Source organism: Falco cherrug, chromosome 1, assembly GCF_023634085.1.
Source record: "Falco cherrug isolate bFalChe1 chromosome 1, bFalChe1.pri, whole genome shotgun sequence".
NCBI classification, from domain to species: Eukaryota; Metazoa; Chordata; class Aves; order Falconiformes; family Falconidae; genus Falco; species Falco cherrug.
This window is the reverse complement of record NC_073697.1, coordinates 115505876-116057442: the sequence shown is the minus strand read 5'-3', so window position 1 is coordinate 116057442 and position 551567 is coordinate 115505876. Positions and strand designations below refer to the sequence as shown.

The 551567-nt window shown below is 42.2% G+C and overlaps 10 protein-coding genes across 17 annotated transcripts; 5 read left to right on the top strand and 5 right to left on the bottom strand.

The window, feature by feature from the left end:
* Positions 1 to 125823: 125823 nt before the first annotated feature.
* METRNL (meteorin like, glial cell differentiation regulator) lies at positions 125824 to 150248 on the bottom strand. Its single transcript, XM_055700579.1, has 4 exons — positions 149956 to 150248; positions 143925 to 144313; positions 127526 to 127585; positions 125824 to 126791 (listed from the first exon to the last, which is right to left on the bottom strand). Exons 1-4 carry the CDS (start codon positions 150066 to 150068, stop codon positions 126475 to 126477), a joined length of 879 nt encoding a protein of 292 aa, XP_055556554.1. The 5' UTR covers positions 150069 to 150248; the 3' UTR covers positions 125824 to 126474.
* Positions 150249 to 165917: 15669 nt separating this feature from the next.
* Positions 165918 to 298652, top strand: B3GNTL1 (UDP-GlcNAc:betaGal beta-1,3-N-acetylglucosaminyltransferase like 1). The gene is made up of 13 exons (XM_055722655.1): positions 165918 to 166453; positions 170472 to 170588; positions 170704 to 170803; positions 175848 to 175912; positions 185795 to 185860; positions 204174 to 204269; positions 256448 to 256543; positions 266216 to 266340; positions 275111 to 275246; positions 285467 to 285535; positions 287256 to 287330; positions 292709 to 292797; positions 296324 to 298652. The coding sequence occupies exons 1-12, from the start codon at positions 166418 to 166420 to the stop codon at positions 292787 to 292789; spliced, it is 1062 nt and encodes a 353-aa protein (XP_055578630.1). The 5' UTR covers positions 165918 to 166417; the 3' UTR covers positions 292790 to 292797; positions 296324 to 298652.
* On the bottom strand, positions 293929 to 423528 carry TBCD (tubulin folding cofactor D). 3 transcript variants are annotated; one of them, XM_055722637.1, is made up of 40 exons: positions 423421 to 423527; positions 422928 to 423138; positions 419714 to 419764; positions 419416 to 419513; positions 418601 to 418702; positions 416829 to 416975; positions 415951 to 416006; positions 411962 to 412094; positions 403787 to 403832; positions 400882 to 401014; positions 399582 to 399724; positions 398719 to 398779; positions 398139 to 398213; positions 395008 to 395102; positions 369628 to 369784; positions 359975 to 360032; positions 354400 to 354429; positions 350861 to 350946; positions 346990 to 347070; positions 346148 to 346221; positions 345100 to 345217; positions 343546 to 343606; positions 341999 to 342021; positions 335016 to 335047; positions 332822 to 332884; positions 332300 to 332376; positions 329921 to 330002; positions 326043 to 326161; positions 325524 to 325615; positions 324500 to 324640; positions 320240 to 320323; positions 318708 to 318866; positions 317445 to 317583; positions 310058 to 310179; positions 309045 to 309122; positions 302695 to 302784; positions 301612 to 301699; positions 299640 to 299749; positions 296639 to 296723; positions 293929 to 294395 (listed from the first exon to the last, which is right to left on the bottom strand). In XM_055722637.1, exons 2-40 carry the CDS (start codon positions 423118 to 423120, stop codon positions 294384 to 294386), a joined length of 3594 nt encoding a protein of 1197 aa, XP_055578612.1. In that variant the 5' UTR covers positions 423121 to 423138; positions 423421 to 423527; the 3' UTR covers positions 293929 to 294383. The 3 variants fall into 3 exon arrangements, with proteins under 3 accessions (XP_055578612.1, XP_055578604.1, XP_055578595.1); XM_055722629.1 differs by lacking the exon at positions 293929 to 294395 and having other exon boundaries at positions 296241 to 296723; positions 423421 to 423528; XM_055722620.1 differs by lacking the exons at positions 293929 to 294395; positions 423421 to 423527 and having other exon boundaries at positions 296332 to 296723; positions 422928 to 423230.
* Positions 382843 to 391183, top strand: ZNF750 (zinc finger protein 750). The gene is made up of 3 exons (XM_005444699.4): positions 382843 to 382932; positions 387498 to 389132; positions 389558 to 391183. The coding sequence occupies exons 2-3, from the start codon at positions 387709 to 387711 to the stop codon at positions 390276 to 390278; spliced, it is 2145 nt and encodes a 714-aa protein (XP_005444756.1). The 5' UTR covers positions 382843 to 382932; positions 387498 to 387708; the 3' UTR covers positions 390279 to 391183.
* Positions 423529 to 424511: 983 nt separating the features above from the next.
* Positions 424512 to 437512, bottom strand: LOC102059933 (fructosamine-3-kinase). 3 transcript variants are annotated; one of them, XM_014284616.3, is made up of 7 exons: positions 437261 to 437512; positions 436918 to 437026; positions 431190 to 431341; positions 429777 to 429868; positions 428489 to 428571; positions 427473 to 427595; positions 424512 to 426583 (listed from the first exon to the last, which is right to left on the bottom strand). In XM_014284616.3, exons 2-7 carry the CDS (start codon positions 436996 to 436998, stop codon positions 426245 to 426247), a joined length of 870 nt encoding a protein of 289 aa, XP_014140091.1. In that variant the 5' UTR covers positions 436999 to 437026; positions 437261 to 437512; the 3' UTR covers positions 424512 to 426244. The 3 variants fall into 3 exon arrangements, with proteins under 3 accessions (XP_014140091.1, XP_014140090.1, XP_005444757.1); XM_014284615.3 differs by having other exon boundaries at positions 436918 to 437512; XM_005444700.4 differs by lacking the exons at positions 436918 to 437026; positions 437261 to 437512 and adding an exon at positions 432377 to 436896.
* Positions 437513 to 437646: 134 nt separating this feature from the next.
* Positions 437647 to 445589, bottom strand: FN3KRP (fructosamine 3 kinase related protein). The gene is made up of 6 exons (XM_055722609.1): positions 445416 to 445589; positions 442781 to 442932; positions 441267 to 441358; positions 440687 to 440769; positions 440153 to 440275; positions 437647 to 439432 (listed from the first exon to the last, which is right to left on the bottom strand). Exons 1-6 carry the CDS (start codon positions 445554 to 445556, stop codon positions 439094 to 439096), a joined length of 930 nt encoding a protein of 309 aa, XP_055578584.1. The 5' UTR covers positions 445557 to 445589; the 3' UTR covers positions 437647 to 439093.
* A 7086-nt stretch (positions 445590 to 452675) lies between these two features.
* On the top strand, positions 452676 to 477904 carry RAB40B (RAB40B, member RAS oncogene family). Its single transcript, XM_055698803.1, has 6 exons — positions 452676 to 453305; positions 472547 to 472607; positions 474534 to 474594; positions 475414 to 475491; positions 475978 to 476200; positions 476624 to 477904. The coding sequence occupies exons 1-6, from the start codon at positions 453164 to 453166 to the stop codon at positions 476893 to 476895; spliced, it is 837 nt and encodes a 278-aa protein (XP_055554778.1). The 5' UTR covers positions 452676 to 453163; the 3' UTR covers positions 476896 to 477904.
* Positions 477905 to 479783: 1879 nt separating this feature from the next.
* Positions 479784 to 497562, top strand: WDR45B (WD repeat domain 45B). 4 transcript variants are annotated; one of them, XM_055722564.1, is made up of 10 exons: positions 479784 to 480007; positions 485783 to 485857; positions 488846 to 488947; positions 489593 to 489680; positions 490178 to 490272; positions 492017 to 492207; positions 494144 to 494229; positions 495083 to 495184; positions 495792 to 495849; positions 496155 to 496294. In XM_055722564.1, the coding sequence occupies exons 1-9, from the start codon at positions 479941 to 479943 to the stop codon at positions 495847 to 495849; spliced, it is 864 nt and encodes a 287-aa protein (XP_055578539.1). In that variant the 5' UTR covers positions 479784 to 479940; the 3' UTR covers positions 496155 to 496294. The 4 variants fall into 4 exon arrangements, with proteins under 4 accessions (XP_055578539.1, XP_055578527.1, XP_055578533.1 ...); XM_055722552.1 differs by having other exon boundaries at positions 479786 to 480007; positions 495728 to 495849; positions 496155 to 497562; XM_055722558.1 differs by lacking the exon at positions 479784 to 480007 and adding an exon at positions 481304 to 481402 and having other exon boundaries at positions 495728 to 495849; positions 496155 to 497562.
* Positions 497563 to 497609: 47 nt separating this feature from the next.
* On the top strand, positions 497610 to 500245 carry LOC114017403 (uncharacterized). Its single transcript, XM_055705000.1, has 4 exons — positions 497610 to 497767; positions 498057 to 498301; positions 499061 to 499160; positions 499431 to 500245. The coding sequence occupies exons 1-4, from the start codon at positions 497610 to 497612 to the stop codon at positions 499711 to 499713; spliced, it is 786 nt and encodes a 261-aa protein (XP_055560975.1). The 3' UTR covers positions 499714 to 500245.
* Positions 500246 to 500999: 754 nt separating this feature from the next.
* FOXK2 (forkhead box K2) lies at positions 501000 to 550080 on the bottom strand. Its single transcript, XM_055722545.1, has 9 exons — positions 549313 to 550080; positions 515705 to 515899; positions 512760 to 512907; positions 512159 to 512305; positions 509027 to 509220; positions 508031 to 508206; positions 506769 to 507065; positions 506315 to 506524; positions 501000 to 503211 (listed from the first exon to the last, which is right to left on the bottom strand). The coding sequence occupies exons 1-9, from the start codon at positions 549669 to 549671 to the stop codon at positions 503015 to 503017; spliced, it is 1923 nt and encodes a 640-aa protein (XP_055578520.1). The 5' UTR covers positions 549672 to 550080; the 3' UTR covers positions 501000 to 503014.
* Positions 550081 to 551567: the final 1487 nt, after the last annotated feature.

Sequence of the window (551567 nt, the reverse complement as noted above, 5' to 3'; positions counted from 1 at the left end):
TAAGCAGTGAGATGAGATGCCTGTAAGCTACTGTTTCTTTTGTTATTGCTTCTTCCAACTTGGGCTGAGAAGCTGAACCACAGACAGAAAGCGTGGAGCAAAGCGTGAGCGGGCGCAGGAGCAGAAGGAAGAACACTGACGCCTGTACAGCAGGCAGGATAATGCACCTTTCTCCATGATCCGTTACCTCAGCACACTCCTCAAAGCTACCTGGCTGCAAATGCCAGCTGATGGGCATGGAAAACGTGCACAGCAGGGCTGTCCCCATGGCCAAAGCGGGAAATGGAGCCTGGCTGCAGGCAGCACTGTGCTCACTGCATGTCCCTCGTCAGCCGGTGAGACAGCTCCCCGTGCTCTGCCACCACCGGTTTTTTCAACTTGTTTAAAAGCACATTTATTTCTTGGAAGCCTCTGAACATCAGATGGAACTAATTAAAAACCAGGAGGGCTCAGGGGAACTGGAGGAGGGGGGGTGGGGGGGAAGAGGGAGACATGCAATTTGGTTTCCACTTCAAAGTGGTTTAAGCAAAATAAAAGCACTCAGGCCCTCTAATGCAGGCTCGTGCCCATGGGGACGGGAGAGAAGGGGGCACTCAGGGCTCTCAAGTGGCCACTTTCCTCCCTACTTTTGCTCACAAGGCTCAAAGGAGCCATTTGGATGCTGTGCCAGCTGATTAGTCAGGGCATCAGAGGTTAATTGCAGCTATTCTTCCTGTGCCCTCCCATCAGTTTTGCAGAGCTGGTGGCACTGCACTGGAGGAGGTGGTCACAGGCACCCACCCACCCAGTCCTCTTCCTTGTCCATAGGGGCTGTGGTCACCTTCACACAAGACAGTGACTGCCGTTGCGGGATTTCTGGGCCAGGTCAGGAGACACTGCCACGGGCAGGGCTGTCCGAGGGCAGAAGCCCCCTGGGACAGCCCTGTGCAGCCCCCATGTCCCAGCATGGAGAGGCACCTTACAGACAGCCCCACTGCCTCGCAGGTACCCCAGCTGCTCTCCACTGCAGCCTTCCCGCCATCCCTGTGGCACTGGGGTCCCCACTCTGGGGTCCCCACATGTGTGTCCCCGAAGCTCCCAGAGGCTGCACGGTCCCACAGCACTGACTCCCTGCCCAGCCCAGCCCCAAACCCCCACAGCACTGACCCGCTTCATGGTGGCTTGAGCACCCCCATCCCTGAGACCTCAGCCCCAGTCCCGCACCGCGCAGGTCAGCAGGGAGACGGGGGGATGATGCCCAACACCCCCTCCAGACCCAGTGCAGCCAGGGACCCAGCACGGCACATCGCATCCCGCTGCAGTCCCTTGAGCCAGCCAATGTCCCGTCCTCCTGCACCCGCTTCTGTTTGTCCTCCCCTCATTTTGTGTGGCTGGGGGAATGGAAGGGGAAGGAATCAATAAAAATTAATTCTGAAAATAAATAAGGAACGAATTGGTAGCTTGTGAGTGGCAGCGGATAAAGTGCCCCGTGATGGCCCCATAAAACATCTCTCCACACACCATTTATCACCAAGCCAGTATGTCTTAGCATCAAGCTTAATTTACTCAATATTAAAAGACATAAACCCGTCCTTGCAAATTTGGGAAGCGTAGTTTCAATGACAATTAAGGTTTTAATGCATCTGATGCCTGTGCTTGGGGTTCTCTGTCTCTGGGGGCTTGGGGGGTCCTTTGGCTGGGCTGTACTGTTGGGATGGGTCACTCGGGAGTTTAGGCTCCCCAGTACCTGACATTTGGTTGCAATACCTGAGAGGCTCTGCAGACCTGACCTGAAGAGCTCCCAGCTCACGCCTGGGAGACTGGGGACGAGCGATGAGACCCGCTGCCACATCCACCACCCTCAACAGCCCCCAGCCGCTGCCATTCCCCGCGATGCACTTGCCCGTGACCGGCTTGCTGCGGCCGTAGCGCGGCAGCCACTGCCGTGTGAAGAGAAGCTTTCCCCGTCCCCTGTCTGCCACAGAGAGCCATTGTGAGCAGCGAATTACAGCCCCATTGGAGCCTCCTTGGCTGCAGCACAAGAAGCGAGGATGCTGGTCCTTGAGCAAAGCTGACTGGGTTTTATTCAGTTGCTTTTCTTTTGAAAAGTTTGTAATACACTGCCCAAGACATAGTACGAGCTCTGTATGAGACATGAATAACATTCACTCATGTGACTGTTTGTACAATCGAGGGCATTACAGGTCAGGCTGAGAAGTGTTGTAAGAATGATGCAAGGCCCCCAGCCTAGACAAGCAGGGAGCATGGCGAACTAAGATAAAGAGGCATTCACAGGGCTGTGTGGGGTCCAACACACAGTAGCTGAAGGCCCAACAGGTCACAATTTCAATGCATGTTCCTGGGGCTACCCGTGGGGAAACGTGGCTCTTTTCTGGCTGCACATAATGTCATTATCAAACTCACCTTCGAGAGCCAGAGCAAGACCCCCATCAGCCCTGCAGAGACAATGAGTGTGACTTACGGAGAAGAAACCAAAAGAAAGCACACGACAGGCATGGCAGGGGAAAGAGCTGACCCTTCTCTGAAACGCTAGCTAGCCGTGGACATGTCTCGTGCTTCCGTGTCTCTGCTGTAGCCCCTAGCACCCAGTGCCCCCGTGCCCACCTCCACAGCCTCCTGGCAGGGACTAGGCTCTGCTGCACCACCCGAGTCCATCCCCACAGCCTTCGGCTTGGCTCTCCAGGTCCTCAGCTGCTCCTGTCACCTCCTCGGCACCTCCTTCCTTGGCACCAAGCATCCTAGGGAGAAAAGGCCACCGAAGACAGATGTGAGGCTGTGTTTATTCCAGCTTTCAACAAAGAGCCTACATCAGGTAGCAGGTTTTTTTGCTTGTAACAGCAAGGAGAGGAGGAAGAAACGGCTTTTCCCTCCCTCTGCTGAAACATTGCAGTGCACATATTTTGGAGGTGGCATTTTGGCAAATAAAAAGCCCAGCAGCAGTACAGGCAGTGCACCACAGGGGCTGTTTTCCTTTAGTACTTGTTCCCGAGAGCCACTGCTGCTGGTTGGCAATTGTACAGACTCACAATTTGTATTTTTTCCCTCCCCAGCCCGGTCCCTCAGCCCCCACTGCCACCCCACACACCCAGCCTGCCCCTTTATACCCAGCCCCCCGCTCCCTGTTCCCTCTGCACTGCTGCACTGCGGTGGTGCTCCTGTAACCCAATCCACCCCAGCAAAAACAACCTGGCTCTGTGAGGGGTGGGGCTTCTCCTTAATTTATGTAGGGTCAACCTCATAATTGTACCCCTCTTTTTATCCCTTCCTCCATATAAATCATGTATGTGACATTTTAGCGGAACGGCAACAAATTGAGCACGATGTTCTTATCACCAGCTTAATAATTTAATTCAAAAGGGCTTTGCATCATTGCACGCCAGGATCAAGAGGAAGCAAAATCAGGCCATCCCTGTGCAGCCGAGCTCCTGCAAGCTGGGCCAGCATGTCACACAACCCTGCACTTCCCAGCTGTTTTTCTTTCATTTAAAGTTTTATCTGGACTCTGGGAAGAGCCAGCTGAGTGCCCCAGCAGAAGCGAAGGCTGTTCAGCCAAGAAGCAGAGCTAATGGGCTCTGCAGTGCTGGATGCTGCTGAAATGCCCATGAAAGTCAAGAAAAAGGCATTTTGAAGCAATACCTGCAGCTCAGAGGAGGAATGGCCTTTGCACACAATGCCCAGGCTTCGCCCGTTGCCTGGCCAAAGCTGTGCAGGTATGGAAGGCAACCAGCAGGGCAGGAGGAGAGAGTCAGCTTGTGTCTGCAAGTCCCTGGGTCCTTTCTCACATTGGCCAATGCCCATCCAACTCCAGCAATGCTTTACCTCCTGTTTGCAAGCACCTGGCTAACAGAAGGTCACAAAAAAACCCCAAAAAAACCCCAAATTAAAAAAAAAAAAACAAAAACACAAAAACCAAAACCAAAACACCCAAAACCCAGGGAATTTGTTTTCAGGGAATGAAAACTGTCCATCTTTGATCTCAAGGTCTTTTCCTGCGCTCACTATTTCTGGTGAGAGACTGAGGGAAAGAAACGACACTAAAACCAGGAGAAGCGTTGGAACTGAGATGAGCAGAGCCATGTGTGGAGGCAGACGCAGAGCTGCACGGTGCACGGATCAGCACGGCCCACCTCACGCGTGGCAGTACGCGTCTCTGCAGGTGTTTGCCCCAGTACCCTGCGTGCCCCAGCCTGCCTCCCTGCCCCGGGACTGTGCCAGCTCCCAGCCTGCCGCAGACGCACACCACTCGTTTCCAGCTAAACAAGCCAGATTCAGTCTGTCACTGCTGGGGAACAGGCACGGGAGCAGCTCAGCAGCAGAAAGGGCATAACAAAGAGATGTGACTCCCCCCCCCATAGCTGCGGCTGGGAAAGGGCAGCATGTGTGTCTGTGCATGCTCCAAGGGATGCTCCAAGGGATGCTCCTTGCATCCTGCTTTCCCCAGGCATCGTTTCTGGAGGTGAAGTGACCTACAGATGGAAATGAGACAGATTTGATTGATTGCTTTGTAGGAGCTGAGCTATGAAAGTAGAAGCCCCACCAGCATGGTTGTTAGCAAAGCTGGATCTGCGCATCTGCTGGGTAAAATGGTCCATTTTTAAACTGCCTTCATAGCCTGCAAAGCAAATTGATGCTTGGGGAAAGCAGCAAACTCCAGCCAACAGCCTTCACCAAACCCAGGCTCCGTTTGGGAGCCCCTGGCTCCCTCTCTATCTCCTCCCTACCTACAGCATGTGGAGCCAAAGCCCCCCAGGATACAGCCCATCGTCACTGCGTGGTGATTTTCCAGCCTGCCCTGAAGTCAGACATGCTCTGATGTATCTTCGTATCTCATGCAGGAGCTGAAAGCAGGCAGGGAAGAGAGCCCGTCTCAGGTCCAGGTTTTCATAGTTTACATTTCATGAGCCAGACGGCCTCCTGGACAGCACGTCATCTGCAGTGTGTGGGCTTGAGAGCTGCTCAGCTGTGATCTGCACCACTGATGGTCCATGAACATCAGCTGGTCCACAAAACAATCGCAGTTACAAACCCGCATAGTTCCATTTCTGCACAATGGAAAGGGAGGGTCTGCTCCTAGTTGCTTTCTGTGCCCAGTTAAAGTGTTTGCAATTCTAAAAAGTAAACTATGATTTAATAGAACAATGGAAACATATTTACCTAAGTGTGAAGTACTTTAGCACCCCATTTCCAACCTGTCATTGGGGTTAGAAAGTAGATTTTCCTTTTTTTTTTTTTCTTTTTTTTCCTAAAGGGCTACGTGGTGATCCTTTAAAAAGCTGAGGCACTGCCTGGGGCAAAGACGTATGTGAAAGAGGGGTAAGGATAGGCCATGACAAAAAAAAAAAAAAAAAAAAAAAAAAGAAATAGATAATCCTGTTTCCTGCTTTGGTATTTCCTACCTCTGACCTGGAGAGCTTGTGTCGCAAAATAACTTGCCTATTGGTGTAAAGAAGACTTACCCTTTACTCCCAAACTGCCATTGTTGGTCATGTTAACGATTTCATCACACAACTATTTCAGAGTCCTTGGTTCTAAAAGCTGTTTGAGGAATATAGTCAGGCTTCCATCAAAAGGAGGGGTTTAAGTTGAATTTTTCAAAATGAAGAAAAGTTTCCATTGGCAGGGTGTCCTGACCAGGAGCGAGTTCTGCCTTTGTTTTACTGCTGCCAGGTCAGGCAACGTCAGGTCAGGCAATCCTGGTCCTTCTCAGTGGGCATCTCTGCTGCAGCCGCAGGGAGGTATCCCCCCCAGCAAGCCCCCACAGCTCCGGCTCCTCTGCACCCACACCCAGCCCAGCAGGGCTGGAGCTGCCTTGGACATCCTCTGTCCACTCACCACACTGCGGTTTGGTCAACTGTAGCCAGTTACTGTTCTACCTTTTTCTGATTATTTTTTTTTTCTGATGATCTAAACTGTGCATGTCTCCTACCACGCTTTCCTGCATCTGCACAAAATGGTCCTGCCCTCAGCAAGTTCCCTCCGCACATGGAAACTAACCCAAGCCAGGACACAGGCCTGAACATGAACTCGCAATCTGTAGAGTCTGATCATTCATGACATTCCTGACCACAGGTTTTGACCAGTGCCAACCAGCACCCTCCCAAACCGTGCCTGGGCACGGATCAGGGCAGAGCACGGGCCAGGAACTGTTCCCAGGCAGCCGTACGGGCAAGGCTGGATTAGGAGCAGATACACCAGCTGAGCCCCTGGGCTGGAAGAACCCTAAAATCAGGGAGCTTGCAGTCCACCGTGAATTTTTTATCTCAGACTGGTTTTGCAATCGAGAGGAAAAGGGGATCAAGGCCAGCACCTTCTTGGGTGGCTGCAGGAACTTGTTCTCAGCCTCCAAGCTGCTGATGCATCTGAGTCCTGCCAGTTCCCGGGCGTAACCACACACCTTGCCCATATGTTATTGCAGACATGTACCCATGTGCAAACTACATGGCAAGCAAGAGAGCGGCATGCATTACAAACGAGGTGAAAAAGAAACCAGAACCCACCACTGGATTCTCGTAGCCCTCTGCTAATTAGGTGAGACATGGTAAGACGAGCCCCTGCTATCAGCCAAGCCAAGGGAATGTAAATATTTGTAGGTCTAGGTCACCAGATCCATTATTTACTGCTCTGTCATATGACTTAAGGTTTGACATAAGACTTGAGGTTTTTGGGGTTTTTTGGGTTTGGGGTTTTTTTTTTTGTTGGGTTTTTTTTTTTTTTTGCTCTGAGCGTCCCTTGATTTCTTGCCAGTTAGGTAACTGCAAAAAGGGAGGGCTGCCTTCAATATCCCACACATGCAAAACAATGATGCTACTGTGAACTTTGCCCATTAATTCCAGTTTACTGGGTGACACAAGGTGTTGGGTGCTATGAGCCAGAAAGGAACATGAGGCAGCGCTCGCAGCCTCCTGTCCTGCAGACACGGGTGCCATGGCAGCCCTGCGCAGCCGTGCAGGGTGAGTACTGGTTCCAGGGGGGGAAATACAGCCACAGCAACAGGGACATCTGCTACAAAACCAGGCAGCTCCCACCCAGGACTTGGCCGTGGGAGTCACAAACTCTCCTTTTCTCTGTTTCAGCAGGAACTTTCAGTGTGCACATTTACACTGGACCCTGTCCACAGTTTCCCATTCCCAATTTCTTTGCCAGAAAGTGGGGCAGGGAAATGGGTTTTTGTAGTTGAAAGGAATATTTCACATTTAAGGGGAAAAGCTGTATTCATCTACGCCTGTTCCCCAGTCCAGGTTTCAAAGCCTCCCACCAGTCAGTATCTCCCTGCCAGGGTGGTGCCTTTTCAGAGTTACTGATTAGATACAATTATTTTAAAGGTTTATTTTCCCTCTCCCTGGTAATCTGGTTTTGCCCACTGGGGGGGATTACACCCATCTTGGTGCAGGCATTTTCCACGGCGTGGCCCCCCGTTCCCCACCACTGCCCATGACGCTGGGCTTCCCCAAACCCCAAACCAGCAGTGTACTGGGAAGTCCCGCTCCCTGCTCTTCCCTTTCTGCTTCAGCCCATCTCTGGGGATACAACATCAGTCATGGCTGGACCAAGAAGAAACAGGACCCCTGTAGTCGGTGCATGGCAGAGGTAAAGCCACATACCCCAACCCAGGTTCTACAGACTTCCAGCAGCTTTGTGCGCCCGTCCAGCTTGGCTTGGGAGACTGTAAGAGAAACAGTGACCGTCTCCCTCCTTTGGGGCAAGTTCTAAAAACACCAACTATTTTCCATTTTCACTGGAAATGTTTTATTTTTCTTCCAGAATGCAAAAATGAACATTTCAGTTTCTGACGGGTAGGGGGGGAGAAGCAGACATTTCCTGCAAGCCTTTTGTTTCCAAGGATGTGGTTTGCTCCTGAAAAAGTGCTTCAAATTAAAATTTCCCACTGTTGCAGCCCCTGACACCCTCTGCTCCCCTCTCGCAGCGGCTGGAGGCTGCAGCTTGGCTCACTGTGAGTGGGTTGAGCTCTTCTGCCACCAGTGATAGGGAGGGGAGAAGGAGGAAGCAGCAGCTGAGTGGAAGCAATGGTGTAGGAGAGCAAAATGGTTGTCTTTGAAACTCTTTGTGCTCTGCCTGATCTTTTCCATGGATAAGAAGGGCAGATGTTTGTTTGGCTGCATTTGGTTTGTGTATTTTCACGGGAGGAGTGGGAGTGCTGGTGTGCCCTTCCACTGTCCCCCACACTCAAAGCAGCTCACATTGCTGGGGCTTCTGTGCTCAGAAAATAACCTGAATCTCAAAGGAAGATCCTCTCCAAATCCCCCACCACTGGCAGCTCTCTGCAGGTTCCCTGGCTGAACCAGTAGGACCCATCACACCCCACCAGGCTCCAGCAGCCCCAGCCAGCTGGGGGACACAGTTATCGCCCACGGTTATCTTTGGCACACCAGGCACATCGTGGGGTCATCTTGGCACTGCTCACACCAAACAACATAGATACGCTGCTGACACCACACTGGGCTTCCCATCAAAGCTTTCGTGCCCTGGGGCAATGCTGATGGATGCCCTGAACCACAAGGGGTCCTTTGCAGACCCTCCGAAGGACCGTGCAACCCCCAGGCTCCACACAGCCCTGCACTAGGGTGGGCTGCCCTCGGCCGTGGCTTCCCATGGGGTATCAGAGGGGTCACGCCGAACTGGAGACGCCTTAAAACAAGCTGCCACAAACATACAAAGCTGAGAGGACATGGCAGACAAGGGAGAGGAGATGGAGGAGTTTAATTTTATACAGTCTGTAAGAAAGGAGATTAAATGGGGAGTGTGATAATGCTATAAATACCTCCAGGGAAATACCATCAAAGGAGAAAGGGGGATTATTCAAATGATCTGGAAATGGTAAAACAAGGAGTGCTGGGGCCTGAAGCTACAAATGGAAATATTTCGGGCAAAGCATTAAGAAAAACTGTCTTAGAAGCGAGAGTAATTAGGTGCAGAAATCGGCTACCCCAGCAACGAGTCAGGGCCTTATCAGAGGTATTTGCAGATGGCGTAAGCATCAGTCGGGAGGAGATGCGGATGTGATCCAGGTGAAGAAGAGGGGTCAGAGCTAAGAAAGGCAGTTTGGAGCCCCTTCACCCGGGATGCTCCCGTCCCTGATGCCTCACCAGGAGCCCTGGCTGCGCAGCCTCATAGCAGAGCACCCGCCTGCAGAGAGCTGCACACCCAAAGGCACCCACATGTGCCAGAGCCAGCCATCCCAAACATATGCAGGAGCACATTCCCAGGCGCTCACCCTCCTCTTCCCATCCTATTTTCCAGTTTTTCTCCATTTTTTTGCATTCAGTTCCCTACCCTATGACCGGTGAAAACAAAGGCTGGTGGAGCCATATGCTGACTTTTCTAATCCAGGATAAAATGCCATATAAAATATTCCAGCCAGCTCGCCACTGTGTAACTTGGCAGAGTAGCGTAAGTAACTAATGAGTAAAGCTGAAGTTGGCTGTGTAATTAAAAGTGATATATTTTTATATATAAATGATGAGTTTTCCATCCCCAAAGCTGATAAATTTCTCAGGCTAAATTTCTCAAGCTAAGAGCCTTTTGTGGCCACATTTTTACACAGCACTATTTATTTTTCTCTGCTCCCCTCCAAAAAAAATGACCAGTTTTCCCATCTACTTAATGGGCTGTAAATACTTTTCTGCTAAGATGAAAAGTCCATTTGATTTGCATTAAATCTTCATCATTACAAGCTCTCAGCTGCAGCAAGGCCCGGATACTGACACAGAGTACTGCATCTCTTTCTGGAAACCTCCCCTTAAAGATCCTAAGGGGGAAGAAAAAAAAGGGGCAGTCAAAGGGAGAATGAAAACCTATGGCACTTCTTGGTATTGAGATACAAATACTTGCAGGTAAAGGTATTGCTGGTCCTGGGGTCTTCTTCACAGCCCTGGTGCTGCTGAATGGGATGCCGTCCTGTCCCAGAGCATCTTTGCTGCAGAAGTCCCCCAGAAAACAGCGCTGAGAACCAGGTAGGGTCAGGCCACAATGGCTGGTGCAACTGGACACCCAGGCCACATGCAGGGCAGGGCTGTCACACAGTTGTTCCAACCCTTGGGAGCAGAGAGGACCAAGGAGAAGGGATCTACTACCACCCAAGGTAGCCCAGCAGGGACAGCCAGGGAGCTGCTGCTGCTGAGCTCCCCATCCTGACATGCTCTGCTTTACAGCAAACACGCAACACTCCTCTTTCACTCATTTCTTCTTAATGACTGAGGCTTTTGCATAGAAGCAGGTTCATCGCTGAGTGTTCAGAATTCAGGCTTTCCTGGTACCTTTTTTCTGACCCACCTTTAATGCCTGAAGTGGAACCAGACAGATTTGTTCACGACTTCCAACACTTTCGAGTCATTAAAATACGTTTTTTTTCAGGCAAGACTGGGGTCTTTCCAAAACACTTTGTTTCATTAAAACCTTCATGTGTTCCTGAATGTTTTTTACACACAGAGCAGTACAACAAGCAAAGTGTTTCCTTCCCTGTATCTTGTCCCAACATTCTACACCGTGTGTCACCTGCAGGCCAGCCCCTTTTGATTGAGATACATTAAAGTACCCTAGAAACAAGATCTCACGTGCAGAGGAGCCGGGTCTGCCCCGAGCAGTGCCGTGGTGCGGGATGGAAGGTCCTGTCTGCGCTGCGGCTGTCCCACACACCCGATATTGCTGCCGCTCATCTCTTTGTCTCAGTCCATGTCCTGGAGGTACTCAGCCTGCTGCTGCTTCCTTCAGCTTGAGAAGATCTGGCACCAGGTTCAAGTCCTTTTATTACTTCTCTCCGACTGCACAGGACCCAACATGTGCTGCTTCCCCAGGCAGAAGCAGGGTTTGAAGCCCCCCAGGATTTGCTCCCTGGGGCGTCCCCACAGAGCCACAGCCCGTCCTTGCTTCCCCCCAAAATCTGCCCCTACAAATCCAGAGGGCAATGCTGTCAGCAGTACAAACATGTTTATTAAGTGACAACAAGCCTGTTCCTTTCCAGCTCCACTTTGACTCCTTGTCTCCATTTCTCAGGTTCATTAGCTTTCTTATTCCTCCCTCCAGTCTTTTCCTCCCTCCTACAATCCCACTGCCTGGTGAAGTGACCAGCAGCAGCGAGAAGCCAAGTGCCCCATTTGCCGCTCGCCCAGGAGCGGTACCTGCTGCACGCTCACGGCACCGGCTCCTTCCAGCCCCGTGCTGGAGGAGGTTGAGTTTCACTACTAGCATCAGACTCAGATCAGGCAGAGGAAAGTAAAGATGAATGAAATGACACCAAATGATGCCTGATTTTTCCTAATGAGTCAATAAACTCACCGGGCCACAGCAGAGCTGTCAGACTGAGTCCTTGCTAAGAGCCAGACAACGGGACTTTGACCAGGACTCACATCATAAGATTTTCAGAGCCATCTTCCTCTAACCCCAGCCCAACCAAGTCCCCATGCTCTATTGCTCTGTCTACCTGCATCACCCGCCAGCTGGACACGATCCCCACCACTGTCACTTCCCTCCAGAGGTCTGCTGGGACGTGCCCCTGCCTGGGTGTCAGAGCCCCTCCCAGTGATCTGCTGGACACAGATCATCAGAGAAAAACTATCCCCAAGCACAGGGCAGCCCTTGGTGCAAACAGCAGCTTTCACTGGGGATGGGATACCTGGGAGGTATTTCTGAATCCATCTGTCGGAGGAATCCGTCTGTCTGCGCTGCAAAGCTGCGCAGGTACAAGTGCTCAGCGCAGGCGCTAGTGCAAAGCAAGCAGGAGACATTCAATTCATGTCCACGCACAAGCATATAGACGTGTGCGTTACCTGTGCCTGCATTGCTGTCCTTCCGGCCCCTACACCCCACGCTAGGTAGTGGCATCTCCTTTGAACAGTCTCCCACTTGTATCAATCCCAGCTTAAACTCCCCTGAAAGACAGAAGAGGACAGAAGAAAGTTCGTTGCCAGCAGCTACACACAGGTCTGGAGAGAACAGTCCTGCCCAGCACCAAGGCTTTTGATCTGTCCTCTTAACGCAGGAACGCACACGCGGGGTCTTGAGCTGCCCTTCCAGCTTCATGCACGGCTGTCATCACTTCAGCCTGCGATCCCGCCAGCTCCCGGTGCCTGCAGACTGACCTGCATCAGTGCTTAAAAGCTGCCTGCTTTGCCTTTCTTCTCAGCACATTACAGATGATTTAGTACATTTTGCTGATTTTTGACAGTGATGAAGAGTAACGTCTCGGACCAGAGCACTCTCCATGAAGCTGGCGCTGAGCTCAGCACAGGGCTGTGCTCCAACCAGAAACCCTGTTCTGTCAGCTCTTGTCTTGCAATTGTCTTCAAATATTCTGTTCCTCTTCACCTCTTCTCCTGCACAGGCGGGACGTAAAGGCTTCCACAACCTGTTAAACTATTGTCTTGCTGTGAACCAAGAGAGGCCACCCTGCAGCTGTAAATAACACACGCCCAATGAATAAAGTAACCCATGTCATGACCCGGACCACAAGCGCTAACTATTGCTTGATAAAGATCGTCTGCAATCACAGTACTGAAGAGCAGGCACAGGAGAAAACCAGCTATCAAGCCTGAGCTCCTGCAAACCAGAGCCCAGCGAGCTCCCCCGAGCCCCCGCACCGGGGAGGCTGACTCGGCTGCTCCACAGGGACCCTCCAGCAGCACCCGCTCTGGGGCCTCGGCGCCTCAAAACCCATCACAAGGGTGCAAGAGGCTTCCAGACAGGACCTTCTAGTCTCGGTCTAGTGCTCCAAGGCAAAACAATGTGAGGAGGCCGGGGAGGTGGGCAGAGAAACCCCCTGCAGAAGCAGCTGATGCTCACCCTGGAAAGGGCTGGCGGGCGAGTCCCTGAGCTGCCAGCATAGCATCCCCCCCCCAGCCACAGGGCGCACGAATGCTCCCACCAAGGCTATTTGTTGTCTATGCCATAAAAGAGTTTCAATCAAGCTGGGACAGTAAATTCTAGTTTAAATTAAACAACCCCATTTACTCACAACGAAGGCTGTTCACAACCGAAACCCTGTCTCGGACAAGTAGTGCTTCAGAGCACAGATTTGGCTTACAGCATTTAAAACAGCTGTCTTCATAAAAGCTAATAAAATACAGTTGGATAATTAAAAGCTTTAATTAAAAATGCAAAGTCCAAATAGTTTCATATTAACAAGGAAACTTGTTTTGACATCTGAAATTGCTGCACAAGCTAAATTCCCATGTATTCTCTCCAGGCTATTTAGAGTTTGCTGCGTAGCTGGAAATGTCTCCTAACTCAGTCCAATCACCATGTGTTGCTGGGGATGTGCACCAAAAATTGATGCTGCTTGTTTTACAACTTCACTTTTAATTATCGCAGTCTGAGGCAGCAGTGGGCTTATTTGCATGCTAATCCCTGAATGCAGCCTGGGGATGGAGCAGCTTGGCACTCCGGGGATAAAATATGTAACTCCCGGGCATGGTCTGCCAAGCTAAAGTGGAAGCTGAGCAGAGCAGCAGAGCCAGCTTTGGGTGGAGGTTTCTCCAGCGCTGTCCTTAGCTGTGGCACAGGGACATGGGGCTGCACAGTGCCACCACCATGATCCCTGCCTGCAGCTGGGAGCACCCACTACATGGGTGTTGGGAAGTGGAATTTGGCGGAGCTGTGTTGGGGATGAAGAGGGGGTGGGGCTGAGCCTGGGCACAGGAGTTGTTTTTGCAGCTGAACGTGGGAGTTGGGTCCATGGCTGGTCCCATGGCTGCAACAGCTCAAGATGAGCAACTTTTGTGGCTGTTTCTCCTTTCTGTCCATGCCAGGGTGAACTGGAAGCACACTTCTCCTACACAAAATCTTTATTTCTGGCAGAACAAGTGCAGGCATGGACACAGCGAGGGGTGTTCCAGGTGTGGGTGCAGCTTGCTGCCAGGAGAAAGGAAGCTTCAGCCTGCACGGAGAGGAGAAGCAGCGCTCTGCCCTGTCGCTGGGGCTGCCGGAGGCTCAGTGAAGTCCGAGTGCTTCTTGTGTCCTCACTTCAAAGCCCCCTGAGGCCACACAGTCAGTCGGAAGCCTCTGCTTCAGCCACGCTGTCCCCTCTGGACCCTCTACAGCATCAGACACGCTTCTGCCAGGGCTGATGCAGGGGTACAATTTACAGCCCCTTTGCTCTGGCTAGTGTCTTGGAACAAAATATTCTGGCAATGAATACGGGTAAAATGGCAGCAAATCCATCAGTGCACCCTTAGGATTACAGATCCATAAGGCTTAAAACCAACAGGGACTGATTTAATTGTGTAATCTGACATTTCTTGTAGCACAGACCGAAGAGCCTCTATAAGCAGCAGCTGTTCCACCCATCACCAGAGCAGCTTCTCTTTTGGTTGCCCACCCGCGCATACACCGGGCTTTGGCAGCGCAGGCAGTCCACCTGGATCTGCTAAGAGGACCTGGTTGTTCGTGCCCTGATTGTGGAAATGGGCATCTCCCGTCCAGGTGCCACTGTCCAGCTTCATCTCTGAGACACTGGATCTTGTTGGACCATTTTGTGAAACACTAACTCTTGACTTACTGGGTCATAAGAAAGCGGATTTCTTTTTCCATTTCACATGTTTTTTATAGAAGTTAAAAGAGAATAAACTTTAAACATTTGGATTTCAACAGCCAGTGGCTTTGGTTTGGCCTTGTTCAGTGTTTTATTTGTCTTTTTCTCCCCAGGAAAACTTTCAAAAATTAAAATCTGTCTTCAGGCCAGCCCTTTGGTGAGCAGTAGAAGAGCAGATTCTCATGCCTTGGTGACTTTTCTTTTCCTCTACCCTACCTTGCCACTTCTGGTTTTATTTTGTACAGCGAGCACAAGAAATGTTTATCCATCACAGCTCCAAGGCTGAAAGAACCTGGGGCAAAGGCAGTAACTCGGTACTAACACTGCCCTCGGCGTGGTGCTGACCAGACCCCCTGAGACCAAGATGCGTTCCTGTGCTAGGTGACCACAGGCAAATGGTTTTTTCAAACCCTGCCTCAGTTTTCCCACTTGCAGAATGGAGCAACAGTGGACTCACCATCTCTGCAAGGTGCTTTGTAGAAGTTTCTTTCTCTTTTTCTTCTGGCTCTGCTGACTTCTGGAGGGTGCAAGTTTTGAGCTTCTCAGCAGCCCGTGCAGCTCCACCGATCCCCCGCCTGCGGCTTGACCCATCCTGCCAAAAAGCAACGGTGTGTGCAGGGAATTTTCACTGCTTCCCACCCATCTGTTCCCCAGCCCTGGGTGCAAGGGGGCTGCAAATGTCACTTTGTGTCCCCAAAGGTCATTTTGCAGCGTGCACCGCTAAGTTAGCCCACGATGGGACAGTCCCCTCTGCTACCATTGGACTTTGACAGCTGCGGTCAAGCCAAAAGCCACCAAGGGGAAGAGGAGCATGGGCAGGATGCGGGGGTGCTGGGGCAGGTAAGACACCACCCAACACGAGAGCACCCCTCGGTCACCCCCCTGTAACGTGGGACCTCTGTGGTGTCCCAACTTGTGGTCACTCATCTATAATTTGGGTCTTCTATGGGGTCCCAGCCCTCAGTCACCTCCCTGTAGCTGGGGTCCTCTGCGGGGACCCACCCCTCAGTCACCCCCTGTAACAGGGGGCCTCCGCGGGGTCCCAGCCCTCAGTCCACCCCCCATAATGGGGGTCCTCTGAGGGGTCCCAGCCCTCAGCCACCCCCTGTAACGCAGAACCTCCGCGGGGTCCCCCAGCAGCGAACGAGGCGCACACAGCGGCAGCGCTGGGGGTCTCCGGGGTGCGGGGGCTGCAGGGCGGAGGAGGAGGGGGCGGAGGGGGGGAGGGGAGGGGGGCGGAAGGCAGCAGCGCCAGCCGCGGGCTGAGAGCGCCCCCTTGTGGGCTGCGCGCCGCGGTCACTTCTGCCGCTGGGCAGCGCCCCCCGCCCGGCTGCCCCAGCCCCTGCCAGCCCCCCAGCTCACAGCACCTTGCTGGGGGCGCAGACCCGGGGGTGGGAGCCCGGCAGGGACCTTGCACCCCGCGTTGCCACCGCCTGCCACCCGCACCAGCACGGCAAGGGCAGCAGCGCAGTGGCACATCACTATCCCTGGCAGGGGTGGGGGAATAAAAAAAAAAATTAAAAAAAAAATAAAGGTTTTAACTCCTACTAAACAGAACATTAATGGATCTACTGCTGGGAGCCGCACTGGCCACTGGACAAGCAACTGTGTGAACTAGCAAGCCTTGTCCACCTCTAAACCACGGGCTTCTCAGCACCACGTTTGCTTACGAGACCCTTTACGCAGACGTCGCTCCCTTCTTCCCCCAGCTACCTACGGCAACAGCGCTGGCATCAGCTGCAACCCAAGCACAGGCCAATTCTTCTGACTCAGATGCTTTCCAGGGAGCAGCTCCCCAAGGGAATGCGAGGAGGCTGGGATCTCCTCAGCGTCTCCCCCAGCCACCTTATCCTGACTATTCTCTTTCTTTAAAAGCCAAAAGTCGGGGTACAGAGGCTCAGCAAAATCATACTCAAACCGGTGCATCTAGGTCACACCATCACAGGTGACCCCATGAAAGGACAAGGTCCCACTGGGGTAGTTCGGGTAGACCCCTGTCCTACCAAACACATCCATTTTGAGGGGCATCTCCACATCACTGTGCCATGCAGAAAACCCCTTCCGATTCTGCAGGGTGCTCCAGGTGAAGCTGCTCCTCAAGGTGCAGCTGCTGCTTTTGCAGTCGGTCTGATCAATGCTTCTGCACCTCTTGCCAAGGTATGCAGCAGCCCCAGGTAGCTCAGTCTCAGACCAGGAGCAGCTGAAGCACAGACTCTTGTCAGATAGTTCAAACCTTCCAGGATGATCCGAGCACAGCTGTTCCCAGGGAGCAGTGCTGGTCACTTATTGGTTGTCTTCGGCTCTGCATCACATGCTAAAGGAAACAGAAAAATAGAAAAAAGTGGGTTTGAATCATAAGATAAACCTTTTTTACTATAAAGGTGGTCCAATACTGGAAACATTTGCGCAGAGTGGTTTTGGAGTCTCCATCCTTGCAGGTATTCAAACCCAACTGGACATGGCCCCGAGCAGCTTGCCCCCTGCCCCCCACCTCTGAGCAGAGGGGCTGGACTCAAGACCTCCAGAGGTCCCTGCTGACCACAGTGATTCTTTGTAATTGTTACAGGACCTACCCAGGAGCGTTCTCCATCCTACTTATCCAACACATGAGCTTTGTATTTAAAGTCTGCACATAGCCACAGAAGCATTTTCTGTGACTGATGGAAACTATGGTCATGCTAGGTCTCAGCCACGCACAGTAAAACTAATTAGCATCTGAAAAATCAAAGGCAAACTATGCAAGACACTCAAGAAAATTAATCTGAATTGATTTTTCAAGTGGATTAAGATAAGTCACATTAAACTTCTTTGTACCATTTTTAGCAGAATTAAAATGACCATGACTCAGTTTAGTTCTCCTTAAATGAATGAAAGTAAACTGAATTTTTTGTAAGAGTCTCCTATCAAGGAGTTTAATCCATAAACCTTTATTTAATTTGGATTTCTTTTTCTTTAGGTTCCTAAGGACATTTATGAGCCTAAGCCAGTCTCCGAGGCTCTCTGCAGTCAGCGGCAGGACACAGACACCTGCAGAACGTGCTGCACCAGCACCGATGGAGGCGTGCATCCGAGACAGGCGAGATGGATGCTTCACTCAGTATCTCCAGGAATCTCTTACCAACCTCCACCTCCCCCCAAAAGGCAAGTCAGTATTAAAACCACCAAACCCAGGACCTACACTCCTTGCCTTTAGCCGTAGGGCAGAGGTGTGACAGTTGGGTGGTCCCGTTGCAGACACCATCATTTTGATCCGGACGATCTCTTCAGGAATAAAAAGAAGGAGATAAATGATTGTGCCCCCACACTAACCAGGGGTCATGGTCCCTGGGACTTGCGCACCATGGGGACAGGGGCAATGGTCCCCAGCTGTGCAGGACCAGCTCCTCACATTGTCCGCAGGATGAGAACCTGCCAGCCGGTGCTGTAGAGGTTCCATCCAAAGGGGGGGTTTGAGAGCCCAAGCAGATCTGGGGCCCGATTCCAGGCTCACGCTGGGCAACGCTTCATCAGCCTCTTGGCACTTTCAGACACAAGGTGGGGCGCGGGGAGCCACACAGCGCGATGGGAACGGTCAGGAGGGACTCCCTGGCTCCAGGATCTGCCAGTGGCTCGTGCAAAGCCGGACAAGGAATGAGAGGCTGTGTGTCCCGCTGTGATCAGACACGCTCCCGTCCGCCTAGAGGCATCCCAGCTGTTGCAGGGCTGCCTCCACCGCTGGTTCTCTAAGAAATGATTCCTGCCTGAAAACAGGGGTGAGGCCAGTTCAGCATCACAGCCGCACTGCAGCGCTGGTGCTTGAGCTTCCACCTCTGCTGACACCTGGGGTGCAAATTGCTTTTCAGGCCTGACCACAGCCCTCCTCTTCATCACTGCTGGTACCTGGTAGTTTTGCCTTTGCTGAAGAAACGGGGCTGATATGTATAAACCGGTGGGATTTATGAGGCTCAGCTACATTACCTTTTGTGGGTACAAACTCAGCCGGTTTATATCTTGCTGCTCATGAGATTTCTACTGGACACATAAAAGGAGTCAGGATAGGGATAGCGATAAAGCTCAGGCTTTCCACGTATTAAATCATTATCAGCTGACTGTTGCTGTTTATCATTTTAAGGAAAGACCAGGACAAAGCCAAAGGGGGAGGCATAAACCCCTGGTCTTTCTTGCCCTCTGCTCTAAGGTGGCGTTGGAGTGAGACCCAGCATCCCTCTTGGCCTGGGGAATCCCTGCCCTCTCCCTTTGATCATCCCACAACCTGCTAACGCCTCATCACAACCTGTCACTAAAGCCAGGCAAGAAACAGTGCTGTCAGCTCCAAAAACATCTCCTAATCACCACGGTTTTCCCATTCCCTGTCAAGATGGGACCTGAAATTATTCACCAGAAGATAAACTGAGTTAGCTCCTGGCCTGACCCCAGTCTCGAGGGACTCACTGGGATGGTGAGTTCATGCATCTTGTCTCGAGCACGATGAGCAGGGAGTTTGGTCTCTGTTGCTCACACTATGAGTTCATGCCCTTTTTATCTGGCTGTTTCTCATTCTTTCTAGGTCTGACAAGAAAGTCCCTCCTAGATTTGAAACATGTCCTTAAGGGAAGTTTTATCAGGACCTCTGAAAAGTTCCAGTTTCAGCAAATAAAAAAAAAAAAAAAATTGAGAATTTGCTGGCCTGATGTGCTCGTTGTCACAGCAGCCAGCGTAACGCTGAAGCAATGACCTTGTCACAGAGAAAGGGCAGTATGGTGGGCTCCATCCTGGTCCACGTGCAATTTTCTGAGCCTTTGCTTTACCCCCTCAGTGATAGCACAGAGCTGTTTGTAAGCGAGTACATGCCCTCAGCTGCAGCTTTGCAAAGATAAGTACAAGCAGATACCAAGCTTCACGACAACCCACCTGAGTCGAGACAGTTTGTCCTTCAGACTGATGTAAATGCTGGGAAGAACATCCATCCCGGAGCTCTTCCTGAGTTCACAGCAATCCTAGCCACAAAAATAAATAAAGATTCACTTGGTTTAGGCTATGATACTACATGTTGTAGGCATTTTGCAAGGAGGTATGCACGCTGCCGCAGGCAGGGCTGGCACTGCTCCCCCAGCCCTGCAGACACCCCAAGCTATCCTGCCTTTACAAGGAGGCACTTGGTGCTGTGAGCAGGCATTTTCCCCAGTCTGAGCTTATTCTCAATGAAGGCTCGCCTGTGCTCTGAGCGGGTCCTTATCCTGTTGATGTGGTTCCCAGCCACGCTCACCTTCTCCTCCAGAAAGGCTGCTACCCCTGCTGGGCTGTCCCCACTACCACCAGCAGCAGCCTAAACCCTCCCACAAGGCTTTCCACATCCAGGACAGATGCCTATGGGACAAAAGTCCCCTGTTGGACCATCCTTCAAGTCGTCTCCTGCTATCGGGTCCTCTCCACCCCAGGGCACCTCCCCTGCAAACACTGGCATCTCCAACACCTTTTTGGAAAGGGAAAACTCAACAGCACAGAGGCAGCTGTGGCTGCAGTAGCTTTGAAACACTGGACTGGGATTGTTTTTCAGGAAAGTTTGTAACAAAGCTGGTCACAGTAGGCAACCACTGTGACTATTCTGAGTGTTATAAGCTCCATTATGGCTCACACTTTGCTGAAGATTACAAGTGACATTGTTTAGTCACACCTGGCACTTGGTGACACTGCTGTTTGAGTGGTTGATGCCCTTGGGAGTGATGGTTCACCAAAGATGCACCCAACAGGCAGCTGGATGATATAACCAAGGCTTGAGTTAAAGGGTAATTCTCCAGCAAAATCCTACGTACATAAGGGAGTTCCACCTTCCTGAGATGGAGAAATCTGAAACTGGGCAAGAGGGATCCCTGTCAGGGCAAGGTCACTGAGGTCTGTGAAGACCTCACCTTACATCTCAGGCCATTTGACCCTCACAGCAGAACTTTCCAGGCAGCCGGGGCAGATGCCCTTCGCACAGCACCAGCCACAGCATCTGGTAAATGCACAGGACCAAAAGTTTTATCAAACTTTCCATTCCAACACTGGCAATGACCATTTGTTTTGGAAGCAGAGCCCTCCTCCCAGGGGGAGAAAGTAAATCCATACAGATCCATACAGGACAAAGAGCACTGTTTTTCAACACTCTTTCCCACTTACTTATCAAACCTGCTTCTACAGTTCTACCTAAAAATATTTACCCATCCCTTACCCAGGCTGTTTACTCATGACCAAGTTTCTGGTTATGGGGTTAAGCGCTCTAACCTGCAGGGCAGCAGCTTGGTGTCCTCAGAGGGCTGCAGGTCTAACAGGATGCTGCAGGTCCAGTGGAGATGCTGCAGGTCCAGCAGGGATGCTGCAGGTCCAGTGGAGATGCTGCAGGTCTAACAGGATGCTGCAGGTCCAGTGGAGATGCTGCAGGTCCAGCAGGGATGCTGCAGGTCCAGTGGAGATGCTGCAGGTCTAACAGGATGCTGCAGGTCCAGTGGAGATGCTGCAGGTCCAGCGGAGATGCTGCAGGTCCAGCAGGGATGCTGCAGGGCAGCCTGGTGATGCTCTGGGCAGGTGAGGCAGGATGTCACCACCTCCATCTTCTTGGCCAAGCAGCAGTCAGGTAAATCTCATCCTTTTTGCTCTCCTGAATGTTGGCTGCTTTCTCAGTGCCATTCAAAAACAGCCTGCACAGGGCAAATCTGTGTCCACCATCTGCTTCACCTTCGCCACTGATGATGTCCTCCAGCCAGATTTGCCCCCAAGAAAGGTGCTGCCCTCCTGGCCCCACACCGAAGGGATAGGACCGATGGCCCCAGGTATGGGGGCAGCTCTCCTGGAACAGGCATTTCCTAACATCTCCCTAAAGCCTGGCAAGCCAGTTCTGCAATCCTGGAGGGCAGGAAGGAAAGCAAAGCCACACCTAAGCTCCCCCAGCAATGCTGTGGCTTAGCTCTGTCCTCACCACGGTGGGGCAGCTCTGCCTGCTCAGCCCCATCTGCACACACACCCCCTCGAGCGGTCTCAGCCTTCCCTCTTCCACCTCCATCACTCTCTGTGCTTCCACCTGCCGCAGCCAGAGCATTTTTCTCCTGTTTTAACCTCATACAGAAAGTAGGAAACATAAGGGAATGATGGCTGGGAAGTACCAAAATGGGAAAAAATACCTGCCCTTTCCTATTGTTTTTTTGCTGACATGATGTTTGGCAAAAGCTCATTTTGGCAAAAGTTCAGTTTTTAAGCAAAGCTCATTCCAGCTTTGCAAAAAGTAATTTTACCAGTATCAGTTACCCAGAGCAGCGCTCGTGGATGGGGCTGGTTGAACGCCCTGGTGTGCTCTGCCTCCGGACAGCCCTGTGCCTGGGTACGGCCTCAGCAAAGAATGAGGAGGAAGGTGAGATCTGGCTTCATAGTTACACTTAACACTTCTTTTTATTATTATTTTGTAAACCTGGGCTGGTTGTAGTTGAAAGTGAGCAGCAGGTGGTTTCAATGCAGAAATAAATTACACCCCACTCAGAGGATGTTTTTCTGCATAAATTATTGGGAAAAAAAATCTCTCTTCTTTTTTGAGAGCCAAGTCCTTCCATTGCCCAGGGTGCTCTAATGTGATCCCATGCAGTGATGCTTTTCATTTCCTATCCCATGCTCAGATCACCAACCCATCCTGAGCAGGGACTCGCTGCCCAGCTGAATTTCTCCTCTCATAAAGGCAAAGCTGAGCAAAACTGGTTCTTCTGCAAGCTCATGCAGCTAGAGAAGAGAGAAAAACATGCCGATAAGCATCTCTGATGGCTTCAGGATAAATTTATATCTGATCTTTTCCCTAAGACAAAGTATTTTGGTTCTTTTCTCTCCTCAGCAATTGTACATTAAAATGAAAGTTAATGAGATGAGGATTAAATACCCGTAGGATAGGGAAATAAACCTTGACTTCTGGCAAGATTTGAGAGGGATTTTTTACAAAATAAAGTCATGTGAACAGCAGTGTAAATGGTTCAGCATGAGATTTCCCACAGCACTTTTTATCCAAAGGCACATTTTACAGGCAAGGACAGAGGAGCACTTGCCCATCTCCATCCTGTGATGTGACACAACAGAGCCCCGAGGCCACTGGACATCCCGTAGCACTATTAGGAGGATTTACTGTAACCAGGCTGGAACGAGGGACCAGCACTCTCATGTGGGGCAGGGCCGGGTGCCCCAGGTGGGTACCAGTGTGCCCAGCCCCAGGGCTCTGCCACCTGTGGGTGCCGTGCTCTGTGCCAGTGACTGTAGGGACAACACCAGTCACGACCCAGGGCAGTTCTGAGTAGTGGTCCCTTCTGTCCTCGATGATGCTTTGGGGTGTGCAGAGCTTCCCCATGTCATCCCACAGCAACAGCCTGAGTTTGGGTCATTTTGGGTGCTCAAGATCAGCCCATTGAACCCTGGAGAGGTCATAGAGTGATAACAACCCTCCACGCCAAGAGCTGGGATCCTATCATGACATAGAGGAGACACAACAAAATGAAAAAAAAAAAAAAATTAAACTACCAGGGAGGGAAATGTACAAGGGGCAATGCTAAGGACAGCCAGCGTCACCTGTCACCTCCAGAGGTTACCACCGTGCCCTGTGAGGAGACTCCTCCAGCTTGTGGATTCAGTGCAGCATCAGGGGACGAAGCCACCACCACAAACCCTACACCTGGGCCACCACCAGCACCCTGCAGCTCCCAGCACCCCTGTATCGGGGCAGGTGGCAAGGATACTAGGCCGGATGATAAGTTAACATTAAGAAGCATTATTCACCAGCAGACATTTAAAATGACTTAATTTAACAGGAGAACTCGCTGACCTGAGATAATGTTTGGAGACCAGACCACAAGCTCTGACCAAAAGCAGAATAAAGGGGAGAGAGAGAAACTCAGGGAGCTGCTGCTCCCTGTTCCCCCCCTCCTCCCATCCAGCACAGATGCACAGCACCGAACCTCCTGGCAGAGCTGCCACCCCAGAGGTGGACCCGAGTGGAGGGGACATCTCCCTGACAATGCAGCAGCTCCTTATTTCCACGACCACGTTCCCCACCCAACAAAAAAGGGGTGCATCGCATGAGAGGCTTGGAGAGCAACCCACTCCATTTTCCTACTCTGGTTAGGATTAATTGTCAGCAGCTCCACCTGAAAATACCAGTCTGCAGGATCCTGCCCTGCTGGTGGGCACCTGGGTCACTGAAGGTCCCATAGAGGAGCCAGGGGAAGATGCTGATGCCTATTTGGGGGTGAATAGGGCAAGAAACAGTCCAGTTTGTCCCGTATCCAAATTTTCCAACCCACCCAGCGCACTGTGTTGCAGGTTCTCACACACTAGATGTCAGCAGAAGAATAAAAATAAGGCAGAGGACTGTCTGGTGAGCCAGCTTCAACCTGGCAGTGATATTCACTGGGTGGCTGAAGCTGCAGCCTGACACCAGTACATCCATTTGCTGCAGCTGGGCAGGGGGTGGCAGGGAAAAGCCACCCTGAGGAGACCCAGTGCCTCCCCACCAGACCTGGACTGGGCAAGCTGCAACCCTGGACTGACTCCTCTGCATCAGCAAAACCCTGAGACGCTCACAGACCAGCAAAACAGCATTTATTTTGCACATACATCTTCGGGGGGGCAGGGCAGGGGTATAGGCTGCTGCCCCAGCTGCCCCAGTCCAGCTGATCTCACGGACCAGCACCGCTCCCTGCTGCTCCTGCAGACCCCCTGTGAAGCCAGGGACTATTCAGCGTGGCCTGCAGGGAGGACCTGCCCCTCGCTCCACCAGCAGAACAACAAAGCACAGTAGAAAACCCCCTCCTGTACACCAAGAGAAACAGTCCCGTGCTGCCAGCTTTTCTGTCTTTATAGTTGTAGCCATAAAATCAGACTGCAGCCCTCACAGCAGAGGGGATTGAATCTGCCATGAGTGACCCCGAGGTTCTACCTGCCCTTCCTGAGCTGGGATTCCAGCGGCTTTTACCCACTTTTTGGACAGAACTGAGAGGTTTGAGGTCTATGCTGGCCTCTGTACAAGAGCAGAACGGATCACTGAGTCCTGGGAAAACCTCTGCCCCTGTGGGATCAGTGTGCCCATTCATTGCTCTCTTGACTTTGGGCCACCTGCCCAGCCTGGGCAGTGAGCATCTTACAGCAAATCCCGAAACATCCCTGTGGGGTTCCTAAACCCAGAGGTGGGTTGCAGCCAAGGAGTCGCCTTCAAGTTACACCAATGCTCTGAGGTCCCCAGTGCTTTGGGACCGGCATCGTTTTCCTTCTAGACCACACTCTTACCCACAGCAGCTAAACCAGCCAGAACGGCATTGCATGTAGGGTAAAGGCAGCCTTCCGAAAAGGGAACACCCCAACATCAGATGCTCTCCTCCTTCACCCCAAGCCACCTCCATCACTCTGGAAAACATGGGTCACTACTCGTCCCGGAATTCCTGCTCCTGGCTAATGCCCTGGAGATGGATGTGGGCTTTCCCACCCATACCTCTCCCAGGCAATCCATCTCCCCTTTCCCAGGGTCTAGGATTTCAGACCCTCCCCATCGGAGCCCGAGGTGTCTCCCCATTCAATGACCCTGCAGGACACAGTTCAAAGCCTCCAACAGGAAAAACAGGAAAAGCCACCCCGGCTCTCTCCGTTGACATAGTTTCGGTCTAGTTCTTGGTGTCAAAGGAGGTATTCACCTCCCCTTGACTCGGGGCCCTATGTGCTGCCTGGTCCCCACTTGGCAGATGCCGGGAGGCCTGGAGGGAGAACAACCGCTGGCACGTTCAGGTGCTGGAGCAGGTTTGAGGGCAATGACCCTCTGTCCTGCTCCGGGAGGCAAACCCCATGTTTTAATTGGGACATGCAGAGGGAGAGATTTCAGCTCCCCTCCATGACTCAGCACACCCCAGGGAGGCACTGGAGCCCATTAAGCATCTCCCAACTGCCAAGGTAGCAGTGAGCAAACATTGCAAGGCTGAAGGGTGTGAGATGAAACCATCTGCTGGGTTTACGTCCAGGAGGCGGTGACTCAGCCCACGCAGGGCAGCGGTATTTGGGAAGCACGGAGCCTCAGTGTCTGCAGCACTGGGATGGCCTCCAAGCACCACCGTGTTGATGGGGCTGCGGCAGCCTGGTGAGCCCTGGCATTTGGGCAGGTCCCTGGCATGTGCATGGAGAGCATGGTCACACCACCACCAGCTTCTGCTCTGGTGAGGGCCAAGGAGGAACCCAAATCCAGGATCCTCCACTCTGCTCCATCCAGAATGTCAGGTACCGTGCTGCAGTGAAGCAGAAGTTTGGAAACTCCTGTGAGAGGTCTGTCACCACACACTGCACCACGACCGTCAGTCTCACCTCCTGGATTCCTCACTGGCAGCAGTTACCAGCTATTAATCTCCCCCCGGCTCAGCCCTGACCTTCAGCCAAGAGGTGGGGAGCAGATTTCCCTGGCATAGAGGAGGCTGCGTTTCCTGTTGAGCAGGTTCGTGGCTCTGCTCACCCATGGGGCATCGGCTGGTGTGCCCAGGATGGAGCAGGGCAGCACCCAGGGAGGGGACCTGGCCCGTCTGTCATCCCTGGGTCAAGTGAAAGGGTGACACATTGGCCAAGTCAGGACCTGGAGGAAGGCACAGAGGGCACAGGTCTGAGCATCCCTATGAGTGTGGGGTCAGCACAGCATCCTGGCCAGCACCATAGCTCTGGTGATGGTGTCCCATTAAAAGGTGCCCCAGTGATGAACCACTGATCCCCTGGAGATGAGGAACTGTGCCACCTCCACCAGGGACACTGGGGATGAGCCACCCCCCCGTAGCACCTTGCCGGGCCACAGGCTCCCTGAACCAAAGCCTCAGCCTCTGCAGGCTGCACTAAACACCTTATTAATGCCCTCACTGAGATCCCAGCCCCACTTCCAATCCTTCACCTACCGATTTCCTCCAGCTGCTCCACATGTGATTTACATGAAGCAGCTCAGATCTGAGCAGCGCAGGCCTGGTTTGTGCTCACGAGAGGGAGATGCATGGGAGCGGGTGCAGGGCAGCCCATCTGCGGAGCAGGGCCGGCAGTGCTGCCTTTGAAAACCTCACTCTGACTTTTGGCTTCTCAAAAACGCAACCACAGAAAAGAGTTTTTCTCTCCAGGCCTCATCTGGCGGGGTCCTTGCTCTGAGGTCTCAGCTTCCAGCATAAAAGCAAGAAATTCTTCCAGATCTAATGCTATAATTCCCAGGGGCAGATGTACCATGAAGTAGGCACAGACAAAGGTCCCCCCTGGCTCCATCTGCCATTACCCATCTGCCCAGATGGCACCAGTCCCACCTCCAGACATTTCCTGACTGCAGTTGCAGAAGATGCTCCAGCTCTCCCATGCCTTTTGCATCCAACAGCTCTTTCCCACATCTCCTTCCCCCTCCTTACACCGCTGTTTGCTGGATCTGTCACCAACTCCATTGTCATCACACATGGATGCAGATTTCCTGTGGGTTACGGACATCCTATGGCTGGCCTCATGCTCAGCCTCCCCGTCCAAGCACGTGCTGTCCCAGCACTCAACAGCATCTGTCCTTCAGAAACTACTCACACAGAGCATAACCACCTGGGACCTTCTGCCATTCACCATACACTGATGCTGGCCAGTGTGTTCTCAGGTCAGTTGGTCCGTTGGCTTCATCACTACACTGTAATGGTGCCCAAGTCATGCCCGGACCAACAAGGCAGGCCAACGTCCTGTCCAAGGATGCTCTCAGCATCTGAGCACCCAAGGCAGCTGGTATTTCCCTCCCAGATGGGGGTAGCCAGCCCACCCCATTCACTGGCTGCATTTCTCCAGGGCTGGTGGGACACAGAGCCATGGTACATCTCCCAGGCCTAAGTCAGGGCAATGCTACATAAACATCCTGGTTTGGGCCAACTCAGACACCCTTTCCCAGATCAAAGCAGCTGTGAACAAGCTGGGGACAGCAAGAGCATGTCGGTGCCACTCCAGGATCACACAGATGTGGCCAGAGGCAGGTCCTGCAGCCCCTTCCACCCCCCTGCCCTGCTCAGAGCTGCTGTCAGCAGCAGCTGGGGTGACACTAATTGTGCCTCCACTCCTGCCCGGCCCTGGCAGCATCAGAGTCCAGCGCCAGGTGCAGAGGAGCAGCCCTTTCCCCTTCCTCCCCCCACCACGGGGCAGCACAGCGATGGCTTCACGGCTTAATCTGAACCAGCTTTGGTAAATATAATGAAATCATAAAAAGAGGGGAAATCTTAGCACTCCCGCACCAAAAGCGCTGGAGACTCTCACGCGACTGTACTTTCCTCTCAGCTAAACTGACGTGAGAGGTGGATGGACCCTGATTCCCATGGGAACTTGTCCACTTGCTGTTTATCTTCAGTGCAATAAAAATGATATTAAAAATAGACTGTGGAGTAGAAGCAGCAGAAAAAAATGTGACACCTGATGCTGTTCCTCTCCGTTGTCTGAAATCCAATAGCTGAGCTCTGGGAACAGGCATGTCCGTGCAATTACGGCTCAGACACTCCCAGACCTTGTCTTGAACAGAAGCTGAGACAAAATCGTACTTCTAAAGGGCTGAAAATGTTTTTGTTAGGTGGTTGAAGCAGCAGGTATGGCACTGCCATCTGACCCTGGGACCACAGCCGCATCATTCCCTTCCCCACTCATCCAAAGGGGAGAACAGATGAAAATATCAAAACCCACAAGATATTAAGGTATCACAGTAAACAGCAGCCTTATAAAAACCTAAATGATGCAGAAAAGCCTAGTTTTGTAATATTCAAACACCATCCAAAGTATATAAAAGAGGGAAAGCTAAAAGGCTGAGCCCAAGTGCCAGGTGGAGGGGGCAGTGCCACGGCTCCCGTGCCCCTAGGCAGGCTGAGCTGTGCAGCGCGGACGTGCTTCCACCCTGGCTGGCTGAAAGAGAAGTTTTGAATTAAGACTGGAGGGGAAAAAAGCAGCTGCCTTGGAAATCACTGCAAATCAAAGGTGGGGAGGGAGCGAGGTGCTAGTTCATCCCCGCACTGAGCCTCAGGTTCAGGTCTGGACCGAACGGCTCTCTGCAGCTTTGCCGGGCACCGACTGGCTGGGCAGCCCCTTTGCTGTCACAAAAGTGAAGTTTTTTTAGTCATCATTCACTTTTACTCCTTTTTACAAGTTTTAGTAACACTCCCATAAACAGGTTTTTAATGCAATCCTTTTTCTCTGACATGCTGCATGTTAAAGATTAGCAGAGGCATTTTATTGCAGGTAATAAAGAACCCTGATGTCAAATATTTTAACAAGCCAAGTGCTCCATGGGAAAGGCCCAAGGGGCTCCAAACACATTTGTGCTCTGCAGCCTCTGTCAGTGGGAGAGAGGGGGAAGAGATACAGAGATTTCTGGGAAAATATGTCAGATTTTATCTATATTTTGGAAAAAAAGAACAAAACCACAGTGACTCCAACCACATTGGCCATTCAGTGCTGCTGAACTCAGGAGCAGTTACCGGCCACGCTTCCCAGCCAGGCACTTCCCACGCTCCATGCAGAACTAGCTGTTCCCCCTCTGTGTCTTCATGGATTTGTTCAAGTGAGACACTATCTTTTAAGAAAAAAGTGAATTTAGGTTTGTCTTTTGGGAGCTGCAGTTTATTCTCCCCAACACATCCTCCTGGGCCAAGCAGGAACCAGCAGCAGGTCTATGCTACAAACACCGCAGGACCCCACCAGGATAAACCCATGAGGGGGTTTCTGCCCCGAGGGATACTGCCAGCTGGAGGCATTGCATCCCCCTGGCTGCAGGCAGCTGGGAGGAGGAGGTGGTGAAACCCAGCAGCAGAACAGCAAGTCATCACACCAGCCTCATAAAATACAGCAGAGAAAGTGCCACTGGCCGGGGCACGGTGGGAGCTCAGCCCAGCGACAGCCGTGGAAAGGAGCCTCTGCTACTGTTCAGAGCATGTCGGGTTCCTAATCGGGGACAGCTGGGAGAAGCAGGGGTTGGCAGCCCTGCCCACTGCTCTCTGCAGCCTCAGCTTTTCCCTGGTTTGCCCGCTCATTTGTACCCCCAGGATCCCTAACGGGTACCACGTGCGGAGCAGCACCCGCACAGCATCCCCCACCTGGCCCCAGGCCAGGAGGGGGGACATGCTGCTGAGCATCACGTTGGACTTACAGAGGAGAAAATGGGTGGCTGCCATCCCAAAAGCATTTGGGGACAGGCGCGCTGCCCCCGTGCAGGATTAGGTTTCCATGCCTCGGCTCACTTCCAGAGTGGGGCCACAGCCTGAGAAACCGGGAGGGGACACACACACATGAAAGCAGCCCACACCGTAAGCGGAGCAGCTGCCAGAATTATTGCTGCCCACGGATTGAAGGGGAAGAGCCTCGTGCAGTTCCCCAGGAGCCCAAACCCTTTTTCCTGTTCCCTTCCCCCCCCTTCCCCCACGAGTCCGACCCTTCCAGCCGAGAGAGCGCATTGTGCAAGCGCTCACCCACGCTGACCGGGGGGGTTTGCATGGCTGCTCTGCCGCCTCTCACGGGCAGGGGAAGGGGTCCTGTGGCACAGAATATACGTTTGCAAGCGAGCAATGGTCCTGCTGGTATCGCCTGCAAACCCAGGCCAGCCTTGGCTGCAGGACGGGCTTGCAGAGACCCGCAGAAGCAGCACTGCACGTGGACATCCCACCACAGAGCCACGAGACCCTGGTGCCCTCCCTCCTCCCGCAAGCCCCACTGAAATCAGCAGAGCTGTTTCTTCACTTTCCCATGACCGGATTCCCCTGAAAACAGCAGAAAATACATATGCTGATGGTAATTAATCTGACAAGAAGTCAGGAGACACCGATTATATGTCTCATATCACTGGGGATCACGGATAATTGTGAAGCTAGACTCCTTTATAAAATTGGCAGACAGTCTCGGTGTGCGTTTAGAGGAGATCAAGGGAGAGATAACGACGCTTGTACCTTGGGATTCACCACAGTCTCACAGTGATTCCTCACCGCTGCAGAGCACACACAAACATGCCCGCACCCCGTGTTCTGTTGGCAGGGCTCCCCGGTGCGCTGGGATGGCAGGCAGGCTGGCAGACGTGCTGGACACGCTTTGGGCAGCCACCCCGGGGGGAATGTGCGGACATGGGCTCACTCGTGGGAAGGGGAAAGGCATTTCCAAAAGCTCAGCACTGGTCCATCCCTGGTCCCAGTGAGGTGAATGACCAGACAGGGACAGAGGAGTTATTTGGTTACTGCCCTCCTACAGCAATGGTCCCCTGTGGTCCAGGTTCCTCTCTCTGCCACCCCAGGGGTCTCCCAACTCAGCACATGACAGCACCTTCCTAAGGCCTCTGGAGGGTCATTTATCTCTTTCCACAGACTGATACAGGCACTTCTACTAGTGCCAAACGTACACATATACATATGGCTTGTAAAAATGCAACCACAGCCCAGCACCACTGCAGCCAAGTTTTTTTGGGGGTAAGTCAGCAGCCACCAGTTTCTCTGCCATCCAATCCTGCATCGCAGATCTCTACAGATGGCTCTGATTAAGCTGATTTCTCCCAGTGCCTAAACAGTAGTGAAAATGCTTGGAAGTTGTATTATGTGACACCTTTTATTAAGCCTTCAGCACCTGCTTCAAGCCAATCTGAGGGAGCTCAAAAAAATCCCTGCATTGTGATAGCAGAGCAATGCTTGCTGCTTTCCATGTTGGTGTTAGTAGCTAGGAGGTGCTCTGAAGTGGGACACTGAAGAGCTGAGCTGTTTGGCCACCTTGAAGAAGAGCAAACTCAAGATGATGGAGCATTTGCATAATGAATGTGAGCCGAATATAACAACTGACCCTCAAAGGAGCAGAAAATTTGAAAGCTTTGTCAGGAAAGAGTTTTCCAGCAGCATGAGGGAGTTGCACGCTGGAAGGCCATCATAAGCCAGGACAGGAAGGCAGAAGCAGGAATGCAGTGTGCCATCAGAGCTCATTGCAAGCCCAGGGAGCGTGGAGGAACCACAGCTGGAGCCTAGCACCATCACCAGACTCCATGAAGTTCTCGCTCCACATCTCCAACACGAAGTGCCCGAGACACCTGTTCTTGCAGCTCGAAGCCAGCAATGGCCGAGCTGCCGGGTTCAGACACAAGAGAAAGGTTGTCCTTTGGAAATCACCCTGCCCCTTCCTGCAGGACCTCGGAGCCTGACCTGTGCCACAGCCATGGTGCCACTGGCCTGCCTGAGCAGATGGCCCTGCATCCCACCACAGAGGCTGTGGCTGGCGATGCGACAGCTCATGTGGTCAAAAAGGACCCAGCCTGCTCAGACAAGCAAAACATCACTGCTCCTTACCCACCTTCACCCCCCTTTCTCATCATGTTCCTTTTTGCTGGGGCAAAGGCAGGATTCCCACCCTCAGTTCAAACCTGCTAAAGTAACCCCCAGAGCTCCCTTCCAGCTCCCAGCACCGCTCACCAAAACAGATCTTGCTGGTTGTTGGTAAACCCTTGCTAAATGTGTCAGAAGAAAAAATACCTTCCAGATGGGCCTGGAAAACAGGGGCTTTGGAATCTGAGCACTTTTTTTGCATACATACAAAATTTTACAATAAACACTGCCCCACTGCACAGATCTGTTCCTCAGCCCAGAAGCCTGGTATTGGGATTTGGGCAATAAGGCAATTTGAAGGATCCAGCATCATCCAGTCTCCTACTGGTGCTAGAAAGGGACATTTTTGTTTCCTTGGAATAAAACTACTGGCCAGATTTTTAATTGCCAGCAGATGGCAGGAGGAATGGTACACAAGCTTCCCACACAATGTAACTTGTTGCACTGAAGTAACTGGACCCAAACGAGTTTGCACTCGGTGACGGTCTCCCCAGCGGACCAGTGCTTCCAGTCTGCCACCGCCTTCGCAGCTGTGGAGCGCTGGGGTCTGTTGCACACATCAGCTACCGAGGACAGCCCTCTCCATGTCCCATGCCGTGCCCAAGTGAGAGACATACATGTCCCATGTACATGTTATGTCAGCTACCATGACTGCAGCATAACTACATTCTCCCCAGGATTCAAGCTAATACAAAATCCCGTAAGGTGTGCGGGGGGTCAGAATCCAGACCCTGGATCCACTCAACTTCAGCAAAGCACTCAAGCGCATGCTGGGTTTTGGACACGTTCCTAATCCTCCACTAAGCAGAGGGGGCTCCAGCACCCTCTGTCTGTTGCTGAGTTGTGTCCCACTTCTCACCACATTTGATGGTTCAGTGCATCGCCAGGTTTGGGAGCGTGTGTGACGCTTCAGCCATCACTAGCAGCTACTGGAACAAAATCCAGGCTCAAGTGCCTGCCTGAGATTCAGTAGATACTCTGCTTTTAGCTGCCGGTACAACTTACTGTCTGATCTTTTTTTCTGGTAGCAGTAGATGTATGAAGTAGACACTTAGTAACCCATCTGCGACTGCACATCATCCCTGCAGGGTAACCCGTGCAGACGTCGCAGCCAGTATCCATAATCGCGCAGCCCATCCCCAGGTCCTGCATCACCACTGCCTTGGCTGCGCCTTTAGAAGACTTTTTTTTTTTTTTTTTTTTCCCTCTTAAACATAAAAAGCTGAGCCTGGAGCTGAGATCAGAGGGGCTGTGCTTTAGCTGTGCAATCCCTAGGGTTTACCGAGGCTAAACAGGCCCTGACAGCAAAAACAGAGACGTGTCTTCAAACACACCAGCCCGGGCTGTGGCTCAGTCTCTGAGCACAGGGATGGTTATGGCTGGTTTGGGTTTTGGGATGGCTCCTCTCACCACAGCTCTCGGCTGCTGTTAAGCAGCACAGGGATAAGCTGACCTCACTGCAAACAGTCGGTGGCATTTTGATCTCAAGATTATGACAGGAGCCACCTATCAATCTTCTTTCTGCCAGGATTTCTCTTCCTCTCAGATCTGTGTCTGCAAAATGCAGAAATTGCCCTGTCAATGCATCTGAAAGGAAAACTTCAGGTGAAAGGGCTGAGTGGAGCTTACAGGTGGCAGTGGGTCCTCCATCCCTGCAGGCTGAGGCTGCCGGACAGGCATGTCCAACCCCCCAGGATGCAGGGAAATCTGCTCCTGTTCAATCCACAACTTCTCCCACCATCCCAAACACAGGATGAGCATCTGATCTAAAGCAGAAATTCGTAAAAGAACTGCAGAAGGATTTCGGAATGTTACACTTGAACGCCAGAACATTTTTAGGGTTGTCAGTACCATTTTATAAAAAAACCTCACATTGGAAATCATGTCATTGAGAGTGAGCAGGAGATGAAATCCCTTCCCTTGAGCAAACACCTTCCCCTTTTCAATGATACCCTGGGGGAACAAGGGGTACCTGGCCTCACTCCGCCTCCCCTGGGCTGTGCCCCTGTGCCAGCAGAATCCCCCCAGTGATGCAATGCCAAGGACCACCATCACCCTTTCAGTGGGCGACCAGAAAAACCATCTTCCTGGCACAACCCGCTTGCAACATGCATCCCCAGAGACACGCGCTCCCTGAGTAGAAATTTAGACTCATGCTACCAGCAGCTTTGCCAGCATCACAAGGAGCAAGGAAACACCTGGTGCCTGCTTGGGCAGGAAGGTGTGAGCATCTGCCTCGCCGGGGATGAGAAGGGGTCGGCAGCACCCATGTCTGATGGCTGGTAATTACACCCCTCCATCTAAATCACAGGCTAATTTGTTCATGCTGCAGGATAATCAGACAATGTGACTTTAAAGCTGCCTAGAAGGCAGAGTAAACCTTCCTGCTGGGCTGGGCTTTCTGAGGCCTTATTGTCTTCTCTTTTTTTTTTTTTTCTGTTCTGGTGCTTTATTGCTTTGGGCATGGGCCAGGCCTCCTGTCTGCATAGGGCTTCCCCCCCTTGAAGTTTTCTCTCCCCAAGCACTGAGATGGAGAGATCAACCAAGTTGGAAAATCAATTAAAACCAAAGGTCGGTGCTGTGCTCCGGGGACTCAAGTCTTCCAAGGGTTCAGCCACCACAGCCGGCAACCTGCAAAACCTGATGGTTGCAATTCCCAGAGGCATCCCCGAGCTGCGTTCTGTGCCGGGAGCACCTGTGCGGCTGCTGCCATGCTTTCATCACCCTGACTCACCCCCTCTGCCCGCAAAGGAGAAACTGTCCATTGTCACATGTCCAGTCTGGCAGCAGCACGCCCAGTGCCCACAGCATCACTGTCCCCTTCCTACCACTGAGAACAAGTTCCACCAGTAAAGCACCTTCACAACATTGGTGCCATCACCTTGCATGGCTTTGATTACAGCTGGGGCAAATGAAGAGACTAGAAGCAGTGCAAAACCAGCACAGAAAAGCCATGAGGACCAGCCCGCCCTTGCTCTGCATCCAGCCTCTGTCCCACCTTGCAGGGATTTACTGCTCTTTCACACAGGGGTGAGAAAACAAGAGTGAACCAGCCTTACCCAGGAGCACGACACACACCCAGCAGCCTCTCAGGGAGGCAGGAATGTTTTTCTGCTCCTTGTTTTTGGGAAAATACACTGAGAAAGCAGAAAACTGAGAATTCACCCAAGGATGTGCAGAATTTGCAATGGGCCAAGGAGGTGGAGATGCCAGCTCTCCAGCATCACCTTCTTCTTTAAGACCCAGCGTGGGAAGGAGGAAGACAAACTCCAAAGAATCGTTAGAGACCTGACACTGATCTGGGAAGTATCCTGTCATTTGGATAGGATTTGGTGGGGGTGGCACAGGGATCGCAGGGTCGGTGCCTGTCCACAACTGTGCAGCCCATGAAATTTTCCCAGAAAGCTCTTTTCCAAGCCGGCCAGTAGATGGGGATGGAAGAGCAGCCAAGGTCTGATCCATGGGCGACCGTGTCCCTCCAGCCTGGCTGTAACCTGATGGGTGCCAGGGCTGTGGTGGCACTGGCTGCTGCACTGGCCATGCCTGGGGCACGGCAGGGGCTCAAACAGGGGCTGGGTGTCTTGGAAGCAGGGAAAACACCCGAGAGCTTAAATCCCCATCCCTAGGGCAGCAAGCGTAGCTGATAAACCCTAAAATAACTCTGCCAGATGTCCCTGGGGTCTGCCTGTCCCCTGACAGGCCAGTGTGAGGAGACCTGTCCTCACCATCGAAGTCCCCGCTGTCTGCTGGGGAGGTTGAAGGGGACCAGAGAGCAGGTCCAAGACCTCATCCCATGTGCAGCACCACTACCCTGTGAGACTGTACCACCAAGTGCAGCCTCTGATGGGAAAGAGCCCCAAAAGCACATCGTGTGCCCCTGCTTGCCTGTACCTGCATGCTGGAACCCCCCAGAGCGCACTCAGCCCCCCACTTCCAGATCTGTTCTTGTTCAGCCAAGGCGCTGCATGGAGGGGAGGTGGCCTGGAGACCCCAGGAACAGCCCAGAGGCACAGGGGGAGCAGCGCCAGGGGGCTCAGCCCAGCCCCACGGAGGGGTGCCCAGCTGTGCTGAATCCCCAGCGGGTCACTGCCTTCAGGATTGCCTTCAACGGATGAAGGCAGCCCTTGAGAAGGATGGGCAACAAGAAATGACCGGAGACATCCCAGCAGAGCGAGGGGACAGGAGGGTTTCTGCAGGATGCTGGTGCCGTCCAAGCCAGTGCCAGCACACGAGGCTTCCCCTCCCAGGCACCAGGCAGCCAGCTCCGAGCAAAGCCCGAAGCTGCCTGCTTTCACCCTCCAAAATAAAGAAACGGGAACAAACAAAGAGTGACACACAGTGCCCTGCCCCTGAGCTTTGCCGTGTCAGGAGCCATCATTATGTCAACGTGTAATTATACCATTAATTGCTGACCATAAAGCTCTAAAGAAAACAGACCTGAAACAAATATAGTGCTGGTGCAAAGTCCTAAGAGATAACTCTGTGGCTGCTAAGGTAATGCAGGCTGAGCTGCATTTTCTAAACCAAAAATTGAATTTGCAATTAGCTCTCCTTGTTGCCTAAATCCAACAAAAGACCTTCCTGCATTTAATACCGAAAAGGGATGTCTCTGAGCTGCCATCAGTCGACAGAGGCTTACAAAAAGCCAACTGGAGCAGAGCAGAGGGACCAGAATCCCAAATGTTTCTTTGGGCTGAGTGAAGCTCTTGTTTGAGTTTGGATTTGCTGCACACTCAATGTACATCTCCGAGCAAGCCACTTAATCTGACCCTGGCCCAAAGTTTAGCTGTCTGTCAAATGTTAGAAAAGGGCTTTGTCTCTCTCACAAGGACTTGGAGGTTTAATTACTGGCTGTGCCAAGATGCCCTTAGGTGGAAGCTGCAATGCAAATGCAAAGTATCATTATTAGAGCTTAGCAAATAACTCAAATGTTTTTCTGCAGCAACTCCCTCGAAAAGAAATTAGATTCCTTTCTGGTGTGTTTGGGCGCCTTTCCAGGCTCCCTTGTTGTGACACTCACGAGTGAGCGGAGAACTAAGAACGTGAAGGTAATTCACCAAAAGTCAATGCCCAGCTCCTAAACCTGAGCCTCCGCACGGAGCCTTGCTCCTGCCCCTGTCCGTACGCCTGAACCCGGCACCCAGAAAGGCACGTGATGGGGCTGCATCCAGGCAGAGCATCCTGTCGGCAGCCTGGGGATGGATCCAGCCCTCCAGAGAGACCAGGGTCCCTCGGGAATCACGGCCATGAGCCATTGCCTCCCCACATGGGGTCTAGTGTGAGTCCCCTGGGACGGCTACCACCCCAGGCAGCATCAGGGCCTTGCTGAGCAAGGTGGGCATCAAAGCTTAGAAGATGAGGGAGAGAGGCTTTGGTAAAAACATTGTCACAGGAAGCCACACATCCCAGTCAGCTCAGGCTATGCAAATCCCAATGATTTAAACCATTTCACACTCGCCTCCGAAAAGTCTGGGACGAATATTTGCATCATAAATTCTTTGGGCCGGTTATTCTCCCAGGGTGAGCAGCTGCCATAAAGCTCACAGTTTATGAGGCTCTGACAAAACCTCCCTGCTCCCACTGTAGCCACTCAGTACCTTGCTCAGCACCACGTGCCGGACGGCGGCTGCCCCAGCCCCATCCCAAGGATACACGGGAACATCACCACAACCACGACCCCCCCAACACTCTCGTGTGAGTGGGAACAGTGCGAAGGAATATTTTCAATTAGCTTTACAGAAAACATTTGCCTGAAACTGGATGCTGTGTGAAACTCCTGAACTCTCCTTCTGCTTTCGGAGCTGGGGCAAAGGAAGGGGCGGGGGGGACACTGGAAGAGGTTTGTATTTTTTCAGATCTGAGCTGCACGGCTTCAGAGCATGTGTGGTTTGGCCGGCCAGAGACAAAGTGTGAATCAGAAGTCAGCAGCTCCGGCTGAACTCTGCACCCAGGCTGCTCCGAGGGTCCGACCCGCAGGACAAAAGCAGAGCACCCATGGGTGCCCATGCAGGAGCCGCCTCACGGGGAGCCCTTGGGCTCAGACCATGCAGCACTTGCATGTCACACACAGGCCACCACCATGACGCACGTTACCTTGCTGGGTGTTGGTGCTGGGGTGCAAATGAAAAGCAAAAAGTGCAATGGGAGGAGGGGAGCTGGACCTACCAAATGCCAAACACCTCCTGCACCCCAACACTTTCTTGTTACCCCGAAGCTAAACCTGCCAGAGCTCAGCAGCACCTCAAAGCCCAGAATTTTCGCCTGGGCTCTGATAAGCATGTCCTTGGTGCCAGTGAGTCAGATCATCCTGACAGCCCCAGTCCTGTGCCAGCATGTCCAGACACGGATGCCCTACCCTCAGTGCTGCCCACAAAGGTGCTCTCCAGCCACTGCGGCTCTCCTGCACCAGCTTACCAGCAAGCCCCATAACACGATTTATTCCATCTAATTAACTTCTCCTTCCCACTGTGGCTGATTTCTGCACTAAGTCAGGACCCCATGGCTTCTCCAGCCCGCCGAGCCGGTAGCATAGCCTTTTGTTTCAGCACTCGCCTTTCCCTTTGTGGTGGGCAGCCTGATCTGCTTCAGTCCCCCCAAAGGGCACCGGCCGCAGTGAACAGCATCGCTGAAACCAGCCGGGGCTCAACACAGCAAAACTGAGCTCCTGTCCCACCCGCAACTCCTCTCAGGTTCTTTGTTTGTGGTGTTTTGGTTGGGGTTTGTTTTGGGGGGTTTTTTTGGTTTTTTTTTTTCAACACCAGCAATTAGAAAAACAGAAAGAGCTTTTATTAATTTGTTTTCCCTCCTCTAGCTGGGCATTTCCTCCCCACATGCCCCCTTGGAAAGGTGCTTCAGTCTCCACAGCACCCTGTAGGCTCTGAGACATTTGCAGCCCCCACCACAGAGCAGAAACTCTCCTGGGGAGAGATAAAGACAGGGTTTTTCATCTGCAACTGACGACTCTGACTGCGTCATTTGTGACTACTTGGGTGTGATTTTTCAGTGGTATTGAGCTTCCATCCTCTCACTAAGAGCTCCACACACCACTTTTCTCTTTGGTGTTCCCAGCGCATGTCTGGTCCTATGCTTGCAGATGTCCTGATGCCTGTGTGGCCCGCGCCTGCGCTCCAGCTGAGCCACAGCCTTTACAAATCCCTCATGGCCTGGGTACATGGTTTCTGAAAGATGCATCTGCCACGCAGACTGCAATAATGGGAAAAAGTAAGAGCATCTATAATTAAAGAAACCCGTCACAAATTAGTTATCAGCACAGGCTTGCACCAAGGCCAAAGCTATTAACAGTCTGAAGCCATTCAGCCAAGCCACACTCAAGCCATAACAAGTCAAAAAAATAAAGTTAATAAAATATCCTTGAGATGAAACACAGGTCGTGTACTTGATCTGCATATTTATAAAAGCCTAGCCTAATCCAGCCAAACTTTCCAGAAAAAAGATCTTGCTGGTCTTTGATCCTGCCTGTGCTTCCTCAGGGAATATCAGTTTGCCTTCAGCAAAGTTAGACGGGATTGAAAGTCACCTTAAAGGGAGCAAGATCCGCACTGGGTAGTTCACTGGAAGTGCCCGCAAACTGCTGCTGTGGAGTCGCGCGATGCTGCCCATGCACAGCCCGCACCACTGGGAGCTCCCACAGCACTTGCAGGGCAGCCAGACTTTCCACCTCGGAAGCCTTCTGGCCAAGCTCTGGGCTATCGCAGCACCTGCCAGGCCAGCGCTCAAATCCACGCTCAGACCTTAGAACCATGGAGCAGCTCACACTGCTGACGTCCAGCCTAGAGCCTCATGGCAAAACCTTCTCTTGGCAATTCACTTGCCCAGCATTGGCTGCTGCGGTTTCTGCAAAAATCCCATCTCCCACCTTAACCTTAAGGAACCCCCCTCGCACCAGCAACAGGGGGAATGAGGGTGAGGAGCCTCCCTGGGACTTCACACCAGGATCAGTGCCACAGGTTGAAGGCAGCCGCCTCCCACACCACGTTATTCCCCACTGCTGCTAAACCCACGCTCAGCAATGCCACGAGGCTCCCTTCCCACGAAAAACTCGGCACAGGTATGGCTGGGGAAGGCTGCCCCCCCGGGTGATGTGGCTTGTGCCTTCTCCCCTGAGAGCCCTGAGGAGTGACACGAGCTGCAAAACCCCTCTGTGCCAGAGCACCTGGGAAGCCATAAACACTGCAAGTCGTCAGCGAGCTCCCTCCCAGCAAAGTGAGGGATTTGGCAGGGCGGGTGTGAAAGAGCGTGTCGCAGGCTGGGAGATTAACGGCTTCACCCAGGCTGAGCGTTCGGGGGGGGGGGGAAAAGTCTCCGAGTCATCAGGGCTTGGAAGTATAAGATGCTTCTCTGCAATACCAAGGGCTGAGAGCTCTTCTGTGTGTTTGCAGATAGAAGTACTTGTACAAATACAAGGGAAACCACAGGTATTATCCACCCAAAAAATTGCCCAGGAAATGGCTCTGGGGATTATCGTCTTGGGTACAGGGTAGTAGGAAAACATGGTTTCATGCCAACAGGACCGGTGGTCTCAGTGTGTTGAGGTCAAGTGGAGGGAATAAAAATGGACGAATGATTAAGATAAAACACAATAGTTGTAATAAAACCTCTTGTCTAGACTGGGTCCTGCATAGGGTGGCTTAAACCCTTCCTCTTCTTTCTGATCAGGAGCAGCAAACACCATTGCTGCTGAGGTCAGTGAGAACCAAAGCAGTGGTGCCAAGCCCCAGTCCAGCTCCTCAGTCTGGCCAGTGCACATCCCCAGTCTGAAACTGGTGTGACATTGCCGCCTGCTTGCTGCCACTGCCAGCCTGAGCAGCTGTCCCGCTCTGACCACCCTGCCTTGCATCTCCTACAGGAGCCAAGGCACACATGCCAGGTGATAACCAACTTCCAGGCAAGATCACCAGGGACATCGCGCTGTAGCAAACGCCACCTGAAAGCCTTTGCAGCCCTGCAGGTAAGGTCTGTTTGCAGGATTCAGGCTCTGGCTCTCCTCCTGACTTCAAAATCCCTCTCTCCCACCACCCAGTATCCCTGTGTGAGTCAGTGCCCACACGTATGATGATGAAAACAATCTTTCATCCCTCTGGCAAGTGCCTTTGTGCTCTGGAGACAGATGATTGCATGCTGTCACCACGCAAATATGCAGTTTCTCACTCTCTTGGCTGCAGAGAGAACGTGAAGTGAGCAAGTACCACTGAGGCTCAGAAATCAGGAGGTAAACCCAGGGCGATGAGCACACATGCTCCCCAGCCCGCGTGCACACCAGCTGGCATGCACGCAGGCATCTATGGGCTTTCTGAATTTTTGCTCAGCAGCACAGCGGTTCAGTCTGAATCTATGCTCTGCTCTCTGAACTTTTCCATCCCCTCCTCTCCTTTTTCATTCTCCATTTTAATACGTTGTCCACTTTAACATAGTACAGAGTAGGCTTTAGACGCCCAGATAAGCAGCCTAACCCACACCCATCCCTTGGTCCCTGCTCAGCCCTGGGGCTGGCGCATTGCAGAATGAAACATCAGGTCCAGCTCTGCTCACCAGGGAGAGGAGCAATGGAGCACTGCAAAGAGGGAATCAGACTTCTCCCCTCGCCAAACCTGGCCGAGGACAGAGGTGACCCAGAGCCACCGGGGCAGGAAGGAGTTTGGGGTGATGAAAGCATCCATAGCAAGGCTCAGGGCACTGAGCATCACTGCCAGCTGGCAACGAGGGACCTGTCAGGCAGAGCCAATCTCCAGCCAGGACTTTGGCCAGCCAGGACAGCAGTCAGGGGACACTGCATCCCTCTCCTCCATAGGAATGATGGCACGGGTACTCAGGTGCTTGGAAAGCATTGCAAGGGCAGGGAAGACCCACGCCAGGGCTGCAGTTCAGCCTTGTCACCCAGCACACGGCAGGGATAAACTAATGCAGACATGGAGAATTCTCCACCCAAAATGGGACTTTCAGAAGGCTCAGGTCCTGGTTTTATGGCCACAGCAGTAGGCCAGAAGGAAAGCAGGGATTTGCCTGCAGTTACACAAGAAGTTTGTGGAGAGGAAATGAGCCCAGTTTTTCCAAGTCCTCGATTAGCCTCCCAATAACGGGATGTACAGCACTTCCTCTGCAAGCCGCAGAGATGCTCGGAGGCGGGAGGTGCCAGGTCTCTCCCTCCAAGGTCAGGGAAATGCCGGAGAAGATGAACGCCTCCCCCTGCTTTCCCACCTCTCCTCACGGAGCGCAGGGAGCCGTGGGCAGGGGGCTGCCCCGCTGCACCCCAGGGCCCTGCAAAACCCCATCCTGAGTCATGGAGCGCTCCAGCCCCAGTGCATTATATTGGGATGAATCACTCACTGACCTCTGCCTTCCGCAGTGTTCGGTTTCTAATTTTATGGGCTGTATCAACAGAGTTATTGAATCCAGATGTCTGCAAAATGCAACTGCAGCACACAGAAACCCACAAGGAAAGGAGCTGGTGGCAAGGACCAGGGCACGTGGTTCATTTTTCATAAGCAAGCCCTGGCTTAGGATGGAGAGGAAGGCTTCTCATCTCCCCTGCCTGCCTCGGGCTCTGTAGGAGCAAGTGGGAGACTGTTCTCCACAGGCCATCTCACATTTCTCTTGATAACGGCTCCTTGTGTTCCCTTTTTCTGAAAGCATCTTTTCCCCAAGGCAGTGGCTGCACAGTTGCATCAGGCTCAGATGGGTCCCACCTGGAGATGCTGCAGAAATGCGGGCCCTGTGCAGCCTCGGTGCCTTGACGAGGACACCAGTGGTACCATGGAAGAGCACTGGGCTGGAGCAGAGCTTCAGCTTTCCCAAACTGACCTCTCCATCACAGATCATGGCACGAGCTGGCCAGTGGCAGCAACACCTGACAGCAGTCTGCGATGGGCATCTGGTTTGCATAAAGCACAGCTGGCCCCGAAACAACAGGGGTGCATTTGTCCCACCAAGGCAAGAAGAACAAAAAAGGATAAATAAAAAGAATATCCAGACCTTGCCTAAATTTCAAACAGAAACCTGCTGAGTGACCTGCCTGCAACAGGGCTGTTCCCCCACTCTAAGTAATGCATGGCATCACCCCTGCTGCATGGGTGATCCTGAGCAGTGACAACGTGGGATCAGAGGCACCAGAGGATGTAAAGGATTTTAAAAAATTTAAAAAAAAAAAAAAAAAAAGAAAGACCTTCCTGCCCCTTCCCTTCTCTGCAGCTCTAACATGGCAAATCTGACCTGAGTGTCTTTGAGCTGGGGGTTCTCAAGAGCTGCATGTGGATGCACCCCCCCCCGGCGGGATGCTGCCCGGCCCCTCCATCACTGACAGCTTCCTGCAGCCGTGCAGACACTGATACTGTGTGAGAGTGAGCCTGGGTGTATGCAGGACCTCAGCTAACAGCAACAGACCACGACACAAATAACTGCACTTTCTGCTTAGCTCAGTTGTGCAGTGACCCCAAACAAATCATTCACTTCTAGGCTTTAGTTTTCCTGACATCTTGCAGTGACATATCTTCACCTTTACAGGAAACACTGACCTCCAGGTGGGATGTATCTAGTGGTGGCTTGCTTCATGCTAACTGGGGGGAAAAAAACCCAAACCCCAAACAAAACCCCAACCTATTTCGATTTTGCTAATCAAAAATAACTGCAAACTGTTGTCAGGAAATTAAAACCGTGGCCATCTTGTCCACACCTTGGCCTCTAGTCCTCCTGAATAACCCCAGGGGAACATCTGCCTTCTGCAGAGAGGCAGCGCTGGTCCTCTGCACGAGAGGTGGGAGATATGCCAGCTCTTCATGCTGAGCTTCTCCCTGGTGATGCCGGGGTGGCAGGGGGGAATTTTTCTGCACCCACATTCTTTCCTACTGCTGTGGGGCACAGCACACTCAAACCTCCCCTTTTCCCTGCAGCTTCCACGTCTCACTGCTCAGGACAGATGGAAGTTGTTCAGGGAAGCAGAGATCCAGGAACACATATGGGTTTTCTCATTTTCTACCTTGTCACCTTGGAAAGAGCAAAATATAACATAGAAAACAGAGGGAGATGGTAATAAAGACATTGACCTTCGCACTGGTATTCCAGCTCACCCTGCTGCACCTACACAGAGCCGCTCCTGCCCTTGGCTGCCCTCAGAACTGTTCCTGCCTTGCAGCAAGGCTCTGCTGTCTGTAACTCAGAAAGGAGCCTTCCAGGGCAGCCACGTGAAGCTGTGCTGATATTCCTCTTGTGCACAAGCCACGCACACGTACTTTGAGCGAGCTCGGAAGACCTGCAGGAGATGAGTTTAACGTACAGATGTCTCAGTGCCAAGTTTCAGCCTAATAGGAATCACAACAGCTGACTTACAACACCCCCCTTGAAAGCCAGAGTTTATGGGGAGAGACGCTCTGCCAGACCCCGAAACTATAGCAACTGCTGTAATAAAATAGCATTTCAGTGTAAAGCTATTTTTACAGCATATTGCCACGTTCATGGCATGGCAGTTTCCAGTGTTTTTTCAGATGTCTGCTGCCAGGAGATTTAGTTGGATTAGTTTCTTAGTACTTAAAGAGGGAAGGATCATATTGGGTTGTCAAATACACCCCTTTGCCTGCAATTATATCCCGAGAGGTGATTCATCAGGTATTGAATTCATACAACACTTGATCTTGACAGACTAAAAGGCTAAGATAGCCTCAGGGCCCAAACCTGGTCACACTGAAGTCAAGATGACTTTTGCAATTGGCTTCAGTAAGGCAACTGTGAACCAACTCATGATCAGACTCGCCTGAAGCCTAGAAACCCATATTCACGCTGCTCCCATTACAAGCAGCAAAGGGTTCTGATCTGTAACAGATTAAGGTTCATCTCAGCTCAGCTGAAGCTGATGCAAATTTCACCACTCATTTGAATGGGGCCAAAACTCCAAGCAAAGTCGTTGGACTTAATTTCTGGGTGGCACCATTTCTTCCTGTCCTTCCAGTCCAATGTTTGCCTCTTACAGAGCCCTTTGGTCTTTTCTGTCGTAGGGAAATTTATGTCAATGTTAATGAGGGTGGAAAAGATGGTCTTATGAGCAGAGGTCGAGTTTTACTGGTATCTAAAATTATAATTCTACCTGTGGACAGATAAATTGGTCCTGAAGCTTCACCACTGACAGCACAGGAGGAAAAAAAAGTTAATAAACATATTCAGATTCTGTTTCAAAAAGGTTCTGATATCAAATCCAATGCTACATTAAACTGCGGTTTGGTGAATTGTTCATTCCTGCGAACTCAATGCAAGCAATCCTGGCACCTCCACGAACACGACAGACTGACCCCTGCATCACGAGTCAAGGCTCTGCTGGCTGATAACGCCAAGATGTCTCGGACCTGACCAGTAGCCCCCCCCCCCCCCCCCCCCCCCCAAGTCCCACGTCCTGTATTTAATCCATGGCTTTAACGATTGCAGACCCAACTCATTCACCCCGTTCTTGAGCCCAACCTCTCTCTGCCAAGGCAGCTTTTTAGTAATCCACACCTCCCCGCAGTTAGCTTTGATTTTTGTCGTTTTATCAAGAAGTTTGGACTCCCACCACCCAGGTCTCCCCAGCCCTGTCTCATCTCCCCTCCTACCACTGGTGGAGAGGATCCTACCTCCTACTCTACTACTTTCTGCACTCATGGTAGCAGTGGGAGGTGTGCTCCACACCTACTGCCAGGATCCACCAGCACCACCTGATGCCAAGGTGGCTTAACCAGGGCTGAGGTTTCGCAGAGGACTGGCAGTTGTCTCTCTTCAAAACCCACCCGAAGCTGTGGCCCATGGTGGAACTGTAGCTACTCCCATTTCCACTTCTGCTAGTACAACACGGGTGTAAAGCCAAATGAAATCAGAAGTGACCATCCACAGGAGATGATAAACTTGGTGCAAACTTTTTGTTTCCCAAAAAAAGTTACCAACTTATGAGGCTTAAAGAGAGGAAGAGATTGCGTTGAGAACACGCCGTGTAAAACAGGACTTGGGTGCCTTGCCTGGTTTGGAGGGGCTCGTACCTGCAGATGAGCACACCTCAGGCAGCCTGAAGGGAACAGACCTCATTGACACCCTTCTCGTTATGTGGAAAATACATATCCTGCTCAGCCTCTTAAATAAACCCATGCCTCATTAGGCTGTAGGACTGCGAGGGAGAGCTGCTGAGTGTTTACTGGAGTCTTTTCTGCATGACTTTCTGTTAGACTGCTTCCACAGATAGCGAAACTCTGTGGGAATGTGGGGAGGGAATGACCCATGGGTACGAAGCACATATTATCGGGATAAACTGTGCAGGAAGGTATGTTCATCTCAGCTCTCTGAACCAGACAATCCCAGCCCTCACCTTGTTTACCCATCTGGGGCACCTGTGAAATGTGAGTGGGAACCATTATACACCCACTCGGGACAGGTAGGAACAGCAACACCAGGTGCAGAGCAATGGAGAAACAGGAGGGCAAACAGTCGGCCTCGCTGCCTGGGCAACAGTTCCTCACCTGATACCAGGAATTACAGTGAACAGCCCAAAAGGCAACGTCCAGTGTGAAAAAAAAATAATTAGGATCTCCAAATCTGGTCCTCTTGCCCCACTGGAGCTGGTAGGTCTGGGATGAGCTGGGAACCCACAGTGCAGCTGGACCATAAACTCGACAGCACCTGCATGGCCCGTGTGCATCCATCACCCAAACCGCCTTGGCTCCCTCAGCTTTGCCATCACCCTCCCACTTCTCAGCACAAGCTGCAGAACACACACTCAGCGAGCACCGTCTCATGACGGCAGCAAGGCTGACAGCACCCTCGGCACGCTGGAGGACGGGCATAAAACCTGAAGGCACCCACAGTTAGAGGCAGCTTTCCAAAATGCCAGCCCAGACCCCGGTGTTGGGGTCTGTTGCTGTGTAAAATGAGGCTCATAGAACTTGCTTGCTGCCTGGAGGGGATTTCAAGGCTTGATCAGGCAATCTTTAGAGACTGCTTTGAAAATGGAAAGTTTTATTAAGTGTTAAACTGGAACGTGATGTATCCACTGATCTGAAAGCTCGCTACACAGAGATTCAATTCATTTGAAAACTGCATTCATACTTCACAGAACGACCTGCCCATATGTAAAGCCGGAAAGGGGGTGTCTGGGGGCGCATCTCCAGCTGGTACAAAATTGCTTTGCTCTGACCAACTGTGACAAAACCACCCTGATTTACACCAGCCAGGAGCCTGACTGTTTCACAAAAGTGGGCCCATTCCTCTAAAATTCTTAATGAGGCTGATCACACAGATGTTGACCTACCTTGGAAGGGAGGAATCATTATTTTTATTATTTAACAGTTTTGGAAGTGAGACCAGGAAAGAAGCAGCGAATTACCCAAGGTCATGTTAGATGCGGGGGGTTTGGAGCAGAAGGCTCCAGGGACATCAGCCACCTCGGCTGTCACCCTTCCCCTCCAGCCGCCTGTCGGCTGGTACCCCGGGCAGCCCCGGGTCAGCGCTCAGCACGGGCAGAGCAGAACACGACCAGTGTTTGCCCAGGCAATGCAACCAGCACTGGGGAAGCTGAAGAGGGAAACACATCAACTATGTAGAAGAGAGAACAAATAACACCTTAATATTGACATACAAGTAATATAAAGGGAAAGGAAAAACACACCTACGTGGAATGAAGTGTCCCTGTGGTTGCAAAGCAACACCCATCCCCTCCCCTCAGCCATCTCCACTGTTTTTTGATGGAGAACCTTTTTGCATCTCACTGCTGTTGCCTGATCTGGGTTTTGCCTGAGTTTTCCTCATTTTGCAGAGCCAGGAGCCCCATCCTGGCCTGGAGGCAGTGGCTGACAGTAAGGCCAAGGTGCCTTCCTCCCCATCCCAGGAAAAGCCCTCGGAGCCCAGGTCCCACAGAGTACCAGGACACAGCAAAATCCACACTGAGCTGAGAGCACGGGAGCCGCAGAGCTGGAGTGGGAAACGTGTGCTGGCCCAAGCCCAGCCCGTCCCCCTCGGCCATGGCTCCTCGCTCTTGGCTTTCCCTGCCATGAATTGCTTCACAGCCACACAAGAGGCCAAAGCAGCAAAGGCAGAGCTGGAATCGGCATGTCCAACACCTGCGATCCGCAGGGGAGGGAGACCCTGCCAAGAATTATTTTAACCTTCAATATTTCTGGCAGCAGAATATCAGTCAAATAGTTCCTACTGGTTTTTTGGGTTATGTCACTCTGACACAAGCTGGTCCAGACCAAAACGATCTGTGGGCTCAGAGAGAGCAGGGTTTGTTTTCCATGTTAATGGTCTTTCAGTAGCAGGGGGAAAGGATGCCTGAAATAATAATCCTTAATAAAATTCAGCAGTCTGAAGGAAAAATCATGCTAGATATAGCTAATATTATATCGTGCAGATGCAGAGTACATTTTTCTCCTCCAAACCACCAGTCAGGCCAGCAGTGGGGCACTTCCCTGTTGCATCCCAAGTCCTCTCCACAGAGCCAGGTGGAAAGTCTTGGCCAGGACCTCATCCCTAAAGCCACAGCAGAAGAGGCCGGAGGGCACAAGACAGCCCCGTCACCCAGCACAGCAGCACCCTGGCCCGCAAGGGACTCAGCTGCTCCAAAGGTGCACAGCAAGAGCCTGGTCCCCTTCAGATTGTCTTGGGAAGAAATTTTAGCATTCCCCAATTTTTCCATTTAACTTCTTTTTTTGAAACTGAAATTGGCAATTTTAGTGCAAGTTACTTACTAAGATAATTTCTCCCTGAAAAAGTAGGAATCCAAATAAAAGATTTCAATTGATGTGAACTACATTGTTTCTAGCTCACCATAAAAATAAAAGTAATTGTGAATGTTTGGACTCATTTGGAAAATCTTTGGGAACACCCACCATCAGGCAGGGGGAATACCAGCTGCATGCCATTTCTTGTGGTTTTCTGTGCGTTTGTCACTGCAGGTGAAGCCACATCTCACGACCTGGCACGTGCCTGTAGCAGGGGGGACCCACGCCAGGGGTCGGCATGGCTTGGTGGCCTTGGGCAGCTCCTTACCCCATGGCAACTTGGCAACATGTCTGTGCCCAGAAGCAGAACTAAACTGCCCCAGGGAGGTTGACAATAAATAACCCCAAACCCATCCTACTCAGATGTGCCCACGCACCCTCGCTAAGTCCAGAGCAGACTTCGAGCTCTAACGGGTAGATGCAAATCCCACAACAGCAGAACCCAAGGCTTGCCCCAGCGTGATTTCCAAACCATTTTCTCTCTCCCCCCTTTTCACCCCTCTATTTCTGCGACTTTGGGTTAAGGTGAAAAATTATCAAGTGTAGCAAAACATCCATTCTGACAACAGCATGGATCATACTGACAGATGTGCGGGGCTTTTGTCCCGTTATAACCATATTTACGACTAACTCAACTCAGGTTTTCCAAAGTTTTGTTCAGGAAGCTGAAGAAGACGACAGGGGTGATTTTCCAGGTTATGTGAGTAGCATTCATCTTTAGAGAAAATTACTGCCCTGCTGGAGCATACTGGGAGCTGTACCTGAGTTAAGGAACTCTGTCTGGGCTGCCATGGGAGCAAGGGGCAGATGCTAATGCACTGAAATAACTTCAAAAAAAATCATGTGAAAAGGAACAAGAGTGGCCTTTTTCATCCCATTATTTGACTCCAGCTGCTGACCTTGGCTCTGGGAAAATAATTATTCTTGACTTCGAAGTGGGGAGATTTTTTGCACCAAAGGCAAATGTCTATAGATTTATACTATTTGGAAAAATCAAACGGCTGCAAGCCAAGCCATCCAGCTTATAAAACACAACCAAGTCTCCAGGGATAATTTAAAGCTGACCCTGCAGCACTGAAATTCCAACCATAGATGATGCAAAACATAACTCACACCATTTTCTTATCTGCTGGATGCTCCCATCAGCGTGGGCTTTGGGGACAAAGACCATCCAGAAGGAGACTGAAAGAAAAGAAAAAAAAAGCTCCAAAATAAGTTGTGCTAATGAAGGCAAAAAGGCCTGGCAGGCCAGAAGGCAAACTTTGTCATCCACACAGCCAAGAGTTGCAAAGGCAGCCACAGTCCATGCTTTTTCCATTGTGCTCCGCCAAAATAACCCTCAAAATTCTCCTGGGATGAAATGCAACCCGCCCTCCGCTGCTCAGGCAATCCAGGCTTAGATCCTACTTCTGACTGACAAAAGTGTGAGCTGTGATGGTTCATTCCTATATAATTAGGACTCATCTGCTGGTGATTGGTTTCATCTCCAGTCCCCGAGCCTTTTGGTACAGCTACCTGGCCAAGCACCACTACATCTGCAAGCTCTTTTGCGGCCAGAGGACCATGTGAAGCAGGGTGCAGCAGCACCTTGGCCCAGCACCACCACAGGTATTACTGCTGGCGCTGAGCCAGTTTGGCAAGACAGAAAAAGCTGTTCACTGGGGAAGAAGCTCTTGTGGAACAGAGCTGGGGGAGATTATCCCATCTGTGCTCCTCACAGGCAGGAGCATTATGAGGAACGTAGCCTGCTGGAGGGGCGCAGGGCTTTCCTGCAGCTTCGGTTCAGGCTACCACGACTACAGCATGCCCTGCCTGGTGACTCACTGCAACAGGTTCCTGCTCCAGTTCACCAGGACATGGTGGCTTCACTGCAAAACAATAGGTACAAGGCTGATCCAGAGCAAACATGCATAAGCCTGGCAGCCAAAAAAACCCCAAAAAACCAACAACAACATGCCAAGGCTTCAATAAAAAAAGAGCAATAATTTCTCCACTATCAAACTCTAAGGGCATGGTGATGAGACATCCAGACTGAGCCATCTCACCATTCAGTAAATCCCCTTTCCGAATCCACACATTCCTCTACCTGTCAGAAGAACCTGACCCATCATGTGTCAGATGGGAGTTTCGGTACTTTTTAATAAGAGAAACTTCACAAGCCCAAATCCACAAACACAACATCCACTTCCACCCATCTCTGACCCTAAAACAACCCGTTGCTGCTTGTGAGCCTCCCTGTGCGTGTGTACACACAAGGGTGCACATTCACACCTCCGGGATGACAAATTCCGTAAGGGGTAAGTTTTAATTTCAGATTTCCAACTGGTTTTGGTCTCCAGCCACCAATAAAGCAGAGTGGCATGCTTTAGCACTTCACAGCTGTAGACACTGGGGAGGAGTCACAAGCATCTTCTTGCAGCACTTTAAGTTGCGATTGTTAAATTACCCTGTATGCTGCATGCAAAGTGCAAGCGGCTGAGATCACCTCTTTGCTAATCCCCCTCTTTTACCCAGAAGTCCTTCACAGATGTAAGAGCATACTTAGGTTTTGCTGATCACTCACAGTGGGAAATTCTGAGAGGCTGAGCTTGTGACTCAGAGATTTTTGCCAAGTAAAATATTGGCCTGCAACGATGTCCTAACAATACAAAGTAGTCGACACCATAAAATAAACAATTGCAGAGAGCATAGCAAAAGGGTATTTAGAACTGCCAAGGATCTTGCAGAGGTATTACTAAGCCAGACTGCAGTTAGCAAAAGCAGTTTTTATGACAAAAACAAGTGTCAGTCTTTCCAACACCCCAGTCCCCACATAGAAGGAGCATCTTTGCCTAGAACAGGCCACATTGTTGGCTTCTTTCTTCAAGTTTCGTAACTTTTACAGCATGCAAAAATAATAGAAAGAGTGAAAACATGATCAGGGCAGAGTACCCATGAAAGAGTGTACATCTGGTCACACACCCCCACACTTGGATATACAGCTACGGATAGAAACGGCAAAAGGAGAACTAGAGGCTGCCATAATCACAAAAAAAACACTGTAATTGCAAGCAGAAACTTTCTTTGCAAGAATCAGCTGGGCTCGGTTAGTGGCAGCAGTGTAGCTGCCTCCTCATCACATTAAGAACATCAGCAAATAGATTCCAAAGAAGAAGAAGAAAAAAATTAAACACTTCATCTTTGTTTGTCAACGTAACCAGAAAAGCCCTTACCAGTTAGGATTTCCAACATCTCCTCTAATTTCTGCTCTGTGCTGCCACTGTGAAGAGTGCTCAAATGTTCACAGGCACTAGTCAGCCAACATCAACCACATCTGTAATTTCCCTTACTGAGCAGAAGGATGTGAACATCCTCAGAGCATGCCCCCATAACCAGGTGCTTGTCCTAATCACAACTATTTTCAGAGGCAGATCAGACTTAAAATCCATCTAGCAGCATCCTAGCCCTGTCAGATGCTTCAGATCAGAATGGGGATTTCACAGCAGCTGGATGGTAGCAATATCTGCTCATCATCTCAGTCTCAGGCTTGAGCTGAGCTTGTTGGTAGAGGTGGACTAAAACCCTCCACTAAAACATCTCTTTTCGAGAAGCCACCGCTGTGGACCAGAACAACTTGAGCAGGGTTCACCTGCCCTTAATAGGGTTTCTTCATGTGAGGTGACCACATCCAAACAGGTCATCCTGGCCTCTGTTGTGGTGCATGACAAGAAGCAATCACCCCCAGAGGACGGGCCTCCACCTATCTTAAGGTGAGGGACCTCTGGGGAGAGGCTACTCTGGTTTTGTCTATTCCGATTATAAAAAGATCTTACAGAAAACACCTTTTTCAGAGGCAGATCAGACTTCAAACCCATCTAGCAGCATCCTAACCCTGTCAGATGCTTCAGAGCACCTGCCTTGGACATCCTGCAGACAGCCGCGATTTGGTGAGATGAATCCCACCACTGCTACCATACGAAAGCCCGGTCCCTCCATGGGTCCTGAGTTATTACAGCCTCTATTTGCCCGCAGCACAGCACACCCAGGGGAACCAGCAGCAGCATGGCAGCAAGCAGAGTGGCTGAGGGTGAGGCTGGGGAGAGGTACCGGGGCAGCACGGCCGGGTGGCCACGTTAACCCCCCAGCTACACCCCTGCCACCCGAGAGGCTGCCCAGCAAGCTGCTCCACGGACGCACGCCTTGCTCCAGCACAGCCGCGACACCCTTCTCAGAAGAGCGCAGCCAGGACATGGTTTTAAAGGTCTTCTGTTGCCAAGTGAGGGATATTTCTGTGACCTTTCTCACCATTTCCTATAGCAATATAATCCTAATTTAAAATGTCACGCCCTGCGGCTTCCCCATAAAATAAAAAACACAAAACGCAAATAAACAAACAGGCCAGATGAGTTTTTCTATAAGCAGCAGAAATAACACAGGGTAGTTTCCTGGGGATTTCTGCATTGTGGTTGGATTCTCTGGTGCACAATAAAGGATGTGCTGTGATTGAAATGCCTTCTGTGGTTGGAGCATTTACAGCATCCCCCCGCGTGGATTCTCTGCTGTCTACTAAGGACTGAGCTTAGATGTCAATCTTCTCCTCACTGCAGCTATTAATAAAAATGCTTTTCTGCTGAGCTGCTTATTTCCACACATTTTTAGAGATTTAACATCTTTGAAACCACTATCACAATGTCAGATTTTGCTGAAATTGGCCCAGGGGTTCAAAAACTGGAGTGAAAATGGATGGATAAACAAACACACGCAAACATACATACACATAGCTCCATATGAGCACGCCATCCTTTTCTCCTTAGGGAGCTAGGATTAAAATAAAATTAAAAAGCTATTTAGAACTTGAAATTCTGCCATGACAATCTACATAATTTCCTATTTTTAGCTAAGCTTTGTAAAGAAGCAAGTCTTCTGTGATCACACTCTCTGCAAGCCTCCACGCCCCCGAAGAGGTCTGTATGCAGTTGGCCAGGACCAGCCACATGCGAGGGCATGGGTAAAAGTCTTCAGGACAGAGTCCCCACATGTTATTTGAAAATCAGCACCTGGGAAAAAGGAAAAGAGACCTTGAACCCTGGCAGGAAAGGCAGACAAAGCTGGTCACCCTGCCCAGCCAGCACAGGCGTACAGGCTGACCAACAACTCCAAGCCCACTTCTACAAAGATGTTTCCAAAGGCAGACTTTACAGCTGGGATTTAAGAGGGCAGGATCCACAAGAGGGGCCAGATTTCCAAAGCATGCAGAACCCCCGACTTGTGCTTTGGTGGAATCCCCCAGAGACTTGCTCCTTCCCTCGGAGCAGGGGTGTACAGTTGCTCATTGTAGAAATGTTGAGACAGACAATTCTGCGTGCCTCTTTAGAGGTGGTAGATGCACAGCTCTGAATCCTGGCCTGTTCTCTCTACAGTAAAAGCAGTTTGTTGTCTTGCTTTCCTCACCAAAATGCATTTTAGCAGCCCTCAGGTATCTCTTTTCATGTTTGAAAAGCAGCCCGTTTTTTTTCATAGCTTGATAATGCATCCACTTCCCTTGCCTTGCTTGTCTGATGATCTGGTTTGCAGAGAAATGAGTTGTTTTCAAAAAATAGAAACTACTTCTGTAAATCATTCATCATGTCATTGTCATCAGCCATTTTCTAGAGACATCATCACATCAAACTCTACCTCCATTTCAGGCTTTGAATGATAAGACAGTCCCATTTAGCAGACAGAGAGCTATAAAGGAATGTTAAGTATGGTACACAAAAATTAGAGAAAGGCATCTTTTGAACACTTTTAGGTCGGCCAGAGTTTTCAGAAGATATCCCAGCTGTCAGGTCCTGGAGTGAAAGAAGAAAGCAAAGGTTTAAACAACTGCCATCTCTTCTTACTGACCCACAGCCCTGCTGAGCCAAAGCTGCAGGTACCCTCAACCTCATCACACAGAGACGAGCCAGCAATCAAACCATCAGCACAGACAAGGGCTCTGGCAATAACCACACTCCAGCTATTGAAAGGTGTCTTTGTTACTGATAAAATGGTAGAAGACCTCCATAGGACCAAGAGCCAGCACAGACCACACCTGCTGGGTGACTTCCCCAGCCTCCAGCTGGTCCCTTCAAAGCAGGTGTGAAGTTAGGCAGCGTGTGTCCAGATCTTCCTTGCCTGCTTGACACAGAAGGCTGGAGGCAAAGCCCGCTTCCCCTGCACTATCAAGGCTGGGCTTCAATGCACATGAAACATTAGTTTCAAGAGTCTTCTTTAAAGTCACAGCGACAGCAGGCAAGTGGCAGGTGCTGAGCTGTTTGCTTTTGCTGGCACTGGATTAATTGCCGTTTGTGCATTTCAAGATGCTCAACATAAGCAAGAGTATGACACATGAATCATGGTGCATGAAAGAAGTAACTGAGGCTTAAGAGGGCCACGGCAGGAACAATTACAATGTCTCCCTTTCTGGGCTGAGCAGATGTTTAAAATTATGTCAGCGACCTCCAAACCATAAACATTTCTCAGGAAAATGTCGATGTGGTTTACAAAAAAAGGAGATGTGTCCGATGTAAAGCAGAGGTCCTTGCTAAGTGAGCCCCCTTTGAGCAGTGGGAATGTCAAACATGCTTGACCTCCAAATCAGCAAATAAGCACATTATAAACAATGTTATTAATGGTTCTGCTTTCACTACAACGAGGAGTCTCCCTGTTTGTTTAACATACAGCAAGCTGGTTAGAGTGTACATAGTTTTGTGGCCAAACCACATTAAAGCAGCACGGGGTATCTGCTCCTATTGTTTCTAGCTCCACTGCTGTGAGACTGCAAGTGGTGGGTGGCAGGAGAGGAGAGGCGCTCCTAATCTCAGCGCTGTCTGGATCACCGCCGTCATTTCATGTTTAGATACTGATACTGTGCCTGGAATCACCAAGTAATCACCACCCAGCAGTTAAGATAGATGTGAGAGGTCATCAGCTCCTCTGTGAAAACAGACGGTCTCCAAGTGCACCATGAGCGGACATCTCCATCCACACACAACGCCTGCTTAGGACTCAGCCATCCCGGGGAAAGCTGCTTTTGTCTTGGGTAGGAGGACAACAAAAAGTGAGATGTTCTGCCAGGACCTGATTTTCTTCTCCAGGTATTCCTACACAAAACTATGTGCTACAGCCAGTGTAACTGTACCACATTTATAGTAGAAACATCTCTGTGATCCTACAACCTTCCTGCAAACAAAGCTAAGCCTGGGCAGCCAGTATACATCCTTAACCATATCCCAAAGCGCACCGATTTGCCACCACACACTGCTCAGAGCCCCACTGAGCACCGCTCCAGCAGTAGGTACCACCCCAGACAGCTGCATGGCACAGCAGCAAATGAGGGGGGAAATTTCAGCTCAGGGTGAGGCAGGGGGGTGCAGGGATGCAGAGGCTAATGCCACTTTGCTCAGACATCGGTTTCTGAGATCCTTCTTCACAGCAGCCAACATTAAGCCACAATGAGGCCAACAGGCACCTCTCCTAAAGAGCAGCTCTGGTAGCAGCAGAATTGTTGCAGGTTTTAGGTCACCAAGGAAATCCCTAACAGAAGTCACGCCGGTTTTAGTTTTGCCCAACCCAGTCCACGTGCCGCTCCTGCATCTGAATGGAGCTGGCTGTGATGGAAACAGGGAAGGGATGAGCCAGTTTTGCTGTGGTTCACGAGTCTGGATATTTCAAAGCTGATCCTCAAACCGCTAAACCTTGCCAAGTGACCATGCTGCGATGGCCAAAGATCTCGACGTAAGTAGTAAGGAATGCAGGCTCACACTGAAAATGCATTAGACCAAGGGTTAATGCAAACCTAGAGAGAAAATGCAGGATAAAAGGAAACAGAGTTGCCCAACAGCCTTCCTACCTGTGCAGATGAGTGATGATGTCCCATGCACAGAGAAAAAGAGCAGAGACCCACCCAAGGAGCAAATCAGCATAACTGTGGTAAAGGGAAGGGGATGGAAGGGTGGTCCCTGGGGATGAGGTACTCCTACACCAAAAGTCTGCTTTTTGCGGTGGACATTCCTGCATGAGCTCGGGCAGGTCACAGAGGCTAAGCCAAAACTGTTGGACCCAGGGTGTCCCTGGGAGCCTGACCTGTCCCGCAGGGCAGGCAGGTGGCAATCTCCCCACTCCTCAGCTTTTTCCGCTGACACAGATAAGGAATTCTTTTCCTGTTTCAGAGGCACATTGAGAAGATGCACACCAGCATCAATGAGGCTCTCGGGGACTGTGGTAAGGAGACCACACTGACAGCCAGGCTCTGACAGCATCGCTCAAGTCCACAAGCATTTTGTTTTATGAAGCTGACATTATTTTTACCACTTAAGGACTCATCCACATCTAATGAGATTCCTACAGATCAGTCTGATTTTCTGCACTGATAAATCCCTTGCCTCCACCCCCAAGACATCATTTACTCTCTCATTTTCTAAGCACACAAAAAATCCACAGCAGACTAAACAGCTCCCTTGTCTTGGAGACTGTGCGGAGCAACAATTTGCCTTTAAGGACAAAACAAGCCGATAGCCCCGCAGCATCCAAGGAAATGAAAAGCAGATGAAGATACGGCCCCTATAAGCTCCAAGACATCCAGAGAGGCAGGGGAGAGGTGGCAGGGCATCATCACTGTGCAAGGGGACAACTCTCAAGGACCCCAGAGGCAAAGCTCACAACTGTGATTTATATCGAACAGGTACTGGGCTAAACCACCACGTCTCCATCCTTTCCCGTTAGCGACAGCATGTGCTCGCAGAAAGCTCCTCTCTGCCTCCAGCTTTGGCCGCGCTATGGAGGAAATTGCAGGGACTGAGGAATGTGCACCAGGGAGAGCAAATAAACAGAGGTGTGCAAATCTGTTAAAAATAACCCAGGAATTGCAGCTCTTGGAGGGGAACACAGATACTCAGTTGTTCGCCACCGTCTACCACAATCAAGGCCTTGTCTGAACAGGTGGGTGGCTTTCCTGGCAAGTCCTATCTTAAAAAAAAACACCACACGGAAAAATCCCTCCTCAATCATTCCTGCAGCCCCTCTGTTTTCATCTAGAGTCTTGCCAGAGGTTGTCAAAACAAGAAAGAAAAATAAAGCTTCAACATGATTTTTGCTGTTTTCCCACTGCTTTCCAGGGCATTGCCATGTTATTCCAGGCAGCCCAGAAATGCCAGCGAGCTGGTGACAAGGGGCAAGGCTGGCAGGGGACACGGCCACCAGCGGTGCCCAAAACGTGGAGCAACCTGTTTGAGACACGCTTGAGAGAAGCCCTTGAGGGAAATAGCCTCAAGGAACCCAGTAAGAACTGGAAATGGGATTGAATTATAGAACCCTGTGTGCTTGAGGTCTCAAAATTGAGTAACACCGGTATCAGCCGCAGCAGGAGGAGGACGGGAGCAGGGGACTACGTGTGATGGAAAGCTCAGCAGAGGCACTGGAAAGATCGGGTTGTGTAAGACCAGTAAAACGCATCTTCTGCTAAACATGGGGGCTGCAAACCAAACCCCCTGGTAAGAAACCCGAACACCCTGCTGGTTTTTCCAGTTCCGGCCTCTAAGCTAAGTATGGGTAAATGTCCTAAAATTAGGAGTGATCTGTGTGTGTTAAGAAATCGTCTTGCATCACAATGCCCTGATGATGTCTTCTGTTTCTTTGACTTCTCCCTTAGTTTAAAGGTTCCAAATCCAGATAACCCCAAGTGTCTCAAAGCAGAATCTCAAAGCAAATATTTCTCTTCCCCCCCCCCCTTTTTTTTTCTTTTTCTTCTTTTTGGCTGTGTTTCTCGGAAGTCTCCTTTTGTCTTGCTCAAGTCTGAAATTTGCTGAAAGGCTCCTTAAAGGGTAAGTCTCCAGTGCTGAGCATGTTTCCCAATGCCAGAGAGCACACACAGCAACAGGAGCACAATTTTTTTTTCCAGCTTTCACTTTCCAGAGCGTAGACCCAAGCTTAGACCCAGACTCACTGATCTCCACTTGGTGCAGATGGGCACAACAGCCCCAGCCATTATCTTTGCTCTGCTCCAGCCTTCACTGGAGATGGAGGCAGCTTATCTCCTGCACTTTTACACCCTTGTTTCTGAGGCAGACACGATGGACGGCAGGAGCCCAGCTCCAACGAGAGCAGTGGAGCTCACTGGAAAGGATGGCACAGCTGACCAGGGCATGGGTACACACACACGGAGCATGGCACCAAAGTCAGAGGGATGTGTGACACCAGGGCTGTTAATCACCCTGGGAACACAGCACTGGTGCCTCCCCATCACTAGTGGGTGTCAAACACCATCCTGTACAGCTTTTTATGCTATTGCATATCTGGCCCACAGGAACTGGTTACTACAGCCTGTGTTGTCAGCAGAGAACCAGGTAACCCCAACGTGCTCACAGCCTGCCTCCCACCAAACACGCCCAGGTAAACACAGCAAGGTCTGGGGGGTCTCTCAGGGCTCTAATTGTGCCACAGCCCAGTGTTTGCTTGAAAGTAGTTGGGTGCCACTGCTGCGGTGGTCTGGGACAGGGGCAACCCCTGCTCAGGCACACGCTGCAGCCAGCCCAGGAGCAATTTGGCTCCCTGTGTTGGGGCACTGAGGGGGCTCCAGGCACCCAGGGGCCAGTTCAGTGGAGCTGAGCAGGCTGGACAAGGATCAAGAGATTCCTCCACTTCATCCTGAAGACAAAAACCTGCACCTAAAGATGCTAAAGGAAAAAGCAGACCATGCATACATAACACTATGCCCCAGGGAGGCTGCATCATGCTCTGTGGTACCCCACCCCGGACACACGCACCCAGCAGATGGGGGTCCACCCTCATGATGCAGATGTGCCTGGTAAACTCAGTGTAGCTCCCCCGAGCCTTCCCATTCTTGGCTGCTGATAAAGTCAAACACAGCAGTATCAGTCCAGCTGCTTTCTGACTTGTTTCATGTAACCTCAGCTCGAGCGCCTGATAAAGATAATCTGTGCTCGTGGCTTCCTCTGGGTCACTGGGAATCCTGCAGACCCTGATCAAAGGGCCCCCGAGCTGGGCTTCAGAGCTGGCTGCTCCTCCACTGCTTCAGGGGTACCAGCAGCAGGAGAACAAGTCTGGCCTGTGCCAGGCTGATACTAACTGTAAAAATAATCTTCAGACTGTATAGACATAAGAAAGTCTTTGAAGGGAATAAATAACTAACTTCACTTGCAGAGGCACATATTTGACCATATTACCTCATCTTAACTGCAAAATATCCAGCTCACAGCTGGTCCTCCTGATTTCTTCCCCTTGCAAAACTGCATCCAGCTCCCCCTGAAGCTGATTTAATAGCCTGCTTAACCGGTGATGTCCTTGGCCATTTGCTCCCTATTTTAGGGTGAAGAAAGTGAGCCTGAAATTTTTTATGTACCACTCAACCACTTTTTTCCTTGCTCAAGCCACCTGGTTATACCATTGTGATTTCATAAATGCTATAGAGTAACACCTCTTTATAGCAGTCAGAGCAGTATTTTTTTGCTTACTTAGACTAGTTTTCAGTCTGGTTAAGCTCCAATGACTCCAGCAGTTACTTTTATTTGCAATGCTGTGTCTAAGTCGGCTCAGAAGCTGGCCTTATGCTAGTTATACAGTTTCCAGGCACTTGGCCTCCACATTTCACAAAGTTATGGATAGGAATGGTATTCAGAGAGGGTTTCTGGAGAAAGAAGGAGAAAAAAAAAAAAAAAAAAAAAAAAAAAAAAGGGCAGCAAAGAGAGGATGGAATAACACATCTTTCAACTCAGCAGTTAACGTCTGGGGTTTTGAGTTTTCCACCAATGCAGGAAACTTTGGGAAGGTTCAGGGTAATGAGGATACAAGTCAGCAGTCTTCCCTACCTTTTGTCAGAAACCAGCCCAAAATTCACTGCTTTTATGCACACCAGGGAGTGCTCTAGGAGAAAACCCCCTCCCCTGCTGCATGCCCTGCAGGAAACAACCCTCCTATAGCAACCACGAGCACTGGTGGGGAACGGTCCCTGGGACGAACAGGGATTGCCGGAACACATCATCACCCAGCAAGAACAAACTGCTGCAATGCTTGGCTTTGGGGGCTTCTGCCAGCACAGCTATAGCTTCCCGTGCCTGAGGGATGGGGGCTGCCTGTGGAAAACCCTGAAAACCCTGGCTATTGGCATAGGAAAACAGAGGCTTGTCACTTGGATTGCTCTTTCTTAACTGCACTGCAAAAAACAGATGGCATTAATGCGGCATTCAAATCTACTGTCAGGTACATGGTTAGAGTTCTCAGGACAATTTATATCCTCCAGTAAATCCATCCATGGTGTCAATGCTGTAAGCTACACATCAAACCAGATACTCTGCTGTGAAGAGGTAATTTTGCAAGTACACTGGGCAGAAGGTCAGCCTTGTGCCATGGTTTAAAATAAGACACTTGCAAAAAAGCCTAACCTAACTTAGCTTAAAAATCAAGGCTGTTTCATCTTAAGTAACAGAGTTTAAGTTCTTTTTATTTGCCTTCTGGTATTTAGTCTGCGGGGTGAGAGAGATTCATGTTTTCCAGGATTTCTCTACAAATCCAAAAGGTAAAACAAATTTCTCACATGACTTTTTAAACCAGAGCCCAGATTCTCCCTGAATCAGAGGCGGGAAGAAGGGGTGTTAAGGAAATCATTAAAGTTGCCAGGCCTTTGATAAGGACATGGAAGGGGACACAGCCATCCTGGCATCACGGATGAGAGAAGCGAAGCAGAGCAGGGACTAATAACACATCCAGCAAACGCAACCCAAAGTAATTCAGGTCAAAAGTGCGATGTTTTCCTCTTTCATTTAAAAAACAAGACAGGAAATGTATAAAAGCTGACAGGATCATTAGGGATTTTATAAATGCTGCTTCCTGTGGTACAGAAAAAGGAAAGAAGAGAGGCACTGTGCCAAATTATGTGCTAGAGTAGATGCATGTAACTGCGATGCAAAGCAGCACACTGCAGAGCTGGTGGACCTGTACCCAGGAGAATAAGGGGATCGGGGGTCCAGGATGGGTTCTGCAGTGACAGCGGGGGCACAGCCTGCACCCCATCCCCGAGGGCCAGCAGCGAGTGGTGCTCCCCGCGGGGAAGGCTCCCGGCACCTGCGCATCTGATGAGTCAGCAGCCCTGGCCCCAACCTGAAACCGAGTGAGGCCCCGGGACAGGAGGGGAGGTTGGTTTTGTTTTATTTTCTCCAAGGCTTTCTCTATGAAAACAACCTCCTACCAACATCAGACCGTTTTACTGAGCCGACAAAGCTAAATAATGAATTTGGCACTTTCTTTTGGTGTCCGCTACCCTGCTCAGAGTCACGCGCTGGGAATCTGGAGGGCGGGAGAAGGGCTAGCAGGGAAGCAGGCTTGTGTTTGTCTTGGAAAGCTGCACACACGCCCAGCTCTAAGCATCACTGGACCACTCTTCGTTTTGCTTCCACCCTCGGCAGCAGGCAGAGCCCCCAGCTGCTGATCCCTGCTCTGAAAGACCTGTGCCTTCGGTACCTGTGTCCAGCACGCTCAGAAAAACAAAGTGGAAAGGAAGGGGGTGGCAGATGGATTTGCTTAAGAAAGAAAAGAGCAAGGAAACACCACTCGACGCAGGATGGCATAGTTTTGCTAGCTGCTGTGGAGCTGGAGGGGTTCCTGTTGGGCATGGGAAGAGACCACCGGCCAGCCCAAGCCTCCCAGTCAAGGCAGGCATGGGAGCTCTGCATTTACCAAGCAGCTACTTCCCAACCAAGTTCAATATTGCCAAGACAAGGAGCTCCTGAGCATGCCAGCAGCAAAACTTCAGCTTCAGAGGAACTTCAGTGCTGGATATAGAGTACCGACACACCAGCAGTGTCTCTGGGCTTCAGGAGTTTTGGGCCAGAGCATCTCAGCCCTCCATCAACCCCTTTGTAGGTGTAGCCAAGAGCAATTAAAGCAGAGAGTGGGTGAGGCGTGTGTAAATCAGGCTGAATCATGGCCGGTGGCCTGGGCGAGCAGTAGGGATGCACAGCACCTCATCGGGGCCCTCTGCACCCAGGTGTACTTGCCTGCCTGTTAGGACAGATGGAGATGAGATTAAGCCAGAGGAGCCACCAGCTGCAACTCTGACACGGCTTTGAAACAAATGCAGATAAATCCACATGTGCAGTGGAGCCAAAGCTCTCGGTGGAGTGTTTAGATTGTTTGGCAGCCAAAGCAAATACATTTGCTCTGCAGGTTATAGAAGGCTGTTAAACCAGCCGTGCAACCAGCTCCTCCAAGCCAAAAACTATACTGAAGGCTAATGCCTACACTGACCCTGTTACAGCTTACTGATTCTCCTGCTGCTCTCAAAGGATGCACTTGATAAATAAAAAGGTGGATACTTCAAGCAGCAACACACTCCATACTCAGCCCAAGATTTCCCCACCTTTTTTTTAAATTGTTGGCCTTTTTCTACCTGCAATTGAGCTCAGTCTTGCCCAAAACAGAGGTGAGAACAGCAAGGGGTCTCCCTTAAACCTCTGTCACTGAAGTCTGATATACCACTACAGCAGAAGACAGGGGCCAGAATAAAGAGTAGAAGTGGTCTCTGGGATCCATTTAGGATATTGTCCTGCAAACACCTGCTGCTCAGCACTGCACTTGCTTTCCCAAGGAGCTCCTTTGGGACCTTGCCTCCCGAAGGCTGGTAGGACAGCCTCTGCACTGGCCTGCCCGAAAGGTGGTGCCAGAAAGTCCCTGTGGGCTTGTGGCAGGAGGAAGGGAAGAGGAACCCCTGGGTGACCTAGCTCCTCTCTTTGCACAGATAAGAGGTCAGTTGCAGGTGGCAAGGACCACAGGCCCAACACTGCCCATGCTGCTGCTGCCGCAGAAGAGGTGGCACATGGGCAAAGCACGTCCTTGAGGCAGCAGCCTGGTAAAGGCACTTCTGAGGCACCAGCTGGGTTGATAACAAGAGAAACTTGGAGGAACACTAATTTCAGAGTACCTATCTCATGAGGTTTTAATCTCTGGTGTACTTTGTGACTAATAAGTCACGTTTAACTTGTAGCACCAACCTCTGCCCTAACTCCATCAGCACTAAATTACTGCTTTGTTGCAGAGCCCCAATCCAGCCCAGTGTTCCCTGGCTGAGGTGCTCTGCAAACACATTTGGCTCATGGGAAAAAACATCCCCGCTCCTTCTCTAAAACAATTTGCAAAAAGTACAAGTAACTGCTCCAAAAAACATCACATCTACCACTGTGGAACGCCTGCTGTAGGAGTGTTGTTTACGTGGACAAAGAGCTCTTATGCCATACCGTGTTGCAATCCCCACCTATCTCATCGCGATCTTCACTTCTGTCAGCAAACAAGTCCTAAACACCACTTAGCATCCACAGGGCGTCCTGCTTGCTGCCACATCTTCTTACACAGCTCCTTACACAACAACCAGACAATCTGGATTACTCACTGGCACATGGCTTTCTCAAGATTCATTGCTTATCGGAAATCAAAGGAGAATTTTTTTATGTTTGTCAGGACAATGGCACCTAACGTTACTCCAGGTAGGCTTACGTTTGTCAGAGTTAGAAAGCCTTCAGCCTTCAAGCCATAAACCAACCTTTAAGAGATTAAGAAAAATCTTTCCCCTATGTATAGGTTACTCAGCACTTGCTGCCAAGAGATTTCTTTCGTCTTCCTCAGAAATGTACAGCCAGTCAATGTAGGAGCATGGCGACTGACGGCTGTGGGACTGTGCGCTGCCTTACTCAGAGGCTTGGGGGAGCCAACCATTCAAACAACAACAAAAAACATAACCAAAAAAAACCCCTGAGCAAAACCCACTTTCATTTATTTTCCCTTCACTGGCAGCATAAACACACTGCAACTGCTCCACAGCAGCACACTGTACACCCAAATTATTTCTGTGGTTGTTTATTTACCGAGATTATAGTCATGCCTCAAGGCCTTATCTTTGATGTCTGAAACTCTGGGCAAAATTTTCTGAAGGAAAATAATGACTTCCAGTATTCCCCATCCAGCCCCATGACTTGCCCAAAGTCACACAGATGGCCAGTGGCAGAGTGGGACAGCACATCTCTGCACGGGGCAGTCCTGGGGCAACCTCCCAGCACCCCCTTTCCGATTCCAGTTGCACAGGCGCTAAGGACCATGTCATCAGGGTGAAATCAATGATAAATTAGGCAGCTAAACCCTGCGTGGGATCTTGGCTCACATCAGAAAAAAACCTGGAAATAGAGTCAACTTCACTGGGAGTAAACTATTTGCTCTACAGCTAAGAAAGTGTGTAAATGGGAAAATCAAAAAATCCCAACAAGAAACTGTACAGCCAGGGAGAAGAGGACAGGAACATTTGCACAGCGAAGGACAGAGCTACCTACAGTAACTGAACTTATTTTCACACCAGAGGAATAGGCTAGATTAACAGATATAGCAGACAATTTCTTCAGTGAGTACAAAAATTAAGAAGTAGCAATGCACACCAAAACCCCTTACTACAGGTTAATGAACCCTCAAGCTCCACCAGGCAGTAGGTCAGGAGAACATACACGCGATTCCCCTACAGGAAGGCGAGATGCTGAAACAGGAGATGCCTTTGCAAGCTGGAGGGAGCCCCCAAAGGACTGAGCATAGCCCACATCCCCCCGGCTTAACAAGGTCCAGGGATGCAGCAATTTATAGAAGAGCAATTTCGACACAGGCTGCAGGGCAAGGAGAGAGATTTCACACCAATTAGGAAATGCTGTGAAGAGGAGCCTAGGCAGAGGGAGTAAAGTTTCAAAAAGCCATGCTATGCCAAGTCACTGATTGCATCTAACAGGAATATTTTAGACAAATGAAAGCAGAAACGCTAGCGGGAATTTCTGCATGTATAGCGAGTGGGGAGAATATCGTGTATTCCATCTGAAGGGGTAGCAAAGGAGAGACAGTCAAGAGCAGTTTTCCAAATGGAAAGCCAGACAAAATAATATATTAGACCCACTTTTTGGCAGCAGGAGCCAGACTTCAAGGGTCTCAATACAGACCCAGAGAATCTTTCACCTTTCCAAAGCCCCCAGTCCAATCTCCATTTAATGCTGTCTAAAACTCGGTGATTCAGCTGAATCCCCAGTTACAACGTGAAGACACCACATGATTTCCCATGGACAGATGCCAGCTTCGTTGTCAGAAGTCAAAAGCAAGGAGGACACAGGCTGCGCTCAGGTTTAGGCTCACAGTTTCACACTGACATTTTCTCAGTTCCTGCTTGTCTGGGTGAGATCAAAAAAACAGAAAAGTTTGGTCAAGAGCTTACAGTTATACCGGGTTTCTACTTAAAACCAAATGGCCCACACCAAACTGATTCCAGATTTTCTCTGAGGACTTGCAGCCTTTAAGGCATCAGCCAGGGAATCTGTATGAAAATCAAACTTGAGCCTGAGTCTGGCAATGGAAACATGGCCCAAAGCGTTCAGCAAAGCCTCGTTAGCCTCCTTCAGCCTCTCTCCATCCCATTCCAGCGCCTGTGCTGCTGGGAAGCACTGCAGCACGTGTGGTCCAGCATGGACACGGACAGACTGCCATGCATGGCTCAAAAGCTACCATAAACCCATGGACTGTGGATTTCTTCCCACTGACTTCTCCTTGGAATGTCCTACAGAAAAACAAGGAGAGCAAGGATGACAGCAGAGACTGACTAGATCCCAGCAACTGCTGCACTGGCTGCTGGACTCTTGCAAGGCAAATAAACCCCCAGGAGCATCACCTCTGCAAACACGCAGTGTTCACAAGCACAAAGGGTGCAGATGAAGCAAAGAATTTGGAAATGAAGAGTGGGCATTCTTCTGAAGCATCTTGGTGATGCAGAGAATGGAGATTAACAGCATGTTACACTACTCAAAAGCTATGCTGAATTTCTCCAAGGGCCATCCTAGATCCAGCTCTGTTATGATACATTGCTTTTTAGGACTCACGACTGCATTCCTAAAAAAAAAGACTCTTAAATCCTCTGAAGATATACCAGCACTGTGAGTACAAGGGTAAGTTATTAATATGTAGCAGAAGTGTGTGAATTGAAGGGGCAGGATGAGCTGCCTGAAAAATAAACAGAATTGTAATGTTCTATTTTGAGGCACAAGTGTGAACAGATTGCAGCGCTGGGGAGGACCCTGTCAGACCCTTGGATACAGCCCAGTTCAATGCAAGAAGTCAGAGCAAAGATATCTAATAGTTTATATTTGGGGCACGTGGAATGAGGAGATGGATTGAAAGTTTGTTCTTCAGTGATCTAAAGTCCCCAGCACAACGTTCCCATCTTCCTTACAAGAATGTGAAGAACCACAGAGTGAACTGCTGTGATTTCATACTGGCTCCATTGGCACAGGGTTCGGATTTTGGTGAAAGTGCCTTGGAGTGGCACTGAACTGATCTTTAACTTTGGGGGAAAAGAAAGCCAAAGGAATTTGCTTTCTCACAGGATTTGTCCCTGTAGGATAAAGTTGTCTCAATATTTGCCTGCCCAGTAGCTGAAATTATGATTCTTTTCTCTTGTGCAAAGTCATAAAACAAAGGGCGACAGGCAACAGGTTGCACTCCGAGCTTCTGCAAGAGAACACATCTGATACTTGCCCAAACATCAGACTTAAATAGATATTTTCTGCATTTCTAATTAGATTTGTTCAACCCTTGCACAACCAGAGAGTCCTGATGCTTTTTTTTTTTTTTAAGACAACATTGGGCTTTGTGTACAAATGGGTAGTTCCTGGAGGTATTCCCCTTGGTTTGTTAAGTTCGTTGTGGGTCTTGGGACCCCATAAAGGGAAAGCAGACTCCCTTCTGCCAGAGAGTTAATAGCCAGCACAGAAAGCAGACTTGCTGCTGACAGACATTGTTTCTATAACCTACAGACAGAGAGGGCAGAGGGGACGGGGGAGATCAATAGACCTGGAGTGTGTGTATAAGTCAGCGTGTCTCTGATCAGGTTTCCTCCAGGGGCTGGATTGCAATTTTTTTTCCTTAACAGAAAAAAAAAAAAAAAAACTCCCAGCCTGGAAGAGTAAGTTTGGACATAGACCCCCAGCAATACAGAAAAAGAGAAGGAAAAAAAAATTAAAATAAAATAAACCCCCCCATATTCTTCTCCCATTTACACTGGTATGAAACCAAGTGATCGGTTTACAGTACTGTGACTGGGAGTACAGATTATCTTATCATTTTACATGTTTTCATCAAGATTAATGAAGATTTCATGCTCAGAGCATTTTGGTCAACACCTAACATTAACATCCCATGTTTAAGTGCTTGTAAAAGCATTTGTAAAACGATGAGTAGGATTGTTATTTTTACAGCCAGGATTCCAAAGAAAATTAGTCATTTGCAGCACCACTGCCTATTTCTTTGTCCTTTCCTCTCCACAACTCCTCCCCCTGAAGCTGTTAAACCTCACAGCCCGTTTCAACCACATTTGATAAAGGAATAGAACTCAGGAAGATATTCAGACCCTCCCAGTTCCGTAGTTTCCAGAGTATGTCCAACCCTCCAAATTGCAGAAAGGTTTCCTCAACCCTCACCAGACCCGAGAGCCCAGGCAGGCATCCTCCCAGCTGCGCTGCTCCAGCCCTGAACTGAGCACCTTTCCATACCTACCCACGGGTGGTAAAGGAAACCTTGGAGCCGCCTTCTGCCATGGTTTGTCTAAGCCCTTCTCTTGCCTCTGAAGCAGACCCAGCTGCTTTTCTTGCTCAGACTGGTGCAAGGACGCCCTAACACGTGCTTTTTGGTGTAGCATCTTCAACTGACTGATGCTTATACCCCTCACCACATCCATCCTATCCCCAAAAGCAAGCTTTTAAGACTCCTGCTCTCATCTTTTCCTGAACCTTGCTGTGAACGTTTGGTCCCCAACGTTTTTTGCACATCTGGCATGTGGTTCCTGCTTCCACGAGGCTGCCCTGATCCCCCCAGCTGCACTGGAGCTGCGAGGCTCAGCCGTCACCACACTGCTCGACGGAAAGGGGGTGTCAGGTTCTGTGTGCTGCAAAGGGCTCTTCCTCACCAGCAAAATGCTCTTATTCATGCAAGGCTTAAACGCTGGACATACAGATGCCAGCCACAGACCCTCAGACCTGACATTTAACATCCCAAAGCTATTTATCACTCAGCACCCTTATCCCAATTTTAAATCCCCAAATCACAAGGCAAACAACTTAGTGGTTCATTTTTCTGTGCTTTTGTACGTTTCTGACTGCCTTTCTCCTTCCGTCTATTCAACTGCTTCAATTAGCTTCCCCAGCGATCCCAATCTCTGCCGCTCTCCTCAGTGCCACCATTGTGTACCCACAATACCTTTGGGGCTGCCCCATCCAAGCATGTCCGTACTAGTTTCCCCATCAATTCCTCCACAATTTAGCAGTGCCATCTGATTCACAGCTTTTATACATTCCCCGATAGCAGAGACCCCAGTGAGCCGCTCCGGCTGCCTTAGCATTTTAAACAGCTTTACCCTGAACTGGTCAGCTGAAAAGCGCTTATTTCTACAGAAAAGGAGATGACATCAGCTGATGTGGGATAACCATGACAACCTCCCCAGATCAGCAGGGCCACATGCTATTTGAATAAGTAAGCAAAGTTTAACTCTCAAGAACTTTCTAAGCAGGACCCCCAGTTTTATTTGGCAGACTGAGTGCATGTATGCCTTTGCATGCATATTACCTGTGCTCCCACCTGCATTTTTATGAATTAAGGGCTCCTAAGATCAGGAGATGGCAATGGTACTGGTAAAAGGAAATCTTTCCAAAATAGCATTTTGCATTCCTACGTGAGACAGAGCTGACAAGCAGATAAAGAGGACATTAGCTCCAAAACCCCCTTTCAATTTGGTTTTTTGACAGGCTTGCACCAACATTAAGCAATTGATAGTTTTGCCTAAGGAATGCACTTCGGGATTTGACACATGACCGAACTTCATGAATCAGGCTCCTCACCCTTAATCATCTGCTAAGAAAGCAGAGAACTGAAAGTATTCCAAAGCTTAGATTCGGATCCAAAACCACAACCTACTCATCTTCTAAATGCCACCTTCCTACAGGAAGGGGTCCATACCTGATCGGTATTTTCTTGCTTGAAATAGGGTGGAAACCTTTTTTAATAGGCTGGTGTGCAGAATCAAGAAGTAACACGCTGGATCCAGAGCGGTTAATTCTTCACTGCCACAGTTTTGAAGCATGGTTGCATTCTGGAAAGCCCCACACTTATTTTCTACACTGTTTCTTTCCAACATATAAACTCTTTATTAAAATAAATAAGTGTAGGAGGATTAGCCTTCTGGATCCAGAACCTCTTACTCCCCAATTCTTCATAATGGTATATTTATAAAACACATGTGTCCCATTTTGGGGCAATTTAAAGTTTGCCTAGTACATAAAAGCTTCATTAAAACAGCTGCTCACAATCTGTTAGCATAAATATTTTCCACCCCTTTCTGATCATCATGAAAGGAGGCCAAGGCTAAGGCCGTGGATCCAAACAGCCTGCGCGTTGGAGGTGTTCACAATTTACATTCACATGCATATTTTAAGGCTTGAGCCTACTATCCATGGCTCCCTTCCAGGCTCTGGGAACAGCTATTTTGCACCACTGGGGTCTTTCCAGCTGAAGAAACCTCCGAGACGTGAGGGCAAAAGGGAATCCAGCTGCGTTTGCTGAAGCCCTCCTGAGCATTTAGGACTTCACCAGGTGCAGTTACAGGGGTGCTCCAGTCCAACACTGACGTGGCTGCTGCTAAAAAGTGACGGTCCCTTCCCCACCGCATGCCCCTGCCCGTCTGCTCCTGCTGCAGCCCTTGCACCAGCCCCAGTGCTCGCGCAGCCCCACATCAGGCTGGGTCAGGAAACTGTTTCAGCTGAAAAATAAATAAATAAAATTGCCCCCGCCTTTTTCTCATCCCTGCTTCAAATATTTCCTGCAAGTTAAAAAACTGCCTCTGAGCAGAACAAAAAAAAAAAAAAAAAAGAAACAAACCCCAAACATGAAGGAAACAGCCCAGATTGTGCAGCTCCAACCCCAATAAACACTCCCAGCCTGAAGCCAGCAGGTCGAACACCACTCACACACACAATGAACATCTCGTCACCTATAAACGACATCCTAATTTGAGACCAGCAGGCCCCAAGAGGTCTAGCCTGGAGCAGGGAAGTCTCCTCCTCCTAACACGTCCCTGCCAGCACTGAACAAAGACTTGTTCACTGGCCCAAAAGATCTGTTTGACTTGGAAAAATTAATCATGCCCAGAAAGCCAGTCTCCTTGAGATCAGGAGGCTCAATTCCACCTTTCATTAAACCCCTGACCTTCTGGAATAACTGCAACCAAGTCAGCAGGGTCACATCTGATTCATACTGCAACTGGGGATGAAACCCGAACCGCAGGCTCAGATCATTAATCCTGTTATCTGCTGCCTCCCTGCATCAATCCAGAGAGGAGGAAGCCTCTTTATCGCGGTTCTATGCCTCACGATGAAATAATTCAACTGGATTAAATCAGCTCTTTGGGGCATCAATCATGCTATTGTCCCCAGAGCAGGAAGTTTCCTCCTCAGTCTTCAGCCACCTCTGCCCTGACCCATATTCCAAGGACTTCCCTGCACATTTCACTCATGCCTGTATTTTGCATTTACTTACACAAGCAGCTGTGTCCTGTGATCAAGAGCAATAAAAAAAAAAGAGCTAATAAACAATAAAGTCAATAATCTTTAAGTCATAAGCAGACAGTGATGCTTAGCGAGATTTTTCAATAGAAGTACCTCACAACTCGCTACAAATTTCACCAAGTAGGGTCCTTTGGAACTTTGAGACTACCACTGAGCACCTGCCTGAATTGAAGCCTCGCCCAGGGACCCACATCTTCAAAAACATTGGCTCCCAATAAGACTTAGGCAGTGTCAGGTGCTGAATATCTCCGAAGGCAGTGTCAGAGCAAGGCACCAGGCAGATATACTGACCGTGAGACTACCCAGTTAGAGTCTAGATGTAAGAGCTGGGAAACCCAGCAAGTACAGCTACTAGATTGGGCACCAGCAACTGTACTTTGCTAAAGCTCACCAGAAACATTGCATTCTCCAAAAGGAGAAGCTTTTTCTCCTAAAACTGCTCCTTGCTGTGGAGATGATAGCAAAATCCATTTCCCGCTGCTTGGCTCAGTTGCTGTGTTTTGAGAGATAGAAGAACAGACACATAGGAACAATTTTTCTCCCAGCTTGTAACTTGAGGGGATGCTGCAGGGCTCACAGGAGGAGGCTGAGGGCGTCGATGGTGCTGCTCAGCGCTTGTTCAGCAGTGCAGTTAGAGGTTGGGAAAAAGCACGGGAGCGGCATTTCCTTGGGGATCTTTGCACCCAAAAGCACTTACGTTCTCCAAGCAGGAAATATCTCCTCCTTCACAAAATGAGCCCAGAGCTACCAAGGAACCCTCTCTGCTCCTCACTAACCCCCATCTGAACTCGCATCAGGGAATTAATTTGCTTCTGTTTAGTGGAGGCACAGCGCAAAGGGACTCTGGGGGAGGCAAGCAAAAGTGAAAAGAAAGGATCAGTCAGTAGGCTACGTGGGATTTGGAATCTGGACATGTGAACTTCACAGGAACAAAATGGGCTTTCCATAGTGTTATTTACTCTCCTGATACAGCGATAAACCATCACTTCCTTGCATTACCCTCTTCCAAGTAAAAGCAGTGAGAAACATGACAAAAGAGCATTCCCATTTAAATTCATGCTCTTTTTCCATCCCCCACTCCCTCTCAAACACACATTTGCTTTGAGCCTCAGGTTAATAAAAACCACAAAGCCCCACTTAGCCAAAACCACAACATTTTCCTTGATTTGGGGTCAAAACTGACAAGTTCTGCCTGTTTTACTCCTGCAACCATCAAACTTCTCAGGTTCACTCTCAGAGCACCTCAGTTATACCGAAAAGTTCACAGACCTGGCACAAGTTTGGGATTTATTATTAAACCTGCCAGATTTCAGGTTTGATTTATGACTCTTTCATACAGCCACGTTATCGAGTAGAGACAGGCCCTGCAGTGCATGCTGAGAGGCGTTCGTAAAGCTATAAACTCTGAAGCCAAAAGGGACCACTTAGATCTGGTCTGACCCCCAGTATAAACACAGAGCAGCCACCCACCAGGAACAGGGCCATAGCTTTTAACAATACTTTTATATTTTCTGTTTCCACACCTCTCTGCAGTTTCTAGAGGCTGCTTGCTGCAGAAAGGACCCTGTGGAGCAAAGCAAGAGGGGAGGGACAACTCGCTGTGCCCTCAGTTCTGCGGCTTGGCCGTGCTCCGTGGCAATGCCAAGTGCCACAGGAGCGCAGGGAGGCAAAGCTGCTCCTCTCGTCAGGCTGCGAGTTACAGACCTTCTCCCCCAGACAGAGCATCTCAGCTCTACATGTGCTGAGGACACTGCTTTTTCCACTTCAGTTCGGAAGGCTGACAGCCTTTCTGCCTTCAGCCCCATGCCGAGGCATTCAGCAACAAGCCTCTTTCTTTCCCCCAGCTCGCCCCGGCACAGCCCAAAGGCAGTGCGGAGATTGCTGCTGCGTTACGTTGGGCATCTCCCTTCCAGCCCCTGGAGCCATGACAGCCAGGGTTACAGAGGCAGGCAAGGGCTGTACACACACAGCCCTGTCCTCAGAGACCTGTTTGCAGAGGAAAGAAAAAAAAAAAAAAAAGTAGTCCTGCACAAAAAAACCCAAGACCCAATAAACAAACAAAAAAACCCCCAACACACCAAAAAACCAAATCTCTGAGTTCTTGCCAATATGACCCACAGCAGAAATAAAAATTGGGACCCACTGACATTGACCCAGGAGGCAAACCCCCATTTACATGAGCTTCCCGAGGCCTTGGAGAGATCACAGCAAGTGCAGAGAGGAAATAGTGAAACACACACAGGAAACCCTGACACCTCGCCGCTGAGCTCTATGTCCAGCACAAATCGGCTAATACTTTTTTCTTGGATTTTCAATGTGACATTCATATTTTTATATTTTATGTGTGTGCATATATAAATATAATGACTCTAATGTATTTATTTCACGTTTTGAACTCCAAGGATGTCGAAGGCAATCTGCAGAGATGAAGGGCAATTCACTGCCAAGGTTTCGGGACCCGTCCCAGGGGCCCCCGCGCAGTTACAACAACACGTTTTATCTCCCGCGCAGGCAGGAAGGGGGGTGTAGCAAGACAGAGGGACGGAAGCGAGCTCTGGCAGTGAATCAGATGATGTGTATTAGGGAGATAATAAGCAGAGATTACACGCTTGGCAACTGTTTTGCACTGTGCCCTCAGTTTATAAAGCTCAGGTTCCCCCTCTGGGATTACTTGCCATCCCATAATGCCTCAGGTAGTTTAGTCTAACAGCACATCCCGCTGGGAAGACGCAGTGCGGCTGGGCCTGTGCTCTCCCCTTTCAGTTTCGGCGAAACTCTCGCCTTCAGCAGAGGTGCAGCACAAGGCCAGCGAGGCACTCTGGTCCCAGCCCTCCGCAGCTTCCCCGGACGCCAAACACCGCGCATCCGGCATCCAAGTGGGTGGTATGCCCAACTGCCAAGTTCTCAGCTTCAATAGAATCATTCCAGTACTACTTTTGGGGTTTGTTGTGTTTTTGGTTTTTTTGGTTTTTTTTAAAGGCAAACAGCTGCATGGCAGATCCCCACGGGAGCTCAGCAGGAGGCATCACCTTGCACCAGAGAGCTCCCGGCCAGGGCGCCTGGCAGCCCGCTCAGGTCACAGCGCTGCTTGTGACAGTGCCAACGATTCCTTTGGACAGGGTCTTAACTCACCCGCATCTTTGCTTTAAAATGCCTGGAAGCCCAGCAGAATACCATTTCTGATTCAAAGTTGCTGACACCAAGAAATGCTTGATTTGACAGTGTGGCTTAGTAGAAAAGCAAAAACATGACCCATTCAAAGGTTTTTTCCTACGGTTCCTTGTTCACCTAAAGACAAGATGGCCAAACCTTTTTAAGTTACCCAAGTGAGCTCTGAGTATTGTATTTAATTTCCCAGTATAGCGAATCTCAGCCCTGGCTCTCTGCAAAACTTTAAAAGCTCCAAAGGAACAGCACTTGACTCTAAAAAAGTTTGTCTTACCACAGTGACTCACTATTTTTACCCCAGTAATTGGTCACAAAGCTGTTTGTTTTTGCAGATGCTCTCTGGCTTCTCACAAGCATCACTCTGTCCTTTTCCTTCGGCACCTGAAGGTTTTCTTGCAGTAAACCACGGTGCCATCTGCTCACGAGGTAACAGCTAAATTTGTCAGCGGTAACAGACCTGCGGTAACCATGGAACCAAGGAAAATATTGTCCCTCCTCTGCTGTGGGGTTTGTCCACCTGGTTGCCTACACTAGAACCTTAATTAAAAGTCAGGTACAGCCACAGGAGAAAAACTAATGAATCAGCAACTTCCCTGCACCACCAAACAACTCAAGGCACAGAGCAACAGAAGTGGGAGGCAGGGAGGGTTTAGGTGGTGTGACCCCAACTGCCCAAAACAGGAAAGTAATCAACAACAGCATCTCCAGCAACCAAAGCTGGGTCGCTCTAATGTACATGCTAAAGCTTCAGTAGGAGATTCTAAAACCAGGAGGTGGATTTCTTTGGCCAGTGCTGGGAGGAAATATAATTAGATGACTGGAATAGGCACTTTTGGACCTACATTTGGTAAAACCATGAAAATGCTGAAGCATTCACTCAAGCATGTGCTGAAATACTTTGCTCGATAGATCTAATTTAGTTAGATACAGGACTAACCCTATTTATATATTAAAATCCTTCAGCCATTACTCATTTCTTTTTAGTTCTTTAGCTGCACAGCTTAATGAATGAGTTTTGTCCCAGATACGTCCACATTCTCATCTGTTCTGTGCATTAATTCTCAAAAGCAGCTTCAGTAGAGGATTTCTTATCTATGCATTCATCAGTTCAAACTCCCTAGTGAGGTCATTTCCGAAGTTTTTAATAAAGAAAGACTTTTGATTCTGGGGGTCATGTTGCAAATTATATCTTCACTAATCTAGCAGAGGTCAAAAAAGAAGTTGGAGTCAAAGAGCATCTTTGACTCCTCAGCACACGTGTGTCTCTAGGCTTTTAAAAATATACGGTCCTGCTGTTATAAATAGAGCATTCTTCTCTAAGGTCAAAAGCTTTCAAAGTCCGGGAAAACATCCCTTTATTTCTTTTTATAATTATTATAGGTTTTCTCTGCTCTGAATAAGGGTGCACTAAACTGGGACAAGAGTTACTCTCAGGGGCAGGGCTTCACCCCAGCTATTTTTACATTGTCAGAGTGTTAACATGAACATCAGTGTCATTTCCTTTGTCAGACACTTCAACAGCACGCCACCAGGACGGCGGCTAGCTATTTACTCAAGAAGAGAGTAAGAGCATGGACGTCAAAGGAGTGAAGATGAACAGTTTTCTGTTGAGCCCTTTTCATAGACATAAGCAGAGGAAGGCACCATGGTAGGGTAAGTCCCGTGTTTGGGGCTGCGATCTTACACTGAACAGTGCTCAGACACGTAGGGAACAGCCACTGCCTCGCACAGACGAGGCTCTTCCACATCCACAAGCACAGCCAGGCTGACCGAGCAGAACATGCAAAAGCAAAAGAGCTGTTCAAATCGTGAGAAAGCACTATTCAGAAGTACTCTTATTTTCTCACATCCCTACTCAGTCAACACAGGCTTTCAAGTGAACTTATGCTCAAGCTGTCCTTCAAAGGACAGGAAGTTTCACCTATTTTAGCAGGACAGCAGCATTTTTCCAAGGGGTTTGCTGAATCAGGGTGCCAGCTTGCACATTCTACTCTACGTTCTGGACCATGCAGCCCAACAGGACCACAGCCCTACCACAAGCCCTTCGTTTGCCATCAATCTGCAAACAATCATGCAAGCCAGCAGCAGCCCACCCTCTAGCTGTTGCACTGCTCACGTGAGTATTAAGAAGTAATGTCTACTGAGTAACTACACAAAGACAACAAGCCAAACACTACATGGAAAGAAAACTATGAGGTCCATCAATAGTTGAGACGCAACAAACCTAAGGGATCCTTTGAAAAGGATATTTCTTCACGTAATGGGCACTTATTGCTAGTTGTCTTGGTTCTCTGGGTGCAGGTCTCTTTTCTATCTCCAATGCTTCGTGATTTCCTTGGACCTCAGCCAGCTCTCTAACTAGCCTTACCCTGGAGGGGTCTTGCACAGCAGCTCATGCCCCTACATGCAGGATCTCTCCTTTCTGGTGAGCTGAAACTTTGCACGGGGGCAACTTCTGTGAACATGTCCCCAGGTTCTGCTTGGATGGCTGTAGAAAGGAAAGTACACTTGCATTGTACACAAATCCAGGGTTTATAAAGAAAATTTGGTTCTTCCAGGGATCATCAGACCTGCAAACAGAACCTGCAGCATCCAGGAACTGTTTTAGCTCCTACTCTTGAACAGTCAGGTTACAAAGCCTGGTTTATTTTGAAACAAACCAGTTCATAGGGGTCCATCACTTGGTTTAGCCTAAAATAAGGGAATACAAATCAGATATAAGATGCCATCTCCTTTTATCTTACTGTCACTTATGTGTCACACTAAGCTTGTCAATCACTGATAGAGACATGGTGGAATCTTTGAAATAAGTAAAGCACCCTTCCAGAAGAGAAGTAACAAGACACCATAGGTTAACTGACTTGCACATTACTGTGCTGACCTACTAGTTAACTTGAGGTTTAAAAAAAAAAAAATTACTTTTGAACAGCACAGGGAAGGCTTAAATGTTTTAAAAGAGCTCAGATTTTGAAGAGCTGCTCTACAACGTGATAATGTACATGCTTTCTCCAAGCTCTTCTGTTCCTGTATTGACGCCAGGAGATTAAAAGGGTGTTGAGTGGTGCTGAGACTCTTGAGGGGTCATTAACATCACGTGCAGTACTGGAGTTATTTTCACTGGCTCAAACCACCCTCGCCTGCTGATGAGCAGGCAGGGATCAGAGGAAGCTGCTGTGGTCACAGAAACACATCCCTCCAGGTCTATCTCCAGGACATCTTGGGGCTCCAAGGCCCTGGGCAACATGTCCTCCCAGTTGCGCTGCCCACCATCATGACTGCTTTGGAACTGCAGTAGCAGTGCAAGGACTGCATTTGGGGAGCTATCTTAGCAGAGCCCTTGGCAATACACACCACGTGTGAATTTTACCAGTCCCAAGACCAGTATTCGTTATTCATAAACACGCCACCTCACATGCTCAGACAGCTTCCCCCTGAAAGCACTCTCAGCTTTACACAACCCCAGCAGCTCAGTTGTTCTACAAAAGTTAACACCCAAGGGCAATATGAACCTAACAACTTGTACATTAGGCAAGCGTGGAAGTGAGGTGCTTTTCCCTACCCTCCTCCTGCACCAGTTCTGCCCTGGCCAGTCCCTCCAGTGTTACACCAACTCAAGCAGCAAGAACGGCTCCTGGGTTTACAGACAGTCCCTGTACTGGAAACAGTGGGATCCATCGCCACCATGGTTTTTGCTAAGAGTCACTTCAGTGAAGTCTTCCCAAGTTACATTCCTGCACTATGCACAACAGCAGCGGTAGCTATGCCACCACCAGTACCATCGTGGATGGGAGAGGGAGGAGGTGGCACCTTCCCATTGAGAGCCTCAGGCAGGAAAAACCATGAACAGCAACCATGAACAGGCACGGGGGTAGAAGAAGAAGAAAAGCCAAGACATGCAGTAAGAGCAGGGCTCCAAAGAACCTGCCAGAGCAGAGCAAGAGCTGTTGCCACAGCATCCCCACAAGCAGCTCAGCATATCCCACAGGATAAGTTTCAGTGTAAGGGCAGGGTGAGAGTACCACCCTGGGGATGGCGGCGTCCGTTCCCCACCACCCACAAACTACAGCCTGGGCTCTTTCCAAGCCTCATTCACCTTCTCTGCTAAGCACTGGCAGCACCTGTGTCAGTGCTGTGGCACCCTGCTGACAAGGATGGGTGGCACTGTGGTGTGGAGCTGGATAAAAGCTGTTCAGCAATTAGTCTTTCCTTGAGATTTCAACTCAACATATCTAAAGTGTTTTCTCTACCAGAAGACTTCAAAAACCTCACAGTCTTTCCCTGGCATTTTATCTCCTTCCATTGCCTGACCTTTCTGCATAAGCAGATGGAAAAAAAAAAAAAAAAGCCAACCTTTTCCCCCCTTTCTGGGCAGTGAGTCTGACACGAGATCAAAGCACATAGTAATGTAGCCCATGGAATAATAAAAGTCAATGAGAACAATGTGCTGCTGACAGGGGAGCTGTGCCATGCCGCGGTGGGGAGGAGGGACAGGCAAGCAGAGCTGTTCACTGGAGCTGAGGAGACCAGGCAGAGAGCAGGGAAAGAGGGAGCTCCTGTTTAAAAAAAAAAAAAAGTTCTTATTTTTACAGGAAGGCCCATAGATTAAACCACAAAACCAACCATATGAATATTTGCAGGGCCAAACTCTGCAATCCCATACCCAAGAAAGTTTTCCACTGGCTTTAATAGGTCAGCACCCCCACACCACTCTGCACTGCTCAGCGCGGTTGCTTTCTCCACTGCATGGACACTTGGCCTTGCATCTGGAGCTGCTTTGCCTTTTTGTGAATCAGCTCCCCTTCCTGGGTTTCCCTCAGACAGGGCTTGTGTAGATGGAAAAGTCTTTTGTAATCTCCAAATGGAGAGCAAGAGGAAAATGGTGTTGACTGTGGAAGGTGGCAGGTCCAAGCTGATGTTCCTTCTGTCCTTCACCCCCCTGTTTGCTTAGGGAAACCTTGGCCCTTTCTAGACTGGGAATGATTGACCATCACCTGAAAAGCAACTGCATAAGAATAGCTACATAGACCCAAACCCCTCCCACCATTAACTAGGAAAGAAAAATCAAATCGCAGGACAGAGTCAAAAGTAACTTCCCATTTAGCAAACATAACAGCCCAGTCCCCACCTCCAGCAAAATGCATCCTCCCAGGCACACGTGCTTAATTCCACATGGATTTCTCATCTCACGGAGGGGAGGAACTGACAGCTCCACAGCTTGCAGCCAAAGCCAAGGGCTAACGGGTTAATGATCTGCTTCCAATATGGCACATGGAACGGACACAAGCTTTTCCTTGGCCTCTGCAGTCCCCTGGAGATCCACTGCACCAAAGAGAGCCCTTCACCTTCCTCCTGCAACCTCTGCTACCATCATGCCAAGCACATGGGGAACAGAGCAAGTGAGCAGAAACACTGGAATGACAACCCCTGGCCAAAGGATGATAATTAGATCAAGTGCTCACCAGCACACATTCCTCAGTTACAGAAACAGCTGGGGCTTTTGGAAAGCCCAGGCTGCCCCCACAGCCATCCCATTTGGCCAAAGCAAGTATGGCTGGCGTGACAGTTCACTGCTGCCATGAAGGCTAACCAGTGGGTTAAAAAGACCCCAGAGACCCAACAGAACCACTTCATGTGCTCCAAGGAGGAGCCCAGCCCACCTCTGTTGCTCTGACAGAAGGTTGGAAGCAGAAACACCCAAACAAAACAAACTCCAAGTTTGGGTCTGACCTTTTGATTTGGACAGAATTCAAGCAATCTCCTGTCCCTCCCTCGCAGGAGAAACACAAGGTCCTCAACAAGCTCCAGAGGCTCCACCGCTGCTCACAGTGGCCACACCATGGTCAGGGTTTGGTTCCTGGCATCCACCAGGACCTCTGGTCTTGGATTCAGCAGATGAAGCAAGAAGCCCAAAGCTGAACCAGCCAGACTCAAGCCAACCCTTTACCGAGGTTTGAAAACATTAAGCTAACTTTTTTTTGCCATGCTTTATTTTAGCATTTTCGCACATCTCTGCATTTTGTTGGCTTTGGCATGTACCTGAAGCCATAATACCACAAGAGAAGCTGATGTCTTCATGCCTCCACTGTGGCAAAACCAAGGAGCAATGGAAACCTCATACAAGTTGCTTCTAATTTTGTGAAGTTTCCAGATCTTAGTCCAGACCAAAAGCTTCTAATGAGTTTGGGTAAACTCTGGATAATCCTCTGAACTTTCATGTACCTCAGGAAAACAATGAAATACAGTACCTAGGAATTCCAAAGGTGCTTCAGAGGTGGATGCTCCTGGAACAGCACAAGTAGTAGAGATTCAATACCTTTGCATCCCCATGACTGCACCCCAGCCTTTCATTAAAGTTAAAAAAAACCCAAAAAAACAGAAACACACACACACACTTTGTTACTAAGCTGATGGGAAAGAAAGGTAACCCAAATTCTCTCATTATATACCAGCCTAAACCTGCAGAGGAGTTCACTGAGGCACACCAGAAAAGTCAGAACAGATTTATCTATCAGGTTTAAAGAAGGGAAAGGATGAATGACAGCTCCTTTCTTGAAAGGGAAAGAAAAGAAACATTAACTCCTGGTGTTAAAATGCTGTAAAACTGGCTTTTGACTCAGCACATAATGCTGCTTGTAAATGAGGTAATTGGTTTGTGTGAGGTCATGAAATCAAGCATGCCTACACTCGCCCATCCCCTGGAGCTCAGTCAGCTGCAAGAGAACACAATACGTGTACAGCACAGGTGAAAGTAAGACGACTCATGTTTCATGCAACTCATTAATCAGGGTTAAAATGTATTAATAAATTTAAACGTGGAGAGCCAAGTATCTGATAACTTGCAATCCCTATACACTTGGGGGTGACATCATGCCCATTCACTCCATCTTTCTTCAAAAGTGCAGTGATCAGCAAGTGCTCATGGTTCCCTCCTGCTTTGCAGCCACCTTCCCTGGTTAGGAGTACTTCACAGACCCAGAACTGAGCGTGCAGAGCGCCATGCTGCACTGCAAATAAAAGACAAGCAGATGCTGGAAGGGTGGCAAGGGATGGAGCACGGAGCACGCAATGTGGTTCAAACATTTAGACACTGTGAGAACTGCTGGAATCCCTTCTGTTTATGTTTCCAGACATCTCCATCAAGTAGGGGGTAATTAAACACTACAGCAATTGGGTGATAGAATGATTTATTTCTAAAGCACCCTCACAGCCTGAGGCTTTGGGAAGCACATGGAGACACGAACCTTACTCAAAGGAGGAAAGAGAAGAGCACTACATGCAACCCCCGCTGAGGAAGGAGCAGCGAGCAACAGCCTGGCACAGCAAGGTGACTTAGTTCTTTGTTTCCCTGTCAGCTCAGGCTCTTTAATCTTTGCAGAGATTGCTTATGAGTTCAGGGAGAGATGGGAGTGGTGCCAAGAATATTTTTTTTTAAATTAAAAATTATGTATTCCAATAAGAAGTGTCCCACTGGGGAAGAGGAGTCCAGCACACAGAGAGGGAATACTGGGCAACGTGACCACTGGTAATTGGATAAAAATGAAAGAGCCAAACCGAGATGGAAGAACTTGCCTAGGGTCACCACAGCAGGTCTGGAGTAGACATGAGAGGGGTTTTTCCAAACTTCTGTCCATTTAACTGCTGCACTTCCCAAAAAGTGACTGCTCCCTGGGTTCCCTGGTTGTGAGAGAAGACACCAAAGGGAGACGTAGCGGTGCTCGGGCATAAAAGAGCTGTGACAAGAGGCTGCAGACTTATCCCAGGAGAGGCAAGCAGCAGGGGCAAAGACTGCAGCAAGGGAGGTTGAGGATGGATGTTAAGAAAGGCATTTCCACCACCAGGATGTTGAGGCCTCGGTGTCCAAAACCATAAATGACATGGGACCTTTTGGCTTCAGGACCTAACCGCTCCCTGGAAGTCTTTCTAGGTCTTGCTTGTCCTGAACCCCTTCTCTATAAAATCATGGAAGTGGGAAAATGACAGCAGCCTGTCCATCTGAAAGACACAGAGAAGCAAAGGCATCCTGCCCTGCCACACTGGAGGTCAGGAGACCAGATGCTCGAAGCCAAGGACCATGGGAATTCAGCTTTGCATTCAGTCCTGCTTCACAATCTGTTTATTTTACATGTTTATTTAACATCTACATGAATCAAGGCAATATTATTTCATAAAAAACAGAAAACTTGGCTTCACTTATTCAAACATTTGGACAAGGAAGGAAGAAAGCCCAGCTCGGGATTTGGCTGGTTTAGGGGATAGGAATATGCAGTTATTACCCTGCTGTCAGTGGTTCAAAACTGGCCGGATCGGCGGAACTGAATGCGATTGCCATCTGGCAGTTGTTTGGGGAACCTCCCTAAAAGAAGTCATGGCCTCAGCTCAGATCCAAGTAGATAAGAGTCCTGAAAGGCCAGGGAGCAAGGCAGCGCCTTAATTTTTCCTGGAGAAGAAGAGAAACCACAGACCTTCTGGAGGTGCAAGTGTCCCAGCGCGAAGGTGTTTATGCAACTCTTGCGGTGCCCATCGCTTGTGACTAGAAGAGAAGTCAGACCTCTGCCGAACCCTTCCAGACCCACCACCATCCCACCGACTGACATCTCCCAAAACGTGTGAGTGCCCAGAATAACAAACACCCAGAGCAAGGGCTGGTCAGGAAAGTGCTGTTAAATGCTGAAGGATAATACCAACAGCACAAGGTCATAAACCGGAGCTGCCGAGACATTAAAACAAGCTAGGGTTGTTGTTTCCCCCCCCTCCCTTGAGAATAACATTCAACACCAAGGCAGCTGCAGAAGCCTTATTTTTCTAGCAATTCCCAAGGCAGCTACCACGTCTTGCCTTTTAAATCAAGGCTGGATGGGGTTTTGGAAGACATGCTTTTGTCAAATGCAAGTTATTGGGTTCAATAAGGGTTGAAATTCTCTGGCCTGTGCTGTACAGGAGGTCACAGCCTGGATGATTTAAAGTTGCTTTTGGTCCCAATATCTATGGAAAAAACTACGAAGCCTCCTATATTAGAAATGAAAGAACAAATAGCAGAAATAATAAAATTGTCAGATACAGACAGCCTTTGCCCACAGAATAGCTGTGAGCAAAATGAAGGCTCTCTGGCTTTGCTCATTAATCACAAGGATTCACATTCATTACTAAGGTCTTTTATCCTACTTTCCAAATGAAACAAGGTTTATGGAGTCACGCTGTACACATGTTTCATCATATCTAGCATCTGAGCCTGTTATCCACTTTTGACAGGGACTACAGATCTGAGATATTAGCTTACTTCAAGTTTGGCAAAAGAAAGTCAGTAGAAAGGAGCTCAATTACCATTCCCAGGGAAGGCAGGCAGTAGCATAAAAAACAGTCTTTTGCACACCAGAAAATCTCTTCTTGAGGCAGGGGAAAGGGGTTAGGCAAGCCCCCCACCAGAAGGGGGAAAAAAAACCACCACTGTCATACCCTGAGGAACCTACTTTGCAACATTTCTTATTACTCCGGATTTTCTAGCATCTAAGAAGGATGGAGCTCATGCTGCAGTTTTAATACAATTAATAAAACTTGAACGAGCCACCAGACACCAATCAACAGCAAACTGAGCCCTAGCAGTTTCAGGACTCACAGAATTACTTTTATTTATGGTTAATAAGCCACAGCACGGATGGCAGAGCTTCAGAGCAGCTCACAAGCCTCCCCATCACATGGCCTATAGTACGGATACCACTGGGAGTAGTAGTAGGCCAGGGCCTTTGCAGCCCCTTATATACACACTCCTAATGAGCAACAGAGCTGTTCGCAGGACTTTATATAGTCTCCATCAAGACAGAACCTAATTTAACAGTTCATTCTCTCCATATTCTGCTGGGGAAGGGGGTCAGGGGTAGAAAAAAAAAACAGACCCGGTGCCATTTAGAACTTCCCATTTGTTGGTTATTGTTATAGTTTTACTCTCGTTGCTTGGGCACCCTATGCAGAAAACAGAATGTAAAGAATTCCTGCAATGACCTCATCCTCCGGGTTGGCAGGCACTGCTCGCACTGTGTCCTCGGGTGGAATTCATCGTGAATATGGCTTTTACTTATGTCCTTGTATATGCAACATGAGTGACATCAGCGTAGCTGTGGGAGCAGGATTGCTCACTAGCCAGGACTGCAGAAGCCCAAGAATGCCAAGTGGTGATTTATATAAGGTCCTATATAAATTTCACCCCCATCCCTGTACCATTTAGCACCAAAAATGAAAATACCTGTTTTCGTACAAAATCAGATATAGCTTTGTTGTAGTTTTATTGGTTTTAATCAAGGATGACACCACAGTACATAAAAATTAGCTCCATGTCCCTAGATTCATCACTGCCTTGACTGGAAACCCCAGTGAAATCAAAGGATTAAATACATCTTTCTGGCATCAATCCAGAGTTAACCTAGGGAGCCTGTAGGAAAGGGCTATGTTTGGGTTTGACATGCAGATCACCTGGGATAAATAGGTGCCAGTGGGCACAGGTTCACTCCAGGGCTCTGCTGTAGTTAGCACAGGACAGCATGTTTCAAGAATGAAAACAAAGAGCTCTTAAAAAAGACAAATTTTTTTTAAAAAAAAGTATTAAAACTCATGCCTGACCTGTGCCCCATTACTCCAGCGGAAGCTACATTTATTTTCCAGAGATAACATTGCTCTGCATCCAACATAAACTTAGTATTTGAGCACCTCTGAAATCCCAATAAGTTAGGGTGTTTATTCGAATGGAAGTGATTTAATGAATCTGGCTGTGACTGCTGATACTTGCCATTTCTGCAGGTTTGCTCTGTCAACTTATAATACCATTTGCTCTGAACTGGGGCAAAATCCAGTTTCCTGCACACCAAGTCACCTGGACCAGCCTTCAGAAAAGCCCTTCTGGCCAGCTACTACGGAAAACACTGGGTTCACCTGGAACTAATGAATAAAACTGTGAATGGGACAGTCAGCAGTAACTGTTTCCATGGAAAAATCCAGATTTTTAACAACCAGGTGCCAGAATCAGCCCATAACCCTCCTCCAGGCTGGACACCAGGCTGAATCAACCACTGCAACGGCACAGTCCTTCCATATTCCAAAGTTTGTCCTTACCTACCCTAAGCCAAGTAATATTTCTTTTTTCCTCTTTCTGATGTTTCTCTCATTTGGGCTCTCATTCCTGCATCTGTGAAGTCCAGTAGGAGAATTATACCAAGGGCATTATATCTAGATGCTGGATACGAGATTTCCTTACCCGAGCTCCTCCACATGCAGAGCTCTGCTGCGCTGAACACTGCTTTATACAGCCCATGGGCTGGCAAGTGCCATCCTCTGAGGCTGGCACATTTTTCCCTATAATTTATTCTTTTACTAGGTTTCAAAAAATATTTAAAATCCTGCTGACATGACTAAATTATTGATTCTACATCAATATGTAGATTTATGGCTTGTTTGGAGAGCTGCAGAGTCTGATTTTAAATGTGTGTTCCCTGTGCACTTATATAGAAAATCAGAAACTTTGGGGAAAAAAGAACAATTAAAAGAAAAATTAAATGGAAAATTAAAAAGACAGTTTTACATTGGTTCTAGCATTGCTGAGAAATAATCCCTTCACCATTACGCGACTCTTGCAGCACAGATCAGGGTTATCATCCTCATCTTGCCTTACACCTTGGCCACTGAAGAGCAGCTCATCTACGCAGGATACCCATGGCAGAGCCAAGACCACATAACAAAATCTGGTCTGCCAGTCCCTGGCCACTCTAGCTCAGCCATCTCACTAGACACGTGCCTTCCTTACTCCAGGTGCAGAGCCACAATCAGCAGATGAAACGCCAAACACTCGCTCTGCAGACCTCCAGCCAGGGCCAAGGTCCCGTCTGGCTGGCACACACCGGGCTGCACATGGGCAGACCGCTGCACTAGCCCGGGAACCAGGGCTTGGATTCAAATTAGAAAACAGCAAGACACTTTGAAGCCAAGAACAACAGTACAGCTGGGAACAGTGCGATGCTTTACACTGAACAAACACAAGCTGATTTATCAGCGCATTGACTGCAGCTCCATTCCGAGATAGCACTGGCGGCACCTCTGAGCAAAGGCAGACAGAAACAGCAGAGGGTAGGTAGGGCATGGAGGGGGAATTCAGCCAAAAGAGCCTTTTAGAGTAAATTAGACTAAGCCAAAACAAGAACAGAGGGCAAATGCTTAGAGCTCCCTTTCAGCTTTGTCATTGACTGCAGACACAGGGCACTTCACCCAACGGATCGAGGTGCAAGGCAGCCACTAGAATAGAGCGAGCGCAAAAAAGACTTGGCTATATAGAGACACACACTGCCCTACCCAGCTGTGCCAGGGTGCTGGACACACCTGTCCTTTAAGAAAAGTGCAACTCAAAGTCATTTCTGCTTGCTGAAAGGTCACTCTTACGTTTAATTTTATCTCTGTTTTAGTTTGTCGTGGTACCATCGATGCACACAAGTTGGCTTGAATATAGAAGGACTCCACACAAATCTCCGACCTACCGAGGGCATTTACAAGTGAAGAGGGAAATGCAAACAGAGCTGTCGGAGGTTTCCAGTGTCACAACCCCTGGCCTTTCCTAGCAGCAGTCAGAGCAGCAGCACAAGGCAGCAGAAACCTTCAGAGATGGCCCGTTTCCTGCCAAACTTCTTTTGCCAGCTCTAACATTCCTGTAAGGATCAGGAAATTTGGGTACTTACCCAAGCCACATCTCCAACTCCCTTGGTCCATTCAGTGGTGATTTCAATGGGATTACAAGGCTGTCAGTCAACAACTGAGTGATTGGGGGGACTTGTCCACATGCCAGCATGCCCGGGCTCAGCTCAGTGCCGCCTGTGCCACCTTCTCTCTCTGTCACGAGCCCCTCTGAACACTGCAGGGACACATCGCTTACTGCTAGGCTTGCATTTGGGCTTTGTGAAAACAGAATGGAATTTAAAAAAAAATAAAATGATAAACCCTTTACTTATTCTCTCTACTTGGGAATTTTTGCTTCTTTAACAGCTCCTTTATTATTTCACCAAGTCACCCATATCTCTTAAAAAGTAAAAAGTCTTTTGTTTCCATGAGTGGGGTAGGGGAAGAAGGGACACTGTTTTCTCTCTGCACTATCAGTTTTCAGCGTGACACACAGTTCACTGCAAAAAACAAACAGCCCTAATGAGCACGGTTATGCTGTTACTGCACCCGGTGTCAGTTACTCGGCTCCTGCCGGCAGCCCCAAGCCCTTTGCAGGGTCAGCGCTGGAGGGAGCGGGGAGCAGGATGTGTCCCCCGTCCCCTGCAGCTCCCACCATCGCCTCCAGCAGATCCTCCGCACTGGGGGGGGGGCAGTACACAGGAGCTCCGTGCAGACCCTGCTGGGACTCACTGCAGCCAAGCCAGGGTCACTGCACCCGCTGCTGTGTTTACACCACATCAATGGGTGGAAAAATGATGCTGTATAGCTTTACACCCAGAGCGGTGGTGTGTCAGGGACCCAGATAAAACAGTTTTCTAAATTTGGGTGGTGTTTGGATGGGAGGAGAGGCCACAGGGGATTTTATGAAATGCCTCAGGCTGGGGTCAGCCCTTGCAAGGGCAGTTCGGATGTCCCCACACTGGGGTCAATGTGTCCTAAGGAAGCTGTAAGAGTAGCAACCTAAAAGCACTTTATTCACAGAGCCAGGCAAGCAAGCCCTACAGCTGTCTGGCACATCTCCTCTAATCCCCTTGCAGTTGTGGCACCTGCATCCCGCAGACCCTGCTGGGCACCGGAGAACTTGCCCAAAGCATCACGTTTCCCTGCTTCCCAGAGGCAGGTCTAAGCAGGCACCTTCATGTGCTGCTGCAGGAGGATCCCAAGGAGGAACCCACTTGGAAGGAGCAGCCAGTAGGTTGCATTCAGTCCTGCCCATCAGCCTCTGGGACCCCCACAGACCCTGGCAGGGGACAGGGCTGCCCACCACCTCCCTTTCCCCTCTCAGCTGGAGGGTCAGAGTTCATCCCATCTGTTTGCTCCCAGTGGCCTTTTCTCAGGCTGCGGTTTTCTTTTCACTTTTGACCAACAAACCCCTTTTTAATTAGGCCCCAGTCCCATCACAATTATTTCCTTATACATCCTTGCCTTTTATCTGCCTATCAGAGAGCTGTCCATCAGATTTAGGACACCCCACAAAGCTGCTCCTCAGGCTTTGAGTGTCCCCATTGACTCAGGACAGGATCCCTGGCTGGGGAAACTGCCATCAGATCCTCATTCTTCACCCAGCTTTAATTTACTCCCGACACCAGGAGTCCTAAGCTTCTCCTCTTTACCTTCATTGTGGTCTCCAGCCACTGCAACAGCCCTGCTCGGCACCAGGGTCTGAGGAGGAATGGCACCCGAGGAGCCGTTGCCATGGGCACAGACGGTGGTCCCTCTGGGTTCCCATGGTGCCGGGTGAGACACGCACTGGGGTGATGAGGGGGAAGAATACGCACCAGCCAAGCTATTTGTAGCCCATCTAAGCATCTCGCAAGTTAAACAGTTTGCCTTTCTTCCCCCTGCTCCCAGCACCCAGCAAGCTCGGGGGGCTCCCCCACCCACCAGGGCAGCACTCACAGTGCACAAAAGGTTAAATAATTGTCCTGACCGACCTGGAGACAAAAATAAAATTCACCCCGGGTGCTCAAGCATGGCCGAGGGCAGAATTTGGCTCCAATGAGCCTGTCGGCTCATTGCATTTTGCAATTTTTGGCGTGAAGTCCTCGCCTGGGCTCCTGCTGCAGGCTGGGGTAGGGCAGGGGACTGTGCCCCAGGGCTGGAGGGCAGCAGGCTCCTCAAACACATTTGGGTATGGGGCTGGGGGTTTTCCCCCCCAGAAAGCACGTAACACAAGAGTATTGCGGGATGGATGGAAGGAAAATTGCCCCAGATCTCACTGCACCAGCCAGGGGAAGGACGTGGCAATGGAGACTCATTCCTCCAGCCAGGTACAAAGACATAGAGGACCACTCCCAAGTCACCCTACTCAAGCCTGCCTACAAGGGAGAGAAGAGGTCATTTGCCCAACCTGGGGTGGTGTTCACAGATGGAGAATCTTCACTCAGCCCTTCTCCAAGCCTATGGAAAGGTTTCGGCTGGTTCCCTAGGCTGTGCCTGCAGACCACTGGTCACCCTGCCAGAGATGAGGCTTCATCATCTGCCAGCACCCCAGCACCATACCATTTAAAATTCGCTCTGATGTCCCATTTTACTGGTGATGTCAGCCAAAAGATATTTCAGCAGAGCAGGGTTGGGGAAAGCCCAGCATAAGCACAGGGTGTGACCAAATCCGGAATAAGCTTTGCCTGCAAATTAAGCATCTTCTTTCTTTAAACTGATCCCCTCCTTCTCCAGGCCTTCAAACTCATATCACCCCTCAGATCTCCCAAAGCAGGGGACATCAGCAGCAAGCCAGTCAGCTGGACGTGGTGGTGAGAGCAAGAGGAATTAGTCCCCATAGTATATGAAAAGAATTAGGACTATTTAATCTCCTTTTCCCCTTATCAGCCGTCTCAAATGTCACTTTGAGAGGGAAATGCAGTGGAAATTCCTGCAAATCTTTCCTATAATTAAGGAATTGACAAGATTTTTCAGCTTTTTCTCTTTGTGTTTGAAAAATTACTACATAAAGGAAACAATCTTGGCAGAGCATATAACTCACAATAGGCTGAAACATTATCTTAAACTATTTGTCTGCTTCCTGCTTAAGTAAACATATTAGGACTGTGTGTATATTTTTAAGCTGCCCACGAAATATAGAAAGAGAGGTGTATATAGTCACTCCTGCTTTTGAGTAGCATGTTGTTTATGTTGTTACAAGCACAGATCATATTTATAGCTGAACACTACGTGAAAGCACAGGCAAGCTGGGAAACATTTGTCAGGTTTAATGGTCTTTTATTTAACTGGTGCAGAAAAATGCATCCCTTTGGATTGATTCATGACACGAGTTGTATAGAAACCTTCTTCCTCAAGTAAAGAAAAAACTCAAAAGGTCAATCTGACATTTCAGCCGTCTCAAACATCCAGGAAAGATGTTCACAGAGCACATTCCCCAGCCCAACAAGCTGGAGGGGGTTAGAACAGGGAAAGGATAAGCCACAGCTAGAGACACATTTCAAGACAAAAAGCAGATCCATTCAAATCACCTGGGCTGAAAGGGACCCATCCTGCGCCACAGGAGCCCCTCGCCACAGCTTGTGAAATGCATTGCAAATGCACTCTGCAACACATCCCGAGCCAGAGGCTTTGCAGGCTGCAAGCACGGGGTGACGAAGCCTTTTGGTTACACGGCATCACCCCCATCAACCAGCAGACTAACCAGGGGCCAGGCACCAAGTCAAAACTAGAGCTGAGGAGAGCTTTTCTCAACTCTCAGTTGCCCGAGCTGGCTGCAGCAAGCATCTGCTGTAGAGAGCAAGCCCACACAGGTGGGGAAGCAGCTCCTCCTGCAAGCCCTCAGTCAGGTAGTCACGGGTTTTTACAGTTTGACACCTCTCGCCTTGCTAAGGGCGTTGCATCTCTGCACTGTTGCAGAATTAGCTCAACCCTGGACCAGCCTTTCCTGAGCAGAGCAGTGATCCATCACAGGGCTTTGCAGCCTGCACTCAGCTTCCAGCATTCCTCCAGGGCAGAGCATGCATGTACACATGTACGTACTAGTATTTACTGCCATAGGGGTTAAGGGCTGTCTGAGAACTGCTTTTGTGGTCACAGAGAGGGAATAACACGCAGAGACATGCACCAGAGCATCCTCATGAAGCCTACTGCAGAGCCAAGCAAGCCCAAGGGACCTGGTACTGCAGTGGCTCCCTGGGAGCTCATCCCCATCCTATGGGATGGCCACCCTGGTGGCTACTGGGAACAGTCAAGTACATCCCTCTGCCTGCAATTTTTCATAAGCACCCACCAGTCCCACACAGACCACTTCCACTTCAGGGCTGAACACTGATCGCTCACAAGGCAATGTCCAGGTCAGCAACCCCAGCCATCCCCTAGTTTTTCCCCGTACAGTTGGGTGCTTTATGGAGGGGGTGCCCAAAACCTAGGGCAGCAACCGCCACCTGTCTTTCCCTTTAAAATCTTATAATTGTTTAGGTTCAAAGAGACCCTTAAGATCATCAAGTCCAGCCAGAAACCTAACACTGCCAAGTCCATCACTAAACCTTGTCCTTAAGCCCCACATCTACACAGCTTTTACACACCTCAGGGATGGTGACTCCACCACCTCCCTGGGCAGCCTGCCCCAGTGCCTGACCACCCTTCCAGTGAAGTTTTTCCCTACTATCCAGTCTAAACCTCCCCGGCACAACCTGAGGCTGTTTCTTCTCATCCTGTCACTTGTTACCTGGGAGAAGAGACCGACCCCGCCACCCCCACCCCCTACAGCCTCCTTTCATGTAGCTGTAGAGTGATGTCTTTCTGAACCATCTCCTCTTCAGGCTAAACAGCCCCAGTTCCTTCAGCTGCTCCACACAGGAGCATGTTCTCTAGACCCTTCACTAGCTTTGTTGTCTTTCTCTGGACGCACAAAATCCATACTGCAGGTGCCTCAGGTCACCATTGGTTTCCCAAAAGAAAGACAGAACACGTTTGGTACTTGTTAAAAATGCTTTCAGGGGCAGGAAGAGAGGATTTGCTTCCAGAGATCACCCAGGAGAGCTGCAAAATATGTCCCCTATCATTGTCTAGGAGGGACCAAATGCTCATCTCTTCTGTTCTTTCCTTCACAAGTACAGCTGTAGATCTCCAAGCCTCTGAAGTTAGCTTTGCACCCCACAAGGGGTTTGGTGGTCTATAGCACATGTGGACGAGCACTTCCATACGGCCAGCAAAGGGAGGCTGCTGCCTCACAAAACTGAATGCCCTCACCCATGTGCTCCCCTCCAGCCCTAGACCAGGTACAAGATGACCATGAACCTTTACTTGCAGCTCCTGCCTCTTCCAGTTACCCACAATAGTGCTCAGGAGCGAGGAAAGGCAGGACAGCAAGAGCCGCTTCACGCTAGCCACGTTCTAGGGAACCCTCCGGTTTTTCAATACTTAGCAAGTCACAAACCAGCAAATAAACAAAACATAAAAACCAAAACAAAGCGCTCATCCCAGCTATGCTGTCCTTATCTGCCTAAATGGTCCTTTTTATCCCACAGCCTCAGGGGAAACAAGCCCACAGGCAAAGGGAAGCTATTCCAAGGTGCCAGCTTCACACTCAGCATCACACAAGCAGCTCTCACACGGATTAAACAACATCTTTCAAAACCAGCATTCTCCAAGAAGGCAACCCCAGGGCTCCTGCCCCAGGCCCAACTGCTTTCAAGACAAGTAAACTTGATGACTCCTGTTAATTACAGCTATGCTATTTCTCCTCTGAAAACCGTATCAGCTTCTCTTACCCCAAGCTACATACCCACCACCAGGTGCCCAAGCAAACACCCCACCCCCCACCAGACACACAGTCCCCAGGCACTTACCTCTATGAAACAAGGACCAAGCAGGGATGAACTTGCAGGTAAAGTGGCTTGATTGATTTAATAGACCTGAAGGGGAGGAGCAGGCTGCCACCTCATTCCCAGGTTCATACCCCCCACCTGCCCCACTCCCACAAGTGAATGGCAGCACAGCCTGGGGCAGCAGCGATCTCAGCCAGCAGCACCTTCACACCACCTCACAGGTGACCACAGAGGAACATATGGCAGGACCACTGTGAAAAGCTTAGGCTGAAATTTTCTCCCAGAAAGAGCTTGCTGGGTCTACCTACAGTTATAGCAGCTCAGCAGACTAAATAAACTCCTCTGGGAAAGTTCTCTGTGACAGTTTAGCTGGAGCATTTAAACTCTTACTCATTTGCACTGACCCAACAGATGCAGTGACTTCAGGTGCAAAAACATGTACCTGCTCTGCCACCACTCCCCAACCTGGAGACATCTGCCCCCAAAGCAGAGGGGGCTTGTGCTTGCCCCTGAGCTGCTCCTGCTCACGCTGGGTACCGCAGCACCAGCCAGCCTCCCTGCAGGGGAGTTACCTGCTGGAGGTGAGGAGCAGGAGGAGCCAAGGGACAGAAATCCTGCTGGAGGGGTGGGATGAGATGGGTCCTTATGGAAAGCAGAGTCCAAGGCTGTCTGCCAGAGCTCTTAGTCCATCTGGAAATGTCACCGAAGGAACCCAAGGCTCCACACCCCAACTGACATCACTGTGCTGGCAAAAGTTCCCGAGGTGCAGTTTGCCCAAGTCATCGATTTTCATGCTTGAATTTGGTGAGCTAAAAAGCTGATGTGTGATTTGTTGCAACCAAACCCAACACAGCAAGCTCTGTCTGTCCTTCCAGGCAATTTCATGGTGCCCAGCGACTGGACAAGGGGCAAGGGGCACAAACTGCAGCACAAGAAGCTCCATCTGAATATGGGGAAGAACTTCTTCACCTTGAGGGTGGCAGAGCCCTGGCACAGGCTGCCCAGAGAGGCTGTGGGGTCTCCTTCGGTGGAGACATTCAAAACCCAGCTGGACACGATCCTGTGCAACCTGCTTTAGGAGAGCCTGCTTCAGCAGGACGTTGGGCTAGATGATCTCCAGAGGTCCCTTCCAACCCTGAGCATTCATGATTCCATGATTCTCTGGAAGGGCAAGGTTTATCTGCATAGTGCAGCTGTCAATGAGCCATTAATTATTAATTGTATAAACCAAGCAAATCTCACAACAGATTTTCCTGGTGTTTGTCAAGTGGCCTCCCCTGAAACTGGAAAAGGGCCCCAGGAGAGTTTGGCTCTTGCAGGGAGACCACCCCACCATGCCCCTCTCTGCTGTGATGGGCAATCCCTGTTTGCCAGGAGGATTGCAGACCAGCACCTCTGGAGGTTTGCACGGATGAGCCTCTGCTCCTTTCACCACCAGAAAACAAGATCATGTTCCCACCCTCACATTTTGCAGCAAAGCCTCTGCCAGGATTTACTTGGGCATCCAAATCCCTGATGCAATCATCTTTCCCAGCCCGTGTGGCACACCTCTGAGGAGGTGCTGGAGATCTGCATGGCCCTGATGGGGTGCTGGGGCAGCAGAAGCTTTACAAAATGCCTTTCACCAGCAGAGCTCAGACCACTGAGATGTGACACACTGGTGCTGAGGGACATCCCCTTCATGGGGATGCCGCTGGGCAGGCTTGGAGGCTGGGACTGGCAGTGCGATATGCTCCAAGGAGTTTGTTTTCCAAGAATCTAAGAAACAGAATGAATGCCTTAAAATTCATACCAGCAACATTTCTACAAGGATTTTTATTTACCCCCCATTAGGCAGGGTGCAGAGAGCTCTTTGTGTTGGCCCTACTACCCGCTGTGTAGTTGGAGCATTTGCAGATTTTGCTTGGACACGTTCTCCTTTAGTTCTTACAGGAACCAGGTTCGCAGTGCCAGATCCATATGCTTATTGACTGCTGCGTCCCCTAAGCCTTATTTTTGGTGCCTCTTTCCATAGACTGGGGGTAAAGACACTTTTTCCACAGCAGACAATGGAGAAAGGTCCCAAAGGGAGCTCCATGGAGCACCACATCATGTCACTGTGAAAATGTGGTCAGGATGAAATTTTGCTGCCTACACAGCAGCATCCAGCCAAGGGCAAATGCTGCAGGAAAAAATTGAAGGTTATACCAGAGACATGAGGGCCACTGAGCTCAGTGGGACAATCGTTCATTTGTCCTTAGGATGAAAGAAGGAATTCAGTTTGGGCTGTGGCAAAGCCCAGAAAGCACAGTGGGGAGATTTAATGGGAATTTAATCACCAATTTTAATGGGATTTGCTAGAAGTCCCACAGGGCATAGGAATCATAGAATCATAGAGCCATTTAGGTTGGAAAAGACCCTTAAGATCATCGAGCCCAACCGTTAACCCAGCACTGCCAAGGTCACCACTAAACCACGTCCCTCAGCACCACATCTACACGGCTTCTAAACGCCTCCAGGGATGGTGACCCCACCGCCTCCCTGGGCAGCCTGTTCCAATGCTTGACTACCCTTTCAGTGAAGAAATTTTTCCTAACATCCAGCCTAACCTCCCCCCCTGGCCGGCACAACTTGAAGCTTGTTACCTGGAAAAAGAGACCGACCACAGCTCCCTGTTTTCACCACTCTGGTTGTGCACCGTGGCAGCAGCTGCCTCGCCCTACAGTTCCCCGTGCCCCCCAGTGCTGCCTCCCTCCTGCAAGGGAAGATTTTCCCACAGCCAGGGCAGAGTGATTGCTAAGGGGGAGGATCTGCTCTGGGGCCAGGGATGACAGGGGACTCCTTGCATAGGAGGAAGGCAGAGGATGTGTTTCCACACCCTTGCTTCCCTCAAAACTACAGGGATGTGGTGTTACAAAGTGCACGTTTTCCAGCCTGCACACCCCAGAGGTTGCATCCAGGTTCAGGTAACCCCAAGACCTGTCCTGACTTGCTCCCCCTCCCTCGCAGGCTGTCAGATCTGCAAAAAGAGCAAACCATGCTGCACAGCTCCACAGCCCTGCCGCGGCTGCAGGATGGGAGGAACCAGATCCACAGCCCTGCTACCACCGCTGGTGAGCCCCAGCAGACCTATGCTCTGGTTTGCACCGAGGGTTGAAAAAGCAGCACCTTGTCGGCACTCTTCAGCCGGCTAGTGCCCGCCTGTGCTGCTCCCGCTGTGGGTCAGGGCACTAGCCACGTGGTCCTGGGCTCAAGGGGCTACTGTTTGCCTCCCACCTTTCACGACTTGATGCCACATCTCTGCCAGCAAATTCAGTTCACAGGATAAGCATCCTATTTCAGAGGTAGAAAGGTGAAGCTGTGTCCACTTTGGTTACAGGGATTATTTAGGCATCAATGGGAACTACCAGCTGTAACTCCATCCAAACAATGGCTCCAGTTCAGGTAAAGCTCTGTCGTGTCTGTACCAGGGCTTTACTGGTGGATAGCAAACGCTTAAAGAAAGCCCGTAGGAATCAAGTGAAGCATGGAACCCAACAGCACCCTAGAGACTTGTGGGCTGATGTTTGTAGCAGCCACAGAAGGACCATCCACCAGCATCTTTTAACTCACTGTGTGTAACCCAGCCACGCTCACACACCCTCCATTGCAGCCCAACGTGAGACGAGGTGGGTTTAAACTGGCAATAATGTCCCTGCATGGGGTTGCATCAGCTTAATTAATGTTTGAAACACGCTGTCAAGGAACCGGTGCTGCTTTGCACTGAGCAGAAGTAGGGCAAATGCAGGTTTGGGTGCAGGGAGATGCCACATGGCAACAGGGTCACTGAATCAGCTTTGCTGGAGATGCAGGGTGGGACAGCACTCTGCACACGGGCAAAAGTGAAGCAATGACCTCTCGTCCGGAGCTCTTGCTTTAAGGTCGGTGTTGGTGAATGCTGACAGCCTCAGAAAAACAGAAGTCCTATGAGCAGCCACGGGGCAAGCATCAGCAAGAACTGTGCAGGGGAAAGTAGCGCTTGAAAAACACAGCGGGGTGGAAAAAATAAATTTTATGGAGCATAGTGCTAGGAACAGAGTGTCTGGCAGTTACAGCAAAAAAATAATAGACATCAACACTTCTGAGCCCTCTCCCCAGCTGTAGGGAAGAAGGCAGGTTGGTGGCTGGGGTAAAGAGACCGAGGCACCCACACTGTGCTCCTCCGACATGGAGCAGCCTCAGGCTCCCACTGCACTTCTGTGCCTCCGCTGACCACCTGACAGTGGTGACCCTTCCCAGATGTGCTGTGGGAACAGTGAGGCTTTGGGACAGCTTGCAAGAGCCTGTGAGGGTGAAGGTGTTTTGGAAACCAAAATGGCTATTGTTTTTCCCCATGAAAAATGAACAAATTACAACATTAAAGGGTCAGCTCGGTCCACGTGAAGACCAGGCTATTGTAACCTCTGCTGCTTCTTTGAGCAAATTTTCCTCTGCAGAAGGAGCTGCCAGGCCAGTTCAGAGGGAGTGCTCCTTCTGAAGGTGGAAAATGCCTGGCATTGTGTCCAGCCTGTGTTTGAAGTGGGAGAAAAGCAACTTTGAATAAGCTTTTTAGGGGCCCCATGGCTCTGCTTGACCATAATGTCAGCTTGTAATTAGCAACAGATACCACTTCTGTCACTCCCGATGTTATCATCAGCCGTCTTGCGTTTCAAAGTGAGGAGAGGCATGTAAATTATGGGCAATTTGGTCTCTGAAATGGGCTTTATGGTTTTTCTTCTGCAGGGTGACCAGGAAGCCTGGAGTTTGTTACAGAGATAACGGTTGAGCTGGCAGAGAGGAGCAGAAGAGCAATGTGCATGGCAGAGCTGCTCCAGCAGATCCCTGGAGGAAACATGTATGTGCCAGCTCTCCAGTGAAGGCAGGGCTGAGTGGTAGGTGTCACAGGGGCTGTATATCTTGAGAAAAGAGGAGAGCAAGTTTGGAGGCAGCCAGCGACCTGCGTCTGAGAGGGAGGGCTCTGCAAGGCTTCCTTCACACACCGATGCGGAGAGCTGGAAGGGGAAGAGGATGGCTCCAGCCTGGGCAGCCACCGCAGCGTTGTTTCCTACTCAAGGTATTGCAAGTACTTGGGCTGACTCGCTGTTAGATGGCCCCAGAACAACTGAGACAATAATTTCCCCCTTATCAATACAAAAATGTTGCCTTCAACTAAAATACAATCTTCAGAGTGAAGACTTGCATTTCCCAAAACAGATTTGATGTTTTGTAAGAAAAACAAAACCCTCAAACTCACATCATTTCCAATTTTGAGCAAAAGCAATTTTAAATTCTGTTTTTAAAAATGGAGCAATTATTTTTTTTGGGGGTGGGGGGTGGGGTTCTTTGTTTGTTGTTGTGGGGTTTTTTTGGGGGGTGTTGTCTATTTCTTGCAGCAAGCCCAGAAAGTTTCCCACATCCCTTGGCACTGCTCTGCAGCCCAGCAGATCCCGCTGCCAGGGCACTGGGCTGAATATTTGATTTCACCTATTGCTGTACAAATCACCGAGTGCCTTGTTTCTGCCTTGCTTTGGCCTCCTGCAGAAGGAGTCACGCTGGAGCTTCTCTTTGCAAGGGCTCCCCAGGAAATGGGCTAAAGCAGAATTTGGCCCCACATTGACTCTGTGGTGTCAAGTTCTCCCCTTCATTTGCTGGAGGAATTCAAGCATCACTCTACTGCTCTAATCTTTCTATCTACCACTGGCAAATAACACAGCCAAAAAGGTTATCTGCCTTCAAACAGAAATAGCTTATGTTTAGAAAAGAATTAAATTTTGTTCCCTTTAGATTTGCAACCACATCCTCAAAGCTGTTAACCTGAAAGTGAACTTCAGATAATAAAACTCTAACCTCACCCCTCCAGAAGGGCTAGCAGTCAGCTACCTTGTGTACTCTCCTGCTATCTGCCCCATCGATTGCTTGATAGCGCAGCTTGTTTTCTTTTTCGGGGGAAGACAGCTACTAAATCCATGCTCCCCATTCCTCTCCTCAGCACTCTTGGGCTTCTCCACAGCTGCAATGCTTTTCCATCGTCCCTGCTCTCAGTTAAATAAACATTATGACACATACTGATTGCTTTAACAAACTTTACTGTTCCACGTCCTCGGCAAAGCACAGTTATCTTTTTACAGGGAACATTCCTTTCCTGTTGCTATGCCTACTTCAGCGCCATCCAGCACGATAGCCAAGACTGCTGAACTAACCCACAATTTCCAACGACTCCGTTTTGCTCATCTTGAAATAGCTCGGATGGGGTGTGGGGCCAGACCGCCAGCAGATGTGAGCTGTCAGAGCTCCTCCGCCTGCAGCCCGGCTCCCACAGCGTATCCCAGCCACCGCTGTCAGAGGGTGAATGTTGTCTTCTGAAAATGCCCCGGAGCTAAAAATGGCTGGGTGGAGTGAGATGGGTGAAGGAAAAGGGAAAAGAGGGGTATGACCGCCAGCATGGCCGGGGAAGGTTGGTTTTATCCTCCCCAGAAGGCTGCATTTGGAGTTCTGTAATTTGCAACTAAATTGCAGAATCCAGAAATATTTCTGGCAAATGGTATTTCACAACCATTCATCATCGTCAGGCACAATTTCCTTCACATGACAACCTATGTTTTAAAACTTGCAAAGAGAGGGGAAACTGCCATTTGTTTTGGCCAAGCCAAAATAGCACTTGGCGCAGGGACTCGGGGCGCCGGGGCTGCTCCCATCGATAAGCCCGGCAGGCCGGCCCCGGCCAGGCGGACATGGGCACCTCCTGTTTCACCCATGCCACATAAAGCTTTCAAGAAATGAGTGTGTTTCAATTTCCCCCAGCCAGCTTGTGTTTCACACCCAACACAGCAGTGCCTGTTGTCCATGCAGTTATGCCACTGTTCAGTCCTGCAGGGCAATGTTTAGTGATGAACTTTCCTGAAGTCAGTGATTTCACCTCTTTCCATGTTGTTTTCACTTCCCCTTGTGCAAACATTTTCTTCTCGATAAGGACAGGTTGGCTTTTCGGATACCTGAATTCTCAAAGGCCTGATTAGTTCAACCTAGTGCAGATGCACCCACATGCAGTAGCTCCAAGATGTATCTAATGTGCAGGATGACACAGAGGCCAGCAAAGCCAAAAAGGATTCCTGGCAGCTGTTCAGTTGTAAAAGACAGTTCTTCCTCTAGGCATCAGCCGGAGTATTTTTGGGTTGTCAGGATGTGTGCGTGCACTGCCCTCACAGCTCTCAGTTTGCATATTCCTGCACCTTCATGCTCCCCAAACCCAAACTGTTTTCTCCTTGTTCTAAGGATATTAAGCAATATACAGGATCTAATCAAGATTTCTCCCTTTTATCTTTCTGTTTAGGCTGTTTCATGACCAAGCCACAATACATGGGACTAGCTGTGCATGGTGGGGAAGTACAAGGGTGTGAGCAGAGGAAAGGACTGGAAAGGAAGCAGATAATTCCCAGCCTGAGTCCCTCCTAGCCCGTACCCAGCAGCAAGCGCATTTCCAGCCACGCGAGGGCTCGGGGCCGCCGTGCAAGGGCTGGGGGCAGCCCCCTTTCCTGGGCCAGGCCAGCACTCACCCTTGGCTGGGGAAGTCACCACCTTGCTCCCATCTTTCTCCCTCCTGCCAAGCTCTGCACCCAGAGCTGTCTCCATCCCATGGGTGTGGGAGCAGCGGGAGGAGGTATCCCAGGGGTAAGGAGGTCCTGGGGTCACCCCAGGATAAACCCAGCAGTGGGCAAAGAGATTTCTGTCCGTTCTCCTCCCAAATGGGGTTGTGCATGACGGCTCCTCAGAGACCCTCCACCTACCCTGCCCCAGGAGATACAGCAATGGCAGCCAGCTTCTCCCGCAGCTGAACCCAGCAGCGCCAAGGGATGCTTCTGCTGACAGCCCACCAAAGACTCACCTCCGACCATCCCCAGAAACACAGCCAGGGCAGCACGCAAAGCTGCACAGCTCAGGAAGAGAAGACACCAGAGCGCTGGAGCCCAAACCCAGATGGAGAGAGATGGCTGCGTGCGTGGAGGAAATGATTCAGAATCTGGAAATGTGACCAGCACAGGCCGCGTGCACCTTGGGTCTTGAATTGGCCTCTCTCGACACAGAGTAGTTGGGTTTTTTTCTTTTTGGGACTCAGACAGGGATTCTTGGAAGCGTGTCAGGAACAGGCTGGGTGCGTGAGCCAGATCCATGCGGAGAAAACCTCCTGGCCTGGAACATCAGCCGAGTGTTTACCCTTTCCACTTTTTGCAGGTTATACAAGCTGAAGATTAAATGGACGCATTCCTTGTGGTCATTTGCTTTTATTAAAGGAGTAATATATACACATTACCAGCAAGCCCTACACCTAGGAGATGTGCTGTGGGTTATAATAGGCTCAAACTGGCCTTCCATGGAAAAAGTATGTCCAAAGGCTTTTCTGGTCCATCAGGAAAACTTCTTTGTTGTAATTCTGCGGCTCATTCCCATTGAACTGCAAACAGGTCAAGGCCAGCAGCACAAGAAGGGTCTCTTTCCCAGTGTACCCAGTCAACATGCCCTCTGCCCTGCTCCGGAGTGCAGCCCCCTGCCCCAGACCCTACAGAGCTCCCTTTTGAAGCCCATCCCCAGCTCCCATGCCAGACCCCCTTCACCACCACACGTTGGAGCTCACCTTTGCCTAACAAGGCTGCACTGCCGGTCCCCCCTTCAGCTTGTCCAGGCCGCTTATAGGCACAAGCTCCGGTTTCTGTCTCTCCACAGAAATGGGATTGCACAGTCTAATTATTCTGGCCTTTCAGTAAAAAAGGACCCCCAAAATACCCCCAGTGACTTCCACACCAACTTGCCCGGTTTTCCAGCTCAACTGCTTGAGGCCAGCAGACCCTCCTTTTGGCTTCAGCTCCTTTTTGGCCCCACTAGGCAAATTGCTACAGGAGCACCTAAGCCACCTTGGCTGCTTTTGCAAAGGGTTCCCCAGATCACTCTCACCTCCGCTGCCATCCCACCTCAGCCCCTATCAGCTCCTTCCAGCCTTTGTCCTCTCACCATCCCGACAAGCTGTTTATTTTCCTAAAATCACCTCTTGTCCTGCTCGTTCAGCCTGTAGAGGTGGAACAAGTTCACTGTTCCTGCTGCCTCCAGCATGGCTTCTGCCAATTTACATCCCAGCTGGGTAACAAAAGATCAAAGACAGCGGTGGGGCTTGGGTCCCTGCGTGCTTGGATGATCTCAGATGCTGCTGCAGGAGTTGTGACAGTCACAGGAGAAGATCCAGGAAGGTCTGTCCCAGATATCATCATGTTTAATTTCACTTCATTAAATTGAAATGGGTTTGAATTACATCCCGGGCAGTCTTTGAGAAATGCATCCATGAGAGGCTGGTGACAGGGTCCACTGCTCGGACGCCCCTGGATGCGTCGTGTGAAGCATACAGGACCACAAATCATTCCCCACAGGACAACCAGATGAAATTTCTGAATTCTGCCCTGAGCTGGCTTTGAATTTGACACACAGGAAGGGCTAGATCTGCCCACCTGGGAAATTAGTCTCTCCCAGATCAGTCTCAAACCTGGTCGTGGGGCAAACACACCTCCCTGCCCCTGTGTCCTCTGGCCATGAACTGGAAACACCACCTAAATCAGTGGGAAGGGAGTCTGCTTTCCTGTTTGTGTAAGAACTCGCTTCTCTGAAGATTTGCCAGTGGTGGAGCTGGCTTTGAGGAGAGCAAAATACTGGTGAGATGAAGGGGAGCATCAGTGAAGGTCAGTGAGCACTTTGGATTAAAATTTCTCCCCAGATTCATGTGAGGTTTGCATTGTCTAGCTTTCTGTTGCTGGGTGTTTTCTTGCATTCCTGTGGCACAAGAAGCCAAATTCATCCTTGCTCTAAATCCATTTATTTCTCTCCTGAAATTAATTTTGCTCCTGCACTTCAAAGAGCAATGATGGCAGAACAGCTACTAAGCTCTGTGAGACACAAAGGAGTTGTTCCCGCTGCAACAGCATAGCCTTAAACACAGTTTATGCCCTCTGAGGGAGGGCTGTGGACGTTTTATCTTTGGCTTCCAGCAACCCCAGCTTGCTCCGAGCCTGCCTCATAGTTCTTTTCTTTTAGGGAAAATGGGAAAAAAAATAAAATATCAAAATCAGACCCACATTTCCAAATGCACCTATTCCCTACCATCTTTTTAGGAAAAAAATAATGGTGAGTCGTTATGGGTCTCCCAACAATACATGCAGAATATGAATGGTTTGGTAAGGAAGTGGAGAAAAAAACCAGCAACCTTCCACCAAGGCTGAGCAACAGATGAGATTCTGTCTGTGAAGAGATGACATTATGAGTCTGATGAGGAGAAGGAACAGACTGTTTGTTGGCTTCTCTATCTAGGAAGCAGCAGGCTGCCAGAAGTCTCCTGTAAATGAAAGTCCTGGAAGAGAGTAGCAGGATCTGTCAGACGGAAGAGTTGGTGCTAACCAACACCATCAACAATTGTTGACAGAAGAAGCTTCCCTAGACCGCTGGGTCTGGAGAATTCCTGAGAAGTGAACAACTTCTGTCCATTACAGAGGCTCTTGCAAAATCCCTACAAAATCCCAGCTCAGACTCAGCTATTCCAGAAACAATTGAATAACTTCAGAATAACAAGCAAATATGTGAATAATCCCTCTTGATCCTGGGCCCAACAAGGGGTCGGTGGGAGGATGCTGAGAACCCAGATGTGCAGAGGGTGGGCAGAAAGCATGCTGCTTCAGCCCCTTCTGCACCCATTGCTCTCCTGGAATGATTCCCTTCCCCTTGGCCAACCCCAGCATCAACGTCCCACCAGATCCACTATGGCCACAAGGCCAGGGTCACCATCCTGTCCTTTCCCCTGTAGCAGCTGCTCTCCTGGGTCTGAGTCAGGGAGCTAAACTGCTCTGCAGCCTTCAGATGGCTTCAGTCTTTGGTGAAGAAATTTATTTCATTCCTGTGGAGCTGCAATGGTAGGAACAGGGCTCAAGAATTCTTGCACACCAGCACCTGGAGCCATATACCCTTTTGGGGTGCCAGGTCTGTGAGTGCTCCCCTCAGCCTGTTCCAGCTGCAGAAGTCACTGCCCCCTCTAATGCATCACCTCTCCTCGTTTGTGTCATCACCCCTTCCCCAACTTACAAAGCGTGTTTCCATTATTTCCTGTTTCTAATAATTTCCTACAGCTAACCCGGAATGGGGGAGGGGAAAATGGAACAAACCGGTTGGTACCGAGGTGGTGACTCCCAGAGGTGGCTGTGGCCCACAGATGGGCTGGGCTGGTCAAACCTTCTGCCAGGGCCGAGCAACGGCACAGGGACATGGACCAGCTGGGGAATGCGGCTTTGCAGGGACAGAAACTGCCCAGCAGGACGACAGTGGCAGTGCCACTCCTGTGGGATGACCTTGGCCACAGCAAACATCCTTGTGAGAGGACCAGAACGTTCAGAAAACACCCAGGTCCTGCTCTGGCCCACGTCCCCTTGCTCCGCAGGGCAGGTCACAGATCCCGGCGCTCCTGATGAGTCTGGCACCTCCACACTCCGCACACCCCAGGGCCGTGCTCCTGAAGCACAGGCTGGTCCCAGCAACATCCCAGGTCATGCCAGGTGGGACGGTGGCCAGGGCTGGCTCAGGTGCCTCAGGAGGCACAGCATTAAACAAGTGCATTCATCTACCTGTGAACGACAGGTGCCCCCCCCCCCCCCCCTTTTTTTTTTTTTTCCACTCCAGCCCATAACCACTGCACCAGTACACCCAGTAGCCATTTGCTGTGGCCACTCCGTAGCAAAGGGACATATCCTGGGCAGCTGGAAGGACCACAATGGATTGTCCTATCTGCGCTTCCTTCCCCTGCTTCTTCCCTAGTCCATGGTCACCCAAACGAGATTTTAATGACTTACTTTCTAAGGGGAGAGATTTGTACTTCAGGCAGGAGGCACAGAACACACAAATGCCCGTACCTTTTCCAAAACCGGCATGGATTTTGCAGGGAAGCTGCCCTCCTTAGAAGCTTTCTGTTTTAAATCATCTATCACAAGAAAGCTGTCATTCAGTTACTAGGCATTTTTATAAGTAAACAACTGCTGCTCAGAAATCAGCTGAAGTCCATCTGCAAAAGCCTGAAAAATGCCAAATTCATGACTCCAGGAGATCATTATGTCTCAGGGCTCCCACCACCTGATCCAGTAGCAGATCTGGATTCATTTTCCAGCACGTTCGATTTAACTCTGGACTCTCATAGCTGTAGATCGCTTAGCCCTGGAGCAGCAAGTTTAATATCCCTTTCAGAACATCATTAGCATTAACTATTTTTACTGCATATTCTTGTTATTCATGTAAGCAGATCCCCCTTCGGGCCTTGCTCCAGGCAATCCAAGCATTGGCTCCGGCGCCCTCGATGCACTCCGAGCCGCAACAAAGGGCTGCTCCTACATCGTGGTGCTCCCTTAGCATGTGCTGCACAGCTGGACCGCTGTGCACCCCTGAGCACGTCCACAGGGGCACCGGGCACAGCCTCGGAGCAGAACTGCACCACATTCTCCTGAGCTGGAGATCACAGTGGGCACTGGCACCAGCGGGCGGGAGCGGAGCATCGCCCACCGAGGCAGCCCCGCAGGTCCCCGCGCAGGGTGAGGCACAGCCACCCAGCCTGCAGCTGCAGCAGGGCCCCGTCCGCTCCAGCCATGCACATCACTCTGGGAGAGAAAAACCTCCTCTGATGGTATTTTTTTTTTTTGCTGTTGTTGTCATAAGGCAGCTTGCCAGCCTCTTTGTAACACTTCAGAAGTGCAAAACAGCCTGATCTGGATCTCAGGTTTACACCTAGCTTTTGAATTATATTTTTGGACTGAGCCAGGTCCTTAATTTGCAAAGATGTTACCTGGTGGCTCTAGAGTGAGGATCAATGCTAAAGCATCATTTCCTCCCATTAGACTTTTCCCATTTGTTTTGCATTAGAAGCAATCCTAAGACCTACACTGCCGATAGGAGAAAAACCTTCTCCCAGGAAGAGCCTTTCGCTCTGATAAGGGCATTTTCCCTCATCTGCTGTGAATGTCATTGCTGCAACGTTCCCTTTTAGCGCTCGGGGCTGTAGCTCTATATTAGGCCAACAAAAATAATAAGTCCTAAAATGAAAACCTCCAGACAATCTTGGCAGAAACAGCACGTCCATCACAAATGGAAATCACATTTGATACTCCACAATGGCAGGAAACTCACCTGGTTCTATTTAGTCTCCACACAGCTATGTGCTATTGGCACCCCTCCAGTGTATCTCTTTGCAGAGGGACTTCTTTTTTTTTTTTTTTTTTTTGTAAACTGTTAGTGCTGTCCTTTCTTATCTAAAACACCCTTCGCGTTTGATTTTCATTGAGACCCTTTGCTGATTTTTTTTGTTTGTTTGTTTGTCTGCTGTAAAAAAGTATAAGGGAACTCAGCAATTCATGCATTTACAGCTCTGTTCCCACAACAAGGTGCTTAAAATAAAGAAATTGGCTCAGGGTAATTGCTTGATACGAGAAAGATTATAGAGGCAATGAACATCTGTATCACAGCTATGGTTGATGGCTCTGAGTGCTGTATCATGTGCCAGGAGTTCTCTGCCAAAAAAAATACTAAAAAAAAAAAATAATTTCCAACCCAACATATGCTTGTATAAGACTTAACCAGTATGCAAAGAAGCTCATAAAAAAAAAAAAAAGAAAAGAAAAGAAAAAAAAAAAAAAGGAAAAAAAGACTAGAGTGCTGAAATAACACAGGAAATTATGCAACTGATACCTGAACCTCAGCACTGCAGAACCTATGCAGAAACCTCACTATCTCACCCAGCTTTGGTAAAATAAAACAAGTTATCCTTCTTTTCAAAACTGAACTTGTTGATACAGAGTCAGATGGAGGTTTTGCATCAACACAGCCACTGCAGGCCAAAGCAGCTGCACCACGGGCCAAGTTTTGTGTCATCCCCAGCATCTGGGCAGGGTAAATCCCCCCTCGCCCTCCCCTCGGCTGCGCCCCGCACCCCATGGAAACCCCCAGGGCTCAGCACACTTCCCAGGGGCACATGGGCACTGGCTGCTCCTTTCCATGGGGTTGAACCGCCTCCACAGCTTTTAGCATGGAAGCTGCATGGATAAAAGGGAATGAAGAAACAAGTTTGGAATAAAATCAGCCCTGAGTTTTTGCCAGAAATTTAAGCTGACCCAAAGAAAGCTTGTTTCTGAGATAAGTTCAAGAATGTTTCCCACCTTATTATTTCCATGTTTACATTTGACATGCAGGAGGGCCACACCCCTCCCCTTCTTCTGCAGGAACCTCTGCTTTAGGGGCTCTGCGATCCCCACTCATCCTCTGCACAGGAATTCACCTGCAACTCCCAGAAACTCACTTGGGAACCCGAGGCGAAGCCTCCGACCCCACAGCCCCCTCGGTTAACAGGTGAGGGTTACGTGAGCTGCAAGTTCACTCTCAGCACATGACAGGGGAGCGCAGCCAGGACTTGCCCAGGCACAGCACCGGGAGCTCAACACCACAGCTTCAGACTTGTCATGGGAGATCCCCTTCCCATCTAGCAAAAAAAAAAAAAAGTAAAAGTTCTCAGGCTCAGATAAGCTTATCTGCCCTTTTCCTCATGCTCCAGGAGGGCTGATGGGCAGGGAAGCTCTGGTTCCAAGTCTTGGCTCGGTAGGGAGCTCATCCATCCTGTGACTCACAGCCCTTGCTAATGGTTTGTGCTGGCACTGAGGATCCGGACACCAGCTGGCAGCTGCAGCAGGAGGAAGAGAGAAGGACCAGACATCTTCATCTCACCAAGCAGCCACACAGCCAGGGGAAGGGAAGGCAGAGGCAGGACAGGACCAGAACAGTCTCTCCCTGACCAAAACACTCATATGGATCTCCTGGAAGAAGACATCTGCCTACAAAATCCTTTGATGGGAGAGTCCTCCAGTAACTTGGTGTGAAGAAACCTTACAGGCTTGGCCTGGAAAGGTTTGATTTGATGTTTGGTGGATCTGACAGGAGCTTTCATGCTGGCTTCAACAAGCCAGAAGCTCACCATTTTCCTTGTTTAGCCTTTAGTAAGCAATACATTTAGGGGTACACATGGCCCTGCCTTCACCTACCTACCTACCTGTCAGGTTGCCCTCTCCCAGTGGTCCAAAATCACAACCCGCTCTCCTCCCCACAGCATGGCTGCCTCCCTATCACCTTGGGTGGTGAGCACATTCTCAGAGCCTGGAAGGAAACTACCCTCCTCCTGGGCTGCAGAGCCCCAGAACTGCCTAAAAACAAATTAATAGCTTAATGTCAGGGAAAGAAATATGTCCCCAGTGCTACCTTCCCAGGCCCAAACCCATAGCACCTCATAGACAGCCCCACTGCAGGATGTGGCCATGTCCCCCGGCATGGTGGGACCTGAGCCCTGTAATCATGAAGGAGCCCTTTGTACCTTTGAATTGCTGTCAGATTGTGAAACAAAGCTCCAATGAGCCCAAACTCCTTGATGCCCGAGAAAATGAGCGAGCAGAGGGGCTGGGAATGTTCCTGAGCACGTCTCAGTGGGCAGGAGGAAGACTATCTAATCAGATGTGGATGGAGAACAAATAAAAACCAGCTGCTTTTCACCAGATCTTCTCCCAACTGGAAAAAAATATGCATACACATACAAGAACAAGGGAAGAGGCACTGATGAGCTGTTATCTGAATTTATTGCCAGCATCTGACCCACAGTGGGGTCTATTTTATTTTTTTTTCTTCCTTTAATTTATGACCCAGTTTCTCGTCGTGTCATGACATCACCCAGGGAGATAGATTTCATAAACATGCACACAGATCGCACTGGAAACAGGATAAACCCCTGGGCCATCCCGGGCTCCATGCAGCATCACCCCGGCAGTGGTCCCCAGGCACCCTCTCTTCCAAGAAATCACTTGACATGGCCATGACAAAGCCACCCACCTCCCAAGTTTTACTGGGCTGAAGGCAGCTTGGAGGGGATTTGTACCAGAGCAGCACAAAAGCAGTGTTGCACCCTTGTGTCCTCTTGCCCCGCCCTGACTGCACTTTCCCTCCAAGGGAGCCAGACAGCTCCGCACTCAGAGATGATTTATGCTGTTTTGTTTTGGCAGTAAAATCTATCAAAACCTTCAGAGACTGGGTGGAACCAGAACTGCCTTCTCCATCACTCGCTCCGGGCTCAGACCAGTGAAACCAGTGGCCAGCACATGCGTGACTGATGCGTTCCCCGGTCCAGCATCCGCCCGAGACCAGCAGCACCCGCGCCGCTGGCCCAGGAAGGAGGTCCTGGCTTTCCCTCACCTCACGTAGGCAAACTGACGGTGGATCTCCTTGTTCCGAGCAGCTGCAAGAGCCGTTTGCTGGCCTGCAGCTTCCCTTGGTGAGGAAACAGGAACCACCCATCCTCACGGTGGAAACCTCAGCAGAAAGGTCAGGGCCAGGCGAGCACAGGGTTCGAGTTCCCCCTGCTTTGGGGGGTGGCGGTGCTGGCTGAAGCTCGGGGCCGGGGGGCACAGTTAAGCACTAACACCGCTGGCACAAGGGCACGCTGCCTCCAGACCACTGTTAAAGCCAGTTCAGCCAAACTGGTGTGAGAACGGAAGGAAACCAGCCTGGAGACCAGCAGCAGCAGCACAGGCAGGTATTCTGTGGATTCAGTGTGGATGATTCAGGCTGCGGTTGCCTGAGCTGGATTACTTGTAAAATGGATTAAAAGTAATGGAATGGGGAGGAAAATTAACATCCCTGGTCTGGGAGGGCAGGGAGAGAAATACAGAAACCCGGCCTTACTATTTTTGAGAAAGTATTTAACCAAGGAAGGAAGAAACTTGTTTTCTGGTTTCACAAATACATGTCCAGTACAGATGGTGGAATGATAGCAATAAGCATGTCAGCCCCCAAACATACATGGGCCATCAGGAAACCCAGACAAGCAAACTAATTATAGCAATTGTTCTCAACACTCATATCACCCTCTTCATCTTCACAAGGTATCATGACACCATGGTATAAAGGAAAAAAATGAAGCTAAAGAGTCAGCCTGTAGTAGCAGGAGATGCAGGGCAGGCAGGGGATTACAGCTAAGATTCCCTGGGTGCTCCAGCTTCTCCTGATTCCTGGAACCTCAAGCTGAGGCCCACAGAATGGGTGCAACCTCACTTCAGGTCAACTCAAAAAATGCTTTTGTGCCATTAGGCTTTAAAAGACCACCAACATTAAATAATGGAAGTGCGTGTGACTCTAAACCATCCTTTCGTAAGGTTTATGAAGAGCCCCAAATCTCAAATATCAGGTCTGGCGGTGGTACCTGCTCTGAAAACACGTTGCAGCCATGGCTGCATGTACCTCCTCCAGCACATGAAAGCTCTTAATAACAGCAGCTAAAGAGCAGATGAACAGACCAGTGGGACTTGGACTATTTTCTGAGGTGTCTTCCTTGGGGCTTTTAGCTTTCACTTGATTTTCTCATGCTTGGGACAGAAGTCATCTTTAACAGATATTTTACATGACCTCATCATTAAAATATACTGCCATCACGACTGGAACTTCCCCCATTTGTTAGCATTGGGTTTAAGCTCAAGCTGAACCCCTGACCTCCTGGGTCCACAATTAGATGCCTGGCAAGCCACCGCAGTTAAGGATGCTACGTAATGAGCCAAATCGTCCCTCCCGCAACTCCAGCGCAGCCACCGGAGCTGGGCTAGAGGTTATTCTGCTTCAATGACTTCAGCAGCCTGTCAGAAGTGCTCGTTATGTGTAATCCTTACACAAATAGTTGTGAGGGGGTGGAAGGACATCACAATTAGAAAGTCCTGTCCTCAAGGGTTACAATGCAGAAGGTGGAAAACTCTCTGTTTATGGATCTGCACACAAGCTGCAGAATCTCCCACCCAGCAGGTGCCACACAGCCCACGTCCAGGCAGAGAGCAGGCGCAGGAAATCTAGGGAGGGAAGACTTCCAAGACTCTTCTTGCCATAAACTGAAAGCAAGCAGGCTCACCCCCTTCCAGCCGATTCTCTTCTAAAATAGGATCATCTCGTGCCTTCCTCCCATCAGATCAGCATCTAACCACACAAGTGACCACGTCTCGCAGCGTGCTGATGGTAAAGTCCTTCCTTGCACCTACCATTTACAGCACCTAAACTAAAACACCCCGACAGAGATCGGGAGACATCGGGAGACAGAGACAGGAGAGCGTCAGGAGACCAGGGAACTGACCGACTTGTCCATACAGATTCCCAGCTATGCTTGCACTGGTGGGTCTTGTCCTGGGGAGGGACATCAGCAGGGCCAGGTGACCCCACAGGGCTGCTCAGGAATCCAAGTCTTGACATCTAGTTGCTTCACCCTTTTCTGTGCACACAACCTAAAATTCACCTACCCAGCCGCTCGGCTTCAGACCAACATTCTCAGAAATCCACCAGCTGTCCACTGGCAGATTTAAGCCAGGAGATCTTGGATAATCTCCCGGCAGAGAGGGAGCAGCCTCCTCCAGCCTGTTTGCTGGTTAGGATAATTCTTTGACTGATGATCAATAAGCTATTATGTGCTGAGAGAGGAGGGATTTGTTCTGTAACGCTCATGGCATTGCTTCAGCGCTTGGCGATTCTGCCTTGTTATCACTGGTGGAGAATTTTACAGGCCACTGACAGACCTTCAAACGCAGCCATCGCTGTGTGGAAAATCCAATTTGCTTTGGAAGTCTCCTGACACAAGGCCTTGTCTTCATGGTCCCTCAGCTAAACCACTTTCAGCACATGCACTAGTTCATGACCCTGTGATTTAACGGACATCATTAAATTTTAGCAGAAGAATCCATCACTTTGAAGGGACCCCTAACAAGTGTGTGACCTAAAAGTGAGACCTAATACACTGGCATCTCTGCACAAAGGGCTCCTTTTCTCTTAACATTTGGCTTATCTCCATGCCACTCCTAGGTCAAGTTCAGCAGTAAGCCCCAGCAGTCAATGCACCATTGAGCTGCTCCAGGAAAAGCAAACAGAATCAATGCAAAAAATGTAAATGCACATTTCTTTGCAGCATCCTCTGCTGCCAAACAGATAACAAGTTTATGTAGGCACAGAGAAAAATTCCTATTTGAATAATTATTGTTTGCTTATAAATTAACCCACAGAACTGTGCCACATGCCGTAAAACAATTTTACATTACATGGGCTTAAACGGTAGGACTGGTATAATAAACTCTATGTTGAGTCACCAAATTCCTCACATTCTTTGACTTCCCATTCTGTCTCAAATGTCAGATATCTCACTGGGTAACACAGGCGGTAGCGAGGGCCGGGGGTTTGCGTGGGTTTTAATTGTAAAAGCAACATTCTCACGGAGAACGACAAGGTTCACAACCCCACTCCACGGCGCGGGCAGAGCCGGGGAACTTCAAAGGCTTCTTGTCACCCCACCGGGTGTTTTGGGGTTTAAGGCCCCTCAGGTCTGGCTGAGGGTCTCAAAGCTCTACAGCGCCGTAACCCCGGGTCACCGGGCCCCCGCAGCCTGCTGCCTCCTCACGGAAAACCTGTGCGAGTGGGTCTGAGTGCGGCAGCCAGCTTGGGGAGGTTCCAGAATTTGGGCTGCAAACCTCCAAATCGTTGCCATAGCCTGACAGCCACCCTGCACTCCTGTCGTACCAGCCCAAAGCAAAGGCAGAGCGAGTCTTCACCGCTTGGAGATTGCTCAGTGACGTTTTAAACACTTCAGTATTTAAAAATGTTAAGATCTTGTGGATTCTCCTCCTTTGTATTCTGGTGCAGAGGAATCCAGAGCTGTGCTTGGTTGCGTGGAGATCATTTATGCTTTGTAGCTTTTTTTTTTGGTTGCTTCTCTGTCTGCAGCTGAGCACCAGTGAGGCTGATGCACCTTCTCCAGGGAGCCAAGAAAAACCTGGAGGCAGTTTTGACATAATCTTTCTCCCAAAAACACAAGCGATGCTTAGACTTTGTCCAAGCCCTTAAGCTTAGATGCTTAGAGCCTGCAGGAGTTCAGCAAAAGCTTGGGAGCCCAGAAATATCCCATCATGTTCCAAGATGTGTGTATGTGCCTATATTAAGAGAGAAATTACCCAGAGCCAGCTCAAAGAGCTGGATCTCCCTTCTCTTTCTGGCGCACAGGTTTGGCCTGTGTCTAACAACTCGCTGATCCAGGGGTAAAGCGGAGCTCAAGGCTGCGGCAGCAGACGTGCAGATTTGACACTTGCAAAGAAAGCAGAAGCACAGGCAGCGCTGCCCGGCGGCCGCAGCCCCGCTCCATCCAGCCCCCAGCGCCGCAGGCAGCCCGTGGGAGGATGGTGGGCACCTGCGAGCCTTTTCATCTCGCCACCTGGCCCCGTGCCAGCAGTTTTCCAACGCTGACAGAAAGAGGTTGAGGGTGAAAAGCGAGCTGGGTGGTTACAACCGGATCCATTTCATTCCTCCCAGGACCTCTCTGGCATGATCCCGCTGTGCTTGTCTGAGCGCTCTGTGCTTCAGCCGATCTGGCAGGAGCTGGGATGAGGAGGGAAGGGACCCAGCACCCTGCAGCCGCAGACAATTCAAAAACTGTTGGTGGGGGGAACTGGCCACTGAGATTCACTTTTCTCTACCTCCTCTTTTGTGCAGGCAGGAGGGGTGGGAGGGCTGCGCTCCCCAGAGCCACCTAAGGGACCCCCGCTGCTGTCCACCCCACGTGCCCCAACAGCAGGAACATCCAGAGCCGAGCAAGCGCTGTGCCCCACGCTGATTTAAACAAGCCTAGAAAACCCACAAATTAAATACATGGATTTAGCATCTAAGGTCTCTTCCCAACTATGACCAACAGAAAACATCTGTAGGGGGAAGGAACTGCTCATTTACTATCTGAAATGTCAGTGAAACCCAAGAGAAAAGGAACCAAATGCAGCAATTACCCAGGGCTCCTAAAGCCCCCTGCAATAATCAAATATAGCTAATTTGCTCTGACTCCTTTTTGAGCTGACTCCAGGCACGGAACAGAAAGTTCACCGAGGAAAACCACCCCCAACCCCCTGTCTGTTTTTTTATTTTTCTTTAAAATTGGGAACTGAGGCTAACTAACCCTTCGGAGGAAAACATCCAGCCAGAAGAGCAGGAGCTTTCAAAACTTAATCCTTTCAGGCAAATGCAAAATACTTGTGTTTCAGCTGGAGAACGAATCAGAGATGTTTCCAGCAATCCCTGATTTAGTAACAGTGAGAGCTGGATGCTGTGGATGCAGCTTTCTCCTCTACCTGCTGAATCCATCTCCAGTTTTTGAGATTGATTCAGGGCCAGTCGGTACAGCGTTTACTCAGACCTGAACAGCCTGCTCCCATCACTGACAGGGAGCCACGGGGTCAACTGGAAACCAGAGAAAATCTGTTTAGTCATTTCTGAAGGCAAAGCAAACCATGATATCACTTACTCACGCAGACACTCGGTCGGCAGTTTGCTGCCGAAGCACCTGGTCCCACTGCCTCAATAAAGCAATCAGAGACACTTTGGTGAGCTGTAAGAGAGCCCCTTACACTTTATTAGCCAAAACCATGGGTTTCTTTTTTGAAAATGCAGCAAAACCGATGTGCAGGGCCATTGGTACAAGCGAGACTACATCAGGCTGGGCTCAGCCCCAACACGGTGGAGCTCAGGCCTCCTTCACCCCATGGGGTGTTTTGGGGAGCTGCTCACACCCATCCCAAGAAAAACACCCCCACCCCCCACCCCCACCACTACCACCACTGCATCAGGGGCTTTTGCAATAGAGGAACAGCCTTGTCCTCTCATCAAGGCTGGTGAGCTCCCCTGGGTACATGGCCAGCACCAGCCTGGCCGCCCCCACTCCAGGCAGACTGCCGGAGCCATGACCGCCCTGCAACGGCGGCATTGGGGTGCGGGGGAGGGGGGGGGGGGGGATGACATGGCCCCCGGCAGCTCCTGTGGAGCTTTGGGTGGCCACCAGTGGGCCAAGGAGGTCAGGAAACCTCACACTATGAAAGGGCTGCATCCTGCTGCCCGAGGGCTTGCTGCCCCTTGATGGAGAACCATCCTAAACCCACGGTCCTGAGGAGACCTGGCCTTCTGGCAAAAGAGTTCATCTACTCCTCACAGGCAAGGGCAGGGTGGGAAAGTGTGGAACAGCATTGGGGGGGTGAGGGGACATGGCCAGAGCCAGCACTTGGCTGCCTGGGGTGCCCGCCAGAAATGGCATGATGCTCCACTCTGTAAAACAAATAGCTCACGGCTTTTGCAACTTCCGAGCAGTGAGGGGAAAGCTGCTGGCACCAGGAAGCTGCCTGCCTGCCTCTTCCCTGGCGGGTTTACTGACTGAGGAGGCAACAATTAAAACCAATCTAGAGCAAAGCCATCCCCTGCTTGAGCCAAGGGGCAAGAGCTGAATGTCACCAGTACCATGAGCACAGCGTGCAACATGGAATTGCAATCAGGTCTGGCACGTTGGTTGCACCTGCAGGTGGGAGCCGGGCTGAGGACCCCGGTGCAGCATGCACACGGCCAGCAGCACCGCTCTCAATTGCTTTTGCACTAAATAAACAGGATAAATAGAGGGGAAGGGAGGCTCAGAGAGAGGAAGCAACTTGTCCCTGACTCACCGACAGCTAGAAACAGATTGCAGGTCTCCTCCTCCAGACCTGCTCTGCTTCTCTGCCTGGGAATGTTATTCTAGGGCTGGATCACCTTCTCCCAGCCTCTCCCCCCAGCACTGTTTCGCTCCCCTCCTCCTCCCTAGTACTGAAGTATTTAAGCAGTAAGTCCAGAGTTGGTGGTCCAGTAAGAAATGCAAGCAGGGAGGCAATCCCTCTCCTGGGACCAGACTAGGTGGCCTTTTTTTAGTTCATGAGGAATTCAAGGGGGAAAAAAGAAAATAAAAAGAAGAAAAAAAAAAACCATGTCCAAAGCTCTTCTTTTTTTCCAGCAACTGCAATTGTTTCTGTTTCCTAATAAATCATGTAGGCCAGGGACAACCAATCTGCACAGCATTATTATTGTCTCAATACATTTGTTGAAAGAAAAATAACGCTGTGGCTTTGCTGGAGCAGACAGGATCTGCTTTTCCAAAAGGTTTGTTGATATTAGCCCACAATCTTGTCGGGCTCCATGTATACTCTGGACTGAAAGAGCTTTGCTGCATTCCCATCTCTAAGATACGGAGAGTCACCAAACCCAAATATTACTCTGAGCAGCTGAGACCTCAAAAGGTCTTTCTTTATTTTCCTCCACACTCTGTTTCCAATTAACTCTTCAGCGGCATTTGTATGCATTAAACTTCTAGAGCCCGGTGGCTGAACTCAGCTCCAGGCTGAACTATCTCACATCCATCTAAACAACAGCAACGGTTTGCAATGCGCCAGATTTACTCAGAGATTTTCCGCAGGACGTGAGCAGGGCAAGTCTCTCCTGCTCAGGGGCCAACCAGGGCAGCCCAGGCTCCATTCTGTGGATAAGCACCCGATTTTTGGGACATGCTGGCCCATGTATCAAGCAGTGACTGCCATCGTACTCCCCCAGACAGCCAGTCTCAGCCTTCCCCAGCCCAGGCAGCACCAAGGCACTGTGGGCTCTGCTCCCCACCAGCCCGGTCCTTCTCAGCTCCCCAGAGCCACAAGCAGCATCAGCACCCCAGGGACAATATGGACAGGCCATGTGCTTAAAGTCTCAGGGTTTAAGCAGACCCACAGTGTATGTCAGGCCAGAGCAAGGGCCACCAGCACCCCTATGCTGGTGCTTGGTGTCCCCGAGAGAAGCAGCCGGCTGGACTGGGTGCAGAGAGCAATGCTGTCGGCTTGGGGGTCTGCCCATGCACCCATCTGTCCATGCTCCACTTGTGTCATCACTTACCTCTGCATGAGTATTAGAGAGTCTGGATCTTTCTGACTCTTTTTCCTCTTTCCATAGCACATGGACACCAGGAGAGCTCTCCAGCATGTCCAGGAGGCTCTGGCCTGGACATATCAAGGGCAGCTGCAGCTCACAGGGGACAAGGACACTCACCCCATCGTGAACAGTGTCCCAGCACCAAGGCTGCGGGATGCCACAACACAGACCCTCCGTGCTGAGCTCATGGTGGTTTTGAGTCAGATTGCCTGACCCACAGGGGTCCCATAAGCAAAAGTGAGTCATTCTCACGCCCATCCCAGCCCCATCTGCTAAGAACGGCCACACTGCCCGGCAAGCCAGGGCAAAGGAGGCAAAGGCAGCCCTGGAAGGCTTTGGGTAAGCACCCATGGGGAGCCCAGGCATGGCACAGCAGCTCGGTTGCACCCTTTCACACCCGTGACAGACTAATCCCAGCCTGCAGCCAAAGCCACGGAGAGAAGGGGAACAGCCAGACAAGAGCTGGCAACAGGGAACGCTGCCCAGCGGGAGGCAGAGCCCGAGCGCATCGCCCATCAGCTCTGCAAATCGGAGCAGCCACCCACCACCTCTACAGCCGATAACCGATGTCACAGCAGATAACATTTACCCCCTGATATTTCCAAGAGTCACATATTCTGACACCGCAGGCTTTGTGGGAAATGGTAGTTTTGTTTTAGGTGCTAAGCCAAGGCCACGTCGGGTTTGGAAGTTCAACAACAAGCGCCAAAGGGTTTTTCCACCCAGCTTCACTTCTGCTGCCTCTGCAGCAGTTCCCCAAACACAGGGCTTGCTTAACCCCATCGCCCGTGCCCTGCTTGCAGAGGGGCCTGTGTCACGAAGGGGGAAGCAAAGGGCACGTGGAATCAGAGGGGAGAGAAGGCAGAAAGCCAAACCAAACCTGCGCAGGTGGGCAGACATGGCTGGCCTGGCTCACGGGCTGAACCTGTCCCTCCTGATGGCCTTCAGAAACAGTGGAAAAAAAGTGAAATAAAGGCCAAGGTTTAGCTTCTGGTTTAGCTACCTTTAAAGGTCTCTCATGCACAATTAATATGCATACTAGATCCTCTCCACCCCAGGAGCCACTCCTGCAGTGTTTACAACCATGGCGTAAGGAGGCGTTTGCATCCATGAGTCAGCAGAAGGCACTTGGGCTTCTTTCATTGCAAAGGGGCAACTGAACTAGAGCAGCCCAGGCAGGGACACGTCCCCATGGACCACGGCACTCACTGGCTGAAGTTACTCACTGCTTGAGCCAGACTGGCTGGCCCAGGTCTTCCTTGTCCAAAATCCACCACTCACACCCAGCTGCTCAGCATCCATCAGCATTCAGGGCTGGGATGTCCCTGCATCCCACACACACACCAACAAATGTTCAGCGCTGTGTTACTAGCAAAAAACAGCCACAGATTAAAACATCCCCTGGAGGATTAAAGAAAACCATTGCAGGGCAGCAGCATTTGGGGTGGATTCTGAAAGCATTTTTCTGCCCTGGGAAAGACACAAAACCTTTTTGCATTTGGGGCACAATAATAGGCAAATAGGATTTCTCTGGAATAAGCAGACTAAGAACAACCCAAAGAAGAGCGGTAAGATGGCACAGTCAGAAGGAAAAAGCCCCGGGGCAAGGCAAGCTTGGCTGCCCCAGCCATCGCAACACAGGGCTCGGGCTGCTGCTGATGAGCTGCTACCACAGCTGCTACCAGCAGCAGCAGCCCGAGCCCTGTGTGACGATGTCCACGCTGAAAGCTGTCCCTGGGACATGCCTGTGCCTGAATTTCATCCTCCCATCAGCCGACGATGCACAGGCAAACGGTGTTACTGGCACGCCGTCATCTCCACCCGACAAACGGCTCCCGTGCAAAGCATTGACACATCTCCAAGAAACTCCACCATCCAGATCGTAATGAAAGATGTTTGTTTGTGTCTCATTCGAGTCCTTGTTTGTCGTCTCTTAAAAACCACACTGTAATTCAGCTCCCGGGCAGGCTCCAGCATGGTGACAACACCAGAGCAGTATGGGGGGTGCCCAAGACCCCCCCTGCACTGCTCCCTTTAAAAACACAACTCCAGGCTGAGGCAACTGAACTGATTTTTTGTAAGGTTGGTTGTTTGGGTTTTTTTCATCTTCAGGCAAATAAAACCTCTGCACAAACCAGTCTGACTCTGGCTGGATTTGGTGCTTCCCGAAGGAACCGGAGAAACCGGTTGGTGATGGGACAACCCCTCCACAACAACCATGGTCCTGGATGGGCACCTGCCCCGGCTCCCCACTCCCCATAGGTGGCAGTGGCATCCACACTGCTTCATCCACCCCTTCCTCATCTCTTCCTTTTTAATAAGGAACTTCAGCAGGTTTCTATGCAGGACAACAAAGCCCTCACCACTGTACGTGGCAGCAGGGCTCTCCTTGAAGCTTGGCCCAAAGCCCTTCTCCCTCAGCTCATTTAGTGTAGAATAAACATGTTTATTGCAGGAGTGGTCAGGACTAAGTAGCATTCAATCTCAGGGCTCCAGGCTCCCACCCAGAGAAGAGCCCATAGAGCTGATGGAAGGAGCATCAGGAAAGACCCGTCAACCTTTCAGGGCAACCGGGAATTGGCAGCAAAGCTGCTGGGATCAGCATCCCTTCAGCCATGAGCAGGGTCCTGCATCATCCCAAACTCCATACTAAGAAATGTCCTCCTTCACAAAGGTGGTCTCTCCAGGAGCCGTGTGAGAGGTGGCAGCCTCAAGGGGGACCCTCACTTACACATCCCCCAACTGACTTACGCCGCAGGATGGGACCGCGGAGCAGAACTGGCTCTGCGCTCCCCGACGCACACGGCACACGCCACTGCCCATGAGCAACACGCTGCTGCCAGCCCCAGAGGTGCAACCTGCTGCAATGAGACGGAGCAGGGAGCCTCACCCAGCACCCCACGCACTGCTATTACTGGGAGATCCCTCCAGTAGATTAGATGTGCAGGTAGATCTTCATTACACGCACAAGATACTCCACACATGGCGGCTCAGAGCTTAAAACTACGTGGCCACAAGCTGCGGAGGGCAAAGCCAAGGCTCAGGGGTCCCAGGTGCTGTACGCCCAGCACAGCCCCGCTCCCAGTGGGATACAACAACTCTGTGGGGTGTTTTTCCATCCAGCAGCTCATCACCACCTCACCCAGCCTCCTCCATAGTAGTTTTGTTCTGACACATGTGTGAGTAATACCATGAAAAAACAGTGAGACTCTGCCAGCCAGAGGATAAGCTGCCGTGCCCCAATTCACCCCCGCGGGGGGGACACAGCAGCAAAGCAGCATTGCTGCAATGCACATTTGCTCCAGAAATGAGTCCCGGCTGGAAAGTACATGTTCCCCTGGTGGAGTGCAGAATGTATACCCAGAAGCAACCTTGAAGCAATTCTTGGCTGTCACTCCAAAAAATCCAAGACGTGACTCTCCCAAACCCAACGAGCCACTCACTCCTGCTGCACTGCCATGGCCTCGGAGCCCCAGGAGATGCCCCTGGTTGCTGCAGAGAACAGTAAAAGGCAAAGCAGCCGAGTCAGCACGCGGCCCTGGGGAGAAAACCCTGAGTCAGCCCCGCTGTGAGCACCAGCAGACACTCCTCTCCCCTCCTTTCCGCACTCCTGGCAGCCCCATCTGTGCCCTGGCAGCACGTGGGTGAGGCTGTGCAGGCTGCGGACCCCAAACACAGGAACAGCCCCTCACCACCCACAGCTCAGGGCCGGCTGAATCCATGCAAGGACCATGGGGTCACCCACAAACCTTCTGGAAAAGCTCACAGCAACATGCCCTGTCACTAGCACAGCTGGGGTGAGCTGTGAGCCGGGTTACACTGCGCCCACGTCCGACAGCAGCCTCAGCTCAACATGCTCCAGCTGGGGAAGGAGACCCCAGCCGCCCCAGCGCCCTGCAGCCCCTCCTGCAGTTCTTGTTGCTGGGTTTCACGGCCACCAACGGGCAGGGTCAACCACCCTCGGAGCTGCCGGTCTCCTCAAAACCTCTCCTACGATCTGGGCCCCGTTGAGGTGTTGCACATCCCCATGCATGCAAAAGCTGCTCACCACAGCTTCCTCCACATTATTATATTTGGAAGTTCTGCATCTCCCCTGCAGGGAGAGGAATTAAATATGAGACGCATTTCTTTAAACTAGGCGAGATAACTATTGAAAATTACCCTTTCTCTTGTCTTCCCCTGTCCCCTCTGCTCTCACTTAGATCCAGCTGGATGGCCCCACGGATGCTCCTATCCCAGAGGCCAAAAGGAAGGTGCTCCCTCAGAAACTGCTGCTCGGCCTCAGCCCAGCTACACGATGTACATCCCGCAGTGCGCGGAAGGGAGAACCAGGTGCTGGCTGCAGCCATGACCACGTACCGGTGCCAGTACCTGCTGCCAGCACTGGTGTGCTCCCAGTCTCCCTGGGCATCCCAACTGCCCATGCTTGGCTCCAGCATGCAGCCTGGGAGAGCTGCCGGGAAGGGACACAAGGGAGCAGTTATATGTAGCCCTGTTCCATATTTTCTGCCCCCAGATTTCCAAATGCTGCTTGGGGCAAGAGGTGGAGGTGACACCCCAAAATGAACTTCACAGGACCATTCTGTTTTCACTGCTGCTAAGCATTTTGCTGTTGGTAGGGCAGGAGGAAAGGGGGAAGAGGAGGAGGAGGAGGAAAGTGCTCACAGTTACTTATAGGGTCTGTCCCTCGGTGACTCTTGGTGAGGCTCAGAGGCAAAGACTGATGGTGAAGGAGGAGGCATGGCCCAGAGAAGGCGCTTTCTTTGCTCCAGCACCTGGAATCACGCCACACTCCTGCCCACCCACAGCCAGCCAGAGGAAGGTTGGCTCATCGCACTAAAAGGAGGATCAAAGTCAGCTGAAGAAAGAGAGGGCTGGCTCTGCAGCAGAAAGGGGAATCGCTTCTGTCAAGCTGGAAAGGAGAAAATTTATTTCTCCTTCCTCACCACAGCAGCTCCTCTCCTCCAACCCTGAATCTTGCTGCTGTCAAAACATTTCTGCACATTGGTTTGGCTCTGTATTGCTCCTAACCCTTCTCAGAGGCTTGCATGTCTCCCTCCCAATATTTCTTCTGTTTTACTAACAACCAATTTGGTTTTCAATTTGGAACAGCTGGTCCTAATATTGCTTAACCTGATTTACCATTCAACCAGCATCTCTGACAAGCATCACTAAGAGACTTTTCCAGTTCCAGAAATAAGTATCATTTAATTAAGTTTGTGATGAGGAGGAGAGCTCATATCTCCTTTGGAGGTGTTGCACCACATCAGCTGGTCAGGCTGAGCTCATTCAAGTCCCATTACACTTCAAAGGCAAAGTATGCAGGAAACACCTGCTGCATTGCACCACAGCAGGTCCTTGGGTGCACAGCCACCTCCCCAGCCTGTGGACACTCAGGGGAACTTGATGCAAGAGCTAGATCACATCTTCTGCCAGGGTGACTCACTTCAAATCACATCTTTCCCCCTCTCATTTCAAGCAGTACAGGACCAAGCAGGTCTCTGTCTGTACTGAAGACACTGATGCTGGTGTGCAGGGTGCCAACAGTTTGGTGCTGTTTCACTTGAGCATGGCCATGGTGTCCTCCCCCACAGCCCGACTGTCAAGAGTACGAGAAGCTGTGGCACAGAGGACCAGACCACAATGTGCCCTGGCACAATAGATACATCAGGGCAGCTCCCTGCCCTGCAGAGCACAGGCTGAGCCACACTGATGACAAGGTGCTTCTCCCTTAAGGGGAGAAGACAGCAGCAGATTGGTGCTAAAGCAACATCTGATGCTTCCGAGCACGGAAACTGGGATGGCCAGCAGGAGTGGGACAACAGAGCTGAGAGAAGGTGGCAGGAACCGGAAAGAGCTTGGTAAAAAGCTGCCTACAAACGTCTCCGACCTCAGCAGCCAGCTGGGCTGAGGGTGGGATGGGACACGGCCCGGTGGGGGTCTGTGGGGCACGCACCCCCTGCAGCATGGCCACGGCTACATGCAAGAGGCAAAGCCTGTTGGCACAGCTTCGAGAAAAAGGGCTGCTCCTCCTGATCCGGAATCAACAGGTGGCTTAATCAGGATCCCCTGGTCCGGCTGTAGGCGAACCAAGCACAGCCACCTCGCTGTCCTCCATGCCGGGTGCTGAGGTCATGGTGTTTGGAGGAGATGATCCCGTCTCTCCACAGGATGAAAGACAGCAAAAAGACAGCAAACCTTCCCCCAGGCAGGCAGCATCTGATAGACTTCAAAAAGACCCGTGCAGACACCCACGCAAGTTTCTCAGCCTCCCTGTTTGTCACTGCAGTAAGCTCTGGGTGGCTCTTACCTAGGAGGTGACTGAGCTCGCCAGTGGGCTCGCTAATGACGCTTTATGGAAAAATCAGAGAAGCAGAGTTACGATGGAAAGTGTTTTCACTAACAACCCGAACCACACGCTCACCGGAGTTCAGATGCAAAAAGCACAGCCGACACCTTGTGCCCGTTTACAGGTTGCCCAACTGAGGGGGGCTCTGACAAAGAGAATTCAAGTTCATTAGTTCTGCTTTCTTAGGAACAGATAAGTCAGTCTGTTGCTTTTAAGAGGAATTCAATTATGTTAATTAGGTATCAAGAGGAAGCCCTTCATCTTCAGAGAGCTGCAGTGGTAAGAGAAGCAACGCCTTGCAAGCACCTGCTCCACCTCTGTCTCAAGTCACCTTCAGCCAAGATTTTTCATTAGGTGACAACACGCATGTCCTCACACAATGCTGCATCAGTATGTCACTTGCTTCTCATCACAGAGTGGAGTCGGCACAAGTAAGCAAAGACAGTAATTTTTAACCCATCCTTTCCATCCCCGACTCTGCTGCCAGATAGGTCAAGCTGTGATCATGTTCCCAAGACTTAAGGGTGAGCGTTTGGGAACTGGATTTTAGGGCAGTGGGTGTAATCCCTCCATTCACCTCCCACCGCCCAAAGCGCACACGCAGCCAGCCACTGAGAGATGTGGCACCAGGGCTGCGGCTGGGAGCCCGTCCTGCAGTTACTGGTGACTTGCTGGGGTTGATGCACATCAGCCAACCTGTGATGCTGCAGGGACAAAGGCTCAAGACAGGGACAAGGGCTGGAGGGGGACGGGGGTGCAGAGAAAATGTTGCAGAGCAAGATCTTAATGCCACTTTGATTAAAGAACTGGGCTCTGAGCAAAGTTATTGCTCATCCAGCCACTCCCTCCAACGCTCGGTAATTGTAGGCGTGCGAGCACCGCCAGCGTGATGGACGCGTAGCAGCAACAGAGCACTCTGACACTGCAGCTCGACAGGCTGTTGCAGAGCAAAAATCGCAGGGCAATACTCTCTCTCCTGCCAAGGATTTCCAGGGAGCTCACAGGATACAGGCAGCTTGCCGGGGGAGAGCACTTCAGCAGGGAACGGGGCCAGTACCGCTGGAGGTGGGGGAAGGCACAGCCCTGCTCCTCCTCGGGTAGGCAAACAAGACACCGGAGTAAAGAAAGGCACCAATTCACTGCTTGGCTCCAAGTGTGGTTCAAAGGGCATTTAAAAAAAAAAAAAAAAGTCTACAAACAATTTAAACTGCCATAAAAAAATCAAACTGCAGCCAAAGCTGGAAGTCCAGGGCCAAAGCCTCCCTGACTGTTTTGCTAGCACCGTCCTCATGAACACTGGCTGAACACTTAATTCGGCCTCTTCCCCTCGCTCCCGCAGCCTCTCATAGGAAGAGGAGAGTGGGCAGGTTGGAGACAATTCCAGGAACATGTTGTTCTCTCCTCCTCATCCTGCCAGCAGCCACTCTGCGCTGGAAAAGGCTCATGAAACACAACAGGAGAGGAGAGGTTAGGTACAGGGCTTCTGAAACGCCCCCTCAGATGGACTCGGGAGTTATCTTGGTGCTAAATCACAGAAGCGTTTTTAAAAACCAACAGAAAGCTGGGCTGAGACCCCGGGAAGTGGAAGCGATGCTGCAGGAGAGGGGTTGGGACCTCTACCTGTCCTGGCCCATCGATCTTAAAACTCAAAAGCAGCGTGGGTGGAACCTCGAACCCCACAGACCAGGGTGCTGGGTTTGTGCTTTGCTTCCAGGAGGCTGGAAGGCAGCCAGGGTGAAGGCAGCAGATAGGTGGGTGCTAAATGGGGTTTAGGGTCTTTGCAGAAGTAGTCGGTCTCTCAGAGCCTCTTAGGATCATCTTAACACAGCTAAAAGAAACTCTGCTTCTCCAGCAGGTCCACGGAACAGATCTTGCTGAGAGAAGTCTACAGAAATACTTTCAGAAGGATTTTGGTCCCACTTCACACCAATATTTTGGTACAACCTTGTGGGTTTTACCCTCAGTAAGTCTCGTGGAACATCTCTGTCCCACCCATCTCAGACCTTCCTGCATCCACCTGAGAAGACCATCCTCCCAGTCGCTCCAGACGCCCTCTCTGAGCCTCAGAAACAACAGTTACACAAAAGGGATATGACGGATGAGGCAAAGAGAGTCACTAAGTGGAAACTTTTTATTTAAAGAACTTCTTGTCCTAAAATAAAAGTTGGAGCAGTAGAAGGCGCTGAAGAATGAACATGGGCAAGAGGTTAAAAATCCTTGTGAAGGTACCATTAAAGTGATGCGTTGCTGGTTACAGGGAACGACGGGATTGAACAAGGGGGGAGAGCTCCTGTACCTTCCATGGGACGCTGTCTGCAAAAGTGCCCCCCCCTTGATTAAAGTGCTTATTTTTCACAAGGTGGCCTGGTCACATCCCCCAGGACTCACAGGCAGGCACAAATGTCCGCCTTGTGCCGAGCTACCAGCCAGCACAATTAAAAGCTTCAAGCTGAACACGAAGGGGCAGCCTGCTCTTTGGAGCTGTTCCCAAAATAACCCCATAGGCATCAGAGAGAAGAACACTTAGAGCCTTGCCTGGACACGTGTCTACAAATCTCCAAAAATAGCTACCGCTTCCCCTTTGAAAAACACTGCGGTTCCCGATGCCTCACAGGAACTGTTTCTGCTCAGAGAAGCCACAAAATAAGTGAGGAGCAGCCCAGAACTCATCTATGAGCACATCTGGACTAGCTGAGATCAGCCTTATGGAGAAGAAAAAACCCCAAGATTTTAAACAGCATGTGTCAAATCCAGGGACCTTTATTTCTCTGGAATGGAAAGAATTTACCAGCCTGGACAAAAAATTGCAGGCAGTGACTGTACATTCTTTCAAATAAAATAAAAAAAAAAAAAAAAAAAGCACACACACACACAAGAGTTTGGCTCCATAAATTTCTGTCATAAGAAACAACTTTGAATTGTACACCAAGCTTTTTACAAAGCATCAATGTTAAGATGTTTTACCATGCTCTATCACATTCTCGGCCATTTATACAGAATACGCCATACCAAATGCTACATCAGCTTAAGACATTTTTAAAAATTAGTATTAAAAAGATACAAAGGCATGTTGGCTTTCATTTGGGTTTTTTATTAAGACATGAGAGTTTTCTTTGTTTTCCTAAGGAAGTCACTAAAAAAATATAATAACTTAATTCATAAGGACAAGATTGGTTAAAAACCCAGCCTTGCTCACTTGGCAGCCTTCTGAGCTCGTACCTCTGTTGCTTCCATTAGTCTAACAGCGCCGCAGGCTGCAGACGTGTCCTGCGGGGTCTCAGCCTGTGCTCCAGATCTGTCCATGCTCTCAGTTAACATTTTTGTTCAGTTTTCACCGCAGCCAGGAAATATTCCCGGCCAAACGCTAAAAGCAATCTTCAGCCAGACAGGGGATTTCAATCTGGGCCAATTTCACATGGGTTCAGCCCTTTGTCTTTTGCCTCTTTGTACATCCTTTGGAAGTCTTTAAAACGAGGGGCACAGCCTAACCTGGCCTCCCCAAAGTGCATGCGTCCCGTGAAAAGGAAGTCTCCATCTCCTGGTTTCACCCCACACTCCAGCAGGGTCTTTATTTGTCCTCGCCAGTTCCCACTCTCCCCAGTGAGCTGAAAGACTTTGCTCTTCTGCCTGTACAGTTTGTTGACACCGACGTGAATGATGGATTCTTGCTCTTCTGCCTCGTTCGTTACATCTTGAATGGAGCCTCTGATCACTGGGAACAGAAAAAGGACGTAAGGACGAATTACCCCAAACCCCTCTGAAGAACCAGGTCCCAACTCAGCCCCCTGCAGCCAGGCAGTTCAGGGGGCACCGGTGTCACTACACCAGCCCCAGTTTTGGCCCTTTGTTATTTTCAGAGTTAACTTTATGTATCAGTAACCTCCCGTATGTACTTGCGTTTTTTACAGTTTATATTTGTAACCTGTCCAGCAAAGGACACCCATGTATTAAATTTAAACACAAAAATAATTACATCAGAAAAACAGCATCAATCATGATGAAGAGTTCTAATGAGAATGTTATGAACGTGCTTCATGTTCCTTGACAATGTACTTTCTGTTCTTCTGCCATTACAGATACCAACTAATATCAATTTCCCCTTTAAAAGGGGAAGCATGGAGAATTATTGAAACTTTTGGTCTTTCATCAACTGTCCATTTTAGGGCAGCAAGTGAAGATCCCTCCTAGATGCATGCAAGTCTTTGGACTTGTGGTTGCTGGGTCATTCTCTGTCCACCCTGGGGAAGTGCCCGCTGGGCACAGGGGTTTGGTCCTTCACACCGTGTCCTCCTCCCCCAGTCACACACACAGCCCCTTCAGGCTACATCTACTGCTGGTGGAAGTTGCCAAGTGTAAGTAGTGTCCATCGGTGTTGTGTTTATGGATGTCACATTCAAGCGAGCTACCGGGGGGAGAAGGGACGGGGGAAGCAAAGCAACAACTCACCAAAATCACTAGTGCAGACAGCCAAGAGGACCTCTGTGTCACTGCATGGTCGGCAGGGAGCTGGAGAGAAAGGGTCAGAATTAGCGAAGGACCAGACAAGAGTAAATAAACACAGCAGTATCAGAATTAACCAAACGCACGCGTACGCATGGTCCAAAGACCTGTCAGGCATCAATAAGGCTACCAGACGTGGAGGCTAACCTAGTCCCCACGAGATGTTTGTACTGAAGGAGGAATATGGATCTCTTTAACACTCCTGCTGGGATATATTATCTAGCACACACCCCACACACTCGCTGCGCTTACGCAAAATATATTTTGATACTGGGTGCATTTGCAGAGTGCTCTGCTGTAAATTCAAAGCTCTCTAAGGCTTTGAAGATCATGTGCCTTTTCAACTCTGATGGCAAAGCTTCTTTCTTACAATTTCTATCAAGTGTTGTCGGGCTATTTCACAGCCATTTAGTCTATCACCACATCAAAGATCCAGGAGGTTACAGAGTGGGAGAGGCAAAGAGGGGAGGAAAAAAAACCCAGCGCATGTGTTTGAGGGCGTCAAGGCAAAGCGGAAAGTGGAGCTGGTATCTGTTAGAGCTCAAGCAGCACAAAGACCATTTCCTGTACTGCTGGAAACGTTTGGGTATCTGCACTAATCTAATCAATGCAAGAATGTGGCTCCTCTTTGTACTCAGCCAGCTATTTCTGAGGAGAAGGTATTGTAGTTGCCGTACAGATGTTTCTATAATACCCTGTTGAGCTCAGGAATTTGCTTACTGTCAGGGTCTGCCCTGCCCAGCGATGCTATGCCTGTCCACTGGCAGCTGAGGATCAGAGCCCGCATCCTTCACTCGATGCCATCTGGAAGCGGCTCTTTCACATCAGTCAGAAAAAACGAGAACCCATCAGGTGTGCTGCGCTGCCTGGACTCACGCAGAGGCTACAGCAGAGCAGGGCTCACGCCAGAGACACGGCGAAGCATTGGAGCTACAGCATCCTCACCACACAGCCCACGACCAAACCCCAAGCTGAAGCTACTCCACTCCTCCCCACCCCAAAACATTTAGTTTTTGAACCTCAACATCTGAAAACACTTGGTTACCAGATTCCCAAATAGTCACACCCTTCCTCTCACCCCCACCCGCTGCCCGGAGAAGTTTATCCATTGCACCAAGAAGTAGATTTAAACTAAACAACGCGTAGCTCGTGCCTCCAGTGTGCAGCTATTAGCCTTCCTCCGTCAGAGAGCACAAGCCATTCTTTAACATAAGACATGGCAAATCTCTTATTTTTTCCAAGGTCCCAGAAAGGCAGTGATCCAGAAAGGAGGATTATTGAACCAAATCCACCAGATTTGCTCCAGTCAGATGATTAATACACAGTGTAACACGCTGTTTAATAGGATTAAAGAGAATGTAAAATGCACATTTCTGGGTAGGGATGTTTGAAGGAATCATTCAAGAAGGTTAAAAAGCTCCAAAAGAAGACACAAGGAACAGGCAAAATAGTTTTGTTAAAGCATCTGGAATAGTCGGGCATTTCTCTTTAGGCGAGTCTGAATGCCTCCAGGGCCCTCAGAAAGGAGTCAGCCTCTACTGCCCTTCTTCCCCCCACGTACCATTTCAGCTCTCTTTTTTGGGGAAAGTTTGGAAACTGTTTAATGTCATGAGAAACACAGAGCCAGCCAAAGCTTGGACGTAACTGGAGTACTATAATAAATTCAGTCTAAGGATATTTTAATTTTTAGACTCAAGAGATTTTGATTAGTGGCTAGACCAAACATCCAAGTTTCATCTGACAAAATTACAATAGTCACGTAACATCCTACAACGGAGTCATTTCATTCATGGCACCTACCACACTCCCGCAGGGCAGGTGCCCCTCTGCCCCAGCCCCTCTCTGCCCACATCAGCACCTGAGTCAGATCAACCGAACGGGGGGAACCTGCAAACCTGCGTGAATGCTACAGCATCTTCACGGGGACAGCAGCTCTACAGTGCAGCACAGCTAATGGGCAGCCTCAAAATCCACAGCTGGATTTCAGACACTGGATTTCAGATATTTTGCTCTGCAAAAATCTAATAATAAAAAGGCATCTCAGCCTCTTCAAGTCTGAGTGAAAACAGTCTTGGTTTAGACCAGACATCTCTGTAGTTCATCCAACCCCATCAGAAAATTGAAATAAACCAAAATGACTAAGCCATTTTTGCTCTTGAAAGGAGTGCAACACAAGCAGCAGCATTAAAGATGAAAAACAAAATACTTTAAAAGTGGTTCCTTCCATTTAAATACACTGACACTATAATAAATCAAATGAACAAATCTCCATGTATACACGGAATGAAATAAATTTAATTGTGGACTCTTGGCAAAATCCTGCATCCTTTTTAAACTCAAAAGGAAATTAAAAGCGCTCAGCATTGCTCACACTAGATCATTACTTAAAGCCTACTTCAGATCCATGCTGACTCACAGCAGTTTGGTGGCATGCAAGCTTATTTAACAACCATTTACCACCACCCATCCCTGCAATACCAGACATATGAAGAACAGAAATCCTCTTCTGTGGAACAACTCCCACATCTGCATTCACAGAGTATCAAATACATCTTGCAAGTGGCAAAAACAAGGTATGCCAGCACAGATGGAAAGCGAGTCGTGAAGGATTACTGCCGAGGTAAATGGACCATTACAAAGCAAATAACATTCGCTCGCTACAACCAAAGCTTCATTCCTATACCGTCTCATAAAAGAAAAGAAATCCTTAGGAGGAGGCAATGCCTACACTTTCTTTTGAGCCAGAGCCATTGAGGAATGTGTGTGTTTATGCCGCACGTTAGTGATTTTAGCTGCCCAGCGCTCATTCCCTGCGGGAGTGGGCGGCAGGTGTTCTCCTCCGGACACCTCAGGCTAAAATGTGAAGCATCCTTCTAACTAAAAAAAGAAAACCAAAGCAAGCACTTCACTCAGGCACAGCAGGTGAAGATGTTCATTTTCTGGGCCCAGCTACTAAACAAGCTGGCTGTGTTTGCCGGCCGCCCGGCTCCCTGGGGATGTCTCGAGGGCTGCCCAGGTTCTTGCTTCCAAAAGCAAGTCTATGAACTTGCATCAACAACAATATCAACGTCAGCTGCTCTAATTCCTTTAAACTCGATAAGCCAAAGAGCCTTAATTCACACAGCAGCAGGGGAAGGGTGAAAAAAAAAAAAAAAAAAAAAAGGAGAAAAAAGCAACGTTTTATTGAAGCCCTCTAAAGCCCAGATGCCTATAACTCAACTCCACCGCCGGTGGCATAAAGCCTGCATTGTGCATGTCGGCTGCCGACTCTCCTGGGAATGCCTTTGATGGATTTTGACAGTATCCTGACCTGAAGTAACCTGAGGCAGCCCTCTCCCTCCACCCCCCCAGCCCAGTGCCTCCCAAGGCCTCTCTATTCACCTCCCCGCAGAGGGAGATGTAATTACATCATTCCTCACAAGCCAGCAGTCATGTCCCAGCTGCTTTGAGCGATTTGCCCTCTGAACCTGATGTTACCGAGGAGGACGTGGGGATACTAACAATAGACTGCACTTGTTGGCCAACAGCTTTGTCAAACACGTTGCTGGTCCTCTCCGCGGGGAGGCAGAAATGCTCAGGGAGAGAGGGACGTGCCCCAAGGAGGTGCCATGAGCTCCAGAAGGTCCCCAGCCCAGCCAGCACCAGGGAGTGAGCTGTCTGGTGAGGATCCCCTCCTGCACTGGAGATGGATCTCAGCGCACCTTCAGTGCCGCGATGGATGGTGAGTCTCTCCTGCCTCCAGTAGGTGCGGGCAGGTGTTGCCACCCTTTCTCAGCACTCACACTCCTCCAGTCCTTCCTCCTTTGGTCTGAGACTTTTGCACACAACCCTTCTATCCTCTGAAAATAGGAGACGGGAGACATCTGAAGAGCCACCACCACGGTTTAGGATGGTGGCTCTCGGCAGGATGCATCCAAAGGGAGACGTGCTGCCTCCAGCTGCGGGTGGCACAGAAACCACCTGAATGGGCCTGACCTTCTTCTGAAATATTTGTGTTTCAACAGCCACCTGTGGGTCCCACTGACCTTCCCTTACCCCAAAACCAGCCTCCAACCTATATGTAAGAAGTCTCTTCTGGCTGCCCCAAATCTTCTCAACCCACTCCACCACCTCACAGCTATCACAAAGACCAGATGAAGCAGGCTGCAGGTCTCTACCCACTGTTGGTCCCAAAGTTCCTCTTGCTGAGCCCACAAGACCTTCCCCGTCCACCCCACAGCTCGGGGCAGGCTCTGCTGAGCACACATCGCTGCTCCGGCAGCACGCACAGGAAAAGAAACACCCTTTAAGCAGAAGTGAAAACGTTTAACACAAAGTAATTGCAGAAAACCGCTTTACCGAGGAATACCCTTTGGTTTTATTAAGAAGCTTGTATACGCGTGCAGTGCGGTAGAGGTGTGGATGGCGGGGGAGGGAAACATCGAGCTGGTTGATCTACTCTTCCAGTTTCCGTGGCACACATCACCCACACGTCAGTATTTCTGAATAAGCCTTTGAAGAGCAATCAGACCTTTTAAGTATCAAAAGCTCCCGAGGAGGCCCAGGCAGGGTTGGAGCATTATTTTCTGTTAGTTCTAGGTTTAAATCTTTTGATTAAAACCAGTAGCCTTTCCTCTTGCACGTTCAGCAGAAGACATTCAAACGGGTCTTGCTGCAGCCCAGGTTGGTTTAAGCTAAGCCCGTACTGCAGCACCTCAGGCTGGACCAGTGTAGGGGCCCCAGCAGAGCATCCCCCAGATGAAAGCTCTCAGCCTGACATCAACATCAGTTCATATGGAACAAAAAAACCACCCACACCCTTCAAATTCTTGCTGGCAGCTCTGTAATTGCAACTGTACTGGAAAGGGCATCATAGGATGAGTGTCCTTCCTGGAAACAGGGAGTACAGACTTCCGAGAGCAGGTTATAAAAATAGATGCGGTTTCTCCAATGACTGTGCATTTCTCAGTCATTTTTCTGAATCCTAAGCAGAAATGACTACTTCTCAACTGATGATGGTATCGGTGATTTAGCTGGGAGACAAGAGGTTGAGGGCTAACATCCTATGAGCAAGAAAAAAAAATAATCTTGCCCTGATCTTGCTTTGACTAATTAAAAAGTAGAATTGTTGTAATTACTTCTTCCTGAGTTTGCCTAGGCTTCCTCTCTGAAGAGGCAATGCTTCTGCCATGGAACAAACCTCTCACAGCTCAAGTCCCAAACAAAAAGACCTGCTGCTTCGCCATGGAGGCAACAACCACCCTGGTTTACCAGGCTCTGACTAGTCATCTCCTTTCTAGATACATCTTCAACTTTCCTCACCCCCTCAGAAAGCTCTTCCTGAGCACGCCAAAATAACATTCAACCTCAAAACACTCACAACCCCCACACCAAAACACCATCTAAACTACATCAATGCATCTGCACGCCAGCACATCTCAAGTGTAAAATGCACACGCTAGCTGGGAGCTCAGGCCAGCAGCGCTGCATCCAGCACACCTGCATTTAACTCTGCAGCCACGCAGAGAGGGAAAACGTGGCCAGATGACACAGAGCATCTCCACAGCTGGGCTAGAAGTTATGACACCCAGTCACAACACACAGAGGAGCTCTCTCATCACTCTTTTGTTTTACAAGGTTTTCCTGTCTTTGGATGGGATAGAGTTACAAGGTTTTCTGCAAGCACTGCACTTTTTCCAGTATGTAGGAAAACACCAAGTCAGGGAACAAACACAAGCGCTGGACTGGTGCTGCTCCCAGCCACTTGGTGCAATAAGCCTTGGACACAGGATCCAAAGGGATTGTGCTGCTTCGATGAATAGGTTAGTGCTACGAGTAACATACTGAGAGAGTTTCTGAAGGCAGAAGAATTCATCCCCATATTTGCTAGAAAGTTAATCTGAGCCCCTGTGCTGAGCAGAAAAGGCAGCTCAGAACACAGATCATGAGCAAAGACACAAAACTCAAAGACTCCCTTCATCTGTAGCCAAAACACAGCCAAGATTTGGTACAGGGCAAGATGGTGATTCAGCAGCTGGACCAAAACCATGATGTTGCAATGGAGATTCTCCTCTGACTTCTTTACATAAAGCAGGGATACTTGTGATTTTACCTCCTCAGAAAAAGACGTGTCACCTCCAGTTCCTTGCCTTAGCTCGTTTCTAACATTCAGTTCAACTCGCACATATGCACAAGTTTCCAGAAGTAATTTGGAAAATACAGACACTGGCCAAGAACAATTTAAACCTGCAAATAAGTTTAATGAGATGCAGACTCTCATATGCTGTGGCATGGGTCGTGCCAAGAGAGTTGAGCTAATACCACTTCCTTCCTGCAAAGAAAGAATAAAAAAAGCATATTGTAAACCTCACCATTAGAGATGTGATGACCTTTGTGTTCTGAGAAATGTTAAGACAAGAAACCACGAACCAGAAATGTATCTTTTCACAGAAATGTCTTCCAAGAGGGTATTAAAGTCCTTCAGAACCAAAGAATACTATTTATGTAAACAGGACGAGAAAGAGATTTGGTACTAGGCAAGCTCCATTTGCAACAGCTTTCAAAATGAAACTTGGCTCAGCAGCTACAGAGCACGTAAGGATCCTCTGGGATTGCAGAGTCAATGCCTTTTTGCTGTTCCAAGATGCAGCACCCATTCTAACAAATGAGCTGAAAGGTCAGCTTGAAACACAAACAGCCATTTGTTTGAAAACTAAAAAAAAAAAAAAAAAGGAATAAAAAAAAAACCCCACAGAGCAGTTTTTATTCAAGCAGTATTAAACACTGTTAAACTCTATATCCAGGCCAATGCACGAGTTGCATCAATCCAGGAGAAATTATGAGAAGCGTCGTATCTTTCAGACACTTCTTTCTGTCCCACCTCCTCTGGGCTGTCAATTGCTCCTCGGGAAAAAATAATGCCTGTCCCAAACACCATCTCCCTCCCTTCCCTGACCCCCCCTGCTGTATGCGGCCAAGGGGCGCAGTTCAGCCTCCATCACTCCCCAACCCTCTGCACCCTCAGACCGCGGGGCAGTGCTCGGGGCACGGGGCTGGGCTCGGGGCTCCCACACTGCCGTGGCAAACCCTGGCGCTGGGGTGCACGGTGACGTAATGGTAACAGGATGGGTGCCAGCTCCCAGCCCAGCTCCTACACTTACCCGTTGCATCACCAGCGCTATAAAAGTCCTCAGTTACAATCAAGTCTGCAATTTATCGTGTCCAAAAAGCCCTCCCCAGCAGATCAGATTTTCAGTTAGATTCCTTCTGTCTGAACTGCAGCCGAAGAGAGATGAGCCCAGCAAACAAGAAGCATCTCTGGAACTGCACTAGCCCACATTTCCGTGCGAGCAGCATTTGCCATCACCTGCCATTCCTTTGCTTTCTCCCTCCCCTTCCTAACTGCAATTAAAGAGAAAAGCGGGCCGCAAGGTAACTGCCAGGGATTCCTCCTGCTGTATACGCACAAGACACCAATATAAACCCATTAAAAATATATAGCTATTTGTTTATCTCACAGAAAATACCTCCCTCCTTCCTCAAACCTACCGCTGTTGCCCAAGGGAGATTAGGAACGAGGAGCACTGGGCAGGTGCGATGATGGCCAAGTTGCTGGGAGGCAGAGGTGTCCCCGGACGGATGAGGGGCTCCCCCAATCTGACCCTGCAGCTGGGGCAGGACCTCTCTCCTGGCTGCCCCACCAGAGCAGCTGCAGCATCACACCTCCACGCTGCCCAGCCACCACCCGGCAGCACAGGACCAAAACAAATATTTCTACTGACTCAAAACCCACAAAGATTTATAGCTTGGCTCATCCCCTCCTAAAATATCTTTTTTCTTCTAAAGAAAATGTCATTCCAAAGCCTTGTAAAAGCACGCACTGATCAGCTCTAGGAAAACATGAAGTTATAAAGAAAGTTTTGATGTCTTGTTTGGTTTTGCCCCTGACAGCTAACGAAACACTCAGCTGACATATCATACAGTGCTTGCAAGGCAGAAAATGAAAAAGTCAGGTGGTTTTTCCTCCTGTGCCCTGGGGAAGCTGCGCAGCCGGGCGTGCAGCCCTGGTGCCACAGCCCCCCCTGCTTCCTTGCCAAGGCCGTAGGGAAGGTGGGAGCCAGCACCCACCACCAGGCTGGAAACCCACCAGGAGCACAACACAGAGCCTTCCCTCCCGCCTGCCACCCTCCTCCTCGGCTGGTCCATCAATGCCTCCCGTGGAGCAGGGCAATAGAATTAAGTAACAAGTGGCTGGTTAAAGTTAAACCCTAAGAGTGGAGTAATGACAGATCAAAGATTAAGTGAGCCTTAAAAAAAAAAAGGGGGGGGGGGGCCGCGAAGAAAAAAAAGAAAAAAGGTAGCATATGTGCACTCACATCCACACAGGTCCTTCTTCAAGAAGAAATCAAATTCTTTTTGTATGTGGGAGAGCTTTGAAGGAACAAGGCCACTTTTCATTTTAAAACCATGTTTATTTGATCAGCCTGTTCTTGAGGAGGACTGTGGAAGGGCTAAATCCCATGCAGTCAGATCCTCAATGCCATAACATTGCCCAGTTAACCCAAGAAAAAGTTACTTAAGGTTTTCCATTTGTAACAGGAAAAGCTTTAAGATACATACACCCTTTCTTACCTAGCAACACACATTTATTTGTCATATTAAGGTCATTCACCTGGTTCTACATAAGCTTGGACTTTTCCTTTTTTTTTTTTTCCCCCTTAAATTTCTCACATCCACTTACACATAGATGAAGCTGGTGTAAAGCTACTAATAGCTCTGGTGGGGTAGAGGTGCATTCTCTATGAACAGGAATTATTCGGCAGGGGGGTTAAGGCAGTGGAAAGACAGGCCAGGCTCCACGTGCATCTCCCAGCACTAAGGATCCCTACAGATCTCCCAGCAGCAGGGCTTCGCTCCAGAACAGACACGGGCAAACACCAGAGTTAATACCTGTTGCAGGATCGATGGCCAAACCCCACACAGGGGTCAGAGCAGTGCAAAAAGATACCCAAGGAGATGCCCACACAACCCATACCAAAAAACATCCTTCCACAAATTCCAACTAGCAGCAGAAGCTAATGCTGGATCCGAGCTGTGCATCACACGGTGGCAGCTTTTCTGACCCAGAATTAAGCCTCCCAAGGTCAGATTTCACGTATCACAGCTTTGGATCCAGGGGTAACTTCCAAGTAGCTGTGCAATATTACATATTCCCTGGCTTCTCCAGCAGATTAAGGCCAAAGAGATTCTCTGTTGTGCAAATCAAGGCCCTAACACAGGAAAAATTTGGCCCATGTTTCAGTAAGTTCCTTATTCCTTCGGGAAGGTGGGGGGTGGGAAGAGGAATGCGATTCCCCCACCCTCCCATCCCTTCTTTAACTACAGCCTCTGGAATTAGCAACCTAAACAGTTTTGCAGAGCAAGCACAGAGCATTATTAAGGACTGCCAAGCAACTCGGCTGGATTGCAGCTCTGTTTGGGGACGAGCTGCCGCGGTACACAGAGGTCAGCGCAGAGCAGAGCCCCAGCTGCCCGGACAATACACCTGACTGCTTATTGGTTTTGACTGCCCACTGAGTTGGGAAATAAACTAACGGCATTTGTGGCCAGTCTAGCAAAAATAAGCTATTTTCTTACCCCCTCTCCCCTGCAGCTGTGTATTTATCATTGCAGCTCCATTGTCACCTCCCTTGCCCACCGCAAAACCAACTACTGTCCTGGCAACATCAAAGGACAAGCAGGGCCAGAGGAGACTGCTGTCAAACTCATTTTCTTCGGGGAAGGAGAGATTAAATTAGGGCGTCCCTCCAATTTTGGTTTGGGTTTGGGGTTTTTTTTAGGTGAAGACTTCTCAATTCAACATGTTTCACCTTACTCGGGCTCAGATCCCCGAAAGATCACCCTTGCTCAATTTAAGAACACTAAGAGCCTGTGCACGCCCCGAGCATCAGGACTGCACTTTGGAATCATTTCACACACGGGAAGAAACTCAAAAACTTTGCTCTCAAACTCTCACTCCCCATCAATCACCCATTGCAAATCTGACCACTCCAGGCACGTGAATAATTAGAGCAGGTTTCTAGCTCCCCAAAACGAACACCACTCCAGGCTCTGTTACACAGCAGCCAGCCTGATCAATTCAGATGTTGACCCATGACACCCAGTTCAGTGATGTGCCCTCAAAAACCACCTTAAGATGCGTTTGTTCAAATACATACCAAGTTACTTGTATCTAGTTTTGTGTGATCGTTTACTATGGGGAAAAGATGTGAAAGTGCCTATGGAAGACCTCCCTGCAAGGAAGGTGAGCACACAAAAAACTACTCAGAAAACAACATATCCTAAAGCAGCAGCGTCAAAATGGTCCTTTATAAGGCCAATAACTGATGTGCATTTGGAACAACAGCATTAAAGGTTGTTTTCTGGTGGTTTTCTCTTAAAACTTGCTGCTGACCTTTTAGAGAGTGAAAAAGTATACCGAACAGCAGCAAAGCTTCAGCTGCAGCAGTGAGCCTCCCTCACGGGGCACCCAGACAACGTGTACTCGGACTTACAGAGCAGACCCCTCGACTTTGCCACTTGCTGTGCATTTCGCCAGCAGGCCCTGATGGCAGAAGTGCGATACCAGTTCTGAGCAAATCAAACCAGATCACACTTGCTTTTTTTCCCCTAACACAGCTTAAGCCTAAGAGGTATGAGGCTTTTATCCTGTGCAAAAAGCGGGAGGAAGGACTACAAAGCAAGCCATTTTCCTGATCTCATGGGGTGTTTTGGGATACAGACCCCTGCCAGCCTGCGGCACACAGCTGTGCTCTCCCCCAACCACGCAGCGGGGTGCCAGCATCTCGGATGGGCACAACGACTCAAGCAGAACCTGCACTAAGCATAAAAGTCATGGGGACTTTCAGTTTAAGTGTTCCAAGTGCCTCCTTCCATCACCTCTTCTGCCAACGGCAGCGATGAGATGAGTGCTGCGGGGACTGACCCCCATCTCCACATCGCAAAGCCCTTGGCCGAGGGCGGACATGCCAGCCATAGCCTCCTGCCCTCCGGCCTCTGGGACACAAAGCAAGAATGCTTCCACTCCAACAAGACATGAAAAATACACCAGCATATCCCCTGCTCCAGCATATTCAGTCTCCAAGAAAGAAAAAGAAAATAAATTGTATGTTTGGGAGCAACCAGAGGAAAGCTTGAGATCAGGAGCCTACGAGCTGCAATGACACCTGGCAGAATACCTGCAGGTATGGCAGATTAGTGCCCCACCTCTGCCAAACCCAAACTGCATTAAAGATCAAAAGTTAAGAGGGGTGCTTCAAAAAGCCATTATGTTAGTAGAAACACCGGCATAGCCCAAATACTTATGAGCTCTCTTAATTTCCAAGCTCTTTTTCTCAGGCCAATGAATTAACAGCATACAGGAAATAGCTGAACACTGTTCTTAATTAGTTAACTAGTTTTATCCAGTTTTGCCTTGTTTTTCAGACACCCACTTGAGTGCCGTACCTCCTATCTATTAATATTCTCAGCCAGGTACCCAGCATTAATAAAGAAAACGTATAAAAGAACCTGCACTAACTTGGTAGATGCCATCAAGATAAAGGGACATTTGTGTTAAAGTTTGACTTCTTTACTACACAAAAGCGGGTGGGTAATGAAAGGGCTTTCAATTTACCTTCTGAGCTCTAACAACCACATTACAGGCATCCCTATGAATGAATGTGCAATGGGAAAAGCAAACTACCCAGCTTACATAAAGCACGATCCAGAGCTCTGATGCGACACTCTTGAAACAGTCTTTAGGTAACACAATAAAGGTCATTTGGCGGGAGGGGGGAAGAGGATAGAAGTTCCTCTCCAAAACGTTGGGTCGAACCCACAGATTCTTGTTTCAAACTAGTTGAGCAGAAGCTGAAGAACTTCAAAATCAAATGACTCTCAAGGGCCTTTCACACTTTTCCTAGGAATTTAACCCAAGCAGCTTGCTGCGGTGCAAGGCAGACCTAGGCCAGGAACACACTCCACTAGAGCCAAGAAGCTCATGTGGATCATCACCTTCAGACAACTTCTTAGAAACTATATGGCCAAAACCCACTTTTGCCAAAATCTCCACCTATTTGACAGCACAGGCAGTACAGCCGATACCCAGGGTGCTTTCTTTCAGCACAAGCAGAAAAGATATTTTCTTCCAGCACAAGCAGAAAAGATTAGAATCAACAGAATTCAACAACTTAAACAAGTTCTGCTGCTTCCCAAATGGCCTTGGGCCAAAATGTCACAGTGCCTCAGTTCTTCAGCTGGGCAAACACCACACCAAGGCTTCAGAGCCCTACTGCAAGCCTGAGCTGAAGGTAATGGACCATCAGTGTGGATGGGAACTGTGTAGGGGTCCAGCCCAAAACCTAATCTGAAATCAAAAGCACTGTCACCCATCACTTTGGGTACCAAGAGGAGAACACACCCATCAAGATGTCTGGATTGTCAAGGTGACCCTTCTTAGGGACTACTCAGATAAGATGGTGACAAGCACTTGCGGCATGCTTGCCTTTGCTCCCCTTCCCAGCTTAAGAAACTACAAACCTCCAGAAACGTGGTTTTTTGCTTGTCACTATCACAGTAAAAACCTTCCCATACAAATTTCAGCAATCTGAATGAAACCTATCAGTATGCTACCAATACTTCCTACAGTTAGGGAAGTCTTAAGAGAATGCGATAAGGCAGACTCGGAGCCAAGAAAAGGGTTAAACCCCCAAAATCTGGAAAACTGAAAAGACTGCAGTGTGCCATTCAATCTTCCCAAAGGGAAAGGCCAATTCAGAACCTGTGTGTTTTCTACTGAATTATTTGCTAGACTCTGATTAAGTGGGAAAGAATGACTGTAAACTAATAAAACTTGAGGTTTTCTAATTAAACCACAGGCACCCTGCCAAGCATTGTTGATTTGTTGATGCACCCTGCAATGTCAGGACTCTGAGGACACAACAGGTCATTAAAGTATTAAACAGATGACTTACACTCTTTAATCAGAGCTGGGATGCCAGGTCAGGATGAGAGAGTAAACTCAAGGGTAGAGTACAATAATTATCACCAGGAAACAAACACCATTTAGGGAAAGTGAAGAGAAGTTGTTAGCGAGCAGTTATTGCACAAGGAAAGGGCTGGATTGCTGAGCCCCACACCTGGGTCTTTAATGATAGTCATCTCCCCCACTCCGCAGCGGTAAGAAAGCATCGCAATATTTGTGCTTGTCAGATGAAGCGTTGGGCACGAAGCGAGACCAGGAAGTTCACGCTTCCTCTGCCCAGCTCTGCCAGCACATCTCTGCCCCCTGCGCAGCAGCAGCTCACAGCTTTGTCACCTCTTCACGGCACTGCCCACTCGGCTGAACTCCGTCAAACTGCAACCAAGATTGAGCAAGCTCGTTTTTCCAGTGTGCAACAGCCAAAAAACGCCATAAGCCACGTTCGTAACCAAGGGACAGAAGTGTGGTTGGAGAGAAATGCAGAACCTTAAATCCATTTTTCAGCTCCTTTAAGGTCAGCACTTGCCTCCGGCCTGAGCCTCCTCTCGGAGGCAGAAGTCACCAGTGAGTTCAGTCAATGGGTTGTAAACTTCCCCTCCAAATAAACAGCTCAGTAAAGGGCATTTCTTTGGAGGTTTCACAGCAAAACTAGAAGCAGCTCCAGAAGAAAGGAGGTCCACGAACTGCAGAGAGCCCCAAATATATTGCTCTATAGAAGCCTCACAAGGCAGCTACTTGGCAGTTTCCCCAGACATATAGATATTTATAGGAGAATAAAAGTGCTCATCTGACTGAGTAGTGGAAAGAGTCATGTATGGCATTTTCATCATGTTTTCACCCCCCGACGCCCCTCCCCAGAGTCTGAGGATCCAAAAAAAGGCAAGAGAAATAATTTAAAATACAATAGAGATTCCTAGTTTGCCCTGAAGGCTCTGCTGATGAACTATTAAAAAGCTGCTTCTGTCCAAACAAGACACTGGGAGCTTGAGGCTGATAGCCTACCACATTGTTTCAGAAGACAGCACTGAAATTCAACCAGTGTCTGTTACAGCTGAAAATACAGCAGTCACAGAAAAAGTGATTTAATATGCCTATCAAAGAGGAAGGCTGTAATTGGATTCAGTCCTCAGTTTGACTTCTGAAAGTCTCTGAAAAAAACTCCCATCAGCTTTAAAAATCTCCAAGATTTTATGTGGAACGAAGAGCACTTAGTTCTAAAAACACAGCAGTTTGTGCTGGCTTGTGATGTTAAAGTATGCTAGCAGTGAGTCCTCTTGATTTTAGAAAAGCTCAGGAGAAACCATATCTGTGTGCAAACTGAAAGCAGCAGCGATAAGCAGTATTTCTTGCATATTGCTTTACTATTTGCAAAAGCAATTTCAACTTTATTTGTGGAGGGGGGGGAAGTATAGGAGTTTTCTTGGTAAGTTTAAGTGACTTATCACTAGCCTGCCTGTGCCTCCATCCTCACAGCTTGTCAAAGAAAGAAGCACTGAATCTGGGAACATTCTCAAAATAACTGATTAAACAATGTATTTAATGTTTTCTGCAATGGAATTTTACTACATAGCTAACATTCTGCACAGCATGTTCATCTTTGCAGAAACGATCTTACTGGGAGAACAGCTCTGCAGCAGGCACTCTTTTTGCAGCAAAATGCAGAAGCAGAGAAGTCTGCTTAAAACGCAGAACCCTCGATACTAAGCTACAAGCTGCACACACGGGAAGAGTAAAGAAGGCAACGTAAATATTTGAATATTTGTGTTTATAGGTTTTTTGTTTTAATGGCAAACACGCCATCTATCAGCTAGCGGGGTCACTGCATTAGCCCTCAGCCAGCTACCACCTCGCTGAGCTCAGAACTGTTCATCTCAGCCCAACTAAGATCTGTACTGAAGAAAAAAAAAAAAAGCCACATCTGAATTGGTCTGCCGACATCTAAACGCTAGCAGGGCGGCGAGTATGCACAAATATACGAACGTATAAATCCACAGTCCTGTTGTGGAAGGCAGCCAGGGGTGGGGAGAGGCTGGGACTCAAGTTCTGCAACCGCTTATCCCAAAAAAGGACAAGGGATGCAATGCCCAGATGATACAGCAGTTTAATTAGCCACACCACTGCTTATCAAGTAGCATCTCAGGCAAAGCATATGGCATGACTGCTGCAGAACCTACACAGCCTGCGCCCCGCGCCAGAGGCTGGCTTTACACCGGCTTTTACCCTGCGCCATCTCAAGGGTGCGGTGAGGGCTCTTCACCCTGCTGCAGGGCTGCCTGCGCTCTTCCACTTCAAAGGAGAAATCTGGTTGTCACCATGGCCTCCCCACTTCAAATACCTGAACCTTGAAACCTCCCTAGTCATCTGGGACAAACTACCCTGGATCTGCTATTCCTCAGGTTGTTCTGGAAATCTCCCTTGGTTTGGGGGATAAAAGCTAGAGGCAATTCTGCAGGGACGAGATGCCCAAACCAGATACCGCCTATCTAAAGAGAATTACCCCTTCCCCCGTCATCCTTTACAAATGCTAGTTTTTCTTCTTCTCAAACTAATTGATTTGCACAATTAGGTTACACCTAGAGCTATTGTTCCCAAATGGTATTTAGCTGACTATTTAGAACCAGACTTTACAGGCTTGTAAACTCTTTCAGTTTGTCCACTCCCCCTTCCTACAAGGTCTTCCTTGGTGTAAAACTCCTCCCTACAAAACTTGCTTTTCATAATGGTTGAGAGAGAAGACAACACCGCCACTGTGAAAGTATTGTCATGGTGCTGAAGAGCTCTGCCATGGCACAGTAATGCTCGAGGGAGTGTAATAAGCAGAGCTGAGGAAGGAACACACCATTTTCCTTGTTTAAAAAAAAAAGGAATAATTAGGTCAGCAAGTAGCAGTAGTTGCAGAGGGGAAAAAGAAACCCACGAAAAAGGAGTTCCTCCTTGTTTAAATGTTTATTATTCAAAACATGCAGCGGGGTCTTAAAAACTGAGTTAAAAAGTAGTTAGAAAACTGTTACAGCAAGGCTCAGAAGCCCAGTTCACACTGGAGTTCACTGCAGGGTAAAGCCAGCTCCTGTGATTCACCCCATGCCTGCAAGAGGAGAATCGTCCACAATGTAGCCCTTAACAAATCATCTGGAATTCAGCCTATGCTACCAGCTTCCAAAAAACAACAACAACAACAAAAAAGAAAACAGAAAAAAAAAACTTCTTCCGCAATAGCCTGTTTATAAAACATGTCCTTAAAAGCACATGAAATTCAGACCCAACCACTTTCCCATTCGCTCATTCTGCCATCTGTTATGCATCCAATACAGTACGTGAAAATATGACCAATATCCCAGAACTCACCAGAAACTGTGTGCAAATCCGATGCTATCCCCTTGCTCATCAGTTCGTACTGGAAGCCTGTAATCTTCCTGCTAATGTCCTGCTGAGGAGTGGCCTCAACAAACAGCCCCCCCTGATCATAGCTGAAGCAATACACTTTACTGGGGCTGCGATCTCCATCTCGGACCAAGAGTTTCAGTTCTCCAGTTTTTTCCAAATAAATATTTGCTCCTGCAGAGTCCTTGAAGGGCTTTATGCAAACAGTCAAATGTTTGTAAGAGGCAGGTGAAGTATTGGGTCGCAGGTTGACTATGAGTGCTCCCGTGGGATACATCCACTCTATTGACCCTTCAGAACAGCGGAGGTAGACCTGTTCAACATCCTTCTTGTGAGACTCGTGAGTTAAGCCGCTGGGGGAAGAAAGAAAGAGAAAGTTAGAGAAATGACAGAGCTAGTAACGTGACTGTCATAACCTCAAACCTTCAAAGACCCACATCAACAAATGCAGGAAACCTAAGGCAGTATTGAGTATTAGCCCATCCAGTTCAACGGTGGTCAGAAGTGCTTGTCTCTTAATATGATGTGACAATTTCAAATCATCTCCCGAAAGAAAAAGTCAAACCACTAGCAATTGACTTTAAAATTAAATAAGATATAAGCACATGATCAAAAGCAATTAAATTACTACAGCCTCGGTTACTGCCCATCACCTGAGCTGTAGCAAATGACTTGGCACATACAGAGTAAAACACGTACGCTTGAACTCCCTTCCTGGTGGCTTAAACCAGCACGTTCTCCAGCTTCACAGATCAGACTCCACCTTTTTCAGAGTACTTTGTTCCCCTTCCAAGTCTATATTCCCAATGGATCTGAAACTGGGAGGGATGCCAAGCTCGCCCTGTGACCTGGAGCAAAGGGATGCTCTGGATGCTACCAATACCCCCTGCCCAGCTGGGCAGCCCTGATCTCCAAACTGGGAGGTACAGAGAGGAGAGAAGACAGTACACTCCCCAGTCACAGCTGGGGAAGCACTGAACTATGCTGCTTTCTTTGCTATGTACCTGTTCCCCCACTTCTCCCCAGTATGAGGTTTAAGCTTGACTTAGCACTTTACTGCCCAGCTCCAATGGGCTACAAGCATTCACACAGCCATGGGTGTTCAGCAAAAAAGAGAGCCCGTGGCCAGTTACTATTGCTAGGGCACAGGGTCACCGTCAGTCCTGTCCCCTTACCAAGCACAAAATTTACCCAAAAATTAACACCCCAACAGCCACTTTGAGAGGCAGTGATCAGAGATGGGAAAGGGGATCCCAGGGCCAACTGCTGGTGAAAGGAGAGCAAACTGCCATGCTAAAGCAGGATGACTAGTAAATCCCTGTGACTTGCTTGCCCACGTCCTAAACTGAGGACAGCTTTAAACAGCTCTTGCTGCCTGTCACTGATGCTGGACCAGCCCCACAAGTTCTTTACCCAGAGTGACTCAAAGCACTAATATTACCTGTGTGCTGTAGGCACTCCAGTTAAAAGAAAAAGTTGTGGGAAGCCTGGTTTATTGGTTGCAATATTTGGGCCATTAGGCAAAAATCCTCTGGTCTCAGTCCCTGTCCTGTCACAAACCTATTATGCATGTATGAGCAAATCACTTCACCACCAAGCTTGTTCCTCCTCCTACGCTTTGCGTACCTAGCTCCCAAACATAAGCATCTTTTACTCTATGCCTGTAGAGCACCACCCAAAAATGAGACCCTTCAACGCAGCTCGTGGGTCTGCTTTACCACACTGTAGAGAAGCTGCACAACATTCCCACTTGCAGGCAGATGAACCAAGACAGGGAGAAAATAACAGAAAACGATTAAGTGATTCGTCTGAGGTTACACAGGAAATCTGTGGCAAAAAACATATTTTAGTGTAGTACAATGACATGAAGTTCTGGTTTCTCAACAGAAACCTCCAAATACACAGCTACCCACCCTAAAGCTATATTCAGGTGCTGAACAGGGTCTAAATTCAAGTCAGCATTAGAAAGTAACAAGAAGCCATGTGCAAAAGAAGGGGGGAGGGGGAAACCCCAAACATATGGTTTGCATTTACTGTTGACGTGACTCATTATTGTGAGTGTCAGTGTGACCCACTTGATAGAGGTTACATGAGGAAGCTCAGAAAAAAAAAAGTCATATTTAATAACAATAGTGCCTCCAAACATGTGCTTTTGAATAATCTTGAAAGCCACATCAAGAACACAGATGAGGAGAAGAGAGGGACAAGTTTTTGACCTTTAGTCTCTTGTTCTCAAACTCAGTAGTACTTAACACATCCAGGAAACTTAACTTGCAATGGGATATTTTAAGTTGACTGTAAATCCACATCTGGCCCACAAAATCAGTTTTCACCACAGCATGCACATGATGCCACTCAACAGAAAACACAGAAGTCTGTTTATGTGCAAGCAGTGAATAAGTAACATTAAAGAGTGTAAAGCTTATCCCTCAGCTAAGGGGCAAAAACCTACCCTCAACACATCACTTGTTCCTATTCAAGACATCAAAACAAGCTGCAGAGGTTTCGCAGGACTTACACTGGCAAATTCCACCCTGGATCCTGAGTGCTTAAACAGAGGGAAGACACCAGGGGCAAAACTCTGAACTCATGCAGTGAAACTGCTGTTGCAAGTGATCACCACAACACCGAGGCAGTGAATTTCTGCCAGAGAAAAAAGCCTTAACATTCATTTTGTTCAAACGTTTATGCTGTTCAAACAAAAAACAGGGTGGACTCTGAAATTATCTTCTGAAAGCCAATTATATCCCACAGGCAAGAGTGATGCCATTAGACAGATACATCAAGCACAAGTACCTGTACACATTAAGCCTTATAATAAAGGATGACTCAAAAGTTAAGCAGATTTCAAAATACATGCTCACATTACTTAACAGCAACCACCTTCATCCAGTAAAACCTGTCACTTTGCTTTCTGTCAAAATGACATGTCACCGCATTGAGAGATTGTTTAGTTCTCACTAGCCAGTCATCAGACACACCACGTCTGTAAAATAATGGAGGTCCAGAAGCCTTTTGTGTTTTTTTTCCCTCAAGCTCATTTGAGTTTTGGTTTTGTTTTTTTAAGTATACGGCAAGAAGATAGGGCAGCTGTTTCATAGTTACAGTGACGGAGGAGCCATCCATCCTCCCTTTCAAATCTGTGCTGTTTATTGGGACTACTTTACAACAAGTACTACTTCCTCATACCAGTCCATGAGGACATCCTGAATCACTGCGTTTGTCTCCTCACTCTTCTCCCTTTCTGGTTTCAGCCATCCCCCTATGCCTGCCCTGAAAGATCCATTACGGTATCACTGCAGTAAGCTTTTATGCTGCAACGTGCAACAGGTGTTATTTAAAGAAAAAGGGAGTGGGAGGAATATTCACGCTATCTACTTTAGCTGTTCACTTTATTCTATTACAGGTGCTCTGAAGAGCCCTGGAAGTACCCCATGTCCTCCCAGCACCCCTCAGCCAAGACAGGGAACTTCTGCTCCTAACTTGGAGTTCTTAATTAAAGATGACAAACTTTAGAGAGCATCGAGACTTCCCCATAGCATCCACTGGTACAGAGGACAAGATCAATGGACATAAGCAGCCACATCAGAGCTGAATTCTCGCTCCTACAGCCTACAGCCAAAACCAGCAGACTAGCATATTCTCAGCATGTCACTGAGGCACTTTTGCCCAAAGCATCAAGGTCATTGCAGCACGAAGCCCGAAGTTACAGCAAGACTAATAACCAAACACACATCAGAGTGAATTTTCTGCTTTCTTATGGACAAAGCATTCCTGGAAGCTCTTTGCCAAGCTATTTATTAAGATGCTGCTATGGACTACTGAGTATACTTAAATTGCAGGTGTCAAGCTGTGCATTGCATCAGATTTCCCTGGAAGCATGAAGGGTATCTACAGGAACCCTACTGAAGCTCTTCACCCTACTGAGGGATATAAGCTTGTCACTTCTCTACAAGCTAATGAAAAGAAAAAAGTCATACCCAAAATATTCTTCCTCTAAGATTGTTGCATTTTAATATGGACATGTAGATAAAGGTGAGAAAATATCTTCAGGTTTACTGTAGGAGATGACTGGACTCTCAAATCTGCCAGCACAAGACAACCTAGAACTTCATTGTGGGAAGAAAGACTATTTGGCAGCTAAGTTCATAGGTTTTTACAAATAGTTAGTTAGGGTAAAAAACATCACATGACTTCAAAACCTTATATTCCATATTCCACATACAATATCCTTTCTGACCCATACAGCTATTAGTATCCACACTGCAATATTTAATTAGATGGTGTTTACTGGTACATCAAATTACTTTTCTTTCCTTCTTAACTGCTAGTCTTTTAGGACAAAGCAGATGATATTTAACAGCCTTAGGACTGTCAGCATTTTTGCCGACAACTGTTTGCTACCAGTAAGGCCACAGTCAGCCTGGATTACTTCATCTCCTCTCAAGCCTCCTGTCCACCTGGACTCTGGGAGTCGCACACAGCGAAGGCACCTAAGCTGAGCAGTGTGCGCAAGAAGGCATCTCTTCCTTCCCTGTGCCCCTGACAGCATCATCACAAAGCTCACCAGAGCAACAACAGGCAAGAGAGTCCAAGCTTGCATCACCAGTTCACCCCAAACTCAGTTACAGGAAATGATATTTCACTTCCCCCCCACCCCACCCTCCCAAGCATCACCCCCTTAGTGCATACTCAAGGCACTGCTTATTCCAGCCCTGCTCAGGTGACATGGGTGGTCACTGCTTGCTCTAACAGGACAAAAATAAGAGCCAAACAGGATGGAATTACTGGGGTTTGTCAGTCATGTTTTAAAAAGCATGTTACCATACCATGCAGTAAGGTCCATGCAGCCTGCAGCTTGGATGCTGAGGGATGAAAGCAGGTACAGCTTTGGGGGCTGGGGGTGTTGATAAAGCAAAATGATGTAATTAGGAGTTTGCCACAAAACTCATACGTTTGGTCCCTATCAGGCAGACTCTCCTTCAAGGGGATTCACTGCAATTAACTACGCATCAATAGCCAAGAAAGTTCAGAAAAAAGTAAATCCCAAGCATCTGCGTGTTTCAGACAGTAACAGCTAAGAAATTATGATGTTGAGAGTCAGTCCAGCTGTTTCCCCACCCTGAATTCTCCCTCCTCCAAAATACCCTACTGACAGAAGCTGGCCAACGTTTTATTTTAAAGAACATCAGACCTGAGCTGAACGTTAGAGTCAAAACGTTTTACTCTGCAGGTTCACAAAGCCTGACACAGCAACGCTTGCTCGCGAGCAGTCGCTTTTTTAAAACGACGAGCAGCCAGCGGAGGAGGTCACAGACCCAACCACACACGTTAAACTTATTATAAGCAATTAAAGGGAAGATAATTTGGGAGATAAACACTTGAGAAGTGGAGAGGTTTCACAACCGGTGCAATTACAATAAATCAGGAGCGAGGGCGCCGGGCCAGCCCCTACCCCCGGGGCTCATCGCCACCACCTCAGGGGTGCCCGGGGAGGGCGGGAGGGCGCCCCGCAGGTGCATCGTACCCGCAGCGCATCCACCCGGGCCGCGGCGGCGGGAGAGGCCGGGGGCGGCCCCGCGGCTGCCCCGAGCCTGCCCGGTCCGACGGGCGGTTCGCGCCGGGAACGGGGCGCCGGGGGCCGCGGGGAAGACAGTCGCAGGGAGAAACTTCTCCGCGGCGGACACGGCACCGCCCTCCTCCTCCTCCTTCTCCCCAGCCCACCGACCGCGCTGCCGGGCAGGGGGAGCCGGACCCGCCCTGGCCCCTCCATCCCTCGCCGCCCCGGGGCCGCTGCCCCGCGGTGAGCCCGCCGAGAGGGGCCGGCTCCGCCGGGAGTGAGGCAGAGCCCCCCGCCCTGTGCCGTCCCGCAGCCGGAGGGCTCGCCCTTTTGTTTTCGGCACCAACTTCTTCCCCCGACGGGACGGGGGTGGGTGGGGGCGGCGGTGGCATCTCCCGCTCCCCCCCGCCCCAGCCCGGTGGGGTCTCTCCTCACCTCCCCTTCCAGTTGCACAGGTCGCTGGAGTACTGAGCCGCGGCACCGCCGCCCAGCAGCAGCCGCAGCCCCAGGAGCAGCGGCAGGAGCCCGGCGGCCGGGGCGCTCCGCATGGTCCCCCCACGCCGCGACCCCCCGGCCCGGTGCGAACGCGGTGCAGGCGGCGCGGAGCGATGCGCGCAGCGCCCGGGGCTCGCTACATGGCGGGCGGCGCGGCTACCCCATGCCCGGCTGCGCGCTGCGCCGCTCCGGCTCGGCTCTGCAGCTCGCACCGGCTGGCTGCGGCTCCCAGCTGAGGGGCGGGAGCGGCCCGGCCTCCCCGAGCCGCCCGCGGGGACCGGCTCCTCCCCGTCCCCCGCCCTCCCCCGCCGGGCCGGCACTTGCTGCGCCAGCAAAACGCGGCGCCGGATCGGGGACCGCCGCTGCCCAGCGGGCACGGCACGGCACGGCCCACTGCTGCCTGCCCGGGCCCTGGCAGGTGGCCCGGGGCCTCAGCCCCCTGCCCTGCCGGCTCCCGCCTCGGGCTGGCCCCGGGCTTGCCGGGGGGCGCAGGGAAGGACGATGCCCCCCGAGCGCGGGGGAGGAAAGGTTTTGTCTGGCCGGGAAAGGCGCTGGGGGTGCCCGCGGTGCCCTGCCACCCGTCCCCGGGCGAAGTGGGTGCCCGCGGTGCCCTGCCACCAGTCCCCAAGCCAAGTGGGTGCCAGCGGTGCCCTGCCACCGGTCCCCAGGCCAGTTGGGTGCCAGCGGTGCCCTGCCACCGGTCCCCGGGCCAAGTGGGTGCCAGCGGTGCCCTGCCACTGGTCCCCAGGCCAGCTGGGTGCCAGCAGTGCCCTGCCACCGGTCCCGGAGCCAAGTGGGTGCCAGCGGTGCCCTGCCACCACTCTCCAGGCCAGTTGGGTGCCAGCAGTGCCCTGCCACCGGTCCCCAGGCTAGTTGGGTGCCAGCAGTGCCCTGCCACCGGTCCCCGGGCCAGGTGGGTGCCAGCAGCACAGCTCACTGCAGCAGGTTACTCTGCCACAGCCGAATCTCCACCTGGGCGTGGTTCCTGAATGGATGGAGATTGACAATTTAGCTGGAACCTTCTCGTGTTTCCACTTACCAGGAAGCACTTGGGACTCGATCTTATTTGTAAAACTCTCCAACACTTAATGAACACTCCAGATAACTCTTTGTCTTAATGTCCCTGGTTATCCCATAGTTGACTTTAGATACTTAACCCTTGGTGGCAGAGACCCTTCTGCAAGAAACCAGAAGCAAAGAAATGCTTTTGAGGATGTGAGGGAAGTGCAGGGTGTGAATCGGCCCCAAACCCAAACTACCCGGGCTAAGATAAACAGAAAAAAAACCCGGGATGGGGGCAGGGGGTAGAGGATCCAGCTGCTAGCAGACTGCGCTCTGATATGCCAGGCGCCACGTATTCCTTTCAAAGAAGTAACAAGGGGGTCGAGATTGATATTGTACATCCGCAGATAGGAGAGGGGTTAAAATATTTCCAGATCACTGAGTTTCTCAGTCTCCTGTTGTCCTTTCAAGTGTCTGTCAGGCAGCTTTGTTGAAAGCACTGCACTGATTTTTCTAGGTGAGAGTTCACAGATGAGCATTAAACATTTACACCCCGTTCACAGTTTGGTGTGTTACCCTCGTTAGTACCTTTTAAAACACATTGCAAAGTGCCCCAGTGCTGTCTGGGAGGATCCAATGGCTAAACCAGGATATTCCAGTTCTGAGTGCTTCCTGCCTGCTTCTGCACTGAGGATTAAATCCTTCACAGTGTATCCCCTTCCATTTGTGGGTTTAGCTTTTCATGTCGGTTTTGTTTGGTAAATTACAGGTACTGTTCTGTTGATTATGAAGTATTAACATAATTACAGTAATTATGTCAAATGATGCAATGCATGTAAACATGTAATTAGCATGCAGGGACAACACTGAGCAAAGTGATGACAACATGCAATAATGCAAAATGCCTCATTCTCCTGGTCATGTGCAGTGACACAGGCTTTAGAGCTCAGTGCCTTGATTATTTCTTTAGAAGGAGGTTTTCTTAGAATGTTTTGCTTCCTTCCCTCATACTGGAAAGAAAAGCATACAGGGAAAACACCGTATTGCTTTATTCCTCCGTGTGTTTGTATGTGCAACCCTCTGCATGCCCCCCAACTTACTGTATCTGATTTCCTTTGCAATATTCTGACTCTGCATTTGATAAAACAAACAAGTGCCCAGGCAGCTGCTCACGTTACGCTTTGGAACTTTTGAAACTGCCTGAAAACTGGGAACTTTTAAGACACAGAACAGTGTGTGCTATTTTGCAGTGGCTACTACCTCTGCCTTTCATTCTCCCCCGCTGAACTCAGAAAAGGCAGCGGCATTTAGTTCTGGGGACCCAGAAAAGTGACGGCAATGTGGGGGCTTTAAAAGCCCCTCCTGTCCGCAGTGCCCTCATGATGGTGATACAGCTCTTCATCTGGCCCAGGCTGACGAGTCTTACAAAGGAGCAAAGCCGGGGGTTGCGGCCGTAGAGCCAGGGTTTCTGGCTGCAGAGCCATGGCCAGGTTAAGCCCCCCCAGTTCAAAAGTGAGGGGCAGAGGGAGATAGGGAACCTCTGCGGCGAAGGGGGCTGCTCGGTTCGCTCATTTGCATCTCAATCCCCACAATGCTCTTCCGGCTACTCACAGCTATTCCATAGTAGTGCTCTTGGCTGGGATCTGGGAACACGCTCAAAGGGTGAGGCAGCTTTTGGATGCACTGAGCTGTTTTCTGTTTGAGCTGTGAAAAGCAAACATCTTTTCAAGAGAGAACATTCTGAACAGTAATTTTTTTGCATTTACAATTCAGAAAGGGTAGAACTTCACTGAAATCTGGGAGGAAAATATTGTATAATGGCAAAAGGAAACATAAATCCTCTGCAGCAAAGGCTTCACACTGCTCTGAAAACAGAAGCCACTGAGTTACTACACTGGCCTAATGTGGCAGGACTGGAGATACAGGTTCTGGAAACAGCTTCGTACACTCAAGACACTTGAACCCCAATAAAGCTCCACTGCCTTCCTCAAGGAGTAACTCAAAGATGAAGATCTACAGCTTCAATTCAGATGCTTGCTTCTAAATTACTTTAAATATTTACTTGTCACGGCTACCAACCCAGGCACAAACAGCACAGGCAGCTGCACGAGGAGAACCTGTTGAAGGAGAGATGACTAATTTGCTTCAGTGCTCAAATGTGCAGATCTGGAGAAAACAAAATCAAGCGGTGATTAGAGATGGGCTCAAGCTCAGGTCTGGATTTACATTTTCTTCAAAGCTGCATTTAGATCCTAGATATTAGGGACAAAACTCTCCTGCCAAGCCGGGACCCAGCCCGAAGGCATAGTAAGGGCACTTTCAGATGCAGGATTTCGGGTTAAGCACATCTCAGCTGAACACGCAAAGCTGGTTTAAACAGTGTGGCAGAGCTAATCTGTTGAAAGGTCTCACTCAGCCCTGCTGTCCCGAAGGGAATATGTATGGGAGAACTGCAAACTCTTTGAGAGTCTTGCTGGTCATTACCCAGCCCATGTGTGGGTTTCACCATGTGTCCCTGTGTTTTGCAACTCCCAACCAGCTCCTTCTCAGCTGATTTATTTTCACGCTACTCAGCTTGCAGGAGGTGAATCAGGTCCTGTGGTTACAGAGCAGACCCAACGGCTAGTGCCTGGTGTGCAGCCCCTCGCTGGCTGCCAGGAAGGGAAATCTGAAACTTTACAGGAGGAGGAGGAAGGAGGAGAAGCAGGGTATTTTCTGGAAAGGCAAAGCCATAGCTAAACAGCATGCATGTCAAAACAGGAGGGAAAAGAGAGCAGTCTAAGAATTCCAACAAGCGACAGAGGGGACAATAGAAAATTAATAGAGGAGCAATAAGAAATAAATAGTATTTGAAAGGTACATCCAGCGGACAGGCAGGAGTAAGCAAAATAACAAAACAGGGAGAGGTTCAGCAGCTGAACAGACAGTGGGAAATCTTTGTGTGTGGTGAGGGGGGACTGTGTTACTTGCTTTCATGAAATTAAAATCAGTAATGAAAATACACTCATCCTTTCTAACTAAACCCTTCTGTTTATTCCTGCTTACTTCTGTTAATACTAATATCTGAGCATAGCTCCTATTACTCCTAAATCACTACTACTCACGTCTCGCTTTTCTCATTTTCATTTTAAATGGAAAAGCTTTGGCCTTTGCAATGTAACAGAAAACGACGTGCATTTAAAGAAAAATAAGCAAATCTTTCCCAGAAGAAGTTAAGTGTTAACTGCATGCCTGCAATCAAGTCGTAGGACAGCAGTATTTCTGGTGGAACAGTGTCAATATACAGATTGCATTTTAAAGAGTGAGGCAGCATTACAGAAGCGTTGAAAGAGGAGGCGGGGGAGCAAAGCTGCCCCTCTCCCCTTGGACACAGGCAGCTCGGAAACAAACAGCTCCCCACTGAACTGGCAGCTCCCGCTGCCAGCACAATTGAGCTTCCGCCTCTGGATGTTTGCATTAGGATCCCAACCGGCTCCCACCCAAATCAATGGATTTCGCTGTAGGCACAGAAGTGAGACTTAGGTATTTTCAGTCTAGTCAAATAAACAGAAAAACTCGGGGTTGGCGGGGGGGGGGGGGCACATGGGGGGAATCATTATTTGGACAAGTTAATTACAAGACATAGCACCAAAATACATAAATAAAAAAACGGAGATGCCCAGACTTGTGATGTGGCCAAACCCGTAGGTGTACCTGAAGCTACCACCTATCGGCTCGCTCTCGCTGCACGAGGGAATGTGGACACAGGGATGCTACCTCTGATAGCAGTGAAATTCATTTACCATGAATAGTTAGACATTTAAGGCAAATCAGTAGTTTGGCCAATGTGTATATATTTCTTTTTTAGATTGCTGACAAATAAATGTCTCTCTTTCCTCATCGGCTTTATTTCCATCTCACAGATACCAAGCAGGGTAAGACATGGGGCTAACGCTGGCCTTTGAGCAGGGAAGTCAGGGTGCTCTCCTCCCATGTGTCCCCCAGAGAAAATGGGGAGCGAAGCCCACCTGCAAGGCTCGGTAACTCAGCCCAGGTAAGAGCTGAATCACCTTCTGCAAGTGCCTGCCTCTCCGTGCTGACTGCAGAGGGAGACTACACTCCTGGCTAGCTGCTCTGAAGTTAAACACCTCAGCTAGCTGAAATACATGCAGATTAGGGAGGCTGAGTGAGGTGTAATCTTGGCCAAGGAGTCTAAAGTGGAGTAAGGATTACATCTATGCTCTGTGATGGTGCTAAAGCCATAGCTTTAAGATATCAAGGACCATTTTCCCAAACCACACAGCTTGGTTTTCATCAAGCCAAGGACCACAGCATCACTGTAGCAATGATTCCGGTGCTTTTCTCTCACCATTCCGCCCCCAAACACCTTAAACTCTTAAGCAACCCAGCCTATGCAGACAGGAATTTGCGTTTTGCTCTTTGCACATCAAACTGGAAAGCAATGAAGGGAATGATGTCTGGACCCAAGCAGCCTATTGAGAGGATCAGAAAGGTAACACAAAGCACAAAAGATGGCTAAGAAACACAGATCATTTGCCATCCCACACAGCAATGCTGTCTCAGGACCTGGGGACCCAGGCAGAGGATTTAGTGCCTAAGCCTAGAGACTCCTCTGGGTTGCAGGCATTAACTCATGCTTGCATGCCTGAGACAGGATAAAGCTGAAGTAAAAAAAAAAAAACAACTCGAAAGAGGCCTCAGCATATTGTTGTTTTGGGGATAGTCCTGTGCATTTCATCCACAAGAATAAGTGTTTTCTTTTCATTTCACAATAACCTAGGTATTTAAAATGTCTGCCAAAAAGTACTCAGAAACCCAGCGTTTAATCTGAGGACTTTTCAAGAGGACCAGTTTATTTCTACCATCTAATGAACATTAATTTCCTGTTTTAGAAAACGTTATTTATGCCACTGGTGAAGCTGATATTTATCTTGATGTATATCCTCTTGGCTGGCTTAGTTTTTCATTTTCTCCAGTTCCCCCAGCCTGCGTGATCTCTGCAACCTGTAGACTCAGACTGTGCAACCAGCAGTCCTTCAAACCTACTCAGAAGTTTCCAGTACATGGTAGGAGAATATGCTAGCAGAGGACACAGGTCTGAATCCATTAGTGGTCACTTCTCATAATAAAAACAAAGCTAAAGAGAGTATTTGTAACACTGGTCTGAAAACAAGAATGTATTTTCCTTTCTGCTTCAGAATTGAGACAAAGCTAATGCAAGTTACACTAAACAAATCCAGCCCTTGCCAGGATAAACAAACATTTGCAGTGCTGCTTGCTACATGCCTGTCATGAAATAAAGACACTGACATGCATTTTAATGCAGCTCTCCTACAAATTGTGAAAAAATAATTGTGCACTGTGTATTCGTTGCTAGGTTACTAGAAGGAAAGAGAATATTTTTGCAGACATGATGAACTAACAAGGTAAATAATTCAACTTAATCATTTTCAAATTTCACACTTAATTTTCAACAGCGGGTCTTTTCAGAGCTCAGATCAACTTCAGATCTGACAACGGTGATTTTCTAGAGCAAGGCTGACAAGCTCCTGTGAGCAAGATTTGGCCCATGGAGTAGTTTTTATACAACAAACTTTCCCCCTACCCTGAATACGATGGCAGTTTTACTAGAAAAAGGGCTGCAAGGTTTGCCCAGTTGTGACTAACAGCACAAGAATTTTCATTTCTTCTTAAACTCATTCACCAACTTAGTGATATCTTACCAAATATTGCAGCATTAACAGAGAAAAGACTAAGAAAGCTCTCTGTACATACCCAGTCTCTCTGCACCGTACTCCCGTCAGTGACATTCTGTGAGGAATAGCACTAACTGATTAAAGCAGATTGGGTATCGTCTAACTAATCCATAAATTCCGACATTATTACATATTTGCTTAAGGAAAAACAATGGATCAGATCACGAAATCAGATCTGTGCTGCTCTGCAAAGCAGGGTCCTTTGTGCTGCTTTGTGGCAGTATTTGCAGGGCAGATGTATCTGAAGGAAGGGGTAAAGGGCCCTGCACACCCCTGTCCCTTTTAGCGCCAGCTCAGCAGCAAAAAAAAACTACTCCAGAGAGACCTGAAGCTCAGATGAGAATCTATTTTGCAAAGTTTCCAGATTACAAACAATGCATCTGTTGAAAGAGACTGATTTTTTCTTTGGTTCAAAGCATGTTTTGGCTATCATGGCTTTATTAGGTCAGATGACACTCTCATTCAGGTGCCAACAGGTCTGACGACAGAAATGCTCCACTGATCAAGTAGTAGACTGAGGAAAAGGTGAGTTAGGTTCTCTCTCAAAGTCTCCGCTCAGTTCCTTGCATGATGTTCTGAAAGTCATTTCTCTGTGTTATGATGCTGAATATAGTTGATGAGGAACTCTGAAAATCAGTTGGTGCAAATTCATGATGCTCTGCCAATTTATTGTTGCAAGTGCAGTGGCAAAGGCAAAACAACACGAAAGTCTGAAGGTAAGGGACCAGGCCTTGTTGAAGCTAAAAAATCTCAATTTGAAAGGTCCCAAGGACAGTGACAAGCCATGAAATCTAACAAAAACTGACAAGTAATGACTAGCAAATTAGAAAGTATTTTTACACTGAAACACCATGAAGCCAGAATAAATTTTAGTATTTTTAGAAGATGCTGTGGTCACCCAAACTTTCTTTCTTTTAGTGCTTTTGGGAGAAGTCCTTGAAGCAGTATGCAAGTATAAAATCTGAACTTTGCTATCTTGTTAATATATGTGCCTATGTATCTTCTGCTTTCTTGGACAGGATTCTGGCTGAAAATCCAACCAAATCCATTCAAGGGTAAAAAGACTAGTGTAAGACTTTGAAGGAAAGGGAATCCACCCTCCTGTGGATTTCACTAGATACTTGTGCTCCCATGAGGAACTGGAGATCTCTTGTTACATATAAAACTTTCTTATTCTTTTATTCCCAAGGGTCATGCTGACAAGACTGGGTTGGGCCTTATGTGGACCCAAATGCTTGAATGGACACAAAAATCTGATAGTCTGTAATTCCTCCTCCTAACAGTGACCTGCTTCGTGCTACCTACCATGTCTTCCAAGTAGATTTCTGGAGATTTCATTCATCACTTAGGCCAGATCCTGTTTTCAAATTATCTTTTGTTTAAACTGAAGGAATGAGATTACTTTCTTCTGTACTGGAAGATTTATCTCTTAGAAGTTTACAGTCTTTTTTTTTTTTTTTCCCTGTTTTATCAAAAAATGATGGACCATTTCAAGGGAAAAAAAAAAAGTAGAACTAACCCAAATGGTTGATTATCTTTGTATCTCTAGTTCTATTTCATTTCATGGCTCCCTCACTTCACAGCACTATAAACTTTTTGAATTGCCCTCTGTGATATCCACTCCTTCACTGTTGACCATTGCTCACTTATTCATTGCTTGTTGGATCAGCTGGGCACTTGCACAATCGAGTCTTTGTTATGCTTTCAGACAGGCTGCAAGTCACAATATTGAAGCAGCACAAGGACTGTTTCCTCTGCTGGTATTCTTCTTCCCTGGCATTTAGGAAGACAGCATCCTAAACAAATGAAAATGCATATAAAGTAATTACAACAATAACTCACACAACAGCTCTCATTTAACTGGCTACACAATGTCTTTTCCCCTTTAATTGTCATAAAGAGAGTGAAATATCCAAAAGTCTGAAGGGTTTTTGCAAGTTGGTCAATGGAGAAACAAGAATTTGCTGTTTTGAAAAGTGCAGCAGAGCTCAGGTTTGTTTAATGATGGCTGGTGGTACACAGTTAGCGGGGATCCTAGAAGAGCCGCTCTCTCCAACCAGTTAATTGGCCCAAACAAAACGGAATGTAGTTTTCTAACTAATAAGGACTGACAATAATGAAGAGCAACTGCAGGGACGGTGGGAAGATAAAGGAATGCACATACCAAGGTTCTGCAACAGTATGAAATGTCAAAGTTCAAGTTTACATGCATAGTAACCACAACTGGCACAGGGGTTGCTGGGTGCATAAATAATCTGAGAACCCAAGATGAGAACACTAACAAATACAACTTTATACAGTTGGAGGTTTTAAAACAAAATTAAACTTCTCACATGCATATACAGCTGCCCCAGTATTTAAATACCTGCAGGATCTGCTTCTTGGCCAATATTATCGATGGAGCTGGACACCTATACATCCTTGAACTCTGTCTCAATAGGCAGAGTATTGGACGTGGCACTAACATAGCAATGTCAGCAAAACACTATTTTTGGTTGATTTCACTTGAAGTCAAAATGAGGATCGTGGCTTCCCAGATAGTGAAATTAATCTCTCTTTTGCAGTAGAAAAAAAGAAGTACCTTATTTGGGAAGGGAAAGTTTAGATAGAAGTAGAAGTAGCTGGGTTGATTATGGAAAGAATAAGAGTATTCAGCAGAAGTAGACAACTAAGGATTTTGTCACAGGGAGGGAGAAGCAGAGTCTTTTGTGTATGGTGGTTTATTGCAGGCTCTAATGGCATCAGGATGATGTTACCAGGGAGCCTTTACACAATGAAATAATTTACTGTCATCTCTTATATCCTGCTAGCACAACAATGTGGTCTCCATAGACCTACTCCTAAAACAGTTTTGATAGCCAAATGCTATCTGTAATGTCACAGAAGATGTCATAACCCTACTTAAAAAAATTGACACAATTGTCCGTTTATTCACACAGAATTATTGTGAATTGGTAATGACCTTTGAAAGGATTGCTAGACAGACAGATTTGCTGAGGTCTAAAGGGCTCCAGACCTTCCTTTCCTTTCCCTCTCACATGCCCCAGCACTGGCAGCCCCCCCAGTCCCTACTGCTGCATGGTGCTACGGCTTCCCAGCTGCTCTGAGGCCAGGGCAAAGCAGCAGTGCCGTGCAGACCCAAGAGCCTGGTGGTGCCATCACCTCCTGCTCCCCACAGCAGCCCACACCTCCTCCAGCTGGGCTCAGTGGCCCAAAATGAGGATGTCCCTGTCACGAGACTTGACTTGACAGATGCTCTCACACTGGGGCTGTGCCTCTATCCCTCCCACAGCCCAGGAGCCACGGCCACTATACGATAGTAACAAGCTGTCACAGATACCATTTGCACAGCTCGTTGGCTTGTTTCCTCCTAGGGCCGGAGTTCCCCAGGTTAGCAGCACATTTGTCAGGCTGTTCAAAAGCCTTCCTGGCCTTGAGAAGAGTTACATTCAGCAAAGAAAGTACATAAAAATGGAGTAACAGCTTTTCACTGAAAGAGAACAGTTTCCTGTCTCTGTTTTGCTCACATCTGGTCAATTTTCTGACAAGAATTACATCTTTACTACTCTTTTACAACACACAGCCAATACAGCTGAAAGAGAGTAAACTGCTCACTATACTAGCCTTTGTATTATCAGCAGTATTACTACCTTTAGCAAAGGTGTAAAATCTGTTTTACTGAAGATGCACGAACCTGAAAGAACTCTGAATTTCATAACACAGGGTGAGACTGAAGAATTGGCATTTACAGGAAAATGGAAAAAAAATCTTTGCTTGAAAATTAAACAAAACTGAAATAGAATTACTCACAATAAACTGTACTCGAAGACCCACTTTTCAGAGTAGATAAGTATTTTAAGAATGGTATTAAAAGATACAATAAGATATGATATAATAAGATATCTTTTGTAGGGCAGTATAAAGATTTAAAGAACCTATTGAATTCTGTTTTCAATAAAGATGTATTAAGTAAATGTTGCTGTATTCTCTAGAGCTATACAATTCTTGTAATCTTTTCTTCAGAGGCCTTTGGCTAATTCATAATTCAAAATGTTACTCATTTCCCTTCCTGTCTGTATGTCATATAAAGATGTGCATCCAATACATTGTCTTGTGGATCTCTGCATATTATACACATCCCAGTTCCTGTTATGTATACATTCCTTTGTAGGGATATGATTTATTTCTTTAAGCACTTTCCCATCTTAAAATGTCAGATGCTTCCTGTACTTATATACAAAGAAGTTTAAGCTCCCAAAGGTACTGAAGTTCAACACAATTCTGACTGTGGACAGTATGAATTTACCAGTGACTCTTTGGGAAATATACAATTCCACCTACTTTCCTCAGCTCTCTAGCGTAACTTCATTTTGTAAGTGTTTAACACTTCAGTCATCAAGAAGATCAAACAGAGGTATGGTCTTGAAAAACAAAGAACCTACACTGAACTTTCTAAAGGTTTATTCTTCTTCAAGTAGAAGCTTTGATTCTCAAGGGTTATCACTTGTGGCACACAGGAACTTGTCAAGATTAGGAAAATGGGGTTTCAAGGCTAACTTTTATCCATTTCCATTATCTGAATCTTGCTATCTTTTGTAAATAAGACTTTTTTTCCTCCAAATAACTTACTTCTAAAGCTTTTCGGGTAAGTAAGGAAAATACCATTATTACTTTACTGGGTTTCAGATCAGTTACTTAATAAAAAAACCAAACTGTATTAACCAAGATGGTGAGACCATAATCAACTGCCTATCACTGGATTCTCCAGCAGATTTCACCAGCTAAAAGCTACAGTTGTTTCTTTTATTGTATTTTTAAAATAGAGCTTTATACAGAAAAAAATCCTTTAAAAAAAGATTGCCAAATAGAAGTCTAACTTTGCAAAAGATTGCTCAATTATTGAAGCCTTAGGCAAAGAAAAACCTGCACTGATATTGTTCAGTTCTGTGGAACAACTGTCCCTCTCCCTTGGCACTACCTTACCTCCTGCAGCCTTAATGCCACAAAACCACACTGAACAGACAGGTATCCTCAAGGGCCTGAACTAGAGCAGCTAAGAATGGCTCAAGCAGAACAGGAAACCTGCACAAAACTGCAATGCAGCCCAGCAGGCTGATGAGAGGCCATGAAATGAAAGTGCACAGGGAGTGGGATGACTGGTGGTGGGCAAGAAGAGCGTATGTTTGGAGGTGTGGACTGGTACTGAAATGAACAGGACCTTTCCAGCTCACCCACAAAGGCACCAAAGTCCAGTACTCCTGTTAAGAGAATGTTTGTGACATTTGCTAACTCATAAAAACAACCCCAGGCTTCTTCAGATTGACTCATTTTAAAAAAAGAAACAAGCAACAGCAACATCCTTTATAACGACAGCTAATGTTTCAAAGAGAGAAATGTATCACACAAGACTTCTTCTCTAATGAGCAACAGCATTTTTCAGTGAGGTTAATTCAAACTCAACATGTCTAATTTATAAGAGGTTTTCTTCAGGGCAATTAGTCCTGCAGTTTCAGCTAAATATTTGAAGTCTTGAGTACAAGGGAAATTGGCCCAAATAACTCTTAGGTACTAGTCCCCACTAGTAATAAAGGCTCTGAAGGCCAAAGGAAGGCATTAGCAACACTCGTGCAACTCCCTTAACGGGGTGTACACATGTAACTAATTGGAAACCAGTAAACAATTCTGGTATTGAAGCACAAAGCAGATAATCTCACTCACACTACTTCACTCATTTTCTTCTCATGTGGCTGACTGGAATAAAACTGCTAAAATACTGTTTCTCTCATGCAGAAAAAGATCTAGGGGATATAATAGATCACAAGCTGATTAGGAGTCAACAGTGTCAAGCCATTGTGAAAAAGGCAAACACTGCACTAAGCTGTGCAAACAGGAGCATGGCTTGCAAGAGATGGGAAGTAATCCTGCTCTGCCCAGCACTGGTACAGTCCCAGCGGGAATACTGCGTCTGGCACTGGGTCTCATTCTCCAGCAGAGATGCAAAGGGCCCAGAGAGTCCAGAAGAGAGCCGTGAGAATAAACAGAGGTGTAAGGCATGACCAGTGAGGAAGGACTGAATGAATCAGATGCGCATAACCTAAACAAGAGAGCAAGATGGGAGGGAAACCTAACAACAGCTTGCAAATACATAAATCATGGCTGTGGAGGGGAAGGGAGTGACTTGTTTTCTGTATGCAGGGTGAATAAGGAATAACAGATTTGGGATGGAGTTGGCAAGCCCTCTCAGGCAAAGAATGGGTTAACATAGGCTTTAGCAAGAAAGCAGCTGAGAAGGCACACAGCTGCAGGGGATAAAAACACTGGGGAGAGGGCTATCAGAGGACCCCTTGAGGAGGGGGCTGAGGGAGCCTCTTAGGGCAGAGAGACAAGCTTAAGGGATGTTGGGCTGTGTCCTTTGCAAGGGATTCTAGTCTTATCTTTGGCAGGTTACTGGCCTCTTTGTTTGCATTGACTGAGTGTGTTTGATTATGAAGTTAGTTTTGGTTTGTTCTTTTTTTAATGCCTGCAAAAAAGCAGGATAGGGTGCTAAGGTTTTGGTTGTGGGTGTTTATATGGTTTTGGGGGTTTTGTTGTTTGATTTCTGTTGTTTTGGGTTTTTTTAATAGTCCAGTAAAACTTTTCACATCTGGCCTAAAATGTGGTCAAAGTGCTGAATCAAATAAGGTAGGAAGATAATTTTTGCCTAGGGACAATATTTGAGTTGTTAGAAACAGAGGACTCAAATGGAGGAGCTGGAGACTTTAGTCTGTAGAGGGAGAGAGATAGCAAGAAGCTTTTGTGTAAAAGAGAAAAGTTTTATACAACAGGCTCAGGCTTAACAGCTCTAAATGTGGGGAGATGATAGAAGTCTGGATCTTTTTCCTAGGGGGACAAGATCTTAGCCTGCCAAACTTGAGGGGGCTTGGAAATCACAGCAAGATTTAGGTTAAATATTATATTTTTTTTCTAAGGGTGAAGATAGGAAGGACTGCAAGAAACTGTCTGAGGATGTTAGAAGCCTCCGTTGTTGGAGGAAGGCCTTTGAGAACAGGTTAGTAGGTATTTGGTGGTAATGACAAAATTGATCCTTTCTCAGGACGGCAGGGCTACTAGATGAGCTTCTGAAGCCCCATTCTGCCCTATGGTTCTTTAATAAGAAATATCGCATCCCTCTTTTCTTGTACTCAGCTGTGACATTTCATGAAAATAACAGCACTTTTGGAAGTTCAAAGCATTCTTTGAATAGAAGTGGTTTCAAAACTAGCTCTAAGCTGAGTATTTTACCTACTATGTTGAATGATCCTTTCAACATGGTGTGTTCTGGAAGTACTTTAGTACTGAAGCTTGCAAATTCAGCTACAAATGTGTTACAAGAAAACTCTATACTCACTCTTTGTGTCTTTCCAACAAAGATACAACTACATTAACTTGTAGCATGCCCACATGCTCCACCACAGCAACAACAGATTTGTAGTAAGGATGCTCTTTTCCCTCTCAGTCACAGTCTGACCTTTTCAAAAAGAAACTAAACCCAAGACTACTTGGCCTAAATAACACTAGGGAAACCCTACATAAATATTCCTTTTCTATTTTTTTTTCTTTAACTCCCAGTGAAGTTGGTTGAGATCTGTCCTCACAAGTTAATAGGTCTAAGTTGTCCTTAATATAATTAGTCTGTGTCATTTTTTAAATGAGAGTTAAATGTAAAGGAAGCAAACCATAGATACTATGTCTTTCCATGAAGTATCTATATCTAGATACTATGTCTTTCCATGAAGATGAAGAAAATTTCTATTTGATAGCTAAAGCCTCCAGAATTTGGAAGTTTTAGGTTCACAGTAATGATCAAGATATTGTTTTATCAGAAATAAAAGCTAGTATGATGAGAATTATCTCTGGTTCTGTAATGCTTTTAGCTGTAAGAACTGCTTTGTGTGCTTTGACCTAGCATTCCAAAAAATGTTTCAGTAGAGCAATTGGAAGTGCAACTAGGAGCAAATTGCTTTTGCTTGCTTCCGAGTATGTCATGTCCTCCTCCATTAGGAGGTTGCTTTCCATTCTGACCCACATGAAAGAGGAATAGGCACTGAAACAATGGACTATATTTTGAAAACTATTTAGTTGCCCAAGAACACAGAAATGCCTGCTAGATTTTCAAAAGCCAGTAGGTAATGACGCTCATGATGGAGCTAGACGCCTAGGTTGCACTGAAAATCCCACTGGATTGTTCTTGCATGCTTGTGGGCCTTCAAAAGTCTGCCCAGATTCCCCCCCCCCCAAATGAAAATCACATTTTAAGGAGATGCTTGTATTTAATTACCCTCTGTGATCAGCTGCAGAATATAACCAAGAAAACATTTCTGGTGGTTTTGATTGGTTCTCTGTTTTCCTTGGGGAAGGAAGCATGGGGTTTGCTCTGCATTTTGTGCATTGCTTCGCATAATGAGGTGCTGGGCCCTGACTAGGACTTTTGTTCGGTTCAGCATGAGTAAAGCAATACTCAGCTACACTTTCCTAGATAAAGCAAGGCATGCAGGCAACATAAAAGTGCTAGCAGCCTTTGTCACCAGAAAAAGAAATGATCATATTTAGCAGTGCTGTTCACAGAAAGATTAAAACTCGGGCTGGATGGAGAAAAGCTGTGTAGATAATTTGAAATGGATTCTGAGGGTGAATTACTGCTTGGCTGTCTTCCTCACCTCCTCAGCTCTCAGATTTGTGTGCCAACGAACATTTTAAGATAACTCTGCTCTGTTTGCTTCTTGAATTGTCTAGCTGTTTAACAGGCTCTTCAGATAAACAAGGGATAATCTCAGGATTTTGCTCAACAAAGATTGCTTTGTGCAAATTTTAAAAATTCTGAATAGGTTGCTGTATAGGGCCTGGTCTTGCGATCCCTTTTAGTTGTGAACTTTCAGGGGAATAAGTGGTTGCACAAGCACAGTTTCAGTAAGTAAACTATCAATACTGATATCATTGCCACCATCAAATATTATCTCATTTTTAAAGGTTATTAAAAAACAAGAAAAGGCACTGATAGCACTGGACAGAGCAGTCTTGATGAAGAAAAGTGCCAACTGGAGACACACAAGTGAAAAACAGAATTAGAGAACAAGCGGGAAACTGCAGGCACTTTTTATTTTAAGAACTCGGTGCCCTCAGACAGGGCCCTCAGCCTCGCCACGGCCTGGGCAGCACACCCCGAGCCAGGCCGGGGGAGCGCCGGAGGTGACACCGCGCACCCAGCGAGGGGCAGTGATTTAGAACGGCCACACAGCTGCCCAGCCGCCCATGTCGAGATAGCCATCCCTCTGTCCCGACAGGGGTGCCTCGGCGAACGCCTCCGTGCCAGGGGCGCCCTGGAAGCGCGGCGCGCGCCCCCGCCTCAGCGCCTCGCTGCTCCCCGCTGCCCTAGACTGTCGCGCACCGCGGCGGCGGCGCTTCCGGCCCTGCCAGCCGCCTCATCTATGGTTGTTCCTCCCGCTGGGGCTCGGTGCCGGGCCGTCAGGCGGGCTGGCGGCCTGCCCTGAGGGGGGCAGGGGGCAGTTCCCCCAAAACCGCCTCCCCGCCCGGCCAGCAGCTCCGGCTCCTTCGCGGGCGTTACGGGGCGAGCGGCCCCCCTTCCTCCCCGTGGGGCGGAGGCGGCCATGGCGGAGGCGGGGAGAGGCGGCGCCGTGCAGGTGGTACGTGTGAGGCGGCGGCGGGAGGGGGGCGGCCCCGCGGTGCTGGGCCTGGGCTGGGCGCGGGTTTGCAGCGGGGGGGTTCCAGGCCTGGCGGCTGCGCTGCTTGTCCTCACAGCCCGGGCGTGCTCGGTTACACGGAGTTTGAAAAGATAGTTTTAAAATTTTCGTACCGCTCTTCATACTTTTGTTACTCCCTGTGACGGTGTTGTTTTGTTTGGTTTTGTGTAAAGCACTTTTTTTACAAATTTACACACGTACAACTGATGCGGTTTGGCGGCAGTTGAGATCGAGACAGACTATCTGAAAAGCAGAAACGCACAGATCAATGGGCAGGTAAAACCGATTCACAACCTCACAAGAGTCTCAGATCCTAAAGGCAGATCAAAGTTTGTGGCCTGGAAATCGCTCTGTGTTTATTTAAAGTATCCCAGATACGAGATTTGACAAAACTAGTATGTTTCTGCCAACAGTCATGAGTTTCTAAATGGTTTGGAATAATGACTCATAAGAAAACTTCATTCACAAATAACAGCTTCTGACTTTTAGAAAACCATCAGCACTGTTGAAATTATTTTTTCCATTTATTTTCTGCATTCAGACATGGAAGCAGGATGGAGTCTACTTAAACTGAAATTTGTGGAAACTGAAAAGAAGTTTTCACTTTCGAGCTGTTTATCAGATATATGTATATTCTTAGTAGAGGATGACGGTGGTCATGCCAGAAATGAGGGATTTCTTGCATGCAAAACATTCAGTTGTGCAGTTTCTGACACTTTTTAAAAACATCGCATTTCTCTAGTTTTCTCCAGTCTTGTGATTGATGTATTGTTTTCCAGTGGTCTAGCTGACGGAGGAAGGGATTTTTTTGGTAGAGTAATTGATTTGTAGAAGAAAGGGCGTTGAACTACCGGTTAACCATTTCACATTCTGTCGTTTTTGCCACACATCAACATTTATTTTGCAGCAAAGTCAAGAATCATCATCTTCAGCTTAGCGATGGCAAAACTGCATTACTAAAAATAACTAAAATCACTTCAGGTCTTACTCTAGAATGTGTGAAATTCAGGGACAACCAGGTAGTGTCACAATGCTCAAATCCAATTCTGACTCAGTTATCACTCAGTTGATTTTGTAATGACAAAAATACAGCAGTTGTTTGCAATTTATTTCCCTTTATTGACCCAAAATCACTTAGAAAGGGCTTTATGCATGTTTCTGTAGTTCACTATTATGGTAGCAGTCTTCAAACACATGAAGAAGAGAACCAGAGAATTGCAAAGAGAACTCGAGTAATAGTCTGTGTTGGGATTGGAAAGCAGTAGTTGGCATAAACTGCAGCAAAAGGACTTCAGACTTTGGGAAAACTGTATTCCAGGTCTTGTACGCCTGCTGTTAGTGATTGCCTTAGCAAGGCTGGTAGTTTTGTTCCTGGAGATTATGGTTTGTCAGCGATGATGCAACTGCAGTTGATCTTGTTTTGGGACAGAAGAAATAGACGCTGTCTCTTGAGGTTACTACCAGCTGTTTTTTTTTACTACGAATCTGCACCTGTAAGTGAAATTGTGCCCTGGTTCATGTTTTTCCCTTTTTAAATAAACCAACAAGACTGAAGCATTCTGATACAGTCACACGATACTAAAGGCCAATTCATGAATGGCTAGTTCAGGACAAGTACCAACTCTAACTTTTAAACCAGGCTACAAACATAGAAATGAAAACATAGCTCTGCAGTTTTTAACTTATCTTTGCCTTAAAAAAACCCACAAACAAACAAACAAAAAACCCCAAAACAAAACAACACAGAAAACCAGTAAACCAAGTAAGAATGGTAGAACTGAAGGAATCCTTAGTATATGATGTTAGCAGTACTCTTGGTATTTAACTATATCGCTGTGTACAATTATTTCTGTGGATTTGTTAAATTTTCAGGTTTTACACAGAAGTGCCATCAGCACTGTACCTTATTTTGGCAGGCATCTAGCTCAACATTGTTGTGACAGTACGGTGGAAGCAGAACTTGCTCACAGTAATGTTTTTAGGAGCATGCTAATACACGTTGTTTTGTTGAGTTCGGAGTACCTTAGTGCCATCAGGTATCTGTGGATTGTTTTATATGTTCTGCCGTTAAAGTACTGTTTTTTCTGCTTTCAGTTAAACCTAAAGAGAGGTGCAAACATAATCTTGATATTTTGTACTGCTGTCCTGACTTAAAACAGGAGTACATGGAAAAAAAACCAAGGAAGTTCCAGTTTTGCAGTTTTCAAGCCAATATCAAACTAGCTTGTGATGGCATAGTCAAATTTTTACTAAAGTTAATTAGAAGACAGATTGGGAAATCATTGATTTTTCTGGATGTGCAAAACTGTAGCTAGTTTATATAGTCATTGGAAGGATCGGAGAACGTTTTGTTTTCTTTCTAAATGTGTAAAATGGATTAGTGTGAATGTGTAGGGTCTTATTTTAATTGCCATCTAGACATAAAGGATATTAAAATCCTGAGTAAATTCAATATATTGGTGTAGAAACTCAGATTTTTGCTTATTTTTTTAATCTCAAAGTACTAATCTAAGACAGTTCTGAAATATTTTTTGTCTGTATTTTGTAATTATAATTATTTGGTAGTCAATTTCACGTTTTTATTTTCTATTTCTCCTTATTTTACTTATTTTACTCTCCAAAACACAAGTCAAAGACCTGCTTTGCTTAAAATTTTAGATAGCTTTCCTCCTACCTTTTTTATATACCCCTTTTTCCTCTTATAGCATCCTGCCAAAAATCAAGATGATCATTCATTTTAGACAAGTATAGGGTTTTTTATTTTGCTGTGAAGTGTTAAGTTTCTTATTTGTTATTCATTGTACCATACATCACACTCTGTAATACCTGCATGTACATACATCCTACCCTAAAAACCAAAAAATATACTTATCAATGTCCATAAAATCTGCCTACTAATGCATGCATTTACATGTATTCACACCTCGTACATGTGCTCACATGTCACTAAATCTTGAATAATTCAATTTCAGTATTCTTGTATTTTGTTTCTTAAGATTCTTGCATGCTTACAATAGGAAATAATCCTCTGATTCTTTAAACTATGTATTTATGGTTGCACCACAAGATATAGAGTTTTAAGTTCTGTTTCTAGGAACTTCTTAGAATGTCCCATGAGACTTTTTACATTACTTAGGCTCTTTGCCTTAAGTTCCCCATCTATAAGCAATCTTAACAGGTATGGGTTTGGCCTCTCCCTTTACAAGCATAGCCAGTGTGTTACTGTGCTAATTTTTTAGGACTTTGCATTCTGTGAATGGAATGTATTCTTTTCTGAGAAAGAATTGTTGGGTTTTGGGGGGTAATTCGAACAATAGTGAGTAACTGAACAGAGAAATCATCTCTGATTTCTAACTGATTTTAAAATATTTCAGATAAGTTTTCATGCTTTGCATATATGTGGCTGAACCAATAGAGGCTACAATAGGCAAGCCTGCAATTGAAATGGTTGACTATGGAACTATGCCATATGTCATCTTCTAAAATGCTTAATAGCAGTTTTAGATAGAATCATTTTAAAAACTTGGCTAGAGCTCGAGCTCAAGCATACAGGCTCTGTACATGAGCATCTCCATTTAGGCAGCAAGCCTAAAGAAAAATTGATGAGTAAGATGCATTAATGGATGACATAGAGTGTTTTAAGAAACGCAGGAATGCTAGGAACAGGTTAATGTGGTGTTATAGATGTTTTGCTAGCATTTTTGGTTCTGTAGTCTCTTGTTTCCTTGGACATCTACCAAAAGCCATCTTGTAGAACTCAGAAAAAAAAAAAAAAAAGTTTGGTAGAGAGGAAAGTGAATCACATATTTGTAATGACAATAAAGGATCTTTGCCTACTTTTGTATTTTTAAGATGCATTTTTTGTGATGCTTCCCATTTTTAATGAATATTCTTATACTGTAAGTAAACAAAAATAGTGCTTACTAACATATATTTGGATCTTTGTTTGTTCTTTTTATAGTCTGTCATTGTGCCTGTTCACAATAGTGAATGCTGGTTAGATGAATGCTTGAAGTCGGTTTGGGAACAAGATTTTAAAGAAACCATGGAGCTGTCAGTTTTTAATGATGCCAGTAAGGTATGTTTCAGTCCTTATTTAAAATACTATCCAAGTAAATACTGTCTGACAGGAATTTTTAGTTTTGTTCACCATACAAATTAAAATAGCTGCATCTATGTCATCTTTTTTCTAGGATGGTTCAGCTGAAATAATTGAAAAATGGAAGATCAAGTTGGAAGATGCTGGTGTTTCAGTGGTCATTGGTAGTAATGATTCATCCCAACCTCGAGGCGGTATGTAGCTTAGTAGTGATTTTTTTGAGTTAGGCTGTTATCATAGGCATCGTCTGTTTTTTAGTTTGAAAAGCATCTTTGTAGCCACTTGCATTGCAAAGGAAAAAACCTAACACATTGTTTTCCAGAGCTATCAGTTTCAAAACTAATTCATTTTTTTTAATTTGGTCCTGTTGATTTTGTAGAATGGCTCTGTACAATGGCTCTGAGGAATTTGTTTATATGTCCAGGAAAGAAGAACTTGGCTTAACACTTGTGTTCTACTCTGCAAAAGAATTTTGTTTAATTGTAGCATACACAGTGTTGTTAGTGCTTACAGTTTTACTGTGGCTTTTGGATACCTGATTTATCTTCAGGAGATGGGTTTTAAGAAAAAAGAAATCCCGCATTTCTTACATAAATACTTAAAAAGTAAATACAGAGATGGGTTTTAAGAAAAAAGAAATCCCACATTTCTTACATAAATACTTAAAAAGTAAATATCTTTCAGTATTTTAGAATAGACCCTGAAATAGAACAAAATACATTTTTATATCCCTTTAATCAGATCAAAACAGAGATTTCGAGAAATTTTTGATGTGAGCAAAAAATTCTCATTAAACTCCAAAGTTTTTGCACAAAGGGTAAAACAATATGTTTAGTGAGGTACCAGATAAGCGTATGGTGTGATTCCCTCTTGATTTACATGTCAACGCGAATTACATTTATCCACTGGAGGAGGTAACAGACAAATATCTCTAACGGTTTTAGTTTTGCTTGTTTCAGCTGCTTGTTTCAGCTGTTTCACATGCAGGGTTTTTTAGCAGACAAGCTTGCAAAACTGTAAAACAGGAATAAAAGTCTATTGCTTTTTGAAGAACCTGGTGTTGAATGGCAGTGAAATTGGAAGATTATACCTGTGTCCTGGAGACCAACAGGACAAAACAAGCAGAACAGCAAATTTGTGTCTTTCAAGTTATCTCACTTAAAAGACCCACTTTGGAAACACTGTAACACAAAAGCTGGTCAGTTTCTGGTTTCTAACAAAATGTCCTGTTTGTAACTGGAAAGAGACCTAGGCTTATTACAGTCTCCTCAAAATGATGATCTTATGAAAAAGCCAGGTTCTGTTTCAGAAGGCTTAATTTTCATTCCCTTGTTGAAACACACAAATAAATTGGAGTTTGTCCACTGAATTCATCTACAACGTGGTATAGCCCCTGGCTTTATTTACTGTAATTTCTTTTGACTACAGACTTCTTTAAGGCTTTTCAAACAGTTGTCAGACTGAAGTAACTGAAGTAACACAGCATAACTGTTACTATAAATATTTTCAGTATTTCAATATCTCTAGCATGAAATGGTGTTGTTTTGACAGTGCAACTAGTAATATTAGCATTATTGAGCTGGTGATGACAGAAGACAGGCAAGGTTTGTAAAGGGAATTTTTCTCTTTTGAGTAACTGATTAAGCTGGAGTTCAGCGATGTCAAGAATGGCTTGTATTCCTGGAAATTTATCTATCTTCTCCCACTCCACAACTATTGGTTGATCAGTCTCCTTTCAGATCTTACTTCTCTTAGTAGTTGATGATCTAGAAGCAAAGTGGGTTGCAATTTCTCAAGTCAAAGTGTAATACCAGAGGTTGTTAATTATGGTAGTTAGGAAAGTGGGTTACCAATTTTTTTTGTTAATACTATCTTGTTATATCATTTATTTTCCATTTTTAGAAGCCATTTTCTATGTATAAAGTCTTGTTCCTAATAGAGTGTTGTATTAATTGTGTATAAACTAGTTTTTAGTTTGCAAGAACACACAGGTGCAATGTTGTGACAATAATTTATGTTAGGATTCTGAAGCCAGTTCACCTTTGCACATCAGGAAACTGAACCTAAAGCTGAGTTCAAGTTGTGAACTACAAGGAGTATATTGTGCCATTAGGGGTATGTCAGATTATTTTTTGGTTTAATGTGCATTTGTCAGTGTAGGGATAGCTGAAACCTGAACAAATCTTTAATAAATTGGGGGTGGGGGAATGCAGCTGTGAGCATTGTTTTAAATAATAGTATGAAATGCATAGTTCTTCTAAAACAACAAAACCAAGCTTATTCATGTGGAAGTCAGTCTCGGGTCACCATTAAAATGAGGACATCTTTTCTTCACGGTTGTTACATTTTAGGAGCAGGTTACTTGAAATCCATAGTATTTGTTTGCTTTCAGTGATTTACTTTTATTATGTTAAGGACTAGTTACAACTGTAAGGAGTCTTTCCTTTAAAAGAAGATGCTTTAGTACAGAAACAATGTACTAGTCAGGCTTCACATCTTCAACTATTTACACAAGATTAGGATTTATTTCTGATTCTTTTCTAACATGTAAAAGAAAGGGGGGGAACCTAGGAAAAAAGAAAGGGTCACTTGCCTAAAAAAAGGAAACCTTTTTCTTTCCAAGAGTGAGGAATGTTAATATCTCACTGAGGCTTAAGTTTTTACGGCTGTAACCATGGTAACAAGCTCTTTTCACCAAGTAAGCAGGCCTTACAAAACTCAGAGACCTGGCACAAACATTTGATTTTCTTCAGTAGAGTAATATTAAAGAAAATTTTTTACTCATGCCAAACATAGGATTTGTTGTGGTGAAACAATTTTTAATATATAGTTTCTTCTGCAGGGAGTTATATCTCTCTTATTAACAGTTCTTAAAATATGTGTATTTTCTTCTCTCCCCTCTAAAAAAATAGCTGGTATATGAAAAGCTTCCGGATGGTTTCTGGCTTAATCCGAGAAAGAAATATTTCCCAACCTTTTGTCATCACAAATATTAAAAAGTAAAGTGAGGTATTTGAAAATGAGATCTGAAATATTTCAGAAAGTTCATAGAGTAATATAATTGTCATCTTGTAGTTGCCTTTGAGTCTCCTTCACTTTTTTCCTACATTGTCGATTCCTAGTACTTAATTATTTTCTACTGAAGGTTGTTGAAATATTGGGGTGTAGTAATGACAGCACTGAAATGTAAGTACAGGCTGGTTTACAGCTGGTAATGATGTATGGGAGTACTGATTTGTCTGATGTTGGGCAAATTTAGTTCTATCCTGTTCTTTTACCTCTTGCTTTAACAGGGACCTCCACAGCATTAGGGTTTTGCTTGTTCGGCATGCCCAGACCTGCTAACTTGCATCAGTTGTTTCCCACTGTAACTGCTCATGCCAGGATCAGCTCTGCTGTTGTGGTAGCTACTTACTGACTTTGCCAGCTGCTTTTTTATTGCCAATAGGAAGAAGAATGAGAGTAACGGTATATGTGATATTAGATATTCATATGTGTAGAACGAGTAATATGTAAATATACTGTAAGAGCGTAAATCCAACAAACCCATGATGAAGGGAAGGTGAGGATTAAAATACTTGTACTACATAAGAAAAGAATAACATGATTATAAGGAAGAGCCTTTATTAGTAGTGTTCTGTTGGTAGTTAACATAATGTTCCTTTGAGGCAGTAGGAAATGCAGTCATAAGTCTTTTTCTGTACTTGGACAACTCAGCAAAATAGCCAAGAAGCATGTGTGTTAAAACTAAGTGACCCTTTGAGCCCAGTGAAATTTGTTTCCTTAGCAAACTTAAACCTATGTCACATAAAAAAAAAAGTAGAGAATTAGAGAAGTCTGCTTTTTTCAAATGCAAAATCAGGAACTTTAGGGATAATATTATTTAAAATTACCCTGCTCCGCTTCATAGTGAAATTTTCTGGCTTTATGTCTCCAATTTTCCCATTAAAGAATAAAAACCCCACAGTATTGCATACCTTCACGTCATTTTGCATGTCAGAGCAATCTTTTGCTGGATTCCCTGACTTGGTTCCATAAAGACTTTAAACAAAACTTAAATGTTACATATATGACTAAGAGAAATTCATGTAGCGTTTCTTGGAGTAACACTGGATATAGCATGGTCTTTTCTTATTATGTTGCCCAGGAGAAGAACTCAAAGACCAGAATGTTCTTGGGTAGACCTTGTCTACATATGACAATTATCCTAGGTAAACACTCTTACCTTGCAGATGTATCTCAGTGGTAAGCTGAGTTCATCGTATTGCTGGTTGTTGCAGTCCCATCCTTACCCTGAGCGATGTATTCCTGATCCCCCTCCTTTTTTTGGCCATTTGTTTGACCTTCCAGTGCTGTCATCTGCTTCAGAAATTAAGCTGACAAAAAAGGTTTCTTCTGGCTCAACTGTCTGAAATGGCTTGGTAAAAGGTTCAACAAGCGTCAAGGTGTCAGAAACTACAAGACCCCAAGATGCCAATGTTGTCGTTTGACTGGATTTATATTTCAATGTGGTCTTCCATAGATGGTATAACGTGTTATAGTATAAATAAGCTGGATTTGTGCTCCGTGTACATAATACTGTTCTGCTTTGGCTCCCCTCTGCATTACATGAGCCATTCATAAATGGCGCATGAAGTTTTTGTATTTCCGTACTTTGTATTTAACAAGCATAATGGAACATAACTTTTTTTGAGTCCTTCTGAGGACCTGGCCCCCTGATGGGAAGAACAAATTGCCTAGCAATCTCTTGTTCTTTCTTTGCCTTTTTATGATTTGTTACTATTTGCTATGACTTGAGATGAATGTATATACAGCCAAGGGTTTTCAGCATCTGAATTATTGCAGGGGGTTTGACTAGATGACCTTTAAAGGTCCCTTCCAACCTACAGCATTCTGTGATTCTGTGATCTGAGGTACTGGATGTGAACCTTAGGTAGCTGGACCCTTTACAATATGTATTGCATGTTTTGTCTGTATGGAGGGCTAGCAAAAGTAGTCTAATTCTACTTGGTGGCAGAATTCTGACACCTACAACTGATAATCACTTAAAGAAGACGACTGAAATAGGTATACTATTTAAATATTTACCTTGGTTTAAGTACGGAAAAATTGTGTACTTTGCCTGATACTGATTTTTGTATTTTCTTTCATCTATTCCTGACTGTAGTAAGATTTTTTTTAAAAAAAACCCCAAACATTAAAAACTACTGCATAATTTTATCTTTGTGTTTTCAACAGTTGGATTTGCTAAAAATCAGGCAGTAATTCAGAGCTCAGGAACCTATCTCTGCTTTCTGGATTCAGTAAGTTAATGCATTTTATCTAACTTAGTTTTGTCAATAAAATTGTTTTGTTTTTACTGTAGTTGTTGGTTTGCCTTAAAGACAAGCTGTTTAAAGGCGTTTGGCAGTTAAATGTGCTGGTTACTATTTATAGCCATAAAGTTGTCTTCCAACCTGTAGAAAGCCTACAGCCTCATGCTGTTCTCTAATCCTATTGGATTTCACATGCTATTGTGAGCAGGGGTGGGCAAGGGTGGTATTTAGGTGTTTTCAGGATTTTTCTTTCCCACATTCTTCGGAAAATTATATTGATGAGAAACTAAGAGCTAATCTACTGGCTTTTTAATGCAAAATAGGAGAGGTCTCACCTTCCATCTTGAATTTTTTTTCCCTGTCCTTTGTTGGATACCTTCTGTGAAGCCATTCAGCTCACTAACCCACAGATAACTATCTGACTTTATGCAGCTTAATATGCAGTGAAGGATTTCACAAATGTGCATAGCTGATCTGAGGAACGGTGCCATGTGGCTAGGATCAGGCAAGAAGAGCGGGACCTTTAAGGCTCACTGATCTCATGTAATTTCACCTGAAGATTGATTCTTTCCTCTGAACTATGGTTTAGTGTAGTACTAGGATGAACTGGCTGCTGAAAAGTGTAGGTTTTCAGGTAGGATTCAACCTAATGTTATGATTGTCTGTGCTTATTAGAAAGTGTAATGAGAGCAGGGATGTAAACTACAGCCTTATAAGCACACAGGTTTTAATTTGGGTAATCTTTCAGTTTGCAAACTCCATTTATTAGATCAACTAGATAGGATTTTTTTCATTTTGTGTGTTAAAATTTTGTGAATTAATCAGTGTACTGTTGCAAGACACAGTTAAGTGCTGGTGTATTTCTTCTGACCCACGGAAGTGCAGGAGAAATTTCTTGTTATACCATTTAAGAAATTAAGTTTTGCAAGTGGCTTTCCTGGCCTTTATTCTTGCTTTTATTAAGTTATTAGCAACACAGTGTGCCTTTTTAAATTAGTTTATTTGACTTTATCCTAGTTTCCCTTTAACAGTTTGTTGGTTTGGGGGTTTTGTTTGTTTTACAGAGTGTATTTCAAGTAAATCTTTGTATGTAAGTTTATGGAGGGTGAAGCTTTGAGATGCAATATCTGATATATATATGGGTATATATGGGTATTTCAGAAACAAAATTTTGAAGATCGTTTAATACACAGAATTCACAATCACATATGTGAATTAATGGTGTTTGGAAATGTCGGTTTGTCATACATCAAAAAATAAGTATTTCATATCCAGCACTGCATGTTAGTGTCTGTTTCATAAACAAATTATTTTGAGAAAGTGTGAACGCAAAATCTGCTGCTCTGTTCTTGATCACCTGAGTCACCAGATTTTGAAAGAGTATAGGGACATTATAAATTATGCCATGAAGTAACTGGAGTGATGCCAGTTTTGTTGAGATGAATGAACTCGGCATCCAGTTCTTTTTGCTTTACTTCAAGTAGACAGAAATCCAAGTGCCATTTAATTTATATGAATGATTCCATGGATTTAAGTCTCCTGTATTGTGAGTCAGTGAGGCTGTTTCCGTATCTAAAATGAAAAAAATCAGATCTTATGATTTGCGAAGTTCAGGTATTGCAGGCTTTCACGGATACCACATTGTATGGGGCATTCTAGGGAGTACATAGGATAAGTTATGTACATACTTATGTTGACTGAAGTTGTCTGAGTCCACGCATGAGTGAGAAGTTAACCTACTGTTCTCTCGTGCCATGGAGCTTCATATCTTCTGTCTCAAATCTGTATAGAATCATTTACTGAGGTAAATTTTGGCTTAGTCTTTCTTGTCAATCTAGATAGATCTAGCTGTTTGTAAATCACTAGCGATAAACTGGAAAATAAAAGTCTTTAAATAAAAGTAATTAATATTTTTATAGCGACCTCTTCAGAATCCTTAATTTGTTACTTACCTTATGGTGTTTATATAGAGTGCATCTTCATGATGCTGTGTTGTTTCTGTTTGCTGACTAGCTGTGCAGGATAAGAAAACAGCAGGGAAACAAATTACAACTATTAAGGAATGTAACAGGTGATGATTTTGGATTTGTGCAATATTATCATTACCATAAATTTATATTTAATCTGAGACCTACACAAAGTGATTTGAGAATTTTATGACTTAGTGTGGGTAAGCATGGAAGAAACTACCAAGATTTTCTGTTCTATGTATTTCTATTCCTGCTGTTCAGCTAGATGCTTCAGAATAGAAGGCATTCTGAACTATCAGAAGCCTAATTTTGATACAAAAGAAATATTAAATGATTGGTGTTAATTAAATGTATTTTCTACTGTCTCTCCTTATTACCACCATATTTTGCTGAAAACAGTTTGGAGGAAATAAAATGAATGTGGAAACTGTTACAAGTCTAAAAATTGCTCAATATTTTGGCTGTAGTTAGTAAATGCGTGATAATAGCTGAAACACAGATGTTGCCAGCTGTTTAACAAGTCTGCTTCTGCACACCACCTACCTTCTTCATTTCAGTCACCAATCCAATAGCAAGCTCTCTAGGAAGGAATGTTGATATCAGCCTTTTGGAATGTGCTGCACTAGTGCCAGGGAATCGACCTTCAGAAGTGCAGCCATAATTTCAGGTTTGCTATAGGTGGATATTGAGAGAAATGGGCTGGGTCAATAGTCTGTATACATTTCATATAGGTGAAGAAATACATCCTGGTTCCTTGTACATTAATTTCACTTCTTTGAGTGAAATGAATGTGCGAACATATGTGGGAGCATCTTTGGAAGTACTGACTCCAGAGAGACCGTTTTGCTTGCCATTCCAGCTGGAGTCAAGCTGCTTGTGTTATGTCTCTCAACACAGATTTGTGAGGACAACAAATTGGGAAGAAATGTGGAAAAAAAGGTTACAGAGCTCAGAACTGTCAGAATTTGATCAGCCTATTCTAGTATGAAGTGGCAGCTGTTTGACTAATAGCTGTTGTGGAGGTTTTTTTGCTGTGGTGGTTGTTACAGATTTCACCTCTAAGCTACTGAGGCATTTTTCCCACCAGGAAATTTCAGTCAATATGACAATAGAATGAACTAATTATGCAAATACATTTCACTGTTAGCTCTACTCTTCTTCAGATTGTCTGCAGTTATGACTTTACCAGTTGCATTTTATTGTAACCTTAGTTTGTCATTTCTCTGGGGTGTTTACCATCTTTGCTAGAATCATTTACCCATTTGTAGCACAGCAGAACTCTTACACTAAAAATCCTGTTTTCTGCTCTGAACTGCTTTTTCATTGACATGCACTTAAACATACCTACACTTGTATAAATCTGTATTACTTTAAAAAGGAACATGCTTTCATTCCATCCTAATAATATGTGTAGTTTCTCATTATTTCAAGTGTAATCAATATGTAGTTGGGTCATTCCTGACTGTTAAAAAAGACATATAAAAATGTGTCCTTTTTTGACCTGCAATATTTCAAACCCAGTCATATTCACTTGAGTCCTTTACACACTTGTTTTAGTCTTTTGAAAGGCTCTGTTGGCAATGTATCGCTATTTCTGAGACTCTTAGTCAGTTCAAAGATGTCACTCTAAACCATGTTAACACAGTGTCACTGCTTGCTAATAGTTGAAAATGACACAGGGAAACAGTGAAGTTTTATTCACCAAAAGTGAGGGTGGACCACCAGAATCGACATTCCCATGTTTGAATTGGCAGCTGCTGACCTGTGCCTTTCCGTTTGTGAGATTTGCTTGTATGATTTAAGTTGGGAATGTTAATTCTTAATTGCTATGAAATTTCATGCTTTTCTTGAGTTTCAAGTTCAAAACTACTTCATTGGCGGGGGTGTTCGTAAGGGTCTTGAAAGAAGGTGGTTGGACCTTAGCTAGCCAGACTCAGTAGATGTGTCAGGAACTCCAGCATTCAAGATCGCTTTCAGCTATAAACATAGCTGTTTGTTTTTACAGTCCCCATAACTTGCTGGTTTTGGAAAGATGGGTTTCTTGTTAGTTGCCATTACATTACTCTACAGGCACTAGTAAACTTTGGAAATGTTCTTCCTTACTTTCAAATAAACATCTGTATAGCTTAGGAGATGAAGCAGTGATCAGACTTCATGCATTTGCTTTCTGATGTTGTTTTAATGTACTATTTCTTGCAAATGTGATCCTCTGATTTAAAAACTGAAGTAAGCTGATATTCAAATAGCGGGTAAGTGGATGTAGTGATGAACTCCATTACCAGAAGCCCCTTCTGCCCAGAAGAATTGTGCATGTTTCTGAATCGCTAATGAACATCAAAATATAATTGTTTTTATTGTTATGTAAAACATGCATTTATTAAAAACAGATTTGGAATGTGAAATGTTACTTTTCTGTTTCATAAATGAAGAAGCAAACCTTCAGAATTTAGTTGTCATAATCTCTCCCTACATAAACTTTCATCTGTTTATTAGCTAAAGTGGGTATTTGGAATTGACAGTGAGGGTTTTACTCTTGTCAGAGTTTACTGACTTTGCTATTGAACACTGTGTGAGTTATTTGCTTTCCTTTCCTGTAGACACACATGGTTTTTTCTCAGTGATCTGTGAGAAAGATCCAATGTGATCTCCAGTGACTACAGAAGAGCTAGATATAGAAAGACGCATGACTGCCTTTGCTGAACAAATGTACCAAGATGGGAGCTGCTTCAGCAGCAAAGATTTCCTGATCAATTAATAGTGATGCTTAATTTAAAGATTCCATTAAAAGATTAGAATTAATTTTATATTAATGGAAGGTACTAGTCATTCAGGCGTGTAAAACCACCATGTATATCCTCCCATGTAGACTTTTTTGTTGCCATGCTCAAGAAAAGAAAGGTGCTAAATAAAGTCAGCTTCTTAAACTTTGAAGTGTTTTCTTTGTTGTCCCCTTCTTCCTCAATTTATTTCAGAAGCAGAAACAGAAAAGTAGTATTTTTTCACTAAGATCTTGCAAGTACTGACAGATCAGTAGGATGTGTTCTGCTCAGATGACTTGTATGTGGCCATTAGAGTGCATGATTCTAATGTGTTTGATAGTGTGGGGCTTCTTTAAAAACCTGCCTTCTGGAAAACTGCCTAGCATCAGTCTGTTTGCTTTGGTTGTGCTGTTGACAGGCCAGTTTTTGGTGGTCCCAGACCTTTTACTTCCCTGATTCAAGGTGTTGAACTGAACAACAGCAAAGAAAGATTTTTACTAGAGTCTGAGCAGGTGCAGGATAAATGAATGCCCATTTGATGGATTGAAAGAATTTAGAGATGCCATATTGTTTCTTAGCAAGTCAAACATTTCTCCTTGTGTTGCTACAGGTTGTATTTTATGTGTAATAGCTGCAGTGGAAAGAAGGTGCTATTATTGTATTACTGCGAGGAGGGAGTGTGTCACCTCCTTTTTTTTTTTTTTTTTTTTAGCAGCCAAATACAAAGGAATTTGGAAATGCGTGTGATGCTGAGGCTGTAACATCAGCTTAAGAAAGCACTTCACTACTGAGCTATAATTACGGTGTTGTTTTATGTGAACTTGTCCTTGGTTTTAAAAAGCGGATGTGTATTGTACATTCAGTTGTCTGTTTACTTTCTGAGGTGCAACCCCCCCTGCTTTTCAGGGAAAACCATGGAGTTATCACTGTGGAGTTCAGTGTGGTCCAGCTGAACAGTGTGGACAGCCTGGTTGAAGAGGCCAGTGAATGCTTGTCATTTGAATTTACCCAAACTGATTTAAGAAACACATACTGGAACAACAACAGCTTTGAGTAATAGTCTTAAGCTCCGTCTACTGCTTTGGTTTTCCTTTTCTTCAGCTAAACATATGAGTAAAGGGAAACAAGACAATTATCTCAGTACAAATCGTGTGTGTTTTTATAAAGAATGGTGCTTCAGGTTGGAAGGAAGACAGCCCAGCTGATAGCTGTATAACTAGCTTTTCTGATTTGGCAGCATCTCTAGGTGGTGTGGAACTTGACAGGAACAAGCCAGCTTTCTGCGAACACAAGCAGGCAGAATGCCTGTCGGACAGAAAAGGTGATGGAGATCACGGCCTCCCACTGGCAGAAACACATCTGGGCTTGTTTAGAAATCCCTACTGGCTTTTCATGTGAAATAAAGTCCTTTTCATTCTCCCATCTTTCAGCAAATTGTTTCCCTACTCAGAATGGACGCTGGAGAACAGGAAACATGTTTGTAATCAACAAAATTCCTATAAATTCTGGGTTATTTTGAGTGCCTAAAGTAGGTTTCTATTTATGTTTACCTGTTCATTTGGCTTTGTTTGCATTGTGTGTATGTAACATGACAGTTATGTGTATGTTACATGACAGTAAACCCAGCTATTACTTGAGATTTTTCTTAATTTTTCTATTAAGTTTGGTGAGTGGGTCACATGAAAATAGATATCCTTACAGGTTCTTTTATATTTAGCTATTCTATTGCATGTATATGCTTAGTGAAGGCACACATTCATCTAGCATTTACTTTAAATCTGTTCCTTTGTCCATTCTTTCAGTGGGGGAAATCTCTCTTCATCCTGTCTGCCTTATATCTGCTAGGAGACAACCATTAGAGACTGACACGTTAACAGGGAAAATTGAATTTCAGTGGAAACTTCTGCCAAACTTCCGTTTTTTTAAATTATGTATTCAGTGTAATTCACTGCTAGCCTTGTTATCTTGCCTCCTTGCACCTAGGAGACAGAAACAAACTAAATATGCTTCCCTTTTTGATGTAGCAGCTGCATTCAGATGTGTACTTTTTGTTTGGTCTGACGCGACATGAGTGAAAACTAATTTGGAAAGTATTTGTCTAATTACTAAGGTTTTGGTTTCAGTTTTAAACCAAAAAAAGATGACTAGACTCTGTTAACTGCAGAAACCACAGTCTGGCAGCACAGTTGCTGAATTCAGTATCATGAATACAACAGTTTTGATAGAAAATTGTGTTTACATAATGTGCAACTGGATAAAATACTTTAACATCTTAGTTGTCTAATACTATAGTGCTTGAACTCCATGAATGTTACCGGTACGGTGCATAGCTGGGCATCTCACTCCGATCGGTTGCCTATGAAGTTGAAAAATTTTTGAAGTGCTCTTATTTTGTGGTACAATCTTTTTAGTTTTACTCATTAGAATTTAATTTGGTTTCTAAACACTGCTCTAGAATGCAATCACATTCTTTAATATTATTTCTGTGTAAATATTTTTTAGTTTCCACTTTATGGCTACCTGCCCAGTCATCAATAGTTAAGAATCTGTAAAGCGCTGAAGCTGGATTTTGCAGTTAGCTTTGTTTTGTTGTTGCCCTATCTGAGTCTAAAAAGCTAAATGACTGATGTGACTCAGTTTTGCCTGGGATATGATTTGTATTTTGTGCTGTTCTTCCTCATCACCTAATTGCTTTGTTATTTTATTTGGGATTATGTCTTAAACTACTATGATGTTGGTTTGGGTGGGTTTTTTTTTTTCTTTCTTGCTCTTTCTCTGAGAACTATACAGCAGTGCATTGTATGTGTAAGACTTAATTAAAAAAAAAAGACAAAATTATTTTTAAAAAAATTCTAAAGGTCATTCAGGATAAGAGTTCATAGAGTTTTCCAGCATTAAAGAACAAAGCTGTATTAAAAAAAAAAAAAAAAGGCATTTTGAAGTTTTTGTGCTTATAGTGCCCCCTCTTCAGCTGGATTTTATACAACACTGATGATCTTGATGATAGCCTAAGACCCAAATCTGTAGCCATGTTAGTTTTGCCAAAAGCATCAAAATGACCTAATGTTTTGTTATGGAGAACTAGAGCTTTCCTGTCAAGTTGTCTACTTATAAAAACATAACATTGATCTCGTTGGTGAATAGGATATTTGAATTTGGTTTGAATACCTTCCATGCTGCTTTAACCTTTTTAAATCAAGTAGATTATTTTTCATCTTTGCGGAGTTCTGTTAAATTTATCATGAGTAAATTATCTTTATTGTGCAGAATCATAAACAGTGGAATCTTTTAGCACAAGAGCATATGTTGTGTATTGGAAGGGATAATAGTAACGTTGCTCTAAGCATTGAAATTCCTCACTTTTTGATGGATTTCTTTTGTCTTCACATTTTTTTTTATATTTAACAAGAAGACATCTAAGAATCCTGAGTAATTCATAACGGAGTGGACAAAGCTCAGTTAAAATATATTTCCTATTGCTTATATGAAAATCAGGTTTTAATTTACAAAAATCGGCCTTGTATTTGGCACAAAGAAATAGGATAATGGTTCCTCTTGGAAATAGGGTAGAAGTTTTATTGGAACATTTGCTTGGTACAGTACTTGAATTCTGGTAATAAAGTGGATTAGATGGTAAATAATATCATTGTAGTTTTGAAGTAACTGATGTACAGAGGTTGAGAAATCAGAAGGTTTTTTTCTGTTCTATTCGTTTTGCAAAACAGTAACATCTCTTAGGCTTATTACTAAAAATATCCTACATACGAAATGCAGAAAAACGCTTTGTATAATTTATTCCTTCCATCTTTTCTAAACTTGCGTGTGATAAGTCAGTTTTATTATTCATTTGTTTTATGTTTAAAATTGAATTGTATTAAATAGTTAGATGCACTTCTAAAACCTTTTTCATCCTTGCATTGTTTTTGATGATACTATAGTATCACCTTTATATCAAGGTCATTCAGCCCTCTAAGCTCTAGATATTTAAGCACCAATATATTTTTTGTTGCTATTAGTTTGACAGAAAGTTTCAATGTGAAAGCTGGAAATTCAATGTTTGGGTTTTTTGGCTTTATTAAGGAATTTCCTTAGAATTATTTAAATGTGAGTAACTGTTACAAGAATGGATGTAGAACAGGAATTCAGGGCTCCTTTGAATTATGTATGCCTGATAAGGTAGGGTCATTTGGAAATACTCTGAAAAGAAATAGGCTGTGTTAGCTTTAACCAGCATCTAAGAAAGACTGAACTGATTCTTTAAAAGGGAAGAAATATGGCACCAAAATGGAAAAGAATATAGGTAGAAACCTCAGGAGACTATATTTAGGGAAGAAATTTTGTGCAACAGTTGGACATTTTAATAGATTGTAAAACCATAGCGTAGAAAGGATATAACTTTGAACAGGAAATAATAAAATTTTGAAAGGAGTATTTCCTATCTGTTCAAGGAAAGATAGCAAGGTTATTAACTCTTAACAAGGCAACCTGTATTTTTCTATGTAAACAAAATAGACCTTTATGCTACAAGTGAAAGAAGTACTAACGTCAAATTTAAATCCAGGTGGTGTGTTTTAAAGACGCTATCAATGCTGATGCATTTTATGTGTGTGGTGGGCTTTTTTTTCTTTTTTTTTTTTTTCTTTTTTTTTCTTAGAATTGTGTCATTTCACAAATACTACTTTTTCTGCTCATGAAATATGATGTATGAGTAGATCTAGAAACTGAAGCTTTTCCTTATCAATGAAACAAGGTACAGCCAGACTACAAAGAACATTTCCTCACTTCGCTAGAATGTCTCAAATCTCATGCTTTTAATCAAGGTTAGTTCCTTGTCCACGCATACTGCTAGTACTGCGTTAAAGAGTTGGTGAATTTCCTTAGAAATGTAAAATGTGTGGGTGCCCATAAGATATATGTTGAGATCATAACACTGTTGCTGCGTAGTGGTTTTGATCACTTGCAATTTGAACAGAATTGAGTTTAATCCACTAAAAATGTAAAGTCTCTCATTACTTGTTCCATTTGTATTTCTGACTGCAAGCCAGTAAAATGATGGTAATTTAGCAGCATATTCTAATGTGTGTCTGAGTACTGTACTGTGACCCTTTTTATGTCCAGTAACAGTGTGCTATTTATTCCAGGATGATGTGATGATGCCACAGCGGGTTAGACTGCAGCACGAAGCTGCCATTCAACACCCAAACAGTGTGAGTACTTTTTTCTTGTGTGTATTTGTGTGTTTTGCTTTTATAGAGTGCCGGATACATCTTTAAAAGGATATGAAAATTTCACAGTAGGGCTGGTGGAGGCAAGGCAATAACCAGTTTATTCTTTTGCCTTTATTTTTAATCCTTGCACTGAATAGTAGCTTTGATTGAACTTCTTTTCTTCCTTTTATTTTCTCTGTTCAGTAAACCAAATCTCATCATGGCAGCGATACTATTTTTCAAGGAAGTATACAGGTTTTCACATAGATTACAGTATGTAATCTAAAGGAGAATTCCTTTTTTAGTGTAACCTTACTAAGTAATGTGAAAATCTACAAAGGACTGGCTACAGTTATGGTTTATCTGTTTTTACAGAAACTGTAAACTGTAAGGAACATATGGATTGTTATCATTAATAAACTGGCATACAGTTAAATTGATGTTTCTCCCTATGTCTGTCTGCAAAAGAAAACAGTGTTACAGTGCCATTCTTTATACTTACAAAATAAACTCTCAAAAACATTCTGTGAGATAGTTGGTTTATTATCTATATAATTTTGATTTTAAATACATGTCTGTGATTAGGGCCAGTATCCTTTAGAGAAAGTTTGTGTATATGTTTTAGTTACCTGAAAACAATAAATACAAATAATTTGTTATGGCAATTTATTTGTCAATGTTACTGCAATAGATACTCCTTTATAAACTTGAAAACTGAGTTTGTATTCCTACCACCAATGTTCAGCAAAAATAGACTTATTGTTTTCACATCTCTGACAATTTCTCTTGTGAGATTTATGTCAATGTGCAAGAGGTTTCTGGAAAAGGTCAATTGACTTGAACTGTCAAGAAGGTATTTCCTTAGGTCTCAGAATAAAAGAGACAGTTTCAGGATTATCACTCTTGGAATTAAACACCTTTTGAACTTTTCCTCTGAAACACACTTGCTTCGAAGTAGAGATGATTGTAGTTGTTTCAGCTGAGGAATGTCTGCCAGACAACCTGCTGCTTAGTGGTGGGATGTATACCTGCTCATCACACCACCTGTATTAGGTCTCTTATGAAATCTGATAATCCCTACAATGTAATGTATCAGCTTACGGTTTTAGTAGTACCTGAGTAGCAGTTAACCTAGTTTACATTACGAACATAATAAAATGATACATCAACAATTGTTTTTGTTTGATATCAATCAGTTAATGTAATTTTGCATAGTAAAATGCAAAAAAACTGGAGAGCCAAGTTGATCCAGTAAGCTTGTTTTATGGAAACGAGTGTTAAGATCTATCATATTTCTTGTGTATGTGACTTCTGTATCAGTATATTAAAACTTTCCTTAATTGGACTAATTTAAACTAAACAGTTTGTAGTCTATTTAAAAAACACTTTAACAGAATACAAACAAAACAGTTGTACTTTACTGCCTAACAACATTCAGCATGAGCTATTAAATTACAATCAAATAAGTAATACTGGCTGCCTGAGTAGACTGAAGGATATGTCTTCATGATACATTTTAAGCAACACAAACTTGTTCTTCCCATGCTCTATACTAATCTAAAATTTTGATCCTGTTTTAATATGTGGTACTTGTGGTGGGTTGACCTTGCCTGGACGCAAGGTGCCCACCAAGCCACACTGTCGCTCCCCTCCTCAGCAGGACAGTGTGGGTGGAGAAAATAAGATGGAAAGAACTTGTGGTTCAAGATAAAGGCAGTTTAATAAAACGAAAAGCAAGAGCTGCGCATGGAAGCAAAGGAAAACAAATTATTTGTTCTCTGCTTCCCATCAGCAGGCAATGTCCAGCCACTTCCCAGGAAGGAGAGCTTCAGTACGCATAGCAGTTCCTCCAGAAAAGAAACGTAGCAGCAATGAATGTCCCCCCACCCCCTGGTCCTTTCTCTTAGCTTTATTGCTGAGCAGCTGTCACTCAGTATGGAATATCCCTTTGGTCAGCTGTCCTGAGTGTGTCCCCTCTCAAGATCTTGCCCACCTACTGCTGAGGGGAGACTTGGAGAGACAGCATTGATGCTGTGCGAGCACTGCTCAGCAATAGCCAAAGCACTGGTGTGTTATCAACATCTTTCTAGCCACCAATACAAAGCCCAGCACTATGAGAGCTGCTATGGGGAAAATTAACTCCATCTTAGCCAGATATATGAGAAGTATACCTTCTGGGCTAATGTATTTGATAGAACTCTTAATTCAGAGGTCTGAAAGGAGAAATGGGAATATAGCCAGCTGTTCCTGATGAGCAAATAGATCACTTTGGTCCAGAGCCCCCCAGTAGTTCTGACATAAATTGAGTTACTTTGGGCAAAGTAAAAGTTGACCTGGCCACAAATCTACTGACCAATGTCAGGGTGGACTGCTTTTCATAGAAGAGTGATCTCTCTGCTGTCCTCAGAATAATTGTGTCATTGAAATTCTGGCCTTGGAAGATGGTTGAGGATGTTCGAATAAAGTTCTGTTCTGTATTTAAAGTTCTGGTACTAGCTTCAGTCAGTATCATAAGCCAGAGTAGGTGGAGGGGGAGAAAGAAAAAAGAAAAAAAAAAAAAAAAAAAAAAAGCAGAAGCTTGAGAAATGCCTGTGAAGCAGTAAGCTTTTTTGGTTTGTTCCTGAAATTCTAATTTGCAGACTTGGACTTTCCACTGTTTTGCAACTTCTTCTGACCTGGATTTTTGACTTTATGTAGTCTCTGTACTTTCAGAAACCGTTCCTAATCCTAGCCTTGCTGGTTGTTACTGAGAGCCAGATTTGAAGATTAGTATTCCCAGTGGGCTCTGATATTGGAGGCTTCAGTTTACTGTCGTTACTAGTATAGATTTACAGGTAAGAAATGTCTCCCAACTTTCTCCATTGAGAGGAGTCTTCTCCCATATCCTAACTAATCCCCGAGGTACTTCCTCGTTCATGTTATTCTTAAATGCAGATTGCCTTACCCTGACTTGAGGCCTGGTTACTAAACTGCGGAACCAAAGATATCAGATGCCTTTGGAATGACTCCCCAGCCAGTTTTGTTCAAAGAAACTCATGTGTCTATCTCTGAAAAAGCAAAAGGCTTGCCCCCAGGTTCAGGTACTGGAATATGAGTGGGGTAACCCTGCAGCAGCCTGTGGCTGTATCACTCTCATTTCCTGTATTGTAGACTACTTAATCATACTTGAAAGAGCAACAGCAAATTAATTTATACTCTCTTAAGCCATTTTATCTGGAAGACTTCTTAAAAAAACCTTGTAGGATGGAACTGTTCTGTCATCGGTAACATGTAGAGTGGAGAATTTTGGATCTCAAAAGACAAATTACTAATACATTTTGATTTTAGTAAATGCAGCTCTCTAGGACTGCTGTCATCTTGTCTGCTGTCGAATATTTTATATTATCTCAAAGTCCTGTTGACAAGGGTTCTGTAAATAGGACAGTCTCAGAAGACACAAGCTTTTGAGACTTTGTGTATTTAAACTACAGATTCTTAAGCTCTGCTGCCTCAATATGAATACCTGCTTTTAGCAGTTTGAAAGCTTAGGGACAGTGCGCTGTGTATTGATAATATGATAGCTACCAGCCTCTTGGCACTGGTTGTCCAGTGCACATGTGCACTTATGCTGTATATAAGCATGCCATCAAATTGCTTATGCTCTGATCAGATCAGAAATGACTGTTAGTAGAGAATGAACAACTGTTACTAAAATTTCTTGGTCTAGTTTTTGTTTATCCCTACAAGCAGCATCTATCCCATTTATCCAGGGTAAGCCAGGTGTTGCTTATTTACCAACCACGAATCATATATGCTTTTTTGGCAGCTAATGAGTGGGAAGATTCAAGATCACATTTCCCTTAATTCTGAAAAAATCAGGTGTTCATATCTTATTTTACTTCTACTTGCGTTCTTCTGAAGGAGATCCAACTTTCTGTGCATACTAGTGTTCTATTGAACAAATCTTCTGAGTTTAGAGTAGCCCAGGAAATCATTTCCCAAACCACACACACACTCCCCACATTTATTCTGTATTTTATTTGAGCAGAGTAGTGCCCTTTAAGAAGTCCCAAAGCGTTTTGTTTCAAGGAAGGAGGAGGTGGTTGGTGGTCTCTGCTCCCAGGTTGTCTCGTTGCTGGGTGCTTGCACCAGGAACTGCTATGAGCATGCAAAGATTAAATTGCTGAATGTGGTTTGAGTACAGTTTTGGAGAGCTCAAGTACCATGAAAGAGCTTCTCTAGAATGTGCTTTACGCCTGAGATGCTTATGTACCAGGCCACTGTGCCATTATGGAGGCTTTCCAGAATAGTGCAGCACTCGGAATACTCACCCAGTTTTTCCTAAGGATTCCAGATACTGGAAGGAGAAGTGTGCTAAAATGAGATGTACTCTTCACACTCAAAACCCACTGACTTTCTCATCTGTCTTAGAGCCATACTGAATATTTTTGGACACCATATTGTCTGCTGAGCATGGTGTTACTTTATTCTTCCTCTCACTACTGTCTAATTTGAGTATGTGCGTTCCCCCACAATACTGCGCATGAACAGCACGTGACTTCATATTTTTATATCCCTTTCTTTCTGCAGAATTGCTTATAAAATAGTTAAGCTCTTCCTCGCTGTCTCCTGCATCTTCCTAAACAACGGGCAATAGAAGTTAAAGAACATAATTTCCCTTTGTTTTCACTGCCTAAGAGATGAATCTGTACCAGTGTCAGAATGAACATCTTTCTTTTTGTTGTGAAATTACTAGCCTCTTTCTCAAACATGTAGGATACCTAGGCATGTGAGACAATGTAACCATTTGCATTTCTTCAATGAGAAATTCTTGCTGTTTTGCATCTCTAAAGCAAATCTTTGACATATTCTGTACCTTGGATTTAGATAAAGAGGTGCGATGCCTGAGGTCATTTAAATCTATTGCATTATCTGAATGTGTTAACCAACTGACTAAATTCTGCTTATTGTTGGTGGTTAATGTTACTGTAAGGTAGTTGATTGGATTGGGTGAACTTGAACAATGCATGGCACTGGTAGTTTGCAGACCTGTTCATCTGCCCCTGGGAAAGCTGTAAACAAATATTGCACAATCAGCAAATGAATTGGAGAAATGAACAAATGAATGAGATAGCTGAGCTTGATCCTCTCTTTAAGGCAGAACTCCAGGCCGAAGGCATGGGATGTCTCTCCTCCACTACCACTGAAACTCACAAATTAACTAAACTTAGGTTTGGTGTGTGTGCCCACCCCCCACCCCCTCTTTTTTTTTGTCTTTTAGTCTGGACAAATATATTTCTTGAACTTAACAGTTACAGTCTAATAGGTAAGTTTCTTATATTGTCACTGTACCCTGGGCCATTCCACTTGCCTAGACCTGTTACACATTTCTATTACATGTTAGAAAGACTGTTCCCCTCCCCCCATTTGAGCACTAGTTTGAATCATTTCACTTTCTCTTTTTTGTGACTAAAATGATCAGATTTCACTGATTCTTGATCATGTCAGTCCTTTTAGCTTCCACTTTATTAATTTAAATCAATATCTGAAATAGCAAGTAAAGGTTTTCTTAGTAGTAACAGAAAGAGTGTACAACAAAATGAGTAGATCCTCTCTTACAGGTATAATTAAAATGAAGTTTTAGTAGTACATGAAGTAGATAATCATGTGGAACAGAACTTTTAAGATCAGCATTCTGAGTGTTCATGTCACTGTCATGACAATGAGATCTGATTCTTTTCCAAAATAGCTAAAAATTGACAATATTTTGAATATTTTTACATTGGCTAGAGACGGGGTTCTATAAGTTAATCCATGAGAGCAGTTCTGTGGGGAATGGCTTAACGAATACTGAGCTTTGTTTTTTCTGATTGCAAAAAGAGTAACAGACATTCTTGTATATTCTATCAGTGAGTTCCATATTTTAGATCTAGCTCTTGTCCTTGGAGGGAGGGAGGTAATTGTATGTAGTCTGGACCAGTTTCTAAGTACTGTCTCGTCTCGCATATCAGAGCAGTTCTTTAAGTCAGAGTGTGCATGGGTTGTTTTGTATACAAAAAGAGCACTGTATATAAATAGTATGTTTTAAGTAATTTTTTTGGCTGAGTAGTTAAGACATTGTGTACTCAACTAGTGGAAAAAACATCCAGACAATTGTTTCCATCTCATCTCAGGTGTGTAACTGCATGTGTAGAAACTCTTGTGATAGAATTCCAGTGCAGCATCACTCACTAGAGCACTGGCTTGTACAACAGCAACTTTTCAGTGTAGCCTTTTACTGAGCAGCTGTGCTATAGTATATCACATTAATGTGTGGGGTTTTTGTTCCTGCTTATTATCACAAGTGTGGAATAAAGGCAGAAGATTGTTTTATCAACCTTGTGACAGGCCAGGCTGCTTCATGATGAAAGGGAACATGGGATAAAAAATAAAAATGGGAAGAAAAATAAAGAGGGAGGCCACCTTATACATTGGCAGTCAATAGTAGCACTTTAGGAATATTGGCAGTCCTCGGTGTGTAGTGGTTTTTACATTCCACATACCAATGGAGTTTGGTTACCTCTGAAAGATCTTAAAGCCCTTTGTTTGCTGTATCTTCTTATTAGTCTAATGTTAAAATATCACTGAAAATAACAGATTACCTTTCAGAGTACATGCTGTGCTTCCTCTTGCGTGCTTTCTCTTGGGAGTCAAAACTGTTATTATGCAGTCGGGTAATTGCACTTAGACGTGGATTTATTCTATCTAATGAACAAGGTAGCTTTGTTTGTGTGGCTAGACCTGGCAAAATCAAGATAACGCATGTCTCCTGTATCTGTGTCTTGTTCTTCAAATAGTCTTTTGTTGCATAGTACTAATTGGAATTCAGAAGCTCTAAAAACTTGTATGGATTTTCATATAATTGCACCTGGTGCATTTGTGGGGTTTTTTTCTAAACTGAAAACCATGCAAAGGAGCTTTTGCTATTCTAGCGGAGTTACAAGTCTTCAGGAAATTCATTGAGAAGTGACCTGAAGTCTAAATGTGTTCATGAACTATTCAGCATATTTGGATCACAGTATGATGTTACACAGTGAAAAAATACGTGCTGTATTAGGAGTACATCTTCATGGTGGAAGTTAGCAGACAAAATCTTGCTTCGTCTGAAAACTCTGTGGCTGTGATTAGAGCAGTGCTGAACCCTAGCTAGTAGTTCCTGCCTTACAACAGTATTAGCAGGGTTTGTATCCGCTCTCACACAACAGCGTTACAGCTTCTGGTCAGCCTGGAACATGGGCAGACTGAGGCTGTATCTGCCTATAAAAGACCTGCTCTCAGGAGCTTTAGGTCAGGTCTTGCTGAAGCCGTGTGATGCAGTGGACAAGGGCTTCATTTAGGAGGGAGAAGATGCAGATTTGCCTCCAGAGTGGCTTTGCCATTCCTCATCTGCTGTTTTAAGGAAGTGCTCAATGACATTGTTCTGTAGTCTGAGCCTTTATTCCCGGAGGAATCTTACTACCTTTTGTCTGCTTGGATTAGACAGTGTTTTAGTCTTGACTGTGAAAATAGGTAAGTAGTATCTTATATGTAATTTTGCAGCTGTGAAAAGATAATAAACATATGTGAAGCTTTACTAAACTGTCATTAGACACAACTACATAACATTTAAATATTACCTCTGTGTTTGGTGTAATAGAAAAATCCCTCCATTTGAATTCTGTGCTTCCTGTGTGCAACAAGTTAATGGTTGTTGTTGGTGTTCTCTCATTCTGTGTCTTCTACTGAAGTCTGGGTTTTATCAATCTCCCTTTTTGTCTTCCAGTTGTTGCATATAGCTTAGCAGATTTTTCTTTGATAAAGCTTTTTATTTTGGACATGAAGTTGATTAAAATCTTCATCCTGTAGAACTTAAGTAATCTTTGATTCTCCTTAGTTAATTTGCATCAGCTCTCCTTCTGTCTCCCTTACTCAGCATGTTTGAGACAGATCAGTGGGTGTTGCCCAGGCACGTCCTAGTAAGCAGTGCCTATAGAGTTTAGCTTTAATATAAGCATTAATTAATGTAACAGCTCTTAAAAGAAATTAACTGGATACTAGCATGTCTTGAAGGATAGATGAGTAGATCAAATTTGTTTGTTTAACCCTGTTAGTAGGAGTTTGCTCTATTGAATGGGCTAAGTAGATCTGAGGACACTCTGGTCCATCGTTGGTATGGACAGGGGAAAATGTGATTATATTCCTGAGGTCATTACCTACAATTGTTGATTGTCCAAAATCAGTTTATTTTTTATGTAGGAGAAAAAAATGTCCAGAGAAATATTTTCAATAACTAGCCTAACTATTCTGGTCATTAGAACTTTAATACTTTATACTTAGTTCCCATATACTGCACACCATAAGCAAACTACAAGTCTTTTAACATTTTTCTCCAGCTTATGGAAAATGTAATTCTGTTAAGGCTATCCAGTATAGATACTTACAAAAATATGTAAGTTTATGACTTAGGGAAATTGTCATTAGAGGTTTTTTGAAGTTGTTGGTAATAATTCAATAATCTGGTTTTGGTATGAAGGGTAGAAACTAGAGCAGCGCTTGTGCAAAGGTTTTGTTCTTGAAGTGGTGACAGTGGAGTATGTTTAAGAAGAGAAAATATGATTCCTTTTCTTTTTCTCTTTTTCTGCACTGAAGAATAAGAAAATTCTTTGTTTGACAATGTGAGAGTATTATTCTTGTGGTGGTTTTCATTAATTGGGCCTTTCCATGTATATCACCCAGATCTGCTGGAATTCAGCTGTGTCTTTGCTTTTTATTAGGCAGCTTCCTTAAAGATTCTTTTTAATTTGGTATTTCTGAAAAACCGCAGTGCATTTTCAAAGTCACAATGTCAATTTAAGTCTGTTCTACATTTAATCAAATATCCCAAATGAGAAACATCCCAACTTACACCACTTTGTAATTAAATATGTGTTTAATATGGCCTCCACATGCCAATAACCCCATCAAACAATTCTGATTACTAGAGTTTGATATTCATGAATGGTTGATTTTAATGCAGACTTTCAGCATATTATATTTTTGAAACTATGTCTGAAATGTAAAATGTTTAAAACTTAAGACCCCCCCTCCTCCTTGTGTTTATGTTTTGCAGTGGTGATAACTATTATTAATCCAATCATACTTTGTGGAGCTACAGACACAAGAGAAATTTGGTTTAAAATAGAAATTGTGCAAACATACTGCTCTTTTTGACTGTTCTTAAGTGTTGTGCAAAGGACTGGTTGTGTAAGCATCTCAACAGAATCCAAAGAGTTTTCTTAATTTGAATCAAATTCAGATTATACGTGCCATGGCCTTTATACAGAGGTTGAGCCCTTAGATCTTGTTCATCCCAGGATGGCAGATTTTGAATGAGGGCTTCTGAGGTCGGATGCTTTTTCCCTACCCAAGGTAGTTATCAGCATACTGGGGCTTACTCATTTACCTTCAAAAAGGACTTCTGAAATTCATTTAATTTAATGTAATAACTACAGATTTGCTGTAGTATTGCTGAGTATTTCTTCAGTGATACTTACTTGAAGTTTTTCCAAAAATGTGACATTCACACTTCATGATTTCATATGCATGACAACATCCTTTTTAAATGTACGTGTGGTGTGGTGTGATACTCATCTGTGCTCATTCTGATTATGCCACCTTGCCTTCTAATTTTTCATATAAATTCAGTAAAGAAAATTCAGACTTCCTTGGGTTTTAATTACTCTTTTTTTTTTTTTTTTTTTTAAATGTGCTGAAAGTAAACATAAAACATTGTATTGTGGACTTCGGACTTGAACCAGTGCCAAGTAGAATGTTTAACAGGTGTTCTTAAAAATTGGTTGTTATAAGATAAGAACATCTGTGGAAGTGGATATTCATCTGATCTAAAGGATTCCCTGGGGAGTCAGCACTACTAACATATTTTATAATTTTAAAAACATGCTTTAAATACACTAGGGTGTGTTTTGTGTCTTTACACCTAATAGAAATTACCTCACAGGTGTCGTGTGTTTTGAAGAACAGTTTCCTTCATTGGAAATAGAGGAGAGAGGAAATACATTTTACCACCTTCTTGCCCCAGTATATAATTTTGGAAAGATTTTAACCATATAAAGATATTCCTTCCATTCATTTTTCCTCTTTGATTGCATTACATGATGATCACAAAACCCTTCTTAAAACCACTAGTATCTTCAATCATTTCATCATTGTGCTGCATTGAAAAATAAAAGGTCATGGGCCTCTAGACAAAGACAATATAATAGAAATAAAATCAGTACTTTTAACAACAAAATTTCAAGACTTGTTTTTAGTAAGGTGAAAATCCGACATGCTAATTCTTGGTATAAATACCTAGTCTGTTTAGCTGTTGCTGTGCCATAGAAGTTTCTTACTCATTAAAGCAGATGTTTTAGTTATTGTACTTGTCTGGGAACTCAGTGTAAAGTGTACTCGGTAAACGGCTGTATTTTGTAAATCTCTCTTCATCTTTCAGGTAACAGTTTTTTGGACTAACAACCCTATAATTTTGTCACATTATCCAAATATGAATTTTCTCGAGTTTTAAATAAACTTTGTGAACTTTGTAGCTGCTGTTACTTTTAATTAAATACATGATAGCAGAAGCAAAATTTGGTTAAATGGCAGCTAAATCAGTCCTAAATGAGAGTTATTATTGACACGATTTTATTTTCTTAATGATTAGCATTTTATGGACAGGTTCTTCTATAGCACTATCACAATCTGAAGGAAGACCATCCAATAATATCCCATATATACATATATCCCAATATATTTTTACGAAATACGGATTTAGCTGTATAAAGCTTTAATTATTTGCTCCAAGTAACAAGAATAAGAACTGGAAACAGAGCAGATAATTTTTTCAAGAAGATCTTGCTTCACTGCGCCAGCGTTCTGTAATTAAAATGGATTTTAACATACAATTCCAAATATTCTTTATCTTTTCCTTAATCGGGTGAAGGAATAATTTACTAATATAAGTGTAATCACTTGCTCACATTTAGTTAAAATGAGTGAAACAATGCTTATTGCCATTGGCAAAAAATCTTAATCAATACTTAGGCATTTCAATAGTTAAATCTTAATTTTACAGTCATGCTAGTTACCATAAGAAAGTTGTAGCTGTTCTTAGTAAATTACAATTAAAGACTTGTGGAGGGTTGTGTTAATCATGTTTCCTGTGAGAGATGGATGATCTGATGAGATAATGCTTAGTCACAGCTGTGCAATTAACAGTTATGCTACAAGCACTATTTCATAAATGTACTTGAAAAGAAATCCTGGACTGTCTCGATCAATTGCTCTTTTCGTGGTAGATTTTTACCTGAGAGTTCAGTAAAACGTCCTAGGGGTGCTGCTGATCCATGCTTCTAACAGCTAGTGTTAGAGGCACTGCAGCAATACCTGAAGCTTTGCTGATCTTTAGACAAATACATGAAAATACATGTATTTATAAAGGGGGCTGTGTGTACCCAGGAAGAAAATGAGACTTATTATAGACATTTTTACAACCAAATAATATTTAAAGTATTATGTGAATGAAAACCATAGAAATTAATACAGAGGGAAGATAAAAAGAAAAATTCTCACTCTCCCATCAAGTTTTCTTCTGAATTTCAGGATATGTTTGCACTGACACATCAATGGAGGGATGGATGGATGGAAATGACTACAACAAAAAAAATAAAGTAGGGTTTAAAGACAGCACAAGTGAATTCTACCTTTTCTTTATACACCAAGATGTAGGCACGATTAACAAAAGCTGTTTTTACATTCAGGATAAGGTAAATGCCTCCTATTAGCTTTTTTAGTTTAGGAAATTTCCCTCTGTGAGCCCTCGTAAACAGGCATATTGGGGGAAAAGGTGTTGTGCACTAGAGATAATCCTTCCTGTATTTCCTGTTATTTGAAGAATCTCTGCTCGTAGAACATTATCTAGGATCAGATGTCATGATACTTCTAATTAAAGCTTCACTAAGTAGTTAATTACATTCTCTTCTAGGAGGTTTATGTCATTCAGTCATATTTCTAACACGAAACTCAACACTGCACACTCTTTCTCAAGTGTGTAGTAAGTTTTGTACTTTGTATAACCTTTGAAAGTTGTTTTTCATTTAATACCATAAGTTGAGGAAAAGAGTTTATTTTCTACAGGAAAGCTGTGGATTTCTCCTTGCTAAAAATGCATTTTCCCCCAATACCTGCTTCAGTATCATTATTGGTTAGTTAATTAAAAAAACTTCATAAAACAAAGCTCCTTAAAAGAAGTTACATTATATGAAGAAATCCTATGTATACCTAGTGCCTGCTACCTTACAAAGAGTTTGTGCTTTTGCCTGTGTTAATTTCCCCTTTTTATAAAACTAAGAAGGAAAAAATTGGAGACCAATTTATTTTTCATCTTCATTTTCTCTGTAGTACAACAGGAGGGTTCTGACCCATAGGCTGTCTCCTGAATAAGAAAGATTCTTTGTGCTAGAGGAAGTTGTACTGATTAAAAAACCAAAAATGCCACATCTGCAGAAAGTGTGTTGGTTTTAATTACTGTCAACTCATTTAATCTTTGCTCCCTCTCACCCTCTTCCTTTTCCATTTATATGTGCAAGGGAAAACATAAAAACCTAAAATGACAAAAATAAGGAACACCTCTACCTGAATATTGCATTTAAAAACAAATACTAGTGAAAAGTTGGAACAAGTTATGGCATGTATGCAGATGGCTGATGTTGCTGCTGGGTATAGAATGCTGGTTTTTGTACATACCAGTGATATGACTGAAATACTCTTGCATTTCAGTGAAACAATTTTGTAACTCACAGAACACTGACTATATGTGCTCATAGTACAATTTTGTAATGTGTTTAATAATCCCAGCTAGTTCCTCTGAACGTGATCGTAACTCTGACCTTTATTGATCAGCAAGTCATTGAACGTGCTTTTTAGGTTTAGGTTTCATACCTCATGGCTAGCCCAGTGTACTGTGACCAATTTAGAGCATCTGTTTCATGAAGAACCACATTATTCTAGTTTTATGTTGTTATTTGTAGAATTCTAATGGTATCATAGTTACATTGTAATAGTTTTATAGTGCTCTAACTTCTGAAAATCTTTTCAACGTAGTGATATAATGTACACATCGATGACTTTGATTCTGATCAGGTTCATGAACTCCAGTCTTAACCACGTGAAGTGGCTGAGTTACTAAAGAAGAGAGCATCAGGTGCCTAAGCATAGACATAAAATGCTATTTTGACACCTCAGGCTGTCTGAGACCATCTAGACCAGGGCTCGCAGACACCAGAGGCCTGATCCTTCTATGAAGCTGTAGTTAGGGGCCAGCAGGGCCACAGGGCTGTAGGCTAGATGCTTACATTTGGCCACTTCACCCCACAAAGCTCATTTTAAGCCATTTATATTTTTTAAAGTTATTTGTATGGCTTGTCAGCGTATGTGTTTGTTGGTAGTTTAGATAAAACCAGACCATTGTTTTATGCTCATAATATTCTTATCTGTCACTGTCTCTTGCTGCCATAAATTATAAATTATTTTGTATTTCTTTCCGTAGAGGCCAGTGCCGATTGCAATTAAGTAAATAGCTAACTAATCTGTAAACTACATTTAAAGCATAAAAAAGTAATTGCCTGTCTAGAAAGTAAATTGCTTCATCTGGTGTTGTAGCAGAAAGGATTGCCATGATTAGAGCTTTGCTCTTCCATGAACTGCCACAGTCCTTTGCTGTGAGCCAGACACATTTTTTGTTTATGGTTCATGTTTCTTCTTCCTATACAAGTAATACCAATACCACATTACAGCAAGTTTCCAGTTGGAATATGAAGCATATTGCATTTGTGGCAGATATTACATAGTTTAGGTACAAGTATATGCTAGTATACAGTCAGCATTTGTAATAATAAAAGTAAGCTTGCCTAATTAGATCAAAAAGTTGAAACTTGCTTCATTTTTGCATAGAAATGGATACTCAAAATATCGAAAGGATTTTTTTGATATGGAGAGTTTCTTGTACTTTCTGAAGTCTGAATGGGTGTAAAATGAGCCAGAAAAAAATGGTTTGATAAAATCTAAAACTTACAAAAGAAGCAACAGTGAAAAACCTTTCCTTTCAATTTAAAAGCTGTAAGTAAATATTCATTGAGGTTGATATAAAAGCTCTGAGAGACATGGAGGAAATGCAAAAGAAACAGTGTGCCGTTGCTTCTGATGCCACACCTTACACCGGGGAACTGGAGGAAGCTGTTTGTGCTGTAAATAATCCAGATTTTGACTGGATGAAAGGAGCTGGTGAAACGAGCTGTGCTCTGCAGACACTGCACCAAAGGCTCAGGTTGAGTCACTCTGTGTTGGTGATGTTTATCTTGCAACCGTGTAAGTCAAGAATCCCCGTCATGAGTCTGAGTCCCATTGGGAAAGGAATGGTATAGCTAAAGAGCAGAAAGGTGTGTGATTTTTTTTGGCTGAGGATCTAGAAATAAATCTGATTGCATAGCAACAATTTTAAGATTTGTCTGTAAAACATCTGTTAAGATTATGCTAAAAGCAGTCTTGAGCGGTGTTGATTCTGAAAATGAAAAGCAAGCAGGAAGTCTGCGCCGTGCAAAACATTTCACTGTTATGTTAGGGGAGAGGGAAGTTTGAGCATTTCACTTCTTACAAAATGCTAACTTTGTTATGCATTTGTAGTTATTTTCCTGTTGTGTTGCAAGATCAAAACGCAGCTGTTCTCAATAACATGCATTCATACTTGTGTTTTGCTGCGATATCATCGTAACTAAAGAATGTGGTAAAATGATGTTTTACGATACCGTCTTCTGCAGGAGGGAGATCCTCGCTTTTTATGTGCCCTGCTGATGAGTTTGGTACATCCATGGAAATCTTACATAAGGCCACTAAGAACACCAAGTATGGCTTTTTTGTTCCTTTCCTTTTAAAGAAAGGAATTGTCAGGTAGTGGTTGTGGGTTTGGCTCTTTGGATGAGGAGGAGTGAAGACAGCAATTCAATTTGCTTGTGAAAGAATAGATTTTTAGGAATAATTAGAAAGCCTTCTGGAAATAAATACTTTAGTTGTATGTGTAGATAGCACGTTTAGGAAAAAGCAAACTTAAAGTCACTACTATGGAAGACATTTTAGTAAAAAGTTTTAAATACATTAATCCCTCTTTTCCTCTCTGTCTTCCTTTAATTCCATATATGAAACAAGTATAGGATTGCTAAGTATGTGTTATGGTATTTTATTGTCTACAAAATGATCCTATTCAGTGTGTAAGGAAGAAGACAGAGTGAAAAGTTAACCTCATCTTTCTATTAACTTAAATGGAGGCATTTAATTCATCAGTAATGTGTGCTGGAGCTCAAACTAGAAAAGAGTAAGAAAAGCCAAAGGTATGAGGGAGAAGGTATGATATACTAAATACTGTATAAAGAAATGAGGACATTAATGAGCATATGGAGTCTTGACATTTTTTTTCTAAGTTACATTTTGTATTGTCTTAATTTTTTCCACCAAGCAGCTTTTCTTTCTCATATTAATTCTTAACATTGATTTTACTGTTCTTCCTTTTTAGTGTTGCTGTTAGGCATGCAGGTTGATAAAGGAGTTTGTAAAGTTACACTTTGAAGGATTCTGCACCAAATTATGGCAATATTCAGTGTAACCCACTGGTTTTGTCTGTTCTGCAAATAACAGTAATTCCTGAATAACTTTTTATTTGATGAAATTTTTTTCCTAATTATGGTGTTTTCAAGTCCAAAAGGCTCAAAGTATTTTAAGACCTACATACAGTAAGTAGTAGAGAATCATTGTTACAAGCCAAAATTCAGAGAAGTAAATTGGAGTGTGCAATGGAATTATCTGTGTGGCTATATGGAAAGAGGAGGAAATTTTGGCTAAGAATACAAGTCATACTCTAGAAATTACAAAATGTGATGTATGATATAGAAAGGAGCCATCAGGATCCAATTTAATAGCAGTTATTCTGTCTGCCTTCACCTCTCCTTCAGTGTATGTAGAGATAATTGATCAAACCCATTCAGTTCTCTCTGGATGTATAAGGAGTTGAGATTTGAACCAGTTTGTTCTTTGGACTTTAGGGAATTGCAGTCCTCTAGCTGAGCACCTGGATTCAACATTTTTTTTAGATTGCTTAAACCATCAACAGCATCTATGAAAATGGTCAGACTGATCAGAAATTAATATAAAAAAATGTGAAACTGTCCTCTGCTTCTCATTTAAATTTCAGGTTGCATAGAAAGAGATGACTGCACTTACCACTTGGCTCTAATTGAAAACTAGGTGTTCAGAAAAACAAAATTGAGATTCTCCTTTTTATGTCTTAATTTGTGAAAGCTGTTTGGGAGTTGTTTAGCTTAGGCTGTGACTATTTGAATAAAGAAACTAAGTTTCCATAGTGCATTGTTTCAGAATACCTTTTGAGAAAACAGTGCTTTGTAATTTTTCCGTTCCGACTTTTATGCAGAGTTTTGTAAAGTGTCTTTGTAAGTTATAAAAACCTAGGTTATGCAAGAGAAGGTTAATGAGGTCTTGGTTAATGAATACTAGCAAGAATTCTGTGTGTAATTCTATTCTTAAATAAAAATCATCTTCACAGAACAGAATCTGCATATACCTGATGCAAGTTCTGTGAAGTTTTGTATCTGTGGAGTGCCCCTTTTAAAAACGTATCTATGAACTCTTCTAATTGATACTCAGTTTGAGACAGTTCTGGGCTAACCTTCTGAAAATCTCTTAGTATTACTTAGCTGTAATTCAGGAGAAAGGATAAGGATTGAAATTGTTCATAGTAATTCATAGTTGTCAGAGACAACTGTTCAGTTGTCTGAACTACCCCAGTAGTTCAGAGACATTCTGTTTTATTCTGATGGGGTAAGCAAATAATGTTTTCCTTTTTTTCATCTTTGTTATTTTGATTGTATTTAATCATACTTTAAATTGTGATGTTTCATTGCCAGCAGTCCCTCAGCAAGACCTCTTCATGGTGTTTTTGTTCCCACATCAAGAGTATTCATAACTGCACATGTAGAATTCTAGCCTGACTGCGTACATCTGTGCGGGGTTTAAAACTCTTTAGAGATACCTGAAAGATTTAAACTGGCTGCGCTCAGTATATACACTTAACATTCCTTATGAATGCTTAGGGTGGAAAATAGACCAAGTAAGTTTTCCACACTGTTCTTGAACAGAAATTGATTATCTGAAGCTAGTGTTCAGAAGTGCTAATACCTGTGCTTTGGTGTTAATTCTCAGTGAGTGAGCACATCCTCAGCAGGAGGTACCCATCACAGTCTGGAACAGAAGTGGACAGTTAAAGTATGACGAGAGTGCAGTAGTTGGTGTAAACCAGAATCAGCTCACTTTGCTTATATAAATAAGTCCTGTAGTGCCCTGAAGATAGACTGCAGACCATCGGGAGCAGCAAACAGCAGAGTTCTGTGTAGTCCTACTCCTAGGGTTCTCCTTGGCTTCTTCCTTGTCTGACCAGAGTAAACAGTTTCATGTTTGTATGAAATTGCGTGAATATGTGTCTGTGCGGTTACAGATAGTATGAAATTCCTCTAATATTCTGTTTGCATGTTGGAAGCTATTTATTCTATCAGTAGGTGTTCAGAATATTAAAATGCATATTTAACCTGTATAGCTACAGAACAGTATTAAAGAAGGAAATGTTGCTCAGATGGGTACCTAGTACTAAAGTGAACAAAGCAAAATGGGGTGTCTACATTGTTCTACCATAAATGAGACAAACCTGAACACAGATTTCTGTTCCCCACACACCCCCCACATACCCTACACCCCACCCCATTTTACATGAATTATAAGTAATGTGCAGTATTATAGGTTATAGCACTGTTGGTACAATTGTCTGGTGTCATCCAAATTATAATTTTCATTTGCCAAACTAACTATTTTGATTGAAAGATTGCATTCTAAATGTCTGCCTTTGGATGACTTTTCCCTTGAAAATTTCAGCCAAGATGGTTCAAATATTCCCAAGACTGAAGCTGTTGAAAATACACTTTGCAATGTTAGTCTTCTAGACACCTTTGAAAGTCTGTAACTATTTAACATTTGAACAGAGCAGTGGTGACATATTATATTATATTATTTTGTATTATGAACATAGAAGGGGCTAATAAGGACTGTATAGATAATCTTGATTTTTGGACTTCTTGTGTTTTGAATGCTTATTTTATGATATTGTTTTACTGCCATGTGGGCGCACAACAGTTTACACTATGTGATTAATCTCATTTTGCTTTAGATTATTGGTTGCCAAGTCAGAAGAGAGCCACTGGAGTCTACTGAACGTTATACTCGTTGGATCAATAATCTAACTGAAGAACAACTTCTTACACAGGTATTCTTGTTTCAGCTGTTACTGAAATGGCAGAAAGATAGAGCAAGAGGTTTATTTAGATGGATCTTTTCAGTCTGACTGTTAGCAATACACGATAACTTACTAAGGTTATCAGGGTCTTGTATTTAAAGGCTAGTAGTTTCAATAAGAGACAAGTTAATGCTGCACGTGGTCATGATGTAGTGATGACTTCATACTGAGTGAGAATGAAGCTTTCAGCTTTGGGTTTGGAGTGAGGCTTGCGGTCTGTGGTTAAATGCATACGCTTTCATTTTCTAATAATTAGTTTAGGGTTTTCTCTTTAAAAAGTGTATTGAAATACACAAGGAAAAAAATCTGTCTTGAGAATGATCTGCCACCCCCCCACCACCAAGGTTGGATAGATATTGACCACTTCTGTATCTGTTTAAGTCTTTCTGGAGATCATTTTAAAATAGCAGTTCTTCAAGCATTAAACATTGGGCTCATTATACATGTTTGTAAGATGCGTCTCATGCAACTGAAGATGACAGTTTTGGCATAAAGAAAGTTTGTTTCGTTAGGCAGGCAGCCAATGCTGAACTAAAAGAGACTTTGGCAAAAACAAGTTAACTGTGGAAGAAATCAATCCAGCTTGTGGAGGTATGTGTGTACCGAGTATTACAAGAAATCTAATGGATGGTTAGCAGAAAATATCCCAGCAGGCATTAACATGCAAGTATTTGGGGTTGGATTTTGTGATGCTATGGTAGAAAGACATTCGCTTTTGATTTTTCTGCATTTGAGTGGCTGAAAAGATTAACATACCCTTGTTTGTTAGACTTCATTGTGAACTGTGTTGTCTTCCCCGTTACCCTAACCCCCAAAGACATACTTACAGGCTCTGGTATGGTAATTGTAATACAAGTAATCTATAGACCTTGTTTTACAATCAGCAGCAGTATTATGGTTCTCTATAATTCACCAAGTGAAAATAGTTTCAGAAAAAGTTACCCATGGAATATTTGGATTTGCCTTTGAGTATGGTATTAGAAAAAAACCTGCAGATTTAAACCAGTGAATTTTTCTGACAGCAACATTTGGATCACTGTGTTGTTGAAGAGAAAGAAAAACTTGAGGATGTAAAAATTTATCCTACACAATCTGAAGTATTTCATGTAGGTGGCCACTGGATAGAGTCTTTAATGAATTCAGCTGGAAATTAAAAGAAATATCCTGATTTTGATATTATTTATGGAGGGGCTTAGCAAAAAGAAACTAATTTTAAGATGGGGATGTATGTCTTCTGGAAGAGATTATTAATACAGTGTTTCTGATAGCAGGATGCAAATACAGTGACCTGGCAAGTCCCTTGCAAGCTTATGCGCCTACAAATATCTCTTAAAGCCTTAATTAAGCAGCATGTGCAATCCATTATTTTTCCGTATCATTTAGATTCATACATTTTACAAATAGATGAGTAATTTTGGAAAATATATTGGCTTTGGAACTAGAAGGCTGCATAACAGAAGTTGTGCTACTTGTCCATGAATTTATTAACAAGATAAGAGTCACAGAATCACACTAATTATCTTTTTAACTTGTTACCTGTTCTCCACCAAATTTAACACAGAAATAGGAGTTCCTCAAAGACACTAGACTTCTGAAAATTCCGTGTTAAGTATGAAGCTAGGAGACTTTGTACTGCACCAGCTGCAGTTCATATGTTGTTAAACACCACAGAATCCACTTGGACGAAGATTTTAGGTGCCCAATCCTGAGAAAAGCTTCAGCTGTGACACAAGCCTGCAGGAAGCTGGGCTTTTCTAGCTCTGGTGCTAAAAGAACTGCACATCAGCACATGGCACCTCTCCTGCCCCAGTATCCATTCTTCTGATCAAAAATTCAGGTAGGGAGGTAATTATTTTGCTTTTCCTTAACTTAAAAAGGTATGGGGATGGGGAGGAATTGGGAGTAAAAACGATCTCAGCTGTGCTGTAATAATCAGGATATGAATCAATTATGTGAGGTTAGGCCTGATTTGTCCCACTCCTCTGCCCCCGATACACCGTATGTTTTAATTTGGGTTTGCTTTTTTAAACTCTGTTCACTAAATAAGCCCCAAGAAAGCTATAATGACGGGCCTTTGTGAATGAATTTGTAGAATCTCTGGGAGGAGCAGTCCTTCAGGGAATTCAGGAAAATTGGCTTTAATTTACAGGATATTGTCTCCAGCAGTTTCCTGTAGTGAAAGAATGTTCAGCTTTTTTTAGCTGTCTCTGTACTTGGTGCCCAGCCTTTTTTCCAGTTACTCCTGTTGCATTTCTGTATCATGTACATGCAAATTATTTGTGCTGTAAATTGGGATACCAAGCAACCAATTAAAAAAAAATAGCCACTTGTCAAGATCATGTAATCTGCTACCATAATATTCATGCTATTGATTAAATAATATCCTATAGCATGGAGTTGCTTTACTAGACAGTGACTAAAGTCCAGTTTGAAAGAGGTGGGTGGTAGCAGATGTTTTGTTAGGTGGCTGGATGGCTTCATATGCCTGGCTGCTGGTTTTGTATCACTTGAGTCAATACCAGATTTTTGGATCAAATGTCTATCCCCATCCTCATGCTGAGAAGATCATTCAATACGAAACGCTTCTAGCATTTTAACTTTTTCTTTTCCCTTAGCCGTGGCCTCTTGATGCTTACTCATCCATTAAATGTTTCTCTAAACAATTATACTGTAACATTCCAAAGATACTTTATGGTATGCGTGAAATTTCAGAATATATACCCCAGAGAGTGTGGTGTGGGAGTAAGGGAGTACAAAGAGAGTGTAACAATGAGAAAACTACTTTTAAAAAGATGACTATTTGATTGTTTTAAGGTTATCTGCTGTATAAACAATGTGATTAAAACACACTTTTATAGGTGTACTAATATAAGCCTTAAAATATATGTATATGTGTTCTGGTAGACTTACTATTTTTCTGGCCAACAGGAAAAAAAAAAAACCACAAAACTGTTTAGTAAGTGCAGAGCACAGTTACATGTACAGGAAGAAAATAACCAAACAAATTAAGAGAACTGACTGGTTTGATGTTGGAGTAAGAGAAAAAACGTAGATTAAAACTAATCCTGCAGGATATCTGAGTCTGAATTGTGATTGAAGTTTGATCACGCAGCCCTTTTTGTACACTGGAAATTTTACTTTGCTGTATAAATAAAAAGGTCTGAATGGTTTTAAGGTTGGGTTAATTGCACAAATATTTATACAAGTAGTTTTTAAGGATTGCTGCTAACTGTAAGTAAAACATCTGAGTTCCTATCCATTTCTGTTAAATCACTACTTTAGGTCCGTTTAGTCTCACAGCCAGTGAAGTATTATATTCAACCTGAAGCATAATTCCATCTGACCTACCATTTTTTCTTCCCCAAAGACAAGAGACTTCTCTGCTTTCATGGGTTTGTTCACTTAGAAAGCAGACAGCAAGCTTAGAGTGACATGTGAGGAGACTCTTGCAAAAAGGAGCGGGCTCTATGGTTGATGAGACTAGACTGTCCTAATTTAGAAAAGTGACAGTCTGAACAAAACATGACAGTCCTGTATGTCTCCTTGTGCTGGGTTGCTTCCTGATACATGCTGTGCTTGGCAGATCATCTCAGCTCTTTGTGTTGGAAGTTTTCACAGGTGATTTGCAGTTCTTACTAATAGTGTCTCCCAACCACCTGATAGAAGAACAGTAATTAACATGTTAGAGTTTCTTAACACCTACTTTTCTCTGCTGCTACAGGTGCCTGTTAAATTTAGTTGATTGTTTAAAAGCTGTGCTGCTTTGCTTACTGAAGCTTCCTACATTAGAGTTTAATTAATATTTGATAGAAGCTCGTGCTGCATGTCAAGGATTATTATAGATACTCAGTTTGGAAACAGATCCAGCATTTTGGTTGGGTCAAGCTTGTAGCTTTTCTTTTAAGGCAAGAAGGATCTGGGAACGTGGCTGGACCTTTTCCATAAATTCAGTACAGTCACTATTGCATTGTCATCATGTACCTCAACATGCAACTTCTTACTGGTAAAAAGCTGGTAGGAGTACATTGCGGGTAGGATGAATTTTCCAGGTGGGCCAGAGATTGAATTTCTCTAGTGTAAAGCATCTGATTTGTCTACTTGCAGACTATAAAATTCTACCTTTGCATGCTAGGGTCAGTCATCAGTGTGTCAGATCTGAAATAATAATTGAGGTGGCAATCTGAAAGCAATACATGCAGTGCCTGTTGTCTGGTTGTATTAGTAAAGGGGAAACTGGACAGAGGGTAAGACTTTCTTACTTAAGAATGAATAAAGCATTAAAAGGCTGATTGATATCCCCCCCTGCCCACTGCCAACCCCCACCCCAAGCCCCTGTAGTATCTTTGCCACTATTAATGGCTCACTTGTATTTGTTGTCCTTTAATAAAAAGGTACTCAATGCTTTCTTGGGATTTTTTGTCATGGTTTCCTCTTCCTTCACCTATGTTATCTGAAAATGTGCCATTAATAGCAAAGTCTTGACGTTTGTGTTCTATTGAGCAAAAGAACTGAAGTCCCAAACTGCCTAATTATGGCAGATTCTGCTAGATTGTGTGGAATTGTGTGTGCATTTGGCTGCTTCCTGTTGTGGTGGATCCTTTTTCTCCTCTGGAGGAGAATGAAACAAAGTTTCACAGCTAGTCAATGTTTATATTTACATTTGAAAGTGCGTGTCAAAAGGGTTCATGGAGTTCTAAAAAGTTTAATGAGAAGTGGTTTACCCACATCTGTGATCTCAAAGCACAATTAGAACTTCCTAGCAAGGCTTCATGTAAAGGCATATCAGGGTCAAATATTTTTGAACTTAGAAACAGGTTTGCAGTAGTTCAGAAATGTATGCAGATTTTGCTTTGTGTGTTAGCAATTTTGCGTGAGTTTAAAGGTATACCATAGGGCAAAGAGTGTTAAACAATTTGGATTTTTCCTTTTCATATTTTGTTAGATAATTTGCATGCTGAAACAAGGCTTGAATGTGATTCATAATATGTGGTAGTATTTAATTGGAACAGAAACATTGTAATATAATATGAAAGCAACTTGGGAGTACAGTAAGTTTTGTTCTGTTCCAAGATGTTCTTGATGAACGCAGTCTTGCAGCACGATGGATGCTTGTATGGCAGAAAGAGAGTAATATGATCTTGATGGACATCAAAATTAAGTAGGTAAAAAGTAGTTTATCTCTTTTGCATCCTAAAAAAGCATTTTTCTGAAGGCATTTGTTATAAGAGCTGGACAGGTAATGCCAAGTGTAAAGGAAAACTGTCAAGTATTAAATTTTCAGAAATGCGTAATTTGTTTTCCAAACTATTACTACCATTTCTCCTCAATATCTGAAAGTTACTTTGAAAAATAGGGCAAGAACTTAAAATCAGGACTTGGTTATTAATGCTGGATTGCAGTTAGGGATGTGGATGGAACTAATAACTTACAGTTTCTGAATGCTCTACTTATTGTTTGGTCTTCCACATTTATCCTGTTCATAGGCTAGTTTGCAAGTAAAGAGCCTTTGAGCTTCACTTTGGGCTTCTATCTCATTGCCTTGTATAGCTTAAGGAAATTTTACTTTTGTCTAACAGAGGAGAGACAAAACCCAGTTTTCCTTTTAAAATGATAGGTGAGATATTGAAGTAGCCCTGACTTCTTTTTTTCTTTCATAACAGCAAGCCTACTCCAAATACAAGTTTCCAACTAATTTAGTGATGTTTATTTTTCAGCTGGTCCTCCATATGTGAGAGCACAGAGCAGATACACCCTTAACTTCCTGTAATTTTCTTTCTTTGAATTTGAAAATCAAAGTGCTGTTTCCACAAAAAAAGGGAATATTTTTACTCTGTCTTTTAGTGTAATAAAAATTACTGATTTCCAACATAATTTTACTGCAGTGCAGCGCCCTATTATATAGCCTTATATATAAGAAAAAACATTTGTCTTTTGCAACTGCACACACAACATTATTTTCATAGTTTTAAAAATCGAGTATGACTGTGAGTGAAGTGCATTCTATTGATTATTGGAAAATAACTTCCTTTTTTGTTCTCAGCTTTCTGTGATAAAAGTACTGGGCCAGATTTTCAGGAGAGCTCAGTAATTTCCATAGTAATTGGAGTGGCTGAGTGTGTGAGCATGAAAGCACCATTTGCCATAATGGATAGTAGGTCTAAGGACTGTTTTGATCACAGTCAAGATTCTGTTTCTTAATATTTTTTTATACTGACCTCACCCTGCCATGTTTGACATTTGTCTCTACAGTAGTTCTTGCTTTCTGATTTTTTTGACTACTTAAGGAAGCTGGATTTTAAAATATTTACATCCACCATATCCTCTCATAAGTATTAACAATATATGCTATACTGTTATGTTTGAGGCTTTTTTTTTTTCTCTCTTTGTTGTAAAAAAACCCCAGATTCTACTTGAGACTAACAGCTTTTGAGTATAAGGATCTAGGTTTAATGAATGATTCAATTTTATTTTTTTTAATAGTGCATGACAAACTGGGATAGGGTTTTTTTTATCCTGTTTGTACAGCCTTGGCCAAATGAACTGTGATTGGAAATTCTTGAGCTGAAGTTATGCAAATAAAAAAATAATAGGGAGCTTTTCAGAGCATTAGGTTGGATCAACTGTAGCAGTGCACAGTGTTGTTTTGCATAGAGAATAGATATTTGTCTTCGTTTATCGAAAGGAGATGATCTTAAGGATGGTTAGCGTATCTAGTTCCTCTAGAAGGAGTGCTTGTGTATGCAGCTCGCGTTTTGAGAACTAGAGTGATCACATGTGACGGAGGTGGAGTAGGCATCTGCTTTGTGGTTAGCGGAGGGATGGCCAGCCCTGGTCCGAACGGAACTGAGAGCGGTTGCAGCGCATGGGGTGTATAACGAGGAAGGAAACAGCCTTGCATCTGGCTGCTACTGTAACTGTTGGGCTTTTGCCACCTCTCTGGGTGAGCTGATCTCTATGATGTGGGTGGATTTAACCTTTTGCGTCACTCGCAATGACTGCTCCTGCAGCACAGGAAAAGACAGCAGAGGAGAAATGTAAACCCAGCAGTTTTATATCCTTCATTTTACAAATGTAATACCTTAGTGAAATTGAAAATTCTGATGCTGCTGGTAAACAAAGTATAATGGGCTGGCTTAGTAATTGCTGCAAATTATAGTGATTTTTTCAGAGCTACTGAGACAGAAAAAGCAAATGTTACCATACTTTTTTAAAATTGGACAAATTTGAAGTATTTTCCAACATTTACTATTAATTTAAGCTGTTGAGTTTATTGGAGTAGATATTAAGCGTGCCTGTCAACATAAAAGATAGGTGTTCAGAAAGTTTGTACCATAAAAGGAATAATTATTTTCTGGCATATAATTTCTCAGCATGCCAAGAGGTCTATATTTATTTTTGATAATTCTTTGCATACCTGTACCCTAATAATGTCAGAATGAAATAAATATAGTCATGAATTTACTAATCTCAGGATTATGATTATTTTAATTTCTCTTTACCACTTTATAAGACAACCTGTTTAAAGTACAGTTCAAATTTTACTTAAAATAGTGTTTTAGTCTTTATCACTTGGGAGGGTTTATCCTGCCACTAAAGGCAAAATAAGTGTGCTGTCTATAATTTAGCTTTTTAAGTTTGTAAGCTTGTAGAAAGTTGTTTTTTTTAATCTGATTAGGGATTTCATGCCAGAACATACTACTAAAAGCCCATATGTGGGTTCACTTCTATAAAAGTAATTAGTACCAGCATAGCTCATCATTTTGGTTTTGTTTTTTTTAAATCAGACTGCAGCATGCTATACAAATGCACCTTCCACAGCCACTTAGCATAAACAGCCTTCTGCACTAAATTTTCTTGGTGTGTCTGTTTTTATTTTTCCCTCATCTAATGTTCATGCTTTTTATTCTCTTCTCCATCTGTCATACCCTGTCCTTTGTAAGCACCTTTGCAGCAGAATTGTGAATTGTCTGGAGCAAAAGTCATGTCCATGTTCTTTGTGAAAAGCTAGTAAAATAGGGGCTAAATTTGTGCTTAGTATCATGTAGTAGTGTTATTTACTTTTTAAATACACCTTAATTGAAATTTGTTTCAAATAAGTATATTAATATTATAATCAATTTTATATAATTAATACATACATTAATATTAATTATACTGTCATAATTGCATACCATTATAATTAATAAATATGTAATAATAGACAGTTAATAAACTATATCAAAACTAATTAATACAATATTAAGTATATCTGGCGAGTATATCAATATACTTGCCAGACTTCTATTTTTCTGAAACCCACCTGTCTGTGTAATTTTGGGTGACACTGGGACTGTATGGCCAGGTCTCATACTCTATGTTTTCTTCTGTGTGTTCTGAAGTTTTTTTTGTTGTTTTTTCACTGCAAACTTTTAGAATAGGTTGTTACGCCTGTGTCAGCATTCAGCAGTTTTCAATTTCTCATTTTCATCTCTTCCCCTAAATAATTTTGTCTTTTCTTGACGCTTCACTAAAGAGCCACGTGTTCACCATGTACTTAATTGCTTATTCATTTTGCAAGGAGCAAATCACTTCATAGTTTCTAGTAAAGAAATTGAAGTGTAATCACCCATAAGTGCAAGAAAGTGGCAGATTAGTAATTCTCTTCATATTCAGAAGTAAATAATACTCTATTTGTGAGATGCTCTATCTATTGACTCAAAGTTTTAGGGAAAGGAGGCAGATTGGTTATCAGCTTGGCAATTGCATTTGAACAGGTTTAAGTGTTTCTGAGAGAAACCAGACTCTACAATGTAGTCTGCAGACCTCTACTAAGTAGGGCTAAACTGAATGTGCTCGTACACTTTGACACGCTTCATCTAGAGCACTGCCAGGCCAGAAAGGTAATACTGAACCTAAGCTAGTAAGAGCCAGTCTTACTGTCAGAACATTTACATCTGGGAAACTGCAGGGAAATTCTCAGCTTTATTGTAATAGAAGCAAGAAAGAGAGATAAAGAGGTCATTGCAACGGACCTGAATGTAAGGGTGTGCTTCAGCAAGACACTAAAACGACCACATTTAGCTTTATGTTTCTCATTGTTCTTTTCCTTCTGTGTATTTCCTGAGTATTTAAGCTAAAGGAGAAGGGATTTCTTTTTTTTCTAGTTTTGTCCCATATGTAGCTATCAGTCTGCCTATGCTATGTGCAGGAGACAGTCAAGAAAGCCTTATCATGTTATGTTCCGGTCCTGGAAAACTGTCACAATTACATCAGCAAGTACTTACTCCCCTTGTCATTTGTTCTTTAATGGTTTCTGTTTCCGCTCTGCTGCTTTTACTGATCATGAAGAGTAGCATCGCTAATGAGTACTGCAGATAAGCCGGTGGCAATTCATCTGTACATCTCTGATTTTCTTTACTTCTCTTCCTTTTTAGCCAGGTATGATGACAGTCTAAAATTGTAGTGCAGCCATGTCCCCAGAGTTTTAGCCATATCTCTCATACTGGCACTTTTCTATTAAAAAACCCCTAAATATATAGACAAATCTGTGATTGTGAAACGAATAAATTAAAAACTGTTAAATTCAAATGCTTGACCATCTCAGAACCCCTGATGTCTTGCTTGAAAGAGCAGGGAAGTTGAGTTTTCAAATAACTGTGTTGCTAAGCTGTCCGCAGATGTGTTTCTTCTTTCAACTGAAACTCAAGTCGTATTGAACGTGTCCATTGGTGTATCTGGATCCTCACTTCTTCAGGAGTAAGATGTTTGAGTTGAGGCTTGTTGTACTTGCCATTGATCGAGTAATCAGAGGAATGGCCTCTCATGGAGATGGACACTGTGCAGCCCAGACTAGTGGGCTTGCTCCATTTACCCTATCTGAAAATGATGTAGTATCTCAACTGCAAACATTTATTCAGCCACCTGATTTTAGAAGGTAACAGTTAGCAACATATATGGCTTTTCCTACCTACCCTGAATTCCACTTCTGTGGCATCTTTCAGAAGAACGTAAGTCATAACCTATGAGTGAAACAGGCACTCTCTTAATCTCAGTGTCAGATTGCACGTTTCAAAAGAAACCAAACCCAACAACCTTTAGAGTCAGTAGGAGATATTTTTGTGCGTGTGTGTCATAAAATTATTCATAGATCTGCAGAGCAGATGTTGACAATTACGAAGAGAACAGAGGCCAGTCTGTGGTCGGCCAGCGAGCTCGGTTCACGTGGGTAGATCAAGGCTCAAGGCAGCAGCGGTTTCCTGTCCGCACGCTGGGCGTCAGCGGGCGCAGGTTCGGGGGGCCATAGCCCAGTGGCGTTAGACAAAGTCACTTTTGTGAGGCCTTGCTTCTGTCTCTGGGCTGAAAGAATAATGGTGCTAGAAGGCTCAGTGTTCTGGTTTGTAAGATCTGTGTCTATTGATACAAAAATGGGGGTTAAAAGCTTTTTATGGATTTTGTGTTTCTTTGCTAGATGTTTGACTCCTCCTTTTAGAAAGCGTAGAACAGCTGAGCCTTTCATTTACTGCAGAAATTGCCAGCGTGTCATTTCACATTTTAATTCTTTTAGCTTGAACCATATTTAAAGCGCACACACACACACCCTCCCCAAATTTCAATGTATTTTTATTCAAGGACTTAAATGTAGCTATTTCCTGCAAATTAAAAATGACTAATTGCTATTCTTTCAGAGCAGTTTTTTGTTTTTTGGGGTTTTGTTTTTTTTTTAATTTTCATGGTTGCAGGTAACGTGGAGCATCTCCTCTGCTTGACATGTTAGTGTAGACAGACATTTCCCAGTAGTTAAAAGAATATTAACTATAGCTCATTTTGTCTCAAACAGAATGGAGTTGTTGAAGTAAAGATGCTGCTGATGCCATGTCCAATGAATTCCTGTTTTCTCCTTTGTTGGTAGAGCTGTATAACACGCCATGTATTAGTGATGGAAATTTAATAACATTTTCTTCTGCAAATAAATGATTTTGATCTTCAAGTTTAACAGGTTTAGGTAGCGATGCAGAAAGCATCCTTTGCCCTTTTGGAGGTAATGGGAAGAGGAGAATAAACAAAAATATTTTTTAGTGGAAGGAGAAGAAACTTTGTGTGCCTCGTTGCTCTTCAGGATCAGAAAGATGGTTTCTAGAATTGGGAATGGAAAAAAAACCCTTCTGGTGTTCTGCTATATTTTGAATTCACTCTTTTGTGGCTTTTATAATACAGCTGTGGCCATGAAATGTGAGCGCATTAATGTCAAGTTCTAACAATTGGGTCTGTCACCTTGCTGTTTTTGTACAATAGAGGATGCTACTGAACACAAATAGAGCATTGGTAAAATGACAGAAGCAAAGTATAAAATTTTACTTAAATGGCTGAGACAGTATCTGTAGTAAATACATGTTTTGTTATTCAGAAACAAGAAATTATTTTCTGTCTGACTAAGGACAGCACACATTGCACTGTTCAGTGCGTAAAGGGTCCCTGTGATAAGAATCTACCATGTTCTCTTTGTGACTCAAATCTTAGGTTGCTTGGGCTTTATTTCATCAAGTAGGTAATATGAATAATTTTAGAATAAAGAGGAAGGAAGAAATTACATGCCTCAGTAGCAAGCATGTTTTCTCTAAACCTTGAGTTTCGAGTTCTGTATTAAGGATAGGTGAAGTCCAAAGTCTTCTTTTATAGTAGGATACCAGGTGCAAGCAGCCAGACATAGAACACAATTCAGCTTAGAGAAAATGATAACATATCTTGGGTCTTAATGGCAAACTACTGTTGCTGTGGCAGGGCTTGTGCTGATTTGTTAGAAATAATACCTAAGCAATGCTAATACATAGAGATTTTTAGTAGGAAAGAGGCCAACGCATCTGCTGGGTGTGTGGAGGTGCTGCAGGTGGACATGTACCAGCGAAGGAGCACATCACCCATCGACACTGCCTAGGGGAGTACCATCCTTAGCCCTGTAGAGGCAGGACAATTATGTATTAGTAATGACAGTTTTCTGTAACTTTCCTGCATAAATATTAAGATATCCGTGCCAGATCACATATTTAGAATGTGTCATCCAAGATATTTACCTACAAATTAACTGAAAAATGTCCATTGTTTCATATTGGTAACATATCCGTAGCCAAATGTTAGGCCAAATTGTGTAATGCAATACCTCATTCTAAGAAGGGTAAATATCTAGTGAATATAGAAATTAAGGCAGTATTTGCTTTCAAACATATTGAAAATGGTAGCTGTTACGTTTTCTTTATTGTAGCATGAATTATGAGATTACAATATCATCTACTTTCTCTAGAAATTTCTAAGCTATGCCATATAGACTATTATATTGATGGGCAATAGTAATGTAGCAGGGTGGGGATGTTAAACAAGGGAAGTTGGAGGGGATTTGGTTTTGTTTTTCTGCTGAGACCAGGAAGCAAACCATCGGAGAGCTTAAAAGTAGGGACCAAGTTTTTTTTAATCCAGGCTACTGAATTTTTTTTTAATCACTAGAAATTTTTCAACTTGCATTTAACACATATATTTGAGTGTCCCCATTTAGATGGGGTCAGCTTTCTATGAATTATATGATTGTGATTTGGAATCTCAGAATAGTAAACTAAATGCCTTTGGGTTCTTCCCCCCCACCCCCACCATCTCAGAAGATGTTACAATTGGTAAATTAAGTGACAGAGTTGGTATATATATTTTGCAATATAGGTGGTATATTTACAAGTATGAAAAATCCTGAATGAAGGCAAATTCTTAGTAGTTACTTACCTTCATTTGTGCCAGCCCAGGAGCTTTAAAATAAAATTTCTGAAAATAAATGTATTTGGATACAATGATGAGAACTTCAACAAAAGGGCTGTTAAGGTGCTACAGTTGCTAGTTATTGATGTACATGATTAGGTTTAAAACTTGTAGGAAGAGAAAGGGAATTCAGTTTTGGGGGCAGGGGGTGGTTCTGGGTTTTTTTGGAGGGGCTAATAGTGCTTAGTTGAGACGGGTGGCATCGCTTGTGGTTTTAATATTGACTTGATGTATATTATTTGGTCGAGTTGGGAGCTTTCCAAAGTTGCAAGTAAAATTAACAAGCTAAATAACAGTTTATTTTGTGGGAAGCCAGACTGATGTTCTGTCTTTGTAACACTGGGGCTTTTCAGTGTTGTTTGTAGGACTTTTGATGAATAGCCTGAAGTGCAATCCTTTCTCAGTTTTGACCTTTTACCAGGGAGCTCTAAAAACAGAAATAATAAATTTTACAAGGAAATAAACTTCTTTCTAAAACCATTACATATTTCTGCTACTGCTTTACATATTCTGAAGGTTGTTTGAATTTCCATTCAATGCTTGATATTTGGTTAATTTTTTCCTGGTAACTTTGGTGTTTGTAGAAATGTTACCTGTCACCAACATCAGCAAACCAAAAATGTTTTAGTAATATTTTTACTGTCTGTTTATAATGATAATAAAAATAAAAGCTTTTGGCTTTTATAACTCTGTCAAACCTCTTTCTAAAGCAAAAAAGATGTTGTTTGTATGTTGTGTATGTGAAAACTCAACATCTGCTTCACTGATTGTGTGTACTTAGGTGTGAGCAATTGGCGAAGAAAAGTAGCTTGTCTACCTTTTGCAAGAACAGACCCTTATTCAGGAACGGTTTCCATAATTACTTCTAAAATGTATTTTCATGAAGCCTGTCTGAATTTGGGATACTTTACCAAGGAATTATGCCACTGGCCCTCCAATAAACTATAATAATCATCATCTGAGAAAATCAGAGTTTATTAATATTCTGATATAAGACTGTGCTATAAGTAGGTAGTTCCTTGAGAGAGAGAGAGAGCAACGTAATTGTATCAGAATCTGAGTTTTGAGAAACTTGTACAGACAAGTCTGAAAACATAATCGAAGAATATTTAGTCATTATTTAAGCTTCCTGTAGCTCTGAAAGGTGTGAACTACTTCATTAATCTTAGTGCAGAGCTTGGTGGTGCGAGGGAGGATGGGGGAATAATTCTAACAATATTTGAAAAAGTTCTTCCACTTCTGCTAAAAGCAAGGATGTTGTGGCCTTAGCCATAATCATGAATAGTCTGTGGCATTGTCCTAGTGTCCTATGTTGGGCAAATGTGTGTTTCTGCTGGCATTAAATAGTGTTATTTACTGTTGTTTCAGGGCTTCTAATTGTCAGGAATTTACAAATAATGAGAGCTTTGGATTATATTTGTGTCCAGGTGTAGCCTCTGTATGCAAATCATGTGCCATCTTGTAGTGTTTTTACATGCACATCAACTGTTTGAAGTTTGTGTATCTTTTGACCAGAACTTTACATTTGTTGCTGTTCATTCATTTTAAAATACTGCATTTAGAAAAAGTGTTTGTTCCTCATGGTTTTGGGCACTGTTACACAGCTAGCATGTATTAATTTCAAATACGCTTTTGATAGATGTGCTTCTATTATTGTGAAAACTTGATACATATATATTTTTTTTTAAGTTTTAGAAGAGAGAAATAGGTAAACGTCACTCTTACATCTTGTTTTTTAATTTATCTTGAACTTCTACTTGTGCTTTGCTGTTACTCTTTCCTGCTTTAACAGGTTTGAAGCTTCTGAATCTGATATATTAAGTGGATATGTGCAGATGATATTTTTTTAAAAGGAAATTTGTATGTCTGCAGTTGCTAGAAAATGAGAGAGTATGTGCCTGTGAAAGATGACAGACTGCCAAATAAGCCTACCAAACTGAGGTCTGTTAAAAATAGGAATTTCCAAGCAGGCTATAGTTTTATCAAAGAGAAAGCAAGCAGGCCAATTTGAGTACTTTGCACAGCTGTTTCAGCTGAGCTATTTCATCCATGTGATAGTATATAATAATTTGATGCCAAAAGTAATACATACACTTTTTTTATTATTATTTGGCATCAGTGGCAAACATAAAATTGGTTTCATATGGTCAAAAGCTTCTGCATTCAAAACAAAATAACCCAAAAGTTTGTCTCATCTTGCATTTGCAAAATACTGCAGCTAAGTAACAACTACGTTTTCTGAATCATGCAGTAAACATGGGTCTTCTGTGATCATAAATCAGAAGAACTGACACTTTTCTGCCTTTCTAACTGCAAGAAGTTTGGGTGGGTTTTTTGCTAACAATGTACTTAATAAAAATATTACTTTGAATCAATGGGTGATGCTTTTAGAGTCTTTCAAATTAAATGGCAGTACTAAGTGAAAATGTATTTTCTTAGGCATAGGTAACAGATACTGCTTTTCTATTAGCGTACCTGTAGGTCAGTAGATCTTGATTTTCACCATCAGAAATGCATAAGGAACATTCAGTAACATGGGGATGCTCATACTCCAGTGAACTGGGTGCGAGTGCTCCAGCTCATGTGTTTGGAGATATCTAATGACAAAGAGAATGCATTCACTAGGTAGAAGTGCAACAGATGCCAAACAGCTGTAAATGATCTGTATTCTGTTATGGAAGAAGTGAGAACCTTTAAGCTTCAATTGAAGAGATTTTGTTTGTTTGTTTTAGCACAAAACTGAGTTTTAACACTTTCTCTCCACTCCTAATGGCATTTATTTAGCTAGTTGTTCTTAGATTAAGCAAGACTTCTTTTGGCTACTACTCTCTTTTAAAGCCCTTCAGATTATATCTCATTAGAAGTCAGTAAAAACAGTGTCAACTTTAAAGTAGGATCCTGTTTTGTCCTTGTTAATGTCACTTGACATTAAGTGCCCATAAGTAGCTGACCTTTACACCTACCAATATAAACAGCGTCAGTAATATGCGCCGCTTTTGAATGTATAGTGCCATTGAACTTATAGTCCACTGATACCCAGAGATATCCTCCTATTGTTCAGTCCAGGCCTCTGCTGCTGCCTCTTTTTCTTGAACATTTGCAGTCCATTTTCTCTGTTGTTTTTTCTCCTCCAGCAGATAATTTCTTTGCATCCCCTGGGTTCATCCACTTTTCCTCTGGATCAGCCACCTTCCCTGCCAGAAGTCTCTGCTCCATCAATAAAGGCTTGGTTTGGAGTACAGTTAGACAACAAAATGCCTCTTTTTCCTTAGTCTTTGATTGTTTTCAGTCAGAATAGTTCTAAACCTAAATACTTCTACCTTTCTCATCGAACATGAATGGCTTTCCCTCTCTCACCCTGACAGCTTTTTTATGCAGTTGCAAGGTCCAGCAATCTTTTTGCTGAACTCAGCATGTTGTTTCAAATCTAACACACAAGTGCTCTCTGCAGACACCAGGGCATTCTTAGCTGCTTGCTGTGAAACCCTCGGAGCATATCACAATTTAATAGAATGGTTTGCTCTGCCCACCAGACACCAAGACTACTAGGTGCCAGGAATGGGATAAGAAATGCTATGCATGTGGGTTGGTTTGTGGTGTGTGGGGTTTGGTTTTTGTGTTTTTTTTTTTTTCCCCAGAGTCAGTAGAAAGGAAAGGATTGGGAAGCTTATTGAGGACCATAGTTTTGGAAGTTGTCTTGAGAGATATGGGAGGAAAGAATCTGAAAGGAGAGAAGGGAGTTCAAGAAAGGTAATTTGTATGCAAAAGACTGAGAGGAGAAGGCAAAATAAACAATACTTGTTTGTCTACCTTGGAAACTGAAATTGCCAAATCTTTTCCAATTCCTTGGGGGTTTGTTTTTCATGGCTTAGTGTGAATTTGGTAAACCATCAAAAGAGCTATATTAGCACTCAGAAATTGTTTGCAATGGTAAAAAATCGTTGATCAGGAATGCCAATTATTGTTGGAACAAAATAACAAACTGTGACTGTTTCTGGATTATCTTCCTGCTCTTGCTTAACAAGTCTGACACTAAAACTGCTGTTCTGTCCTTTGTGAATTGAAGCATGAAAATGCAGTGAGTGTGTTTGGGCATGAGCTTCTTATATGTTTGGATCAAAGGGACTGGTGTATGAAAGACTCACTGACTTACTGTCACTATGGCAGTTTGTGTATGAAGGCAGCCTGGAATTCTGTATATGTAAAGTTGTTATTAAGTCATTGACATTGAACAAAGGATTTTTTCTCTTTTTTAATCTGAACTGCAGCTTTGTGAGTTTTTATGCCATTTTTTTAGGAATGCAAACATATTAGAAGGTGTTTTGCCTACTTTTTAGGCTTTCTTCCTTTAAGTTACAAATTAGTGTTGTCTTTGTCCTTATTGTAGAATCAGCCTTTGACTAACATCACGGAAAAACTGGGGGTTTTTGTTTGTGCTTTAAAGCATGCATTTTAGTAGCCAGTATATTTACACAAGACACATAATCTTATTGTGCAGCTTAGAAGCCAGTAGGTTTAGGGTTTGTTTGATGTTTTCTTTGCTGACAAGGTAGTTCTGGCAATATGATTGTATTTTGTATATTAGACATCTTAGGAAGTGCTATCTTAAAGCTGCTTGCTAATTTATTCTTTATTTAAATAGGCAGTAGCATGTTTAAGGTAAGCATTTAATGAGAGACATCCTTGCTTTTTTTTCATTGTTTAGATCCAGTACAGGATTGGGCATAAAGCAATTCTTTTTGTACATCAAAATCAAAGAAAATGCATAGTACTACATGCATGTAACAATTGTAAACAGTTGTTTGAGAGAATTTCAGAGAAGACATTCCACAAATTAAGATGGTCATGATATGACAGCAACTAAAAGTGCTTATTTCCCTGGCATGATGTAACAAAATACTCAGAGCATCACTTTCTGATTTATTTAATGGGATGAGGTATTAAAAACCTACCAGAATAACTAGTACTGTGTAAGTAAATGGAGGGAAAAAAAGGAGTTTTTAAAGTTGTGCTGCAAACAAGCATGTACTTCATAAGTAGGCAACCAACACATTCAACATACAGCAGAGAACATAAAGAAATAAAAAACCTAATTTTGCTGGAAAAGCCAAGTAGTCCCATCAGTTACTGCTGTGACAGAGTTCCAGTCTACTCTTCATTTCTACCTGCTATGAAAATGTACCATACTATGTTTTGGAGAGAAAATCCTGTTCCACTTTACTCAGTTGGATGCCACACTTGAGAGGTTTTAGAAGGTTTTTCATCAAGAAACATACTGAAGCCAATCCTTTTTTCTCACAGGTTTGAGTTCTAGTTTAATTTAAGTCAGTGTATTTGCACAGACTCTGGGGCACCCTGATGTTACATCTAGCCTTCTTTCAGACATCATCACGTGCCGTGAGAGGTTACAATTACACTTGTTGAAGAAAAAAACAGATAAAAAAAAGAAAAATACTGCTATGATTCATATAGTGCCAAGATACGTTCTGTTGATTGCTTGTGGCCTTTAGAGAACCATACATGGTTCAGGGTATTTCTGGGTCAGTGATTTTTCTGTTTTAATGGTAGAGGTGCATAGACATATGCTCCAGTGCTTCTATATTGTGTTTCCTTATAGGCCTTTGAGAAAGAAGCTGAAGGATGTTTGGATAGAAGGCTGGAACTTTTACGTGGCGTTGACATAGTTAGGGCACTATAATAATGACTGTTGATAGACAACTCCCAGAAAAGGAAATGAAAGTTATCTTTATAAAAGAACACAAAGTGTATTTCCAGAAGAATTAAGTGAGGAGGCAGTGTGCAAGAGGATGAGGTAACCACAGACAAATGTGCTTCTCTTCCCTTCCCCCCCCCCCCCCCCCCCCCCCCGGGCTTTCCTGTCATGTCTACTATCTTTAGGCAATAATGGCAAAATGGGATGATATTTATATTTTTCTGCCTCTTCACGGTGGGAAATTATGGGTGAATTCCAGTTTGTACTGTGTATGTTGCATCTGGTTCTTTGAAGTTTGGTTTAAAATGTGTCATTTCTAGGCATTTTATTAAGATCAGTTGTCAGAGTATCCTGAGATGCCTGTAGTGTTCTCATTCTGTTCTTGCCTCCTATGATGCCCTGCAAATTCTTTCCTCTGTGTTTAGCTGTTGATTTTGTTTTTTGTTAATTTTCCCATAGAAGACATTACAAGGAAGGAGTGAGGTCATTCCTTTTTCAACAAGTTTTTTCCTCTTGAGATGCTTGATTTTTGAAAGCACAGAAATTCTAATTTAAATAAACCTTAATGCAGAAAAGAGACTTAAAAAATAAGGGAAAATGTGATTGGAAGACCTGAACTTGAATATATAAAAAGCCCATCAAATTTTCAGATGTAATCAAATCAGGTTGCGAGACATGATGAGAAAATAGCCACTGCGAAGTAAGGCTGTCAGTGGCTGGGAGATTTTGTTGCAGAAGAAAATATACAAAGATATAAAGAAAAAGCAGAACCGAGAGTACAGATATGGTAAAAGAAAAACTAAATTTCCAATGAGTTGATAATCCCAACTGACATAAAAATTAGGAGAATGTAGTAAGAGTGTTTTGTACCAAGAGAAAGCTATGCCTCATTAAAAAAAAAAAAATTCAGCCATGCAAATGTGCCTGAAGGAAACCTCAGTGTGCTAGGAAAGGTGGCACGGATAATTGATATTGCTCTCAAACAACTTGATATGGCCATGAAATGAAAAAACTTATAAATGGGTTCTTTTTTTTTATTTAGAAATGTAGAAATACTGGAAAGGTATAAAATCTTGTGTGAAAAGCTGTATTTCATTTTTATGGTTTACAGCTTCTAAAAATGAGACCCTATCACTATTTGACCATTATGAGTTGAAACGTTGCCAGAATGGTATTATTTTATGCCTGGTACTTCAGAGTATCTGTCATATAATAGTCTTGTGAAATACGGTATCAGAATATTTTGTGTAGCTTGTCACTTCCTGATCGGTAAAATACTGATGGAAAACAATGCATAGATTTTATGTATATCAAAGCTGTTATGAACCAAGAGTTCTGTAACGCCAATCAGAACTCTGAAGATGCTCATACCGAATAGCTATGTTATCGTACCTACACACTTGGCTCCAAACCCGTCCTTCTGTGGGGAGGTTGGTTTTGTGCCTTTACAGCTCCGAATCATTTTCCTTGAGTTCTGGGTGTCAGTAACCAAATGGGCTTTCCTCTGTCCCCAGAGATCCAAGTTTCTTACTACAGGTATAACTAAAATTTGAGACACCTTTCAACTACTATGAGTAAAGCTTACTTGCACTTTTATCCTTTTAGAAAATAGCCTGGAATACATTTTGGCAGAGAAGGGTTTAAACCTAAAGGAAATTTGTATCCTTACCTATAAGTATTTGACCAAGTTGTTTGTCATCCAGAGCTACAGTGTTTTACACAGACAATAATTTAAAATATAAACTAAATTAATAATTTGTTAAAATGTAACACTTTATTTTTTTCTTCAGTTGAGTGGGGGATGGTGCTTTTGGGAGATGGCATCATACCCTTTAGCCAGACAAGAGAAGAATAGCGCTTACAATTTAATAGTTATATGAATATTCACCATGCATCTTTATATTCTTGTTCTTTGGCTTTCTTGTGTCAGATCCCTGCATTTCAGCATCAAAGAAGTGTTAGCGTATATCAGCTACATTCCATTGTATAGTTGATTTATGTTTCACATTGTATAGTTGATTTATGTTTCACATCATGGCCAAAGTAAAGAATGAACTGAAACCAGGATCCAGTGCCATCTAGACTTTGGATGTGGTTCTCTGATTGGAGATCCATGTTACCAAAGCAGAAATCTTACAATAAATCAAAAACCACACTCTATAATTCACTAGCTATTGTGTGATTTTACAGAAGCTGGCTGGACACTTACAGTGTGAAAAGCCAACAAGAATTTTTCCTTGTGAGATCTTTGCAAATGCTTCCTTCAGCTGCTGCTGTAACAATAAATAAAGATAAGACAGTAAAAGTCGAGAATAAAATGATTGAGCCTAAATCCTTTAATTGCAAGATTTATATAGCCAGGTAAGTCTGTTCAGAAGAGAAGGACCGTGAAAAAATCCTTTTTTCTAAAAAGCGCTGTATAATATGTAAAAAATAATCAGGTTTGGAAATCATGAAATGTAATCTCTCACTGAGAAATGTATGTGATAAGTCTTCAGAAAATAGTATGCTACTGTATATAGCAAGAGTACAGTCTGTGCTTTCGGGTCATTTCCCAAGGTAAATTTACCTCATGAATAAGGCCTTTAGTTGTTAACTGTTGAAAGGAATCTAAAATAGAAGACACAGATGGTTTTCCAAGTTGAAAACTACATCAGGGAGTTCATTATTATGCACGCGCATAAGATCGGCTGCTCTATGGTTAATACTTGTGTCAGCATTTTTTGTATAGTCATGTTTATTCTTAATTCTGTCAGCTGCATAAACTTAAAACAAATCTAAAGCTGTGGTGTATTTTAACACCAAAGGGAAGTGGTTCTTTTTAGTTGGTTTGTTGGGTTTTTTTCCTGGTAAAGTGAACAGTCGGCTTTATTCTACTAGCATCTCAGAAAAGAAAAAAAACAAACCAGTATATGAACATGGTTATCAGTAGTAAATGTTGGCCATGGTATGAATTATGAAACAGATTAAGAATTTATTTTTTATATTGACATCAAACCAGTGACTGTACAGTATTCAGTGAATCATGAGGTATGTGCAAGAATTTTGTTTAAAGATCATCTATTCTTTACTGTCCGACAGAAAATAAATACTAGCAGCTGAAAAATGGTTAAGTGACTCATTTGGTGGAAGTGAAGCTACTGACCTTATGGCTTTCTTAACTTTGGACAGAAGTGACCGAATTTAACTTTCTATTTCTTACATTATAAAGTATCTGTTATTTCACTACTCTAGGCGCCAAAAAAAGAACAACAGTGCAAGTGGTATTTGACTAAAGAACTTGTTTGTGTAATTGGGAAAAAAAGAAAATGGTTTCAGCTCATTGTCAAAACCCCTATGTCTGGCATAAACTTCTAAAAAAAAAAAGCATTGTTTTAATTTAAAATCCATTATTATTCTCATCTCACAGCCTTGAATTGTTGATTTTTATCCTTCTTCCATTCAGCTGCTACTTTTTCAAGTACATTTTCTTGATAATTACTTGAGTTACAGCCATTTGAGATATTTGGACTGTTCTCTACCCACTAAGTTTGGGTTCTGTATGGATTCGTAGATCTGTGCACTTAGCTTAAAGGGAATGTATTCACTCTTGGAAAGGGAACATATGCTTGGAATTTTAATACAAAAGTGCGTGACTTGAACTGTCACAGGACTGATCTCTAAAAACAGTGAGAACCTGATTAAAAAAGGATGCGTATTTTTGTCTAATAATCAACCATTTCTTAAGTTCTTGAGATGCTTTTTTTTTGTGGCTGTTTCAAGGACTTGACCGTCATTAAAGATCAGTATCACCAAGTCTGGCACATTGGTTTCCAGGAACATCATGACAAACAAAAGCCTGTTGTGATATGATGCCATGATTTAATGTTCTGGGGGGAATGCAACGGGCACATATCCACCTGTGAAGGCGATATAAAAGTTTATATGTGACACTCTTTACTTGGGCTGAAATGTTTGGATTATTTGCCTGAATTTACAATCACTGAACATGAATGGCAGTGTCTTACATAAGGCAATATGATGTAATTATTTACAAAGGTATAAGAATAGGTTGGATGATACTTGAAGCCCTGGAATAGTTAAAGTGTGGAAAGTCGCCTCTGTAATGCAATGTTAGGCAAAGGTTTATAGAAGAAACATCACAACTGCATCTTTCAAAATTTGACTTCATTCTTTGTTATCTAGAATATCTGACATCCTTCTTATTGTCACCCATGTGTTGCATAAGCACATCTGTCTGTTCCATGAACCTTAAGATACAATGTAATGTACTCTAAAATCAAAACTGCATTTGAATATGCTTCTGAATAGAGCTGAAACCAGAGCATGAAAATGGTTGGGTTTTTTAATAACTTTTCTTAAGCTGGAAGCGAGCTCCTTTAAAGGACTATGTTACTAATTAGTTTATTTTGGCAGATAAGCCAGCAGCCAGACAGAAAGGTCCTTTGGTAGAGAATCCTGGTGTAAGCTCTCACAGCCTATCACTTGCCCTAAGGGACTGGAACACTTCTTTTGCAGCATCTGTAGAGGTGAGCTTTAACTGCTTGGTGACTTTCCTTTAAGTGTGAGTTTGTCTGTTGCCATTGATTATCTCACCCACCTCTGAGTCAGGAAAACCTGCTGTTTGATTTTCCATCTGTTAGTGTTTTCCCTCACCTATTTGGATGCCTTTTCTGAAGGCCTTCTATTTTTCTCCTTTAATCTCGGCATCATATTCTATATTCAGATTTGCATTCTTGATGCTTGAACTGTCTGGAAAATGGCCAAGAGAGAAATCCTACTTTGATTGTGCTTGAATTTTGAATGAGTCTCAGCTTCAGGATTCATCGCTTCCTCAAGCAAGAAAGCAGAGCCAGCCTAGCCATGGGACAAGCACTGGCTAACCTATTTCCAACCTTGTTAGCTTCAAAAACATCTGCCATGGATTTGCTCCAGGAAACTCTGGTAAAGGAGTCTTTGCAGCTGAATGTGCATCCCGTTTGGTTGCCAGCCCAGAGACTCTGCTGAGTTTCAGGCTTTCCGTGGAAATAAGTGCAGGCCTCTCAGAAAGACCTCCACGTTGAAGGAAAAGTGTCTGAATTAAGAACAGATCAGGTCTTTCATTCTTTAAGGACACCCGTACCACTCTGCTGGTGGTGTCCAAGAGGGGAATATTCTGTTCTTTCATTGCCTTCTCCAGTCTGCACAACAGGCTACATTCCTGCAGTTCTTTGTGACATCTTTCAACAGCATTCGATGGCAGCATTTCCAAATTTCTAGATTCTGCAAAGCGGAGTAGTCCTGTCTCCTTGTTTTCAGGAGAAATGAAGACTGTGATGAGATCTGTAGCAAAATTTGGATTAGAAAGACGACCTCCACTTTGCTCATTTGGTTGATTTTATATGTGTGATTAAAAGTGAGAGACAATCAGTCTGATCTGGGTTGAAGTATTATCTAATTGCTAGATTAACAGGACTATTTACTTAAAGCACCAGTATTCAGCTGTACCTGGAAATCTGAAGAAAAAAATGTATGATCAGGGAATCCTTTACTGTTTACAGCTGAACCAAATGCAGCTTTGATATATAATATTCTTTTCATGTTAATTAGTAGCACTGTGTGTGTGGAGAAATACTGAGAGCTGTCCTTACTGTAGAAGCCATCTCCTCAGAAGGCATGGCTCATGGACAGCAGGTGACATTTAATGTTATCAGAAAGCTGGTGGCTGTTACCCCTCTGCGTGCTGCAGAGAAAATAGCACTGTCTGTCTCTGGGTCCTTTGTATTAGATCCTTTATGATTGTCTTGTAGGTGCTGTTGCATTATGTAAAAAAGCTGTGAAAGCAAGAAAGGTGTGTAGAAGGTTTCTCGTTAGTAGTGATATTGGAAATAGTAGACAGAAAACATTACAAAGTATCTTTTCTTTTTACACAATTGTAAAGCAAAGTTGTGCGTCTCATTTCTGTCCTTTGTTAGCCTAAAAAAAGCAGCAATGACTATTTTAGTTTTTAATGAAGCATCATTCAGCAAAACGTTTGTCTTAGAATAGAGTAAATACGTATTTCAGATTGGTTTCAGTAAAATCCTGGCTTCTGTATTTAGATGCACTTCACTGTATTTTTAAGCTGTGATTCTTTGACATTTTAGTTTACATAAGTCTTACCCTCTCTCCTTTCTTCACGATCCCACCCATTTCCTTGCTGGTACAGGGGTTTAGCAGACTTCTTAATGAGCCAATTCAGCTCCTTACAAAGAAAAGAAAAAAAGTTCTCGAGTTTGTTTAATAGGTTTCATCAAGGTGTGGAGGAGCACCTGTGCTGGCACAATGGAGGGAGGGGGCAGAAGCAAGGCAGTCGTTTACTTAGCTGGGTATGAGCATTGCAGCCTAAAGGTTCCTTAAAAGCTGCTGAGCTTGTCTAAGAACTCATTGCCACCCAGAAAACCTGAGTGCCAGCAGGCAACCCCGAGCCCTCTCTTGAGCCATTTCTGGTGCTTGTCTCCTCCTGACTGAGCCAATTTAGCTTGCTAGACAGGTAGGAAATAGAGAGAGAAATACATGTGGGTTTTTTTTTATTTTATTTTCCTTGCTTAGCAAGCTGAATTGACTTGCTGAGGGTTCAGACAAGCAGCAGGGCTGTAGCAAGGGAAGTAGTGGGGGATGTGTGGCCAGGAGGGAAAGAGCAGCAGATCCTCTTCGTAACTACAGCGGTGTGCAGTTACGTCAGCTCGGGCTTGCGGAGCTTCACATTCGTGGTGCAGCTACATAAGGCAGCAGAGCTGATCTCACGGCTTACTGCCACCAAAGCGTGCAGCCAAGCTCCTCCCTCTCTTTCCCTCTCACTTCTTTTTTTTCTCATTTGATGCTATCCTTTTTTGCCAGCTTAACGAGCTGAATCAGTTCATCACATAGCCAAAGGAGTCCCAAAACCAGCGCAAGGGAGGGGATGGACACGTGAGGCCAGGATGGGGACGGTGGGCATGGGGACCACGGGGCCACCTCTTCCCCTTTGGCTATGGATCAGTGCAGTTGAACTCGCAGTACAGCGCTTTCAGTCAAAAGGGAGAGGGGTAACAATCTGATGGAAGTTATTTTTTTTAATCCAAATTTCACTCCCCTTTGTCTTGAGTAATCAAACTCTGCCTTGCTTCAATACACTGTCTTCCTTTCTGGTGTCACCAGTCCAGTCTCTCTTGCCCTCTAACATGGTTTTCAGTAGCACTTAATTTGCCCTATATGAAATAGAAATTCAAGAAATAGAATAAAACAGGTTTGTTCTTACAATTAAACTTGATAATTGTGGTTTATATGAAGTATTGTCTATGCACATTATTTTAAAGCAAAAATGGTTAAGGAAAATGTTTGATTATGAATATGAATTATGGAAAGTTCTGCTTTTCCTTTAGCATTGTGTTACTGATGGCTGGGGGAGCAGTTGGTTGAAGGGTAGTCTCAATGTCTGAATTATTTTCAGATGAAGACTTAAAAGTAGTGTTTATTAAAAAAAAAGTGTAAACCAAGATAGCATCTTCTTTTTTTTTTTTTAAAAAAGAAAACCTATATGTTTCAGCTTCCTGTTTAACAAGACAGTCTGGCAAAGCTGGAAGAGGGATCTAGCTGGGGAGGAGCACTGCTGGTAACGGTGACTTTTCTAACAGGCTATTTATACGGTAAAGAACCAGACAAAAAATTACTGGCATCTATATATATGTTTCAGAAGAACATAGGGGAATAGGTCTTGTATACCCAGTCTTGTATAGATGGTAACTGATAATGCTTTTAAATGTCTTTTTTTAAAGATCATAGATATTTTGTAGATGAACAAAGCCTATTATATTATAAAAAAATCGTAGTTGAGCCTCTGCTCAACTGCTCAAAAATAAGAGACTTTTCTGCAATGCCAGCTGTTTTTCTCTAGCTTCACTTCCATAATCACATTTCTATAAAGGTGTTCCAGGAAGGTATGAGCGTCCCTTTCACAAAGCAAGGGAAGCAGTACAACATGTACACAGAGTCTTCTTGACCAGGGCAAATCTCTACTTGCAGTTTTAGCAACAGGCAGATTTGAGGCTTTCTCAGAACTGAGACATTGCATTAGGTAGCTATTTAATAAAGCGTTTTAACATGCTGTGTGTTGGTATCAGCCCTTTCTCAGATGTAGCTGGGGCAGATTCAGTCGGAAGTACTGAGTTTACAGTGCTCTTGCGCTATGAACGAAACCTACGTGACAGTTGCCTATTGAAAAACTTCACAGGGATTATCCAGACAAATGTTTTTCCTTTTTTTCCTCCTTTGAGCTGATCCTAGCTTGATGGTAGCTGTAACTTAGAAATTTTCCCATGGGTTTTGTTTCTGGTTCTGTTCATCTTTAACTAGAAAGCATGAAGAAAGCACCTCTAAAATGACAGGTATCTTTAGTTGCTAGCAAAGATTACTGCTGGTGCCAAGAAAGTGTGTATGTTCTCAAAGAACATAAATTGATCATTTCCATGATAACGAATTTTGCGAGATTGTCATGTGTAGTCATTTCATTGGTTTATTCACAGGTCATCCAAATACATTCTCTTAACATTAGTTTTAATCTATTCTGTTTATTGCCTACCAGTTCCTAACCCTCGTGCTTACTTGGCTTAGGAGAATTAAACTGTCCTTTGTTAGAGTATCAGTAGTTACATCTGGAAATTCTATTAATTACTGTGATTTCTCCCTTATAAAAATAAATCACAATTAAACTTTAGTTTTGTTCAAAGTGCTATCTGTTAGGCTAATATCCTTTGATTAAAACCAAAAGTGCATACTTTTGAGAAGCTTCTTGGGGAACATATAGAGCTAATTTGAGTAAGTATTTGGAGAAAATGAAGAGAAGTATTTCATGCAGTGTAAACTTCGTCTTATCTAACAAAATGGATTTTCAGAAAATGGAAGTTGGGGCTCAGACTCTAATGAACTGAAACAATCCTTGCCTTCCTAGTCTATGGAATTTTAATTTGCTTGTTTAGAAAGCATAATGGTGGTTATAGAAACATACATTTAAAAGCACTTTAAAATCACCAGGGCATCTAAGGAATTTCAGACACCTGTAGGCCTTGAATAATACTAATTGATATCTGTGGAGACTTTATGAAATCAGCACAAAAGACAGAATTTTGAGTGGCTTAAACCTTTATTTACAATTCAATACTGACAAGAACTAGCTGAAGCCTCTCTCCTCCTGCCAGTCTGTCCCCTTTAACCTCTGAATTACTGAACTGGATGGAAATGTATCGATCAATTAAATGTTGCTAGAAGCTTCAAAGGCTCTAACAAAAGTTAGAGGTGCACATCTAAGTTTCTTAGAGCTTTTCTAGCTTACTTAGAGCTCTTCAAAAATCAAAAGCAAATTGTATTTCTACTTGTATCCAGGCTAGTACTGAGCCCAGTGTTAAGCTAAAAGAATAAAAACTGGCTGTAGCAGATGAAATTTTGCACCTGCCAGCACTGGGTATTTTTCAGATCTTGCATGTACATATTTATGTACATATGCATCGTTCGAGTTACACAACAAAGATATGGAATACCAGTGAGTTTATTGGTAGTACTAGGAAAATAAGTATTTGTAATGTTCTTATTTGGATAGAATAGAATGAAAGTTAGAAAAAAACATAACAGGAACTTATGCAGTATAGGTAGTGACATGATGATATTAAAGCCCTGACAAGAGAGAAGAGTTTCAATTGGCAACTTTATTTCAGAAGCTTTAAACATTGACATCGTGTGTGTCATCTCAAACACTCATTATTTGTAAATAGCCTTTGACATATTTGTGACAGTATGCAAAATAGTGCGTTTTCCTCTCGTGTATGTGCTGCATGTTTAGAGCAGAAGACACAAACAAGTATGTGGATATGTGGTTCTTGTTTACTGTCTTTCTAACAGCATTAAATCCTTCTCATCATGTTGTGCAGGCAACAGGATATCAGAATTTCTGGATATGTTTATTCTGCTACAGAAACTTTGAGCTACTCCAGTAAATTTATTTCCTCCTTAATTTTACATATTCCAACTGTTGTTTCTGTGATTGTAGCTGTGTAGAATCTGAAGCCGGGTCTTAAGAATCTGGCAGTTGGACATTCTGATTTCCTTCTTATTTCTCATTCCCGTAAGAAGGAGGATACCTTTTCATTTGTGGTCTATTAAGCATTGCAGTTGGTACTGTGACATAGCTTGACTGGGCTATTAGCGTGGAAGTTAGAATGAATGGCTGTATTGACTTCCTTTGGGCAGTACAGGAAAGTTTTGTATGGCTTTTAAAATAGTGATTCATGTTGTAAATACCCTTAGAAGCTTTGCTTGACAGTTCATTCCTTAAATCCTTTAATCTAGGGAATTTGTCTTCATATAAGATTTCGAGCAAAACTCTTTCTCTGCTGGATTCATATGGTTATTTTAGTATCATCACAGTTTGCAACGCTTCATTCAGTGATCCTGTATTAAAAACACTAATAACTTCTTGAAAATGCATTACTCTGCTCTATGCATGAAATTTTTAATTTGAGCTAACTTCTTTAGTTTTGTATTGGGTAAGACAGTGGGGCCAAATCAGATTTCCATCCAACAAACTGGCAGAGAAATCGAACAGCATACTCCCTCATTTTTCAGGGATCCCTCATTTTGGGAATTAAAGAGAAAATTAAGGGTGGATTAAGGCAAGACCCCATGGCTCCAGGTGAAAAACTTGAGGATTCACTATATGTGAATCCCAGGTCAAAGTACTGGCATATCAGAAAATGTGGTAAACTGCTGTAGGTGGTCAAGGGAAGAAAATTGCTTTGATGTGTTAGTAGAGCTGGCAGATTTCTGTTGCATGTGATTTAGGCTCTCTCCCAGGCTCGTGACTGGGGGTCATGTCTCTTCCTACTGATTAAACTGAATGTAATAATGCTAACATTTCTGTGACAAGTTTAAAAGGTTGTCCGGTGAAAATGGATCATGTTTTCACCTGGTAATGGTTTGTATAGCTGCCTAAATGAACCTAAAATATCTGCCTCTTAGAAAGATAACTGAGCGGATGAGTGCACTGTTCAATCTCATGGAATCTCCTCTGTGGTTTTTGTTTGCTTGGAACATGCTTTGAATGAAGACAAAGAGTGGACTTATGCAAGGTCCCCATTATTATTTCAAACAGTTTATCTGAATTTTCAGGTGGATGAAGCTGATTATTTGTTGTTGACAGAAGGACCGTGTAGGAAACTTGTCCTAACAAGCAGTAATTGTGTCATTAGGAGAGTTTAATGAAGAAAAGGAATTCTAATTCATTCATTGTATTCAGTTTGTTGACAGTTAATGTCATTTTCATTGAATCAAATCTGTCAGTGACACTTATATTTTCAAGCTATTTGGAAGTGATGGTATTCTGAAGCTCTATTGTTTGCATCTAAAGCCTGTAGAAATTGGAAAATATTCTTCAAAAAAGGTAGAAAACTGGTTATATTTATCCTTGTTCCAACAGTTAGTCACGGTCTGGTTTTTATGATGTGCTGTGTATTAATATATGAGTACAGGCATATTAATTCCAGATGCATTAATCTGGAATAGTGTAAGGCCGAAAGTGATACTTACTTGCCACGTTTTGTTAGAAGTGGTGTTAAGAGCAAATGCTGCTTTCCTGCCCTAATACTGTGCTTCATGATCATGTGGATTTGCATCCAGACTTACTAGTTGACATACAAGTGTACGAGAGGGGAAGTGTCCATGTGAACAATTCTCTAGGGTTATTTTGAAAACAAGAAGGATGACAAACACCTGAACCAGTGTATAATTTTCCTGAAGGATAAAGAGGTTTTTCTAGTGTGATACAGAGAAACAAACACATTCAAAAATGCTTCAAAGTATTGGCAGCATCTGCCCATAGTATAGTCTGTACATAACAGGAGAGTTTCTGCTAACGGTGAGGTGGTGTACAGCATCCTGGCTTCTGAGATGGCTTAACTGTTCCTGTTGACGCCTTGTCAGCGGAGATTGCACTTCCTCCAACACAGTCAAGTAGATGCCAGTAGACAGTGAATCACGGTACAGCTTTCTCGGCTCAGAAAACAGATTTCTGTAAGTAAGCCTCCTAATGTTTCAGCCTGTTCGTTAGGAATAAAACCCCAGCGTGATGGCTGCTTTCCATCATCCTGAGTGTTCTGCTAACGGAAGTCGGTGCTCTCCACGAGCAGTTTCCACATGCACATTTTCAGAGATTTGCAAAGGTTCAAGCGTAGAGATCTGAAAAAGTACCTGATCAAAGCAGTATCTGTAAAGATGCTGCTACCAATTGAGCACAAGTGGGTAAGATGTTTCTCTACCTTAAATCCTTGTTAACCACTCAGCTGAATTAGTGGAGTTTTCACAGACTTTGCTGAGTTGAGGATTAGTGCTCTCCTCACTTTTTGGCCTCTCCATGTTTTTCTAAAAATCTTCCACTTTTTTCCTACCTTTGTTTTGGTTGTTTGTTTGAATTTTCCTTTTCTTTTTTGATAGCGGCACTTTAGAAAGCCAGAAGGTTGTAAACCGGACCTTTCTCCCCAGGGACAGGACAGACTGTCTTACTAGAGGCTGAGGTTTCAAGCCCAGGGACCCGCTGAGCAGGAAGGAGGGGGAAAAGAAAATGAAGGCAAATAAATGCAGACATTAACGTCTCAGAAATTCAGATACCTTGTCTTATGATTAGACTGTAGAATTACATAAGCTCTTTTGCTGGGAAATAGTTGACATTTGGAAAAGGGCATTTTTGAAAGTTCCATAGTTACTGAATGAAAATTGACAACAATTTGTTTGCGTTCATGGGTATATAACAAGTGTAACGTGGTTTATTCATACATTACTTTTCTCTGTTTTGGAGAACAGAATCCCCAAAATCTTCTATTATTTTGGAAGGGAACAACACAAAATAAAACTGGTAATATACAATATTTCTGTCCCAAATAAAGATTTTCTTAGAGAGGAATTGAGATCACTTGAAGTTTAAAACTACTAAGGTAAGTATTCTAGATTTCATAAGGAAAAAACTAAGGTTACTAAAATATGGTTATAACCAATACAGATGTGCTTAGTAGTCTAATATCTTTACAATTTCTATGTTTATAGCTGTGTAACACCACTCTTCACTGATTCAAAATTAATCTTCTGATCCAGATAATAAAATTATGAATCTGTAATTTTCCCCTCTACTTCCACATGGTTATGCATCAGATAAAATTAAGTTAATGAGACTTATTGGTGGGATCTATTTTTTGATCAGGCATAGAAATTAACTGTCAAAATTGAGCATTTTCATTTTGACAAGGCTTTATTTTTCTTGTAGTGAAACATAATTTATGATATAAATACATGATGAATCAGGCATTGTAATGCAGATGACCCAATGGCCTTGTATGCTTTCTGAAGTTTGGAGCTGAATACTGGTTCATAAAAGTTCTTATTTAAAAAAGGGAGGAGAGAAGGGAGAACCGGGGAGAAATTCCCACAGCTCAAAATATTTCTAAAGCTGCCTAACAAAGCAGCTTTAACTCTCTGTATAAAGCTTTCTCTAAGCAACTTGGTGGGTCTGGCATAAGTATCAACTTTGAACAAGATTTTCATTTCTAATCTCTTTTCCTGTCTCAATACCGAATTATGTTCAGAGTTTTCAGATCATGCTTGCCACAGTGTGACACGGGGAAGCTGCCAAAGCCCACAGCCTACAATGCTAACGCTGCATTGATCACCGAGGGAAGGCGTGCTTCCGACCTGCCTGCAGTTGCGTTTGAACCATTCATGTCAGCGTTTCATAATAGAAGTAAAATGTTTACCTCGTTTCTTGAAGCCGTATTCCGATGAAGTGTTTGAAGTTTCTTTGTAGGCCCTGTTCTTGTATCACAGAATTTTGTCATAAGACTGGAAATATATGGAGATGAATATAAATGCTGCAAAGTAAAATTTTGGAACAGGATGTGTGCTCTTTTATCATGGCCTTTTTCTGTCATCGGTGTATTCCTGAAGCATTTATTATACAAGAAAAAAATAAGCACTTGTCTGACAGTCAGCAGTGCTGCTTGCAAGTGGAAATATTTACTCAAGGGCACTGGATCTTTAGATTTGAGTGTCTTGTGGTGTCAGCTTGGAACAGAATTTCAACGATTCTGTCTTGTTCCTCAGGTGTATTCGTACACAAAATCACATCCATCTTTGTGTTTAGGTTGACATTTCCAATATGTGTGTATTTCTACTGTTGCGTGTTTGTTATGTAGTAAGGGTATATATGCAGAATAAGGTTATGTTGTGCATAAGCTTGTGTAACCTTATGTGTGTTTGGGTAAGTCAGTCAGGTGGTCTGAAGGACAAAATTAACTTCTCCACTGCAGGAGACACTTCCTGTGCATTTTTAAAAAAAGATTGAAGGAACCATACCCTGCTGCTGTAATACCGTCACATAAGCCAAGTTTTTAGAGGGAAACTCTTCAAATAATGAAAATCAATGTGCATCCAAACCCAAGAACCTTCTGATTGTTTGAGAGAGGGGCGTTCTTAGTAACTTCGTGAGTCATGGTTTTTTTAAGGCTGTTGTGACTGTCTGAATTGCTCCAGTGGTTATTTCTTCTATTTCATTCTGGTTCCTAGCTGAGGCTTCACTGACTTGTTTCTATAGTTCGTTTAACAGACTGATTTGCTTTATCTGTTTGTCTTCTAAAGGAAGAAGAGGTACTCATGTAAACAAGGTTGTGGCTCTCGCTTCAGCTGTTACTGCCTGGAAGCTTTTTACAAAACATATATGATTAAACATGACTTACATAAGTCATTAACATAACTCATAACATTAACGTTTACTTTCTTAGAAGTGCAATACAAGATGCAACAGGGGCCTTTTTCCCCATGAGGATTTACTACCCATCTTTCCTGTATACCTCTGAAGTCATATGCAAGTATCAGCTCTTGAAAAAAGTAAAAAAAAAAAAAGCATAAGTATTGGAAATGAATTATAAAAACTGTCAGCTTTTCTGTATGTCTTTTTTCAAAGTTTTAGGTACTGATCACTGGAAAAGCCTGGTTAATCTGATGAGTGAGATCAAAAGGAAAAATAAGTTCAGTTTAGTGTTGCTTGAGATTTATGGATCCTGTGCTGCTCATTTGGCTCATGTCTGTGTTTTAACCTGTAATTCTAGAATTTGGCAGGCTATTTTTTGCATAGAGGTCTGCCTGCTGTCTGGTGCAACATAATTTGGGTAGCAATAAAGTAGATGGAGAAAGTACAATTTCTCTTTTTTTAGTTTATTTCCTATACAAACTGATAAAAAAGACTTTCCTAGTAAATGAAGTATTAAATTAAAAAAGGGGTATTTGAGGTCCATCTCAAACTGGGAGAACTCTGAAATGCAGCGGGTGTCATTTTTGCAGTGTTAATGAGTGTAGGGGTTTTTTTCTCCTGTGGAAAGGCTGCTGGCTCAATTACACGTGGGTGTGGTTTGAGTTTGAGGTTCTTGTTATAGAAGATCTTCTTGTAGTAAAGGTCTGTGTTTTGGAGCACAGCATGCTTCATGCACAGCTGGTCTATATGAAATAACTGACAGTTCTATAGTCCAATTGTTACATTACTGTTTCCTGGAAGAGACAGATTGGGTTCACCAGCTTAATCCTCAAACATGTGGTCTATATTCAAATATGAAATGAGGCGTAACTGTGAACAAGCTTTATGTTTGGTTGGATTTATTTTGGTATATGCCAAATATATATGCCATGCAAGTGCATCCCCTGGGTTCTCTTCATAATTGCTACTGTGACTTTTTCTATCAGATCAGTATCTGAATTCCTGTTATTAGGAATGTGTTGTATACTGGGCTAAACCTTAGCCTTCAGGCAGATGCCATTGAGTGGCAATGTTTATGAAAAAAACAAAAAGTGTTTGACTGTTTTCCTTATCTCTTGTTTCTGCTTTCTGTGAATCATAAACTTCCAGAGAAAAAAGTAAATATTAATGGAAAGGAAGGAATTTTTTAATTAATGGAAAGGTTGAAATTTTTCTCTCCATGTTCCGTGTATCTTATGAAATCTGTAAACATGATTTTTGTGATATATTCTAATAGCATCTGTGGCTCAGCAAAGAGTGAAAAAACGTATTAAAATTAATTTGCAGGTATCTATTTCGTGTAGGGTGATTTAGGATGGATTTAGGGAGCTCATCAATAAAATTGTGTAGATTAAATCCACATGTTTTAGTCTGTAAATGCAGACATTTATAAAATAAATTGGTATATCATGTTACTTTTGTTTTTCTTTAAGACTTCATGTGAATTAGACTCAGCTGTGGAATTAATGAGATGTGTTGGAACATGTTGAAAGGTATTAGCCTCATACACAACATCACCTCTTTTGAGTTGAGTAGATAGGCAGACTTTAGGGTCTCGTGAGTTGTTTCTGTTATGGGATAAGCTGATGAAAGCAGTAGATATTTTTTGTCATGGTCTGCTTTCTTTACCCATGCAAAATCTGGCATTTTTCCTGAATAAAGCATACAGGAGGCAAAGGTAAGCAATTTTTTTTGCTCACTGTTCCCAGCCTTGCATGTTTTTCTACCCGTTCTTGCAGTCCTATCTGCAGCTTTTGGGTCCTGCCCTAGGGTCTTCTGCAGGGTGCTTCTACTTCCATCACCTTCCCCCCTTTCCACTGTTCTCTTTCTCTCTCCTTGTATTGCTTCGGTTACCTATTCCATACTGAAACCTGAATGTGGTCTGGTTTTGCTGCATACGGGTCAGATACTGTAATTGTCACCTTGAGAGAGATGACAGCAGTCTGCACCTGAACTGTGGCAGGGCGCTCTTAGTGTGGAACGTCTGCACAGGAGGCTGACAGCATATCTAGCAGCAGAGCTGAATTTTATTATTCCTTTATCTTTGAATCTTTCTTTCATAATTCTACTTGTGATTATTTTTCTTTTTCTCCCAGAAGACATCGTTTTACCTTTTCAAACAGCAAAAGAAAAATTTACGTTCTGCTTCCTAGTGACACTCTTTGATCAGAAGACTCTGTTAACAATTCCTTTTTTATTATGAGACCAAGAGAGAAATGCCGAAGGGTGACATAAATCATCTATGAGTTCTAAAAGACTTTTTTAAGTAAAGAATTTTCTCCGTACAGGATTGAAACTTGTGATCTGTCACTAGATCTTGAGTTACTTAGTTGAGATTTTAATACCATGTTCTGTTTTTTGCTGAATTTAGGGGAAACTATTTACTCTTTTAATTCAGGGCTAAATATGTAGTTAAGCTTTGTATTTTTAGATCAACATGTTAAAACCTCATGGTTTTCTTCACTATCAACTACTAACAAAGTAACTTCAAATATTTGCAGATATTCAGAAGCACAGCAGCTTAAGTAGATTGCTAGATTTTACTGACAGAATGCACGGCCCTTTTTTTGTTGTTATTGTTTTAAAAACATTTTTTGAAGTACAAATCAAGGTGTATTGGGTCTGGCTGGGGTGGTGTTAACTTTCCTCATAGCAGCCCATATAGTGCTGTGCTTTGTATGTGTAGCTGGAGGTACCGATGCCTTGCGGCGGTTGCTGAGCAGTGATGCACAGCACCAAGGCTGTCTGCAACCTGCCCCCCCGCCCCCGCAGCGGCTGGGGGTGGGCGAGGGGCTGGCAGGGGACACAGCCGGGACAGCTGACCCCAGCTGGCCAAAGGGATAGTCCTATGGTACGATGTCATGCTCAGCAATAAAGCTAAGAGAAAGGAAAGGTGGAGGAGCATTTGTTAAGAAAGCATTTGTCTTCCAAAGCATCTACTGTGTGCACTGAAGCCCCACTTCCCAGGAAGCGGCTGGATATGGCCCTGCTGGTGGGAAGTAGAGAATAAATCTTTTTTTTTTTTTTTTTTCTCATAATTTGCTTCCATGTGCAGCCTTTGCCTTTTCTTTTTTATTCAACTGCCTTTATCTTGATCCATGAGGTTTTCATCTTATTTTCTTCACTGTCCTGCTGAGGAGGAGGAATGAGAGTGGCTTGGTAGGCACCTGGCCACCAGCCCAGGTCAGCCCCACCGCACAAGGGCTGGGCTGCCTGGGACTTGTAGGACACAGGACAATTTATCTTGTTTATGAAAAGCAACAACAATGGCAAAGTAACATGCTGTAAAAAGCTCATACTTTTCTCCAACTGTTGAAAATTAATTGTAATACAGACCCACACAGCAGCATATAAGACATTTCTGCCGTTACTTTTTAAAGCAGCAGGGTTCATTTGCAGTCTGAGGGTTCATTTAGGAGCAGCGCAGCATTGACAGGATTGACTGAAACTGGTTTTGAAACTGCGCACTCAGGAAGAGCTGCAAATGGAAAACATGAAAATTCTTAGTTTTCTCTTACATTAGAAAAAGCCTTGCTTTCACATTTTTGTAAAGAGGATGGTTTATTTCAACTGAATGGAAATATTTAGAACATAAAGGACATTCATGACAAGATTATGGTTTATAACATGGCATGGATTTGGGATTTTAAATTCTGTTGCTATTTTTAATATTAACATTTAAAATCATCATTGCATTTGCAAAGCACTGCAATGCTAAGGATATCTTCTGATTGCAGCTGCCTAACAAGAAACTATATTGAATTGGGGAATACCAAGTACCTTACTATTCTTAGTAAGTTAAGAGAAGAAATTATGTCTAAACAATTTAGAACAAGATTATTGTGACAACAGGTCATAAGACTGAATAAATTAGTGAAATACTAAGATGCTGTCAAAACTATGCATAGTTTGATTTAAACAAAAAGAACACTGACCCAGACCTTTCTTCATAAAGGGAAGGAATGAAGTGCATGAAATATGTCTAAAAACCAAACCTTTGTATCAGTGTTCATCACTGAAAAAACTTCATTTGGGATTTTAAAAGTTGCCACCCTGTGAAAATAACATATGTTAAAACATAGCAATCCAAGAGGAACATGTTTCTGTGTACTCATTCTTCTTTCATAGTACTTCTGACTTACTTGATGTAGTAAACATTGAGATTCATTTTTAGTAAATAAGTACTGAAGCTAGAGTAATTTGCGGTTTTTATGAAGTGTCATCATTAGGAAATGCATTGTTTTTAGGAAGAAAGCAGGGTGTTTTTTAACTTGAATACTTGATGTGAGCCACTGATATCTTTTGAGCTACACAAAAGCTTACAAGGATAGCTAAACTAACCCCTCACGGTACATACCTTTTTATTTGAAATAAAATTTTTTTAACTAATTTTATAGCATTGTAGCTTGTATTGGTGTACATCTGCCAAAAAAAGTAGGTCATAAATACACTATTTCCTTTGAGCTACAATGAACATTTTGTTATCAAAAGATGTAATTATTTTTCTAAGATTTAGAAGAAGAAAGGATGAAGTTTGAATCATTTGTCATGGTATTGATCTTAAGAGCTTCCTTTTATTTATTTATTTCAGTTCTTGTGAAGAGGTGATAGGTCTCATGTTGCAGCAGAAATGAGATAATCCAGATCTGGTGGGGTTTGTACAGCATACGCATGATGTTATTTTGAACTGTTTGACTGTTAGCCTGGAAAGTATTTAAACAGAATGCAAGGACCAGAACAGCTGTGACAGCATAGGAAGTTTTGTTTTCTCCTTTTTTTCTTTTATTCTTTTTTTCCCCTATCCTTGAAGACCTTGTTAATTTCCTATTCTTTTCCTTCAAAGGACAGCTTGTTTATTTTGTGTTGCCTACAGTAAAACTGGAAGACACAGCCTTCCTTCATTTAATGAAAGTTCCAACCATAGAAAGAAGACTTGAATTTGAGTGACATGAAAGGCAAACTGCTGTCTGCTGCCACCCCATCAGTACACCCCTCTGCAGGGTGGCTGTGGGACCAGGCACTCCAGAGAAACTGGGTGGGATGGGGTGGGGTGACCAGTGGGGTCTAGTGGAATTAGCAGGGCAAATGCTAGGGGAATGCTCATGAAAAGGACATGCAGAAATTTATCTGGACTGATAGCTTGGAAGTTGGAAACTTTATAACTTGGAAATTGAGAATAAGCCCAGCCCGTCACAGAAGTACCAAAAGTAAGGCGAAAAGGCGGAGTAAAACTTGTCCAATCATCTTTTGGTGGTGGTAAAATAAAAGTGTCTTATTTTTGAACAGGCTTCTGAGAGAGGAGTCGGTCAGTGCCCCATGCCTGTCAGTGCTAAGGAGGCATGTGGACAATGCCCGTAACAACGTGCTTTAACTTGGTCGGCCCTGACCTGGTCAGGCAGTTGGACTAGATGGTTGTTATAGGTCCCTTCCAACTGAAATAGTCTGTTCTGTTCTATTGTATTTTATTCTGTGTGTATGAAATGGGAAGGTTTTAATTGCAACTGTGCTTTAATATATTTATACTTTCTTAAAAAGTGTGAGGTACGTTCTTGATGTCCAAATGACCTGGTGTTTGGACAGGACATTTTAGAAGGCCTCATACATCAGCAGAAATGTCTTCTGTTCTGAGTATGTTGATGCATTCATTGATGATGAGTTTTATCCCAGGTCAAAGTAGTTATGAATTAATTTTGCTGACGCGTTGATTTGATTGGAAGCCCTGTGTCCAGGCTTGGCATGGCACCATGCCTGAAGTGACATACCTCCTCTCTCCAAGAGAGCTCGCATCTGCCTGCAGAGGATCTTGTAGGTATGTCAGAAGTGTATTATGGGTCAGAAGGTATAAACATTACATCCAGTTCTGCACTGGATGCAGTAATTCTACTGAAGTCAGCAAAGGTAGTCTATATTTTCACTGATATAAGTGGAAACAGAAACATCTTGCATTTAACTTGAAACACTGAACAGCCGCTTCGTGTAATTTTTCAACTTTACATTTTGCAGATACTGTATATAAACCTGGTTTATGTCTTTTTCTAAGTAGCAGTTGGTATAAACACAGTATCATTGTATAGTATGAAACATGTGAGAAGTTCCCCTTGGAAATGAAGGGAAGAAGTTATTATAAACAATCTAATTCAAATTAAAGTGCTTGAAGTGTCACACTTGCTTCAATGCTAAAAACCTGGCACACCTGGTGCAGGGAAGCAGCTAAAGCATGTGTATGGATTAAAGTAAGTGTACTTCTCTCATTTCCTCTAGTAATTCTGTTAAAGGGAGGTTTTTCTCAGCCTGGAGGATATTTTCTTTCCTCAATCTCCATGGCAGTTGTACAGCACAAGTAGCAGCAGTAACATACAGCACCATATTCTCTACTTCTTTTTAGAATCAAGTTTCCTCACATTTGAGTGAAGTAGGAAAATAAATTGACATTTTAACTGAACAGGATGTCTTTTCATGTTCCATGAGCTTTAAAGAACTGATGTCTTCTTTTCATTTTCATTAGCAAGCTGGAAGGCTTGCTAGTCAGTATTTTTTGCATATTTAGAAGTGATGTTGCTGAGTTTGAGGGTTTGTGTCCAGAGAACTGCTGCTGGAGTTCCCTTTGGCTGGTACCTCGGTGACCAGTTATTGCACTAACACGGGCTGTTTCATAGGTCCAGCGCTGCTGTCATTTTTCACAGAGTGTTGGTTGAAGTATGCCAGAATAACAAATCCTGAAGGTATTATACCTCATTAGTTTTACAGTCTTTTGGCAGTATTTGAATTTTTTTTTGAAGGGGAAGAACATGTTTATTATCATGAAACTGGGTGCTTGGCTAAAATGCTTCAGCTGTTTTTGGAAGGTCACAAATTGCAGTTCTTTTGCTGAATTCAAATTAGAAAAGAAGACGTAGCTAGTGGAGATGACATGAGCAACCTTTGCAACATAAATGTAGCTTTTATAGATGAATTGGTGTATGTTTGAAGAGCCATTTTCTCTTTAAAAAGCTGCCTTTTTCTCCTTCCAATCTCACAAAAAATTCTGCTGTAATAACACATGTGCATGTGTGAAAAAACGCTGTTCATAAGTGTCTCAACCTAGCTAAATATTTAAACATAGACAGCCTGCCTACGTATATGCTACTAAAGCAATGGTTTCCTGAATCAGGATTTAAAAGATTATTTCTGAGGTTATGCTGATTTTGGAACTTAGACTCCCTTACTGCAACACATGGATCCTTCTGGTTCTATAATTTATTTTTACATAGGATTCCCCTGTGAAGTGGTACAGTTTTGAAAACGGCAGAGATCTGCGTTTCCAAAAAGAGGTTATAGTGCTTATGTTGGATATTATGAAACTAAACACGGGAGTCTAATTCCCAGAGAGTTAGATTTCTTGGGCAGTGCAGGGAAGGATGCAGGTGTTTCTGAACTGGATTCTGAACAGCTAGAATTGCCCGCGCTGGCCAAGAGGAACTCTGAATGTGTTCCGGGATACTGCAGGGCAGAGGTCCCCTAATTCTAGAGCTGGGCCTTTTTGGCATCTTGCACAGGGACTCTGAGCTTCAGGTTTATATATCCTGTATGTTGCTAATCAGAAGCTGAATTTCTCATAGATTTCAGTGGGTATCTAGAGTTAAAATAGTAGGTAGAAGTTATAATGTCTTAATGCAACAAATAAAAAGAATAGTAAATATTTATAAGAAATAAGAGTAAGTATTGTTGATATATCGATTGTGCTTAATAGAAAGCTAAGTTGGTTAAAGCCTTATTGGGAGATCTGATTAGTGCTCTTACTCATTTTCCTTTCTTGTTACACTGGCATTGTACTTGAGCTTCAAAATGACAGTTGTTTGTTACCTGACGTGTTTGTTTCAGTGAAACTCCTCACTTGCTTAGTTTGTAACACTGAACACTCCATCCATGTGGCAGAGAGATTTGCTGTTCCCTATAGGAATGTCCAAACTTGTGTCTTCCCTTATTATGGAAAAGATTGGACCCTACCTTCATAATCATTTGCATCAACAATTATTAGGAAAAAACAGAGAGAAAACTTTGCTGAAAGTTCTTCCTGGATTGCTGTGTTTACCTCATTTTTTTTACAAGTACAATATGCAAAGTTCTTGTTACAAATTTCATTGACTTTTGGGAAAATTATCGAAGACTTTATCTAAATTTTACAAAGTAATGACAAGGCAATTAGGATTATTAAATATTGTTAAACGCAATATTTCCAAGATGCATTATTATTGTGGTTTTGTGGTTTATGCTACCTTTTTTCAGAACTTGTAATTAAGAGGTCTGAAACCTCATTTAAATCTTAATCATTTTTAGCAGGATGTGTGTGACAAACAAAGGTGTTTATATTGAGTGACCCATGAAACTTTCAGAGATATAAACCACAAGAGCTGCTTAGTAGATTCTTTCCAGCTGGTGCTATAACCATGGTTTTCAGTATGGCCAAAATTCCTGTTCTGTTTTCAGATTTTAAATTACATTAAGTACAATTCTAGCATCTATTTCCTCCACTGATTTTCAGCTTTTTGGCAGCTGAAAAAACAACATTTTCTTTTCTGATCTGGTTGGCTTCCTTCAGATAGTTATTAATACTTTTTCTTTGAAGTTACAGCAAGACCCTTTTTGCTGCCATGTTTCTACGATGCCATTACTGTTTACTCATGATAGATGCTGCGTGCCAGATAGGATGTGTCTACTATCCTTTTAGATGTAAATATTTCTGCAGAACAGGATAAGAAAAAGGTATTAAATAAGAATGTAAAAGATCTTTTTCATATGCGTAGCAGAATTTACTTCCTCTTAATTCTTTGAACAGTTTAGCTGCACTTATTACCAGATCCATGTAGCATACCAAAGCAGCGTTTTAGAGGTGATTACTTATTACAGAAATTAATTTAATCCATTTGAGGATAATTATAATAGCCTGATTATAGGAATGTATGGATACATGAGGCTTAGGTAGATATTCACCCATTTAAAGGTGCTTGCCTGAACTAGTGAATTTAGAAGCTTCATTCTCTAGGGGCTCAACTATATTCATTAGAGACGGCAACAGAGATCTCAGACGAGTTGAGGTGCCCCGTGGCAGAAATTCTCTATGATAGAGAGGACTCATATTGCCTGGGCTGCTTGCTTATACATCTCTGATTTAGGATTAATCTGGGCCCTAATCCTTGTTCTTTATTGTTGATTTGCATTGTTCTAATTGGAGCATAAGTGCCTTGAAGCTAATTCATACCAGCTCCACTGGGAAGATCTTAAGCTATTTATTACCTTATTTCTTATCATGGAATTCTTGAGACTTAGAAAATATTTTAACATGCTGGATAGATTGAGTGACTGTCTGAATAGCAGTAACTAATTCAAACCAGTGACAGGGAATGCCAGGTTCAGACAGAACTTAACGTAGGAATAAATGTCAGGAGTGATGCATACTTGGAACCCAATTGCAGGGATACGGTATGGCCTTCAAATTACCCATGCTATGAGAGTTTTGGTTATAGAATAAGCAGTCACAAATAAGAGGATATGCTGATCAGATTGTTGGCTGGGAGGCAGCGAAAGAACCTACAAATTCAAATCCCACATATAAACCCATCAACAAGTTATTAGGGAGGCTGAAACAAGAGAACGCAGATAGGAGGGAAAAGCTTTGTAGTGCTCTCAGCTCTGTTTTTTCTCAGATTTTACAAATTGATGGGCACTTAATTTTTATTTCTGCGTATTCTCAAGATTGGTTGAGGTCTTTCCAGTTTTGTCTTCTGTGCTGCTGAAAAACAAATTGTTGTAACAGGTCACTGGGTTCTTAAATGTATTAGGTCCCCTTCATTACCAAAAATGTATGTGTGTGTAAAAACTTCTGCTGAGGTACTGGTTTTTTTCCCCTCAGTTAGTATGTATCATTATGAGAAAGTGTATTGTGGTGTAAAAGATATGAAACAAAGGTCAGAAGGCTAGTATTAGGCCATTTTTGTGAAACAAAACTCTTCTGAGTTTCATTTTTTCCCCCTGTGAAATACATTGTGTTACTGTTTCTTGCACTAGAAGTAATATTTCTTTTTTAAAATTAATTAAATAACTGATTTTTATTTTCTGCTTTTAATTTGTTCACAATTTTGAAATGATACAGAATGCAAATCAAATACCTTTGGGACAGTGGAAAGTATTTGGTACTTTGATACCCCCCAAAGAGTTGTGATATGATGGAAGACATGAGGGAGAGATTTAGGGTAAAATTTGCTTTGTTTTCCTAAAGAAAACATTTTACTATTGCAGTTGTTAATCACATAATCAAAATCTGTCTTCTAAGATCTTATCTAAATTTTCCCTTTTTGCCTACTCTAAAAGTTAAAAGTCTATAGGGGGGAAAACCACACAAAAGAAATACCATTTGTGTTGATACCAACCCAGCAAGTTTGCATATTTACTGTTTCTCTGGTGGATCTTTTGCATGTACATTAGCACACAGCTGAACTTTTAAAATTCAAAAGTGATCTCCTTACCTACAATTCCATACTTATTTAGAAGATGCTTGTATTTCTTTGATTTAACTGAGGTTCATATGTCCCCCCAATTCCAAGTTCATACAACTTACAGAACATGAGCATTCACTTGAAAAGGGGCATCAGTGAGCCTTAGTAGGTAGGATATGTTTTGGATAAACCTAAACTCTCAAAAATATTTCATGTTTCTCTTTCAAACAACCTGCATTTTAAAATTTGCTGAAGTTGAGATTTACCTGGAGGTTTATTCCCATATCAACTGAACATTAATTATAGAAGGTGGTATGTGGAAAAGTTTCATATGTTGTTTCTTACGTGAGTTTGTTTTCCTCTTTACTAGCAAGTTGTAGAGAAGCAAGCAACTGACTACTTTGTTAATAGTGGACATAGCAGGGTAGTCTTTTTTTTTTGCTACACACCATGTAGGGAGATGAAGTTGGAGCAGAAGTCATCAGGAAGATGGGTAGGAAAGGAAAAAATTAGTAAAATGCTCAGCCAGCAGCAGCATACACTTCCCTGGAGTTGGCACCCCTGACCACTGAAGCAGGAGATGTTCCTCAGAGGTAACAGTGTGAATCCAAAGTAAAGAGGATTTTCCAGACAATTGCAGGGCTAGCATCATTATCTTCATGCTGTATATGTTGTCATCTATTACATATTATTCTAGAAGTCACAAATATAGCTGATGTTTTTATAGGCAGTAAATGACTAGTACTTACTTTCAAATAGTCTTTTGATGAACACTACAGATTTTATAACTCTTTGTAAGACTAGAATTGTCCTGTCATTACAAAAAGGACATTTATGTTGTTTTTTGTTTTCTGTGGATCTTTGAGATTAAAATCACTATGTTAAAAATACAGTTTTTTGTAATAACTTAGAATATTTCCGTTATGTTACCTTCATTTGGGTACTGTCTCAAAATCTAAAGGACCTATTCAGTCTTCATCTTGCAAAAATATGATGTGTCCAAAAGTCAAATGGAAAGATAATTTTTAAGATTTGTTACCTGAGCATTGGTCAGTGTTGCTTCTTAGCAGATTTCTTGTTTGTTCTCATCCCAATTTAGAATCTGCTAATACAACTTTAAGCAGATTGTTTTCTTTCTTTCCTGGTAAAAGCTCAGCATAAACAGCAAGCCAAGTAGACAACCTCTTGGTACAGAATGCTTCATTTTGCTGGATGGAGTAATTCTTCCATTGTAAATACTTGACTCTTTAAATACTGGAAAGTCTCCAAGAATTAGAGAGACTTGTTAAGGCATGGATGTTACAAAGAACACTTTTAGCAGCTTACAGACAAGAAAAAAAGATGTAAGACATGCTAAAATCATACAGGCTATTCCCTTTGCATGCATCTATTCTTTTCGTTTCAGCAGTAGGTTAATTCATCGTCATTACTAGAGAAAAGCTCTGAAAAAGCCTAGAAGAATGGCTCTTGCTATTGAGTTTTACTAGGAGCATTCAACTACAAAAAAGAGATATTCAGCAGTATAGTCAGTCAGCTTTCAATTATCCAGCACAATGAGGCTGGCATGGGCTAGCTCACGTAAAGCAAAAACACAGCTAATTCAATACATATGTACTAGACTATAAACCCAAAGTTAATGTATTTACCTCTAGAAAATTTGTAAACAGATTTTCTTTCAGCAGCAGATTATTTTTTTTTTTTTTAAAAAAAGGTAGGTAGAGTGCAGCCCGACATAAACAGCCTTTACCCTGCATTTCACTTTGTGGTGCTCTGCTGTAGCCAGGGATGTCAGGAGGAGGTGATGCCATGTTAATACACGCCCTCTTACTCATTTCAGATGGAAGTTTCACACCCAACAGTGCACAGACTTGATATTAAAATTTTATGTCACATAGGGAATATTATGTGTATAGAATTCTATGTTTTAGTATAATTGTCAAATATCTATAAAGAGGACTATCATGTTTGTATTAAAGTGAATGGCCTGGTGAAAAGTACTAAGAATGTAAAAATCCCTGAGGAATGAGAGAGTTCATGACAGCAGTTCAAACAAAACAAATTCAAATTTTTTTATGCCAGCACTGCTGCTCTCCCAGCTTTCCTCCTCTGGCTGTTGTCCACTTACTTCGTGAGAACTGGAAGTGTTGGGATACAGGAAAGTCGGGAGGAGGGATTTGTATGAGATTCATGCATTGTGTCCCTTGAGATTTAGGTATACTTTAGAAAGTATAAAAATCTACTATAAATGTTTTAATGAACAGTTTTCACTCCGCATAAAAAAATAAAACAAGAAGCAAACATCAGCTTTTAATGTAATAGCATTTATGTCTTGGTTAACCTCCTGGGCTTTCAGGAAAACAGCCTATGTATAAAAATGAACACGTTCAAGCGTTATTATTTAGTCTATATAACTAGGATTCTAATAACTTTGAATGCAGAATCTTTTTGTTTGTTTGTTTCCTTTAAAAAAAAATAATCTGTGTATATTCCTGGTACTCCATAAATCATGTAATACTTCGTTATGTAAATATTCTGTACTATACTACTGACTGGCTGCACCTTGGAATAGGCTTGAGAATTTTTACATATATTTCAAGAAAAGTTAACTGTCAATCATACAGTGGCTGTGTAGGTTAAAGTATCAAACATAAATTATTATTACTACAGCTTGTACACAGATTTGATCATTGGCTATGTTTCTGTGGAAGATTGACCAAAGAGAGAAGGAGATAGCACTTTTCTAACCCTTTTTTTAATAGTATCCTAATTTGAACCTCAATGAAGTTTTGAAATGCTGGGAAGGATTGTACTCAGAAGTGTAAGAGAACATCTCTGCAGTGCAGTACTTCTGCTCTCCAGCTATATACTGGAAAGGGACCTACCTGTGTAATCTAGTTACTTGCTGGAGAAAATAAATAGTGTAGGTCCCTTCAAATAGTAGTAGGAAACACTAGATAAAAACCCAGATACAGCAACTGAGAAAGCATCATCTACAGCTGCTATCACTGGTTCAGTTCCTGCAAAGAGTCTGTTATTTCCTGCAAACTGTGAAACATTTCAGCCTTCATTAAGGCTTCAAATCCTGAGGAAATCATGAGGAACTATAGGTCATAAATTTTCTGGGAGCAGGACTGGAATACCTTCTCGGAGGTGCTGAATGCTCTTTGCTTTCATTGGCATTAGCAATTCTCAGGCCTCTTGAATTCTTTTTGATTAGTTTGTTGCTAAGTAGAATTTGGGATTGTGAAGGTGAAGTAATGCTGATTTTTACTTAAGCCTGTACCAGAATTACTATGTATATATCAGCCTTTCAGTATGGAGAGTCATGGCATGTTTTATTTCTGAAATGTACTTTTTTTTTTTTTTTTTTCTGTGCCAGACCCCAGCTTCTTCAAAGCAGGGGTTTTCAGCTAAAGTCGAAGCATGTGATGATTAGGTGATACAGGCAATTATTTATGTAGGCATATGAAAGGGTAAAACAATTCCGTACAATATAAACTAACTGAATGTAATCCATACCAGACTGGGTGTTTAGGTTCCTTATATCTTAATAAAGTTTGTTATGATTTTCTTCTTTTCTTTTTAAATATTATTTGCCTAATACTATTTTGAAGTAGGATAAGGAGTCTTTTCTTCTCTTCCCTACCTTCTATACCTCTTCTGTCACACTACATGCACCTGGTAATCTTTAGTAATGTCTTGGTACATCCATCGCTGAGTTAATGCACTGGTATCTTAACACAATTTTTTCTAAGTCAGGAGTGACGATGTCCTTTAGCCTGTGGTCTGCCTGCAGCTCACAAAATCATTGTGGCCTTTCACCATGTGAGATTTTTTTTTCTTTTGTTACATTTTCTTTTACACCTAATGTGTTAATGTGTGACCCTGGGTATTGGAAAGCTTTATTTATAATAAGAGATTGCTTCTAATCCTTGATCTGTGTGGACATAATTTTCAGAAATGCTATAGCATAAGTAGAATTAAATGTGCAGTGTATTTTGGGGAATTAGCTTGTTAGATTGGAAAGCAATTTGGGCCCTTGATTAAATCTTTTGTTTTTGTGAACTGCCTGGTTTCCTCTCTGTGTTCTGCATGACATACTGTGATAAGGTTGTTTCACCATCTGCATGTATTCCTTTGGCACACTGCTGTTAGATTTTGATTTGCTGCTTCAGGAAATAGAACTTTCCTTGAAGAGTTACTATAAACACATGAATGCCTTTCTCAGTGTTGGAACTTGCATTTCATACTGAACGCTGACGTGATCTGAAGTGAGCATCAGTGGGGACCAGGATTACATGTGCTGCTGACAGCTTTGAAACACAACAAATGAAAGTCACTTTATCAACTCTTTATATTCTTTAGATTTATTTTCAGAGAGTCTCTGTAATAGTTGAATGTAATTTGATAGCCAAACAGTTAGCAAGAACAAACCGGTTTCAATTACTTGCTACTTGGTCCTTGGAATAAAACCAGATGACCATAAAAGTTCAAAATAATTTAGTGAATATAGTGCTGAAATAGCAGCCTGTCTCCATCCCCTGGGAACTGATGAAGATGGATTCCAATTTGGTTATGACAACACTCTGTTCTTCAGGAATTCTAAATCTGAACAGATTTATACCTGCATCTACAAGCTCTGTGGTTGGTTTTTAACAAGTTGGTTTCATTCAACTAGATTAGATTTAGATAATCTGTACGGCATACAGTGTGCTGTATTAATAACAACTGTTATTAAGCATTAATCTTCCAATACAGCTGTGTGTGAAAGGTTCACAGGTCCAGCCTGCTTTCCAATTCACTGAATTAATTCCTTACGGAGGACTGAAAACCCACTGAGGTTCCAAGGTGAGATAGGACATTTATTGGGCAGAACTGGAGAACATTTCCAAGAAAACTAAACAGCAGTTACAGAGCTGCATCATAATTCAAATTCTGCATTTGATTGATTTTTCAGATTAAGGCTAGCATGTCCTCTTCGTTTCTCTGGTTCCAGTCCATGCAATCTGAAAGATTTATGGATAGAATCCTGAGTGTCAATCTCATAAAGTGAGAAGTTGTGGTTTTATCACAGAGTAAACCAATTTGACCATTTTTTAATGCTTTGGCAAGAGTGTATGACAAGAGTAGGCAAAACAAGAAATCCAGAGGAGACTTCCCATCTGACTAAATCAAGCTGAAATCTAGAATTTCTAAACTGTAGAAGGTTGAGGTTATTTTTTTTTTCCTCTTGAGGATGAAATTTCAAAAGCTCTTAAAGGTAGTTGTCAAAAGTTTGGCAGATGCTGCAGTGTTTCAGTAGAGTTGTTAGGAGTTCAGTGGTTTTCCTGAGCCAGTTCTCCCATCAGTGGAAGTGTTTGGGCAGAGGGTGCCGGTTCAGATTCCAGCTGGACCGATGAACTGTGGGCAAGAACCAAGAAGGGAGGTCTTGTTTGCTTCTCCGAAGCTTGTTCCCTCTCCAGTGTGTCAGTGGTACTGCTAGTCTGACCCCACAGTGAACCGATTCAAACTAAGGCTATAGAAAATTAACCCTAAAAAAAAAAGTACAATAATAGGTTTCTTACTGATGCAGTGCTCTGATCTCGCTGGCTGGGGGTCAGGTGGGTGCCGATGCTTTTGTAAGTGCCTGGGATGAATAGCCAGGGGCAGGATGAGTGGGAGAGCTCTTAAATTAATATAGATGTACTATAAACTAGACTTGATCATATGGGTCCCCCTAGCAGGTTAAAGATTGTTTATGGATTATCTATACTGCTGCTGAAAGGAACGGTCCTGCTGTTCTCTCTGTGGTACCCTTTTTCCTCCATCCTCCTTAGTAGTAATACCAGTGTTTTTGTGGTTTGTTGGATCGGGGAGCAGATCCAGCTGAAAACCGAGCTGACCACGGCACTTCAGCTTCCCAAACGTTACTGTTAGCATAGCAAGGGACAAGGGAGCATGGATTTGTCCATTGTGGCAGCAGCATGAATTTAAATTTCCTAAAGTTTATTTTGACATCACATTATAAATATTCATATAGAAACATTTGTTTACAAATTCATTGACTCTTAGCTAGTTTGCTGTTCCAGGGTCAAAGACTTTCTTGAAGGATAAGACCCTGAAATCATATGTGGCATCATCAGTCTCAGTTTTGTCTGTCTGATTCCCCTCTAGTGTCTCTTCCGAGATGGACACTGAGCCATAGAGAACTGTTTGATTTAGCAAAGACATCAGGGTAGGCAGCGTGTGATGGTGTCCTGACTGCATCATCATCATCATCATGTCATAATCTATTTTGATATAAGTGACATTTTAATGTTTTTTTGTTCTCGGTGTTTCAATTTTGTTCTATTTGGTTTCACTTAAGTATATATGTCAATGGAACACAGATTAAGATTTTTGGGATGTATGCTCTTTGCACGTGAACAAGACTAATTACATTGAGCTATGTCTTTAAGATAAAGTGCATTTACGTTCTCTAATAATCCCGGCAGCACTGAGGAAATGGCATTGTAGCCTCTCCAAACACATTTTACGTATACCAATAGGCTCAAGACTTTCTTTTGAAGATTTTCTTTCATTCAGAAATTCGATTCAATGCAAGGCATTCTAGCCTAGCTTTTCTCCCTACTGTTGTTTTCTTTTAGGATTACTGTTTGGTCATTGTTTGGTTCAGGCCATACTCAATTGCCCCTGTAATTAGTGTGGAGCTAATAACCATGTACTGAGTAATCATGTCTGCTCTGATTTTCTGGGATTGTTTTGACTCATTCAGCTCCCACTGACTTTTGGGGGGAGTTTTTGACATTTAGCACTTCTGAAGCTAGTGTTTGTCAGTTATGAAGAAGCTGATAATGTGTTAAGCTGTAGCCGTTAAATGATGGGCTTAATCTGACTAAGTATGACTGCCTAAAATTTAAGTGTCTGTACCAAGATGAGTCACCCTAGGACCCCTTTATGGACAGTGGAGTTCTATCGTTCTGTTTCTGGAGTTAGCATGCAGCGTGCCTCGCCCTAAAGTGGATGCCTGTGTTTGGTCAGATGGTTCATGCCATAAGAAAAGTGGGAGCAGATCACCTGTTGAATTTTGATTAGATTTCTAATCTAATTTATTTGGAAAGTTGGTTTAAGTGTCTGTATAGAACTTAGCATGTAGAATTTGGGTTTTAAATCTGTGTTTATCTGTGGAAATGGAAATTGCCAGGCAAGAAGAGTTTAAGGAGCTCCATCCCAGGCTGAAATCAAGAGCAGCACCTTTAAAATGTAAATGCTTAGGTGCACGTGACAAAATTTACATTCATGGACGGATGTTTAAAAATGTCAGCTACACAGGAATATTAATGTTACCACTGTAGCATGCTATGAAGTCATCTGCTCACAAGATCAGCATTTTCATTCGTGTTTGACGACTGGCAGTAATTGTGAGGTTTCTTTCTTTGGCCTGCGTAAACCAGGCTGTGCTCTTTATTTTCTGTGTCGTTCTGGGAAGCAGGAATAGTTTCCTGTCTTAACTTTGCACGTTCTGTTTGACAAGTTCAGTCTCTTGTTTGTCTGGATACTTCATCTTGTAATAAAAGAAAGAACCAGTTTACCTTCAGTAATCCAGATTCTGGTTTATTTCACAGTTGTGTTTACAACAAGTTTGTTTAAAGCTGCAAAGACCGATTTGTATAGTTCTTGGCTGTCACTAGTCAAGAGGATGAAATTAATAGCCACTCCCTTTTCGGTCCCTAAAGCATTTTGTTTTCAGCAACCTTTTAAGGTAGGTACCACTGGGTAGCAAATCCATAGTGCTCTGGTCATATTTAAAATAAATTGCATCTTACTTGTCCAAGCTTGGTTAAGATTTAAGTGTCTTTGGTGAAATAAAAGATTAATGAAAGTTCCTACTTAATATATGTATAAGGAATATAAAATGGAAAATCAACACACAGCAATTGTAGGGTTAATTTTAAGAACTTTAATTTTTAAAGATTCGTCTCAATTGATTCACTTCAATATCAACATTACCAGTATTAACAGAAGCGTCATTTCCAGTATACTTCTCTAAATTTGAAATAAAGTTTGAAGTAACCTACAGGTGTTGCAACTTACGATAGAAGAGAAGGTTATGGAATATGAAGCTGGAAGGAGATTAATCTGTTGGGTTGTGACATCTCAAAGTTGCTGGTATACACCGCAGTTTAAACACTAAGTACAAGCTAAATTTTAAGTACTTGGCGTTTTTCAGTGCTTAAAATTGCTGAAGGTTAAGTATAGGCGTAAGTATTTGCAGTATTTCAGGTGAATGTGTAACGTCTACTTCATTCCTCACAGACGCTGGTTTTAATTCATTCTATGGTTTTAACACATTCTGTTAATTAAGACTAGGTTTTTTTCACCTTTTTCCTAGGTTTTTACCTCCCATGGACCTACTGTGATCATGCCAACCTGGTTCTGTTCTCGAGAATGGTTTTTTCACGTTGGAAAATTTGATGAGGGTGGAAAGGTGAGTGCTATGGAAGATATGGATGATAGGTAGTCCAGGAAGCATCTCTTTGTTTAACAGCCTCTGAAAGCCCTAAACCTATTACTAAGAAACAGTAGGCAAAGGGATGTGGATAAAAACTGAGGTCTAAAAATATCTGGGTCATACTGTATACCTGTTTTTTTTGGGGTGGCATGTGTTTCTTTTAAAAACAGTCGTTAACCAAGTACAGTTGTTTTAGGGTAACTGGTGATTTAAGGACATAACTGAGATGGGCTTTGTAGATAAATCTAACGGATTTTTTAGATATGTCAGCATACCTGGAAAAATTAAAGAAGAATTTAGACATTCAAGCTCCTCTTCAGTCACTGAAATAGATGCAGCAGATCTGAAAGCTAAACAAAGGTCAGCTCATAGATTCATTATAAACCATCTCTGAATGGTAAGGTAGATTTGGTGAAAGAGTTTGGAAGGGAAGAAGGGTGAGGATAGCAGAGATTCTCAGAAGGTGAACAATTTATATCCCTAAGGTGAAGAAAGGTGGGAGGAGGGGAGGTCACAGTGTGCCATCAAACTACTATCGTTAAATCTCATTTATCAACTTGTCTTGTGTCTACCTGTCAATGTTAGTTCTCAGGCTTGTCCTTGGAAGACTTTAAGTAGCTTTTCTGCAAGGATCAGGACTAAGAGGTTACAAATTACAGAGGTAGATAGATATAAGTATAAAAAATGACTGTTATCTGAGAAGCATTCCTCCACTGACAGTTTGGTGTTCTTTTTCTTTATACATTTCCTGTTTCAGTTTGATTTGGTTGCTTTAGGCTCATCAGCATGTTTATGGAATAAAATCCAGGGATGTCTGTTGGCAGTATTTATTGTGGTAGTACTAGAAATATGTTGGCAAATAGATCTAATTCAGACACATTTGGATCCGTTCTGTGTGGTTTGGACCTGAGAGGTTTTGCTTCCAGCAATTTTGGTGAGAGTTTAGGGCTAGAATGGGTGGTTCTGAATTTTTTTTGGAAAGCCTTCATTTAATAGTACTCCAAAGAAAAATCTGCTCAGCGTGTTTCCTAATTTATTATTTAAACTACAACATATTATGATTCTTATTCTTTTTATAGCCTCTAAATGGAGCCCTCCTGTGCCATGCAGTGTGTGTATATATACATACTAGCATACACATGTATGTGTCCTGAGTGAGCAGCTGTGTGGTCGCTGGATGGGGTTAAACCATGACAGTATGTATGAGGATACACAAATATTATTCTTTGGGCTGCCAAAAAAATTAGAATTTAAGGAGACGGTGGACAGAGAACAGAATTGTTTAGAGTGGTGAAAAGATTTGCCCTTAATTACATGGCGGGTGAGCAGAAGAGCTGGGAATGGTGCCTGGCTCCCAATGCAGTCTACATTCGCTGACCCGTGCTCTTGATTTCTCTTTTATTATTATTCCTTATCATTGTATTTTCACTCTCTGAAGAACCATCTGACTTAACTTCTCAAGCATTGTTAGTAAGCTCAAAAAAGAAAGCAGGCAAGCTAAACCAGAGTAACAACAATAGAACAGCAAGCTTAATGATAAAGTTCAATAGGTTAAGTTAAACAGACTATTGTTCTGTGCTTTTTGCTTGTAGTTTTGGGGGTTTTCCCCTCTTTGTTCTTTTTTGGTGGGTTGTTTTTTTTTTTTTTGGTTTTATTTTGCACTCTCTCTATAATTAGAACTATGCCACTGGTTATTCAGATGTAATACGCTGACAGTCTTAATCTTAATGATTTTTCAGGCACAATGCATGGTATGCCCTATTTTTAAAAATTACCAATGATAAGTTAAACTTTTTGTTTGTCCCTATTGTGAAGTGTCCAACACGTCCTGGCCGATACAGAGGATGTTCAAAAAAATACCCTATGAACAAGGGTGATGACAGATCTGAACAAAGCCATAAATACCAAAAAAGTCGTCAAACCTTGTCCTGTGTGGGTTTAGAGTACAGAAAATCAAGTCCTAAATCTTTCAGCATTTAGCGCTGTAAAGGATTTAGCATTGATCTCATTCATTTTCATTTGAAAATAATTCCTTTGAGGCAAAGAAAGATTTTTCTCTATGTATCAATAGAGCTGTTATAAACTAGTACTGAGTACTTCAGGATCTTATCCACGTGTGTGTATGTTCTGCCCTGACCCCATGATCTGACTATGTTAATCTGATCACTTCTATCTCCATTTTTGGGTTAGTATTTAACAGTACGACCTGTAAGTATCATATTGCTGCAAGTAAACAAAGAAACAGGCCAACAAATCCCCACATTTCAGCCCCCTTTCTCCATTTGCTAAACTATTTCCATGCCAAAAAGCTGCAATCCTCATTTGGAATTAAATCCAAACACCTTCATATTTCTTCATATTTCAGCACTTAGAACAAATGGAGGATAATTCTTCCATGGAAGAAATTGTGATTTGATGTTTATGTTAATAGTATGGATGGACTGATAGAATATCAGCTATAAGCTGTTGCATATAAGCTATGATGCAATCTTTATTTTGCATTACAGGTAGGTATGCATCTATCTCTCTGTCCATCCAGACATTACGTGAAACTGATTTATTTATTTATTTTTAATATTTACAAAATGTTTTTAGAAATAAAGCCCTTTCTTGTCAAGATCTGTGATTGTTGAAAATGTATTCCTTTTATGTGATCACTGTGGCAATGTCCAAGCAGAACCTTAAATAGTATCTTCATAAATGGTGGCTAAGAACCTGGCAGGTTTGCTTTATGCATTAACTAAAATGGTGGAGGTCATATTTATGCAACCTCTGATATATGACAATTAAAGTAGAAGTACTTAAAAGTAGTTGATTTTAGGAAGCTCTAATGGTGTGCTGAGAATAAGATTATAGGCTTGTGGGCCTTGCTATTGTATTAAGTAACATTTTAAATATTATCCAGTGCTAGGACAGTCACATGAACCGGATTTCTGACTTAATTTTTAGGAAACTAAAGGGAAATAATCTTCCTGTTATCCAACTGATTTGGATAAAGAGTGTAGTACTTTCTTAGTGAAAGAAGTAGCAGGAGTTTACCTAACCCTACAGCATCCACACTTGAAAATTAGCGTGTGACGTTATCTGCACGATTGGTTTTGCCTCTATAATTTTGGTGTCTTCTAAAAGCTAGCACCACTGTTTAAAAGTCATAACTGTGTCCAAAAGGGTCACAAAAAGTTATGCTGAGGAAAAATTGTACATGGTCTTGTATAATATGAAAAGCAGATTTGAAGTTGTATCATCTGTTACAGCAGGGAACCTAAGTCATGCGCAGTGGTAGACGTGGTGTCTGTTACTAGCTAAGCAAAGTTACTGCTTCATATGTTTGATAGTGCACTTCAATGTGCATACAAAACCAACATTTTGCAATTGTATCTAACAGACCTTGTGTACTTCTACAAAAATGTATTCTTCGGATGGACAGCATATTTTGCTTGCTTTGAATGTCCAAATGGAGATCACAGGGAAGGCACATTTGTCTCCTTTGGTGTGCTGTCCTTTTGTTCTAGTCACTTGTGTGTCATGGCACTAAATAAAACAACCTGGCTTGTTTCTTTAGATAAGTGCTCGAAGAAATCTTGAGTACAATTAAAAACTGTATAAATGAACGCTGCTAACCTCCAGACTTCACTCCAACAAATGTGGCAGATAATACAGTCTTGGCTTTATTCAAGTGCTATTATTCTTGACATCACAACTGTAATACGCCACACTTGTTTTTCTCTAGAGTTTTACCACAACTTGGTCCCAAACTTCCTGTCACCTCTGTATTTAACTTTAACATAAAGTGTATGAAAACTAGAAAATGGAGTGACAGCCTTAAAGTTCTAAACTAATCTCAAAATGTAAACAGAGGGAAGTTATTCTTAATGAGCCCCAGATGGAATAGCACATTATAAGCCACTGGCCTTTCTGAATACAAAGTGTGGCTCTGGACAAGGTGTCTGTAGCTCAGTTTTGATCTATTTTTGTGATAAAAGGTCACAGAAAACATGAATAGAGGAGGTGTCAAAATATCCTTTGGTGCACAGGAGACTGTAGCACATGCTGCAAAGCTCTAAGATAACTTTGTAGGCTATGAAGTGCTAACTAATGCGTTTTTCCATTAGTCTCTGCCAGAGTACACAAATGTCATTCCCTCCAGAAAGGCAGGCAGTTACAGTAACATCTGAAAGCTAAAAGGCTAAGTAGGAATTTGGGGTTTTGGAACATGAATTAAAATACGGTCAGTCTGTCAAATAACCTATCAAGGTGCTCTGGGGAAAAATCTGGATAAAACACAGGCACTAATGTTTTTGTCTTGATATAGTTAAGGCTGAACAGAGATCAGTATTTGATCTAAAAGGCAAAGAAAAAGTGGTGGAGCCAATGATTAATTGCACTCTATAAGCTATTTGGAAAGTGACCCCGTACCCCGTGTCTAATGACTTTTTTTGCTAGTCTGTTATTAAATGTCATTTAGAATTTACCACCTCACATCCATTTGACTTCCCCATCATCTTTGTTTAACTGAACTTCTCTGTGCCAATACATTTGGATGAATGCAATCTTTTAGAGTTTCCTCTAACCTGTTATTGCCCAAACAATGAAGTAAATGTTACAGGCTTTGGGTCTTATAATCCAGGCAAAATTATGTAAAGACATGATTTGGATGGGAGCCAAAAAAATGAAGTGACAGATCTGCAGAAAGAGAGACTTAAGAGTATCTTGGATAATCCTGAAGAGAAGCTAAGAGAAGCTATTAATAGCTATTTAAATATGGAGTTAGCTTGTGGTTAGTCTGCTTGCATACCTCTGATGACTATCCTAAAGGAAGTTAAACTAGGGAATATTTTCTATTAACAACACTTTCTCCTTGAAATAAGTCATTTGAATAGGAAGTTGTTCATTGCAAAAGAAGAATACAATTGACGTTGAATACAAAACTCTTCTTTAGGGAAAGACCAAAGGATGGATAATTCTTGATAAATTGCTTTAGTTCCTAATTTTTTCACCTTTACATTTAAATTGGAGAAGAGCTGTAATTTCATATGTAGCGGTTTCCAGCAGTGTAGGAGCTGTTCCCCGCAAGCAGCACTCTTTGAGCAGCGTTTGTGGGCGAGTAAGAGTTTAACACCTGGCAGAAGAGCATTTGCTCCCGAGGCAGGAGAACTTCCTTTAACATAGGGTGTCTTGAGTGTTCACTTCCATGCAACCAACCCCTCTGTATGTGTTATTTTTGTAAGTCAAAGATTTAGCTCAAGACTTTAAGGAAATGCTGTTGGACAGCTGTGGGCATATGTATTTTTTTTTTTTTTAAAAAAAAAGTACTTTGATTTTTTTACTCTGCATCTCTGCTTTGTTGCTAAATGGTGTTGAGTTTCTAACATTTTTTTCCTCTTTAATCTTAGGTGTTGTAATATACGCCATTTGATGTGCTTTTGTGCAGCTCTAGTGTAATATTAATGCTGAAATGTTTTTCTTTTTTTAATGAGTGTTCTAAAATGTGCAGTATGAAATGTGTTACTTTAAAAAATAGCAATGAAACAAACTCTTTCCAAAGTCCTGTAAGAAACAGGTTAGTATGGAATCAAAAGTTACTTCCTTTTTGATTCATTCCTTCCATTCGTCAATATTAGGCTCCTCTGAGGAATTAAAGCAATTTAGCTTATTCTGTCCAGCAGTTACCCTGATGTTGCTCTCTGGCTTCCAAAAAGCATACCAAGTTATAGCCAAATATTCCTTGATGCCTCTGATCAAAAGGAAGGGCTAAGCTTTCCCAAACCTAAAGTTTTTTTTCATGTGTGGATAGACTTCCTCCCTTTTCTTGTTTGTCATCACTTTTTGTTATAAATGCATGTATTCTTGGAATATAAACCATTTGGTGTTAGATTTCCCATGTTCACTAGTTAGACTGCTCTGCATGGGCTAAATCCCCACTGGGTTTGCTCACAAGGATCTGCTGCCTCAAAGCGCCTGTCAGCTGGAAGAGGATGGGGAAGAGTACCTGGCCGTGTGTGGTGGATGTATGGATGTATGTCCAGTATGACAGAGAGGGCTGAATAGAGGGAAAAAGAGATGGATGAGGAAGTTGGGACGGATTGATTCTGCCACAGAATCAGCCTCCTGTATCAGGTTCAGCAGTAACAGGCAGGTCTTAATGTTGTGTTTATGCCTGTACAACCTAATGTCAGTTCTGTCCAAGTAGCCAAAATAAAAAAAAAAACCGACTTCTGTCAGCCTGAAGTTCTGCAGTAGTTAACTGTTGGTTGGTCATCCCATGGCTACAACATGATCTCTCACCAAGTGTTACTATTTACAGCATTGCACAGAGGGTCACTCTTTCATTAAAAGTCCTCAAAAAATTGCCGATTAGTAACTTCATCTCTACTGCCGCTCCTCACCGTTACTGATAGTGGAGTTGCAAAAATTGTAGCCAGAATTGCTGGTAGTAGTGGTAGGTGGCTTGCATCTCCTTGCCAAATACATATGTTGAGGACAGTGTAGTTGGAGTACTGTTTCATGCACAGTGATCTGCTAGGAGTAAGAAACAGTGAGCAACGAGAAGATGACAGCAGAAGAATCATGGAATATTTAGTCTGGTCCCTGAACGAGGAATTGCTGTAATTAAAGTTAAGTTCTGTTTGATATCCCATTGTGCAAAAACAGTCCTCTCATCTGTACAGCCAACCGTCAGCACAGCAAGTGGTGTCTGCCCAAAATACTGAGTAAACACAAATCCTTCAGCTGTTTAGTAGTAACATGTTAAAGTAAACGATGATCTTGCATACAGCTAGTGCGTGCTGGTTAGAACAGAGCAGGTGGAGGCTGTTTTTCACTAGGAGTTGTAACCAGTAGCTGATGAGCACAACCTTGAGTTAGAGCAGTGAGTTTCTTCCTTAGTGTAGCAGAACACATAGGGTTGGGGTTTGCCTATAATGTGGAAAATTCTGCATATAGTCCAGTAACATGTCAACTGTGGAATTTAATCGTATTTATTAATGCTGAAAACTATTTATGTCATAGCCTATTGCTGAAATGCTGGATTGTTAATTGATACTTTTAGCTATGGTTATTAATTTTCCAGAAATACATCAAAATATCCCTTTAGTGGTTAAACAGCTTTTTCTTTGAACATTGTGGTGTTTGACAAAGATTCCTGGTGTTTAAAATGCCATCTGGATCCCATAATACATCTCAGTTGAGAAGAAACTCCTGTGCTGCAACAAGCTTACATGTTGAGAGCCATAGGAAGTCCCATCCCTGCAGGATCTGGAACAGTCGGCATCTTCCCTCCCCTGAAAAATGCCTGGCAGCGCTGCTCTGTGTGAGGTGAGAAGACACTGCTGCACAGGGCAGGCACCTGCTCGTCCTGGGGGGCCACCTGGTTGCAAAGTGCTCCTCCAAGTTACAGTAAAACACGAGAGCGCTCGGAACCCAGCAGCATTTGGAAAGATATTTTTACTTTTGCAGTAACTCTCTTTTTTTATTATACGTATTAACTGGTATCTTGAATAATGTAAATGCTTATCCAAAATAAAATGAATTGCAGATACATATGTGATGTAATCATGTATCTGAATCAAAATATGACTATTGCAGTAAGCCAGCGTGCTACAAAACGTGTGCCCTGCCCGGCAGAGTCTAGTGTGTGACTGGAGACGAGAAAAGGTTTAAACTTTGCTGCTGACACTCAGTATCTCCATCAAAGTCCAGAGTCAGAAGAAAACAGAAAGGGCTGCAAGACAAATGGAAAGAACTTGAGTCTGTGTTTTTCTTATGTTCTTGTTGACTGTGGTTGCTGTCTGCTCATCCACCTTCCCCCAGATTTCTTTTGTGGCTTTCAAAGTAGGTTTATATAAAGCATGAATTTTATGAGGTTTTCTAAAAGTTTTCTTCTGCCTGGCAGCTCTTAAACTAGAAGACAGGCAAGTTCCTACGCAGACAAACAAGAGCTACAGATAACTGCCTGCGCAGGCGGTCAGACCAGGGTCCGTTTTCATCAGTCTGGGAGTGCAGGTCAATTCGGTGTCTTAAATCAGTCTAATCATATAGTGAAGTCCGGAGCTGCAGAGTACAGACCTTGATTTAGTTCTGATTTCTCCTAACACCATAATCTAGTTCACTAGATTCACGTAATTCACTAGATTCACATTAATCTGGTGAAAAATCAAAATTCAGATTCTGAATATCATATGTTCAAATGACTGTGTTGGATTTGTTTTCCAGGGTTCCAAGCTTGCTTTGCCTCATTTCTTTTCCTCCCCTCGCACCCCCTCAGCAGCTCAGGCCAGTGGGTGTGAGGACAGGCACTGAACTGTGCGGCTCTTGTAACTAGAAGGCCAGAAGAAACCACAGAGAGATTTTGTGTTCAGCACTTTAATTAGAGAATTTCCTTTTCTTAATTGTGGAAGAAATTCACAAGCTGTAGTAATCAGGAAAATAGTTGTGGGTTTTTTTTTCCCTTTTAAACTTTGGCTCTTACTATATTTCTGTGTTAAAATAGATTGCCTAAAGTTGAGGTTTACGCCCATTATTTATATATTTGATATTGCCTAAGAAAGAAATGTATTTCAGTATCTTTCCCTTCTTTTGCTTTCCTCCTCAACTTTATCATCTTATCTTTCATCTATGCTGCTTTTAAATTTTTTATTTGGCCCACCTGGTTTTATGTATCAAAGATTTTTAGCCTGATAAAAAAACATGTGACCGTTTAAGCACTGGGTTGGAGGAAAGAAAAATCTGTATTTAAACATAGAAAAATTAAATGTTCTAGCCATATTTCAAGAAGTTGCATCATTGCAAAATGTAAATAGATGCTAATTCTTTAGCTTTGGTATAGTGCTGTATCTTTAAAGGTGAGTTTATGCTTTCATATGCTATGACATGTAATCGAATGGTATGTGCCATGAGATTGCCCTTCTGACACCGTATCTCTGGCATGAAGATTTTCTGCTTTTTTAGGTGGGTAGTATCACATATGATCATGGAATCGCTGATATTTCTTAGAGCCTGATAGAACCACAATTCTAGGAGTTTATTTTTCTGCCGTGTTTCAACAGTATTGCTTGCAATCCCATTAGTAAGAATGTACTGTGGAAGTAAGTTGCCAGAAAAAAGTTTTGTTTTCAGATGTTGCTGAGGTTGCTTTTATTAAGGGTGGTTTTTTTAAAGATCTTTTATTATGGGGCCTGATTCACCTTTTCTGAGTAGAGAGCAGTATACGTATTCGTATGGCAACCAAAGAAGAGTGACAATTCTAGTAAAACGAAAAAACACTCTTCTGAACGTACTGCTCCGTTTCTGAAAGCTGTTTGGTTACTTCAGGCCTCTTGAACTGTTCAGCAGCTGGGTTCCCCTCTTTTGGGACTAACCTGTACCAAGCTTTACATTCCTGTCAAAATGAGATCGTGTTTATTTTTCCACCTCTGTCCTTGTGGTCAGCTGTACTTCAGTTTTAAATAGCACTGCTTGCTTTTTCAGTAGCTGTATCTTTTCTGTTAGATAGGTTTATTCAATGACCCATTAGATTATTTCTGTATGTCTTCTTGAAGTTATATGAATAAAATGATTATAAACCTTCATTTGGCCAAAAATAAAATGTGTCTTCAGATGTAACTGTGAATACTGTCACTTCCTGGTTTGAAATAACTGCTTCTCTTCCAGGGTGTTCCAGAAGATTTGTTGTTTTTTTATAAGCACATCCAAAAGGGCGGTGAAGTCTTTCGAGTAAACCATTGCCTCCTGCTGTACCGTTACCATCCACAGGCTGCAACTCATTCCATCCTAGAGTAAGTTGCATTTTTTGGTAGAAAATATTAATTAGCTTTATCTTGGATAACTGGCAGCAAAGATGCTTAATGTCTTCAATACATCACACAGTGAGATAATTACCTGGTTGTATTTCATTATTTGTTTTAAAGAAAAGCTATAAAGCAACCCTAACAGAATATGTTTATCATATTTATGTTAACAGAAAAGTATCCTCTTTTGATGGTGGAAGGTTAGTTTTCTGTTTGTTCTTTCTATCATTTGCTTTGATAATGCTGGGATTGAAATTGTGACTTGAAACCGTTGGTTCGGGTGCTGTTGGCCAGCCGCGGTCAGCGTACCTGTGCTAGCCACGTAGCAAGGCGGGGATGGGGTGAGGGCACTTCCACATTGGAAAATATTCTAAGAAATCGTTCCATCTTTGCAGCTGTTTTTGAAACAATTTCACAATAGGTATTGTAAAAGCAATGAAGTATTTTGGGGGCTGTGTTCCAGCAGTACTGTTTTCTCAAATTCCAGTTACCATTCCTTCAGCTGGGAATCATGTGAGACTCTGTAATCTGCCTGAATAACCTCTCTGGTTATCTAAAGCATCTGAGTTTCTTACCCTCAAAGCAGATTAAGAATACTTCGTATGATTATGTATGTCATCTGCTGAACATGGCAAAAGCAAGCGGTGAAGCAATAACTTCTTCAATACTTTGAACACAATTGCAAGAATGTGTTTGAAATATATCCTGGTGGTGACATTTTATTGGGGTTTTCAGTTAGGATTTTTAATATGTGAGGTTTTGGTTGTCATGTTTTTTGCCATGTGAACCATAATGTAAAAAAATATTTTTAAATTTAAAGCTTAATTTTAAAATGAATTGTCTCAATTTTTAGAAAGTAAACAGAAACTTGTAACACCAACACCAACTTGCTCTTTAAAAAAATAAGAAACCTAAACCTTTCATCTGATAATGTGCTGCATTTCCATATATTATTTACCTATTTTAAAAGGTCTAAATCAGATAATTAGATTTGAAAAATACCTGAGGATGTTTAGTAATTATCTCAGGTGCTTCTTTGTAAGCTGCTGCTTACTGCTTTTACGGTGCTGGTCTACCCTTAAAGAAAACGTTAAATTGCTGATTGCTGTATGTGTTCATTTTGCCCATCAAAGGTGTTTTTCATGATTAGAAGTCCTGCAAGCCGAGCCAAAGTAGTTTCTCTCTTTTATGCATTAACATTAATGAAAAATTATACGAGTTTTACTGTCCTTTAGGAGTCCCGCAGTGGCAAATAAGTAAAATGTTTTCTTACTGATTGATGATATAAATACACTTTTCAGTCAGTTCTATTTGTATGGCTTTGTAGAACTGACTCTTAAAACAAAACATTTTTGTGTGCATTTTAGTTGTCTATCACCAAATTACTGTATTGTTGTAAATACTACAGTATGCTAGCATAAATATGCTCATGGTTAATGTCGTTACAGATCTTCATAAATACATGTATATATGTGTATGTATATAAAATCATTTAACTCTGAAACAGTCATTCCAAGAAAACAGAAGATATTGTTTGCATTGTGCAAACAAATATGAAGTAAATTCGTTTTATTGGTGTTTAAATGTAAGAGGTTTTTTTCTCTTTCAGTGTGTGATCATTTTGGCAGTTAGTTACAAACTTTTCAGCCACGCATCGTGGGATGCTAGCACTCTTGGAAGCCTGTTGCTTGTATCTGTGGGAAAACATCTTATTCTTGGAAATGAGTTTGTTTTGAATTTACTGCAAGCTGTTGCTTATTCAGATCTACAAGGTTGTGTGGCACAAGCACCCCGTATTACAACATACTGTGAGAATGTGGAAATACTGTAAGCTGTTTCAGATGTGCAGTCTAGATGTCCAAATTGGCACCTTTCTTGTCTCAATTTAAGGAGTCAGGCTAGCCGTTCTTCCTGTTGGCTTTTTGCTGGTACTGCTGTTAATAATATTTTGTGCAAACTTCCAGATACGAGGTTGTGTAACATCTCTTCATATTGGCTCGTTCCCCTGTTTGTTGCCTAAGTTGCGAAGGGTTGACCAGCATTCGTTTCTGAAAACTGAGTGCACTGAACAAAAAGAGATTAATGGACGCATCACAAAGATTTAAGTTGATAATTTGAGTCCTTCCTAATTTGCCTTTTGGTCACCCCACCTTATTTAATGAGTGATCTACCTTTTCTAGAAGTCTCTTTTTTTCTTATGGCATGTTTTGTTTGAGCAGTTTTCTGTGGTATTTTGCCTTTTGCCATTGGCCTATGTTGTCTGTGATTTTTCAGTTAGCCTAAACCTGCATTTGGAAGTAGTAACTCACAACCAGGTTAATAAATTTTCTGAGATCAAAATGATACTTGTAGGAAACTTGTTGGGTTTTTGTTTGGTTTGGGCTTGGGTTTTTCAACAGTTTATGCCTAGTTTCAGTCTTAAAAGAATAGAGCGGGTTAATAGGACTTGTTTATACAAAGGTGTATGATTCAATCTTTTCAGCAAAGACAACAGTTGCTTTAGTCTGTTATGGGCTGATTTCAGTCTATATGAGTGTCTTTCACTACTGTTCAGGGAAAAAATGCCTGATTTTGCATTTTCAGACTTCCTAATATGTATATATATAAAACTACTTGGCAAGCGACATTTAGTTCTTTTTATTTAGTATGTATAATTGTAAACATGAATGATTTTTAGGTCATTTCCTATGATTACTATCCTTCTGGAACAAATATCCAGAGGTGAAAGTATCTGTGAAACAGGAAACAAATCCTTATTTGCATTCTCCCTTACCCTGGAGGCGTTAGTCTGCGTTACTAAATGTTTTGGGTGGGTGACAGACTCAGAATGCAGTACAGTGTCTGTATTTAGATTTCATTAGGTGCATACAGAAATATAAAAGTTCTCATTGTAATTTCATCTAAAGTCTTAAGATGAATACCTGCTAAACGTGAGTGAGCAACACAAGTTTTCAGAAACTTCTCTTTAGCCAGGAATTTACAACACCAAATGCCATCTACTGCGTATCTTAGATCTAAATTATTTTATCTTGCATTACAGCTTGTGTCCTAGGGCTGCGTGTACTCTGTGCTACATAGCTACATTACACTGACTTGATGCACTATCAGAGCTGGCTTGATAGTGAGAAGTACTGTAGTAAGAAAGTTTGGTGTATAATAAAAACATTGTAAAATTCATAGATTTTTATCTTGCCAAAGGAGAGAAAAAGGAACTGTATATAAAACAACATACCTTATTGCGAGATGAAAGTCAGCTTGGAGCAAGGCAAGCAATGAAACATTGTACTTGTCTTTAGGTAGCGTTCCTCGTGAAGACAGGCAGTTGGGGCAGGTAGCTAACCTTTGTAGCAGTTTACAAGCTTTTGGTCAACAGAAATTTAATATATGCCAAAAATAAGGTTTCTACCTTCTGCCTGAGATTCAGGCGATTCCCTTTTATGCAGAAAATGTGAAGTGCGTGTACAAGGCTTATGGTAATTTCATATGCCGTGTATTCAGAATGAGTATAATATTGTAAGAGCTTGGTCTGCAGAAATAACCAAAATTACGTAATCGATTGAAACCATCTGGTTTCAGGCACTAGAAGCTTCCAGTGTCATCTAAGCGAAGAACAGGCACTTGGTCTGAAACACACATTTGGTTGTTTTAGAGGTACTCGGAGGCAAGGGTCTCGTGTCACTGATGAGTGCAGGAATGCCTCCTTCATTTCCTGCAAAAACACATGCAAAAACAGGCAGGAGAGAGGAACAGCATAATATGTTCCTGTACAACTGAAATAAAGATGAGGTCAACTGCATTTTTATCTTCTATGCTTGCTTTTGGCACTTCAATTAAACATGGAAACTAATGACCTCATTAGATTCTTGAAAAGTAAATGGCATTAACATTGATAGTGTCTGTCTGTCTTAATAAGCCTTTCATGAAAAATAGGCCACAATGCAAACCATGCCTCAGTTAATGACCCATGACCTGAAGATGAACTCAGACATTAATAGAACCTATTAACAGTGTAAATGTAATAACTCAGTTGGACGATATAGTCCAGCAATTAATAAGTTCACATGAAGTTCAACAGAACGACGACCCAAAAAAAAAGAAAAAAATCAGTTTAATCACCAGTATGGTCAAGGTTCAAATGGGATTAATTTCTGAATTTCCTGTGGATTGTAAGGACCTTGAATCCTGACTGCAAAACTAGCTATAAAGAATCTGTTCTTTCAGCTCTGGCTGTGATTAAAAGGTTCTGTTCTTCAATCTCTGGTTTATCTATCAGATGAGATTCACCTATAACACAGAGCTCTCTTATCCTGCTGTGAGTAACAAAACCCGCTGGCAGAGGCCGTTCACTCGAACAGCTCCTCTTTCTGCCTGGGGTCACCTGAGCAGCGCTCGGGACCGATGGATATAGAAAAGGTCAGATTTATAGATTTATAGTATTACTGTGGATGGTAATCAATGCCTGAAATTCCAGTGCTGTTTAGGATATCGGGCTTGTGTTTGTGCATTTCTCAAGTACTTGTACATCTGTCTTTGCTCTGTTGATTCACTTATGTAGCCTCACTGGGGGCAGGAGGGGAAAGGCAGTCAAGCAATATGGCGAGGTTTAACTGAGCTCAGGCATTAAATCATGTAGCTTTTATTGTCACATTATCTGTCATTTCAAAATAGGAGTAGAGCAGATGTTTCTTGACTCCTGTATTCGGTCAGTGGATCACCACGCATGTTAACAGAGCTCCATTGTTACATTACTTGGGTGGATGGTATGGTAATAACTGCTCGGGACTGAGGAACACACTTCGTAGTCATTCTCACCCACTGCATGAATACCCTCGTTTCTCTCCTGCAGAATTTTGGCTCCTCGTCTTCCTTCCTGACTACATAACTGATGAGTACTGAGGGGCCACGGCAAGTGAGGTCTTAAGGAAAATTATGTAAGCCTCAAGAATGATTTTCCAAGTAGAATAATGTATACGTCTGACATCCATTTTGTGAAATAAAGAAGTGACCAAAAAATGAATGAAATGGGAAAAAGTAATGTGCTTCAAGACTTTGGGTCAAGGACGACGACTGTTAGGATGTGGGAACAAACTTCTGCAGCCAGAAGAATTTGTATCCCACCTTCTGACTGAGGAAGATCTTGTTAACTGAATACAGGCTAGGAAATGGTACTAAAGCTACTGGGAAACTGCTCACTTTAATAATGGGCAGAAAAAGCAGCCTTGACTTGGGATGATGCAGAGCAATAATACCTCCTAGTTTTTGCTGGTGGCTATGAATATGTAATAATGCAAAATCTGAAAATAGCTGTGAGAATCGTCTCTGAGTAGTGGTTTGTACAATTTCTAGATCGTTGCAGGCATTTTCTTTAATCATCCTTTGCACGTTGCTACAGTTCCCGTCTGTTGCACCTGCACTGGCTCTTAAAGGGTGGGAAAATGGCATTCCCTTATCCCTCAAGGCAGGAATCCCAGTTATCTGTTCTGGAAACATCAAAACATGTGGCAAATTAGGTGAACCGGAAACCTGAAGGGGGTAACTGAAACTCTCTCTTCTGCCACCCCCTAAGCTACCTTTTGCTGGAACATGTGAGATAGGTTGTTTGTGCAGAGCAAGTTTTCACAAAGATTAACTCTGCGATTGTCACTCTAAGGCTCAGCCACAAATTCTCCCCTCAATTCTGTATTCATCTGATGATCTTGGCTTGCACTGTTAAAAGTATTTCAAGGTTAACTCAAGACTGCAAAGTGTTCAATATAAGTTAAAATTTTCATTTAAAAGGGCACACACAATATGGGGATGTGATTTGTTAAATTCTTTTCTGTCAGCATTTTCATAAGAATGTCTCATAGTGATACAAGCCAAAAATCCCAAGTGCTGGGTACATTGGCTTCATTTTCACAACCCAGAATAGATATTTAAGCAAGCCACTTATTGGTGTTAAAATGAAGCTGTCTGAAAACACTGTTGTATTTGAACAGTGATCTAACTAATTCGGAGCTTAATAACTTTCATATCCTTTTATTTCTGGGTGTGATTCCCTTTCCCTCCTTGCATTTCTCAATATAACATTCATAGATAAGATTGGGTCAGTAAATCTGCCTCAGTCTGAAATCTTTGTGGGTGATCACCAACAACGAGATTCGGTCTGCTTGAATTTTACCCATATAGAGACTTCTGTGGAATATAGGCACCCATCACCCAGACAGCAAGTGCATCCTGTCTGCAAGCAACCAATACTGAACGTTCTGGGACATTTCCATGACAATCAGAAACTTTTTCTGTGTGCCTGGGTGTAGATTCCAGTGCATGCCCTACAACTAGAAGTTAGTTGACAATTCTTTTTATGCCTTGTAAGGTTGCCTGGTTTTTTCCTGAGCTTTCTTAGCTTTGCAAACTCAAATAGAAAAGGAACTTGCCTGTGTCACTCAAGTACCAGAACAGATTCTGAAATACCTCTGGAATGTAATTCCGTGTTATCCTTCTGAAGTCACATTTCAAAGTGCAGTCAGTTTTAAAACCTTTCCATTTACGTGTAAAGCAATAATCTTCCTTTTTAGAAGGTAGCAGAAGCTCTGAAATTTCCAGTAAAGTGATCCTGGAAAAATACTTGACCTTCATATTTCTTTTCCTTTAACTTTCCTTCTGGGAATATAGTATGCTCTAATGAACATGGCAAAAGCAAGGTCAAAGGATGCCAGCAGCAGCTAAAGCTTTGCAGCAGGAATGCAGCTTGTGGTTGCATTAGAAGAGGTCTGCAATCAAATCCAAGACTATTTTTTGCTCCATTGCTTGGAGTGTTGGTGCACAGCCATAGTCCTCAAAACGGTGTGGAAATTTTATATGGAGTAGCTGTTCTTCTTGGGTACGTTTATTTGAGTGTGAAGTTCTTTCTAAGTTACCACACCACAATCAGTGATGAAGTGCTAAGCAGGATTTGGCTGTGCTCAAAAATCATCCAGTGAAGTGAAGTGGGCTCTCTGGAGCTAACTAATAATCCCAGCAAGAATCCATGTGTTTTAGGACTATGAGGGTTGCGTGTTTTTCAAACCATAACTCAGGGCTGTGAAGGAACAAAGCAAATAAAACCACAAAATTCCTATCATTAAAATATTAGAAAAGTTTGCTAACAAACATCTGGGAACAAGTAAGTTTAATAGGTAAACTCAGTAACCTCAAATGTTCTATTTGTACCTCAGAGGTATAATTCAGAAGAAAAATTTGGAATGTTAGATTTGTACTGTTACAGGGCTTTGTGAAATTTAAGAATCTATGACAAAAAGGAAAAATCTGAAAATGTTTTATAGAAATCAGATGTTACTGTAATGCCAGATCATCAGACATCTATAGCGATCATACTCATGTATTTTACAGTGTTGTAATAGAACTGGAGTTGGTAATGCATCCAGGATTACGGATAATCCAAAACTGCAACTAGGAGACAGAGCAGAGCGATTCACTGATGAGGATGACTGACACAGCGTAGCTGTAGCAGCTCCTGTTCCTGACTGGCTACCCACCTGGGCCGTTTAGATCCATAACATCACGGAAACGTGAATGGATTTTGATTTTTCTGTAACATCACGAGCTTCACTGGCAGTAAGAAGTAGCTTACTGTAGCTGCCCTACGCTAACCTGTGCTGACTTGTGAATCAGAAGCCTTATTTGAAGCAGGAGAAACACTCTTTGAGTATTCTGCTGTTTAAATATCAACCTGATATGTTTGATATGTTTGGTGTTTAAATATCAACTTGATATAGCCAGACAATGTGCTTCCCAAGACAACCATAGGACCTCACAGGAAGATTATTAGGTGGTGGGTTTTTTTCTGTTATCGCTTTAACTAATTTCAGCATCTTTCTTGGATCACAACATGTATTACAAATTGTAGAACAAGTTGTAACAATTGTTACAAAGTGTATCGTGTTTTGCCATGATAAAGCAAATGGAAAAACCTATTTCAAGAAATGCTTTCAGAAAGGAAAGACAATTAGGTGTTTATCAGAATTTGCTATGAAAGAAATTCTCAGCTCAAGGTGCCCTGTGCAGGAGATGTAGCTCAGGAAGATTCATCTGTCAAGCCAGAAATTGAGGAGATTAATTTATTGTATCTAGAAAACTATTAAGTATAAGACAGGTTCCTAATTAATGAATATTAAATGAACCCTGGACATAAAACAGATGTTCTTAACAGCAGGCAGTTCTTTTTAAACCATTGTAAGTGATGTAGTCTTAAATATTACATTATAGGGTGGGGAATTGCTGTTTTAAAAGCATACCTGATTGAAAGTGATAAGAAACGCCACAGTTTTTCATCTTCTTGTGATCTTCTATCTGGTATCTTGAAAATAGTAGTGGTTTAAATAGCTTCAAGTCTATCCTGATAATAAAGTCTAAGAACTGCCACAGAATTTCTTTTTATTCCCAGCAACAGTTTACACATTTCCCTTGGAAATTTCTAATATAATATTTTCATGTGATTTTTTTTTTTTTCCTTGTGAATCATTTTGGTCAGGTTTATGTGTGTGCGAGTATGTAAATACACAAATAGGTATAGAATAATGGTAAAGGTTTTAAAGGTCAAAATCACAGAATAAAATCATAGAATCATTCAGGTTGAAAAGGCCTTTAAGATCATCAAGTCCAACCGTTAACCCAGCACTGCCAAGTCCACCGCTAAACCATGTCCCTAAGCAGCACGTCTGTGCGTTTTGTGAACACTTCCAAGGATGGTGATTCCACCCTTCTTCTAACTCTCCAGGGGAACCATCTGGAATCACCGAGTCAGGTTTCTTGAAGACAGAGTCCTGAGCTGCTGGACGTCGTTCACCATTTGGAATGCTGGCAAGCAAGGCAAGAAGCTCTACAGAAGCTTGTCACCAGCTAATCGGAAAAAAGTGAGTAGTCAGAGCGGGTAACATCTGTACAAAACCACTTTCTTCTCTTCCTTGTGCCTCCTTGCTTCTAACGTAACGTAGCAAAATTCTGCCAAGATATTTTGTCCCCAGAGTACCAGTTGGTGATTACTATTAATTGGGAAAATTCTCAATATTCTGCATAATGTATTTCTTCTTTTAAAATGCTATATTACTGTATTTAGAGTGTACAGTGTGTATGTAGTGTAACATGTACACACATGTTCCTGCTTGCTGGTGACTAAGCATAGTAATAGGTTAGACACACTGTGTAAGTGTTTATGGCCTGTGACTGTGTAACTAACAATGTAGTAGCCAGGTGCTCGAGGTGGGTAGAGTAACTCTTTATTTGGATGGTATAATACTAAACTATCTTGTCCAGGATTTTTCATACTTGTATAATATTTGCCCAGTTCCAAAATGGAAACGGGACAGGTCCCTATCGGATGCTGAGCAACCTGGTTTATGTTACAAGGAGTAGTTGTACTGTAACTGCCTTTTCAAAAGCTTGATTGTTTAAAAATAGGGGTGGAACAGGGGGTGAATAGGTGAGTAGAGACTATTGTACGTGACCGTGTAAATCAATTTACAATCAGTTGAAAACATGGACGTTGCTTGTATTTGGCAATGGCAGATATTTCTCAGGAGAGGTTTGTCTGGGAGTTTACATACCTTACTTTTATAACATTTTCTTTTGTGTAAGAACTTTTTGTCCAATAAAGGCTTTAGGGCTAATGTCAAATGGTTGTTTCTTATAAAGAGCCACAGAACATTCATTTTATTACTTGAATGTGTTTTCTTTTCTTAAAAAATACAGATGGGAAGACAGAATGACAAACATCTATATAAACCTGATTAATGTTGTGGCCCTCAGACCACACACACATTAAAAAACAAAAACAAACAATCAAAACCAAACAAAAAACCCCCAAAAAACAGAAAAGAAAGAAATAAATCCATATACTCATAGTTGAAATTACTGGACAGACGTGGGAGGCACTCATACAATAAATACACAGCACGAACCTGAAGTCCCTGCTTGATACTCCAGTGCCACCCCTCTCTCATTGCCATCTCATGGCAGTGGGTGAACTGTATGAGGAAAGAAGTTGAAATGCCCTGTGTCTCCAATTAGTTACTTAATTTGAAGAGGGCAGAACTGTCCGTTAAAAGTATTGAGTTATCTGGGTCATGCAGTGCAGTGTGCATATGACTTGCGGGGGGAGGTTTATGAAAATGTTCGCTTTTATTAGTATTTCGCAGAGCACTTTGTGAATTCCACTAACTTACTAGCAACCACGGCACTTTTCTGTCTGAAAAATTATGAGAATTATGAAAGAAGTTCCAAGAGAGATAGCAGCTTGTCTGGTAGACTTTTGAGATGCTATGGAAAAAATCGACACTTTTTCTAGCAGTGTCTTACCATCTTAGGTGTTGGGTTCTTTTGTTTTCTTCTCTTTTTATGTTCCAAGCCAAAATGGAGATTGATATTAAGATAGAACATCTCTAGCTTTGGGTTACATTTGCCACCTACTTCTATAGGTGACTCATTCGGCACTTTACATCCTGTTCAGCAAACGTAATGATTATTTGAAGATGTCACTGCCAAGGTGACAAAGGGCAAGAGAAAAATACTATACGTGGGGTTTTGCCACGTTTCTGCCAAAGACCCAGCACTTACTTACCTCTCCTTCAGTAAGGACCGACCTTCGTTCCCGGAATGCAGCACTGACTGCATGCGTCGAATTAACTGGGTCTTGACGTTCTTTGCAGCTGCCCTTTACATAACGTTTGCTTTGGCAGCGTTGTAGGCCATAATACAGTTTTGCTTCTGTCAAGGTTACAATTGCACATATCCCAGTATGCTTTAGTTTGATACTGAGATACGGCATTGAGCATTAACCCATTAATTACTGGATACTCTACCAGGCACACCTAGCAAGCTGACGTGCCAGATGCAGCTGCCCGAGCCAAGTATGACTCACTTTGCAAATGTACTGCAGGAGACTACTGCTAAAATGCAGTCAGTCTGATCCTTAATACCTTATAAAAAAGTAATCAAACTTTATCTACTGTCTGATGTGTTATCTGAAGCATCCTGAGGTTTTGTCACCAACCAACAAAGATAAACAGCTTCAGAAAGCTGCTCCTAAGCGAGAGCAGAGGCCTAGTTTTTAGACAACACTGATTTCGTCAGAAATCAGCTATCTTTAGTGATTAAAGCATTAGTTTTATGTAGTAGTTCAGGCTCATTATGATTGCCATTGTAACTTCCTAGCTTTTCCAAAGGTGAGATCCCAAGTCTATCCATCTCAGTCAGAACTGAAGCTTGATTGTTACCCTGATGTTTCATGGTATCGCGTTGGCAAAAGGCTGCAGAAGTAGTTAAAACGTCTCACTTCTTGAATGCTAATCAAAGGATTATGCTGCTGGGGTTTCAGGAAATAACTTCATAAAATTTATGCCTAAAAAAGAGGGTAATTCATGGAAGTCTTCATTTTATTCTAAATTAGTAACAGTAAGAGGAGGCTAGTTAAACTCCACGTTGTACTTTTCCTGAAAAATCCTTCAGGTATTTTGTGACTAATCTTCAACTCTTGCCAAAGACTCTAAAATCCCATATGAACAAAGGTTGTAAATAGTTGTTGCTTCGTCCTTTCCTAGCCCTAAAACCAATAAAATACTTTTCCTGTCTCACCCTTTAAAGACTACCTTAACAAGATGTAACCTTTCATATATTCTGTTAATTGTGAGAAAACTAGAGATTCAGTATCGTTTTGAATCTACAAGCAGAATCTAGTGTTGTCTTGTAAATGGAGGCCCTGGGATATGAATTCATCAATTATGTAGAACAGACACCTTTAAAATACAATTCCAAAAGCCCCTTAAGACAAAGTATTACATCAGTACAATTACCGTATTCTCCTCTGAAGGTCCAGTTGTGTAAAGCAGTGTGATCTTAAAAGGTCTAATACCCTTTGAAATGCAGGTAAAATTGCCAGGATAAGCTGTATAATTTAATTAAGCTGTATAATTTACCTGTCTAAATTTAATTTCAGTTGGTTTTATACTTTAAGTCAGTTTAGACTCTTGAAAATTTTACCTATGCTGCGTTTCACTGCTGCTGCATCCTTTCATCGAGATTCAGAATTTCCTAAGATGTCATGAGACTGATTTTGGTTGTAATGTGGAGTCACAGCTGAGTTGTTTTCTAAATTATCGGCAGTAAGTACCTGCAGAAAATTTGGGACAGGTACTTCCAGAATAAATAATAACCCACCCCGCCCACAAAAAAACCAAACCAAACCACCCTATTCTATACCGATTGTATTATTTTGTAATTGTGAAAAAAAAAAACCCTAAACTCTACTAAATCTTCAGAAAGCGAATTCATTAGTTTGAGGTGTCAAGCTTAGTGCATGTAAGGAAACATCTTTTCCAAAAAAAGAATATTTCTAGGCTTTTTAAAACCCGATAAACAAACCAGTTTTATTTTTTATACTGACTGGGTTTTTGTGTAAGTTGCATGCCAGTCAGCATTTTAGGAAACAAAATTTTGGCAATTCCAGGAAGCAGCAGTCTGTGTCTCTACTCACTAATAAATTATTACTTTAGTCTGTTTGGAGAACAGTCTGAATTGGAATTATGGCTATGTTAAAAGAGAAACGGACACCTAAGCAGTATTCTCTCTTTTCCTTCAGACCTCTGTATGGTGAATATTAAAATAATGCTTTGTCTCCAAAGAGTTCAGGCAAAAATCCAAGGCTCAGTATTTTTCCTAAACAGCAACACAAGAAAAAAAATATTCAGCTAGTAGGGCTTTTTATGAATTAATTACCAGGATCTCAGTATTCTTAGGGAAATTCTGTTTCCTGGCTGTCCCCTTCTTGATTCACGCTGTTGACAGTTGACAGTGGTTCTGTATTAGCATTTCTGCAAGAATGAAGACGAACAGACCTTTTTTTGTTTAAAACACATCCGTCTTGTCTATAATTTGCAGCTGAAGATGGAAACCAAATGTTTTTGGGATGCTACATATGCCTGGAGGGTTTCTGAGCTGTCTTGTCTGCTCTTTTATTCTCCATCAAACTTCAGCTAAAAGGAGAACTTCAGCATTAACATCTTGTGTCATTTCCGATAGCTGAAAATAGTGCTCAAGTAGCTAACAGAAGAGGAGGGGGAAAGGACAAAATGAGCATCAGCTAATTAGTGGCATGGAAACAGTACTAGTGTACAGAGAGCCCATGAAGTTTCTCTGTGACAACCCTATCCACCGGTGGCAAACTCAAAAGCTTCAAGGAAATGTTTTGCACACCCTTTTTCCTAGCTCATTAACCATTTAAAATCATGTTAGGTTTTTTCACTTTTTTTCTAAGAGCAGCATCACTAAGCCATGTACTTCAACTGTGATCACTCACAAAACCAAGAAATGTTTAAGTTTTGTAGCATTTTAACTACTCTAAAGTAAATGAACGACAATATGAGGGACTGAAGTGGGGGCATGTAAAAACGAAGAAACATAAATAGAGGGAAGAATATTACACCTCCCCTTGACTTTGCAGCGAAAGAGAGAATGGCAACGTGAAAACGAGTTAGAAGAGAGCCTAGGGGACAAGGGAGGGATGAAATTTCAAAGCTTCACTTAAGTCCAGGTGTAAGGCATCCTAAAATGAGATGGGGTGAAATAGAGGCTTCGTTTCAGACTACAGCAAACAGTTCACGCTGAACTACGGCAGGGAAGCCTCCCTGCTGCTCCTGCTCAGGAAGATGTGCTTTTTGCAATGCCCGTGTTGCTGCTCCAGAGGCATGTGCGCTTGAACAGTTACTGGCATAACTGACACAGTTACCTGGTCTAGAGAAACAAGACACTTGCAACTAGTTCCCACGCTGTTGCGTATAAAGGCAGTTGTATGTAATTAGGAAAATTTTGTATATGCGGTACTGAGAAGCTTATTCTGCATTTGGATTCTGGTATTAAAATTCTCTTGAGCAACTTTGTTATATATATGTGCAAATAGGGAAGACACTGCTGTCTTTAATGGAAGAGTGTCTTCAGGCAGTCAGGAAATGCATGCTTGGGATGTAAAGATACCCACAGTGTCTGTCATGGCTGTAACGCTGAAGAGGTGAAGTGAAAGGTAAGGTCCTGCCCCTGGGGAGGGACAGCCCCCTGCACCAGTACAGGCTGGGGCTGACCTGCTGGGGGGCAGCTCTGCGGGGAAGGACCTGGGAGTGCTGGTGGGCAGCACGATGCCCATGGGCCAGCGGTGTGTCCTCGTGGCCAAGGGGCCAGTGTGGTCTCGGGGTGCATTAGGAGGAGCGTGGCCGGCAGGTTGGGGGAGGGGATCCTCCCCCTCTGCTCTGCCCTGCTGAGGCTGCGTCTGCAGTGTGGTGTCCAGTGCTGGGCTCCCCAGTTTGAGAGAGATGGGGAACTACTGGGGAGAGGCCAGCGGAGGCTACAGAGGTGATCTGGGGACTGGAGCATCTCCCTTCGAGGAAGGGCTGGGGGAGCCGGGGCTGTTTAGCCTGGAGGGGAGAAGACTGGGAGGGGACCTTGTCACTGTCCACAAATACCTTAAGGGTGAGGGCCCAGCGGACCGGGACGGGCTCTTTCCAGTGGTGCCCAGTGACAGGACAAGGGGCACAAACTGCAGCACAAGAAGCTCCATCTGAATATGGGGAAGAACTTCTTCACCTTGAGGGTGGCAGAGCCCTGGCACAGGCTGCCCAGAGAGGCTGTGGGGTCTCCTTCGCTGGAGACATTCAAACCCACCTGGACGTGGCTCTGTGCAGCATCTCTAGGAGAGCTGCTGCAGCAGGGGGGTGGGCTGGGTGGGCTCCAGAGGTGCCTTCCAACGCTGACCAGTCTGTGCTTCTGTGAAAAGCAGCACCCTGATAATGGAAAATCGCTCCAATTGTGACCGAGAGTTGCTTGCTAGTGTCGTGGTTGCGCTGATGGCGTACTGGGAGATGTTTATGGCTCTGCATGTCTCTTCTGTTTAACTGTATCTATTTAAACTTGCATTGTAATGCTTTCGGTTATTTTGTTTTGACATGAATGGCCAAAATTGATTTAACTTTTGCAGAGATTTATATTAACATGCTTCTAAGGCTTTATATAAGTTTGAATGAAAGAATTATAAATAGAAGAATCGACAGGGTCACGAGAAGTTTAAAACAAATGAAGGGTTGCACAAGATGTGGAGAGAATGCAGGAGGGAAGATCTCATACAGGATTTTGTAGAGAGTTTGCAGGTTGTCTTCTTTAAAGATGAGTTTTACAAGACCGATTGATGTAATGAGCAGGGAGAGGAGGCAGTGTGCAGGTGACCATTTACCAAAAAGGTGGTCTGTTGTTTCTGTCATGTTCTGCTAAGTTACTCACTCTCCCTTGTAACACTCGCCTCTCTTGTCGTTCCAGCTACAACAGATCTTGAGAATTTGCTGCGATTACGTTTTGTTTCTTTCTGTAGATGACCATTACAAACCTAAAGCAGACCACAGGTGAAAATAAGTAAGGGAATAAAATCCTGTGAGGATCTTTTACCATAAAAGGACGTTATTAGCCTGATGAATCTTTCTGGTTTTCCATTAGGAAATCTGAGTGGAATGGGAAGTGTAAGGAAACATCCTCTGCAGTAGCCAGCAAGGCAGTAAACAAGTCAAGTACGAAACAAGCTATTAATTCCTGTGCAACAGCAGCACAGATCAAACAGCTAGGTAATTACAGCTGCATTCCGAGCCCACTCTTGCAGACCTCTTAGTTTGTACATTTGCAGTAGGATTAATCTGCTGCCCATTAATCTCCTCTTACCACAGGGAGGTCTGATAGTCCCAGCCCGTGCATCCCTTCACACAGCTGCTCTGTTTATGAAAAAGAACCAGCCAGAGAAGTGCTTTTATCTTCCTCAAACATGTCTTTCCCTACCAGAGATTTTTTTTTTGAGTAAATATCTTATCTTTTGAGCTATATAAACTTTCTCATATGAAGAAGAAAACTATTACTCCTTTTCCCCTTACACCATTGTTAATGTATATTGTTGCGATCCACATTTATACAAGTAATTATGTAGCTTGTATATAACAGATACTAGCTGTCTCTTCCAAATTTTACCTGAGAGAAATAGCAGTCACTTTCCTGTGGTTTGGAATTGTGCAGAATTTCATACAGGTGATATTCAAAACAAAAATACGTAATCATTAATATGTTTTAAACTGAAGTGTGATCTGAGGACTCTGTAAGCTTCCATGGTGTCATGTTGTCAGAGGCATTGCAGAAAGAGCCGTTTTGCTAAAAGGACGGGGGCGGACCGGCCTTGGGACTGCTTTATAGCTTTATAATTCATAGCTTCCTCCCTGGGAGACTGTAGTCCATGTATGGATAGATGGTCTTCATAAAAGATACAAGAAAGAAGCCCATTAATGCAGGAAAATAAATAGGTAACTCTGGGTTTATCTTGATAGTATAAAGTAAATAGCTCATATAAGCCTGATGCCTTGAGTTCTCCTTATAGGATAAACAACTGTGCCTAAGACCTGTATTAGACTCCACACATAGATTTTCTTTAATTGGAAAATAAATAGTGTGTGTCAGAAAAATGGTTGACTCAGGCCACCCACATGGTGTGCCGTCTGGCAGAAAAACTGCCCATTCAGGCCTGACCTGTTTTATAATATTGTAAATACCAGATTTAAGCTGGCTGAAACCATTGATAATTGTACATGGAGGTACCTAGTGGTCACTCAGGAAAAGGTGTGAGTCCTTTCCGTCTTCCAAGGGAAATCTGTCACAGAGTTATTTACCTGCCAAGCTCTTTTTTCGCACAGCGGCTGTCACAGGAGTTCCGTGGGCTGGGGCGTTGGTGGGGCAAAGGCAAAATCCTCTACCCGTGGTAGTATGAGTTAGGGCACAGGATGAGGGGAAGCGTTAGGATTATTGGTAATCTAGTGGTACAAGAACTATCTCTGGTTCTCTAACACCGTTCATGTTAAGAAGAAATCTATGCAGCCTTCAGGAGTTTCTGTTAACGGTATTATAACGTGCCGAGGTGAACAGCGTGACACTTTCCAGCACAGATCTTACAGTGAATTCCCAGTTACTGGCATTAAAGTGTAGCTAGAATTTCACTTTACCTTATGGCAAAAGTTCTGGTGGTTTGGTTTGGTGTTTTAAATCCACAGGAGTATAAGCAGCTGGAAAAAACAGCTTCAATTATTGCGAGATAAGTCAGTGTACTGGACTGTATTTATTCCCAGAACTCTATTAGGCTGACAGTGAAGGCATGTCCTGCTGAAGTGTGTTGATAGTGCTCGCAGGTTCTAGGACAGTAAAACATCAGTGCTGGAACTGAGATCTGCAGAATATTGGAAAATTTTAAAGGTGGCCAATACAGAATGAAAAGTGTACAGCTAAGTAACCTCTTCCCACAGCGGCTTCTACTTGGTTCCCTTCATATATATATACATATTTATATACGTGTGTGTACGTGTATAAATAAGATGGGCAGAGCCTATCTTGGGATGTAGTTTACAGTGCTTAAGTCACACCATCTGATTTTTCAGCTACAATAAAGCATTACAGTGGTCATGGAAATAGGGCCAGGGTTGTAGAGTCTATTAGCTTGTGTTTAAAAGAAAAAAGAAAGCCTAAGAGAGGTTCTGGTTCTTAGCCTTTGTGCTCAGAGGAGCTGCTCATGTTTGCTGCTGTCTAACCCAGCCTGCATCAGCCACAAAGACCTTGTGCAATGGCTAGTAAGTTTAGCCATATTTGTAGTCCCTTGCTATTTTTGTTTGTATTCTCTTTCCATTGATGTTTAATGGAAGAACTGATACGGTTTTTAAGGATTTGGATAGAAAACTGTTCCATTGACAGTGGAAATAGCTCTGAATTATTTTTTGTAGAAACACCTTTTATGTTGCAAGGGAACGCAGCTCTATCTGGCCATTGCCTGACAAGATGTGTAACAGTTCTCTTCCTCTGCAGTTTGGGGCTGTTGGTGTGGCACTGCTTCGGGAGTGAAGCAGCAATAAAGGATGTAAAGTTCAGCATTATGACACTGATGTCAGTGTTCTCCTCTGTGTAGACAGAATGAGGTCACTTTAGGTAAAAGAAAACTATCTTAACCATGGGAAGAAAATGGGTGAGACAGATTGGTAGACACAGAAACTAAGCCAGCCTTTTGCAGACTTCTCTAACTTAATAAATTAATAAACAGCTGTTCGGCTTTTCAAATTTTCTCAGCAGTAAGTGTTGTTAATCAATTTTTAATGCAACAATTAAAAAGATAGGAAAACTGGTATCCAACTTGCACCAGAATAATTGATTTCTGCAAGACCTTAACCATCTTAACTGTTCCACTTCAGTGTAAGAGTTCTGTGTAGATAATATGAATAGATCCAGTGGAAGTTAGAGGAAAACATAGCTATGTTTATTTTACAAAGTCTTCCGAAATGTTACTGGCAACCTAATGGTTCAAAAATGAGGCCACTGTGTATTTTGGATAGCAGGCGTGTATTCTGCGTGCCTATTTATGAGGAATGCACATAAAAAAACATCTGAAATGTTTGGCAGCTAGGGCTGCAAATAATGCTTCCATAGCTACAGTAAGAATACCCAAAATGAAGCAGTAACTGTATGTGTTTAAACACCAAATCTGCTGAATTTTTCAGTTGAAAAACACAAAGTCCAAACCTGTAGGAATGCCCGGACACGGTGTGTTATGACCTAGAACTGAGGGTGGTGTTCCCAGAGCATCCAAAGCAATAGCGCAGCGCTGTGATGCGGAGGGATCTGGTGGTAGATTATATGATTGGGGTGGGCAAAAAGAGGAAGGTTTGTATTACCTACTCTCAGGTGTTCAGTGGAAGTGCCAAGATGAGGCGGCTAGTCTCTGCTTTTAGTTTGCTAAACTGAAAACCCATCATCTCATAGAGGTTTTCTTTTACACAGTCAGTAGCTTAGACCACCTGTTCGCCTGTTTATAAAAACATAATGTGCTCATATACAACTGCAAAATTTGCCCAGCTCCTTATGATACACCCAGATTTAATAAATTTTTAAGCTCTGTAGAAGGACCAGGGTGCGCTGCCCTATTCCTGTGTTCAGTCACACGCCTGTAGCGTTACTTAGGTACATCGCAGGTGAAATACCTGCTGGTAGCACAGAACGGTACTGAAATGCTGCTCTGCTTCTGTTTCTCCAGGTAACTGCATTTTGTGATGTTGATGAAAAGAAAGTAAGAAAAGGATTCTACACTTATGAAGAATCTGAGGTGAGTTGTAAGTACTCTTGCATTCTTCAGTGGGATCTGGAAGTGTTCTGGGAAATGTGATGAAGGAATACGTCACTGATTTTAAATACTTTATAGCAACTGATTTTGGTAAGGAGACTGTGACAAAAGACTAGATAGCTGGGGACTGATGCTGGAGTGCAAACTATGGAGCCAGAACTATGGACCTCACGCTCACTGAAGTCCATTTGGAAAGACAAAAATATATGTACTCTGACAGGGTTCTGATGATGGAGTAAAACATAGTAAAACACTGACAGTTTTTTCTTTTAAGTGGGAGTAGAATGTGGCTCATGATGAATGAAACTCAAATATCTATTAAAGCAAGCTTCCGCAATTAATTGGAGCCTATCTGTATATTATTGTTATGCTGCATCTGAATAAAACTTTGGTATGTTCCTTGGGAGCCTAAAATTGTAGGCAGCAACACTTCATTCCCTAGACAAGGAAGCATGAAATTTAGAGGGCAATAAACAAACCACATAGAAAAAAAAACCAACAATGTTGTCTTTTTGCAGTCTTAATTTCGTGATAGCAATTAAGACCCGGAGTAAAGTTTCATCCAGAGTCACTACCGGCAACAGCTGGTGGAAAGACAGTTCGTAGTTTCACTGGGCATCGGATCAGATCCCGTGGGCGCAGGGTGCGGAAGGGTGCTCTGCCCGCGCTCCCCGGCCGCAGCCCCCGCTGCTTTGCTTGCGATGGGTCTGGCAATCTGTGGCCAAAGGACGGCTTGATTCAGCGAGCTGATCCGGCAGAAAAGGAACCTTAAAATAAAAAGGTCTCCAGCAAGTTATCTTGTGAATCAAATTACCCTGAGGTTGCACGATCCTTGTATCTGATGGGAGCAGGACTGGGGGGAGGGGAGGGGGAGAGCAGGGGCACCCCTCAGGCGCAGTGCTCTAGCTTGGATCGGAGCGGCTGTACAACCAGATTCTATGCCAGGAAGCTAATGAGTGTTTTCAGCTGCATGAAAGCAACTGGAGTTCAGGATTTTGACCTGGAATAGTGAGGACTCGCCACCTACCAGTGCAGGGATACTGTCAGCATCGTTGTCAGAGATCCCGTGCGCTTGTCTTCCTAAGACACACCCATCCTGTCAGATCAGTTGTAAAGAAGATTGTACCGCAGTTGTTGTGAATCCTTGGAAGATTCTGGTTTGGATCTGTGGTGAAGTCCCAGCTGGGCGCAACCATTAACAGCTCCCACCGAGGGCAAGATGCTCCTGTGCCTGCTCTGACGCTTCTCTGGGGGCACTGTAAGCTGACGGAGCTCCCTAAAGCTGCAGAAAATTAACCTGCTGACAACAGAATGAGCATTTTTTTTTTTTTTTTTTATGGGGTAGGCTGTGAAAGCCTTGCAATCAGATCAAAGAGGGAATTGTTTGGGAAAGGGCTAAAAGTAGAGCTTGGAGGTAAGGAAGCAGTGGAGGAGAGGAGAGAGACCTTCTCCTTCCAGCAGCAGAAAGACCTGGTGTAATGTGTAACTTTGAACAAAGAAACGCAATTGTATGGAAAGATTATGGTAAGAAAATAAGGGGTACTGGAAGTGACTGGCAAAATAATGAGAGGAAGCATGTGACCAGATGGACTATTTAGCACGAGGTCTCAGAATAATTCTTTCCTCTTTTAGTGTTTAGTAGCTCCTAAAACTTGGCTAACAAGTAACCATGTGTGCATGTCTGCTGCTTTTTTTCCTGCAGGAGAGACCAAAACCCCAAATTCCTATACGTCACTTCAGAGACGCAACTCCACCCTTCATTATCTGCGTGAAGCTGGTGAGTACCTTTACTCCGAGCTTAATGTCAAAATCAGTATGTGCTCCTTATGAAAATGAGTTTCTCTTTACTGTATGTAGCTTTTCCCAGAAGCTTTTACTATGCAACTGAATGGCCTTTTTTATCAAATTGCTTGTGCAGAGTGTTTTGGGGATTGAAAACAGCACTATTAAGTAAAGTAGTAACAAGAATAATAAAAAGTAAGCTTCTGTAAAGGAGCTTGGATCTGGTTTACTTTCTTGCCCAACAACATTCGATACACAAAGAAGCATATACAGTCAGCCACCTGGCCTTGTTTAGTCCTCGTGTTCTGCAGCCCCTATGTACAGCAGAGTCTTTGTTTTTTAAATCAGACCTTAAAAACCATTTTGTTTGCCACTGCCAGTTCTGAAGCCTCTTCTGTGCCCGACTGTGGTATCTTCCTTATTTCAACTGGTTTAATTGACCTAATAACTTAACTAGAAGATGATAACCAGCAGTTATTTTGCTGTTATATTTAAAATGGCAAAGCACAATGTATGGGATGACACAGAGGTTTTAAAGCAAAATTGCAAATACATTCTAGTTAAACAAGTCTCTAGCAGTAACTAAAACCTGTAGCTACGTATAAACACCAACGTTCGAGTGCTGTACCAGGTCTGTTCAGAGGTTGATTAGCTGAATCTCATCGCATCTGGTGCAGTGTGTTTTTAACTTCGCACTCCCAACTTATGATCAACTCTGAGATCATAACTATGCGTAGCAAAGCCAGACTGCACGTACCTTAGGGCATTATCATGTACTGTTGGTTGATAAACTCTTGGATAAGCTAGTAATATTACAACTAATTTAATTTTTCATACTACATACAATGGTGGGTGGAAGTCCCTAGACAAAACATCTGTGCAACCTGTTATAAAGCACATTTAATTTGCGAAGCCCTTACAATGAGACTATTATACAACATCTTGTCTGAAAACTCTGGTCCATGCCTTCAGTTGTGATTTCAGTGTATTTTCCACTCATGGTCACTGAGCTGAGTGGAAATCCACTTGCTGATCACAGAACACTGCAGGCCATAGTATCGTTTAAGTTAGTGAGCAGTATTTTCTTTGGAAATACAATTTGACCTACTTGAAACAGTTTCAGAGTCTGTAAAGTTGCTTCTGGAATCTGTCTTTGAAGCAGCTCACTTTTTAGGAGAATTTAAGGTCAATAGCCATTCAGATGGAGGCAAATGTCTAGAAACTGCAGGCAAGTTACCTCCTTACCCTCTCACTTCATGGCTGCGTTAGTTGATACTGTGAACGCTGGTGTTCCAAGAGCTGATGCTGAGAACACCCTAGTGTTCTAAGTAAAAAAAGTTCAGTGTGCATGGAGTTCCAGCAGCATTACACATCAGGAAAACAAGATAGTGGCCAAAGAGACAAGACCAATGCTGATGATAAACTTGCGTAACACCACAGTGAAAGTCTGCAATGGAGCTTCCTTTTCTACAGATTTTAAACAGACGGATACCTGTTAATAATATGAGCCTCACAGCACACCTATGTTGTTACACCATGTTATTATTTTAATATTAGGAAGACATAGATTCAGACTGTTAGAAAACCAGATTTATAATAAAGAACTGAAAGCAAATTTTTCTGTTAGCAGTGCCTGATACCCTGTTATCACCTGCGAAACCACAGACAACGTAAGAAAGAAATAAACCACCACAGATCTATCTGTGCCAAAGTGTAGGAAGAGTAAAACCCAGTGGAGAGGCATCAGAGGGTCTCGGGAAGCAAGCAGCGGTGCTCCGAGTCCCACTCCACAACCAAGCCTGCTGGACCCTCCTTTTCTCCACCACTGGGTTTCGCAGCCGACCTTAAGCAATAGTTTTTAGCAGCCTCTTTCAGCCATTGTCATACATTGTGTGTTTTATTACTGTTGAGCGTCTTTGTGGAGGCTGCCAGAATCCGTGACATTCCGCCCTTCCTACTTGGAGGGTCGTGGGTGGATTGAAATGGCCACAGTTTTCAGCAGCAGTTTTGTCATGGAAAGTAGTTTTCTACCAAAACAAAACAAGTTGATAAATGTCTGTGGTTTAAAATACTCGGGTATCCTGCCTGCAGCAGCTTTCACGCTTCTACACCTGACCACTAAAGGAAATGGTTTCTAAATGGGTTGAGAAAAGCAGAGTAACTTTTTCATTCATTCATGTTGATAGAGCGCAGGCCAGTGTAATGCTGAGCGTCAGTCTTTGCTGTATTTGGAGGTCGTTTGCCTCGCTTGCTGTGCAGCCCACATCTGAATTCACGGCTAAAAGCAAAACTTCCCACTTGCTTTTCTTTAATCACCTTTTCTACTTCTCTTCTTCCAGCACGCTTTTTGAAAGTGGGAGCACAGGAAGAAGTAGGATGGGGATAACTACATAAAATATTAAGACTGCATCAAATGAAAAATGTTGGGGTTTGTGCTAGCTTTTGCTCCCTCTCTGATGCTGTTCACCCAGATTTATCAGATCAAACTGTGCAAAAAACATTGCTGTGACAAAAGTCCCAGACTGCTGAGAAAGACTGTATTTAAAATAAATTAATTTAAATGTATTTACAATTAAAATATAAAAGACAAAATTCCTTTGCAAAAAAGGGCACTATCCTTGTGCTTACTGTGAGGGGAAAAAGAGGAGTCCTGTGTTAAAAGAGTTACAAATGGCCTGTATTTTCAAACCATTCTGGGCCAGTAGCTTTCCCCAGCTCTGTTTCAGGTCGTGCAGCAAGTGTGCAACACCCCCAGTGAACGTACGGACGTTTCTTGGCAGACGGCTGCCGATGCAACAGCTACAACCCAGCTCCATGTTGCACGGAACTGTTGGAACTTCATGTAAGGCAGAATTAGCTGCACGTCCTCTTAGATAATTTCTTAATTTAACTAATTAATTAAAAGTCATAACATAACAAAAAAAATAATTTAATTAATTAATTAAAAGTCATTAACAAATTCCTAAACATCCCAGTCTTTCAGATTTAGCATTATTATTTCCCAAAGTAAGTTCATCACCATGCTTCTGAAGAAGAAAGTGTTATTTTGCTGTTTGTGGTGGGGGATTATTTTCAGTTTTGGTACAGACAAAACCTGCATGTTTCTATGCAGCTCTAAGAGGGTAATTCTGAAGATTAGATATGTTTATTAAGTGGGTCACTTGCAAGAAATGACTCTGCTGGCCGTGTACCCGGAGCAGGGTTTTCTTCATTATTTTTTCAGGCAGTTCCTTCTTGCTACCACTGCCATGAGGTTGTTACCATATAAAATCATTTTTAAAAAGCAGTCATCTGACATGATCTTTTGCTCAGTTTGTATTTTAAAATGGCTTCGCAACAGTCTGGAGCTGAAATTCTGTTCTGTGTGCGTGCTGGGTTTCTGCTGAAGAGAATAAAACTGTGGCTTTAGCTCGTCAAAACTGCGTCGCTGCCCGCGGCCCCGCTTCACCCGAGGGTTTGTTTGCCCTGGGTGTTTTCCCTTGCTTTGAGGTAAATAAAGCAAAATGCTTAGAAATCATGTATTGTGCTCTGGTTTGGCACGGGTGCCAAGTGCTTGAAATGAAAGGGATTCTTATTTTTCCGTCTCCCTAATTAAACTAGTCTGATCGTATGCAGTTGTCAGTGAATTCACTGTTAGGCCAGTTACTGTACAACCCGGCCGTGTTCTGTCACCTCAGTCTTGTGCTCTGGGAATGGAAGGTTTCGTTTTAACTCTCCTGCTCAATTTACCATCTGGGCTCTTCTACATATAAATCTCTGTGGTTTTTTAACCCTTCTTTAGAGCAGGTTGATTTTTAAGCTAAACGCAACCGTTTTGTACCCTGTGTCCTAACTTGTGATATCTTGGGTTTGTGAAATCGTTAGTGGAGGCTAAAGGCTGTAACCAAGGCTGACACTTCTGAGCAGAATTCCCGGTTGACGAGAGCAGCAAGTTTTGCTGCTGGACCAGTGATGGTTTGGGATCTTAACTGAATTGAGAAACTAGGACCCAGTCCTTCAAAGTATTAAATACCATCAAGTAGTCTTGATTTCAAGAAGTAAAAAAAAAAAAAAAAAATCACAAAAAATACTCAGCATCGTTCACAATTAGGGCCTTATCGCTCAGATAAGAAACTGGTTACCTCAGGGAAGTGGAGGCCTTGCTTAAAAAGCCCAGTGCCAGGGGCCCTTTCCTGCCCTTCCCCAAATTATTCATTACTGTTCTTTTTTTAAAACAGAATTTTTTTTTACAGAATGTAAACATCAGAGCTCACTTATGAATTTTATGACTGGTGGTTATGGATTTTGTTGAAGTTCTGGGTCACGTGATGTCATCTGCTGTATTTTTTGACGCTGGTGACAGTAGAGCGCAGGAGGAAGGGCACCTGTGGCTGGTGGGGGCGAGCGGGCTGAACCGGCCGCAGGCAGCAGGAACAACGCGGAGGTTTGGAGGGGAAGGTCGGCTTATTTGGGTACCAGGCTCCCGGCTGATGGAGACGGCGGCGTTCCTTGAATGGAGCCTCCCAGCAACGCCCAGATGCTACCAGTGCCTTTATAAGCAGCTCAGCTGATGAGTCCAAGGCGAGCTGGGAGGTACAGTCCTCCACGTGGGACAGAAGCTTTCGTTTCTGAACGTAGGTTCGTTAAAGATCCCAGAGCAATTTTTCAAATCCGTTACTCCAGCCAAAGCCTAGCGTTCCGCCTCCTCTAACTCCAGTGTCGGTTGGACTCTGTTTTCGTACTGTCCTGCCCTAGACACTTGTGCGCTGTTCGAACAGCATCGCTGCTGCTCTGGGCCAGCCAAAAGAACCAGCACTCTCTCTCTCACCTGCCTCCTATAGTTTTGTAAACTTCAATTTTTTATTTTTTTTTTTGGTGCCATTCCTGAAGATCCGTAGAATTAAGGACTCCAGGAAGACCAAAGCTCATGGAGCAAATCTACCAGGCTCCTGTTCGGATAATGTAACCAGGGCTCCAAAGGAAATGCTGTTAACTATGCAAAATGTTTCATTTGCTCGATGAAAGGTTTGTTTCATCAGCCAAGCTAATCATTGTTCAAAATCTACAAAACCCACTGGTTTGTCAGACTCATTCCTTGGGTCTGTTCTCTGGAGATGCCTGCGTTGGAAGGTGGCGCGTGCCGGTAGGTGACAGAGGCGCCACAGTGAGCTGTGTAACATCCCCCCCACCCCACCCTCCCCCGACTATACGAACACCAAGTTCTCGACATACACTTGCTTTTTGAATGGAAACATTTCTGAGCCTCAGTTTATTTATGTTTAGTTCTGCAAATGGGACTTTCTTCTGTGGTCTAAAGAACCGAATTACCAAAACCTGTCACAACCTGAAATGTGTTTATCTGGTTGATCTAATTCTCTTTTTCTCCCCTCACAGGATTTGACAGGTGGAGCGTTTGAAGCAAACCTGAACATGCTGAACTTGAAGGAAGGGATGGATTACTACCACTTTAACTGAAAACCAAGGTAAGGCGTGACACTGAAGCTGTGTTATTCTCCGTGTATAGGAAGACCAAAGCGTTCAGAGGTTTAGAATCTCTTAGTAATTTGCGCCTCATTAAATTAATCTTTGTGCTGAGTAACCCCTTTCTAAGGCGCACCTAGTTACACCGTGGATAATGCTATTTGCTCATTTTACTATGGCACATCACTTGTTTACCAAACTCAGTTTGATTGTTAAATTGTATTTCTAATTGAAATAACCACCAAACACAGGCCAGAGGTGTGCCAGAGGGTTGTCACCACAGGGAAGCCTTACAAACATCTCAGGCAAAGCCCATAACCTCTAGAAGCACCAAGAGGTTTCTGTCAAACACTGCTCGGGCCCTCAGCTGGTGCTGCCCGCGGGGAAGCTCCGCACAGCGCTGGAGCTGGCAAAGCGTGGCACCCTCTGCTTCGGGGCTGCGTGAGAAGTACAGGTGTGTCTGTAACATCAGCTGGCAGCCAGACGATCATCTGTACAGCTGCTCGTAATTTTCACTGAACCTTCTCAGGTTTTGGTCAGGCAGTAACCCTGATCTACGCTGAATTTCATCTGCCAGCCAGGTTGCAAGTATACTTCAGAAATACTGAATTATGTAATTTATTGTTATCTTCTTAAAAAGAATCTTAGAGACAGGCAGGTTGTAGTTTTGGAAATGGCTTGGGTTTAGCTCCTCTGCCCCAATTTTTCCTTCCTTTCACATTTTCATAGGTGTGTGTGACAGCGCCGCTCTTCTACTTGAAGTGCTGGGATAGTGGGATTTAATTAGTACCATCAAACAACACAGTGTAATTAGAATATCTTGTTGTCCTCCCCGTCACATTAATCTTACCAAAAAGAAATGTTATAGCCATTTCATTTTATAGTCAATAAGAAATGATCTAAATTTCTAGTAGTGGCCTGAAGTATAGTCCACTTCTGTTCTTCAAAGGAAAAAAAATAAAGCTTCAGTCCCTAAAGCTAGTTTTTACCACAGAAACCCCCACATTTGCTTGAAATGGTTATATAAAAAGCTATTAAGAGAGGCTTTGACTTTAGCTGAAGTGAAACCTTTGTTTCACAAAGTCCTTTGTTCGTCCACGGCCTAAGAATAACAGACTTATCCACAGAGACACTTTCTATATTCAGGAAGACTTAATTACCACTCAGTGTTGCCATTTTTACCGCTAAAAACAATTCTTTCAAGAGACTAATGCAGCAAGTCAGGTTTAATACTTCATGTGTGTACAGCAAGCACAGGCTGAACGGCTCCATTCAGACTTGTAGAAGTACAAATCACCGACATCAAAAAAAAAAAAAAACCCAGGTCAGTCGTGACAGCAGTATGAAGAGAAACCGCCATCTCGTGGCTACAGATAATGACGTTAAAAACTAAAAACAATGAATCTTGCCTTCCTGTGGCACATCGTACAGTGCCGCTTTAAGACATAATCTCTGCCTCTTATTTTGTCAAGCACTGCACTTCACAGCTCGTGCCGAGAATCCACTTTGTCAGGATGCTGCAGCACAAACTCTTCCAGTCCTACCTGAGCCACGAGCTTCAGCTGACAAAGCAGTGCCTGCGACTTCCTTACACTGAACTCTGCAAGACAGAAAGAAAAAAAGAGGTCACGTGGAGTAGGCACGCATCACTGGTTTAGCAGTATCCCAATCATGTAATTAAGTAAACTAAACCAAGAAGAAAATGTAGACATACAAAGATGTAACATTTATAGTCCTTTTTAACACTAATTTTTAACTACCCTCTAGCAAATTTTATTTGGACAAGTTTTAAAGGAAGGGTAAGTGTTGATTTCAGCTGAAATCCATTTCTTTCACCTTTTCATAATGTTAGGCTTGGCTTTCTCAGTTGTTTCTCCGCTGCTCTGAGGATATGTGAGCTCTCGAGGAAAAGCAGTGTTGTGCGCTCTTGTGTGAGCACAGCCTGGCTGCTGCTAGGGACAGCTGGGCAGCTGTGGAGTCCTTGGCGTTCAGTATCGCCTTCACAGTGAACTCCAGCAGTTCTCAGGGCAGGCGCAGGCTTAACTCTTTTTGCTAACAGTTATACTATTTGTTTATGTTAAAAGAGGAGAAAAAAGGTAAAATTCCAGAATCAGCACGTAACTTCCAGATTGCACATAATACTGCTTGTGACAGTTCCATCTGAAATACCGATACATGTATTTGGCTGTTTCTTATTATTTTGTTTACATTGGGAGATAATTATTGGAGACTGAAAAATGAGGAGAAAACTAAGGAACAAGTAAGTTTTTTTGAGATCAGGGAGTTCATCTTGTAACATCTTTAATTTGAACATAAAATTTCTTTTAGTTGACTAGAAAACAGCACTGCTCAGGTCAATTTTTGCTCTAAAGCCAATTCCTTGTATGGGTGAGAGGTTCAGATTCTTGTTTTCCAGAATGGCAGAAATGTTAGTTACAGGTTTCTTAAAACTTACTAAAAGCAGAAACCTGCAGACATGACGGTAAAAACTGGAAAATGGGTAAAGAAACTGCCATGGGGGCAGCAGGGTGTCTTTGAAGGCTATTCATGGATGTCTTGAGTATTAGTCTTCTGACCAATTTTTTAAAGATATATATATTTATATCAATGACAACTCAGGAAAATATAGGATCTACTTACAGCAGGAAGCACCTTCAGTGTAAGGGATGATGAGACTATTACACAGGAGGAACTGGCTGACCTCAAGGACTCGCACAGTCACATCCCAGCCAGCCAGTGCAGCCGGCAGTTTAAAAACACCATTAGCCAAGGTCACCCTCAGCGGCCGTGCAGGAGAAAAGACTTGGTGGCTTTCAGCCCCAGATGCTGCAGCTGTGAAAAATGCTACGGCAGTTCTGAAGTGGAACTGTGCAGGGCAACATTGCATAATTCTAGTCACAAAAATAATGGTGTTCAAGTATTTCAGAAAAGGAAGGTATTTCCCAATTAGGAAAAGCTTAGGAAAGACAACTGCATGGGTGATGTTTCTGCATTCTAAAATAATTACAAAGAACAAAACCTTCCTAAAACAACAATAAAAATCACAAAGCCCAAGAGCAAGTTAATATACCACTGGTTTTAAGCTTAATCAGTTTACAGAATAGGTTATATGCTGTGGGTGCCTGTGATGCCAGGGAAGAAGCCTTGGATCATCAAGCACTTCCACCTTCTCTTGCATACCCAAAAATAATTTTTCTTTGTGAATTGTCATGTTAACACATGTTCTCTAAACCAGTAATAATTCAGCCTCCTTATCTTTGGACAGAGAGGAAAGGAACCTCTCAGAACCCCTTGAAAAATTCTGTACTTCTGCAATACTGAGCAGATGGGCAATTCCAAACTATCTGCATTAAAATGAAATGGGACCTACATATGGCTAAGTTGTCTGTCATCCTATGAACGTATAGCTTTTAGATTATATTCTTCCTCTTAGGCAGCGTTAGAATTCTGTGGTTTGCACAACATCTCAGGTTATAATTCTGCTGTTGAAATTGACGGGGAATTTTTAATCCCTTTTTCTTTCCCCAGAAAGGGCAGACGAGCAGTTTTTGAAACATCTGTACTGCATTATTTAATTCCTGCATTTTGTTTGAGTAAGATGTCACACTGCAAGCCTGGAATGGTTTCAAGAAAGGAGAGTGGAAGGGCTTAAGCCAACAGTTTCAGCAATTCCATCTATTCTGGAGTTAGCTGTGAGGCCGTTCCTCCTGGTGCACACGGGTACGTTCAGGAACCGGCGCAGAACCGCAGCTGTTGCACAGAAGTTCCCGGCAGGCTTGGGGGAACAACTGATCGTTCCTGTGGTATTTACAGACCCCCCCGGAGCACATTTCCGTACTTCACCTTGGATACCAGCTGCGGTTTGGGCACTTTCATGAGATCACAGAGGCAGTTGCGTTTCTCTCGTACTACTGGCAATTCAGCTTCCCTGCATGAGGAAGTATTTTCCAGTTAATTCAGAAATAAAACCCCGAGGTTAGCTACATACATACAACTTCTTAAGCTATCCATTTTGTTATTATATGGCTATGTACGCGTCTGTTCTTTCACGTAGGTTTCAAATCTTAGAAGTTTTTGGGGTGTGTCACATTTTAAGGATAATGTAACATTTTTGTACCACCTGAAGCCAGATAAACCATAAACATACACCAGATCTTCCACAAGTGACCCGTTACTAGTAAAATGTCCAAGACAATTCCTTTAGGCTTTTGTATTCAAAAAATCCCCACTTATTCATACAACCCATTCACTAATTTTTTATTTAAAGCTACAGCTCCTTTTTTGTTTAAGACTACTTCACGTCAAGAATTAAAATAAATGCCAGTGGATTTGGAGAACATTCTACAATCTAAAGAAGCCTTCTCCTGAAACAGAAAATCCAGACCTAAAACTTGTGAGCCTTTTAAAAAGTTTCTGAAGTAGTATCATGTCGATGAGGTAATTTCCTCAAGAACTGTCAGTTACAAAAAGCCCCTAAATGCCAAAAATCCATACAGACAACATTCTTTTGCATGTTGTAAAAATCTACCACTAACTGGAATGCTGTGGGACTGGAGACTGCCAAATATTATTCACCATTTACAGTAGATTTATTTTGCTTTTCTTAAGTAACTGTAATGTTACTTGTATGTAACTGTACCTGATTTTGTACATGTAACAGTGTACAAAAACTATAAATGTGCTATTTAAAAATGTAACTCTTAGCACGTAAACAGAGTTCAAAACCGCAGAGAGAAAGCATAAAGGGCAAGTTAGAAATAATCTTAACTTCTGGTTTTCTGACACCTTGGACAATTTATCATATTTAATACTGGAAACCTTCCTGTAGCTAAACAAAACTTATATAAAGTAATTCTTTTAACTCTGAATTATATAATCATAAACTGTCTATAGTTTCAACAACGAACAAATATGCATATGCCAGTAATTATAGTCTTCCCCAAATACAAATTCTCATTTGGCTTCCGGATGTTAATGCTTATTGTAATTCAGAATTTACTACGATTGCTTTGGCACTGGGAGAGCTTGAGAAGAACAAGCCGCTCTCGCTGACACTTCGCAATGACTTCAAACCTCTTCCTTTGTAAACAGTTCAAGCCTACCACGATAAAACAAGTTTTAAGTAAACTAGCTCTTCATCTTTAATCTTAGTGCAATGGGCATATGGCAACAGGGAACTCAGAGCAAGTCCTGAGCTAAGACAATAAAACAGGCAGCCAGTCACACCTTAAAAATGACAACGTGAAAACACAATATTTATTTTTCTGAAGTGGTTTTTACAACTATTTTGCTTTGGTTTAGTAACCCATTTATGAGCAGAACTGTGCTACCACCGCTCTTTCTGTAGCAATTTGGTGTGTACCGCTTCTAATTTTGGTATTGTAAACATCCCTGTGTGACGGCAGTAATCCAAGCCTATTCAATTGTTTCTGTTAACAAATTCTTTATGTAACTTCTGAGCAAGCCTGCTCTTAAATTCAGGTTTCATAAGCGAGCACTGAATCACACTAAATAAGTAATTTTAACAACAGGCAGAATTGTTGATAACCAGTTCTTCAAATCTGAGACAGTTATTCTAATTCTGAGCTGGAAAATTCAGAATAGCAGCAGCCACTGCTTACAATGACAAACTTAGTTTTCTTTTCCCAAATATAAAATTATTTAAGCTCAGCGCAGAAATGAACTGGAAAGTAATTAACAGTTAAATAACGTAAGCCTGCAGTCTGAAAAAATGTAAACCACAGCCTTAAGGTGTATTTGTTCTTTAAACATAGCTAGATACATTTATTTCCATGAAATGTCAATGAAGACAAAAAGCCATTTAATATAATGACTAAATAAATCATATTTTTTTTTATATCTGTCTGTTCTCATGTATTAACTTTGACTACTGTTTGAGGCAGGGTGCTGGGCTAGTAGACCTATGACCGTCAACTCTTACAAGGAAAAACGTTTAACATGGCAGCAAAACTAATAAACTAATTAGTATCTTAAAATGCCGTATTTTCTCAAATATCTGAGGCACAAGTCTTTTATAAACTTTTCCAAGTGACTGTAACACATAATGCTAAAATTCGCAGAAAGAGAATAAACTAGTGCCAAGACCATGGTGAGTGTCCCCTCCTGTCACTCCAAGGGTGCCGACGGAACAGGTTCCTCCCGCCCCAGAACGCCCTTTGCTGCTCGCTGAGTCTTGCTGGCGAAGGACGGACCCTGTTCCCCCCGCCCAAGCAAGGAGCTAACATGACAGGTAACAGCAGGTAAAAAAATGAATCAAAGCGGTTGTTGAATTCATGCAGTCATATGCTTGGGAAACATCTGAACTGTTCAAGTCAAAATATTTGCTCGAATACAATATTTGTAGCATTTTGAGTCATTACATTTCATGGGAGATTTGAGCTGTTCTGCTAATGCTGTTGTTTTCCAGCCTGCAAAGATCCTTCCTTTCCCCAAATCCTGCCAGTGCTTATAAATGCCAAGAAACTGTCTGTGCAGTTGACATCCGACTGTTTGCACAGCACAGTCTCTCTCTGTTTCATGGAGAATTTCCAAGATTTCCTCCCTTTTTAAGTTGTTAGAAAAACATGGATATTTTACCTTATCTAGTGGTGATTTTATACACACGGCTTCCAGTGGGACAATATACTGGATGGTTCTTTAGAACAGAAGAATTCCTTTCAGCAATGCTTTTTGGCCTAGAAGCAATGAATAGCTAAAACTACACCATTGTTTCTTACAGCATCCTTGCCATCAGCTTTCAAAGGCATCAACGTTCCTTTAACTTCTGCGGTACAAACACAATTTCAGCTCTTATTACTGTCTGGCAACAAATTCACTCACTCACCAGTTGGTATCGCTGAGTATAGTCATGACCTCATCCATAACGGCAGGATCCACCACGTCGCTGTAGGTTATCAACATCTCGTAAACCTGACTGGCCGTTGTCTTCCGGACCTACGGGGAAGAGGCCGAGGAAGCTTTAGTGAAGTATCCAGAGTCCTGGATGGAAGAGCCCAGTGCCAGTACTGGTTCCTCACGCTGACCATCATTTTATGGTGGGCGCTTTGTAATGCTCAGAGCGACGCTCTGTTCCTGCCCCTGCCAGCGATTTGCTGCAGGAAGAGACGTCATCTCTGTACCTCAAGGAAATTCCCGCTACTACATCTGGTATATTTTCACTCCACTTTTGCAGGATTTCAGATTAAAAAGGTGACAGCTCTGTCCCTCACAGGGCACAAATGTTTGAGACTGGCCCAACAGAAACGTTTCTTTTCTTGAAATGACTCTGAGCCAAAGTCTGGCTCTAACTTTGGTTGCTGTGGGCTCAGACTTCCCAGCCTGGACAGTGGAAGAGTCAAAGAAACTCTTAATAAAAACTGTTGGGAGATAGATGATAATGTGAGTAACATCAGGTTTTTACACTCTGGTTTCCAGCAGCATTTTTCCCAGAGCGCTGTTCAGCAGCAATGCTGGAGTGCGCACAGAAAAAGCGAGCGAGGCTGGTTTCTGAAGTACAATGTATAGGAACACACTACATGTCAGACAGCAAAATTGCAACAGAGACAAATCCTGGTTTGGTGTTTCAAGAAAGCCTGGTGATAACCAAAGGAAGGCAAAGAAATTCCAGGGTTTTTTCTGAAGCAGCAGTGCCAAACTAAACTGACCCATTTGTAAAACCAAAATATATTTATGATGTAAAGTACCAAAAACCCATGAAATTGAAATGATCTCTCTTCGGTTCTTACAGTGTGCCCTTCCTGCAAACAGTTCCTCGTGTAGCAAGTACACACAACATGGGAACAGTTGGAATAAAAATCTGAAGTATCCAACTTTGCCGAGTACCGTTTGATTTCAACCTTAACAAAAAGCAATAGGCAAAAGTAAACGGTGTTAGAATAAACAGCGTTGGTTTGCATTGGCCCAACACCAGGCTATTCAATGCGTTCTCGAGCCACTTTTAAGACCCCATGGGCTGCAATTACCTCTGACAGCCTTTGTTTCTGCTCCCCCACTCGACTATAGACGCAGCTTGGCGGCCACCAGTGGCAGCGGAGGCAGCGGATCCTCACATCCGCACCGGAACATCCACAAATGTTCCCGGTGAAACCCCAGTGCTGACCCCGGAGCCACTGCAAGCTGCCACTGGTGTCCGGCTGTCACAGCAGCTGCGAGTTGTGGCTCCCAGGTTTTGTAGAGTGAAAAAAACTCCAAACCTTACTAAGTCAACAAAAATGTTAAAGGCCTAAGATAGTAGTATCTCACATATGATCTCCTCTTACACATACTCAGAAGTTATAACTCGGGGGTTTATGCTCTGTTTCAGTGCATTATATCAACAAGGTAAACTTCTGATAAACCTTCCTGCATTGCACAAGTTTTCATCCCACCTGACAAAAGGAACAAATATATTTTTTCTCGAACCAGAATTACTATTGTGTTGCTACTATCAGAAATATCACAACACTAACAGTAACTTATCTGATTGGCGCTTTCAAGCCCTAAACGGTGAACAAATCTTCCCTGGGCTGGGTGCTGTGTAAAAGAAACAAATGACTGAGGCACCTAAATTGCTTCTAATTTAAAACAGTAAGGACAGAAGGTGGAAAATCGGCAAGTGGAACAGCCAGGCACGCTGCAAGCATCCATTAGCCTTTTCAGGTGGCAGCGTTGCAGATAGCTGACCCTTGAGAAATAAAACCTCTTCTATACATGAATATCTGTTAAAAATGCTGCTTTCATGCACTTTGAATTAGTTTTTACTTGTAAAGTATTTAAAATAATACATGTGATAAATATGCCATGTCTGCAATACTTACTACAGGAAACGGATGGCAAAGGAGGAGAAACAACTGGAAGAAAACTTTCTCTCTCATGTCTCCTTGAAATTGAATCAGGCCACAAAACCTAGAAGACATAAGAAATAAATAGATCTTGTGTTAGAACTGCAAAAGTACATTTTGAGGATCAGAATGACGTGTACCAGAAAAAAGGGCGGGAGGGCAAACTTTGCTGCCCCCAGGAAATCTCAGCTCTAAGTGCTGTGGGAAAGCAAACACGGCGGGTAAGCGCACCAAAATCCTGCAGGGTTACTGAGATGCCACACATCTATGCCAAGGACAAATACGGCTTAAAGCTCCTCACCGGCAGCACCAAAGTCTGCGCTAAAACCCACGTGTGACTCAGGCTCTCACAGACGAGAGCCTGGGCCGGCTGCACACGGCGGGGCAGCGCTGCAGGAGAGACGATGAGGGAAACATGGGCTGCACCTCAGTTTAGGCTTTCGTACACCCTGAAAACGTGACCAGTAAGTGATACGGAAGTCAATAAAACCACTGCCTGCCATTGTTATACCCGAATAATTTTGCCAGGTTGCTGCCCACAAACCCTTACACTGCCTTGCAATGCTCCGGCTGGTGTTTTCCCTCCTCCCCTCACCCCACGTCACCCTTCCCGGTGCGGTTTTGGGTTTGGTTTGCCGCCCCTGCTGCCTGCGCTGCGGGCTTTCACCCTGCAGCCAGGAATGGTGCAAGAACGTTCAGCAATTTCCAGTGCACGTACAAGATCTAATGGATTTTGCATATTTTATACATTTTGCATTGGCATGAGTCGAGCTCTCTACAAACAAAAAGGAAATGATTCACTGCATCTGTAAGAATTACCAGTAAGAATAACATACCCTAAGTAATCTTAAGAATAAAAGTAGTTTAATTTCATCAGATCCTTCATGTTTTCACTCCAACCACCCACAAATACGACTCTGACAACCTCCTATTACACCTATCTGTGTGCATTTTTCATTTCTATTACACAGGACATGGATCTAGCTGTTACAGCTGGTAATTTACATTTTCTTTACTTTTTATGAGCAGAGAAAAGGCTATTTTATTTCACCAACTCACACTCCTATGCTGGAGCGAAGCTTCCGGACATCTTTGGATCTTTTGATTTCTTCTTTACAAAGGGAAAATAACTTCACTGCAAAGGGGTGGCTGAAAATGGGAAAAAAAAAGAAGATGAGCAATAGATTTCACTAGAATTTTAAACACAATTAATGATTGCAAAGATGCCAAATTACCATCCAAAGGAGGAAAACCACAACACAGAGCAGTACTGGCTCCTTCCACAACAGCACGCCCTGCTTTAGGTGGCCTTTGGTAAAGACACAGTGAGCTTGGCCACCATGTTTGGCCCTTTTTTTCTTTTTTTTTTTAAACTGAATGGAATAAATGACTATTCATTATTTACATTGCTGCTACCTGTATGCTGAGGAATGAACTAGTTATCCAAACTGATTCAGCATAGGCATGATAACTGGCCAGCCATGGCCTGTGTTTACAGCAAAGCGTGGTGTGATCAGCAATACGGTGTCAGGAATGAAAAGATTTTATAGCCAAACAAAAATTACTTAGCTGATGTATCACCGCGGTCAGTCCTTAAGGCCTTCAACAAAACTTTACATAAAAGGGGATGGATGTTGTTCTTAAATACGCAACCATTTCATAGCCCAAATTCCTTCAGTGATTCCAGACAACGTAATTAAACACAGGGCTTACAGTTCTGTTGTGTGTACGAGTCATGAATCCATCTTTAAATATATTTAGCAAATTCTTTTCTTTTTCCACACAGTGTGGGAAACGTGATTCTCACAGCTCATTCCCAGACACCCATACAAACACAAGTATTGTTAGTATATTCCAAGGATCTATTAAAGAGAAGAGGGAATATTGCTTTTATTTCAGTTCAAATTATTTAATCTTTTTCTTGCGACATTCAAAGCTGAAGTGCCATAGATGCAAAAGAAACTATTTCATGTTTGCCTAGTAAGCACAATTACTTCTAGACTGCATATTTTGGAAACCTCACTGCATTGTGTATGGAAAGCTGAAAGCAAAAATAGTAACGTTTATTTTCTGCTACCATGATTCAAAGCTGTGGATAAAAACTACTCAAAAAAGCTGTCTAGTGTCATCTGCTGAAAACCAGAATGTTTAAAACAAGATGTTTATAGGAGTGACAAAATGTTTTGTTAAGTTAATGCACCTCGTTATAGACAGTCTTCCAGAAAAGAGTTAGTGGGTTTTAATTACTTCTCAAAAATTCTTAACAAAATACTGGCAAATATTGACTTGATTAAAAAACCTGGACAACAAACCATGGAACCATTAAGCTAAAGAACGCTGCCTACGGCTGGCTCAATATGGTCCAGAAAAAGCACACAAAAAGAGGAAGAAAACTGCCAGGTTTTCAGTGTTCATCTTGAGGCTTCATAAGAAATTTTCAGAGTTGATAGGCGCTTTCAGGACCAAGAATCTGGGGAAGGCTGATTTCAAATACCTCCACCAGATGCTGATAAAGTTCCTTGCAATCCGCTGCCTGCGGTCACATCACCGCTTCCACATGCAGCGTACGGGAAGCACACACGTAGGAGACACATGATGAGAACGACAGGCATCCGCATGCGAGAGCGCGTGTGCATCCACAGACATCCATGTCTCTAGGTAGACAAGGGAAGAGCGTATCTGCTCTCTTAATATTAAAAGGAGGTATATTTTTTCCTACCTTGGTGAAATTTCTCCTCCTCCCACCCCCAATTACACAAAGACATTGTGTGGACAACTAATTACAATACCTGCAATGCATGCCTGGCTTTCAGCACAGAACAACGGCAATAGAGCGAATTAGGTGAGATTTAAATCGGTTGAACAACAGGGACATCGCTGAGAAGTACAGGAACAAAGAGGCCAATTGGAACAAGAGCATCTGGAATAAATTTAATACACCTAACCTTATGTGCAGCATTTTGTGTTTAAAACAGATGCACTTTCCTTTCTGTCATTTGCCAATTTCACATTTGTAATAACTAAACCTAACCTATGTGTGATCTCAAACGACTCAAATAGCTTGGCCTCTTGAAAGGAAATTGAGAAAATTCCTTCTCCTGTGTGGGCACAATGCCAGCAGAAACAAGAGCCGGCGCCTGGGGAAAAGGGATCAGTCTAAAGCCTTTACGTTATGTAAATTGGGCGCACGCTGTCCTGCAAAACGGTGCGGGCTTGTTCCTCCTAAAGGTGAACCGAGCTTCGGCCGTCCAGCCGCCACCGCCGGGCTGGCCCTGGAGCCAGAGGACAGCCACCGCCCCCTCCTCTGCCCTTTATAGTTTATTATGCTGTAGCAGTGTAATTGCTGTTAACAAATTCCGTGGGAGCATGGAATACACAGAAATTGTTAGTCAGGGATCCGTGGGGACACATACCATCTGAAAACCCTGCGAGATCACCAAATCAATATTGTTCATATACAATGCACAAACACTTGTTTTGTAAAATACATACACACAGAGAAACACCACTTTTACGTGTTAGTCCAGAAAGCATCAGATCCTGAACTGTCACTCGAAGGCTATGCCGTTCATATCGTACCCAGTACGAGGCTGATCTTACCGTCCTTTCCATGGAACTAGCAACCCACCCGGGCTCTTGGCAAACGGAGCGTCCATGGTGGTCGCTCACTCATGAGACCAGCAGAATGACTCCAGCTCCAGACCCGTACCCAGAAAGTAATGCTCCAGTGCCAGTTTTGCAAGCAGCTTCGGTTCCTTCTCCTTTATTCTCCCTATCCCTTGTCCCACTGCCAGCAGGGAGCTGACAGTCACCACTATCTTTTAAGTGTAGCTGCTGGTGAGTTTAAAAGAGCCCAATATTTATTGACACGGCTCTGTTTCAAGCATGCCGGCCTTTGCCACCCGCGGTCTCTCCAACCCACGAGCTCTCCCTACAGCATTATGGAAACGGCTGCACAAATTCACAGCGTGCAGCAAAATGAAACCAGGAGGGTTTGGGTTGTGCCACCACAGAGAAGAAATGACATTTCAACTACAAACTGCCGCCCTGTTTGGGGCGGGGGACAGGCAGGGCAGGGTGGGAATCACAGGTGAAGGATGCTGAGCTTTCACAACAGCTTCAGGCCATCGTACGCCTGCACTGCTGCCAGGAGGAAAGGTTCCCCTCCCCCACCAGCACTGCTTCCCTCCTTATTCTGGCACAATTTGTGAGCACACAGCAGGACAGATTGAGGAACTACCTCAAGCTGAATTTTACTGGGAGAAGGGTATTTTTAACCTGGAACAGTTCTCTAATGCCATTCATCACGCAGCGATACAAACCATTCCTGCCTGTTCCCGGGAGGGGGAACCTCTTGCGCTGGACATGCAGCTTTACACCAGCTTAAGACCAGTAGGAAGTAACACCCTGAAAAATGGCAGGCAGGGCTTTGCTCTTCACACTAAAGATTCAAAACAAGCCATAGCACAACGAAGTAAAGCTGCTTCTGATAGCCTTTTGACTGTCCTGGTGACACTGGAGTGGCTTCACTCCAAACCCCACTGGACGGGTATTCACCCTACACCGCTTCCCCACCGGGACGTTCAGCGGGACCCTGGCAGAGGAATGACCCACCAGGACAAATAACTCTCCCTTTAACCACGAGCATCCAAATGGTGGTAACAGAGGAGAAACAGCCAGTGGTTGACCCACCCTCCCACACGGAGGTGACAAGACTGGCCATAAGGGGAGCGTCCCCAGTGCTGAAGTTCACCTGCAACACTGTGCCAGGAACGCCAGGTACCAGGCACGCCGGGAGCTAGGTACCAGGCACGCCAGGAGCTAGGTACCAGGCACGCCGGGAGCTAGGTACCAGGCACGCCGGGAGCTAGGTACCAGGCACGCCGGGAGCTAGGTACCAGGCACGCCGGGAGCTAGGTACCAGGCACGCCAGGCACACCAGGAACGCCGGGCTGCGTGTCCCCTACCTGGAGCTGCAGCGCGAGGCGCAGGCACACAGCGCAGGTTACACCTCTGCGGGGTAGGAGTGACACCATGTGGCAATGAGCTTTAACGGGAGCACGGAGCTCCTGAGGAGTGGCAAACTAATTCAGCCAGCAGCTATTAATCCTGTTTAAATTAAGCAGAGTAGGATATTACCTGCTCTGGACAGCTGATGTTTTAATAGAACAAAACGGTCCAGGATAGTGCACAATATCCATCTGAAAATTGAAAATACACTTGCAAATCCTTCTTTATAACATGACAGTTGATTAAAGTAGCTGGTATAAGCATAATCCTGATGCCAAACATCCTGCAACCCAAGTTCCCTTGCTAAAACTCCACTCAGGCTAATGTGGTAAAAAACTAGGGAAGGAGATGAAATGGGAGCCAAACACCCCAAGGAATGCTGATGTTTCATCCCCAGGTTCTCCAAAAAGTTTCCCATTTGCTGTATGGCAAGACGTTCCCAGCAGAACAGAAGCAACTGGGAAGTTGCTCACCAGCAGTAAGACCGTTTCCTAAAAGCAGCCATGCACTTCATCCCTGTTATTACAGCCACACTTACATAAAGTACCCGACAGCACATGCACACATGGCCTTTCCATGCCACCCAGTAAAGTGTCTCAACTGTCGGGCTCAGTCTGCATTGTATTTCTACATTTTTATGGCATGCTTCCTTGAAAAGGGAGTAAAGAAACAGGGCCCAAAGTCACGCTTCTCTTCTATGCAAAAAGGAGCAGATGGCACCCAGCGGCGCAGGCGGGCAAGCCTCGGAGCCAGGCTCAGTGCTCGTCCACCCCTACCATCACCCGAAGGGCACTAAGCCGCAGTAAGAAACCACAAACGCTGCACCGAATGTGCTGATAGCACAGGGGCCCTCAGAGCACCGCAGAACCCAGGGCAGCAGGGTCACTTCGCTCGCCCTGAAGCACACACGGAACTCGTTCCTCATCACCTCCCAGCCATGCGGTACATGTATTACCAACACACTCACACGCAGGAACTAAATTCTCTGTCTCTTTCTAGTTGTCGTCAAAGTTTCCAGAGCTCTGGCTTTCCAGAGCTTTTGTATGAGCACGAGTTCCTGCACTTCATGCCGGTATTTCATTCCCTTGCCATAAAAATGATCCACAGGGCTGTATAATTATTACTTTTCTCTTTTGGTTTTATCATCAAACTGGAAGCAAATACATTTGGATCAGCTTCAAAACCTTTCCCCCCTCCCCCCATAATCCCCTGGATTCTATTTCAGGCCTTTTTAATAAGGCATTGCAAGGGCACCACAGGACTGAGTTTGCGTGTCCCTTACACAGCACACGCAGTGATGCTACCACACGCTTTCTGTTCCGTGACCTGTGACATGGGAGCCAGGCTTTACCTGGCATTTCCCCCCATAACCCACATCTTCCCCAGTGGGGTGGACTGGAGCCTGTGTGGAAGTCCCAGATCACTGGCACAATTACCAAACTGAACAAGCAATATTCATTCCATCTGAATTTGACTCATTTAAAATTCCCATTTGAAAAGGGCCTACCAAATGTTATTTAAGAGAAACTATCTAAATGCACACTTCAAAACAAGAGTAGACTCAACTGGGGCTTCTAGACTGAGAAAAACTTTTCAAAATCATGTGCTGTCAGCAATACTTGAATCAAGAGAGTCCAAACCAGGTATATGTACTTGTAGGATTCACGTTGTACAATTCTGCAGATGCTTATAGATGTGCCAAGATGCTGCCTGAGAATGTCTGTGGAATATATTTTAATATTACTGAAATTAAAATAATTCTCTTCTGAAACATCTGCAAAACCCCATGATTTCACATTGGAATATCTTTCTCTGTTTATCCATTCCTGAACTGAAGACGGAACTCGGTGTGGAGAAGCTGGGACATGCCTTTTTTATTATTCTTATTAGAATCTTAATTAACTTCTTTGGAGATACTCACATTGACAAAAGCAGGGAGGGTTTGGAACCAACAGCTGGTAGGCACGCTGTTTCGCAGCATCCCCCCAGGACACTGCCGTGGCTACAGGCTCACAGCGCAGCCAGGACGTGCCCCATGAGCCTGCACGCAGGAGGCCAGTGCAGGGAAGGAGCGAAACGGGTCCGACACTGGCCAGGCCTGCCAGGTGAAACGTGCAAATCAGACCCGATTAACGTACCGGTTGGTGAACATGAACCAACAACAAACTTCTACACTGGTATGAGAGCCGAGGATTTTATCAAGACCCTGTCAAGGCTACCTGGCCAGGATGTGTGACCGCTGTCCCGCTTCAGGAAAATTAAAACATTATCTCCACACACACTCACGCTTAAGAGTCCTACACACCCACACCTACATCCACACTAGCATCAGCCAGAGTAAGACTGAAGAGGCATGTTGCATGGTGGAAAACAAACAAAAAAGACTTTCAGCAACTTACTTCTCTTGGTTGGCAAATAAATCGAAACAGCCATTTGCCAGCATTTGGTCCAGCATAGTCAGGAGAGGTACAGACACCCTGGCGGAAGAAAATAATTTAACAATGTAAATACACTTCTTGGCATACACATATACAGTATTTTTAATTAGAAGCAAAGAAAGAAACTTCCTATCGACCTACACATTTAAATTAGAACTCTAATTTACACAGAGGAGGGTTGCTCAGTAACTTCTGTGTGTTGGCTGCGAGGGGGGCATTCCGTTACAGCCAAAAGGAAAAAACCTGATTAACAACATGCCTGGTTTAAACTTGCAGTGTCCTGAAAACACAATTAACGGTAGTAGAAAATATTAATTTATCTTCTAGTATATAAACAACATATTCCACAAAATGTATCAGAAGTTACAACACCTTCTCACTGCAGGTAACTGCCAAATGAACCAACACACAACACATCAGCTGGAGTAACCATGGTCATGTTTTCTACTTCAACAGCTGAGACAAGAAATAAAATATAGATAAAATAGAATGGAAAACTTTATTAATAGTCATGGGGTTTTTTTCCAGTAGGGAATATTTTCTATTTTGCACATGTTTGATAAGTGAGGCTTAAAGAAGTTCATCTTATTATGCAGAATAAGTCACCTTTAAAGAAAAACTTTTGCAAGGAAATTATACTTCAAGTATGTGCAAAAAACCACTACCTAAATGAAACGCAGACTGAGCTACACTGAAAAGTGTGCAGCAATATACAACCCCCAGTACTGCATTATATAAAAACTGACATTTATTACCTTATGCACAATATTAAGTTATAGTAAATGTAAAATACTCTATCGTCACTCCTTTGTTATACATTTTACCAAAGGCACTGCTGTACCAAGCAGATATATTAACGCAAATTTACATGGGCTCAGGCATACTTTACCCAGGCACGGTAAAACCGGTATGCCATACATCTGACTTCTAATAGTCCTGCTGTTGAAAATAAGAAAGCAACAGGAAAACATTACCGGTCATTCCGCAGGTTGTCCTCAAAGACCTTTAGCAACGTCTCACAAAACCTCTCCATAGCACTGGAATCGTGCTGGATTTTCTTCATGTAGTCAAACAGGCTCTGGGCAGAGTATCGGAGCTGGGGGGAAGGAAGCAGCCGTGAGGGCAGGGGGAACAAACCCACCGCAAGACACAGGCGCCACCTGCACGGCGCACCACACTTTATCCCCCGCGCCACGAGGCGCACACCCGCCCCGTGAACACTGCCACAGCAGCCGAGTGCATAAATTCGGTAACGATCTCTGACAGGAAGACGGCTATTTTACTTTCATTAATCCTTTTTTAAGGAAGGTTTGGTTTTTTCCTTTTAAGTTTTGCCATTGTAGGAAAAAAGACCACATTAAAGGTTCATTATATTCTTTCCCTCCAAACAAAACCTCCCCAAACCGCTAGGATCATCCTGCTTTACTTCAAATAACAATATTGTCATGGCTCTGCAAGTTCAGAAGCACGCAAGAAGTTCAAGAGGTAATATTTATTAAACAAGCTGACGTAATTGAAAATGAAAAAAGCCGACAAGCTCTTGGGCACATGGCGCGGCCACACAAACCAGCGGTAAACCCAGCTAAAAATTAAAAACAACTCAGAAATGGTAAGTCTTGGGCTAACTTCACCGCGTTGATCAGCTGGTTTGGGAAGATGGCAGGAGGCTTTAAGCGCTTCTGTTCAGGGTCTGCTGGAAGCAGCCCACGGAAGGGTCACGCCAGCTGCTAAACGTCACGGGCCCCATCCAGCCTTCGCGCCAGGGGTACCTGCCGCCAGGCCCCAGCCCCCGGGAGCCAGCACCGGCACCAGCCAGGCAGGCCGGCTTCTCCTCTCCCAGCCCTGCCGGACCCTCTCGGGCAGGACCCCCCTCCTGCGGAACCCGTGCCCCCCTCCCCCCGCGGGACCCGTGCCCCCCGGCAGCCGACATCACAGCCCCAGCAGTGGGACAGGGACCGCAACGGGCTCTACCAACATCACTGCTAACGCTCACATCTTCCATTCCTGGGAGAGGTAGGAATGTATTTTCCAGGCTCATCTTTTAAAATACTAATTGACTTCCCTTAGGGACAAGAAGAAAAAATGGGTTTTTTTGTTACAGAAGCTAACTCAAAGTCATATATCTCATCAAGGATAAACTTAATGAGATGTCTGTATTTTCCTGACTCCGACGTGAAGGATTATCAGTCCTGCTGGGGCTTGGTCAGGTCACTTGGGGAACAGGGGTGCAGTGGTTAGGGGGTGTCTCCCTACAAGAAACTGGCTTACAGTGGGGGCTGTGGGCAGGGCGGGAGGGGTAGATCAGTTCTGAAGTACACACAGCCTTCAGTCTTGGCTGCAAGGGTTAAATAGTTTTCCAAGTCAAGGGGGGAGAGTAGGCAGTAACTAAGCCGGTTTAGTTGGTGGAGATTTTCTTTCTTCAGCTCATACATAGCATTTTGATAGCTTATTCAAAGGTGCAATCAGTTCCCCAAAGTTTGACCCTTTTATTATGAAAAGAAAAAAAAATAATAATGGATCTGTATGAGAAGTGTCACAAGTGTCCTGAAAGCAAAAGAGAAGAACCTCTATTTAAACATTTTTTCTAAATTAGATTTTATATCTGTAATGTTTATGGGTGCATCAACAGAGAGGACCAAGAAACACTGTAGCCTCGAATCAAAACTCTGAACTCATTTTCAAAGGCTGCAGCCCACCCGCAGACAACAGGGCCCAGCAATCCGCACGACCTGGGGAGCAGCACAGCTGCTATTTTACCAACTTGTTCCATGCTGAAACACCCTGGGCAACACAGAAGCAGAAATATTTCTTTAAAAAAGTCAAGCAGTTTCAAGAAATTATTCAGTTATTCTGCATTTCAAAATGATAGCCAACTCTCAGTAAAAATGGTTTCAACATTTCTAAAACCTAGTTACAGTAAACCGAAATACTGAATGGAGCGAGGTTCTTTCGGTAAGTTTTCCAGTACGCTGAGCAGGAACTGTGTCCCTGCACCGAAAGGTCTTTACAGGATATACAACCGTAAGGAAGAGCGATTTCCTAAAAACTTAAAACCTGATTAATTATTGTATGCTACCCTTTAAAATAATCCTTGCATTTAAGACCATTACAAATAAAGAAGAAATATTTTAGTCTTAATACCTTACACTAGCAGAGATCAATTCTAAGTAGAAGAAAGGTTACATCTGAGCCAAATCTCAGGAAAAGATCTGAAAATGTGTATGGTCAACCGTGTAATCTCCACTCCTATTTCTTTTGTCTTTTAAAGTACTTTGCAAATCTTACACCATTTTTTGAAGAAAGCTTAATTACTCAATGCCTTTCCTGCAGATTGAAATGATTGAAAAGGCAAGAATGGGCACAAAAGAAAAGAGCAAGCATAGCACACGTAGGATGTTCCAAAGCTGAGCAAGACCACGACAGAGTAGCAGGATAATTGGAAAAACTGTATAACTAAGTCAGCATTTCTTTATCAGCAAGTAATTAAACAATACAAAAGCACAGGTGTGGATAAACCATCATATAACTGCTTAGGAGATTTAAAAATGGGACATTTCCAAATAGCACAGACCATACGAACTTTACTGGAAGAAACTCCAACACAGCAAGATAACGTCACAGGAACAGGTTAAACCCATATTTCCTCCTCAGGTGAACACTCCTTTTTTCCCCAGATAACCTATGAGGACAATATCAGAGCTACAACTTAAACTGCTCATGAGTATTTGCAGAGAAGACCACTTCCAAATTTCTTCCTCATCTATGCAGAACACAGAATTCACACTGTATCAAATGTGTGACATTTACCTTTCCCTGGGGTTCCATGAGGACAGGGAAAGGAAATTAGGAGGTTAATGGGTTGGAACTGGGACAGCTTTGGATAAGAATTTAAGAGGAGGCCTGGGAACGACCTTGTTCTTATTAAACACAGTAAAAACAGGGTTTGCCAAGGCTTAACTGTCCCATCATTTAAGCCAATAGCAGATACTTGAGTGACAGGCAATACATGATAAGGCGAACAGCGTTCAAAGGGACCATTCATCTGATGATAAATCTGAAGTGTTTTACCTCCTAAAGATATTATCTCCTGAATCAGGGGGAAAGTATGAGGAAGCGTAGCTCCAGTGCGGGGAGAAGGCAGTCACAGCTCTGGACAGTTGCGTGGCAGAGAAATAATCATCTACACAAACCTTCATGAAATTGTTTCCTAGCTGACTTGTTGCAAAACTGAAGTACAGCACTTTTAAAGACCGGACTCAAGCAACGAGTGGCACCGATATGGCCAAGAGAAAAGGAGCTTAGGCATCCAGTTTGTAACGGAGCATTCAGCCGCTCAGGCACCCGTCAGCTATAAAGCTGCCCAAGCCACACAAGGGCTCCGGTTCCCACTGCGCAGCACTACCTTGGACTGACCTGACCAAACAGCCCGTGGGGCACGATGAGAAAGGAAGAGCCTGTGCTGAAGATGTTCAGTAGACCGACATACCCTAACGGCTGTCGGCCGCCCCTCTAACCACTCTCCCTGGAGCCCCAGGCCTCTTAACAAAATTAAGTCGTCTGCACCCAACACACCACCAGTGGAAGTCAAGGGAGTAACTCCTGGGAAAGCCCGGACAAAATCTGTTGTACGGGTAATTGCTAAAGGCTCCCGTTTTCATAGAAGTATTTGGACAGAGCAAGACCTACTCACAGTCAGGACATTCCTGTAACACGTGCAGAAGAAACCATGTCACGCTCAATAAATAACGCTGGTTTTGGATCATTTCAAATCCTGACAAATTTACAGTGCTGAAGTGGCAGTAGCCTATTTTCCCAGTAACTTTAGAAAAAATTGCGTAGCATTTAAATTTTAGCACAAGTGAAACCATGTCTCCCTTGCTTTACTTGCAACACTCTTTATAATAAATTGATTTTTTGGAGGCCAGTAACTCACAAGACTCAAGTCAGTGATATTTGATGAGAAGTAGAAATATCATAATTCACACTATTTATTTTTTTTTAAAAAGCATGTCAGAAATTATTCTCAAGTGTATTTTGCTCAAGAATTATCAACCAAGAAAGCTGGAATTTAGGGCCAAATATGCATTCAAACCAAATATGCATTTATTTGCATACAACTTGTCACAGTAACCAGATGTTCTAAAACATCATCTACAAACGTCCCAGCATTTCCATTTGTAAGAATTAATACAGCTGCTGAAACCCCAGCAACTTGCTCCAAAAGGTATATGCAGTCATAACCATCACTGGCAAACAATGAGTACATTCTGAGGAACATAAAACATAAATCGCATCGTGTATTTGGCACATAGATAATGTTGACATCCATATGCCATTGACGAGCTTAATTTTTGTTGCATGCTTCACCATACATGTGCATTCATCAGATAATTTTGGAACTGGCTTCTCCAGTTGGTAAGGTCTTTGGCATCCCACGCTGGAACCCTGGCAGTGGTCTGGGAGAAAACTTTTGATTTTCAAAATAGGTTGCTGGTTGTTTTTTTTTCTTTTTAAAGGTTTTACTTCAAATTTCTACAACATTTTAAAATACAATTTTGTGGGGGGAGGGGAATCACAGGACATTCTGTGCTTTAAGAAAATTTTAAATTAGTTCAACAATAATTAAATTATATCAAAATTACATCCTGATCCCTGAAACTACAGGGTTTGTGAACTGGAGAAAGAACAGCATTGTATAGCTCTGATCTTCATATACTGAGAGGGGGTTTTATGCAGCCATAAGAAATACACATAATTGTGGGCCAGATACATAATTAAAAGATTCTTTTACACAGCAAAAGTGCCCTTTGAACCAAGGCGATGCAGCAGAATGCCAAATCCCAAAGGGAATGACATCTTCTGTTTTTCCAGATTACTTCAAATGCTCAATTCTTTCAGCAACCATGCTGCCACCAAAATGGTTCTGAGATCCCCCACACAGCTCATTTCAGAAAATCTCTTTAAAAAGCCAAACAAAGAACTACTCTTGCTAAATATACTGCAGAGCAATTTTAACAACGGAAAAATAGCCACTGACCACTGAATTACAGTGGAGCCTTTCTCCTACTAATTGCCTGAGATGACTTAAAGACAAACTGACATTTCAATTCAGATTATCTTGCAGTGTACGAGAATCCTCTCACTTTCTAACTTCTGTGTGTATGTATATTTTTAAGAGAGAGGGGGAAGAAAGGAGATATCACAAGAACACACACAGGTTACTGCAAGAGCTCGCACCTGAATAATCCTTTTACTTTATCTGAGATTTTAAAAATTTGCTTTTCGTATAGATTTAAGAACAGTTCTTAGAATTTACTGTTAATGTTTTAAATCAGTCCCTGGATATTCAGCAAGGAACACTACAGGCTTTGATAGAACAGTTTGAAACACAAGTCATTAGAAGGCACATCAACTCTGATTTACATATCACATGTAAAATATTAAATTTAACTCACTACACACTGTATAATCCCAAGTGTAAGTACCCTACACTCTGAGCCTCCCTCGCACTTCTGTCTGGCTCAAAAGAGAATTAGGTCATCTTCTTTCTAAAGCCAAAGCCCTTAAGAATATTTTAACCAGAACGAGCCTTTAGCGTCAAGGAAAAATGCAGGGTCACAGAAAGTTAACATTTCAAAATCCTATTTTAAAAACAGTACAGAAGGTTTCCCTTAAATATACTGGCAGATGGTAAAAAAGAAAAGGGAGCGAGAACTGTTTACACTTTTCAAAACCAAGCACAACCAAAACTTTAAGAAAAAAAAAAAAAAAGAAAAGAAAAAAAAGATATTAAAATGTTGAATATGAATTTTCCTCTGACCCTGGTTGGCGGTCAGCATGTCTATTTCTCCACAACTTTCCTCTCTTTTTATACTTATACAAATAACTTTGGTTTTGGTGGAGACTCCTATAATTAAGTGTGTTTGACTAAAAGCTGATTTTCATGTGCATGTCTGCTATTAAAAAAAATCTGTTAAGAGTTACATTGTCTGTCTGACAATTACTGTCACAAACCAATAAGCATATGTTTTCAAAGTTGTAAAATAGCCGTTGCTATATAATTAGCTGCCATTTTAGAAACATTAGAATTCTCAAAATTGGTTTAAATATATGAGAATGCACAGACACCAAATTCTCAGCTACAGGAAACCCAAAGGCGTGTGGACAGCTCGGGCACAAGCGCAGAACCGACGGCACCAGGCAAACCCCATCCTCTGGGGACACGCGGAACAGCTCACGCTAAGACTGAAAAGTCGCAGCCATGGGAGACAAGCTGCAGTGATCACCTCCCTCCTTCTGCCAGCCCAGCAGGAGCTGTTCTCTCCCCACAAATACTGTGCTTCCTGACACTTACCACTTTTCTACCAGCCTTCTTAATTAGAGATGGCAATCTTCATTAGTAACACTCTTGAACGCCGTTAGGGTTCTGACTCGCAACCTCCTTGCTCTGCTACAGGACCACTGCAACTTAAAGGTTTAACTGACAGGCCAGAATATTGTTACTGGCCCGATATTTCTCTGTAGTGTCCTACTGAACCGTGCGCTTACCCCAGTAGTTACTTTTATGTATGTTACATCTTTGGCTACATCAAATAACCAAAAAGTCAGAAGCCAAATATCTGGAAATCCAAAATTCTGAAACTAGCAACACAGGCTGCAGTACAAGGACAGAAGGATACACTGAAATTATAATAAAGTCTGGATGACTTTGGCAGCATAACTGGCTACCAAAACCAGCGATAAAGACACTGCTCACGCACAGGAGAATGAAATAGAGACTGCGAAGCTCAGAGGATTCAGGCAGATATTTCAATAATACTTCTTTGTCATGTAACTTCTAGCATCTCTCTGGTACTTTTGTAGAAACATAAAAAAATAAAAAAAACCCTGAACATACTGTTATCACACTCACAACTAATAGTTAACACTTTGCATCAGGTTACAAAATGAGAACATTCATTTAAAAAAAGTGATCACCTTGCGGTTTACCCACAACACTGAGCTGAATGGCCAGTCCTCGGGTAACCGCTTGGAAGGGTGAGCGAATAAAACACGAGTTGATCAAGCCAACAGGCTGGAACTGTCAGGTTCTGTCATGCCAGGAAATGAGGAATTAGCGTCCTTTCTCCTTGTTCCCTGCATGCTCAGTATGTCAAGAAAATAATACTTTTAAAGATGAAAAATATGAAGTTCATCAGGCTTAAAAGTGTCATGTTTTCTTTTAGAAATCTTACACCTGAAATAACTGATCTGCAATAACTATCTGCAATATCCACTGTAACGGACTAAACGCTTTAGTCAACAATTTTATCAGGTAAATGCCCTCCCCTACCAAGCAGGGAAGCCGCTCAGCTTTCTTACCGTTGTCTCTGTTAATCCACCAACAGACACCGAGAGACCCAGAAGCACATAGTACTGGTACGCTGGCAAACCCAACAGCTGGGTGATCCGAGGGAAAGCTTCGGATGCAGCGTTCCAGTTTAGCGTCTCCTTCTCTGACCTGGGGAAAGGGGAAGGACAAGAAGTGTTGTATGTGTGCACTGCCTTTCCTCCCCATACGTTCCTATGATAGCTCCTCATCCTCAAGCACCACATCAGTGAAGAAAGTCTCTGAATTACCTAAAAATCAAATTAATCACTGGTCTTCAAGCCCATGGGGAAAATACAAATCAAAACTTCAGCCATTGCCAGTAAAGGGAAGCAATTCAAGTCCTTGTTCTGATTCAGATGAGGGATTTGAACCACAGTTTTCTTTTCACATGCACTTTTCCCTACACCAAGAGAAAAAAAGTTCTCTTTCTTGCTTTCCCTTCCAAGTTCTCTCCCACCAACAGCTAGTCAACAACTGACAAAAAGGCAGACTTATCCCAGGAAAGGCTGACACCCCCCACCACGGATCAAGCAGTGTCCCAGCAGGCAGAGCACTTTTTCAGTTACAGGAGGGTGAGATTCTGCTGAACAGAATGGGGACACAAAGCTGGATGTTCCTCATCCCAATCAGGTATTATGATCACCATTCATGAAAGAGTTGCTGCAGCTCTTGCTGTAACCAGAAATTCTATACCAGATAACTACTTCCACTACTCTAAAAGAACACAATTAAAAATTGCCATTATAATCAATCAATGTTTTCCAGTCGGGGGCGCGGGGGGGGAACAAACAAGAAGGGCGACTACCAATAAATTCCAGCTCTCACATTATGAAGAGAAAGTGAGACTATAAACCAGACAGTTCATAAATAGCAGGATTACCAAAACACAGCTCCCAGCAGTTCTGTCTCACCAACTGACACGATCTCTACCATCCACCACGGAACTGGCTGATGGGGTCTGAAATTACTGGGGTGGATCCAGAGAAAAACTTATGCAGCATGACCATGTAAGACCTGTCTCCTTAGGAAACGATGGTTTAACAGGAACTCATACAGTAAGTTTGTCTTTTGAACATTTTATATGTTTATACATATTCATTGGACACTTAATGAAATTCTGACAAACAGCACCAAATATTCCTCCATATTAGGGACCTGGGCACAAAAATTACATCAGGTTGCTTGAGTTACATGTAACTGTGTGCGTGTATCTTTTACTTCCAGTGGTTTAGGATACTTTTTCAATATATTACCTTGGAAATATCCTTTCGAGCGCTTCTCGATGAGGTATGTGTGGAACTGGAGGACGGTCAAAATGTAAAAGAGTAAGGAACACAGAGCCTGCATGAGCTCGAAATTTATCTATTTTTTCAGCTGACTGTTGAGCCAGCCAGCACATAATCTGTTTGCAGCTACAAAGAAGAAAACAATCACATAATGTAATGAGAATGTATACTGAAATTGACGTTGTTTCAACATACCAAAATATCCTGCTACGGAAGTATTCTGGTTTAACTCTCTATAATGAACGTACAAGTGATTTAAGACATCAACATGGTGACAGAATCTTTAAAGCTTTATCTTCCATAAATCAATCAAAAAATATCATGATGTTAATATTACACAGTATTTGATATTCACATACCACCTTTGATCCAAAAAGATAAGAAGGTGGCTTTATGGTCTGGATGAACTGTTACATTTCAGAAGGAAATAGAGCAGGAACCTTAAGAAGAGCACATTTTCAAGTAGAAAACTGCTCGCGTAGCAGAGGACAAGGCCTATCCCAAATCTTATGTATCCCAAATTTATCACTCCTTCAACTCTGGCTTGTTTTTAACTAAATCCTGTTTTGCCCACATTCATAACTAAACTCTCAGCTACAATACTGTGTTTCACAAGGTGCTTTACACCTTCAGAAAGGACAACTAATGATAGTAAAACCAGCTACAATTCCTTCAGTCACAGCAAAACCCAGAATAATCAGAAAATATGATCCAGCTGGCAGGAGTCCTTCTCTAGTTTTCACGTGAATGATCTATTTCTGCAACAGACCAAAAGTGCCCCTGGACAACAGGCACTGGTGGAGTAGTGTATTCCTACAGAACCCAGTATTTTCCTTCCAAGTTTGGGATTTTTTAAATTAAAAAAAGACATCATGTATATATTCAGCTAACCACTGGGCATGCTCTGTCCATAAACCAACACCATTATTAAGAAAGTTTTTCTGCAGCCAAATGTATGCTTAAAAACTGGTAAGTATTCTTTTTTCTGCAGCCAAATGTATGCTTAAAAACTGGTAAGTATTCTTTTTTCTTTTTCTACTGTTAGGAGTATTCTATCATTAAAGTAAAAACAGAAGCTCAGTATTTTTCCGTATTTCCTTACTAACAATTCTGCAAAGATGACAGAAATGACTACAAACTCATCTCCACATTATATCACATTCCAAATTAACAATGCAGTGCCCTAGATAAGCAGGCAAGTCTGCTTTCTGTTGAAGTGAACAATACTGGCATGCTCCACAGAGGTGGCAAGTACAGACCAAACCTCACCGATGCACTGTATTTCAAAGGTGCAACTGCCACCCAGTTTCTCTCGGTAAGTTTAGTCTCCAAAAAACAGATACGATATTCTCAGCATCTGTATGGGTATAGGTTTGATGGACTTCTATCAAAATTTCTGTCACACTCAGTAAAAGATTAAGTATATAATATATAAGCAATACTTTCTTGTATGAACTGGAATGTAGTTATAAGACACAAAAATAGTACAAGTAACATACACGTTGGCATTAATTAACTCCACTTCATTCTGAGCCAGCAGAAGCGTCACTTCCATTAAGCTTGTCATAGCAGCTTCACGTACCCTGTTGAAACAGAGAGTAGTTACATGGAGTAGTTACATACTTAGTTACATCAGTATTTATTTAAATAAATACATCAGCAGTTAAGTTTGACATTGGGAAAAATTCAAAGTAACAAGAAAAAATTGAAATGTTTGAAAAGGTTCACCTGACTACTGTGAAAAGACAGATTCTTGTTTCTGATTTCCAAAACAAGTTGAAAATAGTTGCCTATGTAGTCTAAAACTGGGTGGGACATTTGTTATAATGGTAAAAAAGGTAAATTACATCATTTTTTCCTAAGTAGCTTAATACAAGTTTGGCAATCTTTCAAAGTATGTTTTCCTAGTTTTTCATATAGTAGCTGACTATTAGATATTCATGTCTAACACCTGTAGACAGATTGGACAAGTCCCAGCAAACAATCTGTCAAAAGAAATGTAAAGTTTGCATATGGAAAGTAAAGTTGGTTAAACTTTCCCACGATTCCATTGAAGAAAGACAAAAATTACACACCAAAGGCAAGGTCTCTCCAGAGAAATGGCAATTCCCCCTATATCTTTCCATCTTAGTCAATGGTTTAGAAGAAACAATGAGAAAACGTTCATATTTGAAAGGCCACAAAAGTACTCGGCAGCCAACAGTTTGCCGTAAGAAAGGATTCCCCTCCCCCCTTTAATTTACACGTTTCTTGACTTGATTGTGGCTGGCATTGCCAAAGAAGCTTAAAAAGAATCTGGTGCTCAAAGCGCATTTGAATTTTAATGGGTGCTGGGAGTTTAATTTCCTCAGGATTTCTTTGAAAATTTTCACTTTGTAGAGTTTTGTTTTGTTTTTAAATTAAGACACAGACAGAAGGACAAACAACAGGTATGGGGAACTTTAAGCAAGAGCTGTCAGATGTGGAAGTTAACTCGAATACCTAATTATACCTAGCCAGGCTCTTACCTACTGCAGCGTCTCGCCTCATTTTGAAAGCAAAAAGCTTATTATCTCTTCCCTTTCTCTGCCTCTCCACTGGATATGGGGGCCCTTGCCTCTTCTTTCGGCTCCACCTCTCTCGTGTTCCTACATTTTCTGAGCCAGAGACCCATTCACCTCCCTCCTGCTTCTTTGCCGGCGGAGGAAGGAGGAGAGGGAAAGCCAAGCTCCTTCCTCTCTTGCGCAAGCTGGAATGACCTGCTCTTGATCCTTACTAGTTTGCATCCTTGTTTCCTCTTCTAAGTTTGAGATGTCAAACACACCTATCTTTTAGTGATTTCTTGCCCTGCATTATTATTTCCCTGTCATATGACAATTTTAACGACCAGTACTGAAGGCTGAGGAGCTGGGTATCATTATGCAAACCAAGAAAAATTGAAACATACAAATATTAACTCAGGCTGATAAGAGCAGCCTCAATTATTTGCCCTGTGTACTTTTCCAATTCATTTGTAAATACTGTAATCAAGTACCCTAAAGGAACAAGGTTAGTCAATTAAAAACGTGCCCAATACTAACATGGCACAAACCATCTTTCTTCTGCTTTGCTCTGCAGAACTTACACTTCATGTTCTGTTCAAAGTCAGAGTAGTGATAATTGCAACTCACGCTGGAACCGACGAGATCTCAGCGACTGATAACGATTAGGTAGAGCACAAGCATTACAGTTTGACAGCAGTATAAACTACCCAATGATCGCTGGCAATGAAAACCAGATAAACACTGCACAAAAAAAGCACAATCACAAATGTTCCTCCTACACTAGGAAATAGTTGGTTCTAGGGTGTGTTACAGCAGCTCCCAGTCCTCACCGTAATTACAGATGTACTTTACAGCACCTGCCCCTGCATTCAAGCTATCTAATGAGCAATCCTAAAGAGGAGAATGCCACTGCAATTAACTTTTTTCTTTTCTTTTCAAAGTAAACCTGGGGCTAACAAATACAGTAATGACACTAAAGTCAAGACTGAGTAGGACAGAATTCTAAAACAGACATAACCAGAAATCTGACCCGAAGCAAAAAGTTCCCAAGCTGACACAATGCACACTTGGCATCACGTACCATTATACCGGATCTGAACCGGGATCAGCATGCTATGCATGGCTGCTGAGGCTGAACAGCCAACGCTCCAGAGCTGGACTGTTTTGCTTGCAGCAGGGAGAAGGGAGCAAACCACTGGGACTGTTTTGGTCACAGAAAGCATCACAACAAGCCAGGAGGAGCGCACACCCTCCCCTGCGAGATACAGCTAACGTCTCACCCCTTGCAGCCTTCCCAAGTCAGCAAGTACCACCACAGGTTGCAACCATCACCTGTGAGCTCTGCCAGCTTTGCTGCAGCCAGTTACAATACATAGATACCACTCAAATCAGAAGAAAATTATGTTTTATGTTCATCAGCTACAGCTGAAAACACCCTTCAGAGGACAGTGACTGAAAAAAATGTCTAAACTTGTTGTTTCATACAAACGCTCTGCAATGATACAACCGAAATGAAACACCAAAGCCTTTCATGTGACTCAGCACTGTTAGACAAGAGCTTCCTTAATAAACTGGGAAAATATGGAAATCCTCAACCAACAAAATTACTTCATAGCAGTACTTTTCCCCACTCCCTGCTTGGAACGTAACAGAAGCATAGTTTTTATTCAGAAACTAGATCTGAACAATCAACAGGCTGTTAACTTACAATCCTGAACGCACATCTCTGTACCCTGAGACGTTACATATAGTTGCCTGACAAGTCAAATATGTACCACCACTCATTACCATACCATACAAACAGCATGGCCCATACTGTTAAAACAGGGCTGATATGTATAGAATGTATATATCTGTACAGAATCATATCTAAAAGCAACATATATCTGCATATTTCCAAATCAAAATTAGGGATTAAGACATTACAAAGCCTTTTTCAAAAACAGCACTTCACTCAAAATCAATGTCCAACAACTAACAGACAACTACAATGAATTTATCACATTCATTTACTTAGTTTATTGCTTGTTTATATAATGATTAATGTTACTGCTCTGAGCCTTCTATACAGCATCAAAATCAGCATATATTTTAAAACTGCGGATACTGGATTTATTCTTGAATTCTGATAATTTAATACTTTTTATTAACAAGGACTATTTCAGGCTCGGCATATTTGTGCTCCTAAATACACGCAGAAAAGTACCCTGAAAAGAGAGCCTGTATGTTTCCTTAGTACTTATCTGATCTCTAAAGAAATTTCACATGGTTTTCTCACTCTCTAACTACCTTGTGGAATTCTACGCGATGAAGTGAGTAACATGAAATCTTCATTGCTGCTCCGTCTACCACATTCAAAGACTGCAGGAACTTCCGATCAGTGAGTTATGTTACATCCCCAATTCCAGCTTCTTTAGAAATCAGACACAAACCCAAGGAGGATATCAGCCTTCATAGCGCTCTGGGTTCATCAGTTTAGAAATTGCCTTTTCAGATGACTATTACTGAAGGAACACAGAACCTCCAGACGAATGCGGTACTATATACTGAATCTGCTTAATATATTAACGGAACTGTGAAGACTGAAGAACATGTCAAAAATAAGACTGCTACAGTTTTAACCTTACACCTATCCTATAGATTTCACATTAGCAGATACATTCCTACAGACTTAGGATTTAATTATTCTTCCAATCTCGTAGCTGAAATCACTGAAACCCTAGACTTAAAAAAGAGTCAGTAACACCAATGCACAATGTATAAAGTTTTTATCCACCTTGTCACCAGCCTTGGAAATGTCACTAACACGTGAGGCAACTACTCCCTCTCCTGGCAAAACGTCCCACGAGAGCAATGCACACCAGAGAGCTCGCCAAGCGGGAGTAAATGTGTTATTTCAAAGAAACAGAAGCAATGTTTTACATCGCTGTACTTCTTGCAACTCAATAAATTCCTGACGTTCACTAAAAGCAAAGAATGTCATCCACAAAACCAGAATAAGACTGAATTCCAGTTTAAAACACATTAGCCCACACCTTCCTAACTTCTGAGGCGAAGGACAAACCAATTCTTGTCAGTCTTTCCTTTCACTTTCTACTCCTCTTCCCCCAGTGTATTTCTAACTATACTCAAACCTCGGAGCTATCTATTTCTAACAGGTTTTGAAAAGACATCAATTTTTCATTAGACATCAAAACTGACAGCTAAGTTGAAGTCTCAGTTTGTAAGGCATCTTACCATCCTCCAACATCTCCTCGGCTGTCTGTGGTGTAGTCAGTCACACCACTAAGCAGGGTAGCATAAATCTGAGCAATGTTATCTTTGCAGACATATTCTTCCTGGGATCCGTCCCCCTTTACACCTACTGTCTGGCAAACCCTGTAAAAAGAGAAGAAGTGAGGGACACCACAACACTAGCAAGGAGAAACATTAAGATCATAGCTTTGTTCTGCTGCTTAACTGCATTCCCTGGACGTACAGCACTCTTAAACACCTGTAACATCTGCTGCAAACAGTATGGAGATATTTCTGAGCCTACTGTGTTGTATCTGACCTGAGAATTTCCGATCAGCGTTCAGGTTTAAAGGAACACTGGCAAGGCAAAAATCTCCGATAAGCTGTTTGGGTTTATGTCCACAGTAACAAAAAGGAACACACTTGAAGCACCTGTCAGTTTCTGAACTCTCCTTAAAATGAAGCAAGCAAGAAGAGCAAAGGACTAATACAGTGTGCACTGAATTTGATCTTTAACAAACTTCTTTACATTGAAGACATGGGCTTTTTCCACTGTAATGGTTTAAGAGCATACATACTATGATATTACTAACAGTAACTACACTGTGGCATGTCAACACAGAAAATACTCCTTTAGAGTAAAAGTACAATTTCTTTAAACCAATTCAATCTTCTTATTAAGGATGTGGAAAAAACATATTCTTCCCCCTCAATAAAGCTCACTAAATTGCAGCCCATGAGAAAGGCGAAATTTAAAGTATACTCTAGCTAGTCAGTTAATTGATTAAAAAAAAACCACAAACACACCATCAGATTTGTATTACATCCTCACAAGTGAGAAAATCCTCTGAATCAAAGATACATTGAATAATGGAGATACGTACAGTCCCACGCTAAAAATGTGTATGTCACGGTGTAAGTAATTCCAAGAATCACGCTACAAGCCCACAACAGAATGCAGAATGAACAGGTGAAAGCTTCTAGAAAAAGAACTAAAATTAGACAAAAATAAAGACAATAAACATACTTTGCAATTGCTATTAAGGCATCTCTCCTGGATTCTGCAAAGCTCACGTCTGCAGGTGAAATTAAGGTAACTTTTTTCAAACCTTCCAAAACCTGAAAAAATATAAAATTTGAGATACTTAAATCCAGTGCATTATTTATGATAAATACTAAATTTAGATATCATATCAAGATGAGCTCAATCAGGTACGAGAGCGCCAAGCAGGCAACAGTGTTTGGTTTCTCACCGGGACCTGTCAGTATGCCTCACTTTTCCCTTTGGACAAATGTTCCATAGCAAAAGGATAATTCAGTCTCTGGCTTTTCCATTCATTAAACCACTAAAGCAGGAGTAAACTTTAATTATCTGAATCTATGTCAAGCTAAACTCATGATGATTTTCTGCAGTTACCGTTCATTAGAATCCAAACCCCCTTCACAAAGGCCAATTATGATCATTATTATGTCTTTGATTACCATCACAGGTTTCATACAAAATACTGTGTGCCCTCTTCTCATTGCAATGTTCATATTTTCTAACCTGTTGGAGCCTGCCCTTTAGCAGAAACCTTGGAAGGGCCCCAAGAGCTCTTGAAAAGCCACAACGAATCATTTCCTCTGTGTTTTGCAGTTCTGAAACATACTGTGTCACCAGCTCATCTAGAAAAAAATACCATTGCAGAGTGAAAAGCAACTACCACATCACTGTCATTAAATAGTCAGCTAACAAACAAACAAAACAAAAAATCAGGAAAAGATCCCCCAAACAGAGCAGCTAGAAAGTTTTAAAATTCATTAAACTAAAATACAGAACACCTCTGATTTCTTACAGAAAAAAGATAAAAATTTTAAGATGTTCCCTGTTACATGAATGAATTCTTATTTTCTATATACAAAGTCAGATTTTTAGACAGACTAATACTAGTCATTCAGAGAAAAAAGTTCTTAATGTTAAGAAGATATAATGTTTTAAAAATAAAAAAAATAAGTATAAGCACAAATTTCTATGCAAACACAGGGGAACAAGTTCTCTTATATTTACAGGTCATCATTTTCCATAATTAGACAAGTATTCTGCGTTAGGAAAGAGATGTCTCTGGATTTGTGAAGGTCATTCAACATTTTCCCCCCCAGAGTAGTCTCAGTTGAGCTCAGGGTTTAAACACCTAACCCTAATCATACCTAAGCAATGAGATAATTTCATATTACTTTTTATAGAGAGACAAAAATAATACTGGGCTTTTTGCAGGAGAAAGCTCAAAAGCAGCAGCACTTCAAAGCAGGGATGCTGCGCTCAGAGTCTGTGCAATGCTACACGGCGGGACAGGGACGATGGCCCTCCAAACAGCAGCACAGACAAAAGGCACAAGAATAAACTGAACTGGGCATAGAAAAAGGAGGCTCAACAATGAAGGAAAGCAATGTGAAGAAGAAAGTGAGGAGGAATAAAAAACCAAAAAAGAGAAGTCAGGAATCTATCTGCGTATTTCTGCTGTGATTTTTATCCTAGACTTAACAGACAATCCTTCCTTTACCAGGTTTCTCAGCAACTATATTGAACTGTTCTGCAAAATGCAGAGAAAAACAACGTGCTCCAGAAACGTGCTTCTAAGACCAACCAAGATAGCGGCAGCAAACACGGCTCTGGTTCGAAAAGCAGAAAGGTGGCCTTGTTAATCGCTTTACTGAATATGTACTTATCAATGCTCAAAGAAAAAGAATCCGAGATTGTAGGAAGATTACATAATTGTGCCATTGCTTACTGTCACCTTAGATTCAAATGATTGAGCAATATTTTCTAGAGGAAGAAAGAATAGTTACCATAAGGAATTACACATTAATCATAACTCATGAGGTGGTGGTGTTTTGTTTTTTTTAAGTCCCTATGCAATCAGCAGGCCTCAACTAGTTCCTCACATCATGGAACTAGTTCCCTGTCCAAAGGTTAGCAATACCTTCATATAAGCACATCTATTATTCAAAAATTTCCAAACCACTGGAGTGTAAAGTTAGAGTCTGGAGGCCATAGGAAGATGCCGTGCTTGCTTAGACAGCAAGATGATCTTAGACAGCAAGACTACAACAGTGTTCCCTTTGACTGATGTAAACTTAAAATGACATTTTAGCCAAACGACATAGAATTAAGACATGACAATAGAAGAGCAGCTCTTTACTTATAACTACTTCGTAATTATGCTCGCAAGTGTAATGCAAATGTTAATATTCTTCTGAGAGTCTTCAGCCTCATAAAACACAGCCTGTGAGGTGTCTACAACATTAATTCAACACAACCCATCCTGAAAGAATATTAAAAGATAAAGTCATCAAAACCAAACACATTAAGACAGAAAAAACTAAAAGAAAAGGTGGTAACAAACAATCAAGGCAAAAGAAGTTTCAATAAAACTGCAGTCTTATAGGGACAGATTCAGAATGCTGAATCACTTTGATTTGTGTTTTCATTTTAATCTGTTGAGCTATAGTGAAACACCCGTAAAATTCTACCAAAAGCCTTTTTATTTCCTGATCCCCTTCATCATGTTTAGGCCTGCTTTAACTGACTTATCTAATGACCTGCATTGTCACTGAATGTCTTCTGCACCGCAGCTCCCACGCAGACACGCATGTATCAGGCATCATGGGGAGGACTTTTAGTAATGGATTTTAATCCCACAACATACAGAATTTCATGGTCATCAAATACATAGTTTTTTACAGACACAAAGATGAAAATACACTTTTTTTTTCTTTTTAAAAGATGCTTGCATGTATAATGGCGCTTTGGTTACAATGTGTGGAAGAGGCTTTAGAGCAGTACAAGGCAAATAAAAGCATCATCAGGACAGAACTGACTAGACTTTTTAGAACAGAAAAATTTCCAACTCACGATTCTATTCTCTAAATCACTCCAGGAAGTCTAATAAAAAAATGTACTTCTATCTACAAATCTGACCCTAATTATGTCCCCAGACCACCATGGCTACATCACCATGACTCCTTCAAGCACAAGCCAGACTAGAAGTTAACCGAGAATCCAGGAAAAAACAATTAAGCTTCATGGGCATCTATGGCTGCAGCCATCATTGCATGTCCTTCCAGGAGATCCTCTCTCCCTCTTGACACTGACATCTGGCTGAGCTTCCTGGTCCACTTTCATAGAAGTCTGAAACTCCATCCTTACATAGAATGTGATCTATTAACTTTTTAACTCATTTTTAGCTTGCTTTCTTGATTCAGCATTATCTCCTCCTGCCCAAAGTATTCTGTTTTTAGAAAACATTACCTTTTGCTGAGATTATTGGTTTGTTTTTTTTTAATCTGCCTTAGTACCGTATCACATCTTGCCATACTGCCTACAAAAAAAATCAGGCATGCAGTGCCAGCCTGCATGAAGGAAAGCGCTATTTTCAGATTTATTTTTTACAAAAATGCAGAGGTTTAGCAATACAGAAAAGATTTAATAATCAGGATATGCTGCTTTTATATATAAGCCATAGCTTCTTTAGGGCAGGGAATGCATGTTACTAATATATGTGATAGATATCTGGTTAATTCTGGGAGCTACCGTAATAGAAATAAATAATAACGTATTCTGTTACCTGATTTAGGAATGATTTAGTAATGGGAAAAAAAAAAAATAAATCCCTATTTTGTTATATATATAAAAATATATATAATATTTAAATCAAAACAAGAACTCAAATGTTTTTCTTAAATTATCTATCTATACAATGCAGTAGTTTGTCTCTGGTGGACACAATATCATTTGATACTTAAAACAAAGAAAGGTCCAATAAAACCAATATAAAAAAAGATGTTGATTTATATGCCTCTGACAAAAGTTTAAGCCTACTCTTGTACCACTGATCCAAATCCAAATAGATGAGGTTTCATATGTGCGTTTACAAGAACTCTTGTGTGTCCTGGCTATTCTTCCTATGCCTATGCAATTCTTCTTCCTTAAAGTCAGCCAAGATCTCTGGCATAGAGTTTATCAAAATATGATGTGAAAATGTCTCATTATGAATTTCATAGTGAGACACAAATAAGACATAAATGCCTCATAATGAATTTCATTAAAATTCAAGATTTGCCATAAACACATATTTTCTTTGCTTCTTTGTTTTAAAGTATAGAATAGAAAAGCTATCTCTTTTTCCTACTATTCATTATTATGGTACCTTGCATTCTTTTTTAAATTTAAATTTTTAAATTTAGACTGAATTTAGACATTCAGTCTAAAGCAAGCAATCCCTGAGACATCTCCTAGACTTTCAGTTGGTTTTACCACTCTTTCCTGAACCATTTTAAGGTCCTTTAAAATCAGTGACGCTCCTCCCCACTCTACCCAATACCTCCAAAGTGCAAGTTAGGTCCAGCCCAGTATTTTCTGCCTCTGCTGTAAACATGAGTCATTACCCTGTAGAGCTGGATCAGCTTCTCCCTTTTCATTGATGTAATACTCGTTACACAGCGCAGCCAGTGCAGAGACTGCCGACTCCTGTAACAAAGGCAAAACTGTGAACTTGATATATTTTTACGGTCATACTTTATGATAACTGTGCTTAGAATTAAAAGGTTAAGGAAAAAGAGTGGATTTTTAAACAAAAAATATTCCCTTCAGCTACTGACATTTACTTTCTTTTCATTTTTTCCCAATACCGGTTTAAGAACAGTTGAATAGGAAATCTGTGTAAGAAAAAAAATCCAGGAGTTTCTACTCTTATTCCTTCAAAAGTACCAGTAAGCTAAATTAATATTTAAGACATCAATAGTAATGTATCAACTATTCTCAGTTCAGTTGAAAGACCTCCAGGATGACACAGTATTACAAAATACAGAAGCCGTTATTTCATCTTCAATATATTGGTGCCAGATTGATAAGAAATAAACCATTTATCCCCAGAAAGCTACAGGAAGGAAACACAGAAAAAAACAACCCCAAAATATCCAGTATTACAATCCTGTGCCTCACTGTGTCTCAGTCTTAATTGGTTTAGAAAAGGACCAAAGGTTGTGTATTGCACCTGCACCTCCTCATCTTTAGAGTGGTTTCGGTCACTGCTGCAGAACACAGAACTAATATAGCTGCTATTTCAAAAAGCATGTAACAAGTTTTCCCGTAGAATTTATGGTTAAATTATACTTTTTAGCTAACAATATAATGCTAACCAAAATTATAATAAATTTGAAAGCATACAAAAACTATGCACTGTTCGCTCCATGTTAACAGCAATGATACTCACTAATACTCATGTTCTCTGGGTACAAGAAATCTTAAATGATAACACAGGCATCCTGTACAGCCTATTCATCCCACCCTCAAAGACACCTCAGACTTGTTTTCTATGCAAAATCCAGGACTTGAAAGAAAACCAGTATTCATCTACATAATATTCTACCTACCACGGGCATTATAATAGCAAAATATACAGAATTATCTGTAGGTTGGAAGGGGCATTGAAAGATCACCTAGTCCAATCCCTCTGCAACGAGCACGGACATCTTCAACTAGATCAGGTTGCTCAGATCCTTCACTTTCTAAAAAGAATGGTTTTCACTCTAAATGCATGAAGTTACATGGGCAGAGTATACCGTATGCCGGGAAAAAAGGTTACTTTTTAATGTCTTAAGTATTGCCCTTAAAATTATTTCTCTCTAAAATATATACAGAAATCAAGTGAGAACTGATATTTACTAAACATACTTGGCTCAACACTGATTAATATTAACCGAACAAATCACAACTCTAAAGTCTATAATTAATTCTTCTAAGTTTGGTTTAGAAGTTCCAGTTATAAAGACATACAAACTCTTTGAAAAAATTGCTAATGCCAAAAGAATATTCCAAGAATTCAAATTTAATCTTTAATTTTCTTCAGTGACTTGGATACATTCTGGTTTACTCTGTCTTCCAAGGAAGACTAAAAGATGAGCGACGAGATATTTGCAATGGCTTTTTATCTTATTTTTAAAACCTAACAAAATGAACACAATAAGTTATATTCAAATAGTCTCTGTGATGGCTATAAGCTCAAACAGGGCATTCAAAAATTGTCTTTATAATTCAGTAGAGCCTTTAAGAGCAGAAGATCAAACTGTCATGGTATTACTCAGGAAAATTAAGGCAAATAACTGGAGACGTTAAGATCATGTACATAAAATATCATGAAACATATCCATCTGGATTTAATATTCAGAATTAAGAGTAGCTCGAGAGCACAGTAAAAGGATTTGCAACAGTGTTTCATGGAAAATTTAAGCACATTGTCCTGAATAACTGTTGATCACAGTGTTCTCACTGTTAACAAAGATCTCAGTACATCAGGCCTGAGAACGTCATCCAGACTTTCTTTTTAATTCTCACCAAAGCTCTCTGAAACTACCAAATACCAACATACCTTGTACATACTACAGGTACACCAAAACGGACACAAAACACCGTACCAACGCAACCGTGCAGCCGAAGCCAGGAGCTTCAAGCAACCGCCAGCGACCACTGATGGCCAGCCCAGCCCACCGTCAGTGGCAGCACCTGCCAAGCCCTTGGTCCACATGTAGACACAAGAACAACCTCTGTGACAGCTGGCCAACTATTAATCAAAAAGCTCCATTTGAATTTTGAGGAATTCTCTTTTTAAAAAAAAAAAAACAAAACACAAAAAACTTCTTGATCCAATCTAAGAAACAAACATTTAAGAATCAATTAGATTTCATGGAAAATAATCCACCATCAGAAAGCAAAAATAGTTCTAATTCTGTATTTAATGGGACCACATGAAGGAGGAACTGTTGTACCTTTATATGCTGTCGTGCAGTGCTTGAAACCAGAGGGAGGCTTCTTAGACTGTCGTTTATTAACCACTGCCAGCCACCTGAAACAGTAAGGCACATAAATGGTATTAACTTTTCTTACTTCCTGAACTTCAACATTCTCTGTGTTATTTTTCACAAAGACCCGCAATTATACATATTGATGTATTTCCTTGGTTTTCCAAAATAAACAAGATTGTGATTCTCAATTAGTATAGCTATTCTCATTTGGTTTACAGTTTAAATTCACAGTTTACAGCACAAACACTGTGTCTGGTGATGCTGAAAACTTGACAGGAAAACCCCCCACATTAGGAAACAGCTAAAAACACATCTTCAAAAAACATTGCCATCTGTTGCAGTATTTGTGTATGTTTTTGGTATTTTTTTATTTGTTAGGCCGCCCAATCTCACTCATCTTTCTTCTTTAAAAAGCATCTTTTGTTAATAATTTAGCTTAATGAATAACAACTAAGATAACGGAAAGTTATTTTAAAAATGACATACCGATTATTGGATCTCCTCTAAATGGCATTTTTGATAGCGACAACTTTTCAATTAAAGTGCAGACTGTAAGAAAATAAGTTTGGTAACTGGATAAATAGAAAAAAAATGGGAAATTGCAGCAATTTTGGAGCTATAACCATATCAAGTTACATTAATTTTAAACCAAAGAAAATTCGCGAATAGAAGTCCAAACCGTGAAATTAGAAATTTAAAGGAAGTTACACTTGTGATTCTTACATACAAAAAAAGCTGCTCTGCAGCAACTGTTCTCTGACACGAGTTAGTCCCATCACTTATACAAATCTACTGTCTGGTGGTATGTTTTCCCCCCTCTGCCATTTAAGGTACATATATGTACATACTGGCCACCTTCCTGTTCCTATACCGGTCTGTAAGGGGCTATGTAGCATCACTGATTGTAAACCAGCCTGGAGAAGGACAATGCTACAGCCACTAAAAAACTATTCAAATATATATGAAAGGTTTTCCTACTTCTTATTAGCACTTTTTTGGACCTTCAAGGATTGGCATCTGTTCGCTGCACAGAGCTGAGAGCTATAAAACTGGATGCAGCTTTATTTCCTTTGATACTCAGAATATGAGAAAATGTCAATAATTAAGTCCTTATTATTTTAAATCTATAAACTTAAATTAATTCTATGCTTACGAACCCACTTTCGGAATAGAATTTTTTTTTAGTGTTTCAAGGTTGTTCCGGGGAATAGCAATTAACACAGAAAACACTGCCAACTTTTACTATACAATTGATTGACTGCATTGCTCAAATGAAAACTCAGCACTTCGGGAATACAGGATCCTTCACCTCCTGGTGATCAGTTCAAATAAAACAGATCGGTATACATCCATACTCACTATCGGACTGCTTTAAGAGTGGTGGAGGGCTGGTAGAGAGGAGGGAGAGGACAGAACAAGCTTCTATATAATACCACCTTTTTGTTTTCCTCTCGTCCCACAACTTAATCTTTGAATCTTACTCTGGGCTCTGCACACAGTTCATCATCTTCCTCATTTATAACCAACTTACTGGGCTCCAAATCTACTCTTGCATTCAGTCCTCACTGTGGTAATGTCACACAATCAGGCTCCCTGTGCTCAAACTCTATTCAATATTGTATGTCAGCTTCTTTGTTCTAATATTTATTCACAGACAAGGTTAAGTACAATTAGTTCCAAGTTCCTTAGTTCTCTACACTTCTTTAAGCTCTGTTGTGGTTGAGACCATCATCTTCATTAGACATGCAGGCAATTTGTGGAACATTTTCAATTCTACTTATTCCACCTACACAGTTGTATCATGCCAAAATACTGTCATTTGTGCTTCTCCAAAACTATGAAATATTCCACTACTTAAAAGCTAAAACATATGACAAAAAACTACCTATTCTTTCAGCGTGCATTATCATGTCACAAGACTTTAAGTTCATTCAAAGACTGCAAAAATCCCCTGCCCCCTGTACCCCTTCTATTTGATCACTCTTCCATCTTGGTACTGAAACACCTTTACCCACTAGGTTTGGATGGCTTCACATCTTCAAAGCCAGAATCTGCTGCGCAGCACTTCCTCCATCCAAACCACGAGCAGAAAACTCAAGTTGGCATCATTTCCTTATCCACCCAGGCTACCAGGACGGACACTTTTTGCTGCAATGCCCTTCCTTTTTACAGTGGTTCCATATATAACAATCTTCAAAATCCATGTGAACCACCCATCAACTTTCCTGTGATACCACCCGTTCCACAAGCTGTTGTTTATACGGTCTTTACTCTTCACCTTTGCACACACATGTAGTACTGTAAAATCATCAGTTACATGACCGCATCTGTCTCAGTGGACTGCTCACATGTCTTCTGGAGAGGAATCAGAGTAAATCAATGAAAGAAGCTAATTCAATCCTGAAGCAAATTCATTGCGTGCCACAACAGGAGAGAATGTGTGACATCAACCCTAGAACTATCGCCAACTCTTACACAGCGTTATTCACAAGTGTGCTGACAACCGATGTTCTGGTGTAGCCATCTTCTGATAGGCCTCCAAACTATGTATGTTTTTAATTACTGTGCATACTTTATTTATGCATTCAACACAATATCTGCAAAACAAACTGGAAAAAAGTAAAGGGGAGAATTCATTACTGCATATTTTCTGCTTTCACACCACAGTGGTGATACTTACCAGCTGGTCTCATCAGTTCTCCACCTAAACCCCTGTAAAGCAGAAACAGAGCCTCAGCAAATAACCCACCACGAGCAGTGCCAGCACACTGCCTAGCGAGAAAAACAAAAATCTCAAAACCATTTCAGGATGAAAGCAGATCACAAAATACCTGCAGTTTTGTATTTGACCAACTCTGAACTACTTCTTTTTAAATCAGCTGTTGTCTTGACTTCAGCATGATTTATACAAAACCTTCCGGAATATTTAACATTCTTCTTGGAGAAACATGGTCCCAGTCTTTTTAATTTTTAATGTGAATAATAGAAGACTGTCAAGTTCATTCTGCTTTTCACTTGCTTCAGAAGCATTCCAAACCTGTGGGACTTGCCACAGGACTTTTCAGTCATACAGCCTCTACGAGCTTCTGACTTCCATGACTGAAAAGCAATTACATGCAATTTTTTAACAAAATCTTCACCTCTGGAATATTCAATAGAAACTTCACTTACCAGTTTCCATTTTCATAAATGCTAACTGGTTTACTTTCCTGGCAAGGTTCCCCCTCCCTCCCCACTAAAGCCCCTTCCCAGGTCGTTTTGCATTCATCACCACAAACGAGGGGGTAAAAACTTCCAACGCAGCAGAAAAGGAGAGAGAGAAACGACACAAGATGTTTCGGACCCTCCTGAAGTAAGAGCATATAACGTAAGGATGGTCTCACCAGCTGGGACCTCAGGCTCAGCCAGCCCAGCTGCCCTGTCCGAACACCAGCCTGGCCACCGGCAGCACCAGGAAGGGACAGTCTGAACCGGGCAAAAAGTGGGGAGAAGCGGGAGCACCCTGACAATGGCAGGGCCTGTCTCCAGTCTTCAGCATCTCATGTCTCTGTCAGAGGGACATCTCCTCACCGCGCTCGGCAATGCCTGCTGGTTACGTGGATATCCCCAAGGTGCCCTCAGCGCTGCTGAGGGTGTTCTGCTCTGTGTCACCCTCTGTGGCTTAATTTTTCCATTTTATGAACCTTTGACCCCTGCCTTTCCTTTGGATATTTCCTCCCTCGACTCCTTATTCTTGTCTCCCCTTCACTCCTGCAGTATTTCCTCCCTGAGGTGTGCCAAACCCTTAATCACCTGTTTGTATGACCACGCTCTGGCAGAAACTCTCAGCAAGCAGGAGGAACAACAAAGGCTTTTCTGTTTATTTGCTTGGGTTTCTTTTTTTTTTTTTTTTTTAAACCTTTTCTTCCCTCCTCTCCTCCTCTCTCCCCACAATAAAATTAGTAGCTATGCTCAGAAGGCAAACCTAGCAACCCTAACAACCCTTAGAACTTTGTTCTCCAACTTATCCTTTTATATGAGCTTCAAAAGCCTAAACATTTTAAACAAGTTTTTCCATTCCATACAAGTAGATGCCTCCTGTAACACGACTGGGTTTTTGACTGCTCAACATTTTCATTGGATTTTCAGGGAACGCAGAGACATCAGCTCCAGAATATTCTCATTTGCCATAGATCAGTCTTCCTTTAATTGGGAAACTTGCTTTTGACAATCAATATATAAAGCTAATGCAATAATCTACAACTCAGTTTATCACCAAAGCAAGCAAGCACAGATTCCACATCTCCATGCTGATAAGGTCTTTGTGTTATCTACCCCACCTTCCTGCCACATTGTCTGCTCTCCAGCTTCTAAAAAATTTAAATTAGAAAACAAAGAAATGATGCAAGGAGTCGAGACAGTGGCAAAAATAGAATGCCACGGTGAGGCTCCTTCCTCTTCAACATTTCTTTTCCCTTCATTTTGTCCTCACCCATTCCTTGCCTTTTGTCTGTTGTCTTACTGCAAATGAGTATAAAATAATGATCTTGTAAATTTGTTTGGTGTGCAACACAGTCTGCTGATGCAAGGATTCAGATACAGACTTCTGTTCAAACTACAAAGCAAGAACTGAGTCATAAAGGCTGCTCTTCTCCACTTCTTCACACTGCCAATAAGGAAGTCAGGCCACTTAGAGCTACTCTTACATTAATAATCTGACAGCTCTCCCTTCCTCTGGCATTACATCAGCTCCATTTAATTTCAGAGTTTAGAGCTCCACTGAGGATTACTGTCCCTGTGCAAGAATGAAGAATGGTGACAGTGATTTGCATAGTCAGATTTCCACGTAATGCAGAAACTATAATCAAATTATCTTTGAAGGCACTGCAACACCACATGCTCTTCTCTGCAGAACTTTTCAAGTTAGTTCTTTGCCTAGACATCACTGTGTCCATCAAGGTATCCAAATTTTTTTCTCCTTTCCGCAGCTCATACATATTTCAGTTGTAAGAACTGATAATTCTATCATAATTCTAGATCTTTCCTCAGTCACTGTTTAGTTTGTCAAACACGATGTGCATCTTTCTATTAACTTTATCTCGCTCTACAGTATTTCACTAAATTAAAAAGATACGGATCTACCTAATTCAGAGATTCTGAATTCTGCTGCACAGTCAGTATTCTCCCTTTTTGCTTCTAAAGACACATCCACAAGTTGAATCACATTATATGTACCTGTTTCAAGGTTTAATTATTAACTCAGTTTGTAACTTGACCGATGCAGTGCCCAAGTCCCATGACCTCCTAAGCATTCCTGCCTATGTGCAGCTCTACAGCAATGCTTCCCTCCTAGAAACACCTGAGGATGAGTCACAATTTATTTGTGGAAAATACAATCAAAATAGATAATCCCTTTTAGAACTGATGAATTAAGATTACTGACCTAAGAAATCTGGTATCTATCTTAAAATTGCATAGGCCTGAATCAGAACCAACAGCAGTGCTGTTTGCACTGCATATAGAACTTCAAGGTACTTTTGTGGAATTTATATTTTTTAATTATTTAAAACCTGGGTTTTGTGAGAAGTTCAGTGTTTGTCTTTAAGATCATAAAAATAATACCAACTGAAGCTATTTATAAATTAATAGCATATACATTTTCATAAACATCTGAATCTGAAATTAAAACTACTGGAATAGCTGAAGAGATTCAATTGCAAATGCTGGATTTCCAGGAAGCTAAGAACACCTGCTGAAGAAGTATTTTCACGTCCACATGAATAGTAACCAATTGTTTTCCATGGGAACTCTTTGTCCTCAGTAAAACTGAGGTATCGTAAAAGGTCCAGGCTGTATACTTCTGGGCTTTGGAAGTACCAAGTGGCTCTATCGCAAGGTACACAGAGGAGGAAAGAGCTACCTTTGAGCACAGACAAAAAACCTGTGTATTTAACAAAGCCTTTGTGGTCATCCCTTTAAGATGCAGAGAATGAACTATAAGCTGACAAACACCTATTTTTAGGTTACTGTAAATTCACGTGCTGACCCTACACTGTTTGTATCGTATACTACCACCAGAAGACTCCAGGTGAAATCCTGCTCTATGGAACTAAGAGTTTGCCCAGTGACTTCAGTTCGTAGCAAAAGAATTTCACCTTGTAACTCTTCACAACACAGTATAGCATGATCTCCTGGAACCATCATGTGGCTGGACGCAAAAAAATGATTTAAAACTTGGAACAATTGTTAAGGTGAGCTTTGTTGCAAGGCTGGCATTATTTGCTGATTAAGTTAATAGGCCTAAAAAACTCTTTTATGGAGGTGACTGCCAAGAAACACATTTGCCCTGAAACCATCAAGATTAGTTGCAACCTTAAAGGTCTTTGAAATGAGATGAGTTTCTCTTTGACCTAGCACCTGTCAACAGCCACCGGCTACCTTACTCTTCTGGAAACGCTGCAATGCAGGAGATGACAGTCGAACTTGCACTGGCTACTGTTCTAAAAACCAACAGTTGCTCGTCTCGCGTAGCTGGGCGTGTGATACCCACAGCCCGTCCCTTCACATGTGACAAGAGCAGCTCAGAGCAAACCCCGGCATACGGCACCCTGCGCTGAGCGCGTCACCCAGTGTAGCAGTCGCTAGCACACACCGTGCCAATGTCACAGCCAGCTCCGAGGGGCACCCCCGAGGCCAAATAAACACAACATTTGCCGAAATACAGAGGTAGAGTGCAATTGCCTGGAGGAAGCCCAGCACACTCATCTGCAGCGCTTCCGTATCCATCCCTCATTATCTCGTGACCCAGCTCTGTGTATTGAGACCTACATTATCAGACTCAGAACCGGCTACAAGAAAGGAGATAAAAAATAATTCTGAACATCTATTCAGCTGAATATTAAGTCAAGAACCTTGTATCAGATGATGCCTTTTTAAAGAATCTTAACAGAACTATTAAAAATATTTTTTCTTGACAACTTTTCGTACTGAGAACTAGCACAAGGTCTTAGATGCACTACAGAAATGTACCTGCTACAAAAAAAAAAAAAAAAAAAAAAAAAAAAAAAAGGTACTAACTGTGCTGGTTCAGTGGAAGCATAATACAAATCGGGCTGATCATTAACACCACGTTTAAAGCGGCAGGCTGACTTCCAGTCCCAAACTAAGACAGCTTAAGGCAACAGATGCCACAAGTTTTTGTCTTGGGTTTTTATATACAGAAGTCATGTTTAAAGCAAAGAAAATATAGCTCAATTTTTAGAACTCTAGAACCCGTATAGCACAAAAGAGGCACAATGGAGGAATACTCTAAGTGGCATGGTTTGCATAGGACTTGCTCTAACTAGTGCCCATTTAATACAGAAAATCAGGCTCACTGCGCAATGCTCACCTGGAAGTGCACATGCAAATGCTCAAACCAACTAGCTCCTCAAGACAAACTGGTGCATCAAATGTGTCAGAATCCAGACTAATGGAAGGAAGTACATACTGATGTGCCTGGACTTGCATTCCCCTTTTTCGGCGTGCTATGGTAAACCCGGTAAAGGACTTACACACAGGAAGACAGAAAGATACTTGCATTTTTAAAAAAAATGTTATTACAGTAGAGGACAGGATTTTCTCAATTAGAATAAACAAATTTGATTGCTTCAAGCATAGTCAAAATTGAGAGACTGTGCAGTATAGCTCAAAACTTGGACTGTGTCCTGTCTGAAGGATAATTCATGGCCATCATTCAAACTCAGGTTAAAAAGATTACAAGAGCTGCTAAATAAAGTAAGATGGCGAGTTATATGAAGGTCTCCATTACAGCATTTTGGCTTCATCTTTTTTTACTTGAGGTACTTATGGATTCAATGGAATCCTAGAGCATTAGACAATCAAGAAACCCAGGACACATTTTCCAACTTAAATTTTATAAATTACAACTCTTAAAAGGGGGGAAAAAAAGCATTGCAGCATTTTCACACTTCCTTTTCCTTTCTCACAGGCCAACACAATGTCTGAAAGAAGCTCGACCAAAGCACTAAAATCCATGTGACCCACAAAAAGACAGCTACTTTGTTGCCAGAAGTGAAAGCAAAATATCTAATAAACAGTTGAGACATGTGGCTTGATGCTTTTTGTTAATGCAGTCTGAAAACTAGTAACACAAATAAAACACACAGGTTTTCAACATTCCTACAAGATGTTGTTACACCGAAAATTCCCGGTAGCAATTTCTCAAATGGAAATCTTTGGAATATTATGTGCAATAATTACTCATCATGAAACAAGTTTGGCTTGTTTCACTAAATGCTTGCCCAGCAATACTCAAATTGCTGGTTTGTTTTTATAACCTAGTTTATTTTTCTTGTCCTATTTTAAAATGTTTCATGCATACCAATATTTTAAAATATGGATTATATTAGACAGCTCTGTCTCAGCCTAAGTATTAGAGTAAACAGTAGTGAATCAATTGTGCTTGGAGTTGAATTACAAGTCTTATCTAGAATGAAAACATTTCTGTAGGCATCTTATAAATACCATTAAGTGCAAGAAGTGCACATTATGACAAAAACAAATTACACCCAAGCTCCACCCTGACATTAAAGAATTTATGGGAGCCAAGAGAGCCACCCACAAAGACACTAATATACAGTATCAGCATTAGAACCATCCACCAGTACAAGCTACCTTTGGAATGGAAGTTTCACATCAGTATGTACAACCCTCAAAAAGTAAATTTCAACATTTTTTCACATAGTTTCAGGATACAAAAACTTACACAGAAATTCTTTGAACTGCCATTAATTACACAAAACCTACTAATATTTACTGTTTTCAGAACTATTTTTAGTTCAAAGAAGTGAACTAAACCACTCAAAAGCTCAAAGAATTTGTCAGTTAAAGCAGAAAAAGACCCTCGCTCACACATACAATCATTAGGGAATACAAGTCAATCGTTATGTTTTGATTTCCTGAAATTTAGGAAGAACCTCTTAACTCATATACCAGTTTTAATTCACATTTACTTAACAGTTACTTAGGCAAATTGCTTTTACTTCCTGGAAGCTTCAATAAATAGGAAATTAAAACCAACTCAGTGAAAACTCATTTACATTTTCTTTGGCGCCAAGGGTTGAAAAATCGCATTGAGCCTTTCGTAATCCTCCTGGCCTACTCATTACACAGGATGAAGAAAGTAATTCTAGAATTTAGATAGAAGCTCCTTTAAAAAATAAATAAATTTTGGACTCATTAACTTATTAAAGGTCATTTCTATAGACCTGTTTGAACCACGCAAGTACTACAGTAGAGATGAATAATGGGAAAGAAATCCATTACACACTGCTGAAGCCACGGATTAGCAAGCACATTCTGTTCCACATTCTTTCCTTTAACTGTCTCTATCACAATACCGAGACCAGTACTTACCACTTTCTCGTTAACCTGACCTGCCTGTGCGTCGTGCCCTCCAGACACCACAACCACTACAGAACGGCACCAGCCTCTGCAACAGGCAGGCAAAGCCGAAGGAACGCACGTGCTTGCATCTGGGGGAACCGTGAGGGACCGGCAGTCCATAGCAGCTGCAACTAACTTGTGCAAACCAAAAATCCCACCAAGACCCTACTGTTCACATTACCTCTAATTGATAATTTCCAATACAAAAAATTATAATTTTTGCATCCATTTTCTCACCTGTACAACTGACGACTGCAAAGCTGGGGGGGGAGGAAGCAAAAAACATTCATGTTAGCAGAGTTTCATGCAAGTGTTTCCATTTTCCCTCCCTGTATCCAACATCTACACACTGTGAGCTAGGCAACACCGGATTATTTTATCAATAAAATTCAAAAGGTAAATCTTTACAAGAAAAGCTCTCTACATCCATATGAATTTTGTATTCAAAAGAAAATCAATTTAACACATCCATAAATTCTCTTAATTCCAAATCCTAGCTGCTCCTGCACATACCCTGGAAGCTAGTTTGGCTTTTTAAAATACATTTACTTTCCACAGCTGGCCCTTTTTAAAATGATGATATACTGCATTGTCTGAATACAACTTTGTTAGCTACAGATTAAACAGAAAAAAACTTGCACAAAAGTTCAAATGTGACTGAAAAAGTATTATCTCATTTTAAATTATAGGCCATCTTAAAAAAACTGTATCAAAGGTTATCAAATTTCTATGTAGTAAAAACACCAAACCCCCCAAACCCCCAGATTTTTAAAAAAGAGTTTACACCAAATTTGCAGATTATTTATAACAACAGACAACAGCAGAAACTGGAAAGTATCACAGCAAAATAAGGCCACTGTAACAGTACAGCTACTGCTGAGGAAGCTTTCAGGCATTTTAGCGTAGGAAAACTGAAGGAGAGAGAGATGCTTTTTCAACCTGTGGCAGAAGGTTTCACCTATGCACAGAATTGAGCAAGCACCTACATACTTTAAAGCGTAACGGCTAAATGGTGAAGCCTGACAGCTTTAGCACATCAGAACTGGGACTAAAAGCCACTACAGATACTGCAGAAAACCAGGAGGAGCCTGAACGCTGGAGTACTGTCTGTTCCATAAGGGAAAGAAATAGGAGCCAAAAGAAAAAAAAAAACAAAGAACGCAGGATGACTTAAAATTAAAGGGACAAGTCAGGCAAAATTATCTCCACAGAAGCACTTGAAACTGCTATGAGCAGGACAAAGACTTCATTTGTCATAAGGAGAAATAAAGACAATGGATCAGATGAAATACAGAATATGATTTTCAAGATCTATAAACTGGTAAATTACGGATGCGAGGATTTAGCAACAAAATCCCAATAAAGTAAAATATAAAAAAAAGAATGGAATCACTAGATCTCTCGAGCATGGTCACATTAAGGCAATAGCCATACATCTATCTGCAAGGCCAGTCAGTATGTACAGAAAGGGAGAAGAAACTGAAGGCGAAAGGAAGACAAAGCAAAACCACACGCAGTATTTCAGAAGTGTAACTGACAGCAGCAGAGAAAGTGGCTTAGCCATGAAGCTGGCAGAACACAAAGGGACCAAATACAAAATTATATTGGAGTAAGACACGTGGGCAAGGCTATCAGGCAGTCTGGAATGCATCTCCGAATTTGTATTTGTGAGATTGTTTACTTTTGGCAAAGGGAAGAGGAAGGTGGAGAACAGCTGTCTTAATTGTTTGTTTAAAATAATACAACATTCCAGGTAAAAATATACATTTATACTTGATACAAACCTCTTGATGGATTTGCTTAAGTCCCTCCAATGACTTTTCATTGAAATAGTATGTTACAGATCTGCAAAGGTATACAAAATGTTTAAGACTGGTTTCCTAATTTTGCTATAATTTTTCTTCTGACTTCATTGTACTTGCAAACAGAAAAACAATCATTTGGTTTCCAAATTATGCTCAACATAAACATGCAATATTTAATTCTAAATAGTTCAGCAAACATAATAACGTAAGTTCTTTCCTTATCATGTAGCAAGCTCATTCTTAAAGGACTCTAAAAATTTAGTGTCACTTACTAACAGCATTATAACCAGTAATATACCAAATACACTTCTCAGCTCAGTTGTATTTCTGGACTCCAACATTTCTGCAATTTTTCCACTAATTTCAAATATTTCCTACTCCTAAAAACGCTCTGCCTCTTTTTCTCTAGCTTTCCAACTTACTTGAAAAAGGAAATCTAAGATTAACACAAATTCTTTTAATAGACACTATTGGTAAATACAATTCTTGTTTGTCAATAATTAAAGCGATAAAAATCAGTGCACACTTTGGTATCTATTATTTTAATTCATCTCCGTATATTCAGCTTGTACAAACAATGACAACATCAGATTTGTTAGATGTCACCGCTTTAGATACCTTTGTATGACTGCATCAGAATGTTCTCAGAAGTAAAATAAAAAAGATTAACCAGAGAGTAATTATCCAACTTTTAGACAAAAATTACCCTGAAAGTCTGTCTGTTTCCTTACAATACCTTTCTTCAAGGTACACGTATCTATGACTCCTGCAGAACTGTATTTATTTTCAGTGAAGTTTGCACACTGGAGCCTTACTTTCCACTGCCTCGATCTTAAACAGCTGCTCATTCCAATTTAAGTCATGCTAGTATAAAATTCTACTGCTAACACAACTTTCAAATTGCAGTTTTTGCAATAAAGGTTTTCAACCATTTTTCACATGTGATTCTTGTGAAAGAAAGTTGAATGACTCATTTCTTTAATCACAACATCAAAGCAAAGACATCTCCAAATAATTCTGCCAACTACTCTGGCTACATCTCCTATATGTAGTATGTGTTTGTGTACACACACATACACCCATATGTATCTCTCTCTCTCTCCCTATGTATACATACACGCACACACACATATATATCTGGACCAGCATTCAGCAGCAACAATTAAATCAGTCCAACTCAACAAGCTGCTTGAGGAGGTACTTCTCTAACACTGAAGATAAAAGACTGTCCCCCTCACCAGGATGACAGCATACTTAATTGGGAAAGGGGGGTTAATCTATATTTAAATGGTAACTTTGAACTCTTTCAAGTAAGGCAGCAAACGATCTCACTTTCCTGATGATGAATTCAGACTAAAGTTTATAGCATCATTGAATAAAACGTGAAGGTTTGGCATGACTGATCAAAACAAACAAAAATTCAATGGAAAAGAAGTTCAGTAAGATGGAGAGTTCCATAATTATACTCAGGAAGCTTTCAATAGACGAGACTTGAAAGGAAAATTTATAGTCAAGATAATCTTGCATTTATACCTGTTATTCTCTTCTGCTAATTTACACAGTGCATGGGTGATCTCAGCGCAGGCAAGAATTGCCCCATGGCGTGTATGCAGATCTGTGCCCACTGATAAAGGCAGAAGTCTTGGCAACACTGAAAGAGATCAAATAATTATTATTTTTTAAAAAAAATCAAAGCATAGTGACAGATCATAGTTCTAAATGTAATGACGTCTGCCTAGAAATAATACGGGAAAACCATTTCTGCGAAGTTAGGCCAATATATCCTGTCCATTATATGAAAACCAAGTTTTAAAAATATAAGTAAATACTGACAAAGCATACTAAACCACAACAAGACATTTTGTCCGCTCAACTACCTCCCTGTTTGACGTAAATAAAGTAACATACTTGCTGTTAGGCACTGGGCTGGCTGAGCGGTAAGGGAAATGAAGCTTGTACTTCCATGGAATTGCACTTCCATGTGCCGTGCATCTCCCCGGACCGCTACAAGGAGCCTCAGCAAGATCCGTACCTACAGCCCGCTGGGTGTCAGCTGCTGCCTTTCAGCCAGACCAAAGAGCAGCTAGTCCAGCCTCAGAACCTTGGACGGGCTGAGCAAAGGATCCGGAATCCATGCCAGGGAGCGTTTGATTACACACACAGCAGTCAAAAAGGAATTCTTCTGAAGATGTCAGACCGGACAAGACAAAACAGATCCCCTCACCCTTTATGACATCAAAGCCATATCAACAAAGCTAAAGCTAGGAATCCGAGGGATAGCTGCCTGAAGAGTTGCAACAGAGCTACACCCATTTATTTGTCTCGGAACTGGTAGGGTCCAGCATAGCTGGATAACTAAAGTCCACTCCCCAGATAAAAAAAGATCTGGCAGTATTTTATAATTTTTGCATAAAATCTGAAGACTGGTAAAGCCATTAGTGTCTCTATGCTGTATTAAGTTGCAGGTAAAGTCTTAGTTTTTATTAAGTCATGGAGCACATTTAAATCTTCTTAGTACATTTTTGCTACATAAGCTGGAATGTTGGTATGGCATGCTATGCGGAACTGACGTGTTACCTACCCACATTTGCCATGTATTCAGGAGCCCGTGGAGTAAGGTTATGCAGAGCTTTGGTTGAAAGTTCTCGAATAACACTGAAGATATAAAAAAGCATTTTTGGATTTTTGGGAGTTAGCAATTTAGTAGAAGTAACTAACGTATTGGAAAAAAAGTAACATCAGGAAGGGTCTTCTACCTCCAACCAAAATAAAGACCTCAGCAATATGCAAAAATACAGTATTCTCTGTCCATCCTATGCTTCCCCCCACCCCAAAAAAAGCCAACAACACAAACCCACGGACCAAACAGACAGCCTACAGCTAGCTTTTAGCTATATGAATAGAACTTATTGCTGAAAGAGACAAAGAAAAACATAAGTGTGGATGGTAGAACCTGAGGGCTCATTCTATGCATTGGCAGGGACACTACAGTAAACTATTATTATTTCTCATGATGCAAACTATTATCAGCACTGATATAATCTCATTTGTGTTATACATATTTTAATCTTCATGAACACTGAATATGACTAAGCACCATCTCTATGCATGAAATCTACTTCAATTATGATAATTGTATGGTGATGGTGTTTACCCCTCACATACACTATATACCATATAAATGTGTTTTATTAATCTATTAACAGATTGAGGTCATGGCAAAAAGACAAAATTCATAAACATGTTTTAAGTGACAGTATGCTAGGGAGGTATAGATAACATCAGCTACTACTTGCCCAGTTTCCTTCAGTCAAATGCTATTGCAAACTCTAGTGTAAGTAAAAATTACAAAAATAATATGGGAAAGCATGATATGCAGAATAGTCACTTGTGGATATTCATATTCAGACTTTATGAACTTACCTATCCCAGTGGTTAATCTTCATGTTAACTAAATGATCAATCATTGGCTGTGTATACTCAGGAAAGCCAGCAATATACACACTGCAAAAGAAATGTTCATGTAGACAGAGTACAAGAATCAACATCTGCATGCACTTTAAACAAGCTACTCCAACGATTTAAAACCTCCAGTTCTAAAGCAACCAAAAAAATTACTGAAATATGCCTTCTCCTATATGAGATGCAGCTGAATGAAATAACACAATCGGAAATATTTTACGATTATTGAAAAAATTAAATCACTTCTGTAAAAATTTCAGATTTTTTATAAAAAACACTATACGTACAAAAAGCTTGATAGCAATAAAAAGGAAAAATAAATATTTAATTCCCATTGTTTCATTCTATAAAATCTAGATGTGTATATATTAACTTAATTATTTCAGATTAGAGAAACATATCAATGATGTAATCCACAGTACAAAGTAAAATCAAGTTACAGAAACATGCTACAACTTCAAAAATACAATGGTCCCAAACCGAATACTAGCTTTTAATTTGTCCTTTTTAAAAATCAAGCATACACAAAAAGTCGATTCTGACAAAAATGTCCAAGCTACAAAGTCAAGGCTAAGAGGTAAGGGAACACCAGAATTAATTTTCTAGGTAGCCTGCATAATTATCTAACTTTACAGCCACGCTTGCTTTCCAATCTTCAGAAGCATCAACTACTGAAAGTTAAGGTCAACAAAAGTGAAATGTTTTTTCAGTATATCTGATGTATGTTAAATAATCTTGGAAAGCTAAACAATCAGTACAACGTGTTTGTGTCAAAACGGCATGCATAAAGGGACAAAATTAAGGACACACAGATTACCTTAATTTCACCTTTTCATATCTTTTGAGTGATTAACTTTACAACCATAATAGTGTTCCATTAATACATGTGTGCGTAATTAGAAGCAAAACAAAGACAAAACCCAAATAGTGTTGCATATTACCATACTGGTAATCTCTGCAATTCATCAGAAGACTAGGAATCCTGAAATCCACAGCACCGACCTCAGCCCCTTGAGCCAATACAGGATACACAAGTACTACCTACTGCTGCTGCGAGCCCTAGAGGAGGATTACACAGTTGGTTTTGCTGGCATCAACAACCAGTTGAGAAACGATAGAATTCATTACTCTCTGTTTCCTTTCCCTGTTCTGGAAGACCGTACAATAATAGACACGCTTCCCATGCCGTGTTTGAGGTCTCTTCTTCGTAGCTGTTTTTTGGGTGCTAGTTCTAGCACTCACCATTCTTTCCAGCCATTTTACTGGGAACATCCTTGCCCAGGTCATCAAACTTGATCTCTTGGTCGATGTCTGTAGCTTTAACTACAGTCCTCATCTCTTTTACCCTACTGAGTAATGCACATAGCCTTGGATACAAGTCTAGCCTTCCTGATAATGTTGATGGTAAGATTTTTGTATCCCACTTTACTTAGATTAAGAAGTTTCTCCCTTAACTCTGCTTTAACAAGCCCAGAACTCCTGTAATTACATAAATTCTTTACTCCCTGTTCACACAAAACGGGTTTCCTCTGCCTTCCATCCTCAGAAATAGTTATGATATTTGAGCTGAATCCTCCAAAGAACACGAGCAAGAAGTTTCAAAAAGGCATCCAGCTTGAAAAACTTGCATAAAACTATTCAGATTTAAAAGGATATAAGCAACTATTTATACACGCACACATATATGTATCATATATATATATGATACTGCTTCTCTACAAGAATATACCGACATTTATTAATGAAAACGAAGTTCAGCAGTAGAAATTGATACATTTTTTTCAAGCTTTTATTGCTCTGAGGAATCTAGCTTACCAACCTTCACACCCGCACAGCTCCCTTTCACATAGCGGCACTGTGCTGGCATACAAAGTGTCCCAGGACTGTTTTGTCTGGGTGGGGGAAGGGCAGCTAAAGATTCTAGATCTGGCATATGAACCTCAAGCAGCTTTTTCCAGCTACATAAACAGTTACACCACCTTAAGGCATACCAATCAGAAAGGCCCATTCTTCCTACCACATCATAATGACATCTGTTTTCTGTGCAGCCAAATACATGCTTATGTACTTCTCCTTCGATGTTACTCAGAAAAAAATACGGAAATACTTAAGTATTGACCCCAATAATGACATCCTGCTTGAAGAGCAAAATGGTAAAGATATTTAAAAGTAAAATAATGAATGAGATGACAAATACTTTACAAAGAGCTGGATTAATAACACTGAACATGGTTTCAAGGGATCACGCTAAGTGCATAAAACTAGTTATAAAGAATGCACAAATTTATTCTTTCTGTTGCACAATTTAAAGGCAGGCATAAGAGTGGAAGAAAAATCAACAGCAAAAATACTTCCACTCTGATAAGTAATGTTCCTACAAAAACCCTGGAAATCACAATGAAAAGGAGTAATAAATGAGCATTTGAAAATAAATAATATATTAATAATTCAGCTCTCAAAAAGTAAGTAGAATATTAGTCTTCAAACCAAAATTATAAAAAGAGAGAAAACAGAAACTGCTTTGTCAATTTTGAATATTTTCGATTTTCTAGTAGTACAAAAAGCCAGAGTTACAAAAATCCCATGGATGTTACATGAATCTAGAGCAGCATCGAATACCAGGCCACCGCGTCTCCCCACCTCAACTCAGTAGGCGGGAGCTCTGGGCATCAACGTAGGAGGAGGGTGTGGACCCCAGAAGGAATGACAGTAGGTAAAAGGTAAACATATGTACAGCCTGAAATGATTATGCACAAAAGGAACAATATGGAGGTGAAGACATTAATAATAATAATTAAAAAAAAGTAAGAGTCGAGGAGAGGATAGAGGGTTCCAGTGCAAATTTTCTCAAAAAACTGCTCATTGGAAGTCACAAAGCTGGCAATGGCATACACCATCACATCTGTTTGCTGTTTCTGTTCCCCAAGAATATAACCTTTTCAAGCCTTCCTAACCTGCTGGTTTCTGAGCAACGTGCAACTCCATAGTGCAATTTATCTGACCTATCTTAAAATGATCTGAATCACCTTCTGTAGGTGCCTGTCTCTTTGCATTGGCTACGGAGAGAGGCTAGACACCTAGGCTAGACTGTCTTAGACAACTAAAGCTCGAACCCAGCCTTGAGTCTTTTTCATCTTCTAATGACGAAGTGCAATCTTTTGTTTTAGTCATCCTGCGCACCCAGCTTGCCTCTGAATTCCCCTGACTTCAGCATTATTGTGTTTTCCGATAGCTGACCAGAACAGAAGACAGTATTCCAAGACAAGCTACTGATTTATAGCATCACCACACTAGTTTCGGTATTTCCCATTACAGTCTTTGCAGACTCCATCCTGCAGTGATCAGATTTTTCAAATGCAACTGCATACTGTGGTTAGATTTTTACTGAGCTATGAGAAATACAGCCACTCAAGTTAAAGGTCTATGCACAAATGACAAATTCAACAACTTGTGCAAAGTCTTTTTTAAAATGGGCTTTAGGTTTTTTTTACACACATCAGAGTCTGTCTGCCATCATAACAGCCTCTCCTTTTACTACAGCACTTCAAAATCCCCCACTCTTATCTAAGACCAGCTCACACAGTTCCGTGACACCTGTGAATACTGCCTCTTGGCTGCATCCTCCACACAGACAAGGAAATCATGGTCACATTTTCACTGTGTCTTACACATAACAAGCGGTTTGATGCAGCAATAAGAAAAAACAAATTTTAATTTATTCGGAAACAACAGTAATAAACATAATGTTCAGTAAGGTGAAACAATCAGACATATATTTCCTTATGTAAAAGGGGTCACTCATGTTTAAGAAAACTAATGCTTAGAAACTTACCTTATAGTCAGATAACAGTTAACTCTGTTACCAACAGCGAAATAATCAGCTGCAGTTAGAATGTCTATGCCATGTGGAAAGGTGCCCTACGAAGCAGCATAGGGAAGAGGGAAAAACCCAAGAATTTATTATCTTGAAACGGAAAATCCTTTCCAAATAGGCAACATTATTGAAAACAAATCTACTACTACTCACCAAGCACTGAAAAAATACAGTTTCATTTCTAATTTATAGTAAAATCACTTGTATCAAAGATATAAAGGGTATCGGATATAGAAACAGTAAAATACCTAGCTTCACTTATGAGTCAATGATAATCAGTCAAAATAAATAGCAGCAGGTAATAAACTATGCAATAGCTATCTTACCTTCAAGTCATATCCAAATATGTATTTGGTGAATTCATGGCTATGTATGTACACAAAAAATTATTTTTCTACAAGAAAGTTTAGATAAATGTAAACATGGTTTTAGTTTATGTGAAGGAACAAGTATCTGCTGTGATTTTTATGAAGTATAAAATTAGAGATTTAGGCACCAAGAAATGCATCACATGTAGAACACATGGGAGTTCAATTACTTCTGTTTGTTTATATTTAAAATGAATTGTTAATGAACTAAAAGAATTGGGTTGGTTTGTTTTTGAAAATAACACTGGTTCCCAGCAAAGCCTGAAACACCGAATCCTACAGAAGCATCACACTTCTGACATCAGCGCTCAAAAATTTCTGTTTTTAGAAGACAAATTATCTTTCTAAATATGCAATTGCCATCTAAAAATTTGCCTTCTTATATAAGCAATACAAGTCAGATATTCAGAATTCCGATTGGCTATGGCTGATTTAACATACTACCATGCATCAAAGCTGTGTTTTGGAATGGAAGAGGCAGCAAAGACTCCACAAGCCATAATTAAGTCCAAATGGAAAACAGCCAACTGAAAGACACTACGCTCACCTACAAAAGGGACAATCACATGATATTTAAGCAATAGGGCTATGTGGAAGTACAGGTTCTGGATATGATACAGTTTTGTTTGTTTACAGCTCACTCATCCCTTCTACATTAGAATATAGTCATGCAAAAATAGTGGAAAATATCTCTAGATCTAAGCCTGAATAATTAAAGAAGTATATACTGCAAGCAGTGGGAAGCTATGAGCTACTGCAGAGGTCTTCTTCTGGGAAGCATAACACCAACAGTCCAAAAAAACAAGGCCTGGAACCTCAGCAAACCAAGAAGGACAGACACAATATTCGTGGCTTATCCAAGAGACTACCTGGAAGCACCAATAACTCAAAGGTGAAATGAACACTCTCCAAAAACTAGTGAAACACTGATTAGGGAGAAGAATGTACACAGGAGAAACGCCTCAGTATGATTTGTGGCCAAACACCAAGACATACAATGAAATATATAAGAATGTATCCACACGAATGTATTACATAAGGAAAATCAGGGCTAAAAAATTTTCAACTCTAGCTGCCAGTTGGACCTTGCTATTTATTACTTGACTGTCAGTGTGCCGATTTGATGCCATCTCACCGAAGGTCACGGTGCCACACTGCATGTCAGTGAGACAGCAAAATTCCTGAGACCAAGTTCATGAGTACAGAGATCACAGACAGTGGCACAGGCGGGCTTCCAAGGAACAGCCAACAGCTTCTATTCTGCCAGAACACTGAAAACTTACTTCTCCAACATCAAAGTTTAGTTAATCACAAGTATGTGCATTTTTGTGACCTAAACTTTTTAAAAAATTCGTATTTTTCAAAGTTCGCATTTCCATGAAGTGTAAGCTACAACGGTTTCTTTTTCCGAGGCCACAAAGGCAAGCTCTTGGACTCAGGGCATGCTGAATTGCAAAGGTGAAGCGGGCAGGAACCAGAAAGTAAGCAAGGTTGACTTTTTTCTCTCCACCTAGTCAATATCAGCATACTTCAGATGAAGAATATGTTTTAGCTCCTTCCAATTCAGAGAAAGGGTGTCTCTTTCAACATACTACATCCAGGGAAAGAACTACAGAGGGTGTATCCGCTGATTAAGTAACCATTTTCCTAGGCGGTAAGGAATGGTTCAGTAACTAGGACTTCTGAACTTCTGCAGGAACCAGCTGGAGTCCCAAAGTGTTCTTAATGCCATGAAAACCGACTATTTCACCGCAAACTTCTCCTTCATGTGCCAACGTATAAGCTAAAATTGTTGTGTGTTCTACCAACACTGACAAATTTGAATCACGGGTCAAAGCAGAGTCAATAAGGAAACTTTCTGGTTGTTAACTAACACAGACTGTACTCCTCTGATTAAGAAATTAAAAAACTCCACCAAATTTTTGCTACACAGAAGGATTTCTAAACCAGCAGCACCCAGGAGCCCTCTGTCACCTGGAACTGAAGTCACAGTAAGGTGTTTACTTCATTCCCAAGTGTATCCAGGCTGGGCTGCTGTGCAATGACTAACCAGCCTCTCCAGGGCACTAACTACAGACCCAGGCAAGAATCACGCTGGCTTCTACTTATCACAGACCTAGCTGGGTCAGGACACCAAAAATACCTACCCTCTTCCTCCTAGTCTCCTTGCACCCTTTCCATGCTATTAACCTAATTCTTTCTAGAAATACACACACCAGCCACCAACACGTTGCTTAATACCCTCAGTGCTAAAGGAGTAATACCCAGCTCATAACACAGAGACCTTCAGGAATGAAATCAGTGAAAGACAGACAACGTTTTAACAAAGGTCCCTCAAAGAATGGCTGATTGATAACAAAATTTGCTTTAATCATGCTCACATGCCCCACTGTCAGAAGAATTCACTAGCTGGACCACCCACCCACCCTTCCCACCACCGCACCCCACCCCCCAAGTTGTATATTCCAGATGAGAAACCAGGAAACTTTGAAATACAAGTCCTTACCCTATTTACTTCTCCTCCAAGGTTGCTAATCAAAGTTGTCTGAGCATTTTAACTACTTAAATGTTGCCAAGTTACACAGAAACCTACCACATTACTCTTTTTCCAAGCACTCGGGTATCTCCCAAAGTAACAGGTATCTCAAAATGTCTGGATGGTACATCATGGTACAACAGGCAAAACCAAACACTGAGTTGAAGACTCTGAACCTAATTCACTGTTGTATCACCAACCACAGCAAAGATTGTGCACTTCAGCTGTTCTATTAAAAACTAGAAAGTCAATGAAACAAAAAAATAACAGAAAAATTGACTTTTCCTGCTTTAAGAGCATTGCTGTTTGCAAGGTGTATAATGGCAGTCATACATACTGATTTTGTTTTTCAGAATGACTAAAAATCACCAGAAAGTTCATTTTCTTCCAAAACTAGAGCACTATAATAAAACTCACATTTCAGAAAAATTTTTTTACAATAACTTGTTTGCTGATAATGAAAATAATTATTTTGTGACAACCTTTTACTCAATTTCTCTGAAGCCACAGCATCTAATTTTGATTTTAGGCACTACACGTTTACAGTAGCCTCCAAGGCACTAATGAATGAAGATTCAGGAAAGTTACCGTACCTGTCTCCCAACATTCTCCTGGAAGGCAGCCTAAGGAACAGAGAACAAACATACCAAAACGAGTCAGGTTTGCTTTTTGATAAACACCAGATCATGAATTCAAAACACACAACAATATAAATGACCCATGGCTTTTCTCTTTTAAATAAAGTAAGCTTTGTCAGTAGAACAGGCCCACAGGGCTTTTTTGTTTCAGCGTCTCTATGGTTCTGGTGTTCTTAAAGCTGTATGTTGCATGACAGCAGTTTAAGAATGCAAGTTCATTAAACTAGTCACACCCACAAGAGTGCTTTTGAGTAGTGACACAAGGCTTCGCACTGGAATTGAAAGTCAATACCTGTAGACAACAGAAATTGAGACAGCTCGCTTTTGTCTGACCATGTCAACACAAATTGCCAATAGTAGGCAAAGGCTGATTCTTAAGGAAACTTCAGACAAAAAAATATTGGGACTGCAATATTGGGACTGCAATACTTATTTAAAAGATACACATCTGAAAGCACACTGAAACACTCCAATGACAAAACCTGAAAACAAAATTCATGTATGTTTCTTGTGTTTTGCATTAAACAAACTCAAAATCTTGCAAAATGCAACAAATATAACCATAAAGTTAATCTCTCTACTTGTATGGCATACAGAATAAAACCTACTTAACTCCCTGCTCCCCACTCAAATTTTCTCCGAAAAAAAAGCCAGTTATTTTTTGTTCCTTGAAAGGGTATACAATCATAAGTACTGATAAGAACTTTGGAAAACATTAAGTATTTTCAGAGAGGAGAGAACATCACTATTGCTCTATCTACAGAGACCTCCAGCAACGGACAGCACTTGTCACCTGACATTTGATAATGTAACATACAGGGGGAAGTTCCAATCTTTACTGAAAACGCCACAAGAATTTTGACACACAGAGCTTCTGTACTTCCTACATAAATACAGTGTGCATGTGGTAATCCACCTGTAACAACAGAGGGTGAACCCAGCTCAGCAGGGTACCGGCCCCTCCGTACGGACAAGCACTCCCGGCACGCAGGTGGAGCAGGAGCCCCTTGGTGCGTTGCTGAGGTTATGTCTGATCTGGATAATGACTCCAGTTCCCGTAGACGTGCCCGGGCTAGTTCAGCTCCTGCTCGCAGCCTCTCCATTGTGGGACACGTAGCACCGGCTGACTCCAAAGCACTCACCCAGCACCCTGGCGGGCTGTGGAGCCCACCTCAGCCCACCTCAGCCTGCCTGCACTGCAGCCTGCTGCTGCAGTGCCCCTGGGCTAACCCGGTTAGGATTGCCCCGGGTACAGCTGCATGGGCTAGCTTCCGCGGCAGCAGCGGCGCAGGTACACCCTTGGGCAACACATAACGCAGGCTTCCAGAACAGGAACGTGCTGTAGCAATGCCCTGCACTTGCTCTTTATTGTACGCTGGAGCCCAGCTTCTGACACGGCTTTTTTTCCACTCTGCTTCCCCACCAACAGCCGCTCCCAGCCGGGATCTGCTGGGACGTTGCCCCATGTCACCCTGCATCATTTCCCTTCTCGCTTGCACATCACCTTTAGATCCCCCTTCCAGCTATGGAGACCCTTTTGCTCAGCATAGGGACATTTCAGCAAGGATGATGCTCTCAGCTATCATGTCCAAGGGATTTAACATTTAAATCACAGCTTTACAGTTTCTTTTAAAACTGCACTGCTCAGACAAGTGTCTTAATGGTACAAAATCTGTAAAGCCTTTTTCTTCCTTTTTATTTTTTTCTTTTTAAATCAGAAAATTTGATACCCAAACAATGTAAATCTGGTCTCAATCCAGTGAGGATTTTATTCCACTTAGAACACATCCATAGGCCTAGGACTGAAATACACTGTGGCAAAATCACCTGAAAAAGATGTATAGGGGCCTATATAGAATGTGGCAGCACAAAAGCTGTTGTACCTAAAGATTTCACATGTTTTGTTTACCAAATGTAGGAATTTTAAAATTCCACCACTGTATCACCATTTCATTTTTTAACTTAGAAAGACAATCATAAAGATCTACAAAACAGTCCAGCAGCATGGCAAAAATACTTAGCATTAATCTGATGTGTTCTAAATGTCTAATTTACATGTTAATTTATACCCGATTACTTTATCTATAAAAAACATGTAACTTTAACCGCTGCTTACAAAGATAGATATTAGTATTGCCTTACTATAAATATATTTGTCAATGATTTCAATTTAATAAGCTTGGAGAAAAATAATCAGTTTGGTATAGATTCTCACACTTGTGTTATGAATTTACAATTCATAAAAGTATGAAGAAAAATAGTAAATTCCTGTATACATAGCTCAGTAGCTAGAAAATTTTCCAGTTGCAGACTAAAACTGTATGGCAGCTTGTTTCACAGCTGGTTGCTTAGGTTGAGGGAGGTCTGTATGTATCACCATGAACCTCTCTCAGCTTCTGCACTGCTGAGCATTAAAAAAAAAAACAAAAAAAAACAACCCAACAACCAAACACTAAAAGGTGCTTCTGCAAATAAGTCTTCAGCTAGTTAATGGGAAATTTACAATGAAAACCAAGATATTCAAACAAAAACAGAAAAAGCCCTCAAAGGAACATAAAAACAGAACCCTAGAGTGTTTAGAGCTATATTTGGAAAACTTTACCACAGATTTAAGAAGGCTTTGTTGACAATGCACATTCCAGCTGTGACAATTTAAACACAGGAGACACTTAATTGTGACAATTTAAACACACTGACTATTTAAATTCTAGAACAGCATCTAATCCCAATTTTAGCAACAAAAATGTGTTTTTCCTGGGTTGGAACGAGTTCGTTGAACAGAAAAAGTTACAAGGAAAACCATCCCCATAATATTATTCTGTTAAAGCTTTATCAGAGAAAGTAGAACAGAAATATGAAAATAATCAAGCATATTGTTCATCCAAGTGAAAAGGCAATTTCCTACTGTTCATAGAAATCCTTTTTCCTTTAGCATTTTTTTAATGTTTCACAAAAGATTTTTCTTCATAATAAAGAGATTTTCACTAACTGAATATTTTACTATTTCAATCACACTTTCAAACAACTGCCAGTTCCTAAAGATGCCAAATACTTCAATTGTTTTGTAATACTAATTTTTCATACAATCCTCTTCTGGAGATGGAAAAACTGGATGCAAAGGCCTTAACTTCACAATTCCTTGATATCAGAACCAGGATGACCAAGTAGCCTTGTAACCTGAACACTTTGCTTTCCCCAAGAACCCGAAAAAATATTAAAACATTCTCTAAATCATGATTTTAGAAACTATCAGCCAACCAAGAGGAATAAAAAATCTTCTCTAAGATGTCAGAGCTCAAAGGAGCCCAATCCGAGATCACTTATTCACGTGATTATTCCTTAGAATGATTATTCATGAAAGAGCTGCAGAAGTCAGCTCAATATGCTTTTGGAGCTTCAAAAGAACAGTCTTGTTTTATTCACTCTAACCTCAGGGTTCAAAATATCTCTATATGCTATTTTGTTTCATTGGTGTTCTGCATCAGAATATATTGCATATTGTAATAGATGGAAAATCTAGTAAAACATGTTAGTTATTTAAATAAGTATCTAACTGTAGCAATCATTGGGAATACTTAGGACTCCCAGATATTTTTCTTCAAAAATGTAGTAATGCCTGGTGAACATGAAATATTTCTTTGCCTGACTTTCTAAAATGAGAAAAAAAGGGTTCAGTACTTCCTTAACTATCCATCAAAACAGCAATTCCAATATTTGACCAGCTCTAAATCAGAATGTATTAATGGAAGAATTAATTTGACTGAAGATAACTGAATTGCAGACTGTATTTGATCGCTTGGTTTAAAGTAGAAAAGCAAGAAGAAAACATACTGTAGTTTGCACTCATTTGAAATACAGAAGCACAATCTGCACTAAGCTTGGAGCATTAATAAATGTATCTGGTTTAGCACCATATTTCATGGTCAAACGATCATTTATGTTTAAGCATAGAAACATAATGAAGATTACACAAGACAATTAGATCAAGCTACTAAAGGTAAGGAGTGCATTTGTAGCGGCAATCATGTTAAAAAGAATTCTCTTCTTTATATATATTGCCAGTGAATCTTAGGACAATTCCTATAGAGCAAATAAATATCTTACTTTTCACCATCTATACTCCTTAATGGCTTGTGCAGTTTGCAGGAAAGCAAAGCTACCTTTGTTCTCCTCTACAGATTTTATTTGAATAAGGTGACTTAAATCAACCAAGAATAACAAATTCTGCAGTTTCTAAAATTTAGGAGTTGAAGTCTGGGGAAAAGTAGCATTGCCCATATTCATTAGTTGTACAGTATGCAAAGAACATGTTGTATCAGTACTTGGTGATCCACAGCATTGTAGCTTCCATGCTTTGGTTTTAACCTATTTAGACAAAGCAATTTGTGATACGATTACACAAGCGACTGACTCACTTCCCCAGCAATTACGCTGCAGCTTCATTCAACAGCTTAAACTCTCAAGCAGAGGTGTGGCTAGAAAAAAGTAAGGATGCTATCCAGGTATCCCTGAGAAATCCTCCTTATGTTATAAATCCATTAGCTTTCAAAATTTCAGTCAAAAAATAAGACAGACCTGTTAATTAATTTGCATGTTGCAAAGACTGCCTTTTTTTCTTTTTTTCTTCTTTTTTTTTGCTTGTTAAATGCATTCTCAGTAATAGAGACACCTGGTTCTTTGACAGACATTGTTTGGTCCTGTTTTGAATTAATATAATAATAAGGTGGGCTTTTTATATTTCCATAAGAGAATTTATCTGTTGAAACAGAAAACTTTTTTTTTTTTAAGAAAGCAAGTTCAATGTATACAACACACTAACTTAAATTCTCAAAGATGTCCATTCTTTCTTCTTCTCAAGTTCTATAGCCTCTCCTTCATAAACTCCCTCCTTCTAAGAACAATCACTCATTCCTTTCAGTTCTCAATAGCATAAATATTTTCTACCAAAGGGCTCAACAGACTATACTCAGGTGTCAGTCCTGTTAACCAGATAGCAGTATCTGCCTAACAGATTTACCACCACCTTCTAAAAATTCCCAGTCTTACAGAAGAAGTTTTATACAATAACTGAGAAAACGTTTAAAGGAAAAATTATTTTGGAAATTTCCAACTTACCACAATTACAATATAACAGTCGATGAACAATTAGAAAAGTGTAACTTCACAAAACTCACCAGCTTGGTGGCTTGAAAAAGATACAGTGTTTGTATATTTCGTACGACCCTTTCATCTTTGATACTATAAAATGCTAAATAGCTCTTTCTTAAGATACTTTATCTTAACCATCATGACAACAATACAGCAGATTGTGAACTGTAGCCATAAATCGAAATGTGGATGTATGGATTATAGAATTTAAAATCTAAAGTCACATCATACTTCTAAAGATCTAAAAAACCACCTTTTTGCTCAAAAAACAATATACTGTTTACATAGCACAGTTCTACAGAGCTAAGTCTACAAATTATTAAATTAAATTAAAACAATCATAGAATAACAGAAACATATAAGCTAGAATGTGATAACTTACAGAAGCAGCTCTTCTGCAATTAACATCACGGTCAAATACTGCAGTAATAACCAATGCACTGAGGAAATAAAATATTGAGTATTAGTACCAAAATATGAGAAGAAATGTGTCACAACATTTCGACTTCCAAGCAAAACATGCAACATTTCCTCTACAGAGCTTATTATATATAAATACAAGCCTAAATTAAAATTTGCGTTAAAATAACCGTGTACTTCCTTGTTTCTCTAGTTTGCTGTGGCCTTTCCATAGCATAAAGAGACAATCACCATCCTACTGTATCAAAGCATAAGGAGTATGCAAATACATTGAACTGCATAGAAAGGTTTTTTATGTTTAATGTAGAAGGAGTTTAAAACTCGGATATAACTACCATCTCTAATGTGAGACTCGTACAACACAGTTTTAAATTCAAACTTGGAAATACGGTTTCTCAATAGCCAAATGCACAGCAAGCCTGAGGTAAGGCTTAAGCAAAACTAAAAGTTAAGCCACAGAAACTTGCAGCGATCTCTACAAGAACAATCACATCCTGGAAGTAACAAAAATCAGAAAACAATATGTAAATCCTGCTAAACAGAGGCCTGCACGATAAATTGCAAAGCAGGTTTTTTTAAAAGGTGACATGTAGATACAGAGACATGATTATATGAAACTGCTCCTTTGTGATGAGGTCTGGTAACCCTGCGCAGCTTAATTCTTCTACCTCAAAAGAACTGCCTGTCAGAAATGTGCTGTGCAGCAGAAGAGAGAAAATATATACCAGCGCAGGAAGTCTACAGCTTTAGAAATCCACCTCCAGCATTCAATTAACTTCAGTGACAAATAAACATCACTTCAGGAGAATCATTTAAGCAGAAAATTATTCCTTTCAAACTCTGCAACTCTTCATTACGTTATTTATTGACTCCAGGCAAACCAGGAAATAAATACTGGCTGAAAAGTAAATCCCAGATAGCTTTGCTTTAGCATAAAGATATTAATTACACTGATAATATCGAGCTTCCCTGAGTAGTGGCTATCAGTTTCCTACAGTGAGAAATAATGTGTTATTAAAATTCGCTGAAATGCACAATCAATGTTGCCTCTGTAATTTCAGTTTATCTCCATTGAGGAAAACAAGAGACAGAAAGCAAGAAGAAATTAAAATAAACCCCAATAAATCGTTCTAAAGACAGTTAATGCTTTCTTAATTGTACCTGCGTCAGCAATTCCTCTCTCTGCCACAAAGACATCAGGTCATTACATGACAAAAGGAAGTCACCCAAACGACAGTGACTGGAAGAGCAAATTTTTAGGAAGCATTCCCTTAGGAAGCAGAAGTGGCAAACTGTTGAAAAAGTACTGGACCAAATACATCACTGTCACACCAAGCTTGCTTATTTTCTTCTCTGGCACAGAGAGAAACTTAATTTTAAGAGGATACTTAAGAAGTATATTGTTTTAATGATACGAATAGCTCCCATAAATTTTTCAGTTATAGAAGAAAACATTCAAAATGAGGTAACTGGGTGAAAACCATCCTGGAAAGCAAAAAGAAGCAAATTTCTTCCCAACTTTTCCAATTACATGGACTATAAGATAAAACATTATTTTGCCAGTTATGCAATATTTCCATATTGATCTCTTCTGAGAAAACAAAAAGAAAAACCCAACAGACAAAACCCCCTCAGTGAGCCCAGAAGCTCAGAACGCAGAGCACCGCCCGCACTGCGCCCAAGGTACCCTGCAGTCACAGCGTACTTCAGAAGAGCCGTGCTGGGGCAGACCAAAATCCTGTCCTGTGTCCAAGAGTGACCTAAAAGGGACACTGAGGGATGAGTGTAAGGACCTACGTATTAAATATTAACATATTGATTTGGAAGATTATGAAGTCTTTTCAAACTGGAGATGTTAGAAAACCATCACTGGCATATAAATACTGCTATCTGAATTTCATATTTAGACTTAAAATGTGGTTGACTAAATATAATGGAAACCAGTTTCAGGTTATTATACACAACAAGAGTTCACCTTATCATCAAATTTTACGTTTCCATTTTTTCTTATTCTTCTGTTACCTGAAGACAAACCTGTGTAAGTTAAACCAGCAGAACAACATACTCTCTATGTGATGCCACCTGAGTTATTCAGCGCTGCAACCGAGTACCATGTTTAGAAAAACAAAACAAAAAACCCAGGAATTTTGTCATTGCCCCCATAGTCCCATTATATTCATAAGTCATGCCACAGCTGCTGGTTTATGTTAATCCTTTTAATAAAGCATTTTAAACTTATCAAACTACACAAATAATTTTTTCAAGTTAATTCCCATTTGAAAACGCAGCACAGTCTGCCGTAACACAGGGATTAGCAAGGAAAGCAACATGCGTAAGATGAAACATGTCTAAGGTGTCTTCACCTGTCTGCTTTGTCGTGGGAGTTTATGTGATACTCCACCAGGATTTCCTAACATAAAGAAACTGTTTATGTCAAACAAAGTGGGATATTTTTTTTAAGCTGGTTGAAGAATCATGTCTTGACTTGCCTAAAACGTACCACACCTGACTAGCAACAGGTAGAGCAAAGAACAGCTTTGCATCTTGCAGTCTCTATGAAACACCTTCTGTAGTTCCTTGAGGTATATTTAGCCTGTTTGCACGACAAGCAGTTAAGTGTACAATAAACACAAATGGACTTTAAAAAGCAAGTTGCAATTCTATCAGTCAACTAATAACTCTCTCTTTCTTCCCTGTCCCTTCCCCTCTCCCCCAAGTACTCACTTAACTGGCGCTAGGGAAAGTTAAAAGGACTCAGAGCATGTTAGCGGCTCCTCACTCCCCCAGCCCAGCACGGATCTCATTACCTTCCCCCGACAAGGCAGAAAGCAGCAGAGAGCAAAGGCCAGACAGGTGAGAGACATCAGAACACAGAAATACCAAGTTACCCAGGTGTACCAGACAATAAATCTGAATTTCCTTTATCACCTGTAGCAGGCACTTCTAGTCTATACTAGTCACAAGCAGCAAGAAGCTCATCGTACTGCTAACCTCGGAGAATTTGCTACCATTAACTCAAGCATACCACCCTGAAGCTGCGGCAAGAAAGAAAGAAACTCTCAAACCTCTTGCCAATTTGGCACAAAACCAAAATTTCCTTCCTGAGCCCAAAAAAGGGAAAAGCCTAACTTGTAACAGGACAGAAAACTCTCCTCCTGACTATACATTAGGGAAGGGAAGGCATAACAATCATCAAAAGCAAAACAGTTTTGAACAATACAGGCAAGTTAAAAAACGGAGGCGAGACCAGAGTCAGACCCGCGTCTGTTGAGACAGCTGCTGCACACAGCCCTTTCCACACCTCTTCAGTCATGCCAGTACCCAACTGGAACAGCTATGCAGTGACCTGGATGATGAAAACAGATCTAGGTGCGATTAGTTTTTCTATTGCTAGGTTAAAAAAAAAAAAAAAAAAAAAAAGCCACTCCCATTCACTTTATAACATGCAGCTGTGCAACGCTCAGCTGCAGCAGCAAGCAAAGGTGCCTCCTCAGCCAGCACTGCTAGGGAAAAAAGCCCTTCAGGACTACAGCCTCAGATTTAATTCCTCGTATTAATCTAGGGAAGCAGGTGGTCTGAAGAAAAGAAGAAATGCAGTGACTATTCCCACTTCTACACTGCGTACTTCCACACTCCCTCCAGCCCAGCTGACACCAAGCTCTTAACACTTTCTGCCAGCCACCCAACAGCCTACAGGGCTCAGTGTGGTACTCTAATCCCAGCGTTCTGGGGTAAAATGACGGAAGTATAAGAACTAAACAAGTAGAAAAGAGTGATCAGAAAAATGCTTAGAACAGGAGTTACAAGTGCTGCTACTAAAAAAAAAATAAATTAAAAAATATAAGGCATGTGGTGCCCCTGCAGGAGCTAACTTTACACAAGTGCGAGACACAGTCCGCACACAACCCTCCTCTGAAGGCAACGTTCACGTACATACAAGAAGAAAGCTATTCTCAATATTTCATCATGGCACAAGATGTAGCTCAGAGCAATGCTTCAGATTTCCCCAATTCTGCAGGACAATCTTGCCCTGGAGCAAGCTACATCACTCACCCATAGCCACACCTTCCTTCCCCCCCCCCCCCCCCCCTTCAAAAACAACACAGCACCGCAGGGAAGGCAAAGCGCCGGCTCTCCCACACTGTACGCGCTATTTGTATTAGTATTCTGCTGAACGGGAGATAGCAATTAGATCTTTCTAAATAATGATTCATTTATTGATTACCTACACCACTGAATGACAGATAAATGAAACTACATTCTGACTACGCAACAGCTCCAAATAGTTAAGATAGCCAGCAACAATTTAATCACTGTAATTGTATAATAGAATAGCAGTGTGTTTTCCTTTTTATTTTTTTGTTTAGGTTTTAAACAAAACAACTCAGCTTCTTAATGTGCACCTGCCGCTTTACAGACAGTAACTTCCACACCCAAGGGGGCAGGAATCAAATTACCTGTATTTCCAAGTTATTAAATTATGCTTAACTTTCCCCATAGGTAGGCTTAAAAAGAAAGCATGCACGTAGAGACTGGGAGAGAAAAAGGTCTCAGTCTGGCGGTGCTTTTATAAATATATGCTTGAATGGCGACTTCAATACATGCATTTCAAATCGCAGTAAGGTTATCTCCTGCAATAAACGTCAAGTTTCATCTACTTTGCCAAGACTTTTCTTTTTATGGTCCTATAGTTTGAACAGATCAAGCAAGCTTTCAGAAACTAGTTTAACGAGACTTTAAAAAATAAATAAACAAATCTGACTAAGTGTATCTTTTTGAAATATGGATAGGGAAAAAGTACCGGTGTGTAAAAATACGAACAGGTACTATTAGAAATACTCTCAGGTGAATATTTCTAACAAGTGTTCTCTAACTTTTTTCTGGTTGGGTTTTTTTTTTTTCCTTAAAAGAAGAGTAGTAAGGTCAGAAAGGGCTGATTTATGATCTATACCAATCTAAAGCCTGTAACTTCAGTATTCTGACAATTCTATCACTTAATAACAGAACATTCACAAGAAAGCAGAGAAGAAACAGCTATCACTGAATATGGAGACAGATATTTCTTTTAAAACATTGCCATAAATTTTACTTTTAAAAAAATCGATTTTATCCAGTTTAAGGGGATTTTTCACTAGTCAAAAGTGAATTATTTATGTCTCTTGACTACTGAAAACACAGAAAACAACGTCTTTCCATTACACGATGATACAACTTTGCAAGCAAGAAAAGGAAAAATAAACCTCACCACCAAATTACCCCTCTGCTTTAATTTGTGACTACTGGACCCCAGTCTGAACGGGCTGTGGGGCAGGACCCAGTTTATAGCATAGTACTGTATTTTGGTACCCAAGTGAGTTTCCCAACAAGATGTGCCAAAACGACATCATGTGCCAAAGGCCATGACATGAAGTAGGAAGACACGAAGCAGCTCACTGTTTACCTCAACAACTTCTAGTTACACCCAGGGCGCCTACTCTGCCACAATGACCACCTCGCCTTTCGAGTCTGAGTGTAGCAACCAGCTCCTTACGCTCCCAGTTCAGCATTACCTGTGCTCCTCCGGCCAGGTAAACAGCAGTGCTAAGGACCATGAATGAAGGATTAAACCCTCTGCCAATTCTAGCACCAGGACAAAGCAAACACTCGGTGCATTTTTTTTAAGGAGGTAGTATTTTCCTTTCTGGTAAACAATTCATTATTTTTCTGTAAGAATCTAATACTTTATATTCCTGTATAGGCAGATGTTTTTGCTGTGTAATTCAGCTCACAGTGGATATTATGTACTTTGTTTCAAGATGCTGAGTTCTGCGTTTTTTAAGGGTAGCAACAATTTGCTTGTGGCTAGAAGTATGACTCTTCTTTAAGTAAAACAGTGACACACCTAAGGCTAGATTTAAAAAAAAGCTGTATGTAATTATCGGCTTGCTGACACAATAGGTGAAACTGTGTGTCATACTTTATTTGAATATTCTTTTTCACCATTTCTCTTTGGAGCGGCAATTCTACCTTCAAGAGCTGATTTAGGAAACGTATCGCCAACATAACTACCAAGATTTTTAAGTAAAGCCTTAATATAGCATTAATACTTGCTAAGATATTGTGCAGCTCTGTTAGAAAACTAAGTATATACCAGCCACAACACCTTACAACCGATCACAAGCAATTTTCAGCTTCCCCCTGGCTGTGCTTGTCTCCACCAACTTATTCCAAACGACGTGAAGCTGTTGTCACTGGCATAGCCACAGTGTTCACTGGTATTACTACCACAGGCAGAAGATAACAATTATTTTCACTGGAGATTTTCCTAAAGAGAACAAAAGCTATTTGTTTCTAGGACAGTCTGAAGACTGTTCAGACAAAAAGACAGCAGCTTCTTCAGAAACATAACCTCCTTCGTACCTTTCCGCAAGTTCCCACTAACAGCTTTGTGACAGTAAAACAAAATACCACAAACCATGAAAAATCAAAATGGTGAGATTGCATCTAATGTATGGAGAACAGCATTGTTTGCACCATGGCAGGGTAAAGGAGTAAAAGAAATATATTGCTCAAAGCATCATGAGCAGAAAAAGAATTCTGACAAACAGATCAGAATTCTGATAAATAGAAGGTTTACAGCCTCACACTTTGGCTTTTCTAAGTTTCACAAGGAACAAACTTGCCAGACCTTAAAAGAAACCTTAAAGTTTTTCAACTAAGTCAGAGTATGGAAGCAGACGATTTACTTTCAATAAGGCTGCTGAACAAATCTACCAAAAAAAAAAAACAAACCACCAGTTTTGAGCCAGACTTTAGTATTGGTATGGCTCTACTCATCCTGAAGATTTGCCCGATTTGCTCACAGTGAGAATACAGATGTATTCCTGTGAGTTTAAAGACAGCAGTAAATAATTCTGCACAGCTGACAACAGCCTGCTAGAAACATTTGTTAACATTCTGCTCATCGGTGTCACTGTGTCTTCATTGCTGCCATTACCTGTGCTGGTTAGATTAAAAATAGCAATACAACCCAAGATGTAACCACATGATTATTTCACTGTGCAAATACGTCTTTATGTACATTTATCTTAAGAATTTCATAGCATATATAAGTTACCACGAACTCAGCTAGGAGGGCATTAAATACGGCCCTTCAAAATAAAACATTTCTTTAATAACTTACTATGGCAATTAGCATTATTTCTAGCATGCTTAACTAAAGCAGGTCTACTCTGAAGCACTGCACTCTCGTTACGAAAGCCATCCAGAAACAGTGGATGGCACCACGTTCCAGCACAGCTTGATGATTCCAGAATCGCCTCCTTTAGCATCTACGCTATTGTAGATGAAATATCATCAAAACAACATGAAACTGCTTTATTAGAGACACAAGGCTAAGATGCCTTAGAATTTTTTGCCTGCTTGCTTTGGAGAAAAGACATGACAGCTTAAAAAAAAAGAAGAAAAACAGTGTTGGGCCTTAAGAAAATTGACAGTAAGTTCTTAGACAGAAAGATTTTATCAAGGTCTTAGAAAACCCCAGGAGCAAGTACCACACAGATAAGAGACACTGCTGTGTGACCCTGCATTAAAGGAGCAGCACTGGAAAGTGAGGATACAAGGACAAAGAACAGCAAAGCCCAGCAAGACCACAGTGCACCAGGATCAAGGAATAAATACGGATATGTAAGGCTTACAGATTGTCCCAGAGAACCTTAAAAAAGGCTTTAAAGAAGAAAGAAAAAGTCAGATATTCTTTGGGAACCTGAGCTACGTAAGTAATCCTGTGTTTCCAAACCAGACTTTTGGGATGAAATTGAAATAGTTCTGTCAGCAATCTGGAAGCAAGGCAGACCCTAGAAATTGAACCAGGACCACATATCACTGTACAGTCCAATTTGTTTTTTCTCTTTAAAAAGATAACACTAAATGACTACTGATCAAAACCTGTCAAATTCAGACAAAGACACCAGAGTTGCTGCTATCAATGGTTGTACTAAGAATCTGCCAAGAAACTGTTAGAAGCTACCTCTTTGTGTTTGCAGTGCAAATCATCCATTAATGACACCTTGCAATGTCAGCCAGTGTGCTGCCAACAAAAAGACTAAATGCTGAAGACAGAATCCCACAAGCAAACAGAAGGAAAAGCACGAGATAAAAGAAAAAAGAAAAAGGCAAAAACAATCTGTATCTACAAACATATGATCAGTATTAAGTGAAAGGCTGCACCAAGTTGTGGTCCACCATTGCAGTGTCATAGATTGTGATTTGAAAATCTTTCCAAAATTTTACTTTTTAAACAGAAACCACAGATTGAGAAAGAAGTGTGTGCATGCGTTTCCATTCAACTGCAAAGCAGAGTTTAGTACGGCAGTCATTCTGGAATGGCGTACTCTATAAAAACAGAAAGTATAAAGAGAAAAAAAACTTCTCCCATGTTCTCTCATGGAACAAGACCAGAGGAGGCCATGAAGACAATCAGGGGGCTGGAGCACCTCTCTTATGAAGACACACTGAGAGAGCTGCAGTTGTTCAGCCTGGAGAAGAAAAGGCTCTGGGGAGACCTTATAGACCTTATTATTCATTCAAAATAATCTTTGAATTGGAACACTTCAAAACAAAAATTATAAATTGAATGGAAGCACCAGGAGGCTCCGAAATGGCTTTTTAGAGAAGAGCAAAAGTGTAATTTATTCTTTTACACCCAACTTATCCAACTTGAGTTGTAAGCTGGTCAATAAAGACATGCTGTATTCTTTGCACAATACCCATCTGACAAAGTACCAGAACACCTGGATCAATAGAAACAAGTGTTCACCTGAAAAGGTAAGAAGTAATTTCTTCCATAAATTTTCTCTTCTTCTAGTATTTCCAGCTCTTTATGACTCCATAAAGCAACTCCCCAATTTTAAAGTGGTTTGGTATTTCTACCTCTACTGTGCTAAGGTTCCGTATCTTCTTAAATTTCCTGAATCTGTTCCACTGAGCTAACCACAAAGCCGGTGATCAAGCAGACAACAGGTGACACGCACACATTCAAAGCCTCCACTATTTTCTCTGAATCTTCTTACAGTGAATTTCTTTGGATTTCTCTTTGGTTTTCTTACAACAGATAAACAGAAGGAAATAAACTCATCACACTTGATAAGCAAATATCTAGATGCATTTCAATCTAAAAAGTTAAACATAATACAACAGGAAGAAATTATAGACTTCAACAATCACATGGAAAGACAATGGTATTGTTTATGTCATCATCATCCCACCCATATTCAATTCTTTAAGATATTCAGCATATCTGTTAGCACGAATCAATGAACTTCCTTAAAAATTACAATAGAGAAACAAAAATATCCATTCCTTGGTGACCAATATCCAGAGATCGATGAATTTCATTCATGTTATATGGGACACATCAGCTACTTCTTAAGCATGAAGGTATTTCCCCTAAATGAATGTATCACTTCTGGTCAATATCTAATTTTAAACGTCTAAGAGATAGAGCATTAGAGTCCTAGATTATTAACTTGTAGAAGAGACAGAATTAGACTATTAGATTAACTTCTGTCTCCTTCCTAACTTTGAATAGATTTAAAAATTAACTGTAAATAGCTGTTTCTTATTGCCACAACTTACCTTGAAATCTGGTTAATGAACGGTATCAGCTCAGCAGGGTCGTAAGCACGAGCAAAGGCCCAGCACACGTAGCACGCGGCATCCCTCACGTTGGAGCCCACGCTGCATGCTCCCCTCTTCTCGTCATACGTCAGTGCTTTCAGAATGACAGGGACAACTGTTAAATTGAAAAAACATACAAAAGCAACAATTAGGATCATACAGTGACCCATAAAAAAGGTGTAAGAGAATACAGTTATCATTAGAGACAAGACACAGGGTGGAGTTGTGTATTCTGAAAGAAAAGAAAGCATGGCTCTTAACACATACTAATTTTGAAGCCAATTAGAAAGTGTCGGGTTTTTTAATGCACTATTTTGTTTCTTTGTCAGTAGCAGTTTATTTTTTTATTTTATTCACACAAAATTCAGTGCGGATTAAAGCAAGTGGGTTACATAAGAAGTAACACTGATACCTTTTATTACTCAGTGATACGTGTTTAGAATATTCTGTTTCTCCTTGCCAAGCTAGAAAATCACCCTTGACTGACAGCGTCAGGATGCCTTTAACAACACATATACTCAAAACCACAGAGCTTCATTCTGGGAGAAGAGTGGCATTACCTGTATTCATGAAACAAACCATGATCCAAAACCCAACTGATACGATAGCCGTCTTATCCAAGGCAGCTCTTAGAAATGCACCTATCAAGCATGGTTTCCTGACGTAACCGACAACCAGAGGAACTTTGGTTCGAGTATGTTTTAGCCAACAAAGGCCTAAAAGCCACCGACCTCACTAGAACACACATCTCTGTGCCACGTTTTATGGAGGGAGCTGCAGAGGCAAGGCAGCTGCAGAGAGCCTAAGCCCAGGCTCAGCACTGGAACCACATGGTGCCACTGCAGCGGGACAGCAGCAGAATACAGCTCTTTTTTTTTTTTCTTTTTCTTCTTTTTTCCTTTTCTTTCATACCACATTGAGGGAAACCGAGAAAACAGTAGTAAAACAGAAGTAAAGAAAAATTAAGATCCCAGAATCTTATCACTAAGGCCTTATAATGGAGGTACTGATCATAAGCAAGTTACAAAAATAAGCTTGGGAAACAAGTAGATAAAGAATTTCACTTCCATGCTTGTATCCTCATCAAAACTGCAGATGTGAATGTTTTCCTACAGATAAGACAGCTTCCAGAAACTTGAAGAACTCCCTTACACAGTTCTAGGAATATACTGCCACAGTTTAAGAAATACTGTATGTATGCAAGGCTCCCCGGAGGGCTTTCTTTTGGTATCTGCAAATCCAGATAGCTAATTTGAATACATCTATCTCTCAATGGCATGACTTTAATAAATGAATAACATCTGTAGAAACAACAGCCTCTAGAAAAATAAGAAATAATTTATCAAATTTCTTTCTTGTACCAAATTTATCAAATGCATCTTTTTTCCTTAGAAAATACTTGTCAAAAGGTGATCCCATGGAACAAGAAATGGGATCACTGAACTGTACTTCATCAACAAACTGTGTCTGGATATACTTGAGTGGATATAATCACAAAATAATTAAACTTCAATGTACAGTTCATCGCTGTAAGCCTGCTACTTTAAACAAAAATATATGCATCACAACTGGAGAAGGTAATTCATTTTAACCTACTTGGGAACTACATGGGAAAAGCAGCAATTCCTATTCAGGAACAAAGAAACAGCAAAGATGGATGGGTATCCTGGCACTTCCCAGTTCCAAAAGAAACTGCAATAAAAATCGTTAAAAATGTTGACTAGCTTGTTTTGAAAAATGCTGCATCAACTGATGAAAAAAAAAAAAAAATTGGAATTTGCCGGTTCTACAGGAACACCAAAACAGATGCCAAAGGCAATTTTGCAAAGCTGCTACAAATTTCCTTCAGCACAGGGTGATTACCCCGGCTGCTTTAGGCAGCTGTGAGCACACTCCCATCTCTGTGCACTGCGGGGGATGTGGAAGAACCCACAAGCAGCTCCTCACATTTGTATCATCCGCATGAAAGAAAAAAACCCATCTTTTTTCAATTCAGGGCATTAATGTCCCAAATGGTAGGGATAATACCAAATGGCACCTGGCTTATGAGGGTCATTCCAAAACAGGTGATGCTGCCAGGGGTCTGTAACCCCTGACACTGAGAAAATGCCAGGACCAGCACCAGTACTCCAAGCAGCTCAAGCTTCCTTTGGACTCACACCTCTTTGATGTCCTGCTCCTGTGTCTGGGAGTGAAAGCATTGCTGCTGCAACAGGAACAGCAGCCGTGCAAAGTCTGGAGAGCAGAGCGGGATAATGAAAAGGAAGGATACACAAGTGGACATTTACAAGGTGGGACAAACAGGGAAAACAAGGTGATGTTTGCAGCAGTGAGGGCTAAGTAAATATAAATACAACGATGATGATGACAACAACAACAAGGGAAAAGCTGATCCAGTGGTCATCTGTTAAAAGTTTTTGTGATACCACTGGTCAAATATTTATTGGTGAACTGTGGACCATGGGAAATCCTACATAACAACTGCTCCTTACCAATGTTTGTGTGTTTGAAAAAGTGGGTCCAGAATTACATTCCCTGTTAGTATTTAAGTCATAAAAATCCAGGAGAAACATTACCAAAAATTCCCGATTTCACCTCACTCTTTACCCCAGAGCTCTTCAAACACAGTGCAGGGGTTTTTCTGCTCTGGCTTCCTGCAGTGTCAGCAGAGCCTGGCTGCAAGGAGTCATGAAGGAGCAGTACCAGCAAAACCATCTGTAGTGTTCAGTCCACTGTAACTGAAATATCTTAGAAAAGGCCTTCCTGATCCACAGCTGGACAGACTCTGCGTTCACGTTATTTCATGTACACATTTTGTCTCCAGTCTAAACACAAAATGCTGTGTTAAATTTTATTTAACATTTTTCTCTGATTTAAACTGGTCACGTTCATGCTCTTCTAAAGCGTCTGATATACAAAGCAGCAATGAAGTTCAAAAGCTTTGTAGTCAGCTCCTGCATTTTGTATCTGTTATGCAATTGCAATTCACCATTATAATCATCTCCCAGATATTCAGTATGGTCACAACGTTGTACTGTGTTGTTCTGTATTGTTTCAATTTTTCATATTTAAAACCATGTCCAATTCATACCTAAAATCAATTTATAAAAAGAACAAAACCAAACCCAAAATAAATACAATAAGCTTTAGAAAACAATGCCAAACTTCCAGAAGAAGCTTATTTTAGTTTTTAAGAGCGGAGACAAATTATTTTTTAAATTACGCACATGCCTTTTTTATTTAAAAGTAGGAGGCTGGGAGATACAACAAGACTTGAAATGTTACTTAACTTTAACAGTTACCATTTCTTTCATAGATCTACATTTGAAGTCTGCCATTAAAAACAGAGGATAAATAGTGTCCACTCTCAAGCTAATTATTAAAACAATATCCACCTGTTTAGGTCTGTGAACGCTCAAGAAAATACAATCACCTTTACCTGTAGCCTAGAGGTATTAATAAGCACCTGTTACACCCCACCCTGCCTTACCTAACAACATAACTGCAGGTTGCAACACAGCTCTTTGCTCAAGCCTTGTGAAAATACAGAAACGACTTCTGGCTTCAAAGCATTACAAACAGCAGAATTTTTTTTCTCATACTGGAGACAGGTTGCACAGATATTTTGCTTTTTAAAGTCCGATGCTTAGCAACTTTCAGATGCAGGTGACAGACAGTAAACAAGTAGGTAAGAAGACTTATGGAAGACATTGTATACTGTAAGGTCACACGTATGTAAATAAAAATGCCTCGTACCATTCCTTTTTAAAAGTGCCTTCAAAAACAATACTTTGCACAAACCTAGACTGTAACACATGCCATTGGGAGCCCTATGTCACTTTAATGTCAGATGTATTTATTTATTTATTTATTGCCATGTTTACCATATAAAACATACAAATACAGCAATTAAACAAACGAACAAACAACAAAACCCCATTCCTTAGCCTCAGGTCTTGTCTCCACAAGAAAATTGCAAAATTTCACGTCAACCCTATTTCATTTAAAACAAATTTTCACTGGATCTCAAGTTCATTACGAATTGCCTAAATTAATTTTAAACTAAAATATGCCACTCTTAAAACAGATTAAACTAATCTTGCCTCTTCGATAAGCATTACACTTTTATATGGACTGTTTATGCAGGGAAGCCTTCTCAATTCCTAAGTAATAATATTGCAAAACATTCTATTTTAGAATTACAAAATGTAAGAAAAAATACTACAAAAAAATGGATATCTGCTATTACTGAAGGAAATGTTATACACAATGTCACTGTAAGAGCAACTACAAACACTGCAATTAATGAATTGTGAAGCTTAAACACAGTTATAAGTACCAATACAAAGAATAGTAATTTTATTCTTCAGATTTTTCTTCAACGAAACTCATCACAGAAGTGTCCTTCCGTAGGTTCATCTTTTTTGCAAGCCTCAGGCATTAAAAAAAAAAGTGTAAACTGCCATATCTGCAGCATGTCAGCTTCCTGTGTTTTAAACAGCATACCCATCACTATCATTCATATGCTAAAAAAAGAACTCCGGGCTTCTCAGTGTAAAGAATGTCAGATTTCAGACCACATTCTCTGACATGGCGCACTAACCTCTTTTAGAAAAAGAGGCAGGTCCTAATCGTAACTTCATTAGGGCTGTTATATTTAATATATCAACACAGATGCAAACATAGATAATTTCAGGTTAGGCCTATTATCAGAAGTAAGTATTTGTTTAAAGTTCTGCCAAACATTTATGATTTGTTCTCATTTTCTATACAAGCTGTCTACTTTAGAATTTACTCCTAAAGGACTATTTCCTCCAGAGGATAAATTCTCCAGCGAGGATAAGAAAATGCATGTGGCCGCTGTGTCTGTCAAAAAATTCTCAATGTTTCTGTGAAATGCTCTGACATTGCATCCTGTGGGGCAAGTGCCTAAAACCTGCCAGCCGGCAGCCTCGCCTCTCGCCGCCCTGCAGCCGGGTCTGACCTCGGTAGGAGTTTGCCAGGGAAGGGACAGTACCACAGGTCATGCACGCTCAGGAGGTACGGGAGAATGGGACAGGTGAAGTCTCTTAGGTTGCCATAACTTTCTCACAATTCTTAACACTGACCCACGTATGTAAGGCTATATATATGCTTATCCACAAACCAAATAAGCATTTTCTAACCCATGACTATGAAGGGCTGTGTCTGTCTGGTTGCAATCTCAGCTCAGTCTCTCACTACGTAATGAATTAAGAAAGTCTTTAATTATATGATCACGTGGTAGCTTTTTCCATGGACCTATCTCAGTCAGACACAGGAAAGACCTGCTCTGGCGATGAATCACAGCTGGGCAGCGAAGGAGATTGCTGTCTGCCTCGCTGCTGAGGGAGGAGAGTATGTAATGCAAAGGGTGGCTTTCAGGCAGAGAGAAGGGATTGTGGGTTAAGCTGGATGCTGCCCTAAAGAACTACATTCTAACTGCAGCTCCGCGAGAGACTTACTGTTTGATACCAGTCGCATTACTTAAATCCAGTATTTACAAGAAATACACACCGGCTCTCATTTCCCAGGTACCTGCTTCAATAAACTAACGGCAGGTTTGCAGAAGTGCAACAATACCGAAATCAGTGTGAGCTTTGGAGCGTAGCAGGGGGCCAACGAGGAAGCAGACAGACTAGCCAAAATCCAGATCTATCTCAGTATCATTATGTAATTCAGCCGTAAAAACTCAAAATCTTTAAGCACCCCTACCTGGCTACACCGAAAGACCTGCCGCTGACCTCACACAGCATTGATCTACCTTCTCCGAAACACACACCGCTGAGTATTTTGGGGATTCATCTACCCACTCACGCCCAAGGCCATACTAGAGACCTTCATACAGGTTTACGGCTAACAGAGCTCTTCCTTTAACTTCAACAGGAGCAAACTGCAGTTTAAGGACATGAAGGAACAGGCTTATGAGGGAATCCTACTAAGCAAACGAATCACTCTGAAGGAGTATAAAAATTCTGTAAACTTGTAACAGTGCAAGTCAGAAAAGAAAAATCACTGAAGAAACCCCAACCTTTAGGCTAAAGTTGTGCAATACTGATATAAACCCTACAGTGAAAAAGCTAGAAGCAATTCATTGTCATTTATTCCCTGCTTAGCATTTATACCGTTTCCCAGTTGCACTGGAGGAGGGACATTTCCTGCTACAGCTTCAGCTATGGCATTTATTCTTGCTCATACCTGTTGGCTAGTGAAAAAAAAATCTGCACTATTTTTAATGCTTCCTTGCTAATTTGAAAACTATTGCGGTGACATATGCATTATAACTTTTTAAAACACTATTTTCAAGACCGACCATCATTTTTAAAGTTCACCTGGGGGTTAGAGAAAAGGAATTCCTCTGTAACCAGCCTTTCAGGTTTGGGTGTTCTCTATTTTCTAAGAGTCCACCAAAGACAGGTAGATCTTTTTTTCATTTCTTCCTGTATCTATGATGAAAAGTACCTGGAATCTCGCCAAAAGCCTCACAATTAACTACCGCTACCGAATAGACTAACGCATTTCAGAAGCCTGGCTTCCTGATGCGTCCTCCTCCAAAACCCCTGGCAGCTGCAAATCAGTATAAACAACTTATTCTAGAATATGAAAACACAGTAAGCAATCCTTAAAAACAGAGTATATATAAACAACTTCAAGAGGTTAAATAATAGATTTCTACAAGACTATTTAAATATAAAGTTAAATATCTTTCTACAACATACTTGAAAGCATTATCGTTTTTACTTTTTGTTAGGTTTTCTTTTTCTTTTAATAAACAGCACAGTGAAATTGGACGAGCAAAAATGCTCCTTTTTTCACTGTGCGTAGAACTTTTCAGACTTTGTGTTAAGGCTATCAAGCTATATATAAATATCAGTAAGCACCATTCTCTGTACTCTCAGATAAAATACACAGGAATCCAACCTCTTATCAGTACTAGCAAATACGCAAGTATTCTCTGTACCAGGAACACAGACAATCCCGTACTACCACACAGCACAGATCGACTCTAACAAAATTAATAAGATATTTGCAACAGAAGCCAAGGGAATTTTAAAACTGCAGACACAGAAGTCATGCATACACAGACATTCCTACAAAGCTGCAGCATCTGCTATTGAGATTGGCTACATCTACTTGAAACCTGACAGCAGGAAAGACTTAATTTCATACAAACTTTTCACAAAAAATATACTTGACAATAGGACATTTTTAAAACAGAGAAAAAATGTCAACTGAAAGAACCAGTGTCTTGTATTTAAACAATATGCTTACCATTCAGAAATAATACACAAAATACTTCCCTAAGTCAGGGTCTTTTTGAATACTGGTAGCATTGTGTTTGACCTCTTTGAAAAAGTAAAAAACATATGATTTTGTCATTGAATCCCAAGGCATCATAACCTGCAAGGTCCCCTCTCAAATCTATCTCAGCCCCCTCACTAACAGCACTTAACTAGGGATTTCAATGCTCCATACTTTCTTCTTGCACTTTTTTGTTTCTCCTTTTATTCTGAAAGCAATTTATAAACAGAACCAATAAAGCCTGATTCTTCACGAGTTTTGGTGGGTTTTTTTCCACTCCATTTCAACCCTTCCATTTATTCTGAGATTAAAAAAAATAAAATTCAAGATTTGGATCACTTGCATTGACCCACCAGTATCAGACTTCCAAATGAGCTGTTATCTGTGTATCTCATCGGCATTATCGTCTTCTGTTTAAACGTTGTTTTCATTGTTGCCACAGTTAAAAAAGGAGAGAGGGATTGTTGGATTGTTTCAGTCTATTCACTGTGAATGGTTAGGGTATATAAGACAGTAGGCAGATCGAAAATGACATCTTACTGGCTGGAATCCTCCCAAAATAAGCACCAATTCATTGCAAACATAACCACACAGTTCTTCCAGTCTTTTCTCTGGCTTTCTTTTCTTAGTCGGCAGAGATGCAAATGTTTCCAACCTTACTTTAAACATATCTGGGTTTATAGTAAAAATAGGATCACATAATGCGCAAACACACACACACACAAAAAGAGAAAAAAGCAAGTTATCTTTGACTGTGAAACACTACTACTTGTACCACTAATTTCATTTAAGAGACTTTCTCTGGCTTTAAGTAGAGAAAGTTTAGGGTCCTACCCATCTAGCAGACACAGCTGCAACTATTCAGTGGCCAGCGAGCTGCTGAGAGACTTCAACAGCTGAACACTTTCAATCTCACCACCGACATATTAAGAACACCTAGGAAGTTTCATGTTCCTATATATGACACACTTTATTAGCTAGAAAGTTTATACTATGCTGTCATCAAGAGAAATTTTAATAATGTCCTTTCACAAGCAAACCAGAAATTCAAGTAAACTAGGATTCTCTTGTTTGTGCAGTATTTATCCCCACCCAAATAAATAAAAAACCCTATATATAATCCTGAAGCCTACCAAACCACAAACAGAGCGCAAAACAAAAGATGTGAAATCATACTGAAACCACACCAAAATATATGTTTTTGGCCCTAACATATGCTGTACAGTAAGAAATGTTTCGTTTAGGAGTGCTGTAATTTCAGATGTAGAAATTCACAGAAATACATCATCAGATCATAAGATTTGATTCTTATTTACTTCTGGCCATTTTGTGGAGGGAAAGATGTTTTACCAACATGCAAATTTAGTTGTATGATCCATTCTAAAAACAACTGAAATTTTACAGCTAAATGGTAACATGAAACTTCAAATTCAAAAACATAACAGACAAACTACAATTCAAGACCCGCAGCATTAGTATTTTTTCAATGGAATAAAATAAAACATCAGCTATCACTTGCTAGTTTATACTCTACATTTTTAAAATGTATTATATAGTAGAAAATATATAGTAATGATATAAAATCTTTATAAAATTTGGCACGTTTCAAAGAATTACTCAAAGCTAAAAATATTTTGCGCCTAGGAGTATTCATTAGATGCCTCACTGCTCGCTTTGTGAGAGCGGCACCGCAGCCGCACAACGCCAGTTACGCCTCAAAGAAAAATGTGCGGGACTGACTTCACGTGTACTAGAACTGCACATGGTACAAGTCAGGTCCTACTACCAGATCCTATGAGAAAAACTTCATCCAAGTGAGAGAACTGTCTCAATCTCTGGCATAAGTCTTGCATTCAAAGCAGAAAAGAAAAACATTCTGCATGAAAATCACTTTTAAAATAATAGATTTTAAAAAGGAAATATAATCAGAGCATCAAGTAGAAACAGAAGAAAGGTACATTTTACAACTCTGTTAGAATGACTAGCAGTGAAAATAATTATTATTAAAAATCTCTTCTTATAAACAGTTCATGGTCTTGCCTACAGTCTCAGTTTCTGATGTTACCTACTTCCCCCAAGACGTTTCACTGGCCAAGGGTTAGGATGGGAACCAGAAGGAAGATCATCCTCATTCCAGGCCAAACACTAACAGTGCAGGCCACAATAAATATCTAAAAATATGATCTGCAGTTGCTATTAACTACTAAGCTTTTATTCTTTTCCCATACAAATAATTTGCTCTAGTAATCATGAACAAGTGGCTGACAAACATCAGCAAGGTAATCTGCCCAGACATATCTCCAAAGTCAGGGACTGGAATCGTTATGAAAAACAAAGGCACATTTCAAAGGTGTTATTCCAAAAGCATTAAGACTAATAACTATTCATATGGGATAGAAGAAAATAATTATGAGAATACTGTACAAGAATCATGTAAGGTTTTGGGGCACAGCATGAGTTACAGCAATTATATTGAAATACATTTGCCCCCTTCTGGGAATGGTATAGAATAACCTAGTCCAAACATGCTAATACAGATAGCAAAACCTGTCAATAACTTCAATTCAAATGATCAAAGAAAGACAAAAGGACTTGCTTGAACATTTAGCTCAAAGCCACACATCTAGATACATAACTAAGATGGCAAAGATAAAAGTGATTATTGTCTGTCACGCAGCTCTTGAGACGTTCCCTTTCTATGGCAAGCGAAGCTTCACCAGCTCCACGTCTATCAGTGATCAGCTACATGAGATTATTCACATTTACCTACAACCATTCTTTTTCTTGGAATAAGTAACTAGTTCACACATTAAGGCATCTCTAAAGATACGGAAACATTACTGATGACTGACAACCAGTGGACGCCCCCTAAAAGCTGGCATCAGAGTCCTGACTGATAGGAGGTGAAGTCAAAACAGAACTACCCAGCCACCAAGGCCATTCTTTGTGTTGGAGCAGACAGTTAGGAGTTGTCTGATTAATGGAGGTGTTGGTAACTGACCAGAGCAACACTTGGCACCCTTTCATACACCTGGGGAATGGAATTTTGAACTGCAAGAGGAAAATAAAAATTAGGTAAGAAGTGTATCAAGAATAGGTTATGTTCATCCCATCTGTATATACGGTTTCTGCTAGTGACAGTTTGTTTTCTGTTCAGTGCTAAAGCTGAGCCAAAAACTTCATATAAAAACACAAAGAAGGAAGTTTGTAACATTTATAGAACAGCAGTTTTATGCTATGGTAAGTAAACCTATGAAATTCAACTCCAGCTAAACAACACTTATCTGATACTGAATGTTAAATAGAACTTGGAACAAAGCGGCATATTCTACACCAAAGAAGATATAAAACTAATGCTTCAGCTCTCCAGAGATACGAAAACCATCCCGTTTTAAAGAAAGCAACCTGGGATAAAAGTATCAATAAATCCAAATTTTACTACGTCAGTTCTGGTGCTCTTAATTAATTCTGACTTGTGCTCAGGTAAACGGAAAAGGGTGCTACCAACAGGTGACTGGGTTCAGTGTATCTAACACTCAGAATGCAAGTATCATGAGTTAACAAAAATGAGTGATGAAACACCACTGCAATAAAGACTTATTACTTCCAGAAGTATACACAAACAGAAGCTCTCATGTTCCTTTTCTGGGGTCCGCCAATCAATCTTCTCTCCCAGATTTGAATTTTTAATACCATCCAAGCACCAAGAAAGGAGCATTTACATTAGCTGTTCTTTTTTTTCCAGTTCTACTTTGTTCACAGCTGATTTCAGGTGACCTGACTAGTATTAGCAAATTCCAGGAAGTAGGTAAGATTTAAAACATTACTTCCCTCGGGTCGAGGCACCAACTGGACATCATGTGTCCCCTTCCACATACCAGACCAGGGAGAAGGGGGTAGGAAATAAAATTAAAGTTCAAATATTGACTGCCTCTTACTCCAGCTCAGTCACCTATATTAAAGGAACTTCCTCTAGATGATAGAAATTGGAATTTTCTTTCAAAACAAAAAAACTGATCTGACTATTCAAGGAAACTTACCTTCACACCACCACATGCAAAAAAAGAAACCTGATGGTACCTTCCTTCAGACAACATAAAATGACCCACATTTGCAGAAGAAAAATGAGGACAGTTACGTAGATTGATATGGCACGCAAACTTACTGACCTAAAAGAAAGGCTATTCGCTACCGAGTGAGAACTGCTGAGAAACATCTTCTGTTGAAAAAGCAAAGGACTTTACTCCTTAGATCTTTTCAGAGATGCTTCTGAATGCAGACATTACAAGATCTTTTTCTGAAGGCATTATTTTCTGATATACTACTTTTCTTCAAAACAACTAAATGGAAGAATGATGAACTACAAACACTCTTGTTACTCCATCTAAAGCCAAAGGATTTACAAACAACTGGACAGTAATATGACATCTTTTTACACTGCTAAACTGCATTGTAGGAACATAGTAATAAAAAAATAATTAAAAAAACCCCAAGAGCCACCTTTCTACCTTAAATTTAGTGATTGCTTATATTCAGGAAAACAATTTCCAGAAAACTACATTGGCATAGCAAGGGGAAGGATGGTGATCTGTGCACCTAGATAGGAAAGCAGATGTCCGTAAGTCATTCCATCAAGATAAAGGCCACACCTTTAGAATTATTTTTAAGACATTGCTTTAGAGACTGATTTTGAAACCACTTTTACCCACTGCCTGAACAGGTTTTGTAGTGACAATTTCCTTAACAACTTTCATTCAAAAGACCATACTTTTGCCAAGTATAAAATTCATCATACTTCTGTATTTAAAAGTTTCAATAAACTGCAACTGCCTTATCTATAGAACAGTGGGTGAAACAAGAGGGTTATCATGTTCACCCAGGCAAGTTGAACAGTTTTGAACAAAAATTTTAATGTCTCAATAACATTAGAATTAGCAGCCAACCCCCCCCCCCCTTTATTTTAACATTCAGTAACAGGAATGTTTTTTAGAGTGCGCTAGAACTATCAAAAGCTTTTCCTTTCAACAACCAGTATGCACGAGTAATTATTTCACTAAACAACTCAGCAATGTCACTAGATGACTGGCAAATACACTAATAAATCTGTCGTTTATAAACCCTAACTAAAAACAAGTACTAGTACTAATCTGTGGATGATCAGTTGACTTTCTCCTTTTGCCATTCAATTTCACAGCTCCTGAACAAACACACAGACGCGCTAATCAATTTCTTCCTGAGGTGACTCTCTTCCACTTACAGGATCTGTACATTTGACTGCTGATTATAGGCAAGCTTTGGCAGGTTCCTGTGGCAAGCAAGCTTGCAGTTAGTTCAGTCCCGCCTTCAGAAAGGAGACTCATGAAGGACAAAAAGATTTAAATAAAAATGGAGAAGGGGAGGAAAACAAGAGCAGGAATATTAAAGCTACAAAGGTGTTCAATAAAAAATGTCAGTCTCTAATAAAAGAGTAAAAATTATTATGCTTAAGCTTAGCTACCCCCTGTGTACAGTCAATTCTGCTGCTTACGAGTCACTTCTACAGCCGTTAAAGCCATTGAAAGCTCGGTGTGTTCCCTGAGCCAGCTCTGACCCCACAGTGCAGCCTGCTACTCAGAGGAACAGACCTACAGTTTAGAGTAAAACTTGGTTGTTGGAGGGCACAAAAGTGACAAGAGCTCGCTTCGATAGCTTAGATGCTGAGGTAATGCTGAATGAAAGCAGTGGACGCAAACAAATGAATCGTAGCTTCGGGCTGGAGTAATATCAGGTGCATCTCTACACCCCGAGGGCTCAACTCCTACACTTCTTAAGTCCCTCCCCTGAAACAGCCTCCTGCAGTTTCACTTAGAGATCCAGCAGAGAACAGGTACTTCTCTCTCAGCAGTGACAGCTACAGCTTCCCAACAGGGATCCCCTTGAAGGTTTCGGACACCTATGTATCCGGTAAGTACATTTCTTTCGAGCATTTTTTTTCCAAATAAAGTGAGTTCGTATTAACTAAAAAGCAGATCAGAAGGGTTCGCTTTTCAGCTGTCTCCCAAGCCTAGGTGACTCCTAGCAGGTGCGCTTACTGCACCAGTTTCAGCTTTCAGCACAAAGTTTCAACAGGAGAGGGAAATATTTTAGTTTGAGAGAGAAAAACTAACTCTTGCAAGTTTTTATAATAACTAGCTCTTGTTGGTGAAAAGTGTTTTAAGCACCTTTTTTCACACAGGAAGTTAATGTATTATATTGAAATATGACAAAAAGCTGTATTGCTTAAAATTGCTATGTTTCGTCTGCCAACTATTCTTCATACAATAGTGTCGGGTTAATCTGAAAAGCTTGTATGAAAACAAGATACTCCAGTTTTGATTTATTATTTTTTCCAGCTTCTGGGAATTTAGCACAGAAAATAGGATTGTTTTGAGCTATCCTCTCTCTAGTCAATTAAAGTGTATGAAGACATCGAATTGTTAACTTCATATTTACAAAATTTATTTTTTTTCTTATCCATGCTGCCTAACCAATTATTTAATCTCTGTTTCTGCACTACTTCTCAAACGCGCACTCACACACAAGCACGCGCTCCTCTTCGGTCCATACCTTCAACACACACTTCCCTTCCCATCCTCGCCAACCCACTCCTCTCACCCATATTTCCTCCTCATTAACAAACAGTTGCGTTAAAATTTATCTTTCAGTTTAAAGGAACTGGAAGTTTAGAAGGGAGTGGTGGTTAATCACTGGAAAATCTCAGCTAGAATAAAACTCACAAATCTTGTTCTTGCAACACTCTAGGTAGGTGACAATGGCATGTCCTTGAGTTATGCAATAATGCCACATCACAATATTTTAATTATAGCATGTCCTTCAAAATGTTCCACCCCGGTGAGTACTCCTGGTCAGAGAGATCAACATCACCAAAAGGATACTGCAATAATAATGGAGTGTGCATGACAAACTGTTACGTAGTTTGCTAAAGCAGTGTCCTAAAAAGAAATATAATTACCATCCCTGCTTGTAATAAAAGACATTTTGAAATTTCCTCTTTGATCAACTGGGCATCTTAAACAATTTAGACTACTTAAAAACCTAAAAAACAACATGCACATGTATATATGTACATATATATGTATGTGTGTATGCATGTGTATGAATACATATGTGCATGTGTGTATACACTTATACCCACATACATTTTTGTTTATATATTTATACACACACGTACACAATGTTAAACAATATTCTTGTTTTCTGAACTTGCTAATATATTAAAGGCAAGGAGGTAGCAACAAGAAACTTTCAAAAATAAAAGGCAGAAAACCTGCAGCTATCAGTCTCAGGCTGGAAAGGGCTACAGGTTAGAAAGCTGTGAGGAGGTACAGTATCGACAAAAAACAGACAAATAAGACAACCCCAGCTTAACCAATATTATCTGAATAATCTATTTCCAATAAAAATATAAATAAATAATACCACTACATTTCAAAGCTAGAAAGAGAAAATTTTAATAATATTAACTATCTGCATTGGTAAAAATCAGGTATACAGAAAATAAATTCTCAATCTGAAAAAAAAAAAAAAGTTACATGAAAACTATCATCCTGCTACTGAAGAACATTTTCTATTTTAAAAAGATACCATAAGTTATGCCATTCAAGTTTAAGGAAAAAGCAACTATTTATTTTGATTTTTCTTTCTTATACTAGATTTTATTTTTGGTAGCACAAAACATATATTGTACAACTGTAACATTATTTATATAGAGACAGTTTTAATTGTTTGCACCTATTTTAAACTATTAATGTCTTTTCCAGCTGTATCTGTGGGATCAAGTACTTTTAAATTTTTTTAATTATGAAATATGTACCTCTGCCAGATACGCCTATGTTTTACTTAGAGACTGGAGGAGAAATTATCCTTCTTGTCTGCGTTTAGAAATATTTTATTACTGGCATTTTTAAACCATGAGAAGAAAAGGGATTAAACAGTAAAAGAGAGAAACAGAGCATTAATCTGGCTGACACAAGTCTATGTTAACAAAAGGGTAAACAACCTTTAAAATAAGCTACTTGTTCTACACCTCCCAAGTCAGAGCAGCAGGTTCTGGGAGCACTACTGTCTGCAGGTTGAGCATGCCATCAAAACAAATCAAGAAAAAAAAAAAAAAAAAAAAAAAGCTGTTGTAATCCTTTCCTGCTGTGCACATGGCAAAGAAGCTCCAATGCTCCAAATTTCTAACATTAAAACTGCAACAATGCATTCTATCTTATTAAGAAACGATAGTTAATACTCTGTTGAACAGGAATAACTTGATTCAAAGTTAAATACCAAGTACAAAGTCGGGGTGGGGGGGAACAGGACACACAGGAATTTTCATTATTAAGCAAAGGAAAGCTAGCAGAACAAGAAAATCTAATTAACATCTCTTTATTATAAGAGCTGCACCTGAATGCAAATTCAGACTGTTATCATAAATGGTTTAACTAAGAATGCAATGGAGTTTTGACAACAATATTATTTTTTTTTCAAAAATAATTAGTACAAGTGCTTCCAAGAAGATATAAAGAGCAACAGGTACAAACTGACTGGACCAAGTCCCCTACAGACTGTCCACATTAGTTATACATCATTAGTCAAAAATAAATGCAACAAGCTCACTTAAGGAAAAAAAAAAAAAAAAGAAAGACCGGTTTCTTCTCTGGACCTCCCCTCCTACACCTCAATTTTTATTTATTTTATTTTTAATGTAAAAGCATTATTCTTAATCTTTCAAAGCAATTCTGGCTATCATTATTTATTTTTGTAAAATATGATATGATTTTTTTTTCGATTATTTAACTACTATTTTAACCAGGCTTCAACGGCATAACTTTAACATGCTGCTATATAATTCTTTTTTTTTTTTTCATTGTTACAGTATCAGTATCCAACTCAAACAACCAAAACAGCTTTGCTAAAACCTGAAAAATAAAAAGCTACTTCTCTACACATTCCTTTTTCTTTAGGCTATTGCAACATTTAATCATTTGTAAATACTAAGAAAAAACAATCAAGCTTTTTTTACTTACAGAGCAATTTTGCATTTTTCAGAGTGCCTTCACAATTACTATTTTAACAAAACTAATATTCCTATGACAACAGAAACAACATTTAATACAATTTTCTAGAATTACTATACCTGATGAAACAAGCAGCAGTTCTGTAGCCTTGCCTTCAGTTTTCATAATGTGTTGCATGTCATTTTCTATTAAATAATCTCCGATTTAAGAAATGCAAAACATCCCTACTTTAACTGAAATCTCACAGCATGTAATTACCAGCAATTCTTTTCATAAAGTTGGTATTTTAATACTACTAATTCAAACGTCTATGTAAAAAGCTTTTTTTAAAAAAAAAAACAAACAACCATCAAGTTATCTAGTCACTCTTACAATTAGTATTCCTGTAGTTTCGGGTAACACAATAGATACAGTACGTGGTTTTGCAACAGTCATCATTTTGATAATGATGCTTATAGTTCATGATGAAATCATCAGTTTTTAGATCTCTGCCATAACACATCCTATAAAATCATGAGAACTTGACTCTGAGAGTTTCTCACGCCTTCAGAATCAGTGAACATAATGGAACAAGCTGATACAAGCCCTCCTGACTTATCTACTGAGCAAATCATTAGGCTGTATAAAGTATCCACAACCTTCGTTTTTCTGAAGAAAGGCAGATGGATCATTCCCGTATAAATCAATTACTGCCAGACACTTTTTAACCTGAATTAATACACTTGTGTGTCTGCGTTAACTGTACGCCATATGTAAGGTGCTACACAGCCCAAGAATGTGAAATGTGCTTATCAAGCAGAAGATTCTATTAGTCAGATATTGCAGTACTCATTTCTCTTAATTGAATTAGGAAGAGGAAGAAAATTGGTGTGGTTTTATCCTTCGAGAGATTGGCCACTTTTGAGGTACCCATTGAGATTAGGCTGTTAGGAAATGCCATGCCAGTTGAAAGAGGGGGTTGGTCAGTCCTGAAAGAGCCAAGTCAGCTACCCAAGTGCACCCAGTCCACTCCACCCTCGTTTCACCAAAGCAGGAAATTCCCTCCTCTCTCCCCAACCGGCCCGACAGGCTTGCCCCATATCCAGCTGCTGCCAGGACCTGCCTCTTCTCATCCTACCCACCTCCACTCCTCTCTCAACAGCTCCACCTAGATTTCTACTTTCATCTTCTGAATGAACATTCCACCAGTTCTCAAAGAAAACTCTTTCAAGCTGGTAGCGAGGCAGGTGACTAGCACTGCTGAAAATTAGGCCACTTCTGTGACCATGCTTAGGTGCAGAGGGATGTCACAGTTTAATGTGCATCAACCTCAAGTCTGGCACCCAGCATTTTTGGTTTGTTAAAAAAAATAAAATATGCACAACACACCATATGTAATATGAGGGGGAATACAGTTAAAAGAGTGTATACTTTGTATTTAGTTCCAATATTCCACTACAGCTAATTTTAAACTTTGTGTTACAGTTCCTGCACTGCCAGTTGCAAAAGTGTTGTTTTCCGGCACCCCCTCTTCCCTGAGACACCGCCGGAGTTGGCTTCCTCTCTTCACCTGGGAAGAAGGATTCTAGAAACCTGAAAAACTGGAAACATCAAGAGGCTAAAACTGAGGAAAGCTAACCACAATAAAGTTTTTATAAAGAACCATTACATTTAATTGTTTAAAGCAGAAAAAAAAATGAGTCTGCTCAAAGAACGTAAACCAAAGAAGCCTCATTATATCCCAAGACCACCAGGAAAGCCATTTAAGTACAAGTGTTTTCAGTGCCCCTTCACTTGCAATGAGAAATCCCATCTTTTCAACCACATGAAGTATGGCCTCTGCAAGAACTCAATTACTTTAGTATCGGAGCAGGATCGCGTTATCAAGTGTCCAAAGACCAGTTCTTTGGAGCCCAAACAGATCAATCAGCTTGAATCTACAGTCAAGCCAACTTCTTCCAAATCTGTCACAAACGGACTGTCAAATCTCGATTCAAAGCCTCAATATCCTTTTGCAAAAGAAGATGCCAAGGAAAATGTTGAATTACAAAACCAGGCAACAAGCACAGCAATTCAAGGACAAAAACCTGTGATGCAGAAGGAATTAAACCCTGCCAGCACTACAGCAGAAAGCGCCATCAGCATGCAGCCTCTTTTGGACAGCATCGTGAGGCCCTCGGCTTTCGTTCCTGTAGGAGAACACAGAGATAGTAAAGGCCCAGAAACTAGTGAAGTATCTGACATTGTATCACTCTCTAACAAAAGTTCACCTTTTCACACCAAGTCTGCGTTCCATGCACCAAGTCACCCATGGAAAGCAGGTTCTCCTTTCCTCCCAGAGTTTCCACATAAAGTTGCTCCTACAAAAGGCTTTGGTTCCATTTCACCTTACATGCAACCAATGATTCCTGAGTACTCGCCCCATTTTTATGAGCATAGGCTGGCTATCTACACACCTTACTTGCTTCCAGGTAATTCAGAGTGTGAAAGCTCTGCTCTGTCTGTCTATGGCACACAAGATCAAAGACACTTTCTTCCCCACCCTGGCCCGCTTCCAAAACCCATAAATCCATCAGCGTATGAACACTATCGATTGTTCCAACAATATCATTCCACTCCTCCGATACCATATGGATTTTGTAGGCCAACAGATCCTTTTTACAGATTTTCACATGTAGCTGGTATTAACAGAGATCAAAATTCTCATCTAATGGAAGAAACTACCTTGCTGTATCCAGCTTCTTTAAGCCCATCCCAACAATACCCTCTAAGTTCACATAAAAAACAAGCAGATTATGAAAAAGAAATGACATTATTGCATGCCAAAAGTCATTCCAAAGATGACCAAAATGAAAGAGAGAATGCTAAAATGAGCCCTCTCGCAGGAAGCGCGGCAACAGGCTCCCCTGGCAGACCCAGCCCAACCAACTTCACCCAGACAAGCCATGCATGCGAAGGCTTATTTGACCTCTCTAACAAGTCATCTTCCACGTCGCTTGGCAAGTATGATCAACCAGAAGAAAACTTCACAGCTTTTAAACCTGTGAGAAAAAGCACTGATCAACCAACTCCGCTTCAAAGTGTGCAGACACAGCAAGACAGAGGAGATTCACCTACCAGGTAAAATAATAAAATCACTTTGCAAATTCTTGTCAGATTTACTAGGGACACACAAAGATAGATGGGCACATTTCATGCGATGCCTCATAAATATATTTACATTTACAGCATCGAGATCATTTGTTCTATATTAACTGCGCAAAGCATAGTACAACTCACAGTTGCTACAGTGAGTAGACCAGTCGTTTTCCTTAAGTGTATCAGGTATTTCCAATACCATTACGATGCATGTGTCTGCGTATTTCAGGAAATACCTGTGTTACAGCAATGTGTATGGTAAAAGGGACTTGGGAGGGTTAAAGGAGAAACAACAGAATTACCAGACTTCTAGCCAGACTTTTTCCTCCCTGCCCACTTCACTTCCTCAGCCCCAATGTAAAAGAGCAACTGATGGTGAATTCTCTTTTTCTCCTCATTTATTTCAGCATTAACGTCACTGATGAAGATTCACACACACAGAACGAAAGCCATAACAATGAAGGTTCACTGTCCAACACAGAAGACGACACAGGGATAGTTCCCCTTAATCTTTCAAAAAAGGCTGATACAAACACAGGACCTACACATGAGCATGCATACAAAACGACACCCAAAACAGAAAGTCAGAACTTCCTGGAATTGCAAGACATGCCTCTGAACCTCTCGGTAAAAGATTCCTGTAACACAGTAAGCCTAAAACCATCATTCCACAGTCCATCTCATGATAATGGTGCTGCTACTTCTCCAAACACCGAAAATGAAACCTCCGGAGCAGATGCATGTAACCCCAAGAACCCTGTTAACGGTGCCTGTGACAAATCTTCTTTCACAGCTCACCATAATGAAGCTCAAGACTTAAGAATAATTGACAGCTGTGATGAACAGAAACAAACAGCAGCTGTAGCCCTCTGTCAGCTAGCTGCGTACAGCCCAAGCAAAGCTAGAATGGACAACGAAGGGCAGAGTCCTCAGGACGATAATGCTTCGTGTACAGAACCTACTCTTAATTCTTCTGATACTCAGGATACTCAGTGCAATCAAAAAGTAAAAGGACAAAAAAGGACAAATCAGAAAGAATCAGCAAAATCACAGCAAGGTACTAAAAGAGTAAGGCCAAATGACTGTAGCAGAGTCTTCACTTTAAGGAAGAGAACAAGAATATCTTAATACTTTACTTTCCAATGAGTGTCTGGTCATAGAAGCTAGTTACCAGCAACACCATAAAATTTCTACAAACCGCCTCTTATTGGGTTTGGTCCCTGACAAGATATATTCAATTCCTCCCATGTAAATAATGTTCATAATTTTATATTAATATTTTTAAGTAACTGAACTTTCCCTTGTATAAGCTCAGATTTTGATGAGTGAATTTTTGCATTCGTTACTAAAGCCAAAGTACATTAGATGAATCTTTAACGGTTTTTGCAATTGTATTAATGTAAAATAACTTTTACAACTTCTTTTCTTAAAAGATGCTTAAGCTCTAGAAACAATACTGTTCAATAACATACTGTCATAGTCTTTCAGGCTTAATTTCATTTAATAGTGGGTTTTTTTCTTTTTTCTTTGAACAACTTTTTATTTCACTGTGCAGTAGTTTAAATAAGCTTAAGATTAAACCTGGCTATTTAGAATTTACTGTAAAAACTGTTTTGTGTATGAATTCACCTTGCTATTATAACACAAAACAACAGGTCAATATTTGTTACTCAGAGGCAGATGCCAGTTTAAACAAACAGATCCAAGCCTTGTATAAGCAAGCTGTTCTTACGTTGACTAAAAACAAGATTCAAGTTAAAGCAAAGAAAGCCTGCACCAATTTAACAAATGCAGTTTATGTCCACCTTTAACTGAACCACTATGAAAACAACACCAAAAATTTGAAGATCTAAACAACGTAGGTGCCTACTCCTGAGGTTAGACAGACACTGGGCAACCTTCAAACTCCAAGCCTAGAAGATTATTTATATAATTTATTTCACCTGAGGCCAACTCTCCTGGTGAAGGTCTTATTTCAGTATACATGTATCACTAATTATTAGTTTCAGTGTGCTTCTATCTACATACATCCTAAAACTATTTTCTGCTTCTATAACTATGTATATAAACTTGCAATTTTTCAAATAAATCTGTGACCTGTACTTAAAGTATATGGGAAGTCATTAATGAACACAAATACATTCACTACACTATCTGTGACATATTTTGTAAGAAAAATTAGCACAGAAATTGCTAGCCAAAGTCTCAATTTACAAGTAGAATTTGGCACGGAATACCAATTAACACTAAAAAAGGAGTTTCCTTCAGTGAAGGAAGTTCATTATGCTGATTAATCCATCTGTATTTTAGCTCCATGTGACAAACCTCAGAATTTCCTCTGCCTTAAAGCTGCTGTCCAACTTAGCGAAACTTCTACAAAAGTTTAACAAAAATAAGGCTGTTCCACTGTATAAACACCCTGCGTAAATTTGCATAGTATACACTACCAGTCTAAGTAAAACAAACCCAGACTAAGCATTATTCACTTCGAACTATGGGTATAAATTTCTCATTGATTCATTATTCAGAAAATAGACATCCTCACCTGCCTAAACATTAGTCTTTTATAGATAAAAGCTTTTCCTGGATTATCAAAAGACAAGAATATCAATCTGCTTTTCAACAAAGGGAATACGGTAACAGAAGAAGTCCAGTTAACTCAAATTACCACGTTAAGGTGGTAAGAAAGTATGATGTATGAAGTTGGACATCAGTACATGATGAAACAAGGAGAAAGAGCTTCTTTCTAGGCCAAGTTCAAAGCTTCAAGCTTAGGGACATATGCTATCAAATCCATGATTTCCAAACATGAACCTACAGAGCCTAGTGTCATCGCTGCTGTTTTTTAAACTACATTAAGCTATCTGCCTCACTAATCTCTTAAAGTTTCATAGAAGCAGGAAGTTTCATAGTTTCCCTTGTCCATAATTTTGAAAAAACTCATCTATTTTATTGTTGATATGAATGTCTTTAAATCAACAAGGAAAAACCTTGTGGTGGTTTTCCATACAATTTATTCTTCACCATCTCTATACAGATATTATTCATAGAAACAAGCTCCAGTGGTGAAGTCTACCTCATCTTCACTCTTCAAATTAAATAAAAACTGGGCTAAAGGGAACCACATAGAGGTTAACCAGTCAAACAGCTCTCCATAACTTGAATAACTTTATTTTTGTCCTTCCTAACAGAAATTTTTCTAACTCAATGTCCATGAAATATTGTAGGGCTCCAGTTCCTTTAGAGTAAGAAAATCAGTCCTAATGCTTACCTAACTATTCTCTTGCTGCACATTATACCTGTAATCTTGTTCTGGTTACTGAAAATAGTTGTCAAAAATAAAGGTTTTCTTTAAAGAGGAAGAGAATAAGCATTCAGTTCTGTCTTCTCTCAACCAAATAACCTCAGTTCTTTCAGCCTTTCCCTGTCAATCTTATTTTCTGCTCTCTTCATGATTCCTGCTAGCTTTCTTTAAATGATCTTTTAAGTGTGATGTCCTAAGATCCCTATGTGTCAGAATTCTAGTATCAAGTGAGATGGACAGATTAACCACACACTGTTTACGACTTCTTTTCCACCATCTTGTTCTGCTGAGCTAAATAAAATTGTTGATTCATGTGGGTGACCCACATGAACTCTTAAGACTTCTCCTGCATAACCACTGCCTGGAAGTAACAGCCTATATCTTGAATTGTGGTTGCTTACTCCTAACTAGGAATATTACTTTGCACTCGTCCTAATTTCTGAAATCATTGTTAGACAATTTGAACGTAAGTCTGCCTTTCAAACAGACCCCTCTTACCACTGCTAGCTTTTCTTCCAACTTCCAGAATTCATTCCTTTGTCTTTCTCCAAATTATTATAATGGACTTTGAATTTCTACATTAAAAGTGGATTGGCTAACTTAGATAAAGCAAAACTGAGTAAGACAGATTTGCAAATTAAAACTAGAACAAACAGTATTCAATAAAATTATTTTTTTCATGTTAATTTAAATGGAAAACAAGGTCCATTAAAGCAAAAGGGAAGCAAAAGGGAAAAAAAAACAGAGGAGGAACAATGTGAAGTGTGCCGTGGCTATTCTGCAGCCTATATCTGCTCAGCAATAAAGGTTTGAGTCTGATGAAGACATATATAACATGATGTCATTACCAGTTATATTCTTCACTAGCTGCATCCCACTTTATGTCCAAGCCTTTCCAAATTCTATACCTACAAATTCAGACTACCCCCTTTTACTCATCCTTCACAATATCATACCTTTCTGCCTTCTGTGTAACTCATTCTTGAATATCAGATAACCAAAGGAGTTGCAGTTTGTTCAAGGTAGTGTCTGATTAGGTTTCTTACCCATATTCTTATATAACAACTGTTGGAATTCTTAGCACTCTGATTCCTATAAAATAATTCTTCCTTAGACCTTTTATGCCTCTTTCCCAGAAAGACCTTGCTGCCACAATTGTGTTCTCTCCTTCCCTTCCTCTGCCATCTCAGCTTTATATTCTTCCACCCCAGTAACAGAAGGCTACCTGTTATGCAATTGGGACCTATTGAAAACTTACATACAAACCTACATATATTAAAATCACCTTCACAGGCAGCAATACACTTTCACTGTACCTCCGCAGTAAAAAAAAGGATACAACTAACACCCCTGTTCTACATTTACAAAAATTCAACCTAAGAAGTGAAAGAGATGGTTTCACAGCACAGGTCAAATCACTGGCAGAGCTAGGATTCACTCATGACTTCTGCATGACTACCTACCCTGATTCTTTGACAGAGGTGTATAGTTTCAGTTTTGTTAGAACTAAAATAGAGGCTTACCTTTGGATGACTTCCCATTCTTAAAGTTGGGGGTTTTTTTAACTGTTTCATCTTTATCATACAAGGGCAAAAGTAATTAGAAAACAGAAAAAAAAAAAAGGCTAGCTGCACAAAAATTCTCACATACAAAACAGATACCATATTGGACACGACACAGAATAATTAACTGTATTAAATACCATATTTTACAGTTTCTTCCAGAACAAGTCAACAGATCTTCAGAATAGAAAAGATCTGGCAACCTAATTAAAAAAACAATTTTGAAGCATTTTTGAAAATGCAGTGTTCAACTTCTCTGTTCAACACAGGAATAGCAGATGAGATCAAAAGAACCATCTAGCCCAAGATACTACTGTAAAAGTGCCCAATAGTGGACGTGTACTACTACATTATGCTTCTCTCATTTCATTTCTATAAAAACTTGACCGAAATCACAGAGAACTACTGCTTTCACATTAATACCTCTGTACTTCAATGTAGGTTGATACATACAGAACACACAAAGAAACAAATCCTCTGCCCTGTTATTTTTCTTTCCATCCTAATATTTCAAAAACCCATTAAAAACGTAAACAATTTATGTATAAATTATGCAAAATTGGCCTCTGAAATTTAATCAGAAACAAACAGCATAAGCTAATAGCTTTAAAGTGAAAGTTAGTCATCAATTATTTAATATATTCTATTTAAATAATGACACTGACACAATACAGAGACATACAGAATTATTTTTATACATCTGTACAGAGAAACATGGCAGGCAGGAAGAAAGAAGAAAACCCCAAGAAACTAATTTAATTTTGGATCGAAAAATTTATTAAGTATTTAAAAAGGCACGCCCAAGACAACGCTTTTGACAGAAGTACCTTAAATATCCCCATAGGCGTATTTTTTACTCTAGAATTCAACACTACAGTCATTACTTAGCACACTCACATCAGCAAATTCCAGTCTATTGCCACACATTCAGTCTCTAATACTATAAACTGTTAATTCATGAACTTACTAACACTCAGCAACTACAACTCACCATCTGAAATTCGGGAAGGGAGTAACAATCCTCTTCTGCCTAATTCAGCCAGAGCCAGGCATCCACCATGCCATGCATTGTCTGTTTCCTGGAAACTAATTTTAGAACAAAGACAAGTTCTGTTAAAACTAGCCTTCCCTTTTCAGATTTCATTTTTCATGGTGAATTCCTAACATTTTAAAAGACACATAATCCAAACCAGCATCTGTTTATCATGTTATTAATCCTGTTAAGACTTCTAAAATATAAGAATGACAAGTTGAACATGTTTTCTTTCCCTTTCTGTGCAACATAAGTGCTGCTATAAACACGATCAAATAAGCAAAAAACCCATTTATCAATGTAAATGTAACCTCTGTACAGAGGAGTACAATACCTGAAATTCATCCCGAAAAAACAACTTTCCAGTACACTGGCAAAAGATGCAGATTTACAGCACATACCCAAAATAACTAATGAATTTAGTGCCAAACACAGTCCTTAACTAGCACGAGAGGTTCAAGCGATAGTTCCCAATAAACACATTGTACAAGCTTATGCAGTAAGCAACAGTGGTGTTTATCCACCTTTAAAAAACCATAAAAAGAGAACAGAGCAACCTATGGTAAACACAGCAAAGAATATCAAAAATGGCACACATTTTTTGGTGGACTGGCAGATATGGGATTGAAAAGGGGAAAGGTTACACATTGCATGACTAAGCGTGCAAAAAGTTCATATTGTATTAAACTAGGGATAGGAATCTAAGAATAAAACGTTGAACAGACAGACTAGGTCATATCAAAGCTTCGTTTCTCCCAGTATCCTGTCTCTGACATGGATCAACAGTAGATGTATAGCTAAAGATGAAGCGTAAAGGATCATTCCCCCATTAGCCTCCTCCTAGCTTTGGCAATCAGCCACACAGAGACATCCCAAGCCAGAGGCTGCAGCTAGAATGTCATATTTAATAACCTCTGATGGGACTCTCTTTCATTAATTTGTATAATCCTTTTTTGAACTCCCTTTACACTTTTGGCTTCCATAACATCCTGTGGCAATGACTTCCACAGTTTAATTATAATTGCGTGAAAACATACTTCCTGATGCTTCCCAGTTCTTGCATTATGAGAAAGAGTGAACAGTAAACAATTACTTGCTTTCCCTCTTTCATATTTATGATTTTATATCTCTCCATTATATCCCTCTACTATTTCTTTCCACTTGGAAGAATCCCCATCAGTTAAATCACTTTTCAGTGATTCAGTTTTGTTCTCTCTTCCTTTCCTAATAACATCTAACATTCCATTTGCTGCCTTTTTTTTGACAGCTGCTGAGCACTCCACTGACATGTTGACAGAACCATCAGTGACTTCAGCATCTCTTTCCTGAGTAGCAATAACCGTTTTACAGCTAGGTGCATTTTTCCCTAAGTGCATTAGTTTGCATTCATTAGACATTGTATTTCGTATGTTATTTACTGTCTAGTTACTTAACTTAGGCTTATATAACATTTTCTTTTCTGTCACCTTTAGTTTTCATTACATTAGCTAACTTCAAACTATCAATTGATTTCCTCACCCCGTTGTTCATCTTTTTTTCAGGATTCTTTAAGAGCATGTTGAACACCACAGTGCTCATACAGACCCCCGTGGAACTGTGCTGATAATCTCACTACATTGTGAAAAACTACCGTTTAGTTCTTCCCTGTCTCCTTTCTTGTAATCAATCTACATGGAAGGAATCCCTTCTTATCCCAAGATACATATCTGGTGAGAAACTGACTTATTTTTATCTTGGTCACTAAATATTTAGTGCAAAGAATATAGAAGAGATTCCCTTTGTCCTTGTCTACATTTGTTCCCAGGTGCTTCTGAAGAAAGCAGGTCACTCAATTACTAGTTGGATTACTCATCCCTATGACTTGAAAAACAAGGAAAGAAAACAGAGTGAGTACAGGTCTTTGAAGCTCCAGGGATAATTGAGATCAACAGCACCTCTTAAATTAATCACAGTAACAGTGGAAGTATCGGCTAAGTAGATACTTTCCTTGCAAGTTTTTAAGACTTCATACCTCTTTTTTTTGATGGGTTATCCTTTGAGCTGGTATTTTAAATTTGTACTCACAACCAATATGAGAAAATTTTTTAAAACCAAGTACACCTGAGTGACGAACTGAACATTACCAATATTTTTTGCTGTCAATAAAGGAATTCTTTCTGTTATTAGCTTAATCTAAAACACATATTTAGAACTTAAAGCTCAAGTACCCAATGCAGACCTGATGAACAATTTGATATAAAAAAAGCATGATAGTTGTTTAATAATTTAGCTCTTTACATGCTCTACATGGATACAGAAACAAGACATCCAACAATAAAGCGCATCAAAAGGACATCCTAGCAGCTCTATGGGGCCAAAGCCATGTCCCAGCTAGCCCAGAAGCCTCTCTCAGACATGGCCAACAGTGCAGGCCTTGGGTACGGTATAACAACAAGCACACTGCAACACTAGCCAACACACTTCCAAACTCTAGCAGATCAGGGACAAGTTTGCAGAAAAGGAAAACACTTTTGTTCCAGCATACACTCCTTAGCATCTACAACATCCTGTGGCAAGAAGTTTTTAGAGTTTAAGTCCATGCTGTGTGAATAACTACCACCTTTTCCTTGGCAGTACCAAACCTGCCACCTGATACTTTAGTTTGCTTCATTTCCATGCCATTCATGATTTCGTAAACTTCTATCATACCCCATTTATTTATTCCTCATGCTTCCTAGATCTTTTGGCCTCCCCTCACATAGAGATTGCTTCTTATCTCTGGTGATCCTCAGAACCCTTCTGAGTATCATTTCCAGTCCTACTTTGTTTCTGAAGATGCAAACACTCAAGACCTAAGCACACCAGGAATTTTTAAAGCAGCAAGTTAAGGTGCTCTTTTTTTTAATTATTTTTGTTTTCCCAAAGTTCAAATTCTGTCCTTCCATATTACTTCAGAATGGGGTCAAGGTGTGCCTTAGAAGATTTTGAAATGTGGGAGAAAAAGGACAATAAAATTTAAAGATTTTTAGACCTATCTTCCTAACTGTTGTTCTCCTGTTTCATAAGCAGACATGTTTCAGATGCATGTAAAGTGTGAATAAGATTTTTACCTAAAACAGTCCAACAGAGACCCAATCACGTCATCTGCTAATTCTTTTGGAAGTCTTCCAGTTATTCTACCAATTCTATAGAAGTTAAAAGGAGAAAAAAAAAGCATATAGTGACTCATCAGTACTGCATTTGATGAATAAGTCCTATAAAAAATTACTGGAAATTTAAAATAAGATATCTGACTTCAAGATGACAATGCGCTACCCTAAAACATTACCCTAAACCAACAATCTCAAACTTGAAGCAAAAGCTACACAATAGCGAACTTAACACAGAAATACATTTTTTAATGTGGAAGAGAAAAAAAAACCAAACCACATCTTGAAGAAATGCTACTTTACCCTTCGAATCAAGTCTTACCCAGAATGTTTATTTCCAATCCTATCTGAAATTTTCCTAAAGACTAGGCCAATTTCATATCAGAAAAAGATACAAACATGGCTTCATACCATAAGCTGTACTAAAGCCATCTGAAGCATGAATATTGACATTACACACAAATTATCAAACACTGATTATATCGGACTGTATTTCTATGTTGTTTACTTTATTAGTTTAGAGTAACCATAAGAAACCTACCCTTTTGCTGCAGACCACCTGACAATAGTGTCTTTGTCTTTCAGTCCAACCAACAATTGCTCTGCAGATAATTTTATTTAAAAAAAACAATTATTCTCAATTAATAACAGGAAGATATCTTGAAATGTTCAAAATTCATTTTCCTCTTAACACAACGGCCTCAGCTGAAATAAAATCATTTGTATCTAGATTTCTTCTATTAGTCACAGAAGTACCACTTGAAATCAAAAAAAATCAAAATTGTTTTCTAAAAGAGAAAATCTGGTTTGAAATTTTAAGTACTGTGGAAGACTTAAGATGGAACTTATAGTGCTTCTTTCAGTGGTTCATTAAACTATTCAGCTACAAAATCTTCTGATGCAATTTTTGCCTATTTATTTACAGCACACCCAGCAGCAAGCTAGCAGAAGACCTGCTCTATGATCACATACTAATAAAAAAATGCTCTTCCTTTGATGCTGCCACAGCTTAAAAATTTCAGCCATAATTCTTTAGCTTTCATGTAACACAATTTTTTGTGTTGTGTTTCATTAAGAATTTTAACTCATCCTTCCATCTGTGAAAGGTTCAAGATATCTCTTCATTATTACTGGATAAAACTGGTAAAATGCATTTCAATAACTCCAGCCCCCAACCCCAAAACAAATGCTACAGTACTGAGTTTCTGCTTGAGATGCTGAAATCAAAATAATTTGACAAAAATATAGTATATTTTAATCAGTTGCATAGACTGAAATTTTATAGTCTTCCAATTGTTCACGTTAGCACAGATACCCACATGACTTTCTTAGCCCTATTACATGTTCTCCAGTATATGTTTAATTTGCAAGCATTAGGGTACTTTCTGTCCAGTTTTAACACACCTACAACATTTTCAATCTCTCCTGGAATGTCATATTCCTCTTCATCAGCAGCTTCATCAGCAGCAACTGGTATGATTTGATTCTGCACAACTGAACCCTGAGCTTGCAGATTGGCAGCCAGAGAGCGACAGCCACGCTGGTATCTGTGCAAGAAACAGACACAATTAATTTACTTTTCTGATTTGAGCTCCAGCTGAAATAGGTACATACTGTCATAAAGCCTGCTTGTCCAGTTCCTATACCTCCCAGTGCACAGCTCTCGAGTTATTTAGTGGCTGCTTTAAAGAAAAGGGAAAAGTATCTCATTCTCCTTCCTCCTGACCCAGTTGTCTCTTTTCCAAGGTGAGAAGAGCTAGACTATTTAAATGGTTCCTTTTCATTATCTCTCCCTTTCCTGTTTCAGTATAACCTACTTTGCACTGCTGACAATAGGGAGAGGCAACATTCCCATGCCCTAAAAGCCTGTCCAAAAACAAAGCAAAAAAAAAAAATCAACTTATTAGAATGTATTTTTTAAATTTTAAAGCTAGCTTAGTACTTTCTGACCAAGGTGCAGTCAAATATTTAGCCTGTGGTGTAGATACATTCTTACAAAAGCTATACTTTACATGCTAAACTGACTTTTGCCATTGGGCAAGGTACACTCTCCACCTAAAAAGAATTTTCTATGCCTAAGGACGTTCTCAAAACTTGGTAAAAGAAATACAATAAAAATAGTCACCAAGGGAGCCTGCAATTTTAAAATATCAGTGCGAGAAATCTAAAAAAGAGTTTGCCTTCTGGCAATAAGTAAAACCAGACACCAAAACCTGACTAATATGCAAAACGAAAGTGGGATTGCAAACCACTTTTCCCCTGTGAACTTTCTATGGAATCAAGGTAGAACTATGTAATGGAAAAACTTATGTTCACTCTTACAGAACTGTATTACATCAACTTCAGTAACAAAAGTCACTGTCTTCCCATCTTTACTAAGTTATGCATTATATAGGAATAGGCTTCGCTTGTGTAACATGCAACATGAACAGTCAAAAGATTTGGCTTGTCACAGCACTAGTTTACTACCAAAATTGAAAAGAAATGCAGGAAACTAAACAGTGGAAGAAACCTACTTTTTCCAAATCGTGCAAATAAAGAATATGTTCATTCCCAAACAGCACATGGATTTTTTTCTTTCTTTCTCTTTTTAGGGGAGGTTGGGAGGGCCAAAGACCAGTAATCAAATATATGGGTTTAGATATTTTTAAGTTTTTTGATTGCTTTTGGATTTTATTTTTTACTGTTTCAGCTTTGAACTAACCTCCATTTTGCTACCTTCGGTTTCACAAATGTCAGTCCAAGTCGTTGAACAAGTTTCATCCCTAGCTTGCGAAGAACCATCTGATTGCTTTCTGACAGCTTGCAGTTATCAAGACACTCAAGTACAGTAGCAGCTGTAAAAGAAAATAAATATGCTAGAAGAACTTTTTAAAAAAAATATCTCAGTAACAATGCTTTGTAAAGTTTTGAAAGTTCTTTAGAAGATTTAGATTTTTAAGGTATTACTGAAATGCAAATGCCTTATTACCTACTTTGTAGTAGCTTTGACACTGGTCAAATAGTGGTGATATCATTCACCTACCAACAGGAAGGATTGCTTTAAGGATTACTTTTGACTATAAAAAATATAATGATCTAGATTCTTAGAGTATTTATGCCTCTAACTCTCCCTGGAAGTAACATGTTGAAGTATCATTTGGGGTCTAAGAATTTTCAGTAGTCTAACAGAACCATGAGTCAGAAAATCTAATTCATCTGCTCTGCAGTTACTTTCTGCATACTAAGAAAAGAGTTCCCTTTTCTCATTTATTATTTTCAGGCAGCACCAACTTAACTCCTCTGGCACAGAAATTTTAATGACTATGAATGCCCATAAACATTTAGACATGAGAAATAGTCTGTGTGTGTGTAAACAATCAGCAACAAAACCTTTCATTTGTGCACATCAAAGGTAACAAAGTTATTTGTCCAGCAAAGTAAAAAAAAAAAAAAAAAAAAACCAAAAAAAAACCACCCAGACAAAAGGAGAATCTTGGATTAATTAGTATAAAGTTCCAGGATTCAAAATTTTCACAAGGAACACATTCCTGTTACAAATAAAATAGTCCTTTTACATTTTGACCCTGAAAGAATTAACGATTGATTTGAAGGCTGATCATTAGTTAATAGAGACTAACAACTTGGGCTCTGAAGGACCTGTCATTCTATAAGCACTGCAAATATGGAATCATGCTGCCAAAATATGCTGCAACCTCTTGCTCCAGTCTTGTATTAGGGTTTTCAAAATTCTAAGACATCAAAGATTCAACAATTGTTTCAAAGTCTGGGAAATTGTAGGACGTGACTTAAAAATCTCCTCAGGTTTTGGAAAGCCTTATGATTTATCCTGACATACTAAAATATTAATAAAACACAACAGGCAGACAAAAAGGTAAAGCCAGTAATGACTATTACTTTGATACTTTCCAGCAACCAGCAAACGTTTTGCACTTGTAAAAGCTAGAGAGACTAATGGTTTAGGAGGAAGAGACTGCAGAAACATCAATATTCACAGATAGAAAAAAAATTAAGAATATATAAATACAAGCCTCTTCCAAGTCCTGCCAACTCTTGAATTGCTAAAATATCTACAGAGCCATGCAAATAGCTTCAGGACTAGTGCTTATTTTTAATTTAAGTTCTATGTTGCAAAAGATTTTAAACAGTGTATTCCTTTGACGTTTGTCTAATTTTTTCCTATTTTATTCTGAGATCTGTTAACAAACTGTAATAATTAAAAATCTTTGATATTTTTTGTCTCTCGTACTTTCTTATCCCAAACAGTTTCTGTCTGAGTATTTGCTTCTCAGTCGTGAGCATTCCGTCTTTTATATAGTAAATGTATTCATTGGTATGCCCCTCATTTTTTCTTCTATTACCAGAGCCATAGCTTTATAGAATATCCTTTCTATATACCATAGACCAAAACGTCTCATTTTACCAGCAAGGTTAACATTGTGAGCCAAATACGTTCTTTTCATATTAATTATGACTACTGTGTTGCACAGTTTCATCTTTCGGATTACATAATTCTGTGTTATACCATATTTCATCTAGCCTATCATTCTGCTTATCTGGCAGTCTTAGTACTCTTTAAGCTTCCACAGTGCTGCCCATTATTTCTATGCAACAACATTCCTCAATATTTTCTGTTTCTTCCTGACCAGCTATGCAGCACATAGGCCATTCCATTCTGTCTTCACTATCTTATCTCCGCCTTTACCCATATCTCAGGTATTTTTTAAGGAAGCATCTGCATCTCAGACTTAATAACTGGGAGAACAAAAGTGTTTCCAGCACTAGATCTATGAAGTTTCTTTTTGGAAGTCAAAATAATTCCACTAAGTGAAAACGTAAACATTGTAAAGTGATTTACATCATTGCTTGATTCTTGTCAACAGCACAAACCCCATTTCTGGGGCTCTGATACACTGCATAAAACGGACAAGGTCTTTTGCTGTGTTTTGTCATTAGCCACCATCCTTCCCTACCTCTCTTTAATGCTATCAATAAAAAACAAACTAGTATTTTGCAGACAGTCTTGACCATATTCCAGGGTTCACCATGAGATGAATGTAATTCCAGCATGCAGCTACACTGTTCAGAAACTTCCTTGCTCTCCTTTTGGGTACCTGTCTATCCCTAATTGCATCCATTATAATCTCTTTCCACTAAAAGCTTTTTCATTTTGACAGCATCACTACACGATTCCAGCTGGGTCATCTACACAGCAGGTTATTGATACTTGGGTGCTTATGTTAAAACTTGAAGATTTTCTGCAAAATTTTCAGCAGTAACATCTATAGAACCAGTTCCTGTTCTAATGAGTTTTAAAAAATATTTTCTACATCTTACAGTTTGTGTGTTCTGTGTTCAGCTCCTGTATTACAGCAATAGCCAATGGGATCACCTGCCAAATTCTTTGGTAAGCTGTTCAAACACAGCATTCCCCAGTGGTGTCTGCTCCTCCCTCACTGTCATCTCTTCTTTTTCCCCCCCCTCATTTTGCATGCTTTCTAACTTCCCTGTTGATTTCATTCTTTACAGTACCACTTGTCATCTTTCTTTCTTTTTTTTTTTTTATTGGAATGGCTTTAGAGACAGAAATCAGGATATTACAAACTTACCATATGGTAAACAATCTTCTCTTTTGCCATGTTTAAATAACTGTGCCTACAATTAAAATAGGGAAAAGAGACATGAAAATATAAAGAGTCTAAGAGACAATATATCAAGCATGTAATTCTAAAATGACTTTTAATGTTCTTGCAATAATCTTTAGTGTTTAATAATTTAAATAGCATAGAATGAAAAGAATCTTAGGGAGCAGTTTGCAGTTTTACTACTTTGTAAAGTAAGGATACTGTAAACGCAGCGCTCTCCTCCCATCCATACAATCACACAGGCCACAAATTCAGGGAGCCAAGTTGGCCAAAAAAAACTCAAGAGAGAAGGGAGGGCGGCGGGCAGGGAACACAAAAAGAAGAGAGTGCAAGAAAGGAAGGGAAAAAGGGGGGAAAAAAGCCACTAGTTTTTAGCCAGCTCAGCCTCTGAACCACCCAGCTCAGTGCTTGGTCACACAAGCTCAATGCAGGTGCAACCACAGCAGCTATTATCTCCAACAGCTCACGTTGCTTTGAACCTCTAAAAAGTGAAGCAGAATGTGTAGAACGTGAATAAAGGTAGAAGAACCAGGAGAACGCTGTATCCTCTTTGGGATTCCTGACACTGAATGCCCCAAACTGAACAAGCCTTGATCATGACTTGGACACCCCAGCGCACAGTACACACCAACCCTTTGGTCATCGCTGAGAAGCAGGACAGGCAGACACATGTGAGCAAGCTGTTATTAGTAGTAACCGCACACTGACAGACAGGACGCAGTACAGGCTCAACTACTGAGTATTTTACTCTGTTTCTCCAACAGCTTTTGAGAACTCCATATTAAACAAAACCAGTTACAGAAATCTCTGAGTGCAAATCTGCTACAAACATACCTCCAACAGGCAAACTTTAATTCCTGAGATGAGGGATTTAAAGAAGCAAAGAGCAAAAAGTTTCCAAAACAATTTTATATACAACCAAATAGCCCAGTAAGATGAAGACCCAAGCACTACAGTGAAACCAATGGACTACTAACACCTGACAAAATTGTTACACATGGAAAGTTTCCCCAGTTCACTTAGTATGGTTCAAAACTACTGTGTTCAGTTGCTTATTTTTCTTTGTCATCCACCAGAAAAAAAAAAAAAATAATCTTCCTTAATAAATATGCCTAGGAGTTGAACAAGAACAGACTTACCTTAAAAATATGTACTTTCTCACACATACCAAACACACACATGCCTCCCATACTGCAGGTGTGGTTAAGAGCAACAAAGGCAATAAAAACACCTTTAGGCTATGTACCCATTCTATTTTGTTTTGTTACTAAAGTGCATTTTAGGATCCTAAATTAGCACTTCTGATCAGCCATACTACAAACTGTATAGGAAAGTTTCATAATAAATATCGGATTATTTAAGATTTTTAATGCTTTCATGAGTAACTAGGCAATTGTAAGGCTTACTTCAGTAATGCTACAGAACTGCTTCAGACTCAGAAGAACAGCTAACAGAAATAACTACCAACACAAACAGTATAAATACAGCATAGCTTTTATCAATATACCATATCAGTATCCAAAACAAAAATATTTCCAACTAACATACAACAAATCTGGTTGTATTATAAAGCCTGAAGAAAAGATGACAGAAAATCTGCAAACCTTTGGTATAATTGACAGAACTACAGGACCTCTAAAGTTTTTCTACCTCTGCTGAAACATGCAGAAGCTCCTCTCTTCATCACTTTTTTCCTGTGTTCTGCTTTAAAAAAATCTATCAAATGGTTTCTTCACAAAGTTTGCGAGTTTGTAGCAGATGCTAGGAGACACTACAGCATTTCTGCAGTGCCTCATCTTCACAATTACTTCTTTCTGTATAAAAGACCAGTTAAGAGCAAACACACACACAGGTGGCCTCTAAATTATTAGGATTATATTCAAGCATATTCAAACAAAACACAGTATAATGCCTGAAGCAGCGATAATGTAAAGAAACAGCTTTTTAAATATACCCTTGGGAATGCTCCTGGACAAATGCATTTGGATATCTACACTCACACTTCTCAGAATACTGCCCAGGAGCTCCTGCAATAGACTCCTCAGAACATCTACATGTTTTCAGTCTTATGTAGTTCCTAAATTTGGCACCTTTCTACAAGTTTCTCCATGAGTTTTCACATCCTTAAGGCCAAATTTGAATTCAGTTCTGACTACTCAGGAAAAACGTAACTAGAAGGTACCACCTCGAAGCAAGATGTGGGAAGAAATTAACCAAGACACCATCAGGAAACGACAAAACTCTTCAAATATTACACAAGAAAACTTTAATGCTTTTCTAGAAAAAAGCAAGAAAACAGCCTCACACACCTATGAATCCACTTAGAACAGTGAACTTGACAAATTCCATTTCACAACCATTTCTATTATTTTCCAAACAAAAAAGTGAAACATACACTGTTTCCCTACAGCAGTTTCACTGTGTACTTAAAATAAGCTGGTTTGGTATCTAATGTTCAACACAGAACATCTGTTCTCAAACAGAATGCAAGGATTTGTAATATCCTTTCAGATGTTAAAATCATCACAGCAACTGCTGTAAACCAATTGAGATGGATTAAGGGATTTTATTTTATCAACACAAGTTTTTAGGGGAAGTAAAAATTAACCAAAGAACACCGTATCTACTGTGTTTAAATTAATAACTAAAAATTTGCCTTAATATTTACATAGGTTTTGTTCAATAAAATACATTACCTACTGATTTTGGAATGAACACAGCTGCAAATGCCAAATGTCTGAAAGGAAAGAAAGCTCTATTTGCACAAAAATATACATTGCAGGTCAGATACAACCCTCTACCAGACGACTGTGTTTCAGCAAGTGATCCACCAGGTATTTCTCTGTATCAAAGAAAAGTTCAACAGCCATTTTAAAACTATTTTTACAGAAGTAAATGGGTAATAGTCGAACTGTTGAGAACTACTCTACAGGTATTCAACACAGCAGGAAATCCAGTATCTGGGGTTTTTCTCCAATTGTAGAGAAGTCAAGAAAAGAAGTTTTCATTACTTCTTTATGAGTCAAAGCATGCAAAAGCATTCCCAAGCCAAAATTTCCCAAACTTTTAAGCTTGGTAGCTATATTGTCCACAGGAAACAAAAGAGGACTAACTGATGTTGGCCTTTGGGGTAGTGGAAGGGGGAAAGGGTACATAACTTCTTCCAGCACATGCTACAAACAGTCACACATGTAAGGCAAAGCTGCTGTCTCAGAAAAACCTTGCAAACCTAGAGCTTACAGGGGTTATACTGAAAAGTACATGATGCATGAACAGAAAACCTGGAAAAAAAAAAACCTAGAAGAGAAAAAAGGATGAATCGCCATTACAATATGCAGCTTAAACTTCCTGCCTTGAAGGAAGAAAAACATCCAAGGCACACCATTTCAAAAAATCTGATACAAACAAAATAATTAATAAGCTTGGTTTGCCACCTGCATAGACGTTTTAGTGTCAGCAACTAACCATACTGAAAGTAAGGAGCCTGCCTGTTAGAGTATCCAGGCAATCAAAGTTACGCCATGGTCTCTTCACTTTAATGAGGACATACAGCATACAACAAGTTACCCAACCTGTTGAACTGTTGAAAAGTATGTGACTCCATCTCTTATAAATAATTAAGCCACCTACAAATTAGAGAAAATCAGTGGTGTGCAAGCAATGACGACTGTCAAGTCTGGTTTTGCTTTAGAAATAGCATGGTGCAAGGAAAACAAAGCCTAGTTTCTTAGTAATCACAGAAGAAACACACCACACCTTCCAATTGTCTGCATAACCCAGTTTAGGCCCGACCTTCATGAGATATATCAATTGGGATCATCTCCAGGACATGTTCCCCAAGCTATACAAATCACCATTAAGGGTGGCCTGACTGTTTGGTAGCAAGTGTATCTTCCTGCCGAGCAGGAGACACAACTCTGAATCTACCCCCTGGTTGTAACCAGCCCAGTCAGGGATCGGGGAGGATAATTTCAGCTCTGTGGGAAGAGCAGAAAATCGTATCTTTCATTACTCTGGAGCACCCCCTAGTAGTCACACAATATCCAGGCCCAGGCAAAGCTATCAGCCATCCCTGCCTCCAGGCCAGATGTGGGGAGGTAAACAAGGGGAGGGAGGACGTGCTGTCAGAGTAAGTTCACTGCGAAGCAGAGAATATTTAATGCATCGTATGTGCAGCTAATGGTAAAACAGATCACTTAAATCCCTTGTTCTTACTGTGTCTTCAACGCAAATAGTACTCCTTTGTGGGTCACGTATCTGCCAGGTCAAACCTCCACACAGAGCCCAGTTAAATGGGTGGCAAAAGGAGTTCAGTTTTCATGAGATCTTCAGTTAAATTATCAGCTGAAAGTCTAAGAAGTTTAGACTAACACACAGAGATCCAACAGAAACAGCTCCTTTCTATCTTAACAAGATTATCCAAAACCCCAGATTTTAAATACTTAGAAGAAAAAAAAATAATAATAGCAGCTTGAGACAGCACTATATGCTAACAGGAAAAATGACCTGTCTTACTGTAACAGAACTTCTGAACCCTCAACTAACCACGGTACTTCTGGTGAGAAGGAAAGAACTGGGAAGTATCAGACAAGGCCACATTAGAATACTCTGTGGCCATGCAGAGAGGAGATCCAGGATAACCCGAAAGAGGTCAGTGCCCTTGGTACCTGCAGACCTAAGAATTTTTTTCTTCTTCTTACATCAACACTGCTTTTTTTATACCTTTATCACAAAACCACTAAGCAACAACACCTTTTTAAAAAAATAACGCCAACAGACAATCCTAGCATCTCTAATTCTTCGAGAATGCCAAAAATATTGAGACTTGGGAAACATTCTGTTTGGAAATAATCTATTTTTGTGCCTCTGGGTCTGAAAGAATAGACTTAGAGAGTTCTTTCTTCCCTGGAGCAAAATTTACATAAGCATGTAGCTATTGCTAAATAACTTTTGCATTAGAGACAGCTCAGGGAAATGCCCTGTTCTTAAGACTCTCGAGTTTCATCAGATCACTGTGTAGGGCGTTTTATTTTTTTTAATTATTACTCACACTTGTATACTGAATCACTTATAAAACAAATAAGGTTTAATAAGTTTCAATGCCCAAGGCTACCTCAACATGATGACATCTCTGTCACGCAAGAACTGGGAGTGCTACACCCTGCAGCAATAACTAAAAAGCTGTTTGATATAATGGCAGGTTTAAAAGCAAACCTCCAGACCAAGAGAATTTAAAATGCAGATTCTTGAAACAGGTTAGAAGTTTCCTTCAAGTAAACAAATGTATAAAAAAATGTAGTAATTTCTAATTAATCCAACATTTATAATCCTTCAGATATACAAAGTATCCAAGCATAAAAGTGAATTTAATTCAATACTGCAACGTTAGTTGCAACAAAAGAGGGCAGTTTTAAAAACCAAATCTGAAATACTGTAAGGAAAGATTCTTGCTAGTGCACACCTGTTGTGAAATGATATATTACTGACGACAGGTGTAAAGAAAAAAAAGAAAAAAGCATCAGTGGAATTAAAATATGTAATGCAGGCTGCGTGTTTCAACAAGAACCATGAAACAGTAGTACTTGTTCTACACATAACGCTGAGTTAGATTAAACAGTAGCATACCTAATCACCAAGACTTAAGGCCACGAAGAGGCAGATCAAAGTGCAGCAACGTCGAAGCACTCATCGTGTACCTAACTTGCAGTTTCAGTTCATTGAAATGCAAGAGTTTCACGTCTTTTTCAAGCAGTTTTGCCATGCCAATTTCACTACAAGCTATTTCCTAAATGCAGACCATAAGCAGTATAGTACCATAACCTGACTGAAATCCACTGTTAGGGGGCAGCCCTAAACTGATCTGATGAAGTGAAAGATTTTTTTATCCCCACCCTGGTGGGTTACATCCCCGAAACCTGCCGCTTTCCCAAAAGCTGCCTTGCTGTACTGCCTGGACACTGAAAAATGGTCTTTTTTTCTCCTGCTTGTTCAGTGAGAAATGGCCAGGCAACTACAGTTTGACTCCTGAAGTAACAAATTGCTGGAGGAATCCAAGGGCAAAGAATTTTGAGCTTGCTGACACAAGTTTTAGTTGTCTCTCATAGGATGTGTTCTGCTTTACACACTTAGCAATTGTTTATTATGTTTATGTACAGACTGCTAGAATCTTGGCTGTTTCAGAGAAAATGTTACATGTAAACTTGTTTTAAAGACTGCTTTTATTTTCAGCAGATATTTTTGGTTTAATAACATTCTGTTGTTACAACTGTGTTACAAAATTATTAATATTAAACCCTTGAAATAAATATTTCCTATGCCACTTATGTATGTCTGTATACACATACCTACATATGTATCATTCTGGAAATCTTTATTCCCTAATGATATAATTCATTGTAGTAACTGAAACTAAAAATTGAAGACTGAACACAAGAAGACTTTAAAAATTCAGTCTGCTCATACCTACCAACTGCAACAGGTGTTACGAGCTGTAGGACACAAATAACACTGGGCTGATAAATACCTTCTCCTACCTCACAGAGGAGAAAAGAAATCATATAAATGCAAGAAGGCAGGCTTCTGCTTCCAGGTATATTGTATCACGTTCTAGTTTCGATTCTACTTGTTAAGTATTCACCTGTTTCGCTTAGTATGCACTAATGAACAGGTGGATAGAGCCAAAGCCAAACTCAAAGGAATTATGACAAAACACTAATGTATTATACATCCTACAGGTCTCATCATGCATGCAGAATGGCAGTCAGTCTCCCTTTCCAGATCTGACAATAAAATGATGAAACATCATTCTGTCTTTTGAAACATACTGCAATGCATACAAATATTGCTTCCTCCTGCTTAAACAGCAAGTCCTAAGTCATTCTAAATATAGATTATTTCTTGTATCTTCTGATTTGGAAGAGCTGCTAGAGGGGAAAAAAAAAAAAAAAAAAAAATGGAAAAAACCCCACACAAAACAAAAACCACACACCACACACACTTGTTCCAGAACTTTGCTTTGATGTTTAGTAACGTACGGCATACAAGTCCTCATAGCAATTATTTTAAAAAAGCTGCAAATTTATGCAAATTACAGAAACTCATACAAACACCAGCAAATCCTTAAACCTGTGCAAAGACTGTAAAAAAGCATGTCATCTTTCTTTGCTTGCACTACCTCAACTCTGGTCAACAACAAAAACAAGAAGGACCGACTCCACCCAGCCACACAAACTGTCCCGTTCCACACAAGTACATTTGGACATCAGTAAGTGGAACAGATACAAAAACTGTTATTCCGGTATTTCAAAATGCACACCAACACTTTTAAGGGTGTAAAATTGCAAGAAAGCTTTTATAAAAAGATATTCTTATAATGTACAAGAGGAGTGCTATCATATAGTAGTGGTTCAGGTATTACAGATTTTTTTCCATGCATAGTATATAAATTTTAAAATCCAAACTAAGAATTCAGATCTTTTGAGTCATAAACTATTGCTACTCCACAAGGTAAGGAGCATTAACAAAAAACTTACTCAGATTAGCAAGCAAAAACATGGGAAACGGTGCATTTTTTCAGACTATTGGAGGACACTGTCTAACAAGTTTAGTATGCCTTATTAAAACTAATGAGAACAATATTTCAGTTGAAGAAGAATGGATGCAACTTTCAAGAATCACTTGCATTTTGGTTACCAATTCTGTAAAGTCTAGGAAAGACCACTACAGTTTCAGAAGCCCAGCCTCTTCATTTTGTACAGTTCCAATTTCTTAATTTATTTCAAGGGTTTAGTTCAAAGCAGAAGGGAAAAAAAAAAAAAAAAAATCAAGCAAAACCAACCCAAAGTGAATTATGAAATGACTACTGATGCACAATCAGATATTTTAAAGCATTTTTGAGAGTTATTTATCAGTATCTATGCTGGCAACTTCATTTGCATTCGGTGATGACAATAATACTTAAAGAAAATATACATGCACAGGAAGTTACATCTTCAAAACTGTTGTGGAAGAAATTCTAGCTGTGTGTTATCTTATCCTTTTTTAATGAACAGGAACATCTCTGTGCATTTGCTATTAAAGGTCTACCATAGCAGATCATAAATGCAATTATCTATCTTTTAAAGGAAAAACAGTATTTACCAGGGCCTGGAGCATGCCATTCGTAACAACAGTCCCCTCCATGGTCTGGAAGGAGGATTTAGATAACATCGAAAGTGTCCAGTCCAGGAAGTCTGCCATCCTTTTTTGCCTGACATCAGGGCGGACAATAAATCTGTGACAGAAAAAAACCAAAACACTTCAGTTACTAACATTATGACTCAATGAAAACTAATTTTTCCTGCTATCCAAACTAGTTGCAGTTCCTAAAAACAATTCTCTAACTGATATTTTCCTAGATCACTGAGGGTGAGAAGAATTCAAACCATCATATGTTTAGCCTTTCTGTTTCTGTGCAAGGCTCTGACCCAGAATTTCACTTCCACTTCAAAACAATATATAAACTTGGATTCTAGAGATTTGTCATCCTAATCGTAAAGCAACAAAGTTTCCAAAGGTCCCATGTAAAAATTATTTCCATTAGAATTAGCAAAAAAAGCTGAAATAAGTACAAGATTCTCCACCTCTCTCACTAAGAACAGCTATTCTGCAAATCTGAAAACCGGTGCAAATCAACAGTTGGTCCCTACTGCACTGTTATCAGCCAGGCCCGTAAAGTGTAATCATCAGGGTGCTTTTTTTTTTTTTTTTTAAATATTTAAAAAGGTCAAACACCTGTTATTTAACACAATGGATGGGATGAGGGATGCATTTTTACCCATCTCAAAGCCAAAGAGGTTCACTACTTTACTTCCATAAAACTATACGCAGCCACCATCAGTGCCAGCCAAGCTCCAGATAGGGCACCTGCTTCTCTTATCCAATTTAGTATTCTCAGCACCTAACAATCAGGGGCCTGCTGCAGCAGAGATTCAGGCTAAATTAAGAAACTTTGTTCTCAGTGCAATCAAAGGAAACAAGGTACATGGGAAAGCCCACAAAGTACAATTCATAGCGCTTAAAGAAGGATGCACGCTGAGCCTGTATCAGGTTACTTTATACATCTACACGTTCAATGGGTAACTGTACCAAGCGCTAGCTAACAAGGAATATTAAATACAGTCAACACAGGAAACTGCGAGCAGACATACGATCACCTGAATTGCCTTCAAAGTCGTTATCTATTGTGCTCAGCAACAGAACAATGAGGATTTGGGGAGGGGTGGTTTGGTTTATAACAGAGCAGCAAGGAGAAAGCTGCCTTTTGCACAATAGCGCAGGGAAGGGAAGTAACCTGTGAAGCAGATGAACTGGTTCCTAGAGCCTTTCTCAGCCCAAAGGAGTTTAAACCTTACCTTCTCAAAGGAGTGCCCTAACCTCCAGACTAGAAACAAGATAAGGATAAGCCTCATCTCCTCCTACTGCAACCAAGTCACTGAACAGACAGAAAAGAGAATTCATGAATCAAACTCCAGCTCCTTTGCCCTATGAAAAGTAAATTACTTTGGAAAACAGGATGTCTTGGGTCTTGGCATTTCTAAACTTCACTTGAAATTCAAAAACTCCTTAGAGCAGGAACCAGAATCCAGACTTCCTCTTCCTCCCCAGGGAGTTTCCGACTCAGCATGTTACAGACTTAGACTCCTGTATCTTATCTCTCTGTCTGTCCCGGGACTTCTGTGTTCCTGCCTATCTAACAGTCTAACTTCAAGAAGATGAAACAGTGACCTCATCTCAGAAGAACTATGTTCGTTCATTGAAGAACTGGTTTGGGATGTGAAAGCAGTGAATTCAAGTGCATCAAGGCCATGAGGCCTTGGACCCAGATCCTCTAATTCCTGGTGAAGTGTTTTAATCATTAAGCTATTTTGAAAATATGTTTTCATAATAAACTAAATAACTATAAGTACACTAAATAATAATTTTGCTCCCATTACAGCCTTACACAGCTTGACACAGCTGCTACTAAAACCAGCTTAATGTATTCTATCACCTTATTATGAATACATACTTTTAATAAAAACTAGTTCAGCCAATAAAATGGAGGTGAAAAGAACATAACACAACTGCTAATAACACACCTGCATAGTACCCTGCATTAGGATGCAAGGCACTTATGAAATCCCCCTGAAATCCAGGGGTGAGCACTGCATGAACACAAGGTTTTGCTGAATGCAATGCTGTAGTCAATCACATTACTATATACACGCTTCCACTAGTAATTTAGTTATGCAGATACCCTGGAGTGCAAATGAAGTGCAAATTCAATTAGTATAACGTGATGAAAGCATCTTTTTAAATTACTGTCATCCTTACTTGAGAAGGCTTCCAAATACTGGATGTACCTTCAAAAGCCTACCACAGTTGGTTGATTAGGGTATTTTTCTGGGATTTTAGAAAGCAAAGAAGATAAAGGGCACATTCAGACACATATGAATGCTCAAGAGTAAATCATTCTATGTCACACGTTCACCTTAAATCCTCTGCTTCCGTCAACTTGTGACAAGGCAGATTACTAATGCAGATACTTGAAAAGCAACTTCCAATTATCACTTCCAAAATGCCTGCAAAAACTAATTAGGATAAGGAGACAAACCTACATTCTCTCACATAGAAATATGTAACATGCAAGATTATTAAAGACTATTCAAATGATTCATGTATTCACTTAGATTTTGCTCTGAAATATTTCAAAAGAAATCAGAAAAGTACAGGACTAGTCACCAGAGAGCTATGATTCTATTCTCAGCTCCTTCATGAATGTTCCACATGACACTGTCAGTTGTAAAACAAAAAAAGTGTTTGTTTTGTCATCTGATTCAGAACTGTAGCATTATACTCACTAAATACAAATTTCTAAAGCATTGAGTCCTGTGACTGAAGGTCAGAATAATTTTTAAGTAAGTACAGAGTTATTTCCCCAAAAGACAGTTAGGATCTGCTCCAGTAAATGTTACATTTAACAACTATTTTGATACAAGTCATCCCACAGATTTTGTGCCTTGATCCAGAGAAAAACATTTAACACCGATTCTATTGTTCAGAAAGCTACCCGCATCCCCTATCATCATTTCATCTTCCTTACCCTACAGAGCATCTGCTTCTCAAAACTACGTTGGCAGAGCCCTCTAGTGTAGATATAGTATATGCAAGCATAAAGATTCAGGGGGTTGCCTGCTTTAAAAAGAAAAAAAAAAAGAAAAACCAAAATGACAAACTGAGCTGACTAAAGCCCTCTTCCACTAGAATATATTGGAATATGTACTGTAATATATATTGGAAAAAGAAGATACATGTGTACTAGCACAGTTTATGGTCTTTGGTTTCACTTGTGATGCGTATGAAAATAAACTACAATCTCCAGAAACGCGCTAAGAGAAGAAAGAAGAGATACAGAAGTTCGTTATTTCAAATTTATAAACAACCCTAGCATCAGTATTACTGAAGTGATGCAAAAAATGCCAGAACAAATGCACCTCTGTCACAAATTGCTCAGTGTCTGAACACCAACCATGTAAAACAATGGGATTTAGAAAGTTCCATTATCCTACACCTGTTTCATTTGATGAATTACTTGATAACAATAAACCTAAGAAAACAGATTGTTTTCTGGAGGAGAGATGAAGAAAATTACAAGAGTGAAATTAAGCAAATAAATTCTAGCTTTACTATTTCCTATTACATAACTGAAATACTGTTAGGAAACATCAAGCCATTAATATTAGATACCAATTCTCTGTTTACTGTGCAACACACTGCAAAAATCAGGAGCAAGGTAAATAACTGTATCTTTCCAAAACTCTGTAGCACGAACGGGTCCCTAGAAGGCAACCTGAACAGCATCCTGATAAGAGTGAAGACCTGTATCACTTGTGATGGATACTGTTTCTCTAGCAAGCAGAAGAAAATACAGTATTTTCAATATGAACACACTACTGGATCTGATTCAAGCAAGTTTAACATCCCACATACAGTTGGCAACTTCCAGTCCTCCCAACACTATCATTAGTAGTATGTCAGACTAAAAAATGGCAGGAGAAATGGGAGCTAGATTTTTTTCTTTTCTGCCAAGAAGCACGAAAGAGACTTACTTCGAAACCAGTACAGCAGCTGCATCTCGAGCCTTATCACTGACAACCAAGTAACACTAAAGATAAAAGAAAACTAACTGTAAAAGAATTCATACATGTAGATTTAACAACTACATAACTTTGTAAATATTAGGTAGTATATTCATGTACAATGACAAACATTATGAGTATATAAATTATGTAATTATGATGATTACAAAATGAGCTTAAGATTAAAAAAAAATTAAAATCCCCATTTAACAAACCATATCTCAGGCAAGAAAGTCTCCCTTCTAAAGTGTCTTTCAAAGCAAGTTTACCTTTACTGAAACCTTAACTTACAGTCATATTTGTGCTACTACATGCCTGCAAGTGATAAGCCACTGATGTGCTGCAAGTGTCAAATACCTAAGCTGTTCAGGTATTTTGGGGGAGAGGGTTGTTTTATTCTAAGGCATGACAAGTTAGCCACTTTGGCTTATGCCTAGTGAAACATCATTATCTCTGTTGAAAATTCTTCATGCGGTCATAGCTTCCAATGCTACTTACTCACCCTGATCAAACACTAATTTCCTATATAAGTCATCAAACTTAGCTTGCAGAAAAAAATAGTAGTATTTTCAAATGCTAAAAGCTGTTAATGTAATCAAAGACACACATTCATATCAGATAGTCATAAAAAATATATTACTTCAGGGAAAACAAGTAACACTCATCTGACACTAAAGCAGCAAAGAATATGCTGAGATTCCAAAACTATGGAGAAATTTTTTAGAGATTAGGTACAGAAAATATGGACTTTAATATTCTGAAAAGACAGTAATTTATTACATGTTGAAAGATTAAGCCTAAGAAAAATACCACAGGTTTGAAAGTATGACAAGATGTATTATACTTACTTTTGCTATTTTAAGTATGCGATCCATTGTTGGCATACGAGCATGCCCTTCCTCAGAAATTATACTTCCATCAAAACGGGCCAGATCAAAAGGAATCAAGCATATCATGGAGAGCCATAATAAAAGCATGTAACGAGTTTCCCAAGTCTGGAAAAAAATGGAAAAACAAAATGTGTACTCCGTTTTCTGGAGTATATTCCAACAAAGTACCTGGAGCACAAGCTATCCACTAGCTCCAAGAATTTCCAAAGTAAGATGACAAAAGAGAAAACTCCAAACCTGAATGCTCTGAAACACCACAAGAGACAGAACTACAAGCGATTCCAAAAAGGAAAATTGTAACAAAATTAACGGACCCTCTCCTCTGGACCTGAGATCCAGATAAGTTTATTTTCTTCCCAAAGGAAAACTGATTGTTGCAATTTCCCTTGTTTCTCCTTCCTGCAGCCCATTTTCGCCTCCAGTCACAAGTATGAGAGAAACATTTTCATCCTCATTTCTTACGTATTGCTTTCATGGGTTTACTGAAACAACTTCAGGTGTGTTTTCAGAGACAGACAAGAAGGAACTTTCAAAGCAGTACAACTACATCAACAGCAAAGTGGTCAGAATTTATGACGTTCATTAGAAAATTAATTTAGAGCAGCAATGCAATTATTGTCTTCGTATCCATGATTTCTGCTACTTATAATACATGATGATCTCTCTTAAAATTCAGCCTTATTAAAGCCTTCTGGAATTATTTTTCCTTACTCAAAAATATATCAACTACAGTATCTTGGAATTGGACTCGATGATCCTTATGGATCCCTTCCAACACCAGCCATTCTACGATCTCAATCCCTGCTTAAAAACTCTTTGCTTACATAATCTGTCAAATCAGAATTCCTGCACAGAACATTCCCAGCCAAATAAAACTTTAAATCAGGACACAGCATGAAGTGGTGTCACACTGTTTTTCAAATCACAAACAGGTAAAAAAAAAATATCTGAAATCCTGTGTTAAGTTTTCCACATCCAGGAATATATTATCAACAGGAAGAAATCCAAGTGATTTATGCCTATTGCCATAATTGTGCAATTTTCTCAAATCTTCACCTCCCTCCTTTCAAATGAAAAGGAGAAAAAAACCCAAACCCCCTCACAGATCTGAAGACAGATGTTGGGAGACTGGGTAACAATAAAACACTTCATGAAATTAAAAAAAGACAAGTAACTATCATCTTCATTTCCTCATCAAAATAGAAGTTCTCGTGCCAACTTTGACAAAACTCAAAGGTTTAAAAAACGGCCTCTTTACATTAAGAAATAGGAATAAATATGTAAAACCTAAATACTCAGTTTCCTGTGATTTTACTTTTATTACTTCAAGCTAAATTACTGTGACTGTTAATGATACGCATAGCAGGAAGAGAATTTTGCAGTTACTCCTTTTAGAAGTTCAGTATCTTTCGCAGCCTTTCTTATTACTGTTGTTTCAATTCATTTGTTCCCTTATACAAGTGGTTATAAAGATTCTACTTGCACCTCTATCACCATCACTTCTAAATCCTTAGAACATATCCCATGAAAGAAAAACTTAAGACCTCTCCTTTCAAAAAGACACCTCTTTTCTGACAAGATGACTTCCATAATAAATCCAGATGTTAACACCGGGCAGGATGTTGTATCACTGCTTTACACATTTCTTTCCAGACTTTTTTCTTATACTGTTCATCAGCTTTTTCTGCTGGAGAAACAAAAGTTAAACAAAAAGCACAGCAAGTTCTCACCTCAGAGTCTTTTGGATTCTGGTCTACAAGCAGATCCAAAACAGGCTGTAGATCAACTACTTCATGAGGAAACAGTGGGAGGAAAAGTTTGTACCCTCTCACCTGTAAAAAAGTTTCAAAATGTAGTAAGCTATCTGGCATGGTCAAGTACTGAGGAAGAAGAAAAGATCCTTTGAGGAGCTTCTTGTGTATGACCCTCATGTAGCAAGAACAGTAAGGATATGGATTAAAGTGTTAAATACCTTCAGAAAGAACTAATGGAATGATAATTCTTTAACTTTAAAACAAGAGACCTCTGGAGACTCTTTAGTCCCAACTCTCCTGCTAAAGCATGGCCACCCACAGCAGGCTGATCAGGACCGTGTCTGTAGGATAGTCAGTATCTGCAGGGGTGGAGGCTCCACAACCTCTCTGAGCAATCTATCCCAGTATTCAATCCTTAAAGCCAAAAAACGTTTTCTTATGCTCAGATGGAAAGTCCATAGTCCATCTAATTCTTCATCATACTTTACTCTCTTTTTTTAACATTATGACTGTTTTGTCGCTCAGTATCTCAACATCTGCAATTCTTTTTGCAGTCAAGACCTTGATTTTTACTACTCTGGATCATTAAATAACATAAGCTATCATGAAAACCATACAAAAAAAGAACTAATCTTTCACAGTACAGTTTAAAACATTTCATTGCATTACTTAGACGTTTATTTATTTTACTATTTTTGAAAATGTGGCATATTTAGAAGTTAAACAGCAAAGAAAATATTGGAAACTTAAAACATTGCAGTTACAGAATGTTAAATTTGGGGTTTTCTTACCTTTGTAATGATGTAAAGAAATTTAAAAGCCAGGTGAACTAGAGGGGGAGGAGATCCTTTGTCTCGTGCTATATCCAACAATGAATTCATCATCCATTCTAATGAAAGGAGAGGAAAATAAGTGAGACGACATGCAGTTAGCTTACAGTTTCTCATACTCCTAAGAACTGAGAGGGAGACAGTAGTCATATAATGAGTAATATCAGCCACAGCAATCTTGTAATGCAAATATGGACCTTCTAGTTTAACATATTTTCAAGATTTTGATTCAAAATTTTTTTCAAGAAGATATTCCTACCTAAGTGGCGATCCAACAAGTGAGGTTGCTCCTGGTACTTGTCCATTATACCTGAAAAGGAAAATGTATCTGTAATAAACTATTCAAATTAAAAGCTCTTACAGGCATTAATTGTGAGATACAGCCTGATTCCAGACAGCTTTAGCTTAAGATTTCAGCATCCTTGGCTGCCACCATCCGTAAGCAAGGTCAAGAAGGAAGAAAACTACAGAGAAGTAACTGTAAAAATACAGTCTTCCCCCTTCCCTAGTGCAATCATTTACCTACACTGAATCATAAACTCCCTTCCAGGGGTCTCTCTAATTACTATGGACAAATCTCACAGCTAGGTGAAACAAGCAATCACTCCGCTTGCTGCTGTCCTTCAGTGCAGAGCTCTTTGGGGCTCTCCTTTCCTAAGCACAACTTGCCAGCACACGATTTCTGATGGAACTCTGCAAACAGAGGACATTAAACCACTGTGGACTAGCTGCTCCAGGCATACCAGCTTCACACTGCACTCCTACTCACACAGTGACCAGAATGCTGCTTTACAGCTTTCCCCGCCTTGCTGTTCACATATTCCTCCTAAACATATGGAATCCCACTCACTTTTACACGGTGTTCTATTTGTTAGCATGTCAAATTACCGATTGCCTCTAAAAACACACACACACGCAAAGATACCTCAACATCTAGAAGTGTAGTACCATGACACTTTTCTGATTCTGAGGCCGACAGAGTCATGGGGAAACCCTCCCTGGATACCTGGGTATCTTCCTTCCCGTGCCCAGAACACATTTAAAGACATAATTCCACCACTGCAGACCTGTACTGAAACACTGTATAGGCACTGCAGGAAATAATTCAGCAAAGAACAAAGAATCCTTGACACATTTTAACCTGACAAATACAAACTGTAGGTATTACTATCTGTACTCCTCTAAACTTTTCACATTACTTAAATCTTGCCAATAATATGTTACCTTCCTTTTGGGAACTGACTTGAAGAAAGACAAGTTGAAACTGAATATTGAAAAAAAAACTAGGAACAACTTGCCACAGCTTTTAGAAACAAAAGCATTTCAATTTAAACCTAGAATCAACAAAAAGCAGCTACAGGAATGAAAGCTGGATATTGTAAGAGATCATCAAGTGATCCAGTATTGCACTGGGGATTGCCTGGCTCAGGTATTTGATCAGAAAATAGCTTTTTAATTACAAAACTAAAATACCTTCTTACCCTCTCATTTTCCTGCATTTGTTTCTGTCTCAAACAATTTTGCTCACTATCCCTTTTCTCCACTTGTCACATCAACACCTAGATTTAAGACATAACTCAGCTTTGACAGTGCTGTAGCTGACCAGTGGATGACAATGCGCAACCACTTTAAAGACACCAGCCAGTCCAACAGCATCCTTGCAGTAACTCGTGTAATTCCACTCCGATACCATAGTGCTGTCTCCTGTCAAGAGGAAAGCCTGATCTCCTAATCATCACATAACTGCCCACTGTAATTGATGATACCTTAAGCTGCGTACAAATAACAGAACTAGCGAATACAAGAAATTCCATCAACACTCAAAGCAACAGCTCTCAAGCAGAAATGGAATGTAACGGCAAATTCCTCATCTTACCAAATTCTTTGCCCAGATCAGTCTGGCAAGCTAATCTAAAACAAACCCTAAATCTAAATGCTGAAAAGAATGAAGTGAAAAATCACAGGTTTTCTAATGCTATTATTTCAAAAAAAGATCTTCCTAAATTTTCTTACAAAATTATAGTTGCAGATTAAACTATCTTCCAAGCTTCCATTTCTAACAGTTCCCAAAAAAAATGAACAACACATTTTTGTGAATGTTTCGGAGACCTGCATCAAAATCTGATAATTTTTATAATTATGATATATGATCAATATCAACATATATGATACATAACTGATTATTATGGCATTATCTGCATATGGATTAAAGGTATTCCGTAAGCGTCAATGTTACATGCCACACCAAGCCTGTTACCATATTTGGGATATTTTGCCCAAGAAAGATCAAATGATACCATATGACACTAAATATTATAATCAAATATTGAACAACATGTACAGTACCTATCAGTTTTAAGGATATTAACACTGTATTTACTAAGCAACGACATGCATGCAGAAACTTCATAAATACAATTTAAATACACAGAGACAGTACACATGATACAGAAGACAGAGAGGCATCACAAAATGATCTGTTGGAGAAGAAGATGTCCTTTCAGACACTTGAGAATTTTTCAGTAATGACTTTTCTATCCCAAAGTCTACCATTTCACCTGTGACACTGAATCATCAACACAAATCTAAGTGTTCTTGCTACTGCTTTCTGAAGTTACATGTTCATCATTAAACTCCTCAGATGGAACAGCCAGTTAAGTCAATTGAGTATAATACTACTGAGAAGCTTCTGCAGGGTCAAATTTCCAAATTCTGGGGTTTCTGGTTTATTGTCTACCTCTCTTTGTCAAAAACCCACCAGCTCAATATTTTGACTGCAAGTTTTTGCAATTTCACCATTTTTGCAACAATACTTGCAAAATGCTAGCTTGATTTGTAAATACGTGAAACCTTGCATTAACATGCAAATCACCCGGTCAGGATATTGGCTCCAATACACAGATGTGCTTTATAACAGGCTAATTACCTAGGGCACTGCTACATGTACATAATTATAACACTTGTACATTCAGCTGAGGTCCAGAAGCAGAACAGCTTTTGTTCTATGGCAAAAAAGCTGTTACTAAGATCTAAGTTGCCTTCACTCAGAAACAATTACAAGATCTGTGTGGATTCAGCTGCCTTTCATACTTCCTATGAAACTAAAAATATGAAACTAACTCTTTAAAGCTCAAAGAAATTTAAACAAGTAATCAGGTATAAAAATGGCTTTGACAGGCATACAATCTTCAACTAAATTATTGTCTGCATTTGAATAGGAAACTGGAAGCTAAACATGGGCCAGAATTCAGTTGTCTTAAATCTAAGACCTGGGGCTTTATTTACAGCAGTTAAATACCTTACAATAACGGTACAGATATCTGGAAAACAAATGAGTAGAAAAATAACTCTAAACTACCTGTTGATAAAGTTCCAGCATTATCACCAATAGAAAATTAACAGTTTGGACCTTTTTTGGTGGCAAGATGCTCTAAGCAACACAAGAACGTGCTCCCTTTGGATGATGTGCTCACCTAGGAATTTTTCCACGGCCATTTCTCGAGTCACCAGGTCCCCAAAGACCCCCTTGAGGTTACCGATGAGCCCCCTGACCTCCTGGCTCTCCGTGAAACTCTCCAGGACACTTCTCGTGGTGGCGACCCCCGGCTCCTGACTCCTGCCATCCTCTGGCTCGGGCGCCGCGCCACCCATCTCGCCCAGAGCCATGCCCGAGGCTCCCTGCAACTGGGCAGAACGGCCGGTCAGTCAGGGGTCCCGGAGCTGGGGGTCCCGGAGTGGGACCGCCCCGGCCGCGCCTCACACACGTCTCACGCCGAGCCGCCGCCCGGCCCCGCCCGCCGCCATGCGGCCCACCGCACCCCTCCACGGCAGGCCTGGCCCGGCCCGGCCCGGCCCTCCCCGCCTGGCCCGCACAGCCACCGGCTCCCGGAGGCGGCACCGGGGAGGGCGAGCGGCCCCCTCGCCCCCTCACGGCGACCCGCGCCACGGGCGACCCGCGCGCATTACCCCGGCAACGGCCACGGCACTCCCCGGCCCCGGCCCCCGCCTCCCTCCTACGGGGCGCCGCGCGGGACCAAAAGGTGCGGCGGCGGCTGCGCTCCCGCGCGCGGCTCCGCCCCTGCCGCAGGGCCGGCGGGCGGCTGAGGGGAGGCTGGCGGGAGGGCTGAGGGGGCCGCAGGGCGGGCTGGGGGGCTGAGGAGACGGCAGGCCCGGGGGCGGCCGGTCCTGGCAGGCGGAGCGCTTTGCAGCGTTTATTGCCGATTCCGTGATCCGCCGGAGCGCAGAGCCCGCGGTTTGCGGCTCCTCAGCGAGCTGGGGAAGGCGCCTGGAGCTGGGCGGCGGCCCAGGCCCTGCCCGCGCCCCCGCAGCGCTCTCAGTGCTGCGCAGGGCACAAAAGGCGTGTGGAAGGCACCTGGGTTACACCGTTATCCATGACCTTCTCCATTTCTCACTCTAGCCACGCCAAAACTGTCTATTATATGGTTAACATAATAACTCATTATCTAAACCTTATAAAATTCTGGATACAAAAATCGAATGCTGAAAGCTACAACTACAGAAAAAAAGGGAAGGGAGCGGGACGACTCAAACGTCTACCCCCTCACAGCAGTTACTATCTCTCATGCCATATTCTTTCCCATTAGTTTTCTCGGAAAGATATTTTATCGTATTTCGGCCCAAGACATCCCACATCTCCACTTCCTTTCCCACACACTTTCCCCCTGAATATTTTACCAGATGACAGCACTGCTTTTCCGCTTCTCTCTTGACATGTCACCAACACTAGAAAAGTAAAGCTGGGTTCTGAATTAGCCATTGACTAAGTCACCTCAGGTTATCTTTTTAACCTCACAGAGAATAAACTCAAAGGATCAGACCAGCTGCCAAACTGAAATGGGTGGTCAGGGCGAGATGAGTTGCCTTCAGAGGTGCTCCTTCAGCTCCGCTGGTTATAAAGGAAATTCAGGAAGAATTCAGTCTGGTCAGGACCTTAGGACAGGTAACTGCTCTTTCCCAGTATCCAGCAACTCCAGCCACACCCAAATCCCTTATCTGCAGGCCCAAATTCATTAAAGCAAACCACAATCACAAATACCTAGTTTCTGCAATGTATTTTATTTGAGAAGGAGCTTAAGTTCACATGTCCTTTCCAATGTAATAGATGTATTTCTGTTAACATTCATAAATTCTAGTACACATGCACTTTGATACCAGCTTCCTCAGACCTGGATCTTCTAGATATCAGCTATGATTTCAGCTGTGTTCTAACTCTCTTATTCCACTTCTCCACTGTTATAATTGTACTAAGTATTATAACCACACTGTGACAGCTTCACCCTAATTGTAGCCCAAATTCAAAGGAAGTAAAAAATTTTAACTGTTTGTATTATATTTACAGAGAAATGCATTTTTTAAAATATTATCTCAATTACAACATTAAATTTTATGAAATCTTTATAGTACAGCTATTTAAAGCTGAAAAAAGTAGACAATTTAAGCATTTTTTAATATAACATTTTAGGTATTAGTCATGACAGCTGTCTGAAGCCTAAATATATAAGTTCAGTCATCCTTGCTTACATCTTCCAGTTCACATATAAGTGCAGTCCAACAAATGTTTATTTACTTTCTTTACCACTTTATTCCATTTAAAAAAAGCATGGATTTGCTAATGTACTCTAGCTCACACTGTATGCCAACATCTCTGTTGCATGGTTTTCTCCCCACATTCTCATTGCCTATGTTTTCTGTAAAAATAAAGCAGTTAGGAACATTATAAAACATTACAAAGCCATCTAATTTGACACTGTTCCTTCAATAATCCAGCATTGGCAGAACAGACTGGCTTTGCCTACTGTACATCATTTTATAAAACTGAAAATATATCAAGCACCAACCACCCAGCACCACAGATGCTTTCTCATCACCAAAACACTAAGCCTCCCTCCCACTTTTTGCTATCTTTTTACAAAGTTATTTAAATATGTTACTATCATAGTATAACACACTGAAATACCATACTAAAACTATGATATGTTATTATCAAACTCATATGGTAACAACCCGCTTTCTGACCATACAGTTAATTAGCGAGGAACTACAGAGACATCCTTTTTAGGAAATACCACTGTAATTTAAATTTCTCGTAGCAAGAGAAAAACAAATGCATGTAAGTAAATTACATTAAATTAAAATACATATTAGAAATTATATTAATTATACACGCTTTCCAAGTGCAGTCCAAAGGGCTTTGTCTACTCTTTAAAAGCAAAAAGAGAATGTTTTCATTTTCAGATTCATAGAATCTGATTTAAATTTTGCAAGTAGGACACTTAACATGGGAAAGACAACAGAAATATAAAGGGGAAAGGGGATGGACACAGAGACAAAAAACTAAAACAGAATAAAAGAGGGGAGACATAAGGAACTGATTATTATTTCAAGCACCGCAATCCCACAACAGTAGCTCTCAACAACAAACTGCTGGTAGAGACACAGGAGTCGTGGCAAGATGCAAACCGTGGAAACAGAGCAGCTATGAAGTGAGACTCCCTACGGAGAGTGAGGTTAGGCTGACTGTCATGCTACTTTTCCAACCTAGTGGACTCTTCACAAACAATGCAGTCTTTTCCTTCAGCAGCATACAAACCTGTGCTAGTAAACTAATGTATATGTTAAAAATTACACAATCACTCTTAACATTTAGTGAGGCTCAAAAGTGTACTAAGCCTTTTACACGTTAGGTGTTTTACCATCAACATTAATTCCTAGTTTGCGTTACTTCTGGTAAGTAGGCGCTGTTTGTTACTAATTTCTCAAACCTATCTGGTTACTTTAGAAGTTTTCTCATTACGTTTAGGGTAGATCCCCTGTATCCTGTCCCAAAATGGTTCCAGTGGTTTATGTAATTAAAGAGCTGATACAATTTGTTTCGTTTCTCAAATCCCGGAGCTTTGGGTATTTTACTGTGATAGGCAGAGAAAAAACAGCTGCTAAACCCCCCAAACATTCCAGCAATGGCCAGTTCAAACTCTGAATGGCCATAGAAGGAAGCAGGATCAAAGATAATTGGCCCAGAGTCGTCCTCCGCCACATTTCCTGCCCACAGGTCCCCATGCAGGAGAGCAGGAACAATTTCGATGTCACAGAACATTTCAGGAATCTTTAGCTGAAAAAGCACGAACAAATATGTAACCATTAAAAGAGTTTTGAAGAAACTATTAAATAAAATAAAGTACTGTAGTATGTAAGAGACTAAGCTAGTCAATTACTGCCTATTTTCAGTCCTCATGGAGTGCTTTTGAAGTTGATAGCTACAAGCATAAACCTAAACTGTAAGCCAGTAATAAACAGTCCTGATTGTTCTTGACAGAGCTTAGCAAATCATTTAATTCACAGTCTGGTATCAACACCTAGTATTAATGTATTGTTTCTAGGCATGAATAGTGTTGGCCATCACAAGAAATAAAACAAATTTCATTTGAATTAAAATGTTTCAGTGGCAAAAAAGGGCAGCAGTAAACACCTGTACCAATTAAGCAGAACTAAGGAACAGATCTGTGATGTAAGCTTGCCGAGGAACACATTCCTGGTGGGTTTCCAAGTGCTGCATGGAGTGTGTCCTGAACCACAGTCGCAGCTGTGAGCCTGGACCAACTGACAAAAAAAAAAAAAAAAAACCAAACCAACCTGCCTGGACAGCAGAATCTTAACTGCTTTGTAACACCAAGTTCTTAGACAGGATTTACCACATTATTATTATTAGCTGTATTCGAAGAAGCAAATGTCAGTGCTGAATTACAGGTTTATTTTCACTGTCTATTGAAAAACTGAAAGAGCAACATGAATTCTTTTCAGCTGACAATGTTGTTGGACCAGCTGTGAAGCTAGTACATGTACTGGTGTTATATACATATATAAAATATATATAATTCACAATGAATATGCATTTTATATATATATAAAAGCTATGCAAATAGCTTATAAAACACCTTTAAAATTCCACTAATGTATATTTTCTAACATTCTGAAAAGCAGATTTAAGCTGTGGTTCATACTTTTAGCTGTGACCAAAGTTCTCGGGCTTCTCTATCTCCATAATCTTTTTCAATCAAATCCAATTGAGCTTGGAGTCGGTGACGAATAAAGAAGGAAGGCCAATCGTTCTGCCATTCATTCACCTAGAAAATATGATACAGAGGTTTGTAATAAACAATTTTAACATATACTTAGTCAGTATTAATAATACATAGATATCCAAGTTAAAATGTTCAATGCTGACACAATGCTGTAGCCAATGTTAGTATGACCTACGCACAATGTTATTAGACATTTCGTCAATTGTCCTTTTGGGAGTGATGCCCTGTCCCATGCTTAGGTTGTCTCTTAACATGAGATCCAAATTGAAGTTCTGGCTATTTTCATTCATTTACATTTTCCTGATGTTTTTTAGATGGAGAGTTTCTGGTGAGATCATTTCAGTTATTCCATATTATATTCCAAAATCTTTCTGGAATTGCAAAAGTATTTATTAATTCATATTTTTTTACTGGGTAATGTGTTTCTAATTCTGTGAAAAGTTGTAATTAGCAAAGAGTTTGAGATATTGGAAGTTCATTCAATTAAATAGCAGAATGAAATTCTACCATGTGCAAAGCCAGCAAATGACTGATTTATCTCTGAGAGCCCTTTCCAATGTCTTACATGATGTGTTACATGTGTTACTCTAAGAGTAGTGGATTTTACCATTCGAGGACCATGAAGTAGGGATTTAGAAAAAACAAAAACAAAGACATAGTATGTGAAGGGATGCTTGCTTTATTAAGTGTCACTAAGCTAAAAACTACCACATAATTTAAAATTCTTAATTCGATCCACTGTGTCTGCTTGCTACATGCACAGTAGCAAGCCACGTATGTTGAATAGCCGTCATATTCCCCTGCTGTCAGATCAGAATGGAACAGTGAAAGCAAAACTGTCATCATAAAGCTGAAGGCCAACAAAACAAGCTTTTGGATAAGGAGTTTACAGAACTGTATGAGTATGTGTCAGCTTTCACAGGCATGGAACATACCTGTGGTATATAACCACAGCAAGTGGCTGTATGGAATCCAAACTTATCCACATATTGAGACTCAGAGTGTCCTGCTCCTTTACCTAAGAAACAAAATAAATATTGGGAGTTTCAAGATCCTTACATGGTAAAGTTTGCAGACACAGAACTAAATTTCAGAGAACAGACATACAAAATAATTTTAAGCAGTAAGTTACACTTATTTCATGGTCACAACCCTCTCTAAAGATGGAAAGAACTCTCTTAAACTTGATACTGAATGGACATGGAGGTACAATTAGTAACAGTTAGTGACTTTTCTTTGTATAAATGAGTTAGACGTTCAGGAACAGAGTCCAGACACCACATTCAAAATCTACTGTCCCAACACTTGAACCTGTTGTCATTAAATACAGCTTATTTTTAATTCATAGATTATTTATGACCTTCATTAGGCCTTCACTCAAAAATAATGGATTAAAATATGTCTACTACTAAAAGTAGAACCTGGGAAGTCACAGGAAAGACAGATACAGACAGGTGGTTCTGTTCTTAATACTAACAACTCTAAAAGAATAATTATTTGTATAGCTTCCTTTGATTTTTTTTTCCACTTACACCTTAATCCACTTTCCAAAGAGTGATGGAAGATGTTTTCATTTACGTTAATAGAAACTGGATCACAACCTTACACTGCTGAATTACAGTTGTCTTCAAGAAACAGCAATTGTTGTATATTTTGCTACATATTTGAGTTCAAAAATGTCATCCCTAACATCTTTAAAGGAGAACTTAATTATGGGCTTACTAATTGGGACCATATTCTGTAACAATTGCCTAAACTAACAGTAAACAAAAAGAGAGGATATCTGTAATATCAAGAACATTTTAAGAGGTTGATAGTACATGAGGCTGAAAGGTTCAGCTGACACTGAAAAAGACAAGTAGTCCAAATTTTCAGTTTGACTTAAGAAATATTGAAAGTTCTATCAAATATTAGCACTACTTCTTACTGAATTTCAGTATCCACATAGTTTTATGAAACTAAGTATATACAAAATGAATAATTAAAATAAAATTAATTTAGTTTTGTAAAGGTTAAAATGATACGTTTAAAAATTGTAATAGTAATTATAGGTCCTATATAAATATAATGTACATTTGAGAAGTGTGGCATAGGGACATGAGGGACGTACGTCATGAAAGAGCGTCCCAGTATTTAATTATTATTACAAGTATAATGCACTACTGTACCACAGCCAAATTAATTATTTCATTTTTGATTTAGTACATGATATCAATACTCTACCAATTGTGTTTCCCTCCTTTCTCAGCTTCTCTCCAAGTTTCTGGTTATAAAGGTGAAGATCTGCTAGCTGCTCTCCAAGCTTTGAAGAATATCTGTAGGATCAAAAACCAAATCAAAACTCAAACAAGACAAGCGAACAAATTATTACGGGGGAGGAAAAATCTCAATGAAACATGACCAAGTATATTTTGGGCAAATATGGAACCTCAATCAACTTCAGAAGTACATAACAGGGAGCAAATGACTAGACAACTCTGAAGAAATGGGTTGTAACATGACAAAACGAACCTAAGTCAGTGCTCTTGCAAGAAAGGTAAACGGAACACAAGGTTGTATAAACAGGAGCACAGAGTGCAGGAGGATCAAGTAATCCTTATCAGCTCCACATTAATAAGCAGAGAATAGAACATGGTGTCTACTTTTGGGCCTCATACTTCAAGATCAGCTGAGCAGCAATAATAATAGTCAGTCTAAAAAGAAACCATAGCAAGGACTGAGTTGAGGTTGCTTAAAGCAGAAGACAAGACAACTGAAAAACAATTAAAATATTTTGTGCAGATACCTGAACAGGAGCTGCAAGGACAGAAACTAATTTCTTCTCCATACCCAGAGTAGGTAGAAAATAACGGGTTTAAAATTGTAACCAGGAGGAATGAGATTAGCCATTGGAAAAACTTTCCTAGGAAGAGTGGAAGGGATTGGAACAGACTAGCTGGGGAGGCTGTGGAACTGCCATTATTCTCCCAATAAAAATAGATAGCTTGGACAAACAACCGCCAGAAGAGCCATATCCCTGTGTTCCCATAGAGGCCTGGAACAAAGCAGACAGTTCCTGAAAGCCTATGTTCAGGAGCCCGTGACTCCTGAATTCCACATTCAGGTTCGTTGATAAATGAACTAGAACTTCATGTTATCTATCCACTTATTTCTTCCTCACCCTTGTGCCTTCGACCTTGTTGACTGACTTCAATCATACTTGAAGATTACACTTAGAGAAGCAGAGGTTTCAAAAACATAAGAAGGCTGTCAGTTTAAAGAAAACTGATAGGCTGGGAAAGAAACTCACATGAAAAATCTCACGAGGGAAAGGTGGGCTCAACTCAGCCATTACCGCACTCACTTTAGTAGCATCAGCACACGTGGACCAGCATACAAAGCTCTAGGCTAGCAAGAGTATGCCATTTCTATTGCAGAGAAGGGAAAAACCAGGGAAGAACAAAATATGGGGAAGGTGTATGTACACGCACACAGAAACATATTTTTTTTAATATGTATGCACATACACAAACACAGAACTTGACAGATACAAAGTCTGAGAAAACAGAGAGGTTGTTCTCAGAAAGTTCTGAGTGACTGTAAGGCATAAGAAGATATGCCCCAAAACATAGTAAAAAGAAAGATGTACAGACGTACTTGTTGAGGTGCTTCATCTTTAGGTACTCCATGACAAACATTGCTCCTCCTCCAGGTAGGTCAATTACTTTAATAGGCTGAGGCACTCTTACAATATCGGTTTTCTGAATAGCTTCCAAACTTGCCATTTCCCCTTCAAACATTTTTCTAGCCTGTCAAAGAATAAGAATATCCTTGGGCTAAACGATGGATGTCTGCAACAAGCACTTCAGGAAAAACAGCCTTGTTTACAACGTTCCAAGGAGTTAATTCATCTTGATAAAAGAACACAAGCTGCAGCAAGGTTTCAGTCCATAAAAGGGAGACTTGAATACCTTAATTCTAACTTGTTTCCCAAATTCATTCCAGGGTAGTAGGATACATCACATTTCACCATGATTTCCAGCTGCTTATGGAACTACTACCAAACTACTTAGATGTAACAGTATCTCTGGGGATAATACCAAGACCTCCTCCTTCAAAACCACAGGTGATCACTACTAAATGAAGTGAAAGATTGAATCCTTAAACTGGTTCTCCTTCCCATGTGGATCCATGGCAGCCAGATAGAGATGACAGCACAAATATTAAGCCTGCACTTTGCATTTTTGAAGTAAAGATGCTGTTCTTCACAGCAGTTTTAGGATGTTATTTATATTGATAAAGCAAATTTCTGATGCACTCTGCTATTATAAAAAGCAATTGAGTATTCATTTAATAATAGAAAAAGTCAGGAGCTTTGCCTGAAAATTTGCAAGAATCTCACTGCTAGAAATACCAAAAGCAATGGGGAAGTTTGAAGTCTCTGTAGCTTTAGAAATAATACATGAGTTTTAGCACTGGTGCAGTTTTCTCCCTCCCACTATTCAACTGAAACATGAGAAGTAATGCAGTGAATGCAAATTCAGCTTTAGGCTTTTACAAACTACAAAAACTCAGCCTCCTTTTCACATACCACGATGCCAACTCCTGTTGTTGACGATTATCGCATTGCATTACACCTCATTATTCATTAAGCAAACCTGATGCATTAATACTTGATGTAAAACAGACTACAGCTTAAAAAAAAAAACAAACTGAAAGGAAAACAGGAATAATTAAAAGTCAGCCTGAAAATGCAGAAGTCTGAATTACTGACAATCAGGTGCTTTTAAAATAAAAAGCTCTCTACATGCAATATTAGTAGTTAAATATCTGCTAGCATTAACCTGAGGTTTGTGGTTGATCTTAACAAATACTCGTCCACTGTCTGTTTCATAACCTTGGCCTTTGCTAATGTATCCTCCTCCCGAGCTTCCAAATGCCTTCAGAACAGAAGTTTTCAATTCCGTTTTAAGGATTTTTTCCATGGCAATTTCCAGGCTGCTGCAGCTGCTTTCGGCTAAATCCAGTGCAAAACAAGATTAAAGGTCTGGGTCCTTCTTTCACTGTCACTCTGCTATGAGGTAGTAAGGGCCACCCACCAAATGGGAAAAAAAAAAAAAAAAAAAAAAGGCAGCCAAAAAAACAACCAAATGTAAATCCAGAGATAACATTTCAAAAAATGCTTTGTTTCCCATAGGCATACATGAAAAATAAATATCTTTAGGAATATTTGCTACAATGAAATTGAGAGGTGTGTCCTGGGTCCTCTCTCAGCTGTGATGAGCTGCTGGTATTTGTAGTTTGGCCCCGTTTTCCCTCCCGAAGCCCCACTCGCGCTGTCGCAGCGGTCATTTTTAACTCGCCCACCAGAGGGCGCGTCAACGCAACACTACAAGTCGCGCACCCGTGCTGTCGTGCGGTTATTCAGGGTATGCAAACCCAAGCTGCCGGCCGTACGGGTGTAATTAGATCACGCTGCCGGCCGTAAGTCAGCCACCAGAAATATGTAGAAAGGGTGGTGGGTCTTTCTCTCTGCTTGTAGTTTCTTTGTGTGGACTGGAGTATTTTTGTCATCACTAAGATCTTTAGAACGCTTTCCCTTCTTGGGGCGTAGTTCAGAAGCAGTCAAAAGATTTTCATTGCCTGAAAGTGCCCTCAAATCGGTGAAATAGTAAGTGCTCAGGGCTGGACATCATCAGGTGAAAATTCATAGAAAAAGCATCAAGTTGGTAATAAAGAAATTTAGGATACTGTTCCTTTATGCTTCTCCAGGTTTAACAAGATCTTTAGGATGTCATTTCCCTTTTTTATCTCCTTTCACAATCTAACACACAGAAAGAAGATCCCTTGGGTACTGCTGCATTCAATCACTTCATACTTGTAAAGTGCACGGACACCCTCTGGTATAAATCATCAAACCTTTAAAACATGTTATCGTAACCCAGACCCTACAACATTTGTTTTAATGTCTGTATGCAGATTACACGTATTTGCTTAGGTGGCTATGACCAACTCCTAGCACATTACAATCCATGGAAAAGACTGCAGTTCTTGTTCTCACTTGGAGAAGCAAAGCCTACCAGCTCCCCAGGGAATTTCTGGATTCTGTTGCCACTGTTGCACCTGCTTTCATTCACCTCTTTCACTACTGTTTGCATTGATTCATGTAAGCTATTTGGGTTTGACAGAGAAAGGAATGATTACTGGACTAATACTGGCTTCATTAGGTAGGCTTTTCATGACATTCACAAATGGCTCCAGTCCTAAACGGAGTGAAAAATACTGGTACAGCACAAGTTGTTTCTAAACCAAGTGATTTCTCCGAACATAGCTCCTTATGGTACACAGAACAGCTGGAACACAGGCCTCAAAGAGACAAATGAAGGAGGAACTTTTCTAACATCCCAATTTATTTGAGCAGGGTATTGCTTATAGAGTAAAAGCACAAGCTGGAAAAGTGCAGCTCAGCCTGGAATCAGAGCGTGATGCAGCACAGAAGAGTATTCAAAAACAGTAAGAATCCACATTTGATGTTATGTATCTTGGTTGGATGTTTGCGTTATATGTCTAAAGTAACCGGTGACTGCTTTGGCAATCCTACAAAGTCCAGCTGTAATATTTTATGATCATCACATTACTGGTATACTTACTGTAAAACAGATTTTCACAAAACAGAGCTGCAGAAAGTAATGTTGGGGAGAGGTAGAGAAGAAGAGTCAGCACTTACTGTAGGAGTCTTAGGTAATTTGTCCATACAGTCTCATGGAGAATTTGTGCCTAGAAAGTGAGCCACAGCTGCTAAAGCAAACAGCTGTGCCTGAACCAAATGAAGCTTAAAGCAGAAGTGCTCAGCACGTACATAAAATCACAGTAAACGAGTGCACATGCACTCAAAGGAACTTGATTATGGCTGTAGATCTCAGACCGTTTGAGGCAATTAGTTAAAATGACTCATATGACTGACTTATGGATAGTGAAAACACCAAGCAATTTGAATTTCAGGACATATGAAGCCCTGAAGAGTACCCTACTATTAGAACAATGGCCTCCAACTGCTGAAAGGAGGGAACCATACTCTAGGTTGCAATAGGGCATCTGGGGAAAAGAAATAAAGTTTTTTGACAACAAAATAAATTACAATGAGCATAGACAAATGAATTAGGGTATCTTTCACTATTTACCTGTAAGGAAAAAACCCAAAAGCCCCCCAAAAAAACCAAAACAAGCAAGGAGAATAGATCTTCATCCCCAATATTACTACTGAACCCGAAATTTCTGCAGTCAAGTATGCCATGGTCTTCTCTCCTACAATTTCTAGTGAAGATGCCAATAGTTACTGACTGTAACACTTCTTTCAGCATTCTGACGTTTTATTTCATTTTTTGTTAAACCAGACACAGGACTGTGTTACTCCAAATATATTGCATCACTTACATAGTAGCCAAGAGATAGGAAAGCCTTCTGTTTCCTTCCACGCTGGATCAATATTTAACTAGTAACGCACAGGTGAAAGGCCTGGTTTCCCAACACATGTGTTCACACTGTTTCCAGTCTAGCAACTTCGAACAGTATCATTTCAAATGCTGGAGGGAAAACAAGGCAAAAGCATCCCAGAGGGGCTCAGAGCGCTTGAGTGCACACGGCAGCGCCGGCTGCCCCTGCGCGTTCAGTACCATGGCCCACACCCACGGTGCGGAGTCACGCAGGACTGGCCCCGTCGGTGTTGCTGGGCTCCCGGTTTGAGACCAAGCCTCAGCGTTACGCTCGTAACTCTTCAGTTTTCTAGTTCTTTTCTTACCGTTTTGCTCACAACTGCTTCTAATACGTTTCTTTTCAAAGATTGGCCAGAAGACAGATACCCCATGCATACCGACAGAGAAAAAAAAGACCGTTTTACTGCTCCTCTGGGAGTAACAGGATCTAAAGAATCACAGGAAAACAAAGCAGCTATACAGAACAGCGTAAGCCAAGAGCAAGGAAAGACTTTCCATAATAAAAACCTCCCTTCCTTTGACAGAAGTTACAGTTTCTCAGTAAAGAGCTATTCCAAGGACAAATGATTCAGAGTTCCTTTAAACCTACACATCTGATCTTCAGCGTAACTGCACAGGCTGTAGCTCTGTATGCAGTATCAACCACGTCTTGGGAGATTTCAGAGAATTCTTTTGAGATTTCATTGGAAAATATGTTGAAGAGTAATTTATATTATTTTACAAAGAATAATAACACTATTGTGATTCTGGTGTAGCTTAATTATCGGAAATTTATTTTCCCTTTAAATCTTTTTGTCACAGTCAATGCCTGCATGACAAGCCAATTATATACCACTTCCCACCTGCTTTTATTTCTGCTACAAGCATCAGTTAAAATCACCAGATCTATTTTGGAATGGCAGTGAGGATGAAAAGCAGGAAGAAAAACAGTACAACAGTGCAGCAGTCCTATGGGCGGGCAGTTTTTGCAGATGGCACCAGTCCACAAGAATGAAAACAAAGTATCACCATGAAATGTAGGGTACACAAGAACTATAAGCAATTCGGCAGAAATACAGGTTCTTGCACAGACGTTCAAACTAGATGGATATCCACAATTAGGACAGTCAAGCTCAGAGAGGCTGTGCAGTCTCCATCCTTGGAGGGTTTCAAGACCAAACACCTCAGTAACCTGGCCTGTCGCCATAGTTCATCCTGCTTGAAGCAGGAGATTGAACTGTGTGATCTCCTGAGGTCTGCCCCAACCTGAACTCTCCATGATCCTAACCACCAAGTCCAGACTTCCAAGTTTCCCTTCCACTAACTCCTCTCCAAGGCAGAGGCTGATATTGTTAAAATTACACATAATCATATTCCAACCCACTAACTAATTCCCTAAGGAATTCATTTCAAATTTTACTTTAAGAAACAGGTATAGGGAGATCTGGTTTCAACAGAAACTTGAGATGCTTTAGACTGCATATGCCACACCTACATTGTGATCCACCTTGAGAACGAGACTTAGAAACCTCACGAGAGCTTATTCCAGTGCTTTACAATATACAAATACATGTACATTATATATTTAAGAAAAATTCAGTGGTTCTTTTACCCTTTTTCCCCCTGTCGAAACAGGAATGGAAAGTCAGCAAAATTATGATACAAAACCAGGAAACACAGAATGAGAGCATGGGCACAAGGAAACACGCTCACCAAATTTAGAATGTACACAGGGAGCCAAGAGGGAGGGGTGTATAAGAAGGACAAGCAAGACATGTTAGCTTTAAACTACCAGAGAAAGAGATGAGTAACAAAGGCATGCCTGGAACACATAATGTAACAAAATGATCAAAGAGAACAATTCTAAGAGCAGTGCAGAACCATACAATACGTAAGGAAAAAAAAAATAATACTTTACAGAACTGTGGCAATTTCTTCTTCAGGGCCCACCAGCTGCCTGCCTTCAGAAGTGAAGATTTCATGCCCTTCTCCATCCCCAGATTCAACCGCTTTCTATAAGAACTCAAAACAAAGGGAGCCATGCTACAGTAAAGCCTGCTGTTGCATTCCATTTGTATTCCTCTCTACACCCCTTCCATTTTCAATTGTAGCAAAAAATTGCTTTGAAAAATTGAGCATAATATCCTTTAAATTAAAACTCTAAATACATTTGTTTCTGTACAACACAATTTTTGTTCAATCACAAAAATATTTTGATTCAATTCTATGAGGAAAAGGTGATGTTTGAAGACTTACCATTTATCACTCAAGTCTATGGCTGACAGAAAATCCAACTTCGTATCACTTTTCACTTTCTAATGATAAAAAGTAATTAGGTATTTCAGCAAAATAAACATGTTGATTTGTTAAAGATTTGTAAACAGAAGGACTTTGTTAAATAACTTCTAACTTTATTATGCAGGCATATGGAAATAAACAGTTACGGGTTCTAACCAATTGACTGCTGTTTTCTTCAGTGACACACTGCTCCAGATTAAAATCCAGGATCACTTTCCCATCAACATCTCTGATGACCATAATTGTCTAACAGACAAGGGACTTTTAACAGGTTAGAGCAAGCAGCTCCCCAAGAATGAACACAAGCCGTAAGGTTTTAATTCAGAAAATAGAGACGACAATAATCAACTGGAAAACTTCTTTATTTAAGCAACAAGGTAAAAGTAATAGCTATTCTACCAAGCAAGGCTTTAAAACTTTTTGTAGAAAAAGTTAAACAGCCAGTGAGAAGAGAAGTAGAATTAAGGAAAGAAAGTTATATCAAGTGATAGTCTTCTCTAAACTTGCTTCCAATTTGTACAAGTAACTGCAAAACCAGCAACTAAAAACCCCTTAGTAATCAGCCAATACCCAGTGAAAAACAGTTTTAGTTCATTAAAGTCATTCCCAAACACTCAAAATGCATGTTAGGAATCATGCACCCCTCTCACCTACCTGGTACGCTTGCACTGAAATATCATTACCAGCCTACATCAAAAAGAGTAGAATTTTAGTATTACCATCTTGCAGGTACAAGAAATAGCCTGTAAAAGCTATCCTCAAAGAAATTCTGACAGTGGTGTAGAGCCACTGTTTTGTGAGTTGCATTTTAACTTCCTTTGGTTTCCTGTCTCTTATCCAAAGAACTACAAAGTGCACAATAGTGGGGACTGAACAAAAAGTGTTAGTTTATGGCACCTGTAGTCTAAATCTACAGAAAATTTATGTGAAGCCTGTACCACGACCAGACGGCATTATCCTGTGGGCAATGACAACAGTCAGAAAGTACATCTGTTTGTATTAGTGAGAGAGTACATCTTCACAGGCTGTGTACACATGAAGTGTCCTACCTGAAAAGATCTTTAAGAATGCACACTATTGGACAAAAGCATAATCAAAAAAAAGAAGAGAGTGCTAGTTCTGGTGAAAACAAAATTGCTGTAGGTAAGAGCCCAATGAACAGCAAGCACAGAACAGCACACAAGAATGCCATGAGGCACCAAAATGCACATGCCAGAAAAATTATAAGCATTTTCACACAGCTTTCTGACAGAACAGGAAGCAGTCTCAGTCCAACAGAATCACATTAGCATAATGAATAGCAAGTCCAAATCATTTTTCAGTTTCTATTACATAATTTTCTTGTTGACTTTCAAAATACCCTGTTAACATTGTTCTCATGCACATAACTGGCCATGGAGAGCTTAAAGAGTCTAAGCAATCTATCATAAAGGTCAGGGGGGGCAGCAAAAGGCAATAAGCAGCTTTCTAGCCATCTCCTCAGTGTTTGATTTGTATTACCTCACCTAGTCTCAAGTACACAATGCTTTCTTGGCACTGACAGATCTTTTGTGCAACTGAATAAACTCCTTCCTTAGCGATTTCCCTCACAAAGTTATTCCCAACTATCCTAAAAACGGATGACACTGTTACACTTGATATTCAGCAGGACTCACTGATTCTAGGTCTTTAACCGTGCAACAAGGTCAAGGGTCTAGTAGCTTTTTTAAAAAAAATTACTACTCCTGTAGTTGCACTACCCAGTGTGGGGGTTTGCAAGCAACATAGGAAGTATTCTGCTTAAGCAGCAAGTCACTTTATAAGGTTTCTCATAATGTTTAAAGACGACCCTCTGTACCCTGTACCAAAATGGTTCCAATGGTTCATGTAATGAAAGAGCTGATAAAGCTTCAGGCGTTTCTCAAACCCTGCAGCTTTTGGAATTTTACTATGATAAGCAGAGTAAAAAGAACTGCTGAAGCCACCAAACATCCCAGCTATTGCAAGCTCATACTCTGAATGGCCGTAGAAAGAAGCCGGGTCAAAGATGACTGGCCCAGAATCATCCTCAGCTACATTTCCTCCCCAGAGATCCCCATGCAGGAGAGCAGGAACAATTTCTACGTCACAGAACAAACTGGGTATCTTCAGCTGCAGGGGGAAAAAAGCAAGATGTGTAAGTACTACATTTTAAGTTGAATGATTGTAGACTTTTATCTGCACACATACAGAATATGAATTGAAACTTAAAAGTCAGTTAAAAACCAACCCATGACTTGCAACAGTACAGGAGGACCTAGTCAACAGAGGTGCTGACAAAACCAAGAAGATTTCTATTTTTCATAAAAGCCAGCAGCTGAAGAATAGTTATCCAATGTTTTCAACAATAAAAAAAAATTTAAAACCGCACTTGGTGCTGCAATATCGACCTGCTTTAATAACAACAGCCACCACCCATGTCATCACAGAAGGCTCAGGGATCTCCCACCAGCCTTGAAGAGATTTCTACAAATAGCTAACACTGCAGTCACTTAATTAGATGCAAACCTTAAATGAATAATGATGTACTTACATCCATTTCTGCTTATATACATCTCTCACCATGAACATGTTACATGGAATGAGAAATGTGAACTCGATCTAGCATTTCCTAAACAGTAAGGGGAAGTACTATTTGGCACACATTCACTTTGGAATATCAGCAGAGGGTAACGTGGCAAAAGCCATTATCACTTACAATAATGTGCATTTTTAATCCCTAAAAGCTGGGGTCTCTTTACCAACAAACAGGAATTTCATTTTATAAAAAGGAAATCTAAACAACTGATACCTAGCTATCACTATAACGAGAACTGAGAGAATTCCTCCTACCTGAAGTTGTGCCCAAAGTTCTCTTGCTTCCCTGTCTCCTGAATTCTTTTCGATCATGTCCATCTGAGGCTGGATTCTCTGTTTGGCGAAGAAAGTCACCCAGTCATTCTGCCAGTCATTCACCTGAAGGGACAGGACTGCAGATGTTAGTTCTACACCACACAAAAGACAGATTTTCTTCTTTTTCAAATAAAGCTCTGGAGGATTATACAGCCTTTGTACTGGTACCATCCAGAACGGTAAATGCTACCATTTAACAGAATGTTATCTTAAAATATTAAATCAGGGGAGTAAATAATTTTGTCTTAGTGATAAAACCCAAGAAACTATGAATCAGAGATATGAATGTCCAATGCAGCTACCTGTAAGTGCTGTCCAAAGCACTACTTTCCTCAGCAGCTGAACAATGTTTTTACTTTTTATGACTCCACAGCAATACATCCATTTCCATTATGATAATTTTGGCCCTTTGTGTCACTGAAGGGAAAATAAGGTAAACTTAAAATTCTATCAGTTCGATGAAGTACAACCTACCTGTGGAAGATAGCCACAGCAGGTAACTGTATGAAAGCCAAACTGATCCACAAACTGGACTTCCATTTGCCCTTGACCTTTACCTTTCAAACCAAAGACAAAAATCCAATACTAATGACAAGATTCTAGGTATCTACAATGCAAATGGGCCTTAAAAACTATGCAAGGGTACAGTGCTGCTTCTACCGAGAATAAAAAAAATTGCACCTTAATACTTTTTTTGTTATAACAGTTGTTGCTGTTGGTTTTTAAGTTTAAAGCTTGATGTAAAGCAGCTGTATTATAATCTTCATAATCGTATTGTGAGGCAGTCTATCTCCTCTGATACCATCATCCTTGCAAAAACTGTGGTGTGGGATTGCAAGGGTCCCAAACTGAAATGTTTTTCTTGCAGAGATCCAAATAAAGCAAACAAAAGCAAAAAAAAAAAACCAGACCCCTGCCTGGGTGTTTCATTCAAATCTGTTTTCATAACATCTTTAGTGTAAGACAACAAACTTATCCTGAAGTAACAAAAGCTATTTCAACTACTTTTTAGATCATTAACTAGGTTAAATTTGCTAACAGCTGTGTACCGTACCAACTGTGCTCTCCTCTTTCTTCAGCTTCTCTCCAAGTTGTTGGTTATGAAGGTGGAGATCAGCCAGTTGTGTTCCAAGCTTTGCTGAATGTCTAAGAAACAAAAGTACTCTTAGCAACACTGACACATGAATGAATCCAGTTCTTAATATTCCAGGAGTTATTTGAAAAGATTTATCAAGTAAAACAAGTTCTGCATCTCTAACAAAGTACATGTGCAAAATACTCTGGTTATAAACACCTCCTCTTCCTACAAAGATTACACATTAACATATAACAAAATGTACTTACAAAGTTGCTTCCGACAACACTATTAATAGTGAAAGTGAGCAGCAATTTTAAGTTTAATAACAATGAGAAACTATCAGTTCTAATTTCTGTGTGGCATCACTTCTATATGAGCTTTCAGTAAGATAATCTGTATGAAAAGCATGTGCAAGATGCTATGGGGCGTTTTTTTTGGCAAACTGTCTTTGGGAATTAAAGCTACACAAGGTTCATCCTCTTCTTCATACCTCTGTCTCTCAGTCTTCAGCTTCTCCTCTCTAAAAGGCCTAGAAGATGGAAGTCAAGCATGTCTTTTTTATGTATTTTTAACAAAAGCTTATCCCCTACATAGTTCAGAAAGTCTTACAGTAATCACAAACAACTCTAACCACCAGTTGCCTCACACGTTAACAAAAGTATGTTCCTTTCCCCATCTTTGACCTCACATCTTTCCCTGTTCTGAAGGTACTGTCATTTAAGGAAAAGTTATTTCTTCATTTTGTTCCTGTTAACACAGATTGTAGCTATTCCCTGAATTCTGTACGCCAGAGGTTGCATTTGCACACTTTTCATCTCAATCAGCCCAAACACAACAGGATTTCTGCTCTTTCTCTTGGAGCTCACTGAGGGCTCTTAATGAATTAGAAACTCTCTGGATAAGCAGGATGAGGGCTAAGACTTTATGCTGGCTGCAGAATTTCTGAGAGTGGGATAAGAAATTGGTCATGCCCACTCTCCTAACGGAATCAGACAAAAGTATGCACCATATTTTAATTTACTCAAACATGTGTGCCACAAAGAAGGACCAAAAATCTGAAACTGTCTTGGGGAAGTGCCTCTGCATACTCATCACAACCCATTTTAAACATTGGTTCTTATACCAAAGGCAAGTACATGAAACAGGCGATCAGGTAGGTCATTTTCATTACTGTAAAAATCACGAATTACCAAAAAAAAAACCACACACACACACAAAACAAGCAAACAAACAAAAACCTAAACAAAGAAATCGAAACAAACCCAAAACTAAACAAAAACCACACTCACTTTGTGGTGTATGACCAATTTGCTAGGTGAAATATTATGAAGTATTTCATACAGTTCTCTGCTGTGTAATTTCCCAAATGTATCTTGAATTGCTTTTTTAAAAAAAAAATATACAGGTTTCCCCTCTGAAAACAAGTAACTTGACTGTCGTAACAGTCCAAATTTCTGGTTAAAGGATGCAAAGATAATACCATATTTTACCTGTTTAAGCCTCTCATTTCCAAATGTTCCATCACAAACAGAGTACTGCCCCCAGGCACGTCTATAACTTTGATGGGTTTAGGCACTTTTATTGTTTGCGTTTTCAAGATGGCTTCCAAACTTGCCATTTCTCCCTCAAACATTCTTCTGGCCTGCCAAATGTTAAAGGAAAGCATTAGTCTCTATGAATATCAGTCACAGGTAAACAAAGCTCTTTTACAAAACCAATCAAGTCTGTAATTGTTAAATAAAAAGCTTGAAGCAAGTGGTTACTGCATGCACAAGATACAGATAAATCCACACCACCAGACTTGACAGTAATTTTACAATTACAGAAATTTCACTTCACAAACTGACTTCATGGAAGTGACTTAGGTTCTAGCATTCTCTGTAGTCATAAAAATAACTTAGAAAGCGTGTTTATAACTGAAGGAGTACAAACTGCAAACATATAAAATGTAAGCAGTATGTTATTAATGGATTATCACAGAATCACTTCAGTTGTAAGAGGCCTTTGAGATCATCAAGTCCAACTGTTAACCCTGCGCTGCCAAGGCCATCACTAAACCATGTCCCTAAGCACTGCATCTATGTGTTTTTTAAACACCTCCAGGGATGGTGACTCCACCATCTCCCTGGGAAGCCTGTTCCAGTGCCTGACCACCCTTTCAGTGAAGAAATTATGCTGCAAATATCTAGAAAGCTATGGGCAATATACATCATCAGTTGAGAGAATAGAAGAACGGTGATGACATTCACAGTCTTCATGACTTTCCTGACACAGACTGCTGAGGAATATAGCTGATCTTCAAAACAGTCCAATCTGCAGTCACAGAATTATTTTTCCTGGCTTATTTCTTTTGCTTCTTGAGGACAGAGGGGGAAAAACCCCATCAAAATATCAATGACAGCAACCAAATGCCCCTTACTGCACTTGCACACAGAAATCCTCAGAACCCAAGCCACTACCTACTGAATTTGCTTTGAAGACATTCTGAATTTAAGACCTATTTCTGCAACTGCTATCCACACAAAGTAAAACCTATTCTCTTGAGTTGCTCCACTGACATCACTAAACACACAAAGAAATGCTACTCCAGAAGATTTAGGCAGAGATTGCAGGAAAAGAGTATGTGGGAAATCTACAGTATTTGCTAAAAGCCAAAGCAAAGAAATAATGAATAAAACAGAATACAAGCCCTTTAGTATTGATATATGAAACACAGCCAAAGGACAATTTGCAACAGACTAATAATTCCAAAGCCTAGAGGAGATTAAGAATGAAGAACTGCTGAATTACAGAAACATGAGTTAGCTTTGTTCAGAGGAAATCAGTAAATGCTGTATCTCTATCTAAACCATCATACTAGGTTAGAGTCAGCTGTTAACTTTAATAGAGTAAAACCCACAGTGTTTTCCAAAGAACTTTGTTTTTCTAAAGAAACTGCTGATATGTACCCACCGCTGCACACACAGCACAGCATTATAATACAGTTTGGCAAAGTTTGCTTTAATCAACACTCAGAACATACACACAGGCAAAAGCATAGAAAATGAAATGATTACTGAATAGAAAAATCTATGCAGATGTTTTTTTTCAAGCCCTACCTTGTAGCTAACTGGACTGTATACCTAAATACACAATTAACAAAGGCCTAAGCAGAAGGGCTATATTCCTATCAATTCAAACTATTTCCAGCCTAATGTAACGCAGGATAACCCTCTCATATTTTCCCATGTTACCACGTCAGTGCATCCATCCAGCTCCCTGATACGTACATAAAGAGTAAAGAAATTTAGAATGGTTAGAGCTGCATATGTGCTTTCAAAAACATTCGTTTCCTGTTAAAGGCAAATACAAGTTTTGACTTTTGTTCTTCCAGTGAAGCTACTGTACAGGCACAGGCGTAGAGTACCTTTGAAGTAATTCTTATCTGATCTTTCCTTTTGTCAATAAGGATGCCATACAGGTACCCTGCATTATACTTGTCACTACCAGATGCAGGCAACTACCTTCTGCAGTAGCTGGTACCAGGTATTGAAAGAACAAAGCTGAAAATCTTGGAACAACGATTGTGGAAAAATATAATTTATTGAGAAAAGCTCCTTCTTATGTGCAGGGAATTACTAGTTTTGTTACAACAACGAAAGATGCACACCCTCAGCGGATAATTTTATACCTCCCAGGTTGCTCCAGATGCTTTCACAGCATACGCAGCCACGTCACACCACCCTTACCCCAGCCACAGGTGACAACAGCATGCCACAGCACTGGACACACAGCACCGATACCGCCTCCAGCATGCCACCAGAAACGCTGCTGCCCGTCCCAGTGCCCAGCCCCAGCCCTGGGCACCCACCCCCACCCCACCCCGGGCACCCGGCCCGCAGCGCAGGCCCCGGCCGCAGCAGCCGCCAGCCAGGCGCCCACAGGGCAGGAGCTGCCGACCGAAGCCGCCTCCCTGACACCGGCGGCCCACATTTTACCGAGCCCAGCCGGCAAACCGTCCTCCATCAAGAGGCTGAGGCCGGCCGAGGCCAGCCTACCGCGCGTCTCCTCAGCGCGACCGCCCTCACCGCTGCCGGCCGCCCCGGGCCCGCCACACGCACCCCCTCAGCCCCTGCCCCCCCACACCTCCGCCTTGGAGTTGCTCTTCACGTACACCCGGCCGCGGTCCGTGTCGTAGCTCTGGCCCTGGCTGATGCAGCCGCCCCCCGAGTGCCCCGTCGGCCGGAGCACGGCGGTGCCCAGAGCTCCCCTCAGCGCGTCCTCCATGCTGCCCGCCGCCGCCGGTGCCGCACTGCGCCTGCGCCGCCAGGGCCGCGGCCGGGAGGCTCTGCCGAAATGGCGCCGCCAGAGGCGGGGAGGCCACCGGGCGGCTGGGGCGCAGCCCCCGGTACAGCGGGCGGCAGGGCTGGCCGTGGATGACGGCTTGGTCCTGGCCGCTGGGGAGGGACCGGGAAGGCGCTGCTCTATCCTGGCTGAGGGAGAGAAGCGTAAAATGGCTTCTCACAGAGAGGAGCGGGGCGCTGGGCTGCTGGGCCTGGCCTCGCCTCAGCGCCTCGGCGGAGCGGCGCGGCGCGGCTGCGGCCCGGCGGGGGGAGGGGGCCCCGCGCCGCCCCCGGGAGGGACCCCCGGCTCGGGAACGGTGCGACGTAGTCCCCGCGCTCCGGGGACGTGTTTTTACTGCAGAGAGCCCGAAAATCCGCTTTGTTTGAAGTCATTTCCCTTGGGCGTGTGTTGAATTCTTTCCTACTGTACATCCAGAGGATGCACGTCAAGGAAAAGATGTTCCAGTAGGGCAATATATGTAACAAAGGCAGTGGACAGTTTTAAAATATTTGGATTTAATGTGCTTTCTGGCCATTACAAAGGTCCATGCTCAAATTCATTCCGTTCTTCAACAATAACAAGAGCAGCTTGCTATAATTGGATGCTGGCCAGCGTAGGTCTGAAGCAAATACGTTCTTTCCCATTAGAACTGGTTATTTCTTCAGCAAGTAACTTCTTATTTTAAATACAATTTCCTAAGTGTAGAAGCTGGTAAAAGTTCCTGCTGGTCTTTTATTCTTTTGTTTTTTAGTGCAAGATTGTGTACTTTCATTCTCTACTATTCCCTTACGCTGTGTGGTCCCGCTGGTTGTAATCTCTGCTCCAGCTCCTGTTATCCCCCGCTGCTGCCTGTTCACTGTCATCTGCCTCGCCTGGGGTGTTTACAAGCATTACTGTGCTGCCTGAGTGACACCTACGGATATATATCTGCTTTTATATAGTAGTTCACACAAACAGCAGGTAGGATTAATCTAGAGTTATCGATACGTACCTTCAAACTGGAGTTTGCTTTGGAAATTTTCAGTTTGAGGTTTGGTGCAGGAGGATTATAGTTCAGGGTCCTCCAATAATTCCTGTGCAACAGCAAAATAGCAAGTGGTGAAAGGACTGAAGTTTTTTTATTTTCAGAAGTCTGTGTACCTTTTCAAGAGTTTCCATACAGTTTTACATTTGTATTTATTTATTAGTAATCTGGATTTTATTCATGTAGAAACATTTTTTTTTTAATTTGGCAGGATTTCTGGCTACAGCAATCCAGGCAGACTCACCATGAGTACTTTTGCTAGGCTGTTGTATCTGACCATTTCTACAGAGCCTGGAAAAATCATTAGTGTGCTGCGTTTGCACCAGTTCCGCAACTTGTGCAATATATTAGACTTCTGTGCTGCACAATCCTTGTGTGTGTGTGTGTGATGTATTTACTTCCTTGGAAAGCACTCGATGGGAATGTACTGTCAGGAGCCAATGAGCTACACATTTTGTGGGCAGGAAATTTCCCATCTCAGATTTGTATGATTTAGTGCCTGTACCAAGAGTATTTGCATAGCAGATTTGTAACAGAATCGGTACTTTTTAGAAGCATACATTCAGTGTCAGTCTGAAAAATCCTGCACTGACAGATGATAGCTGCAGCTTGGGCTTTTAGTCACTCAAAAGATGTCATGAGCATGCTAAATCTTACTTGCAGAAGGTTGATTGGATGGTATGTATTAGCTTGCCTTTTTGTGTAGCCGAGCGGGGATTTCACTTAATAGTGTTGGCTGTAGAGGGAGTTATAACTTGTGGATGTGACAGTGATAGGCTAAACCCCAAAAATCTGTGGCTTATTGAGAACCAGGGATAGATTAGTATCACTGGATTCAGATGTCTGCAATGGTTGATAAAGAATGATTGGGATTATGCTGAGGGAGAGTTTAATCCTCCATTTGCAGTCTAGGAATGAGCAGCAGGTGCTATGGAAAATAATGCTGTGAGTTTTTCTTTGAACCCGGTTTCTTATTCAGAAAGAAAAGGAGTAATGTCCATTCTGAGATCAAGGAGATTTGCTTTCTCATTTTGTAGTTTTTAGAGAACTGTGAGATTAGGAAGGATTCAAAACCCACATTTTTATTAATGACACTTCTGCAACTCTTGGAAGATTCCTATTGTGTCCAATTTACTTATTTATGTATTCTTTTCACAAATGTTAAATAGATTTAATGGAGTTAAAATAGAATTAAATGTGTGGCTCAGTCTTCAAATACTAAGTTGTAGTAGAATATTCCATACTGTCAGTAAAGAAGTTTTTCATGCTGCACTGAAGAACAGCATAGTGAATGTTGTAGGGTAGAGAGCAATTGCCCTTTAATTCCTAGAATTTGACTGGATTGTACTTGTTTCTGATTGCGTCTGATCAGCTGGGATATCACAGAAATTTGGCCAAAATTGTCATGTCAAGCTCATTAATAGCAGGATGGAGATAACCTGGAGGAGGAACTGTCAGCTTGCTTCCCAAATTAGAGTTTAAGTGTTCTGGAAGAAACTCAGCAAGCCCCACAAGACATTGCATTGCTACAGACATTGCAGAGCATCTGTTTGCAGGGGACACAGGCCTCCAACACCTGCAGACACTGGAGGTCAGTGGCAGCCAGGATTTGGGAGCTGCTGCTTCACAGATACACTTTTCAGTCTAAATTCCAGCTCCAAGCCTCCCTAAGCCTGCTGCGTGCCATCTTTGGCCTCTGTGCCATAGATTACTGTTCCCCATTTGAAATAAACTATTGAATCAGACCCCAAATGTACTTAAGAGGACTACAAAAAAAACCCATAGCCATATACCAGAGCTGTTTGTGCAGTGCGGGGCTTGCCTGTGTGTGTACCACACACTTTTGTGTGTACCACAAAAGGCCATGTGGCAGTGTGGGTTGATTTTGCAATAATCCTTTCTTTCCTGCCTCCACTCTTTTCCCCCAGTGTATTATTTATTCCTATCTGAGTATTTTAAAAAGTTTGTAGCATGATACTGGAACCACCCCCTTTCCTCTGCCCTGTTGGGGCTCACCAGCAATATTTATCTTGTTCTGATGCATGCTGGCTTGCCTGCAAGGTCCACAGTGGTTAACTTTCTGTTTAAAATAGTGTTTCTTTCTGTGGAGGAGAAGACAACTGGCATGCCGGGCTGCAAATTATTTGGTGAGTCATCAGTTAATATACACATCCTGAATAAAAAAGCACTGCAGCTGCTAATTTCTGTTTACTGCTTGACAGTATGTACAAGAAGGGAAAAGGTAATTGGTATGTGTAACCTTTTATTGGGTCGTTTAAATATATATACATACATGGAAAATATTCATTAGGGCTTTTTGGGCTCCAAGCCTCTATTTGTGTGAACATATGAGAAATGTGCTGTGAGCTTTTTGTCTTTTTTTCCTCTCCCACATTTATGGATAGACTGAGAGGGTGGATCAGGAAGGATGTAGGCTTTTCCATTACAGAAGGAGATGATTTATAAGACAGTCATCGAGATTTGTTGTTAGTGGTTGTTTTTCTCTCTTTTTGCCTCAAACGTAGTTTGCCTAAGGAAGAGAATTACATTTGTTGTTTTTTTAATTACTTGGGCCAGCTCTATCAGCAGATGAATGGAAATGGAATGAGAAGTTCCATTATCAAAATAACAGAGACATATAATATATATAACATAGCCTATAACAAAATAGAACTGAGATCTTAAGAGCAGAATTTGGCCACTGTTCAGATTATGCAGAGATACTGGAATTGGAGTCATTGATGTGTCTGTTCATTTGCAGAGTTAATGTCTTCATAGATTAGTTTTAAACAGTTTCTGTAGTGATTTCAGGGGCATGATTTGAGGCAAAATCTGAATGAAAGTGTGATCAAAGCTAGAGGACTTGTTCTTGCTTCTAGCAGAAACAGGAATTGGAGAAGTTTTTTGCAGAGTTTCCTGGTTTGGCTTTATCTTCCACTCTTTTTGATAAGGACTATGCCAAGTTGCCAGTGGGTTTTGTTGTTCACAGACTTCTGCCCATCAACAAGAAGTTCAGGGGTAATGTTAGGGCTTTTGGATCATTGTAGTAATAACGAGTAAGAAGTTGTGCCCTTTGTGAGGGTTAGAAAGTGTGTGTTTTTACATAAATACAGCTGTTTGCAAGGGTTTTCTTAATCCTGATCCAGAGATAATTATGATTATTTGCAGTTCTGTCTTTTGTTTAGCCTAGTTCTGTATGGCATGCTAAAAGAGCAATATTTGTGTCCTTATTTCTCCTTTCAGCTGCTCCTAACCAGGTTATCTTAATGCTTGAAAGCGGGTTAGCAAATATATTTTCTTTTATATTATTCAGACAGGTGATGGGTTAAAGATTTGTGGGTGTATTCTAGCTCACTAGTTCCTGTATAAAGTGTAACCATGAGCTGACCTCAAAATAATCCTGGGCTTGGCACAGATTTATGTTCCAAACATGATTACACGTAAATGTCAGAGAAGTGGAAATACTCAGGAAAGTGGAAACATTCCAGATTCTGCTATTTATGGCATCAAAACAGACATTTGAAAAGTATTAGTTCTTAATTTTCAACAACTGAAAAATTCTTCATATTTTGTAATTTAACAATAAAGGCAAATAACATTTAATTGTAAGTGCACTCTTACGACAACACTTGGGTTTTTTTCTCCGCTCTTCCTTACTGAACTCTGGGAAAAATCAAACAGTGCACAATTTCAGTAAAGCAAGATACAGAATAGTTCATACATCAGCATTTTTCTTATGGCATCTCAAAGCACTGCACTGAAATCTGTGGTTAAAATCCTGTGAAATTCATTTGTAATAGATGCAGCAAATAGCTTTGATAAGTTTGGAAACCTGAGGCAGAAAGAATTGAGTGAGCTGGCCAAGTCTGTAAGGGAAGCCTGTGTTCACACTGGGATTAGACCAGCAGTTTCCTGATGCCCAGGGCTGTACTCCAGCTGTCTAGAGGCTGCTTCCACAGGAAAAGGACAAATGACTACTTCGACTGCATTTAGCCTATGTCAAATTAAAAACTGAAATAGAAGCTCTGATAGATGATGCATCTGAAAGAAGAGCACGTCTCTGTCGTTCTATATGTAGACCTTCAACAGTAGAACACTGGAGCCTGTGAAACTGTAGTTCATTGCTGCAGATTTATTATCCTACCTCCAACAAGACTTTGATTCCATGAAGTGATGTCTGGATTATAAAGAGGTGCAATTGCTGGATGCATGAGTATGCTAAAAGGAAAACTGCCGTTCTGACACTGGGAGTGTGGTGCTTTGGTGTTCTTCTGCTGGCACCAGATTAAAAGTACCAAGGAGTGATACAATGATTTTGTTAATTTGTATTAAATTAATACAAATTTAATAATAATAATTAAAAAAAAATAATTAACAAAGAATTTGTTAACTTTCTTTGCAATCTTTCTTTGCAATTCTAAAATAGAAATAAGCATATTAAGACTTTTTTTTTAAGACCAGTAAACTGACACTTTATCATACCTGTACAGACAGACTTTTATTAGTCAAGGAATTCTTTGGTTTTCTTTTGAGTAGAAATACAAGGCATAGACATACCTTTCCATGTAGGGGTTATGTTTGGCTGCAGATAGTGCAGTGTCCTGTGTGTAAGGTGTATATTTTTCCTCTGAATTGGGTGTGCTTTGACCAAAATGTGTGTACAGGGTGGCGTCCAGTAAAACAAGGACATAAAGACCTTTCATGAAGCTCTAATTGTTATGTGGGGTGATACTTTGTACACATAGCACTATTTATCAATTTTGTTTCTGTCTGTAGTAGTTTGACGCTACTACATTTTCTCTTCCTATTTGGGAATTACTTTAACAAGTATTTCTTACATAAGGTGGGGTTTTTATAATTGTATTTGCTGGCAGATAAGGTACAAGCAAAGGAGAAGGTGGTCATCAAGGGCCTAGCGTAGAGCTTAGGCAGTAAACATATGCATTAGGGTAAGATTTAAGAAACAAGATTTCCCTGTAAATCTTTCTCCAGTCACTTGCCCTTTTTCTCAGCAGCCTGGCACCTGGGGTTGGAGGTGATGCACCTGGTTTTAGAAACCTGCTGAATTCATTTTAATGGCACATGAAGAGCGAGCATTTATTCCAAGATGACCCCTTTCCCTCCGCTCCCCAAGTACCGCATTTTAGCGTAGGTTTTGCAGCATGGATAGGCACAGGTGGGCGTTTGGGTTTATGTGTTTATCGGGCTGGATTACAGGGCCAGGAGGGAATCTCGGCCTTGCTGAGTCTCTTCCGAGCCTCATCCCCGTTCCGTACCGCTACGCAGCAACGTCTGCAGGTGGGTGGCGAGAGGGCAACGTCAGCCAGTGCTGGTGCGGGCACGGTTAAAACAGAGCCCATCTCTTCTGGCTAGGAACACCCTAAAAATCAGAGTAAGGCGCGCGGAGGGACCTGCAAGGCCCGTAGCGACAGCGGCGGCTGCCCCCCTGCAGGAGGAGGGGGCCGCCCTGTTCCGGGCTGGCGCCAAGTCCAGCAATGTGCCTTGTCCAGAAATGGCTGTTACTTCCCATAGGCTTCTCCCCGCCGTTTCGCCACCACCCTACCCGCGTCCTAGGGCCGTTTGTCTCCCTGCGTGCGCTGGAGCTACTGCTGACGCGGGAGCAGAGCGCGCAGCGGCCGCGGTACGGGGTCCCGGCCAGACGCTGTCGGAGGGGCCGGGGCTCGAACTAGCGTCACCGCGACGCTCTAGGCAAAGCAGCGGGGCGGGGTGACTGAGTGCGATTGATGGGGGAAAGAGCCAATAGCAGCCTTAGAGCCGCCCTAGCAACTGAGCCGCTGTGTCTCGCGGGGAGCACGAGGAAGGGGCGGTACAAGTTTGCCTTCCCTCAATGGCAGCCGAGGAAGGCGGGGCTAGTGCTTGTTGTACGCCAATAGGGGGCTTGCAGCGCCCTTATAGGAGGGAGGGGGGCGGGGCTACCGTATCGGCGCGCCAATGGATGCTGAGGAGGGCGGGGGCGGAAACGAGCGGCCCAATGGTGAGGCTGGGGGGCGGGGCCCGGGTGTCTGTCAGAGCGCCGCGGCGGCGGGCAGGCTGAGCGGCGGCGTGAGGCGGCGGTGGTGGGGAGCTGGCAGCCCGGAGCCGGCAGCCCGCGGCCGGGCCGGCGGCTGGGGGAGCGGGACGGGGCCCCCGCGGCCGCCCCGCTGGTCCTTCGCGTTCCCGGGTGGCGCTGAGCGCTCCGCGTCAAAGGGTTGGGCCCTCCGTCGGAGGCAGACGGTCGCCTTCCTTCTGTCGCGACAGGACGCGCGCCCCCGCCGTGCCCCGCCGCTGATACCGCCGTTCGCCCCCTCCCCGAGAGCGCCCCGGCGGGGCGCGGGATGGTGCGGCGGGCGCCGCCCCCGCTGCCGTGACGGGGCCGCGCCGCTGCCCCGTGCCTCCCCCCCGGCAGCGCCGGGCATGCCGCTGCCCGCCCGCCCCGCCGCCCGCTGCCGTCAGCTGGCCCCCGCGGGCCCCGGGATGGGCCCCGGGAGCTGAGCCGCCGGGGAGGCCGGGGGAAGCGACGGGGAGGATGAGCCACGTGGGGAGCCCGGTGAGAGCCTATGATTTCCTGCTGAAATTCCTGCTGGTGGGGGACAGCGACGTGGGCAAGGGGGAGATCCTGGCCAGCCTGCAGGACGGGGCCACCGAGTCGCCCTACGGCTACAACCTGGGTAAGCCGCGCCCCCGGGAGCCGGGCCGCCTCTGCCCGCCGCTCCCCTTCCCCTCCGGCTGCGGGGGCCGGGCCCTGCGCGCTGCGGCCCCGCTGCCCGGGCTGGGGGGGCTCCCGGTGCGGGGGGCTGGGGCTGCTGCGGGGGGCTCCCGGCGGTGCCGGAGGGGAGGGGGTGCCGGCGGAGGCCCGACGGAGCTTTGCTGCAGGTAGTGTTCAGAAAGGAGGTGGAATTGTTGTCGGGCTTTAAAAATCCCCCGCGGGTGATCTTACGCGCTAAACTTTCTGGAGCTCAAGTTTAAGAGCAATGTCTTAATGCGCGGAAGGTGTTGATCGAGGGGTAGGATTCATCCAGCGCAGCAGTGAGTTGTCATCAGTGAGTCGAGGGAAATACCGACAAAAATGTTTTTCTAGTCAAGGATCTTTGTTAAACAGCGAAGGTGTTTGCTGGGAAACTGCTTTAATTGAAAGGTCAGAAAACGAGGGTTTTTTTTCTCCCTTTTTTTCACTGTTGTGTTCTTAATATCAGAAGAGTAGCCCTTTAAGATCAAGGTTCATGTTTGTAGTATGTTCTTTCACTTAAGCTTTTTAAAGGGCAAGGCTGAGGAGCCTGGTCCATGCCAGGTGTGTTCTGCCTGCGGAACAGGGAGCTGGGAATGCTGCGGGCTGGTTTGAAGCCAGGAATGGCTCGGGGAAAGGGGGTTTCTATTTTCCTTCCCTCCTGTTCCCCTCTTACCACTCCTGCAATCTTGTTTGCCTAGAACATACTCTGGTTCCACATCATCTTTTCTCCCCTCATGCAAATCTGTCATGTGGCATATTAAAAAGCAAATTATCTTGTCGAGTTACCCATTGCTTTAATATACTGCCAGTCTGTGGCGAGCTAACTCGCTGGAAGGCTTTACATTGACTTAGGATCTGTTATTATGTTGAGTTCCTGGTACTGATTCACAGCGAAGCGCTGGAGGAAGGGAGGAGAGCTCTGTGCCATCGCTTATGAGTCAGACTGTACCTTGGAGGCATCAATGTACGTTTTAAGATGTTTGCTTAATAGTTTTGCTAAATTACTCCTTGGGGTGTTGCAGTGTGTTTATTCTTCGTGCTCTTCAGGTGGTTGAAGGAAAGGCAGAGTGTGCCTGGTCTGCTCTGTACACACCGTCTAGTTTACAAATTCTTATGCTGAAGGAGCGTAAGAATTTATATTTAGTCTTTAGTCTCCAATGTATCTTGGTGTAACTGAGCGAGATGCTTGACCAGCTCCTGAACTCATCAGTCTTCCTTCAAGACTTTTGCTTGTAAACCTTATGGGTGCCTGTGGTTTTGCTCTGAAAAAAATATTTAAATTGGGTGGCTAACACCATAACTCTGTGAAGAGATTTCTTGACAGCCAAAGAATACAAATATTCTTTTTGGATTATTTTGCAGGTACTTAACATGCATCTTGGAAATTCTTCATCGCTGCTAATAACCTCAAAATGTATACGTACAGGGCTGTGACTTTGTATGTGTTATTTCATGGATTGTAGTCTTTTCAATCTGAACTTTACAAGGTTAGGCAAATATGGTGATGCAGGACCTCACAAACTCTACTGTGCAAAAGTCACTGTGTCACAGAGACTGAAAGAAGTTCTTAGCCCTGAGAAGATGAGCACGTCTGAATAGAGGGATATGAGTTAGGAGAGAAGGGCAGATACAACAGATGACATGGTAGTAAAATGTGGAAGGAATATAACCTGATTTTTAATTTTAGGCAACTAGTGTCATAATTAAGAGCTTTTCTACATACTGAACCTGAGTGTTTACACAATCACGTATACTGTCTAGACTCAAGGAAGGATTTTAACTGTGAAAGTTCATTAATTATTTTTTTTCACTCATTGATTTATCATGTTCTTGAATGCATCAAGCTTGAAATACTTCTGAACACTGCACGTGAGCTGCCCAGTTTCTTTGGTGATCTGTATCCAATATCCCTTCTGTGCCTGTATCCCCTCAGTCTTTCCTGTATCATTGGAGTGTGGCTGCGTAGGATGCAGCTGTGAGGAATCCGTGCAGGCTCAGGGACTATGAAAATAGAGATGCAAGGAGAGAGAGCTAAACATCCTGTTGGTATTATGACTCATTTTCTAATTTAAAATTAATTGATTAAACTTTATTTAAAAACTCGATAAACACTGACTTTTTCACTGTTTTCTAGTCCTTACCTTAGTTAATGGCTAGGATCTAACACTTCCAGAACGCCAGCTAGGTCTCTGAACTGGAAAGAGAAAGTCTAGTGGTATGATAAGATTCTGTCAAAATGTGCAACATGTATAAGCTTTGAAATGACAACTTTCTTGTGGAGCTTGATGAAAGGGAATAGCTTTGAGACTACATTGGAAGGGGAGAGAGACGATGTGTTAAAAGCCAAGAGTAACAGAGGAGAGAGAGGAAGAGCACTGAAGGGCCTTGAAAATGAGAACAAAACAATCTATTTAATATGATGAAGCATGGGAATTTGAGCAGTTGTAAATATCTCATCTCAAGTCTATGGACTCGAACTTTAATTGTATAAACCACAAATTAATTTTTCACAGGCACTTTCTTAACTGTTCAGAAATAAATCTGGCATTGTTCTCATTCGCGGGAAAATACGGCAGTTATACATCTTACTGTTGTTTTTGTCGGTACACAAAAATGACATGAAATCTGGAGATGGGAAGGGAAGCCAGCATCGTGTGATGAGTCAAGTCCTTGCAAGCTGCTGCTGGTCCACAAGCAGCATATAGCTCAGCTGTTAAGGAGTGCAATCTCTTAGTCTCTGAATTTTTCTTAATGACCAAAGTGCTCTGGTTTAGAAAGAAGAAGGGAAGAAGCTTTATTAACGTTGCAAAGTAAGGACTGCCATGGAAGATGCATTGGTGAGCATGATTCATAGAGGTAATTTAGAAAGCAGTTATCCTGGAGGTGGGCAGGTAAGTGGTAAGGTTAGTTGTCTGGGTAACCTGCCTTTATAGTTCTCCCACATCTTGCTCAAAACTGAAATTACGGTAGATTGGACACGCTTGATCTCTAACCTGGTAAGAACAACTGCACAAAAATTATTTTAGAGAGCTGCAGAAACTTTGCTTTTAAGCATGGTTAATTTTTCATCAGAATAAATTTAGAGGAAATAATGGCTTCTAGACTAGAACATAATACCTTAGATGTCCTGTCACTAGGTAGATAAATATTTTGATGTTTTGCACTAATAAGATTTTTATTCAGCTGTGTTCTGGTTTTGCTTTCATGCTAAGATATTCTTGCAGTGGGATTGCTTGACGTGGAGACTGAAAGGAATGATTGTTCAAACCTGTATACTCCTGCTCCTTTTCTTACAGGAGCATCGGGTTTAAAATGATTAATTCTCTCTCATCCTTTCTCACCTAGCAACCTTTTCATATCCCCTTAAGTTCATATCACAATCGTTTGTCTTCCCAGAAATTCTGTCTGTCCTTAGACTGAGAACTTCACAGGGGTATTGGTTGTCCTACCCGAATGTTTGAAAAGATGCTGATGTGTAACAGTTGAAGGTGTTGGTAAGTGGTCGTCTCGATCGCTGAGTTGTTAGAACACAGCCCTGCAGGCTGGATGCCCAGCCTCAAACAGACCGTATGGGGGGAGCTGGGTTACCCTTACATATAGGGAGTGTTTAGACTGGGATAGTCATCGGCTGCTCACGTCCCAGCAGTCAAACTTACAGTCCATGGTGGCTCTTCCTGATAATACACAGATCAAAGCCATTCTTCCCTGTAAAGAGAAGGGAATAGACCCTAACTAAAATAAGGAAATAAAAGGAAACATTGTTAATGTGAGAAATTGAAAGACTTCGTTTTGTGAGCCGACTGTGGTTTCCTCCCCGCATCCCCAACCAGACCAAATGCAGAACTAATGGAGGTAAAAGTCTTACCACAAAAGTCTGATGTTAAGTGTCTGTTCTGTCTTCATAATACTGTTACTTGGCTGAAAGGAAGGGGAAATAATGTTGTTTTGTTTTCCTACCAGCATGATAAACAATAGGATGGGTTGCTTATCAGTGGCTGATTTGGAAGCCATTACGTTTTCCTAAACACAACATGATCTGAAGATCGCAGTAGAAACTTACAGCAACATCATTAAATTTCTGTATTTCTTTGCACATAGCACCAGCGTTTAGGGACAGTCTTCAGTCCGTTTCATTAGGATTTCTCCAGCAAAAGAGTTATTTAAAGTTGCTGAGCACCGGTGTCTGAGTGAATAAACACCTTTTGAGGGTAATTGTGCTTGCCTATAAATAGGCTGACCAGACTTTATCTCACAGCACAAGGGACAAAATTTGATCACTTTTAGCTGTCATGAAATAACTTTTCCTAAAAGTTTGAATAGGCATGAATTTTGTTAACATCCAGTTGCATGCCCGTGATCTCAGTTTAAAAGGATTTAAACTGCGTTCTTGTACAAGGAAAAGCAGGTGAGGTTTGATTTTGTATGCTAAAATTTAAGTGCCTAGAAGACATCTAGTGTCTTATCTCATTACTGTTGGCTTCTGTGGCATGGGCGGAAAGAAATAGTTGCTTCAAATAGGGCATCTAACCTATTTCGGGATGAGTCTGTAAAGCAGTAATAGATCCTACTCTAAATATGTTGGTTATGACTGCCCCTTTAATGCGTTACCTTACAAGCGTCGTGTTTGCTGCTGAAAGACAACATTAGTTTTGGATTATATCATCCACTGCATGTGAAGAAAGTTCAGCAAACAGTAATTGCTACTAACTTTGTACTTGCTCTTGCCCTTTCGCTGTGTTTGAAAGAGAAAAATGGAAATTATTTCCCCCTTTTCCACCACCTATAACCGCATTTTATCTCTTCCAGGTGACAGCACTGTGGAGCAGCAATTCTTCTCCATAGGCAGTTAATTGTGAGAGGCGTATTTTAGCTGAAAATGTGGATCCTGGTTTGACCCGATTCCCTTTCTTCTTGCCTTACTTATGACAGATATTTTTGTTTGGGTTTGTTTGGTTTGGTTCCTTTACAGGATGGGAGATAAAAACACAGAACCCCAACCAAACAAAAATCCCCAAAAATCTAATTCAGATTGGCTTTGTTCTTTGCTTCCCCTCATGTGCCTTTCCCCCATCCCCAAATCTTGATGTTGGTGTCTCGTGCTAACTTTGTCATGCTGAGAATTGCCCACCTTGTGAGACCAGTAGATTGTGTTTTCTTCCCTGATAGGTGTCACTCAAGTATGCTACCATGTTATTTTACCTCTTTTTTCATAAACAACGTGGTAAAGGATACTGTAGCATTTTCTGTGATGGTCAGGTCAATCGGGCAGTGCTGGGTTTTGTGTTTGTTGGCTGAACCCCCACATCTGTTGAAGCAATGAGTGCTCACCTTGCTTGATTTAATGGAGCAATAGAAATCCTAAGCCTGCTTGGCAATGTAAGGTTTTTCATGTTTCTTCAAACCGTTCATAAAATTAGTTTTGCTTTATTGCACACTTTCTTCTACTTGGCCGTTTTGCTTTAGTTTAATAAATGAATAGTATTTCTTTGGTTTAATATTGCAACTGGTATCCATCTCATGGACAAAAAGCATTACTGTCTTACAATTTTGTGAGGGTCCAAAGCTAGCTCATTCTACAGTGAGGGCTTGAAACCCACTCAGTCCAGTAGGCTTGAATGATTTCTGTTCCTAGCACTCTTGTCGCCCAACCATATCGGAGGGGAAAAAAATAATAACTGTGTGCACATGCACATATTCAAACCAGGTATTTGTGTGCCTTGTTCTTTTCTAGTAACTGGCCTTTAAGTTTCCTAGCAAGGCCTATTCAACAACAACAAAAGACTGAACAAAGAAAACACATTTTTGTCAGGCTTGTTAGTGTACAATTTCAGAGTGAAGAAGCCTTGAAATCTTAACTTCACATGAATGTTTTTTCCCTGCCTCAAACCAACCTGCACACACTTGTCTGAATCTGCTCTCTCTTACTGCTACAAGTAATGCCTGAGACTGTTGCGGCCAGAGAGGCTACAGGATCGTGTGCTTCCCTCTGTCTGTGCATCTTGTTCAGCCGCTTGATGTGCTGCCTGTCTCCGTTTCCCTTGGGCTACTGGTGTTCCTCCTGGCTTTTTCATAGATACGAAGGAGTGGGAAAACGTAAAAACAAAATCACCGTGAGGCTCCCAGACAGGTGTGCAACATGAAAGACGAAGTCCAGGCTGTTTTGAAAGGTGGTCAGACTTCAAGGTGTTTGAGTCCTTTTATGCTCCTTCAGCCTAACCAAAACTGTGGTTGCCTGTGCCAGGATTAAGTTTCACCCAATATGTTGGTTAAATTACATTTACATATTGCAGTAATCTTGTTTTTGTTCTGGGAGCTAAACAAGAATGGAAAAAGGGAATAAGAATAGAAATTGGCTAACTTTAAATGTTTGTATCTCATTTTATTCAGCTCTTCTGGATTTCATTTAATATAAGACTGAAAATAAGAAATTAATGCAATATTTGCACAAAATACTTTACATGGGCTAGTGTTTGTCATGTTGGTTTTATTTAAGGATCATCTCAAATGTAATACAACAAACATGTTTGGTTTGAGGTTGCGGTGCTTTTTTTATCCACATACAAATCTGTTGATATAGTGGAACACATCTGTACAAATAATTGTTCCTTTCTTTTATGTCTTGAAGTGTTGTAATATAAAAGTATGAACTGGGCAAGGTAAGTAGTCACATACTCCATGCAGAGCGGCAAGTTTGTAAGCAAAGCTGTTACAGGTCAAACACTGATTTATCAACATACAGGGTGTATTTTGCGTCCAGTCTTTCAGAAAGGTAAGATAAAATCATCTGTCAGTATTGATTGTAGATTAGTGCCCGCAAAAATATTGGTGTTCATGACAGCTGCTCATGTATCAAAATTGTCATGCAAATCTGTGGAAAATTGGAAAGCTAATTACTACGAGGTTAGGATGCCATTTCTGCCCAGGAATGGAGGGGATTTAAAGGTCCAGAAATGAACCTTGCTTAGGTGCCACAAAACACTATAAAGACATAAGAGAGTATCCTCTTCCAGCTGGGTGGGATAAGAGAGAAAGTATCATCAATAACGAGTGGTGCCAAGTGACAAAGTATGCTGAAGAACAGCTGCCTTAAGGCTTTTAACGTAGTAAATACCTGCTTTTGGTATAATTACTTCCTTGTTTGATATGCTAATTAGGCTGTTACTCTGCATATTGGTAAAAGGAATACATGTGCTGTGTTCTGCTGAGACCCACTGGATCTGATCGGTGATTCCTCACAGGAGGCATGGGTTTTTGGAACCCTACAGGATATAAATCTCCAAGTGGAACATAGTCGGGTTCCTGTAATGTTCAGACTGGTGAACCAAATCTCTGAACTGTACTCAAGGCAAGCTGAGAATCCTCTCTAGGACAGAAAAGTCATTCTTCTCCAGCTGGTGGAAGGGCAGGTAGGACCTAGTGGTGAAAATACCCTTACGTGCATACAAAAACATTTCTGTGACGTCAGTAATGTTTTACTGTTTTGTAGGCATATAAACAGTGAAGACTAAATATTTTGGAATCCTGTTTGTTGTCAAAAGCAGGGAAAGCTATTGTTCATGAGATGTACTCTTGTGCTAAGCTGAAAGCCAATATAACAGCTCTGCTATTTTACTTTGTGCGTGGGATTTGCCGTTGAAGGGTGCTGGTGTGAAAGCTCTGTGTGAAATCGGCACGTGGTATCAGAGGATGGAGGTGATTAAGCGATAGCTGGTGAGCACGAGGAAGCTAGAAGAGCCAAGGCTGTTACTCTGGAGTTATCTTAGACATTAAATTTATTTGTGCAGTGTTGGATTTCAAAGTAGTAACTGGTGGTTTAATAGGCAGAGGTGGAGTAACTATGATGAGAATTTCTGGAATGGAGATTTCCATGTGTTTTAAAAAGTACCTGACTTCTAAGTTAAGAACATAAGCATCGTCTTGGGCTCATTTAACCTAGCACTCTGTTAAAAATGGTAAGAGAGATTCTACTTAGGAACATGCAAACCTGACTGCTTTCTGAGGTCCACTTCCCTCATGCGCCTGTCAGCCTCCCCAATCCAGTATTTGGAGATGTAGACTTCTTTGCAGCTGCTTCATTTATGAAAATGGGTAATCTATGTGCTCTTTTTTAATTATTATTAAAAATTATAGTTGCAACTTTATATATAAATTAGGAAGAAGCCATAAAGAAACCATTTTGCTTATTTATTTTTTCTTATGCTAGCGTAAGTGTGATTTAGTGACCTCCTTTGAAACATTCAATACCGATTAGTGTAGACACGCCTCTGGGCTGCTATGAGCCCTCCAAAAGATGCAGCTTTAAAGAAAGACGTTCACTGCTGCAAAATCAAACTATTTAGTTTCCCCCAGTAAATTATTTTTGGGTCCCAGCTTCATGTTCATATAACACAAACTCTCAATGCCATAAATGCCTGTTTTAATTGTGTTTGTTAAAATGGTGCATATTCTTTAAGTGTACTTGGGTACACAAAACTTTGGAGAAATGGTTTGTGAAAGTACTCTCATTCTTGGATCAGAGGAAGAAAACCTATTTATTAAAAAGCTGCATTTATTCTTAATATATGGCTAGTTGAAGTGCCACGTGTGCAGATGTAAATGTAGAGGAGAGTGAACATGTGATGCTCAAAAGTGAGGTGCAGTCCAAGGGGGACACATCTGCACTAGATGGATTGCAGCTGATCTTTCACACTTTCATATGCAGTCCAATCACTTGTATTTAATAACCACTGTTTATTTACTGTAGGGTGTGTTCCAGGCTGATGATTCAGGTGTTACGTCTTTATTTTGCCCGAGGTTTTGTATTGGGTATGTTGAGCACATCCTGGCAGTTGGGAACGTGCTGTTAAGCTCCTGCCATTACTCTCGCTTGTCCTCTGGGCTATGGCTTCCTGCAGAGCACTACCCTCACCTTACCCACATACCTTCTCTTGTCATATGGCGTCAGCAAAGCTGATAAATAATAGGAGAGAATGCTTTTGTACTCCGAAAGAATGTATTGAAGGGAGTGGTCATAAGTGTGTCTGAGGATTGCATGTTTAATTTGCTTGGTTTTGTAGAGAATGAGCCATTAGAGATGTTTGGATGAAACAAACTATTTTAAAAGAAAGGATTTAATTAAAAGAAGGAAGAAGGGGGGTAGGGGTACTTTAGTTTTTCAGGGTATTTTAGGTATTTAGGTTTCCAGTCAAAATAATAAATCCTCTCAAAATTTTGGAGGCAACGATGCGTTAATGTATCTCCTGTGCCCTTACGCTTTGTTTGCAAGCTGACTTTATGCGGTGCCGTAAAACAGGATATTTAAGTGCATGAAATATGAAACTGCCAGCTGGAAAACCCAGAGGAGACCCAGTGGGTCTGGCAGCCTTTTCCATACTCTCTTAAGATCACACTGAGGGAAAGGGGCTCATGTAGCTGATGCGTTCGGTGGAATGATTGAGTCAGTATACCGAGTCTTGTGGTGCACAGTTTTCACCATGGCTATCTGGATACATATATTTCTTTTCTAATTGTTTTAGCAACCCCTACACACAGTGCATGCTCTCGGTCAGTCAGGACTCTGTTCTTCTAATCTCTCTGTGTGCTTGCTTCAGTAAATACGCTGAGTGAAGTTTGTGTAAAGCACAACCTTGACTTTTCAAACCACTTCTGAATTAGTAGATTGTGGTTTAACTTGATCACATACTTTATCAAAGAGAAGCATGGTAAATGGACTTATAAACAACCTCATAGCCTCTAAACCTTTAAATTTGTTTCCCTTTCAGTTCGGACAAGAAGCACAGTTCCTTTTAGAATTATGTAGGATTCGAAAGCGAGAAGATTCTGGAGTCCAAGGATACATGTGGTATAATATCTTTTTTCCATATAAACTCTAGGTTTTGTCTCCTTTAATCCAGTACTGTTTGAGAACTGTAGTTTTATAGGCAGACTCACTTACCAAGCTACACTGTATTTGTCTTCAACATCTGCGAGACAGGCTAGTCCAGTGCAGAAGACTACATGAAAAGTAATTACATAGTTTTTAAGTGAAGAAAAGTCTGCAGTTCTGACAACTTAAATGAAGTTTGGCCGCAGACTAGTGAGTCACCTCTCTGGTGAACAGAGACCTTTGGGTGAGTAACCTAAGAGCAGCCTCCCAGTACCCATGAGGAGGCCGTCAGGAGGACAGGGTGAGTGGGGCTGTGTACGTGGTGGGAGGGTAAGAGGCAGCTGGTGTGAGCTGCGGCAGGAGAGGTTCAGAATGGGTAAGAGGAAAAACTTTTTTACTGTGAAGATGGTCAAGCTGTGGAAGAGGTTGCCCAAGCGAGATTATGCAGTCTCCGGACCTCATCTCTGATCCTGTTTTGAGCAGGAGGTTGATCTAGATGACCTACTGAGACTGTTTCAACCTGAAATTTCCTTTGATCCTATTCACTTGAAATCAGTTTATTTTAGTTTCTTGGAGAGCTGAAACCAAATAAATGGAACAAGAGCTTTGTATCAGTAACATAGTCTGTCTTTCTCCTTTAAATCCTAACAAAGATTGTTTGCTAGCATTTTGTGTTATTTTTTTTGTCCTGGAAAAGCAGTACAGTTACAACTTCAGCAACTTCTCTGCTGGAATAGCTGTGGTGGAGGAGAGGGGAGAAGAGGAAGCATAATCCAAGGCCAGACTTAATTTCCTTCTTTGTCCTGATGGAAGTGTAAGTCCTGAGGATACCTCATGGCTTGAGAGTTCCTAGCGTTAATGGTAACGTTATCTATGAAGCCGATTTTACTGCAGTATGTGTTTCACTTGGAATTCCAAAGTTAGGAAAGTGCGGTTGGGTCTTCTGTTCCTTGGTTTGGAGGTTAGTTTGAAAGCTCTTCCTCCTCAAGTGTCTGTGCTTTGGGAACAATGGCTGTATGTTTTCTGGATGATAGCTTTTAAGCCACAGTAATTTTTCCATAATTATATGAATTTTGCTTTCTGGCATCTTTAAATCAAAATTATTGTACTTAGAGCTACTTGTGAATTCCCACTTTGATCTTCCTTTCATCATAATGACAGAATCCATTACTCGTTCAGCTCAAAGAATTATTTTTCAGGTAATCTTTTTTCCCTCTTTTAACAAGCAGTGCAAAAAATACCTGCATTTCTGGGGTTTTCTCTTTTACTACTCTTGGTGACAAATACTGCTGTGACTTCTGGGAGTATTGATGGCATCCTGGAGTAGGCTTTTTGGACTGGTTTTTATAAGCCTTGGTTATATCTGGCTATTACAAGTATTACAATTTCATAATATACAGGAATATGCTTATATAGGAATATTCTGATATTTCTAGTTGTTAAGAAATATTGATATGCTTAACCAAAAGTGGTGGTTTAATTCTTTAGAATAATTTATTTGAGGCTTGATTTAAAGCCTAGGGAAGTTTTGGAGAGGCTTGCAACTGTTCTTAATGAGCTCTTAGGCCTGTAGTTCAGAATAACAGTGGCTGGATGTTCTTAGGGTTCTTCTCATGCCAAGTATTTTTGAACTGGTTTACTGCTAATGAAGTGTCATGACATAAAAGGTCATTGTTCTCTTTTGGAAAATACTGTAAAATGTGAAATATTGCATCTGCTTTTAATATTTTGTGGTAGGTTTGAAGTTATTCTCCCTTCCAGGTTCTGGCCATATTTCAAACCTAGTGTTTAAGATAGCAGTAGGGGCAAGTGCTGCGTGGCTGTGTCCCATTATTTTCTTTGTTTGTAGAATTGTAAACAATACGTCACCTGCCTTCTGGTCTTTTCCTCATGCACCAGGGTCATTTGACACCCACCGTTAAGCTTTATGATAAAGAATTATTGTGAAGATACCCACAAGCACTGAAAATATTGGACAATCAACTGTTATATAAAACTTAATTCCACTTTTTGGGGGTCAGTTGTTTTAGCCCGGTCAAGCTTCCCTTCACTGTGCTTTCTGTGGGTGTGCCGAGCACCACATCGTAGCTGTTGCTTGGGATACCTGTGTATCCCAGAGAAGCGGAAAGAATGAATCATGGTTGAAACTTTATTTAATCACAAGGAGTGTAGAGGGGAGATGGTGCATGGGAGGCTGCCCTTGAGAGCTGATGCTCTTTGAAAATTATGTGACTGAGTTTTTTAGGAAGATACAATGCTTCTTAACAATGCCCGACGTATGCAAAGGAGCTCTTATTGCAACGCAGCTCTTACAGGAGTTGATGAACAGCAGCACTGAGAAGATGGTATCACAGAAGAATATATATTTTTTTTTCCTCTGTACTTATAATAGAAGTAAATTTCTAAATGAAATTCACTGATGCTAGGTTATGGTTATCTTTACTTTGATGTTAAATGGACTAAAAGTTGAGGGAAATTCTTAAAAACGCGAATCTTAAGTAGAGAAGAGCTGGTTTAGAGTCCTGTTGCTGTTTTGTAACAATGACTATAAACTGGGAACTTCTTGATGTTACATTCTTTTTAATGTTGAGTTCTGTTTCAAATAATTTGGAGAGACAATCAGGGAAATCGTAAAGCTAATGTTTGTTGTCTTATGTCAAGAGTGTGTTCCTTTCCCAGCGTAGGGAACTGAGTGATCCACATGCACTCTTAAATCGTTATCGGATGTTATTGGCTTTAAATAACTATTAAAAAAACCTTTGGCTAACAATTGCTACCAGTCAGTAACAATCGTATCTCAATCCATCTTCCGAGCTGTCTGTAGTTTGGGGGATCTTGTCTTTTAATGTGAGTTTTCTTGTCAGAAGCTTGACTTGCAGTGTTGTGCATGAGCAGTTGGATCTACATGCAGGAGAATATAGATCTGCAAGGCAGCAGAGGTGTTCTGTGATCACTGATCGCCCCGGGTTCCTTGTTTCGCTTGATCCTTTCACATCTGTGGAAAAAGGGGTCAAGGGGAAAAAAAAAGAAAGACCTCAGTCAGTCCCAGCAATCTTGTTATTAATCTCTTCCCAGTTTATTTCAAATTTATTAATAAAATGTGCTGAAATAAAGGAAGAACTTCTTTTTGTCAGTAATGCTAATAACATTCCCTTTTCCTGCAGTGCTACTATTTATAAACAGTAACATGTTTATATATAGCAGCTTTCATCTGAGGATGTTAGCTGCAACTTATAGTAAATATTTGAGTTAACAAGCTTACCGTATGCCTCCGATATCCTTTTCTTTTGGAGTGGAAGAAAGGAAATGATGAACTGAAGTACATAGTTCCTGCTTCTTCCTCACCTGGGGGGTGGGAACAGTTCTCGTTCTTCTTAGAAATTTCTTTTACAAGACCTTGATTGTAAAGAGGCTATTCTATTGTTGGCAAGTAGATGTTAGGACAGAGGAAAATAAAATGTGATCTCAGGCTCTTTATTTCTTTTCCTCTTAATGGAAATGGATAGTTCACTAGTTTTGGTTAAAAAGTAATAATTAGCTGATGTCAAATGGTTGTCTCTTCTTCCCAAACTGTCATCTGCCTTGAATGTTTAGTTTTTATTTAGCCCTCTGAGCAGAAATACTGCAAGCTAAGTCATGATTTTAAAACCCACGTACTTAACAAGTTGTTTGCCTGCTCTTTTTGGGGAGGGTGTGAATTTATGTGGGGGGCTGACCCTGGCTGGAGGCCAGGTGCCCACCAAAGCGGCTTTGTCACTGCCCTCCTCAGCCGGGCAGGGGAGAGAAAATGTTATAACAACAGGCTCGTGGGTCGTGCTTAGCAGTTACTGTTACGGGCAGAACAGACTCAACCGGGGGAAACTGGTGATAAATTAAGCAAATCAGAGTAGGATAATGAGAAATAAAACCAAAACTTAACACCTTCCTCTGACTCCTCTTTTCTTCCTGGGCTCAACCTCACTCCCGATTTCTCTCCCTCCTCCCGCTGTGCGGTGCAGGGGATGGGGATGGGGCTGCGGTCAGCCCATCACCCGCTGCCTCTGCCCACCTCCCCAGGGGCTGCCCAGGGGCTGCCCACGGGCTGCCGGGGAGTCTCGCTCCGGCGCCTGGAGCCCCCTGCCCTGCCCCGGGTGTCTGCAGGGCTGCTGCTCACACCTTCTCACTCCTCTCTCCCGCTGCAGTTTGTTGCGCAGATTTTTCTCCCCTTCTCAAACCCGTTACCCCGAGGCGCTGCCCCCGTGGCTGCTGGGCTCGGCCGTGGCCAGTGGCCGGTCCCTCTTGGAGCCACCTGGCCTGGGCTCCGCCGGGCACGGGGGAGGCTTCTGGCAGCTTCTCACAGAAGCCCCCCCTGTAGCCCCCTGCTACCAAAACCTTCCATGCAAACCTGCTCCAGCCTGCTCCCAGCTGGGAAGCTGCCCAGTGGGAAAGGGCCTGGGGGTGCTGGTTCACAGCCGGCTGGGCATGAGCCATCTGTGTGCCCAGGTGGCCAAGGAGGCCAGCAGCCCCTGGCTGGCATCTGAAACAGCGTGGCCAGCAGGACCGGGGCAGTGCCCATCCCCCTGCGCTGGGCACCGGTGCAGCCGCCCCCCGAGCCCTGGGCTCAGCTCTGGCCCCCCACTGCCAGGGGGACGCAGAGGGGCTGGAGCGTGTCCAGGGACGGGCAGGGGGCTGGGGAAGGGGCTGGGGCACCAGGCTGAGGGGGGGCTCAGGGGGGAGCTGGGGGGGCTCAGCCTGGAGAGGAGGGGGCTCAGGGGGGCCCTGATCGCTCTCTGCAGGTGCCTGAGAGGGGGGTGCGGGGGGGGGGTTGGCCTCTTCTCCCAGGTAACAAGCGACAGGACGAGAGGGAACGGCCTCAGGTTGTGCCAGGGCAGGTTTAGACTGGATAGTAGGAAAAACTTCACTGGAAGGGTGGCCAGGCACTGGGACAGGCTGCCCAGGGAGGTGGTGGGGTCACCATCCCTGGAGGCGTTTAAAAGCCGTGTAGATGTGGTGCTGAGGGATGTGGTTTAGTGGTGGCCTTGGCAGTGCTGGGTTAATGATTGACCTTGACAATCTTAAAGGTCCTTTCCAACCTAAATGACTGTATGATTATATGAAGTACCGGCTTGTTTACTTACTAAGGCTGATGTTAAGAGGATGAACAGCAACTTACCCAGTTACTGCTTCTGTAAATCAGCAGCCTGACTGACTCATGTTTTGGGGCTCCTAGGTTTTGGAGTTTGTTAATTAAATTTTGGTTTCGGATTAGCATTGGAGGCGTACCGTAAAGTTGTGTCAAACTTCTTACTCCCGTACCATTAGCTTTGGTTCTAAGGACAACAGTCAGGAGCAGAGCCAACTAGAAGTGCCCTGAGATCTTCAGATTTTAACTTGCCCCCCTAAAAATTTTGTGACTATGAAGAGCTTCTGTGTAGTTGTTAAGGAGCACTTCCATTTTTTTAAGGCTAGATTTCTTCTAAATTTTATTCCATTAAACATCTAAAGGAAAACAGGTGTACTGAAGGATAGGCTGTGATATTGGCTTATCTGTGACCATAGAAAAAGCTAAACATAAAGCTGAGCTTTCTGTTACAAATAGCTTATTTTTAAAATTTGGGAAACCATCATACCATTGACATGAGTGAATTATCTGCAAAATTTTGTAATTGTGGTTTATGGCTTGATTAATTGAGATGAAGAATACAGTCTAGATCTAAAATTTTAGTGTCTCTATTTCAATCTGAATAGGCAAGCTGTGTGCTTCAAACAGATGGCTTTTATTGCAGTAATTAAATGTGGTGGAAAAGAGTGGAATTTTGAAAGTGGTGATTATGATTATTCTGAATTGGCAAGCAGAAGGCAAATATGACCGTCGCGCAACCTGACCTTCGTGCTCACATATATCAAAAGATACAGTCCAGTTTTATTGCAAAAGGTTTATATCTTTGCAGCATGATGTTGAAAACATGGGGCTTAGCTTTTAAAGTTTAGTTGAATTTTGAATCGAAAGGATACTGTGGGTCCATTGCTGTGAACAATAAGTGGATGGAGTTGGAAGTTGTGTCACTCGTCAAATATGCTTGAAACAGTTAAAAATATTTTCTGAAGAGAAACGTTAGACCTTAATTTTAATGTGCATATAGAAAGGTAGGTAGCTGAGGAAACTTAAAGTGGGAAGTGATGGGACCATTGAACTCTCATCATGCCTATAAGAAAATGGTTTCAAGGACTCTGAAACCTAAAACTGCGTTTTCAAATTCAGTTAACAGCCTTTGAACCTGAAGGATATTTTCAGTGGACTTTGTTAAATACAGGCCCAGAGTCCCACTGACTATGTACGTATTTATTTGTAGACAGTTATTGGCATAGAAACAGACAGTGGGAAGGAGACGTTAGCGTGTGGCTGAGATAACTAGCACTGAACGGTTAATCTGTACAAACTGATGGAGCAAATGATTGCTGGAGAAGGTGTTTAACATTGAATCTGTGAAAGGCGATCAGCCCATGGAGGCAGGGAGTTGGATTGTTTTTTTATTATTTATTATTATTATTTTGAAGTAGTTAGATACTGTTCTAATTGAATCTGAAAGCTGTTAATCTGACATCACTTATCTACAAGGAGCAACATGCCTTAAACTCTAAAGAAAGGACACATCAAGAGGAATAAATAAAAACAATGAAAGCAGTTCTTGTAGTGCTCATGAGCTAAAATGTAACAGAGCACAAGGTTCAAAGTCTTGTATTCCGTGCTTTCTCAGGTATAAAAAGGGTTGGTTTTAAGAGCATTTCGAAGACTTAATGTGCTGCTGAATAAAATCTTTCTGTGCTGAATTGGTAGGGCATAGCTCTGAAGAATCTAATCTTAAATGTTCTTGGGTTTTTTTCCCCCGTTTTTATTTCTCCCGTGTCTTTCAACTTCAGTAAGTTATAACAGATCTGAAGCAAATGCAGAACAAGCACCAAACCATTAAAATATTAGGCTAACGTCCAATTCCTATGAAAAAATTTGAGAGATAAACCTGGATTTTATTCTGTTGTATTAGAAAGATATGACCCATGGTTGGTCTGTAGTCCATTGCTTCAAATGTCATTCAAGTGAGTCAGTGTTTTTTTCGCTGCTGCAAAGCTAAATGGCTGGCTGCTAGACACACTGGAGATCACCGAACCTCAGTTATTAAACTGAAAAGATCTTTGCTGTAAATAATGTTGCCTGTGGTGGAACATAAAATGAGCAATTTGAATGACTGAAGGATTGTGCCCTAAGGAGACCCATCGCAAACCCCAGAAAGTTTTAATAGGCTTCAAGAGAAACAGAAATTCATGGGAAGCCGTAAAAGAGTCAGTGTGGACGTGACCGCACGGTGGGTAGCGGAGCAGAAGTGACAGTGTGGTAACGGCTGCGAAGCATCGATGCAGAGAGGATGGCTTCATGTTCACTGCGGTCCTTACCAAACAGCTGAATGCTGTTTATTTGGGAATCTTACTATGTTCCTGGGTTCAATGATATTTCTTTCCATTTTCTGTCAGTTAATTTTGTCTTTGAGAAGAACAAAATCTATTACACTTCTATTAGATTTAAGCAATCCAAACCCTTCAGTAAGGATAGTGACTTGTTTCAGGTTCTTTGATTTCAATTTGTAGCTTTATGAAAATAATGTTTATTTAAAAAAATCCTTGTGACAATATTAAGCACTGGGAGATTTTTCTGCTTTACTTCAAAGGTGATTTTTTTTGATTTAGCAGACTTTTTCTTCCCCATCTTGTACAGAGATACATTTTAGTTGCATGTCCAAACAAAGCTATTCTGTCTTGCTAAATGAGTGAATAATGTTCTGGAAGGACATTTGATTTCTGCAACAGCATAATCCACATCTGTTGGTCTCATGGTTTCATGCTGTTCCTGATGATTCATGGCAAAAGGCTTTTGTTTTGATTCTTAATCAATGGCAAATGCTAATTGCAGAGATGTTCAGGTTGTGTTATCAGCTGCTTCTCCTGTACAACAGCTGAAGAATAAAGAAGTTTCTGAATCCACCTCTTCAAAAATCTTTTGAGGAACCCATAAGGTGCTTTCTTAAACAGCAGCTGGTAATAGCATATTTTTCAGACTTGACTTATGCCTGCCATATAAAAAAAATTAATATTTTGTATTATGCATGTGGCTAAACATGAGCGACTTGCAGTAGTTTATGGTCTGTGATGCAAAGCACGGTGCCAGGTTTATTCAGCTGTGTATCCTCTAGCTATGCAATGCTAATTTTCCGTGTTTGGTATGTCTTTTAACAGAATGATGGATGTCCATTCACTGTGTGGGAGGTGTCAGTGTTTGCTAAACATGGCCTGTGTCTCTTGTTAACTTTAGATAAACTAGTGGAGGTATTTCACCCTGCGGGAAATATCAGCAGTAGCACAGGATGCTGGAATGAGTTACGCAGTGTTATGCAGGGTTTGTTCTGCATGTTTTATGTTTTCAGGAATTTCTGAAATGATGAAACTTGTTCTTTCAGTGCACAAACAGTTTCAATGTCCTGGTCTGTTCAGTGTTTCAAGACTTTGTCTATGGGTTTGGGTTTTTTTTCTTTTTTTTCTTTTTTTTTTTTTTGAAATTTAACTAGTGGTTTGTAGATTTGACTGTTTCTTAATACTGCTGGACAAGTGGGACACTTTGGCTAAGAAATGAAGATCAGTCTCCCCAAACTGGTGGTAATACAGTGGGGTTTGTGTGTTTCTGCAAAGGTACGGGTAAGAGCCTGAACCGAAGGCAGAAGATGCCTCAGTTCACATTTCTGCAAGGAGCTAAAAGCTTAACATGCTTATTACTGCATTTTACAGCACCATCTGCTGCTTTTATATAAGAGGGGGACACACACACCTGATACAAGAGCTGTCTTTGAGTTGATAAGTTGATGAGGAGGATAGGATAGAGAGGATAAGGAAGGAAGAAATGATAGAGGCAGTAAAGCCAGGGAATAGTGGAAGAGAACAGCATTTAGTCTGCACCATATGTATGAAAGAAAAGGTAAAACCTAGTTCTGCCTTCTATTGTTGAAGAGATAAAACTCTTCAAGTGTATATATTGTCATGATAATGAATAAAACTGCCCATTTATCAACCTGAAGGGAGCCTGAGACATCTGCTCTGAATGGACCAAGCTTAAGTAATATGAAAGGTCTTTGTAACTTTATATGGACAAGTTGTACTTACGCATAAGTACCTCACAGAGTACTGATGACAAATACTTTTTTTATGGTCAGCTTCTTTGACATCTATAGTTGTCTGTGTGTATACTGTACACCTGCAAGCTGCTCTTAAGATTTGCGTGGTTGTCTTCCCTGCAGGTATAGATTACAAGACTACAACGATTCTTCTGGATGGCCGACGAATCAAGCTACAGCTCTGGTAAGTGTGTGCCTCAACTTTCATCATAATTTATATTTCAAAGACACAGGAATGCAACTCTTCAGGGCAGGAGTTCACCCTTATGCTTCAGAAATAGTCAACTGAGGAAGGGTGAGCTAGCTTTTTGAGTAAGTCATGCTTTCTGTTGACCTCCTTTTTGCATCTATTTCATGTTAAATGGGGAACCCTACAGTTTCTGTACATGAGAGGTGCATAACAAATGCAGAAGAAAGGCACAAAAGATACAAGTGTCCTTCAAGATAGATTCAAAGTGCCTTCGAAGATTACAGAATATACTGGTAATGAAAACCATGAAGGTACCTTAGAAAGCATACAGTGATTGCATAACAACATCCCTTTGCTCAATTTATTAGTAGTATTGATCAATTAAATAACCACAGTATTATTAAAAAGAAGAAAAAAACCCGGCATTATTGCGCATATTTCATTGGTTCACAATCTGATGCGATTTGATCTTTATAAAAGCATGTCAAGAACAAAAAAATTATTTTACACAAATGTTTTTCCTGTAGGGTCAGACGTGTGGCTGTCAGGATGCTTTTGTGTTAAGGTTGTCTGAAGATGGCCATCTTCTGGTTCATTTAGAAATACTCAGCAAGCGATACAACTTGAAAAATGCAGCAGCTTGCTGCCTCCTAAGTACATTGTTTTCCTCTTTCCCTAAACTCACGGCATTAAATAGGGAGAAGTAGGGTCAGTGCAGAAGGAGGAGACTGAGTGTGATTTTTGGGGAACCATAATCTGGATAAATCAGAGAGGTATTCTAGGAACAAGCAGTGCTCAAATAGAGTAGAGAATTGGAGGTGAAAATGAATTGTTACGATTATAACCTTTTCTTCCTAGAAGGAGACAGTCCTGTGCCACTTCTGTCTTGAAAATTAATTCTGGTGTTGATTTTTGTTTGGAACTTTTTTAATTACTGGAGTTAAATGCCTGTGTGGTAAAGCTAAGTTATTTTTAATTTATTCTTCACTGGTTGTTTTTGCCTTTATGATTTTCAAAATAATGTTTCAAATGTTAAATGCAATGATGGATAATAGTACTCTGCTACATGGTATCTTCATTACCTGGTATTTTTGTTCACCTACTTTCTTCTTCTTGGGTCTTCCACTTTATATGGCTTAGCAAAAATACCACATAAAACTTATCTGAGAAGCAGCCAGGAAGGAGGTGTGTTCATTTTTTTGGTGAAAGCCAAGGATGTTCTTTGCACTTACTAAAACAAGATTGGAAATGTTTCTATAGACGGAAATGTGTGCCTTGCATTTGAAGATCTGTAAATCTACCTTTAAAAAGTCTTTATGGAATTCTGCTTCCTATCATGTTCTTCACTATAAATTTTATTTTGTTTCCAAATGCTTTATGCAGTGAAGATTTTTGATGGTTTTTTAATATTTTTTTGTGTGTGCATGCTTTTCTAAAAATCCGTGCTGTCTATGGCTCTGTAGGGATGCCTTCACCATACTAGACTCATGATGAACTGTTTCAGCTGCAATCAAGAATTTACTGTTTTTCCGTTAGTTTCCTTGGTGATAGCTATTGTTTCCTCCCACTTCTATTTTGCTGTGAAAACAGAATCTTTCTTCAAGCTGAATTAAATGCAAAGCTTAGTGACATACATACACTTGAGTAATAGCCTTTGTTTTCCAAGGGCAATCACAAGAGTGAAGTCTGAAGCCCTTGTCCTGTTATCCTGAGAAATCTGAGCAATGTATAGGAGAGGGCAGAATGCCAGTGGGGAAAAACTGCTGAGGGAGAAGAGCTCTGGTGCATTAGTGACTGCTACTGTATGACTAATGGCAGAAGAGCTGATACAGATTGGTACAGATGAGTTAATCTAGCTGAACTCTTAACATAGGCGTCCACCTACTCCTTTTAAAAAAATATATAATTTATTTCATTTAGGGATACATCAGGACAAGGGAGATTCTGCACTATATTTCGGTCTTATTCAAGAGGTGCTCAGGTAAGCAAAGTACAGCTTTCTCAGTGATAAATAATGGTTGCTGGATGAATGAAAGCAGAGTTAGCAAACCATCGTGATGGCTTCTGTAGCTCATTTGTAGACTGCATGCAGATTCAGCGCTAGTCTGAAGATAATGTGCAACACTGGAAATAACAAGAGACAGGATTTTCTTTTGGGGAGGGGAAATCCATGAGACCAAAGCTGAGTCAGAGTAAAATACAGTGATACATATTCTTATGCCTTCTTGTCGGTTACCTCGTGAAAGCTATGCTAATACTACTCTTTTCAAAATGCGTGCCAAGTAAGAGAAATTGATAACGTAAAACTGTCAAAAGAGTAATGTGAAAAATACAAACATACTCCAAAATGTGATGAAATGTAATGACACTTAAAGTCTGAAGCTATAGTGAGTTTCAGTGTGTCTTCAAGTATTGCTGTAATTCCTGACATGTAATGGTTCTGATGCAGCTGTAATGTTCCAGAATTGCACAGAATATTGAATCTTCAAGCTACCAAATGTGACCAAAAATATTTATTTGCTATGACTTGCCATGTGTGTATGATCAACCAAACTTGTCCACTACAGAAAGAAATATTTACTGATATATTAGACCCTAAAACTAAGTCAGGGTTTCTGCCCCTCGGCAGATCTGTAATCTACACAGAGGGACGGGGCTTGGTTTCACAGGATGCTGGGTTCTGCTCCATTGAGAAGTCGCTCGGCATCTTACAGGATTATTTCAGAATTGAAGAATTTATAGATAGTATTCTCTGCGTTATGCCTCTGTTAAACTTAAAATTTTTATTTTTTTAATATAGGGAGTAATACTAGTGTATGATATTACAAATCGATGGTCATTTGATGGAATCGATCGATGGATAAAAGAAATAGATGAGGTAAGGTATGGCCCCAGAGTCTCACTAGTCTAACAGATGACTAAGACTAGTGCGTATGATATTTTCTACTGTTTGTACTGGCATTTGCATGCAGTGCTTACTACAGAGTTACCCAAGATGGCAGGTTTATAATTTTCTTTCTATGTTTATAATTCTAAAATTTGGAAACGTATCAGCTGAAGTGTCTTGATTTTTTTAAAGGTGTTGATGGAAAGCATATGGAGGGCAAAGATTTCATATTTTAGTCCCACTCTTGCTACAGATCTGCCACATCATCTGTGCAAGCCTGTCTTTTCAGAGGAAGGGATGTTTATAGATCAGAGGATTATAGAATAATGTAGGCTGAAAGGGACCTCTAGAGATCACCTGGTCCAATCTCCCATTTAGTCTTTAAATCTTGAAAAAGCTTTTGTTTGTTTTAATTGAGGGAAGGGGAAAATAGCAGCCAAACTATTGATTTTTTTTTAATTGCTTATTTTTGCTCAGCATGCTCCTGGTGTACCAAAAATCCTCGTTGGAAATCGCCTTCACTTAGCCTTCAAGCGCCAAGTGTCTACTGAACAAGCACAAGCCTATGCTGAGAGGCTGGGCATGACTTTTTTTGAAGTCAGTCCACTTTGTAATTTCAATATTACAGAGTCCTTTACTGAGCTAGCAAGAATAGTATTGATGAGACATGGAATGGACAGGCTCTGGAGGCCGAACAAGGGTAAGTGATGTACACTGAAAATGTGAAAATTTACTCTTAGGTTTATGGTTCATTAATATAAAACAATTTTCAGAAACTTTAACACTGATGCAAAAACATCAGAAAAGAAGAATCAGGCATCCTGTACGGTTTGTTTTCTAAACAGAAAATATCTATCTGCAGGCATAACCTGTTCTGCTTTTGTAGGGAATAACATATCTTTCCTAGAACTTACGTCCTCTGTCATCTAAGTATTAAGATATAAATAGGAAACTGAAGCAGGAGATATTTTGGAATAATGCATATGTGGGAAAGGCTGTGGGAGGAGAAATGAGAATTCATCCTGGAAGTACAGAGTGCATGCAGAGTGCTGCAGGGTGCGTTAGTACCATGTGGCTGACAAAAGCATGCTATTATAATGCAAGTTTTATGTCTGTTTTTAAGTACTGAGTCTGCAGGACCTTTGTTGCCGTGCCATAGTTTCCTGTACCCCTGTGCACCTTGTGGACAAGCTCCCTCTCCCTGTTGCCTTAAGAAGCCACCTCAAATCTTTCTCCATGGCAAATGGCCTTAATGCCAGGATGATGCATGGACGCTCGTACTCCCTCACATCCAGCAACATCAATAAAAGGAACAGCTTAAAGAAAGCTAAAATTATCCGTCCACCACAGAGCCCACCAAAAAACTGTACCAGAAACAGCTGTAAAATTTCTTAAGCTCTCTATGGGAAGAGGAACCTGAATGGAATCCCCTCCTGTGAAGCGTGGAACACGAAGGCTCCTTGTTTAAAGGATGAGCGTGCTCTGTGTATGTATCTATAACAGTACATAGACAAAAATAAGGAAAGTAAGTCTTATTTTAGAGTTTGCTCACTACAGTAATGCTGCTTTGGAATGAATGACATGTTTGGTGCAACTGAAAGAATGTGACATGTTGCTGTCGGATTTTCATACTGCATTTTAGTTTCTGATGTGCATGATGCCATTGTTTTTACAAGTAGCTGTGTTTTCATACAGGGGATAATTATCATCACATTCAGTTCTTAATTCCATGAAATCTGGAAAGTGACTTACTGTGTAATTGTATAAAATCCTGTCTTTGCAAACTGTTAGAAAATATAAAAGTGTCATTGGTTTGCATATTCAGGCAGAGTTTTTTATACACAATGTATTGTATACATTGTTAAATTCTACAAATCGCGTGACAATTACTGCAATTGTGCATTTGGATTTTTTTTGTAAAGCTTCCTTGGTAACTTTTGAAGCACTAACTTAACTAAGCTAAAAATGTCTATATAATTATAATGCACATACACAACAAGGTTTTGTCCCGTTAGTGTATGTAATAGATTTGATAAAGTTTTGGTATGTTATTTAATACTTTGGGGAATTAATTTGTGATTTAAATACTTATTTTTCTGTAAAAATATATATATATATAAATAATTACATTTTATACCACTCTACAAGAAAGTTCTAGGAGGAAAATGCCAAAGACCTTCTGGTAAAAGCAACGTGACTTGATGAGCTGCTTTATAAGGAAAGAATACTATTTAAAAAATAATAAATAAATGTGTCTGAAAAAAGAAACCCTATTATGCTGGTTTTTAACTGGGGAAGGTTGTCTTTATCTTCCTTTAGAAGAATTTAAAGAACAATATACCTGAACTAGACACCAGGAATGTGAAGTCATCCTAAAAGCATCATGTAATGCTTTTGATACATCTGTCTTCAGTCTTGTTAACTGGAATACGGAAGAATAATACATGTAAAGCCTTCCATTTGTGAAGGAATTGCGTGACTTGTTCTCCTGAGTAATAACGGTCCTTTGAGGTGATGGTGTAGCATCATTCCAGTTTCTTCTGGGCATCTTCACTGTTGTGAGTTGCCATCAAGTTACATGCCTGTAACACTCCTTCTGGATCAGTGTAAGATGCCAAAGTGATGCCAGGACAGGGACCAACCGATGCATCACTACTTAAAGAAAAGTGCAGCCAAAGCAAGTCTTGTCCTAGCGCAGGAGTAAATGGCAAAACCGGGTGCGGTGGCAGAATTCCCATGGGATCGCTGCCTGGGCGGTGAGCAGGCTGGTCTGTGCCCAGTGCGCTGCGGGGCGATGCTGCAGCCCGAGGGATGATGCTGGTCGGCTGTAGAAATTCCATCTTCGCAGCTGAAAATGGACCTGGCAGCCTTACAGCTACAAGAGGTTAAACCTGAGCGGGAGACATCCGTGCCTGGGGAGCGGTCTGGTGGTTTCACTGGTGGCTGGGCACAGGGTGACGGGTTCTCTTTCTGCGCATTGCCGTCCTGCTTTAACTTCGTTCCAAATTACAGTCCTGGCCTCGCCAGCCACCCGGCCATTAGTTTGGCTCCGTATCTGATATGCAGTACGTACGCCTAGCTGGAGGGAGCGTTAGCATGGACGTGTGTGTCCTCAAGGTCAGATTCTTTATTCCTCCTGCCAGCCACACGAAGACAAGGTACGAAGGAGAGGCTAGAGCAGCACTCCTTGCTTGTTAATTCATGTATTCAAGTCTCATGACTGGCTGAGGAGACAAAACCTTCTAAAGCTGCAGTCTGATCGTTTTTTAATATAGATGAGTGCACAAAGAATAAGTGCAGTACCAAGTGGTCACTGCAGGTCGCTGCAGGACTGTGCGAGCCATTGTGAACTGAAAAGCTGTAGTAAGTCGCAAACAGCGGACAAATCTGAAGTACATCAAGCCATTGACGTGGAAGGCACAGAGCAAGTATAGAAAAGTGAATGCATGTGAAAGATACGGAATAGCTGGCGCTGGTGTGAGCACACAGCGTGGGCTTTCAGCTATGAACGAATTGAGGCTGGACCTCAGCAGCCCACAGGGTCCATCACCTTGCTTAAAGTAAATTCACTATTGAACTCTGCTCAGGTTGCTCAGGGTCTGGGGTCTTGAAAACTTCCCAGTTTTGAAGTGCTTGGGGGTTTCCTGGGGGTGGTAGGGTTTGCGTTTGGGTTTTGTGGTTTGCGTTTTCTTGGTCAAGTCAGGGCACCCCCCATTTTAGCATATGCTAACTGTATTTCTTCCGTTAGTACTAGTCTAATACTTGTTTATTTTAATACTTTTAAGTGAGAGCTTTCTACTAAATAGTCCATCAGACCTGGGAGGGGGCCCGGGGGCTACACTGCCCTGAACCCCTGCGGGGGTGGAGGCTCCGGCCGGCCCTGCAGCCCTGGTCTGGCCTCGGGGGAGTCCGGGGCGATCCCCCGTGAGGTGGGGGCACCCCCGTGTGGGGGGGGCTCCCAGGGTCCTGCCAGGCCCATGCAGGGGGCTCGGGGGTGAAGCTACGGGCCCGAGTGCTCAGGAGCCCCGAGAGCGCTGCGGGGCAGGCCCCAGCCCCACGTTCCCCGCAGCGAGGCCCTGTGCCTGCCCCCGCGCACCCTTCCCGGCAGCAGCCCCTGAGACAATCCCTTCCCCAGAGGCGGGTCCGGGGGGAGCAGACCCTCCTCCTCCCGCCCAGCCGCAGCTGCCTCAGCGCCAGGCACAGCCGCCATTCCCGCCCGGCCGCAGGGGCGTGGCGCCGCTCGATCGCTCGGCGCTCCTCACCCGCGGGTGGATGGCCTCTGCGCTCGGCGGGGCTGCCTGGCGCGGTCGGAAGCAGCGGGCGGCCTGTCCGCCGCGGCTCGGCTCGGCTCGGCTGGGGCGGGCTCCCGCGGCGGGGCTGAGGCGGGCGGGCGTCGCCATGGTTTAAAGGGCGGCGGGCGGACGCGAACGGGCAGGAGCCATGAACCTGCTCCCGGCCAACCCGCACGGCAACGGGCTGCTCTACGCCGGCTTCAACCAGGACCACGGTGAGGTGGCGGGGCCGGGCCGCGCCGTGGGAGGGCTGCGGGGCGCGGCGCCGTGAGGGGAGCGGGCCTCGCCGGGCGCGGGGCGGCAGCGCTGAGGCGCCGGGCTCGGCCCTGGGGAGGCGGCGGGAGCCCGCAGCCCGGCGGAGGTGGCCGCCCCTGGCCGGTGAGGGAGCGCGGCGCTGGGGCCGGGCCTGCCGCCGCTCCCGGCCGCGCTGGGTGACCGGCACCGGGCGTGGGCGGTCCCCGCCGGAGGGCCCGTCCCGGGGGGCGCGGGCGGCCCGGCTGCGGCTGGCGGAGTGCCCGGGGCCGGTCGGGGTCGCTGCCGTGGTGGTGCGGGCCCTGCCCCGGGGAGCCGGGGGACTGTGCTGGCGGGGGCTGCGGGACCGGCCTGCGGTTGTGGCTCCGGTGCCTGGACCCGGCCGCTGCGGAGGAGGAGGGGCAGCAGCCGCGTTCAATGTGATCCTCAATCCATCCGCCCCTCGAGCGGCCGTGTGGTGCTTGCTGCGAGTTGCACCGCTTAGAACAGGCGAGCCTCCCTTGAGGAGCTGCATGTGTCTGCCTTCAAACCTGTGCTCAGAGGGATGTTCTTTTGGAATTGCGTTACTGAAAAGGTAACTCGCAAAATATCCCTTTCTCAGCGTAAGCACTTTGCATTCAAAATCAGTGGTGTAACTTATTTTTGTTTCCGGTTGCCTCATTTGTATTTTAAAAATTCCGGATAAAACTACTGGTCATACTGGCAGACAAGTGCAGATACAGGGACTGCTGAAAAGCTTCACTGTATGCTTGGTTTATTCATTTTCTTTTTTTGTAAGAAAGGGGAAGGCCCTTTTCTAGGAAAGGGGTGCATACGCCTCGTCTTGCTTTTGCCATACAAAAATAGCACTAGTCTCATGAGTAAGTGTCATTTTTGTGGAATAAGGAATAGAAGGTCATAATTTTGAAACATCCTTTTGTCGTAACAAGTAATACTCTTGCCTAAGACCATCTTGCAGCTTCTGTCATTGTAGGCTGTAGTTCATATACCTGTTGCTGATGCTTTTGAAGTCATGTGTAGACTTCAATTATAAATTGAACAAATAACAACGAATTATTCTGTTGTTTTTAGTTTTGACATCTCTGATGACGTTTTGTCAGTAGCATATCAAGTTGCTAATGAAGTGAGCTTTTTGGTAACTCTCTTCATGCTATCCTGTTGACTTGAAAACAATAGAATAGTTTGTTTTCCAGCAGCTCTGTTTGTACTTGTTTTCATCTTGCAGTTGCAACAGAGGTGGAAAAAGAGATTTGTGAGGATGAGCTTCATTTCAGATCTGCAGGGGGCTGTAATGAAGCGGTAATGTTTGATGCTTGGCCTGTGATGGGGCTGGGTTATACAGAGAACTGTGTAAGAAGGTAATCTTCTCTTTTACTGCAAAAATGCCTTTAGAACATAATTTTGGTGTTTAAAACTTGTTCCTTGTTGCAGAGGCTTCCTTAAACTCTGTAGCAGTAAATGCAAAATAAACACTTTTTTTTTTTTTAATAAGGTACGTTGGATGTGACATTAAGGGATTTGTCTTGGGAATCTGTGAGCTGACAGTATTCAAATCCCATCTTACCCAGCCTGGCCAGCCTATTGAATAACAACAAAAGCTTGAAGGAAAAACATGTTAGGCTTTCATTGCAGGCTCCTGGAGCTCTCCTGCTTATGAATGATAACTTTTGAATTGTAGGTAGCATGCTAACTTTTTACTAGTTTAGAGCCTTTTTAAAGTGTTAAAGGATAGGTCGTTTTTTGGCTGCTCAAAGAAGAGTAGGTAAGAGGAAAAGCTCACTTCTTCCTTATTGCTTCTACCAAAAATAGAAATATGAGTCATTTGAGTGCTGAAGCTTAGTATAGTGTGGGTGTCTGCATATATTGTCACAATAACCTAATTTCTTAGTAATTTAAGACTAGCCAATCCCATAATGATAGGAAGGTGGGAGGAATGATCTAATAAGTCTTTCCAAGTCTTAACTTCCATGACTGACAAGTGATAAAGCTAGCATCTGCAGTTTTTCTGAAATGTGCTTCCCTTACTGTGTTTTGGGTGATTCTGTATTTCTATATTGGATGCCTTTGCCACTTCTTGTTTTTAAATTAAAAAATAAACAATGTAACCCAAAAAATGGAAGGCACATATTGCCAGGTTTTTCAGTTGTTTTAAAGCAGAATACTCTGACTTTAGGTTCTTAAACTCAAGCTGGTATACTCCTCGTTTCAGGCGCTCTTCTAATGCTTTCAGAAGGACATTAAAGTGCTTTACAGAAACGAATAGACTTAACATCATAATAAATTACCATACCAGAAAGTGTATGTGTAAATTTCTGACAAATTTCCCTTGTGTCACCTTTGTAGTCTAAGGCTGTTTTAAAAGCTGAGGTGTGGACTCGTTTTGGTGTTGAAACACTTGGCTCGTTCATTTCATCTTCTGTAGTGGACTGAAATGCTTAGTTAGCTGTAGGACCCCATCAGTATTAGTAGGATCCTGTGCTTTTATGGCTTTAGAGAAAATTTGCTGTAGTAAGGGAAAATAACGTGGTAGGAACTGCGCCTGTCATAGTCACTTCCCTAGCCTTCACTGTTGCAGTTTCTGGATCTCAGGCCCTAAAGCCTGCAGATTCCTTTACATTAGCATGCCCACTTCAGCTGGTGGCATATTCTAGGCTAGTCATTAATTTAACCCTTCCTTTTTCTTTGTTTTTATAAGAACAAAGCTCACTGTGGCCTCACTGGGGCTGTGGGCGAGTAGTGCTTTTGCTGCAGGAACAAGCACAACTGCAGGTTAGGGTAATAATTCTGTAATCAATTATTTATTTAAAGTATCTGAGTTGTCTTCTGTCAGGGGCTCTTTGACAGCATGTGTGTCCCCTCCTAAAATGAGATGTTAACTTTCTGTGGGAGAAAGCATAGCTATTATTGCAGCAATTCCCTCTTTTGGCAGCCCCTCTGCAGCTCTCTGATACATAAGAGCTTACAAGCCGTAGCAGTCAGGTTTGTGATGCCACTGGTAAATTCTGGGGTCAGTCAGATGGGAAACGCTGGGCTCCAAAGCTGTTCCTGTAACCTGGAATCGAATGAGTAGCAGTAATCTACTTAAATGAGTTTTTTCTCTAGTTTGGCTCAGAGGCTGCTGTGATGGAGACCTTTGTATCTCTGTCAGTAACGATTGACTGTGTGGGCAGTATCGCTGTTGCTCACATTCCCTGTCTCCAGTTAAAACGTAGGTATTCCCAAGGCATTAAAAGCAGCCTACATCTTAGTCACGAGGCTAGCCCTGCAGAAAAGCTGTAGTGGTGGGTGTAGGAAATGTAGTGTCTGCGTTTTATTGCATCAGGAATGCTCCATTTGGGTTTGTTATAAGCTGCTGGTATTAACACAAGTAAAACTTTACAGTGCTCCTTTACTATAGAACACTTTCAGCATCCCCCTCCTTTGTCTCTCCTGGAAGTACAATATTGTGTTATAAAACTGTCACTGGAAAAATAATTATGTGGCTATACACTACAGCTACCAGAAACAGGTTAGTTCACATCCTGTACAGTATTGTTTTATGGAGAGAGAAATGTTTCCATTGTGATTTGCTTTCTAGCTGTCCCAGTAAAGTATACTGCACGAGGGGGCAGCGTGTTGGTGCTGTGCTTCACACCCTTACGTACTGACTGCCAGAGCAAACTGAAGCGTGATGCACGGAGCAGGGAGGAGATAGATGCTTTTAAGTTAACCATATTAATTTTATTTCAATGTGTTTACTGATCTTTGTGTAATTATTATACTCTTGTTAACCACTCTGGTGTGTGTTTACATTTGTAAACAAGAACTTCTGCACGTAATTTATTATAAAATTGTGGACAGGGTGAAGTTGAGTTGAGGGAGTAGGGGGTTTTGTGTGTTTTTCTTTTTTCTTCTTCACTGTTTAGCTAAACTGTTGTACTGTTAGAACAGCCTGGTATGTTGGGTCTGTGACTATAAATAAGAGTTAATTTATTTCCTTTTTACATTGAAGGGTGTGGAGATGGATTGTAGTAGTTTTTCCTTTGTATCTGTGAGTTCAGTGAATAGGAACCCTAAGGATGTTGCCAAACATACTGCCAAAACCCCCACACCTCATAAGATACTGGTCTGTAAAGCAGAGGATGTGTGATGACCTCTTTTTTTTTTATTGTTTTTTGTTGCTCTTGGGTTTTGGTTGGTTGGTTACGTTTTTTTTGGTTGGGTGTATTTTTTTTACAGTGGTCCCACTTGGAATTAAACTCTTGGAAGTATTAAAAAGGAATTTCAAAATGGCTGCATTTTTTTTCCCCGAATTATGGAGGTTTAAAACTAATATAGTTATCAAGATCAAGTTTATTATACATTTTTGTATTGTTACGCAAGAAAGAACATATTTTTTCTGTTTTATTATAACACAGAACTAAGATGTCACCAATTATATTGTTTCTTCCAACCTCTTAACCTGCATCAAGCTATGAGCAGCGGAAGACATGTATTGAATGTTGCTCGCTTGCTATTCAGTGAGCATATGTGATGTATTTTTTTATGGTTTTTATGCAGACCACAAAGACTGTTAGTTGCCTGTGTTGCAGGGACCGTTGCTGGCCGTTTGTGACCGTTAACACCAGGAATACCTGAAACAGTCTCTTGCAGTCTGAGCCTTTTTGCCAGCTGCTGAGCCATCGCTCCACAGCAAACCGGTCCAGTCTTGGGTGTGGGAGATCATGGGTCACCTGGCTATCGGCAGATGGGATGGAGACCTTATGTTAAGAATGAAAACTTCCTTCCCCACCCACCCTGTGATTTTTGGGGACAGAGTTTGGGGAAGGGGTGCATTTAGACATAGCTCCTCAATTTTATTCACGGGGTTCAAATCATTGCAGTCATTGGAGTGCATAAGAATAAAACCAAACTAATTTGAATGTCTGTCTTCCAGTACTTTGAAGATCTTAACTGGATTTTTGATACAGTGCACATAAATTGTGTAGCAACTGATCTTCCATCAGTTTGCCTCTAGCAACAGTAGCTGCTTCTTAATGACTTGTAATTGCTCTAACTTCACACTGGCATTTCTTTATATTAATAACTGCATTCACCCATTAGCAAGTAAAACAGCAGGACAGGATACTGTGACAGATTTCATTAAAAAAGCACATGGATAATTCTATACATAAAAGGAACTAGAATTATTTTCCAGAGTATTTTAGTCTGGCTTCTAATCATTCACTGGTCTAAGCTTAAGCAGTTGGCACAGAATTGTTGGTATCTGACAGTAGAAAGCTCTCATTAGATAGTTCTGAAAAACTGTGTTTGAGAAGCCCTCCGCTGTGGAAACGTGAGCAATGGCTCATACTTCATATAATCTTAATCATGGTGTAAATTCAGCTTGAGTAAGAACAGAGGGCTTTTGCTTCATGATGACCGTTGGACCATAACGGTTAAAATGCAGGTTTCTTTCCCTCTGTAGTGCGTGGGATAGGATACAGATGGGTTGGGAATTGCTCTCCTTTCCTTCCGTTGATTTCTCACCTGTGTAAAAAGAATACTGAGAACTTGCCATAGAGGCCAGCGCAGAGGACAACTTCTGTGAACAGTTTTCACTTGCAATCACTAACAAAGCCTGCAAGTGGTCTTCAGCTTGAGTTTAACAAAGCAGTTGAGTGATGCTGTCTTAACCCTCTGGCTCTTGCTTAGTTCTTGAGTGTATCTTGCATTTACTATATATGTGTGTGTATATATATATGTGCTTTTTACTACAGGATGCTTTGCATGTGGAATGGAAAATGGATTCCGAGTTTATAATGCAGATCCACTCAAAGAAAAAGAGAAACAAGGTAAAGTGCTTACTTATTATAACATGCTAGCTCTGTGTTGGAAGCTCAGCCTCCTCATTTTAATTTTTTTTCCCTATAAGATTTTTGCTTAGCCTTCACTGTTTCATCACTGGAAGGCTTTGAATAAAGCCTCAAGAAAGGAAGTCCATGCTGGTCCCAAAGGAACTCTCACTTATGCCACTGCCTGGTCCAGTGTCTAGGTGCAGTTAATTTGCATAAAGCTGGCTGATGGTGAGTTTCTCTCACCTTCTTGCAAAGGCTGAATTGTGTTAGCTGTTGCTAATGTTTGTAGTCCTGAATAGGAGATCAGTTGCCTAGTTATTCACAAGTGGGAGAAGAGTCGCCGGCTGCAGTGCTATTGCGTGCCATCGAGAAGCTGTGCTGTTCTTGTGCAGTAACCTGGATGGTCTAGCACGATAAGAGCACTGCCTTTTTACGGGGGATCTGAATGTAACAGTTCTGGTACTTGCTTAGAGTATTGCTTGCAAGAGCACTGTAAGCTTAGACCGTTAATGCTCTAAATCTTATAGTCCCTGTATGCTTAAAAAATTTGGGAGGATCTTAAGGTGGTAAACCTACTAACATGTCTTAACAGAAATTACTAGATGAGTTATATTAACAAGTAGTGGGGCTTTTGCTCAGAAGGCAAACGTAACTGAATCAAAATAAGGGAAAATGAAACCTAGCCTTGTTATCCTAACCCTAAATATAGGAAAAAAAGCTGCTGTGCTGAACAGGTTCCCTAGCACTTCCAGCCTGTGGTGATAAAAAGGTTTTAATGAAAGAAAAAATGCATTTAAAATAGCATTTCCTATGAAACCAGGCATGCTTTCACTTTTGGTGCTGTAACAGATTTTAGTCACTGTTCGTGTGGCCAAAGCTGATTAGGTATTTTCTATTCGTAATAGTAAATTATTCCATAAGCAACATGTCTTGGGGCTGTCATCTGTGATAGCATGCTAAAAGGGTCAGAATTCAGCTTGAAGTCCTATTGAGTTCTTTGTCAGATCTGTCCCTGCCAGTAGCTCTGGACATACTTCCAGGATTCCTGTGGTGAAATGTTTCTTATGAGTCAGATTGCCTTTTTCCTGTGGATTCTGAGAGGTCAGGCTGTACTGGCTGCATAGGTACACAGAGAAATATTGTTCATCTTTCATGTGTATTTAAACCTACCTGAGATGGTCCCAGATAGAGCTTCTTTGATTTCTGTAACCGGGTATGAAACTAAGTCTTAACAGTTACACCGTGGCTTGTCTGTCTTGCATCGAGGGGTTCCATTAAATTCCCCATCCAAGCATCACCTGTCAGAACTGTAAAGGTAATGATTAAAGTGTTCTAACATAGATTCAGAACACATTGCGTGTTCTTAAATTGTCTTGGGTTATCATTCATAAATATTTTAAGACTTTTTGTTGCGGTGATAATACCACTTGGTAATAAAATGTGCTTTGTGCTTTAAATGCTTTAATGGAGTTAAAGAGGAGGATCTGGTGCACAAGTGGGTAGTGTCCAAATACAACTGTTCAGGAAGGAAGCTCGGCACTCAGAAGTGTTGGAAAGAAACCACAAGGGCTTGTAAGACATCCAGGGCTTCACTGCTCCAGTAGGAATATCTTTCCAGGCATTGTTGTATGCTCAGGTCCCAACGTAAATTCTTCATCCAGATGTACTGCAGTGCTGCTTAACGTCTAACTGAACCTCCCTTGTCTTACCCTTCGTGGATATGTCTGCATCTTTCCATGGTAGTGCTTCCTCCCAGCTTCTCAGACACTTCAGCTGTTTTCTCCCATCCCTTTTTCTGACAGTAGGTCTCTCTTGAGTCCTTGTAAAACTTCAGTTTTTTCTCTAGCTTTGAAAGAGTTTTGTCCACCTTCCCCACTGCAACCTGCCCGTGCATGGGAGGTATTGGACAGCCTTTTAAAGGAGAAGTTTGCTTTTACCTCTGCTCAGCTACCTTGAAAGCCAGAGTTACGGCCTCTCCTGGCAGTTCAGTTCCCTCTCCTCAGTGGAGTGCCAGGCATCCCTCTAAGCTACGTAAACAAAGCCAAGACCCCACTCAAATGTCATCAAATAGAAATATTCTGTTATAAAAGGCTCTGGCTGATACGTTTTTCTTCCACCTGCACCGTAAGCATAGTGCATTCTACTTCCTCTGCAGTTGATGCTTAAAAAGAAAAAAACCCACCCTTAAATGAGAAGCTGCTGTGCCAGCTGATCTGTTTTGCTTTCCCTAAGTTTCCTGCATCACTGAATGGGGGCTCACTGGAGCTGAACCGTATTTCTTACCTTTACTAACAGCTATGGGTTTGCTCCAGAAAACAGCACTAGAGTTGTGTACGTCAGTTATATTTATGTGCGTTTGCCACCTTTCTTCAAATCCTCGAAGTCTATAAAGACAAATTTCCGTGCAAATAAAAAGGTTCATGGCTAATGAATACTGTTGGTGTTTTTCTAAATGCGTGGCATTAGCATAATAGAGCAACACCAGCCTTGAAATACGTGTGTGTGTGAGAGGAATGAATCTGAGCAAACTGGACAGTCTTTGTAAACATACTTACACACCCACTCTCTTACAGAAATTACCAAGCTGCCATGATGCTGCTGCTTGATCTCCTCTCATGCAGCATGTTTTAATATCACTTTTAAACCTTGCTGCGTTTTTTTCTGTAAATGAAAACGAGGCCTGTAACAACAGTAGTGATCTTCATTGCTGTGAAAAATAACTTTGCTGAGAATCCTAATTTTAAACAAGCACCAAAAAAAATATAATCAAACAAACAAAAAAGTCCTGCCCTTTTAGTTAAGATTTCCTGTCTGTCACTCTTGGAGGATTTTCTGGTTTTTAAGGTCAGCCAGGGTAGGAAGATACTATTCTTCTCAGGTGCCCAAGAGATGTGCTAGATAATGCCAGCTTTTCTTGTAATTGTGGTAAAAAATAGATGGCATTTTAAGAGGTTCTGACACTAATAAAATACATTTGTCTTCCAGAATTTCTAGAAGGTGGTGTTGGCCATGTCGAAATGTTATTTCGTTGCAACTATTTAGCACTAGTAGGTGGAGGAAAAAAGCCGAAGTACCCACCCAACAAAGGTGAGTCTCGAGGGATGGATGTTGTAAATGTTTGCCTTGCTCTGTGTGAAACTGCCCAAAGAACTCCCAAACCAAATGACTTGAGCTGGGTCTGGTATTCTGAAGGTTATAGGGGATGTTGCAGCAGGTTTAAGTAAACATAGTGAAGTTAAGTTGCATCGCTACTGGTGCAGCGTTAACAGGTGTTTATCTGCCATGACCAGTCTCCAAGACCTGGTAATGACATCCTGACCACTCACAGTTAACTTGGCAAAGGGACTCTGGCTCAGCAGCCTGAGGGGGACAAGGTCCCTGGCTGGCAAGCTTTGTAGGAGAACATGCTACACTTTCTGACTGCTGCCTTAGTTCTTTGATAACCCGCAAAGCAAAACAGAAAAGCTGATTGTCTTAGAAAAATGTATTTTTATTGTCAGCTTTTGTGGTTAGATTTTAGCAGCTCCTACCTGTGTGATTCATTGCGTGAAAGAGTGGGTTGATATGTAGTAGCTAAGTACCTTCTGCTTAGCAGGATGCTGCTCTGTAGCTGCTCAGCTGTTGGGTGCACCTCTTGATTAGCCTTCTCAGACACGAGAGGTTGTTATAAGGGAGACAGTGTGGATCTTAGATACACCTTGGTGATCTAATGTTATCTCTGCGCTGTTCTAGTGATGATCTGGGATGACCTGAAGAAGAAGACTGTCATTGAGATAGAGTTTTCGACAGAAGTCAAAGCAGTTAAGCTGCGAAGAGATAGGTAGGTACAGCAGATGTTCCAAACACACAGCTTTGTTTTGTACGCTGTACTTACTCATTTCCAGCGGTTTGTAGAAAGAAAAAGTTCCAGCTTTAACACCAGCCATTAAAGGTAGAACAGGCTTTTGGGGGCAAGCATTAGGTGTAACGGATCACAGCTCGGGTATACTGGTATCTGGAACCTTGGGGAAAAGGCTTTCTGGCCCCCTAATGTGGGGAAACATTCTCACATGCCTACTGCTGTTTTCTAGGAGTGTGAAGGGAATTTCAAGCAGATCTCTAGAGCAAGAGCATCTGTTAACAGCTGGAGCCTGTGTATGTGTGGGCGGAGGGGTTCTGCTGTCACAGCTTTGGATGGAAGTGCTTTGTAGGCTCACAGTTGTGTGTTTTTTACAAGGGGGAGAGTATAGCCATTAAATCAGTTGAAATCCTTTGTCAATCTGAATTAATGTCCCTGTTTACCCACCCCAAGTCATAGGAACTTCTTGTCTGTTTCAGAATTGTGGTAGTCTTGGACTCGATGATTAAAGTTTTCACATTCACACACAATCCCCACCAGTTGCACGTCTTTGAAACCTGCTACAACCCTAAAGGTTAGTTGTGTGTCTGGGCTGGGGAATGGAAGCAAGTTTATTCTGTTCTTGACACGCTATTTATCTGTAACTGCCTGAATTAGTTATCTATTACATCATTAAATGGTTAACTTACTGCATGATAGTCGTGTCCTTTGAAGATGCTTTTGTTTATTAATGAATTCTAATAACCATTTTATACTTGGCACAGAAAAGCTTTTTCATGTACTCCTGTTATGTTATAGATTTGATTTCTATAAGAGCTATGTTTTCTGTTGTAAAGAACCTGTAAACTTGAGGTACTTTGTGCTGAAGGCTTAATTATAAACACAAACTGAAGTGCCTCGTTCCTCTTTTCTAATAGAGCTGGAACTGTCTAGCAAATAATTTTCTACAGGATCAAAACCCGCCTAATTAGCAAATTGATACTGTTCTTTTTAAATAGCAAGGTATGGCTCTGTCTCTTGCTGAAACGAGCAGAGGGTATCTGTCCCAAGCCAAGCCGAGTACTGGTGCCACGGGCTAAGTACCGTGTTGTGCGGTGACACCAGCTGTAGGCTCCGGGCGGCACGGGAGGGATAGGGCCTGGGGGTGACCGAAGGGTTTGTTGCAGTAGGATTTACTGAAAAATGGAGGTGTGTCTGGAAGGGGAGCCTCGAGGCGGGGGAGATGGGCACGCTCCCGTGGCAGGTGCACACTTAAGAGCAGGGGTGTAAGGGAGGGTCTGAAACTTGGGGGGTAGAACAGCTGCGTGAGTGACTGCCTCCCAGCACAGCAGGCCCTGCTGTGGAGGTGCACGCGGCCTGCCCGAGGAGGCCGAGGGAGCTGGGCCTGCGCACTTAAGTAAAGCGGAGGCTGCGATGGGCTGGTGGCAGCTGGTGGCTTACAGCTACCTGAAGGACAGTTACGGAAATGATGGGGCCAAACTCCTCTTGATGGTACCAGACAGTAGAAAGAGGGGTGCTGGCCATGCTTGATGGAGTGGGAGGATCAGCTTGGCCATGGGGAAGATGTTCTGCCCCCACCCAGGAGGTTACTTAGGCCTGGAGTCCCTGTCTTTGGAGGTTTCCACACCCGCTAGAAGCGCCGATGGAACGGCTGGCCGCGCTAAGTGCAGGTCTGGCAGGCTGGCTGACGTACAGGCCGCTGGTGCAGGGTGGAAGGTGCAGAAGTACGTTGTTTCTTGTGACACCCACCTCTTGCTCTGCGAGCTGTGGACTGAGTTTGCAGGAATTTACTTGGTGTCAGCAGAACACCTGGCAGGGATTGTGATTTACCTTAACTGGTCTGCAAAAAGTTATGAAGAAAAAAAGTGCAAGTGCTGTAAGAACCAGGTTCAAGCATGAATTACTAATAATCGGTTCTACTGATGGAAGAGAAACTAAAGTATCGCCTATTATAAACTCTTACCCTTTTTGAGCTGCTAAGGAGACTTCTTTTTTTTTATTTTTTTTTTTAAATAGCTTTGCTGTAACAGACTGATGGAGCTGATCTCTGAAAACATCCAGATTTTGGATAACCACAACTAGATAACTTTGAAATAAAGTGATGAGAGCAAGTTAAAATTATGCTACTCCCCTACTTCTCTGTGCTCTGCACTTATGGACGGATACTGCAATAGCCATTAAAATGAAATTCTGATTTACTACATGTATGTTTTATTCTGAAGTTACTGATATTTTAGAAACTTTGTTTGAAAACTTTATTTGGTTATGGAAACTACACAGTTGTTATCTTCTTGTTTGTTTGTTTTCTTGTCTTTTAGGTCTCTGTGTCCTTTGTCCAAATAGTAATAATTCCCTTCTTGCATTTCCTGGAACACACACTGGGCATGTGCAGATAGTGGATCTGGCTAATACAGAAAAGCCTCCTGTAGACATACCGGCTCACGAAGGAGTCTTGAGCTGTATAGCTTTAAACCTGCAGGGAACAAGAATTGCAACGGCATCAGAAAAAGTAAGAATAATACCCTCCTACCTCTGACTTACTGTGTGTTCTAGTGCAGTACGTCCTTCTAAAATAGGAAGGCGCATCCTTTTGTAGGAAAGGCATAGAAATCACTAACCGGAAGACTCCTCCTTGAAACACCCATTCTCGGTCTGTCTTTGTCTTTACTGCTCCTTTGGGATACTGAAGAGCAATCCCCAGGCTGTGCCCAGGGTGGTGGTCATGTTGTAGCTGACTGTAGCAATGAGCGTTCAGTGACATTTGCATAAGATCTGGCCCAGGCAATTCACATGTTTCATGTGTTCTCCAATAAATACTATTAATTTTAAAAGTAAAGGGGATGGGGGGAAGGTTACTTCCGTTCTTTCACCTTTGTTATCTTCTGCTTAAATTCACCTTAAAACCACAGGCTAAAGAACTGGCATTCTGGAGGACTTAAGTTTTGCTGTGGCCTAACTCCTGTTACGGCCCTGGAGGGAGGCGTGCTGCCTGCCGCTTTCTCATACACACTCTGCAGATGTTTTCATACAGAGTGTAGATGATAAAATGATTCTGGGAATATTTACCAAATTGTGTGTGGTCATATGTTCGGTAGGGCCAAAGGGCACAACACGCTGACAAACCCCTGAAGTTACTGCACAGCACGAATCCCTTTGGGCTGTGCTGATGCAGAGGGATGTAGGAAGAACGCAAAGCAAGTCACAGACCTGCCGTCTCTGTGGGAACCTGAGTGCAGCCAAGCTAGCGAGCGTCATATCCCAAAGTTCAGCGGGTTCCAAAGTGTCCCAAGTTACGCAAGGCAGAGGTACCCATCCGCCTGAGGCGAGCTGAGCACTCGCTACCTTCTTCCACTCAGCTGAAATGAGTTTCTCAAGGGAAAATTAAATCAATCCAACAACAAGCCAAATTAAAAAGTTTTAAAAAAGCAAATGCAGCCATAGCCTCTCTTAACTATGCTTAATTACTGCATGTCTTCTAAACACAGCTCTTAGAACTGCCAACTCCATTGCTAAATAGAGTAACAATCTGCTGGATTTGTATTGACATTCCTTTTTTTTGCATGAAGTTCAAATGGCATTTTCAGACTGAAACAGGAGAAGGGGCACACTGCCATACAGAGCACGCTGCCGTAGCGGACACGCTGTAAGCAACAGCTCGAGCTGGTGTCTTAAAACTAAGCTGCTGTTTCCTTGAACCTGTCTCTGCTGGGTTCTGTTCCTTACTGCTGTGTGACTGGAGAGACGCATTTATTAACCAGGTCTATAACACAAACTGTAGGTGACAATCTATACCTGCTCTTCATCAGACGACAGTACTGCTGCATTGTTGAGCACGTTATTTGGGATATGCTGACGTGTTTTACATCTCTGGTGCCAAGCATCGTTTACTCTTAATTGCAGTACGGTTTCCAGGGCAGTATTCTGCCTGTAACCTGACTGTTATGGGGTCTCTCAGCTTTGGATCAATACAGATAACGAGCATGTGACAGGTAACTAATTCTGCTAGATTAGTTCAACTGAACTACTTAGAAGGCAAGATGATCCACAGCCTGATTAGCGGGTGGAAAAAAAATGGCACCATAGAGTGCTGGCTGTGGGGAGCAAGAGAGAAAGGGTTCACAGAACCTGGGCACAAAAGGCTGCACCAGTCTAATCTTTGCAAACTAATGCCAGGGCCGCACTCGTGCTTCAGAATGTCACGTGGAAGGAGCTTACTTAGTCGAGCAGCTAAGTAACAAGATGGTATAGCGAAGCATTCTAATGTTGTGATAGTGTGGGGGGAGATGAGTATTCTTCCCCAAAATTGAGAGGTTCTCTCAAATGTACCAAGATGAAAACCCCGGTGGCGTACACGGGCATGCTGGGCAGAGATGGAATTTTAGGATGCATTAACAGATGTGAGAGCCTTCTGGTTTTCCTAATGTAACGCCTGATTCCTTTTCAAGGGGACCCTCATAAGAATATTTGATACTTCATCAGGGCATTTAATTCAGGAGCTCCGAAGAGGATCACAGGCAGCCAATATATACTGGTATGTTTAATCGCTTCTTATTTGTCTTCTTGCGGGTGCCGCTGTGCTGAGGCACCCAGGGCAGCTTCAACAAGCCAGGGGAGGGCACGCTGCCACGGGCACACGGCAGAATTGGCTGGGCCTGGCCGCCTCCCCTCCGCCCGGCGCTGCTCACCGGAGAGCAGTGGCTGGCAGCTGGGTGAAGCCTGGCGCAGGTTGGAGGGGCTGGGGCAGACACGCGCGTGCTGCCAGCCCCGCTCCTCTGCGCCCAACAAAAGGGAGCTGGGGGCACCCTCCGACTTGGCACCGCAGTGTGCGGATGCAGCGATGCAGTGTAACGCTTCCCAGAGAGACGAGAGACTGGGACGGGCGAGTGGGCGCTGGTTACAGCACGCGCCGCTCTGCGCGCGACAGCCCAAGGCAGAAGTTTGACTCTTAACTCGCTGCAGGGAGCAGCTCTCCCTGGAGAGGGTAAAGGGCCGTTTGCCGAGCCCCGTGCTGGGGCAGGTGGGGCTCGTTTTCTCCAATACCTGCCCGCTCCCCACGGGAGAGGTCGTGCGTTTTCTTCCAGCAGCAGTGGCACGGCCCACACGGCTGGTGCCAGTTCGATGAGCCACACTCTCCGCTCACGGCTGAAGGGGCTGGTCACCCTGGCAGCGCAGTAGCTCTGCAGTGGAGGTGGCCCAGCTGCTCCAGGAGAGGAGCTGTGACCCCCTGCGTGCCGCAGCCCCTGGCCTGCTGGGCTGGCAGCGCCTCTAGGCCCCTGCAGCAGGGGAGCTGTGTATGCCGGCTGCTGCCGGTGTGTGCCGGCACACGCTGTGTGGTTATCCACATTTGCATGTGTAAATACTGTAACCGTCTCTGTTCTCTACAGTATTAACTTCAATCAGGATGCTTCCCTCATCTGCGTGTCCAGCGACCATGGCACAGTGCATATTTTTGCTGCAGAAGACCCTAAAAGAAATAAGCAGTCAAGGTAGGGTTTGAGCCAGTCAGAAGTCTCGGGGGGGCGGGGGGGGGCTGGGCAGGGTGTTCTTGACCTTTTAACACTGGTCTTGTCAAGGAGTCACAAATACCTGCGCTACTGGAGGTGGCGAGATTAATTTGCTGCGCTTGAGTGACGGTGCAGACTGAGGACTGTAGAGCAGCTGCCCCGTGTCGGCTGTCCTCTGTGGAGCTGTAACTCCCAGCAGCAGGTTAGGGTGGGGTTTAGTGGCTGTCTTAACAGGAACATACTTTGGGGATACTTCCCATAAAGCAGTCTCTACTGACAATCAATCCTTCTGGCGGTTTTTGCAGACACTTAAAAGTATAAAGCCGAGAAGGCAGTTGTAGGGTCTCCCTTCCCTAGAAGGAGAATTGTGTGTATTAGCCGGTACGTGGAAGAAGACAATAAAAAGTCCATCAAGCAGCACTTAGTGAGAACTGCTGGGACATGCGAACAAGTCGCAGCGTTCAAAGTCACCACCTTACTAAGTTGTTATGCTTTTTTTTTTTTTTTTCTCTCTCTCTCTTCCAGTTTGGCCTCTGCCAGCTTTCTCCCCAAATACTTCAGTTCCAAATGGAGTTTTTCCAAATTTCAGGTTCCCTCAGGCTCTCCGTGCATTTGTGCCTTTGGAACAGAGCCAAACGCTGTCATAGGTAAGTACTGGCGGCTGCCCCAGGTTCTGTCGGGAGAGCCAGGTTTGAACTACAGCGGCTCCAATGCTCGGGCGAGGCGGTGCCGCACGGCTGCGTCGGCAGAGAGCAGCGCTCCGGCCGCTCGGCACGCCAAGGGAGCAGGCTCGAGCGGTGCCTGGGCTGGAGGGAAGTGGGTGCAGAGCTGGGCTGGCCGTGCTGCCCACAGGCACTGCGGGAGTTCTCGTGGTGGGCGAGGTCAGCTCCAACCAAAGGAGCAGAACTGCGCTCCAGGGACAGCGGAACTAACGCGTGTGTTTCCATTGCAGCAATTTGTGCGGATGGCAGCTACTACAAGTTCTTATTCAACCAAAAAGGGGAATGCTCAAGGGACGTCTATGCTCAGTTTCTAGAAATGACGGATGACAAGCTCTGACGGAGTTGAGGGGAGCACAGGGGTCAAAGTACTGCCTTGGCTGTGCCGCAGCTTTGGAAGGACATGTACGAATGTCTAATACTGATCAAGTTTAGCAGACCTCACTGAGAAGCCTGGCCCAACGTGATCACAAGCTCTGAAGTAGTGGACTACATATGTTTATTTTCATTTCTGCAAGTATTCGTCATTAAAATCTCTTTGGGTTACTGTCATCAACTCAAGTTTTCAAGATGTGGCTTTCAACAAGCTTGTGCCTGTTGGGTTTCTCTTACCTGAACTGTGCCATGACTCCCGTTCCACACGAGTGCCTGCCACCCCGCGGGGGCTGGACAGAGTACAGCTAGCCTTAGAAAAGGGAGGTGAAAACTGAAGATTTTAGGCATTGCTTTACTTCCGCCGAGTGGCTGGGGGTGGGGGGGAATACCAGGGATCACGCTCAAGTCAACGTCGATGCTCGGCTACAGGAGCAGGGGCGAGCAGGGGCGCTGCCTTCCCTGCCCCGGGGGAATGGAAGGGAGACGAGCGCGGAGCCACGCTCCTCCTCTGCGCTGGGGTGCGCTGGGGCTGGGGGTCGTGTGGCCACAGGCTGCTGCTCACATGCACCCGCTGGAGCTGAGTGATCAGCACCAGTTGTCAAAGGTGCCAAACAGCACTGGGTGGCCGCAGGCAGAGCGGGGCACTGGCTGCCCCCCGCTCGGGACGGGCACACGGGGCTCCTGGAGTGGCGATTCCCTCTGGAACGCCACAGCCGGCCCAGCTGGGGGACGGGACAGGCCACTTACACACCCAGCACAACAAATGAACATCTGCGATGGCTTTAAACTTGCAAACTTAATTTTTTTTTTTTTTTTCTTTAGTTGGATATGTTGCTTACTAAATGCTGTTGGCCTAGGGACAGTTAGGTTAGACTAAACTGACTGACTTGTAAACTCTTTCCCAAAATTGTTACCTGGCAATTAATAGTTCCTGCTGAACTAATGCACAGACACACAACTAGGACCTGACGGCCACAAGCTCCGCAGCACCCAGTACCCGGGGGGGAAGGTCCTGCTCCGCTGCCATCGAATGTCACAGATGCTTCAACTCTGCCACGCCTGTTCACTCTTTTAAGATTTAGCTGCAAATCTAAATTTGACAAGTTTCTTGTAGCATCACGTAACATACTAAGGACTAACTTCTACGCAGATTTTGATGTCAAGGTTGCATGTTGCTTTTATGTGTATTTAACCACAGAAATTGTTTTGCACACTTATTTGTAATATGTTATTTCTTTTAAATAAAAAGTAACTAATTTTGCTGTATTCCCTGATGATCGCAGCCACATTGCTACTGTTGTAGGTTCGGGGGAATGAATGCGGAACAGAGGACGGCAGCGGAACGGCGCTGCCTTGGCCGTGCCCGGGCTGCGCTGCCTGGCACACGGACGCTGCTTTGTGCCCACTCAGTGCCGTTCCCACCCGCCACCGCAGCGGCGGTTCTGACACTCTCGTACCTTTCAACAGCTGCGTGAGTGGCGTGACCAGCTGGAAGCCGCCGCCGTGCCGGGGAGGTGCACGCGGGGGAACTTTACAAACCGTTGTCCAGGGATGACTCAGATCCTCTCTCTGGTGCAGCTGGAAGCTGTTTATGATCCACGCGGCTGCGCTCGCTCGCACTAGAACAGCATGCAGACCGCTCCAGCCGGTGCGGGGTTTATGTACCATACTCTGCCGAAGCACCACTCCTGCCGAAGTCACCTCAGCCTCGACCCGAGGCAAGGAACCTATTTCTGGGTTGAGCTACAGCTCTGCTGAAGTTGTACAACTTCCCCTAAACGTTCCAGTGTAACAGCAAGAGCGACGGCAGCGCTGCCAGCACAGGCAGCCAGTGGTGCTGTACCAGCGCCGGAATCCCTGCATACGTACCTCAGCCTGTCATCTCATCCCTTCTTGTACAACGTGCACGTCCTCACCTTCAAGTATAGAAGCTACTTTACAGGGATTGAAAATGATGTAGAAGAACCCAGGATCCACAGCACCTGCTGCCACACGGCACTCTGGGGTAAGCGTAACCACACTTTGCATGAAGTGGGATAGAAGATAAGCACACCGCTACGATCCAATGGAACAGTGTTTTAGTTAAGTCACTTTTTTTTTTGAGAATATATAGTACTTCAAGCATTAGATCAACCACATATCCACCGTACTGACTGATTTATGGTGGGCCCAGTTCCGCCGTGAGGCTCCACCAGCAGCCCACACACCGCGCTGCTGCGTGCAGGGGGAACGCTCGCCCACCGTCTGGGCCTCGCGTGTGGACCCCGTGTTCCCGCGCGGGCTGGGGAAGCCGCTGGCCCCAGCAGGGCACAGCTCGGCAGAAGGCAGGCTCTGAAACACCAGATCTAGCAGCCGGGTGCCTCTCTCAAGCATACCCACCCCCTGCTCTGCGTGAGGCTGCAGAGCGACGGGGAGCAAGGCAAGCTGTCAGAAATCTATGTGACAAAAGAGGATTAAATAGATTTTAAAATGTCAGGTTCTTAGCTTAAGAGAAGTATTACAGCCCAGAGGTCCAACAGCATTTACTCCTTCAAGTACGTTTGTCCGGCTAGAAACACGTGGCAGCGGGGGAGAGCCCTGCTCAAGGGAGCACTTCGTCTGGCAGCCACGAGGAAAAGGCCCAGTTTGCACAGCAAATCTAAAATATGACTATTCCTGAAAAACAATGTATTTCCACCAGCTATTTAAGTAGATGGATTATTAATTTCTTTTGTATCTACCTAACTGCCTTCTCTCCCCCTTATTTTGCTGTCTCTTTCTGCAGTACCTGTGTCAGTTCAAAATCCTGACAGGAAAACTAAACCATCAGCCACCGCAATAAATCCAGTGGCAAGTCATGTGCCAGCAGGAGCCACGGAACACAGGTACTTCCCTTCAGACCCTTTAGCTGCTCAGATTAAAGCAGAACATACAAGACTCATCAGCGAAGTCACAAAACGTGAGAGCAGGACTCGTTCTCGCAGCTGTGGGCTGCGGCAGGCGCTGCTGACCTACATGCACGGGCTGTAGCGCAACACGCGCCTCAGCCAGTCTTGTTTCGCAGCCACACGCTCATGACGCTGCCTCGCTCTTACTAAGCCATTTCAACGCCCCCGTTTTACTGCATTATTTTATTTTATTTTTCTCCCCCAAAGGTTGTATTTGTTTAATCAAGCCAACAACTCTGGTCTGCTCAGCAAGAGATCCTGTGGAATTCCACACAACAAGCCATTCTTTCTGGTAATAGGTTACGCTCTTGCAGCTTTGGATATTCCAGCCCTTTACAGAGCTCCGTTGCCCACCTCTGATTTCTCCCCAACGCTTGAAAGCACTGGCAGGAAAACCAGACCCAGCGTTCCAGCAGGTTTTTCTAGCACTTTAGACAAAAGCATCTCCCCAGCTCGGATGAGAAACAAAAAGAACGTAGCTAATGCGTAAGGAGAGGATCAGAGACCAAACCAACGTTCATGAAAGTTATTCCAGAAAGAGCGCACCTCATTAAGCTTCTTTTTAAAAAGTAATAACCTGTTAGTATGGCGGTCAGTGCTAGCTCAATACAGCTGTAGCCAACGTTTTTTTAAAACCAAATCACTGAGCTAATGCAAATCCCTGGCCACATACCTGAAATCAGCCCCAAACACTAACACCGCTTCTAGGAGAATGGTTTAAGAATTATTTTTTGTATCAAAAGTCTCAAAGTCTGGCTTGATCGATAGTTAGGAAAGAAAACGCGTAGAAGCAGGAGCAAAGCTTGTTTGCATCTGCCAGTTCACAAATACAAACAAGAACGGGATGGTTAAAAGCCACCCAGGCACTTACCCGCTTCAGACACTCCCTTCATCAACTCATCCTGTGTCAGACACAGCGTAGGTTTCTTAGTAAGAAGGTCTTAACTGTGTAGTCGTGTATAGAAAGGGGTCAATCAGGTTAGTAGAAAGCAGCACACGAGTTGGTGTAAATGAGAGAGAGAGAGAGAAAAAAACGTGTGTTCTGGTATTTGTCTCACACACACACACATATAGATAAAACCACAACTATATAAAAAGTCACAAGCCAACCTGTGTTAATAACTACCAACCACTCAACATTTACCTTTTGGGGGAAATTAAACCAAGATACAAAACACAGATCCAAACAGACTGCTGAAACATCAAGTTCCACTTTTGGATGTAAGTAATCATAAAAACCATTTTAAAACAAAGCTCTGCTGTAACAACTGTGCAAGCAAAGGCGGAGTGTTGCCCGTTGCCATCACGCGGCCGCCGTCACCTGTTACCCGTGGGAGGCACAAACACACAAACCAGGGATCGGTTCAGTTTCAACAACCCGACGACTCCACTCCGTAAGGCCTGACACCAAAGACCAGAGCCAAAAGCCCTGGAGATGATCCCGTAGGAGCCTCCTCCAGCACCACCAAAGCATGGATAAGCACGTGTGATTTTTGCGTAAGCGCGTAAGCAGTTTCCTCACGTCGCACAGCTTTTTCGAAGGGTTTCTCCAGCTGAACGAAGATGCATCCTTGTGCCAACTCACCGGCACCAGCAAGCGTAGAACACCCGTGCCCAGAGGCTACCGCGGGCCGCCTGCCGTTAGCGACAGCGCTGATCACCTCGGCTTGTCTGGGCCGATGCCGCTTCCTGTGGCACTGCTGACATAAACTGGATTAATCACCCCAGATTATACATAAATATTTCAAACACACTTGTTGAGTAATTTCAACTTAGTTAATTTGCTGAATAAAATTTAATTTTATTTAAAAAAATCTTATACACTATTATTCACCTAGCCCTAGTTGTGAACAGATTCTCACTTCTGAAAATAAACCACATTCTAGTAAATTCATTCAACACCAAATTAAATTACTAGTACTGGATTTTTTTCTTAAAAAAAGTATGTTAAAACTTTACTTTTTTTATTTTTAAAACCTCTAAAGAAAATGTTGCAATTTTACAGAAAGGTTTCTTTTCAGGTTATGCTTTTTTTTAAATGCCTGTTATAAATTCAGCTTGTGTAGAGTTTTTTTTTCATAGTTTTTTAATATGTATTATCTGCAGAGACATTGTAACAGTTCCATTTTGTGGATGAACACAAAACTTGTACAGATTTCTCATATTTGGTCTTTAGGTAAATAGTTCCCAAAAGCTGCCTAAATAAACCACTCCAAACTGTTCAGTCCATCATGAAAATACAGTTTTCCTTTCGTAGTGGGAAAGGAAATATAAATAATGCATCATTATTACAGAAAATGACAAAAATCAGATTCAAATTAAGCCAACTATCTAGCTTTCACTCACCTTACTGCATGAGGAAGTAAGACGTTATGTGAATTAAAGACTGAACAGCAGCCTTACGTTTAAATTTAATTTTGAAATGTAAAGTGGAATCTATTACCACAATTAAAGTGAGAAATTACCGATACATTTTAAAATGTTCAACTGCAGAACACACACTTAAAAAAAAATTATTATAATAATACGGTAGCCACTGTTAGAAAACCACAACAGCTACTCTTAATGGAGACCCCAAAAGGTCAGTGTATGACATCAAAAGTGTTATGGAGAAACTGGTCAGATTAATTTCTACTGATGGGTGCTTAAGCTTAAAAATATTGAATATACCTCTGACAAGATAATTTTACTCTTTTTAAAAGGACTTGTGATAAAGAATTTCATCTTTCTAAATGAAGAACAGTCTGTTATCTTAAACATACACAATATTAAGCGAGACTCTTGTTTTACTTTAGACTGGAAAAATATGCCAGGGACAGTCAAAGTCAACACAAAATAACAAACAGCAAAAGGTAGCAGAAAGAGAAACAGGTAAGTGCAGCTCTGGTCAAATTCATAGCAGTTCTTTACGTCAGTTAACGGCTCATTTACATTGTAATTTCTAATCAGTTACATGCAAGCCCAAAGAAGCATTTGATCACTACACATGGTAATAAAATTTGATTAAATTTATCAGGCAACTGCTAAAATATGAAAATTTGCAGATGTAATAAAGTAGCTTTATCTGAACTTTAACAGGACAGACAAAAGTAAATCATTCCATTGGTTAAAAAAACCCTACATTCAGTTTTTTACCAAACAAAATTTCACATGAAAAGTATTGTGTGATTCCAAAGTTTCCGGAGTAGAAATGGAGTGATTTGAAATGTCAAAGACCCCATTATTTTGCAAAGAAATGAAAATACACCTCAAAAATTTCTAATTCCACATGTGAACAACAAAATACTGCATATCTACCAACAACTGCATTGGGTAGGTCGTTATGAAAGGCTAGCTGCCAAGATGTAGGAAATGGCTCCTTGCCTCTGTTCCCTTTAAGGAATATACAATCGTTTGAAACCAGTTCACACTAAGCGCTTATCATGCTGCCGTTACACTGAGATACTCAGTCCTTAAAATAATCTGATAAAGATTTTTTTAAAGCTGCAGCCCTCCCCAACACTGTATTTCTCAGTGTACACAGTTTGGTAGGGGGCAGGGAGGAGCGGGGGTCACAGCCTCTGGAACAAGATGTTTTGCAGTTTGACTTTAAATTACCAAGTTTTAAGGCCACCTGTGTTGGGTTTTTTTTCAGTGCTGAAAGTTGAAGTCTGATCACAGGGCCCCTTTCCCCACTGCGTGAGAACATGTTCCAACATTTTAGATGTTATATTTAAGTGTCTCCTTTTGGCACCATGGAGTTTGTTGTTTTTTTTTTTTTAAAAAAAAAAACAAAACACTCCCCTAAGTTTCTAGTTCTGGCTGCCTTTATCACTCACTGCCACAGATGGGGTGTCCACGTTAACAGCTATGACTATGCTCTCTCCATCTTCTGTTTTGATACGTTTGAGTTCCTGCTGTTCCGACTGGTCTCCGTTCTGGCGCTTTGTTGGAAGAGATGCCGATGCGGACGCATGGGTTGCTAACATATGCAAAGGACTCGCAGCAGCTGTAAAGAGAGAACACGAACTTCAGCACGCTAATCCTCGGCAAAACCGATGATACTGAAAGCAAACTTGCATTTTCATCAAAATGGTGAATTTCTCTATTAGCGCTATGTGGGGTATTAGCAGTCCCAGCTGGGACTCAGGTCCAACTGTTTGATCTTTGTACAAACCTGAAGGACATTCTCTCACATCACTCAACATTCATGCAGATGTGGCCAAAGGTGGGAGAATGGGGAATTATCTCCATTTTGTCAATGAGGAGCTGAAGACAGAGAAGGATTAAATGTCTGAAAGCCAATCTAGACAGTAATTTCTTACAGACTAGGAAGTGAATTCAAAATCCCCTTTGAGTAGGTTCTGGCCACGTCTGTGGATCGCTGCTGAGTGCGTTACTCGGCCTGGAAGGAGACCACCACCAGGTCGTGTTGTCGTGTTCATCTGCAGCCGTATTTAAGAAAAGCTACTGCAATTCACGCAGCCATGAGATGCACACTACTCAACAGCAAATCCTCTTCAACAGATAGCGAGGCATTTACCCACAGTGTAAGGAAAAGGCAGCGCTTTAACAAGTAGTAATATTAAGAAACGACGCATTTGATTAAGAGTCAAGTACACAACAGAATTAGATCAACAGAAATGTATATAGTTCAAGCATCCTATAAAAGATTTCAATCCTTCTCATTCCATGGAGATAGTACAAGGCATCATTAACGTGCGAGTATAGTCCTTAGACCTTCTGAGATACCAGAAGGTTCCTTCTATTTGTTAGCAGTCTGTTTCTCATACTGACCCTGACTTTATTAAACTGACTAGTCAAATGCCTTTACAAATAATGTAAAATGCTATAGATTTACTTGTTCTTTGCACTTCATGAAAATTCGTCTAAATGTTATCAAACCACCTGCTCTTTTTACACACAAGCTCCCCCTCTCCAGCACCACTGCTTTGCTGACCTTAGTACAGCACTGCCCGCCAGCGGAGCCGAAACAGGAAATCCATAAGGAATTCTAATCTGCTAAAGTTGTTATATTTGTTCTTAGTAAGCTATCCTAAAGAATACCTGGAATATCACCTCTGCACGTAACTAAACTGTGCTGTACTTAGTATTTATTGGTAGAACACACACTTCCGAAAATATTTACCTGATGCAAAAAGCTTCACTGCAACTGTAAAATAATTTGTTCTTTTATCTTAACAGTATTCAGCTTCTATTAGAAAAGCTATTCCTTGCGCTATTTCTGAACAGATGCCATAGTTACTTCTGAATAAAATGCTTTACTGCAAATTTATTGTTGCTTAAATAAAACTATGAAGTTTATCCCTCATCTTCAAGCTTGCATTACGACTATCACTGCATTACTCACTCCAGGGTGTCTCTAGTAGAAAGAGAATTGCTGGCTGCAGCCACAGCTGATACGTGGAAGCATGAAATACACAAAAGAACAATGTTTGAAACCTACGCTCAAAGTCAAAATAAAAAGTATCTAGTTACTTAATTTTATGCTGCAATAAGAGACCTGAATTTATTTTGGACTTCACAGCTTTCAGTTAGACTGACGGGTAGTAAAAAGCACTACCAAACTGTCTTGCTAAGAGTAAGATCTGAAAGCACCTTCTTATCTTACTACAAATAGAAAATGTCAGAAGAACAGCAGCTGCTCTGGATTTCTTAGCTTCCAGGCTGCACAAATCTTCCTTCTCCAAAGACAAACACACATACAAATGTGTGCGTAAATACAGATGTATGCACGTGAACACAGACATCTGCAGACACATACAAACAAATTATTTCTGCAGGCCTACTTCCCCCTTGAGGTGCTTTGCCTGAGAACTACCTGGTTTCTTGCTGGTTTAGGAGTTACTGCAACAGAGAGAGCAGGACATGGAATACACCTCACTTGCTGTTCACATTTTGAACATCTCAGGAGGTGTTTCAGCCCCGGAATCTCAGAGTGAAAACACCCATCACTGCAAGCACAGCCCTGTCACACCCAGCGAAACAGTAAGAAGCATCACAGTTCTACTCCTGTGTTCAGCCACGTTTCTTAAACACTCCTAGCGGCCATCGGGCTTCCCTACCGAGGAAAACATGTTCGGATCAGCTGAGTTTTCAGAGTCCAGAAAAAAGGGAAATTAATTATGCCTTACTTAAAAATAACTTTTCAGTCTATTTCATATGACTCTCAGCTGAATTCATACATCCCTTCTGACAAAAGAAATGCATACAAGGTCTGACAGTGATTGCTCTTGCTTTACTTAAGCTGGAAATGAAGTGGAAGCAGACAGAACACTGACCTATAAATGTCAGTGACGGAAGAAGAGTAAAAAGGAAATAGCAGATAATTTACTCCATTAGAAAGACTTCAGAGTGGAAATACAGGTAATAAATTGATATAAGATAGCCTAAACCTATTTCTGTAAACATATTTTATGACAAAAAAGCTAACATCTCAAAGTGAAACTGTTGCAACATGCTGTATGCACACCTGCAAAGCAAACCAAAACGGAACATTCTGTGAACAAGCGTGAAAATATAAAAATTACAAAGAAGTACTGCTACCCACTCAGACTGCTGAGCCTGGGAGGGGCAAGATGATATTCAGACAAGATGACTCTCAAAATCTTACAGAATTTTTGTCATTTTTAGTACAGGTTCAATAAAAACAGAAAAGTAACAGTTCAAAAAGCCAACCCACAAGCAAGTTCTGTCTTGTTTTCCTCTTGGTTGGTTCTTGACAAATCATCTGGGGAGCAGTTACTATTTTAATGGCACTGGTTTTACAGGAACTTCTTTTTAAACTCGTTTATATCCTGGGTTTAATGAGGAGGGAGAATGGGCTGTCACCACTAAGTACATCCCTATAATGACCACAAAGAGAATAAATAGCTGTTCAGGTAATCATCAATGAAGAGAAACACTGGTTCTTACCAACGGGAAGGAACAATCCCTTACAAGGCTATAATTCTAATTTTTTTTTTTTTTGTGGAACTTACATTTTCAGTATAAATACGAAAGACAGGAGAACAGAATACAAAAATGCAGCACTGGTCACATTAATGTTTTAACAGTTACAAAGCAACAGAACCTCCTGACACAATACCTACCAGCATTGCCCTGCCCTTGTATCGCAGTGGTGATGGGTACTATGTGCGTTCCGTTCTGTGTTACAGTTTTTATTGGTAGCTGGTGTTGACCTAGAGGTGCCTGTTGCACTATAGTAACTGTCTGTAAGGGTGTGGTCTGAGATGTCTGAATGATACGACTAGCAGCTCCTATTGTAGCATGACTAATAGCAGGTATAGGCTCCACTTTAACTGAAAAACAGAAGATAAAACATTGTTACAAACAAGAAAAGGCTGAAGAACCGTTTGTTTTTACGCAATCAACCCACACTGAAAAAGCACACCATTTCATTACTAGCTCCAACATCTCTGAGAAATTACAGTGCAAAATCTTCAGTTTTAGCCAAACATTTCAAGCATTCATTGGAAAGAAGTTTCAAATAATAATTCTTCTGTACAAAGAGCTAGCAAAACAACTAATCCCACAGGTTCTCACCTTTTACTTCCTTGTGGTCTCCATTCTCTTGAGGTTCTACCTTGGGCTGGGTTACCATCGCGGCTTGCGTGACTACTGCCTGTCCAGCTACAGTGTAAGTGTTTGCTGGTGCTAATCCAGTCACATTTGTGACAGACACAGCTGGTATCTGGTGGACAACGTGAACTGTCTGAACTACAGGCTGCTGGGATGTCGATGTTGTCACAGGAGTTGCAACAGTGTAGGTGACGGGTTTAATAGTTTGTGGTAGCTGCCGTTGTACAGTAATTAAAACTGGTTGGCTAGATAGAGGTGATCCTACCAAAAAAGAGATAAAAATTAGGCTGCCAATTTTAATTATTTCTTTTAGGCCAGTCATTCTTTTAAAGTTAAACTAAAGCCTCAGAGGATTAACAACCTCCTTCACTAATGCCTGAATGATCCAAAAGATAAAACCAGACAATGAAGACTATGACACATGGCTGTTCCAAGCCACACATTCCAGGTAACTGCTGCATTAGCTCCATAAGACCTGTACACCACCTGGGCAAAAGCGCCCCCCCCCCCCCAAATGCAGCTATAGTGCCAAAGCTGTGTTTAATACTCATTTAGTAACACTCTTTCGCATAGACAGTAACTTGTGTGTAACTCGGGTGTTGTGTGCAGTGTGTCTGCCCTGGCAAAACTCAGCTTTCTAGGCTGGGGAAAGCCTGGTGCCTCTGCTTGGGGCTGTGTTTGCCTTCGCCACGTAACGGCCACTGGCACTTCGGGAGTACCAGAGTATCACCAGGAAAATGGATGGCAAAAGTATACAAACTAAGGTAATTAAACAAATCCATCCTTATCCCATCATGCTTTATGGGGGTTTGGTGGTGTTTGGTTCTTTAAATAGGCAGTTTCTTATCACTCAAAATTTGTTCTTTCTCTTTTTATCCTTTCAATGTTTTTTATCCCTACCTTTGAAAGGATGACGTCCCACAGATGCATACAAGACATTCGCTAATTTCTGTAACCCATGTAACCTAAAGGTTTTGGGTGTTTTTTCTGAACCAGAAAGAATACATTTTGAAAGGAAATGACAACTGTTACAAGACAGTAGGGTCCTATACAGGACAGAAGCACAATCTCTGCTTAGTAACAAAGTGATCAAGGGTGCTGGAACAGCACTTGCTCTAAATGTTAGGAGGTTAAATACTTCTGGGTACACGTGCAGCCTTTGTAATATTTATATATTAGCCCTTTCCCGCCTCCAACCCCCAAACGCTTATTTCAGGATTCCTCACCTGGGGCACTCTGTGCAAATCGCGCTTCTTGTATTACCGCTAGTTTTGGCTGGATAGCACTAGGCTCAGGTTCCATTGGGACTGGAGATCCTTCCCTGGACAGACTCTCGGGGGTCTGGACTCCACTGGAGTGCGCAGACAACACTCCAGAGTGATTAGGAGAAGCTGGGGCACTTCTGCATTTAAAAATGAAAGCAGCAGCTGATGTGTTTTAACTTCTGAACTGTGCAAGACAGTGACCTTCCTCTAAAGAGACCGTAACACACGGTGCCCACAGGAGGGCACCTCTGCCTTCTGTCAAGCACAGTTACAACCCACAGCAGTTCTGATGATCTTTAATAAAGCTTCTGTTAAACAGGGACAGAATTTAAAAGCAAACTTCAGGTATAGTTAATGGAGAGGAAGTGGCTGGGTGCCTTCTTAGGGAGACTCTCTAAACAGTCTTGTGAAACATGAACGTTTCTTCTGGTGGAGAAGGATGATGAGCAAATCTCAAGTCTACAGGGCAAGTAATAAAAGATCTGCACCAGCAGAAAGGCCGTAACTTTACAGAGGGAGTAATTTAAACCCATTTATTTCCCCATCATGAATTCTGCTTGAACATTATCGAACTAAATACATGTCATCTCTAAGTTCAATAAAACGGTAGCTGGTATTTCATAATTTTCTTTGCAAACAGTTTTTAAAACGCAGTAGATGGCAGTTAGAAATTAAACTTATAATTCTGTAAAAAAATCCCAAAGGTACAGCAAGGCTTGCTTACATTAACAATCCGATAGTTACGCAAACCGAATCAGTTCTTTAACACTACAAACAAGCAATAAAAACAAGCCTAGTGTATGGGGCAGCTTCCTAGTAAATCATACAGAATTCAAATACTGTGTCTGGATGAAATTAAATTACTAAACTCGTGACTGTATCCAAAGCTATCAAGTCTGTATCAGCCTGAAGATTAAACAACAGCCATAGTCTTTTTGTTCATCTGTTTTTCCTTACCTAGAAGAGAGTGGTCCCAGAGGGGTTCTAAAGCAAGGTACTCCCCTAGGCCGCCTTTTCCTAAAAGCCTGCTCTATTAATTTGCTTTCAGAAGCAGGGTCTATCCTCCAGAATGAGCCTTTGCCTGGTTCTTCCTGGGAACGTGGTACTTTGATGAAATAACGATTCAGAGAGAGATTGTGACGTATTGAATTCTATGGAACATAAAAAAATATGTAGAATTCATATAACTTTTCCAAGTCAGAACGTGGCCTACTGCAGCAGTTCGTACTATAGGAGACTCGGGGTTCAGCTCTTTTAATTCCTTAATTCAACAGAACTCAGAGCACTGCAAAGGCAGTGCCATAAACCTGAAAGGACTCTTGCATTTTTAAAATCTTCCCCAACAATTAAAAAGATAGTATGCTAATGTGGCGGTAACAGGAATCCCATTCAATTCTCTAACGACAAACATGGTGATTGCAACAAATTGTAAGAACACTACAAATACTTATGCATAATGCAGTGTTTTTATAAAAAAAAAACCACCAATCAACCAGTCTTCATACACCACCCTTCCCCCAGGTATCAAAGAAACTGCCAGTTCACTCTAAGAGGAGGGCCAGTAAAATACAGCATATACTGATTCTGATCTTACATGATAAACCTACTACTGTTCCACAATACAGAAAGAAAAGGTTAAATTACAGAAGTTCCAAATGCAGCTAGATTGTTGGGAGTTCACCCACAGTCCAGTCTGTCTCAACAAAGGAGCCAAGGATTTAGTGTGTCTAGAAAAACAACAAATGGCAGTAGGTCCTGAAACAGCTCTTCAGCGAGATCTTCATTATTGCACTCTACTTTGCACTTTATCCTCATTTTGCCGTAACACATGCAACTCTTCAATCACAGAGATGTGGAAAACAGCTAACACCATGAAGTGAGTATATCTATGCTTGGCTTTGCACACACATGATTTAATTTTTTGTTCCTCTTTTTTAAGATAGATAAACTCAAAATCTCTCTAAGTAGTATCAACTGAAGAAGATGAAAATAACAATAAGCATACATACTGAAATACCTGAGGGGGGAAGAGAGGGGAAATTGAGAAAAAGCTTTACGTTAACAAAAAAATCTTAAAAACCTTCAAAATCAAATGCAAATCTTGCTGAAATGTCTGAGTTCATGACCCTGATGGCAAGTTTGGAAAACTTAAAGCAATGATAACCATGTATAGTTTCTTAAATGCAAGCTGATGAAACAAAAAATGGTCTTCCCTGCCAAAAATTGAAACAGAACTAGGAAGTGCCAAGAACATGTTTATAAATTGTATTTATTTCTCCATATGCTAGAATAAAAGAGTAGATCCAAAAGTACCTGCTAAAGTAAGTTCACAAAGAGGAGTCTTCAAGTGCTCAGCAAAATGAGACTTTTATAAAATCAAGGCTATACAATACCTCAATACTATTTATTAAGGTGAAGGATATGGATACTACACAGGTGTATGTACTCTACGTTTTGAATAGTATGTGCATATATAGCCTCAAACATTATTCAGAATATCTATCGCATAAGTCAGCCTAACTGTAATCTAACACCTGATGGATCAAAGCTATCAGAGCTAATCATACAGGAGGTAGCCCTGTCAGTGTTACAGCAGTGCAAGCTGGGACTACTGGCTGAACAGCATCTGATTTTCAGCTTTTCCAATTGTTTTTACAAATAGGTGCTAATTATTTATTGCAGAACATACTATGTCTGCTGTGTCTATCGCTTTGGTTTATAGGCAGTACCATACATCTAAATAAATACACTGTTCTAAAGCAGAATTCTTTAACCATGCATTACAATGTATGCAGGTTTGGTTCCACGACACTTACATAAATAAGCATTATACACACAGATATTCAAGGTATTCCAAAACAGGAAGCAATAAGCACACCAACATTTTATAAACAGAATCTTGTTGCTGAAACAGATCTGACAGTACAACTGCAGCCAGGATTCTGCATTGCTTATGTGTGAAAGGGAAACAAAAGATTCCTAGCCACAACAACAGCTAAGTCCTTTACTAGCCAAACCATTAGCAAAAAGCTAGGAACAGTTATATTCCCCACTAACCCTGGAATTCCTCTAAGAGTGATTAAACTTTCATACAAGCCCTACGACAAATAAGTATCTGATTAATATTTTTAAATCTATTCCTTTACTGAGCAGGCATGTATTCTTTAGTCTTCTACTTGTACAGCAAGTGGAGTTAATCACTTCTTCACTTTTCCCCTCCCCCAGTCCCCCAAATTTTACTTCCCTGAAAATAACTTCAGAGCATGCCTCTGTTGCAGATCATGACTGTACTAAGCAGCAACACAGTGAAATTGATACTCTATGATCGACAGTGCAGTCTGAATGTTATACGGGCAAACTGGCTGGTCCTGCTAATTGTGCTCTTCTGTCCTTTGCTGAAACTAAAAACAGCAGCAAAGGCACTGAACCTTTACGCCTATCTGGAAAGGCTATGCCAGACTGATTCATACTCAGTTAGTCATCCTGGAAAATGCTGAGGTTGGTCTCTTTAAAAATGAAAAGAAGGCATTAATTCTACAGGATTGAAGGGTTTGGTCTAACTCCATACAGATTTGATTAAGTTCACAAATCGACTATGCTGCACAAATAAAAAAAGGGGCACATAATAGTGCAAGGTAACAGAAAACACACTTGTTCCTTCACTGTATTGCATGGTCAAGATCACTGTTCTCAAATAAAACTGAACTTGTAACGTTTAATATGCTATTTTATCTCAAGATAACAATATGGATGTTTACACAATTATAAATTACAGAACACAACCACATTCCTAGATAGCATATGTATTTTTAAATCCACAGTGTCAACTGTATTTTTCTTCCCCAAGCGTCTGTTTGTATCCCTCCTAGAAGTTTAGAGAATACCATTCCACAAATAAAGCAATGTTTCCAATACAGAATAATGTAAATGGCCTACTCTGTTGGACAACTTGTCAGATAAAGACAACACACTCATTTGACAAATTCTATTTATGAAGGGCTGTTAGGCTCACCAATTGACTTCTTATGACCATTTACAGCTGCCAGTATTACTCACAACTAAAGAAAATATTCCAGAAATCAAATTTACCTGCCAGCCCTTGTCTGCTGTCCTGTAGTACGGGTAATTTTTAGTTATGTGCGTATAAATTCCATTTAGTGTAAGCTGCTTATCAGGTGCCATTGTAATTGCTTGTACTATTAACTGTGCATAGGAGTAAGGTGGCTTAGAGTCGTCCTGTAAAAGGGGAAAAAAATAAATAAAAAAAAAAAAGAGAAGCATGCATCAATAAACTTTAAAGATACACACAGCCCTTCCTAATGAAAACTTACAGAACAGAATGAACTTGATTTAAGGCACTTTTGGATAACCAAAATCTTGAGGCAGAAAAGAAAGTAAGACAATTCTGCTCTTACGATTAGCAGATTTTAAGATAACATTAAAAAAACAGAGAAACATACAACAGTAAACAAATTTCAACAGCCTATAAACAGATATATAACTGAAAATATATACACACCCACCCCCAAAGAGAAGAGAAATAAATAAATCTCACATCTAATCACAAAAACCTACAGATTGTTTTTAAAGTCTGTAACATTAAATTACGACTTCGTGCATACGCTTTAGCCAACAAAATTTCCGAAGTCTTCACTTCAGATGTATGGGATTGATTTCAAACAATGTTTACCTTTGGGCTATCTCCACCCGATGCTTCCTTGTCATTTTCTGACTGTGAATTGTCAGCCATTAAATGTAGGTCAGATGGTATTACACGACTCATTTTGTACCCTGAAGAGCCTGCACCACGGGGGCTAGATGGGCAGGAATTTGCAGCACTGTAGAGCATAAAAAGAAGATCCTACTATTTTGTTATACAGTATATCACCACATTACGTATAATCAAAAAGCTCTTATTGCAGAAAAGCCCACTAGCAGAGCTTCTAGAGTACAGTTAAGGGTCTGTCAGTATTCCATTATAAACCCCATCTTCCAAGCCTTTCTAACTCATCCATGGGAATTAAAATCACTGCAGGAAGAAACCTGTCAAATGAAGCTCAGGCTTTCCTCCTCAAAGGAAAAGGAATTAACCGATTTATTAGGTTGTATTGTATTTGTGTAAGATTTGCCAACAGAAAAGTCCATTTTAACTACATAAGCAACCACAAATTTTAAGACACTCATTTGAAACAAGAAACACATCTTGCATGAAATCTGTGCCATATGCTTGTATTCAGTCTGCTCGAAAAAGATCATCTCTCCTGTGCAGTATTACTGCACATTTGAGGAAAATACAGTGAGCAGTGAGGGGGAAAAAAGTTTTGATTCTAATTTAAGTCTAACCCAACATGATTTTACGCGTTTACAGGTGTGTGCACATACACATGCACACATATGTATGTATAAAAATCATAAACACATACAAATGGGATGCATCAGCACTGACTCATCTAATTTAAAGCAGTGTCAGGCCAACAGAGCAGATACACTGTTAAAAAGCAAAAGACAGCACCAGACAAACAAAAGAAGTGCCTCTTGATACCTCCCATTTTGCTTTCCATCTCAGAAAAACACAGATAAAATTGCATATAATTCCACCGTTAACTTCTTTCTAATGGTTGTCCCTCTGCCTTGCACAGTCCACAGGAACCACAGCTGCACAAAGCCACTTTTCTTCTACGATCTCCATTTAGCCAACAGGAAAGAGACAGTCAGTAGGTGATGTCTGTCCCCTTCCCCAAAAAAATATTTTGGCAGTTCTCTACAAGGATGCATACTTCTCAGCAATCCATGACGCAACTGATTCCAACACAATCCTCAGAAATTCCAAAGCAGTTAACTAAAAATTAGGACGAGGAAGCCTGCTGTGCCCCCAGAACCAGCCTTATCTCCAAAGACAATCTTTAACCTAACTTGAATCTATGGTTCAAAATATCAAGTAACAAATAAAGATAGAGAACGTTATTCAGACTTATACAATAAAGCCTTAGCAAATTTACCTCTGTTAAGTTTTATTTTTCTGCCTGGCCTCTCAAGGTTTTTGCTACCTCCCTTTTTATGTACAGAAAAAAAGAGGGCACTGTAGGTTGGGCAATACATATTAAAAAAAATATTCTTCAAGTTTCACATCACTAGAAATTCACCAAGAATTTGCTACTAGTGACATACTACACAAGGAAGACTGGATTTTTTAAGTGTTGTATGGAAGACTCCTTGATTAGAGCCAAAACATGTAACTAATTTATTTTTTTAAATATAGGTCACTGCTGTTCTATGTTTTCACATATCAACTGACAACATCCCTCTACTGTGCTCACTTTAGCATATATTGACAAAGCGACACATATGGTATAATCAAAGCAAGTTTACAAGTCTTCTAAAAAACAGGATGATTTGAAGAGAAACTGTCAAGCTTTGCTCTCAAAATAGACTCAAAACTGATGTTTTTTGTTGTTTTGTTTTGGGTTTCTTTGTAATAAACTACACTCAACAGGTGCATGAAAGCCTGGAAGAAAACCAGAAATTCATAGTAAGGTAAAGACTGCAGCAATATATATGATATTATCTGAAATATCTGTGAGCTGCTCTGTCATTTCTTGAGTAAGATATGTTTTCTCTGAATTTTAATGAGAAAGCAAACCTGTATACAGTCAAGTTTAGATGTCTTTTCTCCTTACTTCTACCACTTACATAGATCTCATTAGACATTACAATATTGAGATCAAGATCTTGGCAAGCATGAAAGAAGTCAATTATCCTTACATTCAAATTTCATTAACAAGATCTATATTTTAAAACACCAAGCATTAACAGTCCTTCACTCAAGTGAAGACACAGTAAGTGAGCAGGGAAGAAAAAAAAACAACTTTCAAAAGCATGTATGTGACTTTGAAACACAACTTTCAGTGCCTTTAAATGAAATTTTTGCTCATGAACTTCCTATGAATTTAAAAAAATGCATCAAAACTCATTTTACCAGTTTGTGAGGACAGGTCACTCATGCTTAATTGAGTTTGGTCCCTAATAGCAAGTTGGACAATGGCTACGATTACCAAATTAAGCAGCACAGCAAGTAAAAAACCCAGATTAATCTCCTGTGCAGGAGACTTCCCTATACTAAACTCCACATCTTATACTGTATTTTAAGTACAGTGTCTGTTTACCTCCAGCAATGACTAATCAATAACAAATCTTCTGGAGTAAGAGATCAGTCCATTTTCCACACTAATGATAATCAAAGAACACTTTTTTCCTGATGATAGACTTCAAGAGGATAGCAACTAATCAGAATGTTTAACATGGCATAATTTAAAATTTATCTCATTTAAAGTGTTGCCGTAAGCATGCAAGAGTAAAAAGTAATCTATATCACCTGGAATGCAAGAAGATATGCTCCTTTGCTGTTCTAAGAATGCCGGGCTCCTGAGCAAACTTACACATTTAACGTATTACATTTTAATATTAAAGCCTGTTGATGCAACTGTCTTAGCAGAATGGTGGTTTTCTCCAAGGCAGGCAATGCTGAGCTTCAACTAAGCTTTTACCACAAAAGTAAAATACTTAAAAGGAATTAAAAAGCTGTTTCAAGTCTGTAACCACACATTGCCCTATATGCAATCTGCAGGGTTTAAATACCTGATGGTTCCTGTGGGAGAGGGGAGAGGGCTGATCAGGTGAGCCATGTTGTCTGGAATGTTTATTGTTAAGGGAGAGATCTGGGGTTGCACAGGCTTCACTGGGGACTCCGGGGCCTCCTGTTTTTCTCTCTTTTCATTGGACAGAGCTGTGAATGTTATCTTGATGTTTGTGCTGGGAAACCTGAAAGTACAGCTGAAAACCAAAAAAGCAAATAGGTGAGCCACTTGTTTACAGAATGTAGTATTTTCTGCATAATTCGCACATCACTCAACTTTATTTAAAAATGAAAAGGTATGGTATCTTACATAATCACCCGTAACCATCTTCATTTTACAGATCATACAAAAAGATCAACGTGACCAGAAAAAGGTCCCCAGGTAAGCAATTTTAAAATTTGGAAAGAAACTGAGGCAAACTCAATTCTTTGCAACAAGGGCAGTTGACGAGTTGTCTCTATATTTCTTGAGGTTCATCCTGATCCTGTAACTGTCCCTAAAAGAAGTATTATTTTGAAGACAAAAGGCTATTATATTATGATGCCAAAGAACAGCATTGGCAATTGAACAAGCAGGTCCATGACATTAAAATTAATCGGGAGCATAAATATTGGCCACTTTGAGGTCTACCCAGTTTCACAGACTGGTCTAACAGATTTGGTTTCTTTTCTCTTAAAATGCTTATTGAATTAAACACGTATCAATCCTAATTCCGATCACTTACAGAATATATGGCTGTTGTAGCACTACATTTTCAGAGCAGAATTTTAAGAGCCAATTGCAATAATTGTCCGTTTTCGCATATGACCAAAGATCGCAAGCCCAAAGTTACAGAGTAATGATAAATAAACAATATGCAATTATTTAGAAAATAAAACAGAATTAATGCACCTTTGAGTATTTCCCTTTCTATACCAAATTAAAGAGAACAGGCTGTTTCTAACTTCTCAGTAAATAAACAGATTGAGCAAACAAGAAACTTAATTTTGTCTCAACAAAAGCATCTATAAAAATACAGTTCTAATAACTTTACTACCTCCTTGTTCTTAAGCTGTTAAGACTACTCTCAGCACTAAACCAACAATTGTATTTACACACCACTTCCACATGATGAAAAGGACTTTCCAACAACAGAATTCCCAGAAAAAAAACTTAGAAAATGTTTGTTTGTTTGTTTAAATGATTCTAGGTAGATCAAGTTTATAAAGAAAGGAAACAGCAGCATGATGGAACAGGCCTAAAAAAATGTAGCTATGAATGCAAGATACAGACTGTAAACAAAAGTGATCATTTCTCGGAAAAATATATTAAACATAAAAGTGATGTAAGAATTGGAAGGAACATTCAGCTGCGGAGTAGACTTAAAAACACTAACTCTCATGTGTTTTGGTTTTTATTTCTCGAAATTAATCTGAGGGTGTTTACAGAACAAAGGCAGCATTTGATTTTCACGATGTCTCTTGCCACATGCACTGCAGCGGTTCTTTTTTCCTACAATACACGCTCAAGGATCAGGAAAAAAGAGAAAGAATTGACAATGACCTTCCTTTCCTCTCAGTGTTACTTCTCAGTATGGACCATGTCCGAATTTAACAGACGACCTATTTCTGAAACATGCTCAATGTACTAAATTAGGAACAGAATCTATGCCAAAAAACTGCACATGCACTTCAGCAAGGAAGTTAAATGGACCAATTTCTGCGTTTAGTGCATTTTTGGGGGGCGGGGATGGGAAGTGTTGTGTGTGTGTTTTGTTTTGAATACATCTTCAGTAACAAGTCACTTTGCTTCTTCCAGTAAAAACTATCTTGCTTACATTGTTTTAGTGACAACTGAGAGAGGTCTCAGCTGTTTCTAAACATTTCAGTTAATCAGCAATAATGACAACACTACTCAGGTGTGTGCAAAGAGGGTAGCCAAAGGCACCCTTTTTGCTGAAGACTAAATAAAATCCCTGTGAGAAAGTGAACAATAAGATCTGTTCGACATACAGACAGGTTTAAATTTTAGTCACCTGTTTTACATATTTTATGAGGCTATTCCATACCTGCAAATTTAACTTAATGCTTTCAGAAAAACATGGGAACAACTGGACACAACTTTAGATGCTCGTTCACTGGTTAGATTTCTTATTGCTTAGTAAAAAAACCCAGTACATACTAATAATAATAACAATAAGCAACCAGAGTACTGCGGTGCTGGGGTGGGGTCAGGACAGGAAGGAGGTAGATCTTCATGACTTAGACACAAGTGCCAGAAATATGGAAACACATACTCGAAAAGTCCTCCAATCCTCCACGTGAGTATGCATGTTAAGACAGCTCCCTTCTACATTACTGCGTTACCTAAATGCATTCTCTCTCCTGTGGGCACCTTTCGCAAAAAAAGGTAAGGGCAGCTTACACAGGTAAGACTAAAGTGCAGATTTTGTATTATAGCAGAGACATGGTGCTCTCGTTGGGGGTGGGGGGGAACCCCCCACACACCACCCCCAAAACCAGGAGCTCTGACTAGTCAATGGTACTGTATAGTTTATAATTGCACCAAACTTGGAACTTATAGTCGGGAACTGTATTAAAACCTAAATGTGTTACTGTTACAGTTTACATTTCACATGCAGGGCTTGAAAGGATGTCATTACTAAGGAAGACACAAAATACTTACAAATCACTATCTGGTTAGAACATGCAAACACCTGAATATTATCAAAAGACCACATCTGTCAATTGATTCATATTTGTAAACAGAGTTGGCTTTTTAATAGCTGGAATTCTGCCAAAAAGTAGAATAAAGAATATCCTAACCAACAGATTTTTCTGAATAAATTGCATTAACGCAAATGTATTAGATGTACTCCCAAAATCAAAGGAAGGAACATGTTCTAATTTGATCAGAATCAAGTTGGTTTTGGCATATTCTTTAGTTATACAATGAACTAAAAAACCACAGCACACCCACAGGGAGAGACCTGATCAAACATTTAGTCTACAGCAAGCTGAATTTGATTTTACTCACTGTTTAAAGTGTTTACAATAGTTTCATGATGTGCTACCACGGGATGGTTGCTATAGAAGAAACTAATCTACACAACCCACTTTAAAAAAAAAAGGGGGGGGGGCAGGGGGAGAAAAAAGTTTTGCAAGGTGTCAACTACTCAACTACATTCTTTGTTTTGAAGAATGCCATTTGAAGTAGGAAATAAAACTGAGCAACCAAGATTGATCCAACAGATTCCTAAAAACAAATGTTTACAAAACGTCTATGTTTAAACTGCTATATTATGAAAAGTGTGTTAGGTGTCTTAAGTGATGAAAACAAATAGCACTATTAGGCTGACAGGCCAGCCTTGTACTTTATGTATTTCAAACAACTATTCACAGTATCCACACAAATAATTTTGTACATTTATTGATTATGATAGGTACTTGCTTTGTGCTTTCTACAGAGCATCACAAAGGAGGACAGCATGCAATCTAGGAAACTGCAGCACAGGTGTCAACGAAAATGCAACTCATGATCCTAATTATTCTTTTTTAAAAAAGTTCATTCTGGGTTGACTACTGGAAAACACACAGGCAGCATCAAATTATTTTAAACTATTCCCTAGAAAACCCTTACTATCTTTACAGCTCCCAGCAAAATGGAGACATGCTGATCTAGGCACTACCACTAAAGCATTTAGCAATTTTGTAGGGTGCCAGATAAGTGTCTTGTGGGAAAATGTGCAAAGTCTAGTTTTGCCACATCTGTATTTCTAATATTTTCTCACCTCCCCTCAGTGGTTCTGTCTGTACTGCAGGGAAAAGCTAATTATACACTTGTAATTCTGCCTATATTGAAATACCATCTGATTGAAACTGAGGAAATCCATCCTGCCTCCATCTGGGGAGCCAAAACATAGAAGTAGGAATCCAATTTCCTCCCTGTACATAAACCCTGCTATAACACTCAGTGCCTCAGTACCCTTTGAATTATTCTGGTTTAACTCTCTTTAAGAACCAGGACCAAAATTGGACAGAAGTTGCCATCCTACTGTTCTTTTATCAGCACCTCCACATTTTACATTCAAATGGATTACAGGGGTTCGGCACTAATAACCCCGTAAGTCATGGTAGTTACAACTGTATAGTTCAATTCTTTCACATTGACTACAACACTGAACACCAGTTAATGTAAAGGATCCCCCTGTATTTTAAACAGATCTAAAAGATCTGAGTGACAGTTTTCAAACTCTTGTCGATTTACTGAGAACCAAGAAAAGCTTCAACTTTTTACCTTAAAAGAACCCAGACAGGATCTGGGAGATTGCTTTTGCCAATTTCAGACTTCAAATACTTTAAAGGCAAGCATGGGCAACAGTGTAACTCACCTCAAAGTGAAACTGAGATAATTAATAACAATTAATAACACCTGTACCACTAAATAGACTTTTTTTTTCAACTCAGATTTTCTCCAACAGTACAGCAGGCTTCCTTCTCCTCCCCAATTTCATCAGTAGACTAACAAAACCCATGGCAATAACTGTACTTCTAGATACAGCCTCCCTTCCATGGAAGGGAGACTGGAAACTAACTCCTTTTCTAATTCCTCTTACCCATCTACTTATGACTCACCTTCCAGTTGGTCTTTTCCCATCACTCCAGTAAAAATGCTCCTCACAGCCAATTTATTTATACTTCTGGTAAGAAGACATGCACATTTGAAGATTAAGTCACCAGTAAGGTACTATAGTGCACATTTCTAAGCCCACTTTTGATTCAATTCTGTTTTAAAAGTCAAGGAAAAATTGTTGGTTTACATCCTTCAGCTAGAACCACAGAGAAACTGAATTTGGGAGGGACCTCCTAAGGTCCCTAGCCCAATCTCCTGCTCAAAGCAGGGCAACTTCCAAGTCAGACAAGGTTGCTCAGGGCCTTGTCTAATCAAATTTTGAAGCCTTCTAAGGATACAGTTGAGCAGCCAATTCATTCCTGTAATTAGCCACACTAACAGTGAAGGGGCTTTCTCATTTGTCCAGGTATAATTTCTTAGTTGCAACTTGGCTACAGCTGCTTGTCCTCAAACTGTGAGCCTCACAGCACAGCCCGGCTCCATCTTTTTTACAACCATCATTTAGGCAGGGGAAAAAATAAAAATTAAAAAAAAAAAAAAAATACACTGAAGTCCTTTAGCCTCTCCTCATACACCACACATGCCAGTTCCCTAAGCATCTCAGCAACCCTCCCCTCACCTCTCCAGTTTGTCATCAGTTTTCTTTGTACTGGGTGCCCAAAACCAGACACTGTTACCACCCAGTACAAGGCCAGCTTCCACCACCACAAGGATACACTGCTTAAACAGCCTCCTCCCCCCCAGGCCCCCCAGCCTCTGCAGAGCTGCTCTCCAGTCAGTCATTCCCAGCCTTTACCTACCCCAGATGCAGGATTTTACTTTTCAGAAACTTCAGAAGATTCCTGCCAGTCCATCCCTCCAGCTTACCAGCATCCCTCCAGATGACAGCACTGCCCTCCAGCATATTAACCACTCCCCAGCCCCAATCCGGCATTACCTGCGACCTGCAGCAGGTCCACTGACAAGTAACAGCACTGACCCCAAGGCCACAAGGTGCGAAAGCCACACAAGGGTACTGCTTCCTCTGTGCCGTTCTACATAACATCTGTAAATTAAATCTAAGACCAGCAAATCAAAGCTGGGTGGTAATTAAGCGTCCATAGGAACACAGTACTTGGAAATTAAAATTTGTATGACCTCCTGCTAACGGGTAAATTTCAGTATGAAAGAACAAGCACCACAATTTCATCTTTTCTCCATTTGCTGCTTCATTAATTATTGATTCCATCATCATGGTTTATTAGGAAATTAATTGCAAATTAAACTATATTTAGCTATTGGTTTTAAATCGTTTTTTTAAATAAGCAAGACTTAAATACAGACTTTACAAAAACAACTAGAAATGCCACGGAGGTAAAAAAGCTCTAAAGGCTGAAGTAAAACTACATACAATTTCAGTCTTTGTGAAGTCTGTGTATTTTGCCTTGATGTCCTGAGAAAAAGATGCATCTCTAAAGAAAGAGCTGACCTTGGCTCCTCACACAGATCAAACTGTTACACACAAAACCTGTAAGAAAAGATGCTACTCCATGTCTTGGAGGTACCTGAAAGAAGTAACTTCTGTTAACTTGGAGAAAAGCAACAATTCCCATACCAAGGAGAAAGTGGTCATTTCATTCAGCCTACCCTTTTCCAAAAGAAACTTAGCTTCCTCATCTTCTGAATCTTACCCCAAAAGGTTTCTGATTGTTCAACACCAAGAACAGGCATACCGAATTATTCACATCCAGAATTTATTTTTACGACTTTGGGCTGTGTTTAATTGAACTGGAAGTCAATATTGCAGTCCACTTCCACAAAAGAATCATCACCTTTAGACCTAAACAGAATCAACAAACCCAAAACTTATTAAAAAGACAAACTGAACTGAATTGCTTCAAAGCAGATTCAAAATGTCAAGATAATCTTAAAGTACCCAACAGTTAAAAATCTGGGTTTCAAAACTAGTAATGAAGGTAGATATATAAATCCATCCAAACAGTCACAATATTAAATAGCCACCTGGAAACTGCCAGCAGTAAATTATTACTAATAAAGCATAGGTTATTAGGGAAAAAAATTACACACTTTTCTGTGGAAAACACTTCCTTAACTCTTTAAACACAAAATTTGTTTTACAAAGTCTTTTTTCTAAGTTTTCTAGGATTACATTAAAAAGTGCTGCTGTAGAAAACTTACATTATGAAATGTAATGCTAGTTACATTTAGAAATGTAATGAAGAAAAATGCTAGTACAGGAAATCTTATAATGGATATACTGGAAAAGGGTGATCCAGTATATTATAATACTAATCAGATTATAATTATTTTCTTATTGTCCAAAACAGCGAGAACTTTCTCAATGTACAATTTTTTAAACATGTGCTTGTTCATCTACATGAGGTATAACCTTGTGCTGCTATCACAAGTTTTATCTTTAATATTGTATTTGTAAAACTTTCTATATTGTTGGCAATAGAAGAAAGGAGCATCCATTTTTCTCTACCGACAGGGGGTGGAAAAAACAAAATCCCTTCTAAAATTTATAGTAAAGAAACATAAAGCCCAACTCCTCTATCAGCTTTTTTAAAAGGAAGTTTTTAATGCTCTTCTGCTTGCAGTTGACCACACCCTGCACAGCAATGTGAGAACCTACCCCAGCAGGAACACAGCATCACTTCCTACAAGGGCATGTACACACACACGCTGTTAAGATGGATTCTTCCTCCTTCCTGCCTCCATGGTTTAAACTGAGTCCTGATTTGGCTAATTTACCATAAACTTACATTGAATTATGTTTGGCTATTACTAGTCAGGACACTTCTAGAGGTTACCCAAAAAGCATCTGCCCTTTAAAAAGTGACGGCTTTCTCCTCTGGGGAGTGAATCATGACCTCATGTGTGTTTCCCTTAATTCTCTGTATCCTTTGCGATTGATTTCTGTTGACTGAAGATCAATAGTTGCAAAGCATGTCCTCCACAAACAGAAAACGCGAGAGCTGTATAGCAAGCTCGACCTCTAATACCGTAAGGAACAAAACACACTCAGATTCTTAAAACAGCAATTAGATTTTTTTATTCTGAGCACTGGGAATGCTTTTTACAAGTATTTTTGAGCTTTTCCAGGTGTGCCATCACTGTCTACACAGTGACATAAAGCAGGATGAAAAAATACCCTAAAGAAAAAGATCACTGATCTGTCTATAACTCAGATATCTTAAGATTCAAAAGCAAAGATCTACGCATCATCAGAAGTCAAGAAATATTGCTGTAGCCTCGTGTTAATTCAAGATGGCCAACAAAACACTTTTACCAAATCCTAAGCAGGCTGGAAATAGGACCTAGCCGTAAATTAATGCCCCCCACTGCCGGAAACCTAGGTTACATACTTCCTCACTCAGGTTTTAGCAAGTACATAAGAACTACGTAAAGCTGTTGGTATTCATTACAGGAATGGTGCTAACCTGCCTTCAGAAGGGTCTGGAACAAGCTGTCTGCGTCAAAAAATAATCCTATGACAACAGAATATTGATGACAACACCAGGAACATTCCTGAACCACTAGCAGCAAACACAATCTGAGTAATAAACACATGCTGCTGTTTGAAACTGTGTTGAATTCTTCTTTCCCACCTAGAAAGCTAACTTCGTAAGAAGCACCACATTTTTAACCCTATGTTCACAACAATTCCTGTAAGGGTGTTTTAAGAGTCGAGACTGAAAAAGACTTGTCCGGAAGTTCTTCAACTACAGCAATTTTGCTGCAAATGTAAATGATTCTGTTAACAACTTAAAGCTGATCTCACCCTTCCCCTGCATTATTATGCTACAGAAACAAGCATTAACGAAAGTGCTATTACACATTTTCAAAGGTTCTTCTTTTAGAAGTCAGACATCTCATTTTCTCTATATACCAACCACACAAACACTGGTATTGATCAGCAGCAAAAACATTTAGGTTATCCTACATGTCATGGCAACGTGCTATGGTTAATTAAAAATACATATCTCAAAATCATAAATTCCCACTGCATTCTCCTCTGTTCTTAAAGGGCAATATATTTAAACCAGCAAGAAGGAAGAAAAAAAAAAAAACAAACCAAAAAACAAACAAAACCTAAAGAAATTCAATACAGTAGCCCTGCACAGGCTGCAGGAACCGAGAAAGAAATTGGCCTGCAGGCAAGAATGTAGGCAGCAGTTACTGTAGAAACCAAGCTCTTCGTTGCTTTTCTCTAAGCAAAAGAAAGACACAAAAGAGCTGGAAAACAGCGATCGATGGGAAGCAGCTTATAAAGCTGCTTGTCACATCTGCTGCAGGAAAACCAGACACTAATTCATTAAAACTGCTCATGTAATGCCTCTGGAATTTGAGGCTCCCCAGCCTGTGAATACAAAAGAAACTCCGCCTATGGAAACACTGCATTTTCGGGTATTTAGCATCTCTGTACACAAAAGCCTTATGCAGAGTCAGGTTGTGTGGTCTCTATCCCTAAATTTCGTTCTAAACTATAAAAACAAATTAAAATTTGTCCAAAAGATTGTGTGCCTCTACCTTTGTCAAATTTCAAATAGCTGTTGCGAGTCCCAACAGAGCAAACATAACTCCATAACACAATAGTTTCCTGTTTAAAAAACAGAAACAAAACACTTGCAACAGGAAAGTAAAAATCAGTCATCATTTCTTCTTCCTTCCAGATAACTGTATTTAACAATGGTTTCCTATTATCAAATATGCAAGCTCAAACTTTCACCATGACAGTAACTACCATTCAAAAACTTTTCATAAAGCATAAAATTTACAAACACAGCTGAGCTGAAGTAGACAAACCAAAACCACTAGTATCCTTTATTACCAAGTTACCTAGTTACAGAGGTGCTTGGCATTTCACCCTCAGTTGTAGGGTGCTCATGGGGACGCAAAAGTTCATATGGTAACACTGAAGTTATGATAGTAATGTTACTCAGCACTAAATAAAAAGCTATCAGCAAACCAAACTGAACTGCTTAGAGCCAAACATATAGCACTTGGCATTTTAACTATTCCTTACAATTAAAACAGCAAGGGGAAGGACAGTGAACAAGTGCTGTCATGATGTGTTTTGACGCAAGCATAATCATAAAAAAAGCTCTTATGACTCACACATCACTTTAGTAACAAAATACTTCATTTATTACCTCATCAGAGACTTGCATTCTATTGCAAAATCATGCCAAAACCCCCTAATCATTACCAAAAGAACAGCTACCCACAGAAGCAAGGCTGCACAAAAAAAAAGATTATTCCTGAATCAAGGAAGCAAAGTTTATTTTAGATGGGCTTTTCAAGACAGAACACCGTTTCCAAGAGCAAAACAGTCCTTTATTTCACACAGAAATCCATGACTAACTCAGGCCATTGAAGAGTGACAAAAACTGCTTCCTACCAACTCTAATTTTGAGTAGACAGCAGTGTTTAATTTCCCCCTTAAATCTCCTTGTCTGGTCAAAGAACAGACTTTTTTCAAACTCTTCTCAAAAAGCTATGGGCATTAATTAAATTTCACAATTACCTACCTAAAGATGTTTGATGTTCAAGGGCTTCGCATACTTGCTTCACTTTGCAGATACTGCTGGGCTGAGTATCTCAACAGAAATCAAGTTTTCATGTTATATTCTGTGATTTTTTTTTTTAAAACCAACTGCACTCTGAAGAATGTCTGCTTAAACCATTTTTCCATTTTTTGCCTATTTGCAGATTTCTAAAACTCTTCTAGTGAAGGTGCAGACTCTCTAGAACTTCTATACGCATGACCTGCTCCACTGTGTTACACAAACCTACTTTCCTTGATCACTTGTGTGGGCACTCAAGAACCAATCAAGACTCCAAAACGAGCCTGAAAGGCCACAAAGTGATGAAACTATTTAATCTACAACACACACATTGTTACTGGAAAATATTCCTCAAGAAGCACTCCTCCTGAGCTATTCTTCTAAGACTGTGCCAAGTTCTCAAATCGTGGGCTGTTGTAAGGGGCAGCAGGAAAGTGCAGAAGGATTAAAAACGAATAGTAACAACAGGCATGATTTAATAAGTCACATAGTCATGCAAGTAGGAGTCTGTCCAGGAATAAAAAAATAGACTAAATCAAAATCTTCATCAGAATATAGGTTAACTGTTCTCACTGTGCTGATAAAGGAACAACAGTACTGAGAAGGAAAGTGTATAGCATGCAAACATGAAGCATGGGATTAATTTCTCCAAGTGCAAACCTGTACCTGTGTTAGTCATGTAACTTCACAGCAAGTGAAAATGAACAGACACTTAGTGGTGTACATCTCATAGAAGGGAAAAGCCTAAAAGGGTTTGGGGAAATCAGGTCTAGGGTTGCCTATTTTTCGCTGAATTTAAAGGGAGCCTAGGTGTAGACATACACACACACACACACTCACTCACGCATGCCCCAATATTAAGCAACATGAAACCCACTCCAAACAAGAACTATACAAAGTAATGAAAAACAAAACCAAGGTTCCTGAAGCACAGGCACCAACCACACTGTTAGCAATAAAAGTGTGATCTTGGGGGTGGTGGTTTCACAGGATACAGCCATGTAACAGCTCAGCACTACCAAATGGGGCAGGCTATCCTGCCTCTTGCACCAGTTGTTCCCAGCCACACGATTATTCTTCTTACCTGCTACCAGGAGCCACTGGTATCCCCAGCTAATCTACTAACCCAACATAAAACTACTCTAGCCAAAATGTAGAAGTTTGCTGATGTTTTAGTAAGTTGAAGTCATCTCACAGTTTAATCTCTCTTCAAAAAGGTAAAGTAAAATCATGACACCTTAATTTAAAAGCTGTACTATACTTACTACGTAAGAAAACATTTTATCATGCAACTATTATAACCATTCTCGTTGAAAGGTTGAAATTTGAACTAGTACAGAAAAATAAGCTTCCAGAAGTTACTAGTCATAAAAGGAAGTGCAGAATTCCATTTGTAAACAAGAATGCACATTCAGAGCTTTTCAACAGAATAAAGTTTGGTTAGCTTGGGACCTTTCAGCTTGACCAAGAAAGCCAGTATGTTGATTGCAGCCACTGTAAACAGAATGGATTATGACCACTTCACTCAAGCATTCCTCACAACATTTCTACAACTCTGAAGATATACATGTACTAGAAACTACACTAGGAATAAAACCTCTCTGAGTAACGGAAATTATGTATCATGTATTAGTAAATAACTACAGCATTTTTATGTTCTCATACAGGTCTCAGCTGTAATCCAATAAACATACTGCTCTGCATTGCTGTAACATCTTTCACTAGAAAACACTGAAGTACTGAACACAGATCAGCGTAACACGTTAGGTCCAGTGTTCTTTGCACGCCTAGGCACACGCAAGTTTAGGGATAGTAGCATCTACACAGGAACAAAGTCTGTGGGAAAGCCTGGAACGCTGGCAAAAACAGAACCAGTACTCTGCAAAAACAGCAAGAGGGGAGGCAAGTCAGAAAGGGAGAGAATTAAAAGTGTTTGCACTGCAGACAAAGTAAGCCACTTCAAAACCCAAGGAATCAATTTTAAAAGGCAAGGCACAGCTCTTGATAAAACATGCTACAAAAGAGCACTGAAATTTCATCATCCCCCCCTGCCTCCGCCCATGAAGTATTATCCCCATTTTTAAAAACAGATTAAACAGATTTGTGACTTGGCCAAGTCATTTTGGCAAGCGTGCAACAGAGCTGGGAACAGAACATATTTTTTCCCCAACACCCAATCTTTGTTTAGACCACTGGATCATCCCTTAAATCTTCCTTCTCCTACAACCACTTCAAGAGGCAGAACACCAGGTGAAACACACATCTTCAGTAAAAGGGAGACTAGTTAAATAAGACTGAAGTATTTCAATCACACTTTGTTGCTCAGGAATAGCTGCTTAAGGAGCAGAAAAGTAGTGGCTGTGAAGCCTATATGGCAAAAAGTAAAACATGCACATGCATCTTAAGCAATTTATCACATCCTCCCAAACAGAGCTAAAGAAATTTTCATTTCACCAGTCCTTTACTATTACACCATGAAAACTGCACATTACATGCATGCATTTTAATTAAAACCTATACAGTTATATACTGAACAATTTGAAGACATTAAGCTACATAAGCCTCATTTCCTACGTATCCATGAGAAGCAGGATCTTTTTCCCCCCATTATCAAACAGAAAAAAAGCTAAAACAGTATTTAAAGTAATTAAAAAAACAAACCAAAAAATACAGCAGAAGAAGCTAAAATTTAAATCCTAAATATTGAAAAATATCTGGGAAAAAAGGACTCTTCATTTGCTTTCTTTCAGTAATTAAACAAGAGTTCTCCATTCAAGATGAGTAATAATAGTTGTCAAGCTACTGAAAACTGTCACTGATTCACGCCTGTTACTTGTACCAGTGCAGAACAACCCAGGCAAAACAAGCAAATGTCCCAGCAACACACAGCTGCAGGTGCTGAAAAGGAAGTGTACATCCTACTCGTCTGCAATATGAAAGGACTTTAATTTTATCTATGTTATATCTGCTATTTTTTATTAACCATTCTCCTACACTGCTCCATATCAATGTAATGAAATTGCAAAAACCTTCATGGCCAAACAAAGCCAGATGACTAGATTTTTTTGTAATAACCAGACTGTTTTGGAGAGGGAAATATGTGGCAAGTACTATCATAACTTTTCATTTCTTGTTCTATTTAAATAAAGAGCACTGCTGTACACTATTCAACTTGGTTTTACTTTACCTAACCTCCTACAGACAAGCAGCAGAATTCACGGTAACTGGATCAATCCCATACAATGAAGAATATTCTATGGGAGGGTAGTAACAGAAAGCATGTAGTTGGGTTGTGTGAACCAAACCCAAGCAGAGGTTTTCTGATACTAAAATAACCATGACTCTGACAGTAGTTTTCATTTGGTTTAGCTTCAAATTCCAGACCTTTTTGAATTATTTTTCTGTGATTTAGCTTTTCCAGATGATTAAATTTTCTAAAAACAGAACATCAAAACGGAAAAAAAGTGGTCCCAGTATATAATGCACTATTTCACCACACATCACTCTGCTTTATATGCTACAGCCAAATCAACACAATATTAGTTAAAGTCTTCCAGAACACAAATCAATATTGAGCCCAGTCTTCTCTTCCTCTTGTGCAGCCAAATTGATGTAGTTAAGTTTACAAAATGCTTTTGAAATGCTGGAAAAAAGCAAGCTGCCATCAAATCTAAAGAGGTTCACACACAGCTACCCAGAGGAACATTCTGCTGAACTGCTCTAACAACTGAACTTCCCTCAATGAGTAGAAATTTGCAAAACTTTCATAGATTACAAAAAAAGCAACACACCTTACCTTCATCCCTCTGAAAAAACAAGTGACATTTGTTCCAGTTCAGGTTTCCCCAGCTTATCAACTGAGCATCATTCTTCCCTGAACAGGGCTAGCAAAACTGCAACATAAAAAATCCTCCAAATTATGAAAGACTCCCCACCCTCCCCTCCCCATATATCTAAGTGCTGGACCTTCCCTGTATCAAAAGATCATTTGCTGTTATTATTTATATTTGTCATGCACAAATATTGATTGCTATAAAATCATAAATTTCTGTAGTGAAATTTGAATGTAGAGTTGCATATTTACAAACAATTTCATCAGTCACGTGATTTCTTCAAAATTCCACTGCAGAATCCACTTGTGTAGCAAAGCTGAAAAGATGCAAATGAGTTCTATGCATATGCTACTGCATAAAGAGAACTGCAAACACTAATTTTCACAGAACTTAAATTAACATGTTTCCATTTAGTCTTGAAAACCAACCAATATTTGAAAGATTCATATTTTCAGAAAGATCTATTACGTTCAAATGAAATTTTAATCCCTAGCTACAGAAAGCATTTCCTAATTTCCATGTATAAGGCATTATACTATTCTTCCTTCAACAATAGCAAAAAGACTTTTACCATGAGAATGTATTTTTCTAAATCCGTATGTAGTACAGGAAGTACCATAAAAAACGTGGCATTTACCATAATATCCAAAGTAGCCCCTAAGTTAAAGTTTTCATAAACACAGAAGTAGCAACAAATATAACATATTTGTAGCCCATTTCCCTCATTTTTAACTCATCCATCAAATTATTTTATGATCTTAGAAACATCCATCTGGAAAAGGCTAATATTTCTGGGTTTAATTTCTATTTTAAAAAATTAAAGTAAAAATGGAGAATAGAAGAAGTATTGAAATATGAAGATCTAAGAGACTTTTTTAACAATCTGGAGGGCATGACCATGGCCTTATCAGGTACTGTAGTAACAGGTACACTTTTCCAGTACATAGACAGCAATATTCAGGCTGTAAGTTAGAAATGCTAGAAACTAAGATAATGAACACCTCAGATAATTAAAAACAAGCTGCATAAAACTGTGTTTTTTTAACATCCTTCCCCAAAAAAAGACAGATTCAAGACTTTTTCTCCACATATTACAAGTTTTTCATTGAATGTTAACTTTAATGCACAAGTTTGTCACGATTTTAAGAAAGAATCAAAAAGGTTCGCTTGGTATTTTTAAACTACAACTCTAATTATCATCAGGAATCACACTGGGAGGACCTTAAGAGCACTAATTAGTTCAGTTACAAAATTATATCTTACAATCAGTTTTGCTCTGTCTCCTGAGAACACAACAGTCATTTTATATAAGTGTCACAAGAACCAGTGACTCTTCCATAAAGAACTGTTAAGGTAATGAGACAGGACACCATCACCTGATGCAGAAAGCTTGAAATGCAACATGAAACCCTTAAAACTCTTTGTCACTACTCGAAAAACAAAACACAAAGCTTAACAGAGACTACCAGAAACTAGTTACCAAACATCTGTTTGAAGGGATTTGTGTGGTGAAGTGCAAAATGAGGACCATCAACCATACAAACATTTTGGAAACTACTAAAAATAGTACAAGCACATTTTTGTTGCTTTTCCAGTCCAACTTCATTGTCCAGTGGTCACCTTTTACTTTTTTTTTTTTGTTGTTCCTCTTCTGAGGTATGTGGATAGCATCTTTGACTTTGAACCAACACCCCCCACAGAAGCAGTTTCCAGAAACATTATGTAGCTCTTTTGTCCATGGAGTAGGAGGTCAGGGACTTCTTTGCTAAGTGTAGGGCTTGTCAGGCCCCTCAGCAAGCTGATTCAACCTAATAATGCAGCACCAAGTAACCCAGCAAAACAAAATTTTTAAGAGGAAAATAGTATTCCCTGGGTCTAGTGCGAGAACCAGCTAAGAAGGGACCTACTGGTGCCAGAGCCAGTGCAAGGAGGCAGGTGGACCCTGGAACCAGGATCAGGAACTAGAATGAATGACCAAGATCTTCCTTTCAAGAGCAAAAAACCTTTAGATTGGCTCAAATGCTGATAAAACTTGCTACATAAGATACTGTGAAGACACTTTATCAATCTGAATTCATTTCTTCCCATCTGGTAATGGAAAAAAACTGCACTTCTGACTTGACAGAAAACTAATCCTGAACCTGCCTCTCTCCTCCTCTTCCAAGGGATTGTTTTTCAGGCCTACCAGTAAACTAATCTGTCTTGAGCACACAATGTGAACACCAGAGCTAACACCAGAGTACAGAACAGAATGGTTCTTTCAGCTCTAACTCCCCGATTAGCTTGTTTTAACTAACCTTGAAACCAAAGGGTTAGTTACAGCTTACCTTCACAGCCCGAACCTTATATACAGGTATGCTTAAAACAATGAGAAAGTGCTGTCCATGTTTTCATAAAACTGTACTACTATATAAACAAATCTAATGTGAAGATTAAAAAAAGAAAACAGCTTTTAAAACCAGGAACAATGAGAGAGACTTTAAAACACCTGCAAATGCTTGAAAAATAAAGCTTACCAATATAGTAAGCATAAGAAGCAGAAGAACTTTTAGTACCAGTGTAACTTTAACTCAGTGCACCCTCAGAAGAAAACTGAATTTAAAAGAATAATCTATATAAAGAAGTGTGCAACGTTAAACCTGTTACCGACAGCGCACACAAATAATTCTGAGATGATGCATTCTAAAAAGCTCACCAAGTCAAATTAATTTTGTGTCAAGCCTGACCCCATCAGAGAGGTAATACTCCATAAAAATGTCATAAAATGCAGTGCAAAGATGCTACATATTTGTATGTACCTTTAAGTTTTATTGACTGTTGCTCCCCAGAACCCCCCAAAACTGTCAGTCTGGGTCAGCGCTCACTCAGATTTTTGTACTAGAATCCACAGCACAAAGTTGCTGCCACTGAAGACGCACAAGCCACCTGAGAACTTGAGCTGCGATCAAAAATGGTTTTAAAGATCAGAACAGGCCTATGGAGTGTATGCTTAACACCCTTTATCTAGCCAAAGATGACTTAGGGATGAAGGAAAACCATGGCCATTTCACCGATACTAAACGTAACGGTTAAAAAAATTCACACAAAGAAGGGTATCACAGCTAACTAATGAATATAGACCAAGTCCCGAAAGATTATGTATAAGGTCATTTTATCTCTCATTTTCAAGTTGAAAATGATCAGACTGGTCTCCACAGCTTCAACAACACCACGATGTTAGATACCAAGCACTGCATCCTAAAAGAACGAGCACAAAATAGGAGTGGGGGTGCTGGTAAACACAGCAGAAAATTTTGGAAATACAGAATCAATAACAAGAGCAAAAAAGGGAAGAAAAGAAACAAAAGGCTCCATGCTTGACACTAACAGAGGGGGAAAAAAAACTCTCAGAAATAAACAGCTTGGAACACAAACTAAATAATTCATGGCCTACACTAAAGTGGGGGCATGTGCTGGTCATATGTTCAGCGTATGTTACTGGCACCATTCACCAGCATGTTCCATGTTGTAATAGCTTAAACATTTAAATTTGAAATGCGCTGCCTTTAGGGACGACATGATCTGGGCAGCCCTGACGAAACACACACCACTCAAAATGAATACACGCTAATTTTGGCTTGCAGGTTATTTCTCCATACTCCAAACAATGCTTTGCTTGGCACTAACTCATTTGAAAAGCTTATATTAAATATAACCAGTGGTAGTGTGAAGCAACTTTTAAAACCAGTAGACTCAGTTTATGTAAGATTATATAAAATTACTACTGTAGTATCTGTGATTCTTAGAGGCAACTCTGCTTGGATCCATGCTATGGATTAGATGTGTGTGCATTTAAACTTCAGAACAGCAACACTCTGAAGCTGTGCATAACTTCTCTACGCATTCACAGTCTCAAACATAGCAATACAGAACATGATGCAGCCCATTGCCCGGATGACAATGAAATGCAATGGAATGCAATGGTGCAGTTTTAAGACTCCAAAACATAAAGAAAAAAACCCCTGAATTCAGCTGGAGTTCAAAAATGCAACTTCAAATACCTGCCTTCTGTAACAGCCAGCTCTACCTCTCCCCTTTAGAGTCATTTCCATCTCTGTGAAAGTTATACCAAGAAAGTTTTCTAGTGCTGACACAGACAGATCATTTGAGAAAGGATCACCACCTCACTACTGTATGCCAATTTCTGACCACATCAACCCCTTCTGCATTCAAAGCAGTGGCTACAATCAGACCTATTTACTTCCTTTCTGAATAGCCATCCTGTAGTACTTTAATTTTAAACTCCCTAGAGTGATTTCTCTTTCCTTTGTATTTTTTTGTATTAAATCATTACCTGCACAAGTCAAATCCTGTCTCCATTTAGAACACCTTTAAGAGGGTTATTCTAATGACTTAAAGATGGTGTGAACCACCACAATACAAGTATCTAAGTCCTTTCGGATTTAAAAATAAAAGTCTCCTTCACTCAGTGAAGAACTTTATCAGCCCAACTTCTTGCTCTCTCTGTATCAGACACTGTCAGTATGTTCTTAGTCAGCAATTTATTTACCATAAAACGTCCCTATAAAAACACATACGGCAGTCATACATATTCTCTTCTTTCAATCCCTTGGGAAAGTTTGAACAAGCAGCTACCACAAAGACAAAACAGTCTTAAGTAGGACAAAATTGCATTAGTGTAACACATCCAGTAACCAACACTTCCTTAATCAGAGCCCAGGGATCTCCAAGTTGAAATGCAATGTCACTGCAACAGGCACCCAACCCCCCTGGTACTTACCTGTATTTATCCAAAAGTAATTAACCCTAAACTACTCAGACCTTCAAGACAAGAAATTTAACTGGAAGAACAAGAAAACCACCTAACTAATACCATACGTTGCTGCAAAAAGAAAAAGTTGCAGACACGATCGTTTACCTTGGAGATAAGGCATGTAAACACATTTCAGTGCAAGAATGGAACAGAGTATTATGAAAACTGCCAAAACCACATCCTACCTGCTCAGGTCACCCCAAACAAAAAAGGGACTTGGACAACATATTTCTACGCTGTCATCTCCCATGTTAATTTCCACAACTGCAGGTTTTTCTTAATTTCTAAAACTGTAGAAAAGACTATTTTTACAGCCAACGTTTCTGATTAAACCTCCAAATTTGATTCCTCAGAAACACCTTCCTCAGCCTCTTCTCCCTGTCTACTACCCTGTTATTTCTCCAAGTGGTCAAAATCATACTCTCTCACATTATGGCTACTTTGTCATCTATATAACCATACTTTTAAGATTTTCAGATGAAGTTCCATTATTTTATGGCACACTTATCAGCCACATTCCAGCTAACACAAAGAATATGCATACACAAATATGAGTAATGTTTTCTTCAGCTACTACTAAGCCAAAATAACTTCAAAACACTAACCCCAAACTTAAAACTTTTATAAATTTTGTTTTATCCTTCTGACTGAGGGCTGAGTTATTTACATTCACATGCTTCGTCTCTTTGGCACTTTTTTTTGCCTCTCTCTTTTTCATTTCTCGGTTTGCATGCTTCTTTTCTTTAAAGGCTTAAAAACACCCATTTTGCCGATAACCTTTAGAAAATACTGAATAACCTCACATAAGAATCTTGAGTACTTACTAGCCCACAGCAGACCAAACTTATTTATAGCTAAGTAGCAAGCTGGGGTTAGTGATCTCTTCCAGGCTCAACAATCTTCCAACCTCAGAATAACCACACCATAAAACAAGCAGGGTTATTTCACTACTGACAGAAAAGTAAACATTTGTGTACTAGGGTGTGCTTGCAGATGATTGCTCTGGCTGCCTGTACTGCAGCAGACAGTAAAAGCTATTCACAACAGGCCAAAATTAATGAAAGAATTTTAAAAATCTTGATCACAAAGTGCTTTCAGAATTTAACTTGCATCTTTAAAACAGAGACAGGTGGAAAGATCTGAATTCTTCTCCCACTGTGAATGAGGTTTCCCATTTCATCTTCTGACAAGTTTCTTTAACATTTCATTAGTGCCAAATTCTTCTATCTGAAAGAGATAGTATTTCCTATATCCTATGATGCAGTTAAGAAAAAAATTACTATATGAGAAAACAGCACCTTAGCCCACAGAAGAAGATTCAAAACAGAAAACAGCTAAGAAAATTACATTTTTTAAGAAGTTCTAACAGAATCCTGGCAGAATCTCAGTTATAATTAAGAAAGTTTTGTTACAGAAAGCCTGGACATTCAGAATTTGATATTCAAGCAAAGACTGAGTAAAAATGAAACACTTCCAGAAAAGCCTGTTTTGTTGTCAGCTTGCTGCTGTTCCCTCCATCTCACCCCATTCCTCCGCTTAACCACTCAAACGAACCTACACAGTTCCATGAGCTCACAAGAATTTCTGAAGTCACTATGTGATTCTGCTCAAAGAGCAGCACTCCTCAGAGGAGGCCTTCAGAAGAAATAAGAAAAAAAAAAAAAAAAAAAAAAAAAAAGAGGGAGAAGGGATGCAGCTAGTCAAGAACTAACCAATGAAACAGGCAAAAAGCTATAGCTTTGTAGCACTCACTGCAGAAGGTTATTTTGTCTTGCCAGGGCTCCCAAGGCATTTAAGCACTGTTAAAGGGTTCTGGAATTTGCTGATAATACAGGCTAGTTGCATTTTTCATCTTCATGGACAGACCAATACCAGGAAAAGTTTTTAAAAACAAAGGCTTGAATTTCAATTCAAGAAGATAAACAAAAAACTTAAGTTCTACTGTGGTTTTTACCTATTGCATCTCTCCCATGTTGCTAAATGTGCCTGTCATCTGAACGTTTCAACTGACATACACACTGTGGTTTCCAGGTCCAAAAACGTTTGTAGCGATTACCAATATCTAGAAAGCTGGATGAGTAATACTATAATCACCCACAAACTGTGAAGCCCATCCAAAATTCAGAGCTCAGTTCTGCATTCATTTCAGAACCCACATTCATAGCAGAGGGTAACCACCTTAAACTACTGCATTTGTTCTTCAACTCAGTGATGTAGCTACAAAAGTGCTGCCAGGAAGAAGGCTGTACTCTGACTCCTGATAGTATCACTGGAAGTAGGACTGCATGAGGGTGAATGTCATCATTCTGTGAGAATCTTATTACCCAATCTAGTAATTTTAATAAAGTTACTTAAGAATAGATTGCATACTCTTCAAAGCAGTGTTTTCTTATCATTTGAACAGCATAACAGTTCACTGTCTGGCTTGCAGCCCCTCATGCTACTAAAAAGCGAAAACGAATATAGTTAGTAAGATGAAAGGGCAGAAAGGATCAAAGCCATCAACCCCCCTGTACCTGATAAAAGAACATCCTGGGTCAGATCGACACACACAAAAGCACTTCACTTGGTTACCCCAAAACAAGTGTGCAAGACAGATCAGGCAGAATACTTAGTAGAAATCTTATCTGAACCTAACCCAGCCACACCCAGAATATTCACATGTGTAAGGAAAGGAAATAACTTGCTTCCTTTAACACATCTTTGCTCAATACGTTATTTAATGCTTACCTCTGTGGAAGTTATAAACAGGATTTTGACTGATGATTTATGTAATTCACTCCTCCTAACTTTTGTCAGCATCCAAGTCCACTGAGTACTAAACTGGAAACGCAGGACATTTTTTGTTACAATCTGCTCCTCCTCCAAATGATTGTTTTTCTTAAACGTTTTACCTCATCCCCTCTGAAAGGAGCCTCAGAGTGACAGTGAGAAGTCAAGTTAGATCAGAACAGAAAGCACGTGCACAGCTACTTTCAAGCCTGCTACTTAAGTACTTTTGGAAGGCTGGATCAACTGAACTTACTTATTAACTACTAACACATTTGCCTTAAATAGCAGTCTGGTTTTACTATCCTGCATAAATAAGGGAAAGAGCAAGCTCTCTCAAATGACAACTTTTTTCTTTTATTGAGGTGTTTGCATCCTACCAGAGACCCTCAATAGACAACACAGAAAATCCAAGTCACATCTGATCTACCTGCATAGTCAACTTCAGCAGATTCATGTGTTTTGTGAAAAAACACCACAGATATAGCAGCCCCTGCAATAAAGGACATGGAAAATACAGAAAAGTTTAAAAATGTTCTTATAAAATAATTTTCTTTCAGTAAGATGATAGAATGCTGCACAAACTCTACTCAGTCACCTGTCTTATAAGTAGAAAAGTCTGCTTTCCAAGACAACAGAGCTGGCAGAAGGGAGGTGGGATGGGGATACAGCTACAAACAAAACACATAAAATTTTAACAAGGGCCATCTACCTTCACTGTATCCCTAATGTTCCATTTTCCCTAGAGCTTGTGACTTCCCTAGCCTACAATGTACCTAAAACCACCAAACTGGATAATGACCTATGGAGCAAAGTCCACCTTTAAGCAGGAGGTATTGATGATTTAGCATATGGAATGAAGACCATACAATCATCTGTCCTCTGCTATGAGGTGATCCACAGCCAACTTGCACCCCTTCTTCTCCAGTTTTTTTCTCATTCACGTTTATGCAGAGATTTTTAAGAAGGGCCAGAAAGCACACATTAACCAAAGGTATGACACAACTAAGTCATCTCAGCATCCCGTCTACTTAGATTAACTTTTTACATTATTTTTTAGCTTAAAACAAATACTTTGTAAACCCCTTTATCAAAAAGCATGCTGTCTCAAGAACTTCTAGGATTTAAACATTTTTATATTACATTGCAAGTGCTTTTTTCATACACTAGAATTATTTCTGGTCTTCTCTTCTACTGTTTTGGATCTTTCTTTTCCTTTCCATTTTTATTTCATAGAGCATTAACGGCTCTTATAACTGCAATTCCTTAATGTATGATTCCACAAGACACAGCAAGCTGACTGTTGCTGAAAGTCTGTGCAGGCCCACCACGTACTTCATGCCAGCTCCACTGCTTGCCAGACCTCTCTGTGAGCCACTTCAATGCAACAGAAAACCACCCAAAAATAGCTAAAACAGCAGACATCAGCAGCTCACAGAACATCTGATGAGCTTCAAGGCCAGCACAACCTGCAGTTGGAAGCACTGCAGAAAACAAGACCTTCCCCTCCCATGTTTCATTTCAGCGGCAGTGAAACACGAGATTAGCTCAGATGCTCATGAAAGCACAGCCTATGCTTCTGGAAGAGCAAGACCCCAGATTCTTCTGAATCACATTTCCCAAATTAAATACCAAAGCCAGAGCCTCCTTACATTCTGCAAGGATAACAGTTGTACTACTTCTCAGTCTCAGGTCTTAAACTTGAGATGATCTTTCCAATCTTTTTTCAAGCCTCCCAGCAAACCCCTTTCATTTCTCCTCACATAACAACTACAAACACCACTAATATCCTGTCCATATCCTGAAGTAAAACACATTGGCCTATACCCTCATCTTTCCCATGCAGTAACAGAATTAATCTCTTCCATTTTTCTAATCTGTGCATGGCATGATGCTAAAATCATCCCCTTTACCATTATTTCTTACAGTTTTTTTGCTTGCTTAAATAATCAGCTTGCTCTGGTGCAAATCTGAACTTATCCCCACACAGAATTTTGCATGAGTACGCTCACCCTTTTCTTGTCTAAGCCTTACTCTTTTTAATCTTATTTAAAACTCTGTCTCCCCTTATTGTTACATAGGCCACCTTCACCATTCAGAAAGACCAGAAGATAGCAGCATCACCTAAGGAGAGAAATTCTTTTCTTAGGAGTCAGCTTCCATTTATACTTTCCAACTACTTTCCCTGTGCGCTTACTGCACTCATACTGTAACCAACAAGCCAGCCTACTACTAAAATACATAAACTGTGTGTATGTGCCTTGTCTGCTTAAATAATACTCCACCTAGAACACCCCAAGTATGTCTGTAGGACAACACAAAGCGATGAATCAAATTTTTCATGTATTCTCAGTCTTAAAAAAGGAGGAAAAAAAAAATCAAAACCAATTAAAACAAATCCCACTCCACCCCTGGATATTTATGTGTTTGTATGTTCATAAATAAGACTTTTACCTTACAAGTAGTAAAACGCTATATCATGCCCCATGCTAAGAGACTAACACTCCAGGTATACTTTTTTGAGTAAATTGATGCTTCAATGGCAGGTAAACTATTTTTTCCCAGCTGGGAAAAAAAAAAAAAAAAAAAAGGAAAAAAATGAAAAAAAGGAAAGAAGATGGAAAAGGGTAAGCCAATTATCTGCTCCCATACTGCAACATGTCAGTAAAAATTAGAATTTAAAAGCAACTTCTAAAAGCAACACATTAGCTCGTCCATATCTCTGAACCAAACCCACACATTTATCTTAATTTCTTTAAGTGATTTAGAAAACCTGAATTTCATTTCAGTACAAGGTGTAAACACTTCTTCTATTACACGCTAACCTGACTTATCAACAAGAAAACTAAGAGGCTTATACCTCATGAGCAATATGTAAGATTTATTTGAAGAACAAGAATTTCTGAAGAATCACTGTATAAGAAAATGATCTTAGGAACTTCATACTGTACTCCAGTATGAAGACTAAGATGATAATGAACAAAAGTATCAAAATCATTTGCATGTGAGAACACTGCTGGCAAATGTAAACAAGCAAATGCCCAACTGGATGTTTGATGCTTTATAAACAATTTTAATTAAAAAACAAGCCAAGTACTGACTCCTTGTTAAAACACATTATAAAAAAAGTCTCTTGCTACAACCCAATGGGAGATTATTATAAAAGACTTGCAGGGGAAGTAAAGGCTGGACAACTAAAACGCTTCATTTACCTATGCCTCTTCTAGCCATAAGCCATAAAATTTTACCCAACCATACCTATACTGCACCTAATCACCAGGTCTGACTATACCAAGGTTGGTGGGTGTGTGGTTTCTTTTTTTTTTATAAAGCACTTTTTCCAAGAAGATACCTATTTTTGATCAGCAGAAGATAGTGAAATAGAGATACCACCATTGTTCCTAGCAAGCTGTTCCAGCACTGCTAAAAAATATGCGCTTACTTCAAACCCTGGAGTTTACTTTACAGCCTCTGGGGTTTTATAGCTGTATGGGATACATTAGCAAGCCTTTCAGTACTCTAATTCATCCCCATAAAAGTGTATATACACCACCTCAGCCATCTTGCACTCCTTTTTGGTAAGGCAAACATACCGAACTCCTGAAGTCCCTCACTATTTGGGATTTCCTACAGCCTTCTTTTTAGCAATCATCCCCTTAAACCCTTTGCAGTTCTGCAAGGCTGTTTAACACAAATTTTGATTCCAGAACCACATGAAGTTCCAGCACCTCTCAGTACTGCCTGATACAGCTCCCCTATTTCCATACAATCATCACATCACACTGCTTTTGACACATCAACTCAGTATACTCATGACTTTCAAATGCACTTTACTACTACTCTTCAGAACAGTTTCCTACCCTGTTAGGTAGGCCTGCATACCTTCTGAGTTTCTCTCTCTCTTTGTGTTTTTTCTAACTGGATTAACCAAGTCCATTTTTTGTGAGGACAGTATCTACCAACATTGATATAATCACTAAATGTTTATCAGCAATTGCATTTACTCCAGATCAACAATATCAAGCAGCGATCAAGTATTTTTTTCATTATTTAACGCTAAACTAAGAGAGACTTTATACAAAAGTATGTAGTGATAGGACAAGGGGGAATGGCTTTAAACTGAAAGAGGCAGATTTAGATTAGATATTAGGAAGAAATTCTTTACGGTGAGGGTGGTGGCTGTGAGTGCCCCATCCCTGGCAGTGCCCAAGGACGGGCTGGACAGGGCTGGGAGCACCCTGGGCTGGTGGGGGGTGTCCCTGCCCAGGGCAGGGAGGTGGAACTAGATAATATTTAAGGTCCCTTCCAACCCAAACCATCCTATGTTTCCAGGATTCTAAGCTGTACGCTATGCTAACCAGCCTGTGTATTCCCAAATTTCTGCTACTGGAAATACAGAAATTTTTTTTTTTCAATATGGGTTTGTAGTTACGTGAAGCATTTTATATAGTCATGTTATCTTCATCCGTGGAGATACTCAAAATTCAAATGGACAAGGTGCTGAACAGTCCGATCTAAAGCTGAAGTCATTTCTGCTGTCAGCAGGGGGTTGGCTGGAGATGCCTTCCAGAATTCTTAATGTAAAAACCTTAAATTAACACTGAATTAAAATTAATTCCCGTCAACTTTATACTAATTTTGTTATGCTTCATAAAGCTGTGATAATGACATGTCTCTTGGCTTTTTACTTTACAGCTCTGATTCTACAAATGCTCAATTCCATATGCATCTTTATCCACATGAGCTGTCTTGCTGAAGTCAACAGGAATGTTTAGTTTAGCACAGACATAACTGTTTGTCAATCTGCTCATGTTTTTCATTTTATTTGGTGCACACGGACATATAAAAAGGTGATGTGTCCATATCAATATTCATTAAGACATACTGAAATTCTGAATATTGAAAATTTTACTCCCACAAATACTCAACTGTACAGCACACGAAGACAGTGTTTTGGAAAAGTTTATGATTAGCAACACTAATGAGAAGGACAGAACAGCACACAAGCACATGCAGTAGCTGCAGCAGAATCACGCAAACGCACGTGAAGAAACAAAGACTCCAATTATGTACAGACCTTCTCTAGCACTATAAAAAATGATGTATTACAAAATAATACAGATTTGCACTACCTCTTCAAATAACTTACTAAAGCCTTAGCACACTTCAGTGATAAAACAGTAGTGATGAAATCTTAACTGAAGAATCTAATGCTTATTTTCTATGCCATCCAGTGTGGAATAGCTGCAGAATAAATATGGTTCCTCCCCTCTGACTGCTTTATCTAGGTCAAAAAACTCCTTAAAGGCAGGAAGTCGCAGGAAACAAATGTCACTACACATCAACTTTTTATCATTAAAACAAGCAAGACAGCAGATTAAAACCACCACCTTCCCAATAGTTCAGTATGAAGTTCCACAAAAGACATCAGCTCATTAGTAAACACAAGACTGTTGTGAAAGCTCCTTCTAGGCTGCAAAAGACATGGCCTCACACTATACCACGTGACAAATTCACAATTTTCTTTGAAATTATATTTTTTCCAGCGTTTTACATAATTTTACGTAAGTTAATGGGACTTGAGGTCTTGGAGGCACTACTGTATCTACTGAAAAATACAGGAAATCAGATGCACAATCATCTTATTTTGAATAGCTTAGGCATGACTGTGAAAAAAATCTTTTGCTTTGTGCCTGAGAATTACATATGCTTAAAAAAAAAAAAAAAACCACACAAAAAAACCAAAACAAAACACCAAAATGAACAGCGGCAGAATTTCTCCAAAAACACCAAACTAATTGCAGCAGAAACTCCTTCATAGCAGAATTATTCTCTAAAACACATCTATCTTCACGAAGGATTAATATTTACAAAACTATGGCACTTCTTAACTATAATTAATCATACACATTCATTTTGAAAAGCAAGGGTGAAAGATTAACTTAATTTATTAACCTGTTTAATTTACATTTATCCAATAGCAAAAGTTGTCTCTTCCTACATTTAAACACAGTGCATTTCACAACTGAATATCAGTATTGTATCTTGATTTAATCAATGCCAAGCAACGAATGATTTAATTTACTTATCTCTTACTTCACTATCATAACTGAAGGTAAGAATCTCAAAACTCTCTTTCAGCTATGGATTCTTGGAACAGGCAGTTTTAATACTAACTTTGCACTTTTAAACCAAAACAACACTAATCTTGCTTCTGTCCTAGAACTGGAACTTAACAGGCAATAAAGAAACCATCAATTTTTTAAGATGGCTTCCCAGTTTATAGTATTTTAAATAGCTATACAAAGAATGTACTTACTCCTATAGCTAACTATACATGTAAGAACATTTGTAAAATCAATAAAATCGTAGAATTGATTAAGGAAGTTTCGTATACATGTCAATCGTAACAAGAGAAAAAGCAAAGCAAATGCCAATTACTCCAAATATAAAACTGTTTAAGCTTTACCTCAGCCACCTGAATGGTGTATGACAATTTGCAACATTGTTTCAGAAACAAAAAGAAGTTGCTCATAAGGGGTGTGCAATTGAGAAGGGAATATGAAAAAAAAAGAGATGACAGAAACAACTGTAACATAAATTATGACTATAAAAACTTCACGCTCATCTATTTTCATTTCAAATAATGTGCTCTACCTTCTTCCTCCCACATTCCTTTTCAATCAGATCTGCTTATGTGAGAACACTACTGCTACTGAGCTTGACATTTGCAAATCCTACTTTAAAGTAGCCAAAAAACCACCTATAAATACAGCCCAGTTAACCTTATTAGTCATTACGGCATGGGACACAGCGTCTGCTAAAGAAAGTGAATAAAAATTTCTGAGGTCTGATTCATAAGTCACAGCCAAGTCCAACATTTCTTAGTTTTACAATTCGAGGTTATTTGCAAGTAATTCATAGTTTTAATACAACCAGTATGGAACTCCAAAATACTCCTCTGAAGACAAATCAATCATAAGGGCTCAAAACCATTTCAGCCAGCTGTCTTCCTCACAAACAACTCTATCTATCAAAAGCATTGTCAAGAAAGGGAAAAAGCAAGTGCCAACCCAGCCTGAGGTATTAATCTATACTTACAAACATATTCATTGAAAAAAAGTGTTTTGTTTGATTTCTTAAAGTATCTAACACCTGTATTCATGAGAAAAATCTTTAAAACATAAGCCATAAGCTAAAACCAAAGAATATTCTTCCTAAGCTAGCAAGTAACATTACCTAAGGAGATGTTACGATCCATTCACATCAACTGTTCAGCCAAACAGTTGTTTCCAGTGAGAAACTTTCATTGAGCATGCATGCAGCCACAGCTCTAACTCATAGGGCAATCACATTTCTGCATGTAATTTAACTGCAACAAGATGACAGAAGTGCATTGATACATTATAGCTTCTCTAAAATATATTGCACTATTTCCTGCTCAGGTAATGCTGAACACAAACTTTTCCACAGAATTTACTTAGCAGATAGCTATGTTTGATCCTTGTTCAGAATCCAGTGGCTTTCATCAGCAGGAAAGCTTCTACTACTTACAAGGCAGTAAGCACCCCACTTCGTAGATCCACACCACAAGACCAAACTAAAAATATGGATTCAGCCCTCTGTATACTAGGAAGAAAAGCATGAAAACGTAATTTTTTTAGTTTGCAGCCATACAGGCTTGACTTAGTAGACGTTAAGCTAAAGTATAACATACTTGACATGGCTTACTGTAAGAACTCCCATTCTCAGCAGTATAAATACAAAATGAATGACAGAATGGGAGAATTATTTACAGTCTCTTATTATAAAAGAACTAACTTAAGTTGCATCAAATGAAACTGCCAGACATCAAGTTCAAAAAACTCAGCAAAAAGAGGTATTTTTCCCAACATGGGCTCCAATTATGTTGCAGAACTCACTGCCCAAGGATGCTGTGGTTACAGCAAGTTTACAGGTATCCAAAAAACCCCACGTTTTTAAAAGAGGAAAAAAAATGCAAACAGTAAATGGTTTTAACTCAAAAAGAGTTAAAATCAGCTCTAACTTTGGGATCCAAAAGAAAACAAGGGCAACACAACCATGTTCCTTTATCCATTTTTATGCTCCTCCATAGGCATCCGGTACCGACTGCTCTTGGAGGCAAGGTAATGGACTCTAGATACATCTTTGCTCTGACTTAGAAATGCTGTTTTTATATTAATGATAACTTGTTTTACAATTCACAAATCTATTTCCACAAAACCAGAAGTAATTACTAAAATACAAAATCTATGGTTTTGTCAAAATGAACAAGAAATTACCTTGGAACAGTCAAGCCGAACATGTCAGGATCTTTATGAATTCAAATGCTAATATACCAAGCACATTGAAGAAACCCAAAAATAAAAACTAAACAAAAACAACTTCAGAGCTAAGTTGTACCCAGGAGCAAGTCTGCTTTTTCCAGTTGTATCAGTTGTCTGGAATCCTGCCTCTCCAAAAACTGTATACAAGAGCTCTGTCAACAACTGCTGCGCCCAGCACAAAACCCATTTTTTCAAGCCAAGTACCTCAAAAGTCAAACACTAACGTTATTATTTACCTAGCAATATATCTTAACTATGCTTTCACTGAAGTCTGGGGGAATTTGATTAACATCAAATGAAGCCAATTAAAAAGCATGAACATTATGAACTGGAGAGTGACAGTCCATGCATCTTAAAGGTAGCTGCAAAAGACTAATAGAACTGCTTTGATTTGTGTGTATTTAACAGGAAACTCTAAAACCTCCTTCATCCCATGCCTCTGTGCGTTATGACATTGATAAGAGAGCTACTTACTGGACATGAACAAAAAAATTGCTGGTTTTCTCCCCAGTCTCCATCTTACTAATCTAACAAGATGATAGCTGGTTTGTATATACACAAGTACTTACGTGAGTCTGTCAAGAATTGGAAAAACAAAAACACACTTCCCACTGCTATTACCTCCTGCTTGATACCTTAAACATTTGAATTGTGAGTGAGGCTTCCAGGGAAGCATTAAAAATAGCAACCAGAACAGTTATCTTAATGCACAATAACTCCATGTTTGATGGCATCTGTATCTGTAGAAAGAAAGATGCCTTTATTACGGGTAAAAGTATACTCTAACATTAATAATTTAATTTCCCCAGATGTTAAAAATGTGTTTTGCAGGAGACCACAAAGTTGTATTTGTTTTTCCCTTCCAAAAACAGGAAATTCAATAACATTATTAATGCAATCATATTTAAACACTGTGCTGTGTATGTGTACAAGCCAAGGACACTGGAACTACATACGATTATTAGTGACATTTCAAGTCTGTAACTATTTTACTTGGAGTTATCTGTAACTAACTATTAGACAAAAGAGATGGACCCTCCATTCTTGCTTTCCAAGATCACTTAAAAACAATCAGAAGGAACAGGCCACCCTGGGTTTTTTAAACTTCACCTGCCATTGAAATTAAAAATGTTTGTGAAGTCACAGGCAGAGCATATTTCTGGCAACACAGTAGGATTAAAAAACAACAAAAATAGATCTTGTGATTACTGAACTGGAGGTTAGCAATCATCAATCTTGAACTCACACCAAAACTACTTTCTTTCCAATTATGTTTCAACTGTTAATTACTGTTTACATTATACTGAAGTAACTAACTGATTCTTAAAATCCAGGAGATCATCTTCAGCATGACCAGTTAAATCTACAATGAAACTCAAGAACATGGCTACAAACAATATTAGTCAGGACAAGTTCACAGTAATGACTTGCTATAAGCAGATAAGGTCTGCTTCAAATTTGCCTGAAGGCTTCTGTGTTAAAAAAAAAAAAAAGTAAAAAAAAAAAGCTTTGCAAATAATGAAACTTCTGTTTCCCTATACAACTCCAGTAAGACTTTCCTTATATGAACAGATTTATTTTTTTAAAAAAGCAATGAAGCCGCATTTGTTCTTAATCATCAAACTATGACCCTGTAGCTTTTGCCTGCCCTTCAAGATAAAACTCATCCCTATGCCTGTTGACTAAAGAAATCCTAGTTCACCCAGTGTACACACTGCTCCATTGTTTCTAGCCAAAGCTTTTATTTACAAGACTAGATGGAAGATCACACCTACATTTTGTAACCAGGAGATAGCTACTTCAACCAGGTTACAGATCTTGAAACTGAAGGCTGCTGGTGTGCAGTCTAAGAAATGGTGTAATCACTGAACACAGTCAGTTTCAAGCAAATGCTAGTTTCTGTAACACCACCCACACGCACTCGTGAAGAAATTTTAACTGCACAGAAGTTTTCATCATTGTTCAATAAAAAGTGACACAAAAAAACCTTCAGGATTTGCTTTACACTTAAAAAGTGGCAATGACAGAAAGAACTAAAATAAATTACAATCCAATAATTACATGGACAGCATGAAGAAGTAGTTGGGGTTTGTTTTTTTTCCTGAGGTCTTAAGCATTTAACAGAATGCTACTGACATTACCCGAACTAATTCTAGACTGTTTGCAATCAGCATCTATAATGTACACTGACTTGCTTGCAATTAGTGTATTATACCAAACTGTTTACAAAGAAAAGAAGTATTTGATCTATATTTCATAAATGTGTTAGATTAAAATATAGATTAACCACATGCCAAATCATTATTAACATTAAAGAGCAGAAAGCAAAAATAGAAGTAACAGTTAAAGGTCAAACAAGTCCTCCAACTGTATTCATGATTATACAACTCTACACGTACTGGCACTGTTAAACCCTTTCAGAACGAGCATTTCCTAGAAAGCAGAAAGGTAAGACAATTTGATTTTCACAAAGGAACCAGGTGAGGAAACTAAGATGTCAAAGCAGAAAACACACACCATCAATGCCCTAAACACATTTTAAAAACTTGTAAAGACATTAAGACTGTGTCGCTAATGGCACGTGCTTTATAAAGGTAAAACATGCGTAACCTTTCAGGTATTTCTTAGTCAAGGCAGCTAAAATATACTAAACCAAAACACTTTCACTTTTCCTACACATGACTTCTCAAAACGTAGATCACTTATTTACAGTTCAACATATCCTTAAACGCAGTAGGTAGGCCTCGCACACTCCCCCAGAGAATTATTTTGCAAAGACTGTTAATGTTTGGTAATGGTAAAGGAATGTACTACCATTTAAAAACTCTTAATACATTTGTCGTCATATAAGGGAACACATATTTTAGAACACTAAAACTAGCACAAGTATTTCACGTGGATGACTCCGTTTGCCCATAAAAATAAGCGTTACAATCAGGCAAAGAGGCAGAAAGTACCACAAAATCAGAAAGCAACCACACGCACAAAACAATCCCCGTACATCCTGCAAAAGCACCGAGAGCGTTACAAAATTTACTCAGCACTGATCTTAAATTCAGAAATCCCAGATATGTGGATAACCACTTGACTAGTTTCCTTTGAAGCACGTAAACAATACTCAAGGGTGTATCCAGTTCTATTTGCTAACTACAATACCTCCGAGCACTGCTGCAGACGGATTTGCTCCCGAACTCACAACAGATACTGCTACGTGCAAGACCCGGCACGGGAGGAGGGTGACCATTTGTCAGCCGCCGGGGTCCCACGCTCCCCACCTGTACCACCGGCTGCCGGAGCGGGAGGTGGCTGTGCCGGCGGGGCCGGAGCCACCGGAGGAAGGACACGTTCGAGGGCAGCAGGCGGAGGCGCCGGTGGCCGGGTGGTGCCGGGCGCCGGGGAAGGAGGCCTAGGGCACCGCTCGCTCGCGCGTGTCGCTAGGACGGGGTCGCATCCCCGCCTGTCACGGCACCATGTGCCAGACAAACAGCAACGGGGACAACCGGCGCAGGCGAGCAGCAGCGGCACCACCCCGGCCGCGGCAACCAGTCCTCCCGGGGAGGACGGGGCAGCCCGGTGCGGCGAGGCGCCGGCGGGTGGGCCCGGGCCCGCCGGGCCCCGGTGTTACGAGGAGGAAGGACGGCAGGCCCGGCCCCCGCTTTACTCACACTCGGGGCAGCTGCAGCGGCGGCGCCCCCCGCCTCTGGAACACGCCGTCCACGAAGACGCCGTTCTTGCCGAGGCAGCGCAGGTAGAAGTCCCCTCCGCCACCGCCGGCGGCAGCTGCGGGGTCCCCCTGAGGCGGAGGCGGCGGCCCGTCCGCGCCGGCCGGTGGCGGCGGCGGGGGAGCAGCGGTGAAGATCTCCAGGTGGCGCCGGGAGATGAAGCTGGAGTGGCCCATGCTCACGTCCACCGAGCCCTGCGACGAGTTGCGGCCGATGGTCACCGAGCGCTTCTTCATGAGGTACTCGAACTCCCGGCCCTCCAGCCGCGCCACGGCCGCTGCCGCCGCCGCCGCTGCCGCCATCTTAGCGAGCGAGGGAGCGGGCCGCCCTCCGCTGCGCCCCTCCGCCCGCACCGGCCCCGCAGCCGCAGCCGCCGCCAGACACAGGCAGGGAAGGGGACGCCGCTCAACCCAACCTGACGCAGTCCGCCGCTGGCTGATGGACGGCGGCGCCGGGCCAATACGCGGCCCGCACGCCCATGGGGCTATGGCGGCGCGGCCAATGGCGAGCGGCGCCGAGGCCAGCGCCGCGCAGCACGTTCGAGTGTCGGGCCCCGAGAACACGGGAAGGGCCCGGAAAACACGGAGCAGATCCGCGCGCGGGGGAGCGGAGCGACCCTTGTCCCCCCGCGGCGGCCGCGGTGCCGGGAGAAGGGCTGCGCCCAGCCGCGGCCCCCGCCGCGGCGCTGCCGGCCCCAGGGAGCGGAGGGGCGGCCCCTCCCCGCCGGCCGGGAGGGGAGGCAGGGCAGGGCGGCGCGGAGCGTGCTCGCTCAGGCCGGCGGGGCCGGCCCGCCTGCCATCTTCCCCCACGAGCCCCTTTCCTTCCCCGCGGCCGGGGCAGCGGCCGGGCCCTGACACCTGCGGGGGGTGGGTGACGCGGCCCGCTCCTCGCGGCCCCCCGGCGGGGGCACCCCCGGCGCTGGGCCCCTAAGCGAGGCCGCCGGCACCTCCCGCACCCACGTACGTGTTTTTCACCGGGCAGATAGTGCAGCGCACATGCCCTCCCCCAGCAACGCTTTCAGGAGCGGCACTAAGCGGGGCGGGGGGAATACCCAAGAATAAAATACATACAAGTACCCACACGCTGCTAGAGGGTGGGCTGCCACCGGGGGAGTAGTTCGTAACCCCTCACATTTAGCCTCAAAAGACCACAGTAAACAAAAGAGGTTTGATAAGATCATACACATCTGATGGCCTTTTGAGGGGTTTGGTTAAAACGAGAGGTAACCAGAGGCAATTCTCTCAACAGCTGTGTGGAACAAGTACAGTGCTTTAAATTGTAAAAGTTTCTAAGTCAGTCCCTGTATTTCTGCACACCTCGCTCAGCTCAGCCCTAGTTTTCTCATTGGAACTAGGGCACAAAAAGGTAAGCCAGCAGTCTGACACGAGCAAACGGAACCTGGCACCCCGCAGTCTGTCACTGCCCCCGAGGGTCACCGTGCGGGGGGGAGAAAGTGTCCCAGGCAACTGCATGGGGAACACTGATGAAGGAACCACATCCGTGGGTCCGACTTTGAAATACTACAGGCTACCCAAAAGACGGCATTAATTTACTCAGTCTATCTGCAAATAAGAATGCTTTACCTGACCAAAATCTTGTAGGAACGTTTGCATGCTCCTCTCTAACTGTTACGAGGACCGGGCATTCTGTCAGAATTGAGAAGTCAACAATTGAGAAACACTTCTAGCTATAAACTGTGAAGAGAGTGCTAAAACATATTTATGTCCATATACAAATATAAACACCACAAACGCTTCATTGTAACAGCCCAGATAGCCTTACTGTATTTTCAAGCGCTTTTTGTTTAGAAGGCTTCTTTGTTGTATTTTTGGGCTTTTTTACAGTACTAAAATTCACTGTTATTTGCTAATTCAGAATACATTTAAATACTTTCTTCAGTGCTTTGCGGGAATTGAAAATAAAAACATTTTTATGCTCTGGACAAAAACAAATCAGCTTGCTAACAAACATTTAGTAGTGAATTTCACATTCAAACTTCTGGTTTTGCACATTCGAGTCTACAGACCTTTAACTGTAGAAATATGTTACGTCTGCCTAGGAACAGAACACAGTGCCTGCTACCTGCGAAGTTAAAGCAAACCGTGTTTTTACCCTTAGGATTATATCAGCACTTCTCATAAGCAGCTACAACGCAATACCATACTGGTTAAGCCCATTTATACGATCATATACGCACA

Coding starts and splice junctions, on each gene's coding strand:
- METRNL (XM_055700579.1), bottom strand. CDS start 150,068: ATGCGGAGCGCCCCGGCCGCCGGGCTCCTGCCGCTGCTCCTGGGGCTG. Junction 144,314..149,955: donor CTGTGCAACTGGAAGGGGAG/GTGAGGAGAGAC, acceptor TTCTTCCCCCAG/CGGCTTAACTCACGAGTCTC. Junction 126,792..127,525: donor TGTCTGCACTAGTGATTTTG/GTGAGTTGTTGC, acceptor TTCTGTTCCCAG/TGATCAGAGGCTCCATTCAA.
- B3GNTL1 (XM_055722655.1), top strand. CDS start 166,418: ATGGCGGAGGCGGGGAGAGGCGGCGCCGTGCAGGTG. Junction 170,804..175,847: donor TTCATCCCAACCTCGAGGCG/GTATGTAGCTTA, acceptor TGTTTTCAACAG/TTGGATTTGCTAAAAATCAG. Junction 266,341..275,110: donor GCAACTCATTCCATCCTAGA/GTAAGTTGCATT, acceptor CTAACTCTCCAG/GGGAACCATCTGGAATCACC.
- ZNF750 (XM_005444699.4), top strand. CDS start 387,709: ATGAGTCTGCTCAAAGAACGTAAACCAAAGAAGCCTCATTATATCCCA. Junction 389,133..389,557: donor AGAGGAGATTCACCTACCAG/GTAAAATAATAA, acceptor CATTTATTTCAG/CATTAACGTCACTGATGAAG.
- TBCD (XM_055722629.1), bottom strand. CDS start 423,120: ATGGCTCTGGGCGAGATGGGTGGCGCGGCGCCCGAGCCAGAGGATGGC. Junction 418,703..419,415: donor TTCTTTACATCATTACAAAG/GTAAGAAAACCC, acceptor ACTTTTTTACAG/GTGAGAGGGTACAAACTTTT. Junction 342,022..343,545: donor TTAAGCAAATCCATCAAGAG/GTTTGTATCAAG, acceptor CTCCCCCCCCAG/CTTTGCAGTCGTCAGTTGTA.
- LOC102059933 (XM_014284615.3), bottom strand. CDS start 437,076: ATGGAATGCAACAGCAGGCTTTACTGTAGCATGGCTCCCTTTGTTTTG. Junction 427,596..428,488: donor GCTGTGGTTATATACCACAG/GTATGTTCCATG, acceptor CATATTTTCTAG/GTGAATGAATGGCAGAACGA. Junction 426,584..427,472: donor AACTTTGGTCACAGCTAAAA/GTATGAACCACA, acceptor GTGCTTTTTCAG/CTAAAGATTCCTGAAATGTT.
- FN3KRP (XM_055722609.1), bottom strand. CDS start 445,556: ATGGAGGACGCGCTGAGGGGAGCTCTGGGCACCGCCGTGCTCCGGCCG. Junction 440,770..441,266: donor GAAAGAGGAGAGCACAGTTG/GTACGGTACACA, acceptor TTGGTTTGAAAG/GTAAAGGTCAAGGGCAAATG. Junction 440,276..440,686: donor GCTGTGGCTATCTTCCACAG/GTAGGTTGTACT, acceptor CTGTCCCTTCAG/GTGAATGACTGGCAGAATGA.
- RAB40B (XM_055698803.1), top strand. CDS start 453,164: ATGAGCCACGTGGGGAGCCCGGTGAGAGCCTATGATTTCCTGCTGAAA. Junction 474,595..475,413: donor CTTATTCAAGAGGTGCTCAG/GTAAGCAAAGTA, acceptor TTTTTAATATAG/GGAGTAATACTAGTGTATGA. Junction 476,201..476,623: donor GCTCTGGAGGCCGAACAAGG/GTAAGTGATGTA, acceptor TCTGTTTTTAAG/TACTGAGTCTGCAGGACCTT.
- WDR45B (XM_055722552.1), top strand. CDS start 479,941: ATGAACCTGCTCCCGGCCAACCCGCACGGCAACGGGCTGCTCTACGCC. Junction 489,681..490,177: donor GTTAAGCTGCGAAGAGATAG/GTAGGTACAGCA, acceptor TGTCTGTTTCAG/AATTGTGGTAGTCTTGGACT. Junction 494,230..495,082: donor CAGGCAGCCAATATATACTG/GTATGTTTAATC, acceptor TGTTCTCTACAG/TATTAACTTCAATCAGGATG.
- LOC114017403 (XM_055705000.1), top strand. CDS start 497,610: ATGAATGCGGAACAGAGGACGGCAGCGGAACGGCGCTGCCTTGGCCGT. Junction 498,302..499,060: donor CTGCCACACGGCACTCTGGG/GTAAGCGTAACC, acceptor CTCTTTCTGCAG/TACCTGTGTCAGTTCAAAAT. Junction 499,161..499,430: donor GCAGGAGCCACGGAACACAG/GTACTTCCCTTC, acceptor TCTCCCCCAAAG/GTTGTATTTGTTTAATCAAG.
- FOXK2 (XM_055722545.1), bottom strand. CDS start 549,671: ATGGCGGCAGCGGCGGCGGCGGCAGCGGCCGTGGCGCGGCTGGAGGGC. Junction 512,306..512,759: donor CGGGTGGAGATAGCCCAAAG/GTAAACATTGTT, acceptor CCCCTTTTACAG/GACGACTCTAAGCCACCTTA. Junction 507,066..508,030: donor ATTTGCACAGAGTGCCCCAG/GTGAGGAATCCT, acceptor CTTTTTTGGTAG/GATCACCTCTATCTAGCCAA.